This window comes from Nipponia nippon, unplaced genomic scaffold (genome assembly GCF_047370975.1).
Source record: "Nipponia nippon isolate SJK-2023a ecotype South Korea unplaced genomic scaffold, ASM4737097v1 scaffold_3, whole genome shotgun sequence".
Classification (NCBI taxonomy): domain Eukaryota; kingdom Metazoa; phylum Chordata; class Aves; order Pelecaniformes; family Threskiornithidae; genus Nipponia; species Nipponia nippon.
The window spans coordinates 45,741,735-46,318,450 of NW_028262347.1; the positions used below are offsets into that span (position 1 = coordinate 45,741,735).

The 576,716-nt window shown below is 37.9% G+C and overlaps 1 protein-coding gene and 1 pseudogene across 10 annotated transcripts; one reads left to right on the forward strand and one right to left on the reverse strand.

Moving 5' to 3' along the window:
- Window positions 1–40,444: 40,444 nt before the first annotated feature.
- Window positions 40,445–41,589, reverse strand: LOC104010970 (WW domain-containing transcription regulator protein 1 pseudogene; annotated as a pseudogene).
- Window positions 41,590–55,107: 13,518 nt separating this feature from the next.
- On the forward strand, window positions 55,108–314,490 carry TMTC2 (transmembrane O-mannosyltransferase targeting cadherins 2). Of its 10 annotated transcripts, none has more exons than XM_087767469.1 (15): window positions 55,428–55,497; window positions 59,761–59,863; window positions 62,472–62,638; window positions 64,061–64,164; window positions 157,516–158,086; window positions 204,780–205,608; window positions 225,277–225,391; window positions 237,855–237,940; window positions 238,797–238,981; window positions 240,695–240,773; window positions 253,295–253,416; window positions 271,008–271,089; window positions 285,047–285,161; window positions 292,856–292,919; window positions 313,860–314,490. In XM_087767469.1, exons 5-15 carry the CDS (start codon window positions 157,676–157,678, stop codon window positions 314,037–314,039), a joined length of 2,268 nt encoding a protein of 755 aa, XP_087623595.1. In that variant the 5' UTR covers window positions 55,428–55,497; window positions 59,761–59,863; window positions 62,472–62,638; window positions 64,061–64,164; window positions 157,516–157,675; the 3' UTR covers window positions 314,040–314,490. The 10 variants fall into 10 exon arrangements, with proteins under 10 accessions (XP_087623593.1, XP_087623595.1, XP_087623596.1 ...); XM_087767470.1 differs by having other exon boundaries at window positions 62,475–62,638; XM_087767472.1 differs by lacking the exons at window positions 62,472–62,638; window positions 64,061–64,164.
- The last annotated feature ends 262,226 nt before the right edge of the window (window positions 314,491–576,716 follow it).

Genomic DNA, 576,716 nt, shown 5'->3' on the forward strand with positions numbered 1-576,716 from the left:
TGGATTTAGTTCACAACTGAAAGTTTCCTGTTCAAAATCCACAAATTCTCTCCCCCAAATCCAGGCAGAATACCTGTGAAGGTTCAGAGAAAATCTGCAGAGCTCTGCTCCGAAAGTAAGGAAGGGAGATGTTACAGGACCATCTAACAAGGGATGGAAAGAATGATTTTTATAGTGATGTGTGCAGTAGATCATTGATCATGACAGATAATCAACTTTTCCTATCCTATCCCCCAGGCCTCCCATGTCTCTATATACAATCTGTCTCCAAAGGCACAGGGTTCCACACCTCCCATCCCGTATTTTGTAAGATTGTCTTCCAGCCCTGTCCACAGTAATTCACAGCATACAGCCTTTCAACGAATACAGTAATGAGCACAAAGCCGCTGGGAAGATAAGCATTAATATGAGATGAGTGCTCACTTCAGCCTATTCCAGTTCAGCATTGTCTCTGCATCCTGCTTGCCACTTTACCTCCACTCATGAGACTGCCACTTCTTCAGCCGCATCCCCCACTGAATCCATTGCCTACGCATCCAAGGGCACTCAGGCTTCACTGCATTAGGATGCTTTTATGCAAAAATGATGGCACAGAAGGTGATAAGTTGGCGCAGAGCCAACACAACTCTGGGGAAGCTTGATATCCACTGAAGTGAAGTGACCTTCACCAACTAGAAACAAATGGGCTAAATGATCCCTTGAGAGCCTTTCAAGACCCATATTTTTATATCTCTATCCCAGTGTATCATCTTCCAAAAGTTTTACTTTCCTTGTTGAAGCTGGAAATGGCAATTGCCACAGTGTTAGGTTTCAAATCTTCCCAGTCCTTTAGTCAACCACTGAGGACTTTCACAAATTATGAAATAAGGTTAGTACTGGAATTCATAGTAACATAAAGTATATGTTCATAGGTGTTTCTTCCCAGTTTCTGACCCTAAGCATATTCAAATACATTTCCACACCTATTTTGTAAATGAGAGACTGAAGACTAATATAATAAACTGTGGTCTGCAAAAGAGACAAAGTGGAAATACACGCTTTCCTCCTACATGCCAGCTAGTTCACTTTGAGAACAATTACGTTCGTCTTTTCATGACAGGCTTTCTGAAACAAAATGTTCTTTGGTTAACCTGCAACCTTCTCCCTGTCTACAACAGTGACTTCATAGATTAAAACTACAATATAAGATAGAGGCATACCTTACAAGAAAGAGTAAATCAGAATATTTAAAGAACGTTTTAATTATTTGGGTTTGAAAGTCAATTGAAATATATACTAACATTCATTAAATGTATATTTAAATTGGCATTCAGACCCAAAACTTATTGTGATGATGCAAGTCTGGACTCTGAAACATGTAGGCAGGGAACAAATTGACACGCTAATGAGAAACATAGTAGAAAATGCAAAAATTTAAAAAAGGTTTAAATTTAGTATCAGGAAGTCCTATATCATTGTGCATGGACAAAAATACACTGTTACACATCTTCATCTTTGACCATGGTTCCTTTGTGTAACTCACCTAAACTAGTGGGGAGTTACACCCTTCAGATAGATAGCCTTGCAAAAGCCACAGGGAATGCATTGTGTTCTGCTGAGGCTCACATTACGCTGTGCTGTTAGCTTACAACTCAGGCACTGAGGTCATGGTCTGACTACACATTAAAGCCAGGCTTAGAGCCTATAGTGCAAGATCAAAAATCCTGCAGTGTAAAGACAGCATGAACACCATGTTGCGTGCTCGTAATTTTATGAAACAGTGTTTGCATGACCACACCTGATCTGGATCAAAAGTATATTACTGGGTGATCTGGAAATGTATTGATCAAGTGTTAATGACTGGGATATTACAGCCTAAACCAGACATTTGTGAAGCACTTTGATTCTTACGATTCCTAATCGATGCAGGATGCCACAAGGGAAGCAAACTAAAAAAATAACTGAAATCCTAGAGAGATGTGGAGTACTTTGGGCAGCACTTGACTGTCTTCACAAACACTGGGACAGAGAAGGCAGGCTTTGAAAATCTTACAGAAATGGATGAATGCTTTGCTCCATGTTACATGAAGTGAGAGAGAGGTGTCCTTAATCACAGAATGAAAAGAGAAGATACAAAACTTTCTGACTTACAGAGGGCTGAAACACCTCAAATCTTGGAGGCTAAGTTTCTGTATAGCAAATCATGTTTGAAACCTGAATTGGAAGATGGTAATTAAGAGGAGATCCAGTTTCAGCTCTTTAAAAATTTGCTTAGATTTTTACTTCAAAGAAGTGAAGACAATTTTGACACAGAAGATGCAAAAGAAGATTAATTACTGCAATAAGGGTGAAGGAAAGCATGTGGAGCATACACAAAACAGTTCCATGCATTGCAATAAACAACACAATGCCTGGCCTTCAGAAGAAAATGCAGAAACTGTAAGTAATTACATTACTTTCTAAGAGTTTACTGGTGCCAGGAGAGTCTGAAGAGAGAACGAAGAAACAAGAATTTTTGGACATCATTGCAACAGAAGATGAATTAACCACCAGTCCAAAAGCAAATGAAACATTTATTAATTTTAAGTTGGACACAGGTGCACAAGCCTGTGTGCTGCCAGAAACCATGATATTATCACTGAAAGAAAAGCCACAGTCAGTTGAAGGTAAATGGTTAGATTCAGGGTTTTATAGGAGTGAACTTTCCCCTATTAAGAAAGGCAGAAAACTAGGTATGTGGGTAAAAATAACTTGGAAACTTCACAATTTCTTAAAAAAAAGAAGTTTTTCCTTTTTTTTAAATGGTCTTGTTGAGAAGATACATTGTTGAGAGAAACAAATTGTTGAGGAAGAGTTTAAGGATGCTTTCCAGGAGATAACGTATTTCTCAAAGGAGTACATGCCAGGCCTGACAGAACTGACAGTTCACACCTCCAGCAAAGTTCTGCTTACTGTTAGGGATCCATGCAAGACATCTTAGCCAGCAGAAATAAACATGTGAGCAAGACCAGAAGCTTTATATTGTTCCAGACAGTACCAAAGATATAGATCTAAAAACTCCCAATTTAAATAGAGCATAAGGAACAGAAGCCAGGAATGAACACGGTAAAGCACACAGGCTGCTTCTTGCAAAGCCTTGCGAGGCACCGTCAGTCTCCTGTAACTCCCAGAGGCGTGTGGGGATCAGAGGAGGCATCTGCGCCCACTCAGCCACTCAAAGCCACAACCTGAGGGTGCAGCTATGCCACGCTACCCAACAGCCAAATGGAAATCTGGTCTCTACAGCAGCAGAGATTAAAAGCGTGGTGTTTGAGGTGGCTATGTAAGAGGCACATCTGAATAATGAGTTAGAAAAACTGTTAAAGACCCCGGCCTAAGGTGCTATGAGACTAAGGGCGAAAACCTTTGGATTGCCCAAAGATGATTAAGAGAAGATCATTTGTTCATATGTATGAGAGGATAAACTTATAACAGGCAACAGCTGTTGTCATGGGACATGTCCACATGATATCTCAAACTGTGTCTGTTTATTGTTCATTCTAGTGAAAAGAGAGAGCTCGGACCTGGGGAGAAGGAGGTTTGCAAAGCCTGTAGCCTCAAGGCTAACTTCTTTTCCACCCCGAAAGAAACAGCCTCATCCATCTTTTCCTATTTGGAATGGTCCGTGGCTCTGTCTCAGGGTCCTGAGGGCACCAGGGTCCTCAGGGTCCTGACTACCTCCCCAGGGCTGCCCCCACCCTGCCTATGGCCCAGGACCCCACATCAGCCCCCTGGGGCCATCAGTCCCTGCCCCAGTGATGCCACAGCAGGGTCAGTCTCCTGCTTTCCACAGCCCTGCCCTGCCCTGCCTGGCCATGGGCCATGCTGAACTGGGCCCACCCATGGGACCATGTCCCACCTCCCCTCCCCAGGGGGGTGCCCGATGCCCAGGGCTGGGGCTGCCCCTGTGCCCCCCGGCTTCCCTGGCCCTGGCTGGGGCAGTGGGATGGGGCCTGCTGCCAGGCCCTGCCCTGCTGCCCCTGGGAGCCCAGCCGTCCCACTGCGCCCTGGCATGCTGAACAATACATGAAACCATGACAGTCGGCACAGTCCAACACCACTCCAGGGCTGCTTCATTAAGAGTTTAGCTTGAACTTATGTCCTCTTACTGCTGCCTATTAATACAGACATAGTCTCAAGTCTAGTTCCACTCTGCTGATAGCTTACAGATAGGCTGGACAATAATTTGAATTTTTCTGCTGCATTAACATGATTTGCAGTTGTTGATTTTCAGTTTACGTTCAACAGGGGAAGAAGAGAGGTGAGGAATTAAAACTTCAGTTAACTCTTTTATAACCAGAACCATAACTTCTGGGCACAGAGACTTGATTCATGGCTTGTTGCTGGGCTCGAAATGGGGCAGGAGTGAAAGAGCTCTCTGCCAGACTTCTCTGCAAAATCAGAAAAGGACTTGCTGAATAATGGAACTCTGCAAGAAACTGAGCTGCATGAGCTGGTACCAGAGCAGCTGGAGTTGGAGTTCCCTTTCCTCAGAGGCAATCCTGTTGGTGTCATGTCTGAATTTTAGGGACTGAAGTTTTGGCTTGTGAGTGAATTTAGGAGGTCTGGGTGCCTAGCAGTACCTGAAAAAGTTAAGGGATGTCTGAATCGTACACCCATATGCACAGTGAACCATCTACAGCTCACCAGTGCAAAAACTCCATGGATAAGATTTACTTTCCTTCTTCTTTCTTATTCTTTATTCATACTTATCCCTTATTCATTCCAGATACACCTCACAAAATAGGTGTACAGTTTTTCTTGCAGAAAATTAGCAAGGGCTGCTGCTGTTTTTTAAAATGTGAATAGCAGATGATATAATCACATAGTAATTTAGGCTGGAAGGGACCTCTGGAGGTCTGCCCCCAAAGCAAGGCTAATGCGAAAGTCAGATAAAAGCTGAGATGAAGAAGACACAGCAGTCTCCATTTAAAATGTGAGTGAGTGGCCAGAATGCTTGAGTTCCACAGGAGGTGGTGCGAATTCAGTCTAGCCTTCCTCACATCTGTGAGGCTGCGACAACCGCCAAACAATGGCAAAAGGAGAAGAGGAGGGGGAGACAATCAAACACTTCTTTCTCCTGGCCATATTCTGAAGGGGTTTTCTGCTTCACCTGTGTACTCTGTGGAGTGCAGGCATTTCAGATGTGCTCTGAGAACGCCTCCCAGACCAGTGCTGGAGCCTAGGGCAGGGGCTCCAAATCCTATCCCTCTAATCCTAATTTAGATATAGCACCAGGCACAGGCAACGCTGCTCAGCCCTGCCAACATGAAATACATATGCACATGCCAAGAATAAGAGCTACAGATATCGATGGAAAGTCTGTGTTGAAAACAAGAGTGCCTACAGAGCTTAAGCAAGCCCAAGGTCTGTTAGCAGCTGTGTGGAGATTTACAGCATTATATTTTTGTATATTGGCACTTATATGTGACCTAAATTTCACTTGAAACGGTGCCCTTTTTCGGTGCCTGTGGTGCTGCATTGTTACTGCATGTAAGAGCAGAGCCCCGTCTTTGTGCAGGTTTGTCTCTGCAGGTCATTAGCAACACTCGAACGCTGCACTTGCCCTTCCAAATTCTGTTTTCAAAATATAATTTACAGAATATCTCTCTGACCTAGTACATGCTGAATCACTTCTGTGAATTACTACAAATAAAGACTGCATTTTTTCTTATAAGTGTCAAATTGCTTGAGGAAGATGTTGTCCATTTCTCTTTATTATTTTACCATTGAAAAAAATTATGTCAGTCTTTATTGGAAAACCACTAGTTAAAATCTTTTAAATTGCTTCTGCAAAGGAATTGTGTATTGCTTTCTACACCTCTAGCACCTGATTTGTGTGCCCAGAACACATGCTTCATTAGTCCCTTTCACAAGCTAAGTGTCTGCTGTTCCAAATGTAATGCAAATCACTTTTTAATGGTCACATTGACTAGATAGGAAACGCTTTTGTTGGAGCTATGACTTGTAGTTAATTAAGCCAATTAGCATGTGATATAAGCACTTCTGGAAAGATAAAGCCCAAGAATAGCTCTCAAGAGATGGTGGAAGACTTTCATGCAGATAGAAATGTTACAGAAGGGAAGGGGAACGAAGCAAGAGGAAGTTTAAAAATAATTTCCAAATGTATTTGCTACTTTTTCTAGTTTACAGCAGTCTCAGCTGGACTTCTGTGAGAAACGTGTTTGTGGGAGGCAGAATCTACTTACTATGTCTTTGTGTAAAGAGATAAAACTGGATTTTTTTACTCAGTAGAGAAGATTGGCAATAACATTTCTACTGAGATCCTGCTTGTATCATGAAATTATCTGATTTATCCGTTGCACTTTTGACTTCCTTTCTAGAGAAGATTTTGGACTGCTTGACATCAGAAGAGGCAGCAACTCGTTCCTTGTAGGCTGGGTCTCACAGTCTCTTCTGTTCGCTGTGGGGTGAGGACCGTCCTTTCAGCAAAGTAAAAAACCAAAGAGATTCTCGAGCCTTTAAAATGGAAATGTACCACAGTCCTTCTAGCACTGTTTCTCAAAAAGATGGGTAACACCAAGACATTTTATAATTTAACCATGTGCTACCCTAGAAATGTGTAGTGTACATAAAATCTCAGGAAGATGTTTATTTTGGTCTTTCAGAAATTGTACTAAATTGGCTCCATCCATGGCTTCAAACATTACTGACCGAGAAGTGTAAGTTATGATATATTTGTTTCAGTGTGCATGTTACTTGGTCTTTCATTTGCTGGGAATTTCTCAATGCTCTTGAGAAACCTGTCATTGCTCAATGTACAACAACAAATATTTTACAGTCCATCCTGATACATTTTGAAACTTGTTATTCCTTGCCACTTGCATCTTCTGTTATATTCTGGAATAAAATATTCTCAAACAAAAAAATATCCCTTTCTCACAGGTAAAGTAGAACTTGTTGAGGATGCTAAACTGTTTAATTGCTATTGATAGTCTATTTTTTTTCCTTTTAATTAAATTAATAAGAGGAAAACTTTCAAATCAGCTGGGAGGATTTTGAACAAAGGAAATGGGATTTTATGTCTGTTACACTCTTATGCTTACACTGGAAATTTGCTAACTTCAGTTGCAAACTTCAGTCTAGAAAATTGCTGCCCATTCAGTATTCGCCCCATGCAATTGTGTTGCATCCATCCTCTTTTTGTGTATTTTTACCCTCTCTCCCTCCCAACCTGAATATACACATTAAAGTTTAGCTTAATTAATCATTTGCAATTGGCTTTATGAGACTGGGGCTGAAGCTCCCTGACTGCTGCAGGATTTCATACAAATACAAATGCTTGTTTGTGTGATAGACGTATTTTGCAAGAGGAAACTTTGGGCGATTCCAGTTCTTCAGTCTTCACCTCAAAAAGAAATAGACTCTGCTGTGGGTCTTTCACACACGTAAAGATGCCTTGCAAAGAGATTTTTTTGGCTCATTTATCACACCATGCTCCACAGTTGCTTCTCTGTTTCTTTATATAAGGATACCAGAATGGTATCCTTACAGTACTCAGTAGCAATGGCTAAAAGAGTTGCTGTTCCTTACCCTTGATTTGGATTCAGGAAAGGGGTGTTTCTATTTCTCTGACAGTAAATAAAGATTTTTTTATAAGAATATGTCCTAATCAAAGGGGTTACAGTGAAGATGCAAGATGGTCTTGAGTCTTCTTGAAAAGACTCATGAGTTTTAAACCCCTGAAACTCCTATATGTTTATTTTATAAGTTACTTTTCTTTCCTCATAGAATAGTGCTTCATCTTATCATTCAGTTCTGCAAAGAGCTAAATACTCTTGACTTATATTGACTTGAATGAAAATGGAGGTGACTCACTGCATTACAGAATTGTGACCAATATTTGGTAATTCACAGTTGGTCTCTCAAACCTTGCCTATACACACAGTTAAATTGGATTTAACTTTAACACAAGTTAAATTCAGTAGCTGACAAGGTTCTATCCATCAGTATGATTTATTGATGTTCTAATGTACTTTCTATTACCAAGTCATCTACTAGATAAAGTCTTTTCAGTTTTAGAAAGTCTACAAAATACTGAGCTGAACCTCTCTTCTTCACTAAAGGACCACACAGCGTGAATGAGTTTGGAGATTCTTCTCATGGTGCAATGCTGTTTGCAAACTGGGATGCTAAGAAATATTGTACTTATAGCTGTTCTGTTACCTATTGACAATGCTACTGTACAAACAAAGGCATTTGAGAATACTAATGCGCTGCATGAAATGACATTAAGGAAAAAAATCACTTTATTTTAATATCAGCTTCAATTAGAAACATACTTACATGATTAAGGAGAAAGACAGTCTGGAAGAAAATATTTCAACCTGCTGAGTGGGAAATTAAATTCAGCACAATGTAAACATCACCAGCAAAACAGCTCACAATATTCAAAACTACTAACTTTTTATATTAGCACTATTGCATATCCACACTTGAATTTTTGCAGCAACCTATGCCAGCTATTGCCATAGTGCCGCAGCTGCACATCCAGATGAGATATGCTGTAGGATTTATGTTGGGCAGGAGTGGGGAGTAGATGTGGGCCATCTCTATGGAACCGGTGCTGCTGGTTTCCTCGCTGGCCCTCTCCGGCCTTGCGTTGCTGCGAGAGGCTGAGCAAGAAGGGGCTTATGCAGGTGACAGAGATCATCAGCCAGACCGAAGAGGTTCAAGGATTATGTGAGTGATGACGTGTGTTTACCCCTGGGAACTGGGTGCTCTGACAGCTCAGCACACCCAGCACCTGCTGTTTTGGAGAGTTTGCAAACTAAATTGGATGGCTTTTCTGCACAGCAGACCTTACATAAACAAATGTGTGCCATTAAATTGTTGGCTCTCTTTCCTTATTGACTGGCTTTTGAGTCTAAAGGTTGAATTAAACAAATGTTTTATTCCACTGTGGCTTACACCACTATGATATCTTTACTTCCAGATGTCTGTGTTTTCTAAAGCTTCCTATTTGCCATTAATCTTTCTTTTACAGGCTTTCCAGAAGAGGAGGTTTGAGTCAATCTGAAATATGGACACAGTAGGATAACTGGAGCCATTTGACTGTTCAGAGCATGTAGTTATATCTAGCAAAGAATTTGTATTTTGTATGTAGCAACACTTGAGGACCAGAGAAAGATGTAATGTTCCACTCAAGCCTACCTATCTTATCTATACAGAGGCTGAGGTGGACTGTTTTCATGCTGACTGAGAAGTCTGAATGTGACAATTTCTCAGATTAACATTTAGGAATATGACAGATGAAATTTTTAATGGCGTTTTTCAGTACATCATTGACAACAGCCCTCATCCCAGAAGAGGAATGTTTCAGCTACCAATTAAAGATTAATGCTCAATAAAGAATTCTCCTTGCAAAGAAACTGAATAGACTATATATGGATATGCTGACTGTGGAATCACATAGTAGACCACAATAACACAAGGCACAGTTTGGTTTAAAAATCAAACAGAACAGCCACAGGAAGACTGCTTTTTATCGCATAGATATACATTTGCAGTAAAACTTCAAATCACTCATGGAATCCTTTTGGTACATTACAGACTATGTCATTCTGTGCAGGAAAGTGATAAAAAGCATTTAACTATTCTGTAATCCTGTGCTTTCTGCCATCAGTGTTTTATAACTCCTTACATTTCAGTTTCCACGAATCCTGAATTTGTGAGTTCTCTTTCACTTCTGAGACAGGAAAGATTGCCAGCGGAGTGACTGACCTTTAATTACCAGCTCACTTCACGTTAGCAATTGAACTGCTAAAAGTCAATAGACAAATTAGAGCTTCTTTTGAACTGCTGGGTGACCTACATGTAAAGAATTCTATATAGGGTAGGAACCTAGGACATGCAGCTCACTCAGGACCAGTTTAACTTCCATTTATGAAACTTGGGTGTTGCGCAAATACGCAATTTTTTGTTTTCTATTTTAGTCCAGAGAAAAAAAAAGGGAAGTGGTAAGTTGGAGGAAAGATTTATTAAAATTATTTATGCTCTTACAAGCAAACAGCATAGAGGAACATAATTACAAAGTGACCAGAAAGTAAGAAAGTGTGTTGAAGCCACTGAGCAAGATGCTGTTCTGCTGTTTTGGACAGGTAGCTTTAGATAACTCATCAGCAGATCAGATGTTCAGGTATGCGTATGCACACCTACCTTTGGGGAGGACATTATCTAGCCAACAAAACTTTCTAAGAGATTTAGCTGGGAACCAGATGCCCAGAAAGATACTGTCATGAGGTCACAGGTGGTTGTTTTCTTAGTCTTTATTAGAAGAACATCACAGAACACACCTCACGCCATGAAGTCTTATACCACCCTTCCTAGCTATTGTTAACTAATTGGTTTAGATTAGTCTTCTACCTCCAGGAACTTCCCTTTTAGATGAGCTCTTAGTTTAACTGAAAGTACAAATGTAAACCTGTGGGACCTGTCACAGAAGGGTAGGCGTTAATTTAAAATGGTGAATTAAGCTCACAATTTTGAGTTAATTTAAGACGAACCAAAACAAGGAGTGGGAAGCTGAAATAATAGACTTCACATGGGTTACAAGGGATTGTTAAAGGACGGATGGTTGCATAAATTAGTGTTTCTCATGCGACAAGCCCTGCCACCTCATCTAACTTAGCTGGGCTAACTGGAATAAAGAAATGACACATAGAAGGGGAATTTTAACTCAGAAGATGGGTTTTTGTATGTACTGACAAACCCAGATGCAGTCTACTTTTTTTTATTTTACTTTTTTTTTTTTTTAAGAGAAGTGAAGGCTGCTAAAGGGATTCATAGACTAAACTTTTATTTCTATTTTCTGGCAAGGTAGAAGGGTTTGGCTGTGGGCTGAGAGACACTCTGCTTCCATTTCTGTTTCTGCAGAATCATTTGATATACATTATAATTTTTTAAGGCCAGACTTTGGACTGTGAAATCAACTCTGGAGAAGATCACAAGGGAAAGTTTCTCCTTTTGTATACATGTATATATCCCAAACAAAGGAGTGTAAATGTCTTGCTAACACTCTACCACTGGTATACAGATGTTACAAATCATGTTTATGTTCATGAATATTCATTGCCTAAACAGTAGCAGGCATGAGAAAGTCTGAATAGGAGCATAACAAGAACAGTCTTGCTATCTTTTCTTTTTAATTATTATTTTAAAAGTGATTTCATTTAAAAAATGACTTAAAATTCTCTTTAAGAAAATCTCTTTGTTGAGTTTAACTAAGAGCACTTGTATTATAACTGTATGTTCCCCAAATTTTTTTTCCTGATTTAAGTGCAGACTATTAATCAAAATAACTGCTTTGTCTTAGAGCAGTGCTTTTGCACTGACTTGTACAATGTTTCATGGAAAGCCCTAAAGAACTTTTTGACTTGTATTCTGAAAGACAGAAGCAATAACAATCGTACACAATTTTGCTTAGTACCCTGGTTAAACTGTCTGTCCTCTAGTTGTGATATTGTACGTTTGTAATAGGTTTGAATAAAACAAGTTTTCTTGGTCAGTTTTCCTTTACAGTTGTTGCTCAGAGGGTATCTTGATGAAAGTATTCTTCCCAGTTATATCTCTGTACCAGTGCAACATACCTTTTTCCCCCTATACCTCTCACAATGTGATCTACTCTGTGCATATCCACTCAGTGGGTCAAGAGAAGTGCTGCAGAAACACTCCTTTCTGCTTACAGGTTCTCTAAAGGAAATATTTCCTTATCTCTCCCCTACTGTGAAAGTTTTCTTTTTTTTTTTTTTTAAAAAAAACCAAACCAACCAACAAAACCCACGAGCAAACTCTGGGTACAGTACATACATACCTTGAAATTTTGTTCTTTTGTGCTCTCAACCCTGGGTCACAGAGTTATGCCATAGCACACACAGTTTGAGCAGGCTATGCCATAGGGGACACAGCACCAGGGCCAGTCTTTCTCATGAACCATGGTGCAGCCTGGAATCATCTGTGGGATGCAACTTTGTCCCAGACACCCTTTATTAGCTCTTTAGAGGTGCTGCACAATTGAAATCTCCTTTGGGGTCTTACAAGAATCTTGAGGTGCCCTTGTTGTAATCCTTCAGCATTATTTTATACTGGATGAAGCGGGGCTGGAGTTAAAGCACAGATGAAGGACTAACCTGCAACCAAGTTGTGGAAACATTCATGCACCTCAAGCTGTTAACCAGGCTGGGAGTTTCACAATTTAGAAATGTTCTCGTCTTTTTCCCCTTCTTTCCCTGGCTCTCTTGATTTTCTGTTTTGTCACTTACAAAGGGGAAAGGAACAGGTAGAAGAAGAAAGATGGTAAATGTCAAAGCTGGGAATTTAAAGGCAACATCAATTCTTCACAATATTTTGAGTTGAACCAAATTTTTTCCACCAGCAGAGATAAAGAAGTCATTATCCCTCTCTACTCAGTGCTTGTCAGGGCACACCTGGAATACTGTGTACAGTTCTGGTCCCCGTTATACAAAAAAGATGTGGACAGGCTGGAGGGGGTCCAGAGAAGGCCCATCAAGATGATCAAGGGTCTGGGAAGCCTGCTGTATGAGGATAGGCTGAGAGAGCCAGGTTTGTTCAGCCTTGAGAAAAGCAGGCTTAGATGTGATCTCATCACCATGTACCAATACTTAAAGGGGAGCTACAAAGAAGACGGAGACTCCCTTTTTACAAGGAGTCACATGGTGAGGACTAGGGGTAGTGGGTACAAGTTACTCCCAAGGAGATTCCGATTGGACACGAGAGGTAAATTTTTCACAATGAGGACAGCCAGTCATTGGAATAATCTCCCCAGGGAAGTGGTTCACTCTGCTACGCTGAACATGTTTAAGACTCAGCCGGACATGGTGCTGGGCCATCTTGTCTAGACTGTGCTAGAAAGGTTGGACCAGATGATCCTCGAGGTCCCTTCCAACCTGGTATTCTATGATTCTATGATTCTATGATTATCCAATTCTTTTTACTTCTGGGGCTCTGCCAAACACCAAATGACATTGTCCAGGCCTTGCATAACATAAAATGTGCCTGGAAGAAGCACAACATGTGAGAAGATGTCTTTAATCTTGGATCTATCAAAGATAGATGTCACAGTCCCAGCTACTGGATCTGGCTCTACATTGGGTGGTGTCATACTTTCTGGGAAAGGATATAAATAGCTTTACTGACTGGCCAAGAAAAAAGAAAGGTAGCCTGGGAAATGTCTTTTCTTCCAGGAAGAGGGTGAAAATGGTAGCACTGTTTATATTGACTAGGGTACTCCCATCTTCTAAAACAGCTGTCATTTTTGGTTAAAACAAAAAAGTCTGAAAGTTGCAAAAGAACATATGTAAGCCCAAGTCATGGATCTGACAAGCGTCACCTTACTTTGTATCAGACTTTGTGTTAGTCCTTGCTGTCCTAAATTTGTACTGATACAGTTATTTTTCCATGGTAATATTGTGAAGTGAGAGTGAGGGTTGTATGGAGGATCTGTGGGTTGCTGTTAAGGTGTTGATAGCAGTTTGCACAGACAAAATACTTTCTAGCATACTTCTATATCTTACTGCATGCTAAATCTTGGCATTTATAATTTAGAAATTAACAATAAATGTGAATTTTTTGTACAAAATGAAATGACAGATAGTATATTTCAATTAATGCGCACAATGTTCATCTTGGTAAACAGTAGATGCAGCCAAACATCTGGAGTTACAATAAATAGCATTTCAGCTGAAATTATATAGCGCCATTATAAATCTGTGAGAGAGGCACACACCCTTTGATATACGCTGTTTTTTTCTAGACTCAAGTGGCTTACTGCAGCTGGTTATCTGAGACGTTCTCAAAGTAGTCCAAGCTAGCATTGCAGAAAAAGTATTCTGGCTATGTTTCTACAATGAAACACATATAGTTGTGGTGCTCTGGTTTTGTTGAGCCTTCTACGACTATAGCACTGCACAAGCGGCAGAGGTCACCATGCACCAAGCTCCACCAGCCTCCAACCCTTCAGCTAGGAACGGGGCTGGGCATCAATTCCTGTAACATTGGCTCTAATTGCTCTAAAACTCGGAGAGTTCTAGACAGCAAATGGCAGCATATGGTGGGAGGAACATTATAAGTGCTGCAGCAATAACTGACGTCAGGAATAAGAATACAAACATTAAAGTGATTGGAATTAATAATCGTATCAAGATGCTTGCCATGAATTTGAAACTTTTTTGAAAACTACCCTGCTTAACTAATCATCCTGTACTAATCCCTGTAATTTGTCCAGTGCCTCTGAAAGAAACTGTAAAATGACTGATCCATGCCCTTCAAAACTCATTAATAAAGTGAAATCCAAATGTGTTCATTTTAGCTCTGAAGTAAAGCTCAAGCTCCATGCTGAGCACAATTACAAATAATATATGAACTAGCATGATGCTAACTACAGATGTCCAGCTGGTGAAGAAGAGGGTAAACTATGTTTACTAGCACATGCCTTCACAAAGTTTAAAACGTATGACTTCTCCTATTGTATCTTGCCTTCTGAACAGTGTACAACTTCCTGCTGATACCATGATGTACTCAGCTGTGTTTGGATATTTCCATGGATATCTGTAGAAGAAACATTCTCAGGCTAAGGACAGCAGTAACCACAGGACTTTAATATATCTACACATCATAGGGAAAATTCATACCTTCATACCTTCCATTGTAAAGTGTGCTTTGATGCTGTCACATCCATAACAATGGCAAAAGCATGTAGGTTTATTTATAAAATGAATAGGATGACATCCTGAGCTCCTCTGAAGTCATTAGAAGCTATATTGACTTAATAGAACTGAAATTTTAACCTTATTCTTTGCATGGATGATGCATTTTTATTAAACCTTTATTATTTTCCTTTCAGAGTCATTATTTCAACATTAGAACATTTTTTGTGGTATCATGTGAAACACATACTCAGCAGTTTCGAGTAACTTTGAGCAAGTTTGAGCATAGAAAGAATTTTTCCCCTGAAATTAGGTAAAATGAATTTGGCAATTTTAAGAAACAGTGAGTAGAAAAAGAAGGTTAAAGCATTGTAGCTGTGTTTTATTTCCTTTAGTCTTATGAATAAGAATTCCTGATTTTGATATTATGCCAGTTGTCAAGGTATAATGTCCAATATACTGTTTTCATTATGTGTTGTTTAAAGGGGGGAACTCAATAATTTAAATGCAATAGCCATGAAAATGTTAACACTAAGCTGTCCAAATGTTATGTTTTCTGAAAATACTGGAGTGAAGCATTTTGTATGTAATCTCTTCTAATTCTTTTGATTGAAGAGGCTTCTCCATTTGTTTTTTAGACAAGCATAAGATGAAAGAAGACCAACCATTAAACTGAAGTCAGGGTGTGACTTCATCTCAGAAAGATGAAGAAATTGCAAGTACAGCTGATATTCTGTCCTTAGGTTATGTTGTATTTTGACACTGGCGCAGAAGCATAGCAGCTGGGCTGAAGAAGAGTGAGTGACCAAGCACGTGTCAGTGAGGAGCCTTGAGGGTGTAGTTGCAGAGACACAGAGATTAACTTTGAGATTTGTAGCCATGGCTAATTTACAAAATTTATTTTCAAAACGATTTGTGAGTGAAGTGTTTTAACAAAGACAGTGACTGCTTCATATCTGTTTTGGGGCTGAGAGCAGAAGGATGTAAAACCTAATGGCTGGTAACAGTTTGGTTCCACCCTCTCTGAACTCCTGTCTCCAGTGTTTTTTGTTTGGCCATTGCAGTAACCCCAGGTTGCACGTTGCTGAAACATTCCTTTAAATGAAAGTAAAGCTGGGATCAGCGCAAAGTCTGTTAACAATCAGTTTAGACTTGTAGAAATTAGCTAGTGGGATCTCTCTCCCAAAAAAGAAAGGGGAGGGGGAACACGTCTGTTTTTCCACTGAAAAACTCTGATTGGATACCTACTGTATGCACGTGGGATCTCCACACAGAGGTTTTCTTCTTTAAGTGATAGGTTGTCCTATACGCTCATTTGCTGACAGGGTTGACAGGAGGAGACATGAGTCCTAGATGGGGATTAAAGAAAGATAGGACAGCCTAAAGGAGAAGTGAATTGGATGAGGCTTAGGGAAATGGCAAGCATCCATTCTAGCCACAATTGCTTTAGGGTTCTGGTATTATTATTTCTGCTCTGCCTCTTTGGGCTTTTATTAGGGTCAGGCAGAGCCAGAGGAAATCCCACACAGCGCAGGTACAATACAGCAATGTTGCCAATAAGCCAGAAGGCTTGCCTGAGGCCAAAGCAAGCAGGAATAGACAAAGTCAGCTGCTTAAGAATTGGAACAAATTAATAGTGCAGTGCCCTGTTTGGACTGAGGAAAACCTGGGCCCTCCAATGGAAAAGCATGCATCTCTACAAAGAAGTCATCAACAAGTCATCTTCTAGACCTCTCTTCTGAGGATTGTAGTGTGGAAGGGGATGATGTGGTCCAGCTGTTGTAAAACATAATTAAAAAAAAATGATAATGAATCTAATGGTACAAATGCAGTGGAATGCCACGGAAATTATATTACTGTTTCTAATAAAGCTAGTATTTTAAAAGATTATAGAACTCATTTCTAAAGGTAACTAAAATCAATCTAAAGAATTTAATGGAGAAATATGCCCATTCTGCTAAAAGTGTATGCTAATTCTATACTGACTATAACAGAACTTTTCTATAGAGAAGAAGGTTAATTCACATCTTAAGTGATCCTTCATCCTTATGACAGTTCTTGTAGCTGCTTAAAATTTCCGATAGTTTCAGCCTTTCTCCCCAAACTAGACAATATTAATGCATTCTGCATTAATTTACTATACTTTCCCTCTAGCCCATATATACATTATAATATTTGCAGGCAGAACATTCTATTTAACTAGCAATCTAAAGTTTCACAGCTCGCCAAGAAAACTAAAGGTTTTTGAGTAGCAGAGATTAAAAAGAAGAAGAAATCCCAGCACTGTAAATTGTAAAACTTTACACCTTACAGCTGCCAGCTGTAATCCACAAGGAGACAGCATTCTTAGGCTCCTAGGAACATAGACTGTGTTATTTTTTAGCAAATATTCTTCTTGTTCCTTCAGAAAGGGAAGGGAAGGAAAGGGAAGGGAAGACAGAAGTCCCAAACCCGAAAAGAGCCCCTTACATATAGAGAACATAACATTGATGAGGAGGTTTTTTGTCCTTGAGTGTGGAAGGATTGTGGTGATTTGATAAGATCTGTTAAGATTACATTTTGCTTGTTATTACAGTTGAAATATAACAGCTGAAATGTTACACAGGCTAAGTCAGACTAAGCCTGAGAGGATTTTCACAGTGTAGCATTTACATAAGATAAGGATGTGGTGGTTTCTGGTTCTTTTTAACTGAAATACCTTCATCTTAATATTATCACGTTATCTTTATCTTAAATCAGCTTTTTTTGTAAGATTAAATGTATTTGTTTTAAAGACATAACAAGACTTATTTTAATAACCCAATTTCTTAATAATTTTAATAAATTAGCATCAGATAGAAAATGCAGTGCAGTTAAGATTCCTGAAGTTGCAGAAGTGAAGCAATGCATTCAGCGCTGAGGGATGCTGGGCAGCACATTGCTGTGCTGAGGCCATCAGGAAGGAAAACTATGTCCTCTTCTGAGTAAATGAGAGGCCCAACAGCTGCCTCTTTTTTCCTCTAACAAAAGAAGCAATGGAAAACTATTTTGGGCAGGTCCAGGACAGCCTGAATTTAAGGAGTGTGAGAAGGGGAGGGAGAGAAAGGAGAGACACAGGACAGATTACAACTCTGTGTACTGGTTTGTCACGTGTTTGTCTGCCTGTGTCTTTGTGACGAGAGAGAGAAAAAGGGAAAAAAGAACCATAAGAAATACCAAGGAATCAGTCAAAGGTCAAGTCTGAACATGAAATGGGCTGAAGTGCAGACCTCAGAGGAAAAACTGGAAGAGGAGAGAGAAAAAAACCTTTTGAGCAAACTGGGGTGAGAGCATGTTCCTTGCTGCTGGCTATTGTTTATAAAGAAATATCTGGATTCATCATGAATTTGTTTTCCTAGTGAAAATATCCCAGCAAAGCCTCTATATGTAGTCTAGCTACTCAAGGCAAGCTGAATAACAGTGTGAACCTAGTCTTGTAATCCTTACAGTTCATTAGACCTTGGAAAAAAAAAAAATCTGTATTCTTGACAACACTAAATATGTGTGTTAGAAAGGAAAGGGGCTTATTTATCTATGTGTTCACTTGTTTAAAAACAGTGGCTATTAATTCAACTATTTCTTGATTGTGTCTTTTAATTGCACCCTTGTTGTCACCTGATTTTGATTTTGTTGGAGATTTCTTCCATGTCCATTTCTATGGGACACACTTAGGTCATCTCTCTAGTCCTATATAGATGAACAGAATCACAAAGATAATAACTTATGTTTGCTATGTTTGTGCTAATTTTGCATGTACTACAGTGCTCCTTTCTTTCACAGTTAGTCTGGTTTTGATTGGTACTACAAAACAGTTCTGCAAAATGAAATAGAAAACAAATCCCTTGTATTACGGAAGAACTCCGTGAAGTCCCTGGACTTAGTCTGCTTTAATTCAGATTCACATAGGTAGGTTTAGTGCTAGGCAAGTCTGTGAGTAGAATTAGAAGAGAGATACTTCCTTAAACCACACTTAAATAATTATCATCTCTTCATCTGTGGTTTTCAACATGACTGTCACTTCATGATATTTTCTTCTAGTTAGGAACAGAAGACAAGAGTCATATGGAAATCTGCTCTTACTCTGTGGTTCTTTTGGTTTGAAGCAAGCCACAGTAAAACGGAAGTAGTAAACACAAGAGAAATTGGTGTCTGGAAGTTAGTCTTGTGTTAAGCTGCAGTTACTTGGTTTGACCCAGGGATAAGCACGTAAAATGTAAGATCCAGAGGAGACTTGACTAGATAGTTCTGGAGTTTCCTTTTTGGCCTGAAATCCTATGAACCCAAGTCCCTTCATGGTGCTTTGGAGACAGGTCATTAAAAAGAACAAACCTCTTCTCTGGGCACAGAAGGTGCCTTTTCCCTTTTAGCAGCCCATATGGTGCGGCTGAAAAAAGGTGACTCCACCATCAGGAAGACTGGCTATCCATAAGGCCAGCATTTGGTAAAAAAATGTTTTCCTTGTAGACAGTGAACAAACCTGCCAGCAATGTTCTAATGCTGGAATGCAATACTTTCCAGAAGTCAGATTTTTACACTAATTTCCCATCAATATCACTCTAAGAGAAGGTACACTGCATTTAGTGTGAGCCCTAAAAAGCATGAGCCAAAGTATCATTTGAATCCTGTGTCAAAGCCAGCTACTCAGTGAGGAAGTATCTCCTGGCAATAGTAAAAAGAAATCTAAGAGAGACCAGATTTCAAAAGACTTCAGGATAGTTATGCTTTTCACATTTTAATCTTTTCTGACACAACAGAACCACCCTCCCTGCCATCACATTTCATCATTGAGTTTCTATGGCAGGAAAACTGCATACAGAAGAACCCTTAAGTTGGCATCTCTTAGACTATAAGTATTTTTCTACTTAGATATTGAGGAAAGCTCTGGAGAATGCATTCACTTTGAAATAATTTTGATAAGGAGCTATACGTGTTTTATAGAAAGCATTTTTAACAAGTTAACTAGATTTGTGAGGGTTTGGGAAAATATGCTTTTCTTAGAGTTTGCCAGGCTTACTAGTTCAGCAAGAGCTGTTGAACATGTTGCTTTAATAAGTGACCACTCCTACTCAGCTCAGTAAAAAAGAAAGTCATTATTTCTCCGTTTATCTTTTGTCTCTCAAATGCAAAATTCTATCCAAATTTAAAAGATTAATTGATTTATAATATTTATTATTACTCTTGTTTTTTGTGACTATTATTTACACGGGCTACGTAAAGAACTTATACACTACTGAGGTTTATAGTGTGGAAAACTGCTCTCAGTTGAGATACCTACAGTACTTTGAGTGATGAAGAGCTAGAAGAAAAGAAGTGTGACATACAAGCATGGGCAAAGGAAAGGAGACTGATACACTCTTTCTGATTTATGCAGTCAATACAATTTAAGGATTAATTTGCTCATGTAACAACAGTTTTTGCATATTTTTCAAATACAGCCTTATTCAAAATATTTTCAATGTCAGTAACTATGCTTCTGTTTCATTTGCTTGATCCCCACAAACTGATATCATATAGCTACATTTTAGAAGTGACCCTGTTATCAATTTTTCATCTTTTCATAAGAGGATATAAAGATTGCTATATATACATTCTGGAGAAGTTCAGTGTGACATGCCAAAAAGACAGGTGACTGTGGAAAGAATAGCCTCATGGCTGGCTCTCTGTTTAATAATCTTTTATTAGGGTTTCCAGTATGTGAATATCTCTTATTTTATTCAAATGAAGCATGTTGTCATGCTAATTTTTTTTAACTTCTCATTGTAAAGGTTTCTTCATTAGGTTTTCGGGGGTCATGTGTTTCTTCTTTTCCTACAGTTTTTCTTAGTCACAAGATAAACTTGCAGGTTACCACAATATCCCACTTTAGTCCTGGACAGGAAAATGGTACTAGTTCATTCATTTTCTCCACTTTTGCAAACTGGGCATGGGTAGTTTAAGAGTAGTCAGTATATGTTCTTTGAAAAATTTCTTCTTTCTTTGACTTCTTTTCCTGCTGTTCTCAACACTGTAGTAATCTAACATTGTCAGCTTTGTAACCATTTCGAGCATGGATGACTCTTCCTCCTTTCTATTTCATCATGTATCATTGCCAAATGCTTTGGAAGTGCTCAGTAAAGCTGCACAATATCCCTTTTTTGAAGACTTATTGCATACAGGTTCTTGAGCTGCACGTTTTCTATGGATGCTTGAGTGCTTTATTACGTCTCCCTCTCTTTCTTTTTCCTCCTTTAGTTCACCTGTGGCCCAAGCTGTCTTATTCGATGCACTTTTGTTGGGCCTCATTACATTGACATTTGTATTTTTATGGATGTTTTTCTTTGATGTTGACTGTGAGGTGAGTAGGTTTTCTAATGAAACGTACATCAAAGAGTTTGTTCAGTCTTTCACGGATGTTCTTTGGAGGGAGATAAGGGGGAGACGTCTTGAAAATTGAATTTAAATTACTCATGAAAAGGCTTAAGCTGCAGACTACTCATCTCAGTAAAACTTGTGGCCAATGCAAAAGGCCAGCTGGAAGAGAGAGCCAGGATCAGCCCATGTGAGTGGGAAGATGGAAGGGGTTAGTCAGGCCCTTCCACAGCCAAAAGCTTTAGCAGGAGATTTTCGCGCCCACTGTCATCACTCTTCCCTCTCCGCCTTGGCCCATGTGCACCATCATCTCCGTGGAGTGCTGCCTCCCTTCACAGCTCGCCCTTTGCTTCAGGCTGCCCCTTTCTTCAGTTTCCCCTTCCTCCCGTTCTGTTTGCCCTGTGCTTTGTTTTCACCTAAGATTTTATTTTCATTGACACAAACTCTTCTTTACATTTCCCCTGGCAAAATAAAGGATTCAGTGTGTGAATAAAAATGAATACCCGAATGTGTGTACATGAGAGACAGTGAGGGAAGAAAAAGAGAAGTAAAGAACAAGGAAAGCTAAAACAAGGCATGACAGAAGCAAAAATACCCCCTAAATCCATTTTCTGACTTCACTAAGCTAGTGTGCAGGAAGACAGGAGACACTGAAAGAATTCAAAGTGGGAAGCAATAGGAGAAAAACCTCAATATGAGGGGGAAAATTCAGCACTTCATTGTCACAAACTGGTGTATAATACTACATGGAGGACTGAATCAGGAATTTATGTTGAGGAAACATAAGTTTAAAGGAATATTATTAAGGGCATATGAATATGGGAAAAGGGAACATAAGGGCATTATTCACCTGGAAGAATAGTGCCTTTAATCTTTTGCCATTAGACTCTGACCTAGTATGTAACACGTTATAGAAAAATTATTTGTCTGAGAATATTTCTAGATAAAGAGTTTCAATGGCATTTTTGCAAGGATGTAAATACTATGTCTGAAATATAATTTTTGAAGGAAAGTGAAGAAATGTGCAGGTGATATAGATCCACCATTTGTGCTTTATAGATAATCATATTGATTACTCAATTGCAAGTGACATACCTGGTAATTTTGTTGTGTTAAACTGTAAGTGCTTCACAAATCTGGAGACAGAATCATAGTTATGGATAACTCTCCCAAAATCATAGACTGGAAGACTTGCTAAAAATCTGTAAAAGTTGCTTTTTTGAGGATCTGCATCAAGTATTAGATATAAATCAGTTGTATCATACACTGCAGCAAATTACTTCAGTGAGAAATTATGATTTAGAAGTGAATGCAGCTATTTTTACATGTGGAAATTAAAGCTCTACCACTTTAAATCTGCTTAAAATGAAGTGGGCAGTTCACAGTATTGTTCCATATAACAAGCTGGACAGTGCAACTGTTTGTGGAGAACCTCTCAAACAGTGTGTAAAAGCCTTGATCAGAGGGGTCCAAATCTTGGGCCATGTTGACCATTGTGTGTTGCTCCATTTGCAGAAAGTTGCTCCAATAGTGCTAACTACTGGTCTTAAGTTACGCAACTGCTCCTGTCTGTACTGTTCTCCTTTGGATCATATATGAGCAAGAGGCACTTCATCCGTCTCCTGACTTTCACGTGGATGTTGATAGCCTTTAAGAGACAGAGCTGTCACTGAGGAAGGGGACCAAGCTGACACAGACTGAGCTATGGTTTTGAAACAAAGCAGTTTTGTTGCTTCAGGGTACTGATGTGTGATAGAAGCACCTTAGAAATCACTCATTTGTAGTGACAGTAGCATCAGAATAAAGAAAGAGATAATATATAATGGAAATCTCAGGTCATATGCCGATCTAGCCTAACACCTGTAAAGGAATAGCCTCCTGTGAAATGCCGGTGGCCCACAAAGAGATGCATATAAAATGCTTTAAATGTTAAAATACAAGCTTCAGATAATGGCTGGAATAGGTCCCCAAAGGATCCTCTTTCCTAGAACCACCTCTGAATGTGACAGCCTATAAAAGGGAGGAAAGAAACACAGATCAGTTTTACAATGCTGGTTGTGAGATGAGCGTTCAGCAATGGATGGGACTGCTGCGGACCTACTGTTGTTTTAGGAGAATCCAGCATTAAACAATGTTAGCAATGGCACAAGTGAATATTATAAAACATGTTTTACTATTAAAGGCCTCAACACAAAGGTGAAGTAATTCCAGCTGTCCTGCTGGACCACATGAAAGTGATATGTGATAGCTAACTAAGATATTCATACCAGGTGCAAATGACAGATGCAACCAGCATGACGACAGATCAAGAGCTCTTGTAAATCTCATCAGGAGGGTCCATTTATTAAGGGCTTCAGCACCTCCAGCTGTTTCACGTCAACAGATTTGACGGAGTTGCTGTGTTAATAGACCTTATAAAGTTTCTGTGATTATGTTACTTGGTCTTTATTCTAAATTTTTGGTTGTCAGGTTGATGAGCTACAGGAAAGATAGTTGAAAAGTTCCTTGACAAAGACCTGATTTCCACCCCCATTTTGTTTTCTATTTGGCTATATTCAGACATTTCCTGAGGCAAGCCTTTTCCAGCTGAGGAGCAGAACACAGCACAGGTATATTGAACAATAGCAGGAAAGGAAAGTATATGTGGAACTGCATTTATGACCATGTGTCCTTTTCCACATGGAATAGTGATCCTGGAGGGCAAGGAACTGAACTCAGATAAGCTGCATGAATCATCCTTTTCTGAACATGTTGAAGCATGAATTCACATCTTCCCCACTGAAGTTATACTACGGTCTGTGGAAGCCATGGGCTGTGTTAGTTGCTAAGTGTGACTCTGCAGTCACTTTTGCATAGTTTCTAGAGAATGTGTTTCCTCTGACCTGGGCCTGACCTAGATATCCACTCCTATGTCATTGCAGTCTTTTTAAGAAATGACAAATTAATAATAATCCTAGCAAAATTTAGTAAAGCAACTGAGTTAGTATAAAGTGCACAGCTGGGCTGAAAAATTAGTTTCTCAAATGGTATTCATGTTATTGTTATACCCATTATCTGATTATTACACATGACACTATTTATGTATAATGAAACAAATGTGCTTTGTTCTCAGTGTTCAAGCTTGTTCTGTGTTCTCAGCTAAAAACCTTAGTTATGGGAGTAACCACGAAGCGACAAGGGCTGGCACTGCTCTGGACAATGCAGGCTGATCTGACATGGATGGCACGACTTGATAGTGTGACTGCACTGCAGTACCAGCCACGGCTGGGTTATGCCAGCCGCAGAGCACCAGATTTCCTTCAGCACAGGCCTGGCATGGTATGTCTCTCGGACTACAGAAAGTAGCTTTAAGGGCCCAGTGAGAATGCCATGGCAAAGAAGCAGGAAACGGGGCTTCAGAGGCAGGGGTAATAGTCCCATTAATTCCCCTGAAAATCAGTCCTTCAGCTACACTGAAGTAGCTCCACTGACTGTTGGAAAAGAAAGGTTAGAAAACTAGGTTGCACTCTAATGAATGTAAATTAGTATTCTTATTTATTTGGAGTTTTTGAACAAAGCAGAGTAAAAGTGAACATGCTGTTTTATATACATAAGTCTGTAATGTGAAGAAACAATAAAGGAAAGTAACTGAGATGCAAAACTAGTCCATTATGCTAATTTTATTCTAACCACCTCTGAGCCTAGTGGTTCTTGACTAAGGATTTGTTTGGAAGCTGGTGATGCTTCACTCTCAGTGCTACTCCAGTATCTGAAACATTTAATTTAGTGTTAGCTTGCCTATCTCAAAATTATGTTGCAGTCTTACCTGTAATGCCAGTGTAGGTGGCAGATCTCCGACTTTCATGGTCAGTTATGTTTTGTCAAGAAACTGTTATAAGAGTAGCCACAGTGAAAGAACTGTCTTAAAAATTTCTTCTTTCATTTCTGTTTTTCCTTGCACAAAGGGCAGTCTTGTATTTTCAGTCTGCATAGCCTCAGGCAATTCATGCAATACAGAGTAATACTATTCCATTGAGAAAAGAATTACAGTGAGAGGTATTGGAGAGCTCTGTAACCTCAGAGAGCATCAGAAAGTCAGTGCTTCACAGAAGCATTGCAAAACTCCCCATTATCCAGGTATTGCAAAGTCACAGTTATACCTCTGTGAGGAAAAATTATTATTATTCACTGGGTACCTGTCCAGGCTATTCAGGAAGAACACAGGCCCAGAATCATAGCTGTACTGAGACCTCAGAACCTAAGAATGGATTTCAGTGTATCAAGACCCATTATTTGTATGTTTTCTAGCCATATTAGTAGCTGTAGCCCTGCTTCTCCTTCAGCTTAAAGTCTTTTTGCTCTTGGGGGACTTCTGCCCTTCTTCCTTTTTCAGTGACTTGAACGTCTTTGGCTGGGGGAAGGGGAGGGCAGGTCCAACTGCACTGCTATTAAGCACTGGCTTTGTGCATCTACTGACTTTGGCCAATTAGGGGCATGATCATCAGGAAACCAACTGTGTACTGAAAGCCTAACAGGGATTTGTGGACCATGCCTTCAGGCTTACTGCTAAAGGCTGTTGGTGCTGCCATCAAAACTGGCTCAAAAACAGCATGGACAAAAAAAAACACTATGTGACCACCTGTAACCATTGTAGACCCTGTGTGGATTACTGGGGAGCTCCAGCCTGAGTTTCAGCCAGTTTCACTGTAGAAGGGTATATAACCTTGTATAGCTCTCTTCCAGATGACTTGCAGCTCTTTGCTGTTTCTCCACCTGGCAGGTATGCCTTAGCCTCGATACATCTCTCTCTTAAGACTTTGGGTTTTTATTTCTTATAACTAGACTCTAGGGCACACCATGAGATTGCAGAGGATTATCCTATTTCTTTTCCATTTGCCTTTTCTTCCTTGTCTCCAGTTCCCAAAGCTCTCTGATTAGCATTTTGTATGTATACCTTTATAAACCTTAGTTTGCACATTACTGGCTTTAGGCTGCATTTTTCACTTGCAGCCTTCTGAAGTCACACCAATAACACCTTGTGCATTATATCTTGAAACACAATAAATGAATAACATTCTTATTTGATTGACAACTATCTTGGTTAGCATGGTATAAAGGCTTAATCTGGCAATAAAATACTTCTGATTAATTAATTGTCCCTACCCCTGATACTCACCGTTAATTTTACAGGGATTTCTACTGTGGGGTCTTCATCAGGGAGCTCTTTGGGCAAGGGTACAGACTGAGGTGTCTTACAGTGACTAGGCCTTCATCTAATTTTTGCACAGTCACAGACTCTCCTCCCCTCTTTCTGTGAGCTCCTGAGGTGGATTCACATTCTGAGCAATCATTTGTATTTATTGGATGCAAAATATCTGCCTAGTAATCACCTACAGATGAACCTGGAATGTCCCTGACCCATTAGGTCATTGTACTTCTCCAGCAAACAAGGATTTTTTTTTCCTCTATCATCACCTACAGCCATCTCTGTCAGGGCTACCAGATTCATCCCCTTTCCCAGCTCTGCGGGAATCCCACTGGAAGAACCAATGACACTCTTCTCTTGCCAGTCAGGATTGTGAGTATAGGAATAGCTGGTAAGGTTTTTAGTTTATTGTAGGTTTTTTTTAAAGCATATTTTTAGAACAATCTCTGACCAAACTGCCGTAAGGCTCGTTGTCTGCAAAGCTCTAGTTCAAGTTTGAGTGGCTGCAGTGGCAAGGCAGAAGTGATGTGTTGAGGCAGCTTCTTGCACACTTTTGGTCTGTAATGCAACCCTCAGCACTGATAGCAGTCCTGTGCTCTGTCCTCAGCTCTAACAGGACTTGGACCTGAAGATGTCCATCCCCAGGCTCCAGGACAGACTCTCATACCTATCCCCCTGCTTAGTTCCCTCACAGGCCTATGCTAACTGGCTTCTTCCATGTTTCTTAGTCCATAGGAAGGTTGCTCCCATCCGACAACGGTGCATAGAGGCTACATCTTCTGTGAGAAGCTGACAACCCAGTTAAGGACAAAGTCCTGACAAGGAGCTGCCTAAAACAGACAGAGTCCTTACTGAGTATACAAATGCCCTGAAACATCAGTTCCCATCATTGCTCCATGCCAAAGCCGGAAGGGTCCTTTTTCTCCACCCTCCATTACAGGGCCCAAGAGCCCAACACCCTGATTGAACAGACTGTCGCTTGCTATCCAGATGTTCGCCCACTCCTGGGCAGGGACATAGGAAAATGTTTCATGTAGCAGGAACTTTAGCAGTTCCTGCACATTCCTGAAAGCTTGTAATGAGGCTGAGACTCATTAAAACACACCCAGAACTCACACCATGGGAGCTGAAGTGAGGGCATAAAATGCCAGAGCAGCTTTACTGTGAATGAGGAGAGTACACCAAGCCTGGTCTGGCAAACCAGGTCCCATAATCATTCTGGCACTACAACAATTAAGAAGTCTGGCGAGGCCCTGCTTGGCTGCACACTCTGGAGAGAGAGAGAAGTACAATGGAGGCCACAGGCAGGCAGTAGTATGCCAATGAGACAGCCTGGCTCTCTCCTCCTTATGCACAACGCCCAATATTTCTTTCTTCTCCCCCTTCCGTCAGTCTCCACCACGACCTTCATCAGATGAGCTACTGAAGTCTACAGATCATTTACTGTGATCCAAGTCTGTGCCCTCTCTTATCAGAACTGATCACTCAACTTTTCTTGTCTAGTCAACATGTGCAGAGATCAGCACAGAAATCAAATGTTTCTTTCAGATGCTGCTTCCTGGATAATGTGTTCAGAATAGGGATATCAATTCACAGGTCTTGTCCAGAGGAAGGACTTCAAGGGAGGTGTTTAAGCAGACTATATTCTGCAACAACTAGGCGGTCCAAAGAGTCTACAAAGGTAAACTTGTGTTATTTTCTGCTCAGAATCTGCTCCACATGGGATCATCTCTTAGGCCTGCTCTGGACCTATCTCTGTGCCTCAGACAGAGAACCATGAAGAAGGACAGAAAATACCAGGTCCTGCAGTGAGGGAGAGCTCTGAGAACTTTCACTGTGGCACACAGGGCCTCTTTGTGATGGAGGTGCCAGGTTGGTGTGCCGTATATTTCACCAAGGATGATCAGGTATTCCTGTCACAAGAGGTTAATGATCAACTAAAACTGTGAAAATCTTTGCTTCTTTACAACCAGATTTTTCTGTCCTTCCTACAGTACCTGCAATGCCTCCTCCACGTGCTGATGGGGTACTCCTCAGCTTTCTCCTCGTCTCCCCAGATTCTTGTCATCCTGCACCTACAGACTGTGAGTGAGCAGCCATACACATTGCACTGCTGCAAGCACATCCCAACTGAGGGGACCCACACCATAGTGATGGGGAAGTGTGGAAGTATCCATTGCTTGAAAATCTCAAGCTGAAGCTCTAGGTTTTGAAGGTTAAATTTTAGAGGGTGTGCAGCCCTCATTCCTGAATCTTTGTTCCTGTCCTGGAGAACACAGTGGACTAAAGTCACTTACTAAGTCTTATTTTGTTTCCAAACAAATCCTAGTGCTTTAAGCACACTTTTTATTTGTTGTATTACTTTAAAGAGTAAGACAAAAGGGGCTGCCTTTATGTTCCCTGTATATCTTTCCGCATTTTGCCTAGCCCGAGTAGGAATGCTAGTATTTATATTCTCTATATTTCACAGAGTATTCTGTGGCCAGAGAGTCTATGTATTATTGTTATTTTTGGTCCAGCTTTCAGGGCCTGCATATTGCCAGCAGCTTTTTTTGTAAGGAGACAGTAAAAAACTTTGCATTTGACAACATGTCTGTGTCTCTTGACTCAGTGCACTTTTGGAAAGCCCTGTCCTCTGGTATTCACACTATATCATCCTCCACCACAAGACAATTTAAAATAAGATATTCCCAGTCCTGCCAGCTTTCTCTAAACAAAGCCTGTGAGTTGAGAATGAGCTCAGTATATGCATGACGTGTATTGGCACAGACATGCCAATGGGAAGGGAGCGGTTAGGGTAATTTGGGATATCCTAGGACACTTTGGGGAGAACTGTGGATCTCTCCCCATCCTCCAGCTGGCTTTCCTTCAGGGATCTTTCTTCCTTCTTCATTCATTTCAATAATGCACTTTCACCCTCAGACCATCAGCCTTCACAGACCCCAAACAAAACCCTGAAACAAAATACCTGGACAACAAGGTTTCCTATTCCTGCTGCTGCCACAGAGAAATGGGGAGAGGAGGCAAAAGCAGAAATTGATTCTCCATGAGGTGGTGGTTTGAGCTGCATCTGCCGCTGGAACAGCCAATGCCTGCCCTCTAGCAAAGGTACGGTACAATAGGGGTTCTGATGCAGTAGGGAGCTGCCTTTTTTGTTTATACCCAAAGCTGACCCTGAATCTGATAAGGACAAATGTGACATTCTCGCATCTTTAGAATGGATAAAATCTGTATTTATTGAAGATATGTGTCAGTTAACGTGAATAAAATCTACATGAGAATACATGCCTTGGAAAAAATGACCAATCAGACACTTTTAAAAGGCATCTAAATGAATAACAGAGGAACCTGACATTTTTATTTGGAAGCGTCCATATAATATAATTTAAATGCATTCAAATATCACTAACTCTTTGAATCTTGTATAATATTTTAGAAGCATTCAGGTGCCTAATTTCCTTTAATATCACAGACTATGAGGCCCACAAATATCTTTGCAATTTGTGCATAAGGTCTCAAATTTATATTAGCTCCCAAAATAGAGCTTCAGCTTGTGCTTTTGTTGTTGTGAACTTTTATTCACAGGCTGCCTGTCTTTACCAAAAATTTGTCCACCAGTTGTTATTTTTTTTTATGTTTAAGCATTTTGAATAGTTTTGTTTGTCCTCAGTGTAACTAATCTCACAGATGGATTATTAGGCTTGCAGAATTTGTTTACATTTATAAATCTTTTGTCTCATAGCTGAAACATTTTTTGAGGGGAAAAGAAAGTTTCTGCTGAAAAACTCCCTTTCTTTATATAAAATGTACTTCTGTTTTGTTAGAAGGAGACCATATGCCCTGGCTAGGCTGGCATGAATGGGTGTATGGCTGCGCATACAGTACACAATGTACTTTTTTTGGTAATTTTCTTAATCTCTCCCAGTCTCTGCTCCTTTTATACCCACAAACTTTAATAAGCTGAAAGAGAAATCCTGTTAAGGCTGGAACTTTCAAACCAAAAATGCAGTGTTTGAAATGAAACAGAATGATCTCATCCATCTCTAATTTTTAGTGCCTTTTCTATGCCTAGTAGACAGCTTTACTTTTATAAAACTTGAGTCCTTGTCAGCCTTGAAAATACTACTTACTGACTTTAAGTCACTTGTATTTACTTTAAGCATTTGACTCTTGTGTATGTCCATACACAATAACTTTCCAAACAAAATGTCAAGTATTTTTTATGTTGATCAAGAGATCTGATTTCAATGTCAAGCTATTCTCCAACTGTGCACAAGTGAAGGAAAAGTTTTTCAATGTACTATGTACAGTTTTGCACTCCTATACATCTGACATTAGAATAATGCACACTGGGCTTGATCCAACAGAGAGTGGCTTTTGTGACTGTTGATCCTGGACATTTCAAGGGCCCCCCAGGCTCTAGTCAAAAAGTCTACTTTTGATTCTGATGGGAGAAAAGTGCTTCCTTCTATGGCAGCAGACTGCCAAATTATGCATCCCATGCTGGCTCTTTCCTGACTGGCACTGCATAATAGCTGTGGTAAAGATTTTAGTCTTTACCTCTAAAGCCAATTTGGCATGAAAGATTGATAAGCATATGACTCAAAACCAAATGTAGTATTTCATAAGAGAACATATGCAGGAAGAACTGATGAGTGTTTTCCCCTTTTGCACAGTAAATGAACTAACTAGCCAAATGCATTGTTAGGTATCTGTTAAAGGGCTTTTGTTTTCCCATAAATAACCCCTGCAAGTTTTGAAAATTAAATCAGCCGTCACAAGCAGGCTTTTGGAAATGTCACTGGAGCTGAATGCAGTCAGCATGCTCAAGAAATCATTTGTCATGATTCAATCAATGGGCCAGAGCAAAAATCTACAGAAAGACTGTGGTAGAATAAAACAGCTTCAGGTTCCATGCATACAATCAGTTCAAAACATGATTAGTCCAGCAACAATTACATACTTACAGTGCCCTGCATATTAAAGAAAAAAATAATTACTGAAGTGGGAAGAGTATATTTATCAAAGTAGGCAGAGCATAGCCACAGACAGAGATGTAGGCAGCAACAGGAAATTGCTGGACTGCCTCTGTAGATACCTTCCAGTGCTGTGGATCCAAAGCTGGAATAGGTCCCTGATTCATTGAAGTACTTAAGCATGTGTTTCATTCCCAGTGAGTTCAAAAAGACTTAATCTTGTTCTTACAGTAAGCATCTGCTTAAATGTTTAGCTGAATGAGGACCTACTACCTTGATCCCATTTTTATTGGAAACATCCACTGACTTCCATGACTGCAGAATTAGACTCAAATAGGACTTGCAGAACTGTGCATCTGGGCCTTAGTTGTTCATCTGTTTTGCTCTAAGCATCCTGCCTGAGTAGGGGATGTCCTGTCCATCAGCAATACATATTTATCCAGCCTTGGGATAGTTAATGGATCAAGGAATATCCTTACTAGAAATCTTCTAAGCTGATTAGGACGATAGAGCCTGACTCAGCAGAATACTTGAGCATGACTCCACAAGCTGGATAATAAAATGAGGTTGGTGTTGGTCTGGGAATGCTCTGAATAAATAACATGGTTCCCAGTTACTCCCAGTCCATTGTCCCACGCGCCAGATACAGCTACCAGAACACGATTAGGTGGAACAAGGTCATAAGGCTCATGGGGTTGCAGAGCAAGGGAGGCTCTGGCATTTTGCAAAGATTCAGACCAAAGGCCATGCTGCAGGGGTGAGAGAGGTGAAGCGGTTGTGAAAGCATCACGCACAGCACGCAAGATTTGACAGGTCTATGAGTAGGCCCATTAAAGTCAATGAGAACGAAACACACGCTTTGCTCTGCAGAGATGGGATTACTCATGCGCCTAAAATTAAACATGTGGTTAAGTGCTTTGCTGAATCAGGGCCAGAGAGATGGAAAATGAGTACTGCCAGTACTGATTCTCCCCTATCCTCTTTTCCACACAGCTGCCTGCTGATGCCTGCTGACTTTTTTGTAAATAAGTACTGTAGCTATAGTACTTTATTAATTACTAAAAGAAACTGGGCCATATCCAAAATCCTGGCCTCACTGAGGTCCTACTTAAACAAAACTTCCATTAACGCCAACTGGAGATTTGAGTCCACAATCATAAACCTGGGATTCTGTAGTGTAAGAATAGAGTTGTTCCTAAAGGAAAGGATGGAGATGAGGTTTCCTATGGCAGAACCAAATTGGTGGGAAAGTATAACTGGCAGAAAAGTCCAAAGGAAAGGTAAATTTTCTATTGGGAAATATACAGTAGAGCTTCTTCCATGCTTTTCATTGGTGTGCACTTAATCAGTTAACTTGTCAAATCTTTTAGCAGGAATTGGCTTTTGTTTTACCATAAATAACTCTTCCAATATCTGAGAAAACTATATACGTTCATGCACAACAGATTTATTCTTAACACATTTGCTCATTTAACAGGTCTGGTAACAATTATTGATTTGATTCATCATACAAAAGATTTGTGGTCACATCAAATTGTTTCTTTGATTTTAAAACCAAAAATGCAAGCTAGAGTGTGGAACCTCTGTTTGAATCAGGGGAAATGTCATATGTGTGTGTTCGACATAAGAGACTGTTCATATGACAAGCATCTGGAATTTGTGTTACATAAATTTGGTAAATCACCATATTCTTACATTTCCTCACCACTTTCAGAATGATATTACAGGAGTTACATTCAACGGTTTTTATAGTAGGCTGTATTTCCTCTGTCCATGTAAACATCCCATGAGAAAACAGTTGAGATAAAGTATATCATATAGAATATAAGTGGTACTACAAATATTATAGCTTAATAAACTGTGTGGTTTATTTTTGTGTAAATTATAAAGCTATAGATTTTCTGAAAAACACTGATGATAGGGCTTTGATATGCATTTTATTACCTTTGGAAATGTGGGCATTTGATCTTTCTAATTGAAATAAGCAGTGCAAAATAGACAAGATCTATACTTTCAGAAAGTGTTGTCTTCCCCTCACACAGTGCAACTAAGTTTAAAAGATTTTAATACTGCATAGTGTGTGGTTTGTTCTGTTAAGTTAAATCAATATTAGAGTAAAGACTGAGGAATTCTGAGAATTTTTGCATGTCATTTAACTTATCTGTTTCTCCACTTGTCAGTCTGTAAAATAGTGTATTACTAATAACTGCCTTTGAATCAATGCAGTAAAATGGAGTTAGAATTATAAAAAGCTTGAAGATATCAGATGAAAAGTGATATGTAAGTACAAATTATTATATCTAATATATATTAAATATAATGTATAGTAAACAATATATTAAATACATTATTGTTGTAGTAGTAGTAGTAGTAGTAGTAGTAGTAGTAGTAGTAGTAGTAGTAGTAATAATAATAATAATAATAATAATAATAATAATAATAATAATAATAATAATAATAATACAATGCACAACAATCCTTGGAAAACACGGTGTCTTTCATTACTGCTAGTAGATCTGAGTGTACAAGAGGAGATACTCCAGCTACTTCCTTTTTAATAAAGAGAGTTGCCAGGCTGGACACTTATCAGTAAGGTTTTGCTAGATACAGACTAACCCCAGGTAATGCAGAACTGGGCACATACTTCTGCCATGCTCCAGAGGTCCATAAAGCCTCTACAATCATACTTCAATGTTCAACTCCTTCTTTGTTGGTTCTTGCCTTGATAATCATCATGGAAAGAGCAACCCTAGGCAGCTGGTCCGGGTTGGTTTTTGTCAATCCTCACATATTAAATGCACAGATATTAGGTCTGTGGTGTTTTAGGTGTAAGGGAGACGTGCGCATGCCATACATATCAGAAAAGAATTAATGGCCCTTCCCAAAAAAAAGGAGAGCCCAGCTATCACAATGTCCACATCTCACAAGAGTAACTTTTAATTAGCTGTTGTGCCCATACTTACACTTACCCAGTTGAAATCCGAACATGGAGAGAAACAGATCTGTGTTAAACTTCTTGCCTCCAACTGACAGCTGAACAACTTGGTGGCTAAAACTCATAAGGGCTGCTGTCTATCAGACCTCCCTGTGGAAGAGCAGACCTGGGAGCTGGTGTTTGCTTTTTTTGGCTGTCAAAAAATCACCTTAATATGAGCTCAAGTAAAACGCATTTAAAAAAGTACACATTTTTTGCTGCATTACTGTTTATGAGGGAATGAAGAGTGTTCAGGGAATTCAGTCGAGGAGAGATGGCAGAGGCTTTTTTGTGAGTGTGTGTGACTAAATTAATATTAAAGTGACTATAACTTTTACATGACCAGCTCACTCTGGAAGCTATAGATATTTGGATGAATCAGCTAAAAGGCCTGGAAGGAGATAAAAAGGAGCAATGCTGAGCTATACCACGCAACAAGGGGTGCCCAGGCATATCCCAGTGGAAGCACTGACCTGTGATGTTACATCTGGCATTGGAATATGTAATTCTGCTCTGCCTACATCGCCATTATCTTCTCCCCCACTTCCCCTAACCATTTTACAGTGATGGTGTGATGATCTGAGAACAGTTCTTGCAGTCCTGTGCAAGGACATCCCAAACTGGGTAGGACAGGTCCAGTGTGCTGTGGGAGGTGAGGTGTCACAGTAGGTGAAAATCTACTGTACAGGGGCCAGGAGAAAGAAGCCTGCATGATTTACCCATCCCACCAGGGAAGACTGGAAGCTGGAGTACCTTTGTCTATCAGTTCTTAGAGTGGTTTCAAGAAGATAAGGTCCCCTCTGTCTAATGTAGCTGAGGAAGCCATTTAGCCTGCAAGTCAGACAGGACACATCAATTAAGAATGACTGAGTTTCACTGGACTGTCTGAAGCTATGGGTATTCTCTGAACTATGCTGGAAAGTAATCACAAGTCATATGGCTCTGCTTGGGAAAACTGCCCGTGTAACAGTGAGATTAATTTTGGCCTGAAAAACGAAGTTCTGACGGTTTGGATTCTATCTCACAGAGACAGTCTGGTTTGTGCCTGTGGCACCCTCAGCCTATCCAGTAGCAGGTGCTGAGCTGAGGGGTCACAAAGCTGGATTCAAGTAATAGACATAGTTTCCTTATAGAATAGGCTGGTCATTTTAGCTTTCTGAAGAAGGGAGAGCAATACAAGAGCAGAAAGCATGAGGTAACAACCACGAACAAAGCCTGGGGGAATAATCTGTTACGGTTTAGGATCATATGAGAAGACTTGAAAAAGTGTCAACAAAATCTGGGTGTGGTAAAAGTGCATCCTAGCAGAAGGTCTTAAAACAGGCAACAAAACAATAGCAAGAGTTCATGTGGTCTAGACCAATGGCCAAATATAGGAAACCGCAATGTTTGCTTGCTCGAGCAGAAGCTGGCAGAGAAGAAGTGCCTGAGATTGGAAACTCGCTGTGACGGCCAAGCGATGTCCAGGAGGGACCCAGACGCTTCCTCACATAGCACCAGGAATTGTGTGGGCGACCCTGGCTCTGTGTGCTCAAGGATGGATCAGGAAAGATGTCAGCAGTGAAAGCAGCATCCCTGGGGGAGCGTATGCGAGGGGGGAAAAGCAGACTGGCAGGAGGGAAAGTCAGAGCTAGACACAAATATTCATTCTGCAGCTCCCATCACACAAAATGGTCTGCAAGATCAATTGGGGACTGAAAACAGCTTGTCCTGCAAATGACCTTATGAAGGAGAGCAGCTGGCTAAGGGCTCTCTGTCAGTTAAGGAAAATAGAAGTCCTTGGGATTATGACAGAAAGCGACTGGAGTCTGTAGATGCTCATCCCTGGAGAACCTTCACCCACTGATGAAGAGGAAAATCTGAGGGTCGTACTGGCCATGAGCCAGAGTGGTCCAACCGCACACGACTTCAGGTGAGCCTGATGACCCAATGCTTGAGGAAAGAGCAACCCGTCCTGAGATGTTGTCGTGGTTTAACCCAGCAGGCAGCTAAACACCACACAGCTCACTCTCCTGCAGTGGGATGGGGGAGAGAATCAGAAAAAAGGTAAAACATGTGGGTTGAGATAAAGACAATTTAACAGGACAGAAAAGAAAGGGAAAATAATGATAAGGATAAAAGAATATACAAAACCAGTGATGCACAATGCAATTGCTCACCATCCACTGACCAATGCCCAGCCAGCTCCTGAGCAGTGGACCCCCAGCCAGATTTTCCCCTAGTTTACATACTGAGCATGACGTCATATGGTATGGAATAACCCTTTGGTCAGTTGGGGTCAGCTGTCCCAGCCGTGTCCCCTCCCAACTTCTTGTGCACCCCCAGCCTACTCGCTGGTGGAGTGGTGTGAGAAGCAGGAAAGGCCTTGACTCCGTGTGAGCACTGCTCAGCAGTAACTAAAACATCAGTTTGTTATCAACATTATTCTCATCCTAAATCCAAAACACAGCACTATACCAGCTACTAACTCTATCCCAGACAAAACCAGGACAGTATCCACCCCTTATTCTGTACCACCTACGTCATGCCTGGGACCATCACTTTCTGATACATCCCAATTAATCACCACCACCTTTCCTGTATTTTGATATATACACACAGATATCATTCCCTTAGTCTATAGGCCATCCCTCTAAAATGTCCATTGAGTTCATTTAGTCCATGACTTTGGGCTCCATCTGTCATAACAGTCCTTCAGGGCAGGAGAGATGGTGTGTGTTGTTGGATTGTTGCATGCTGAAGCCAGTTCTGGTTCCATTATCACTGTGCTTGTCCAGTTCCATCACTGCTGCACTTTACCCAGTTTCATTGAAGTTCATTCTTCATTAATCTGGGTGATTCTTACTGTAATACCATTAATATGGCATATAGTGACCATAGTAGTGATGACATACAGGATTATGTAGCAATTAACATCATACAATTCAGTTCATTGGCTATTCTCACCCAAAATCAAATCTCTTTGAGGTCCACATAGACTTCCCCATCCTTCCGCATCACCCACCAAGTGTACCCAGGTCCTTGAGCAAAAGCAATCCCACAAATGGGTTTGCCTTTGCCCGAGGCAGGAAGAACACAGTCTTCCCCAGCGGGTTTTTTATGTGCACTACAGGGGCTTTATCCCCTTCTACAGTGTGTAAAACTTTTGACTGGGCAGGGCCAGCTCGATTGGCAGATCCCCTGGTGTTGACTAACCAGGTGGCTTTTGCTCAATGTGTATCCCAATGTTTGAATGTCCCACCACCCATTGCTCTCAGTGTAGTCTTTAACAGTCCATTGTATCGTTTGATTTTCCCGGAGGCTGGTGCGTGATAGGGGATGTGATATACCCACTCAATGCCATGCTCTTTGGCTCAGGTGTCTAGGAGGTTGTTTTGGAAATGAGTCCCGTTGTCTGACTCAATTCTTTCTGGGGTGCCATGTCACCATCAGACTTGCTTTGCAAGGCCTGGGATAGTGTTCTGGGCGGTGGCATGGGGCACCATGTGGGAGTGTGATATAATCAATCTGCCAGGCCTCCCCAAATTTATGTTGCAGCCATCATCCTCCATACCAGTGAGGCTTTATCTGCTTGGCTTGCTTGATTGCAGCGCATGTTTCACATTCATGGCTAACCTGTGCAATAGTGTCCACAGTCAAGTCCACCCCTCGATCACGAGCCCATCTATATGTTGCATCTCTTCCTCGATGGCCTGAGGTATCAGGGACCCATAGAGCTAGAAATCTCACCCTTATGTTGCCAGTCCAGATCCACCTGAGCCACTTCAATCTTAGCAGCCTGATCCACCTGCTGGTTGTTTTGATGTTCTTCAGTGGCCCAGCTCTTGGGTAAGTGAGCATCTACATGATGAACTTTTACAACCAGGTTCTCTATCCAGCAGCAATATCTTGCCACAATGCGGCAGCCCAGATGGGTTTGCCTCTGCGCTGCCAGTTGCTCTGCTTCCATTGCTGTAACCATCCCCACAGGGCATTTGCCACTATCCATGAGTCAGTACAGAGACAGAGCACTGGCCATTTTTCTCGTTCAGCAATATCTAAAGCCGGCTGGATGGCTTTCACCTCTGCAAACTGACTCGATTCACCTTCCCCTTCAGCAGTTTCCGCAATTTGTCATATAGGACTCCCTACAGCAGCTTTCCACCTCCGATGCTTTCCCACAAGGCAACAGGATCCATCAGTGAACAGGGCATATTGCTTCTCATTTTCTGGCAGTTTATTATACAGTGGGGCCTCTTCAGCATGTGTCACCTCCTCCTCTGGTGTTATTCTGAAATCTTTGCCTTCTGGCCAGTCCATGATCACGTCCAAGATTCCTGGGCAACGGAGGTTTCCTGTTCAAGCCTGTTGTGTGGTCAGTGCGACCCACTTACTCCATGTAGCATCAGTTGCATGATGTGTAGAGGGGACCCTCCCTTTGAACATCCAGCCCAGCGCTGGCAGTCGGGGTGCCAGGAGGAGCTGTGCTCCAGTACCAATCACTTCTGAAGTGGCTCAAACCCCTTCATATGCTGCCAATATCTCTTCCTCAGTTGGAGTATAGCCAGCCTCAGATCCTCTGTATCCCCGACTCCAAAATCCTAGGGGCTGACCTTGAGTCTCCCCTGGTGGTTTCTGCCAGAGGTAGGACTGTTCTCCCCAGCTGCAGTGAAAAGCACATTTCTTACATCTTGTCCTGCCCGGATGGGCCGAAGGACTACTGCATGGACTGTCTTCTGTTTAATTTGTTCAAAGGCTTGTCGTTGCTCAGGGCCCCATCTGAAATCATTCTTCTTCTGGGTCACTTGATAGAAAGGGCTTACAATCAGACTGTAATTTGGAACATGCATTCTCCAAAAACCCACAACACCTAAGAAAGCTCGTGTTTCCTCTTTGCTGGTTGGTGCAGACATGGCTGTTATTTTGTTGATCGTGTCCATTGGGATCTGACGACGTCCATCTTGCCATTTTATACCTAAAAACTGGATCTCCTGTGCAGGTGCCTTGATGCTTTCTCAGTCCCAAACCTCTGATAAAGAAGTATTTGTAGCATAATCAATAGGTAGAAATACACAGAACACATCCTGTGTCCTGTACACTGATTACAATAAGTGAAAGACGTAAGAACTAAGTAACTTTACCAGACAAGTTACAATACTGCTTTAGCATTGCCCTGATAAAGTTATCATCTTTTTTCATGTATACAGATACATGTATTTTGACATTATTGGTTAAAAACATTACTGAAAACAGTATGAGCAAGGTTTTTTTTCCCACTACATATGACATTAACAAGTTCTGCCACATTTTTCAGACCTGATTTTAAAAGTAAGTTTTTGCATTTAAGCAACTTGCCACAGATTTTACATATGTAAAACATCGTTTGTTTATGTGTTAAGTTACAAAATTGTAGTGCTTAATATAATAAACATAAAAATCTAAGGTCTTTTAAAAAAATTCTCCTTTATAATATATTGCTTTGTTTTTAAAAGGCAGCGGTCAGTACCAGTCTGGTTTATTTTGCAACAATATTGTAGCATAAAAATGTTGCTAAACAATTCTGGTACTTTCAGATTGGAAGTATTTATTTTCCAAAAACTATACAGTAATATACTGAAAAAAGAAAACGCAATAGTACTGTTTGTGCCTTTACAAATAAGAATTATTATGACTAACATGGATCAGATTTAATCTGTATTCCATACAGCACAGTTAGTTACTAAGAATGAAAAAAAGATTTTTAAAGTTTAGGTAAGTTGATAAAAAAAGCTTCTGATACTATTGTCATAAACATAGTAATAAAACTGCTGTCATGGTCTGACGCTGTGCATGTTTTCTGAACCAAGTGACCTAGTAGTTAGCTTTTGTCATTCCTGAAGGGTTTGTGATGTTAATCAATACCTAGATAAGTCAGGGACATGCACAAACACCACCCACTTTCTGTCCTTAAAGTGAAACATTTCTGCCTGGTCTGAAAAGGTAAGGGAGTATACAGATGTGTAAAGTAGTGTGCTTTTTTTTAAAGAGGAATAAATATATACGCATATATGTATCTTTATATATATATATATATATATGTATTTTATATTTAAATTAGTGCCAATCAAATCCAGGCAGAGACTAAACTGACCATAAAGCTGATATCACAAAAGTCATTAAGGCAGTAAGCTGTATCTCTTGAGGATTTTCAGATATTCTACCTCTATCTCAAGAGGAAAAATAAATGCTGAATTGCACTGTAGGGTCAACCAGCATTGAATGATTACAGCCAGGTGAGGAAGGGCTCATTTTTGTTGAGTACTGACTCCACATCATTGAGAATAGGGATCAAGTCTTCTGACTCGAGAGTCCCAAGAACAACATTTGTTCTGGGAAGACAGTCGAGGAGATCAGGGGAACATATTTGTTGTGAATTTATGTTCATTGCTGTCTGTGCTATAGTTTCTCCTGTATCCATCTCATCTACATTGCTGAGGAAATCTTCAGGTGTCGTTGGCACACTGTACCATCCTAATCCCAAGCCACTGTCTCTACTCTGTTCCCTGGAATGGTATGGCCCACTGTTTAAGAAAGGATCGGATCCATTATTTGTAATAGGCCTCATGTCTTGTGTCATGGCAGGTGTATTCACAACTGTCTGAACTGGGGCCATGTTTTCTGAGTCCATGGGAAGCTGCCTGCATAGAGCAGCTTCCTGTCGCAGTAAGGGATGCTGTAAGCCTCCCGACGTGTCCTAATTCGCTCCCTCTCCATCTGGATTCTCTGGAGCCTTAACTGCTGCTGCTGCTGTTGCTGTGTGGTCAGTGCACTGGGCAGGTTCAACAGCCCTGGCAGAGGAGCCTGGGGAGGCCGACTCTGCTGCGACATGGCTGTGCTGGGTATTGTTTGGTGCTCGTGATTCATGACGAGATTTGGCTGAGACATTGCCACAGACCTCTGTGGTATTGGTGTGAAAGTAGCTGCAGGATGGTGGCTTGTGATTCAGCGGTCGGTTCATAGTTTTTCGAGGATCTTGCCATGTTGCAGTTTTTTCTGTGTGACTGAGGAACTACTGCTGCCCCGTGTGCCTGAGCGCCATTTCCCAGCGGCAGCTTGTCTGTCACGTCGTAGGAGCGCTGGCAGAGGCGCACATGCTGCTGTGCCGTGCCCGAGCCCACGAGCGAGGCGGGTGAGGAGTGGGAGTGGACATGCTGCGCAGCGGCGGGCCACAGTGGGTGGCCGCCCAAGTCCGTGCTCGACTGCCGGGAGTGCAAGCCGGGAGTCGGGCTTGGGCAGGAGCTTCTTCCTCCAGGAGCTGGCCTTGGGGTTCATGACCACGTTGAAAAGTGACTCCAGCTCCGTGTCCAGGTCCTGCGTGACATGGATCACCTCCTGCCCCAGTGGCAGAGGCGCAGGAGCAGGGTTCATTTTCCACCTGTTGGTCCCAACGGTGGGTGCAGACGTGCCAGGGGCAGCCAGTCGCCAGGGCCGGACTCACTGCAGGCTGCTGCCGAGGATGGACCCTTCGGAGCTGGGCGGGCAGCTCTCCGGGAACAGTGCCACTCTGCCGGCTATACCAGCACTATACCAGCACTATACCAGCTACTTGAAAGAAAATTAACTCTATCCCAGCTGAAACCAGGACAGATGTCCACAGACTGGAGTGGTCTAACAGCTGCATGGGGCTGAATGGAAGGAATCACTAGGGTGACCAGCACAAGATAAACTTATAGCACATATGAGTGTTGCATGTTATTTTGGTAAAAACTAACATATTGCAAAATTGAGGAAAACATGAAATATGTAACCTTGTTGTAAAAGTCATAGGTAATCCCACTGTTCATGGTATATGCAGCATATGCAGTTAATCTAATGGTATAACTTCTAGCCCTCTTCTCTGAGCAGGCTGAGTGGCTGGAAGGCTGCAGTGTGGGATCTGTCAGAACATCCCTACAGAAAAGCATTGCCTTTTTTGATTGGTGCTAGCAACTTAGTCTTGCCTGAAATCATGTGCAGCAGAAGCATTTAGTATTTTGCCAAACCAAAAAGGAACACGTAATATACCCAAACTGCTTGGAAGAATTTACCTCTCTTTGTGTTTCACGCATACCTCTACAATGTACCCAAAGTGCCATGGAGGCGAATGCAAAATCTGTATGCGAATCAGAGAGGAGACTGACATTGACAAGTGGTGGAAGCTGGCTGGATTTGGCTGAAAAATCAGGGTGGAAATGGAGACAGGCACTAGTACTCAGTCCTGTGCCAGCCAGCAGCGATAAGGAAGAAGTGACCAGCAACAGGCAGCATTTTCCTAATAGTTTTGCCATGTTGTTCCTAAGAACTGCTTCCCTGCCATCCCTACATCACCATTTAGATATCTGAAAGTAATGTGGCAGTTGTGAAAAAGGCCCTGAGAGCCTATAGATGCCAGTCAACATGGGAGTGCTCCGTACTGGCCTCTTCCCTAGGGGTAGGACACAGTGGAGAGGTCACGGAGTCTGGAGAAGATAAGTAAAGTCCCCCAACTGACACTGTGAAGTTCGAGCAATGGAGAGCACCATTGATCAATATTTTATACTTAAATGTGATGAAGTGTAAAAGTGTGATTAATGGGGCAATTAAATTCCCTTGCTTCCAGCAGAGACCTGAACCTGCATTTGGTTTTTTTTTCAGTACTGTAATTTTTAGCTAGTTTAAAGGTACTCCTTAATTTCATTTTGAGCTTTTATGCCAATTTTAGAGAGGTACGGTGAAAAATTATGTCACATTGTCAGCAAAAAATATTAGATTATGATCCTTTAATCACCCACATTGAGCATTAAGGCCCTGATTCAGCAATGCATTTCAGTATGTGCTGAATTTTAATTATGTGCGAAGACCATTGTTATTCAGAAAAGTGTTTAGGCGTGTGCTTATATGTTTTGCTGAACTGAAGCTTGAGAGCAATAAGAAGGCATCTGGCACTTACCTAAGAGCAATCAAGGGTGAGTCATAGTAGTGAAACTGAAGCTGTGACCACAGAGAGTTATTACACAGAGCAGTCTCCTGACCCTGTACTTTAATAATCAGGGAAGGGAAAGATCTGCTTATCCCAGTCTTCAGACTCTTGAAGTGTCTTTTTTGCAGGTTGAAACCACATTATTTTACCAGGGTCCTTTCATTTAATGTCAATCAAGGATGATGAATATGGGAACGTTTTTTTTTCCATTGCACTTTCCACCAGGCAAATAATTCCCAGCGCATGATGGTGACTGTTGAACAAACTCCTGCTATAAAACCAATAGAAAGGCTCCCATTGATTCTAAGGAAAGCTGGATCAGGCCCTAGGTGAGTCATTGCATGGGCAGCTCCAGTCTCAGCACTTCTTCTCTTGCCTCTGTAATGCAGCAGCAGATCAAGGTCTCCCAGCCAGTGACTAACAAATTCTTAGATCGGAGAATCACTTCCAGACCCTAAAGACTGCTGACAGCAGGCTGATGCCTCTTTCTAGCTGATCCTTTCTTTCTAGGTGTCACAGTCATCAGTGTGAGCTACCTCAGGTACCCCCAGGATGGCAGAACTCTCTCTAACATCACCTGGCACAGCCTCTGGGGTGGACTTTGCTCTAGCAAGCACTGTACCTGGATTCAAGGCACCACTGCTCCTCCGCTTGCCTTAGCCATGATGCTAAGGGAAGAATTTAACCCCCTGTCAACTCAGAGTAATAAATGAGATAACTCCCCAACTGATTATCAGCTAGTTTACCTGCAATGCCCAGGACTATTTAACTCTTACTATGACTGATTAAAAAACATAATGGAAAATTGATTTTTTTTCTGCTTTATAGGGGGAAAATCAATGCAGATTAAGAACAGGATAAACAGTGAAAGGGACGAAATACGACTGCAAATTCCACTGGACCCAAACCCAAAACCAAGAGTATATATTCTAAACTGCAGGAACACACACTTTCTAAAGCCTTCTAAGTCTCTGCACTGGTAAAATAATCTCAAATAAACTTGAAAGCAGATTGAGAATAGATAGGGTGTCTCTAAGTGAAGAGAGACAGTTATCCTCTGCACCTGCTAACAAACACAGTCCCTTTTTGTTATGAAATGTCTCTAACTTAAAATACCACCTGAAAGTAAACTCCTTCATCAATTCATCATGAATTCTTCAAAGGCATTTTGGAAGTCTCTCTAAACCATTGGCTTTATTGTGGCTTTATTTAGGATTTGAGGAGAGAGAATGCTGCAATCAGAAAGAAAGACAGACAGACAGAAGAAATTATTACCTTTCAATCCCTGTGATTTAGAAAGAATAAAATGCTTCTCTCTTGATCTGTTGTATTATATACTTACAGAATAAGATTTGACAATGTGGCATTGAACTATAACTCTCTACTGAAGTGATATCATCCTGCATTTTATACCAGGGACTTCTGGACCTGGGAATTTTGTGCCCTTCCTAGAATGCCATCCTCCCACTGCTTTTGGATTAATCACTGTATGCTCCCCTCTGTACCTTTCCAGCAGAAGTGATTAATGCAAAGGGAAGGCAGCCATGCCCTCACCTCTGTGTAGTTACTTCTCTTCATTTAGAAAAAAGGTTAGTTTTGACAGCTGTACTAACTTTTTTTATATTATTATTTTTCTGTGCTATTTTTAAGTTCCTCAAACTCCTTCAAACAAACCTAGGTAAGTTTTCCTCCTTTCTGAAGTTTTGCAGCCATACATATTTATTCCTCAGGTAAAGGAGAAAAAGGTTGCTGCTGCAGTGCAGCACTCTGGGCATTTAAGATCTTCTAAAAGTACAGCAGCAAGTAGCTACTTTTTCTGGTGGTGGTGAGCGCATATCTGTTTTGGGATGAACAGTTGAGCTTGCTGTTCAGCTTTGTAGGCCTTCTCAAACGCTTCATCATTTCACCTCATAAGGAAAGTAGGCTGGGGAAAATATTAGGTATCAGTTGTGGCAAAGATCTTCCTGCCTCCATTTTGACAATGGAATTAAGAAAACATGATTTCTATTAGCTACACAGCAAATTAGGGATGTTTGACACCTGTTTCTGTAATTCTGAGCTCCCTAAACGCTCTCAGAAATCTCCAGAAGCACTGGGGTCTGTGATAGGAACACCAGAAGAAGTTCCCCCAAGGGGAATATAACTGGGAAACCGGGTACTGGCTATAATGGGTACTGGCCCCAACCACAGCTGCCTACAGCTAGAGGACGCTGAGCTCAGTGTCTCAGGAAGTCCGCTCCAGCCCTGTCCTCCCTCTTTTTTCCATCCCATCCTCTGCACCGTATGCGTTTTTGTCTACCCATTGCCAAACTTTGAAAATCAGAAAACTTATAAACTCAAACTAATTTGGCTTAAAAAGCTGCAATAAAAGTGATCATTGGAGAATATGGATCAGCTAAATGTGTCCTTTTGACAAGAGTTTATTTTTTCTACTGAAAAATAATTTATTATTCCATATGTTTTGCCACTGAAGGTTTGCTTTTAGAATGCACATTATAGAGACTATCAGAAAATTTCTCTGAAGCCTAGTCCAAATATATGCAAAAATGAGACATTTCCCTTTTTTTGGGTAAATAGCATTACAGCAGTTTCCCTAGAGTTTATGGCAAAGGTGGAAAGAGATAAATTTATATAGACATCCTATGCGAGACATTCAGCCAGCCTAATTGCTGTGTCTTTGTACCAAAGCAATGCTGACTTAAGTGAACTAAGGATTGGACCTGTGTTCACAAAATCATGCTCATGACTCAGTTTCCTTTTGCTGGTAAAGCTCTGGGTTGTTATCAACATTTTTTGGGGTCTTATTTGGTAGCTCTTTTGCCTGACTGGTGCTGCTCCGTAGCCCTGGGGCAGGGCTTATCTGGCATTAGTATTCATGACTAATTTTTGTCAGGACTCTCTCAAAGTTAGAGAGAGCCTTTTATTTAAGGAGAGTTGCAACTGCAAATAAAGAAAGGTTCTCTTATCTGATTTCAGATGTGACCAAGAGGAAAAAAAGTACCTCGCGGGTTGTTTGTGGGTTATTTGTACACATAGAGGATTGTGTCACAGGAACATTTCAGCCAACTACCATCTGCTGCTGCTAATGGAAACTATCCAAATCAGCCCAAATTAGGCAAGTTGCTGAGACCAAACGGGATGAAGAATGAAGAATTTGCAGTCAGTTAAATGTTCAAAATGGCATTCTAAAATGGGTGGTGCTCTCAAAAGCCCGCTGCTAAAATATGCTGCAACATACAACAGTGCGGTGTTGAGGGTGAGTCCAAGGAAAGAGGAATAACTCCCAGGTAACGAGAAAGAGTTTCCCGGAAACAACTGGAATATGCCCTTCGCTTTGGATGGGTCTATATGTTGTGGGTGCTGGGAACAGGGTGAAGAGCCACGAATCACTTGGGGATATGTATCTCAGCAATGGACTGGTGAAAAATACTAGGCCAGAACAGGGGTATTAGAGCCGTTAATAACACGAGACAACAAAGCAGACGTGGGAACCCGCCCCTTGCAAACAGCGCTTCGCATGTGCATGTGATTAATAGCTGTGGTGAAGGGTTAGTGAATAACAGCCTGATGCCAAATGGATATCAACGGGATCAAACCATGCGTTTGGCAGATATAGGAAGGAGTATTCATTGTTGTACACGGAATAAAGGAGAGTGTGCAGCAACTCCCTGAACCCCTGGTAGAGCTCTGGCACTCGGACAAGAATCTGGCTGTAACCCTGTACAACAAGGACCACGCATGTACACATGTGCACACAATTACATGGCATGAACGTAACAAGAGAAAATTGAATATAAAATATTACAGAAAGCCAATAATTCTGGTTTATATCTTTCTTTCTCCTTGAGGCAGAAAAGAACCTGGCTATTTTAAAATCTGGGATCTATTTACACAGCCAAATGTAATGCTCTTTCTTGTGCAAAATAGGGTAGGAAGGAATTTAAAATGTCAACATTCCCTAGACCTGTTTATCTCTTTTCATGCCTCCCTCTGTATTAAGTATTAAGGAATAGACACTAGATGATAGAAACTGTGACAGTTCTGCTGAAGCTATGACAAGTTATACTAACTGCAAATATGATCCAAAATCTCTGACAATGTACCAACGCTAGAAAATATAGTTTTAACCACATGGTAGCTAGCATATGGGAAAATCCTTTTGTTGACAGAGCAGGTTGCATCTTTCAGTTGTTAGCAGATTCACGAAACCAAAAGAAAGCTTTAACACAGAAAGTCAGTATTTTCCATGAGATGTATTCAGTAGGATATCTTTGTTTTCCAGAAATTCCTAATGGAAATGGAAAGCACAACATTTTTTTTAACAACTTTATCTATAAATATAAGGAAGAACGATCTCATGATCCTAAATTACCTTAAAGGTTGCTAGAGACCAATCAAAGTCCAAGTTTGCTGTTACCAGTGCACAAAGACCTTGGTATAAATGGGCCAATTTGGTGATGGTAAAGTTTATGGGAGCTAGAGCTAGGTATATTTTCCCAAGAAAACAAAGTAAGCAAGTATTACTACAAAAAACTAAGCAAAGATCAAATAAATGAGAATGCCGCTACTTGGCAAAACACAGTGAATTCTCTCCCCTGTGCCAATGTACGTGGGAGAAAAAAGAGCCTGAGTAGGGGTCTCCAAAGAATTTTATTTTTGGTGTGTACACTGGAGATTATAACCTTCACCTCATTGCATCCTATGGCACACACCAATGTAACTGGAATCCAGCATCTATATGTAATAGCCTGTAGCCAACCAATTGACTCACTGATCAAAGAAAATGTGCAGTTCTATATCTATCTGTTAGTGTGACACAGCAGGGCAGAAATCTGGGTCACCTGCATATCCTAAGACACTGCAGTCAGTTAAAAGCTGCGAATGCTCCACTGAACTGATTAAACTTCTGCTACAAACCTTGTGTACAAAAACCCCCTCAAACAGTTCATGCTTTGTATTTTTCCATATTTGTAAATAAAAAAAGCAATTGCCTTATCTCTAAATCAAAGTAGCAATGTCTTTAATCCACTAAAAAAAGTAGTAATATCTGTAATCCACTAAAAATTAAATTTAATGTCACTTTATTGCTGGCATGTGTTAATTATATTTTAAAGTATGGAGACAGAGGCTATCTTAGATTTCCATTCAGGATTTCATGTATACAGAGAAGATATTTCTCAAACTGTGCAAGCAGAGGAGAAGAAACAATTTAGTTCCTGCTAATTTAGTCGATGTTTCTGCTTTATTGTTCATTAGGAACCTAGAACTCCTTGACTATCCTCTCCGGACTTGTCTGCATTACAGTACAAAATGTCATTTGGTTCCAATATTATTATGAAAAATCAAACTGAGTCTGTTTAGAGGGATTCAAAGGTTTACTCCTTGTAATAATTTTCCCTTGTTTATTTAACTCTTGAGAATTGTGCTTGTGCTGGTGTTAGATATGTTTTGGTAATGTTGACACGTTCTCTCTAAAATAAGAGTAATCATGGTTTTCCTGGCTTTACTTCATGCTTGTACAGCAGGAAGCCAAGATCGTACTGAAGTAAAGAAGTAAATTAGGTTATTCCGTAGAAAATCTGCAGGGATTGAGGTGGAAATTACACTTGCATCTTTGGCTGGTTTTGCTCTGCTGTGGGACGAAGGTCTGATGTTGCTGCCATAGAGACATATCATTTTTAGTCCAGTTTTCACAGTCTATATCCCAGGTTGTACATTTGAAGGACAAATGAAGTAGAAGTAGACAGATTTAGACTGAAATTAAACTGTCTTTCAACATCTGCATCACAGGGGAAATGTCAGTACCCTGAAAAGTAGAGGACTGATGGACAGCACGATGACTCACTTCTTTCTATGGGAAGATGACAAGAAACAGATTTTCAGCTGTTGATGAAGCTTTTCCATCTACTGGGCAATACATCTGCCAAGAAATTATGAGAGGCAGGATATGATATACCACTCATAGTCCCTATCCTCCACCTGCACAAAATCCAGGCTATGCGCCACAGACTTCTTGGTCATGTTGCTAGTAGGACTTTTCTCAGAATTAACATCTTAGGCCAAATTAATCCCTGGGATATTTCTATTGCATTTTGTCTAAGGAAATATCAATTACAGTGAACAGAAGGATGATCTCATGATGAAAGCAAGTGAATGACTGGGAATCATGGCTGGGATCTCAGATAGATTCCTCTTCTGCTACAAAGTTCCCATATGATATGGATAAACCAACACAAATGCCAGTTGCCTCGATATCCACCTCTGTAAAATGAGGTTAATCCTAATTTACTTCCAGAGCCATCTTTTAAGGATGTGTATTTCTTTGAGCTGTTCTGATAAAAGGAACAACAAAAAAAGAAAACTGGTATATTGCTATTTTTATAAAGTACAAAAAACCAAACAGTAAAGAGGTTCATGTTCTCGGAGATGACAAGTTGACATATCTGCAATTAGTAAGTTTACACTGTCAACTTACTCTGAACAAGAAGGATTAAAAACTCTTTTTGATCTCACTTTGAGCTATCTCAAAGAACAAGGGAGATAAATATGTAAAGCAGACTAGGATTAGTCTAGAATGGAGTAACACTAAGAAAATCATCCTTGAAACTTCAGAAGAGACCAAAAACTACCTTTTGCTGTGCCATTGCTTTTACTTCAAGCAGAAACGAGCGTACCACCAGAAATCAGTAAATGAGTCAACAGTATCCTGCAGCAAATTAATTGACAATTGGTACAGTATGGAAAACTGGAGCACCCTTCCAAGATGTGGGATGCATCATTGTTTCCTGCTGCACGTGAGTGAAGAGAACACAAATAGTCTAGTAGATATTCCTAAATGGGAAGGCTCAGGCATCTGAAGATGGAATCGGCAGAGGGCAGTTAGTCTAGTACGGAAACATCTGGAGTACTGGGTAGGGAAAAAAAGCCCAGTTTTTCCATTAAATATCTGAGTTTTTTTAATCACAGGGGAGCAGAACCTAATCTGACCATTTTCTTCTTGACTATAACAGGACATTAAACCAAAAACTTTGCAAAAATGGTGGAAATATATGTTAGAACTCATTCCAGGATGTAACTGCAAGGAACTACTCCCTTTTCCTTCTGATTTTTATCAGTGAACATATTTTGGAGGTAGGTGGCTATACAAATTAGTTTGTTTTCATAAAAATGATCAGCTAGGAGGGAGCTTCCTTAGCCCTCATTACAAATGCTTTATAATTTAAAGCTCTTTACCGGAGCTGTCAGGGTTCACAATCTGCCCTTTTCTTCCTGATTTGGAGTAGTCATCTGATTCCAGATTGCAAGAATGCTACATGAATGTCCTAATTGCCGTGTAGAAGCAATTACTCTTGCAAACAATGAATAAATGAATATTGTATTAAAATGGAATCATTTGGATGGGAAAGCGTCCAGCCATAGACTGCCCGATGTTGGCACAGTAACTTCAGAGTTATGACATTACAGCTCAAATCCATTCTCCAGATTAGGCAAAGATACCTTGTGTCTCCTGCGTCCTTGGTTCAGGCTCCAGTTGAAAGAGAATCATCTGTGTGTTTTTTTGCACACTCCTGCCTCGGGTCTCCCAGGCACCGAGAGGCAGGAAAAGGCTTCTTTGGGCAACTATGACACAGCTTCAGGATATGCTAAAGCTTTAAGCAACACGACAGTGTCTTTTTTGGGGTTGTTTCTGAAAACATCAAGCGACAATCCAGATGCATATGGAACTTTAACTGTGTAGAATTAGGTACGTTGAAACTTCAGGTTGTCTGATGTCAGCTGAACACAAAAAACACACTGATGCCTACATCTAAGGCATAGAAGAATTTTCTGAAGAATGAGAGATCCAAGTCCCTTCACGGATTTAGGTTTTAGTCCTAAGATTTTCCATAAAATGTGTTATCATTTTTAATCACAGCCATTTGGAGCAATCATCTTCCTTGAGATACGCTCACCTGTGAGTTACACAAATGCTCTTGCATGTTTTGTGCATACAAGAAACTTCCCTATAGCCATCTTTTTTCTTCCTGGAGAGAATCTGCATAATTAGATTAGGTCAAGCTAAAAATGCATTGGTTCTCTCTCTCTCTCCAGCTCTGCAGCAATACTCTAGCTCCACTGACTGATCTAAAGTAGGAACTAGTGCCTCCTGGAAATGTACTTCCTTAGGAAATGTGTTCAGTTAAAATCTCTTCCAAGTACTGATGCAAGTTCTGCCCGTGCTTGTTTTTTCTGCATGTGTTTAGTTTTTACTGCCCTATTTCATGCAGATTTCCATGAGATTTTACTGTTTTGCAGTTGCAACTTATTTTTACTTTGGTTGTCATTTCTGATGTTATTATTATCACAGCACTAGAAAAAGAAAAAAAAAAAAAAAGCTATTTCTTAGAGAAAGCAGAAATGCTGGTCTCTTTGAGGATTAACATGAACTTGTCAGCATGACAGGAAAACAACAGCTTAGATCCCAGTCCGCAAAATCAAACAACTTTACCTCTGTGAATCAGTGAGTAATTCTGAAAGAGGCACTTCGCTAAAACATTCTTCTCTACCCCACTTTCTCCACTTTTGATAAAGTAAGGTCACTTGTTCATGTATGTATTCAACTAACTTGATTTCCTTCCTTAGATAACACCAGCTTATGCTTGACTGCTAACAACAGCAATTTGTGTGGGTGTTTTGAAATGCACCAAAGTTTACATTTCTGAGGCTCATTAAGTCACATCTTTAAATGTAATTTAGGTTGTTCAAAATTATGCATCATATGTTATGACATTTATTTGATGGTATCTAAGCGTAAGAACTGGCAAAAAATTAATAAATCCCACTTGATTATTCCTATAGTAACATTTAATATCCAGTTACCTCCTTCTAGTAAAAAATCCAAGCAGCTTTCAGGGGGTTAGCATTTCTCCTCTCAGATGCTTTGAGGAAGTTGGCACAAATATTTTCTACAAGCTCCAGCAAATGAACCCACTGTATAGAAATTGAAGTGTCTAATCTAATCTGTTGAGGGATCTGCACCACATGCATTACCCTGACATTTAAGGTCTCATAGTCAGTGACCGGTTAACCAAATCTGTCACTGTGACAGACATGTATTTCTACATGCTGTGCCACAACTTAATCTTTTAGGCGCAGTTTAGGTGAAGTATATTGTAGCACAGTGACTCAGAGTCTATAATGTCTTTAATGAAGAAATTTCCAGACCGGTATTAAAACAGATCACTTTTGATTGCCATATTTGCAATAAAGCATGTGAATTTGTCTACTAAGCTACACACCACAGATCAGCTGTTAGACTGTATAACGTTAGTTATCTTTACAATTACTGTTATTATTATGTATTGTTATAACCATCCACCTCTTCTCTTTTCTCTGATACCAGAGTTTGTGACAATGACTTTCTGGAAGTGAAGGTTATTTTGGAAATGGCTGCTTAGTGACACATCTGAACTTCTAAATGACCTCTTTTGATACCTCGTGATTACTGTACCTCACCCTGTAAATCTGCTATGAATCAGAATGTTATCTGACATCTTCGGATTATATAGTAAAATATAATGTTGTTCATAACTCCAGTGCATTTATTACTTTTAACTAACCGAGAAACAGGACAGAAACACACTTTCATTTCTACCCTCCTGTTTTCTTCTGTGGTGGTGTTTGCTTAACAAGGCCGATAATTTTTACGTTGAACTTGCCTCCAGCTTTCTGCACTGGCTCTTTCCACCTGCTGCCCCCAGCTTGGCCTGGCATGCGGGGTCCCAGACCTGACAGGTGGGGTGGTACATGCACGTGTTGCCATCTACTTCTTTCTACAAAGCAGGTTTTCACCATCAGAGAAAGCTCTTGCTGTTGGGAGGACACTGATCCTTTGTTTCTATGAAGAAATGTTTCTACAAGACGCAGACTTTGTAGACTTTTGTGAGTGCAGCTAAATCCACTTGGATTCAGGCTGGTGGAGCCCTAATGCTACCTCCAGCCCCCCTGGAGCACTGGGAATGTCCAGCAGAGCAGGCACTCTCCGCACAGTCTACACATTTCATCCCACCCTTTCTTGACATTCGGTTTTATTAGTCAGCGTCAGGCTTTGTTAAACTTTTTCCCCGGAGGACTGGTTTTGTTTCTAAAGCTTTCCTGACAGCCCTCATCTACCCCAGCCAGTAGTCCTGCCTCTTTGAAGAAAAAAATCCATATACTCCTGATGGAGAACAAGAGACTTCTGCCACCGTGACTCAGCAGCAATTATACTGATTTTTATGCAGAGTTTATTAGGATGTTCCAGAGAAGGAGCTGTGCAAACCTAGTGCGTAAGCTCAGCAATCGCGCTAAAGCAAGGACTAAGTCGTGATCATTGGGATCTTGGCAGTAGGTCCAGAAACACACTGAGATTTGGCGTTTTAAAGTAAGGATCACAGTTCTTCTGACAAAGCGTAGCAATTCTTTAAAATCTAGGTTACTGTGTTCGGTGCTTCAGGCTGAAAAGTTTAATGCCAGATCAATGTGATCCGCTAATGGGTGCAATAAGGCCCCTCAAAGCTTTAATATTCTGAACAAAACACACCCTCCCCCCATATCTGCAATTACTGCCACTGATGGTGATAACACCCCCCCTGAATCTAAGTAAAAGCAGCTGAGATGTTTGTGACACTTGGGGCAGACTTCACAAGAGAACTTCAGGCATTGCTTGAAAAAGGTCTTAATGCACTCTAATATATTTTGAGGTTGCAAAGAACAGCATTAAATAATCACATAGGGGAGAAAGAAAGCTTGTTAAAAGCTCCCCAATTTATTAGACACAGCTTGATGTACAGACTCCCATTCTTCTGGGACAGCATGGTGTGCCACTTGATGGAAATCATGAGGAAACAGTTATATAAAGGGTTGGCTAGCAGAAAAAAGAGGTAACATTTTAAAAACTCTCTTAAAAAAGAAAAGAGGCAGCTTGATGGACCCGAACCCTTTCCATAACTTCATGCCTCTATATCCCATGAATTATTGAAGATGGATTCAGTGCATTATTTCCCAGAGCTGGGTGTGTTGCTCGGGCCATTTATTTGTCCCGCTCACACCAGGCGGCTCAGGCTATGCCCACCTCCCCCCCCCCTCGCAGGCAGCACCCTGTCGTGGGGCTGCCCCGAGGGAGCCCCAGTCTGCAGCACTCCTTGCCTTGGGGTGTGTTTGTTTCCAGCCTCCCTCTGCCAAGTTTCAGTGGTTTCGTTTGGTTTTGCTTTACTGGAAGCCGAGAGAAGAGCTCCCCATGGATGTCCACACTGACAGTGAGGGAAATACCAGGCTCAAGGCAAGTGGGAGCGTGAAGCCTCCTGCTCTGGCATCCCATCCCCAATGGCATGGGCCCTCTCTTTCCTCCTAAGGAGTTTCCATCCGACCTATGCTGGGGGGCGGGGTAAAAAGAAGAAAAGGAGGGGGAAAGGGGAACAGGAAAAGAAAGAAAAGAAAGGTGGGAAAGGGAAGAAGAGAAAAGGGGAACAGAGAAAAGGGGAAAAGAAAGAAACAAAAACTAAAAAGGAATAAGAAGAAACTGAAAAGAAAGAAAAAGACACAAGACGGAAAGAAGCAGTCAGAAAGCAAGAAGAAAGGAAAACGGAGAAAGGAAAAAAGGGAAAGAATAAACCCCTTGAACCAGAGGGCTGTGCCGAGCTAGCGGCCGCAGCGGGGCAAGCCCTGCCCGGCGCACGAACCCGCCCGTGCCGCTGCCGTAGCAGCCGTTGCCGCCGCGAGCGCAGCGCCGCCCGGGTCGCGGGGCGCGCGGGGCGGGGGCGCGGGGCGGGGCGGGGCGGGCGCGGAGGGGCGGGCGCGGGGCGGGCCCGCACGCAGGCGCGGTGGGAGCCCGGGGCGCCCCACGCGGGCGCTCCCAGAGCCTCGGCGGCGGCGCCCGGCTCGGCAGCGAGGGGGGCGCGGGCCGGGGCCGGGGCCGGAGCCGCAGCCGCGGCAGCAGGGCGGCAGCCGCCGCCGCGCTCCGCTCTGTTTCGCTCCGCTCTGTTTCGCTCCGCTCTGTTTCGCTCCGCTCAGCCCAGCCCAGCCGCGCTCTCTCCGCCGTTCGCCCCGCTGCCATGGGGTAGGGGGCGGCGGAGGCGCGGGGGGACGCCGTCAGGCTGCGGCCGCCGGCGGAGCGCGGAGCGGCGCCCCGCGGTTCCGGGGGGGCGTGAGGGGCAGCCGCGGCGGGGCTGGCGCGGGAGGCCAGCCGGGGGGGGCTGCCCCGGTGCAGGCGCGGCGGCGGCGGCGGCAGGCGGAGAGATGATCGCGGAGTTGTTGAGCAGCGCCCTGGGGCTCGCCCTGTACCTCAACACCCTGGGCGCCGACTTCTGCTACGATGACAGGTAGGGCGGGGGACGGCGGGGGCGGGCGGGCGGGGGCTGCTGCCCACCTGCCGGCAGCGGGGCGGCGGCCGCCCCCCTCGGGGCACCCGGGGCGGCGCCGTGGGGTCCCGGCGGCTCCTCGGCTCCGGGTGGCCGCGGCGGCGCCCGCCGCTCGCGGGGCTTTGACAGCTCCCACGCGGGCTCGGTCCCTTCCAGTCCTTCCCAGCGGGAAGGGACCCGCTGCTCTCACTTCGCCTGTCCTGGGCTGATCCCAGCGGGGCGGCGGGGTGCCCGGTCGCCTCCCGTCCCCCCGCTCCGCCGGGACCGAGCCCCGTGCGGGAAGTTGCCGTGCGCTGTCGGGTCCTCGGGGCGGCCGCCGGGACCGGAGCCCCGCCGGCGGGGAGGGAAACAACCGCCTCTGGGCTGGGCTGGGCTCCCTACCTGCTCTTCTCCTGAACGTACCTGCCTTCGGAAGCTGCTGAAAGGCGCTGTTAGCGGTCGGGGAAAATTCCACTTTGTGCCTTTTCCGGTGACTTAATCTGATCACAATTAAAACAGATGCATAATTAAAATGCATTAGGGAGAACGGCACGCCTGGCTAAACTTATTAACCGTCCTGGGGTGTTTCATGCTCCATTGGAATTAAACCATCCAAAAAGTGAGCACGCATTGACTTTGACAGCTTTTCATCGGCCTCTCTCTCTCTGGCGAGCGACCGTCTCCTCCGGGTGCGGGCGGGCAGCTGCCTGCGGGTCCGCGGTGCGGCTCCATCTGCCCAGGCAATGCGGGATGGATCCTCCCGGCGGGAGCGGCCGGCCGGCCCGCCGCTGTGGCGCGGCTCGGCGGCGCGGAGGGAGGGGAGGGATGTGTGGATGAGTGCCTCTGTCTGTGTGTGTGTGTGTGTGTGGACGGTGGGTCCCTGCTTCGTGGCTCCGGTTCACGGTACCAGCTAACTCTCCCAGCAGCTGTCAAGCGGGGTTAGTGCCTTTGGAGATTTTTGTGTGAGAGGAGGAAGGCGAGGAAAGACGGTGAGGCGGGATAAGGGATGCGCCTCAGCAGAAAAACGTTGCTGGATGAGCTGAACTTCCCGGCGCACTGATGGGATGTGAAGGGGTCAGCTATGTCTTTGATTAGGCATTTGCCTTGGGAAATATATATATATACCTACCTGTCCTGGGGTGAATTAGTTACTAAACTTGGAAATTTCCTCCCTTATGCTGTATTACAGTGCACCTGCCGTCTTTAAGGATCTGCCACTGCGTCCAGAATACCCCCCCCTGCTTTAAAGGATTGCTGCTATTAAACCTATTATACTCGAAGTAAATGCCAAGTCCTGGTCCAGGTCTCTGGCTGGGAACAGTGTCAGACGCAGAATGTGGCAATTCAGGCTTCAGTTCTTCAGGTCATTTACATGCACTTGAAGCCTTGTGAAGCGATGGAGTGTTTTTAGGTTTCTGTGAGCCTTCCAATTATCTCCAATGTTTTTTCTTAAACCTATTTTAACGTTTCAAAACTTCGTTCACAAACAGTAAAAGAAAAAAATCTGCTGTTTTCCTGAAATGCAAGCTCTGAGTTGGATCAATAAAAAGTAGTGAATATTTTGACACACTGACACTATTTTAAACCCGCTTGTTGTAGTTAAGAACTGCAGGAGTTGTGGAATATTTATGTAACCCTAAGTAGCATATGTTGCAATATTTAGGCAAAACTGGGTTGTTTAAGGACCTGCTTTATAAGCCTGTCCTGCAGGCCAGTTCAAATTCACTAGGCATAGAAAGCAATTTGAAGTACTACCTGGTGTTACTGATGTGGAGGTCGAGGTTACTCTTGATCTTGCCTGAGTGTGCTTTAATGCAGTTAGAAAATAGTGATGTTTGAGGGTGGAAAAGATAATCACACACTGTCTTTGCTAGTACTAATCACAGACTATTAAAAAGGTGTTCTAAAATACTGCTTTGTTTATGTGTTTACCTCCTACCTAAATAAAGTACTTTTCGTCATTGTAGCTAACATTTAGGCATTCACTAAAGTGCTCTGAAAGCCAGTTAATGGCATTTCTGTATGCAGGGTCATCTAATTAGGATGTTTTTCAACTGCAGCAGTGGAAGGGGCAAGGCAGAAATGGCTGTTGCATGCTAGTAATTGTTGAACTAGAAGGGGTTATCTATTCAAAGAGGCAGGCTCTCAGACCCAAAGTATTCTTTTTAACTGTAATCACAGAATCTCGCTGCCCCGCAGGAGCTGGCTTGAAACGTTACACTAGAAAAGGAGGTCGATGCTGGAGCTGCAGGACACAGCCCTCCATGTGGGAGATGGATCATGCTACTAACTTTAAGTGAATCAAGATTGTGCATTTAAGCTGGGAACCTGCAATGTTTTGTTTCAGGAGGGCAGCATATTGCCATAGCTTTTTTTCTTTTTCCTTTGCCATTATATTGAAATTACATCAGACTGTTCTTTTTTAATATAGTGATCAAGCTTACTATATAAAGGGTGTCTGTAATTGCTTTCTGTATTTTTTTTTTTTAATGTAGGTTGGGTAAGATTAAGTGGCATCGTAAAAACTTCTTATAGCAAAATCAATTTCCCAATGGTAAAACTTAATATTTTAGCGGCTGCACGGCACCAAACCAAAGACTGTATGGACAGTGATATAACAAACTTGCTTGTAGTCTGGGCTTTATGACTCTATATCAAAGGATTCAATATTTTATTTTCTACCCTTCACCCAATTAAACTGAAGTTGTATGAATTTAAAGCCTGAGGAATGTATACATTCTTACTTTTCATCATTATTTTGCTTAACAACTTGTTTCTTTCAGGCTAGACAGATATGTTGCATGCACATAATCGGTGCAAATGTGTGATTTTTGATCAATTGACTTATTGATTACTTTGAATGAAAGTGATAGCCTCTAAACCCAAGAGCCAGTGTAAGGGAGAAACACTGCTTTTTTTTTTTTTTTTTTTTTTTCTCCTGTGGACCTATGAAGCACAAGCTTTTGCCACCCTGTTCTCTCCTACTGTAATTCTCACTGACAGCTGTGATATTTCCTAGTTACATGTGTAGATTATCAGGGGAGAATTCTCCCCAACTCAACCTCCTTGTTCATCTAGCAACAAACAAATATTTTTTTCCCTCTTTTTGCTTATTTGTTTTATTTGAAGCTGGATGTGGCATGCAGTAACCCAAAAGAAGAGATGAACGTGGAAGGAGGTGGGGGGAAATATTTAGCTGTTGTTGATCTAATGCCACAGTGAGCTCACATTGCTTGTTAATAAAGGTTTATTCATTGCTGAACAAAATCTTGGAACTGATAACAAGGGGTAGGGAGAAATGCAATACCCATTCCTGTGGCTGTGTTGAAGATCTTGCTTGTTGCACTGTGTTAAATCCAGCTTCTTGCCAGATTAAACGGGGCTAATCTCTGCACATGCAGTTCTTGTTTCATGCTAATATCTACCAGTATTACAGGAGGGAAACCTATTGCTGCAATTAGGCTTACACACCCATGTAATTATTTTTCCCTGCCATTTAAGCCCCCCCAAAAGTAGGCAATTTGCCCTGTGGGTGCCTTGCATTGAAGTTGTAGTCTTTTGTGTGACCTGTGCTAAATAAGACAGGTCGCTGTCAGTTTATAGCTGGGGTGTGGAAGATTTAGTGCTCTGCATATCTGAGGTCATGCATTGCTACACCAAACCTGTCAAAAGCAACTCATCCATTGAGGTGTTCCTCCCTACCCCCAAATGTCAGAAGAAAGGCATATTTTAAGGAGAGTATTAGTAGGAATCTGTAACCTTGAGTGATGTATTTTCTCTGTGGCACATTGACAAAATTGGCACTCTGGAAAATACATACAGATTTGTCTGTCTCCGTGTAGGACTCTTCTGTGAGATTTGGTAGCACTGACCAACTTACTCTAGTTTGTGCTGCATTTTATTTAGCAGGCCTGAATGGGGCAGCCTTGCTGATGGTAGAAAATATCCAACAGTCTTGTTTCAGAGCTGCGGGGCAATATTGCAAACTGTGTTGAAGAAATCCTGACTTGCATCATTTAAAAACAGGCTGAGCCCATACACATTCGACAGTACCTCTGTTGGGTCTGCCACATGAGATTTAATCTAGCAAGTGACCCAAATACGTGCTCTAGAAGAACAAGTATAAGTACACTGGGGAAAATTGCTTGCCATCTGTCTCCTTGTTGTGTGTGTATATTTGATTATTAATTTACATCTGTGATTTTTTTTATGGCCCCTTTTTGTCATCTACTTTCAATTTTTCAGCTCCAAGTGCACCTCTCCAGTAGCTTGCAGTAGCTCCAGTGTGCAGGTGGCTGCAATCTTGTGAATTCCAGCCGTGAGGCTGGTGGTGGGGAGAAGTGGGGAGGTAAGGACTTGTACGCTTTCTCTGTAGTGTTTTCCCTTTGTCTCTCCTGTTGCGTCCTATATGTGCTAATATAAAATCACCATAAAGATAATTTGTATATGAAAAGGGGACTTTAACATGTTCATAAAGAACAACATAGTCCAAAGACTCCCAAGTAGCTGAGGCTACTTAGTTTTCAGGTACTGTAGTTGAGTATCAACCAAGCGAACCAGTAACTAATAGGAACTAATAGTTCATCCATCTAATAGGATGAACCTGGCATGATATTGTTCTATTAATATGATACCCGTTCCATTTTAATGCTGAATATCATCCAAAGATTTATTTGGCTTTTGATTTAAAAAGCATTTCTGCATAAAAATTTGTGTTGAATGAAACACTTCGATCAAAATGTGAAATCTTTGTGAGCTTTTTTTTTTTTCAGTGGAGATGCTGTAGTATAGAGATTTTTTGGAAGCAAAAAAAGAAATTATGTCCCCGCAGGCTTTATTTTAAGATTCTTGTTGTGTACATAACACTAACATAAACCGAGTCACTTCTGGTAGCTGGTTCAGAGAATAAATTCATGACTGTTAGCAGACGGAGAGTCTCCCTGAGTCACTGACGGGATGCGCCTCATCTGCAGGAAGTTCTTCCAGCACACAATGGAGTTACAAATTCAAATGATCCACTCTCTCCAGCATCTCCCATATGTATTCCAGCTGCACTTCTGAATCCTTTAAGTTTGCCAGAGTGAAAGTTGCTCAGAAGGCTCAGAAGTCTCTCATCTCAATTTGTTAACCATCTGATAGCTGTGAGAGTTCTGAATTAGAGCTCCTTTGCCTTCCTCATCTGGAAGTTTGCCCTTCCCTCATTGTTGGCTGCTAGGATTTTTTTTTTTCTTCCTGTGAAGTTGACTGAAGCACACTTTGCTGTTTGTTTATGGAATTTCTTTCTTTAGCTGAAATATTTGATGCTGAAGCTGTAGATGCAAGCCTGCTGGCAACCTGTGGTGAAAGTTGCTCCAAACATACAGTTGGAGAAGCAGACTAAATCAGAAGACAGAGATGCTTATTCTTACTGTTACTTATGTAAAAGGGAATCTGTTCTTTGGGCCAATGTTTACAATTAGATTTTTTCATTTCTATTTCGAAATATTTTATAGGCTTGACACAGCTTTTGGTTTAACTGTCTTTTTTGAAAAAGTAATCTTTTTAAACCATCCATTTCCCTCAAATTTTTTTATCCCTACTTTTTGTCTGAAATGGTTGTTTGAAAGATGGAAGAGTTTTATCTGGAGACCTGAACCTTATGCTGAAAGTTCTTTGTTCTCCAGCACTTCAGCCCTCAGGTTTTTAAATTAATTTTGGAATTTCTTTTGATTGCAGGAGCCTATTGTTGGCCTTTGAGGCTTGGCGGCCTTTGAACTCCCTGGGCTTTCCCGCTTGGGGTGACTGATCTTATAAATGCTCTTATCTTCCTTTAAAGTGGGAGCTTGTTTTGTGGGCAGGTTATTTAAGTCAGGATGACAGCAGGATTTCATTTCACTTACTCTAGATTGGGTTCTTAGGTCGTATTCCCAGGGTCTCAGGATAGTCCTCTAGACTCGAGATATTTCTGTTATTGCTTGCACGGGCGGTCCCTCCCCAGTAAGAGGGAGAGGGTGTAAATCCTGTAACTTCTTTCCCAGTTTCACCCTCTGCAGAACTCCATACTAAAACATTTTTCCCTGAAGGCAAGCCCGTTCCTGGATGAAACTCGAAGAGCCGGAAGAAATTAGTTTTTGGAATCACACCTTAAATATTACTTAACATGTTCACTCTACTGCTCGGTTTGCTACTTCAGGACAGTTGAAATATCTTGCGGACCTGTGAATGGCTCATAACAGGCATCTCCAAAGGCAGCTGTGTGTGTTTAGGCTCTGTCTTTGGAGGACGCTTCAGCCTAGCACAGGGTTGCTGTTATTTGTATATGACAGCTTATTGTGAAACAAAGAAACATTCTGGATGACCGGGATGGTGGCTAAGGATCAAGTAATCTGTCAATCTCTATTTCACTTTGAGGAAAAAGAAAACCAGTAAATCAGACCGTTTGAAGCTGATGAAACTTGGCCACCCAGCCTCTGTAACCGGGGATGGCTAGTTGATATGCTCCGATGCTCTGCCACCCCAGCCATTCCTGGCCATGTTAGGCTTCAAGAGGGAGAAAAAGTAAAAGTGGCTTCCTTGAATAGTAATCCTTGCGTTCCCTAGGACACTATGAATTACTCTGTTTAGCCTTTGTTGTCCTATTGGCTTCATGAGGAGATTTTTCAAGAATAGTGGGAGGTTTCAGTTGGAGGTAAATAATGCTCATTTATTGTCTGCATATCCCTTCTTTCCTTCATCTCTTCATCTTTTTAATTGCTGTTTGCTTTATTGGAAATATTGTACTTTCAGCACAAGCTGTTTTGTCTTTTATATCTTAATTATTTTGATTTTTTTTTCCAGTGGTTTATTCAAATGGCCCATATTTATGCTTCAAAGCCAGTTAAAAATCAGTAGGTGTATATACCATCACTATAGTAAATAGTGGATTTTTGTTGTATGCCTCAAACTTGAGACCAAGTGTTTTTTGGCATCTCTTCCAGCAGAGAACTGGATAGTCTTCCCGTTAGTCTGCCCCAAAGGCTCCTTAATTTATTTGCGGGGGTCACTGTTGACTGCCTCGGAGCACTTCGTTCTCTCCAGGAGTTAAGCACATTGGCCTCAGCAGCACTCCCAGTCCCAGCTGGCCCAGGAAGCCGGAGACTGACAGGTAATTGAACGAGGATTTTCCACATGGTGGTACAGGCCATTACTGCTAGATGACTGGACTGGTCTGTGGCACCCCCTATTATTCACCAACCTGTCAGTAGGCCAAAAAAAACCTGCTCTGACCTTTGACCTGTGGTTCAAGTGAGGACAGTTTTTTCTGAATTTAGTTAGCATCCTGTTTCCAGGACAGTTTTTTGTGAACTTAACATCACTCTAGGCTATTTTGCTAATGAGAGGATTGTATGATTTTTAACTCCTATGTGTTTTAGTCAGCTAGTCCAGTATTAGTTCAGAGGAACAACACAGTAATTGGTAGCAGAACTATTGCTGTAAAGTCTCTGCCAGTGCCTGGATGCTATTTTCATGCAGCTTGGTAATTTGCATACTCTAAATCCTAAAAAAGGACTTGAACTCTTGAAACAGGGTCACGATTCAGTGACCAAAATTGCCATGGAAACAAACCCACTCAGCAGCAGCCTCAGCCGTTCCTAGATGTCTGTCCTGTCTTCCTTTCCCACCTCCATGGCTTTTTACATGTAACAATTAATAACTGGTGCTGGGCCCAGGAACCAGGCTTCAGTGTGGCGGTTCCCCATCATGGCTGCAGAAAGACCTGCACCCTATGCTTAGGGCACCCTTCTGGTGGGAAACCAGTCTTTGAACCCTCTCAAATACCTAAATAAAAGATAGATACACTGCAACTGTTTGTCTGCAGTCCCAACAGAGATGGTATTTCATTTCTGTACATAGCATTTCCAATTGCTTGGCTACCTGCTCAGAGTAAGTGTGACTTAAGTTGCTTTTCTGGGAATTTTCTCTCCCTCTAATGCACGGGAATGTAGCTCGGAGTTGGATGGCTCTCTGAATCAGATCCTTTTCTTTAGGAGGTAGTGCCTGGCTGATAAGCGTGTAGGCTCCTAACATCGTGGTGCATCAGGAGTGCCTTTACAGCATCTAGCCTCCAGCTGAGTAAAGCATTAAGAAATACTCTTTCACTGAAAATAGTCTCCTTAAGTTGATGTTTGCAGTGGTTTTAAGGTGACAGAATTACTTAGTGGGGGGGAAAAGAAAACCCAAGGCAGTGGATATTGTCCACTATAAAGATCTTTAAGAATTAGCACTGGTACCAGGAAAATAAACCTGTCTATACATAGGGGTCAGCCAAGCCCCTTATTGTGGACTATCACAGTTAAAACCAAGCTCCAAAATCCAAGCCCCAAACTGTTTGGTTTTATCAAAGAGCCCCTTGATATGGCTTCATCCAGGTTCCAATAGGAGATGAAAGGCTTCACAAGGAGCCAAGCATCTGTGTAAAAAAAAAAGATCGGTGTGCTGAAGTGGCCTCTAGTAGGTAGGCAGAGATGGTCTGCCCCATCATCATTTAAAGTCTAGATATTCAGTGCGTGTCTGATCTCTGTTTTAGACCCACGAGTCTCGCGGTGATTCCTGTGCCTGCCTTCCAGCTTGGGGTGTTTCCCTGAAGTGTGTTTTAGCAGATTCAGAGTTCGAGCTGCTGTAAGTGAGGACGTGAGTTGAAGTTCTTTATATATTCATGTCTATACATTTGACAGGCTTTTAGTAGTCACTTTGAAATGAAAGATGCAGTTTGCTGGATTATAAAGTAATAGGTCAACATCTTGGAGGCAGCATGGGGAGAACTAGAACTCCTAATCCAAAATAACTTTTTTTTTTTTCTGCAAATGACTGATTTGTTCCGGGTCTCTAAAATGAAACCTTAAAGTGGGAGCTCATTCTGAAAATCAGCTGCTTCTGGGACTTTGACTTCGGTGTCGAGTCTTGTGTGTGTGTGTGTGGTTTGGTTCCATCATTTTCGGAGTGTGGTTTTGATGGTGGGCCTTTGAGAGGGCACAGGAGGATCTTGCTGACCAATGGGCAAAGCAGTATATTAAGTGATACACTTAAAAGTATGCTTTTTAAAGCACGGGATGCCTGTGCCTTTATAGGCTGTTTAGTACTGTGTCATTTCTCTTCTGCAGGCTGCTCCTTTGGTGCTTTTAGCCTTTATGCGATATTGTAGCACTACAGTAACATAGGAATGTTCTTGGTTTCATTTTACAGCCTGACAGTGTTCCTGGGTCGGGATCAGTTATATTTGGCTGGCTTCTTTGTTTGAGTGGACTAGTACTGGGCTACTTTGAGATGGGGATTAGGTCCAGTTGGAAATTGAGATGAGATGCCTGCAGTCACCTGTGGCCATTAGAGTAGCTTTCCTAACCCCAGGTAACACTGGGGATTTTTCTGACTGAAGTGGAAGGAGCGCATGCTACCTTGTGTGACTCTGTGGGTGTAAGAATCCACTTGTAGCTGTCGTTCTGTAGATTATGAGCCTTCTGCTATATACTCTTTTTTCATGCTTCATACATGTTTTAAAATAGATTTTTTTTCTTTTCAAATAAAAATATATTTGAAAGAACGCTGTGCCTTGTCATATCCTCTAATTTCCAACAGTTATGTGAAGATGAAGGTGTTGTCATGCCTTCTCTTGTACTTGATACTGTATTTATTTGATTTGACTGCTTAGTGTGGCAACAGTATTGATTGTTTTAATTATTTTAATAACAAGATAAAGAAGAAATTAGGCTCAGAAGTGAGGCATAGGCTCAAAAGTGAGGTAGTATCTTAAGAAGCCTTATTTTGTGTGTTATATATCAGCCCTCTGCATACCACTAAAATAAGAAATATATTTATGACTTGGATTCAGCCTGGCTGTCCTTGTTGGTGCCAGAATTTCATTGGTGAATCATCTTGGGCAACTCTCTGAAATAATTTGTGGAGGTTTGTTTGGGAGTTTGGTTTGTGGGTCTTCAGCAAGGCCACTCATTCTGCCATCCTTTCTTTGACCTTCCATACCTCCTTGCAACTCCCACACCAAAAAACCACGGTAGGATTCCTGGGAAGGTACTTCTAGGTATGGTATGCATCTAGCTGTGTATTCCTTCTTGCAAAATCTTGAATTATAGCAAGAATTTCCTTATAATAAATTCCATAAAGCTTCAGTGTGTATGCTTCATTTTCTTCAAACCATTTCAGTTGTGCTTGAGGTAACTTTTAAATGTTATTTATTTATTTTCAGGAGGAAAAGGAGGATTGGTCTTGAAATTAATGTTAGTTGCAGAAGAAAGGTTTCTTATTTAATTAATTATTTGTAATTAAACTTCTGATCTTTTACATTTTTGTAATTAAAGCAGAAGAAAACTTAGGCTTTTTAAACGCACTTTGATCTGAATTAAGGTTCCAGTGCCAAAAAAATAATTGCTGCATGGCTGTATAAATAAAGCTTGCAGAAAGAAAAAGTAGTAAGAGAATGATGAAAAAATTTAATCAAATAAAATAGCATTTTTGTGTGTAGCAGCTTTCATTTTGTAGCACAAACAGTTCTTTATAGCTTCTTTGTAACACCAGTATACTTGAATAAATTTTCTGTTTCTGTGAAAAGACATAGCTGTATGTTCTATTCCATTTCACAGTACATTATTCATCTCTTGTATGTAAATCACTAGGCTTGTTAAAAATGGTAGTATTTCTCTTTAATAAACATCATGCTTCTGGAGAGTTCTCAAGATGCACTTTTTTTAGAAGACAAAAGACTTAAGTATGGGGAAAGACCACAAAGAAAATGGTTCCCCGCATTGTTGGCCTCATGCTAAAAAAGCAAAACCCAAGCTGGATCACTCTGGAGTACCGTCTACACTGCTGTTTGCTGCCAGACACGTTCATACTCTTCCTGGGCTTTGAAAAGATTGCTGAAAGCAGCTCTGCACCAGAGCTGTGCAGCTTCAACTAGTGTTGTGGAGCGTTATGGTTGTGGTGATGTGGCTTGCAGGGTATTGCTGGCAGGTGGAGCCTGAGATGAAAGCTGCCTTCACCCAAACAGACCTGTGGCTATGTGTCTGGATGTGCCCTGAGCTACTGTGCAAGTCATTACATCTTGTACTGCTTCTGTTTCCTCTCCCTGTTTCTGCTCATAATGTGATTGCAAGCTCTTGGCAGCTGAAACTGCATCTTTAGGAGGTCTGTTTCATTGCTTGGTTCAGCATGGCTCGAGCCTTGATAAGGGCATCTGGCTACTTTAAAATGATGGCTTGGGCTTAAAGAAGGGAAGTTCAGTGGAGGTTGCTTTATATACTTTCCTCTTTCCATAGAATTGCTAGATGTCTAGATGCTGTTCAGCCAGAGCATGGCCAGGTTCGCCATAGTTTCTCTTGAGTGTGCTCTGCTATGGCATCGTGTTAGTTTTTAATAAAAAGAAGTCTCACTAACTCTGTTTTGATTAATGTTGAATGAGTGGGTTTGTATGCATTCAAAGCAGAACTCTGAATTACCCTGATTTATGATAGACTTAGGTACTTAGAGCTTCATGCCTGGCTGATACAGGGTTAAAAGCAAAAGGAAGGATTGAATGTCCAGGGAGCTTGAAGCTAGTTGGTCATCTGGAATTTAAAGCCTGCTTCTAGTGCTTGACAAAGAAAATAATGTAAGGATATTAATAAAAAAGATGATGTTTATAAGCAAACAAAACTGATTTGCAGAGGTGCACTAAACCTGTGAGAAATTTTACAGAAAACTCTTCTCCTCTAGGGGACAGTCAGCTCTTTCTTTCATTTTTTTTCCTAAATGTTCCAATTTCAATCAATGTGTGCAATCCTTTCCAAAAATAGTTAAAGGCCACTTTGTTTACGGGCTGGGGGAGTGTCTGGTGAGGAAAGGATCCCCCAAAGAAGAAAGACCTTAAGGAATACTGGCTTTCACCTGGTTGTGTGCTGCATACCTAATCTGCTACCTTGTAATAGAAGTAAGTACTAATATTTGGTATCTTAATCTTTTGAAAAATGATAAAAACACTGACTGTATCGGAATACCTGCAGCATTTTGTTCTTCTGACACTAAGGTATGTGCTCAACCTGCTGTAATTCTCAGCTGTTGACTTGATGTGTATAGAATTCAGCTAGTTTTTCAGGAAAAGAGAAGGTTTGCTGCTCTTTATGTAGCTCTAGATCTCGGTGTTCCTTGGGGATAGTGTTGGAGAAAGTCTCGTCTAAGCAGGAAAATTGGATGGTACAGGTCTGCAGGTACCATGGTGATGAGTATGATATACATATCTTGAAAGGCTCTGATGCAGTAGCTTGAAGCAAGGTACCACCCTGTTATGCACAGTTTCCAGAAATCACATGCTGTGTGTGATATTTAAATCTATCAACTTGGCTCTGTGCTTGGCTTGTTCTGAACATCTTGCAGACTGAAATTTGTAGATTTTCTTGAGGCTCCCTGTATTGTAGCTTATTATAGGCAAAGAGTTTCAGTTTATGTTCGCACTATGCTAATTGTTAATGATGTGAAAAAGCGTATGAGCTTATTTTACAACGAAGAGGTTTAAAACTCAGTTTCTTACTACTGAATCCTAATGTTATGGTACTGTTTTCTGAATAAGTAAAATGACTCTAAAGAATAAAAATAAAGAACTAAGACACAGGTAAATGTAAGTACGGCAAAGATTACAGGATTCCAGAATAAAGAGTATTTTATTAATGCCTATGCCTTATTCTTTCTGTAAATATTTAAGTAAAAATCTAAATGATGTGGATGTGAATTTTCAGTGATGGGTGGGATTAAAATCAGTTTATTGACATTTTATTTCCTTCTGGTCTAGTGTAGTTTAAACAATTTTGCTTAAAAGTATAAATTGCGTTGGATCTTAGTGTGAGCAAGGGTGTAGGGACATCTGTTCGTTGTGTAGCACAGTGGGAGTGATGGCTGAATGTTTTTGCTTGAACAAGGGCACTGAGAGCACTTTATTTTGCATACCTCGTTCAAGATAAGAAATCGTGGGGAAACATCTGTGTGTAGAGTACGAAAATGCACAACGTTATACTTTATATGCTGCTATACATGGCTGAAAAGATACTAATGTGTGGAGAGTATTTGTTTTCCATCCTCATTTTTTGTGGACTGAAATCTATATAAAATGCGTGAGGTAGCAGAGCACAGTCCTGTTAAGGAAGACCAGATATTGTGATAGTTCTTAGCATGAACCTGAAATCGTACCAGTTAGTCCTTTGCCAAGAGTAAGTGAGCACACTTGTAGAATAAGCTGCTCGAGAAACAGCATGATAAGCAGTCTGTATTGTAAAATGCAAAAGAACCCTGTTCATAACAGGATGGTTGCATTTAATATGCATATTTAATTGCACGTATAATAACAGACATAATTTTTCATCTTACCTATACTTGCAGTGCTATCTTATGTCTGCACCAGCAGTGCAGGTCATGGAGGGAGTGAAGGGATGGACCCTGCAATCAGTGAATCTTCCAACAGAGTGATTAAATTGGTATCAAATTATGCCCCTGGGAATTTCTAAGCTCATAAATATAGTAAGCAGTATGGTAATCAGAAAATACAAGTTGTTTTTTTGTATTCAGAGAGTCTTTATTTCTTTAGTCATTGGTCTGGATTTCAGCAGGAACTCTTGTACAGCAGGAACTTCTACGGTTTTACTTTCTGCTGCAAAGGATCTCTGTTGACTTTGCAATTTTTGGGTTTCTTTTTTTTTTTTTTTTTTTTTTTCCTGCTGAAGGTTAGAAGTTAGGTACTTGGGTCACCTTACACTACCCATGCTAAATAAAACTAAATGAGGAAGCTAGTGCGGAGATTGTTTCAGCTATTGCTTCAGGAACTGACTAAACCTTGATTTAATTGAATTCAATTTAGATTGGTTTAATATTGCTACTGTTGTAATTAAAGAAAGAAAACTGCAGCTAACTAATCTGTTTTTCTGTATGTCTCTTGTACCTGCCTGAAATTTATTCTTTTTTGAAGTACAAATGAACGAGTGAGCTCTCCAGCTAAGCAAAGTCAGTGTTTGTGCAGAGATGATTATGCATCAACTATTTCATGCTTATTGGAATGGAAAAAATGAGCAGATTGGAGAGGATGAATAGCCTGCTTAGTAATATCCAAGAAGGAGGAAAAATATGACCTAATAATCTGCTTTAGTGATGATCTGTTTATTGTGTCCTAACTTAGTTAAGGTCAGGATAAAAGCAAATAATTGTGTAGGTCCTACATGCCAGTAAGAGATAAAATGGCAGTGTATGCCTCAGCTTTGCGGCTAAGACTTCAGTTCTACAAACTTGGACATGTGTTCAGCTTTTCAGATGTAAATAGTCCCATTAGATAAAATCTGGGTCCAAATGGAGTCAATGGTAAAACCTGTGGCAATTTAAATAAGGCTAGAGTTTCATGAATGAGTTCAGTGAGACTACTTGTATATATACAAGTTAAACACATGGCTAAGTGTTTGCAGGATAGAGGGCCTGCAAGGATACGAGAATAGGACCCTGGCGATGCAGTTTCAAGTCTGACCTGTCTTGCTGTTGCATGATGGAGAGCCACAGTGAGGAAGTAGGTGAACCTTTTGGGCATAAACAAACACAGTATATAGAACATCATAAATAACTACAATTCATAAAATGCTTGGTTGGTCCTGAATAATGAAGCAGTGAAAAAGTTTATGGGCTGTGCTTGTTCTTGTAATATATTTTTATTTTATATTTTTTGGCACAAATGCATGCAAGGAATTAGTATCATTATTATGTTTCAGTATTCAGAAGAACTTAGTAGCGGGAGATGCTTTCTTTTGGAAGGGGAAGCAAGTAAAATAGAAGTTACAGGCCAGCACCCCGTCCCCCCAGTCTACTACTCAATCATAGGAGTCATGCAATATTTGATAATTATGTCAGCTGTTTTAATCATCGTGTATATTAACTACTTAATTTCATATCACGCTTGGTAAAGAAACACTGTGGATATTATCATAACTGTGACGGTTCTCACCATCTGAGGCTCTCCCTTCCAGATGTTTCACCGGTTTGCAAATTGGATTTGGAGCTGCCTGTGCAACAAAACAACTGTCACATACACTAACAGATCTGTGTCTCTCTCTTTGTGGAGAACATCTTTGCAGAGCCTAGTTTCACGTTTCTTGGTGAGAAAAATAATTTGAATGACTGCCCCCTTAATCCTGTGAGATTTAGATAAGTGCAATTTTTCAGGTTTTTGAGGGAGTCCTAATTTACATTTCGTAACACACACACAACCAAGCAATTAGCATGAAGTCTTATGGCAGCCTGACAGTCCTTTGTGCCTATGGAAACAATTACACAATAGTGCATGTGCAAATAATGTTATCAAGTGCCCTTTGTGCGTGCTCACCCGTTTTACCTGGAGCATACTAAAAAGCTGCAGCCTAATTCTCATTTAAACTCAACCTGCTCTATTGTATGATGAACTTGCATAAAGAGAGAAACGGAGGTTTTAAGAAAATAATAGCTACTATTCATTCTTTTGAATTACTTCATTTTGGCATGCTGTTGTGGCTATTTTTTCTCTGTGTGTGGCTTTAAATGGGAGGAACATGTCCCCCCCCCAGCCCTGAGGTTAGATTCAGGCTGCAACCTTTCCTTTGTCTTTGCTCGCTCTCCTTACAGATAGGTGCAGAACCTTGTCTCTTCTCCAAGTTGGAAACTGATATTGCCTATGTGTTTGGAGAATGGAGGAGAACATACCAGCTCCGCTCTCCTGCCGATTGTGCAGTCCAGTTGTTGTTGGGGAATAGACAGGGAAGACTTGGTGTAGTGGTCAAGTAGGAAAAACAGTAAAGCAGCAAGGCAATAGGAGGTTCAGCACTGGTACGGAGCTCTTCAGCTGTTGTGTGCACAGGTGCCTGGAGCAAATACTTTCTCACTTCTCAGTGTTTGTAGTTCTTAAGGTTTGAGGTGTTTTTGTTTTGGTCTGATAAGATACTGATTTAGTTCCATTCAGTTCAGTTATATTATCCCACTGGGTAGGGAGTGGTACCTTAGGGTGCTTTCAGGAGCACTTGAGAAGAGATTTTCTCCCCCAGTAGCTTCAGACTGAAAGGTGTGAGAAGAGCAACGCATGGAAAAGAGGCAGTGGATGTGCAGTGGTCCTGCGTGTTGGAATCTGTTGTGTTTGCAGGTATCTAAATATTATGGTGACAGTGAGAGAAGGTCTGGAGAAAGGGGAAGGCAAGACAGAAAACACAGAAGGGTGAAATGAGATATAGCCCTTGGTGGCTGTTAGGCATGTGGGATGTGAAGGATCCAAACCCAGTACACAAACTGGGAGAAAAATTGCTCTCAGCATGTGAGTGCTGCTACTGCATTTGCTGAAGGAGACATTAGCTCTAGATTTTGGCAGTCTCAACTCTCCGTTGTAGTGAGCCAGGCTGAGTCAAACTGCTTAAGCCAAGGATGCTTGCCTCACTGAAACAAACCTGAGATCGATTACACCATCAGCACGGCCAACAGGTCTGAAAGGGGTAACCGCTAACGGTGGAAGTGGGGATGAGCAATCGGTGCTGATAATCTGGTCAGAGGGTACCAGGGAACCCTGTCCAGAGAGGCCTCTATGGATTTCACTCCTGCCTTTCATGAGTTTTCAGCTTTCTCTTCTAACCTGTTTGCTCTCCGTCTCCCTGGGTGGTTTTCTCCTCTTGTGTTTCCTACAATGGAAAGCTAATAAGACACACACAGAAAACAGATGCTGGAACAAAAGTAGGAAAAATGAGCAATGACTTTATTAACAGAGTTAGGCCCATTCAAGGAGAAAGACACAATGTGGACTAAAAAAGAGATAAATTGTTTGGGAAAGGAAAACGGATCAAACAGCGTGGCTGAAGACAGGCTTAGCTGTTGCTGTGCAAAAACTAGATGGCTGCAGAAGCTATGATTTTGTGGCTGCCTTGTTTGGCTATTCCTTACACTAAGTGCGAGTTTGCAACAGACAGTGATGATGCGAAGCACTGCTGCTTTCAGCTGGTCCTTGCCAAGGCTGCTGTGTGGCTAATGAAGCACAAGATTTTAACCTAGTCTTGGCAATAGTGGTTTGGATGGAAGGCCAAGCTGAACTATCAGCAGAGAAAATGCTATTTTTAGGGCTATGTATATGAAGAAATAGTTGATGATGTAAAGCTATAGAAACTCTTGGAAAGTGGCACAGTGCCTTGTGCTTTGAATATTTTACTCCGAAGTTTTCAAATCCCTCTCAACATGAGAATTGACTGTGAATGTCAAACATAGCATTGCCCAGCATGTGGCATTCATTTATTATCCCATTATTAGATTAAATGTTATGAATTAAACAAGTATTCTTTTCCCTGTGTTTGCATAGGCTATTGTTATAGAAGACAAACATACATCTTTTAATACCAGATAAATAGGCTCTTCTTGTTCTTTTTGGACTTCACCTTCTTTCCTACCATGTCCACCTTAAAGGACAAAGGATAACTTAATTTTTACATTAAAGAAGAAATTATTTGTAAAGACACATTATACTCCCAGGCCCCTAGACTTGTGGTCTGAAACTGGAAATGTAGCCACAACTAATGTATTCTGAGAACAGCTCAATGTGGACTTTTACTGAAGTGTTTGGTGGATGCTCTCAAGAATGTTGAATGAAGCTTTAAAAGAGTTCCTGCATTTCCCTACATATTGCCTGACTTTTATTGTTGGCACAAGCTGGGTAGAAATGCACTATGTAATTAGACCGCTATCGGTTTATAATGAAAAACAGAATAGTGGTAGGTCTCCTTGCCCCCACTTGTTGGTTCATGTATCCCCCCCCCCCCCCCCATCACTAAAACAGGAAGAAAATACTCTGCGATTTTCATGTTAGCAATTTTTTTTTAAGTATACCATTTTCTTAGATGGGAGGAATGGTTTAAAATTCTAATGGCCATGGCCTGTGTTCACCTTCAGCTGACACGACATTTCTTACAATACATCCATATTCTGTGCATGGTGAGATCTGGGCTTTGTGCATAGTGGCAGAACTGGTATGCAGATGGTGTGGGAGCAGCCTGCTCGTGCAGATGAGCCAGTAACAGCTACAGAGAAAGTTGTCTTGCACCTTGGCAGTACTGCTCTCACCGCAGCTATTGGTCAAGGTGGTATTATGAAGCATATTCAAGTGGTAGGTATATAATGACAATATTCAGAAGGCAATAATAAGAACTATTATACATGAAAATAAAAAACTATTGTGAGCATTCAGGAATGCTAATGCTTTTCGTGGCATGATTTCATCACTTGCTTTGGTGTATAGTTAACTATCTTAAGTCCATGTGGCAATAATATTCTGTTTTCAAGGGATTTAATTGGAGTTTTGGAGACTCTGCAAATATGAGGGACAACTGCAATCTCTGTCCAACCTAATAGAGGACTAAAAGCAGGAAATCATCCAGGGTAAGGGCTGACATATGGGCAATACATACTCTTGAGTTCCTCTGAGGTCTAAATATACTTGCAGAGTCTGAGCTGAAACAGCATTGTATTTTTGTCTCAATGTTAATCTGAGTTATTTGGATTTAGATATTTCTGGCATATGCTAGAGTTGTGGTTCTGTCTTCAGGGCAGACGTAGCCAGAAAGCTGAGATGAAGACCAGTACCAGACTTAGTAAATGGTTTATCTGCAATACGAGTGGTTCAAAAGTATAAACTATATCCTTTCTAATTTATTATCATAACATGAGTTTTGAAGCAGTCAGATCTTTCTAGAGTTGGGTCCTCACTATCTGAGAGATCATACAGGTATAAACTGTCCAAGTCCTAAAGTGCTTGTCGTTCAGGCCCTTATTCTGGAACAAAAAAACTTACAGATAAGAAGTATGTTGGTTTTAGGTATTTTACTTAGTAGGATTGCTTGTATAAACCTAAATATTGGTATGGCTGTCTTATTTTTTTAAGAACATAAAAATCTTAGAGATTTTGCTCATGTTTTATTTCTGATTACTTCATGCTGTGGGTATTGATGATGTAATGGAAATCTGTATCTGGAACGCTGGTGTGGGGAAAACAAATTATGTGTAACGTTTTTCATCAACCATAATTAAAGAAATGACTATTACAATCAAAATTAATTGCAGTTAATAAAGGATTGCTTTCTTTTTTTTTTGGTAATGTATCCAAATCACATTCTCCTAATTTTCCCTTCGTGTTTCAGAAAGCTGTTGGAAAATTGTATTTTGCTTCTTCAATATACCTATCTTCAGGAGAAAAGGGGATTCAGTACTCTCTGAAGGTAGTTATATTTCTGAAATCATTGAACCAAAATGCAATGGTTAACGCTAATAAATATTTACTTTGTTTTTAAGCTTGGAGTGATCAGCAGTGCCACAAGCTAATCTGTGGATTTGCCTGAGGTGGTGGTGTGAGTCTTCAGAGTGATATATTTGAAGTTGCGCTCATCCATTGATTTACTGAATAAAATTTGCACCTTTAACAAAGACCAGTCTATAGCCTTAGCTAGGTAGATAACTTTATGCATATTTTTGAAGTGGTATTCTGCAAAATCTTTCCCCTTTTAATTGCTTTAACATTACTTTCTTCTGTGTGTGTGTGGTTTTTTTTTCTTTTTTTTTTCTTCCAGTCCTAATCATCTAGTATTAGGAACACTGTTGTTTTCAGTATCAAACAAAACCTAAACCCTACCAGAAAAAAATGTTGGGAACAAAAACAGTTTCATATCATCATAGACCATGAACTGTGAAAGCGATGCAACCTCAACTAATCTTCCTGTGTGTCAATATGAAATTTGTTCTGTCTCCTGTTTTTGTTGTTTGCTTTGTCTGTATCTGCTTGTTCTTTCCTACCTCGCCGTCAGATTGTACCTCCTGTGTGCTGAGGGCAAACCTGCCTGGAGCTTGTACAGTGTCTTGCAGAAAGGTGTCTTCACTGACGGGTTGGATTCTTTACATGTTGTTACTCCGTTCTCTGAATCTAATCTTCATGTTGTTATATCTTATAATTCATGTAACCTGCTGCCTCTTGCTTATGTAAGTATTTGGTAAAGGACGAGTGTCAGGATTTTATGCTGGTGAATACCAGTAATGCCGTCTCTTCTATATTCAGTGAAGTTCTTGAACACTAAGAGAGCATAAAATAGAAAAATAACAGGAAACAATGGTGCTTATGTAAAATATGTGCTACTCATGAATTTTGCTCATGAGCTGCAGTACACCCTCCCGGGCACCTTTGCCAGCAGGGCAAATCTGTGAGAGAGTCTTCCCCTTGTCAGGGGTCAGGGCCACCTTTAGATCTGGAGGATTGTCACAGCAGTCCCAAGGATACATACGCTGGTTTCCCAAGGGCGGTTGCTGCAGGATGGGTATGACGGCCTTGATGAAGGCCCCTGGCTTTTCCTCCCCTGCTTGCTTTGCTCAGATAATCCTGTAGCAGCTGTTGGAGCTTCCCTTTGATTCCTCTGGCTTCAGCAAAGCTGCAGGAGCACTGGAAACCTGGCCCTGACCCCTGCTGAGCTGATAGAGATAAGAGCAACATCATCCCCAATGAAATCTATGTGCCATTGCCCCATTTCAGCTAAGTGAACGCTAGGGATTTGTCTTCCAAGGATGAGTGATATGGGCTCCTCCTCCCCATCACTGGTCTCAGTGATGCCAGCTGCACATACCCTGTCCCCGGTGCCCCCGCGGGTGGGGTGTGGATTAGTGATGTGCTGTCAGCAGTTCCCTGTGATTGCATTTCTGCTTGGGAGAGCTGGAAGGAGAAAGCGGGTGTTTGTAGATCAGGTTATGTTCAAATTTGATTGGGACCTGCTGTCTGTCTTGTTGTGATCTACTGCAAAAAGTGTCATCAGTGGATGTCTGTGGGGGAGCTGGGGGCTAGTCAGCAACGAGATCAAAAATACAGAGCTGCCAAGTTGGTCCTGTGTTATTTGGGGCTGTTTGCCAGGCTCAGTGGAACAAACATCCCTTATTTTAGATGATGTCTCACTGTCCCTGAAGTAAACATGTCTCAAGTTTTCCTCTTATTATTTTTGGCTTCAGCATGGGTTTGTGAACTATCTGTGCTTAGGAGGGGTGCTCTGCAGTTGATTCAGTTCTTTTCCTACAAAGCATCCCCAACGAACTGATTTGGAAATGGCTTAAAGTATAATCTGCAGTGTGAGGAAGCTGGCAGTGAGAAGGGTAGGGGTCATTTCAGGTGATTAAATCATTCCCTAAATACTGATAGACAGTTCGAACATATTACTGCTTGGATTAACTGCCTCCACCTTATAAGCATACCTGGTTATCTGTTAAAATAATTTGTTTTCCTACAGATAAAAAACTAACGTTCTAATTCTAAATTAATTTGGATTAACTTTTATTAGCACAGTCTACTTTCTTTTTTCGTTTTGACATCATGTTCAACTCTGCTAGGTAGATTCAATAGTTTTAGCATTTGAACCTGGTACGTGATACCTTTTAAAGTGTATAGGTATTGCTGATTTCCCTTTTCTAGACCTTCCATGTCACTCTGTTTAATGTTTTTTAATGCCTAGAAATGTAGAAGAATGATACAAAGGTTATCCCTTATTATTCCAACCTACAAACACTCTTCTTTGAGGACCTGAACTTTGCAATACCCCCCCCCCCCCCCATAGCCCCTCTAACCTGCTAACATGCATTAATCCCAGAACAACTGCTGAAGGGTACATGTAAAAGACTTACAAATGTATTTCTACACAGACTTGTGATGTCATGAGATTAAAAATGTGTATTTCTCCCTTGTTTGTTGCTGTTAGCAAGATGTCAGTATTGTAGCTTTGTTACTATGTGGGCAGTGTAAGCTTGGCTTTGGCCCTTCTGCAAGGTGTCAGAAATTCCTTCCTAAAAATTTTTTAAGCTCTGAAGTCACATAGTCTCGAGGCATTTCTCTTCATCCTGATGCTGGCGGTGCTGATCTGACAAGCTGTGGGTGAAGGCAGCAGCCGGAGGGTCCCCATTTGTGGTGTGGCTGGAGACCTCGGGCATCCCTGCTCCCTTCTGGCTGCCCGAGAGCTAATCCAAAACCCAGGCATGGGTGTGGGAACCTGCTTAGAGATGCCTGAGCTGATGGTGCACCCTATAAGAATTAGTACATAAGTGCTTTTTGTGCAAAGTGTTATGAATACCATCGTATCGGTGTTTAAAAAGCAGAGTGAAGCAGAGCCCTTCGTGATTGCTTGCTCCTTTGTGTGCCTCGTGGCTTCCTAATAAAAAAAAAAAACAAACCCTTAATGTGTCTGTTCTCTTCTTTTAAAGCAGTGAGGAATGTGAATTTATGTATTGGAAAGGGGAGTCCGTCTTTTATCCCTTTCCTTTTTCATCTCCAAAAAGTGGTAGGAAAGAAGGAAATACAAATGCCGTGTTTGAATTAATTTTTCCCTCTTTTTGAAAAGGGCTTTTCTCACCTATTGACTGTAATCTGTGCTTTGAAAAATGGTGTTGTATGTGCAACTTCTAGTGTGCCGCACAGTGACAGTGCTGGATGGGGACTAAAATCAAATCTTCCTTTGACCATTCTTTACTCAGCCTAGTCAAGCTTTACTCTGCTGTGCCAGTGGCTCTCTGCAGGCTTTCCAGATTTACAGCCTCTAATCCAGGACAACTTTCAGGAGTTCCAGTTTGTTGTAGTCCTTAAAAAAAAAAAAAAAAAAAAAAAATTGCCCAAATGTTTAACTTTCATATTCCTGGATATTTTATATTCCTGTTTGAGGAGATAACATACAGTGGGGAAGAAGGTCTTTTTAGCCTCAGTAAAAAGCAGTTTCTCAAAAGCTTTTTACTTTCTGGTTCCAGTCTGATATTCCATAGTTTTTGGTGTTTGGTTGCGTTTCTTCCTCCCCCCCTCCCAGTGTGGGTGTTAAATTTATCCAGATTTTTTCAATTCTCTTTCATTATTTTTTTTTCTACCTTCCTCAGATTTTTCTCATTTACTGTGGAAAAACTAACTGGTAATTCCCTCTTTTCTACAACAGTTTTGAAAATGACCCTGGAACAAAGGGCACAAATAATACAAAAGTGCTGTTGGTCAGGCGGCTTTGCCTGAGTCTTTGCATTGATGTGGCTGGGCACTGCTGGTTGTAATGGAGGCAAATCTACTGGCAAATGCTTCAAGTGCGGTATATATTTTTTACCTCTTCTCCAGGTATTTTCTAGTTTTGCTATTTATTCAGATTATACTCAGATATTTCTTCTTTGTAGTGGTTTTAATGTTGGATTGCTGAGCAATATTACTAAGAATGCAATGCCTGAAGAGATCTGCTTAGTTTTTAAAGTATTTTTGTTAATAGTTGACTATGTATTTGCAAGATTAGCCTTTTGCAAAGCACCTCAGTTTATTTCTTTGTTTTACCTACCAAGACAAGAGGCTAAGCACACTGTCAGCTTTAAACCAGTGCCAGTTGAACGCGCAGATGGAGGAAACCTATTGTGTGCCTGTGCTTCAGGGTGGGCGTTCCCCCAGTATGGGTGTGTGTAAGCAGAAGTCACATTTGCATTTGCTTAGTTCGAGCTTTATTTCAAATTCTGCTTCTGTTTAAGGGCTTTCTCTCTTACTCTGCAGTGTTTCCCTCATAAATAGATGTGTAGAAGAACCAGGAGGTGAACTGTTGGTTTCAGAGTAATGTACTTTTAACGGAGTGGTGGTGTAAGCTCTTAAATTGTGTATGATCTGTTTGGTCTTTCAGATCCCTTCTAGAAGAGATATTCAGCAGATGTATTGTAACTAGACTCTATTGGAAAAGGTTACAGTCTGGAGAGGAATGTCCACTCTGTACTTTAAATCTCTTTCCATTAAAAGTTTCCTTTGTTGCCAAGGAAATAAAGCAATGATTATGTTATAGGGCTGACAGTTTTGCTAACAATTCATATTCCCAGAACAAGGCTAACCTTGTTAAACTGTTGAGAATGATATAAAATTCAAAGACTCTTATTAAAGTTTTTGATGGGACTAAAATATAAATTAACCCCCCCAAACCCCTTTCTCAAGGGGATAGAGGAAAGGACCCCCTATTTTATGGATTTTGGTAATTGTAGCAAGTAATTAGGCTCTCTCTCCCCCTCTGGTGATGTAAAGAGCTCCACAGACTCGAAGCTGGGCTGCCTTTACGGAGGATTAAGTGTGTTGGGGTTCTCCCTGCTGCATTTCCTGCTGCTATTTTTTACTGCTCCTTCAGTGTTGTAGGTCTTCGCTGGGAGGGGAGGAGCTGTTACCTGTGCCCCATTCATAACCGTCTTGTTCCTACTTTATCTCTTCATAGTGAGAGGTGTTATTTTCATCGATCTCTTTTTTTTTTTTTTTTCCCGTTAGTTTATGTACTTAGGAAATAAGATACAGAGACTATGGTTGCTCTCTCTTTTGCAGTTACTGATGCTTGTTTAAGGGCATTGGACTTTTTACTATGTGCACTGGGAAGGAGGAGGAAGGAAAAGGGTACCTGCGCTCATGGTAAAATGATATTAACTCAAATATTGGTCACTTTTCCTCCCTCTTCTAATTCAGAACATCAGTGCCAGACTCAGGAGTGAGCAATCTCCAGTGAGACGATGATGCTGCATCTTCATCCTCTTCCCCCAGCTGTTTCTGAGAAAGAGAGAGGAAGTGATATTTTTCCTTACTTATGAAGTTGGGAAAATTGGTGATGGCTGCTCTGTTGAATAAAGAGGAAACCCAAGTGGAGGCAGTCTAAATTCTAGGGTTTTTTTTGTGCTATGATTGTTCTTGGTCCATATTTGGGCAGGTGGTCCTCAGTGGTATCAAATACCAGGAGCCTTTGAGATTAATGGAAAACATTCAAATGTATTAAACTGTCTCAACAGAGCATGTTACCTGTGGCCGTGCAAGGCAAGAGGGAACCTTTCTTTCATTATGAACGATGTACCACAATGCTGCTTTTGAAGTTACCAGCAACTGCACTGTCTTGCTGTGTAGCCCGCTTCTAATTTAAAAACTTGAGCCTGAATGACATACTAGTAGTATGAGCAAGATTTGTTTTGCCTAACGTTGTCTTCTTAAAATATTTAGGTCTAGTCAAAGGTAGTTATGGGGGTGAGAACATTGCTTAGAGGGAGCATAGTTCTGCAGCTCTTGCAGGCTCAGTGAATTTCCTTACGTGACAGACTTCTCCCCTTCTCTGTCTCCATTCATAATAGTTAAGTATTTTAAATCAAATCTTTAAACCGCTTACTTCTCCTACATGTATGAAAGGATTCTCTCCTTTAACTTGAACACAGTTATTACTAATAACCTTTGGAAATAATCATCTTGTGGTAAGGAGTGGATACTGACTTCCTGGTTTAGATGACCAAGATAGCAAAGATTACCAGATAGTGTGGCTAAAATATCCAGAATGTATGAAGTTAACCTTTGTTTTAAAAAAAATCTTCTTTTGCCTGTAATACTTCATTAGAAGACTATCATGTAGAAAGACAGAATCATAGAATTGTTTAGGTTGGAAAAGACCTTCAAGCTCATAAAGTCCAACCATTAACCTAGCACTGCCAAGTCCACCACTAAACCATGTCCCTAAGATGATAAGGTAGAGAGGCTAGCATTATTGCTGATCTACTGTATATACAAATACCAGTCTTTTTTAACCAGGATTACTGGAAAGAATATAATTACAAAATTACTGGCACATCTTTTATGCTGCTTCCCTTCCCCTGTTTTTCATGTTTAAAAAACAAACAAACAAAAAAAACCAAAGCAACAAAACCTCCCAGTACTATTAGCTCTGAGCTAGAGTTTCAGCTGATGTAAGTTAATATATAGCTAGTAAACAGAATTAGGCTGACTCACAGCAAAGAAAGATGTTCCTTATTTCAGCTTTCAGATGCAGGAAGAAGGCAGACTGATTTTTAAAAGGAGCTACAATTACGACAAATTAGAGAAACGAAAATATTCTGTAGAAACGTGGGGAACTCGCAGGGTTCTCTTGTCCTAGGCATGCAGGAAGAGAGAGACATGATGCAAGTGATGTGGTTAAATTAGGTCATGGCATGAGCTTTGGTCGGGATTGCTAGTAAATAATTTGCACAGTGGAGGAGAGCTTCCTTCCTTAATTGTTTCCACCTGGTAGCAGGCTATTGTCAGACCAGGGACCTCTCTGCCCCTTCGAGCAGCCCTTTGAATGAGAAATATACAGCGCATTGCGAGTAAGTAGTGTTTGGATAATAGCTAATTCTGTCTGGCTTCGTTTTACAAAGCTGTTTGGAAATGTGATAGAGCAGCATTCTCCGTTAGGAATACGTGCTTTCCCACTGCGGTCTCACTTGGGAGACTGTCTTCCTGGGTTTTTGGTTTTGTGTTGCTGCTTCTGCTACTGCAAGAACCATGGCATGGTTTAAAAGACGAGTATAAAAATGTGAAGTGTTACATCAACATTTTAAAGCACTGTGACTTCTTTGTTTTAGAAAAATGCACCCAGAAGTTGTTTTAGGAGTCTGCTGCCTTAATAGAAGACAAATAAAGTAGAGAGCCCGTTCTTATACTCTTAATTCAGCTACTAGGAAGGAGATGAATACATTAATTTTATGCGTTTGCCTTGCCTAACATTAAAAAAGAGGGAGGAGAGGGCATGTATGTGAAGTGATATCACTACCCTATCTTGAAAAAAATCATAATGAATTTTAATGCTAGCACTCACTCTTTAGAAATCAGCTTGTCTCATCTAATGCAGCTGTGGAATTGCTCAGAAATTCAGTCCAGTTTTAGTAGCTGAAGGCTAGAATATGAAAGTCCCTCTTTTTGTAATCTATGCCTTTTAAAAAGTGTACTTGATTTCTGCCTTCAAAGTCTGGAGGACTTGGAAGAACTGAAATGGGTTAAATTTTCATCAGGAATCAACTGAAATGTGGTATTTCGAGGCAAGTATGTAGTACGTAGGATTACTGCAGACTGCCATTTTACACCGATTGTAGTTTCACAGTCTCATTTAATTTCTCTGAAATGATGGTACTGTAGCCTAATTAATAGTTTGTTATATTTGTTGATGGGCTTGGGAATCAAAAATTCAAAATTAAATTACAGTGATTAAAAACGTACCAGCAATGAGACTTTCAGCTCTGTAGACATATTAATAAATGCAGTCATATCAGTTACTGACAGACCATTGCTTGTGTTGGACAGATAGCTTTGTCACGATTGAGCACGCGCATTTGCTTGTACGCCTACCATCCCTGCCATGAAGCAGGAGGCAGAAGAATGTGTACCGCTGGGGAAGCATCATCTTGCCTGGGCTCCCCTGGCTTCCAGGAGCTGCTTGGTATTAGTTGTGGAATATTAAGCAGAGGCGAATCTGCCTCAGTATGTTGGAATGAGATTGCATATTTCATTAAAGTCTAATTTGTTTTTCATGGGGAAATACCAGAGGCTTTGGCAATTACCATACTTGTAAGATTGGGAGAAAGATGCTTGGATGAAATCTAGCAAACAAGACTGTCAGTGCTCATTTAGTAGCTCCTTTGTGTATCATTTTGAACTGAATGCATGTGATTGTAGCGGACCCAGAAAACCTTTTGCCTCAATTATCCAGTGATACCACTATATAATCAGCTGGAGATAATGGGCACGCTTCTTCCAAACCTTTTTTCATGGCTGTTTCTGGCCTCCTCAGACCCTTTCTCTGCCTTCCTGGGGTTATTCTGACACAACCTGGGGGTGCCCCAAAGAAGACACGTGAAGGATCGGTGGGTAGGAAGGAGAAGGGATGCTGGCCTTTTGACATAAGGATTTGACTTTGCATTTTTTTGAATCAGCATGGTTTAAGGACCGAAATCTTGTGAGGTGCATAAAACCTTTGTATTGAAGCCTGGATTGAAAATGCTCCATACATCTCAGGTTCATGATTTAAACTAGGAATTGAATTGAGCCCGTGTAACTTGCATGCTAAATTTTGAAATGCTTGCCAGATTAAAAGAAAAGGAAATTGGAGAGTAAGTAGTGCCAAGTAAACTCTGAAGTAGCAGTGATTTTCTTTTTATTTCAAGTAGTAGAGTAGGAAGCTGAGTCTTGAGCTATAATGAAAAAGGAATTTGTGCCTTACAGTTAATATTGTTGGGAAAGTTATGGATTTGTAAATGACAGAGTTCAAGACTGACAGGAAAAAGTACCTTAAATCTGAAGTAGCAGTACAGGCTTTTTTGGTGGGAGGGAAGTAAGGGGGAAAATATGTGGGGAGCTCTGTGGGACAATGTAATTTCTGTTTCCAGCTTATGGAAGTGGTTAGCAGCTGCTTATTGCCCTTAACAGTTTGTTTTTAATTGACAAGGTTCCTATCTTGAGAGTTTTTAATCGTATGCTTGTATCTTATTGGGCTTGTCTTTCTCTGTACAGTATAAGAAGCCTGGCATATCTGCTGCACCACGGCAGCAGAAATCAAATTGCATCAGAACAATCAGACATTGTGAAGTGAGTTGTTATTGAAGTATCTTTGCCTGAGACACAGCTGTTTCTCAAGCATCTGTTATCACAACAGCTACAAGCCTCAGTAATGCTGCATGGGAAAGAAAGAATTATCACTGAATTACTATTTGAAAGAGGAATAAAATCTAAGTGAACACTCATCTTCAAAGAAGCTGAAGTACAGCTTGACTTGAGCTTACTGCCTTTTGGGTGTGTTCGTTTTTTTCATTCTGCAGCATAGATTGCCTGAGGAAAAAACTATTAAATATGCAAAGACCACTTTCAAAGATGGTGTTACTGGACTAGACAGCCTGTTCTGTGCAGATGCAATTCCAGTATGCCTTTGCATGTGTTTGTGCTTGTGCATATATAAACTGACTTCAGAAGTTTAATGCAGTTCTTAGTCCACAACTGCTATTTTAATCACTTGATTTGATACCTGGTACCAAAGCTGGAAGTAGCTTTGTCAGTGTGCTTGTAAAGTTAGCTAAAACACTCCTAGTGACCTTTTTTTTGAACAATTCAGAGATAATTTAATAACTTTTAAAGATATCACTGATATTTAAAAGACGTGTTGGCTAAACTGAAAGATAAGGGAAGCATTAAAAATGCTTTGGAAACATACAGTTGAGCACTATCTAAAATGTTTCATTTTAAACGGTGCTAACGCTTCACCTGCAGTACATTGGTTTCCTGGATTTCAATAGCCTTTGGTTTGATCCCTCCATGAACAACTGAGCCCTGCCAGCAGCAGAGCAATCTTTTCAAATGCATTGCCATGCTGTGGATGCATTTCTGTATCGTGATACTATTGCCTCTAGTAATTTTTCTAAAACCATACTTCCATATCTAATATTCTTGGTTAGTAATTTAATGAATATCCTCTATAAATGTGATCTTTTTGTTTCCACTTCGCTGCTGTTGTGTGTAGCTGTGCAATTGCATGGCCTACTTAATTTTATGGTTTATGGACAATCTCGCTTCAAAGGATTTGGTAATCCCTCTACCAATTAGATAACATCTATTTTGCCATTACTCTCATATAATTGGTTATGATAACATAAACCTGAGACTCCTAAGGCAATTTGATTATTCATTCAGATAAGAAGTCTTACCATAAACCCTTGTTGACAGTGGAATGGAAACAGCATGGTTTTAGCAGCTGAGGTGGATGTACAACTGCTCCAGCATTCTCCGAGAGTACTAGAAAATGGTCTCCTGTAAAGGAATTCCTATAGGGTAGTACTGTATGGCCGTATGATCTTTGATTCCCCCGGCCACCCTGGGGAAAAAAGATGTCTTGGAAAGATGGTGGCCTTGTATCTCTTACGTAAAAGCATTGTTGTCCTGTCCTGTAGAGCAACGATGTAATGAGGGAATGGGTTTTGTGATGAGGCCTCTGCCTTTATGCTGGGGAAGGCGGGGTGAGGATATGTGCTGCAGAAAAGATGCAGGTAGGCAAAGTCCTTTAAGTGTTCACGTTCTATAGTGAAGGAAAAGAAAGCTTGCAGTGTATAGCACGAGGAATGCACTTGACCTTAGTGATGCTGATGCTCATGTTGTTAGAGTAAGACAAAGGTGCCCTTTTTGATGTAAGCATCTTTCTCTTGAACCTTTAAGTTTCACAGTTGGTGGGAAGAGGAGGAAGCTACATGTGGCTGCTTAGTTAATTAGCAGAGAATGTAATTGTGAGTTGTATCCTTGATTTATCATTGAGCACTAATAGTGAGTGACAGCCTGAAGAATGCTCTTACAAACATCGCCTGTTTCAAACTTCACAGCTGGGCTTCAGCTTGTCTTTAGCATCTGTGTTATGCGTGTTGGGTGGATGCCCAGGTTGTCAGAAAAGTTGGTGACTCTGCTCTCTGCATCTTCATCACAGCTTCAGGAAACCGAATTAAAGATCAGGAGGCCAGCCTGGCTTTCTGGCGTCTCTGCCTGCCTTGCCTTTGCTTTTGGTGACTGAAGGCATCCTTGATTGCAGTTGCAGTCTGTGCTCTCTGCTGTCAGAAGAGGTGTGCTTAAGTAGCAGGGAAGGTAGCAGCCTGATTCCTACTTGCTGCCTCCTGGAGGTGAGGTGGGACAGAAGAGAATCAATTAAGAGATGAAAAGCACTTTTTAAAATAAACTGAGTAGATAAAACTCCCAAAAGAATGAAACTATTTGCAGGACATGATGAAGGTTTCAACATTTGCAGAATTACATTAACATGTGTAAATCAAATGCGTTTATTGCCTTACAGTGAGAGAGGCTGGTTTTAAATATTCAACGGATTTTTTTTTTTTAATATTTGATAGTGAAATAATTTTTTTACAGCATGTAATTGAGTTGGATTCATGGATAAACAAGTTAAGTGATTTCTATCTATGTTTTTTGTTCCACATAAATTCCCAATATTCTATGCTCTCTTGAGTACTCTTAGCACTTTAGAGGTAAAGCCTTTATTTTACCTGACATCAGAACCGCTTTCTCAGTGAAAGCGATTTCTAGTATTAAAGAATCATTCCTTCTTCAGTAAGAATATTGCTTAATTGAAAATCCTGTCTGTAAATACTAATTCATACTTCCAGGTGACCTCTAGGTATGCTTCTAATCTTATTGTCAGTATAGAAGAGTGCTTAAAGACAAAAGACAAAGAGAGCATTTCTAGAGGGACCATGTTCCCAGCTTAGTTACCTGAAGATAATTTCATCTGTATCACTTAAGACTCAGTGTCCTTGATACACAACAGTAGCATTTTCTTCCAATTTTGTTTTGTTTTGCAAGACTGTTATTTGATGTATTCATGCTTTGTGAAATGCTAGTTATGGATCTGCTGCATATTATGTTTTTATAGGCTTCTGCTATTTTCACAGTATTGTCGCCACCAGTAATGTAAGATTGATTTGAAATTGCATCTGTACCATGCCAGTGGGTGGTGCATCCAATTTGAACATGAGGAGCTAATCCATTTTTGTTCTGAACTCAGGGAAAATACAGCCTTTTCTGAAAGAAGACCTGATCTACTAGAATGTTAATTACCTTTAAAATATCTTGCAGAGCTGCATGAACACAGCTTAATAATTATGCAGATTTAATCAGAAAAAAATGTGTTAACCTCCTTGACACAGGAAGCCTTGCATAGTTCTTGAGCAGAGAGATTTATATCATGCTGTCCATCAAGCCAGGCTTCCGTGGATTGTTCTGAGCTGCAAGCACAGGGATCAGCTTTGAAAATGGATAGTTTCACAATTGCTTCAAAGGTAGCTTGCAAACGAAGTGGTAAGTTTTAGTTAAGGAAGGTACATCAAAGGCTTGTGTGCGTAAAGGAATCTTGGAATTGCTAAACTCATGTTTGGGGATAAGTCCTTGCAAGTGATTAAAAAGTTAACCCTAATCAGCATTTTGGATTGATAGCCAAGCCAAATCCTTGCCAGTGTATTGCATTGGCACTGTTCAATGTGGAAGTATTGGAAAGTGCCTTGCTAGGAATTAGTTGGTATGGTATAGTGTCTCAGTCATCCTTTGGAAATTGTGCTTACTAAGTACAATAATGTTCTTGGTTAGGAGAAATAACATGCTATCAGAAAATAACTGAAGAAAAGTGTACGGTATACTATATACAAATTGTAGGGGGAGGCAAGTTCTTGGCAAGAAATTTAGGAGTGTTTCCATTTGACACTGTAAAGGTCCAAACAGTTTCTTTTTTTTTTTTCCCCCCCCCCTCCAAGAGGGAAAAGAAACACTTGCTTCTCAAAAATTGTTAAATGTTTTGTCTCATTTTGTAAAGTAAGGACTGTTGCTGTTGACCGTCAACTGGTCAATGTAAGATCTCACCTCTCATGGATATGGTACTTAAGATACTGTGTACTCTATGTGTTAGTCACAGTTAGAAGTTGCTATCAAGGAAGACAGCAAATGAGGAGATAAGGCTGTGCTTAAAAATGTACAAAAATGATTGTAGACTCATTTATCTGACTGCTCCGATACACGCTGCATTAAAGTACATAATGAATAACTGCATCATGGTTCATGTAGGGTTTAACATTCTTAGGTTAGGCTTTTATCAAAGGCATTAAAAGAATGAATAGCTATCGTATGTATAAATCATACGGATAAGCAGAATGTAAAGCAGAAGTGAAGTATGCTGCACCCTTTAGTGGCTAATCTGCAAAGGATAACAGCATACTTCCCCTGGAGGATTATACAGCTACCCCTTCAGTTCGCATAGGTCCCATGCTGAATCTTCTTTGTTTATTCATAACATCTTATTTATTGTCCAAATTTGGAATTATTATATGAGAATAATATGGAGCTTTCTCTGTTAATGGCCAGTGCATAAAAGTAGTTAGGAAGAGTAGAGTACAGTGCTGTCTCCATATTGATCCACCCCCCCACCCCACCTTTTTCTTCTAATTTTGTACTGGGTAAGAAAAGATCTGATTAACTTGTCTGGTGTATACTTGGAATGCAACCAATTAGCACACTTCTGATAGAGTTTGGAAATAAGAGAAAGCATGTTAAAGGTATGGATGAATGGTTAACCAGTTTTCCAAGACACGCTGAGAACAATGAAGAGAAGTAGCTATAGTAATGTATTTTCATGTCCTTTGCTTTAGATTAGGGAGCTATGACCTTTATTTTTGATTGGTGACCTTTCAGCTGTGCTTCATGTTTTGGTCATCAAGTTTAATCAAGATCTAGATTTTGGTCTTGATTTCCATGTTATGGTACAGCTGTACTGAGCCACTCTTGAAATCTCTTGAAAGAGTGAAGTTCACTACAAGGATAGAATGATTTATTTGTTGATGGTATTCCTTAGCATTGCTAGGTGGGTCCCTACCACTATGTATGAGTGCTAAAAATATCTTGTATTTGTCTGTGAAGTCTGCAAGAGAATCTGTGAATCAGTTCTGAGAAGCAGGTATCTTCTGCTAGCCGTTACATTGAGGGTGTCTTCAGGAGAAGCATCCAAACATCAGTCTGCTTGGAAGGGGACTGGGCTGTTTGATTCTGAGGTTTTCTTCACTTTGAAATTTACTTAGTTTCATTTTCCCTTTGACTGATGTGAAACAGTCCAAGCTGGGATTAGCTCTGAAGCAGGCTGCAAAGTCCTTCTGTTTTCCCAGGCTTTAGGAAGAGACAGTTATGTTGACTTTACTCTCCTTAACCTCTGTTCTCATCCATGGTCAGCGTATTCTGTGGGTTTCCGGCAAGCAGTGCACCTTATGGAAGAGAATTTATTTAGCCAGTAACCTTTTTCATGAAATGTTGAGCCTCTGTCTATGTATAAATATATATCCCTGTACTTTATCCTACCTGGGGCAATGTCTGTCTGAAAATTACTGGGGAAAAAAAAAATCTTATTACTCACTAAATCTGGTTTTGATGATAATAGAAAACGAATTATAGTGAAGCAAAAAGAATGTAGAACTTTAAACTGTGAAATGAAATTAAAATTAATCAAGAGGAGTAGTATTCTTCCTGCGTTCTTCTGCCTCTGATGTTAAGATCTGAGCATTAGCATGATATAAGGTTGTGTAAAGACTTAAACCATTTCCTTTTGTACCATCATTTTTTCCTGTTTCAGCTAAGCAAGTAAAATGAGGGCTGATCAAGTCTCTAATACTCTCTCTGTAAGCAGGTTCTGTGTTTGAATTATTGCAAACTTGGCTAAGAGGCGCCTGTGACTGCACTGATATTTTGACAATATGAAGGTGCTTACAATCTGATTAACGCATACTGCATTTTTCTTCTCTCCTGCTGGGAATAAAAGTCTGGGGCTAATAAAATGTTTCCTGATGTTGAATAAGAGGGTTTAGTGTTTTCTTTCTTGATAAAGATGCAAGTATGAGTGCTGATTTTTGCTGATTTTGTTGCAATAAAATTTGAGAGGAATAGTAAATGACACAATTTGTGAGAAAATATGTGTAATAAAGTTGACATTACCTATCCTTTTTTTTTCCTTTAGAGTTGTCAGCTATTTGTTGAAGTAATTGTCCATGAAGGAATAAGTTTTAAAAAAAAAAAAAAAGTTTTTCCTTTCTACAATATATAGCTAAGAAAATAAAAAGCTTTTTTCACTTAAAGGACTCTTCTATTCAAAATTTGTACTTAAAACAGTGAATTGGAAAATACTTCAGATAATTGTTACTGTTTTTTGTGTGTACAAGAACTGGGAATTCTACTTTGCTGTTTCTTAACACAGGTAGTATATAAAAACCAAGGAAGCTGAACATCTCTGGCTTTAAAAGTTTGCTAAAAATGTATCCAAAAAATTTCTGTAAACTTTTTTGGTTTTCCATTACTATTTCCCAAATACTTTTTAATTTAGTGGCGCTTCCAGCTCTTTCGGGCTGTTTTGAGTTAAAGTGCTTTCCTTTGGAGCTTGCGATGACAGCATAATGAAGGTCTGCCTACAACTGAGGTTGAATGAGGAAGTGTTGATTCACTTACAGAGTCAGGAGAAATGCCTAGCTGAAAGCATTTGAGCTAGTAGATTTTCACCTTTTCGTAACAATTGAAGCAAAAAAAAAAAAAAAAAAAATCATGTTCTTCCCTCCTGGTTATGCAGTGCGGATTCCTTAAGAGCAAAGGTTATCCTGGTGTAGCTAAGGTCCTCCTAAAGCAGCAGTCTTCTCAGCTGCAGGTGGTAATGGATGGGGATGGATGAAGATGTAGATGCAACTCAAGCTGGGGAGCTGTGTGCCAGTCACTCTTCCCCCCCCCCACCCCTGCCCCTGTCATCCACTTCTTGGAACAGCTGGCTCCAGACTTTGTCAGGAGTCCCATTTGGCCTCCATTCAAATCTGATCAAATAAAGATGAGAGAGAAATTTATGTCTTTGCTATACCAGACAGTCTCTTGCACGTATTTGTTTTTAGTGGTTGGCACACCATATTTGTCAGGAAACTGTCTTTAAAATGGTATTTGCACTAAGCGCTTGACATCTTCTAGCACAGTGTAACCTGAGTCTTCTCCAGCAGTCCTTGAACTCCTGCATGGAAGGTGGGGGCATCTTCCATGTCTTGTGAAACAGTAGTTCCTTCCAAGCCCTAAAAAAGGGACTGGTGCCATAGTCACCGTTTAAAACCATCAAAAATATTAGCTAGCACAGCCTTATGGCAATCCTAGAAGTGTGAGGGTGGTGTCCACTGAAGGGTGAGACTTGAAAGGTATCTGGTTTTGTTCTGATGTGTAGGAGACGATGGCTTGTGGCCACCTCCAGCGATGTTTACTTTCTGTGGGTTAAGGAGGTCAGGACGAGAAGAGGAGCTCCGGAAGGAGCCTTTTGTTCCCAGAGTCCTCTGGCATTTAAAGTTACGGAGAGCACATCTACACCGGAGGTTATAACTGAGCCGGAACTACGACTTTTTTGTTGCTATATTGTTTTTAGAGTTGGTGGAGGAAGAGAGGAGGGATGCTAGTAAAAGGTGTTTTCCTCCTAGGGAGAATGCTTTTCCTGTCTGAACCTGTGACTACAGCAGGAGGGAAACAGAGGCTGTAGAGCTTGCATAAGCAGCGTTTCTCCAGTAGAAAGAGCGGATTTATAGGTTCCGATGCAGTTACACTAATATGCAACTATCAGCTGGGCCTGATATCTCCTAAAATTCTGTGATTCCACCCTGATCACTCCTTGTTCCCAGCTATCAGCAGTTTGGCTGTCAGCTTCTGTCTATAGGTAATTGTAACTAGCTTGGTTTCTCCTTCTGGGGTAAGTGGGAGATGCAGACATGGCTACAGCAGTGTCCTGCTCATGTTTATTTAAACAGTTGAGTTTCTGACAAAGGAAGGCAACATTCACCAAGAAGTTCAGAAAAATTTTGCTAAATGTCATCAGCTGTCTGTGCCCAGAAAGTGGAGGGAGGAATTATAGAATTTGCTATGTGTGATGCAAACCTGCAGTTCTGGCTGGTTTTGCTAGGGCGAGGGTCAAAGGCTATTTCTGGATACGTTTTGGGGGCTTTGAAGTGGTGGCATTACTTGAGTTGGTAGGTATTGCCCATGTAAATGTTACGAGGGCCAATCATGTGACGCAAAACTACATAAACGAAGTACACGTTATTTTATGTAATGATGTTATGCCTGGTCCACTCCTGCTCTACTCATTGAGAAACCTTTGGTTGTGATCTCACAGCCTGTTCGGCTAAGAAAAGCCAAACCTTTCCCTGCTTTTTCATGGTCTGACACAGTGCATCTGATTTTTAGCTTGCTATTATCATACCAAAAAAAAGTTCACATACTTAATGATATGTCTTTGAAAACAAATCTGTAATTGTTATTCAGGTCATCATTTATGGCTCTGAAGTTCTGACGTGTTGTGTGTTATAAAACATTTTAATAGTTTGGCACTCTTTCAAAATAGATGTGTATTTTTGTTTTGTGCTTTTCAAAGGCATTTTTTAGCAGATCGGTAGCTCTTGAAAATCGTGCCCCTGATTTCTTGACTGAGAACTCCATGCTCACCTATTGCCTAACTTTCTACCGTGTCCTTGAAATAAATGGTGTTGGGATGGAAGTTGCTCACTGCAAATGTAGTATTTCTTGTAAAGTCCTCTGAAGTGGTTAAGTGGTTTAAAACATTGTGTTGAGAAGAGGATTGTTTTTCTCATAAATACAAAAAGCAGAAGTAGCAATTTTTTTCTTTGTAATGTTCACAGAACAGTATCAAAGAATTTGATATGTGTTTAAAAAACAAACGTGCAGAAGAACAAAAATATACAAGAAGGCTTTGATGGGCTTTTTTTTCCCTGTGCTCTTACACTAACAGGCAGAAACAGAGCTCTGAGCCTTATCTTGTAGGCATTTACACCTGATAGGAAACCAGAGTGCATTTTGGAGGACATTGTTGTCTTTGGAATAGTTACTAAGCCTGGTGGCAGCATGACTGTTTACAGGGGGTAATGCCTCCAGGCTTTAGGCAAAGCAGTGTGGAGGATGTGAGAACAACTGTCCCTGGGAGACAACAGAGAAAGCTGCAGCCTGTCAGATAGGCTTCAGCATCCCACGGCATCTGATCCACAGTGAAATCCAGCAGAAATAATGGTACTTTGTAACTCAGGTAACAAGAATTTAGGATCCAGTGTTGCTGCTTATTTCTTTCCTGAAGTGGTCTGTTGACATTTGTTGTTTGTCTTGTGTGCAGATGTGACTCTCTGGGGCTATGGGGAAGCTGGTAGTAAGATATAAATATGTACTGTTTACTGTGTCTTTGGCTCTGACATCTTATGTTTCTTATTTAACTCTTTTGAACTCTTTTAATGGGAATTTTTCATGTGAAAGATGTATTTAATTTCAGAAATTCAGCTATGCAGTTGCATTAGTCTTATTGATGTTTGTGCAGTTGTAATGTAACATGATTTTAACAATAATGGGATTCACAGCTCTGGGCTGCAGATTTTAGTCCTGCAGTACTATTTGGAAATAGAACTACCTAAAATGATTAGCAAAATTATTTATACATTCACTAAACGTTGGGCCGGAGCCAAGATTCCCGTCCTGTGGGCAAGAACCCTGCTCCTCAGGCACTCAGCTCGACAGCCCTCCCAGCTCTCTCTGCTCCTTTTCTTCCTCTCCTCTGACTCGGCATGCTTAGTATGTTTTGGCAATAGTTTCAACAGGAAAGACTCTGTCCCCCACTGACCCCTGGAAAGCCTTCGAAGCTGGTAGTAAGAGAGCTTTGCTGAAAGGTAAGAGATCGTGTTTCGGATTTGGAAAAAAGGGGTTTGGAGTCCATCTGGGAAGGGAGCGCCAGCAGCCCTGTGGCGCCGCGTCCTCCCTCGCGTGTCTCAGCCTCCGCGTGCTAGGCAGACACTGGTGGTTCTCTGAAAGGGTTCATTTTTGCGTGAACTGAAGGAGTGAGACATAGTATTTTATTTAGCCCTCAATTTACATCTATCGAAAGTGTGAAGGAGGAATCCAGTTTATGCTGACCTAGAGTAAACTTGGGGGGGGGTGTGGTGTGTAAATCTGCTTTTCATTTTCAGTATGGCTCTGCCATTGAACTTGAGGTATGGTAGGGCCTCCGTCCCATCCTTTCATCCAGCTTGAGCTCCTTTGCAATAATAGGCTTTTCAAGTTGTTGATAGCAGTGGTATACTTGTAATTCTCTCAGTCTTCTTATACTTTGAAGTCTCTTCCACAGAATGGAAACAAGAAACAGGTCAGGTAAATATTTTGAAATAAAATGCCTAACCTTAGCTTTGACCTTCATTATGCTAACAAAGACCTTTTACTGAGAAAGCATTTTTCTGTGTTCAGAGGTATGCGTGAGGTGATTCCACTTCCACCCGGTATTTCACATAATCTTGTGAGTTTGCCTGTGTTGGCTTCCTTGCTGCTTCTTCCTCTTCAACTCTGAACAAGTCAAAGTGACTTTTCGTTGATTTGTCTGTACAGGGAATCCTGTGCAGGTAACACAATAGTCCCGGTAGGCATGACAACTAACACTTAAAATACATTCTTTCATACAAAAATGACACTAATATGAGAGTAATATTAATAATTAAGGTCTTTCTAAAACACTGTTTTGAAATTGGTTTGAACCCACACTCAATTAAGACAAGAATGCTGAGAAACTCTACAGTTTGATACACGGCTTTGAACTAGTAGCTATACACAGTCTTCAAAAATAGCTGTACTATTACTTCCTTAAAGGTAAACCAAAAATCTCATACTAACCTACATAGAGAGAAAGAGGCAGATGCTTCTGTAGTAACGTAAGTCAAATAAAGGAGAGCATAAAGCTGGTTATGCTTTCATGGTGGCATCAGTTCAGAGCTGCATAAAAATAGGAGTGTGTGGGAGCGGCCAGAAATTTGTATATTTGAGATGGAAAACGTCACCTTTCTGCAGTTGAGTGTGTAGGGATGATGAGTACATTTAAACATGGGGTCGCTAGTTAGCTGGTGATAGAGAGTCTGATTCTGATGTTGAGTTCTACTGCAGTAAATTAAGTTTATTTTGAGGGGTGGCAGGATTGAATTTGCACTTGTGTTAGTGAGGGATACTTCTGGCTCAGCATTTGCTTTTTAATGCCAAAATCTAGCCCCCAGGGGGAAAAGCTTCTGTCGTTCTTTAAGTCCCCAGATGCTATTTTCTGCAAGAAGGTAGTATACAGATGCAAGAGAACTGTTCTTGGAGTACCAGCTGCAAAAGGTTGTATGTCAAAAAAATGTTATAGATATCTAGCATATAAAGAAAAGGGGAGGCAAGTATGCCGTTGCCTGCATGTTCTGCTAGAAAATATTAAACTGAAGCACTTTCAAAGCCAAGAAGGACTATCTGAGTAAAATCAGAATAAAAATATATTTTCACATAAATTCACAGTGTAAGGTCAGAAAGGAATGTTAGGACGTCCTGTGATCTGAAGTACATTAGACGCTATTAACTTTCACTCAATTATCCTTTTGAAAGACATTAAATTACTGGACAAAAATATAATCTAGGCTTATGTAACACTGCTGCTTGAGTACTTCGCTATTTTTTCAGTTTTTATTTTTAATCAAAACCTGCAGTCTGTGCATCTGTGCCTCCTAGAAAGCTGAAGACAGATATATTCACTACCTCACCTAATGCATAATTTCTGCAGTTATGATCATTTCCACCCACCTCACTTTTCATCTTTCTTCCTGTAGAGTGTAAAAGGGGGTAGTTCGTTGCTTGAACATTTTTCTGTTGAAATCTGGTCTCAGGGTTTTGGATGAGCTCTGCATCCACGCTAAGGGACATTGGTGGTTAGGGAGGTGTCTTGACAGGGTGTGAAGTGAGTTTAGGAGGTGGCTTGTGCTTCTAAGGGCTCTCCCTGCCATTCTCTCCTCCAGAGGAAGGTCAAATTTTTTTCCAGATTTTGTTCCGGAGAGAAGGACCAGCTTGTGCCATGGGAAAAGTTGGAAGAGCCTAATTGTCTTTCCTCCACTTCTCTTGAAGTGCTCCTCAGTGTTCACTTCATCAGCTTTCTCAGGGGAGAAAGGGAGCAGAAGAGTTAGATTGCCTTATAAGTACAGTAAGTTTCTATTTAATTGACGTTAGAGTTGCAGTATTTGTAGCACAAGTAATTAATTAACAATAATAATTGAAACCAAACAATACAATTAGAGGGCAAGATTTCACAATCTGACTCTATAGGGGAGAATTAGTACATCAGGTAACAAACCAATCGCATACCGTGTCAGGTTATTAAAAGTCCTAATGACAGTTGCAGTTTATTTATGGCCAAAACATAGATCCAACTGTGTGTCTGGTTTCCACAGAAGAGTGTCAGACTCCCAAAGCAGCGCTTGTGTGTAGTTTTGTTGCCTCTGCACCTGTGCAGTGTCTTGGTGTTTCTGACTTCAGACTCTTTCCAAACTTCCGTGGTGATGCAAAATGCAATAATCCTATTGAATCCTTAGAACGAAAAATGCAGTGTTTTATCTGAATTTGCTTCCTATTTTTTTTTGCTTCTGTTAACATATAGCTGTAGAGTGGGAAGCTTAGCAGCCTTCATTAGCACTACTCTGAAGGCTGCTTCCCGGTCGGCTGTAGAGGATAACATATGTGACCTCCTGCCTGGGTCCCTGTCAGCTTTTGCTGTTGGAGGGCAGACCGGTGAGCGTGTGCCTGGGGGCATCCCCTCGTGCCCCATGCACTCAGGGTACGTGGGCTCTGCGGACTTGCAGGATGTGTCCTGGCTGTGGCAGGGTGTGTGGGCACCTGGTGGGTGAGGCTGGTCAGGAGACCTCCAGTCAGCTTCCTCACTAGGGTGTTTCTTGGGAGTAAGGATAAGAGGAGCCTTTGAAGGACTGGGAAAGTGGATGTGTGTTGAACTACACAAATTGGTGGAGGAAATCAAAGGCAGGTGTTATCAGCTGAACTGATTTCTAGCTAATTTTCTTTTTTTTTTTTTTTAACTGAGCTTTAAGATCAGTACGTCTTTTTAGAAGATGAAGAGAATCTCTTAGTGATGAGATTCAGCATTGCTGCATAAGCAGGCACTGCAGTGGTGGTTTTTTTTTGCTTGTTTTTGTGAGTAAACTACATTTCACTGTGGTTGCTGATTAGCCTTCACTTTTAATCACACAGGAATAAGGGCACATCAAATACTATGCAGTAGAATAGGGAAAACAAAATAGAAGAACTAATGTTGAAGACATGACATATACGAAGGAGGGAACTTCCTGTACTGTTTTACCGTATAATTCTTTGTAGAGCTTTTTATTACAAGATATGTTTTTAGTTCTTGACAATGCAGATTGTCAAAGACACTCAGCTGATATTTCCTCTCATCTCTCTATTCTGAAATGAGAGTCTGTTAAAATCACTTGTAATTTTAGGTGAGAACTTAGAATATCTATTTTAGCAGGGCTTTCAGCCAGAAGCAGCCATGGAGCAGAATCAGTGCTTGATGCTTCATGTTTCATGAAAAAAGACTTGAAATATTGAATGAGAGAATACAGATCTTTCAAACTGTGGAAGATGGCATTTGCAACGGTCACATAGTCCAGCATCTTACCCTTCCAAATGTCCAAAATTACATCTAAGGGATAGAAATGTTATTTTTTTGTACAATGAGCAATACCAAAAAAGGACTAGAAACATTTGTTTTCAGAAAGACATGGTAAATCTTTTTTGTTTGAGTTATTGAATAAATGTTTCTCCAGCACAACACTCAGATTTTACAACACTTAGATTTTACTGATAATGCTTAGAAAATAAATTCTATTGTGAATAAACATGTTTGTTGTGATGTGCTGAGATACCAGAAAATCACTGATGTGTTGCATTGTCTCTATCAAACCCCAGGTTAGTCCACTGGTACCTACTCATGTGATTTGCAGATGAGTAAACAGACAGCTTTATTATCTTGCCAGATACTCATTTTCTGTAAAACTGGCAGAAATGCTTTCTGACACTTGCTAGAAAGCATCTTTAAAGGATTTTTCCACGTCTCCGTTTCATCTTCTTTCTCTCCTGGGATGGTACTCTAAATGATAATCTCAACTGCTCATTGATGGTGATAAAATCATAATTTGTATAATGAATCCCATCATCCTGAGCTCAACCATTGGCAAAACACTGCTCTACAACACCTAACTGCTATTCTTGTGATCTCATGCAGTACTATCCTGTTTCATTTAATCTCATTGGGATTGATTTTTGAGTAAGCAGATGGCTTAGTCTTCTCTAAGAGTCCATAAGGAAATGCCTTGCCAGAAATATTCTGTGTCTCATGACATGTAACTTTGCTGTGATCTGAGTGTTTGTAATAGTATATTCAGATTTTTTGTGATCTTCATCAGGAGGGTTTCATTGCTGATCCTCAGACTCATAAATGGAGACCACATTTCTGTTGCTGGATGCCTTTCAGAGCAAAGTCTGTTTGGCCGACAGGACGCTTGTTCCACAGGTGCCATTGCTCAGGCTGCTCAGGCAGTCTCTTCGAAAGCTTAGCTCTCTGTTTTGAGGATGTGGATATATCTAGTGCAGCTACTACGAACTGAAGAAAAATAGTATAAAAAGGCAACGTGGATTAGCAACATTTTCATTTTTTTTAAAAAAACACACTGGATTCATCAAAATAGAGTGATTCTAAGGTGTTAATTTTTATAGCCCAAATCATTACTTAAGTCAGGAAATACTAACTGTAAAAAATGTTTCATTCTTTTTGACCTATAGCTATTATGATATATTGGATAGTGACTAAGTATATAACTACTTAGTATGAAATTTAACTTTTTATTAAATATGGTAGTTCTTCCAATGTTTACTTGTGTACAGTCTTAATTTTTACTGTGTTGGAAAACAGTGAATGACACTTCTAATTGCAAGATTTTTTCCTAAATTTCTTTTCAGCCTATCTTTTATCAGGCTACTTTTAGTTAAATATTATTGTGTTGCAGTATCTTGGATATTATTGTATTGTGTTCTTGAGACAATGAAGGCCAACTGCATATTGTTTTCTGTTAGCAAAAGCGCAGCCAGAAGTGATGGCTTCCCTCTACTCAGCACCTGGGAGCTTTCATCTGGAGAATTGTGTCCAGTTGGGGGCTTCCCAGTGGAAGAGAAGGATTTATGAAGAAGAGCAAGTCCAGCAAAGGAATGTTGAGATGGTTTGGGGTCAAGGGCTGAAGTGCAGGGGGAGGCTGAGGAAGCTGGGTTTGCTCAGCTGGAAGATGAGAAGACTAAGGGGGATCTGATTGCTGTCTTCAGCTATCTAAACAAGGGCATTTAAAGGAGATGGATCTTCTTGGAGGTGTGTAGTGAAAACAGAAGACAACAGTTACATGTAGCAGGGAAGTTCTGATTAGGTAAGAGGTAAAAAAATATTCACAGTGTGAGTGGTTAAGCACTGGAAGAGGTTTCCCAGGTGTATCTGTTCTTGGAGCCTTTAACTAAATAACTAGACTGATCAAGGTGTGGAGCAAACTGATCTTTCTTTGAAATTAGCCCTGCTTGGTGTAGGGGCTTAGACAAGATGACTTCCCTTAAAGGTCTCTTCCAACCTGAAGTACTTGACGATTCAATGAATATCCATATTAATGATGGAATTTTTTTTTTTGAGTTCCAGTTGTCTTGCATGTTCTGAATAACTACGGAAAATTACATTTATAAGAACTTTCCCCCTAAAGCCTACTTACCAAAGGAGGGTATTTGTAGTGAAGGGACTAGATCTAATTGGTTTTGCTTACCCATGTCCCTCCAGATTTGTTCATGGAACTAGAAGAGATCACACTTTCATTTTACTGATGGACTGGAAAATAAGCTCTCCTGTTTCTGCAACTCCCTGTGGGTTCATCAGTTTTGAATAAATTAGTAACTGAATGGAGCTATTTGCATGAACCAAGATAAAAAAATATATATAGCCTTGCTGTATTCACAGAACATGCTATAGCTGTCAAAGCTGGTTTATCTCTTTAATGAACTACACGTGCTTAGAGAGACAAACATATTATGTGGGGTTTTTTTTTAAGAGCTCACTATAAAATTTGCACTCTTGCATCACCATACAGAGAACGTTGTTCTTGAGACTGTTAGTACATTTTTGCATACATAAAAATTCATCTGTCTTGGTCTTCTCTCTTTGCCAGGCAGACCAGGTGCATTATGTATGTAGAATAAAACTGTAAAGAATATGTATAAAGAATAAAAAGGGTGAAGAGGACTCTTTAGACAAAAAGGAGCTTAAAAAGACAGGAATTTTGTTCTGAAAATTTCTAGCAGCTAGTGTAGTCAGGCCTTTAAACTATTTAACTTGGGCTGTATTGCTGGATTTATTATTTACTATTATTATTATTATTATTATTATTATTATTATTATTATTATTATTATATTTTCCCTCTGTTTTAGATTGAAAGTTTGCTGAGATGGAGGGAAAATTTTAAATGGGTGCCATGAGCAAAGTTAACTGAGCAAAGTTGTGCCTCAGCACATTTTGTTTTTCAGTTGATTGCAAACTAAGCATAGGGAAACAAAGCTGGGCAATGTCCTTGGACAACATTTGTTCAGCAGTACATCACCTTTGAAAACTGATCATCAGCTCAAATTAACTGTTTCTAATTGGGATTGTTTTCATCTGTCCCAAATCTTACCTTTTCACAGTGACGTCCTGGCAGGACTAAAGAATATTATGGAAAGAAATGGGACTTTTTTTGGGGTGTGTGTGGAAAGGAGCGAGGGATAGGATTGGAGAATAAAATGCTCATGAATTATTTTTAGTATAGTCTCCATTCCCCAATTCTTTTCTCTCTTACCTGGCAACCCTTTTGGTCTCTCTGACTGACCCAAACCAGGGCTTATGTCCTTTCATTCCCATCTTCCACCTTCCCCTGCATCTGAATCACTCTCTTTTTCTGAAATGCTAGTCAGAGACACTATATATGTAGCTCAAACTATATACTATGGCTCAAACATCCTTTCCTCATCACGTGCAATTTGCGTGGGTGGTGGAAATTAGGAGACATGTACAGTGAGAAATAGTTCCTCAGAAACCAGTATTCATTGGTTTCTGTTTCTTCCTTACTCCATTTGCACCTTGTGTGCTTCAGAGACTGAATCTGGAGGGAGCTGGTGCAAACAGCACTCCTCAATGTCCTGGTTTCTTACGGGGACTATGAGATGGGTCTTTAAAAGTATTGGTGTGTACTTAGAAATGTGGTAATGCTAGAATCACTCCTTTCTGTCTTAATGTGAATAGAGAATGCTGAGCAATATCGTAAAGCCCCATCTTGTTTCTTTTTAGTCAGACTATTGCCATGTATACTCTTCAGCTACTGCACTTTATTGGGAAAAAAAAATGCAAAAAACCAACAAAACAACCCCCCAAACAAATAAACACAACCCCCACCCCCCCAACCCCAAACAAAAAACCCAACACCAAACCTCTGAATAGTCACACTGTAAGTGTCCTGAGAGTTCACGGTCTGTTGAGAAGAGTGTATAGGAAGGAGGGTTTGGGTATGTATTGGTGTGTATGGTCACGCTTGTCCTAGCTCTGCATGTATATTGTGGACTGTTTCAGCACCATGTTTTGCCCTTTGGTCCTGCTCAGTGATTCGTTCAATGCTGTTGACCATTTACTGTTAAAAAGTAAAGCTTAACTGTGGATGAAACATGTTAAGAAGAGGACACGCCAGCCATTTTCCCCATCACTGCTTTAGCAAGATCTTATAGTGTTTGTTTTTTTTTGTCTCAGACAATCTGTCCTTTCTATTTCCTCTTAATATAATTAGGAATGGAGTTCTGTTTTGTTTTATCTGCTTTTGAGATGTATTCATGGTACTGTGTTGTGGTTTTGTTTTTTTTTTTTTTTTTTTTTTTTTTCTCCTTGTGGAGAAAAATAAACTGCATTTCCAGGGACAGATCAGACCACAAGCACAGAAGCAATGCAATTTAGGTTGTAAAGCATATAACCGATTTAATGCATTAGTAATAGCAGTATTTTTCCGGTATATAGCTTCACAACAAAATGGGAATCATCACAACTACAATTATGTATTTCAGGTGCTTCAATGTACATCTTTGACAAGTGAAATCAAGCAGATGCTATTCTGTAGCAAGAAATGGATTAGACAGAAACAAGGTATTGGCCTTTGCAGGTGTCTGTAGGGTACGAAGTTAAATTGACGGGCCTCAATTCTGGCTTTAGGGGTCAGCATTGGTGGCAGGCACGGCTTTGGTGCTGTGAGATTTGTCTCTAGCTCCACTGTTAGTCTCTTTCTGTATGCAGTGGTGATGGGGGTGGGGGATAATGTTGTAGCTGAAGGTCAACTGAAATAGATGCAATCTACTGGAAACGTTAGCTTATTCGAAAAGCATTTTTATCCCATAATGGCTAAAATGATGGCACCAGATGCAGAGTAGCGGTTTTGAGATGATTTGTATTGATCATCTTTGCTGGTCTCCTATTTTACTGCCTGATAAGTATTGCTGAGCTTTTTTTCCTAAGCTGATGATAATATATAAAGATTGTCAATAGCTTTCATTATCATTATTTTGAATTTGCGTATTAACACACACACATAACGTAATTACCCTGCTCTTTATGGCTGTTTGCTGTATGTACAAGGGAGAGGAAAAAAAATCTGCATTTTTCATTTTGGTCTGGAAGTCTGGGCGATAGTCTTGATGCAGTAGTATATAATCATTAGAAAGGGCTATAGATAGCAGTTATAGAAACTTAACATTTTTTTCCTTTGTTGTAACGTGTGACCTTTTCATCTCTTTGATCCCTTAAGCTGTGGACTGAGTAACCTTGGATTCGTAGAAACAAGAAATGCTGTGCATCATCTAATGACATATTTCTTCTGGCTACATCAAAGAAGGTTAGATAAGATCTATTGTAGGAAATCTTTTGCGTAGTCTACAGGAGCGAAGGTTGTAGCCAAGGATACTGTGACTTCCTCTTGCAATGAAGGATAAAGCTTAAACGGACTGGCATGCTGGTTTATCTTAAAAAGCTTAGGGAAACCTTGAACACATTTGAAATAATGTTGACAGTGCAAGAGCAGATCTTCTGAAGTGAAACTTCCTTTCCTACAGGCTGACATTGGAAATAGTAGTAAGAAGTTACTGAGTGTTGATACGACTTGTAGCTAATTTTAGATTATTGAGAAGCTGCTGTTCACTTGTTTTTGATACTGTGGTGTTCAAAATTCTCCTCAAGGAAAGGTGGTGAACAGTATTTTTGTCTTCAATCTGAAACTGAAATAGTGGTAGTATTACTTTTCAATATGTGTTGCTGTTGTTTAGCCCTGAGGTTAAATAGGCTTTGTTATATCCTGTAATATGAATGGATGGCAAATCTGGCTTCATTCCGGCCTCATCTGTAAAATGGAAATAATGTTTTTATGGTTTGGAGATTGTGCAAAACTGGCAAAGTTCAAAGATGTAGTCAGTGAGTCTTTAACCATACATGGTGCTGTTCATCTTTAAATAAAATTGCTTCCTCTCTTGAAAGCTTAAAAATGATTACATTTTCTCTGTAACCTTGCAGAACAGGAATGTATAGAGATTGTGCAGAAACATTTGGGAGGTAATGAATTATTTAAGAAGAATAGATACAGGGGGAGAAAGGCCATTCGCTTTTTATGTAGAATTTCCAAGGTGCTTGTAGTTGGAGTTATTGTGTGTAGGTACAACATGGACAACAGCTGCATCTGCGTAATGTCAGGCTGCATCTTCTGTGCTCTGTAGCTCTTTCCTCCTACCCCTGGCAGAGGGAAAAGCAACACCTGCATTGAACAGGCGTCCTGGGACTTCGTCCAGTGTGACAAACAGCCCTGCACTGAAATGCTTCTCCATTGGCATTTTGTATCAGTCATGTGTTGGTCAGTATTATTGGGTGCAATAAATCTATGGTGATGTTCACATTTAATTGATGGCTTTTAAGAAACGTGTGCAAAAGTGCGTTTTTCAGCTATACCATGTTGTGAATGATGTTCACGGAGATGTTCAGTTGCCTCATTTAAAAGATAGGCTTGATGAAATACAGAGGAGGTACCAAGCTAATAAATTACTTAATATTGGCCAATGGAATTGATGATTTTTGAGTATTTTCCATGATTATAGCTGAACGTAACAGGTATTTTCTTCCTCTTATAAGAGAATGTGTAGTGACTGTAATGAGTAGCAATGAGATGACGTTATGAATGTTAGACATCCTGTGCATAAAGTTGTTCGACAGCTGGCCTGGCCTGAATCAGCATTTTCCTTTAATCTCTCAAAGTGTACTAAAGGGGTTCTGCTCCCATCCACCCCCCTCCCATTCCCAGTGACTAAATGTCTTATCAGAGATCAGTCTTTGCATCTATTAGGAAGAAAAATAACCAGTGTGGGAAGGAAGTGAGTTTCCTATAGCTGGGCCCATAGGATAGGAAGAGACCAGAATAGCTTTGAGATGAGAGAGGTATCGTTCAGGATGTAGAGGAGGGGGAAAAAATTGACTCAGAAAAATTCAATCATGCAGCCTAGAATTTTTGTAATAAATATTTCCAGAGGTAAAGTAGACAGGATAACAGTTCAAGAATTCAGTTTAAAAGTGGTTTTGCAAAGCTCCTCGTGGGAGAAGTGAGGACAGACTGCTATTTTTGCTCTGGCATTTTAGCAAGTACAAATCTTTAGCTTTGACATTTCTTATCTTGAAAATCTATTCTTGGTTTAAACCTAAATAACAAAACTCACATGCATGCGATGAAGTATTGGTTGTATGTGACAGCTTGTGTGTAAAAGTGCCTACAGTAACAAAGGACTTAAAATAAATAAAATATTTCAGAATTTTTCTTGGCATTAGGACTCCTGTTACCTCAGAGCAATACCTTTTCACCTCTATTCATTGTGGATGAAAATGCTTCTGATTCTTCGCAATTCATTTCTGAAGTGGAAGCTCTCAGTAGCCAAACCGTGATCCAGATATCTGTGGTGCGAGGTCAGAATTTTTAATGACGTTTTTCGTGTACTTCAGGAAACTTGGAGTTGTAAAGATGATGTGGTAATTCTTTAAAATTTGGTCTTTCATAGGATTCAATGTCAATCTGTGTTCTGAAGTTCCTTTGGAGTCCAGTGTAAACTATTTAGTAAGTTTGATGTAGCAGCTAATCACATTATGAAGTACTTCTAATCACTTAAGACATTCAGCTTCTTGGTTGTAAACATAAATGGTATTCTTAATCTCCAAGATAGATCACTGGGAAGAATAGATCAAAATACAGTTAAGACTGTCTATATTTAAAGCATCGTTCCACTGATACTGGTTGAAATGGTGCAAATGGTTGCAGCAGTTGCAAGTCAGTGCTAGTTGTTCAGAGCAAGTTCTTAATCTGTTTTGGCTGGTCAAGGAACTTACAGCTGCTCAATGAATCTGACTTCAGTATTTTGATTTAGTACAGAATGGAACGAAAAATATTTCATTAAAATACATATACCAAGAAAGGAATTCAAGACAGCTAATAGCAACCAATCTCTGAAAAGATTTCTGTAAATAGAAAAGAAAAAAGCAAAGACTTAAGAATGGGTTTCTTGGGTATTTGTGAGATCATTTAGACAAGTTTTGTCTAATGTCCTGAAAAATATCTTTGGCACTTCCTAGTTCATTAAGTTTGTACCTCTGTGACACTTCAGGAGATATGAACAGAACAAAACTTTTGGTAAAAAATCTTTTTTATAAAAAAAATTTTTAGAGTTAAAAATTTTTTTTTTTATTCCTTCACTCCCTTTTTTCAGTCTAAGTTCTCTCTGTAGCATTGAAAGCCTTTCCTCCTTCATATTAGCACAGAATCACAATTTGGTCATTTCCTTTCTGAGCTTCTACTGTTTGTTTAAACGGATGAAAAAAAGAAAAAGCAAATACAGCTCTTTGCAGCAGATGATTCCAGCCGGTATATGTTTAGAGCGAGCTTAGCTGCCGGAGAGCTTTTTTGTTCCTTAGTGATTCATAGAACAACTCTGCCTGAAGCACTTGTGGTGCTTGCTGGATTTGGTTCCCGGGACTTACTGGTTTCAAGTTTCTTTGTCATGTACTCTTGTAACCTTAACATGAGTTCTGTGACAACAAGAACCTTAAAAAATAGATGTTGTGCTGCTAATCAGGAGGGTATAGAGATACTTTGGGTGGATGAGATTGAATCAATCAAACAGTTTTAGAGAGTGGTCAGGGTCTTTGGGTTTGCGAATGTCTACCCTTATTACCCTCATAAAACTGAAGGAGTGGGATGTAGGCTATGAATATTTGCAGTATTCTGTGGGTATGTTTAAGTATGTGGTCACTGCAAGACCAGGCAGGAATTTCTGGTTACCTTCTTGTGTGGTGTTTCATTGGTCTAATTAGAGCTGCTCCTTCACTGATCTTTGGCTAGTGTGGTTGATGTTTCTCATTGTGGAGGATGCCTGCTCAGAGCTAGTTTAGGAGCTTTGCTTTAAAATGTGGTGTAGAAGTTGATTTGGAAGCTGTGGCCCTCTGAAGGGTAGCTCTTAGAGGATGAAAGGATAAAGCCTGGGAATCATGCTATATTGCTCTTAAACATGATACTGTAGTCTGGGTACAGAAATGTTCTTTAGAGACTGAGATGAAAACAAGTGTAGGAGATGTTTCATTCTTCTAAAAAATGCGTTGTAGCAAAACTCTTAAGCTCTTCTGTAATTTTCTTCATTTCAGAGATTCGCAAAGTGATAACAAACAGGACAGAAGGACTGTTCTAAGTCGTAGTAGGTTTTTACCACTTACTGTGTGGCTTGCTGACAGGGCTGGGTGAGATGCCATTCAAGTATTAAGCACAACTTTCAATATCAGCAGTGTTACTGAAGGCTTTTTGACCATTTTGCTGTCCTAAACAGTCTACCACATAATTTATATTTCAGTCTTTGGACACCAGGAACACTAGAAAATATAATAAAAATAGCAAAAGGTTTCTGAGTAGCACTCTAAAAAATGAAGTCTAAAATGATTTCCCATTTTTAATTCTTAATTAAGAAAATGTGCTTAAATTCATCATGTGTTTTAATATTTTTTTTTCCACATGGCAGTGAGTAAGTAGCTGCTGTCAAGCTTTCTTCTTTATGACTTGTTGGATGGATCGATGCGTGGCTACCGGCTACAGCAGCTCGCCGAGTACCTTCAGAATGCTTTAGTTATGGATTTTACTTTTTTAGTTGACAGTAACTTTTAGTCCATAGATGATTTATGCCATGAGGTTCTAATGCAGCATGGAAACACGCTGATTGAATCCAAACCGGACAACAAATTCTCCAAAAGAGGAAGAAAGAGCTGAGTAAAGCCTCAAGAGTCCAGAGCAACTAAGCCTTACAAGCTGAACTATTCAGTTTGCAATTGCAGTGAAATGACCTCCACCATTCGTGGCTGTTTTTTCTTGCTGGAAATGTGGGGCTAGAATCATGTTTACTACAACGGTGTATGGTACATGGCTGGTCTGGTGGGATCCATCTGCTTCGCATACCAGTATGCAACCACAAACCATATGCTCTTAGCTGTTCAGTACATCTCTTAGGGCTTTTGGGAGTTGGGAAGGAATCGCTAGCCTTAAAAAATGAGATGGAGATGGGGGGAAATGTCTCTGCAACGGTTGTTTCATCAGGGGGTTTTGCTTAGTAAGCATACATACCATGTTAAATAAGGATGTGGAAAAATACGTACCTATAAATCTCAATGGCTCTCTGCCAGTCTGACTTGAAGAGTTTTATCATGACTCAGCTGCGGTGATTTGATCAGATATTAAGTGTTTGAGCAGGGCACATCAACCTGAAAATTTAATGTAAGTAGAAACGTCAAGGCATCCTCTCTATAGTTGTGATAGATTGCTGATGCTTCAGAAGAAGGTGAAATCTCCCCCATCCCCATTAATCTAATTAATCTTCCTGGCCTGCTAATAAGAGGAATAGGGGGGCATGGAAGTTTGCCACCTTCCTTTAATGTCTTAGGTAGTTTTCATTGCCTTTAAGTTCTGATTTGCCACTTCTCTAATTCTCCCCTCTTGTGTGCTGGTTTCTTGGGGCTCATAGTGCTGTGTACACCTGAAAATCATCCTCTGTTTCCATTATTGAACCTGTTAATCAGTCTGGGATGGATAAGCTGCACTTTCCTGTACAGCTTAGGAGAGGCAAAAAGGGCTCCATATAGCAAGAGATACGTTTCAGACGGAGTGCTTCGAACCTCTATTATAATAAGTTCCTTCGTCTTCTTGGTGATCGACAGAGTAGCTTGGTCTGTGTGGAAGAGGTAAACACAGATGGGACTTTACCCATTTAAATATTTTTTGGACGTGATCCGTAGTTCATAGGTACAGTAAGGCTTATATCTAAGATTGCATTCTTAAATTGGCACCAATTTCTTTACTATGTTAATTTTATTCAGTACATGGTGTGTGCTCCGTTGTACACCTGAATCTGATAAAAAGGCTCTCGGATAGAATCATAGAATGTCCTGAGTTGGAAGGGACCCACAAGGATCATCGAGTCCAACTCCTGTCCCTGCATAGGACAACCCCAAAATGCACATCATATGAGGGCGTTGTCCAAATGCTTCTTGAATATTGTCAGGCTTGGTGCCATGACTGCTGTCAGAAAAAGCAAATGGTAAAAATGAAGCACTGACAGGTGGCAGAGAAGTGAAAAGTTTGTCTTCATAGCACCAGGTTATTGTCTGCCTCGTGGTGAATGAAACTGCTGTTGCTAAATTGTATAAGTGTTGCACCTTACCGTTCCTGGCCTAAGCTCTTCCTGGCATATTAATTTTGCAGATTTACTCTCAGCATGGACAGAAGCAAGAGTGATTAGAGGCCTCTTTTTTCTTTTTTTTTTCCTCTTTAATGTGGAGGCCTAGTAGCATGCACAATTGGATAAAGTGAAATATAGATGGAATAAAAATAGAGTGTGTATACTCCATCAGCCCTTTTCTGTTACTGTGCAAACCAAGAATGTTTAACTCTTTTTTTTTTTTTTTTTTTGTGTTGTTGTTCCTTTATCAAATGCTCACAGTATACTCTATTGATTACCCAGGGCCAAGATTGAATAATCTTTGTGGAAATCCACTTGTGTGGAAATATCTATTCTTGGTTTTTTTACTTCCAGCTCCTACTTCTACGTAAAATGTAATGCCATTGTGATTATCAGGCTGTATCAATATGGTCGCTGATACACATCAAGAATTGTAAATGACTGTCAGATAAATACAGGAAAACACACCTGAGTGGAATGACTGCAGGAAACAAATATTAGAGGTATTTAATGTTGCCATCTGATACCCATAACCAGCTAAGGCTACTAGTTCTTGGTATTCTGTGGATGAGCAATAAAATAAGCATTTGACCAAAAGCTGACAACAGAAAACAGTAGCCTGTGTGAATGCTGGTCAGTCCTACTCTTTGGGCTAGAGGTTTTATAACAAGCCATGTGAAAATAGTTCTTAAAATGGATGGGAAGGAGAATGAAAGGTTAGAGAGATGAACTTAAAGTTAATTAAAACAGTAAAATACTTGGACTCCTCAAATTACATTTAATGGATGCTAAAATCATAGCTTAATTTTTAAAATTTCAAAGAACTGAAAGCATACTCGGGAACATCATACCTAGTATATGTAACCAGGTTCTGATAGCTGTTGTTTCCCAAGTAATAAATTTGTAACTCTTCTGGAAGCGGTTGCTGGTTTTTAATGTGATTTCTAGAAGTTGGGAAGGAATGTGTTTCTGCATCATCTCAACTGAAAGAGACGATGAAAGCTGGGGGACTGCCGGAGTTGGGTAGCTGGTGAAGAGCTGTGCAGGCTTTGGTTGAATGTGGGGTTCTATGAGATAATAGCACAACGGACCATAAAAATGACCATTTCCAGCTGTGCATTTTATAAATTAATCTTTTATACTGCCAGATATTTAATCAGAGTAAGTGGGCTAGGAAGAAACTTTTTTTTTTTTTTGAAGGTGCTTGAGGACTAAAACATTTCAGAATATAAGCACTGAGGTTCAGTGTATTGAAGCTTGGCAAGTCTCAGGCAACTTTGAAAATCTGCCTTACTAAAAAGCTACTGTTATGCATGCAGATCTTACTAATCAGCTGCATTTTGTTGGTAAAACATTTTTTTTATTAGGTATGAAATGTATTTAAATACTTTTCCGTTAAAACCTCTTCTAGTTTATCAGAGAATAAGTACACAAAGCATCAGTGTGTTATTCAAGGCTGTCGTTACTACCCTGACAATTAGTTCCTATCTTACAGATGCTCTAATTTTCCCACCCTACTTGACTTGCTGTCTAAGTTTAAGATTTCTTTAATTGAAGGCCCAAACATAGAATTTGCCTAGTATATACTTTGTCTCCTGAAATTAGGGAATGTGTTTTTATTTACCTCAAAGTACTAAAGGATATTTTTATGCCAGAGATGACATATAGTATTTAAAAGAATTGCCATTCCCTGTAAAATGTCATTAATTTTCTTTTCCAGTAAGATGATGGTTATTTGGTTACCCATTGAGATAATTTTTTCCAGGATAATGGACTTGTTCAGTAGAAACTGCATATGAATTGCTCTTTTCCTAATTCAGTAACTTTTAATTTTTTTATATGCTCAAGTATATAGACTAACAGCTGATTTCAATGATTAAAAAAATCAAATGCCTTATCACCTATTTCTAGTGGCCACAGAATCTGTTTAGTCTTCTCCTAAAATGTAGATAACCATGATATGTCTTCTGATGGACTGAAGGCTGCTTTTCCTCCAGATCAAGCTAGTAGACATTGCTATGACTTCTTATAGCAAGTTCCTGCAGTGATACACCTGTAATATTTTGGTTTTTTAATGCCAAAAATACAGTGCTTAACTTCTGAAAAGCTTCTGGTTTGCCATCATGTAATATATTCTAAGAATGGTTTGAACTAAGCAGACATCTGAGCTTTCTGCAGAGTTCCTCTTGGTTTTGCATGATTTGCACAAACAGCTTTGCTAAGCAATTACTTGAAAATTTGTGTATACTAATTCTTCCTGAAAATATTGAATGGAATATTAATTGGATTGTTTCACTTTGACACATGACTTGAATTACATGCATTGAGCTTTTGTGAGTATAAGCAGGTTTCCTTTGTCTGCAACAGCTTGCTCACGGTTTGTGTGAATTGATGTAGCTTTTGGAGACTGCAAGAATATTTGCCTATAGGGTTTTAAATGAAATTAGTTTTCTACAGCTGTTGGCCTACCGATGCCAGGAGTCCACAGATTAACCTGTTCCTTTCTGTCGTAAAGAAAGATCTGCAAGCATGCTCATAATCCCCCACCCCCTCATTCCACCCCTCCACCACCCCCAAAAAAACCCTCTACCCTTGATAACGGCCGTATCTGAGAATGAAAGAAAAGTCTGTTAAATGAATTATATTGAAGGAAAATATGATCTTCTCTTAGTTAAAAATTTAAAGTTGGAAGTTGATGTTGAATTTATGAGTCTTGTTCCTATCAGCTGTCTATATTAAATCATATGGCAGTTTTAGCTTTGTATTTAGGATGGGAAAAATAGTTCTGTCAAAACAACATCAGCATTTATTATGCAACTATCTAATAAGCAGATGCTGAACTTTTGAGTCTTAAGATTAATTTGGTCAGCTTCTGGTGTGCATTTTGTAAACAGGCTCTCAGCAGGATTTTAGGATACTGGCATAAGAGGCTGGGAAGTACTTAATCCTTCCTGCAGACACTGCTGGAGCATGCATGTGCAGGTGTCATACATGTGTGGTTTAAGCACAACCCTTACAAACCTTCATGCTTCTCTTTTTCAAACTACATGTGTGCAAATTAGGGCAGAATAGTTAAAATGCATGTACACATGCATCGGTGCACATACATTCGCTGTCCCCTATGTGTACATTTAGAAAGACTCTTTGGCAACTAAAACCTATGTAGTCTTTGAAGCAATTTTAATTTTATTGCTGCGTCCAGGTATACAGACTTTCCTTAGTAGCAGCTAGATGGCTAAGAGGGGATGCTAAATTTATGTATTGAAAAAGGAGACTCAAATTGCCTAGTTTCTAATTCCTGCTTCTTTTTCTCTTTCTATGGGTTATTTTAATACTCTTCATTTAGCAAGTGGGGAAAGCAGCATTACTTAATACAGCTCACCCGCACTAATGAAGTTGGCAACCAAAGAATTTGCATGCTATAATGAGGTGCTTGTGTACAGTAGGTTTTAAAAGAAGAATATATAATGAATTGTAATGGAAAAAAGGTATGGTGGGAACAGATAATGTAGTGAATGTGCAGTCTGTAAAGACTGCAGAATGTTTTCCCTCTGAGGATGGTACGGTTTCTTCAAAAATTTTAAATTTGCTTTTTTGTAATCTCATTCAGACAGAGGAAAGAGTTCTCATTTATTTGCTGCTTGTCATATGATTAAATACTAATATGTATTGTATTATACTTTATTACAACAGATTAAACTCTTGTGCAAGTCCAAGAAACAGGTTAAATGCCTATTGACTTAATGAATTACATTAAATATCAGAAAAAAAGGGTTAAACTTTGAATTTACTTCAGGGAAAAAAATCTTGCAGTGTTCAGAGTTGATTTCAAAGTCTTGTAAACAGAGGGAGCAAGCAAGTTCCAGAGGAAGATTGCTGCAGCAGAGGTAGCTCATACCAGGTTTAAGCTGGTTGCAGTAATGACCTGGAGTGTGTCTCACCCACTATTCATTTTAAATCCAAACAATTATGATAATAGGATGAAATGAACAGCAATATCATATTGCCTGGGAGGATCTCAGCAGAGGTCAGGTGCAAGTGCAAAGGATTTAAGTCTTCATTATGTGCACTTTGCAGAGAGGAGTGAGTGCTGAATGGGCTTTCTGAGGGGTCGATGCTCTTCAGGCCAGGTTGGGCCAGGCTGCCTGAAAGACTCATGTATACTCACCTTGTTACCTTCTGGTGGTTTGACTTTGAGTAAAGCAGAGAGAGGAGTTTCGATGTTGTGTCAATATTTCTAGACTGAGTGGTAACCTTTTTCCTTTGTTTTGTTGGTTAAAAAAAAAATAATCTCAAAACAAACAAAAGAGCAGGTGCCATTGGGAATTGTGACTTGGCTGTATTCATTGGGTCACATTTTTTTCCGCCTCCATTAGTCTGTAAATTCCTCAGATCAACCTCCTTAGAGCTTGCAAGTTAAAAAGAAATGTCAGACCTTGAAGAGGAGATAAGGTTTAGAAACACTGGTAATGTCTGGAATAGGGGAGGTCTATGCCCATGATTCTGATGATAGAGGAACTAAAAATTTTGAAGCCTCACGTTGATGGTGCAGAATTCCCCACAATTTGGGACAGTCTCTCTTATTTAGGGAAATAAATACAATTTATGCTGATTTTTAAATTTCAAAGCATATTGCATGTTACTGGGACGTCTTTTGATCTATGTACAGAGTATCAGAAACTGAATGCAAATGTTACACTCCTTGCTGTTACTAAATTAATAAGAAGGAATGAACATAAAAGCAATTAGCATCTTCATGTCCCTGGTCTAAATTCAGCTTTCCAGAGGAACTGCTTTGCATAAACAATATGAATCAAAACTTCTTCCCATGTGCAGAAGAGCTGTCAGTTAAATCAAAAGACCTAATACTGAATATACTGGTATAGAGGTTTTTGCTGTCTTTGAGGATAATGTAATGAAATCTAAGCAGCTACAAATACATTTAGGACTTTTGTGAAAGGAAAGAATCATAGAATCGTTAAGGTTGGAAAAGACCCTTAAGATCGAGTCCAACTGTCAACCTGTCACTGCCAAGTCTACCACTAAACCATATCCTTAAGCACCACATCTACTGAATTTTTTTAAATACCTCCAGGGATGGGGACTCAACCACTTCCCTGGGCAGCCTGTTCCAATGCCTGACTACCCTTTTGGTGAAGAAGTTTTTCCTAATACCCAACCTATACTTCCCCTGGTGCAGCTTGAGGCTGTTTCCTCTTGTCCTATCACTTGTTACTTGGCAGAAGAGACCAACACTCACCTCAGTACAACCTCCTTTCAGGCAGTTGTAGAGAGTGATAACGTCTCCACTGAGCCTCCTTTTCCCCAGGCTAAACAACCCCAGTTCCCTCAGCTGCTCCTCATAAGACTTGTGCTCCAGACCCTTCACCAGCTTAGTTGCCCTTCTTTGGACATGCTCCAGCACCTTGATGTCCTTCTTGGAGTGAGGGGCCCAAAACTGAACACAGTACTCAAGGTGCGGCCTCACCAGTGCCGAGTACAGGGGCACTATCACCTCCCTGGTCCTGCTGGCCACGCTATTCCTGATATAAGCCAGGATGCCATTGGCTTTCTTGGCCACCTGGGCACACTGCTGGCTCATATTCTGCCAGCTGTCAACCAACACCCCAGGTCCTTTTCTGCCAGGCAGCTCTCCAGCCACTCTTCCCCCAGCCTGTAGCGTTGCATGGGGTTGTTGTGACCCAAGTGCAGGAGCCGGCGCTTAGCCTTGTTGAATCTCATACAGTTGGCCCTGGCTCATTGATCCAGCCTGTCCAGGTCCCTCTGTAGGGCCTTCCTACCCTCCAGCAGATCAACACTTTCACCCAGCTTGGTGTCATCTGCAAACTTACTGAGGGTGCACTCAATCCCCTCATCCAGATCATTGATAAAGATATTGAATAGGACCGGTCCCAACACTGAGCCCTGGGGGATACCACTTGTGACCGGCTGCCAACTGGATTTGACTCCATCAGAAAGAAAATAAAATTCTAATTTGCCTACTTGCAAAAAGGTGACCTTCCCCCCCCCCCCCCCCCCCCAGTGCAAACAAAACCAAAACCTCCTTATATCTCACCTTGATACAATCTATTTTTTGGGATAGTTTGGGAATTCTGGGTATGCTCTGTAATCTGGTTGTGCAAACATTTGTTGTCTTCCAGCTTTCTTATGGACTTGGTGTACTTGGATGCATAAGAAACTTGCCAATTAATTTTCCTTCTTGGGGTTACAATCTGTCTTTCAGACTTCCTTGTGATCACACACACCTAGTCTGAATTGAATTTACGAGGACAAAGACTTGAAGCTATTTACTTCCTCCCTAGAGACCTCAGGTGCAGGGAGGCTGATTTTCTTTAATCAAAATCAGGCCTCATGAATTTAAGCAAATACTGTGATTTGAAAAGTGGATGCTATGTTGTCCAGAAGAAAAATATGAGTGAAACACTAGACTGTTCAATCTGTCTTTGGGCTACAAGATGCAAAATATGAGTTCAGGAAAAAGGGGAGTGGGGTGTGAGCAGTCAAGAGGTCAAGTTTGTTAAACAGAATTTAATTAACGTATTTATGGATGTTCTTTTGTAAGCCAGTTTCTTTAAGAAAGGAATATGTTGAGAAAGCTGTACCAACCACAAGCAAAATCACTTGTCGTTTAAAGAGGTAGAGAAGAGCATTTCCGTGCAGGTACGGCAGAGGTAGAGCAGAGTCGTGTTGCCTCTCTGAGGAAAACCCCTCACCACTCAACAAATTGTCCATCACAACTCTTAATCCTGGAAGTCTGGAAAAAATGAACTATACGTTTTCTCCCATTAAGTGGCTGAGTGAGACTAATAGTATTTGTACTGTGGAAAGGAAAAACATTACTGAACCTCTGGAAATAACTCCTCCAGTACACTATTCTGTGGTCCTAGGCAATAATCTTGTCATATTGGAGTGAATGTATAATCAGACATAATAAAGCAAGACAACTTAGTGCTGAGATACAGACAACCTAACAGGTGCTTTCTGTAGCAATCAGTATATAAATTGTTCTGTTAGTATATATAAATTACTTCAAAAATAGAGGGACTTCACAATAATGTGTTAATTGACCAATTAATAAAATCCCCATTTAAAGTCCAGCAGTAGCTTAACTTGAGTTCTTCTAGGAAGCAGTGAATGTTTCAGCTTCTCGAACCATGTAAAGTTGTATTTCCAACAAAATGTACAAAATTGCCCCTTTTCATTTAAAAGTGTTATTGGTGGTGTGTTTTCCCTGACTCGTGATGGGTTTGATGTGTATATTGCACGAACAGCTATAGAAACATATAGCAAATTCAGACATACTTTGTCTTTAATAGCTATTTGGGTGAAATGAGCAGAACTGTATGATATTTAACAAGCTATTGGAGAGGCTTCAATGTGTTGCAAGGTGTGTTTGCAGTGTGATGCGCTGTGAACTCTTGCGTGTGGGGACTCTGTGTATGTGCCAGCGGTGGAGCTGTCTCATTTACTAGGGGTACTTGAAGAGTAATGGTAATTCATAATGTAAAGTAGAAACCATTCAAGGTAATGTTACACGTCATGATCATCAGTATCCTTCATCTCTTGCCTTATTTATATGCTTTTAGTGCACCTTCCTCTTCCAAAATAACAGATAACCTTGGTGTCCAACAGAGTGCCAGTGGTTTAACATTTGTCATCCACGGGATTCGCACTGGTGGGTCTAGTATGCTGCTGGCTTTTGAAGAAATGTTTGGTGGTTTTGTGGTGTGGAACATTTTGTTTTATAGTGCCTGAGCAGCGGCCAACAGATTTGTTTCAACTTTAACCAGAGCCTGATTCAAACCAATTACCCTAGAGAACAAATCCTGGCACCTTGCATCAGTGCTGTTACTGCGATAGACATCAAGAACAGATCCAGGCAGCTCTGCAGCTTCAGAGTTAATATTGTTGCTTTCTTGTGGAGTGCTGCTATTGCTGTAGACGCATTCTTGTTCCTCGTGCCTGCTGAATGGAAGAAAGGTGAGGACTAACTACTTACCTAAGATTAGAGGAAACATTTTCAAACGAAGCACTCAAAACATGATTCACCTCCAGCTTGTTTTCCTCTCATAATTTTGAGTGCTCTTCATTAACTGAATGTTGTGTGCTATTTTTCCTGTGTATACCTCTAGGGAAAATTTAACTTAACTAAGAGAAACATGTTAATACAAATTAAATACTTTTATTTTTTTCCCCCTGGATGACATGCTGTCTGCCAATTGCACAGGGGTATTAAGTGTTTCCAAATTCTAATTGTTGATTTTTTTTTTCCTTTAGCAGTGGAAGTGCTTTTCAAGCTGTTCTCAAAAGTTTGAGCCCCTGTGTTCTCTCCAGAGTAGCTTATACAGCGGTGGCTTTAACTTTTAATCAACTGATAGCTTGTTGTTCCTTTTTGCTCCACCTCTGACACTTCAGCACTTGCAAGTATGACAGTGTTTTGGCAGGACTTCACATGCATATTAGTTCTGTGCGGTCAATAGTCTCTTAGCTGTGCTAAGTTACAATATTGCCAGTTTTCACAGTATCGCTGGACATGTTCCTTGCTGTCTTTTGCTTGCTTTCTCTCCCTAGCTCAGGTGATATACAGTGTAAGAATTTGCTTGGAAAATATGAACGAAACTCCAAAGTTTATCAAAAAATCCATATTCTAGAAATAAAACATCTGTAGTCTTATTACGTGTCTTTCTCATGATGTACTACTGAAGACATTTATCATTCTGTTTTGATAGATACTGCATCTTAGTTGCTTAGTGATGTCATGAACAACTAATGTTCTCATTTTTTTTCTGTTAGAAATGACATTCTGGGGAATGTGAGCTAAGGAAAATTGATGCTAACATACTATAAAACTTTGTAGGGACTTTTTTAATGTCCAAATGCTTACTGATTTTTTTTCTGCTCTATTGAACTGATCCATAGAAATTATGATTCTAAGTATAAAAAGCAACATAGAACTGAAGCTATATATAGCATAAATATATATATAGCATTGCCATTGTGTGCCACTTGATTATGAGAGCAAGGGGAGAGTAATATTTGCCCAAGTTTACTGAAGCTACGCCTTCACATAGAGAAAGGAAAGTTAAAAATGAACAGTTCTCTCACTACACTAAGATGACAAGAGTTTGAGTAAAACAGGAGAGAGTTCCTCTTGGAACTGCCCATGTAAGAGAACTTAGGTGCTGGTGGTGCATGTGAGCCTGCTAAGAGAGGCTGGAAAGGAAAAGAGCATGTCAGATGTAGGAGAAGAGCCTGCCAGAATGGCCCTACAGGTCTTCAGTATTTCAGCTCTGGATCCCTATTTCCAGTTCTGAGGCATGGATCTCCTAGAAAGCTAAAAAAACTTCTCTTTCTAATATGCCCATTAATGTACACTGGAATTGTCAACATTTCCCACCGATCTGCCATTGCAGGAGCCAGCACCAGCCCTGTCCTGCCCATTTGAGGAAAGGCTGGAGCTTAAGCAAGGATGAGTCATTCCCAAAGTCTCTTGCTTTTGGAAGCTGTTCTCATCCAGGCCAGAGCAGATGGCTTTATGATAACCACATGGAAGATTCATTGTGCTGAAGGAGGACATTGTCGTTTCTGTTCTTTATTCTGTTAAACTGAGAACTCAAACTGAGGTACCTGGGGAGACCCAAGAAATAGAGCAGGAAGAAAGGGAAATCTTTTATCTGGTCATGAGGATGCTGAGCCAACAGTCTCCCTGGAATACCTTGGCATCTGACACTCAAAGTAAAATTGTTGTATTTTGATGATTCCTCCTCAAAGTGAAACAAAATTTGCTTTTCTCAAGACCCTCAACAAGAGTTTTGCCTCATGTATTTATTTTCTCTTTAAACCCGACTGAAGTTGTTGAGCAACTGAAGCGCTTAAGACGCTGCTTATGTTGGAACTGCTTGGTAGTTTAAAGTAGAAAGCCTTGTGGGATCAGGATTGAAAAGGAGGGGGGTAATGTGTATTTCACCCAGGTGTGGGCAAAAATAGTGGGGTGCAACATTTTCTGTGGAACATCAATCTCTTCTTGGGGGGACAGATATGAAATACTGACAGCTGTTGGAGTGCCTGCTTGTTCCCCTAGTGACTATTTGAGAAACATTTTTAATATCCATAACCATATGTGACTCTGGGACTGGACTGTAATCTTTTCTCTGAAGTATAGGGTCTTTATTATTATTGTTTTATATTAATGGCTTGTGTTCTGTTTGATGTGTAGATTTTTTTGACTTTTGATGATGTGTGGTTTAGTTTCTTGTACACTTACTGGCTAGAAGCTCTTTGAGTAGTTTAAAAAAAAGCGTGAGAAGAGGGAAGTCCTTTCTGCTCCCTCCAGCTTGGCTTCTCTCTGGTTTCTGGAGTGTTGCAGAAGAGAAGGAAAAGAAATATTCTTGTTATTATAGTTTTTAACATTGAACAGCTGCCTTTTAAATTATTATTATTTATTTATTCTTATATGTGCGTTCTGGCATAACTCGCAAGTGAGATAGAGTTCATGGGATTCATCCTGTTCCCTCGGGGACATTTGTCCGCATCAGAGAAACATCACACATTGTGACAGCATTGGCAACCTGTCCTCCGCAGAGGCTCAGCGCTGGAACCGATGGGTAATCGTAGATCAGGAGTGAGGCATATTGGCAAAGCTTTCTCATGCTTGTGCAGCACCTGCCTTTACTGTGCCTTGATCTGTCCCAGGCCCTTAGTCACAATAGCAGTATAGGAACCAAATTCACACTCTGCTTGGCATGAGGGAGAAAAGAATTGAGTAATTATTGTATAGTGCTTGTAAATTCAGCCACACAACTCCACTCATGGCTTCCAGAGTTAAATCTGTGAGCACCTAACGTGTAATGTGAATGCCCTGATGAGGACACTGTAAGGATAGCTTAAAAAGCATAGTCAAGCAAATATTCTGATTAAGTTTCTAAATGGCACCTCAGAATTCGTTTCCTCCTTACCTTAATATGTCAATGTGCTAATGAAGTAGTGTTGTAAAGGACAGTGTAGATGCCTATTACAGTATGTGACGACTTCTCTGAAAGACAGGCTACCCTTGCAGTGAATGGTCATTTGAACCGTTGTAATTTGCAACCAGAGCTACGTTTCAGAACTTATTATATTGGCAGTCAGCAAACTGGCAAGTGAGGGGTGAAGAAGTGCGATGATCAGTATTGTGATATTCAACTTGCTTGTGCAAAGCACGCTTCTGTCCAGATTCACAAAATCTTTTGGAAGAGAAGTCTAAACTTGTGGAGGGTTTTTTATGTCATTGCAAAATACTAAGCCTGTTTTTCCTTTTTAGACAATCTTGCTAAAGGCTGTCTTCACTCTGGTTTGCAGCTTCATTCAATCACATTCTGTTTTTGCTCTTTTAAAGGTTTGGTTTCACTGCAGTATAACTTTCAGCATCTGTAAGAACTCTCTGTGGATTGCTGAACAATAGGGGGGAACAAAACCATTGCCAGCTCCGTATGAACTGAAGCCTGTACTTAAAATCTTCTGGGCCTTAATGCATCCATCTAACTTCGAGGTCCTGATTGATCAGTGCTGGGAATAGCATCAAATTCCAGCTGGTTGTGATGTGCCAGGTCACGATTAAACTGTCTCGTTTGGGAAGGGGGAAGGAAAAGGAGGTGAATAAATCCATATTTTGCAACTCCGTAAAAAGGCAGGAATCTGTAACTCTACAGGTGTGGAATAATTTTGGCCACTTATTCCTCAGTGCCTCAGAGCTTTTCTACACTGAAGTCAGCAAGGGATGGCCTTATGGGATCAAGCTGTTGTTACAGAAGTTGGGGTATGGCGCTACCTATGATTTTTGTGTATGAAAACCAAAGTATTTAAAGCTGGTTTAGCAACATTCTGAAATCTTGTCCAAGCTGTGCTGTTGCAAACTCTGCGGTAATATTGCAAATAAGTTTTTGTATGTAACTCAGAAAGCAGAAAGATTGCATTTTGTTTCAAGTGATTAGATGAGGAATCCCTTAGAGAAGAGGCCTGTCCTAAATTAATCCATCTCAATTAAATGAATTGCATTAAGGTCTTGAGTATGTTATCTCAAAAATGTTTCTTCAACAAATGCTTTTTTTCTAAAATACTGAAGTTTGGAGTTATTAGATATGTTAAATGCAGGTGCTGTGTAGTGAAACTTTAGCTCAGCATGAAATAATGCATTTGTTTGGATTTCTTCAAATGCATAAAACTTCTAAAAATGGAATTGCAGATCAGAATTTGAATGTACTGTAATGTTTTGGTATGGAGGTGTGGTGTAAGTGTCTGAATGCACCAACAAAAATAGAGCAAGTTTCGTAGGTTTCTAAATTACAGTTAATTATAAAGATGGTTACTTCTTGTGTCAAGTAAGAGAAAACAGGAAAAGCTATTATGAAGAAAATGAAGAAAAATTCTTTTCCTTTATATTGATAGGCTTATTTCTGAAGGTAATTTTAAATTCTATGGTCTTCCTTTCCAATCATATTCCAAACTGCTATTTTGAAAGGTGCTGATAAATTGCTAAAACCACAGAGTGGATATTCTGCTGTTATAATGTTTGTTCCTTAATTTCTTTGATTGGAATATTTAACACAACTTGCTACTTGCTTATCATAGATAATGTTACAATTAATTGCCACCTCTATTCTCTGTCTCTTCTCCCACCTCAACTTTGCTTAACTTTCCAGTCTAAAGATTCATGAAAATAAATCTCTCCTGAAGCTTCAAAATAATTAGTCTTTTGACTTTAATGGTAGACCTTGAGAAAGGGACTTAGATGGGCTTTCCCTGAAGTTTAAATTCTTCTCCATCCTTTACAGCAGAACAGTATGATGTTGCACATAAGTAACCAGAAAAACACATCTTTTTGCCACATTACATTCAAAATTGCTCCTTAAGGAGAAGCTATTAAAACCAAATTGCATTTAAAAAAGCAAGAACTTTGTTTTTCAAGACAAAAGAATGTGCTCCAAAATCTGAACTGTTAGTGACATCTATATTTTTTTCTTAATTCTTATCTATAACTGAAATAAGGACTGAATGCATGTTTAACATATTATACATATGGCATGTATTAGGCATATATAGTACTGTGAGAGTAAGTTGGGTGTTTTTGTCCTTCTTGGGAGAAAATTTCCTGAAAGATTCAATGCACTATATTAGTAATCACACTTAGACGTAGTATGAGGCATTTCTTAAATTCTTAACTTGAACCAATAGGAATATAGATCTGCATTTAAATGTTACAATCTCTAGAGCATTCATTGTAATTAAATTAAAATAAGTGATATATGAAATATGCCAGTTAAGAAACAGTTAATGTACAGGTGTTATTTTAGAAGAGGCCCCATTGCATTGTTCTGTTTGGCAAGGTTATTCCCTCTCCAATTCATCTATCTGTAAACAACACTCAAATATGAAAGCACTGATTTATTTTAACATGCTGAACTGCTATTCCTGACCTATATTATTCTGGAACATCTGTTGCCCTAAATTTTTAGGTTTTGAAGTAGTCTAAAGCCTACAATATTTAGTTAGGTCTTGTATTGACTTTGTCTGAAATTCCTCTTTGATGTTCATTTTGCTTGAATGATGACTTCAGATTTGACTCTTAAAAACAAGTCTTCTTTCACTGTCCCAAGGTTTCAGTCCATTTCCTGCCTCCCCTTGTGAATTCCGAGTTTTAGAATTATCTCAGCGTTTTGGCCCGTTCCTCTTGGTCACTCAGCTCTGGCTCCGTTCATGTGTATCCTTCTACTGTCTTTGGAACAGTGACCACCTGTTTACTCTTACTAGTGCTCTCGTTATATTTTCAGGAGTCTCCTCATTTAGTCACTTGGATGTTTTGAAAAACATACTAAGCAATAATTCCTGAAGCCCCAGAAATGTGGAAATATTTTTAAAAAGCATCCTTTTAATTCCTTTTAACCTAAAATCGTGTTTGCTCATTTTTTTTATAAATGTGTGGCTTACAGGATTAACAATGCAATTTATACCTCCTTAAATAAAATAATTACGTGATGGCTTGCTATTTAGTCATTGCAATTCAGCAAAGTTCCTTAACCGATTAGGAAGATTTGAGTCCTGGGAGGTGTTTTCTTTCTTCAGTTAACACATAGATGATAATTTTTATTCTGATATGTTTTATAATAATCAGTATAAAACACTGAATATGACAGGGCTCATAATCCCTTTTGGATGTCATGTTTCCCGTCCACTTTTTTTTTTTTTCCGCTGCCCTGTGTTCCTCTGCCCTTCACTGGTCCAGCTCTCCCTTTGATCTCCAACTGCCTCAGCTCCCTTCTCCTTCCCTATGTGTAAACCTGGTTTTTGCCCTCCAGATCTCCCCGGCATACACTCATTTCCCATTGCCATTTCCTGCCTGTGCTATGCATTATATTGAGGTTTGGCCCGTTGGGCTTAGAGTAGCTTGACTTGATGCCAGGGAAGCCATGAGAAGTGATGGTCTTGCTGGCTGCTGACAGCTTATTCCTGAGTGAAGCAGCTGCAGGTAAATTTGGTTCTCTGATGAGAGCAACCCTTTTTTTCTCTTTTTTTCCATTGGGAAATTTGACCTTTTTGAAAAAGGACAAACATCTCATCAAAGTTTAAAGAAGATGTGAATTTTATACAATGCCCTGATTGTACGAGCTTAACAAAAACGGACAGTGGTGTGTTTACCCCACTTTTAGATGAAATTCGAAAAGGAAAAATAAATCCACCAACAGCAGAGGTCCAATATATATGTTAACATCTAAGCTAGTGTTCTGGGCTCCCTTCAAAGCTGGTGAAGGAAAATAGGCACTCTGGGCATGACTCCCTTAAAGCTGATGTCGAAAATAATCAATAAGTGCTTATTTCTCAAAGGTAGACATCTAAAATTTGGAGTGTGTTATGTCACTGGAGAATCCCTTCAGGGATGTGGAGCATTTACTCTGGAGCAACAATCAATAGTAATTTTGTTTTTAAGAAACAAACCTTCTGATCTTTAATTACTGCCTTTTTTTTTTTTTTTTTAAAGCATTAATGCTTGTAATAAAATAAATCAGAGTGGCTGAATAGGTACAATTGTTTCTCTTCCAGAAATGTTTCTGTATATTTTCTATCCTTTGTATGATGGGAAGTGTGAAATGTGAGGGAATGTTTGTGCTTTCTTAATGCTTGGCTAACTGGGCCCTTATATACAACATAAACATTTTTGGCTGCAACTGATGTGGACTTGGCCTCTGTTTGTTTGTGTTTATTCAGAAAATTGTAACTGCTAATTAGTGATCATGTCACACTGACAACAGAGCCATTTAATTTTGTTCTCCCCCTTTGGAAGGGGGAGAGAGTGAGAGGGAGGAGGAGGGTTTAGAGATTTTAGCATAGCTTATTGTCTACACAGATGAGAAGCTTTGCTGCCCTGTAGCTTATGTATTGTCCCATAGAGTTTTGGTAGCTTGACCTGCTCTTCAGTCTGTTGGCCCTTGTCTTTCTGCTCAAGCTTGTGCTTGTCTGATGCTAATTAGAGAGCTATTTTCAGCCGTGTCCTCCTGAAAGCAGGATCTTGTCCAAAGACCGCATTGGTGGTCCCAAACAGTGATGCAACGCATTTCCCCAGTTGCCCTAGCTGCTTGCATTCTGAGCATTTCCCATATGATTCACATTATGTAGTTATTAAGCGATGAGGTTAAGATACCAAGTGCTCAAACACTGTAGCGCTGGCATGCTCTCCGACTAGCTAGATAACACGTTCATAAAGGAGTAAGCTAGTGTCCTGCCTGTCTGCAGTCAAATTCTGTTTTAATTCGTTTAAACGTAGCTGTTGATTCAAAACACTGAGAACGCTAGATAAAGGACTATTATATTGGAGATTCAAATAGTGCAAGACTTTTTGTGTGCTGGGCTGCCTTTGCATTCCTCCTAAAAGTAGTACAGAGGAGCCTATTAGGCATTTGGTGTCAGGGCTTCACAGAATAACTTGAATATTTTGCAGCAGCTGGATGAATAGGGCCAAAAACAATGTATAAATTACCCTTGAAGGATCTGTTTCTATTCTTTCTTTGTTGTGGAGGGCTTGGTTAAAACCATGAATCTTGCCGGTAGAATTTCTGGTTTCTGAATAACTACTATAACGTTCTTACGTTGCACCAATCCACTAGACTATCCTGTAAGTATATTCTCAAATACTTTGATAGAAGAAGGACTTGCCCAAGTTCTTCTCAATAAGATAAGTATAGTCTTTACAAGAACATCCTGAGATAGCTAGGATGGCTTGGAAAGCACATGAAGTAGAACTTCAGTTTATAGTTTTCTGGCTTTTTCATTGTGACATAGTTTCATAATAATTTGAGGAAGGTTGATGATGGTGTTGTTCAGAATCTGCAGATGCTTTGGTTTTTTTTCCTGTGGGTTTTTTTTTTTTGCTTTTTGTTTTATTTTTCATGGTCAGTATTAGGAATAATGTGATAAAGTTTGCTTATAACGTCCATTATAAATTGACAACCATTTTTAAAATCCAAGCTACTTCTTAGTTAGGGAAGGCACAAACATTAGTTTCTGTTACCTTGAAGACTGCATTACGTATTCATCAAATTAATAATTTCAGAATACTTATACTGAAAACGAGCTGAAACTGAGTTTTATGTGCATGTTTACAGGTGTGTAAAGTTTACTTGGTCAAGGAAATACAGTCTGCAAAAACTTAAATGTTACAAGTTTTACTTCCAGAAATTTTTGTTTGTGAGACCTCAGTACTTAGTTCTGAGTGAAGTTTGTGAGCAAAGAGGACTGTGCACAGTTCCTTTTTAATTGGGAGCTATGGGCCTTATTATTTGGAACTGATTAGACAATGCTAAAAGATCCAGTCAGCTAAGATGGAAAACTTACTTTATGGCTGAATATTTTTAAAAATTGGAAATAGCAACCTAGAATGCAGCAGGCTAAGGGTGATTATTATTGTGTTAAAAGTTTGTTGGTACGTTCGAATATTTAGAGAAGTACTATAATAAGTAGACTGCCAACGGGATGGAAAAAAAAATCTCCTAGTCTTGAGTCATCTTGTTCGTTCATCAGATTGAAAAATTACTACATAGAAGAAAAATTATAGGAGTAAAAGCTTTTTAGCGAGTGTATCTGTGGTTTGTAATGTAGGAACGTGGATTTCATGTGTGTGTGCGTTTTGTTTCCAGTATCTTTGCTATGAGTGATTACTGCTGAGCTTTCTGTGATCCTATCACAGCCCCACATTGCTCTTAAACAGGAAACTTTGTCCGCTTGTTTTTGAAAAAGAGTGCTTTGGCTGATGTATTTGGCATGTACCTTGTCTGTGACTATAGTTATAAGATATCTTATTATTAAGTGAACAAGAGGAAAAACTGTAATATAGAAAAATGTCATGACACATAAGGTCTCTTCAGGTGTTTTTAATCACAGCGCTGCTTTCTGCTTCCTAAAGCAGCATGGAGCTTTTCACCCCTTCATCACTCTCTGGTTTACAGATATCTTCCTGAATGTTACTTTGCTTCCAAATAGCTTCATTTTTACTCTATTAAAGAAAAAAGCAGAGCTAGACTCCTCTCTGCTTACAACCTGTGACTCTGAACTTGGTTTTGTTTTCTATTACCTGAACATTTTTATAAAACATAAAATGCTTTTTAATGTTGATTTCAAAACTATTTGATGTAAGGGCTAGCTTACTAGTTCATTTAAAAATTTTATGTTCTACTTATGCGGGAAATGTACTCAAATATTTTCCCTCTAAAGTAAGAAAAAGTATGTAAAGACTGGTGTGAAAATATCTGTTTTTTTGAGCTAAACGTAAAGTTAGACTACTTAGAGATTGTTTAAAAAAAACCCTGGAACCTGAGTACTGATAGCCTTTATAATTTTATTTTACTGCAACTGCGGATGTTGTTCTATGTTGCTAATGTTTTATAGTCTTACTAAACTATTTGAGTCAATACCCTCCAAGAGTTAATTCCACTTACTCCACTCTTGCTTCTACTATGAAAACTCTGAAAACTCTTTTTTTTTTTTTCCTTCTAAATTAGAGACCTCTCTTCCCCCACTAGTTTTGTGTAAGAGCACTGTTTCATTATTCCTGCTGCATTCTGAATGTTTTATTTATTTATGTATTTCTCCAGTGGAGTGGGGTTGGAAAAGGTCATTAAATAATTGGGCATTTTCCATCCCCTTTTTCTCACAGTAAATCAGGTCTTAATGCTCAATTACTCTGCAGCTATTCAGGCTATTGCAGAGTAGGTATAAACCACTACATTCTAATTTGGCAGTATTTTAAAATTTCTCTGTTGGCTTTTCTACCGACACTTCTGCTATTGGTGTAACTTACTGCGTGATGCAAGGCAAAGAAGAGTCAAACTCGAGGTGTAACAGAACCTTTTCTTTAATACTAAATTTCTAGATGTGCATCTTTTGGTACAGTGCCTGTGTCTTCAAGTTGTCGTTTGCAATGCCTTTTGTATGGCTGTGTTTAAAAATTATGAATAAGCCTTTTAAGTCAAGGAGAGTAAGTTCTGTGATGATAATTATCAGCAACATTTGACTTTTAAACATTTCCCATGTTGACACTGATTTTCGTATTATAACACTTAAAAAACAGAAAGGCTATTGTATGTGGCAGTTTATCGTTTTTTAATGCTAGCTCATACAAATTCTAACTCCCAAGCTGTCACTTCTTTGATAATTTTCTCAGCGTTCTTTGATCATAACCTTTTTTCTCCCTAATAAGAATGTACGAACGGTCATACTAGATCAAATTGCTTATCCATCTAGCTTACTATTTTGTTCACAAGAGTGAATAGCAGGTGAGTAAAGGTGTGTATGAGGGCAGAGGAAAACACAGTGATGCTTCCCTGGAACCTTAATACCAAAAATCTGCATTTTGGATCTGCACTGAATACCCATTAGAGCAGGTGTAAAGAAACAGTAAAGCAAAAACCTCACTTTGTGTTTCCCTTCCTACATACCATCGAGTGCTTACACATCTCTGTCCTGTGGCTTTTTTGTGGCCTTTTTTTTCCAGTTTGAAGGATCTCAGTCTGTTTAGCTGCTCCTTGTATGGAATATGTTCATCTTTTTCCTATCTGTATGATTTCTAGTTCCCTTTTTAAGAAAATTAAAACAAAACTGAGCATGGGGCCTCAAAATAAATAAGTAAGTGCATCCATAAGTATATAGCATGTGATAAGGATTTTTTGGGAAAAAAATCATTATATTCTACTTGAACATTAAAATAAATGAACATTAAAACTCAGTTTTGAGAATATCTTATAACTCCTGAGTTTTTTTTTTTTTTTGTTCTTCATGGGCATTACTTTCTACGTAGTAGAATACTCAGGATATGTTCTGCTTGACTGTATACACACCTATAGAATATATTAGGATTTACTAATATTGAATTTTGTCGTGTAATTCATTGCCTGATTGCAAAATATCATGAGGGTTTTCTGCAACTCTTCAGAGTTGGCATTCATTTTTTACTATTTAATTAAAACCAGCAAACTTTGTCATTTCATTTTCACTGTTACTCCTTTCTTCCCTTACTCCCGTTTCTCAATACCTTACTAATATGAGGAACAGCAGAGGTGCTTTTTGGATCTTTCTAAAGACCTTGCGATAGGTGTTAAGAGTTTATTCCGAGCCTTTCGTAAAGTTTGTGCACTTGTTCTAGCTGCCATGTTTTAAATGAAAATACCATTTACTTTCAATTCCATCCTTACATGTCAGCATTGAGCTCTTGAGCTTTTTGTCAAAACCAGTGAAAAGGAGTGAAAATTCACTGTCTTTTTAGAAGAAATCGCCAAAGTTGAATCTGTTAGGATGAAAGCAACCCCCTGATTTACTTAGTAGCACTATTATACATGTATTTTTCTATTTTAATCTCTCTTCTATTGTATTTAGCTCCATTTGAAAGTATTAGAAGATCTGATTCTCCTTTTGTTGAATTTTTGTATCAGAATTTTCACCAACATAAATGATTACTCCCACTTTATACAAGTTAAAATAAGAAGGCTCACCATCTTACTTGCACCAGACATGGTAGTGAACAGATCTTTGATAGATAAACTGGAAGCCTAGGAATGTACAGGCAGTTTGTCCTTCATGAAGGTACATGTGCTTTATTTAAATATGCAGGAAGATTTACCTCCAATTTATTTTTGCTAGGCTGCTTGGGAACTTCTCACAGTGCCGTTTCATCTTGGCTAACCTACATAATTTCCTGCCATCAGCATTTTTTCCATCTCCTCTAGGCCATTAATAAATACATGGAACAGTGTAAGTCGCAGCACAGCTCCCCAGGGCACACCGCTGTTAACTTTTTTCTGTGCTGAGAGTTGGCCATTTATTAATACTCCTTCGCTTCCTACCTGTTGGCCAGCTTTCAGGCCATGACAGGGCTTTACTACTCACTCTGCGGTTACCAAGGTTGTGTTTTGTTTTGTGTTTTGTTTTTTGTTTTTTGTTTTTTTTTTTTAAATGGCCTCTGATGTAGGACATGTAACCTACATTCAGTGCTTCTGCCTTATCCGCTGTTTTCTTAACTCTCCCAAAGAGTTCTAACAGCGGAGAGAGGCAATATTTCACTTGTAAGGGCTGTACTTCTTTTCATCCCTGTAATGCTCATCAAAATGCTTTATATCTCCATGTAGATTCAACCTCATGGTCCTCAACATCCAGTTATTTTTCACTTTTCAGTATGCTACATCTTACCCTTCAGTAAAGAGGGTAAGCAGAAAATCATAATATGTGGTAATGAATGATGCAGCTAGATGTTTTACAGTGAATGCGTAGCACTGGCATCCCTTTTATTCTGATGCCTACTCACAAAAAAAGTGAAATTTATATCTACATAAGTTAAGGGTTTTTTTCAGTTACCTTTTTTTGTAAAGCATACACATTTAGTTACTTCAAATAAGACTGAAGTTGCACCCTGAAGGTAATTTACAGGATTTTATTCCTACTGAATAAAAGAGCTTCCTTCTTCCTATATATCATAATGAATTCAGCGTATTAGAAACTGTAAAATAGTTTATTTTTTAATTTGGTGTTATTACAGTGTTTCTTTTATGTAGTATTTCTCTTGCAGGGTGTCACCATTTGGCTTCCAATTTACCTTCTCTGCTTTTCACTTCTTTCAACAGTTAACATAGTTGCTATTTTTTATTTTGGGTTCGTTGCCCTATTTCACACTTGCTCCGGATTCTCTCAAATGTGAGAGCTAAGTAGGCTGTTTGCTTGTTTTAGCTCAGTAGCAATTTCTAAAAAGAAAAGCTTTTTGTTTAGCAGCAAGCATAGATATAATAAATGCTGTAGCTGGTGTGTAGAAAACCAAAGCTGGGTTCATCTTTGCCTAAAACATTTCAGGGCATTACCACTGTCACTTTGAATTCAAAACTGTCAAAAATCTATCTTCAGTCCATTCGAACTTAATGTAAACTTTATTTCAAAAAAAAGAATTGCAATGACATCTGCCACATTGGTACTTCAGAGATCATGGGCAAGAGCTCTGCTATCACAGGATTTGTGTGTATGCATAGACTAAATGATGCCATATGCAAACCCTTTACTGGTTTAATATTTAGAAATTTGGATTATTTTGGGGCACGAGATGGGTATTTTAAAGCATGATGCATGTTTTACATACTTTATTTTCTCACTGATGTTATTTAGATTATAAACTTTTTGAAGTAAGAAAAACAATGTGGATGAAAGGAAGATTAGCTGCAACAAGATCATGTGCTGGTGTACTTTAATATATCCTTGTGTTTCAGTATTTAAGTACGTTGTTGACTAATTACATGGGTATATATGGGGATACAAGTGTGTGGATCACTCAAAACTTGCTTTTATTTAGAAAACTACTTTAAAAGCAGAAGAAAAATGATTGTATACTAAATATTATGATGGATTCTTCCCTGAAGACTGTGGGGGGAGAAATAGCTTTGAAGAGGGGGCTGTCTAGTTCTATTAATAACCTGATAATAAATTTCAATGTCAGAAGGCTGCTGGGAAGCTGAAGACCTTGTCTTTTGGCTTCATTTGCTTAATTCTTCATAGAGACTGTTCCTTTGGGGAATACTTAGGTCATACCATTTATTTAGAGTATTGGAGGTAACAAAGCAAGCAATTCATAGCAGACTGCTTCGATTCATAATCAGTGCTGCTGCTTTTCATCTTGATCTGCTACTTGAGCAGTGAGATGGACAGAGATACATAGCTGTTCTTTCACACAAGAACTAGTTTCTTAAAGCTTGAAGCTGTTCCTTGTCACCCTCCCTTGCCTCCTCCCAGGTAAGGTACCATGTTCCAGCTGAAAACATCCAACCTTGTCACTGATCAAGAAGAAAATAGACAGGTGATGGGTCTTCTGTCACTTGTACGTGCTCTGGAGTTGTGAGGGGTTCCAGCTGAGAGCAGGCTTTGTTGTGTAGCATCTAGTGTGATCACACAGGAGAGGAAGACCTTGTGCTGAAGAGATTTGTCCGAATAGACAAAGGGATAGTTTAGTGCAAACCAAATTCCTTCCTTTTTTTCCGGAACATAATGCTATTCCTCAGTATTCGGAGATGACAGACTACCGTCTTCATCCTGTGAGGGCAGTCAGGAGGCGGGCTCACCTTTGAGGAGAGCTGGTGCTTGAGGGAGTCGTTCAGTTAGGTACACGTGCATGGAAGATGTGAATGTTAGGTGTAAGCATTGATGCTCTCAAATGCTTCTTCCGAAGACTCAAGAGGTAAGCTAGAGGAGGGTGGTGAGAGGTTTTCTTCCCCATTGTGGTGGGAGCCTAACAGTAGGGTTGAGAATCCTTGTGGGCCTGCGGACGCTGAGCTGCAAAATGTGAATGATGAGCCTGGGTCACCATGTCCTCCTGCACAGGCACATTCACACTGCTTAAGACCTGAAAGCAATTTTAGCTCTTGTTCTTCCTTCATCACAATTACAAACAAATCGATTTCTCTCACTCTTTTCCTTTATTTAAGACTTGGTTCATGGTTCCTGCTCTTTTCCCTCCCTCACCTTTTGTGGTTTCATGGTAGCAAGGAAAAGTGGCCATGCAGGTCTTTACAATTGTCTGGGTGGTCCTTGTTGAAAGAAGATAGTTGGGCACATGTGGCTCCAAGCAGGTGGTGACTTATCTTGAGTTGGGGAGGGGGTTGTGTGTTTTGGGGGGTGGCACAGAGCTTCATTTGTTCAGCTGTTAAAAGTTTCCAGGATGGGCATGCTTTCTGCAAAGCCTTTGTCTGCTGTTGTTCACTTGCTGTCATTGTAAAATTTGCTTTATGCTTTTGTTTTTCTGCTGAAAGTTCTCAATAGGATATGCTCATTCACGCCTAAATAATCCCATCTTTCCGGCCAAAAAGTAATTCTGCATTCTCATAATAAAATAAAAAAAAGCATATAGTCCTTTGGGTCATTTGTTAGAGGATGACATCTTATAGGTCAGGGCAGGAAAAGAGCTGCTGCTATATTGATTTGGAATGCCACGGAGTATTTCTTGAAGGCTGGAAATCATTATTTTTACAGACCTGTTATGTCTTATGTGCTCAGCATAAGCTTACTCTTTTGGCCCTTGCTGTATGCTCTCCTGCTGTGGTCCAAATGTTTCATACACTGGCTACACAGCCTTGCTTCCGCCTCGTATCAAACACAGCTGATTCACAGATCTGTGACCTTTCACTGATCTGCTGGTGTATAGTCCAGAAATGTGGGAGGGACAGAGAAGCTCTGTTATGCTTTGGAAAATGTGTTATAAGAAACAGATTCTCCGTACCAGCTTTATAAAATAGGCCTTCCCTCTCATAGGGTCTAATTTGCCTTTGGCAGAACAGCCTCACAGTTCTCTGCATGGGTTGTGTTGTGAACCCATGCATAAGTGCGTGTTTGTCGTGTGAATAGATGCCTTTTTCCCTGGATGCTGCTTCCATGGAATGATGTGTTAGAGTTCTATGTCAGAGTTCTAAGAACTGGAGACATTTGCTTTTGTATAAAATCATTTTGGTAAAAGTGCTTTAGAGCTAATCTAGGAAGGAATTGAACAGAGATGTCTTTGCTGCTTATTCAGAAAGTACTGAGCTGCAACTTGTTTCATAGTCTGAATAGAGAGGTAGGGAATAAACTTCAGAGAAAGTTAAAGAAAACAAAGCAGGATTTTTCAGAAGAGTTACAGGCATAGTTCAAGCTGATTAGCTCAAAAAATTGTGAGAAATTAAGGGAGCTAGTGCTGATAGCTTCTGCTTACAAATGCAGATCACTAGGATAGGTCGTTATTTGCACGCACTCTGTATTGCTTTCAGTACATTTAATTTTGATGACTAGAAAGCCTTTGCATTCCTCCACCCGCTGCTTTTTACAGGCAGTCTTTAAACATCATGAAAAATGCAGGCTCTTGTTTCATGCTTAAAAAGATTTTTGTGTGCCATATCACTTGGGCTGCCATAAAAATGTTAGTGGCTTGATAATTGCAGACTTCAAGTTATTTCAAGTAAGTGATGAAACGTGAACGTTTCAGATAGTTGGCATGGAAAGGGGCAAACAAGATTTGTTTTTCTAACAGTAAAGGTGAGGTTTTGGTATTCTAAGTAATGTACAGTCCAATATTTACTAATAGGGTGTATACGTGTGAATAAAGAATTCTTCTGTACATACAGGGCTTGTGTACATACAGGCAGGCGCTGGCCCTATTTGCTCAGTAGCAAGCACTTCCAAACTTCTATCAAGAAAACCAGAGTTTAAAGAAATTAATGGGTAACATACTAACTGATATTTTGTTATTGTATTGGTCATAATCATAAGCACAGAGCAGCAACTCCTGCATTATATATGGTATTGTAAAAGTCTGTAACCTACTTCATGTGCTATGAGGACACAAGGAGTCTTTGAAAGGAGAATTTGGCATGAAACGTGGTTGTTTGCAAAGCTATCTGATTGGTTGCTGATCTTTCATTTTTCATACTGCTAGGCTATTCAGATAAATCCAGATCTTTCTGAAGCTAATTCATTGTCAAAATCCCATTTCCATCACTAAAGCAAGATCCAGATACGCATTTCCACTTAAATCTTAAAAGCTCTTTTACGTATCTTTTCAGTTTTTCTGTCCTGAAAGGTTGTTCAATGAAAATATTAACACCTAATATTTTTCTTCTGGGACTATTATGTTTGCTTAGGTAATAAGCAGAATTTTATTCCCCTCTGCCCACAACAGAAGAAAGAAAATTCCCAAATGGGATCCTCTATGGTGATGAGTGCCTTCAGCGCAGAGCTCAAGTGGAGGCCCAAACACTGAGCTACTATTTTTCTTTTCAACTGGAGAAAAACATATAATGTCTTAGCGATACTACTCGTACACTTCCCACTAGTGACGTAATCCCTCTCCATTCCATCAAAGTAATGTCTTCCAAAGAAAATATATAAAGGAAAAAGGGAGGAGGTAGGACTATTTATAATTATTTTCATTTGTCAAGCAAGTTAGTGCTTTTTCTGCCTTTATTTTACTTCTTGTGCTTGAGTTCTCCATTAACAGTGTATGTGTACCCACATCACTATAGTATTTCAGCTCCTCACAGTCTTTGTAGTATTTATCTTTACAGCAAGGTGAATAATTTTTTTTTTATTGCTCTTCTACAGACAGGGAATTATGGGTCGAGAAGTTTTTTTAAAGTTAGATCCCTAAAGAATTTCTCTGTGTATTTCAATGATTTCGGTAGGCTTTAAAATTCTGGTAATCTGAGTTATGTGACACCACCAAGGCTAGAGCTGCATCCCCTTTGCTTGAGGTGAATGTGGCAAGGAGTACTTATGCGTACCGACCCTCTAAACTGTATTTCATTAGACCACAGAGATAACGTGTTTGGCAAAGCCAGCTCCAAAATCTCCTCCAACTTGTGAGGCTTCTGTTGGTCTTTGGGACGTGGAGACATAATTTCCTGCTTTTCCAGATGGTTCAATGTGACCCAGAGCTGCAGCAATCGGCTGATGATAAGAGACAACCTTATTACCCATCTCTCTAACAAAATGTGCAGCACACATTATTTAAGCAGTGAACCGGCAACAAATTAAATAGTTGTACTGTTCATCACAGAACCTTAATTAATAAAATCTGACTCAAAGTGAGCAAGTCTGCCCCTAGGCCCATAATTGTGATTAGATATTTGAAAGAATCATGGTAACTTTTTTCATATGTTGTTGTTGTTATAATTATATTTTCAGACCTGGGATTTCATTCTTGCTTTCAAGAATCCTGAAAGTCTGAAAACTTACAGGGGAAGGAAGCAATACTGTACTGTTGTGTGGTATAGTATTGCCCACATTGTTCTTTGTAACTCATAGGGGTTTTATTTATCCCCTCTCGTTGCTTGCTGCTTTATTCCATGCCTGTTTTTGGTATTTTTAAAAGGAGACTGAGGGTGACGTAAGCATTGACTGAGGATAAATACACTGCTTCAATAAAAGGTTCTGAAGCTTTTTGACTTGTCTCTTTGGGGCAAGCCTTGCAAAAAGCCTGGGGCAGATGCACTAAACTATTGCTACTGTCAGAATAGTAGCATTACTCAATCAACTTTAATTAAAATAAAATATTTGCATTAAAATGCAGGGACTCCATAGAGGTTTGAAAATATGATTTTTTTTTTTAAATGACATTGTAAAGTGAACTTATTTTTAGCTTAATACTGTAAAAGAAAAACCTTATCAGTGAATAGGTAGCTTTTTGGGTTCAAATATCTTCAATTTTTCAAATATTTTACTTTTTATTAATTGTATGCATGTGGAATGACAGTGGAAAGCAGTCGAGTAATATAGTATTGTGGGGAGTATTCTAGCTATAATATTCTAGGAGTAGTCTAATTGCCATTAGAATACAGTAATCACTCCATATTCTCAAATTGCTTAGATTAGCAATCTACTTCATTCATCCTTTTTTAAGGGAAGTTTTACTCTGAAAATGAATCTGGCTATATTCAGTGCCTTATTTGCCATTTTTGGCCCTCTATCCTGGCTATAGTTAACAACGTTCCTTTTGACAAACTGTGATTTGGCAATAAATGTGAGAAGACCCTGGAGATGTGGAGGTGCCAATAAAATGGGACCCATCAGAAGTAGCAGACTTATTTGGGCTGTAGAAATCAGGCGCATAAATAGTGTTGCTGTTGGGAACAGGTAGCGATGTGCATGGCTTGTCTGAGTAGTGATGGCAGGACTCCAGTGTGTATTCACATGTCCTTTTAGGTATGGGCCCCTAAACCAACATCTGACTGATCACTATTGCCTCTCACGAATATAAAACTCACTAGTGGTGAAAGTTGCTACTAAAGTCTTAAGAACAGAAATGATGTTCTGAAATGAAATCATGACTCTTTTAATGTTACTGTTGAAGCCAAGCATCTGGAACTAGAGATTTAAGTGAAATGTGGATGCCAGGAACCCTTTTCTTGTGCATGTTGCATCAGACTTTGACGTTGCTGTAGTAGTACCAGACATTTGAACTCTGAAATGTATCAGCTTCTGCAGACTGTAAAAGGGCCTATGGAAGACTGGAAGTGGTAGCGAAGAGAATTGTGCTGATTTCCTACTGCTCTTATGTATGTGTATACAAGGTATGATTTTTCTTTTTTTTAATGCTGATTTGAAAATGTGAACCGTTTAGTGTAGCTTCAGACCAGCTTGTTCAATGAAGCTCGTTATTACACAACTGTGAGAGGTTTAGATTTCGGTATGCTTCTGTGCAGACTACCAGTACAGGTACTGATCTTTTTGCAGGAAATATGGGGGCAAAGATCAGTAATACCTCTATCTTCTGTATACATATATAGAATAAAAGAAATATTTTCAGGCATTTTTGGTTACACAGGTATTAGTATGAATCTTCCCCTTGTTGGTCCAGCAAAGTAGTTACATTCAGATATCTATTAAGTAAGTTCACCTGCTTTTAGTAGACCATGTACGTTTTAATGGAGACTATTTAATATTGGAATGGAATAAACTATCCTGCTAGAGGGTTAAAGAAAACCCAAACAACAAAACTTGTGTAAATAGTGCAGTGGAGTGTTTTTTTTACCTATCTCTGTTGGGAAGCATGGCCAGTTAAAAGGCCATTGACAAGAAGACAGGACAGTGTGTATAACACCCAGCGTTGGTCCTTTTGGCCAGAACCATTTCTTGTGTTGAAGAATTGGCAGTGCTGTTCAAAAGTGATGTTCTTCTCTAATCAACCTTTCATTAAATGGTACAGTTAAACTTAATTCTGTTCTTGATTTGATTATGGATAAAGGAATCTATTTTTCACATTGGTAATGGTTATGTGAGTTGTGTATAGCAGGGTAGGTGCAAAACCAAGAGTGCTTATTCCAGGTGGCCGTTTGCACTCTAGAACCCAGAAATTTTTAGTGTAGTGTGAAAACAAAACAACATCATGTTGTACAGGGACTGGGGGGAGGGAGGAAGGAGAAGATAACGAGGATCTGTTACAGGAACTGTTTTTTCTACTACAATGAATTTTTTGGGTAATGAAGGTGCCAGCTTTTTCTTTTTCCTGTTACTCAGCTAATAACTGTTGACCTTTACAGTGTGATTCAAAGTTCACAGTAGTTAAAGCAATCTCATTGCCCTCTATGGCTTTTTGGGTCGCGGCAGCAGAAAAGGCACTCAGACTCCTTGCCCTTTCATTTGGGAACTGTGATTTCATGTGGGCTTCTTATTCCTGTGAGATGATTACTCTGAGTTGACTTCATTCAAAATCGATTACAGAGACAACAAGTTGAGGCTGTCCGTGCTTTTAGTGTACTATTCAGTGCCTATTAAGTGTTTGCCAGGCTTTTTATAGACAGTCTGTGAACTTTAAAAATATAAAATGCTTACATTCAGTATGGTGAATGAGGATTTAGCTAAACTGCTCTTATTAACATTAACTGAATGCCTTTAGTATTTACATAGTATTTTACACTTTTGAAGTGCTGTACTAACATTAATTAATTTTCAAAACACCTCTGTAGAGTCCTGTAGGTGAGAAACTTGGTGGCTTAATACCCATCAGCAGTACTGAGAATGTCCCCACAAGGGTATAAGAAAATGACTGAACAAGGATGTTCTAAATTAGAAACCAGTTTAATTTAGTTTAACCTGATTCACTAGCTCTTACTTTTGTTCATGCAGAACATGTAGATGACTGTGCTTACTCTTAAGACTCCTGGCCCTCCTGGGCATAATGGGACAGTAGTATGAAAGAAACAATTCCAGGTTTCTTTGCTTCCGCCTGTAAATTATGCTGACTGTTTTTTGCACAAGTATATTTAATAGGTTTGTGGTGCCTAGAGAGGGACATTGGAAGGTGTGAAGCTCATACATATGTTAAAAAACCATCGAACAACAACATACTTGATAGATCTGTTGGTTTAAACGTTTTTACAATGGTTAACATTTTTTTGGAGAAGAATAGAGGGGTGCATATTCACAACAGCTCACAGTCAGAATTAAGTTTTCTGATCTGCATTTAGGAACAACATTTCAGAACTTGGCATGAAGAAATTCTTAGCCAGACCATTAAAAGCTGACATCATCCAAAAGGGCAGATTATTTGAAATTTTGATCACTTGCTTAATAGAGTGGTTAAGTTCCTAAGAGCCAACGCTGCATCGTAAATCAACACTTGGTGAGAGGGGGCAGCACCTCTATCACTCACTCCAGCTATCAACAAGGAAAAAACATTGTTTTCCTGTAAATTGATTAATTTTTAGATTATTATACCATCTGTTAAAAACCAACCAACTCTTACTCCACCTTCATTTGGCCATAAACCCACCACTAGCACAAAGTAGGGTAAAAAGAGAAAATTAAGAAAATGAAAAAAATTGCTATTCCTTTTAGTTATACTAAAATGTCTTTGCTTTTTTGCTATTAAGGAAAATATGGGGGGAAAAAAATCCTCTGTTTTAGTAATGGAAAGGAAAAACTCTGTCCAACATTTAGTTTCAACCAGTCAGGCCCTTACTCTTTTTAAACTATAGTCTTACTAAAATGAAGGCTTTTTCCTATAAATATTAAAAAAAGTTACCATACCTGGTAACTCTCTGCAGAGTAAGGTGATAATAGGAGTGAATATCAAAGGCAGTTACATACTGGTTTTTTTTTTGTTTTTTTTTTGTTTAGATTTATTTCCGACCTCTTGGGCTGAGGCAGTCACTGTGTAATTTATAAGGGAAAGGTTTTCCGACACATAATTTCTTTTCTGTCTGAGCTCGTCTGTGACTCCTGCAGCCACTTCTTCCTCTGTTTCTAAAGGTGCACAGGAAAGCTATGAAGTATAGCATCATTTTGTTGACTAAAAGGAAGTTTATACATAGTTATTTGAGTGGTTTTGCAAGGGAGGAAAATGGCATCTTTCCCCACTTTACTTAATTTTGCCCCTTTTAAGAGCAAGCTTTAGCTTCATGAGAGTCATCAGAACCTAAGGGCTTATGCAGAATGGCTAAGTTGGGAAATTGTGCTCAGGGAAAGAAATATGTGCATCTATGGCTGCATGCATGTGTGTGGCTTTTCTTTCAGACCAGCTAATTTCACTCAGTTGGGTAATCAAAGCTAAAAAAAGGAGGTGGAAACTTTCTTTTAAAAGTAAGTAATTTGGAAAAAAAAAAAAAAAAATATCCAAAACGTTTGTTGGATGGAGTTGATGTTTCTGACAAGGACCGTCATATATTCGGACAACTTTAATGGATTTGTATTGGAATTTAATTTTTCTTTTTAGCAGGGGGAAGTAATTGTATTAATTACTGTGTGATTCCCCCCCCCCCCCCCCCCCCCCCCCATGCTTTAGTGATCCTACATTCTTAGATGGAAATGGGAGAACACAGCAGCCAAAAGAAAAAAAAGCTGGAGGAGGGGGGAATGTCTTCTAATCTGAGGTAGAACTGGAGAAATGTTAAAAGGTTTAGCTACTTAGAGCAGAATAAATCTGAAATCTTACGGCAGCAAAATACTTGAGGTTCTGAAACTGTAATTCTTGAAATTACAGTGCTGAAAGCCAGTTTGTGCCATTATAGTATTGAATGTTGTTGTGCATGAAAGCATGACTTATAATAGAAAAATGTTACTGAATGTTAGATTCCTGCTGCTGCTGTAATTATCTTCCCTTAGATTATTTTTGTTTGGCTAGATGACTCTTAAAAAAAGAAAATCAGCCAATAAAGCATCATTCATATAAAACAAATTCTTTACAGGAATATTGGTCTTGGAATGCCTGAATTTTTATTTATATTTAGCACTTCATCCCATGAGCTAAAGATCTCTTGGAAACATAATCAGTTGGACTTGTTCTCCTGAACACTAGTTTCTAGTGACTGTTAAGTTATTGTACCTTTCCCTAGAAATCAGAAATAGGATATTGGTGAATATTCTAGTTGTTTGGATTAAAAAAAAAAAAAAATCCCCAACAGATGCATTTAAGTTATTTTTCTGTAAGATAAGATCTCTTTTACTCTTAGAAAGAAGTTGACAGATTATGCAGTGTTAATGGCAAAACAAGGAGATGTGAGTTTGCATCATAATATCCCCTTGGCAGTGAATATTAAAGTTCAAAAGATGATTTCTGTCATCTGACCATAACCATGCTTCTAAAAGGGCTAAGTGGCTGCTTAAAAAATAAACCACGTCGGTTTATTGAGGTTGTTGAAAAGTGGTGATCTCTGTCTTTATGATTCTAGCTATTATGTCAGTTTTACTACTGCTAGCCCTGCAGAACAGGTACAGTCATGGGAGGCTGAACTGGTTCATACATCACCTAGAGAATTGCTAATGAAGTTCCAGCTGCCAAATTCTGCCTGCAAATTAAAAGCATAGCACGGTATCACCTTGTTTATGTGGCTCTTTAATATTCTGCTTTGCCTTTTAATTCGTAATGAATCTGGTTGCTGCTCCAAAGCCTTACTCTTGTTTTTATGTTCAGCTCAAGATGGTTGTCCTGTACATTGATTTTGAGTGTTACTGTTTTGGGCACGGTAGATGTACTCCTATGCGTGTCTTGTTGAGATCTTTAATGTTTAGCACTACATTATATAAAATGTGACTGCAGTTGGAATTAGCCCACCAAACTTTGCTCCTAAGTCATCACAATATAAGCTTCAGAGGGGAACAGCTTGATTTGCAGATCCCTGGTTGATTTTGTGGAACTAACAGTTGGAGAGTGGTAACTTTTTTTAGTGAGCACATTTGATCTGGATTGGAAGGCTATAAACCTAGAACCAAACAGTCATTTTCACATTTGCTTTTCCAAGAGGAAGCAGACTTTCATTTCTGGTTAAATGACACGTGATTAAACAACTGTGAGAGATGAGGGAATATATCTATATCCAATTATGAATTCCTCTGTTTTATGAATAGGAGCTGTGATTGCAGCCATCAGTGTGGATTAGAACTTCCATTTCATAGCAGAAAACAGGCCATGCCTGAGGACCTGAAAAAGGGACATAAAGGGAGTTGTCATCAACGGGTAGCTGTATGTTTGTGGAACACAGGTTGCTCGAGGCAGTCATTCGTTTTTACCTGATTTCTGTCCCTGTTGGGCTCCAGCATGGGAAGTCCTAACAGAAGGGCAAGAACGACGAAAGGTGTGTTAGACTGCTTTTAAAGAGCGACGCTATCATAACACAGGTGTTCTAGGAGTGGAATCCAGCAGCTCCATGGGAGGAATAGGGGCAGACAGAAACTGGTTTCCCTGAATTGTAATTCTAGTTAAGAACCTCATGGTCCTTTCCCATCTTGTCTTTCCTTCTCCCCCCAGGTTAGTCTTGTGTTTGATGAAGGGAATGAACGTTTGAGTGATTCAGGATTAGTTCTGGGATCAGGGATTTCACTGTTAGAAGAGGAGGGTGGGAACTAAGCAGTGGGTGGGTTCTGCCCTGGTCCAGCCTGATGGGAACATGCAAGATTCATTGCATTTTTGCTGTTCTCCAAAATTAAGACTCTCCATTAGAAAGACTGTAACAAAAATCTTCTCCTGCTTTCCCTCCCTGGCCTCAGCTGATGAAATGAGTACCAAAGTGGTGCTAGGTAGCTCTTTGTTCAGAAGAGCTATAAAAGCACCTGGTTTTAGGAAATCAGTTGCAATACAATAAGGATTTCACTTTTATATGAGCAGCTTCTTAATATATCACCTAATTAATAATAATAACCTCTGACTTCTTTATCTCTGCAATATAGAGCTTTGCACCATCATCTTCACTGTAAATCCATACCTGTAAAAATACTTCAAATATTATTACTGGTAAGTGCATTGTTCCTTCTGAGTTGTTGCAACTTCTCTACTGTAATATTTCTGGCTATATTCAAAGAAGAGTTTATCCACTTAAGCAAGGATTTTTATATATTGATGCGAAGTAGGCAAGCCATTGAAATGGCCACGAAATATGTAGAAAGAATACTTGTACAATATTACATTTAGAGAGAGATCTTCCTGTATTTGTGAGAATTTCAGAAGTGTTGGGGGGACGTGACAATATTTGAATGCTCTATTTGTTTTTGCTATAAAATCAGTCTTCTAAAACCAAGGAGTAATTTATGTGTATATCAACACCAATGACCAACTTCCTTTGTCTTCTTTCCAATCACAGATATGTGGGAGTATATGCTTAGACCTGATCTGAATGGCAGGGATGAAAAGGGCTCCGCACTTAAAAGTTCATTTGTACAGGAGTTTGTACATCACACCAATGAAGTTCTTCATGTCCCACAACTGAAAAAAAAAAATCCATGGTTATAATTTCCAAGTAGAAAAAAAACCCAGAAGCCTAAAACTAAAAAGCTTAATTATGATTAATTGAAAAGGTTTTCTGCAGAAGCTAGTGGCAGTGATTTGCATAAATTCTCATTAAGGTGAATAATATATTTTCTTCAAGATCCATTAAACAAGCTTTAATCAGTTGAGCTTGAAAAACATCACCATGAAACTTCAGTTTAAAAGTCATTATACAGCATCTAAAATAAGTTCTGAAAAATTACAGGAACGTATCCAAGAGACATCAGCATCCTTCAGACAGTAAGAATCCATGTAATAAATACCAAGAGGAAGGGTGGATTGTTGTTCCTGGCTTTAAGTTAATTCCACAAAGACAAAACATGCTTGGTGGGAAGGAAGCCTTGTGTCGCCAGCACAGTGGGGTGTTGTACCGGAGTGAGGTATCTGCAAACTACTTTTTCTGCTAGTTTCAAGAAGAGAACATGATGAACTGGCAAGTATGCTACAAGCTGTAGTACCTACTACCTCTGCCTTATGTAGTGGATACCCTACTGCAGGTTTGTGGTTTTGTTTCTTTTTGGTTTTTTTCCTTTTTTAAGCACTTAAGCTGAACTGGCCATTAAAACATTCATTTATGTATGCAACCTAAACATTTTTGTATATTTCTATCCACTTTTACTTTTCAGGATTAATTCAGAAGCAGTCTTTCAAATCACAGGTTTTAACTGGTTGGATGCATTGCCTTTACCCTGCGTTTAATGACAATTTTCTTTCTCAGTTAGTCCATTTGGTGATAGGAGCTGTGTGAAATTCAGTTTAAAGCAACCATTATCTTGTTTTAGCAATCTTTTGGGTACCAGGAAAGGTGGAGTGGCAGAACTCAGAGTTTCTGCTGTTCTTGGCAATGCTTTCTTCTCTTTATTTAAGGCTATAAAGAAATAAGCACTTTAAAAAAATATTCTACAAATAAATAATAATTCTGTTTTATTAATTGATTTTTATTATTGCTGAGAGGTACACTGGATTCCTTCCTTGGCATTTAGTGAGCAGTCATGCTTTTGTACCCTTTTCTTTGCAGGAGCCAAATTTAAAGCTTTAGATGTTGGCACTGAATCAACTTTCTAAAGCAGCAGTTCCTAAATTGCAGTGTATGTATATACACATTGTATAATTTATGACTGTTCAAAGTAGTGGTTGGCCAGGCTGGAACTGGTACCGCTGGAATTGGTACCTGCCGACCTTTATTGTGGTACCTGGTGAAAGAGAAAAATCATCCAGATTTGCTCCCTGTTCTGGAACATTTTGCTTGCTACTTTCTTTTTTTCAATGTTTACAGTGTAAAATATAGAGACGGGGCAATGAATTTCAGGATGGATCAGGATGACTACTATTAGTGTGTTCTAAAAACTTTGTTCTCTTTATCAATTTAACACTTCCTGTCTTTGAGACCTTTTATGGTAAAAAGTAGTACAACTGGCAAGAAAATAGAGCAGTAAATATAGCTTTTGCGTTATGTATGCTAGCAAGTTTGACTCATATTTTCCTCTGTTCATCATTAGGCATAGCATTTTTTCCTTGTGAATTTGTCTTATTCGAGAGAGCTCAGCTGTACAGGTAGAAATAGGATACACTAATGTTTTCTTGTATTATGGAAACCTCCCTCAATTTAAAAAAAAAAAGTTCGAAGCTTCTGAATGAAAATGTAATTCATGATTACTTTTGCGGCTCTGGAGCCCAGATAGAGAAACTGATTGTTTATTTAGTAGCAGGGTGTCCTTAAGACTACTGGCAAATGCCAGTTATTTTTGAATGTTCAAATCAGAATTTATTTCTAATGTCCTCACATCATTGTGGTATTCATGATGATATGAGTTAGCTGTTACAGCTTCTTTTTGTGATCCTGGAGAAGAAAGGGAAAAAGAGGTTCTTTATTTTTTAAAAAAATTATTTTACGGTATGGTGACCTGAAGTACTTTCTTTGTTTTCTGATAATTATCACCATTATTATTTTATTATAATGTACAGTTTGTGTTTTAGTGTGTATTTCTTTTGGCTTTGTAACAGCATTTAGGTTCTTTATCTTCTTATTGTAACTAAACTGCACCCAAAATGTTGCATGACTCATCTGTAGAGGAAAATGTATATTAAAATATCTCCAGATAAACTCTGTTTTTGATGTTTTTTCCCTGTTGCTTCAATTTTTGATGCTTTTACATCTTGTTTAAAGAGCTAGTATCCCAAAGCTGACTGGTATATGCTAAGATTCGGCTGAACAGTTCCCTTAAATATTATGGGAGGTCTATAAGTGATGGGTGGCCCAAAACCCAAAGTCACCATTCTATTCAAATAAACACACAGAAAGTATGTGCAAGACCTTTAACTCTTACAGGAGCTTGGCTGTGTGCCATGCTTCTGACTTAATGGAATGGCTGATTTCAGGGTTGCCTGGGGCCACAACCACAAATAAGCATATATATCTCTGAGGTCATTGAAACCAATTTTATTATTTTCTTAGCTATTGGAAATAAGTCACCTGGCTTGATTTATACGTAAAATTCCAGAACATCAGCCCACAGAAGTGACCTTTAATTTAAAACTTTCATCTGTTTTGTTGGCCTGTAACATTGGCCTGTAATATTAAAATAACAGCAGCTTTTGTCTCTAGAAATACTATTTTATCTTTCTCAGTAGCTGGTGGCTAAGTATTCGCTGTAAGTTTGGGATTCAAGTGGAATGTCTTCATGTGAAATGATCCTCATAGTCAGCACTGCTGCAGTTGCCAGTTAGACCCAGTTCAGTTTCCAGAGGTGGGACTTGAAACTCCCATCGAGTTTGAAAACGTGATGGTGAGGTTTTGGGTTTCCTGTGGGCTCCCAGTGCCTCTCATGAGCCAGGAGCTGCCTCTGTTCCACAGTGATTTCTACAGGCTTTTATCCTGCAAGGCTAGAATTAAGAAGTAACTAGAGGGGGTGATGATTTGAATGAGGTAAGTATGACTGATTACATACAACATCTGGGCAAATTTTTCTAAAATAATTGGATAGCAGTATCTTACTATCTCAGTTTTTCTCCAGATTTCATGAAAAGAACATGGCAGTCTACGCTGAAATCTTCATACGCCTTCAGTCTTCTTCATTGTCTTAGTGAATGGGATGTGTAGGTTGGATAGCTGTATTATTTATTAGCTATATGTCATAATTCCTTTCTCAGTGTCTTTCTGCGTACCACAACATGTTAGGAACCTGGGAAATTTATGATGCATACACAGCATTGTATTATTCCAAACTACTAATTTCCTGTGGTGAGAAAATAAATCTTGAATTCCTGATTACTTTGTAGCAAGATCAATATAAAGCCCTAGAAAAAGAAGTAAGTCTTGTAGAGCAGAAACTGCTTATTCCTTATGTTACTCTAGGTTGGTTTTATTATGCAGAAATAAATACATCCTGCTGTTTTATATGGTCTGGCAAACTATAATTTTCTTCATTAAACTTCCAGTGGCTTGTAATGCCATGGGAGACAGCAAAGAGGGAGCCTGAACTCTGAAGAAGTAACCTTCCCCAGCTTTGTAGGTAATAGGTATGCGCTGTAGTTTATGTAAAGATTCAAATGGACTGTTGCTCTTTAGGAAAAAAAAAATAGGGCATTACAATACTCTTTCTTCAATTATATAAAAAACACATGTAGATCCCTAGTAGAAAACAGACTCTGTTCAAGCTCAGGCATGTGAAGTTGAAGCTTCTCTCCAAGGTGAAATTCTGTATTTCTTCTGTCCTTATGTGAGAAGCTGAGATATTTGAAGAGAATACATTTGCCTTGTCAACAAATGCAACAACATGGTACCCACTGTTTTTCTCTCTTTGAAGTCTGAAAGTGCTGACTGACCTCTCCAGGCAGTCTGTTCTCTGCCTTCTTTGGGTCACCCTCATTGCACTGAGTTGCATGTGTTTCTCTTAATCTACCCATGATTTTTTCCCCCATATTTGAAGTTTCTTCTTACTGTAATCTCAACCAGTCTTTCTACTTTGAATAGAGAAGGCAAAATTATCACTGTCCATTCCACTGTGCTGGAATTTTGAGATGACTTACAATTTCTGTCTTAAAATACTTACACATGAATTGTTTCCCCACAGACCATTTCTGTGTTTGATGTAGACTACTGAAAGAAGCAAACTGTTCACTTTTCTAAAGGTTTCAGTAATTTTTGTAAAGCTTTGTGTTCAATCAGCTCTCCTCTATGGGTCTCTTTAGGCAGAACTTATAGTTGTTGTTGTCTAAAGGCCAGAGTTATGAAATACCATAACCTTCTGTGGCGCTTGGGTTCCTCAGCTACCAGGAAAAATGCAGTCCACTGTTGTGCTGCTGTCAAGGATGGTTAGACTTAAGTGTTCCAGTAGGGAAGTTAAGCCTAGCAGGTAAATATTGGTTTGATCTTCCAGCAGATCTTCGGACCTTCATTTTTTAGAAGGATACTACTTAAGAAAGTTAAACCTGCTTAAAAAAAAAAAAAAAAAAAAAAAAAGGCACGCAAATCACTAGTGGAGAAAAGTGCAAGTGGTTGGCTAGCATAGAATTGGAGAGCCTTGAAAGTCTGACACTGTTTCAGTTCAACACTAGCTGCTTTTTGTAGTTCAGCTTGACTTGACTTAGCTGTGATGGTATCGTCAGGATGGCTGATCAGGTACGTGATTCTGGTAATGACTTTAGTTTACCTGAATTGCTATCTGAGACCTTTTTTACTTACTGCCTGCCTCCCAACAGCTGCCTTAAAACATAGAAAGGCATGGTTTCTGGTTGTTTTGTTTTTATGTTTGGAAGTCTAAAAAGTCTACTGAAAGGCTATAAAAGCTTATGCCAATTGCAGTTGATTATAAAACCCTACTGGTTTCAGTGACATAAATTGGAGGTTATTCCAGTACTAATGTGGATTAACGCTAATGTAGCAGAAATCAGAATTTGTTCCTGTGTGTTTTGATAACATAATTCAACTAATTTGACATTTCCTGGCATTTTAGCTCAATCTTTGACAGCATCCAGTAAAATCCTCGAGAGTATGCTTGGTGCGGACTTGCACAGAATGGCAACTATTAAGCCCATATTTTCTTTCACAAAATAACTGTGATAAGCTGTTGAGGCACAAAGATGAAAGAAATCAGTAAAACTAATTTCAGCCTTTTTCAGTAGGATCAACACCTTCCAAATGGGTGGGTGCCAGTCTGCTCTATTAAAATACGTTTATGAAGGGCATCCCACAGTGCTCCTGTAAAGAAGTTGGAGAGCTGGAAAGAGCATAGTTCATTCATCCAGGACTATGCTGAACACTATATTCACTAGAAGTCATTACACATCTTTGTGGGACCAAATATTGTTTTTAATTATCTGGATTGTTTTACTTTTTGATAGAATTTAGTTTTCATAAAAAATGATTTTTACATAAGTCTGTAGCAAGCTCCATTTTTTTTTCTGCTAAAAAAAAAAAAAAAATGCTTCCAGGAATTTGTCTGACATGTTTGTGGCAAGGCCTGAGAATAAAGGCTAACTCTGACCATCACAAATGCTTCCTAGCCAGATTTTAGCCCCCTCTATGTATTCTGTAGGAATTTTGCTTAATAGGAATCTGAAAAGTGCTGTGCTATTTTTTAATTTGGAATCCTCTGAAAAGATACTTTAAATATTTTGGTCGATTCACTGGTGAGTAAACTATCATCACAGAGAAATGTAAGCCTTGAGTTTTATCTCAAGTATATGTTAACATTTGCTGCTTCTTCCATCAAGTCAAGCTTGCTTTCTTTTGTGTGTTTTCTGGGCTTTCTGTTCCTCAGACTGTTTCACTGAAATGGCAGTACATCATCTTTGGTTCACGATTGTGTAGCTAGACTTTGGACCTGACTCAAAATAAATTAATTTTTTTAATCCTCATGGAGGATTCCCTTGCCCTCCTAATATTATTTAATATCTGGCTATAAATAGGGCTATGACCACAATCACATGTGACTGCGTATCAGAGAAGTTGGTAAACTAGACTAGGAAGATGATGATTTTGAAGATCAGTGGCATCTCTGTGGTTCCTTAGACCAGACTGATTTCAGGAAAGAAAAATTTTAAGTGTTGTGTTTTCACTTACCCCTTTATTTGGAAGTTGCTGTCTAAAAACGATACCTTTTGTAATGTGTTAAGTTAATATATTTGTGGGAAATCTTTCGTGTACGTAGTTGGGCAGCTATTAAGGGCAGATATACTACAAGGAAAAGATAGCCAGAAGTTCTAGTTTCTTGCTATACAAAATAATTTTTTAAGGCCTGAGCATAAATATTTGTAAGATACCAAAATGTGCTTAAGCTAATGGAAAATGCTTATTCTGTTAGCATGATCTGCTCAATCTGCTAGCATGATATCCTTTGGGTAGGAAAAGCGATGAGGGGTGTACAGCTGGTGTGTGCTGGAACATTGGTTTTATGCATTTATGCATCTTATGGTGGGACTGAAGGGAGGAAGAGGAGACTTTTTGGAGACAGGAGAATTTTGGGTGGGCACAAATTCCACAGCTGATAGCTTGTAGCGTGGCAGGGTCTGTGCTTGGCAGTTCTGTGGATAATAAAAGCCAGGGTGGGTCCGACTGCTCTCTGAATCACTTGGTTCTTACAGTGAAAAACAGGAACGTGACCAATGATGGCTGGGTCTGGGATTGCTTCCCCTCCCCCCCCACCAATAAGGACATTTCTTCAATATGAGCTTTAAAGCCAGTATAAAGAGTAAATTGACCTCTGTGAATATGCATACACCAAATTGCTTTCACTAAATAGATTTTGAATAACACCTTTCAGTTAAACCAGTGAAACTTTAAGTTTAGACTAGACCTTGATTAATGAAGGGTTTTTTTGTGCTTAAATAAAAGGCTTGAAGAAAGGACCTTACACAAAATAACTTGATGATAACTTTTCTTTATCCTCACCCCGCCCCCCCCCAAAAAAAAAAAAAAAAAAGAAAGTGTCTGTATGTTACATTGTGGTTCAGTAGTTTCTCCTCTATTCATTATTTCTATATTTGTATGTGTACGTGTTCCTGGCTATTCTCTTCAATGCTTCACTAAAAATAAAAGTCAGTGTGCTGCCTAAAAATTCTTTCAGGCTTTAAATTTAGAGTGCACAAGAGGCATGGGTTTAGGCATAATTATGTACAATCTTCTTGAACTTTCTGAAAATGCTGTGTCAAAAAATAAATTGAATGGAAAAAAAAAGGGAATTTAAAAAAAAAATAAATTACTGAGCTTTTTTTTTCAGTATAGTCTGCCACGTACTGAAAAGAATAGAGAAGTGGATAGTTATGGGACTGATGTATGACTGATAAACTCTGTTCTGTAGTGGTACACTAAGTGTGCCTCTATTTTCAGATAATGGCTTAAAATGTGTTTGTCTTGGAAAGGATTTATGTATATTCAGAAGGTGGGTTGTCAAAAAAAGTAGTTGAATATCCATACTATTAATCTGGTTAAGAAACTCAACATGTCTACTCTAACTACTGTATTCTCAAGCCTTAAAATTTCTGTCCTTGTACTGTTGTGAGTTGCTGCATGGTGAAATGGCAAAAATTATTTATGTTTTATTTTTTCAAAGGCAAGTGGGGAAGAGAAGTAATACAGTGCCATATTCTACTGCAGAACAGTAAATCTAATAAGGCCTGCTGGGCCCACTTTTATCATCTAAAATAGATTTGAAAAGGGCAGCAGAGTTTCCAACTATGAATTCTGACCATGCTTCAAAAGCTGGTATTACATATATATATATATATATATATATATATATATAATAATATATATATATAAATAAAATAAACAAATCATGAGTTATTGCCAGGCAGCAGTTTGGCACTGAAGAATATTTTAAAGAGTAACTTTGAATGTGTATTTGAAAGAATATGTTATCAGGTAAATACAAAGTATCTTGAAGTCTTAGAGGAACAGAATTAGCAATTTTGTGTTGTATGGTATAGTTGGGAGAGAAGCTAGCTTATGAAACAGCTGTGAGAACAGCAGAAACCATTTTCAGGTTTAGGAATGTAAGCATTTTTTCAATAAATGTTTTTTCACAGACCAACTGTACGTGCTGCGGTGAAGAAACTCAGGGAGCAGACACAAAGACAGGACCCCTTCTTCTCCCTCTGTTTTTATCTGCTCCCTCTTGAGAGGAAACTGATGGTATCCCATTGTTCAGCATCGGAAAATATTAATTACTTCTCTCATTTCCCTCCAGCATGCATTTTTTACCTGCGCATGAATAATCTATGCCAGTACCACGCTAGGCAGTTAGTATTAATTAGGGTTTCAAATTTCACATAGTCCATCTTTTAGTGTTTGTTATGCCAAGCTAAAGCTTAAACTGAGAGGGAGCAAGGTGCGCTTAGGGTTAATATTAAGGCCAGATTCTTTCAGCATATGAGAGCACACTTAGAAATGAAAAGGCTTGTACTATGGAGAATGATTGATAGATTTCAAAGCCTTTATAGATAGCTTTTGAAATATTTATGTTCTGTGTGGAAAAGATTTTTTTCAGGCCATCTCAACCTTGTAATCAAAATGTTTTGAACTTTTAGTTACTTAAAGTTTTCAAAGTTCTTTTAGTCAATAAGAAAATCAATACATGCAATACTTCAGTGTAGTTAAGGCAGCGCCCAACAGAATTCAGTGTTATATGTAACTACTGCCATTGCGTCCTTCTTGCGAATAACACCGTGCATCTTCAGTCGCAAAGGTACAAAGTCTAGAAGTGTGCAGCTGATGGGCTGCTGAATTGTAGCCTGCTGGTGGATGAAGTCAAACCACAGCCGATGGAATTGTTTGTGGAAATAAACAAGGAACAATTACCTTGCTTAGACGTCTTTTTTTTCCCATTGCATTCTGCAAATTTCTGTTGCTTATTTTAAAGACCAATTCCTTTAAAAGACATTGTGCAGCTTAGAAAAATCTTAGAAAGCCTGTATGTTTTTATACTGTGGTACAAGACCATAACCTTTCTCTGTGATTTTGTTGTTTGTTTTCTGGAGGTTTTTTTTGGTTGATTTCTCTGTGTCTTCATTTTTGGCAGCGGTTGCAATAATGTGAGGGTAGAGTTATAGTTGACTCATCCATCTTTCCGTTCTGCTTATATCTAATTCAGGAAAGTCTCACCCAAGAAAGTTTTGAGTAAAACACTACTTACAGTCCCGTTACTTGTAGTTCCTGTTTGTTCTGGGGCTAAACTGAAGTTGACTATGAAATTACTGCTATAGGACAGTAATAGTCTGAAATCTATAAATAATATTATCATTTGTTAATATATTCTCCTGAGGCCCTATACTAACTATGTATTCATTTAATAGGTTTCACGAGCAGTTAGATGAGATACGAATATTGTATTAAAAATATCTATTGTCTTCAATGTTTGAGCTCTGAGTTTGATGCGTTCAGGTATTTCTATACAGTTAGAAAAGGACAGTACTATTGGCAGAAGTTAACTAGGCACTAGTTTACTAGAACTTTATTTCCCTTTTGTGATATTAGGTTTTCCTTTAATTTAAAACATGATTTGAACTTAGGTGTTTTCCTTCAATCTGTTTGGTACCTGTAGTTCTATTCTCAGAGCCTAGCCAGCAACTCAGGATCTTATATATCACTTAGCTAGTTGTTACCCAGTATTTCCCATCTGAAAACAGCTGAGTTATTAGCTGTTCCTTAGAGATTCACCTAAGAAAATTTGTTCTTAAGAGAAACGGAAAGCTGCCACTTGAAACCCAGAGGATGCACAGAATTTGGTCTCCTGCAGGTCTCCCTAGTTGATATACAATATAGAAATCTTTTTTTGAGAAGTGGCATGGGTAAAACTTTATTACGTGCTGGATTTGTAGATAAATTCCACTTTTACAGCTATTGAGAAGGAATGAACTTTAGTGTAGAATATATAAGGCATAATTGCCACTAGAAATCTAGCAGAATGGCAAATAGTTCCCTTGAGTCTATAATTAAACATTTAAATGAATGAGTTTTCATGTACTTATGCTTATTACTTTCTTAAGACATCTCTATGTACTAGATAGTATCCTATCAATACAGTCTACATATATATTGTAGTCTGTGTGCAAGTACAAGAATTGTGATAAGTATGAAGAGCTCTACTTGCCTGCTTTCTGATTATGTACCTGCCTAACAGATAGCCTATAAGTAGTTTGGAGGAGTAGACTCAGCTGCTGTATGTTCTGGGGATGTGAAGCTGTTTGTTCTCCAAAAAGTTGGTGCTCTCTGTGTTTTCAGGCTTGTTGTCTGTACAAGTAACATATAATCGTGAAAGCATCCTTAGGATGACTCGTTAAGATCCCCTGTAAAAATACTCTAGGGTGCTTTCCCATTGCTGTTTATGAAAAAGGAGTAAATGAAAAATATTCTAAAATGATCTTGAGGAAAAACAATGGAGAACCTCCAAGCAGAGACTTGCCAGTCCATCACTGTCTGTCTATTTTATGTGAGAGAGGGTTGGTCAATGGCTTCCTGTGTGCACATTTGGGAGTTCTCCTTTTTCTTTAAAATATGTTCTCTACTTCAAATGCTGATGTTCATTTTCAGCATATGGGGACCATTAGCAATATTGAAGCTGGACATATGGCTTAATGCGTTAAATCACTTTAGAATGTCGCATCTGTTTTTTTACCCTGGTGTTAACACCTGGATCAGTTTAGCACTAGCGCAGAAGTTTAGGACATATAGCTGTTAATTTTAAAAGCATCTGGGATTTTTTTGTATGTGCATGCATGTATATGTGCATGTGAACTCCTGTTTCTCTGGCATTTTTGAGTTTGATGAAAAAAATCTTACTGAATTGCGGTCAAGGTGTGTACCGAACTAGGCAAATAAGCAAGCGGTTTGTGGTAGGAGGCAGAAGGATTCTTTCAAGTGGGTTAGAAATTATGATTTTGCCTTTACAGCTCTTGTCTTTCTTCAGACTTCCATTTTTGAAGAACTGATCACTGACTCTGATTCCTTTTTTCCCCCCTCTTAAACCCATCCATTTGTTGTACACTGAATAAGATATCCCGCTCTCCTGGGATGTGTGAAACGGGCAGGCATTAAAATTTGAAGAAAGCAAGTTCCCTGACTGAGTCTGCAAACCTTATCTGAGGCTGCTTGAAAGTAAAAATGCCAATTGTGTTGGAGCTTTGAAAAATGACTTTCCCTGGTGACCCGCTGCCTTTTAGCGAGAGCAGAGTTTATGGCTCTGTTTAAGAGTGATGAGTGCAGTTGGAGAGTTTCTCTTGTTATGCCCATTAGCAAGATTGGACTAATCTGCAGGATGCAACCTGAAGGTAAACTGTGAGTGAAAGAGAAGACAAGGCTAATAAGGCATTTTGTAGTTTCCTTTATCCCAGAGTCTTTCCTGGAGCCAGCAATTAATATTATTTTCTATCTGTGGTGAGCCCGGGTTGCTGCCAGCGCATGCGGGAGGCTTTACAAAGGACACGTCAGCACTACCTGCCAGGCCGTGAAGAGGGACTGCTTTCAAAATTGCTGTTGAAATTGGCGACTAAGCATCAATACTGCAGCAGAGTTAACAGCTTGTTAATTTAGTAATTAAAGAAAAACAAGGCCTTGCCCCACCCAGGAGCAGGGCAGTCAGGGGGGCACTGAGGGGCAGCCCCAGCCCTGGGCATCAGGCACCTCCCTGGGGCCGAGGCCAGGCGGGGATGTGGGCCTGCGGGTGGGCCCGGCTCAGCATGGCTCATGGCCGGGCATGGGGGAGCTGGAGACCAACCCTGCTGCCAGTCGCTGGGGCAGGGGCTGATGGCCCTGGGGGGCTGACGTGGGGTCCTGGGCTGTGGGCAGGGTGGGGGGAGCCTGCGAAGAGAGGTCTGGGCTGTTGAGGCTTATTAGTGCCCTCAGGGTCCTGACATGAGCAATTCAGTACCATTTATTTTTATTCTTCTATTTTATTAGACACAAAGCTTGTGTTTCCCTCCTTTTCACCAAGATAAACATTTAATGTCATGTTTTTCTTGTCAGTGCGGTTACACAGCCAGGCTGGGGATACAGACGGGCACAGCTTGGCTGGTTATGCGTGGGCTGGACTCAGCCTTTTTCGTCTGACCCACAGTAATGGTGTCCAGGGTGTTGTCCTTCGTCTTACTGAGACCTGTTTCACTTTTACTTTTGAGGGCAAAATGACACAGAGCTGCCTGGCTCCGATATCTCAGGTGCTTGTATTCCTGCATCTTCCTGCACAGTCAAGTATAATGTTGGCCAAGTGTGTATTTTATTACATTTTTATAATGTAAAACAGAGTAGTTGTTGAATGTTAACAAGCAACCTATGCAAGACTTGGCGGCTTTGCTGAAGGACACCTAGCTTTGCTCTTGTATTAGGCTCTTCTAATATCCCAAAGCATTAGCTAGGCTTTTTTTTTCTTTTACTTTTAAACACGTAGCAAAAAAATAACCATATGGAAAGAACTTTTAACTTTATTTCGAATTTTGTCTCATAGAGGATACAATATTTGGCCTGACTGAACCACTGAGTAAGCTGACACTGGCAGCTTCTGTATTTTCCGTGCTGACTGGCAGGTACTAGAATTTGTTGCCTTTACACACAAGAGAAACTAGGAGTATTTCAGAATTGCCTGCTGAAATCTGTACCAAATACGGGGTGATCAATACTGTATCTTCAAGGCTTCCTTTTAATTTTTTTTTTTTTTAATATGAACAGGACTAAACAGGAAAGGATCAGAGTTGCAGCAAGTTTGTTGCTAAGGCTGTAAATAAAATTTGGCTGAATTAATGCTTTCAGAATGTACAATAGGTTTCTTTATGATTTGAAGAAAAGCAGTTTACTTTTGGTGGAGAATAGTCCAATATGAGTATGTGCTGTATGACAGTGACATGTGACAGATGTTCACTTAGAGGGAGAGGGCTGGTCTCTTTTCTTAACAAGTGTAGCAGTGTAGTGTAGAGTTGTTTTATACATGTGTACTGAGAGCTGCACTTGCGTGGTTGTATGTGTTTGGGTTTTTTTTAAAGCAGTTACACGGCTTCAAGTATTGGAAATGGCCATATTTGCAAAAGATATAATAAAAGATATAGTAAAATGTTCCCACTATTTCGTGGGAACGGCCTGTGCACCATGTAGGCTCTTTGTAGCACAATGCTCTGCCGCAGGGGAGGGCAGTTGTGCTGGCAATATCACTGCCACTTAGTTCTTTAGTATTTCCCCAAGAAAAAAACACTTTTGCAATTCAAGGTTTCAGCTCTGAATCCTGACATCTGATAGCCATTCTTAGCTATGCTCCCTGTTTGGGAGTCTGTAGTCTAACATACTATGTTTTTATCAGAGAGAGGACTCTCTCTAGCCTAACACCTGCTTTATTCTCGCTGAATTCCTAGTTTTCTCATGATGAGTCTGAGACTGATACTACTGAAATCACAAACAGAGGACTTAGATTTCAGGGAAGGACTACACTGAAGGACAAGATAAATAATGTGAAAACAAAGATCTTGTTTTCTTCCAATGTTCTTTTGTGACTGGACTAAAATGAGAAAAATGTGTGTGGGGTTGGGAAAACAAATATAAGCAACCTGATCCACTGCATAAGCAGAAGTCAAAATGAAAATTTTCAAGTATTCTAGAAAGCATCATCAGATCTTTAAAGGATTTAAGCTGACCTCTCTATAACCTCCATATGTGCAGAAACAAGAGGACACGCTGAGCGGAAGCATGTCTGAAAGCATTACAGCAATGTGCTCCGGACAATGAAAATGCTGAGCTGCATGGTATTTAGAGTATTTGCATGGAGATTCTGTGGCATAGCGTATCAGCATTTGAGCATTTTTCTTTAAAGAACAAGACAATGTTCCTGAAACTAATACCATGAAAAAATGGGATTTGGATACAGTTTGCAAGGGACTTGTTTTATTGGGGGTGAGAATGTGAGGGGAGTCTTGGAGTATGAGTTTGAGTAGTGTGTTTCCAACGCGGGCCTAAGTTTGACACCAATTTTCTTTCTTCCTCATCTGAATTGAAAAATTGTTAATTATGGGAAAATATTTATTGGAAAGGCAGAAAGAGGGAATGAGTAAAGAATTTGATACAAATCATCTCTCGTTTAATATTTTTAATAGAAGAGTCTTGAGCTGGCTGGATTCTTAATTACGCTGTAAAAATAAATGCTAAATGAGTTAAGCTCAGTAGTAACAACAATGCATCTTTAAAGAATTGCTTAAATACAACTTTGGTTATCAAGGCAAGTAACTAATTAAATTCTAGTCATCTTTTTGCCCTAAGCAGGTCTCACACCTTCTCCCACAGCATAAATTTTAAATGCAAATGATTTGATTTGTACAAACATTATAGGGGACAGATTTTTACAATACTGAATTAGACATGGAGACTGCTAATGCCTGGCATCAGTCCTTGCCAGGGTGGTTGGAAACCTAAATGCTGAAAGCTGCAGCATTTTTTTTTTTTTTTTTTTTACCAATCAAACTGACACAGGCTTTGAATTTATAAGCTTAAACAACCTAAAAATGTTTTTACCTCACTTGTAAATATAAGAAATTTAAAGAGAAGGTGTATTTTAATCTGTAAAATAGTCTGCTGTCTGCCTCCAGCAAGGTGTTAGCAGAAAAAGTTGTCAGTCAAAATATGTGCGAGACTGTTGCGGGAGTGCCCCATGCAGCACCAGAGATTTGCATGCTCCTACAGACATCTGTCTTTATTGTTCATCCATGTCAGTGAGAGTCATTCCAACATCTAAATTAAAATTTCAATATAAAAGGCCAGTTAGGGTTTTAGTTCTGAATTACTGGAGGATCCGTTGTTTCAACAATAATGTTTGTCAGTTTTTTCATATTCCTTTTACATTTTAATTATAACTCATCAAATCTTAACCGATTACTCCTGGGTTAGACTCAGAAGATTGTCACTGAAGGGTGTTTTAATTTAATGGAAGCAGCATAACATCTGTTTCTAATATTTTAAAAGCCAATTTATATGGAAATTTTGCTTTATTGAGAAGTCAACAGATATGTAGTTTTCTAACACCTCCTGTAAAAATTCAAAACTTGAATTAAAGCAGCACCAAAGCAATGCCATTCTTTTTTGTGGTGGCAGTGTGATTGCGTTTTCACAGCCTTTCATTTGTACCCTTTTCCTTCTGCTGAAATGAAGTTTTTATTTGTCTTTTGTAGTCGAGCTATCAAGACAAACCAGGACCTTCTGCCCGAGACGCCGTGGACCCATATCTTCTACAATGACTTTTGGGGGACACTGCTCACTCACAGTGGCAGTCACAAGTCATACAGACCGCTCTGCACGCTCTCCTTCCGCATTAATCATGCTGTTGGAGGGATGGACCCGTGGGGCTACCACCTTGTAAACGTCCTGTTACATGCTGCAGTCACAGGCCTTTTCACAAACTTCTCCAGGATTCTCTTTGGGGATGGGTACTGGACCTTGATAGCAGGCCTGCTGTTTGCATCTCACCCGATCCATACGGAAGCTGTAGCGGGGATCGTAGGGAGGGCAGACATTGGAGCCTGCCTCTTCTTTCTGCTTTCCCTGATGTGTTACGTGAAGCACTGCTCTACCAGAGGTTCCTCACTGAGTACTTGGGGCTGGATCTTGGGAGCAGGGCTGTGTGCAGGATGCAGCATGCTGTGGAAGGAGCAAGGAGTGACTGTTCTGGCCATTTCAGCAGTGTACGATATCTTTGTATTTCATCGACTGAAAATGCATCAGATCATTCCTGCTTTATACAAGGTGAGTGTCCTTTTCTTTCCCATAAGCTATTTGTAAGGTACCAATCACTGTTAAACAGGTGCTAAATGAGTTTTCAAGTACACAATAATTCTTAGTAGTTTAGTCAACTCCCAAAAATAAGCACAGATGTCTAATGCTGAAAGAACATTTAAAGCAGTTTAGTATGGGGTTTTTACATATTTGTTTAAACAATATGTTATTATCCATTGCTATTACTTGACACTGGGGATGTATTTTTTTCAATTACTTTCCTTGCTTCTAGCAGTTCCCTCCTCATTCTGTTTACCGTTGAGCACTGGCTGCCTTTTGCAAAGAATTAATTCATGCTCTTATCCTCTTGTATCTTGCAAACTCAGCTTAGTTGGGTCGGTGTGCAAGTGCGGCAGCTGATATCATCGACAGGGTCCCTGAGGCAAAGATAGAATTCTTATTCTAGTTTAACAGAGATGCACGGGACCTGGGTGCATGCCTTTGGCATGTGTTTTTTATCCCCCTAGTAGGAGCTATGACTCAAAGGTATTACTACCTTAACAAAACAAATATGTCTCTTTTTTAACTTCTTGTCCAAGAGCAAACAAGTAAAATAAGCAAACAAGCCCACCAAAACTGCCTAACTTCGCTCTCCCCAAATCACGTGTATTTTAGTGGTACTCAGAAAGCCCAACTGAAATCAAGACTCATTTACATCAGTTGCTCTACAAATGAGTAAGCTGAGTATATGTAATTTTATTTTCAGTAAAATGGCTTTCTTTCAGAAAAATACTGACTTAACAAAAGCAAGATGGTTCATAGGGACGTGTGTTGTCACGTTTTTCAGTGAGAGAGAACCAGGAAAAGCAACAAACCAAAATAAGGCTTTGCAATTTCTCTCAAACATGATTTTAAAATTTTGATTTCTTAAATGAATTGAAAATAAATTTTAGATTTTTATAAAGAAGTGATGATTTCTGCTTGTAAAGTATAGAATACATAGTTGTAGTGTGCAAGGAAAATAGTCATATCAAAAAAAAAAAAACAAGCAGTCTCTGGTAGTTCCTTCATAAACTGCTGTGATATGTTGATTTAGTTATTATGCCCTTTTCTGACAAAACTGAAAAGAAATTAATAATTTCTTTCTTTTTTTTTTTTTTAACTCATGTATATTTGAGTATATAAGACCTGTTGAATGCCAGTGGCCAAATACTGTATGTTACATTGTGCACCTAACTCTGAGCGGAAAACAACAGTAAACTAATTAAGTTTTCTTTTAAAAAGTGCTTCAAGGAGTTTAACTCATAACTCAAGTGTTAGCCTATCCTATAGAATTAAACAATGGTAGAAAGATTCATATGGCACATACAAAATCCTGAACACCTTGTGCATGACTTCACACCAAATCTAAATTAGTGTTCTTCACAGCCTCTCCTTATTGCAGCCTGCAATGAACAAGATATAGTAATGGAGATAGGAAGTTTTTATCACAGTCAGTCATTGCTCAAAACCAAAACCTTTGCAGACATTTCTGGTGGGGAAAATCTTTTTCTTCCTTTCCCCCCCACTTTTTTCTGCTTCAGGGCCAGGGTAAAATTGGTCTAGAAGAGACCTAAGTGACACAGGTGAAATCCAAGCTTCCACATTCTAAGTCTGTGAACACAAGGGCTCTCTTCCTAGGTGTGGAGCTCTACATTTGGACACTAGGCTTGTGCGTTTTTTTTTTCACTCCGCATAAGACTTGTTGTCTTGGACAGCAAACTAGTGTCAGTGCCTCAGTTTTTTTTCCGTATGATAGAAATAATAATCCTGTGCTTCGGAGATTACAAACCTTTAAGAAGATTGGATTCTAGCTGGAGGGAATTTTATGGGGTGGGACTGCAGTGAACAAAACCAGAAATATTTTGCTTAATATACCAGAAAAGCATTTCACAATTTACTGAATTACTAGGCTACTGTTTCCTTGCACATCTGTTCAAGCTGTATGCTGCTAACCAAGTTTTACCTCAATGCTAGGGAAGCCTTTGTTCAGTCATTTAAAGTGATGAGGAGCTCAGCTGGGAGCTTCAGTTAAAAACTACCTTCAGGAAGCCTTCTTTTGTACTTTGTTTTACAAAAATAGTGCCCAAATTACATAAATTTTTGTAAGAACATATCATCCTGCAGGGCTTGGAACGCCAGGAATATCTTCATTAACGTAGCCTGTTAGCAGAAGTGTTTCTCTTTGTGTACTGGCCTGTATACTTTTTTGTACTCAACTTTGCAAGGACTCTACCTTTAGCATCGCAGTTTCCTGTTCCTGAGCACTCCGTGGGAAGTAAAGGAGTGAAATATAAGCCTTTTGTAAGGATAATCACTGTAAATTAAAATAAATCATCATCATCATAATAATATAAACAATAAATAAATAATAAAAATAAAGACAGGTGTCTCAAAGAGGAACAAAGGTAGCACCTTAAAAGCAAATTAAAGCAAATGCTTCAGTCTTCTGGAGAGCTTCACACTGTATGATGAAAACATTTTAGGGCAATAAAAACATTATGATTTACATAAAAAAGATACTGAAAGTAATTATTCTAGTGCATTGCCTTCTTTTTGGTCAGTATTATCCAAAACACTTTCTCACTGTGTTTATATTTCCTTTGATCTTCAAGTTTTACCCTTTCACATAAAATACTGTTTAGAGAATGTTCAGGTTAGTGAGACTGCCTCTGGCCTGCTTCATTCAAAGAGTGGAAATTGTTTTCAGAGGATGCTGTTTAGTTGATATGGATGGATAATTTGAGAATGGCCAATGCATTTGGAGTTAAGAAATTTGGGTTGTGATTGTAGCATGTCTGACCAATGTTTGACAAGTCCTGACCATGAAGGCAAGTTAGATGCTGTCCTGTTGATTTGAAATTACTTTTTAGATTTATTTTCAAATAATTTCAAGATGATTATGCTGTAAGACTGGCATTTTAAAGTGATATCCTGACTCTTCTGAAATCATTAGTAAGAACAGAGCTAAGTTTTCTTACTAAAAGCTTTGGGTTCAGTTTGGTTCTGTGTGTTTATACATACAATGATAAAGACAAGTGTGTGTTTTTGTTTGGTTTAGGTTTTTTTAAGTTTTGTATTTAAAATAATCAAAGTAAAAACCCAAATTATGTAGCCAACAGAATAATTTTTGCTTTATGCAGAATTAAAGCACAGACTCAAACAAAAATGAAGAAAGCTTTGAACTCTGCATCACTTTGGGATCATTTGGGTGTTGCCTTTTTCTTGCTGCTGCTTTGGCCTTAAATAAAATGTGTCCCTAGTAACAACTGACAAATTCTTTCTTCCTAGAACAAACTGTAAAATCCCCTTAAGCTAACAAAATCAATTTTTGGATTAAGGTGTGTTTTGTTGTTTTTTTTTTCTTTAATGTTGTTACCTACACTTTTTCTTGCTTGAAAAGACATTCCTGCATTGCAAATTGCATAAGACCCAAGTAGCCATCTACAGATGAGTCATCCTGTGTTATCCAACTGGCTTGAGCATTTAAAAAAGTGGAGAAGGGTTTAAACCTAAACAAAAAACCCTCCCACCAAACCCATGGGGAAAAAAAAAAAAAAAACCATCTCTTCTGAGGACTCTATTAGAATGCCTGGACAATTAGAAAGAATTGTGTCCATTTACCCGTTCTGGAATTTGTGCTTTGTGTTTTCCTAATGTAAACACTGGGGGAGGGCAACTGGAGGAGAAAGGGGTGGGGGGGCGGGGGAAGACATCAAAAAGGGCAGTCCAGGAGAAACTTACGGTCTTTGGTAGTGCATTAGAGGGGATAAGTGTAGAATGGAGCCAAGGGAGAAAGGAAAATAACTTTAAGAGGTGGTTAGCTTAAATCTGTACTAAATAAGTAAGCAGTAATGATATGAAATTCCATGCAGAATAAACAGCATGCCGCTGTAGCTTTGTAATAGAACGGTAGAAAGGAGCTACCCTTTTCAGTCTACCTAACCTTAAGCTAAACCTTGTCCAGCTGAGCTGACACAACTGTTTCCTAGGGTGTGCTGCAAACTGGAACATAGAGGAAATGCAGGTAAAACATACCGCTTAAAAAAATCCGCAAATATCCCAGATATCTTTCTGGGAGTTATTTTAAACCTGAATCAATTCAGTTATATCCGGTCCTCATCACTGCCCTACAGACAGCTATACTGGCAAATACTGAGAAGAAAGCTGAGATGTGGGGGCAGAAACAAGGAGTGGAGAGCCAAGGATTTGGGGGAGTGGGTGGTTAAGGACCTGGGCTGGCTTGCTGCCAGGCTATGGCTTTCAGCTTCTATAAGCCTTTTCAGAATACACCACTGGGAAAACTGAGACATGATTAGTTATGTTCACAGAATAGGAAAACCACTCACCTTCTTCAGGATGGCCAGTGAAGGATAAGCTGGTAAAAGCAGCTTTAAAAATGCTCCAGTAGATGGTAGGAGAAGGTACTGGGGTGACAAGCCTGTTTTTTTCCATTTTGTTCTTATCTTTAGGTTGAGTGTCCAGTAAATATGAAATGGTGGCTACTACGCAAGACCAGTAGCTGTTGACTGGGCTCACACATATCATGTGAGTCCTGGTTTGTCACATCAAGTACATGACAGCATCCCAGTGCGATTTGAGTAGACTGGCAGGGCTTCTGAACAAGGCAGCTGTGGAGCAGACCACCAGCAGAGCAGATGAATATTACCCCTTATTTAGAGGCTATTCTTAATGCCCTTTAAAAACGTATATAGTAGCTAGTTATTAAACTATCCAGCTCTTTTTCCCATCCTCTGCGTATTGGTTATTCAGTAGAACTTGGCTGCTGATTTTTTTCCTTTTGCCAAGTCTTGTATTCCCGTCTGCCTGTGATGCTCTCACTCTGGCTGGCAAAGTTGTCAGTCTGGACCCCGTTTCGTTTGGTTAGCTCTATTTTATTCTGTCTGACTCGCTTTCGAAATGCATGCTGACAAGAATGTATTCGCTGTCTTTAAGTCAGCAGATTTTGATGGAAGTGTATTTATTGCGGTCATAAATGAGTTGTCTGAAAATGAGAGCAATTGAAAAAAAAAAAAAGTGGTGATCTACTGGGGCAAAACATTCCTTATGGAAGAAAATTAGGCTTTTGTTTGATTTTTCAGCATTTTAGACCTTGAGTCATTTCCAGTGTAAGTTGCATAGCAGGTATGCAGATTGATTGAGTTGTCATGTATCATAGGTATCAGATGATTGTACCTGTCAGCAGCTAGGCTTGCACACGCTAAACCACCCAAAGTGTAAGGGTGGGAGGGGGGAACCTGAATACAGGAGAGAGCTGTGATCAAGTCCGTAATTACAGAAAATATGCAAATTCAGAGGCCTAATTCTTTTGTATTTGCAGTCTCCAGCTTGAGAGCAGAACCATTAATCAACATTGCAGTACAGTCTTCTGTCCAATTAGTAGTACAAAGCTAATATAAACACTACTGTGCTGCTCTTTTTTTTTTTTTTTTTTAAGTGGGAATGGAGCTGGACAACATTAGCAGTCAAAAAGATGGGGCAAATGCATTTAAAGCTCATTTTTAATATAATGGTAATGATAAAACATTTATTGCTCTGTGGTTTATGTGTACAAACTGCCTTACGGAAATAACTAAACCAGATATATGTTCCCCTAATGTTCCACTGCTACAGCATGGTAACATTTTACCAGATCAACATATTGTTAGTACAGGGGGTTTGTTGTACTAAAATAAGGAAACCTCTCTTTTCCCATCAGATATTTGATTAAAATCCCTGCCCTGGGAGGTCTGTCTCACATGTGGAATTAGTTATTGGTATCTATAGCTTAATGTGAACCACAAATTGGATTGCAGGATGCATTATCTAACCTTCTGTGCTATTATAACAGAACTGGTTTTGTAAAAAGCAATTTTATTGGAGGCCTGTATTTTATTTAAGGTAATGATGTAAACCTGGGGCCTCCATGGATGACATGGTCAACCACCAAACCAAGTTTTGTAAAGCAGTACTGTCTTTTATGGGCTTGGAACAGCCTTAGTTGTGGGTGACATGTATGATTCCTGCTCAAAATACAACTTGCTGGGTATTAGACAAAGGTACTGATTTTTGAGAACAGTCTAAACTTGAAATAAGCCACTTTCTGCATTCTTTGCTCTTTGAAGTTGCTACTTTTAGAACTATCGTGCTTTGGAAAGCAATTTCAAAATAAAATGCTGCTCTTGATTTAAATTTGCAGTTTTATCGTTCTCTTCTGAGGAGCTCTAAATCCTTTGCAATGCAGTAGTCAGTCCTGGTGGGTTTTTACCTCTTCTCCATCTTCTCTTTCTAGCCATTTTGCAGCAGTGTTTTATCACTATTTAAAATCTAGTTTGATGGTTTATTTTCTGCTTATTTTCTACAATCTAAGGAATTTTATTATGCTGGAACTTACCCACAGGCCTGGATATTTTGTCAGATCTGATCGGTAAGCTGTTATTTTCCAAGTTATTTCTCTCAAACACTTGCATGAGTATGGTCCAGCCTTAGTCCCCTGTCTTTGAAATGCAGTGTTTAGACTGTTAAGGCAGCAGCCACTCCCTCACAGGACAGACTTCATCCTTGGAGTCAGATATTTAGTAAACATACTTTTCCTTGAGACTACTTTTGTCCCAGTTAAAAATAATAAATAACTTACAGCTTCAAAACATGACCTGCCCTCTTGCAGGTTCATTTTGTCTAACAAGAGCTGCATATTCAAGTGCACTAAGCTGTTAAATGTTGCATTTGTGTGCTGTGTAACCTTTTGCATTTCAAGAGCTGAGGAAAAGATTGGGAGCTCCATTGCCAGCTGTGGCCCAGTTTGTTCCCTAGCTGTGATCTCTCATTTTGCAGTGGTCAGCTGGGGGTTAATTTTTCTGGCAGCTTTAAGCCTGTACAAAACTGTGGAAATGCTGAGACGAATGTGTCTGCATATACATGGCTAATATTTGCAGATGAGCCAGCCTGGTGCTTTTCTCTTCACTCTGCTGGACGGCAGCAGCATGAGGCCTGTACGGTCTTGACCATCGCTTCCCCTCCCCCTGGCAGATATTTCTGGGACAAAAGAAGCTTTTTGCAATTTAATTCTTTCTTGACAATTTCAAGTAGCTAATACTGCTGTTTCCTGTAGTTCCCACAGCTCCTTGCTGCTTTTCCTTTTGATCCTGACATAAGAAAAGCAAGATTGGCCTCCACTGTCTTTCTTCTCAGAGATACTGATTTCCTGCAGGTCCCTGTGATGTCAGTGGAGTGGTACTGAATTGGACATCAATATGTATAAATAGCTGTTTTCTCCAGAAAATATTTTCATGGAGTGATTTAAACCGCTGAAACAGATCATATATGACATAAGTGCAGCATCCTAAGGCAAATTTAGCAGATGTATTTCTTTTTTAAAATGAGGAATCATATGATATCTTGCCAAAGTCACCGGCTTAAAATGAATTATATTTTAATATTAAATCTGTAATGTCTTTATTGGAATTGCTACTAAAATCGTCATTACTTTTATCTACCCACTTGAAGTCTACAATAATATTTTGGAGACTATATTTGAGAATTCCTCTCTGGAAAGATGGAAAGGGCAAAGGCTTCTTTAATAAATGAGGAAGTAAATAAAAAAAAAAAAGAAGCCTTTCTATATTTACAGAGACTGTGAAGACATGAAGAACCTTCAGTTTAACAGAGAGGTTAGTTTGCTAGAGAAAGGTTGTCACTGTCTTCAGTCTTGCATAAGATTTATACTGCATGGTAGCATGCAAAGTATGCTGTGTTCTTCTGTTCTTCCCCCTGGCTTAAAAGGGATCTCTTTTGAGGCACAGGGTGAAAAAGCTTCCAGGGGCTTTGCACAGTTGGCGTTAGCACTTATTTTTCATTCTGATGTTACATGCCAATTACTAACATCAAGAGGAGTGTTAATTTTTCATGGTATTGTTTAATTACAGGGTATTGGTGGGCTTGCTACTTAGCAGTTCACAAAACCTGTGCAAATAATATCAAGCTGACAATGTTACTCTCCTAGCTTTTAATGTTTTCAAAATATTTAATGAGTCAAGTGAAAGCACCAAACTTACCACAGGGTGTAACAACTGTGTTTCAGAACATTAGGAATATTTGCAGATGTTGGTTTTTCTTCATCTTAGTGATTACTTTAACTCCCAAATTGAAGAAGCTTTGTAAAACTGTGTTTTTCTAGCAGCTGGCAATTTTCCTGTTTAAAATATCAGTATTAAAGAACAGTTAAATGTCATGCTTTTCAGTAGGAGTTGTCAATGTATTAAGTATTTTATGCTGAGATGAGGGCACTCGGGTCCTGTGAACTTAGTGGGATAAGCAATATATGCAGCTTTGGCCCATCTTCAGTTTTCCGTTTGTTCACAAGCTAGAAAGCCATGCCTCTTTTCCCTCTACCTCTGCTTCTCCCATGAGTCAGTTGTCTGGGTACTGGCCACAAAATGGGAAGAAAAACATGTGATGCTAAAGCTAAGTGGTGTCTTAGCAAGTTAAATGTCTCCTGGTGTAATTCCTTTCATGTAGATTTTCTTCAGGAATTATGCCTTTCTGCTTAAACCTGTTTTGGTGTGTTGGTTAAAATGCATGTGTTCATGATTGTATTCATCAAGTATGTATCCCTTGTGTTTGTTAAATGCCAGACAGAAAGTTTATACCTGCGCCTTGCATACAAATCTTCAATCATGAGTACTTTACATTAACCTCCTAATGTCATGTTTAGGCACCTAAATGTCCTGATTTGATGAAGTGCTGAAGGCTTGTAGCTCCTGGTGGGCTTTACTGAATGAACCCATTGCACTTGGTCGATCACAGCTGAATAGCAAGCTAGACTGTCTGCTCCCAGCAGTCAGGGCATGCACTAATAGTTTCAGAAGAGAAAAACCTGTAAGTATGTCCCCAGTCAGAATCCAATAGATTAGGGAACAGGTGCAGCTTCTGGATGCTCTGAGTTCTGACTCCCAGCAGCACGCTACAGCACCTTCGGGAAAGATAACACTGCTGGGAGTATGTGAAGATCAGGCTCCTGATTTTTTGAGCATCTTAACTGTCATCACTTAAGTTTCACAACTGTAGTGCTTGGAAAGCATTGCCTGAGTCTATTCGATAGAACTGATAGATATTCTCAAAGACAGTTGTCTTCCTAGAGTCCTACCCAAGAGAGAGCCATTCCTGGTACACGAGTATAAGCTCTGATTCCAGACCTGGGAGAACGTGTTTTGAAGGAGCATGAGCATACACAAACCCGTGAGCCACGAGGGAGACTTTTCTCTTGGTATTAGGTTTAATTTTGAATTTCCTGGCTTATGCTCCTTTTTATTTAAGTCATAATGGTTTAATGATTACGTGCACGCTTTTTCCAAGCTGAGTGATTCTAAACATTAACCTATGTAGACAGTTACAATATGAAAAAGGGGGAAAATACAAGTGTACGAGATTTACAGTGGAAACAGCCAGTTGTGATAGAAGGCAGCAAACATTTTCTGGCATATTTACTGGAGGAACTGAATGATATTTTGTACATATGCCTGTATTTCTTTTTCCAGCTGCAATGTAGATTAGGTATGGAGAGGGAAAGAACCCAGGCTTGCAATCCTGTAGCTGACTTTGTGGGTCAGTTGTTAGGAGGTAAATTTGTAGCCTCACTAACCTTGAATGTCTTTTAGAGAAGAGAAGAATCCCTTGGTGCTACAGATAGTCCACATTGGGAGGAGGGGAAAAAAAAATATTTTTTGTTCTTAAGTTTCTAGGAAACTAATTGAAAATGCACATGAGGAAATTATGTTAAAATTATACAGAAGCTTGTGGGGGAAGGGAGAGAGAATTTGTGTACCTGGCTCTTAAATGCCAGGTAGAACATATGTACCTTTTTATGATCAGAATCATAAGACTTTCAGACACATACACAGATTACTTCTAAGGCTGTAGGTTTGATTGGGTTGTGCAAAAGTCAGAGCTTCTGTGACATTTAATCACCCAAATCTTGTTTTTCTCCTTGACAATAAAATATGGAAATAAATTCCCATAGCAACGAAGACTTTAAAGTGAGTGTAGGAGCATATTGAGTTAATAAAGGCAATGAGGGAGCAGGGGAAAAGAGAGGGCAGAATTGTATCGAGTCTCTGTAAATTCTTTCTCTCCCAGAAAACAGGACTTTGGGGGTTATGGATAAATTTTTTGCATGTTTTAGTCTGCATGTTTTAAAAGTATCCTGGGCAGCTTGTATTGCTGTAGAGCACAGTGAAGCTTGCATCAACAGCAGTGTTTATTTAGTAGGGATTGTGAGATTACAGTTTATTTTTAAAATATATGTTTATTGTAGTTCTATCTCTTACTTGGAGACTTTTCTCCTTAAAAGACATTATTAGAAGTGGCAAAACCCCGCCACAAAATAGCTCTCATGAGTTTTAAAGTAGAAGCAATGCCAATTTTTTGAACTTTAGTTCTTGCTTCTTTGGATTACTTGATATATAGCATTTTTGGCTTCTTGTAATTTGAAATCTGTGGAAACTCAGCATTAGCAATTCTGTAGAGTGATTTTTTTTTTTTTTTGCTGTTGCTTTTGGTTTTTGTTTGAACCATTATATATTTTTACCTCTTCCGACCTGAGCTGTTAACCAAGAACTTGATTTTTTGTGGGTAATTCTGGTTGAGAATATGGATTAAAAAATACCTGGTTCCATGATTATGCAATCCTGTTTATTTACAAAGAAAATCCCAAGTATAATTTCTTCCAGAACAAAAGGTATCAAACTGTGTGTCTTTATCCCAGTTCTAAATCCCTTTCAGCTAGCATTGCAGAGCTCCCTCTTGCATCTTATTCAGGGAGAAGTTACCTGCATAATGGATATTTTTACCTTGCTTCCTTTGCACCTTCTCTGATCTCTTACTGATTTGTATACATACATATGTCTTATGCGGGGGGTGGGGGGGGGGGGGAACCCAACCCCCTCTCCCGACAAGCTAAAAAAAAAAACCCACCCCAACAGAAACAAACAAACAAACAAAACCTCAAAATCATCCAAATCAAAATAATAAAAAAAACCCTTAAAACAAAAAAAACCCTCCACCCCACCTTCTGTCCATGCATCTTTGTTCTGGTAGTGACATCTTTCCTTGGAAGAGGAAATCGATTATTTCAATCAACTTCTATAAAAGATCTTAGTGGTAAGAAACTCTTATCTCAAGTTAGATCTGTACCATACTTACGCAGTTAGTGATAATGGTATAACATGAAGGTATCCAAGCTAGTTAACTTAAGAGACCTTGGTACAGACTGCAAAAATGGGTCTAAAGGCAAGGTAAGTAGATGGGTTCCTTGGCTGCCTGATATTAGACTGGTATTAGTGCACAAAGTTTGAAGCTGGCAAGGTAGATACACATACACTGCTGATGATTTGACCTGAGTATTTATGAGCCCTCTCTTTATCAGGACACCCTGTAGTCAAAATAACTTAGCACTGTCATCATCTCAGGCCTTCCAAAATCAGAAGGAAGTGTTAATAATCAAGAGATAAACATTAACTTTGGAAAGTTTTCATTTGCTTTGGTTTTGCAAATCTATAGAGTAAATCTTCTCAGGATTTCATCTGTAATCCTGAAGTTTGAAAAGGGGGAAGAAAAATTCCTTACATGATGAAAATTGTGCTTCTTACTTGATATTAGGGTCAAACAAAGACAAAACTGTGAGCTGCAATTGTGGCAGATTACCTGATCTCTGAACAGTCCCACTTTACTTGCACTTACACAGTAGGTATTACATGTAACCCAAATTTAAAAAAAAAAAAAAAGTACAATTTGTCTATGTTCATATTTTAATTATTGTTTTGGTAGCTCTGTGTTGATGTATTTTGAAGATGCATAGTTTCTAAACACAGCTTTAAAAAACATGCCTCTTTTAAATCCATCAATTTTCAGTCTAGAAAACTGTTTTCACTTCATGGTAGTCAATGATATATATGGTACTATATTAGCTCTAGATCTTTGCAAATAACCATTTCTACCTTAGCACTGCCCTGCTCATGATATGGTGTGTTGTCAGCAATCTGTGATTGCACAGTAGCAAAAAGGTTGATGTGTCCTTGTGCTCTCAGGTTGGTCTCCAAGGCTCTGCAGTACCCAGATGGCTCCTCTGTGCTCTGATAATCTGATAATAACCACTGCAATCATCAGGTGAAATAATGAAGATACAGGTGTCAGTGTAGCTTCTTCACTAATATCTGCCTTGTTCATATTTGTGACTGCAAATCTACATCCAGTAAGGAAGTGATATATTCATGTAATGGCTACATGGCATAGATCTCTCAGTTATAGCCTGGTTTCCTACCAGAAATAAATTCAGTCTGAAATGATAGCCTTATTCTGAAGCAGCAGTGATTTAGTAGGTTTATTAATGAAGACAGTGCTCTCTGACGTAGTCCTTAATGCTCAGTGTTTGTAGCTTCAGGTCTATACCAATGCTAATCAAAGCCCCCCCCCCCCCATTAGAATGAAAGAATTTCAGTGCCTGCTTAAGTCCAACTCTTTGGACTAACTGCCTAAAGTGTAAGGAGGAAAGGAAGAAATGAGTCCTGATGACAAAAAATGAAGAATTGATTGACAAGCTGAGTGTATGATATGCAAGCCAAAATTTAGGAATCTATACAGGCTAATCATTCCTATATTAAACAGCAGAGCTGTTCTTATCAGGCAGAGGATGCAGCACCTGTCCTCTGTCCTTGTGGTAGGCAGTGTTTGTATGTTTTCCTACAAGTTTTGGCAGAGTACTGAAAAGTGAAATTTTATAAAATCTTATTTGATATGTGACCTTGTATTCTGTGGCACTTGATGGTTAGCAACCAACATACTGCCTCACTGGGGTAATAAATTCATGTTTTAATACAGTTATTTGTTTTACTTGTAGTGTAGCAGACAGCTTCAAACCCTCAGGGGGACCTTTTTAAGTCTGTCTGTCTGTTAGATGGTCTGCTTTGCTATTTCATCCTCTGAGCTTTGTTGCAGTATTTTGATTAAACGTTTCATTACTGTGATACACAAACCATTGGAAATATTCAGATTGGTTTTTAAAAAAGGTATTAAAAAAACCAAAACAAAATCAAAACAACCCACAAAGCACCATATATGTCCAAAAGCTCACTGCGGACTTAATCTTTTTGTGTGTCCCAAAGCCATGCTTCTCAGCATCAACAGTCTTCTTCCAAGCCTGTTAACATGAAGAGGTGCAGCAAAACAGCTCAGAAATTTTCTCACTAAATATCCTAGAACTGCTTTTTAAAATAACGTGTATTTGCATCTTGTATCATAACATAGTTTAGGTTTTTGTTGAATCCTTCCAGGAAATGCAATTTTCTGTGGACTAATGCAAATAAGTAAATTGTTTTCCATTATTTTTTTTCATGTTGGTAATGTTGGTGGCTGTGCAAATTCAAGTACATCATGTTTGCTCTACATAGTTTTTTGGTAATCTGATGTATTCTGCCGTTAACTGTCTGGTACAGCCAATTGTGAATTACATAGGCTGCTTGCAGAAATATAGACTCCTTGCAAAAGCTTAATTAATTGTGATAATGTTGACTGAACATTTACAACTTCAGCAGTTCTGTACTTGAATTTTATATCATTATTCTATGTGCCGTCCTTAAGAGTGAAACCCACATGTTTTTAACATGGGACTGTAGTCTTTTTCTGGGTGCGGTGTCCTGTGAAGATCTTACTGAACCCTGAAGCAGAGCTTCATGTTCAAAAGTTGTTCTTCCTGTTTGTTTTTGGTTTTGTTTTGTTTGTTTGTTTGTTTTTTTTTTTCCTTGAGGTATTTGATGGTCTAATAGAAGCTGCCCTTATGCTTGAGCCATGACAGGTGTATGTGGGAAACAGTGACATTCTTCCTGGCTGTCAAGATAGTTTGAAAAGTAGTTCTGATGTGGCTAATGCTAAACTTTTTTTCGAAAGAACAAACGTGTTTGCAAGATCCCGCAAGTTCTTAGCCAAGATTTGCTTCACGAATTTTGCTTTGGTCACTGTTTGGCCGTGTTTTCTTGGTGTGTAGGCCACAACTGACTGGACCTGAAGAGGAAGTATCTAGAGATACTCCCCCAAAAATGGGATGCTGGTTAAACAAGGTCTAAACTGTCAAAGCATTGGTAAAAAGGCTTTTTGTTTTCTGACAGCATAATGCATGGTTTTCAAAGTCCACCTGCAACAAAGTTCTCTTGGTATTTTTCAAGTTATTGGAGAAATAGCAGAAAAGGGAAAGACGACTGTGGTTTAGGTAACTTTTCCCTATCATGCAGAGAGAAAATATTTCATTTGTTGTAAACTATTGTGTCCTTTGGATAGTAAAAAATTTCAGTGGTGGCTAATACTGGTAAATAAATCCTAAATGTTTACCCACAACTACTTCAGATAGGAAATGTTAATGAAGCTATGGCTGCTGCCCAAGTTTGGTTAATCAATTTCCGCATTAAGCATACTGTTTGGGACCCCACTGGATGCTAAGAACTTTCCATCTGAAGTTAACAGCAGCAATGGACTTTAAAGGATTATTGTTCTATTAGAAGACTTCTCTGATATTGAACTGTGGGATTATTGTACACATGCCTTAATCTGGGAGTTTAGATTTGTTTTTTAAGGTTTATCCCAATCTCTAAAAAGCTGTGATATTTTTCAAAGCATGCACAAAAAATTATTTGGATGAAGATCACATTGAAATGCTTGATGCAAAGTCAAAATTCCTATTTGTGAATCACAGTTAATCTGCTTTAGCCTATTTGAACTGTCTGTCAGGAACATCCAGATTTGATATGTTGCAGAAAAGAATACAAGATTGTCATGGGGCTGCTTAAATATAAGAGAAAGTTGTGGATAAGTGATCGGAAATAGCAGGATCATGAGACATGATTTTGTGCTCAAGTAGCATTTTCTCATGAAGTTAACAAACACTTTTAGTAACAAACAACATTATTTTTGCAAAAGGGAAATAAAAGAATATATGGACATATAAGTCTTTCAGAAGAAACCCAACGGCAGTGAAAACCAGAATGATTTAATGGTTGCCAAAGAGAGTGAAGCGAGAGAGACTGTTGGCAACAGAGAAAGGGAAGAACTTCATTGGAGACAATGAGGAGGGGCCGAAAAAAACAAAAAACCAAAACCAAAAAAAACCCTCACAAAACCAGGATGCAGACTTTGTCAATAAAATAATTTTCTAAGAATAACAGCCCAGTTTGAGCAGCTGGGAAACAAGGAAGAACATACATTAATTTAATACTATTTTTTTTTGTTAAGAATGATTTTAAAGTAAAGCAAGATGATGAAGAGAGTGGAATGTAATAAGAAAAATATATGAATTCATAATGTCGTTGAGTCTTGAGCTCGTAGTTTAAATTACAGCTCAGGCTTTAATGTTTTAGTTTCCCACTCAGTAGAAGTCATAGTATACAAGGAGTGTCTGTGCATTCGTATTTTCATATGCATTCATTTAGTAGGTAGATCATACACTGTAATAATAGTAAACTTCTGAAGGGATGGTGGTTCATCTTACCTAGGATTTCTGAATTTTTAAATGTAAAAGATTCAATTAAAAAATACACAAATTCTTTCCAGTAGTTTCAAAAATTTGTTGTCGGAATTTTGAATCCTGCACTTCTAGTATATTTCTTATTCATCTCAATTTTGCTTTAAAAAGAATTTGTATTGGTTTTGTTAAGACTGTTACCACATGGATGAAAACCTGGGTAGCTGACAGACAAGCCAGAGGCATAACTGACTTGGTCACAAATAACTGGGATGTTAGAGGCTTATATTCTATGTACTGTGTACTATTCTATGTCTTTAAATATTTTATAAGAGTCCCTTAAAATGCACTGAGGAAATTTATAGAGCATTTTGAAATTAAAGGACTCAAGTATACCACAAGTGAAAGGAGATAACACAAATGACAGCTCTCATGCTAACAGAGGTAATCTTTTGAGGTCATTTGAAACATTTCCAGATGACTGAGAAATATCTATTTTATGTATGTTGTCCTTTTATTACAACAGAGGATCTGAAAAGCGTGCTTCTTTGGTTTTGGCCTACTAAACTCAACCCCCATGCCTCTTTGCACCTTGCCCATCTGCTGTGATTTTTATGTTGCCAAGTGTTTCTTTAATAGGCGCTCTGTTGTACTCGCGTATATGTTTGGAACTGGAAGGGGGGACCTAAACTTAATGATGTGAAATTTCAAAGTGGCTTTAAGAGATGAGAGTGAAATTGCTTGTAAGAAATGCTAAACTAAAACTAATGATCACAGATGTTCACTCAGGTGAAAGAAATAATTACCATACCTAAAGTTGGGATACAGCTTTGCTGTTCCTAGCTTCCACTTACCATTTCAAGGTATTGCTAACTTATGCTATTAACTCTTATTTCAGAAGAGTGCCATTGTGATTGAATTAGAGAGGGTTTAGAGTCCTGTAATTTATGAGGGTACATGTAACCATTTAGGAACTACTACCAAAAATGGGTTAGAAATGTGGATATGAAAATTTGTTTGAAAAAATGCTAGTAAATGCAGTGGATTTGTTTGAAAAAAGGCCAACTGTGTAAAGAAATTTTGGGTGGTGGTGTTACAAAATACAAACCAGACGTTAGGAGAGGAATAATCTGAAGATGCTAATTGTGGAAGTGTCCTACCATATCTTCCTAAAGGTGATAAGGATCAGTGAATTCAACCTGAATGTCTCTGTGCTGTGGTAGGAGAGAAACCATCATTAAAATAGATTCTGTGGGCTATGACATTCTACCATAATGCAAGAATGAAGTTATTGCTTGCTATATAAGATTTTAATATTTAAAAGCCAAAATTTTTTAAGAATTTTCTCCACATGAGATAATTATGGGTAAGAAAAGTTAGAAACCAGACAAGAGCAGCAGAAAGTCAGGGACTAGGTCCTGTGATTTTTTTTTTTTATAAGGGAAGCCAGAAAAGAAAATATACAAAGTCAGCATAATGATGACTGAGAGTTGACTGTTAATTTATAAATAATTGAATCATAAAAGTGTAATGCTCGAAGGGACTTTTTTCATGTCCTCTAGCAAAGAATGAGCCTCTCATATACCGGATTGTGGGAATATTCCTTCAAGTTAAAGATGGAAGCCTATTATATGGTATGAACAGAGCCAGATTGGAAAAGTTTATAATCAGGAGGAAAAAGGTAGATAAATTATGGAAGTGGAATGTGTTATTAATTCATAGTGAATTGCCCGATATCTTTAGATCTTGTCTTTACCTTCATGCTTTGTCAGAAGAATCACATCCTATAAAAATGTAAATCTTGAGAAGAGAGAGGAGAAAACACAAGTTGGCTGTATAAGCTCATTGGCAAGACAGGTCAGTCCAGACTCTGCCATAACCATATAACAGATTGGGCCAAGACCTGAACAAGACTTTTCTTCAACTAGTTTCTCTGAAATAGCCCTTTGGTTTAGAAGAACAATATCATACACACCAAATCTAGACACAATTCATTTATACATACCAAGACAGTAAATTTGCCTTAGAAGGCTTTCTTCTAGTAAAACCAAAACCAATTACTCTCATGTGAGCTCTGTAGTGTCCCAAGGACACCACTGTTAATTGTTGTTTTAATGTGACCAATGATATCCTAAAGGTGAAAATTGAAAAGTCTTATCTAAATGTATAATCTTTAATATTCCGGCAAAAAAATGAAGTAGCAAAAAATTGCTGAACCTGAAAGACCTGCTAATTGTCCGTGCACCTGTCAACCATGCTGAAGAGATACTTTGCCAGTGAGACTGAGTGGTGTGCATGTCTCTCTCTAGGGCTCATAGAAATTTTTATTCTGAAGCAGTATTTTAAAATGCATTTGACCAATCTTACTTTTTATTGTCAGCTATTGTTTAGATAAATGTTAAACAGCAACTGATTAGAAAGCCTAGACGTCTGAGTGACAGCAGATATTTTGAGTTCATGGGATAAGCTGGAGAGCTTTTAGCATATTGTAACATTTTATTGTGTATCTCTGGAAAATAGAACCTCTCAGAAGGTTATGCTGTCATGTCTCTCCCCTGTCAAGTAAATCATCACGAAAATACGTGTATGAAGCACCAGGGGTTCCTCAGTTCCTCCACCCATCAAACCTAAAAGGGAAAATATCATTCCTCCAAATTAGTGAATGTTATGGTAGATTTTTACAGAAAACTGAATTCCCCTGCCTTCTGTTTTATGAACGACTTTACGTATGATGCCACTTAAAACCAACCTTGTCAGTCTGAAGGTAACATCGCTAATGAAAGTTGATCAGTCAGTATAATTATAATGGAGTCTTCAGACCCCAGGGTGCTTCTCAGTTATTAAGCAAGAGTAAAGCTTGTTGAGATCCGCGTCACTGAGATGGCTTAGGAAAAAGCCAGTGGGAAAAGATAAGTCTTAAGCTGACAGTTTTAGCGTTTAATCTGTAACTGCACAGATGACTGCTAGTAGCACATTCCAGGCATGAACTAGGGAAGCACAATCTCGTCAGCCCAGCGCTGTAGGGGGTACCAGGGTATCTGTCACAACCATGGCATAAGGGGTTGCAGGAACCAAGGGAATAGGCTGGGTCAGCAGCATTGTCCCTTGTGCGGAGGGGCAAGGGGACAACACATTTTGGAGCTTGCTTCACCCAAATCAGAAACAAAGACCTGATGCCAAGTACTGGGAAGTAGATCATTTGTTATGAATCAGAGAAATAGAAATGTATTAAAACCCATGTCTGCCAGTTACAGGTGATTAGTGCAGCTGTTCTTCCTTCTGTGTATATTCCTTTTCTAATTCTTCAAGTTCTATTTTGTACTGCAGAGGGAGTTCAATTTCGGAACTCTTCCTGATAATACTTGAACCTCAGTGCTTTTAGCCATCTCAGTGTTAACTTCTCCCCACTTCTTCAACAAAATAATGTTGTTGATACTTTCCTCCCAGTATCCTCCTAAAGTGACTTCAACAAGCAGATGCTACTTCCAGACTTATTTCTAGAATTTATTACCCAGCAATAAAAATGGTCTAGGTCAGAATTTAGCACAGAGCATAAAGTATGATTCTTTGGAAAGTGAGAAAAAAGCAGGTTTGCTATTCTTAAATTACAGGTATAAAATTAGCAAGTTTTAGCTCACAGAAGAATTTTAGCAAGTTAACAATCTTTGGACAGTGTTGTATCAGAAATTAGTAGTGGTGTTTTAGTGTAGGTTTATTTTAAAGGACACACAGCTTACATTGCCATGCTTGGTATTTCTGTCCACCTTTCTACTCATTTACTTTAGTGTCCATCAGTCAAGGAGAAGGGAATTTGACAGAGGAACAATGTTCCTAAAGGTGAAGCTCTTACAAGCGTCATTAAAATTGGACTCAGAATAGAGAAGAGATATCAAGTTGCCCTGAGAAAAAAATAACTCAGGAGCACCTTGTTAGACACTGAAAATCCAAGCAGCAGCAACATGTTCTGAGTTCTGAAAAACTGCACCGTATCAGGCACGAAGAGTCTGGTCTTGGGGTGTGCATTCACTGGAAGGCAGGCTTCATTAGTGCTAATGCTTGCAAGCTAATTGTGCGTAGATGGCTTAAAATATTTTTTTTATTGTCCTTTCTTTCTCACTTCTGCAGAAATACACAAGCTTTTAACTTTTATGTAATATTGATATGTATTCCTACTCCCCAGGTGCTATAAGGCAGAAGTCAGAAGGTATTCTGTATGAACATATGAATTTGAAACAAAATTTGTTTTCCATCCTCATCACTTAATGGGAGCTGTTCTTACGTAGTACAGTATCAGCTGATATGAAAACCCTTCCTCATTCAAAATATTCAGAAACAAATAATATAGTAGGATTTGTCAAAGGTGTGTTTTCAATCTTATTTTTGTTTTAAGAGAATGCTGGAAAAGGATTGCTACTAAACTAATCCTCTCCATAGACGTGTCCACTGTGACCTGTGTCATGTTATTTTCTCTTGACATTTCGCTTTCCCTTGCTTTTGCGATGGGAATTCTAAATCAATACTCTCTGTACACTTTTTAGGAGAGTCTGGATGGTATGCATGTACAAAAAAATTTCATTTTAATAAAGTATGAAGAGAAATGCTCATCAATTAGCTGAAAGATTCTCCAGTTTGTGGCCAAAGTTTTAAATATTTACAGTAGCTATTCAAAATGTTCTTTAGGTTTTCCAGTATTTATTAATCACTATCAAGGAGTGAAACTTAATCTTTTGTTTGACAGGGAGTCACTTGATCTTTTGTATTTGCCAGTCTGCTTAAAAATGTTACCAAGAAGATAGTTGGCAATTGTGTTTTCCCTCTCTATTCCCTTCTTCATAATATTTAAAATATGATCTTCTCTTTGGCTACTTATCAAAGTTCTCAATCCCCTATAGGTTTTCTAAAGCTACTTCAGAGCTTTCAAAGAATATTTGTTTCTTTTTTTGCCTTAAAAATAAAATCAATGGTTGTAGTTGCAGAAAATGATTCTTGAAAATCGTTTGCAACAATTTAAATGCTTTAATATTTCAAAACAATAAAAATATTTCATTTTGTTTTCTTCCCTCAATAGTTATAGAAAGTTTTGTCTCACCTAGGAAATGTGACTAGGAAAGGACAACCTAATGCGATTACTCTTCTAGTAACTGGTTATCTCGGAAACGTATCAGAACAAGGAATAAAATGTTTCTCTCACAGGGCAGTGCCTCAATGTCTAGATTTTGTCCCCAGAAATCTGATATTTGCCTTTTTTTTTTTTTTCTTCCTTTTTAGTTAGTATTCTCTGCTGAAATAGTTCCCATGTGCTATGTTTACCAACATGTATTAAACTCCTGGTGTGGCAAGACGAATAAGGAGTTTTAGGTATCTTGGTGACTGGCAGGCTCTACCACTGAGCCAGTATTACCATAGACAAATTCATTATTCTCCCTCTGTAGATTCTTTTTCTGTGGATTAGGAATAGTAATAGCAGACTGTTTCCATTATTTCCATGTGCAGTTATCCTCTAAAAAACTTCATGTCTATAGGCTGGTTTGCTATAACTTTATTGATGTATTTTTGGTAGTAGTACAGTTAAACAGCTCAGAAGATTTCAGGGGGAGAAATAGAAAGGAATGGGATTGTCTGTAAATGGTATTTATGGTGTAAATTCTTCTTCCTTGTGGTTTCAGGTTTCAAGTATTAATGGAGTCCTTTTATAAAGTTTCTAAGAGACCAGCAATTTTGGAAGACAATCTGTTCTGTCTCTCCAATTCTTTTACTTAGAAACTTTCCAAATAAGACTTAATCAGAAAAAAGATATATGGAATATCTAGTCTTAAAATTTTGAAGATTAATTTGCCTCAAGAAAAGGTCTGGTTTTAGAAGAATTTCAGAATATGATAATTTTTTCTAGTGGAAAAATTACAGCTTTTGAATTTGTAATTTTACATCCTGAATTGAACTCCATCAGTAGAGATGTTTAGTAACTTTTCTCATCTACCTCTTTATCAGGCTTCATTAAGCCTTCATGACTTTAAGAGGAATGCCTGTTAAATTAAGTGGTGGATCTTCCCCTTCTTTTATGTATGTTAACTTTATCAGACTCTAATCAGTCTTGCCAAGTTGTATGATTTACAATGGCTGTGAAGATAGCAGTGTAAAGGTTGGAAATACCTTACCCTTTAGAGATATGTTGTGATTTGCATATAGATCTCGTAGTTTACGGAGGATATATATATCTATATTATCAAGTGGTAAGTTTCTTCATTTGTGCTTTATCTGCTGCACTGGATACTGTAGCAGTACAAAAACCTGCTCTATCTTCATGTTTCTTTTAGCAGGTCTTGCAGTTACCGATCAGCAGTTCACTGTAGCTCTGTTAGTTTGCCGCAATGGAAGTGTTCTTTTAATGAGGTGGTTGTTTCCCATCTGTACAGGCTTCCTTGCTGGCCTGCAGATTCGCGGCCTCACTTGGGTCACGTTTTCCTGTTACGCCAGATGTGCAATCCATTAGGAACTTGCACTGAACACTTCACACTTACTTAACGAAAGATTTCTATAAAATAGTGTGACTGTTGACCACCTGGGACAAGGCCAAAATGCGAGGAGGTGCCCAAAGTGGTAGGTCAGATTCCATGGGTTTACCCAGCATCTTCCCTGCTGCTTCCCTCCTCCTGCTCTCTGTACAAGTGCTACACCTGATAAAGCACCACCCAGCATTTCCCAACAGGGTCATGAGTGCTGAAAGCCTGTCAGGATATGATTGACAACTTGATGGAAGTGCCTCAGCTGGGCTATGGTGGCCAAACCAGGCAGAATTCCCACTAGATATATTTATCTAGGAATTAATACAATTACTCTAATCCATTGGACAAGTTGTCTAATCTCATAGGTTTGCATAGCAGAGAAGAAGGTGGCTGTAAGAGTGTCAGCGTTGTCAGCATAATTAACACACACCAATGACTTGCAATCATTGTGGAAAAATTGTGTGGGGTCAGGAGATCACTTTCTAAATAATTTCTGAGAATTATTTGTTAATCTTTTTCAGGCTTTTACACAGGACCTTGTTTAGCATGCACAAAGTGCTTACATGATGTAGAAACAAACATGTATACCGTTGCTTTAAGTTATTAATGAAACTACTTCCCCAGTAGCACACTATTACAATAATTTTTTGGAAGGTAGCAACTTTTTGTACAAGCTATTTCTTGTTGCCTGAATGGCTGTATGAAGTAGCATCCGAGATGGACGTGAGAAGGTAAAAAAACCTAAGCTAATTCCTAAAATAGGCTTTACATTCCCAGAGATGTATATGCTGCGCTTTGCAGGCTCATATCCCTATTTGAACTTTGTTTCCAGGGTAAAGCACTATACGAGTTGTCTATGAGCATTGCTCCATGACCAAGCACAATGTGCCCATCTCTGTCTAGGTATAAAGGTGGACCCATCACTGTCCCAGAGATGCTGGCCTGTAAGAACAGCTGACTGGTCATGGGGAGGAGAGATGCTGCCTTACAAAGTACAACTCCTGTAGACATAGAGTAACTTTAAATGTTTGCATATAGAACACACATTAACTGTACCCGGTTTGCTCTTCATGTTCTTCACTGCTCAGTTTCTTCTAGATGCAGTGGAGGAACGCGGAGGGAATTTAACATCATTTATATGTTTGGGTGAATGACTGGGACTGCTCTGATTTTTTCAGTTGCTCACATCCTCTAAAATCTGCTTTTTTATGGGTGAGACTGTTGAAAAGGCACGTGATTATGGCTGTGAAGATGGCAGTTAGGCATATTCAGTAATACTTTTTTATTTATCAGTCTGTTTACAGTTCAGACCCACAAACCAGTGAAGTCTTAGGGGAAGTTTTTGACTTTGGATAAGATAAAGACAATTAGCCAACCAAAAATATCTCCAAGTAGAGATCTTCATTCTTCATTTGTTTATCTACCCCAAAAGCTAAGCTTGAATTTCTCAAAGCTGTTTTAACCCTCTTTAGACTCTGCTGGAAACTTTCAGGCTTATCCCTAAGCAGCTAATGTTAATTAAACAAGGAAGGTAGTTAATTCACAAAAGGAGATCAGTTTGTGTAAGCTGGTGGTTATTGTCAGTTGGAAACTATCATGATCGTCTGAAGAACAGTTGATTTATTCAGCCAAATAAATTTACCATTGCAATGGTAAAAAGAAAAACAAACAAAAACATTGAAAACTCCCAAATCTATGAAAAATTATGCAGTCTTTTTATGTGTTGTGGAGATTTTCTATATTTAGTTGAAGATATCACTGTTCATTGCAGGGGGGGTTGGACTAGATGACTTTTAAAGGTCCCTTCCAACCCAAACTGTTCTATGATTCTGTATGTCTAGCAGGATGGGAGAGTGCTTACATAGTTATTTTAGCAGTGCATCCAGCTGAGTCCCTTTCAATTCATTGTATGAGTGTGCTCTCTCCGCCTTCAGTATCTGAAATTTTTTTCTCCAGTCTGAACAAGGATAGTCTATCAAAAATGTCATTGCTCTAAACACCTCATCATTAGTCCGCTTACCGGCTCATTTTTCTTCAGGTTCACTTCAGGCAGTGCTGTTTCACTGTCACACTGGCGTGTTGCAAAGCTCCTTCGACCTCGTTTTACTTACTACTGCCCTGCCCTTAACTCCCTACTGTTCTGGAATCAAAAGAGGTGTCCCAGCTGGCTGCTAAAGAGGGCATTCTCAGGTGGGACAGCTGGTGGGACGGGGTCTGTATCCCACTGAGTCTCGAGGTGGCCAGGGGAGAAAGAGCTGGGGCTGACATGGGAGGACAGGGAGGGAAAGTGGAGTTTGCCAGAGCAAGCTTTTAGCTGCTGCTTCTGCTTAACTGCAGCAAATGCAACAGGGCTCAGGAGCAAGATGCTGTACCATGTCTTAATTCCACCCATGTTTTCTTCAGTGACATTTCTTATTTTTCAGAATACCCTTCCTGAAATGTTTTGCAATGCCCTTTGAGAAACCTGACGATTAAACTGTTGGTAAAAAATTTTACTAGGTATGTGGAGGGGAATTAGTTACATGTTAGCAAAAAAAAAAAAAAAAAAAGAACATAGGGACAAGGGGATTAAATAGTGAAAGATTATGTAACAGGAGAAGTAAAGAGTAACTTTATTGCAGAATTATCTAGTAGCTACATTTGGCCTTGGTACAATGTTCCACAACCTTCTACTTTGTACTTCTGCAACTTCTTGGGGTTTTTTTCACTTGACTAGCCAAGTTTTGAGATTGCTGTGTGGTGTGGTTTTTGTTTGTTGTTGTTTTTTTGTTTTTTTTTTTTTTTTCTAAGAATGTTCATTTTGCGTGCTCTCACAAACTGTAATCCAAAATGAAGTTACTGTGTAAAAGAAAACAAGCATGATTTTGGTTATGGATTATTTTCTGAGATTTTTCGATGGCATGGACTTAGCAGGTATATGCTGGCTATTCAGGTAGTTCTGAAGAGGTTTGAATGATACACTTTCAAGCCAGAAGGATTTAAAGCTGGGCCATTATGATTCACTTATGGGCTTTAGAGGATATAAAATCACATTGCTGAGTCAAAAAACCCCATTTTTCCTCCCATCTGTTTTGGGCTGGAGGGAGACATGGTAGACTGTCAAATTATTTTAATCTGGAGAATTTTGATTAAAGGTTGGAGAGAGCTTGCACATTTTTAGTTGGTGTTAACATAATCACAATGACACGGTCAGGACTGCAAATGTCTTATTATGTGGAAACGCATGCTATAGAGGAGGCAAAATGAAGTTTCAGAGGATTTAAAGCATAGTGTTCTACTCTTCAAAATATGTTCTTTACTTGCTCTTTACAAACTTTTTTTCTTCAGAAATCAATACTGTTTCTGTTTATTAAAACAAGCTGAAATGGTCTTCCTTCTTTGCTCTTCCCTTTTTTTTTTTCTTATTTATCTCAACCCTTCCATTAATGTATGGCACAAAAGAATTGAACAGAATGGTTGCATAATGACACCTACTATGTTTATAGTTGAAAGAACAGTATTTAAAGTACTCAGTCATGTGGATCTGTCCAGATCAAGAACTCAGTCACAGCATAAAGGGTTTTGGGGTTACGTTTTTAACATTCCTCACATAAGTACATGAAAGCTCAAGTATTTCAAGAGCAACCCAAATTTTTTATGCTTCAACACACTGATGGATCTGAAGCAAAAACAATGTGCCACTTCTCCATTTGTTTTTTATTGAAGAAAGGATATTTGCAGGAAAAAAAGATCTCTCTGTAGTCATGCAAGTTACCTTGAGCGTTAGCTAGATGGCACTGAAACACACTTGTGCTGCTGTATTAAAGTGACTTGTTTGGAGCACAGTCTTTGTTAAATGAAATTTCAGGAATAAAGTATCTCTTAGCTGTTTCTTTTCCTTTTCTAACCATACATATATATCTGTAAGTCTTCATCTGTATGTATTTTTCTTTAAAGCATGCTCCCGATTTCACAAGCCTTTTCATATCGACTAATTATGTTTTCACAGAAAGACAACATGAGATAAACAATGATGGAATTTTTGCAAGCCATATTCCATTTTTTTGATTTTTTTCTTTTCAGAATTTGAAAGTCCATATTTTAACATACAAAGATACCCTTTTCTTTCTCACTGATCTGTAAAATAACCTTTTCCAGGCTACAGCTATACAAGGCCAGCATGCTTAGCATTAATGACATTTTAAAATACAAATTCTGCATGAATTGCAATTGTGGGATAAAAATTACTTTCTAAGAAGTTAGCAAATGTTCCGGTAATGCTAGCTGCATCATCAGAAAAGGTGAGATACTACCCCGCTGGGGGTCCGCTGCTGTCTGGCTTTGTAAATAGTTACGAAATACTCAAAAGACAGGTGAATTGGCATAAAATACTGCTTTCAGATAGCTTCAGGGTAAAAATGAACAAATTGTAGCATTTAAAAAGCAAAGCTCAAGCATTTTTTCCTCATATGTGTTCCTTTCCAAGAAAGAAGTTTGTTCCTGCAAAATCCTTAGACATCCTGCATTATTCTGTACTCATCCACAGTGACTGAAAGAACCTTAATGCACATTTCTGCTGTCTCACCATCTACCTCCTCATCGAGCCACTGTTGTCACTCTTGCGTTTTGACAACTAATCCTCTGATATGCTGAATCACTTGTAAAGAAACAGGCATTTGCTTAAAGATCTTTCTAGTTGTACTTTTTTTTTTCTTTTTTGTGAAGTTGGATTCTACACAGCCAAATTGGTTGTCAGGTTCCTGCCCTCAAAGGAAATGATTAAAAAGCAATAATTGAATCTGGTGGGGAACTGGCAGGTCATGAGCAAGTGTACTTAACATCCTACACACTCAGGTTGCAGCCGTGGGCTGGAGGAAACCCCTCCAGGACTTTACCCTAGCTTAGATCCCAGGCAAAGACAGCCCAGCTTTCTGGGCTCTCTTTTTAATCTCTTCTCTACCCAGTGTGGAGCCAGATTTCCTCCTAGGTTGGTTTTGCTCCTGACCTTAGAGAAATGCTAGATTTTTGCTGTTACTTGCAAAATGGTGTATGTTGGTTGATCTTTTCCATTTGGAAAGCCAAAGTTAATGCAAAGAGAAGTTGCCCTTTTATTCAGTAAAGCTTCTTTCTGTCAGGATCAGTGACATTTTTTAGAGCAAAGGTGAACCTCCGTATGCAAAGAATAATTTATTGACAGTTACTTTCAAGAAGCCACCTTGTGCAGTTCCAGTTGGTGTGTCAGTTTTCTGAGCATTTTAAGCCTTATGTCTTAGGCTGGTGAGGCTGTCTCGGACAGAGCTCTGACGTATGTCCTGTCTGGTCCTTTTCCTTAAAGCGAATACACCAAGAATCTTTAAAACTTTCATAGTTTGTTTGTTTTTTTTAAATACAAATATTAAAATAAAGCAGAATCTCACAGAAGAGAGAGCAAACAGATTTGTTGGGTGACGTATACTCAAATAGTTGTGTTTGAAAGCAGGTTTTGTCCTTGCCTGCTTTTGTCCTTGCAAGGGCAAGGCCTGTTATTTTTCCCTTGTTTAGATGGATCTTTGTGGTCTCCTGTAGATCTCCAGAAAAGTCTGCCAGTTGTCTCTGAGACCCGGTTACCTACTTTTCTTAAGTCTCCTGTTCTCATCCTCATGGCATATTGCTTCCCACAGCTTTCCCTGTTGTCCCTTGCACTGCAGCAGCATTTCCCAGTTTGGCACTCTCTCCTCCTTCCCAACATCCTACTTGAACCAGTGCATAGCTGCCTGGTAAGTAAGACAAGCAGTCAGCCCAATGCTTGCCTGACAAGCCACAGCCCTTTAGCAAAACATATGCATACTGTAAACTGTGAGCAACGAATTATACACTTGTAACATCTGTCCCAGTGAGAATCTCAGCTTTCACGGGGGAAAAAAAACCCAAACCGATATACATAGTCCTCATGGTTTTGGCCAGTGCTTAAGAATGTAAACCTTTTTAATCTGGGATTTCAGAAAGCAAATACAAAAATTAAAACGAAGTGGGTTTTCTAGCCTTCCAGTTATTTCTGTGATAAGATTCAAAGGCTGACTGTGGGTTTGACAGGAGTGAGGTCAGCCCCAGCTGTTAATGTTCTTGTCCAAGGGAGGTCTGTTGCAGGCTGTAGGAGGTGTTCTTCATAATTTAACTGTTGGTTTAAATCCCCCTTCATTTATACTTGTAGTATGTGGGAAGTATGTAAACCTTTCACACAAGCACTTGGGCCAAGATGCAAAGAAGGATGCAGGGGCACAGTTGATTCTAAATTATCACATTTGCCCAAGTCCAAAAGGTGGGTCTTCAGGTCCTGTTCATCTGTTGCCTGCAGTTGAACAGTGTCCCTAGACCACCATCCTTAAGTCCTTAAGCAGCTGCTTTTAGGCGTACACTGACAAGTTTATGTGCAGAGCTCTTGTTAAGCCTATCCAGGTTTGCCTATACCACCCACCTTTACTTCTGTGCTGTCAAGATTTCAGAGTGCTTCATCCCATTTGTGCTTTAGCACACTAGGGCTGCCATATGCACTATGAGCTCTGAGCGACGAGTATGTGCTCAAATAGATGCTACGTTAATTACTTTTTCAATGAGATGCCAGAGCTCAGGTCTCCTCCAAAACAAAGGACTCAAGTCATGCTTACTCATGCTGCTTGTTGTCAACTGGGAACCTAATCATTGCAATGCATGCAGAATCGATCAACTCTGAGGAAAGAAAATTACAGTCTTACGAAGACAATATCTGTATAGTCTGGGGTCTGTCATAACAAATACAGATAACACATGCAGATTGAAATGTGGAAATTCTAGTTTTCTCTTGAAAAGGAGGGCATCTCCATGATTCTGGAAAGTCACTGAGCAAAAGGAAGGAAAATACATTGTTTTCTTAAAAAGGTTCAACTGCCTAATTCTTCCATTTGTGAATTTGAGACTGGAGTAATTTTTCTAAGAAACTGAATTTGGCATTTTTTAGAGACTAGTGTAGACATAACTTCATCCAGAGTGTTGGTTTCTTTGGAATCTGTGCTTAAGGCATTTCACTTTCAAACATTTAAGATGTTGATACTTCCAATCTGGTAGGTGATTAAAAATGGAGCCACTGGAGTTTTCAGCATTGTGATGTTTTTACCATTTTCATCTTTTTCATAATTTTAACATTAGAAATGTTAAACTCAGAAATCACGTCAGATGAAGAACCCAGCAATACTGAAACAATTTGTTTCAGAGAATTACAAATATCACTACAGGGTAGTCTTTACAGTTTAGTTCCTAATTAGATACGTGAATTGTGGAAGATGTAATTTTTCATAACTGGAAAAGTGTCAAGGTCCCTTCAGAGGGACTCCTGAAAAATTTAGCAGTTGTCATTTCTGTCCCTGCATGTATTTTCGTTAATGATTTTTATGTTCTTGTGCAGATAAGAAGAAATTTTAATGAAACTTGGAGGTATGTAATTTAAAAATGTTAGCCTTTTCAGTCAAATTTTTCATCACTGAAATGAATATTGCTAGCCAGATAAATCTATAATGCGTGAGTGCTCCTAGTCTTTAAAGGTTATCCTCATTTTTTCTCTAAGCAAGGTCAAGAAATGTATTAGCTGCATTGATTGGCAAAGTTGAGAAGTGCGTAAATGATTAACAACTTCTGACTTTTTTGCAGCCTAGTTGCTGTCTTGAAAATCAATTGAGCGTGGTCAGTCCCTTTCTGTGACATCTCAGGATGCATAATGCTGAAAAATCTCGGGTAGCCTGTCATGCTGATTCCTCCTGAGCGAGAACTCTATGCTGAAAGGGGAGTTTGGAATTCATTACATGGAAATTAGTCATGTCCTCATTAGGCAATTGGAAGAAAAAAGAACAGAATATAAACCATTGACATGCCAAAGGATGTATGTGCCACAGTGTCTGCCCCACCCACAGAGGGAGGTATATAATAAATAAATAACAATAGATATGCACTGTTGGCTAGGAGGACTTTTGGCACTTCAGTACAAGTTGTAGTAGTCCTCTTTAATCTCTTTCTCTTTTCCCCCTAGATCTCCTATAGTCTCCTCTGAACCACTTTTTTAGTGACTGCACAGGTTTATAGCTTAGTAGGTGGAGGGGAGCTGGCAGTAGGAGAGTCTCATTGTGTTAAGTGCTGTGGTTACTTCTTTTGTACCCACCCAGGACAGGCAGAGTTTGGGTCTATTTTAAAAGACTGAGACCTAGCCAAATTGGAGGTGCTGGCAACCGATCTGGTAGCAGATATTTGCAAGTTCAGAGTCAAGGAGAAGCAAGAAAACAGAAGGAAGAGAGGTCATGGAAGAGGTTCTCAAACGAAGAAGGTTGTCTTTCTGGTTTTGTTTTCATGTTAAAATTTATTTCAGTCTCTTCTCCTTTACTTTGTGATTTATTTTGAATAGCAGTACTATTGAAGATTTTTATTCATCCTTCCACTCCACCCCCCATTTTTTTCAAATCATACCTTTCTCTTTGGGAAAGGAAAGTATAAGAACTTGAATTTCTTCTTATTTTAAACCATTACTGTTCTCCTTTATGTCTGTGTCATAGAATCATAGAATCATTAAGGTTGGAAAAGACCCTTAAGATCATCGAGTCCAACTGTTAACCTAACGCTGTGAAGTCCACCACTAAACCATGTCCTCAAGCACCACATCTGCCTGTCTTTTAAATACCTCCAGGGATGGGGACTCAACCACTTTCCTGAGCAGCCTGTTCCAATGCCTGACTACCCTTTCAGTTAAGAAATTTTTCCTAATATCCAACCTAAACCTCCCCTGGTGCAGCTTGAGGGTGTTTCCTCTTGTCCTGTTGCTTGTTACTTGAGAAAAGAGACCGACCCTCACCTCGCTACAACCTCCTTTCAGGTAGTTGTAGAGAGCAATAAGGTCTCCCATGAGCCTCCTCTTCTCCAGACTAAACAACCCCAGCTCCCTCAGCCGCTCCTCATAAGACCTGTGCTCTAGACCCTTCACCAACTTCGTTGCCCTTCTTTGGACACGCTCCAGCACCTTGATGTCCTTCTTGTAGTGAGGGGCCCTAAACTGAACACAGTATTCAAGGTGCAGCCTCACCAGCGCTGAGTACAGGGGGACAATCACTTCCCTGGTCCTGCTGGCCACACTGTTACTGATACAAGTGTCATTGCTCCTTTCTTCTTTTGGTTTCTCATCTTTGTTTCTCTCTTTTAAATTATTGATTTCTCTTTTGTGTGAGATTTCCTTCCATTCCCATTGTATTTATAGCTTTTTACCCCATGTCTTCCCCTCACTAAAGCAAAAACAGCTGTCTGAAATTTTTCTGTTCAACATTATTTTATTTTAAAGGAAAGGAAATTCTGGAATTATTTTGGTCATTCCCGTGTGAGGCAAGAATTTGATAGAATTGCTGTGTAGTAAGAAGACAGCAAACTCCTAGTGTCTTTCAGTTGTATTGTGCTAAAAGCCTCATTTCTGTTTTGCACACTTTAGCTGAAAACTATGGAATGATGAAGAGACTTCTTTTGTAGCTAAAATTGCCCTTACTTCCCTAGACTGTTTTTCTTCTTTAACAGCAAACAGCACTAGTATAATTGTCACTGGGTTGGTAAAAAATACAACAAACTTTACTGGGAGGGGGTAATATCTTTTATTAGACTAGCTGTCCATTTTTGGCCTATTTCTTTCAAATAGTAACATGTATGTTTTTCCAGCTTTGCTACTGCTCTAATAAAAGATGCTATCTGTCCCTTCATACCTTGCCTCACTTACATGTAAGAGCAATAAGTCTTTTGTCTTTTTTCTTAGTGGGATTCTGGCAAGCAAGGTAACTGATGATGGTTCAAAACTGATTAATTCTTTCAAATCAATTTCTTTGTGGTAGAGTAGTAGCTGAAATTGTCAGCTAAAGGCTACAACCTCAATTTAGCTGGACTTGCTCTATGTCTGTGTACCTGAATATTTAAATCATAAAATTCTGGAAGATTAAGTGGTAGATGATATTGTACTTGGGTTTCCCAGGATGCGGTGTTGGGTCATAATAGATTTGACAAGACGTTAGGCATAAAAGTGGACACCACCATTTCCAAAGGCACCATTGCATTTCGGTGTATATCATAGAATCGTAGAATAGTTTGGGTTGGAAGGGACCTCTAAAGATCACCTAGTCCAACCCCACTGCAGTGAGCAGGGACGTCTTCAACTAGATTAGGTTGCTCAGAGCCCTGTCCAACCTGACCTTGAATGATTCTATGATAACATCTGAATTTAGAGGCAGCAGGGAAGGATTAGAGCAAAAGGAGACAGAAGGTGGTTAAGCAATCAGCTTCATATGATTCAGTATATCTGTATCATAGAATGGTTTGGGTTGGAAGAGACCTTTAAAGGTCATCTAGTCCACCCCCCATGCAAGGAGCAGGGACATCTTCAATCAGATCAGGTTGCTCAGAGCCCAGTCCAACCTGACCTTGAATGTTTCCAGGGATGGGGCATCTACCACCTCTCTGGGCAACCCGTTCCAGTGTTTCACCACCCTCATCATAAAAGACGTCTTATATCTAGTCTGAACCCACCCTGTTTTACTTTAAAACCATTACCCCTTGTCCTATTGCAACAGACCCTACTAAAAAGTCTGTCCCATCTTTCTTATAAGTCCCCTTTAAGTATTGAAAGACCACAGTAAGGTCTCCCTGCAGCCTTCTCTTCTCCAGGCTGAACAACCCCCATTCTCTCAGCCTTTCCTCATAGGAGAGGTGTTCCATCCCTCTGATTGTTTTTGTGGCCCTCCTCTGGACGCGCTCCAGCAGGTCCATGTCTTTCCTGTGCTGGGGACCCCAGAACTGGATGCAGCACTTCATGTCAGAACTGGTGATAGAATAAGTATCTTGATCTGGTGTCAGGTGCATTTCATCATAGTACTTGTAGCAAGACTTTCGAAGAATCTCCACTTTTTGGAGCGATTTGAGGATAACTGTTCCATTCGTGAGGGAGAGATGGAGAAGATTTCAGAGGGAGTCTTAAGGTGCTTTTAACAGAGAATGATGAGCTGATGATGGGTCTGTGGGTTAGGCAGACGGTTTGAAGCACAGATAAAACACTAGCAGTGGAGTTCATCTTACTGTCTGAAGAATATCAAGAAGCTGAAGAAATGCATAGTTCCAAGGGATAAGGAAATACGTCACACAACTTTCTGCAAGACTAAGGAGTTTGGACCTTTACTGGCATGACATTTGGGTAACTTATGTACTGACCTTGAAAACAAGCAGCTTGTGTAGAATGGATTTTCTTAAGACTGCCAGGCGGGAGGGAATTTTGTGGCCATATAATGCTTCTTTGTGCATGATGGCTCAAGGACTTCTTGTTTTAATGTGAGTTATGTATCTTACGTTTAGTGGAACTTTGTTTTTTTTCAAGACAGAAAAATGAAATGTTAGTACTTAAGATATGATAGCTGTAACTCTCTCACGTAAGTATTACTATTGCAAGTCTCAATTTGCTGAAGAAGCAGGGATGTGTGTGTGTTTTGCTACAATGCATGTCAAGAGTGCAGCTGTCCTAGTGATATTCATGGAAGTCAAGGTTTGATAGGAATCTTTGGTAGCAGTCATGGCTTAATGAAGTCGCACCGCTTCCTTCAGCTTTCCACCCCCATACGCTGTTCCTTCTGTTGGGCTGTCACTTTGTGCAAGGAACTGGTCACCCTGAAAACCATAAGAAAACAAATAAACAGAAGCTCCTAAAGTAGCATTGCTGTCTAAATTCTCATATTGTGAAGAAGCCACAGTCTAAATTTACTGGTTAGAAAAGAAATGTGATTTGACTGTTAGTCCAGTTATGCCTGCATTTTGATTTAAGAAGTCTGGCATATTCTGCTCCATTGTCATCTCCTTCCTGCTGCCATCCTTCATCAGCAAACGCAGTAATGTAATCTGAAAGCCAGGTGATTAATTTCTAACATGTAAAGCCCTTATGTGCCCAATTTATGCATGAAAATTATGGTATATGGGTTACTGAATTTTAAAAACAAACCAAACCGAAACAAAAAAAACGAAACCAAAACATTATTAGGGGCTGGATGTAGCTTTCATCTGGACTGAATTAAGGGGGGGACTCAGGTTTGAATTTGGGTCACCAGCATGCTTAGTGCTCCCCTGAAGGAGAGAGTGCTGTAAGGAGGCAGGTAACTGCCACAGGCTTCTGCTGAATTTGTTGAAGAAAGTTACCTCTCTGCTCTTCTGTTGCTGCTTTGCCAGCCAGCGTCAGGGCACAATTTTTTTCTTGTTTGCACTATGGAGTGCCTGACCTTAGGCAACCTAGTTTAGTTCACTAGACCTTGCTAACTTTTTTATACTGAATTATGTTGGTTTGCTAATCTCTACAAATCTGTGTTTTACATTTGAAAGTGCTTATTAAAAACAAGCCAAAAGCTCAAAATAAGAACAACTTTGAGGATTTTTATTTTGATGGTTTTACTGTAGCAGAAATGTTCAGTGATGTGGGTGTCTGCATAATGTAACACATCCTCTTCCAAATCCTGCCTTTTTTGAATTCTTGAAGAAATCCCACACTCATTAAATAGCTTTCTATTATCATAACTTGGAGAGAGAGCTGCTGTACTTCGGCCTTCCCACTGAGTGAAGTCTCATTATAAATCATCCCTTTATGGCTCCAAAATGCTGCGCTTCCAAACTTCACTCGTTAATGAGACTGGAATGAATTTCATAATGGCTGGCTGTTTGCACTGGAGCCATGCTCAGGAAAGACTGTTGTCTTTATTTCCTCGATGCCGAAACACCTTTGCAATGCGTTGGACCTACAAACCAGGAATTGATAAGGAAGCCTCTGTGTGTGTGCACGTGTGTGAATATGGATGAGTATGTGCTGGCAAAATGATTTCCGTTTGCACCATTTTGATTTCTTCCTCCTTTGTTTCGCCCAAAAAGTGGAGAAACTTATTTAAAACAAATGTTTTGATAATAATGCTGAATGTATTTATCAAAAAATAAATTTCTTAGTTGCTTCTAAATATATATTTTTTCATTTCCTTCAGAGAAGCTGGATTGTTTTACAGCGAAACTGTATTTGACCACAGATCATTGCCTAGTGGGTAATATTAAAGATCTTATTTTAAGCTAAACAAGATAAGGGTACAGGCCTTCAAGTAAGTTTAATGTAATTGGTTAAGGGGCTTCAGCATACCTCTTACAGTACAAGTAATTGACCTCTTTTAAGTACTTCACCCCCTAATAGTTTGGTTGAGAAGTATCTTGGTATTGGTTCACAGGAGATTGCTAACTGCCTCATTTCTTCACATTAGCTTAATGGAGAGTAATGAGTCACCATGTCAATTACAATCCCACGACATGAAGTAAATGTCATCCATATTCTGCTTCACCATTTTTCATCTCTCTTTATTTGGATTATTAAGGATTTGGTTTTGCATTACTGAGGTCAGTAATTGCTTTACCTTTAACTCTGTCTCTGGACCCTGATAATACAGTTTGTGTTTTTAAAAGGGCTATGCTTAAATATCCCTTTTAAATACTCCTTAAAAAGTTATCTAGACTAAGGGTAGAAAAAATTAACACTAATATTTTTATTTTAAAAATTATCTTCTTCATATTTGATATGTATGGAAATAAGGTAGAGGACTTGCCATTCAAGGTGTTCTATTATTTTTATCAAACGTGCTTTTGAGGAAATTTTCTATTGAAGTGTTTGCAGTTTTTATTATTGGCTAAATACTCTTATATTTGTGCATTTCTATTCCTGTGATATCTTTGCAACGCTCCTTGGTATCATTGGGTAGTCATTACTTATGTAGCTAGCCAGTGCTATTTGCTGCAAAAAGTTTAATTTGTTCTCTGTATTCATTTTCTAATAGGTATTCATTCCCGTTTCTATTTAGTGTATTCAATAGGGAATGAATATAAAAAACTTCCCCAGTAATTAACATAGGACATAGCAAGCTCTCTCTTCTTCAAATTAGTCTTTGAGCTTAACTGATCCTATAAGAGACTAACTTGATCTAATGAAAAAGAGGAACAAATGAAATTGTTATTAAAATGTTAATTTTCTGTCTTGCTTCTCTGAGATCACAGTGCTTACTGGTCAGGTCGTACAAAGGTTGTTCATTTAATTTCTTTTATAAGTTGTTTTTTTTTTTTTCCCCTCCAATGTGTTATTTTTTGAAAGTCCAAGCATTTATCTCCAGAATTTTATTGCCAGTGTTTCATAGCCACCTGGTTAGCTACGTGGGATGCAAGACTAGGTTAGATGACAAAGGAGGCATGTAGATGTGCTTCAGACTATTTGTTTTGACTAAGAGTATGAGAGGAGTTCCTGTCAATATACTTGGAAACCAAGCTTTTAATCAGTGGGGGTGACCTACTATTTGTTAGCATTCTCTTTGTATTACCTTTCGTCTGCTGTTGGCAATGATTTTGAATCCGGAAGGTATGTGGTTCTCACTGCAAATCACTTTTCTGAAGGCTTTAGAATCAAAGAATCATAAAATTATTTAGGTTGGAAAAGACCCTTAAGATCATCAAGTCCAATGGTAAACCTAATACTTCCAAGTCCATCACTAAACCATGTCCCTAAGTATCACATCTACCCGTCTTTTAAATACCTCCAGGGCTGGTGACTCTACCACTCCCTTGGCAGCCTGTTCCAATGCCTGACTACCCTTTCAGTGAAGAAATTTTTCCTAATATCCACTCTAAACCTGCCCTGGCACAACTTGAGGCTGTTTCCTCTTGGCCTGTCACTCATTACTTGGGAAAAGAGACTGACACCCATCTGGCTACAACATCCTTTCAGGTAGTTGTAAGGACTACTTTTTGAGACTGATAGTCCTTGCTGCATTGCCTTTAGCTTCTCCAGTTCTTTGTGGTTCCTGTTGTTTGAAAAGTGATGCTGTTGTAGCATTGAATAAGTAGAAATTATACAGAGATTGCATCCAGACCATAGGAGACGTCCTTTAGGCTGTTATTTATAACAAGCGCTGCATCTGAAATAAATGACTAGTAGGTGGCTGATACTCTGATACCGTGAAATTTATTACTAATTCTAAAGGTACTGACTTCAAGCATAACAGTTGCGCTACTTGTCAGTGTCTTTTGGCCATCCTTTTGTACCAGCTCATAAATAAATGTGTTTCGTGGGTGGGTGTAGAAGGGGGGGGATTTTTTTTTAAATAATTTTTCTAGTCACAACATAGCCTGTATTCAGTTTGTCGCACAAATAGGTTCTGAGTCACTTAACAAATTTTTTTCCCCCTATCTTGCTGAACCAGTAGAATCTGAAAATAAAATAACTGCACCAAAACCAGCTTTAAGTATTCTTTTTTCAAAGGAAAAAAGTAACTACTTGTATCATCTTAAATGAATCTTTCTTAATAATATAAAGCACCTTCTGAGTTGATAAGCAGCTTCTGTATTTCATGTGGGCTTTCAATATTATCTGTGTTTCTCTTTTTGAAAATGTTGTAGGTGTTTAACTTTACTAGAAGAATTACAATTAAGTGTTCAAATTTGTAATATATTTTCTTTGTTATGAATACAGTTTCAAGATAGCTTTGGTGCTTGTTCTTTTGCTACATTTTAAAGGTACAGATAGAACAAACAAAACACCTCAATTTTTCAGTTGGCAAAGGGAAAAACAAAAAACCACATAATATGCTGCTTGTTATCCACTGTAGAAACTGAATTTTGCAGCTTGATGGGCTTCCAGCTGATGGATTTCTATTACACCTAGATAGGTTGTTCTGTCAAAACTAGAACCAACTATTTATCCTATGTACAGAAATTGGGTATTGATGACTTTCTTCTACTGGCCTGATAAAGTTGCTTAGTCATTGCCAGAGTCTTAATCTGGGATTGAATGACATTTTTGCTCATAAAATCCATTTCTATTTGCATTAGTCACTTAAAAAGTATGTGTCTATTTACATTCTTATAGTGTGTGTTTTTCTCCCACTGCATATTAAACCAGCTCTTAGGCTTTAATTTTCCTTTATTGCCATCCTGGTAGCATAGGAAACATGAAATGTGCCATAATAATTTTTGGTGGTAGGTTTATAGGTAGGATTGCAGTACCCTACTTTGCTTCCTTTTTTTCTTAAGCATGCCTGTACATGGTACAGAAGAGCAGCCCAAACTTCCCGTAGAGATAAAAACGTATATACATCCATTCAGGTGAGCAGGGCTTTAATAAGTTGCCAACACTTCATACAGGATAAGTAGTTCGACAGCACTGTCAGGTCAGATTTACTTAATATGGTGTAGGAGATACAAATGATACGGTGGGCCTCAGCCTTGGGTACTCTTTTTCAGGTGTGTTTGTTACTCAAGAGGACAGCCTGGCCCTACAGCAGGTGCAGCCTTTGCCTTCCCAGTAGGACCTGGGCAAAGCTGCCTTTCTCCTTGGGGTTGTGCAGACGTACTCATCAAGTTGCTCAGGCCTAGTGCTGAGCTGTGCTGCCCACCTCAGCTGTGCCACCCATCTCTGAGGCTGTCCTGCTTCCTTGTAGTCCATGCGGCAGAGGCAAACTGGTGCTCTTTTACGCAGCTGGAGTTTTGCCTTGGTTCCCTTTGAACTTATATGAATTGCTCTGTCACGTTGTGCGTTTGTGTGCTAGTTGGGTTTCTTAGCGTGTTGATAATAAGAGTTTTTAAAAATTTCAAGCATGCTTTTTGTCTCATTATGTATGCTGTTAGCTTTTTGCAGAGTCTTACTTGGATTATTTACTTTTACTCTTTTTTCCTTAACTTCTTTTTTATATCTTGTATGTTATCAAGAAGTTATAACATTATAGTGCCAATTCTTTGAGTCAATATTGCTGTTAACATTCTCACTTGGTAAGCTGGAAATGTGGCCATGAGCTGGTGTAAATTGCTGACATCGCTGGCACTATTCTACCAACCAGAAAGCCTGAATAATAATAGCAATTATAGCAAATAGAAATGAATATTTACATTGTTTGATGTTGAACTAAAGCTTTCAGCATAAAATATCTGCCTTTCTATGTGTTTTATTTTTGCAACATCATGTGTGCATGTATCTAGGGGTAGAAGGATGCTTATGGAGAAGGGCAGAACAGGAAATCTAGCGAGAAAAAAAAGCCGTTTTTACATTATGGTGGCCAGGTTAGAAATAATTCATTGACTCTCCAAGATTGTTTTTATTAATCTTTTTTTTGCCCCCCCCCTTTTTTTTTTTTTTTTTTTTTACTTTGCAGAATTATTTATACACAGTAGTTTTGAAGAAATGTGCTCTGGGATGAGAGAATGTCTTAAGGGCAGAGATCACCTTTAAACTGATGGATACATGAAGAGTGCAAACCATTGTTATATAAGATTGAGGTTTTTTTTTTTTTTATTAAAGAAAATGTCATGGATTTGCACATTTGCACAATTGGGGAAAAAAGAAGTGTTAGTAAGAGGTGGATTTTAGAGATGTTCAGAAGATGCTAATGTGACTGGGGGATCAAAACATGAGGATCATATTAACTAACATTTTGCCTGAGTTGGAGGAAAGTGAAACAAATGTTAAGACAAAGTAGGATTGCAGGAAGCTCTAGTACTTAATGCAGAAATGACCAGAGTGTGGATGGGTTATATTTCAAAAGGTCACAAAGAGAGAAAAGTATGCTTCTTTTCAGTAGAAATGCTGATGATACTGTTATGGTTATCAGAGGAAGTTATGCCCAGAAGTTACCTCGAGGCCATACAGAGCATCATTCTGTCCCTAAACCAGGACTGACGATGCTTCTGTCTTTCCCACAAGTTACACGTGTAATGTATTCTTAAAGGCACCATAAAGCCATAGAGCCAACCTCCATGGCAAATTTTTCCAGCACATCCCTGTATCAAGCAGTGGAAAGCATCTCTTCATAGCTGACCTGAATCTTCCTTTCTTGAAATGAAGCTTATTATTCTTATCCTTTGGACATGGATATAGATAACAGATTATTCCTTTCCTGTTTGCAGCAGTCATTTGTGTACTAGAAGGCAGCTGTCATGTCTAAACAGCTTATGTTCTTCATTTTTGCCTCATGGGACATGTTTTTCTAGATGACTAATCAGTCTCATTCCCCTCTTCTGACCTCTTTCCAGTTCCTCCATTTATTTCTGAAAGTTCTGTGCTGGAACCAGACACTTCTAGGATTTACTAGTATTGAGAAGAGTGGAAGGATTACTTCACATGTCTTGAAGGGTGTGCTTTCATCTGTAGTCTCAGTACAGTGTTTACCTTTTTAGCAGTGGTTTAAGAGAGTTGCTTGTGATCTGTGATAATCCCCGACGCTTCTCTGAAGAAGAGCCAACTACTTGTTCCACATGTCATATTTGTGTAGCTTTAAGCAGTCAGAATTGCCCCTGCCTTTTATACAGGATTATTTTTCTGAACATTTCTCTGTTTTTTCAAGATCATTTTGAATTCCAGTTCTGCCTTCCAAAACACTTGCATGTTCAGTGAGCTGTTAGCATTTTGGCTAGTGCAGAAAGTACAGCACCCTTCCTTCACTGCAAAAACCTCTCAAATCATAGAATCACAGAATCACTTAGCTTGGAAAAGACCCTTAAGATCATTGAGTCCAACCGTAAACCTAACACTGTGAAGTCCACCACTAAACTATGTCCCTAAGTGCCATGTCTACATGTCTTTTAAATGCCTCCAGGGATGGGACTCAACCAGTTCCCTGGGTACGCTGTTCCAATGCTTGATAACCCTTTTGGTGAAGAAATTTTTCCTAGTATCCAATCCAAACCTGCCCTTGTGCAACTTGAGGCTGTTTCCTCTTTTCCTACCATGGGAGAAGAGACCGCCCCCCACCTGACTACAACCTCCTTCCAGGTAGTTGTAGAGAGCAATAAGGTCTCCCCTCAGCCTTCTCTTCTCCAGGCTAAACAACCCCAGCTGCTTCTTTTAAGACTTGTGCTCCAGACCCTTCACCAGCTTCATTGCTCTTCTTTGGACGCACTCCAGCACCTCGATGTCCTTCTTGTAGTGAGGGGTCCGAAACTGAACACAGTATTCGAGGTGCAGCCTCACCAGTGCCGAGTACAGGGTGATGATCACCTCCCTGGTCCTGATGGCCACACTATTCCTGATATAAGCCAGGATGCCATTGGCTGCCTTGGCCACCTGGGCACAGTGCCGGCTCATATTCTGCCAGCTGTCGACCAAGACCCCCAGGTCCTTTTCTGCCAGGCAGCTCTCCAGCCACTCTTCCTCCAGCCTGTAGCATTGCATGGGGTTGTTGTGACCGAAGTGCTGGACCCAAATGAGATGATGCTTTTTAAATGAAACGTAGGTATGACTGTTGCCCCATCTATCAACCTGTGCGCTGGTAACAGTAGTGCTGGACAGCATTCCTGAGCAGTCTGGCAGTTCAGGAATGTCTTTTGGTCCCAGTGGGCTTCTAACATCCTTTGTTAAGTTCTTGCTGCTGCAGATAGATGGATTAACCCTGGGTAGATATCCATAGCATCACCATTGTCATGCTGCATTTGCCTGTGTAGACTTACCCTCAGAGAGCGCCTTCTCTGTTGCACTGATTATGCTCACAGATTTATCAAGCTACTGTAGTCCCTTCTAGTCTTGTACTACCTCCAGTCATTCATACAATTTCTACGCTTAATGCAATTTATCTTTTCCCCTGTAGTCCTTATAACTATTTTTTCAGCTGAGAGGTTAAAGGGTTTGTTTTTCTTTTTAATTTAAAGATTCATATTAAAGAATTAAAGATTTTAGAGGAAGATGGTGAGCAATTTTAAATGCCAGTATTTGTAACTCAATTTAAATTTTAGTAAGGCAAGTCAACAGCAATAAGGACTGCTTAGCTTGTGCTACTTGCTAATTACAATCAAAATATGCACACATAATCTTCAGCTGTTATATGAATGCACTGATTTCCTTGTTGAGGAAGAATTGTGTGGGTTCATAACACTAGAAGTAAATGTCATTTAATATGTACAGTTGGTTACAATATTGGATAAGCTATAGACAGAGTTCCAACTCAGAGGAAGAATAGACCTTCAGGCCAGCTGTTGTTGTATTGCCAATGTACAGGAGTGAACCTCATTTAGTGGGTCGTGCGAGCAGGAACAAACTGGGCAAGTGGAAGGGGAGCAGTAAAGGCCACTTCCAGCTCGGTACTATGACCCAGCAGGGGTTGTGGCAAATAGCTTCATCCCTGGTGTGGATACATTTTGAACTTTAGTTCAGCTCAAACTTGGCTGAGCTGTGATCCAGGAGCCTCTACCTATTGTGGAAACAAGATACTGTCAGTCTAGTGATTTGGCAGCGTTTTGCTACTTTGGGAAGCCCCAGTTCTCAAGCCAGCAGATATTCAAGGAGCTCTAAGTTGGAAAAGAAACTCCTGCAAGTAATGCCTGGTGACTTCTCTGCTTTCTTTTCTGCATTTCCTGAGTTCTAAAAATAACATTTTGTGTGTGGTTAGCCCTGGTGATTTTGAGATCTGGGCTGTGTTGACCATGTGCCATATTTAATGCTGCTTTGTAAAATGGACAAAGTGAGGTTAAAAGAATAGTGTCTTTCGAAAATGCTTTGGATACTGCTTAGGTGATGACTGAGCTTTGGCAGGGGCTGCCCAATCAAGAAGTCTGCTGCAGTGCCTTATTTAAGAGCAGTATAATGGAGTGAGGAATTAGGATTTAATGCAAGGGAAATGTGCAATGTGGGTGGGTCATGCAGATGGATTTTGGTAGGGAGATAAAAAAGGTTTCTGCCGTCACAAACACTAAAATTGCAGTGGTGGTACTTGACTGTTAGCAGGCAGGAGAGATGTTAAATCTGATCTAAATCAGTGCTCATTTTTTCCCCAGATGAAAATGACTACTTATGAAAGGCTAGAGGATTTATGGGGGTGTCAAAACATATGGCAGATGGGCTGGATTAGGACTCATGAGTATAGTAATCCAAATCCTTTCTGCCAAGCATTACAGAGGATCTCTTCCTGCTGCTGGGCTACACTAAATGTACACAGTCAGAGGAGCACAGGCTGTCAGGGGGCTCAGAGGAAGAGTTGCTAGTGAAAGTGCTTGTCTGAGCAGAGGTCATTTTGAAAGCACTTTATTTGCAGGCAGTCTACTGGGGAACTGATCATATTATTTAATTTTAATAAGTTGCTGTAACCATTTTTTTTTTCCTTTGGTTCACTATACAAAGCCTAGAAGAAAGTAAAGCCAAAATGTGAGCTAAACCTTTTTAATTATCTCTGACTATATTAGTGCAGAGGGTAAAAGCTGTACAAAAGTCATGAGTGTTGAGAGAGGTAAAAAGGGGAATGAGTCTGTCATTCCCTTTCTGAGCCAGTGCTATCTATGTGTGATTTTAAAAAAAACCAAACAAAACAAAACAAAAAAAGCATCCTACTTTAAGTTTTATGACAGAAGTTTAAGTGTTAGGGAGGATTTTCGTTTTAGACTGAATCCACAGGATCTTCTTTGAAATCTGAAAATTTATAATGGCATGAGTGTTACAGAGGTTATTGGTAGCTGTAGTTAATGTGTAGTTAATTTTTAAAAGATGTAAAGCTACTGGCCTTTGAGAAGACCCATGTCTGAAAAAGTTTCTGGGGAAGGATGCAAACCATTTCTGCCTGAGGCAATCAGAGGATAGTTGCACTATGCTCCTGTAGCCAGTTCATTAAGCTAAAGAATCCACCAGAGCTCCTTCTTTAGTTAACTATTATTTTACAGCATGATAAATTGATATGCTGGTTAGGAAAATCACCTACCTCTGAACTCCACGAGTGAATCCTTAGATAATTCGACGCTGGTGTAAAACGTTTAAAAAAAAAAAAAAAAATTGAAAAGTATTGTTAAAGCACGAAACACAATACTGTATTTAGATACGTTGTGTTCTTTGTAGAACCAAGAAGCGTGAGGATCTGCACCTTGCAGATCTTATATTTAAGCTTAAAAGGGAGGCTGCAAATAATTACTCCAGCAGTGAGGACGGATTAGCTCTGAGGTACAGATTGTTTGCATTCTAGGGCTAGGAGCAAGAGGCAAGCTTTTCATTGTTACTCTTTTACTATGTATGAAGATGATCTGAAAGTTTTTAGTAGATTTCTCTATTATCTATGAGGAATGGCATAGCTGCTCTAGCATGGTTTTGTCAAAGAACTTCGTAATGTGAACTTTCTCAGTGAAAAATTGAAAAGTGCAATTGTTAGACCTTTAGCAAAGGGAGATTTTCTTCCGGTTGTTAAGTAAGTTTTAACAAAATAACAAAACAGTCTAAGCAATCTATGAAAGCTCACTTCTCATCTGTTAATCAAGTTTCGCTTGCTTGGTATTTGGGATGTCTTAATCTTTTCAGTGGTATATAGCCTTCCAGGAAAGCCCTGCACTGATTTTCTAATTAAAACAAACAAGCAAATGGACAAAAAAAACCATGTTCCACTTCCCAGCCTCTTTCTGTCTAAGCAGCCTCCTCTTAAGAGACTGTAGAAGGATGAATAAAAAGAGCAAAAGAAGGTCGCATTTAACATTTGAGAGTTGTTTATATGCATGTTTGAAGGAAACAAACTAGAAAATAATTGAGCCAGAGGGGTGGGCAGAAAAATTCTCATGTAGCAAAATATGATGGGAATGAAAGGACAAGTTGAACCAGGGACATAAGGTTTTAATATGAGGGCATACATGCAAATCCCTGAAATCTGAATAAGCTTTTCATTCCAAATATAAACTTAGTTGGGAGTTTCGGTGATAACCAGTTTACACAGCTTTATAACATTGAAGGCATTTAAACAGTCCTGGCAGGCAGGGATGAAACAGTACCTGAGATGAGTTGTGAAGTATTACCCAGCTTACAAATAAAAGGAGGTTGTTACAGTAGGCTTTCCAGGGAGTATATTCATCAGAAAGTGTAGATGTGGGTTTTGGTTGATTTATTACCAAAAAATTGTTCATTTGCCAGGATATAGAAATGTACAAAAGCTAATAAATCAAACTGGAATTAATATGGCAAATGAAATATGTGGATTCAGGCTTTGCTTCATGTATAACAAGTGCCAGCTTTTTTTAGGTGGTTCTGATACAAGTATGTAAGTACTCTCATTATAAATTTGTTTGTTCCCTACTAATGCCTCCATTGAATTCTTCCATATTACCTCAAAATTGAATGAATTAATCTAACTGCCATTAAATATTTTAAACTTCACAAGGACAAACTCTATAGAAATGTGAAAAGGAATAAATTTCTTCATGAGATAAGCAGATAAATTATGATGACCAGACCACATGTTGTTACTGGAACATCAGTAACCTGATGGTAGAAAACTATTAATAATTGACCTAAAATGGAGCAGCACAATCATCTGTATTTCTTGATATCAAGGGGAGAGTTCCCTCACAAAGGAGAAAAATAAGCTCTTTGAAAGAAATAAGATAAAACATTCCAGCATGAGGTCCTGCTTCTGAATAACTGAGGAAACCTTGAATAAACATCTCGGGAATGTGTAGTGTGAGATGGAAAAAACCAGACCTAATAAAATGAAAAATGATTGACAAATAATTCTTTGTAATAATGGGAGGAAAAGATTGTCAAAATGCTTACACTGTATCTGGAGGTATTTGGCAAATAGTTTTTCTTTTCTTACAAAAGGTATCTGAGAAATTGAAATGTAAAAATACACGTATTTTAGCTTTTATAGTTTCTTCTGCAAAGAGAGAGTAACCCAAACCAGCTTTCATTTAGGGTGCCCGTGTAATTGAGAGCAGAACTTAAGCTCATCAGTCCTAGAAATAGGTGACAGAATCTTGCTTCCTGATTTTCATTTAGGCAGAAGTGGTATGTTTCTGCAAGCCTTTGAATAAGTAAGCACTTTCAGATGCAGTGAGGGGGAACCCAACAAGCAGCTCCAGCTGGCAAATGTTGAGTTATTCCATAAATAAGTGGAGGTTCTTTGAGTTGCTAGCATGATGACATGGGTAGGTGGAGGCAGCTGCATGCTTCACATAGTATTATTTAGATGGATATGAAGATGTGAAAGGTTTTAGAGCCCTTATTTAATAAGGTGTGCTTGAAGAAAAAACACAACATATTCTTTGGCTGTGAGATGCAAAATGAAGTGGGGCTTTCAGTAGTAGGCAGATCAGAAGGCTCCAAATGATCATTGTAGTTACTAGGTAGGAGCTGGAAGACCTAAACATGGAATTTGTGTCTGTTTTCCTCTCTTACCTTCTTGGAAAGTTTATTTGGTTCTCAGGTGAAATACCGTAGGAGAGACTTTCATTAGGGAAAACAGAACTGGAACATTCTTTAAACTTTAAATCTAGGTAAGGCCAACTGGTGTTTTGGCCACAGCCAGGAGCAAAGAAAGGATTTGGGAGGTTATGTAGGAACCGTTGTAAGGTTCCATAAATTCCTCTAAAATAGAGAGTTTTTGAAGGGTTATGCAACTAAATCTTAAGCAAGGACTGACAGCCCTAAGATCTCTCAAAGCATGACTGATACAAGCTTGATACAGCTTAAATGAAAGAGCCTGTTCTTTTAGTGCATGGTCAACAGCATACCCCAACATTTTGTGATCCAAATGTCAGAGACCGAGATCTATAGTGCTAGTTTCTATTACCAAAAAAAAGTTTTGTCAGATATTTCTCAGTTCCTTTTGTTTATAATTTACAGAATTAAACACCTGGTGTTGATTTATACTGATGGATTTTTTCTTTTTTTTTTTTTTTCCAGAGAAAGAATTTGACCCTCTTTTTCAGCATTGGTTTATTGACCTCCTGGGGGACTGCACTGCTGGGTGCCCGCTTATACTGGATGGGCAACAAGCCCCCAAGTTTCTCCAATTCTGACAATCCAGCAGCTGACTCAGACAGTTTTCTCACGCGTACGCTGACCTTCTTTTACCTGCCAACCAAGAACCTCTGGCTGTTGCTGTGCCCAGATACCCTCAGCTTTGACTGGTCTATGGATGCTGTGCCTCTTCTGAAAGCAGTCAGCGACTGGAGGAACCTACACACTGTGGCCTTCTATGCTGGACTCCTCCTCCTTGCCTACTTTAGCTTGAAGGGCTCCAGCAATGAGAGAGAATGCAATGGGAGAACTGTAATGAACGGCAAGCAGAATGCTAATGGGCATAGCTGCCACTCAGAGATGGAGTACAGGACACTGGAGGTGAAGTCAAGCTTTGCATCAAAAGAAGAGAATGGTATAAAAAAGCATGAAATGCAGAAACTGCAGCTTCCTTCAACTGAGAACATTGTGATTCTGTCTCTGTCTTTGTTAATAGTGCCCTTTGTTCCTGCCACAAACCTATTTTTCTATGTTGGCTTTGTAATAGCAGAGCGTGTGCTGTATGTTCCTAGTATGGGCTTCTGCCTGCTGGTTACAGTAGGTGTCAGGGCCCTTTATGTCAAAGCCCAAAAGCGCTTTCTGAAGAACTTGGTTTTTTGTTCCACTGCTGCATTAATTGTTTTCTATGGACTCAAGACTGTTGTCAGGAATGGGGACTGGCAGAATGAGGAGATGCTGTATAGATCAGGGATAAAAGTAAACCCTGCTAAAGGTAATTTTTGCTGTTTATGGTGAATGTTTTATCTATTCCTATCTCTCTTTGCCTTTGAATTGTCTGATTTTATCAGCTATATCTAAAGAGGATACTTCAGGAAATGTCCTTTTAAGTTGCAGTAGTATGTACATTAGTAAAAAATGAGGAAAAGCAGGCATGTGTTATGATTAGGTGTTACAGTTTTGGCATTAACATGAAGAAAATGAGATCCTGAGGTAAGAAGATACTTTCTTTTTCATTGATCTTAGTTCTGCATTTTGGAATTAAAGATGCATTGTTAATATTGCATACCCCACCCTCGTAATTTTCTATTTGGATTCTGGTATCTATCACCCTAATGAAGGTTTTTCAAATGGTCACCAAATGTTCTGGTCTCTATGACTACAAAAATAGAAGAAATAGTAAAGGACAGCATCAGGGAGGTGCTATTTTCTATTTCATCTGATGCAAATAACGTCAATACTACATAATAAAAACGAGGAAATGAGGTCATATTATTCAGCCTAGGAAATTACTGTAGTTCCTCCTGCATACAAGTACTGTAAAGAGTTATTGTCAAATACTTACGCCTTCCTGTTAATGTATAAATGCCAGCTATTCGTAACATTGCCCAGCTACTTCTCTCAAAGGTTGTATCTATGCTGTAATGAAATGTGACTACGGCTAGTGCAAACAACATTGAAACAGGCAGTAAACTGGCTAGTTTAGGGATCAGTAACAATGTTTAGCTGTGGCTCTGTGGTTTCAGCATATACAGCAGATCCAGCTGGGATCCTGAACTCCATGTTGTCTGGCTGTACTGCTCTTGGCATACAAGCAAATTTATGTGAGAACAGTCAAAATACCACCTGTGAGTGCAGTGTAGGTATTAACTAAACCTTTGTTATTCACAATTCATCAGAAGTGAGAAGGGATGACTTGACTGCTTTGCCTTTCTCTGAAAGGAAAATTTGACAGTGCTTGAACATATCGCACTTGAGTTTTTCCAGTTCTTTGCTCAGAACCCATTATATGATGCAAAGTCATCTGCTGACAGAGGTATGCTTCTTGGTTAGACAGTTATATCATACCATAGTCTTAAAAGCTGTGATAGCAAGAGGCAAATGCAGGTGTTACTGTGAGCTGATAGGGAGTGAAAAAGTAGATTTGGCAGATAAGATGCCTTGCAAAGCAGCATTATAGTAGCTTGTCAATTGTCAGTCTGGTCTTGTAACTCTTCTTCATATGCTTTGTCGTCCTAGGTAAGGTTATTAAACTTGCTGCAGTAAGTGACTTTTTGTTAACTGTGAACAAGCACATCCCATTTCTTTTACTTTTTTTCAAAACTAGTGCAGGAGGGCAAGAAATAAAGAGAAGTAACTAAACAGTAAGATAGCACACCAGAGTGATTATATGATGCTGTGAGATTTACCAGATTGGTGACGATGTAAAGCTTGCATTAAAATGTTGGTATTCCTTGGAAAGAAAAGTGTGTGTGCGCTTGAGTAAATAGTTAACGTGTGTTCCATTTTTGTCCTTGGTGGAGATCGCCAGGTATCCCAGACTGTATTAATAGTTGTCTGCTTGCTTTGAGCCAGTTTTTGTGATTAAAAAGAAAAAAAAAAAAATCTAGTTTTTGTGCAATAGCAGGATTGGCTGCAGCGTTGTCTGGAAATTAGACTACTGGATATTATGCTCCCAGGAGACAAGGCGAGGTATTCTCACCATACACATTTCAGTATGCACAGACTTACGTATATATGATTGTCTGGTTTCTTGCCATATAAGCTGACATTAAGTTTCTTGTAAGATATGCAAAAGCAAAGACAGCATGTCACTGTGGTGATATAGACATGACTGAGCCAACTGTAAATCTCCTTAAAATATCCTGTTAAACTTCTGCTGAATATTTACTAGCCCACACACATTGTAACAAGGCTGGGTATCAGAAACTCCCAGCTAAAGCGACCTGTCACCCAACTCTATTCATTATTGTGAATACTTCCTAGATTATCCCTGGCTTTGACTATGCTAATTTTATTTTCTATTTCTCATAGAATCAGGCAAGCCTGACTGGACCAGACTGGCTGCCAATCCTGCCAAAGCATTAGGAGATCAACAATTCAAAATACTCTTCAGTAATTAAATGAGGTTGACGTAGGAAAAACAATTTATTTTTGTTTGCCTCTCTTTTTCAGTTTTATGAATGCTAGTGATAAATAGGCTATTCAGACAGCGAGACAATGGACTGCTCAGTCAAACGGTAGAGTGGAGAAGTGTTTTCCTTCCTTTTAGGCTGTTAAGAAGAGGCTCCCACTCCTCGTTTCTGTTTTCCACAACTAGCAGCCGTTCCTCCTCATGAGTATTTTCTTACTTCTGATCATTTTTGAGCAGTGGGATAATTTTCCCTGACGGTTCTGCTTCTCTTCTCCTGCAAAGAGCTTCTGAACAAGAGCTTCTTCTGTCCTAGGCTAAAAAGCAAAGAGGGATTCCTTCAAAAACTCCCTCTGTGGGAACCGATAAAGAAAGAGAAATCTGCAAAGACTGATTTTGCTAAAGGAAGGAGCCGATCTGTTTTATTCCAAATCCATCTGTATTCTGGCCTAGCAGGATGAAAGCCACTCTGCGGCTGGGTGCTGTGCAACAACATTGAGTTGGTGTGCTGTACTAATAAGGTCATTTGAGAGGCAAGCTATTAGCACAGGTGTATTTGTGTACTAATGCGACTGAACTGCTTCGGAAGTGGTGATGGTTTATAATCAGGTCCTTTGCGTTGTAGTACGTGTAATAATATAATCTCTGCTTCTGTGGGACTTTCAGGCAAAGCTGTTCAGCGGCTTCTCCATCTTCAATCCTCAGTGAAGAAATGGGTGATCAGCGCCTTGCCAGCACTTTCTTCTAGCCCCCTCATGGGCACCTTGCAGGCAGTGCAGGCAGAGTAGTGTTCTGCCTCAGGGGAGAAAGCCCCTATCCTTGCAGGCAGCCACAGCCTTTCTGCAATTTACATTTTTCCAGGTTGTTCTTGTCAATCACTGACAATGTAGAAAAAACACTCAAAAGCACGTTGCATGGCACATCTCTCAAAAAAAATCCATAATACATCATGGGAGAGTCAAGTGAGTAGAAGGTGGTGACACCACCTTCGAGCCGTGGTGCATGTGCTGGCTTTCCTGGCTGCCTCGCTGTGCGGCAGGCAGCTGCCGGCCCTTAGCCAGTGGAGTCGTAATGAGGACTTGGGATGCCTTAGCTGTATCTGTTACTGGGCTTGTTCGTCTGCTGTTTTGGTTATGACTAGTATTTCAAATCTCTCTAAAGTGATCTGAGGCTTGCCTTGTTACAGTTTGTCAGCACTTGGGGAAAAATAGGCAAGATTGATTAATGTAGTTTATGGATCCTGAAGTGGCTGTGTACATGTTTTGACACTAGGGAGGGAAAGGCGCAAGTGTTTTCTCTGTGCTGCCTTCAACTTAATGAGTAGCTCAACTGATATAAAACAGCTCACATTATTTGAGAGTTCTTTTGTAGTGAAGGAAGCCTCCCAAAATGTAAAAATAAACAAAAAAGTTAAAAATGGGCGGTAGCTGTCACATCTTTTTCAGTTAAACTGAGAGTCATTCTGTGGTGATGATTACCTTGTGTTTAATATAAAATTATAATGATACACAAAATAATTGTTCTCATTATGCCTTCTTATCTCTAGTTTTCTCTGTAGTTCCAAAAGTTGGCTTTAAAAAGCATAATCTTTTTCCTCTGGGCCATTTTGTACCTTGCACTCCACATCATAATGATCTTTGATGTTCAGATATATTTGCTGTACTGTTACAGACGTTGATTAAAGAAGTAGAAGATAACAGAGAGAGGCTTAGACTGTTAGACTGCTGCAGAGGTATTAGTTGCTTGGTCATATTTACTGATGAAATTTTAGTCTCCTGGTGTTTGCTGTGACATTTATAAATAAGCTTTGAATATCCTTCCTGGAACTAGTTGACCTGCTACACCAAGTGGGTGCTTAACTTTAACCATGAATTCAAGTCTTGCTAAATTCATATATGTGACTACTATTTTTGCAATGGAACATACAGCAAGAAAGAGATACTACGCTGCTTCCAAAAGCAGTATTACCACATTATTGTGGTGCTATACCCAGTCTGATAAGCCCTGTCTTGCACATGGCACTGGTTTAAGTTGGCATTAGAGCTTTTGGCTTCAGAACCAGTTCTGTATGTTGCTCAGATGTTTGTCCTTGTTCCATCACGTATTAGTGTTAATGAAACACCATATGTTCACGTTTTGGGCAGGTCAGTGGGACCTGAATATGTGATTCATTCCTTTCTGACTCAGTTCTGCAGGAAAAAAAAAAAAAATCCTTAGTATCTGTTACATGAAGACAAAGTTGGGGTGAGAGGGTAGAATTTCTTGGTTCAAATAAACTCTACTGTCGAAGTCAAATTGCCTAGATGTTCCTGACAGGTGATTGACACAAAGATTAAAAAAAAAAAAAAAATTCTCTCTGGCAAAATCATTCAGATCATCTGTGGTTTAAAATTAATATTACCTCTTACAGTCCTACTTCAAGATAAAAATCCTGTTCTTAGCATCTTGCTTCTTACATCAATTACCCTGTTGTTTTCAGGGGCCAGCAATAAGACCGAGACATGGTGTTGATGGAGAAGAATATAGAAATTGTTCCATAAGAATATAGAGAGCCACTTTCCTTCTATCTTTCCACTCTTCCTCCTACTCACAGATCTTATGATTGTGAATCATTCAATTTTGCTTAATGTTTTCGGAAGGTATCCTGATACTGAAATACTCTTCTGGACCACAATGTTCCTTTTCCCTGTCCTACTTCTCTCTTTTTTTTCCTTTGCAACAGGGTTGTGGTATCTTCCTGCCTCATTCTGCTATATTTGTGTCTGTAGAAGATTTAAAGAACTTCCTTTACTGTTTTGGCATCTTTGGCATAGCATTCAGCCTTGATCAGTTTTACTCCCTGGAACTTCATGGATATTTACCTTTTTTCTTTTTTTTCTAATTTTTCTTTTTTTCTTTCCCTCCCCTTTGTCATCAGTTTAGTATAGGATTGGTAAGGACTACTTCTGTATGTGTATGTGAATGTCAAGATACAAATATGAAGTTCAGATTATGAAGCGTCTTAGTTGAATAACAATGTACAGAGTAGCTGTATGCTCATCTGAGCAGTCATAAAAACGTAACAATTGTGGTTTTGTTTCATTTATAGTTTTAATTAGTTTACTGTTTAGTTTGCTAATACCATCCACTAAATAAAATTGAAGGAATTCTTAAAGCTGAATTTAGAATTTAGCTTATTTAATCTCATCTATGTAACATAATACTTGCCTTTTGATCTGAACTGCAAAAAAAATGCTCTTTGGTTTTAGTATCTTTTAAAACACAAAATTTTATTTTGTTATCCGTGTTGAATAATTGTGTTAATTTCCTCTTTATTTTACCATTACTAATGCAGCAAGCAAATCTATTTGCTATATGAACTGTTTTAAGCATTAGTGTAGGGGAAAAAAAATAATCACGTGAGTTAGCTTTGTTTCATTTACATAAATTTGTTATAGTTAAAAAGGCACCCAAATTTGTTCTCACCCAAGAGCTGCTCCTCTGATTAAAAAAAAAAAATAAAAAAACACACAACAGAAAAAATCCATGCCTGTCATTGTAGAGATGGTATGCTCTACTTCTGTGCACTTGGGTAGAAGTAAATACCAGAAGCTGTTTCCATCTGATTTGACAGCTTGCTGCTGTTATCCTTATCTACTCCTAGAAAATGATTTCTTGCTAACAGTAGCTGTCAGTAAGAAGTCCCTTCTTCAGCAGACAATAAAAAAAATACCAACTAATAGTGCAGCGAGGAAAAGTAGTTCTAATACCTTGTAGTAAACTAGGTAAAGAAGGCATATTTCCCTCAAACAAGAAGGATGCAGTAAACCAGTATTTTCCATGATTATTAATATTTTTTTATCACTAGTGATGACTGGAGACAAAAGCAGAAGAGATATTTTAAGGTATGGCATTCTTTGAATATGCTTATTATTAAGAGCTTATATTTTGCTGACAAGAAGCTGGGTTCTCTTGTACTACCTTTAAAGTTTTGTTTTCGATAGCTATTGCTCTGGCACACAGCTAGTTGTTCACCGCACTTTTTTTATGCCTCCTAAACAGAGTAGTGTGTTTTTTAACAAACACCACATTGGGCATTTAAAAATAGTTTGAGCATTTGGGATTGCATTTCAATGTTTTGGTGCATATATTTTTTTTTTTATATGCAACTTGGCAGTAAAACTCCAACTCATCTTTGGGCCAATAACCCAAAATATCACTCTGCACAGTAATTATTTCTTTCTCCTTTGGTTCATTTCACTTCAATAATAATAAAATCACTCTAAAAGTGGTAAAGATCTGACTCAAATAACATCACAGTGAATAGAAAATGCTGTTTTTGAAAAACAAGGCTTAAGAGAGAAAGTGATTTCAGTGCACAGATTGCCATAAACCAGCAGATTTTAAAAATACAAAACCTGCTTATAATTATGCATAAAAGTTTTGCGTAGAATCACTGTTAAGAAACATCAGTGATATGAGCATAGCATCTGGAATTAGATATTCATGAGTTTTGTTTGAATTTGCTAGTGAGCTCTTCTTTAACCTTTGAACAAGCCACTTTAATCTCAATTTTCTTCTCTGGAATGGAACTCATACGACCTATTTTCATTAGACATTGGATCAATTTTTTTAAATTTTGATGATTATTTATTGTATTAAAACCTCTCCACATTTATGACAGTATAATAACCCTACTAAGCTAGTTGCTAAATAAATACCAGGATACATAGTCATTATGGTGATTCTTGGCATACTTTTTAGTCAACTTTTTAAGAAGTAATTGTCAGAGAAATGTAGCATCAACTAATCGTCAATCTTCCCAGCACCTTCACCAGAACTTTCCTGTACTTAATCTTTAATGTTGCAGGGATATTTTCCTTGACTTCTATTATTATTTTCAACTTTGGTCAGAAACTTAAGTTTGGCTATTTTTTAAAGAAGAAATTAGTGTAAAGGTACTATACCTTCTGTCAGTGTTGTAAAATGTTTCCAGCCATCAGAAATAACCCTTGTAACAGCTACTGTATGAGGAAATGCACCTGATAATGAAATGATTTTATGTAAGTAAAAAATTGAAAGGTTATAATTATATGTTAAAAATATAATCAGTAATATATAAATTTATATGTCTATATAAGTCTGTTACTGCCATATATAAATTATGTAGGATATACCATGGTAAATTTGGTGTCTTTGTTCATAACAAAAATGGCAGAATTGGAAGGATAACTGTTGTACAGGATGCTTCAGAGTTCTTGAAATAAATAGGAAATACTTTTTCTATCTGCCACTAATAACAGCTTTAAAAGAGAAAGCTCAACTCTTAAGTGAACCACATAGAATTGTTTGAAAGTTAAATAAAAAGACTACTCTCTGAAAATAGCGTAGGTCTCTCTAGAATGGGTGGTACTGCTCCCTAGATGATTAGAAAGCGTAGAAGGAATGGCCATTAGTAAGTTGTTTGGGAAACAGCCGTAGTTATCTAGAGCATTTGAGCATCCCTCAGGCAGCCCAGCCTCACCAAAACAGTCTGGTTATGCTAAATATGTTGGAGAGCTGAAGGAAAGTGGTTTACACTTCAATTCAATGTCTGAATTTATTCTCCAGTGACAGTGTTTTCTCTCTCAGTTCTTCAGTACTGCTGTAATTTCCTTTGAAACCCAAGTCACTGTGGGATATCTGCTTCTCCTTCAACAGGATACCAGAAAGCCTGATATTCTTCCTTTATACATACGGAGGACTGAAAACAAGGATGGTAATTTTTTTTTTCCCTTAAATGCAGGCCAAGAGCATCCCTAATCTGTGAATCGTAAATAGCAGGAGGATAGGAAGAGAATCTGTTGTTAACTACTAGCTAGACTTTTTTTCCCTTTGCGTATACTAAGAATTTAAAGAAATAAAAAATTTTGAGACATGGACTCTATTACCCTATTTTGAGACATGGACTCATCAGACTGTTGTTTTTTTTTTTTTTTGCCCGCCTTCCCTGAGGTGCTCTGCAAAATCATTCAACAAACTCGTCTGTGCTAAAAACTACAGTGCAAAAAAACCCCACCCCTGGTCAAGGAGGGATTAGCTTTGGCAAGATGGTGTGGTTTTTTTGGGTTTTTTTTGTTTTTTTTTTTTTTTTTTTTTTTTAGCATATCAAGTGAAATGGATTAAGTTTGGCATTTTCTTTGCCAGAAAATGATAGATTTTATTTTCCAGATTGATTAAAAGGCAAGCCTTTGGTCCATATTCATGTGTTCCATGGAACTAGCCTGATTTTTTTTTTAATGGAAAGAGTTACTATTAATTAGAGGAAAACAAGATTATCCACATCAGTTTTCAAGCTGAGCGCGTTTGTTTAAATGCATTAGATAATCATCCAATTGTTTCATTATTTTACCTTTTCTCGGAATACGTCAACTGTCAAAAATTTTTCTTTACATACTGATTTTCACCGTGGGTTACATGTCTTCATTTTTCTATCCATAATGGATTTCATACCAGTACACCCTGAGGTCCCATTACTTAAATCTGGTAGAGAAACTAACCTTTAATGTGGACAGGATAGTAATTTACACACATGCCTCTTTATACCTCTTCTGGCAGTGTAAAATCCCAGTGTAGATAGATAAACACAAAATATTTCATTAAGATTTCCAATACTCTTCCTTTGTAACAGGGAGTTTTATTGACACTGAAGCTTGGACTGTCATCATTGCCAGCCCTCACACATGGAAAAATTAAATGATGGCTGATGCAGTTCTAGTATGCGCAAAAGGCTTGCACATAGTTTTGTTTTAAATTACAGAAAAGATCACAAAATAGAGGGATTGAGTGCTCAACGTCCTTTCCTTCTCTTTGCTTGGATGCTCTAGCACACTGAATTTTTATTTCAGTTCTTAGAACACAGAAGATATTTGGAATATGAACTATTGAAGATGCTAGTTAATCATTTTAGTGTCTTCAGTTTCACTGCTGGCAAAAGATGGAGAAAGTAATTTTATGACCCACCTTCTTCCCTGCCACCTATATTTCCATACCAGTGTGGATATGTATCAGCTGGCAAAGCTTTACAGGCTCTTTCTTGCCTTAATACGTGATTTGAAACAAAACAAAATCATACAACTTAAAGTGTCATGAAAAGCCTGCTTCCTGGATGTGCACTAATTTGCCTTTTCCAAGTCTGACATATGTCGTTTGAGCACTCTGACAATTCTCTTGCTTTGACAAACCCTAGCTCTGATTTCCCCCCACCGCCCTGTGGCTCCTCTGGCACGTTTCCAGGACATTGTCCTCTCTGTTCCCCTTTCCTGGACAGGAGCCAACATGATCCATCTGCTTTTAGCTTTGAGGACCAGGGCTGTCATTTCAATCGGTTAAGTGCACCCTTCCATTTCTGCAGGAGGCTGGCTTACAGTTTACCACTCATGACATAAGTGATGATTTTGAAATATATCATAGATAATTTTTTTTAGAACCATGCCTGCTGTTTAAAAAGTTATGTAATTTGACAGATTTAGTACACGGTCACCTCCTTGCCTGAGTCAGTTTGGTGCTCTGAAGAGTTTCTCAGGGCTAATCCTGAGGTGTCTGGGGTGCCCTGAGTTGTCCTCTTCCATTTGTATTTTTCTGCTGGTCTGGTCTCATCTCAATTTCTTGAATGATTTGAGTCCATCGCTTCTACAAAATACAGTTCCTAATGAGAGTTTTGGGTCGGTGCTGGTTCACTGCTTGGTTCCTGACCCTTGTGAAGTTTCATGATGTGGGAACTTTATGGCAGTCATGGCGTACGGTGTTCGCACACTTGCAGTGCACACATCGCTGACGAAGCTGTGCAAACAAAGGTGTGATTGGGCTCTGCTGTGAATCAAAACAGTGACTAGGTTAGATGTTAAAGATGTGTGCTATGACCTGCCTTTTCTCATTTTTTTTCTTTTCTAACCTGGATCAGTTCATTTGTCTAATTCATACCATAGCCTTCCCAAAAATAATTTTAGCATGAGAGACAGGGTGGCAGAACTGAGTGGACTGGAGGGTGGTAGGTGCAGGAATTCCTTAAAATGATAATTCTACCAGAGCCTCTGTGTCATGAAACACTGCCATGAAATAACCTCCAGCAGTTATTGCCTTTGACAACGGGATTTCTGTTGAAATAAAATATAATCTGTGTTTATCAGTCTTTCATTATTACCTTCCTGTCAGATGAAAAGCTATTTCCTGATGAGTTGGGGTGTGCCAGCACAGCTTGGAAGGTAGAAAACTGTTGTATTGTCAACAAGTCTGTGATCTTGCAGTAGTTTCGGCTTAATCAGGGTATCTTCGTCAGAGTTGCAACATTAAGCAAAACTGAATTGTGCAAAGATTGGGAAATGAGGACGTATCCAGAACAATGTGTGTTGGTGTTGTGTTTATTTGTTTATTTATAAAGAATACCTACGAAGTTGCAGTGAGGTTGTGATTTCTGGTTTGAATCTTTTTAGAGATTCTGCAGTATGAGCAGTGGCTTTATGGGCTGAATCTGGTTTCCAGGACAGCCTTGTCTAGACTATTGTCTGTCTTTTGTGGGAAAAGTGGAAGGACTGTCCATGTAGCATGCTGGCTGCACTGAAGCAGCTCCTGGGAGATGTGAGATGATACCTCCATCTGAGAGATGAGTAGTTGGAAAGCATGTTCCTTCCTGAACTTGTCTGTTGACTAGTACTGAGTGAGGGCTATGCTGTTAAGAGGTTCTATAATGTTACCCTGAAAATATTTCACATTGACGATACATAATTAAAAACAGTGAGGAAGTGTTATTTGATCCTGTGGCACCTCAAATGAAGGTACTGGTGAGAATTTCTTCATACAATAGTCTGTCACACGTAGTGAATCAGGGTGTCTAGCAGAAGTGGCAGTGTGTGAGTATACCTATCATTTTGCTTTGATGGCTTGCTTTATTTTGGGTGCTCGCTAAAGATTATCTTAATGTGATATTTAGTATTCAGCCAGATTGTGGAGCCCTCACACACTTGAGATTAGGAACATTAAAGCTGATTGGATTACCAAACTCTGCAAGAATGTCCTAGGCAGAACAAGGAGTCCATGCTCTGGACTAAACAGAGTGAAGCCTAACAACACTTTACCAGCTGCTCAGTCTCATCTCTCAGGTTCATTGAGCTGACAGAGCCACTGTGCTACCATTTGAGGGGGAAAAGTTAATATTCTGTAACATAGCAAGTGGAGCGGGTATATCAGGCAGTGATGCTGAGCATAGTAGAGTGTGTCATGCGTTCATACCCATTTGCATCAGGGTTTCAAAACTAAGAAACAAAACTGAAGCGCTGCCTGCCAGAAGTCAGTTGGTTCAGTACCCATGCTGACATGGTGTTGGGTAGCTTTCAGAGCTCTGCATAGTTTTCAATTATGTTTTTCTTTCACCTGCTGTCATTCCAAAAGCCCTGGAACTGATGAACAGTGTTGAACAAATGATATAAATAACACCCTTAATAAAAAGAAGAATAATATATATAAAAGTTAGGAGGTGGTAAATCTCTAATACAGTCTGTCTCAACATTACCACATACCCACTGACATAAAAAAAAAATCAATGTATAAAGTAGATTAAACTCATAAATTATGGGTATATAGAAACCATTTATCCGTTTAGGAAAAACAGGGCACTTTTGCTGTTGAGTTAGCAAAATGAGGTAACTTGGTCAAAATGTGTCTATTAACAAGTGAAGTTTAGTGAAGTTTTCAGAGGAAAATTATTGCAAATGAGTTTACGACGTATTTTGAAAAAAAATCATTATTTCTTTGGAATAATAGAAAAATATAAATACCTTGTGCAAACCAAAATGCAGAACATATGCAAAACCCGTTCTGCTTTCAAAGTAGTAACCTTTAGTATTTATATGAACTTTTCTGTTCTCAAACCCTTTAACACGCATGATCTAATTGATCTTCTGAATATCTTTGTGAGAGATAGTGAGTCTGTATTGTAGAAAAACTATTTAAAATGTTGAGCTTTCTTCATTGCCTTTTTTTGAGTGTGCAACTGAGCTTTCAGAATTTTTATTGGGGAAACCTATCGTGCCTCTGTTCATGAAACTCTTTCCCCCTCTAGAACAAAGTGATTGCCTGATGAAATGTGAATGCTAAAGACTGGAGCACCACTCTGCTTTATCAAGTAGTACCCTTGAAACAAAAAAGCCATAAGCTGCTGATGAATTTAACCTTTCGATAAGGAGGAAAAGGTGTTGTTCTTCATAGCTATGGTTATAACCTTTCAAATGTGAATGATATAACTAGTGCTGTGCTCTTTCTTCATGCATTACCCAACAAAGGTAATTTGGAATATTTGGATATTGGAAACTTGTTGACCTCTGTGGCAAATCTCAGCCTTTTTTTTTTCCCCAGTAGGGTGAATTTTCCATTTACAAACATTGGTTTTAATGTTTCGACTTATTTCTCATTAAGTAGACCGCACTCAGAGGTCCTCAAAAGACTTAAAGGAATGTCAGATTTTTACAGCTTTTTTTTTTTTTTTTTTTTTTAATTTTTATTTTAACCAAACATAAGCTTTGTCTGCTCCCAAATGTGTTTTAGGAAGGGTGACTTTTTAACAGCAGTTAAGAACAGAGATCAAAACGTAAAATGCATACGCAAATATCAGTGTTCCCACAATGTTTAAAACTGTAAGTAACTTAGTTTTCTTGGCCCTCATTTTGTGAGAACACTAATTATATGGGGAAATGTTCCTTACTTCTCTCTTCTGTGTTGCAAGAACACTTCCTTGTCTTCCTTTACTTCATTCCTCCAGAGGTTATCATGCATTTATGTTCCATTAGTGTCTAGCTGTGGTGTTATAGCAGGCACTGTACAAACCCATAGTGAGATACAATCCTTGGCAGAAGAAACTTGCAATTAATGGATGAGTAACAAATGTCAAGAATACAAACGGAAAGGCATCAGGAGGTGAAGTGTCCTGAACAACAGACGAGTGACAGAGCTGGGAACAGAATATACCTCTTTTAATTCCCAGTTTAGCACCTGTAATTTCAGCAGGAGGGAGCTGAATCTAATGGTAGGAATGTATCTGTTTTAAAGGTATAAATTTGAAGAACATAAGAAAAAGAAATTTTTTTTCTAGGCAAGTCACATACTATATTAAGTTTATTTTTACTGCTGTCAGCATTGTTTTACAAAATTCTCTAATTTTTGAATAGTCTGTAACCTTAGCAATGGTCAAGTGCTCTATGTAGGACAACACGTGGCTTTCAGCTGTTAATGTGGAGCATCAGATAGATGGTAAAATGAACAATTTGCTTCATAAAATATCTGATCGAGAAATATTCAGTGTAGGTGCTAAGAGTGAATAGAAAAACATACTTAGTTAAAGTTCCAAGAATATTCAATATTCTGTTTGCTCCCCTTTACCACAGAGCTGAGAGATTCACAACATGCTGCTGCACTGGACTCTGCCAACATTGTGGTGATATTGCCACAGGGTGAGGAGGCAATGTGAATGCTTGTAATTCATGACTTTCATACTGATAGCTGTAAAATAGTAATTTATAGTGCAAAATGAAAAAGTTTTAAGAACAGATGGTAAAAAGAAAAAAAAAAAAGTGTCCTAAACTGGAAACCTGGATTGTCATGCTCCAGGAATTAAGTCCACATAAAAGTTAATAGCAAAAGAGAAGAGGTTATTTCCTTCTGGTTTTGGTTTTATTTTATGCTCCAAACTTTTAGAAGTTAATTTACTGTTCATCAAACCTTTTATGGTGACAGCCCTGTATAAACTGACATCCTTCAATACATGCAGTGTGGTCAAGGCCAAAGGCATCTTTCCCATGCTATTTTTGTCACTTTATCAGAAGCATCACCTGAAAAGTAGTAAAAATTCCTAGTTTTCCATAAAGTTATTTTAGTTCTTTCAAATTTGATTCCATTACACCGGTAACTACTAAAGTAACTAATTTCAGGAAAAAACCCCACTGAGTCATACTGTGATGTAAATTCTTGGAAGACTTCGCAACATTTCAAAGTGTAATTAATACCGTTTCCTCCTTGTAATGTTTTAAATTTTATCCTACTGTTCTAACCTGGTTCCCTCTGATTTTCTTACTCAACAAGTTTGTAACAAAAGAAAACATAAAACTTTGCACCAACTGTAATGCAAATTGCAAATATTGATGCTGTGACCAAGAGGAGATTATTAGTGTGCTGTACCAAAGAACCAATTTATATAAAATGTGCATATCTTACTTCTAATTGACTTGAAAGCCTTGGAAGGGAAGAGAAGCAAATGGAAAATCCTTTTGAACAGTATTGGAAACAGAAGAAAGTGTTCAAGAACAGTAAAATTAGAATTCTCACCCTTCAGTTGTCATCCAGATAAATGTCTTACTATTGATAATGGTTAGGAATTTCAACAGGTTTTGAGAAGGATGCTCCTTTAGAGCTTTACAGCATCTGTTGGGCCCACATGCTTAATCACCTTGCAGAACTTCCAAAAAACAGATGTCATTGCAATTAAAAAAAAAAAAAAAAAAAGAAAAAAGTTGGTTTTTTTTTTTCTGGATCAGCATCTCTTCATCCCTAAACTCTATTTATGAAAAAATAGAGATGATAATTGTTATGCATTGACTTCTTTTTCATAGATGAGTCAGGAGAGGTGCAGAAGGATTGTAAAGAGAGGGAATGCAACCTGAAACTGCTGTTATTGATTTCGCAAGTTAAAGAATAGTAAATAATGCACGAATATCTGTAAAGCTCGGTAGAAGTTTTCTTGGCTTGATGTCCATTTTTCTGTGAACTAAAGTTGCTAGTTTGGAACTGCTGACAAGTTGATTACAAATTACTTGGCTGTTCCTTAAATACTTCAGTCTTTGTTCAAGTAGTTTGTTTCATTCAAGTAATAATCTAGTTCACAATTTTTGATGCATTCATCAATTTGTGTTTTAACTTTTATTTTGTGAGTAAGTCTGATGATAGTTTAAGGTGAGAACAGTATTACAAAGCTTCAGTAATTTGTTGATGTGAATTGTGAATGTCGTGTTATCAATTTTTTTTAACTTGGAGTCCTACATTTTATTTCATCAATTTTCAAGTATGTTTGCTCCTAGTAAGATTTACAAAAGGCAGTGTTTGCCCCCTGGCATAACATACTGGGAAAGACAGCAGTTTCCTTTTCTTCGCTATATTATTTTTAAAAGTTTACCAGGTTGTATTTCAGTGATTTAATGGGGGTTTTTAGTTGGATTTTTTTCCTCTCCATGTTTCAACAGAGGTGTTTTGACAACAGATATGTTAATAGGTTGTGAGTTTCCAAATAGATTTTATTATTATCTCATTTTTCATGGATTGTATAGGTGTGATAGGTAGGAAGGAAAATCTTCTTCTAATACTTCAGGTTATCTTTGTTAATGATTTGTGATTTTATTTTTTTTAAAGCAAACTATTGGATCAAGTAATCAACATATGTGCTTTTACACCACCTCAGTGCTTTTCTCTGAAATTTTACTTTGTTGCTTTGTTATTTCTGTTTCACCGAATAGCATAACATGATCCTTGATTCAGTAGAAATGGAAAGATTTATTTAAATGAAGGTATTTGCACACATTCATTTCCATTTCTCATTTGTTTTCATAATTCAATTGCAAGCTGAAAGTTCAACTGTTCTCTTCAGTAGCATGTGCTTCTTAAATCCAGGCAGATTAGACTGGACAACATTGTTCCTGTTTCACTGTTGTTTGTCTTGCTGTCTTGCAGAATGAAGGATCTTAGGGAAGGTTTAATATGCCAACCTGGTATTTTTCAGGCTTGTTAAATCTTAATCCTCAGTTTCCATGAGATAGCTGAGAAATTAATCATGTTATATTTGAAGCTGAAATTTGTCATATTCATTTTCATTTTGAAAGCAATTAAATGCCTGAGAACTTGACCGACTCACTGCAAGATGGCATAAATGTAATCTTTAATAGAAATCTAGTTTGATATGACCAAAACGATAACACTTAAACAATTGTTTATTTTCCTACTTAGTGCTACGTAATTTTCCCTGCTATTTATTGAAAAACAACAGCAACAAAACCCATTTAAAATGTTTCGTTTTCCTGCAACGGAATGTAACTAGCATAGGAATTCTCAAGCATTAGGAGTTTTTTTGATTTATAATTGGCTTAGGATACGAGATGATGAACTGGATTTAATTTTTAATATGCCCATTTATATAAAGTATGATCTATGGAAAAGTAGGCAATGAAGTAAAGTTTGAATGGATTGACTGTTTTGTAGGTGTGTGAGATACGTGAATGTTACCTTTGTCCCCATGCTATGATGGAATATTATTTCTAAAAGACCCTGGGACTATTTTGGTCTCGTTGTTGGTGCACAGGGAATTAAGCAACAGGTAAAAAAGTAAATATTACAAAGCTGTTTCATTCACAGCTTGCTTTTTCTCATGTGCCAAATAGGGTCTCCAATAGGGGAAAAATTGAATTTGTAATTAAAGAGCTGTGGTGTGTATATATATGTATATACATATATATATGGTGTGTGTATATATATATATATATACACACACACGCGCGCACATCTTCTGAATATTAAATGTTCCCTTTTGCAATTTCAGGTATTACAGATTTTATATGAAAAATATATATAAAAAATAAGAGGAATAAAAATCCATTTTGAATTCCAGAATTACTGACCTAGTTTCTTTTTCTTTTGAGAATATTAATTTTTAATTTGTGACCATGTACAGATGGAGAATAGTTGACTGCTGAAATTTAGTTGGAGTCATAGAGTGTGTTTTTAATAGGGATGTGACTTCATGACCAGGTATAATTTTGTTTCTATTTCTGAATGCATGTATAGTTGAACCAATGTTGTTAACTTTTGCAGGAGAAATTTGAGATATGGATTGAGAAATTGGATGCCAGAGATGTAGTTAATAATTGAAATTCTTTGTTTTGCCTAAGGTTAGTTGCACTACTTAAGTAAAAAAATGAGTGAAGTTCCTTGAGTAGCTGATGTAGCCTCTTTTCCATGTAGGCCATTCTCTCTTTCTCTTCCTCATATACCAACAACCAAGAAGATGTGGTTCCTGCAGATAACGGCTGTTCGTAACTTCTTGGGCTATAAGTATGATCTCTACAGATAAGCAATTATTCTATAAAATCTTCCATGTAGCTTCATCTCCAGCCAGAACTAGGTCATTCATCTAACTGCTTCTGTATTTAAATAGATGTGAAGATTGATAACAAGCTTTTATAGTTTGGGGAAGTAAAAAGACCTTGGTTTTCATGTTTCTTTTAATGATAAATTGTGAGATTATTTTTTTATGCTTGCTATTTTCTGCTACTATCACTTCTTCTAGTGTATCACATTAAGTGAAATGAATCATTTGCTGTTTTACAAGTTTAGACAAAAGTCTGAATGAAATACATTTCAAATGAAATAATGCAGATTAAATATTGATTGATATTAAAACCTTGACACAGATTATTTTGCAGAATATAAAATGAAGTATTGCTTTAAAAATTATGTTAACTCAGATAAAAATAGAGCGTACAGCATGAAATGAAGTTTAGAGGAGAAACTATTACATTTAACAGTGTTAATTGGCTTTTTCTAGTCCAACAGATGAAAAGATGAACCAAATCATTCTTCTATACATCCTTTCATCTACTGAGCTTCAAAGTGGTTGGGAGCAAGTAACTATATAGCAGGAAATTGTTATCAGTAGTCCAAATGGTCATTTGATGTAATGCTCTGTTATGGAAGATTGGAGTGAAAACAAAAGTAGCTACAGATTAAATGGAACATAAACTGCGGGAAATTGGATGGTTATGTACTGCAGAAGCAACATCAGAGTATGTTTTTACAAATTATTAAAAAAAAAAAAAATTCTGTGTTTTTCTTACAAGTGTTAGTGCTTACAAGGTGGCTAGTCACCTTAATTGCTGCTTCCAAAATGTTTTCTACATGTAAAAAAGAATAGTAGCAGTAATGGGGAAATAAATTCAGAAATCTGCGTATATGCTAGCAAAGAGTAAAAATTGAGTGAATCTGAGAATATTTTTAGCAGCTTTATTTCATTAAGCAAGAGAATGATGGAACATTTTTGTGACTTTTGTCTATTTAGTGATAAATAACTTTTGGATTATTTCTCATCTTATAAAGTACTAGGCTAAAATGAAGTGACTCACAGAAGAGATGGCTTTTTTTCTCATGGAAAATATATTGTGCACAGTTGGATGACATTATTTTTATGAATCCTAAAAGGATTCCATCAGTTTTTTCCTAGCAATGATTAGTTTATTCTGCTCCGAGGAAAATGCTGTGTTTGCTGCTGTTTCCATCCTTGTGGCAGGATGCTTCTGCAGCAAACCACAGCAGCTTGGAAGCACTGCACTTTCTAAGGAAAAAACACGTATCTGAAAGAATTATCAACCTATTTAGCAGTGTTACGTTAAAACTACATTGAAAGTTTGCATTACTCAGGATTGATACAAAGTCCTGTAAAAAAGGGCTTGAGTAACTGAAGCAGCAGAGTTTAACTGCTACTTGAGCTCATGTTTATGGTTAGTGCATCTGGAGGGAAGAATAGTTTGCCATATATTGTGTGTTTGGTGGGAAGGACATGCATCATCTTTCCATTATTCTTGCTCGTAACAAAAAAATCTTGTGGAAGTAGAACTGTTTTATGAAACAACTTTGATGTATTTATAAGCATAATGTGTTTTTTTTCATGTATACGCATAGACTATAATTACAATGCCAGTTAAATTAGCTTCCTAAATTGTGAATAACATGGGCTGTGTTTTCTATAAAGCGTTAGTTCCAGTTTCTTTTGTAAGTACAGTTTTTGTGCCACTCAACAAAACTGCAAAGGGAACACATGTGGCGCCTTAAATATTTCTTTACCTCAAGTCCTTTATAGATGGGATATAAAAGCATGTTGTATAACATAATAAATTGTATGGAAAGGAACCACATGTTTTCCAAGTAGAAAAAATGCATTTTAGTGATCTGTGTAGTATGTTTATATCCATATGGCATACTTTTAATCCTAGTTACTTACCTAACCATTCTTTCAATTCCTGTGTCATTTGTCAATTTTCATACTTCAGTGAGAGCTGTTTCTACTCTGGGAAAATTTCTTGCTGTTTAGAGTAGATAGGCTTAAAAAAAAAAGCTGTAACTATGAAGATGCCCCAGTTCCACATTTTACTCTGGGGATTTTTATTTAGAGGCTATATAAAATAAAATGGTCCTTTTCCTTTGTTATAGTAGTTTCTAAAGCATAGAGACATATTTTATTCTTAGAGATCCTTTTACCACCCAAAAGCTATATGTATGCAGAATGTATGCAAATCACCGCTACGAAATGTGAGTCTCACAGTAAGATGCAGAGATCTAGAGAACTGGGGGAAAAAACCAACCAACCTCCCCTTCCATAAAAATAGTTTCTTTGTGGGTTTGTCTCCCTGAGGAACTTCCTGATACTCTGATACTCTGTCATGTGTAATTGGATTGTAGCTCTTTCTGAATACTGTTTTCTCCTCTTGACAGCATGGGGTAACCTTGGAAATGTTCTCAAGAGCCAGAGCAAGATTTCTGAAGCTGAAAGCGCCTATAGAAATGCCTTGTACTACCGCAGCAACATGGCTGATATGCTTTATAATTTGTAAGTATGTGTGGCTTTCCTGGAGTTGGATCATCGGTGAAACCTGTTGTGAATGGAGCTATTGATTTACTTGCTGGAAGTGGAGATGATGTTAGCTGTTGCTTTGTAATAGTCATTTCATTAGTCATGCTCCTTAAACTATGGGGTGGAGAGGACCTTTTCTTGGTCAACATTATCATATGTTCACGTATTGAGTGTGGAGAAAGTAAACTTACAAATCTGTTTGCTTTAAAAGAAGCAAAAAAAACCTCACACTGAACAAAGTACAGATAGATGAGCTGGCAACAGTAGCACTCCATCTGTTTCTGACTCTACTAAAATATAGAGGTGTTATTTAGACTTCTTTTTTAAGTCTGAATAACACTTGGTGGAGGGATTGGGTGTAAGCACTTCCTAGCGTAAGCCAATACCCCTCAGTTCGCTCCAGAGGTCTGAAATGTTAAAACAGCAAATTACTTCTCTCTTGTGACTGACTTCAGAGATGCATAGGTTCAAGAAAGTTTAATTACTAGAATCCTGTTGTAGGTGGGTAAGAGAATAAATACCATGAGCATCAAAATAATTATACAGTGGGGAAAACAATTTCCCAACTCATTAACGTACCAAATCATGAACATGGAAGCTAGCATCGTGCTAAGCTGAAGTGTGATCGTGCCGCGTGCCCCAGCGGGGAGGGGGCTGATCCTACGAGTGTTCTGGCTGGGCGTCTCACCTGCTCCCTGCACAGCACTGCTCGTGCCGGTGCTCGCCCTTCCTTCCCCTCCTGCCATCACCCACCCAGCGCCAGCCCTCAGAGCGGGGCTCTGCTGCAAGACAGGCTTGTCACCTTCAATAGCCCTATGCTGTTGTTTCGCGATGTGTGTGGAGAGCAAAACCCAGGTGACTGCCATTCATTAGGTAGTAGTATGAAAATAAAGTCCTGTGTGCTGTAGAAAAGTATGTACGTGAGAGAAACGACGTGTGCAAAAACGAAATGGACAGAGTAAGCCTCTTTAAATAAATAAACAAATAATGTTCTGCCTGTGAGTCTAGTTTAAAATGGTTGTTTATAATATCTGAAAGTTAAGTTTACCATAATAGAGTTTTTCTTCTTTTTTCCTTGTTTAACAAGGAGTAAGTTTCCCATTTCATTAATTTGTCTTACAGGTAAACATACTGGAAACTCAAAATAATTTAATGATAGAATTTCTGTTCCAAAATCAAATTAGTATCTCAAAATATGTATATTTTTAATAATCGTACAATTACACACATACACGTATGCATATAATTTTTTTGTCTCTGTTAGGCAATGGAGAGTGCAAAAAACATATTTTTAAGAAGAAAATCCTTCTGCTCACATTTAAAAAATAACGTCTGAAGCCAGCAGAAGATTGTAGGGGAAAAAGCAACAAGATTGATACTCCTAAATTTCTCATACACCATTCATTTTGGGGATGAAAATTATAACTATTAAAATTTTTTGTATGTCTATACAGTACTTTTGTCTCTTACTCACTGTGTCATAGAGGGAAACTGAAGTTAATACCAGGGTAAGAAGAGGAAAGGGGGTTGGACGATAAAGACAGGGAGACAAAAGAAATCAGATTTCAGTAGTTTTGCTGTTCTCAGAACAAGCTGATAATCTTCTAGCTTTCCATTGATATACAGAATATATTCCTACAAAGCCTCATTTCTGTTGAATAGAAAATTTCTTGGAATTCTACTAAATTTGTGTAAAAGGAATTTAACTGAAATGCTGGTTGCAATATATAGGGCATGAAGTTACCTTACGTGTACCTGGGGAAGTAAAGGAAGTGTATTCAGAGGGAAGTATTTGCTATGTAGTATATGTATATGTATGCATATGCAAAAAAGGATCTCTAACTCTTAACTTTTCTACTACTATCTTCAATGCAATAGAATCCTTTCTTTCCATCTCTCTTTTTTTTTTTTTTTAAAGCTTCATAAAACCGTTAGTTATTCAATAGAAATTGAAAAATCTTGCATCATTATTTTAACTTTCCTTCTTGGTTTTGCAGTCTTGTTCTTTTCCTGTGTTGGATACTTCCATATCCAGCGTGAAAACTAGGTGATGAATGGAGTGGGCTTTGATATTATGAGACCACAAATGAATCAATTATTTTAAGTATAAACTCTGAAGAGCTCACTTACAAGTTCATCCCATGCACTTCTATGGCAGTCTTTTACAAAAAATACCGTAATGGAAAAATGCGTCTTGTATGTGCCTATGAGAGACCAGTTAGATTTGTTGTCTCTGGCTTTTAGTATGTGCTTTTGAAACTGAAACAGTCATTTTGTAGAACTTTATGAAAAAAGTACCCTTGCAGTCATTTCTAATTACTGTATTTTGGGCATAATATATCCTAAGTATATTGTAGTCTTACATGCTCTTTATTTTTTTCTTAGCACTTATTCCTCAGTATTTAATAACAATTAATTGGCACATGCAGCCCACACAGCAATAACAAATCAAAGGGCTATCTGATCGAGGAACAAATTATTAAGGATTAACTCACAATTTTTAATGGGTAACAATCAAAGAGAGAAACTACATAAACAGTAGCATTTGATGATCTCTCTCTCCTTCTTTTTCAGGAAACTAAAATGTCAGGTTGGCTTAGCAGTTGGCTGTTAATACATTAAAATATAGAGAATTTAGCACATTAGATAAATGGCTGATTTCAATGCTATAATTTTATTTTCTGACTGTTATACCGTATGGCTCTGAGTTACAGCTGCTTTTGCCATTCAGGACAATTTAAACTGCCTTAATTTAGAATACATAATTACATAATTGCCACTTGAATGCTTGCCTTATTCTGACCATGTCATTTCCCATAGTATTCAAATGTGTCAATTATGTAACCTTAAATAAATTCCTAAACTTTCAGAGATCAGCAGATTTTTTTTATTATTTTTATTTATTAAAAAAAAAGAGGGGAAAAAAAGAAAAACAAAAGCTCTTGCTAATATTAATATTGGGTTGATGATTCATCACTACTTTAGATATGGGTTGAAACGGGTTTGTTCTGTTGACATTTTCTCAGGTCCAAATAAATGAAACTTATGCATAGCTTATACATCAGGATAGCTTGTGACTGAGCCTGTCTTGAAGATAAGGTCTGTGGCCTGGAATTTAGGAAACCTGAGCTCAGGCTAAGGACTTGAATTCTTGTTTGGAAGCTTGTTTTCTGGAACTCTTATGAAAAACTCAGGGAAAATTCCTGGCAACTCTGAAAGCATCTGAGATTTTCATAGCAATTTCAGTGCAGAAAGGACTTCAGTTGTTGTTTTATACTGTAGATGGAGAATGTATTACTATATGACTTTAATAAGGTAGTTTGTACTTCAAAGATATATATAAGTGGCCTCCTATAAATAACTCCTCTGACATCTTGAGACTGCACTGCAGGTAATTTTTACAAATAAATCTCAAAGCCAATTCCTCAAAGCTATGTAACACTGCTGATTTCAGCTAGATTTCATAGGGTAGTAAATCAGCATAAACTCAGAGCTCTTTCCATGCCTTTTTTTTTTTTTTAAACAAATGGAGAAATCCATGTATTTTAATACTGTGAAGTACCAAGGACAGAGCTGTAGAAAAACGGTAGTTTGTTCTTCCCAACTAGGCAATGTTCAGTAGATTAAAAAAAAAACAAACCTATTTTTAGTTTGTTTTGGCTTTTCAGTCTTTCTTGCCTTATGATTGTTACCTAAAGCTCATGGGGCTTTTTGTATTGTTTCAAATTGCTTCTAATTAATGCCTAAAGTAAAATTGCTTATCAGTCAAAAGACAGTTTTGCATACGTTATTTCACTTGTATTTAGGCCTAGCTGTCCTTAGAGTATTCTTTTATCATCCATATTAGTAATCTATATTACCTTGAGTTTCTCAGCTGATCTTAAGGATGTTTGCAATCTCACATAAATATTGAATATTCCTTTAAAATGGTACTAATTACTTTAAATGTTGTATTTTTTGAGTATACAATGCCCTATAAAGGATAAATTTCTACCAAACAGCTATCCCCTTGCTTCTCTCACAAAACATCTCAGTTTGCCTTTAGTGATATAGGGCTATGTGTACAAGTTCGTTATTCAGATAATTTAATTTCTTTGAATAAGTTCAAAGTATGAATTTCTATAAACTTTACTGTGGCAAACTTAGGGTATTATGTCAATGAATGTCGATTTTTTAGATTTCTGTTAGGTAAAGTCTTCAATAGTAGCTGAAATTTTAATTCTGTAAAGTCTGGGATTGCACAAGTGGTTTATATGCACAGTTTAGCTCCACATCCTTGGGTAAAGATCAATATGAGCAAAGTTCTTCCTTGTCTGTTGTTGTTAGCCTATGTGACATGTGAAATTGTGTTCCCTCTGCTTCTGCCTTTTAAGGGTGCTGGCATAAAAATCTCCTTTGCTGAGCTATCAGAGATGAAAAGCACTAAAAGCAGGCTAACCTACTAACCCATGTTGAACTGTGTATGAACCTGCCCCAGACAAAGTTGCTGCACCACTTGACCTAGTAGGAAATGAGTCAAGGTTATGGTTCCTCTTCCTTGATAGCCCACAAGTTTTTATAATGCAGGATGTCGAGTTAAAAAGCAAAGTTGTGTCATCTGCTGTCTGTTTAGGTACTTGATTATTTTTTTCTCAGCTGTGAATGCAAACCTGTTACAAACCTGTTTGGAATTAATCTCTGCTTTGCCAGCTAGTCCTTCCTCTGTCAAAGACAGGGGTTGAAATTTGTGTCTTACTGTAACCAAAGGTGTCTTGATAAAATCTTGCTGTATTGTGAGACCAGCTGGTGAGGTAGCACCCAAAGGTCACTTTGGTGACCGGTGGTGTCCTGCAAGTGCAGAACTCTCCTTCAGGGCTCTTTGTAGGGCCTGTGTGAAGTAGATATTTTTGTTAGATTGGAGCTGAAACACATTCAGTAACCTAGCTGTTCAATTACATGCCTCAATATTTGAAACTGTGGTGGTTCATAGTCCTTACATAAACTTTGTCTATTTTATAAAATTAGGAAAATAATTGTTGAACTCTGGGTGACTTTGCTATTCAGTTTCGTAAAAGGTCCCTCTTGTTAGAGGTTCTCTCCAGCTCTCAACCTATGTTGCCTGCTGGGGCACGTGAGGGGGAATAGATGTCCTGTTTGAGGCCTGCTGGTACAGCACACCACTGCCTAGTGGCCAGAGGAGGGAGAAAGGCAGGAGCAATGCTACTCCTGATCCCTATGGTAGCCCTCCCTCCATCAAGGAAACAGGGGTTGTGAGAGTTGATGCAGTGCTTAAATGGTAGTAATCCCAACCAAACTGCCCCAGTAACAGAGAAAAGAACAGGACTATATTTGCCAACCAATTTGCTTGCATTTGGAAAGCTCTTCCCTAGAACTGGGAGAACACGACAGAGTTTTGACTGCGCTATCTGAAAGCCTAGAGGTTGTTTTGGGGGCGATTCTTTTGTTTTTATTTTTTTTTTTTTACTAATGGGGTTATGGATGATTCTGCTTAGTGAGTTCTGCAAAGGGAATGGTCATTCTGTCTTAATGCCTACTGGGTATGTGTGGGTTCTTATCGATTAAAAAAGTAGGATTTATGTTCAATTTACATATTTGCTAACAGGATGTTATTGGAAAACGTTAAACATGTTCCCTGTTTGTACTGTTTCTTAATGATTGGCTTTCTTGTTAATGAAACCTAGTTGTAGACTCTTACAAAAGGTTAGCACTCACTTGGTTGAGTAGTTAAGTGGCTTAATTACTTAAAAAACCAAAACAAAACAAAACAAAAAAGCCTTATTAAAGACCATACTTAATGGTTTTGTATATGGGGCTGCTGTAGCATCCATACCTGTCTTTCTACCCACTAGTTTTGCAAACAACAATGAAAGAGTTGCTGTAGGCACAGCACATCCTCCATTGCTACGTGACTGGAGACGCATCTGTATGGGGAATAAAAGAGGCTTTTCTTCCATTTCTTTCTTTGTTTGCCAGTGTAGCATCTAGGTAAATAATAGCTCTTTGATTTCCGCTGGGATTATCTACAATGGGATGAATGTAGCTTGAGGCATGGATGAAGTGCAGTCATGGCAAAATAATAGCTAACAGGCCCTGTATTAGCTGTTATCAACCAGTAAACAAAATTGATTAAACTATTTCAATATTCTACCTGGCCTGAAAATTTTATAAATATTTTACTAACATATGTGTTTACCTTGAAGAGGTACACAGTTACAGTTCCTGTGTAATGTACTTGGTCTATTTATGCCAGCTTTAGTCAATGAGGAGTTTGCTTTGTAAGTAGGCCAGCTGGCTTTAATAGGAGAACAACAGGAAGAAATTAATACGTAACTTGAGAAAAATGGTAGACTGTCTACTGCCTGTTTATATTTTGTGACTGCTTTCCAGTCCCCAAGAACAGTTTTGTGCCATTAGTATTCAGTGACTTTAGGTCAAAACCAAGGCAGAGAAGGAAGACAGGAAGATTTTTCAAGTTGTTGGTCTAGCAAGATAGGTAAAAGCAGCTTAAAGAATTCAGGATGGTTGCAAAGAACTCATTTGGGGGAAATGTTTTCCTGCACATATTCAAATGAGCAATTCCATCTATAGAAGTGATGTGCGTCATTTCTAGATAGCCAGGACTTGCTTCTCACTTTTTTCTTCTTTTTATTTTTCTTCCTGTTAGACAAACAGGATTCTGAGACACTGGCTAAGTCACTGGGTGAAGTCTGCTACTCTTGCAAGTAGTCAGCGCATATCCTCCGTTTCATAAATGATTCACACTCCACTTTAAAATTATCTAGAAGCAATGCAGGCAAAAAAAATCCTGTTGTAAAGTTGTTCCAGAATCTTGCTGCTGTGATAGTTAGAACTTGTCTCCTAATTAATCCCAAATTAATTCATGGAAAATTTATAACCATTTACTTTGTGTCCTATGGTTTAAGTAGCTTTTTCTTTTCCAAGTAATTTCATCCTTGTGTTTATAGAGAAAAACTATTTTTCCACAGTACTTGTCTTACTAGGCTAAAGGAGCCACTGACTTCCTCCTCACCCTCCCTCCATCTGATAGACTTCACATTTTCCCAGTTATGTCAGTAAATTTTCTTTAATGGAAGTTGCATGTTTCAATTAACATTTTAATTTATCTGTCTTTACAACTGGATGGTGGACTCGGGAGGAAAAAAGAGTTTTTGAACTGCAAACTTGAAGCAACTGGTCCTGTGTTTTGGTTTTCTGAGGGCATTTTGGGGTTTTGCTTTTTTATTTATTTAGCTTGGTATTAGCAACTGTAGAAAGTTCATTAAAAAGTGCCAGAAGACTTTAAGCTCTTCATCCAGGTTTATCACTTGAGCTTACTCTTCTGTATGAAGCACCCTCATTTCAAGGACGTGCTTTCCTTTGTTTGTCCTTGCCTAAGGAAGAAGGAAGGCTTTGTGTCTCTCTAACTGCAGAAGATAGGTACGTACTCAATGCATGCCAATTGCTCTGCTCCACCACTGGCTTAATTTCAATGCTTTGCACTTTATCACTGCTTTCGTATTCTTTCTGTCTGCTCCTTTTCCCCTCTGCCAGCAATCTCCAAAGAGCAGTTATCATTTCGAAGTGTAAACAAAGAAGGGGAAAGGCATGTCAAGAACAGATCCACTCCTGACTATAGGAAGAACTTCCTTATGTAGCCATCTGCCCTGACCGCTGAGAGGGGTGAGCTACTGGAGACCAAGCAGTGCCTGCAAGGTGTGAACTCCAGCTGAGGGACATTCTTCCTCTGCATCTAGAAAATGGTCATTCAGAGCAAACATTTTCTTTTATCTGCATTTACTATAGACAAAGGAAGTGGCAATGTGAGCTGAAAATCAACTGTCTTCTTTAAAAGGAAATGGAGTAAAACTATATATTTGTTGAGCTTTACACATGTACCCTGAACTTTTTAGAGATGTCTTCAATCTAATAAAGCATAGTAATGAGCACGACAAACAAACTTGACATTGTTTGATTGTTCAATTAAATAAATTTACTAGCCAAATTGGAAAGTTTTGCCTAAACTTTTAGTCTCCCCCCCCCCCCCCCCCCCCCAAAAAAAAAGATGGAAATATGCATGCACCAAACATTTTTTAGAAAGAGTTTGCCAATTTTTACAGACTCACCATTAATCCATTATCACTCCTTTCTAGGTGAGTGGAAAGGAACTAATTTTTATCTAAAAGTTTTGAGAGCCAGTAGACGAGGAAGCACAGACTCCATCTGCCATTGCCAGTTTCTGACTTCAACCCTAGCAATCAGCTGGAGGGAAATGGGTTGTCTAAGGAGGGAAGGAAGGAGTTTGGATTATCAAGATAGGACTGAACAAACAGATCCCAAGAACTTCAGGGAGGTCACGGACTTTCATTGTTACTGCCCATGGGTTTCATTTCATCTGCTCTGTCCATGTCTCTGTGCTCTAGCTAGTCAGCTCATTCCTTGCAAGCTTAGCTGACTATGGTAATTATGCAGCTATTAGTTCCCAGCTTATGACATCAGAACTTCTTTCTGTACAACCATAATCAGTTTGCTTGAGGGACATTTTGCAATTCTCTAGTTGAATTGGCATAAAAAAATTTTATTTCACATTTTGCCCTTCATGTATCTTTATGAAGACACTTTATTTTTAGTGATTTAAAAGTAATTTTCAGTATCTTTGAAAATTCTCTAGCTGGAAGATAGTAAATGCTAAAGCACGTGAAAATAAGACATGGCAGGCATGTCAAACTTTCCTCTTGTGGCTTTGGCCTCTGTTCTGAAGTGAGAGAGACTCCAAAGTCAACTTCAATGAAAAAGGAAACATTTCTGTGGCAAAATAACCCACACTTCACCTATTTCTGAAGGAGAAGGAAAGAATATAATCAAACTTCCAGTTGAAGCTTGTTTTGAAGAGTTGTTAATATAACTTAACAGACTGCAAAGGTAATTGTGTTCAACGTCTCAGCTTCTTTGGAAAGAACTTCAAGTGCTGAACAGACCCTTTTGGTAGTATTTGCTCTAATGACTTCTTTGCAGCCATGTAGTGAAGGACACGCTCCCTTCAGATATTTCTCACTTGAGCTCATCACTTTGCTTTATGTTCATCTTGACAATGGTGAGCAATTTTCAAGGCCAGCTGCTTTCAGAGGCAACGCCAGGACTTGCTGCCTGAACTCAGCATTGCTGGAGCGGCCGGCAGAGAGCCTTGAGAACAAGATCCCTGCTCTGCTCCCAGAGCCCTTCCCTTGGGCTGCTGTTCCTTCTCTGGCCCTGCTGTCTCCGCTGACCAAGTCCACTGATTTAGCAATGTGGTAGTAAGGCTGTACTGTACTGTACTGTTCCTCAGAACCTCAGGTCTGCCTCTCAGATGTAATGCCTAGCTGAAAATCAGCATGTCTTTTGTCTTGGAAATGGCTTAGATGCTATGAAATGCAGCAATGGAAAGGAGAATATAGGACCTGAGGACTTACGAATTTTCTTTAACTGATTTTGAAATAAACAGGAGTGTGCCATTTGATCCTGGGGGCTTATTTTGTCTTTTGCTTAAAAGATAAATATTTATAAGAAGGTGGTGGTGTTTTACTTGTAGAAACTGGAGACAGAAGCAAATATTGAACTATTGCTCATTTATATTCCTTCTGTGTGGTGAATGAGACAGTAGACCTGTGGAAGTAATAGTGAGCAATAATGGAGTTAGAGACCGGGTTTATAATACATGCTCTAAAAAGAGAAGTAAGACATTTCACAAGCAGTATTAATTTTGGCAGTAACTAAATTTGAAGGGTTTGGTTTTACTTTTAGTTGCATTTTGCGAGGAATTAGATAGGGATTGGTGACCGTATTTATATGCCTGCATTTTGTTTGAGCTTAAAGCTAGAGAGGATATGATTTTTTCGTCTTGGAAGTGAAATATATCTGCTCTTTAAACTCTTGTAATATTCACTGTAAATTCAGGAATGCTTTGCCAGTTTAATGCAACGTTCATCATCTTAACTTTTTATCTATTTAAATAACTATTTATCCCTTCATAGGTGAACATCCAAGCCAGTTATCTCTCAGAAGCATACCCCTCTAAGTGTTAATTTTAGCCAACTAAAAATATTATTTTTTAATTTTCCTTTAAGCCTTTTCCTGACTTTGTTTAATCTGAAACTAGAACTAGAGACTCATAAATCTAGTCATTTTTGTACTATCAGAAGCCACAGGGAAAACCAGCTATCAATCATGAACAATTTCACATGGAGAAGAGGCAGTTTTATGCCTTGTCAAAGTTTTTTAGATTATATCCTTTTTTTTCCTTCTTTTTCTTCCACCAAACCTCATAACAAATAGCAATAGAACACTAATTATTTGCTGGAATTCAGCACTCAGTCTTGCATCTCAGCAGCTTGTTTCTATATGTAAAAAAGAGAAGGAGAGAGAATGTCTGTTAATGGAACAACTTTAAAAAGAAAGAAAAGTCTTCTGGAAGAGGAGTAGAAAAAAAAAAACACCTTAAAGTATCAAGTAATTAATCAGGAGTGCCAGTACCTAGAGCATGTAATGAACACAGAAGATGAATTTGGTAATAATTATAAATAAAAGTTCCTTTAAACCAAAAAAGCATAAATGTTATACACTTACCAAAGTAATTTATTTTGTACAAGTTGACCTATTACTGTATTACTTCTCTTAATATGTGAAATTATTTATTCCAGAACTAAAATAAGAATGGACTTTCTTTGATAAATTTGTCCCAAAATTATGTGTAAGAATGTTTTTGATTTTTTAAAAAGTAAGAAGCAGCTTCAATGTCAGTACATGCAACTCATTTATTTTTATATTAATTCTACTGCCATCAATAGAAAACTGGATCAAAATTTATTAATATTATCATTATTATTATCCTTGGAATAATTGCAGTCTATAAAAATTTTTAGAGGTAACAAAATTCTGGTTCTGGAGAATTTAGAAAATGTTACTATTATCCTGACAATCATACCTCTTGCCACCTACAAGACACTTGACAGTAGTTATAAACCTTGGTGCCATGCCAAAAAGTATCCTGAATGTTATTCCCTCATTGCTCATATTACTGCAAGTACCAACTAGATGTAAGTTCTGTTAATATTAAAAGTGATTTACTACCTAATCCAAAGTTAGTTCAGAGACAGTTTCAAAAATGAGGCCATGTGGTACTGATAGATTAAAAAACAGAGAAATATCAAAAATAAATATATTCCTCCATTCTGTTAAATCATAACCTGATGACAGGAAGCAAACAATGTAGACAGTGGTTACTTCCTTAGCTAACTGCCCTGCTCTTTTCTTCTCCCAAAGTCTACTGGTTTAATTCAAAAAGTTCTCCTGAGATTTTGGAGAGGAAAAAAAAATATCTTCTCTGATTAGAGACTGAAGATGGAAAAGGTCCAAGCTCTTTAGAGTTTGAAAAGCTATCAGCAGATAAAAGCATAGAGGAAGAAGAGAAAATTGCTGTAGGTTAGGGAAACTACAAATAGATATGATAACCCTCTCAGCTAAAAGAAACAGCTACATTTATTTTTTTCCTGGATACTTTGAGGTATATGAGGAGGGACATCTACCCCTGGATAATAAGGTCTGAGTCTGCACTCTGGAATGACTAATTTTTAAGGATTTTTAAATCTTTGTTATTTTAATATATTTTCATATGCTTTTTTCAGTCTTCTGAAACTTTGGGAACACTGTAATCCTTGGAGCCTTCATTTAAGCATACAATTGTGAATGCATATCAATGATGTCCAGACCACTTGTTTCTCTAGAAATTGTGTAAATTGTAATTCACAAGAATGCTTGTCTTAACAGCTTTAATTGAAGCCTATGGGTTATGAAACTAACTGAGAACTGGAAGTATTTGGTATCATTTTTGATATCTCTTCAGTTATTAAATTTGTTTGGAGCAGAAAGAAGACAGGAAAAAATTGAACTGATGTAGGGTACAGTGAATAATCTAGTAAAATTGCTCAACAAGGGGACTGATTAAGGTAATACATGTGAAGTGTTAGGTGGTTAACTTCATTGTGCATGTGAAAAAGATCTGCTTATTTCAGGTCAAGAAAAGACGACAGGCTAAGCATGAATGACTTAGTTACAAATAGCTCCACCATACTCCATCCGCTTTAAAAAGTCTTACAGTCTACCATTCTCTTAACTGAGTAAATAAGTGTCTTGGCTTCCAAGAAAGCCAAACCTATTGGATTTAACATCTGCTTTGTTAAAGCCACATGGACGCACCTGATGTCTATGAATTCATCCTGTTTTCCCACAAAGTAATTTTCCCACTGAATTGTTGGTAACATGCAGAGTTATATCTTGGAAATACCAATCAGCATATTTTTTTTGTTACCTTAATTTTGTTTTCAATATTTATTTTGAAGTTACTCTTAGCAGTAACCTCCCTCTCTCTTTTCTTTTTCTTTTTTTTTTTTTTTTTGTCCTTATGCAGAGGATTACTACTTCAGGAAAACAGCAGGTTTTCAGAGGCGTTGCATTACTATAAGCTGGCAATTGGTAGCAGACCCACACTAGCTTGTAAGTATTTCAACTATACAAGCATGCATAATATCGACTATTGTTTTTTAAGGAAATCTTCCTACTCTTTAATAACACTTTCTTTTTTTTTTCAGAAGTTTTTCATTCAGAAAGCAAAAGGGGAAATTGTGCACTTTTCATTTGAAAGTGTTCATTAGTCAACAGCTACGTTTAATGTGGTGCAGGGAAAAAACAGATAATGAATTAACCCTGGGCAGTACTGCTAGAACCTAAAATGCTTCTGATCTGGGGTGGTGAGCCATAGATGCTACTGCCCAAATTTTCAGGCTCCTGTTTTCTGTTTCTTTCCCTGATTTTTATGGTATGTGGTATGAGTGAATACTACAAATTTTTTTTTAAGTCCTTTCATTTTTTGTTTCTTGCCTGGGGGAAATGGGAAATAATCCATAGGATGTTGCCAGTGATTGGTTCCAAAATTAAGTGGGTGCTTTTCAAGATTGCTGACTTTTTTGTAGCTTAAGTGTTAAATCTTCTATATATGTATACATAGACATACATGTATATATGTATAAATATATGTATGTATTTTTGTAACATTTCAAACAATGACGCTATATGCTTGATACAGTCCTAATAAGAGGAACAAAATGGAACACCCTGCCTAACCAGTGTTCTCTTCCCTCCTTCCTCAATCTTTATAGCCACTTTCTCCTTTCCTTGTCTCTGAACTTTTACATCTTATATGTTCCTCTTACGCCAGTGATTGATCTATATTATACAAAAGCAAAATTAGATAGCCGTGGGATCTCTTTGAGATATTACTTTGAAGTAAAACAAATTTAGATAAAACATAATGGAACCCCATTAAAAGATAACATTTTTTTCCTCTTCACAGCTGCCTATTTAAATACTGGTATCATCCTGATGAACCAAGGGAAGACAGAGGAAGCCAGGAGGACTTTCCTGAAGTGTTCAGAGATCCCTGATGAAAATTTGAAGGATCCTCATGCTCATAAAAGCTCTGTTACTAGCTGTCTTTATAACTTAGGAAAACTTTTTCATGAACAAGGACACTATGAGGTAAGACTCCAGATTTGCCTACAATATCATGATAAAACCTTCATACATAAATAATACCTATTGCTTCCATCCAGACCTTCAAAATACATCACGGGCACGATTTGATTGAATTTCGCCAAATCAAGATTAGTGTTCTCTACAGAGAATATTTATTCTCTACAGCCACAGGTGTGACGATGTTAATTAGCAGTGTGATGTTTTGATGTCAGAGTCAACACGTATCAGATGTGACCATTGCTAATGTTAATTGATTCTTTCTGGCTTTGTCCCCATGGCTGGTATGCAAAGGATATAGCCTGATTACAGACCAGCTGACTTAAAATGTACTGGCTTTTTAATTCAAAATAGAGTAAGTCCATCTTTAATTGAAAAAATGCAATTATGGTTGCTTTTGAGTCTCCAAAAATAAGACGTAGCTGGAACAATTCAAAACTTCAGTGATTAAAAACATCCCATTATGCGATATTTTCAGATAACTTGACCTAAGTGCTGAAATAGGTTGGATATTTTTAATGTAACCATGCGCTGCACCCAATCATCCCATCTCATTTAAGTGTGCAAATGTGACTGTTGTGATTCTTCTCTACTCTCCTTGATGAAATTAGTGAAACTGGACATTCGCTTGCGTTTTGACCTTTAGCAGTATTTGAAAGAAAGTCATTCTGTCTTTGCGTTGCCAGGCATATTTCAGAACAGGAGTTATGCGTGGTTTTGATCCATATAACTCTTCCTGACCGCGACAGTTACCTCAGCTGTTTAAGATTAGGCATGCACAAGCTCTATGGATTCTCTGTCATGTGTCTGCTGAATCCAGCTCTTTCAGGTGGCAGTTACTAATTGGTTAAAACAGACAGCTAATACATCCATAAAGATAAGAGAAAAAAGCAGCATGTTGTCTGCACGGCTGATAGAATGTAGAGTTGGAGTGCAATGCCTGGGAGGTGCAAGGGATTTTAAGAATATAAACCATCAGATTTCTGCCTGGTGATCATTGCAGTCTGACCCAAGCTTGATTTGATCATACACTTAAATTTTTTCAAGCATATTTCAGCCTTCACAAGCTGTGACTATTTGATGGGATGATGTAGAAAATGATGCAGAGCTAACAGACTGACCAGTAAGCATCCTAAGTGAATCATAAATGTGTGATCAAGTAATTGGAGGCACAGCACATTTGCGAAGGGAATCCAATTTTGGCATGTTTGACGCTATGGTCCATCTCATTCTTTCTGTGGAGCAGACTTCAGTCATGAGGATTATGTTGTGTTATTACTTGGCAGTAGAAAAGGATTTCTTTATTTTTAGGTCACTTACTGTAGCTTAATCATCAGAAAGTCCTTTGTCTGCAGTTTGATATTATTCCATGTTCTCTGACAGCCTATAGAATTATATATATGCATATAAACTCTTGAGTCATTGAGGGGGTTAAAAAAATGTTCCTTTTATTTCTACCTGGGAAATTGGAACTAATTGGAAATTTCAATATTGGAACTAATTTGATCTCTTGTCAATAAGCTTCACTGAATTTGGTAAAACTTTTGTAAATGAGAAACGTGAACTTTCTGTGATATTTATGATGCCGATGTGTTTTTTCTCTCTCTGCACCTTTCATTTAGGGAAGGAAGATAGTTTGGCTTTACTTTTTATGTGAAAGACTGCTTTTGAAATTGGTGCTTTACTAATGATTTGTCCCACTTGTGTGTCTCTTTTCAGGATGCCCTTATGGTTTACAAAGAAGCAATACAGAAAATGCCAAGACAGTTTGCACCACAGAGCTTATACAACATGATGGGTAAGTGCATTGTTAGTGCTTCAGAAAGACGCTTGAGGAGTCAGGCAGGGTGAAACAAAAGAGCTTAGCCAGGCAACTGGTGCTCAAATGAATTAGCTAATAAAAACAAAAATCATTGCCTTCAGTAGATGCGAGCCAAACCAGGTTCTGAGCTTAAATGCCAGCAATTGCAATGCTGGATAAGGCACAATAAGTCATGAAACTATTAGATACTGGATATCTTTAAGAGTGTCCATGCAGCACTTTTACATTTAGAATGCATGGATTAGTGTTTTTCTCTGCCTCCAGAATCTCTCATCCAGTATCTTGGAGACCTCATGTGCAATTTATACAGTTTTTTTAATCTCCCATTTAGTCATCTTTGAAACTGAGAACAAATTGTATTTACTTCATAGAAAACGGAGTGAGTTTGATTATAATGGAAAGAATAATAAGAAGGGTTTCTACAGGTATGTCAATCAGAAAAGAAAGGTTAAAGAAAGCATACCCCCTCTGATGAGCAAAACTGGCAATCTGGTAACAACAGAGGAGGAGAAGGCTGAGGTACTCAGCAACTTTTTTGCTTCAGTCTTCACTGGCAACCTTTCTCCTGACACCTCCCAAGTCAATGGACCATATGACGGGGATCACGGGTGCAAAGTTCCTCCCACTGTAAGTGAAGATCAGGTTTGAGACCACCTGAGGAACCTGAACATACATAAGTCTATGGGTCCTGATAAGATGCATCTCAGAGTCCTGAGGGAATTGGCTGATGTAGTTGCCAAGCCACTCTCTATGATATTCGAAAAGTCATGGCAGTCAGGTGAAGTCCCTGGGGACTGTAAAAAGGGAAACATCGCACCCGTTTTCAAAAAGGGTAGAAAGGAGGACCCTGGGAACTACCGACCTGTCAGCTTCACCTCTGTGCCTGGGAAGATCATGGAACAGATCCTCCTAGAAGCTATGCTAAGGCACATGGAGGACAGGGAGGTGATTTGAGACAGCCAGCATGGCTTCACCAAGGGCAAGTCCTGCCTGACCAACCTAGTGGCCTTCTGTGATGGAGTAACTGCATCAGTGGACAAGGGAAGAGCTATGGATGTCATCTATCTGGGCTTCTGTAAAGCCTTTGACACGGTCCCCCACAATATCCTCCTCTCTAAATTGGAAGGATATGGATTTGATGGGCAGACTGTTCAGTGGATAGCTAACTGTCTGGATGGTCACATCCAGAGGGTAGTGGTCAATGGATTGATGTCCAGATGGAGAACAGTGACGAGAGGTGTCCCTCAGGAGTCCATACTGGGGCCAGTACTGTTTCATATCTTCATCAATGACATAGTGGGATTGAGTGCACCCTCAGCAAGTTTGCAGATGACACCAAGCTGAGTGGTGCAGCTGACACGCCTGAGGGACAGGATGCCATTCAGCGGGACCTGGACAAGCTGGAGAAAGGGGCTTTTGTGAACCTCGTGAGGTTCAACAAGGACAAGTGCAAGGTCCTGCACCTGGGTCAGGGCAATCCCCATTATCAATACAGGCTGGGGGATGAAGGGATTGAGAGCAACCCTGAGGAGAAGGACTTGGGGGTACTGATAGATGAAAAGCTGGACATGAGCTGGCAATGTGCTCTCGCAGCCTGGAAAGCCAACCATATCTTGGGCTGCATCAAAAGAAGCATGGCCAGCAAGTCGAGAGGGGTGATTCTGCCCCTCTCCTCTGCTCTGGTGAGACCCCACCTGGAGTACTGCATCCAGCTCTGGGGTCCTCAGCACAGGAAGGACATGGACCTGTTGGAGCAGGTCCAGAGGAGGGCCACAGAAATGATCAGAGGGATGGAAAACCTCTGCTGTGAAGAAAGACTGAGCGAGCTTGGGTTGTTCAGCCTGGAGAAGAGAAGGCTGCCAGGAGACCTTATTGCAGCCTTTCAATACTTAAAGGGGGCCTACAAGAAAGACGGGGATAGTCTTTTTAGCAGGGCCTGCTGCGACAGGACATGGGGTAATGGTTTTAAACTAAAGGAGGGTAGATTTAGACTGGATATAAGGAAGAAATTTTTCATGATGAGGGTGTTGAAACCCTGGAACGGGTTGCCCAGAGAGGTGATAGATGCCCCATTCTTGGAAACGTTCAAGGTCAGGCTGGATGGGGCTCTGAGCAACCTGATCTAGTTGTAGATGTCCCTGCCAGTTGCAGGGGGGATGGACTAGAGGACCTTTAAAGGTCCCTTCCATCCCAAAGCATTTTATGATTCTATAACATAAAATCTAGTGTGGGTGTTGAATGTTAAATTTCCTTGTAAACCAACAAGTTGTCCAAACACGCCTACAAAGATAGCTGCATTTTTTTTGCAGGTTGTGCCAAAAACTTATTTCCCAGCCAATGTACTGTTAATTAGGCATCTACAATGAGAGAATTCTTCTTTCAGGACCAGCCTATCTGTCCTTCACAATTGTAGCAGAAACATTAATTTTGCTGAGGTGTTTTTTTTTTTTTTAAACTTCAGCTCCTCATATTCATCTTCACATCTTTATACAGGATACATTAAACAGATAAAAGAAAGAAGATAATATGAATTATTATTTATAGCATTCAGATCTGTAAACAAGAGGACAGTTTCTTCATTGTTCCAGAGATGCTTTGAAGTGGAATTCTCTCTGAAAGGGCGTGTGTTTCTGCTAAGCAACCTCAGTGTCTGGCCCAGTAGACTCTGTGAGCTCCTATCTGGGACAGAAAAGGATGAAAGATGCCTTTAAAGTAGTTAAAAGAGCAATTAAAAATATATGTAGAAACAATTAGGATCAAAAGGAAGCATGCGGAGGTTTGTGGCTTTTTTTTCCCCCATCCCAGTGCCTAAAATACAAGGGAATGTATCAGTTGATTCCAGTTGGTTTGACACAGTTGTTGAAAGGCACCGTTCACTCTTCTCTACTTATTTAGGAAAGGCATCTTTTATTAGCTCCTTACAAGTACTTCAGCATAGGAAAAAAAATTTCTAAAATTGTAGTTGCAACTGATGCTACGTGCTTGCAAATGTCTGTAAATGCCAAATTAAGTACTTCTTTTGTCACAGTGACAAGGTATCTAATGTCAATAACTGTATAAACACTTCCTTAGCAGTTCATACAGTTCAATGGAGAGTTACTTCTCCCTGAATGCTGAGCTTTATCAGATTAATGCAAATGGCTACAATCCCTAAAATGCACAAGTTAATTATTGCATGTACTTTTGTTCATAGAGAGTTTTAGCTGAACTATTGTTTTGTCAGTTTTATCTATCAGCATTTGCTGATAAATTTGGTGGGGTTATCAACAGTGACCACTCCGTGAATTAAGCCTCTGCTTACTATCAGTGTCCTATAGTGACTGCTGAAGTCCTGAAGTGCTCCAGCAAACCTGCCGAAGTTTGACTACCCTCTTTAGTGCAGAGCTATAATTCATGATTCTGATAAAAGCGCTCCTCAGAAGTACAGAAATTGGAAAAAGTAAACCAATGCTGTTTCTAGAATGATGGTTGTTCCATTACAAAGCAGGCCTGTGCCACCCTTCGTCTTTTCCCATTAATAGATGCTCCCTTTAGAACCACTGTGACCTATAAGATTCTTTAGTTTTTTACTTTTTTGCCCATTGGTTACTTTTTCAGGTTCAGGAGGCCTTTCTCAGCTTCCTTTATAAGCACAGTCCATGACATCCAAGTTCACTCTGTTCCTGGGATTTGCATTTATTAACTCACAGAGCAATAGTGAGCACAAAGCCCAGCTCAGTTCTTTGCCTGGGCTTGGCTGCTGCTACACTGCCTCCCTCCACTGCTTAGCCCATGCTCTGGCTTCTGTTTCCTTTAGGCAGCCACCGGCGCTTCACGGATGTGCTAGCAGCATAACAAGTTAGGATCAGCTGAGCTTACCTTAGCCTCTTTCAGCCTATTACGAAGAGCAACAGGGTATTACGGAGCTCTGTAAAGTACAACTTACCCTGAATGTAGCATATATTTGTATTTTGGTTGCTGTTGTGATGGCAGCTGTTGTGATGGCAGCTGTTGCAGGGAAACCAGAATTTTCTTCACACTAGTTGCTGAGGAGTGGCTTGTTGGCTATGCTGCAAAGGCAATCCAAGAGGCTACATAGAGAGTCGGGTAGTGCCTCGAATTGAATGCAGTGCAGCATCATTAAGAGCAGGACTCAAGCTGGTTTGTTTAAAGCTCTCCTGGATGCATCTGTCCATGCGCATACATGATGGCAGTTAGACACATTGAATTAGGTTAGCCTCTTCTACCTGTAATAGTGTAAAGGTTAGATGACAAGATAGAGCTCAGTAGCTATGCTCACTTTATAGTGTGGAAAGAAAAAGATATGCTGGGCAGTAATTAAGCCCATCTGACTTGGACACCTATTTTAGATTATACAAATAATCCCCTGCAAGCATGCTTCTGTAAAAGGAGCTGAGATGACTAGCTTAGACTTGCTAGCTCAAGTTGGGTGAGATAAATCCTAAACACCTATTCAGTCATCTCTTTGCATCGGGTGTGACAGGAGAACAAGGCAACTGCATCCATTATCAGGAGCGCATCCGCTCTGCAGCTCGTACCATGTCGTTGGGCACCCGAAGGCCGACCAGATTGTTTATTTCTGTTTTGATGTTCAAGATAAAATTATAAACACGTTCACTATAACACTTTCTTTGATAAACAGCATTACATAAACTTGTCTGCCTACTTTTTGCCTTTAAAAGGGAGACTAGAGGAACTGAAATAGGCCAGTCCTGTCTCGTGTGCTTGGAACTGCATGAACCTGACTCTGAGCTGTGCCCACTCACCATGTGCTCATTGCTGGGGAGGAAGGCGGAGAAACTGGGGAGTGCTCCCCATCTGCTTGGGAAGGAAGGGTCCTTCCCTTTCTCCCTAAGTGTGGAAAAAGTCTTCACGGCTTATCATAAAATCCAAGAATACAGTTCGAGGATTATCTGCTGCAGTTGTCATTGTGATTGATGTATTCTGAGTCTCCGGCAATCGCTCTGCTTGGTTCAGTGTTAGATATTGGCATGTGATGTAAGAAAACAGTGCTTCCTCTAATTTTTAATAATTATTCAATCATTTCGTTGAAGATTTTCTGGAGGCTTTTTTCCCCTGTGTGATGTACATGACATACTCGGAAGAGAATAAACAGGAGACAAACTGTTTAAACTGAATTAGGGTTTGAACTGCAGCCCTTGGTGTGCGGTAGCATTAACACTCCAGCAGCATTAAGCCTTTACACCACCTGCTTTCCCTGTTTGTGTTACACTTCTTTTCCTGCCCTTGCTTCTATTGGCCTTTTGCTCTGGCAGGCCCAGTGACTCATTCCTCTGGTGTGCCAGCCTGCCCGGCTGACTCTCATCCTTTAAAACTCTAAGTAACTTGCCTCTTAAAGGAAAAAGAAGTTTTGGGCCTCAAGAAGCAAGCCATCCATTTGACTTTGCATTTTATTCATGGTAGAAAAGGCAGGACCAGAAGAACAGCATCAGATGTTCTAAATTTGTGCATATGAAAAGTTGCAGGGTAGATTTTGGTCTCCTGTTGCTGTGATTTATTTTGCCAGGTGTGCAACAACTCAGCTAAGGAAACCATATGTTTCTCTGGCTTTGTACCAAGAAATAAAACCTTTTCTTTTTTTTTTTTTTTTTTCTTATAAGAACCCAAAACAGCTAAAAATTAAACTCTAAAACTAGAATCAAAATAATTATTCAACAAGCTGCATAGGGTTGGCTTGGTATTTATTTTCTCTATGTCATATTTCTTTGATGTAAATTAAAAAGTACATGCTAAGGTTACACAGATTAATTTGCTTGGCATGGCAACATGCACTACAAAGGCCAGAGTCCAGCTCAGCTGCATTAAATAGGTAATATATTTTGTTTAAAGTTTCAATTAAAACCTGGGGTCAAAAGATAAAATGGTCCCTGTGGGATCTTGAACACTTTAATGCCAATATTAGGATTGCTTAAGGATCAGCCTCTGCTCTAGACGTCTTTTGCGTTCCTTGAAATCTGATATTGTACAGTTGATTGTATTACAGTGCTTTTAAAACCGCACTGGCCCACCTGCTACAGTAATTCATACTCCTGCCAGTTAAGTGATGTGAGGTGGACCATGGAGGCTTTATTTTAATACTGAACAGTAACAAGGAAGATGTTGGGCTGGCATTGTCCAGGTTTAGATTGGCAAGGTACTGTCATAAAGACAAATGTTTTGATGACGCTTCATCTGCCCTTGCCAACTAACATCTGAATGACTATTTTCAAATGCATTTAATGCAAGGTCTTACAGACATTTTTTATGAGAAATGCAAGTTACAAAAGAAGCTAACATTGCAGGAGTGAATACAGTTGAGGCACAGACTAGAGTTTAGATTTCTCCTTGCTAATCTGCTACATTGCACATGGACAGAAAACAAATCATATGCAAGTGGCAGCCAGGTACAGAACAGGAAAGGGGAGCCAGATTTTACATCTGGTGCAGAGGTTTGCATCACAAGTACAAAGGCTTAGCATGCAGAGAGACTTTCTGTGTTGATGATTATAACATAACTATCGCTTTATTTGATTATGCTTTTGGGTGGATGTGGCTGTTTGTACAAACCTGTTAATATTGTTAAGGCTCCTATCCCATTTGCCCCTTGTTCCCATTAAATGCTTTTTTATTGAATTACTTTTAAATATTGTTTAGAACTCCAAGAAACACTTTTGCTGGTATAGTTTTACAGTTCATGCTGTGCAAGACTTACTTTTTAAGAGCCAAAAATGATTAATCTGTGAAATACATATCCCACATCGTAACTTATGCAGAGCATGGTACCTGCACTTGTCTGAGCTCGTCGTCAGTGTGCTTCCTATGCATCTCATGAAGCTTTACTGGTAATTTCTTCCTAAAAGTACATCACAAACTTTTTTCTTTTAAGACTAGCTTGGTTGAAAAAAAGGATTGTTTTTTCATTTATATGTATATTTTATTATACGTTCTAGGGAAATAAGAATGGAGTCCACTCCAATAGTGATGGGAGTAAAAGGCTGTGCTTCCTTTTCTCTCCCCTTCCCTGCTCCCATCCTGCTACTTTAACTCTTCCCCCTCTGAGACTTTGCAGACTATGGTAGTTTATATCTGCTGTCCAAAGCTGAGTACAAATCTCCAGGCTGACTGCAATGTCTCCTGTTTTTTCACTTTGTTTTGTTTGAGGGATTCAAGCTGAGTATGAAGGTTACAGCAGTGGATTGCTGAGGGGGTAGTGGACACAATGTTTGAGACTAGTTTTTTTTTCCCATGTTCTCAGGTTTTCTTAGTTTGGACTATTGGTCTATAATTTCACATGAAATGCTTGAGTCTTCTTAGCAGTATTCTGAAAAAGCTGAGTCTAAGCCTCAAATGCATTTGTATTTTAAACATATGGGGTTTTGTATGGATACAAGTATATCGTAACATTTGTAGACCAAAAATATGGACTGAAATAGGACTGCAGGGGTCCCAGTTAGGCATGATTCTAATGGAAAGTGCTTCTATTAAGGGTGTTTTAAAGAAACCTATACTGGCATGTCTACAAAAAAAAAAAAAAAAATCTTTAACATGTTTGTAAATAAAGTAAAAGGCAAGAAAAGAATACAATCACTTGTTCAGTCATGAATTCTTAGTTTGTACCCTTATGATTTACTACTGGTTGCACATCTGCTAGAAAATGAAATTATCTATCTCAGGTGAGCTCAATGCTTCTATTTGTGCCAAGGTACTTCTTTCACTGGAAGTCTTTGTGCAATAGGAAACAGCTGTGCAAAGTCCATGCTGTTCCATGCTGCAACTGATTTTATTTTGCCCTTCATTTATATCTGTTTTCCACTTTAGGTATTTTCCTTCAGAAGTAGCTTAGTGGTCTAATTAGATCAGATCAAAGGCTTTGCTTTGGCTAGTTGAGGCCCATAAGAATCTGCTCAACCTAAGTAAATGTGGATTGATTCTCTCTTAAAATACAATACAGATTATTCTGTAAAAGGAAAAAAAAAAATGGAATACGCTTAGTCTATACAGAACTTGTTGCTCATTAAGTTCACATGCTTCAGCTGTTTCAGAGATGATGTGCATGCACTGTGTATTTATCTCCAAGACTGTTAATCTTTTGCAGTATATCTTAAACATCAGTATAGCATAACATCAAACTATGCTTCTAGATTTATTATGTTATTGTACGCACTGGTACCTAAGGGAAAAAAGAAGGAAGTTATATATCTAGGGAGGTGCATTTACGGTAAGCGCATCTGCAGCTTTGATTTGCACAAGGGGGCTGCAGGGTTGTATTATGAAAGACACAAACCCCTTGTGGTATTGTGATACACAGGGAGGCAGACCTCTCCTTATGTTCCCAATTCAAAAAAATGATGGAAAAATGAAATTTAAATCCTGACTGAACCTATATCTCAGAGATTTTCCTTTTCAAATTGCATCTTCATCTTCCTTTCTGTTTTGACGTCTGCTCTTGTCAATGACAAATTCTATATTTTCTATATTACATTTTTACCATCCAGCAATTTGGGTGGCAGATAATTAGCATATACAGGGATGATGCAAGGCAGATTTACCCTGCCTTTATCTCCTTTATGGAGATAATTTTTCAGTTACTTTTACAGCAATATCTTTTGGGGTCCTAAGAGGAGGACCACGGGAGGGACATATGTTCTTAATCTGAAAGTATGGGTACATGGCACCTATAGAGGCACAGTGCTATTACATCCGTAGTTCCATTGTACTTGCTCATTGATAAGTCTAACATGCTCCCTGCAAGGAGATGGCCTTTGCTTGGTATGACAATTGCATCTGAAATAGAATAAATACAATATCAGCAGATGAGAGATTAATCTAGAACCATGTAACATACATTCATGTAAATGGTACCTAATTTTGCTTTTTAGCAGTGTGTGATATGTTTTAGAAAATCTAAACTTTTTTTTTTTTTTTTTTTATGGATTTGTATTAACATCACATTCCACTTTATTATCAAGTACGAAGTTAGCCTTTCAGGAGAAATAGCTGCTAGCAAGCTGATCCTTTATAAGTATTATTATTATTTAATATAAATGTTTAATGTTTAATATGATTATTATTGGTTTTTAATTATTCTTAATTAATTTGACCTGGGATCATTTTAGTAAGTGGGTTTTTTTTGTTGTTTTAGTTTATTGGGTTTTTTGTTTGCTTTTTTGTTTCTTTTGAAAGATTATTTTTCAATCCCAAGGATTCTGGGGAACTATAGGGAAATATTGCTTTGGAGAATGGTAGTCTTGCAACTGTTCTATCTCTATGGCAAAGAAAATCCACTTGAGTACCAGGATTTTGGTTAGAGTGGTGTAAGTCTAGTTAAAAGGTAGCCCATTACTCATCCCCTTGTCATAAAGTATTAACAGAGGTGTACATGAACTATGTATACACTCCTTTAAATAGTGTTTCAGTTGCATATTAATGTGTTTTCTTGTACTACATTAGAAAATGAGAGTTACAATTAAGTAGTCTATGTTCCTCCTTTTGGAATAGGCTAAGAAATGAGTGCATACATAACAGAAACTATTAGCTGAACTGTAAAAATAGAAAAATTTTTGAAGGACTGATTTGTTTCCTTTTACTCCAGTTAGCTGTTGAATTTCTTGCCACCACTCATTGTGCAGGCAATGTTGCACATGGTTGCATGTTGATATGGATTAGGGAACTTAAATAGCTGTCAATTTATGTCTTAAGGTTTCCACTGCCATGAGTTTCTTTCTTTGTTGTTGTTTCCTTTAACAGAAAAGTAGAATGCAACTCTCTTGAACTTTATAGATTGGACAAGTTTCATTAATAAATTGTGTGTGTGACCTTTCAGATTTTTAACATGAGTTTTGAAAGATTTTTACAAATTAAGTAATTGTTAAAGTAAATATAGAAACCTGCTCATGTGTACCATTGGTTTGCATATTTTCTGCCAATGGACACTCCGTTATTTTCCTAATGACTAAACCATTCATGTTGCAAATTTATAAAAATACATGATTGTAAATGACAAATATTTTAATCTCAGACACACAAATGCATCCTGAATGACAGAAGTCAATCCGTACATGTTTTCTCTGTCATTTTGTTGGAAAGCTATCTGAAGCTGGAATAGCTTTTGTTAAAATTACGTCAGTCTAACACACAAGATCACTTGATTGTATTAATGCTTCAATTAACAGTTGCTTGATTTTATTCCGGTCTTTGAGTATGGTGGTGGCAGAGTCTCTGTCAGTTTTCAACTTACTTTGATTTCTTTTTAGATAGGAGTGTCATTGTGAATCATTTAGAAGAGGAAATTAATAACAGACCCCCTAACAGTACTTCCTTCTGTAGTAATGACATGTTCTAATTGCTTATAATATAGCAATTCTTGATGATATGGGGCTTACAGGCAGAAAACAGATTCTTCAGAAGAAAAATGTTCAGCTATAGAGAATTCCCTGTAAAGTCTTCAGGGGAAAAAAATTCCTTTTTCTACAGTTTGACATTTAGATTGACATATTGTAGCTTAGTTTCTAGATGCCCCACTCAGAAATATCCTCAAAGTTTTAGGAGGTTAGCTTGTAAAGTAGTTGAGCTCTTAAAACCTATTAAAAATTGAATTTGCCAGTACTCCGAAGATGTTAATCTCTTCTTATATCAGAATCCATCATGGAAAATGGATGAGAACCTTGGATCTTTTTGAAGTTTGGCAGTGCATTCAGCATATACTACCAGCAGATAATAACTCCATCTCTTATGGCTGCTTACATTTCTCTTTAAAGGATCTTGTTGTTAATTGCTTGAAACTTTGCCAAGCTGTAACAGGTTGGGCTGGAATTTTCCACTTAAAGAAAAGAAAAAGGCAATATGGATTCCTCATTTCCTGTATGCTAAGTGAAGCAGGGGCCTGTGGGAAAAATACTATGCAATCAAATAATTAAACATTCTGCCATAAAGCGTACATCTAGGGAGAGGAGTTGAGGGAAGCATATAGCTTCACTTCTGGCTTCTTCCATCCTTTCAACACTTAACTTCATGACTTTGTTTTGTGCATAACAAGATATAATGTTATGTCACTTATTTGTGAGCGCTGGCATAGTGAAAAAGATGCATTTTACACTGATATCCCTGAATTTGATCATGGTTTTTGGGGGGGTGTTCATGTTCTTTTGGGGTTTCTCTCCTGTTTGATTTTTCTTTCTTTAATTTGGCTTGGGTTTTTTGGGGAATTGTTCTTTTAGTTTGGCCCTAACCATCAATAGAATGACTTGAGTACTTCTGGGACTGAAACATCAGCTATTTCTGTGTATGTAATCAAATATCCAAGACCAGCGTATGAGTACAGAATGCTCTGTAGATCCTTGAGTTAGAAATCCTGGTCTGATAGATTTACGTGCTTGCACCCCTTTTTGGAAAAACTCTGTTTGCTCATAAAAATCATATTGGCTCCCCTCTGCCTTGGCTCAGTGTGATTTCTGACTCCACAGCATGTTCATTTTATCTGTGGGCTGTGGTTTGGTCATTTTGCGTGCACTGCACCCTAGCTCCTGAAACTCAAACTTATGTGCCACATTTTGCCTGGGATCCCTATCCTCTGGTGACAAAGATAGCAAAAAAAAAAAAAAAAAATCTAACTGGACCTAGTGCAATTTTCTTTCATCAAGAAAATCCTCCATAACCCCTGTAAATACTCAAGGTCAAGTATCACTCCCATGATAAGAGGTCCTTCTGTTTTCTTTCTTTGAGCATGTAGGTGGTACCTTTTTCTCTGAGTTTTGGGGGTACGATAGTTGGCCTCAAGCTTGAACAGAGAACACTGGTCCTTCTCTCTCTCTCTGATGCACTCGCAGCTATTCATTTCTGTGCGATGCAGAGCTGGGGGCAGTGACTCACTTGGAGATAGGCTTAGCCATCCTCTACTTGGGTCAGACATAGTCCTCTCTTGATCCTCCAGTGGTGGCACTGGATAAACTGTGACTTCATAATTTTGGGAAGATACATAGCCATGTATTTGGAATGAATTAGCTGGTGAGATGGTGAAATCCTGACTCTCCTGTAGGCGTTTTCAGTCTGTCATTGGCTCAGGCAGGGGCACATTTACATCTAGGTTCTTGATGCATTACGATTAAATGCAAGGACATTCTGTATTCTGCCAACCACTCCATGATGTGCAATGTAGATTGATGGAAAAGAAGTAACTTCTCTATAGTAGATGTGATAAAATTTCTATTATTTTGAGACTTTTGACTGAAACTTAGCAGCTGGAGCTCTCTCTTGAAATTCTGTTCCAACAAGACTTTCACGTCAACCATGCTCTTTCAGCACTAATAAGGCCATAACTCAGTCTCCTCACTCAAGTGTTTTTATGGCTATTTTGCTTTTTCATTGCAGGTGTTCAAAGCACTTTGCCCTTTTCAAGATCTCTGCCCATTTAATAAACAGCAAATTATAAATGAGATGATCAATTTTGGAGACCTTGAGAAATTTTGGGCAATCTCACTAACATTTGTTCCACCCTGTAGGAGAAGCCTATATGAGAATGAGCCGGCTGCCAGAAGCAGAGCGCTGGTACGTGGAGTCACTGCGATCCAAGAGTGACCACATCCCAGCCCATCTCACCTACGGAAAACTGCTAGCTTTGACGGTGAGTTAATCAGCAGCTCCTGGGAGCTGGTCCCAGACTCTTCGAGTAGGTGAGGTAAAGGGATGGGAAAATTTTGTCCTGAAAATTGCTTATTACCCTATTTCAGTCATGCCTTCTAATTAAGGATTTTGACACCGTCAGGTTTTTGTGAAACATTGCATCCATTCCTGAAATATCGCCACCTCTGTGTTGCGAATGGGTGATTTAGATCGCTTAAAGAACCACTGTCAAAGATATTAGCAAAAGTGGTTTTAATATGATGTTGTAAAGTGCAACTTAACAAAGTTTGATGGCAAGCTTCACTCTATTACTGTATGGCACAATTATTTGAACAGTGATTCAAAACTACCAAGGTACAAATCAAAGTTACCAAGACAAAATCAAAGTTACCAAGTCAAATCAAAGTTACCAAAATCAGAGTTGCCAAGGCACAAATCAAAGTTGCCAAGGCACAAATCAAAGTTACCGAGACAAAACCAAAGTTACCATACTGCGACGTTATGCACAATATCGGTCACTTACCAAAGATCTGCCACTGGTAAAAGGTCTCTCTGCCTCAAGGAGCAAACTTGAGAGGTGTCCCAGCTCAAGAGGAGATCACTGCCATGAGGCCAGGCCACCTAGCAGGGAGAGCTCAGAGAAGCCTTGCTTAGGCTGTCATATTCATGGAATAAAGTGATTGGCTTGTAGTCAAATTACATGCGATGGGAATTGTATGCATGAGACTCTTTGTACCCACAACTTTCTTTGTTCCTTGATAAATGACGCTTGGAAAAAAAAGCCACCTGCTATTCATGTGTTGATCTCATGATGGGTGTTCCAGGCTCATATGCATCGATGCTCACTGTGTCATTTTGCTCCTTTGTGGGATTTCAGAGAACAGATTGAAACTAGAGGAGTTCCTGGCTTGTTTACTGCTTAGGCCTTTACCACCTTTGGAGCCTGAACCAAACTACTGCTAGTTTGGTTAAGGGATTGAGTGCATCTGTCACACTCTGTGCCTGAAGAAAACAGTTATAATAGCATAGGAATTTCATAACAGATAGTAAGGAGTTCTCTGGCTGAAAAAGCCTTTATTTAAGTAGTTTAGACCACAAATAATGATATTAATACAAAAAGACATTCAGTGGTTGACCCAGGGTTGTTGTAGCAGCCTATGGCAGAGCTAGAGGTATCACCTATACTTTGTGAATTACATGTCTCATACTCTGAATTTTCACTTCTTTAGGAGTATCTCTTTGAGCATGTGAACAGAACTACTCAACTACTAAGAGCTAGTTCTAAAAATATCAGAAGAGCTGGACTTTCTCATGTCTTCAAAATTTACTTTGCCTTTTGAGTACAGATGAGCTTGTAGGTCCGGCTAAACTAGCCCCATATGATAGTTATAGCAGAGTGCCAGTCCTTCCTTGGTTTTCACACATTTTGAAGCTGAAAATGGATTTCTATTTCATTCCCTAAAATAATTCTGTTTTAAAACTGCCTTTCACTTGTTTTCCACTTCTCATTCCCATTTTTCTGACCATATCCTCTTTCTTGTCTGTCTTCCACATTTGCTTTCATTGTTCACCCCAAGCCGTTTCATATTTCCTTTCCGTGCTCTACTGATACACCTTTGTATGGCTCTTCAGTCCTTGTGCCTCAGTCTGAATATCTTCCTCAACTTTTCACCTAGCTGTAAGCTTTTACTCTGACCTTGTTTATGCCCTGTCCAGTCTTCAAGCAAAAAATGTCCTTGGACACAGGGTAGAGATCCAGTAAAGAAAAATAGGTCATAATTAATTTCAGCATATCCATTGCTGCTAAAAGTATCTGAATTTGGAAAAGGGAGAGAAATTAGAACAGAAGTTTTCTATATGAGCAACAAGTGACAGTATAATTAGAAAGAATTAAAAATTGTTTAGTGTTATCATGTAATGTCAAATGCAGAGTTTGATTAAAAACTACCTGGATGGGAATTTTCATCTTGTAATGGAAGTCAAGGTGCTAGTGTTTTATCCCCACTGGCTGTCAGTTCCAGGACCTGGAAAGGCAGTTTTTTGCTACAATTTCCAGTTACAGTTAAAATTTCTTGGATATTGACAAATACATGCACTCACTGATTACCTTCCTCTGGGATAGAACTGTAAGTAGGTTATACAGAAAAATTTCCTAATTTACCTTGCTTTTCTGGCAGATATCTTCATATCTTGCACCTAAGAATGATAGCAGAAAGTCCGTGTTACTGTTTTCTTCTTAGCAGATCTTTGTCACAAAAGTTCTAATTTATTAGAATTGCTGTCGGGAAAGAAAGAGTTTTCTCGATTAAAATCCAAATCTCTCTTTTTTCTTTTCTTTTTTTCTTACTTTCTATTCCACACACACCACTCTACCCCAGTACTCCCCTTGTTAATTTTGCATTTTCTGTACTGCTGAGTATATGAAATATGAGGTCTTCTAGGGAAAGTCTTGAAGTTGTTCTGGGAAACAAGGTCTCACAGTTTTCTTCAAAACAACAAAATCCCCAAATCCCATAATTCTGTACAAACATTATGAGCCACTAAAAAGAAATTTTTAATTTTGTCCCCCCGTTATGAAAGTTCAGTTATAGGATTAAACATTAGTGGCATAACCCAGCTTTAGAAAGGAAGTGATGAAAAAGGTATGCAAATCCTTATAGTAGAATTGAACTGTTTACTTTTCTCCAGGGATATAAATGCAAGATACATGAGAGGTGGATTGTGCCTTGAGGATCTGAACTATGTTTGTGGAAGAATGTGTCTCATTAGCAAAAAGGACAGGAGCTGTATACAACTTTGAACACTGAATACTGCACCATGATAGGCAATAAAATGCTTTGCCTATCGTTTGTCAACACATACTTGCTTATCTGTACTTGCTCTGTGCCATAATTGTAGTCTATTCTCATCACGTTTGTTTCTTATCATCTCTTGACACTTTTTTCTTATCATGTTTGTTATAATCTCTTAACACTTTTTTCTTTTATTACTGTTGCTTCTTCTCATATTCATGGCAATATGCACAGATAGGGTTCATGTCATAGAATCATAGAGTCATAGACTCATTTAGATTGGAAAAGACCTTTAAGATCATCAAGTCCAACCGTTAACCTGGCACTGCCAAGTCTACCACTAAACCATGTCCCTAAGCACCACATCTACCCATCTTTTAAATACCTCCAGGGATGGGGACTCAACCACTTCCCTGGGTAGCCTGTTCCAATGCTTGACAACCCTTTTGGTGAAGAAAGTTTTACTCATATCCAATCTAAACCTCTCCTAGTGCAACTTGAGGCCCTTTTGTCTTGTCCTATCGCTTGTTACTTGGGAGAAGAGACCGACACCCACCTCGCTACAACCTCCTTTCAGGTAGTTATAAAGAGCAATAAGGTCACCCCTCAGCCTCCTCTTCTCCAGACTAAACCACCCCATCTCCCTCAGCTGCTCCTCATAAGACTTGTGCTCTAGACCCTTCACCAGTCTCATTGGCCTTTTTTGGACACGCTCCAGCACCTCAATGTCTTTCTTGTAGTGAGGGGCCCAAAACTGAACACAGTATTAAAGGTGCGGCCTCACCAGTGCTGAGTACAGGGGGATGGTCACTTCCCTAGTCCTGCTGGCCACACTCTTTCTGATACAAGCTGGGATGCTATTGGCCTTCTTGGCCACTTAGGCACTCTGCCGGCTCATATTCCGCCAGCTGTCGACCAGCACCCCAGGTCCTTTTCCACTGGGCAGCTTTCCAGCCACTCAGTGTCCATTCTATTAACAGCAGCATAAGCTGAAAAGATGGTGCTGAAGTCCTGTTGGCTTGTAGTGACACAGGACTTTATAAACACATAACAAGGCAACATGTTGATGACAAAGTAATTAGAGAAGGCAGAAAATTTTTCAGGTGATTATTTCATTCGTGGAAATAAAAAAGTTCATTTATCTTTGATCTATTAAAATTTGGCATTTATTTCATTTAATTCTTTCAGCTACAGAGTCTGAAAAGACATTCAATAGGAAAATAGATGATGAAGAGATTTGGCAATAGAATATGGATTTTTGTCTCCGTGTTGGTCACTTATCCTTAATCAGTTTTGCAGCCTCCCATCTGCTCAGTGATTCACATTAAATGAATTTTGTCTAGTTTCTAGTATACTGAACTGTACTAGTATTAGTTCCCATCGCGAATATATGATTGCTGTAACTGACATGCTTCCTGGAAGTCTGCATAGACTTCCTTGGGATTCAGTAGCACTAGAGTTGCTCCCTTTAGCATAGTTGTTTGAGCCCATACCTACCTAACTTGAGGGACCTCTCTGATTTATTCTTCTGCTAAACTTTGCTACCTAGGCTCATGGTCATTTTCTCATAGCCTGTATATTTAGGAGAGACAAAAGCCTACTTCAGTTAGTTTTCAGATGTTAGAGGAGAGGTGTTTTAGAAGCTTCTTTCCCCTCATCTGTTGGAACCAAACCTTCAGACTTTTTGCAGTCCTGTTTCTGAATAAGTGCTGAGACAAAACTACTGATAACACTTCTCTGTGTCTCTTTTCCAGGAGAGAAATGTAAGATGGTTGATGAAGTGAAGGGTGGAAGTGAGTGCTAATATAGACAGAAAATTTTTCTGTCAGTGAAATTGGGGGTTAAGGGAGGAGAGGAGGAAGGTTTCACACAAGTTCCTAATTCCAGCCAAAGGCTGGAATTCTAGTATAAAAACCAATAGCAGTAAAGTCAAACCTGTAAAGTTACAAATCCAGCTATGTTTTACTTCCTGACTTAAATTCCAGTGAAGTGGCTTAATCTTAACCCCAGGTTTTCTGCTTCCTTAAGTCTATTGCCAGTATTAATGCTTAATAAAAGCAGCATGACATGATTCATTTAATCCCTTAGTGCCAGTGTGGATACCTGGACTGCCTTCTTGTCCCTTCTGTTTTCTTTGCCTTCCCATAAGAAACTGTGAGGGCGATGTATGCCCAGTGTGTAGACTAGAGGTTTGCAAAATTGCTTGCTTGTTGCAGCAGGCTATCCTTTCCCAACTTTCAGCAAAAGCTTTTCAAAATTTCATAAACAGGGAGACAGAAATAAATGAGCATTCTAGAGTGTAAGCTGTTTGTTTTGTTCATGTTGCCAGGCCTTGGTTCCGTCAAACACAAACTAGGAACTCTGCATGTTTCCTAAATCGACAATGACCTGTGCCTGTCTTTTCTTTTTCTTTTATATTTTAATATTGAGTTCCACAGCATACTTAAAATAAAGGCACCATAGACTAGATGAGTTTATTAGCTTAGCAATGAAAAATATGTTGGATTTTTTTTTAATTATTATTAATATTTCCAACTTGAACAATAACCTACATGAGCAATCTGATCTAAACAAAATGTTAACTCTGCTTTGAGCAGGGGATTGCACAGGATGATATCTCAAGGTCTCTTCCAACACGAGTCGTTCTATGATTCTGTGTACCTTTGTTTTCATGCTGAAGCTAGTTCCAGTTTACTAAAATGCAGTGTTTTGAATTAAAGTTGAGGTACAGGCATGTATTTAATATCAACACCTATTATCCTCTCTTACTGAAAAGAGATTTTAGAGGAGGATTACATTCTACCAGAATGAATTACCTTTTGCAAGGTTATGAGTGGCGTGTAAAACTGTAAAGAAGGTAAATCACAATTCATCTACTGTGGTAAACTTAAAATGATTATAACCATGCTGTAAGTGACAGATACTAATTCATGTCGCCCTCTCAGGTTGATTTTACCAGTTTTCCATTTGCACATAGCTAATGTCACTACTGTTCCAAAGGGCAATTTAACTTTTAAACTTGCATTTTGTGAGAGGTGAAATGAACAATAGTAAGCAAAACCATAATCTATGCTACTTAATTTTACTTGTCCTAATTCTTTTGGGTTGGTATATAGACTAGACTAGACTAGATTAGAATATTTCAGTTGGAAGGGACCTACAATAATCATCTAGTTCAACTGCTTGACCAATTCAGGGATGACCAAAAGTTAAAGCTTGTTATTAAGGTCATTGTCCAAACGCCTCTTAAACATTGACAGGCTTGGGGCATCGACCACCTCTCTAGGACGCCTGTTCCAGTGTTTGACCACCCTCTCGATACAGAAATGCTTCCTAATGTCCAGTCTAAACCTCCCCTGGCGCAGTTCTGAACCATTCCCACGCATCCTGTCACTGTGTACCAGGGAGAAGAGGTAGGCACCTCCCTCTCCACTTCCCCTCCTTAGGAAGCCAGAGAGAGCAATGAGGTCGCCCCTCAGTCTCCTTTTCTTCAAACCAGAGAAGCCCAAAGTCCTTAGCTGCTCCTCATAGGACATGCCTTCCAGCCCTTTCACCAGCTTCGTTGCCCTCCTCTGGATGCGTTCAAGGACCTTCACATCCTTCTTAAATTGTGGGGCCCAGAACTGCACACAGTATTCAAAGTGAGGCCACACCAATGCTGAATAAAATATGCTCAATAAAAGCACTTACCTTTTGTAAATTATTTCATTCATAAGTTTCCATGTATTTCAGAAAAAGTCTTCAAAAGACAACACAATGTTTTGTTGTTTCTGTGCAGCATTCTCTTCCAAGATGAACATCACTGACAGCCTTTGAGGGTGTTAATAAGTAGTTTGTTTGTTTACTTCTAGAAATGTTTTAATGAACAGTTAAAAATGTATTTATTCAAGAACAGGAGAATTCTCAGGAAATTCCTGAGAAAGGATTTTATTTTCTCTGAGTTTAGAAGTATGTGAAAATTGAGAGTATACAGTGTTACAAGCCCAGTCTCTGACAGGTGATTAGACAAACCTGAAGAAATAATATTTTCTTCTTCAACGCCTACATAAATTTTTGCATGTGTGTATCTGGGAATATGGAAAGATGCAAAACTAAAGTAACCCAATAAAGTAAAAAGTGAAATAAAAATCCAAATAAAACGAGCTTCCCTTACCTACCACTGAAAACCCGCTGGAGACAAACTCTTATCCATCAATAATAATTCTAAATACTAAACATGGCATTTCTGCACAAAATTATTCTCAGTAAAGTTTGCTTCCTGAATAACTTTAAAGATACATTCACGAAACTCAGAATATACTGTTCAGCTTGTAATAACTGTAATTTACATTGACAGACACAAAACAAACCAACCAAATAAACAAAAACCAAGCCAAAACCAGCTGTTAATTTGTCATTGATTCTTGAAATACATGAGTGGTATAGTTCTAATTTGCATGCAATAAAACCTTTGGAGTGAAAAATTACTTATTACTACTAAACCAATTATCTCTGTTTTTATTTTAATGTAAATATTTGTCTCGAGGCTTGTTAGCTCTTTTGGGATACAAGAGATGCCAGGTGGACTTGGGCATGCTGCTGTATATGCAGAAAAAAAAAAAAGCAGGCCAACTTAAGAGCTCCAAAGGAATAGCTAATGAATTTACAGTCTTCTTACCTAATATCATAACCACAAGTATTTCATAGCTCCTATATTGGATAATGTTATATGTTCATATCTAAAAATTACAGCTCACTAAGCTACAATTTTCCTGAAAATATATTAGAACAGCATAATTTAGCAGTTGAAAATCATGATTAGTAGCTCGGCTAGTAGAATAACTGGAAAATAGCCAGTTGTCTGGGGCTTAAGTTTGTACTTTTCTTTTTTTTGTTACTTCTTTTTCAGAAACAACACGTAGCTGTTTAGGACTGCAGTGCTTTAGCATTATATATTTCCAAGTGCTTTTCATAGCTTTAACTTGTTAAGCTGCATAAATTACTTGAGAGTTTTATTTGTCAATGTGACATGTTAGTTGACCTAGCCAATCTCCTGGTAGCACAGGAGTTTGGTACCACAGCATCTGAGCCTCATCCCTTGCTTAAGTAATTTATTTCTATATTACAAAGAAAAGCATAATTTTTGTAAAAGGCTTTAAGATTGCAAGGCTCCCAGTTCTAAGATAAAAATGAGTCTGTCAAAAATGACAGTACCAGATGAGGCCTTGAGCATGTGCTGTAATTCATTTTCCATTTTATGAGCAGACCTTCTAGAATAGAAAGGGTTGGATATCATGCTAAAAAGAATCATTCATAAGTAAGGCTTTCAAATTTTTTTTCTCTCTTCTCACTTTAGTCTTAAAGAGAAGACTAAGAAACCCTCTCTTCTAATGGCTGACCTCTCTGCCATCAGGCAGTGGATGGTTGTTATAGTAGCACACTAGTCTGAGCAGCTTTATTTCAATTATAAATAAATCTGTTTTGAAGTTTTGTTTTATCTGTTTTGAGTGAACATGAGCCCACAAACCACCCCTCATAACTTGCAGTAGTGCCTATAATTGCTAAAGTACTTAGGGGCAGCCCCATATTGTAACATTTAGCGTGTTGCATCTAGGAATTACAGGCTTTGCTGTGTTCCTTTGGAAAAAATTGCACAGTGTTTTCTTGCATTTTACACGGCACCACACAGCGCTGTTAATCTCCTATTTTTTACTGGCTTGGAAAATCACCCAAAGTGCTGTAAGAAAAATTTACTTTGCCTTGTAAAATTTCTGTGTTACAGCTCCAAACCATATTAAATTCAGTAATAATCACCATAGAAGATTCCCTGAAATCTAAAATATTTTATTTTAAAATGTTTTCTCCAAAGGGGCATGGGAAGAAAGCAGACATAGACATGATAGAGACTGGCAGTGTTTTGGATTAAAATAAAAGAAACAGGATTGTGACATTCCAGTATCAACACTGAAGTTAGATACTTTTTTTAAGTTTCAAAATACTCTCTCCTCAGTGGGTGGCCATATTTCTCCCTGCAGTTGTTTGCAGCTTATGTTCCTGACAAAGAGAAGGCCAGAGAGGTATCCTGCCATTTTTGTTTAGCTGTGAAATTACTCAGAGTGCCACTATCAAATACCCTATTGTATTCAGTAATTCGTGTAGTCCTTGAAAGTGATCTCAAAATAAATATAAATAAATGACAACATGGAAATAAATGGAAGGTAGTAAGAACGGAAAGAAATGGGGCAGCAGGGGAAAAGGGGAAGATAGTGCAATAATGAATAGACTAATTCAACATTTACTATTTCTGTAATTACTTGCTGCTTATGTTCCAGCACGGAAAGGAAATTTGCATTCCTGTTGGACAGCTCTGTCATATTGTCATTTTTTATGTCGCTGGTTGATTGCTACTCTTTTTCTGTCTCTCTAGATTTACACAAATTGGAAGAAAGCAGGGATGCAGTAGAACAGTCATGATGTCGAAAGAATCGTGACTGTTTTTAAGATATAACAATTTAAATGCTATATGATAAATTCAGGTATGATTTTCTAGAACAGTTTATCCCTTCTTTTAGTAATCAATTCCTTTAAAACAACAAAAAAAATATTTTTAGTAATACTTCTTTTGCGAATGATAAATAAATGCCTACACATATAGAAATCTTTAATCTATGAAAAGACATTTTCTGAATGGGTCAATTTAATTAGATGAGCAAAGCTGTTAGATATTTCATTTTGGGAGGCGAAATCAAATCCCTTGGCTGTTAGTACTGCTTCTGGGAAGAATTTTTTAATGAAAATTGGATATTTCGGTTTATCTCCCATCATAATAAAGTATAAATGACATTGAATCCTTGAGAAGGCTCTCTCTAAGAAGTCAAGTTGAGCCAAACAATAGCCGCTGCTACTTTTCTGTCATGTATTCAGTTTGTCTATGGAGTCTGACACAGACACTTCAATTTTTCTTGCCATTTGAAATCCCTTGAGGGTTAAAACTGATCCGGGCACAAAGTTTGGATTTAGTTCTGAAATTTGCAAAATGTCAGAAGTTGTTTTCTTTTTTGTTTCCAGTTTACAAGCAATTCGCTTGTAGGGGATGGGAGGGGTGGGTTTCCCTTTTCAATGTGGAAAGTCATTTTTATTGACTTCAGAACCGTGAGCCCTATTTTTTTAAGGTTTGGTTATCTGGTGTATCTGGAGCATTAACACCCCCAGGCTGAATGTCAGGATTTCTGAACTACAGAAATTTTCAATAGCTGACATCTATTGAGCTTGTATTTCTTCTGAGGTTGGCCATATGCCATAAGTATTGCATCCATAGATATACTTTTCAGTCCCCTTAGGACGTATGTTTGGCTGCATGCCAAATGTAACAGAATTAATTGTAAAACAGAGTATTTTCATTTAAATATAACATATCCGTCTAACTAGTTGGTAAATTACTTTGGAGCAGGTATTTAGGCACATAACCCCTTACTAACCTCCTTTAGGGATCTCATCTTCTGTATCTTGTTTCTAACTTCCTGTAGGCAGGAAAAGGGGAGCCCTAAACTTCTCACTTTACTCAACATAAATTTAAAGCTTGTTGTAGGAAACATCACTGACACAGGATGAACTGCTTTCATGAAAGAAAGAGATCTTCTTGTTTTGCTACATGGTTGAATATAGCCGCCTGTCACCTGTTATTACTCTGTGTGTAGTAATTTTGTCAGTAATCATAGAAAAATGCATGATATAGGCCAAATTTAGCTTAGAAGAAATTCATAGGACTCAGTGAAAATGGTATGTGGAGACAGTGAATTTATATTCTACTGACTGGCCACTGAAATATGAGTAGATATTAATACACTATCAGAAAATATAAAGTGTGGTTTAAGACTGAATGGAAAAGAAAGTGCCTAACATGGAAATTTACTTAACATTTCATTACATATTCTTGATACAAAATAATCTAAAGCTTAATGGTTGAAGTGAACATTTCAATATGGGTCTAGACAGTAAATAAATCACAAGGTGTCGAATGAAATCTGTTCTTTAAAAGTTTACTTAGAGACTGTAAACAATCTTTCTTGGTTTTAACAGTGATGTAATGAGGTAAATTCCTTTTAGACTTGAAGTTACCCAAAAAGAAAGACTAAAAAATGGGGGGAGTGGGAGGGGAAACCACAAGCAAAACAACCAAAAAAAACTTCAAGGGAAAAAAATCCTATGCCTATATTTCTTTCCTATATCATTTTGAATGCTTTAATAAAACAAGAATGCTTTTTGTGATATGAGACCCATAAAACAAGAAAATGGATGTCAAATAGTTCTAATATGTTATTGCTTAATCAGATACATACTGCTTTACTTGAAGAAAATATCACCTTAATAAGCTCTGAATCATGCCCCAAGCCAGTAAAGTTATGAGCTGTGCTTTAGATATTCCTAAATCTATGTATAAGCAGTGGTGTCACATTCAAAAATGCTTAAGCTCCAGTGGATTCCCACCAAAGTCAATGGGCAACGCTTAAATCTCAGCTCTCTGGTTATCATGCCATTAATTATCCCTGCAGCTATAGACTTAAGAACCCAGTTTATGTTATTACTCTCTAAAATAACTTTGACTCATAGAAAAATTACACTGACTTCTGTAGAATCTCAGTCAGGCTAGTAAATGGATTTTTAGTCAACAAAAATCCACCTGTGGTTGAAGGAGGACTAATGTGATATATTCAGATGGAAATGAACCACTTAAGCTACAAACAGAATTAAACTAAAACAAGATGTTGCATTTTATCGATCCTAGCAAGGCTTATTTCTAAAAGTAATTTACTAGATTACACAAGGAGTATGCATAGACTCACCTGCATGTGAGGACGCTGGTCCAGTGAAATGACTGGGAAGGAGAGTCAGGACCAAGGGTATGTGGGTGCGTCACATTGGACAATAATGAGAAAGTTGCCTCACATTTACTCTAAGGTAAAGATTAGTATATGCTGAATTATCGTGGATTAGTAGATACAGATTCATAGCCTAATTTCCTGCAAAGTAATCCAATTCTTGCTCCCATACACTGAGATTAATATATTACACCAAAGAGGAATAATGCTCTCATGTTCTTGAAGTTGCTAGCCAAAACTTGAGAAGATCAGTACTAGTAACAGTATTGTTTCTCATTGTGATCATCTAAGGATATGAGAGAGGAAAACTTTGACAAGACAGCATCTTTTACAAGCCCACTGATACTAGTTGGGTAAAGAAGGGCTTTGCATGACTGTAAACTCCTCCCCCCACAACTATTTGTTTTTCTAATGAAATATATGGTGCTTGTCACTACAAATCACTTCTCATTACAAATCTTGCATTGTATGTGTGTTTTTCTGGGCCAGATGTTAACCTTTAGACATCATTGCTTCTCTGCCATGTTCAGTTGTTTTTATTTTATTATGATAAAGATGAGATGAAGAGGCAAGGTTTATCTCTTTCCTGCACAGGAAGTATAGAGACTGAGATAAATTTTGGACCTTTGATATGAATAATGCAAGTCCCATGTATTTCAGTGGGACTAGCATTTCACATACAAATAGTGGTGCAAGATATTTGCATTGTAATTCAGAGTGAAGAAGGAAGAGTTGTAGAAATAACAACAAAATGAGGGGGAAAGAGTCTATCCCTTTAGCTACTAAATACTACACATTAAAGTAATTTGTGAACTCTTAACATTTAGAGGAGGGATGGGGAGCTTGCATATGTCAGTGACCTCTTTGTAAGATGCAACTCTCTAGTTCCTGTTTCTTTAGTCAGCTAACTAAAAACTTTTCAAGATTTTATTGCTAATTTACTCAGTTATACACCATTTAAATTGTGTTTTGCCTGTCCCATGACAACTTTTGTAAGGCAAAAGGAACCGGTTATGAAAAAGATATGCAGGTCTGCGATAACTTAAAGAAATGTGAAATGAAGTCACAAGTTCAGTTCAGACCTTTTTACTATCCTTGTGTAGTCTCTCTGTGACTTTAAAATGTCCTAGAGAGAAAGAAGGAAATATGTAAAATAATATTTTTTTCTGTATTCAGTGTCTGCAGTTTAATCAATCTTCCATTAAGAAATCTTTTCATAATTCATTTATTTTTATTAAAAAATGTGAATGCTTGCCAAAAAAAATAGAGATGATGTGGGGAATGACAGTCAACTGCATTTGTGACACAAATTCAGTTCCTTATGCAATCACATTATTACCAGTTAAAGCTGTTAAACCTATATTGAAGAGTAAAGTCTCTGCTTTACTGATTAAACCCTTGCACACTTTGAAGAATGATGAATATTTACAAAATATAAAGTTGGTTTAAATTGCAGAGACCACCTAATTTGTTGAACGACCTTGCTGGTTGCCACTGTGTCATCATAGTTTCCACAAGAGGGTTATTCAGAGCTGCTCAGCTGTATTAATCTTTTCCAATTTTACTAGCATCTCAGGGTCCTTGGGCCTCCAGCAGCCTGAAGTACAACAGCTGCCTTAACATGAATTTGGCACAGTTTGCCAGCAGAGTCAGGAAAAGATTGGGGTGGATATAAAAACAGTAGTTTTGTCCTCAGTATTTTAATATTTTAAGGATAAATACAGGGTCTTGTAGTAATGCATCAGCTGCCCTTAGCTAGCTCTCTTTTGTTTGTTGTGGTGATTATAACAGTCTTTTGTAGGAAAGCCCAGTTAAGCAGTAGGTCTGACCATATTAGCAAGGCTGGATCCATTGTCCTGGACTCTAGGGAAGAAGTAACCAACCAAACAAAAAAAAACCCCTTGCAGTCAACTTCTGCGGAGAACTGGTCTTAAAAATCAAGCTCCTGAATTCATATTTAATCACTTAACTGTTTGGCTTCCAAAACTGCAAGCATCCAGCCATTCTGATTTGAAGTCTGCGTGATTTGTGGAGAGTGGAGTATTTCCGAAAGCCAGGACAACTGGCATGCTAGGTTATAAGAGCCATGTGTCAGTTACATTCAATTCTTTCCTTTTAAATTTGCTAGTGTTGCTGGAAGGTGGTAATCATGGGCAATTCATCTTTATTTAGGCACATGGGGGAAAAAAATGAAGTTTTCTTTATTAACGGAAAACTGTTGAAAGCTTGTTCTCATTATAGGCATTAGAGTGAGGTCCAGGTCCAGTAAGGAGAATATCAGCAGTCTTCCAAATTGATTATTGAAGTGTCTTTGTTATGGTTTTTTCCCCCCAGCAATGAGATTGCCATTCATTGCTTTATGATTCTGTCACATTGGTCTCAGCACTGAAAAGCTGTAAATCTGCCAGTGCGTCTGTGCAGAGGATCTCCATTAGGGCTTGGGCTAGGACCACCCACTCATTTCTCCTGAGCAAATCAGTAGCTGTTTTCATTACCTTTTTATTAGCTACCGACCTGGACTGGATGTGAACTGGTGACCAACAGGTGAAACTGGTGACCAACAGGTGAAAGGTATTTTGTATCCCGTTATTAATCCTTAGAGCCATCAAGTCCTTCCATTAAAATCTTATGAATAACTTTTTTTATCCTTCAAATAAGTCTGCTAGCATGCAGTTGTAAACTTATATTTTTTGCTTTGTAAAATTGCCAAAGCATGTGGTTGTGCATATACAAGTGCACACCCTGCTGCTAGAAATTGGGAGGTTTCCAGTGGCTCTCAGTGCCTGCGTTTGTATGGGTCAGTACACATAACGGTGAACATGCACACAAAATGCCTTCCTGCACCAAATCGGTATTTTTCAGCTGCTTAAACAATTATTTGGATTTTTTTTAAAAGTTAGAATTTTATTCCCTTAACCCATGTGTTTTATTTAACACTGAACACATACAATGGGGAAGGGACAATGACAGGGATTGCTGTCTTAATCTAACTACACAGTGTGTACATTCTGTTATGGTAGTTACGGTGTACATTGGATAGTTGAAAAAAGTTGATAATGCTAAATTTTAATTGTGAAAAAGCCTGGTTCTGTCAAGTGATTGATTTTATATCATTTGACACAAAAATAAGGTGTATTAAATCTGTGCTGAGGTATTCACATTTTAGCAGCAGACAGATGGCACCAAAGAGGACATTTTAGATGGCATGATGCAAGGTTCCTCAGAATGCCATTCTGCAAGAAAATGCTTTCATCCTTTTTTTTAATTTTTGACAAATGTGGGTATATGAAAATGATGGCCAACATGAACAAATGTAGCTGTGCTGATTGTTTGTAGTCAGATCATTTTATGTCTTGGGTGTTTGTATCTTTATCTGTTAATGAGTATTTGAGCCTGTTAGTAGCACAGTCATTTCTTTGATGCTATGTATGCTGGCACCTGTCATCATTATGTACTCCAGGTCTCCTGACTGGCCTGAGCTTGAGTGCAATATGCCATTTGGAAAGTGCCAAAAAGAGTTGAGCAGTCATGTATTTTTGGTGATCCCAGTAAATGAAAATTAATCATGTTTGACAAATGTTTGTGGCCTTATAGTTCTGTAGGCAGAAGCTATGTGTTTTGTGACTGTATTCAATGAACTGTCCTTTTATGTTCTAGAAATAGACACAGAGACAGCGTGCAACCAGCTAAAACTAATGATGTTAGTCTGTTAAAAAAAGCAATGATGCAAAATGAGTAGATGTTAATTCTGTCGGTATTAGTGATACATATGCTTGGTGCCTGTCATTTTGAAGCCTCAAGGCTGGACTTACATATGTCGTGGTACCTTTTGCCAGACTAAGAATGCCAACATTGATGTTAAATGGGCAAAATTTAGTGTTCAGTTATCACCCTCCCTCCCCCACCATCACCCCAATTATCTTAATTTGAATAATTATTTTATCCTGACCCAAATTTACGTTGTGTTTTCAATTGGAGATTATTTTCTTCTTTATGTTTTGTTCTCAACTATGGTTGTATGCTATTTAAAAAAAAAGAAATTGCATTTAATCTGTTGGTGTGTCTTTACTGCACTAGTAGATGAGGAAAAATCAGTCTGGGCTACATGTAATTTTTTGAGGGTTTTGTTTTGTGTTTTGTTTTGTTGTTTGTTTTTTTTTAAAAAAAAAGCAGGGATGAGAGGCACTGCAGTATAAGATAATGTAGTCTATCCTGTAGTTGCACTATTTGGTTGACAGGAGCCTTGTGCCATGTGGATATGGTTTTAAGGTATATGGGTTTACCAAAGAAAGTTTACTAAATAATAAGGCTAAACTCTTACCTCCAACGAATATTCATTTTGTGAAACTGGAATACTGTAAATGATAAGCCTGCTTATATTTCTGCCAGGATGATCTCTTGGAAATATGGCCTCTATGTTGGTTTTGATGGAACCTGGTCTTGATATAGTTCTTGGTGTGCTGCACAACTTCTTTCTCTCTCTTTATTTTATTGTCTCTAAGGCCCTTGAGGGAAATACTGAAAATCTGGAGCAGCCGTAATCATGAACAGACCTCGTTATTATTCCTATGTTAACTTGTGGGATAGTGCAGGATATATGCAATGTCTGTTTCCAGACCACAAAACTTGAGAAAGCCTATATGCTTCTATCTGTGAAATAACACTCAAGGCAACCTTGAGAGGTGCAGACCACAATGCACTTCCACTGTGGTTAAGCTTAACTGCTCTTTATTCTGGAGGCCTTCTATTTTATAACACAAACCGCAGCAACTAATTTCATGGGGATAGGGATAAACAGGTCACAGGTATCTTATTGAATAGCTGATGGTGATTTGTGTTTGAGTATCAGACTAGGCTAATCTAATATCACTGTTTTCTTCATGAAAAGAGTAATGACCACTAATGGATCTGCTCTGGCACTTGTATACCATAATGCAACTTTAGTGGCTTGATAATTTCAGTGATAAGAAAATCTGTGGTTTAGAACATGTCTGTTCTTTTTACCATCATTTCTGTTCCTTTTCTTTTTTCCTGACCATTTTGTCATACCATTGTCTTTAAAAATTGCCTTTTCTATTTCAGTTGTGTTTTATGGTTGACTGATTGATTTCTGATGAAATCTAACTTCCCACATTAAAATCCAAAATATTTTCTATTTGTTATAGAAACCTTTGTTTGTGGTGACTTTACTGTTCACTGTGTATGTAGTGTTATTTAGGACACAAGAAGATGGAATGAAGCTGCGTCAGGGGAAGTTCAGATTGGGCATTAGGAAAAGGTTCTTCACCGAGAGGGTGGTCGGTCACTGGAACAGGCTCCCCAGGGAAGTGGTCACAGCACCAAGCCTGTCAGAGTTCAAGGAGAGTCTGGATGGCGCTCTTAGTCATATGGTTTAGTTTTAGGTACTCCTGTGAGGAGCAGGGAGTTGGACTCAATGATCCTTATGGGTCCCTTCCAACTTGAGATATTCTATGATTCTATGATTTCATAAAACCAAAACATACTTTTTCCCCCCTTGTTTTTTTTTTAAGAGCATGACTAAAGCTCCCTCCTACCTTCCCTTCCGATTGTAGCTTGGGTCTGTGTAATGCTCATCCTGATGCCTGTCCAGAAAAGTAGTGTGTAGCTTGATCTTCACCCAAAGCCCTTTACAATATTTTTTGCAGTACATTTCTACCACTTCCTTACTTCTTGGACATTGACGATGTTGGACACATTTCTTCCTCAGTCTGGAGATCTGCAGCATAAAGTAGCTGACCACAAAACTTACTGTAACACTTAAACATTCATATTTACTTAGGTTAAGTCTAGTGATAATAGTAGTTGTTTTTCTCTAGTGCCTGGAATTTGGAAATAGTAACTGTACATGATCGCTCCATGGTGACACACTGTTAAAATAATTTTTCTCTCTCTCTTTTTTTTTTTTTTTTTTTTTTTTTAAGGGACGCAAGAGTGAGGCAGAAAAGTACTTCGTGAAGGCTATTCAGCTGGATCCTACCAAAGGGAACTGCTACATGCATTATGGTACGTTTCAGATAGATAGAGTTTCCACACATATTCCAGGATTGCTGTTAATCTCTCTGAGTGATTAAGGATTTGAAAAGTGCTACTGGCAAAATACCTTCTTTAAAGGGAAAGAAACTAATCTACCATGTATAACTTCATCTCCATTTCAATTTGTTAATCACTGCAGAGGGAGAGGTGAAGATTTTCATATTTTGCATAGCCTTCCTCCTGTGAGGGGAATTTCAGTATTGCTGCTTCTCTGGGAAAGAAAGAAGGTGACTATTGCCATATGTTGAAGTTTCATGGCCTGGAATGTTATTATTAACAGTTTTGGCCTAACTTCACTGGCTGCTGGTGGGTGGGCAACTACAAGTTATACTTTAGTGTGCGTGGGTTCTGTATATTGAAGTATCTGCTTTTTCTTGACGACTTACGAGCCTTACATCTACCTCCTTCCCAGCATCTTCATGGCTTGAAATGGATAAGTATTACAAAAGATTTTGACAAGTTGGCTATACCGTTGTCATACTAAGCCATGCATGTGTTTAAAGCACACAGTTAGTTTGAAGGTATCTTTATAACTTTGGATTGTTTTTGCTAGATGTGCAAAAAATATTTCCAGATGTGATTGATCCCAAGGAACCAAAAATATTTAACTTTATGGACTAATTCTTACCGTATTTTAAAGATGATAATAGACAAATCTAAAAATGCAAGCTATGTAGTCCCAATTGGAAAATATAGAAAGAACTAATAAGTTTCATCTTAGTTAAGGAAGAAGGTAGGGAATCACAGGCATACTATATATATCTTTGTATGTTGTTTTAATTTCCTCTTCTGATTCTAACTGGTAAATGTAAAATACATGAAAATGAGTGGCCAAAAGGGAAAATTAATCTCACATAATAACTATGTTTTTACTTTGTGTGATTCCTTTGTCTGAATTGCTCACACACTGTATTTCTGTTTGGTCCCATGCAGTGTAAAATTCTGTATGTTAGGTTCCCAGAATCGATGCGTACATTGTTACTTAGAACATGTCATGGTATTTAAATGAATGTAGCCCAGTCCTGCATTATTTTGCATTATGGATCATTGCAGATACTGACTTTGTCTTCTATTTATGCCTGTACAGGTAAATCTGATAGGGGTATTTGTGCACATAAGCTCCATTATTTTAATTGGATATAAGTATAGTTGATATCTCAAGATAACGAGGAAAAGTTGCAGCAGATTGTTTCTTGAAATCCTACTCAAGCCCCTTCCAGCCTTTGTTATTAAGAAATCTATCCTTAGTTATTAGAAAATCTATTTGCGTACAAATTCAAAGATAGGTCTCAACAATCCATCCTGGCAATTGAAGATATGATTGTGTATATTTTATTACAGGTCTAGACTTTTTTCTTTTTGTCTCTCATTACTTCATCAACTTGCCTGTCTTTTCCTGCAGTATTCCCTCTGTGTCATTTTCAAGTGCCCTATAAACTAAACCCAAGGTTATTCAAATCATCATTCATCTCTGATGTATTGACTACTTCATTACCAGAGTACAATGTTAAAATGGTGTATTGTTTCCTAATTAAGATTATTCCCTGAAAACTTTAGCAAATTTTTCCTTTATTGTGTCACAGGTACAAAAAGTGGTTTCTGTGTCCTTATGCAGAGGTTGTTATAGCAACATAAGTGAGTTTCTGCTCTGCAGATTAAGAGTGAAGGGCAAGTTTTAGTCAGTGTTTGGAATACCAGCGTAGTAAAATGTGATGCTGAAGGGCTGTAGACACAAGAAGGTTCTCTGTACCAGTCACTAGGTCTCTGTCATGGAGTATTGTACACAGAGAGCTTTACTGAATGCAGTAAACTTTTATTTTGATTGTATAACTTCTGATCACGTCACCAAATTCAGTGATGTTGCTCTATGTTTATATCAAAGTAGCTATTAGAAAGATACGGTTTACTACTTCTTGGCTTATGCGTCAGTGTAGTACAGGTGATCTCAAAACCTTGTCACTTCAAGCACAGGACTTTGTAAAATTTGAAATAAATTATCCTTGCTTTTCTCTCTTTCCCTTTTCCCTCTCTTTCCCTTTTCCCTCTCTTTCCCTTTTCCCTCTCTTTCCCTTTTCCCTCTCTTTCCCTTTTCCCTTTCACCTATTTCTTGTATTGTTCAGGAATCTGTAGTGTATGTTACCAGGGACACTCCAAATATTACACAGGAATCCCTAGTGAACAATTTATGCTTTATCTCTACATCTCATTAATTTGTTTTAGCACCTTGTCACAGATACAGTCCATATCCTATATGCCAAGTGTTAAACTGTGGGGAAATACATCCATATTTTGCATGTAAATCTTAGAGATTACTTTTTTTTCTCAGCATGAAGATGTTGGAACAGAGAATTAAATATTTGGCATCAGCCCTAAAAAAGCACGTACCTTATGGAACAGCCAAATGAAATGAGTGGTCAGTTGGGACACAACTATGTGTTGATGGAGTAGCAGGAATAAATGGACTGAAGATTTTCTTCCAAGTGCACATGCATGCACACACTTATAATTTGTGCTCCCAGTATATGCAGATGCTCTTTTTGACTTCTAACCTTTTAGACTTTTTTTTGAGCTATCAGGATAAATTGTCAATATTCTGTATCTTTTAAGAGACTTATGTTTGTGTTATAATGTGCTTTAATTCAGGCCTTAAGCCAAAGCTATTCTTAGATGATGTGATTTGGTGCAGGAGTCAGTTTATTTGATCAGATAAAAGTTTGGAGAGAGGCGAACAGTTTCATGGTTGCCTTTTGGGATAATACCACCACAGCACGTTTCTCTGTTTGAGATAGTGTTATGATTAGTTTTGTATAGGTAATTTGCTGGCTTTGAATTTCAGTGGATTTAGGTTTAAAGCAGTGTTTCTCTAACTCATTATGCTTGGAGATGTCTGAAGGGGGAACTAGTGGGAAAGCTGAAGAGATATAAATTCCTGCACACTGCAGACATGATGCCACTTCATTGGATATGAGGGGAAGTGGCTTTTGCTCTAGTGACCAGAGAGGGTGGCAGTCCCCTCTCAGGCTGAAATGCAGGCAGCTGGTCACCTGTCCCCATTTTCCCTTTCTTTTCCCCTTTCTCCTTCCTTTTCCCTTTTCTCCTTCTTTTCCCCTTTTCCTTTCTATATGCCAGTTATCTGAACATCTGAACTTTGTGCAGAACCATTGTCTTACAAATATGTGGTCTTGATGAGTGATCTGATAGAAGCTACTCAGACACATGGTACACTACCAGAAACACCTAACAGATGAAACAGAGAAAATATTAATCAGGAAGAAGAAAAAATGACAGAGGAAAGACTGCAGAAGCACCATTTTTTTTGTGCAGAAGTAGAGATTTTTTTTGCATTTTCTGGCAATGAAAATCTTATTTGTTGCACAACCTACATGTTTTTAAACTGAAACACTGGAGAAGATTATTTCAGGTACTAGATTTGAATTCTCCTGTAAATTTTGAGTCTTTTAATTGGATATTTTTAATACACATTTTTTAAAGAAGATTTAAAGTGAACAATTTTGACTAAACTGAGATGAACCTAATAAATGCTTATTTATTTTTGAATTTCCATCTTTGTTTTCTCTGGGAAAGTTTTCTTCAAAATATCCTGCCCACATCTACTGAGGATATTGGCTCTCATGCATCCTACTTTACTTTGAACATTTAACTCAAGTATGCCATTTTGGGTCCTGCAGGACCTCAATGGCTTCTGTCATCAACAGATCGATGACATAATTGAAATGGTCTCCACTGGCCATAGAGGGGACTTCTTCTAACCTAGGTGCCTCAATTAAATGCTTATGGTCAGGTGGATTGAATCCAAGTATCAATCTGAGAAACCACAGAGAGATACCTATGAACTAACCAATTCCAAAGGAATTTTCGTATAAATATTTTAAGAATATGTTGGCATCTAGAGAGTCAGTAAGTCAAATTTGTTAACAAGTGTGCCAAACATAGAAATATTCAGCCAGGTCAGACCAGTGACATTATGGACCAGAGATTATTTAGTTTTGGATACAGTATTGACCACCCACAAAGGAAATACAGATCTCCCATTTCTGTCTGCGCTGAGCCTATCTCAGGAGAAGTTGAAGAAAGATTCTGTATACAATTTGTCAATGCAGAGAGATGAGATGAATTTCAAACAGTGAAATGCTTGTCTGTTTGAAAAGAAACAAAAATAAATTCCTCAGTATCTTTTCATTGAGATGGCTAGTAAGATGCAGTGTGGTTAAGTAGTTTGAAGTTGTTGAAGGCTTTCTGTACTAGCTTTCACTTAAACAAACAAGCAAACAAACAAAAAAACCCATAAAGCTACAGTGAAATTTAAGTTGTGCAAACATTTTACCTCCAAAACTGTCTTATTTCCTTTATAATTTGCTGTTTTAAAAACAAAACAAAACAAAACAACACCACTAAAGCAGATTTCATTTTACTTACTTGCTAAAAATAGGTTTTGCTACCATGCCTCTTAAAGTGCATATAGTTGCCTTGCTCCAACATAATGAAAATGGAGTGGGGAAAAAGAGAGAGAAAGGAGGAGTGAGGTTTCAAGATAAATGTGTGTACAGAGGTCCCTCCTCCCTTACATTTGTAATGGCTTAATTGGAAAGGGGAAGTCTAGAACCCAGCAGGATGTTCAAATTAACTCTGTTTTATTAATCACCACTGAGACCTCCTTTTAATATAGTTTCCTTTGAATAATACATTGTTTCTAATAACTCTAAATTGTTTAATGATTCCTTTTTCATTATAAAAATGGATTATTCTCATTAGATTAATTATGCATTCACTTAATTAGGCAATTCACATTGATCATCTGCCTTTTTCCATGCATTCCCAGTTACAGATATAAAACAAAATGGAAAACATGCTGTCAGATTAGGTATAACTGAAGCTTATTAGCTATACTCTCATTGAAGGAAGAACAGATTAACATGTTCCCAAACATTCTAGCTTTTTTTTTTACATTATCTTTCAGTTTTGAATTTGTGATAATTTAGGAGTTGTTTTTATAGATTTTCTCATATTATCTGTTGGGTTTTTTTTACACAGGTTTAACTTGTTAACTGCTGTTTTTATTTTTTTCACTTTCATCCTAAGTCGTTCTAATAATTGTTTCAGCACAGAACTTTTAGCCCTTTTTGATGCTTAAATTTTCACCTGGGCTTGTGAGCACTTTGTATCCGTCTTGCCTCCAAAGGTGGCTGCTTTACCACTCCTAAGTCCCAGCCTGAAAATGGATTGGAACTGCTGTGGTTTAAGCTTCAAAATAAATTTCATTGAAATATGATAGCAGTGGATTTTCAGGCACCATTTTTTTCCGTCTTTAAGTCATACACTTACATGTGTTAGTGAGTGTGAGAATTTACATGTGTTTACAGATGTGGATTCAGTTTTCTTCTGATGTGATGTATTTATAATGTTTTGGTGTAGTCACATTGTTCACAGTGCTGGAGCTTTGTGTCTTTGTTCTATATTGCCTGAAGAGCAGCCTGGGACAGCTTTATTTTTCTCCCATATATTTAAGGAAAAGATCTTATGAAGAAAACAGTGTAATAATGGAAAATAAAATGTCAAATTTATATTGATAAGGAAGAGAAATATTGACCATGACCTAGTAACGAAGTCTTACTCATTTCTTCAAGAGACTTTTATGCCTGTGGAAGAAATGTCACTCTAGTCCATAGGAAGGTCAGTTTTTATCTTTGCCAATGAAAGGAATAAAACTGATTTCACAATCCATAATTCCAGTGAATGAATTGTCCATTTCTGACTGACAGGTTAGCTAAATGAAGTATATGCTGAGTGATAAGTAAAACAGAGTGCATGGATCTGCTCCATTGGGAACACCAGATGCTACATGGTGATTATGTACTGAGAAATTAAATTCCTTGATGAGATGGGGTCAAAGCCAACCAGATGTATTATGTCCATCACTAAGTCACTTTGCCAGCCTTCTTGATATGCACTCATGAACCTTTCAGCAAATGAAAGGTTTTTTGCCATTTTAAATCTTTTGGAAATCCTAACATTAAATATATAATGATTTTGTAGGAAAACTATAAAACAAGTTTATGATACTCAAATAACACATGTTCATATGCGCTCTTTGGAGGAAGGGTCTCTCTGTCTTGAGCATACAGTGCCATGAAATTAAGATCCTGACTTTGGAGTATGGCTTATACCTCCTCCTGCAATATCAATGAATGTAATTCCAGGATTCCTAGACCCAAAACAGGAGGAGAGATGTAACCGACTCACAGAAAGACTTCATTAAACTTCTGACCTTTCTGCTCCCAGAGCTCTCTCCAGTAACTTTGATTTAAGAAAATCTTCAGTTACTATTAACACAGACAGTATTTCTTACTTCCAAACTGAAACTGAGCAAGAATATACCAGATACTGAGCTATTCAGAAGAATATACCAATTTGAAGTCGTTTGCGGTTTTCTTGGCAGCTGTGAATGATGAGTGTGCAAAGGCATATGTACATAAGTTGTCAAGTCCTTTTTGTTGCTCTCTAGGCTGTTGCTATCACACAATATTAAAAGTAGATTATTACAAACCACTATAATTACTATTTATTCCAAACTCCCTTTAGAACCAATCACTTAAGTGGAATGCAGTGGAGTATTTCCAAACAAGCTAGGTCACTGACCCTGAACGCTGTGGAATTTCCATGTTTCTGGCTCTTCCCTTGAGTTTATCCTTAAATCTAATCATTCTGACATCCCAAATACATGGTTGACTCTGCTTCCTCAGCACAACATACTAGACTGTTTGAGAGATGTGGTATAGAAATTGCAGATCAGAGACAGAGCTAGAAATGCGTCTTTGTGCTTCTTTCATGTTGCCAAAATATGGGAGTTCTGCAGGAACTGAAAAAGCCTGTGGCACGAACAACCCCAGAGACTTCTTTGTTAATGATCATGTGTTTTGACCTATGCGTGCCATCTCATGAGGATTTTTGAAGGGATAGCATGGAGCTGCTACAGAAGTGCAAGTGGATAGTTCTTTCCCATCCAAATTTCACTTTTCCAAACTTTATACATCACCAGGTGCCTGGGGGATGACATAGCGTCCAGAATCTTCCTTAGTATTTGTAAAACATGAGGTCCTCTTTATTATGTCTTTTCATCATTAATCTTTTGTTTTAGTGAGAGCTTCCAGTGATCCAGATGTAGTCACAAGTTCAGTCATCAAGTCCCAAAGGCTTGCAATTTCATTTTTTTCTCTCTTATCTCTGGTCGTGCTCTGGATGACATCCAATGGTATATTTAGCACAACTGCAACAGATAACTTTTTCAGACAAAGAAAAAGGCTAATAAAAAAGATATTTCCAAGCCAGTGCATATATTGATATTGCAGCACCCACTGGCTTGCGTAGTGTTTCTATATATTTTATTTGCATGGAGTAATCTTCTCCATGGGAACCAACTGAGGGGATAAACTCCCCAAAAGCCCTTCCAGCAAGAAAGCCAAAGAACAGCTTTAGATAAAGATGGAATGGGATATAAGGAGCAGCAAAACAAACTGGAATGCTGCTACCATCTAGGTGATCCTGATGTAAGTTCTCTTTGCTTCCCCTGTCACATCCTACCCATGCACCAAGAAATTGTCTAAACAGGCCTGGAAAGCAGGATCTTTAAGCAGACATTCCCTTGCTCTGGGAACTGCTCATTCTCAGCCAATGAATCTGTTTTGAAACTCTTAAAGGAAACAGTTACATTAGGTCATGTCTGTTGACTTGGCATCTTGCAACATAGATTCATCACCTGAAAAGCTTTGGAAATCAACTTGGAGACAAGGTCTGTCCTCTCATTTCTTCCATAGAATGCTATTGAAATTTTCCATTCAGAAATCTCTGGTTGCATCTGCTCTTTTGCTCTGCATTGCCACAGCAGAGTTGAAGTTGATGGTGACTTCCGTGGTGGTTCTGCTCATGCCAGTGAGACTGTAGTTCAGTTCTCAAGACATGATCTTGTAGCCTTGCTGTGTGCTTCAGAGACAGATACAATGCATTGGGTCAGCCAGAACCCAATCCCTATTTTGGTCTCTGTTGAAACTTGAAATGCTTTGAAAGCACCAACAAATACTCAGCTTCAAATCCTCGATGTTGAATGTACTGGAAGAACTTCTAGTGAAGTTTATTATAAACAGACTTGATAGTCGAGTCTATGGTCCTGATATATCTACTTTTCATGTCAATATAGTTGTTTAAGTTGCTGCCATGGGAGGAGAAAACTCTTTTGAAGAGGATAAGATGCAGAAGGCTTGGTGACAAATGTGTATTAAAAGAAGTAAATGCTAACTATTCCCTATTATTGTGGGATTAGAAGGTTTTTCCTTCTTATTCAGAAGGTAGTTTACTTGGCTTTGCTTGGATTACTAAAGATACCAGGACACGAGTGTAAGTCACTGAAGTTTGAGTAAGTGCAGAACCAACAGCATTCTGAGAACATGCAAAGTAATTCTTTTTTAAAAGCAGCAGTAGAAAGATGAGCTATTTCAGAAACCTACTCTGTTCTGGTACAAAGTACCTTTGAATGTTTGCCAGTGAGCAAAAGAGAGAGAACGTTTCAATTAAAGAAAGATAGGTGCAACGTGCACTTTTATCTACTAAAATAAAAGCTCATAGTGCCTGTAGGGAATAGTTGATCCCATTCTAGAGGAAGGCACTAATGCCTTTGTGCTCTGAACGTAAAAGATAGTTACACACAGACATATCCCAACCAATTAATACCTTTCATATTACAATAAAGCAGCAGAACTACAAATTCAGATGTATGGCTTTTAAACTGGTGTTGGTGCATGTCTTAACAAAATGGTTTACAAATGTTCATGATCATTTTAGAAAGGCAATTATACAGGAGAGCCTTTATGCTTTCATCTCTGTGGATGAATATTTGTTAAAAATTTTGACAGAAGATGAAAATAAGTTGGTTTTTTCCAGCTTCTAGGAACTTGAATTTTTTTGTTGTTGTTGTTGTTTAAATTGTATATATACTTTCATCTTATTTTTCAGTAGATTGCATATATTTCCTCAAAATTTTATCAGATCTAGCCTCAAAAACACTGTTGATGATTTGCAAGAAAAAGTAAGTTTGAACAAGGTTGTACGTACAGAATTTTATGCTCTTTCTGATGCTTAGATATCTTAGTTTAGGGAAAAATGACTAAGGGGATAGTGAAGTATTGAATCAGTTCTCTGCTGTCAAAGGTCTTTAAGAACTCTTGGCTACACATTTACACTCAGCTCTGTGCTGTCTAGGAATAAAGGTGGAAATATCTGTTTAAAAAAGTAACGTTGTTCCAGTCAAAGAACAATGTTGTTGAAGATCACACCTGAACCTGGACGGTGGATTTCCCACTCCCGTTCTAGGAAAAGAGTAATGAGAAATAGGTTTTCCTTGAAGACAGAAAATCTGGGATTCGGACCTTCTAGAAAGCTGGTTTCTCAAAAGCTGATTCTGATTCCAAAAAACAATCAGGCTACCATAATTCATGTTGTTGGCAAGAGTCAGAGTCGTGACACCTGCAATAAGAAAGCTCTGTATGTGATATTGGGCAGTGTCTCATAAATCATGCAGTTTGCCAGCTACCTGTCAGAGGAGAAAATCCTGCATGTAAATTTAGACCCACACAAGTGGTTCCTGGATCCAGGGGCTTGTGGATTGGACCTTCTGATCCACCTTCAACACTTTGCCAATATTTTGCCCTGCTAGTGCTCGTCTCTTGGGAAAACATCTTTGTCTTTCACATAAAAAGTTCAGAAGTCTGCTTTTTAATGAAGAAAGTGCAGCACTAAACTGCCAATCCAATTCATTCTTGTATGAATTTAGTATATAATATTGAAAGGAACGGTGGTTGATGTTTTCAAAAGGGGATATCTCTATTTAGGTGCTTTAAATTAAATTTAGATGTGTGAATAAAATTAGTCTGCCTTTCAGGAGAACTTGGCAAATCAATTCTCAACTGAAAGTTTCCACCTTGTACTGGGTCTGGCTGGGACTGAGTTAACTTTCTTCATAGCAGCCTGGATGATGCTGTGTTTTGGATTTGTAGCTAAAACAGCCTTGATAACACACTGGTGTTGTGGCTGTTCCTGAAAAGTGCTTGAACAGTGTCAAGGCTTTCTCTTTTTCCTGCTCTGCCCCCTCAGTGAGTAGGCTGAGGATGGGCAGGTGACTGGGAGTAGACACAGCTTGGACAGCTCACCCAAGCTGCCCAAAGGGATATGCCATATTGTATAACGTCATGTACAGCAATAAAAACTGGAGTAGAGGAAGAGGGGTTTTGGCTTCTGAGGTGGCCTTTGTTTGGAGACTGGCTGGGTATGTGAGAAGTGGTGAGCAATTTCCTTCACTTTGCTGTTTTTGTTGGTTTTTTCTTCTTTCCTTCAGCTATTAAACTGTCTTATCTTGACGCACAAGTTTTCTTGCTTTTGTTCTTGCTGTTTTCTCCCCTCATCCTGCTGGGGTGGGGGGAGTGAGCAGCTGTGTGAGTGCTTGGATGCTGACAGAGGATAACCCACCACACACCTGTACACTCAGGTATTGACTTTTCCACTAGATTGAGAAGGTAGCAGTCAATTATATTGATAGCCCATCCAGCTAAGGAAATGCTTAATCAGCAGCCTCTGATTAAATCACCTCTCCTCAGGCAGTTATGGGTGTTCCCCTCTCTTGTTTGCAGTCAGTATCCTGTAAGGGTTTGTGTGTAAAGGATGCTACAGTTGGTTTCAGAAGGGTGCTATGTATCATCTGCTACTTACCCACTCAGCATGAGTTATTGCCACTGTTATTACCACCTCTAGTACAGGGGAGAGACTTGTTTATGGTAATGCACAGTCCTAGAATTTTCTTTTCTGGAGAAGAGAAAGTTTTACTTGTACTTGGCTGGTGTCATGCAGTACTTGCAATTGGTTTTAGTGAACTTTGGTAATCCTGTAATAAAGATAAGCCTTTAATATGTTACATAAAATAATAATCCTATTATAGAGACACTTTCTAGAGACCTAGTAGTAAATGGAGAGCGAATTCTGGTTTTAACAATTTAAAACATTAGTTTAGAGTTGTGGCTGATGTTTTTGATGTGTCCATGTAGACTAACAGAATATATGTGGCCAAAGTCCTAGAAAAACAATTAATAAAACCAAGCTTTTAACTAAAGCATCTGGTCGTGCACTTGCTTTTCCAGTAAATATGTATAATGTTGTCCTGTTCTAAGTTAGAATTCTTGTAGAAATCTAAAGCATGTACGAATTTCATAGTATCTTCAGTATATCTTGATCTTATAAACCTCTTACAGAGCTAAGAATTAACCTAGTGTGTTGCTTAAGAGCACCAGTAAACCATTAGTATTGGTTTGAAATGGTTTCCAATAATGTTATATTTTTAGAAATTACATGAATGAGGTGCAAGTATTTTACTGTTTAATAAAATGAATCTAAAGTCAAGAAATTTGTTGATTATGTCACATGAAGTAGAATGTATGAGTTACATTTTACTACATTAGGGGTAGTTATACATAAGATAACATCTCCATTGAGCTTCAGTGTTATGTTTCTAAAGATCTGTCTCTAAACACCTGGAATAATTTTTATTGAACACAATAATGAGGTGTTTTTTCTCCTTATGGATCTAATTAGCTCAATCACCAGTTGACATTATTTTTAAATTCTGAGCTGGAAAATATTCTTCCTAAATTAAGTATATAATTTTTTTGAGAATGATCTTGGATGTTCCCCGTGTCTTGAAATCTAAAAGGTTATGTCTGCTTTCTTCCCCCTGGCTGGATGTATCAATAGTACATCCAGTTACTAGCATCTCATTCTGCTAATCTAGTGCTTTCATTAACAAAAGAACCTTGATGTTAACAGTTTAAGGCTGGTTTGCTTTAGCATGGACCTAAAGATTAGGGATACTGTTTTAGTTCATTTGTTGGAAGAGAACTGGAATACTAGTTGATCAAGTTTGTTTCAAAGATTTCTCTTTAAAGAAAATAGGAGTTCAGCCCAAATCAAGATATATGAGCTGCCTGTTGTAATTGGTAGATTCACTTCTCTGAGAACTTTCAGATTCATATCTGAGTTTGTCCTGCTATATACAAGGCATACCCTGATGTGGTACCCAAAAGAAAAAAAAAAAAAAAAAAGCTGACTTGTAGCTTTTGTCAACACTTTTTTTTTTTTTCCTTCATAGGAGATTTCCATTAATCACTCAAGCAATGGTGTCTAATTCTGAAGACAAATTAATTTCTTATGATCCAAAATGTTCTCATGTGGTTTCTTTTTTTATATTTTTCTCTCTTTTTATTTATTTATTTACTTGTTCTGTGTGAGAAAGCCTTTTTGGAAATTATCTGTTTCTGGAAACAATGAGCACAAAGCATCATAATGCATGAAAGGATGGCACATATTAGAGTGTGGATGTAACTAGAGCAAGCAAACCTTATGCTATGAATGCAGAAAGGCATCTGAATGTTTTTCCAAGACTTCTGGCAGATCTGAATAACTAAGATATAGATGACTGTCTGAGTAAATAATCTTCCATCTCTTGTTAAGTTGAAGTATATCCACAGAGAAAGGAAAAAGCTAGGAAAGCTGTCTTTCATCACTTTCTGTATTGAAATAATTCCTTCTGCAAATGTGTTCATTGTACCAAAGCATCACTGCATTCACATACCCCTACGGACCTTGCTAGCTCTGGTTAAGTAGATTTTCTACATGTACATATAGCGAGCATGTGAGTAACAGGGAATGTATGAGGAAAGGAGGCAAGAAAGAAAGAAAATGCCTCACCATGAGAGGAATTAATTTGTTCCTGAAGAGGCTTGTGGCCAGTGATGGCTTGGTGGACTTTTGGTTGCGTGATCTTACTTTACAAAGTAAGATAAAAAAGGAAGGATGGGATGCTGGAATGTATAATCACCATACTTTAAGATAGCTTTTCCAAATATACAGTTACGTAGACACAGAGTCTAGACGGCTGAAACCCTTTGAAAAGTCCTTGATCCAAAAATAACACATTTTACAAATTAGGTGTGAAAAAGTCATTAAAAGGAGCAGAAATAAGGTGGTTTGAGTACCTTCCAAAGTGTTTTTTTTCCCTCTTCTTCAAAGGGAAACTCATTTTTATAGTGTTATACTAGTTGTTATATGTTTTGTTTTGAAACTACTGTACTTTAACTAAAGTTTGGTTAATGGTAAATTATTCATTCTTTTCAGTTTTAACTTGGTTTAATGATTATGATAATGTCATTTGTAAAAATTCAGTCACTTGATTTTAGCCATCTTCTATTTTTTTACATGAAATGTAAGGATCATGTAGGAAACTAGTAAAAAGCTGCCTGTTGTGATTCTCTTAGTGTTACTGAAAGAACTGCTAAAATACCAGTTCATCAAGGTATACATATATATAATCATTTTAAAGCAAAGTATCATTTATAATTCTAAAGCTGACGAAATATGTTTGCATACAAAACAATATATATTTTCATGTGATTTTGAGATATGCTTTTAAAATGGGAATGTATTTCATTTGTAGATGCTATTTTATTTTATTTCACTTTGTTTTGAGGAAGTGAGGATCAGTGTATAGGCAGAAGGGCAAGTTCTTAAATGGCAGGCTTCTCGGGGACTGGGAGTATTGTTTCTTGATGGCTGAGCTTTACTGTATCATTCTTACTGTTCATAAATACGTTCTGCAAATATTGCAGTTAGTTATTACCTGTCATATTTATTGCATTTTTTTCTATACTTACTACATTTTAAAGATACTGAAATACAGAGCAGATCAACAAATGACTAAACATTGAATCTGAGACATCTGATATTTTTTTTTTTAATTCCTTTTCCCAACTGTATTGTCTGAAGTATTATCCATCAGTTGTTTTCTGTGGGCTCACGTTCATGCACTCCATTGCAGGTCAGTTCCTCCTAGAAGAATCCCGCCTGATAGAAGCAGCTGAGATGGCAAAAAAAGCAGCTGAACTTGATAATACAGAATTTGATGTTGTTTTCAATGCAGCCCATATGCTCAGGTTAGTGCTTTTACATATGCCTTACTTGATTTTCCTCCCTTTTGGAGGAAAAAAGTCTCTATAGCCTTTGCTTACACAGGGTTCTTCTTAAAGCCCAGCAACTCTTTTGAACAATTCAATATTGCTAATAAGATAAAAAGACTTGGAGTAAAACTGTTGCAGGATTTAACACTTTCTATTTCTGATTTTCTATGCATTATCTCATAATTTCTTACCTTTAAAACTTTTGTTGATCACAAGCAGGTAATCCTTTTTGCTTGCATACAAGAACAAATATTTCTTTTGTGAAGAACCTTCTGCAGGATTTTCTTTCACCTGATTTTTAAAAATTTAGGATTGTTGTGGTTTAACCCCAGCCAGCAACTAAGCACCACACAGCTGCTCGCTCACTCCCCCCCAGTGGGATGGGGGAGAGAATTGGAAGAGTACAAGTGAGAAAACTCGTGGGTTGAGATAAAGACACTTTAATAGGTAAAGCAAAAGCCGTGCACACAAGCAAAGCAACAGAAGGAATTCATTCACTACTTCCCATCAGCAGGCAGGTATTCAGCCACCTCCAGGAAAGCAGGGCTCCATCACACGTAACAGTTACTTGGGACGACAAATGCCATCACTCTGAACATCCCCCCCTTCCTTCTTCTTCCCCCAGCTTTATATGCTGAGCATGACATCATATGGTATGGAATGGCCCTTTGGTCAGCTGGAGTCAGCTGTCCTGGCTATGCTCCCTCCCAGCTTCTTATGCACCTGGCAAAGCATGGGAAGCTGAAAAGTCCTTGACTAGTATAAACACTACTTAGCAACAACTAAAACATCAGTGTGTTATCATCAACATTATTCTCATCCTAAATCCAAAACACTATACCAGCTACTAAGAAGAAAATTTACTCTATCCCAGCTGAAACCATGACAAGGATGCATAGCAACTGCAGATAATAGACCATATTTCTGATCTGGATGTAACTAGAGAATATTGAAAATATCACATTGTATGTTAATATCAGTAGGGAATACTACAATAATTAGAAATCTAAATATTCCCAGGCTAATGATGACTTTGAGACTCATAGGAGCACTTAATGATATCAGAATCTGTGATTTAAAATGTAGTCTTATATTTAATTCTGTTCTCTTATGCGAATAGAATAAAATTTTAGACTTCTTTTTTTCCTTTTAAAGCTGTCAGACTTGGATATTCAGTAACATTAAGCTTCTGCCTGAACATTATCATTAAACTCACATTACTGTAATAGGTATCCTCCATGCTTATTTCTAGGATAACTATCTAATTATTGTCTATTGTCCGCTTAACAGCTATGAGGATACTTGATTTCATTTAGATTATATCTATGCTTAGAAAATGCATGAAAAAGGAAATAAAAAATATACTTCATTAGCACAAAACAGTTACTGAGATCATTTCTCTGATGAAGATATCTCACTTGGCTGTTTATACTTTCCACATTTGGAATATGAAATGAAAGGAAAATTATATTAAAGAGAAGGTAGAATCAGCTTCAGCAAAGTGACTTGTGTTTCAAAATTAAGGGTTCTATACCAGGATTTTGAAATAAGCCCCAAAATGCCCTTTGAGAAATAACTCTCACTGCTTGTAGGTTAGAAAGGAAACCAAGAAAAATGGTTCCCTGGTAAACAATAGTTTGACCTGCCACAGGTGTATGAGCTATTTTAAGGATCCTTCCCTTCCTCCTGATTATTTTCTGAATATCTCTCAAGATAGAATTCAGTAATTTGAAACATTTAGATTAATGAAACAAATTCACAGACAGAAGCATAGCAAGTTAGGCATGAAAGCTGCATCCAGAATGGTATAGAGTGTGTCAGACTCCTGATTTCAGTGAGTGTCTTGTGGAAGATGATTTAATGGTGGGATTTTTTTGTGGGTGTTTTAAAATGTGGTGGCATAGATCAATACTATTTTGGAAATAGGTTTAATAAATCTCTTACTTTGTCTGTGAGCACTGAATGAAGCATCCCAGGTCTTGAAGGCACATGTCTTTACATCGGGATATGAGTATTTTTTTACTCTTGGAATAAGAGCTATGCTGCTGTACTGTACATCAGCCATGGTTACCCTACTTGATCTAGTTGGGAGTGGACACTTTTTGGGAGGTTTTGACCAGCATTGAGCTCAGTGATTCTAAACTACATTCTCTATTTTAGCTGTAAGCAAAAAAACAAAACCAAACCTTTTTTAAAAAAAGGAAAACCCACCAAATCAAAACCCTTAAAACAAAAAAAAAAAAAAAGACCTGGTGGTTTAGTTTAGCTAGAATCCAACTGTGCTCCTTTGGGATACCCAATTGGTCTAATTTTTCACTTAAATACTCAGCTTTCTTTGTGGAAGATCGTAATGTCTTCCTAATATGCTTTGGGAGTCTAAAGTGATCTGGAGGATTTAGCAAGAGTCAGGGTGGCAAAGTTAAATTCAGTGCTGCCAAGTATTTGCTTAAAACCACGTGTTATGATTTGACTGATTTTTGCTAAAGGGTTATAATTCTGTTGTCTGCCTTTGTTCTCACTGCATTTCTTAGCAATTTATTCAATATATTGCTTACATAATACCTGTTGAACAAGGGGAATGTATGGTCATACATTAGGACAGAGCAGCTACAAATCCATCATGAGCCTGTGGGACTTCAGAAGAACCTGATTTTCAGGCTATTTAGAATGATGGAGAGCTGAGGTGATTCCAAGAAGAAAGCAGATACCAACATAGAAAGGAGGAAGGAAAGAAGGGAGTACTCAGACTGGCATAGAGTGACACAACCAGAAACTGTGAATGCTAAAGACAGTCATAAATCAAAGGCTGAAATTATTAAATATAATCGTTTCATGTAGGTGACCAACTGCTCTTTAGGTACTGTAGAGAGCTATAAAAACTGACTGGTAAGTGAGTAAGAATTTTGAATGGACTGCGCAGCTGTGGGGTAGAAAATATATTATAGAAGTTCACAGGTCATGGAAGTGAATTGACTGTTGTGAGAGAGAAGGGATAAATTTTAAAGATGTGTTGTGGATTAAGAGACAGAAATTGATATTAATGTGGATGATGCAAGGTGTCCAAAATGACTAGGAGGTAATAACAGCAACTTAGATTTTTGTGTAAACTCTAATGCTTTTTTCGGACCAAATATTCTACCCAGTGATGCACTGTTGAATTAGAAAGGAATTATATTTCCCTCCTGTCACACTCCCGTTTCCACCATTAGCCCAAGGAGTGTCACGAGATTCAGAAACGTGTAGACATTTCTTTAGAACTGCAGGCAAATTCTTCCAAATTTGGGTAACAGCAGCTTTGGATGGAAAACAATCATAACATTCCCTCCAAGTCCAATTTATTTTTCTACTCTATGCTAAAATATTTTCCTTTTTTTTAATCTCTTTACTCTCTGAGAGAAATATTTAAATTAAAATGCAACCTAAATAAAAATTAACAAGTTTTGAAAATTTTGAACAAGAAATAGATTAGAATGCTGTGCGTTAACTTTTTTTTCTTAAATTTGCACCAGAATTGTTAACTGTGTCCAAATGCAATAGCTGTATTTATAGATAGCTTGTTCTCAGTTTAGCAGTCACAAGAAAGACTTCTGCTTCTTCTGTCAGGTATTCCAACACTGTTTACTTCCTGCCTTTGTGACTAAATCTGAAGCAGAAGTCAAGAAAAAAAATAGGTTAGTTCTGTTTGCACTATTGAGAGGCCTCCCTGTTCCTAATTACACAAACATAGTTATTAATTTTTTGCCTATATGACTTCTGTAGGATCCTGATAATGCAATGCCAGATGAATCAAGTCATCTGTAATATGCATGAGATGTGGGATGAATGTAATTAATTTCTTTGCAACAGTCTGGTAACTTTTAACTTGCATAGTACTTGCCTGTAAAATTTGTTTTCTCAACAAATTTGTTTTCCAGACAGCTTCATTCAAGGTTCATGTAGCTGTTTGGGTTGCTGTTCTTAAAACAGTAACTGGTCATGTGTTTTACTTTTGTAGTATTTGCTATGCTCTTGCTTATACCCTCAGTTTGAAACCTTTCAGCAAAGCTAGATAAATTTTAATGGAATGTAGTGAAGCATATATTTATAATGCCATATGGTGGCTGTAGCTTCAATGACTGAGTCATGTATTAACAGTGCTAAGTTTCACTTTGTAGTTGTATACTGAGGTGAGTTGCCGTGAGATAGGTTTCCTGTGATCTAGGGGATGATTACTTTGAGAATGAGGAATTACAGTGTGGTGACACCGCTGTACTAATCAGAAACAGGAAAAGAGCTTCACGTTGTCTTCAAATGAAAACAAGCATAGGAAGAAGAGCTTTGCTTAAAAGCACATTTTGTAGGAGTAATTGGTTTTTTCACACTTCTGTAAGACCCTGGGTTGTTGTGGGAAACACTCATATTACATGAAGTTATAGGATGTTTATTGGCTATTTGAAAATAGAAGTCTAAATTAGAGTAATACTATATGACGTGGTCTTCGTTTTTCAGTGAATTTCTGTGAGAGTATTTTGGCTCTCCAAAGTACACTGACTGAACAGGGAGTGTAGGTGCTGGCACCATCTCATAGGCACAAGTTCACCCTATGTTATTGCCTAAACAGTTTTTATTCATTCTTTAATTACTGTCCATGTGCTTAAATATATGTATGTATGTATGGCTAAGCATATGGTCTGTAAATTTTGTAACTGTTTTGTGTTTGTTTTGTAACGAAAAATGTGGATGAAGGGTTACATGTATGGAATCTGATTATGACTTTGTTGTGACACAAAAAGGTCCATTAAGAATGCCAAGTATCAACATTTAGTATTTTAAAACAGGAATCTCTTTGAAGAAAACTTTCTTATAGTTGGACTGACATCCATGATTTCACTTAATAAAATCAGCAGTCTGAAACCTTATGCCAAGCAATAGGCAGGTTAAAAATAGCCATTTCCCATTCATGTGTTTATGTATCTAAACCAGTCAGCTTTGATGTTGTTTGTCTCTTAAAGCAATATTTTTTCCAGTGATCAACATGAAGATTCAAAACGAATGCAAGCTGAATATAACTGGGTGTCAGGAGAACCTAAGAGCGATGTGTTGTCAAGCACATTTATGAGGTGTCACTAGCAGTCAGCTGGAACAAACCACAGAGAACTGGTAGATCTGGAGGCTCAGGTTAAGAGATATGAGAGCATAAAAAGAGGAGACATTTTTGTCCCTTAAAATAAGATTGAATGCTAGGTGTTAATGGGAGAAATCAGATGTGTTTTCAAGGTCAGTTCTCATGAAAAGACTTAGGATAGATGTTGAAATATAGCTCATAACTATGAAAAGGACTCTGTCTTCCAAACTTCTCTTTGCTTCCTTTCCTTCCTTTCTGTTTTATTATCCACATTTTATCTAATGTTTTACTCTAATGCAAATTACGTTTCCTTTAGTAGTGCCCTTGCATTGTTTGACATTGATCCAGAGCCCTTCACTGCTCAGTGGCATAGGGTTACTGCAATTTCCTACCTCTGTGCCTTTTATTTTTGTCAAGGCAAAGCCATTCCAGGGCTTAACACAATGAATTTCTACTTTAGATTTCCAGTGAAAACGGGAACCAGAATTCTGCCGTAACTTAACTAAAGGAACTATTGCTGAATGCTCCAGAAATGGAACTGGCATTTTCCTGACCAGATTAGTGTGGTGTGCATTCATTTCTATAAACTGTTTTTAATGGAGAACTATAAATTCAAACTGATTTCAACTTAGGAATTAATGATCCATGTTTCAAGATGTACATGTGGGAGGAAAGCAAGCCGTGTATTTCCACTGGGCTAAAAGGGGACAGGATTTTAATTTGTTCCACATTCACACGCCAACAACACTTTTTGGAGGTGAAGTGTACCGTCTGTACCTGCCTCCTGGGTAAGGCACCTTGTTTATTGTGCAGAATTTCACCACATTCAGAAATGCTTTGTTTCCTGACAGTTCTGTGCAAACAGGAAAAAAAAGCTCTGTGACAGGTTTCATTTTATGTGCCTTGTAGTAAATCCTGAAATTCAGAAGTATGAGATTTCTTTTTTTTTCCAGTTGTTTCAAGTGCTACTGATGCCCAGCAGGAGTGATTCAGAAGCATGTTAAATGAATATTTTTAGACATTCAATCGTTTCTAACCACTGCAACCACTGAGTCGATGATACATGTGCAAAGTAATTTAAAACAGTTAACAGGTATAAACCAGGTTCTACTTGGCAAATTGTTAGTCAGGAAGTGGTTTCAGCTTTCACGTGAATTATGTGAGAAACTTCAAAGGGATTATCCTTCCTCCCTTTCTCCTCCTAAGACCAATAACTGTCAAAATGTGTTGATTGGGATTAATTACCTATCATGTATTATGTGACTAATGTTTAAAATTTGGGTGTATGGAAACATAAAATTAGAACACAATTTGATCACTGAATAACAAAGCAAGTAAAAGCTCATGTAATGAAAACGGTAAAATCTCCAGATACAAGTGCTCAGTTGATTGATACTGTTTGAACTAGTAACTGTTCTCGGAAGGAGAAGAAAAAGAAAAAAAAAAACACAACCAACCAACCCTACTCAGTGTTTTCTAATTTTTCATTTTGTATCACAGGAGTGCATCTGTAATCACATAACAAACACAAATTTGCTGAAGATCTCCTGTCCTAACTCTTCTATGAACAGACCTACTGTTCATAGGAAAAAAAAAGCAAGTAACTTTAGCAGAAGATAGGTGGGGTGCCTGATAGTCCTGCTTGCTTGTTCTTACATATTTACCATCTTTCTCATGGCGGGTATGTGATCAATTGATAGGCCAGTAGCCAAACTGAATGGTTGGAGGGAAATTAAGAAGGTGGAGACAAAAGGAGAAGAGAGGAGTTTGAGAGAAGAGATAAAAAGGGCCTGTTGAGAAAAAAATGTGTTTGGATTTCTTTGGCAACATATTTTATTTTTATTTGAAGGCATTAAACCGAAAGCTCAGGAGAAGAAATAAAAATTAAACTACTAGGAGAATGTAGATGCCATCTATATTAGTAAGGAAGAGAAAAAGAGGTGAGCTGGTAGTGCTTCAGGTACCCAGAAACTCATCTTATTCCCCTGGTATATGAGATCTAAGTTTAAATCTCTTCTCAGACTGCTGTGAATAAATGTTGAAACCAGAACTCTCTTTTCTGAATTAATTCCCTGAGTCATGGAAACCTATTTTTGAGAAATCATTATATTCTCTGATTTTTTTTTTTTCCTGAAATGATAGTGTTTTTGGGGAGGCACAAAGAAAGGAACTGCATTATTGTATAATCTACAACTTTATAATTTACTGTTAAAGTATGGCTAATTACAAAAAATGAGCCAGATTTTCCTCTGGTAAAGACTGGTACGTCTCTGTTTTTTCCTCAAATGAGTGTTTGGCCTTCTGCATTTCTGTCCAGTGTGTACTAGTATCATTTCAGAAATAAAAAGAAAATAAGAAAGGAAAAGGGGATTTGTGATAATGGATATTCTGAGCTATTAAAAAATCTTTTAGATTGACATATTTTGTGCACTTGTTAGGGTAATATCCTTAAACAGTGGGAGAAGTTGCAGTATTTTATTTTTAGCTATGCTTCTTTAGATATGGTTTCTTTTTTAACCCAAGGAAAATGAGTTGTAACTATATTGGTTTTTTTCTGCCCTGATAGACAAGCCAGTCTCAATGAAGAAGCCGAGAAGTATTATGAAATGGCAGCAGGATTAAGACCTAATGTAAGTACCTTCTTAATGATATCCATTCCTTAAGTTGATGAATGTGCTACAGTGCTGAACCCTTTGTGACGAGAAGTTTCTTGTTGGAGAATTTGATCCCTCGGCCTATATTATATATGTTCTTTTAATGGTTAATTATTGGATAGTCTAATTCTAATTATTGGATAGTCTAAGCTGTTCATTAGTCAAATCAATCACTATACTTTCAAGTTACCTCAGTGAAGTGTTCTAGCAACAAGTCTTACTTGGCTAACATACTTGGAAAAGATTTCTAGATTTAGATTTATTTATCTACCTTTAAATGTGTTAAGTTTGGAAAGCTCTCCTAATTCCATCTATTTTCACTAGTAAAAGAGAATGAAAGGCGATTCTGTGATCCACTGTTTAAGGCATTTTAAATAATACATTTATGCCTTTTCCTCTGTCATGAACTTCTGGCAAACATTGTTATTCAACAAACTTAAAGATGATTTTACCTCAGAGGTATTTACCTCTGAGGTTGTTGTATATTGGCAAAGAAATGCTTATTCCTTGAAGCAGAAATATGTAGCAGTATGTGGCAGACCCTTTTTAAAAAGAAAAGCACATTTCCAATTTTAGTGCATCAGGAATTAAAGAAATAAAATATTTTCTTTTTACCATTTTTTACTCAATGTCATATTTCTTTTCAATTACCTTTACATTTTGGGAAAAAAACACTCATGAATATAAATGGAGCAGAATTTTTTTTAAATACCTAATACTTTGTCTCTGCAATAAATCAAATCTAGAACACATTCCTGTCACAGAAGTCTATAGTGCCAAATTTGAGGATACAAGTTAGCAATTTCAGTCAAAAAAAAAAAGAAAACAAGTGAAAAAAAAAATACAGGCTTAAAATGAAAGAGTTTTCAGACCTAAGAATCAAAAGCAACACCAGCTAAAATTCAAAACAAGCTAATAAAATATAATCCAAAAAAACCCAAATAAATTATTCATATGAAATTAGGCACTTTTACACCATCTCTTAAAAAAACCTCTCCAAAATCTATGTATTTCTTTAATTCATAATTTTTGAGATAACAATTTAGACTGTGTGATTCCTTATGCTTTCAGATGCAAGACACTTTTTTTCTCAGTGGATACCTTAGTGTTGAAAGAATTCCCTCAGTTGCCTCAAAGTTGGTACAGTTCATCTTCTCTTTTCTGTGGTTCATTGTACTCTCAAAATGTTTCTCAGGAACTCAGAAATATATTTATTTATATATAACCATATATGAATATGATTATATGCGTGAGGTTTCTCAGAGAGCTTTAGAAGTAACTGAGGGCTTCTAGCTCACGGCAGTGGTACTATGAAAGTTAGGTATTTCCAGGTATTGCTGACAAGCTTTACCTGTTAAGACCAAAATATCCTTTTTGCAGGATAAGATCATCAGAACAGTTTATTATAGCAACTTTCTTCTAACTTTGATTAGTTTAAGTTAAAATCTAATAGGTACTTCTATTCAGCTTTCTTTAGGAGATAATTTCACTTTTATGTTCACGATGATAAAGTTTAACTTTTTAGCTAAGCATAGCATGCATATGGTTCACGACATTTTAAAAATATTTTAATGATGCAGAGTGGGAAAGTTGTATCCGTTTTCACTGCCAGCATCAACTGTCTGATGACTGTATAAGGGCAATCTCTCAAGAATGAAAATAAAACCAGAAATAGTTATACATATCTTTTTTCTTATTATTAACTCTCAAATTTACCATAATAGTTTGAGTGTGAGGAGAAAGCAGCAGCTCGAGGAGGTTTTCTAGGTAGTAAGCAATATAATGCAGACATTGTAAGACAGAAGTCACAATCTTTCCAAAGGAGTACGGAATGCAAATTAGTGAAATCCTGTGTACTTCATAGCTACATCTGTACTGGTAAATTAAATGTGCCCAGGACTATTCTCTAGTGTTGATCCAACTGGCTTCTCAGTGTGTGCCCAGGTGCTGTCTGAGAGACAGCAGCGGCCCAGTCCAGAGCCGTGTAGGAACCATCCTCACAGCTTGAAAATGCCCACAGTTTAATTTGTTATTTTGGATATAGCCTGTGTATCCTCTCACTGTCTTATGAATATGAAGGATCATCAAAATTATGTGAGTCAAGATGCTAAAGAGATATCCTTAAGCGAAATATAGTGCTGAAGGATTTTCATTTTATTTTTTTGTGTCCATCACTAATGATCTACAAACATTTCTTTGTAGAAAATTCAAAATGCTAGATGTATGAATGTGATGTAATGTGCGGATGCATGCATACATACAGTTCCATATAGATACACACATATCTATATGTATATTTGTGTGCTCCTGTTTAATATTAGCTGCTAAGAGATGTGTTCCCAAATTCCCTCTCAGTGAGAATACTGTGGCAGCGCTGAGGTCTCATTCTGTGCAGGGGATCAGCCTGGTTCCTACAGCAATTAAGTGCTAAAAGCATATGTTTAACACCCCCTTCTGGTGCTTGAGATGGTACCTGTTGACGTTAGTGAATTTTGGAGCAGGTTCCCAAGTAAACTGTGTCTCTGCTTGTTTTTTCAGCATGATTTTTTTTTCCCCCTGTGGTTCCCCAGTCACTCCTCCAGATCCTGAGTTGAAGATCCATTTCTCTATTACCAACTCCTTTCTTATTCACTGTACCAAGACAACTAAATTATCAGTTATTCTGTAGAGTTAGACCCGTGCCTAGCTCCTGAGAGATTTTCAGCTAGTGCAGCCTGAAACAAAACACAGATTTCCATTCTCTTGCATCCCTTTCTTTACAAATATTATATTTTTTGTCATATCTCTGATATCACTACCATAAAATACCATCCTTAGCAGCAGTAAGAAATGTTAGTAATACTACAGACACAATCTTTTACTGATTGTTAGCGAATTTGTATGCTCACTGAGGTTTCATGACACAATTTTATTCTCAGCATTCTCGCTTTCTGTTTGTTTTGCATCCCTTTCTTCGGTTTCTCAACTGTTCCTGTTGCTTTTGGAACGAAGCAATACTTCATACACAGTACTTCCTCACCTGCTCCCCAATGTATAAGCCCTTTGGATCCAGAAGCTGCTCTGCTGAGCTTTTCTACACCCAAGTCCAGTTTAAATGGCCATCTGAGTTACAAGTTTCAGAGCTACTTAGTTGGCTATTTCAATATTTTTCCCAGACAGCAGTCTCCACTATTGCATTTGTCTCCTAAGCAAGCCTTCTTTTATTTCAGTGTCTCAAGACTGGGGCACAACAGTGAGCAACCAGTATGCCTCCATGTCTGAGTCACTTTCTCATTCAACTAATCCATTCTTATAAGAGTTGTGACTAAGGAGGCTAAAAAGGTCCCCAGAAAAACAGTATTCAGTTACATGAGAAGTGTAACTTCTCTGAAACGTGCAAGCCATTGTTTTTAAGAAAACAAACATAGAAAGATTTTATTTTTGTAGTATTGGGGGTGATTCATTCATCATTGAACTAATTCTGGGAGCACTGAAAAAATACCATTTATTTTCTCCCTGAAAATCTTTATTCCAATGAATATATTTGCAAAAAAATTATACCCAGTAAAGGAACAACTGAATACAGCACAGGTGTGTTAAAATGTATATCCACATCTTGATCATCATCTTTGCTTTTGGATACACCTTCATTCTGCACAGTGTAAAAGAATTAAAACACTTTGGTACAATAGCAGCACCAGTTGAACCGCAGCTTGGGTGCAAAGAAAAAACAAATCTGGCTAGTATTATTATTCCAGATTTAGACCTAACTGTTCCTTAATAATGTTCATGTCTGGCCTTATTTGCAGTAGGTGTGTATTTATCCTCTATGAAAGTAATTTCCAGTCAACTTTCAGAAGAGCAGTATTTTCTGGAGAATGTAGTGCTGCTGTGGAGATGAGAATCATTTGTCTTAAACTTCACTGAAGAAGCAAGCATTCTCAAGATTATGTCTATTTATTTCCAAATAGGCTTCACAGAGTTGACTTTCCCCTGGAGAGCCAAGGGGGAGAGAGGAATCCAGGAAGCAGTTCGGAAGGAATCTACTTTTATTTGCTATGAATCATTTCTTACAGGACTCTCTTTTCCTCTTTCAACTCTATAGGTAACCTACAGAGATTAGCTTCCCTAGACACTGGATCTTTTTGAATACTTTCCAAAAAATGCATTCCCATATTGTGTGTTTACCATGATCAAAACAAAATCATTTTAGAGCTTTCTCAGTGAGAAGCACATATGTGTTTGCTCTAGCAGTGTTGGCTTGGATGTATGTTAATCACAGTAGTCTAATTTTAACAAATTCAGTTGCATGAAGAAATGAAAGTGTAAGTTTCTTGGACAGCAAGACATTTATGCAGTAATTATTCTGAGTGGGAGTATTGCTGAGGAAAGTCTGTATTCAGAGATGGTTTCTAGGTGCCCTACATCTTGTAATGTTCACAAACCAGGAAATAGTTTTAACAAGTTGTTAGGCACTCTAAAATGTGAGCTTTAAGCTCACTTTGTTGTGGAAAAACCAGTCATCCAGAAACTCTCTTTAAATTGGCTTTCTTTACAAGAATGTGAGATATTGACTTAAGCTTCAGCTTTTATTCAACTTTTAAGACATTATTTGTGTAATAGAACTGCATTTCTAATTTTTTAAGTCTGAACTTGAAGCAGCCAATCTTTAAAAATCTGCTCTAGAACCCCCACATATGGCCAATGGCTCTTGAGAAGAAAGGGCACTTTGAAGTATGACCTCAAGAGTATTAAATGAAAGAGAGCTCACCAGAGCCTTAAGACTTTGAGCCACCACCTTGAGCTGATTGGCTTAGAAGCATTCCTCAAGGAGGTGCCGTGACCTGCAAGTCACTGCCATCCCAACCACATATTAGTGCTGCTTGCAATCTGGAGCTCATGACAGCTTTAAGCCCCATGTCATCGGCACATTGTCAGAAACAGCTGTTTCCACTCTACCACTTCAAAAGGGCTTGATTAAATGTCTTACTGTAACAACATACATAGACACACACATAGAATGAGGGGGAAAGGAGAAATGTACCTATAAGCAAAATAAATACAATTTCCACTAGATGGTTTAATCATGATGTGGGGGACTAAACCATTTCTTGACTTGAAGGGTTTATGTAATCAGTTAACACAATATCATATTAAAAAGCAGTTTCTACAAGTGCTTCTTTTATTTTTTTTCCCCAATGCTGAAATACAGATTTCATGTCAAAGGCTCTGGGCTTGCAATAAGCTTTACCTTGAGCTGTCTAACAGTTGAAAGAAGAATCCTGGTGATTTCCAGATAATTGACTGTATTTTTATAGCCACCTTATAGATAACATGCTTTCAGTGCCTCCTTATGGAAAGTGTTCATAATATATGGGTTTTATTCATGGCAAGACCTCTAAAAGTGAATGTACTTCTGATAGTACATACATCTTTAAAAAATAAAGTAGATGTTGTATTTTGTCTTGAAATATATGTAACCAAGATCTGCTTTATTATGTATTTTTTCCTTAGGTTTTTCCATGCCAAATTTCCCTATTTGAGTTTCTCCTGAGTGTTCAGTAATTGTCTCATGTAGCTTTACCAGGCTAGGAGTAATTGTGAGGGAGACAGCTTTAGTGCATTTTGCCAGCTTCGTTAAGGGCAAGTCCTGTTATTGCCAGGGAGAATTTTCACAAAGCTTTTAAGAGCTCCTGCTATGTTAGTTCTGCTGCTGCTGACAGTAATAGATGGGTTAACAGTGATTCTTAAATTGTCTGCAGCTGATCCGCAATTGACAAAAAACTGGCACTGTTCCACGCTTCACTGGATCCAATGTCCTCCTCACACTGCTCCAGGGATACTGCAGATCTCTCACCAGTGATGAATCTATTGCTCCCGCAGCTCTCTTGAGCAGATCTACCTAGTCCCTGTTATCCAAACCCAACTGGAGTGTCTTGCCATCGTACTCCTGGTTTCTGGAGCATAGTACAGATAAAGCTGACATGGTCCTCAAGAGAAACAGTACATATATGATTTTTACACCATGTATTATTGCCAGTAAAGCACGACACTTTCTAGTTGAGAATCCTTGTTTTAAAATGTTCTTTGGTCTGTTTACTTGTTTATTCAAAGTAATGAACACATGGCAATCTTTTATCTTTATGTATTGGTGCCATGGAATGACCACAGAGCTGTATTTTTAGGTAGTTAGCATCCAGCAGCTTCACCTGTTCAGTTGTCTTCCATTACTTCTGTCTGCTTTTACAGAAAATACAAAAATGAGGCTTGTGGGGCAGGTAGAGCTTCTGCCAATTGCCTGCCTGCCCTCCGAGCTGCTCCCAGTTTCTCCTGCCCTGTGTCAGGGCTGCACAGCTTCCCTCTACCAGCACCAGCTGCTGTTAAGCCTCGCATTGTTTCAGGCTTCCTCTCAAGTGTGCCAAACTTTCCGCCTCAATGTTATGAATGGCTGTGGATTCCTTCCAGCCCAGCAGCACTCTTGGCCTCCTGAAAATGCCTCCTTTCTTTTCTCCTGGTGAAGGTGTGAGGAATAAGAAAACTTCCCAGGATCCAGTTCTTCCTCTCTTCCTGCTCTGTTGCTTCCTAAAGACTGAACCAATTGTTATAGGGCATGCGGGATTTTTAGGGACTAAAAAAGGTACTGTGGCTTCCTAATGAGAAGGTAGAAATGACTGATGTGAACTGTATTTCCAGATGGCATACTTTTAATAGTTTGACTTCGGACAGATACGGGGGTGGGAGGCTTAGGCATGGATCAGCTCCACTAGGAGAGGAGATAGTGGAACACCCTGAGAGAAAAGAGGACACCACTCTCTGATCTCAAAAGTATGAGAGCACTTTCTTGGTTACTGTAAATTGGGTAGACTTTCCCCATTGACAGGCAATAAAAGACTGACTCTGAGATTTCATCTCAGAATATATGTGACATTTTTCAGACTGCATAGCAGAAGGCTGAGCTAGCCTAAAGGTTGTGCAGAATGGAGAAATTCAAGACAATTAATATTAACTGAATGCAAACTGCCCTTCGTTTCAGATAGAAAGGCTCTTCAGTGTTTGCACAGAAATAGCAACACTTCTCCACGTAAAGAGTTTACTCTTTCTGCCCCTTATGAGCTGGAAAGCTTTTTAATTCTAATTTGGGCCCCAGCTGAATTTTCTTCTGTTGGTGGTGGTGGTGCTGTTCTTTTTGCTTCGCCCCTTCTGGGTCCTTATACTCAGTTCATTCTTCTTGTCTGGTGCTAAGTGCAAGGCAGATATGTTATCTCTGTTCAGCTATTTGGTGAAAACTGTGTTTATCCTTTTGAAAAAAAAGGTTATCTTTCTATATTTGCAATTATATTTGTTCAGGGTCCTCCTAAATATTTTAAAGACACATTTAGTTTTTCTGTTGTGCACAATTGTCAGCTTCAAGACAGGCTTGTGTATGGGCTGTTGTTCTGAATCATAAAGTATTCCTACTTCAGCAGAGATTAGTGCCTTCCACCTTAAAAAAACAACAGACAAAACAAACAAAAAACCCCATATAGTGTTTCCCATCCCTATGAGCTCCATCAGTGGACAAAGAAAGAACACAGGCTATTGGAATGGGGATATTTGCCTGTAATACTGAAGCACAATATCAGGATGAGTTGTATAATTTGAAAACCAATTTACTCAGCTGTGGAAAACACTGAATTTCCTTTGGGAAATACATGAGAATATTTTATAGCCTTACCCCAGAAAATTCTATGTGTGTTTTCTCATGCATTGTAGCAGCTCTGTGAAAGCAAAGATTGAACATGCCTTTGGGTGATTATGGAATACTTAAATCTGGTTCTCGATATTGTGATTCATCTTTCTGTAAAATGCGTGGGAGAAAGCTGGAAATCATGTCATTACAGTTCTCAGCTTCAGTTTTGTGAGGGTTAGATTATGGGGAGTTCATTTGTACTCTCTTCTTCTGATTATACAAGCAGTTAAATATGCAAATATCTGAGACCAATTGGCTCACTCACTCACTTTGGAATTGAATTAAAATGCCTTTAAATTGCTGTACATTTCCCATCTAGAATAATTTGTTGTACTCTGATATCCTAATCAATACATAAGTATTTTGTCTGTGCAAGTTCTAAATGACTGAAATGAAAATACGTTTGAGTTTCTTCTGCTTACATAGATGTTGCGTTGCAGTAACGCCACTGACTTGTTTAGTTGCTTCTCTTTCTCCTGCACATGAGAGGTAAATTGGGCTCTGTAGTTCCTGATTTCTTCAAGTGAAATTATGTAAGCAGCTACGAACTCTTCTTACTGTAAAGTTTTTAAAACAGTAAGCTGCATACGCAGAAACACTCTGCAAAGTAAGCCAGTAACTTGTTGTCATGGTAATTTGGAGTGCTTTTCATTTCATTTTTAGCTATGAAAATGTTTACAAATTTCCCATAAATATTAATCCTTCTACAGTCTAATTATTGGTGTAATGTATTTTCTGAGTCATTCATCTTCATGAACTGTAAAATGTATAGACATGCTTTTCTTTAACGGGGGGAACAAATGTTGGGAATAAGCAACTATATACTAACTCCTCTTTTCATATTTAATTAACCTTTAGGTCTTAATTAAATCATCAATTACCTTACCAAGAACTGTTGAAACAGTAATTTTATGCTTACCATGTAATTTGAGAGAAACTCTCTGATAATTCATGCGCTATTTGCTTAGGACATAGTTCATATAAGGTTTTCAGTATGTCTGGTGGCAATCCCTTGTGCTGCTTGGAGCTGCTAATAAAGTCTTTTCTTCACAAAAAAAATACCCCAAAGTATTTTGTTTTATGCACCCATTTCCCATTGTAGGCTCTGTTGCCCACAGTGTTCAAAATGTTTATGAGACTAAATCTCCCAAAAGCAAAAGACCGTGTTTTCACAAAAATCATGCATGTTTATTATTAGTTCAGTGATGTTTCCTAAGAAGATAATCACCCAATATTATGGTATAGGTTCTGTTTTCTCTCCAGGCACCTACATAGATACAGAACACTGTTCTTCTGATCCCATCAGGTGATTGATTCTCAATGGATAGGTCATAAATTCTCCAAGGACAAGAAATTCTCATACCAAATAGTACTTGAGCTATTTTATTGTCAAGACCTTGATTCAGAAATTTTGTAGGACTGTGCCTTAGTTAACTCGAATAGAAATCTTATTGTCTTCACATTTCTTTTTCTGTTTTTTATATGTATTTTCATTATGCAAATTGAAAGTCTTTATCTAATATATAGTTATGTTCAGTCTACCATCAAAATTATTTGAAGAAAAAAGGACGTGATGTCAACTAAGCCTGTCTCTTGGGGTGCAGATTTATTTCATTCAGTGTTTTTCATCCACATCTTAGTAGAAAGATAACTTTTCTTTTTCTATGATTACTTTCCATTATGAAAATAACTGTGCAACAGCTTGTACTCAACTATGATGTTCATTTACTGAATAATTCAAAAAATAGGTTTGCAAAACAAATTAATAGGAAGTCACAGCCTAGATTTGTACTATTGATTTAAATAAAAGGAATCATGCTTTGCGATGATGGGAGGCAGTAGTTTGTAAAGATACAGTCTCTTTGCTGAAATTGTGGAAGTGAATGTATCATGGATGGACCTATGCACTTGATTGTGATTGACAGTCTGATAGTAATATGGCAGGGGGTACTATGCTGCCTGCCTCAGTTCCTGGAGAGTGCAAGATTGGCTTTGCCTGGTAAATGTAGCCCTCAGTGTCAATCAAAAATAAAGTGCCATGAAATATAGAACTCACAGCAGTAGATTAACATTTCAGAAATTAAACCATCTGTTTGAACTCAATTAAAAGAGAATCCAGCAAGGTTTTTCCTAATAGAGTATCCTAGTACTGATTCTTGAAACAATGCAAGGAATTTATTATGCAATTAGAACTGATAAGGAAGTGTTTTTAATGCTCATTAAATAAACCCAGCAACAGTACATTCTCAGTAGGGTGTTTTGCAATAAATAACTTCCTAATTTTCTTCCTGAACTATAGTTCTCATGTATTTCTCATTCTAGGAATGATTTTTAGTTATGGACTGGCATATCCTATTAGAATCTTTTTTCCCCGCAAGTTCTGGAGAACTTACGTCTCTGTTTCACAAGATGATTTTGATACAACTGGTATTCTCCTCAACCCTCCCACACCTCTGGATGTATCTAGGTGGTTGTATAGAGGAAAAATGCCCTACAGTAAGGCTGGTTTCGGTCTGAGATCTGCATGAGAAGAACTATATGTTCGCAGACCTGCTAGGAAGGGGATGGGTGGCAGGTGTCTGGCTGAAGTAATTTTCTTGGAATTTGTCTTTAAGAGTAACTCCAGTACCAGTTTGAATGTATTTTTCCCTGGGAAAGTTACAGTCTAGAGATCAGATGTCTGCTAATGAGAATATGCAGTGAGGAGGGGATGGATAGCTTTTCATTTCCCCCAAAGAACAGTCCCTTTTTGTTGAGGCATTCGGAACCACTGTATAGTGGTCAGCTCTGCATATTGCATTTACATGATTCTATTTACCACAGTCAGTTTTACTGGAGAGCAAATACACATTCAAGTGTACCCACCCTTTTGAAACATGTCTTCCATATAATGAACAGCTCTGTTACTAAGCTGAGGCAGTTTTACTAATTCTTCAGGCGCTCCAGTAAAGATTGTCTTCCTGTAACAGTAAGTAACTTTAATCTGACATTATGGTTTGTAATAGTGCCAGTTGCCTCAGCATCTGGCTGCCTCAAACTCACTGAAAACAATTACAGCGTGAAAGAAAATAGAAATCTTCTTCAATATAACAACAACAGTAAAAAAGAAAATCAACAATAAATCCCTAAATTAAATTCCATATGAAGGTTTGCTGTATGTCACTTAGATTCTGTGCAGTAAAAGATTGATATATTTATGGTGGAGTTATTTGGTGGAATTTTATTGTAACTCAGTAGCGCTACTCCAGTTCTTCACATTCTAACTGCATTTAAATACACTTAAAATTATCAGAATTATTTTTTATCATTTTTGAAAGATCAATACACGATCCTTCATTAATTCTGTTTAAAAAATTCTGTTCTGATAGGTGTATTGATGGAGTTTTTTGATGATTAGTTCACAAATTGGATGTTTTACCCATAATAGAGGAAGAAAATGCTTTCTGAACAGAGATTATGGAAATTGCACAGGAGGCAAACCTTTTGATTTGGGGGGAAAAATGAGCTTTAACAAAAAGACTGCTGGTAGGCAGGACCCAAAGTTAATTTCTGTAGGATTCTGTGGTGTTCATATAGAATGGGTGGTATGTGTAGTGAAAATATATAATGCGAAGGCAAATGAACCTGAGCCATTGACTGCAGAACTGCATAGCGATTCTGGTGGCCCTGGATTATAGTTTGCTCCAGTCATGGAGGGCTTTTTCTGGGGCAGTTTGGAGTAAGCGTCTGGTTTCATGGGTAATTTTGACATTGAATTTCAGAGGCAGGAATTGAACTTTGATTTCTTGGTGCTAGTCCTGCAAATATTAGTTGTCCTCTTGTGCCTTCAGAAATAATTAATTAAACCCTTTTAAAAATGAAAATATTATTCACAGTGCTGCTTCCCGTGGGCATCTCTTAAAAACATAGTTTCAAGAAGACAGAAGCTTCTGTTCAATAAACAGCAGTTATTGGTATATGCAGTATCAAGTGCAACCTTTCAGAGTAGGATGTGTAGATCTACCACTGAACACAGCTTGCTATTATTGATATTAATTACTTAAAAAGCACTGTAAACATATGTGTCACTGATCAGATGTGGTAGATAAGGCTGCCCTAGCAGAAAGTAGTTTTATTATTTTACAGGTAACAACCTTGTAAAAGCCTAGTGAGCAATTAGTGCCCAGTGGTCTTACTATTAGTGATCAAAAGACCAAATTTTAGAAACTACAGCCTTAAAATCTTTAAGCTACAAGAATCAAAATTAAATCCTTGCACTTACCCTGGAAGTTAATAATTTTAATATGTACTGTAGATTTAATTGCTAAATACTATATAGGGAACACCTGCAGGTTACTGGCTGCCAAAAAGTAAGGCAGGAATTCTTATGAATTACGCGGAGCACTGTAATTCAGCATTTTGCGAAGGACCAATAGTATATGCCTCTTTTCTCAGCTGCTCTCATAATCCTGTGGGTAAAACTGAAGTCAGTACAGTGTGGCCATAACCTTTTTGCAGTGTGCAACAGGCATGGAAGTGATAGGAGCCAGATGAAAAAGAATGAAGGGGGAAAAAAAAAAAAAAAGATTGATATGCAAATACTTTAAGGTTTTCCATGCAGAAATTTCAGAAAAGAAAATATTTATAAACAAGATTTTTTTCAAGCGTTTTCAGCTGTGTCTACTGTCTAATGAAAATGTAGTTCCTTGAACAATACATCATCTCAAGAGTTTTGTTATTTATTTGGAAAGTTATGGAGTTAGTTTTTATTTGCAAAATTGCCTTGGTAACATTTCCACATGCTGAAGTTGCATTTTTGGACCAATTTGAAAATACCTTCAGACACTATTTATAAACCATGTTGTTATGGAAATCATATCACTTCATGTGATAGACATCAATTGTACTTACCTGCCAATGAAATTATTACCAGTAGAGGAATAATGATTGATTCTGTTCTAGGGAAAGTTAGCCAAAAGAAAGTGTGTCTACGAAGGAGTGAAATGAAGGCTAAAATTGATCCTAAAACATCCTACAATGCCTAATAATCTTGTAGTCTTTTCTTTTTTCCTGTTTCTGTAATGCTGTAATATCATACTTTTTCTGTGGGCTGTCTTAATAGTGATTGTGCATGATATAAGCCTTGAACAAATCAGCAATATTCTCATTCTTTGTGCTCAGAGCAAGTATGTCAAGTTGCATAATGGTTTACACAGTGTGCCTGAAAGCTATGCCTTACAACTGCAAATACCTAAATGGTTTTGGAAAACATACAGAAATACCAATATTAATCTGGTTCTCAAGCATTTAATTCATCTGACTACACTTGTCAGCCAAAAGTGCAAAACCTTGTTTGACATTTAACATTTATCTGAACAACTTGAGTCAGAACACTGGAAATCTTGTGATTTTGAGATTTTCTTAATTAGAACTTAGCTAACTTTTCAAGGCTAGAAATGAAAACTTTTTCCTTCTGAAATTTCAGCAATTGGCTATTCTACTCAAAAATGGAAGCTCTAATGCACTACTTCATATGCCTTGTGACTAGCATCTTTTAAAACTATACAACCTTCTCTGGGTACTGATGTATTTGATCAGTATCTGAGCAAAAATAGACAGAAGATGCATTCATTCTCAGCAGTCATTTTTAATTTCCAATGACATTTTATTTGATTGAAAAAATGAACTTTTTAAATCCTAGTAGTATATACTGTGAGTATAATTGTAATCATAATCTCAGATGATCTCTGGATTAGAGTTTTCTGTGAAGATTAGCCGGTTTTGATTGTGTTAATATGAACAGCTATTCTAATCAGCCCTGCACGTGTGCTGCTGGGTGGAGTATATTAATTTTTCTTTTAGCACTTTACATTTATTTTAAATTAAAACTGGGCTTTATCTTTAGGCAGTAACTCAAAGCCATTTATTTTTCTGGTTTCCAAGGTTTAGAAAGAAAGTAAATGCAAAAATACATTTACTAACAGATTTATTTCCATTTTAGAAAACTCTTGCTTTTTCTTAATAGGACAAAATTCTGTTACTGAAAGGTTTTGAGCAATTTCTATTTGTCAGTATGATAGTACAGATGACATTTCTATTCAGCAAGTTTCTCACTTGCTGGGAGTACAGACTTCCTAATTAGCATGCAGCATACTTGCTTTAGATAAGGTAAAGAAGTAGTTAGATGTTTTATACCATAAGCATAGCTATGTATTAAAATTATCAAATTGCAGACATCAGAGCACAATTGGATTCCTATGAACAAAATTTAAGTCATTTGAAGATTTTTTTAATGAAATCCTAATGCACTAGAAAAATTGGGTAAGATTATCATATCCTATACTGATGACAACATTTGAGCTGGAAAGCTAACAAGTTTAATTAGAAACACTTTGAGGCCTGGAAAATGTTTATTATTTTTTTAATATAACCATAATATTAAATACTCATAACGTATGTTCCTGTTTAGCTTTTATTATGGTAATGTTAGTATGTTATCTAAAAATGTCCATCACGGTTTCTATATAAACTGACCGTGATTACTAGGAGGTTTTTTAAGCATAAATCAAAGCAACTGATGCATGGCCAGTGGGGAAAAAAAATCTAGACACACAGAAATTACAAACGTAAGTACGTTTTTATGGGACTTTTTCAGCTGCTGTTATGATGTGCAGCCTTTACCAGTTGTAACACATGCTTTTATTATCTTCCTGATATATAAAACTGTATACTCTGAATTTATTTAAAGGCCAATGGTAGATAGCTTTTCAGAAGCAAGATGTAACATATATCTACATATGCTTGTTTGGTTTTGGATAACTATGTTTTTAAAACTCTGAGCGGTCTCTGAAGGTTAAGATGAAAAAGATGTTGAGGAAAAAAATCTCCACTGGCTGGAGAACATTGATGCTAAAATGTCCCCTATTGATGTGATAATTTGAGAAACAAAGTAGACTGCTTGATGCTTCCTTCCCATGCCAAGTCTAGAACTCTTCCCTGACTCACAGCTGTGGGTTTCATTAATGATGCCGATGTCTAAATCTACAAGCAAACTGAATGATTTCACGGTATGCTTGTGGATGAAAACTCCCACATCTGCCACCCATAAATATAAAAAAAATTGTAAAAAACCCTTCCCTCACTTTTTAATTTCTGTTTTTAAATGTATATATCCTGTAGTTTGCAATTTTAGACAGGGTAGTCTCCAGTGTTTGAAAGCACACAAGATTAGATGCATACAAACAATTTCCATGTATATTCTCCTTTCACCAGGCAGCTTAACCTGTCATCTGCTTTGAATGTCCAAATGTAAAATAATTTAAAAATTATTTTAGAATTATTAAAAAAAAATAACCTAACATTTATGTAGTATCATCAGTTGTTAAGGTGACCAGGTATTAACTCATGCTTTTCTTCTGCCTTATTAACTTGAGATATTATCCTAACATGAGACTTACATAAACAGTATTCAACAGAAACTATTCTATTTTTCCTATCATCTGCTTTATTTTTTGTGTGTTTTCTTTTTTGATGTACTTTTATTTTCTGGAGGGTGTTCACCTTCCCTAGAGGTTAATAATTTGTTACTTTGGTGAACAAAATATGAATAGAGCACTAAATGAAGTCTCTTTCTATGTAATGGCATATTAGTAAATGATAACTAAGGTTGTATCAGCATTAACAACATAATACTCTTAGAGATGATGACTGAATCCAAGGATCCAGTTCCCTCTAGAGCCTAGGCTTGTTGTTATTTAGATTTATATAGCTATGTATGTTAGTCAGTCTTAAGGTAATTAGATTGGGACGCAGGCTCCCTTTGCAGCAGAGACGTTTAGGTCCATTTCTGACTAATACAACCATGGAAACTGTGCTCTTCGCAATGTTTATTCAAATTAGTACTTTCAGGGAGAATGCTTTTCTCTTCATTTCCCCTCTTCACTATTTAAGCTGAAAGCTGTTGTCGACACAAGAACATACTTACAGAAATTGTTCATGAGCAGACTTGCAATTTAAATAATGTACTTAACTGTCATAGAGGAAAAGTTGCATAGTATTCTTCCATTTTAAGAGTTTGCAAAGATGCTGATTTTTTTGTTTTCCAGCAGAACTGAATGCTTTGCTGTCTGGCTGATGACACAGGAAATCCCTCTCAGCTCTGAATTTTATGCTTTTTTATTCTCTCTGATCCATAATATTTTGCCGTACATCCTGTCATCTTGTTCCAGAATGCTTTTTGCACCAAGTTATCTGTTCCTAGACAATTTCCTCTTGTCATCATAGCCAACTTACTGGAGATCAGTGTCTTAGTTGTGATTCACGTGCTGTTTGGAACAAAATACCAGACATAGCATATGTAAACTGCAGTTCTTAAGAAGCCTTATAGCATATAGAGAACCAGGTAGAAACATGAGTCTCTGGAAGGAATAACTGGCACTTGGCTTATCTGGCAACACTATGTCACTCCTATAAAAAGGTCTACTTCTATGCGTCACTGCTGAATTTACAGTATTGTCCATGTATTGCATTGGAGAGTAAGATCCAATTGGCAGCAGCTATCTTGCTGCATGTCCCTCCCCTGCCTCTCCTTCTACCTTCTCCGCCTGCCCCCATGCTTTAAAGTAGTATGCTTACATCTTGGGGCAACTCCTAGCTCGTGGTTTTGCTCAAAAGTTGTGAGGTCTGTCAAAAGCAGGTGCCACCTCTGAAATGATTCTGTTGTCCACAGTTATCTTTAGCGATAAAAAAGGAGCTGTTGACATTTTGATTGCTTCAGAAGATACTATGCTGTGCTACAGCAATAACACCAGTAATAAAAGTTCAAGTGAAAATTCTTGCCATCACTGTAGGAGGATAAAAAAGGCATGACAGCACATTATCCTGTGGTCACTGATAAGATGAAGCAGTCCACCATGCTTTGCTCTCACACTTAGTGAGCCATTCTACAACTACTGCTTGGCTGCTTCACTACTCAGTCATTGTACCTCCTATGTATCTTCAGCTATCAAAGAGAAATACCTGAATTCTTCATCCATATTTAACTAGAAGTGCTGGGATGAAATATTCACAGATGAATGACATTTTGTGTCCTTCTTTAAGTATGGACTTTACTCAACAGGAACCCCTAAAAGAACAAGTGTCCTTAATTGCACTGTTTTAAACCAAAACACTTAGCCTCTGTGTTTCTGATGAGTTGGCCGTGCTGATTACAGTATTCATTAAACAGTCCTGGGGTTGTTTTGAAACATCTACAAGATCATGCACTGCAGTAATTCATTAAGAGCAAAACGAATATTGGCAACATCTTTTCAGTGACCTTTTAAAATGGCTAAGTGAGATGTAGCTTGCACTTGTGATTCTACTGGAGTAAAAATCAGCACGATTTTCCTTATAAGTACCCCAGCAGCAACAAAATGCACTTTCATCTCAGAATCTGCTGCCCTGGCCTCTGTGGTGTTGAGCAGAGAAGGTCATCTGTAAGCAGAGCTTTGGGGAAAACAATTTCAGATTTCATTGCTTGTTTGTGCTGTTGTTTGTTCATACTTGTTTGCCACACCTGAGGTGTTTCTGAGCTAGGTTAAGTGTTTGTGTATTTGTTTCTCTCTCCATAATTTCTTAGGCATATATAGGAGTAAATTTGTCATCTTCTGTTTGCTACTGTTCTGATATGGCATTTGCTATAGGTGGAGCCAGAGATGATGAACAAGGAATCAGTTCATCTTCTGTGTCACTAAGACTCATTCTGTTTGTGGGTCCAATGTTGTACTTGGTTACATTAGTGTAATCCCGAAATACTACTCAGAATTATTTTGAATTATTTGGAGATTCCATAGTTCTCTAATTTTAGAGAGGACTTTAATTTATGTTAAAATCTTTGCATGCCTCAAGGCTCTCCTTTTATTTTGGTAGTATAGAGAAGGTTTGAAAGAATTGTCATCAATGTAAACCTAAAACACCTCAGGCAACTGAATGCATTCCTTTTGCTATTTTGTTATTCATTAACTACTCTGTTATTCCTCTCCCCTCCTCCCCACAAGCACCTCCCCCACCCCCCCAAAAAAACAACTAAGGAAACAAGTACACCACAATAAAAATGCTAATAAAGGGAATAATTCCCAATAGACCATAAAAGACAGCATTTATAACCCCGATAGGAATGCCAGTCAGCTTTTTTCGATGTAAAGCATCTGTCTCCAAAAGGAAATGAAGGCAGGCCTGTTTCTCCTTTCAAGTCTCTGAAGTAGTAGGTGGTGTCATTTGTTATACAGTGCTACAAGTCCCATGTTATTGCACTGGTAGCTGCCGACTGCCTTTGTTAACGTACTGAAAAGTTTTATCAGCTGTCTTTAATAAAAGCCAATATATGTGAAGAAAAACTATAGCAAATGTCTCTTGCTCTCTTGTCCTCAGACCATCATTTATAGCTGTCAGAGAGCAATGCCACTGATGTATAAACTTGCAGTCACCCCAAATTCTTGTGACTGTTACAATAAACCATAGATATTGGGGTGGCTGATACCGTAGAAAGTTAGGGAGCAGTCTTTCTAAAATCCTGTGCACTTCCTCATTTGATGCACGGAGGAGATTGAATGAATTTTCAGCACTACCTGAAATGAGTTATCAGCTCACATTTTCCATGGATACATTTGTTTAGAGCATTAATGGCCTAAAATTTGTTGGGTTTCCAGGAAATCAGGAATGCTGTGTAGAAGCTGGAAAATTTCAAGTTCAGTTAAAAGGCATGCAGCGTTGTTGTTTTTTCCTGGATGTTTTTGTTGATTGCTCTAGTAAAGTGATATATCAAATTAAAGACATGGCAGAAGAGTTTTCTGAGCTAGGCGTATAGTCTTATATATATGACGTGCTTTAGAGTACTTGATTAGTACCATACACATACCATATTTTCAGGGGGGTGTGAAGGAAATGGAGAGGAATTCTGGAAACCATATGAGACAACTGTATTACTTCCCACACAATAAGTTTGTGGATGCTGTAGAATTAGCCCTGAGCACATTTTAACGTGTGTCTTATTTAATACGAGTTTTTCTAGGTTTAAGGTTTTTTAATTCTTATCCATTGTAAGCTTTGTCTAGATGCAAACGTGCACATAGTTATATTTCCAGTGAAAAAGCTCTTATTAGACAAATAAGGAGCACAATTAGTGGGAATGGACCATCCTAGTCATGATTTGAGAAAATTATCTCAAACAATCTTAAGTCTAAAAATAAATGAATAAATAAAATATGTAGATATTTAGACAGCCATCCATATACAGTGGAACTGTTTTCCAACCATTCTTTACTTGCATCATTTCAATTAGCACCTAGAACTTCTGTAATTAAGGAGTGTATTATTCCATTATAAAATAGTATGCAAGACTGGCACTGCAAAGGTGGAGCTAAGATAATGTGGCTGCCAATATGTGTTGTCCATAGCAAAGATTACATTTCCGGGGCTTAGTTTTCCTTCTCTGTAGAAGACATGACTGAGAGGAAACTTTGGAGAGTATTGGGAAAACTGTATAAAATCCAGCTGGTTTTTTTTTGTTTTGTTTTGATTCTTAGTAGAACAAAGTAACTGACTTAGGGGTGGTAGAAATAATCTGTCAGGGTAAAGCAAGAAAAATTAAATCTAAAAATAACATCTTCAGATTCCACTGCGATAGCATTATGATGTTTACAATAGGGAGGGCTGAACTCATTTTGTTTTGCTTAATTTTGAAACTCTGGAAGCCAGTTGTTCTGAAAATTTGATGTGTTGCAGTTCTTTATGAGTTTTTGTGATTCATATGTTAATAGGTGAAAAGAAGCAGGAGGAAAGCTGAAAAAATATGAAATATTTGTAGGATATAAAACTAGAGAATTTTCTGAACATTTCCACCACAAAATGTAGGTTTTGGACACAAGTATTATGGGGTGGCGGGGTTTGAAGCTTGATTCGGAAGGATAAGAGTAATGAGTTTAACTTGCTAGTGGAGAGGTTTGGAACATAGGTAAGTCTTCCGTGTCCTAATGACTTCTTATTGCACATCAGTCTGGGAGACCAACTCTAGCACATATTTTATTGGCCTTCTACCTACCTTTTTTTCCTGAAGTTATTGTCACCGAAGGGCTTCTAAAGTATACCAACACCCCCACCCAGGAGTCTGAAGCTGAGTTTCCATGTGGCTTCACATTTTGAGTATTGCATTTTGATCAGAACACTGGTGAGTGGTGTCTTGAAACACATATCCTCTGAGGCAAAACTATGTGACTTCAAAAGCGAGTTTTCCTGAAGCTCATTGGAAATGATAGTGACCTGAGAGGGAGAACTGTAGTGAACTTTGTATAATATCTTTTCCCCTTTTTCTTGAAATGCAAGGTACTGGTTTGGCAGATGCCTTTACTGTGCTCTCACTAACATGTGAATACCTTAGGTACTTGCAAAAAGGTAGGTTAGACTGTTCTCTTCAGCTTCATAAATCTGCTTTTCTGTCCTTGTAATATTTTTTAACTCTGGTAAGTAGGCATGTTTAATTATCAGGAACAACCTGTTGTTCCATAATGGAATAATCTAAAGATGAAAAACCATTTTGTCTTAGCTAAAGATGGAAAAATTGTTAGTAAAGTACGAAGCTTTTTTTTGTTACGAAATTTTCACATCCTTGTTGTTAAAATAGCATGTGTTTCCACCATTGTTAATTTTATTCAATTGTTCATTAAGAAATAATTGCCACAGCCTGAATCTAAATTGATATCCTAGGACCCCTGAACATCCTTAGCATCTGAGAACAGACTGAATTTTCCACTAGTTATAGTTAAGACAAAGAGAAAAAAGGGATGAATTCCAATGTGTTAACTATTCCCAACGATTATAAACTGTTTATTGTCAATGGGTTGAATTAAAATTAAATTCCTGTCTTTAATCCACTCTTGGATTACTTTAATTTTCTCTTGGAAACTGTGCTATGCCAACATCACCACATGTAAAGCTTTATGAGTTCTGTGTTTTCTCATTAAAGAGAGAAGTCTATGTCTGTAGACAACAGAGCTTGCCCTGTTTAAAGCACAAAGTATACAGCAGCTGTTCAGAAACTTTTTCTTGTTATCTCTATTTGCTTAAATTGCTAAATTGCTTCCATGAAAAGTCTGCAAACATAAGGGAATAATTTGTTTAAGTGGAAGAAGATTGTCTGAAGAGAAAAACTGAAAATATTCCTAATATTTCTCCTTCCCTTTTTTTTGTACCAGTATCCAGCTGCCCTAATGAATCTTGGAGCCATTCTCCATCTGAATGGTAAACTGAAAGAGGCTGAAGAAAACTACCTCCTTGCTCTTCAACTTAAACCTGATGATGTCATCACTCAGTCCAATCTTCGCAAATTGTGGAATATCATGGAGAAACAAGGTTTGAAGACATCAAAAACATGATGATGAATACTCTGAACTTTCTTGTCTTAAATTGATTAAAACCACGAACTAGATCTTCCACACAGTTGTCCGATCAGAGAACTCATTGGACTTGACTGCAAGGATCAGAGGTCTTAATTGCTGCTAGGGGAAGCTATTCTGCTTTTTGGCCTAAGTTTTTTTGCTAGATAAATAGAAGAAGGGAGACTTTGAGATATTCATGAAGGACTTGTTACCCCACAAAAATATTTAGAACCATAGCATTTGAGAGAAGGTGTTTTGGCATATTTGATAAATCATTGCAAATCCCATATTGCTCACTTTTGTGTGGGTACTTTGAAATGTATACTGTCATAGAAATGCTAAGGGAAAATTGTACAGTATACACTAAGCCATATGGGAGTAAAAGTGGTAATAGTAGGTTAAAGTATTTTGCTGATACTGTAACTCATTAAAATGTATACTAAATCCAGTGTGTTTGCAGTTTGTCTTAATGCTGCTGAATCTCACTTTAGGACCACTTGCTTACCAGTTTCACAGCTTATATGGCAAATTTTTTTTTTCAACCTGTCACTTGTCATTAGATGACAGCATTCGTAATTGTTTACTGAGAATATGCATATTATTTCAGCTTGTTAAGTTTTAATGCAATTTTCTTGAGATACACAGTCAAATGGCTGCGGGCTAGACAGAATGAACAAGGAACTGCCCATATTCTACATCAGATGTGTATGTAGAGTGGTAAGAAAAAAAAAAATCCAAAGGTATGTTTTAGCAATATAAGCAAGACTGATGTTTGCCCTGATATCAAATGAGTATGGTCAGACTGTCATCTGAAGAAAAAAAAATTGGTATTATAGAACAATGTGTTTGACTCTCTTTACATTGCTGTCAGATAAGACCAACTTTAAACTGGACTCTGCATACAATATTTTTGCAATAACTCAGCCAAGTGAGATTTGAAAATATTAGTGCTTGGATATGCTACAAATAAGACTTCATGAGCAACTCGGAGAAAAGGGAATGTTATACATTGGTGAGGCTAGCAAATAACTGAAGGGACTAATTAGATCATCCTTAAAACAGTATAGATCAAGAGAAATCTGTAAAGGTGGTTGCCAGTTAGTTTTCACAGTGATGGTGTTTTAAAAAATATTACCTATTCAAATTCTAACCAAATATTAGCATTCTGTTTGTATTCTGACATGTATGCTAGCAGCAGAGCTGTCGAATATCTAAATATGCTTTTGGTGAGGTTCAATTTATTTCTGTTTCAGAATGATTTGGCCTAGTTACTGTTTTAGTCTTCAGTTTTTAAATGTAAAAATAATTTATTTTAAATTGCAGTGTATTGAAGCTTTAGTCAGTTTTTTTCCAGGCCATTTGTTATTGTTAACTGCTTTCTTTCTTTGGAATAAGTATTATTGCTTGTAAGAAAATTTACTATTTCATTTAATGACCTGTTGGTATCTGCTTCAGTGTTCTTTTCATAATGGTAGATATAATGTTAAAGTGGTAGAGCACCTTGAACTGAAGCTTCTTCAGGATCTTCTGTTAAAAACTCTTTATTACTGAGAAAGGGTTTGGGTTTGTTTTTTTTTTTGCTTTTTAACTGTTGAGCACCATTCCAACAAAACTGTAGAAAAGAATACTTTGCTGTATTTATTTATTTATTACTTGACTGCAGCAATGTTACCTGCCATTAACACAACAGTTTGTAAGTGTTGCTATTTCTTTTATTTGGTTTTCCTTGCAATTTTTGTGGTAGTGAGTGTATCTAATGGGAAAGGGGACACTTGAGTAATACTGTACCTTCTTGGTCATTCTCCCCTTACACTTGGATTTTAAATCTGTGTTGAAATAGATTGGGGAGTAGCTGTTTCAAAGTCAGTATAGTAAAAAATTGTAGTAGTGTGTGTTTCCTTTTCTTTCCTCTTGCTTGCTAAAATACCATAAGTTGCTAAGTTTACAACTGGCCTACCAGAAGGGCCAGAGGGGCAAGATTGTTTGGTTTTGTGGAGTGTGTCAAGTTTTTCTCAAATAATGTTATGGCTGGAAAAGCAAAATTGAAGGGTCAAAAGCTGAATTTCTTCTTTATCATTGAAACCAGTGTTAGAATACAATGGTAGCTTGAACTTATTCTCCCGCTTTACTGACTTTCTGGAAAAAGTATAGAAATAAATTAGATAGTAACTATAACTGAACTCAATATAAAACTGTGGTATCCTGCAGCTTTATTTGCTCAACAGCCATCAAACTTTGATGGCTTCTTGGTCTTAACCATTCACTATGTTATTTGTCTTCTTCAACTTATACTCATTCTTGTTTAGTGATTTTTATTCATTGCACAAAAGGGGGGAAGGGGGAGCACTCTTGTGATGCAGTGTCATGTTTGCATTGATAACTGGTTTTATTTGTTTCTTTGGAAAAAAAAAAAAAGAAAACAAAGAAAAAGGACTAGCATAAATTTAACAAGAATGTCCCTGAATACATTTTTTTAATATAGGTCTGGTCTTGATAACTTTCTTCTTTTGGGATAAATTTAAAACATATTTAAAATATGTCTCTCTGCTCAGGGATTTATGGTGGATTATTGCAGACAGTGCTAAAAAAAAAAATAAAAGAGCACAAGACAAGTTTACTAAATTAAAATTTTATTTTTTGAAAAACTGTTATTTGTATAAATTATCAGATTTGTAGGCTTTCCTTTTTGTAGAAATAATTGTTTATGTGCCAGATAAGAGAATTTCAATTTTGTTTTCAATAATAAAGCATTGATAACTAATACACTGTGCATTCCTTTATCTGTTACTGTAACAACACTTTTTTAAAAAATTATTCTAATTTAATTCGTTATATTGACTGGTTTATGTGTGGGAGAACTATATAGCATAAGTAGAGTACAACCTATCACAACTGGCTTTCTTCTATACACTATTGCAATTATACTTCAACTGATATTTTCAAAAAGGTTCTCTGGAAGCACTTTTTAATATTTCTACTCGCTAAATCTTGCCAAAGGGATATGGTAACTGTTATATTTGATTGTTGTTTCTAAACTCTATGGGAATAAAAGCTGATGAATAAGATAGATTTATAAATTATTTTTATATTGGCATACAAACATGATGTCAGTAAAAATGCTTCCACAATGTATAATTGGCTACAAAAGCTGGAAAGAAGATTTCACTTACATACATAGTCTTTTTCGTGTCTTAGTTCACCTTTCTCTTATGCTGCAATGTCACATGATCAGTTTCAAATCTGCTGCCTTTCTGCACAGATGTTACAAAGTGACATGATTCTTTGACCTTTGGTTTTCTCTTAATCTTCTATGGACAGAGCCTTCTTAGCTCGATGGACCTAACACTAATATTCTCATACCTTCCTAGTTCCATTGCATTCACGTCCTATGCATTGATAGATTTGCTCTACAGCTGAAAAATGTTGATGGGCATGAGTAGAGCACTAGAGAGGCTTTGGGTCACTGACTTCCAAATTCAGCTGTCTTGCCTTATTTCTGTCATAGGTCAAGCGTCGCCTTCAGATGTGGTCATTCCTTGCCTAAGTAGGTTTTGACGAAATGGCAGATGATGTATACGGAGCACGCAAAGAATAATCGGATCTGTGTCACTCCTTTCTCATGGAAATAGAGTCTAAACATGTGCCTGAACTCCTGCTCTGGCTTCTTGTCCCTGAACCCTTCTCTGTGAGATCCTGTTCTGTCTGCCTTGTGTTGTGCTTCCAATGTTCTTGTTCTTCCAAGCATTGCGCTTTTTGGGCAGTAGATACCTGATACGTCTCCATTTCTGATGGAGGTACACGGCAGCTCTGTGGTGGCTTTTTAGTCCTGCCGTCTTACACAGGCCCATCTGAATTTGCTGTCTGTAGCTGGCACAGATGACTGTATTACTTCTGGGGTTGAACTACTATAACAGTAAGGCACTAAATTATTCTACGTAAATATACTAGCTCATTTGGATCTGGCTTGGGACCCTCTAACATGGCTCTGTGTTGTAAACATTCCCATAGCAGGTTTGCCCGACAGGGGTCAATACAGTTGCATGAGAGGCTCTTTGCCTCCGGTTCAAGTGTGAGGACAGTCAATGACAGCTGAATTGCGACGTTTATTTTGCTGCATCCCTAAGGGCTGCAAAGGAGAGATTTTAGTGAGAGAATCTGGAGATTTAGAAATAAATTATGGGAAATCTAAAGAGAATCCCATATAACCATTCAACCTTTTTGAAACTTCTATTTCTGGTCCTTTGAAATAAAATACAGACCCCACTCAGATGTTACACAAGCTCCCTCAGTTGGACTGACCCTGCAATTTGAAAAGTCCCTGCCTTGCTTCACATAGATACTGAATGTTTAATCTCTCTGAGATTCAGTAGTGTGACATTGGAAGAATGTGTTTTAAGGAATAGAATATATCCTATGTTATGCAGAGGGTGGGGAGGGAGGTGTCAGGGAAGAGAGGCAGGCATTTTTGTGGAAATGAGTAAGAATTTTAGGGGGACAGGCTTTATTCCAACAACAAAGAAGGAACCCCAAGATCAAGTTATGCTAGGATAAACTACAGGAAAGGGTATGCATCAGTAAATTAAAAAAAAAAAATGCAATACAGACTTAAAAAAAGTTCTTTTGGTATAATAATAAATCAAAACCAAACACTACCAACCAGAAATGCTGACCTGGGAAGATGGTATAATAGAGTTGAGGACATAACAATATATATTCCCCATGAAAGACTGAATACACGCTTCAAGTTATGCCACTTGATTAGAAAACCTTTACGGTTGTGTTTGTTTTCAAATTTCAAATTGATGTTTCTGCCTTCGCCATATGTTCTTTGTTTTATCACATTTACCCTGTTGTGGTGCACTGGCTCTTTAGTGGTACCACACTTCTAGAGTCGGACAACTTTGAAGGTTACATTTCAGAAGGGCAGAAACATCAGAGTGGACCTTCTAGAAAGGTGTACGATAAAATAGATTAAATTATGCATGCTTGCTGAATACTCATTTATTTTGAATATAGGTTCAGTGACAAAGTGTAATTACATTTACTTACTGAAATTATTGAGCTTACGGATATTTCTGTGCAAAGTTTGAAGATTAAATTTTTCATATTTACAAATCTTTGTCAGTTTGTGTGCATTTGAGCACAAATTTATGTTTTAAAAAACCTTCAGATTTCCTTTTGAAGAGACGTGTGGAAGCCACATGCAGTGAGAACAGTTGTGGTGTTTTGTTTTTTTTTTTATTTGATAGAACTTGTGTATAAGTCTCTGTTTCCTTGCATCACCGGTCCCTTAGCTGCTGACATCATTGTATTTTTACATGAATATTATTGTTTTTCTGAAACTCTAAACTTGAATGTATGAGGCAGTGTTCCTGGAGAGTTTGAATAATTTAAACCACAGGTTCTTTTTTGAGCTAAGCAGAAATGAAACTTGGCTTTGATGGCTAAACTTGAGTTCAGTTTTGATTTCAGGAATGATTTAACCCTGGTGAACAGATTTTTCAACCCAATAATACAATGGTTTGCTATACCAGGTAATCCCAGAAAGTAGAGGTTATTTGAAAGGCTTTGCTTGTTTCTTCTGCAGATGTTTTTTTCCTGTCAGCAAAGCATTTTTTGTCCTTTTCTGGAGAAATAGATTTTATTTTGTCTCTAATTTTCTTGCAAACAGGTGTTCCTGCATACCCGTATTTCTTTTTATTACAATGAGAAATTAAATTGACATAGAATTGATTTATTTATTGTTTTGACATGTTTGTTGCAACCACAACCGTAAGTTTCTCTACAGTACATGAGTGTATAATACAGTGTATTGTTCCTTACATTAAATCAGTTCCCTCTTTTGGTTTCTATCCAATATGCAAAGACAGTCATTACAACAAAGAGTCAGTTTTGTACACCCACAGTTTTTGGAATCCGGCATTATTGTTCTTATTGTGGCAGTGAATATTTTTCTATGGCAACATGAAGATGCAGGATGCTAGAAAATATGTCTTATTCCTGTTGTAGAATTAGATCTTTTCTTTCTTCTCAAGCACCACCATTTCATAGCATTTTTTGTCCTTTGCTACATCTTAATGAAAGTAAGTCTTTAACAGTTGGATTTTTTTTTTTTTTAAATAAACATACTATTAATAACAATAGAACTCTATGAATGGCACTCATGCCTTAGAATTCATGGATAGAGCATAGTGGCTCTGTCATTAAAAAAATTTTATTTTCATTGCTGTTCCTCCCTCTGAAATGCAGTTTCTCTATAAAGTTTGTGAGTAGCAATTAATCTTTTTGCTATAGTACTGTAAATCTTTGTGTTTCTGGATATTTTTTGGTTTTGTTTTAAATGGAATAATTCTCCTGATTGTTGTTCTCATCAGTTGATAGAGTCTTTAGGATATTCTTGCAGAGAATAATTGTTTCCCCTTTCTCTTCTCCTTTGTTAGTTTTATGAATGATTTAGAGACTAGAAGAAGAACTGCTTTCCCTGAAGCTAAAGGCAGAGGACTGCTTTGGGTGTGATTTGAGCTTCTCCATCAGTTTTGTGCCTTATAGCCAAAGATGTTAAGAAGAAATAAAACTTGTTTTGCTTTTTCTCAAAGACTGTAAACTATGGACCATTTAGGTCTACACCAGGTTTCTCATTAATATAAGTTTTAAGGATTGATGAAAAGATTCAGTAGCTGAAAATCTAATCCACCTTTTCTAACTGTATCAGCTTGTCTAATAAGAGAGCACCTTTCCGTCTGGATCTTTTCCACCTTTGCTGCCTGTCATTGTTCGATGTAAGAGCTACAGATGGGTCAAACAAAGATGTATCACGGCAAATTCTTCAGATGGGTCAAACTTGTCTGCCTGCAGTGTTATGACTAAAAAACCACCAAACATTTTCTTGCTGATTTTCAAAAATCAAAAGTTTAAAAACCCCAATGAAACTACTTAAATGAAAAGCTAAAACATAGTATAAACTATTCTACGTTCCTTGCAAGTGCTGTTTGCAAGTTTTTATTGCTTATCTTATGAGTATATGGTTGACTTACAATTGACTTCAGCATTCTAAGAATAACACAATATCAAGTCAACAGGTTTTGCTTTTCATCATGCTAAAGACATGCTTTATAACCGTGTGCACATGTATGTCCCATTGGCACCTTCACAGCTGTTTTGATAATCTTCCTTGTCAGCATTGCACGTATTTACCCAATTGATTTGAATAAGTTATTTACTGTAAGTTTTATTATGATTGATATGAAAACTTTGCTCTGTTTGGCATGGGAAGATGAAAAAGAGGTCAAGCCATGTGAAAACAGGTATGTACTGTTCAAGATTTTTGTGGTCTCTCAGTAGTGATATATAAATGTCAGTTAGAGGTGACCATATAAAAGTACATTTTTGTTTAACTCAATGAAGATGGTGATTTTAAAAAGAGAAGGAATCCTAGCCTCTGCAACAGAATTGTTAATATTTAGAATAGAATCCTCTGCAAATAAAATTAATATTTAGATTTACAGTCAGATTATCTTACTCAAATGCTTTTTATATTGAACAGTGTAAGAATATTTGTTAATGTTCTATCATTTTTTGCTGTTTACTTACCTGGTTTTTTATCATAATTTCAGTTATAGTGCATTTTTTAATCTACTGTCTATAAACTAAGGTATATTTGAAATAGTTTTTCAAATTTATTTGAGAAATGACTAATAAAAGATGTCATCAAACAGATAATCTTTTTTATATTTATTTTATTCTGAGGGAAGTTTAGGAATAAGGACAAGGAAGGAGAAATCTTGTGATTGTATTTAGTTACTTTTTAGATTTGTTCCCATACAACATATAATTAGCTGTACAAAGCCCATGGTGATCCACAGAAAACTGATGCATGCACCTGGACCCAGGTAACTCCAAGTGAAGCTGTGGAAAAATATCTCACGTTTCCCTGGAAACTCTATTCTAACGGGACTGTATAAATAAAAGTAATTAGTTTTTCTGCCTCATTCAGGGAACTATAAGTAAGAAGAACAGGGTATACAGATCTATTTTTTACATAAATTACTTATTTGTAAGGTTAATAGATTTTTAATATGCACCTCTTTTTGCCTCTTAAATGACAAGAAAAGGCAGTAATATTTAAAACATAAAATTGCTTCATACATTTCAGATCAGAGAGACTCAGAAAGCTGTAGAAATGATAGATTGACTTACACTGGATAAGCAGCATCACTTGGTATTGGATTTCTACTTTTAATTCAACATTGGGAATGATATAACCATACCCCATACCTCTTAAGAGGAATTGTACAGGTTCCAACCATCTGTTAAATTAAACATTGGTGATTACTATGAGCTTTGTAGAGGAGACCTGCTACAAGGAGGATGATAACTGTGCATATAGCTAAGCCCTAGGAGCCTACTTGATTCACAAAGTTGGATACCCAATTAAAAGAACTGGAGGGGTTTTTTTCAGTGCAGTCTCACTCACTGCATAGTTTAATGGCAGTGATTCCCTCCGAACCTTCTATATTAGATAGAGTATATCCTGTGCCTGAAATACTGAAATGCTGGAAAAGGTCCAGATAGTTATGTCTTTTAAATAAATGCTTTAATATGTTGATACTTTTCTAGCAGTAATTCCCCTTGCAGCCATTTCTGTCTCGGTGATACTTTGATAACCTGGGGCAGGGGGGCAATAAATCAGACTCTTCAAGACAGAAGTTTTGATTAGTAACAAAATCCAAACAGAACAAGACATAGCACTGTATGTGACAAACCTGGAAAAAATAAACAAACATACTATTTCAAACAGGAAACTTCTCAAGGGTCCTTCTGCTTAAGGGCTTGTTCCCAACCAACAGATCTTGTTGCCTTATAGTTTCTGCAGCTTTTCAGACAATGTGCCCCTATTTTCACCTAGTTGGCTTGTAAGGAAGAAATCCTGTTCCAATTGAAGATGACAGCAGTTTTGCAATTGACTTGAGTGGCTAAAATTTCACTGTAGAAAACTGTCTGGGAGAAGGACTTGTTTACGTTTGTATGTTGGTTCCTCTGATGATTTTTCTGATCTCCTAGCACAATAAAAATTATTCTTACACATACTCTGTTCAGAAACTTTTACACAAGAAACCACTCAAGTACACTATATTTTTCTGTTAGAGCCTACTGCCTCACTCAGACAATGTGAAACTGTGTTATTAAGAGCATCAAGACAGAAGCTGCTTTAAAGCATCAGCGCTGGAGCAGAGCAAGTGCTGGTTGCTAACAGTGAGTTGTTTTACCGTGCAAGGTCACATTATCAAATTATAGCAGGGATGCTTTGCAAAAGGAATTTTTTTCTTGTATGTTTAGGAAAATACAATTTATTGGAAGATATATTCCCTCCAAATGCCTGGAGAGCTTCTGTTATTATGGCAACTAGAGTATTCAGCTGAGAACTAATTCATGTTTCAGTTTGTCAAGTGCACAATTATAATTATTTCAGTGCTGTACTGAATGAATGTTAAAGCCTGATAAGAAGGTGATCCCTCTGTCTTTCCTGTGTATAATCCCTCCTCCCAGTCTGCAAAAAGCATTATTTCTGGTCGTTTTCAGTATGACCTCTCTTATGATGGACTTCAACTGCACTTCACAGTCCACTGAGCAATGTTGTTTCAAAATTGATTAAAAACTGTAATTATTATAGCAGGAACATAATCATGATTGATAGGACAAAGCCAAGTAATCAAGGGGGGGTGGATCTCAGCCTGAAATTTATTTTTGCTCTGCAAAATATAATTGAAATAAAAAGCTCTCATTTCTAAAAATTACATGAGGTTTTTTTACTGGTGTTTTAAATGCAAAAAAGGGAGAAAAATAAAAATACAACCTGTACCCCTAGTGAATCCCAAACTTCTTGAAATTATGTGGGTCTCTGTTATCTTGAGTTTGTATAAAAAGGACAGATTCTAGTTGGTATGAACCAAAGAATCTAGTTCTACATATGCTATCTCATGAGGATGAGGGTAAAATGTACACTTAATCTTTGTTATTGTTTTACTTTTGTAAAGTCCAGTTATAATAACTCTTGTATGTTAATAATTAGTTTTCTCTGTCACAGACTTGATGAACAACTTTTTCCTCTGAAACGCCAATGCTTTTATGGCTTTCATGATGTTAACTTTTAATGAAAAAAATTGTACCTCAAATTATTTACCAAACAAAATCCAAAAATAACTTCACTAATGGACACCTTTTTGGGTCCTAATTTTATTTTTTCTCAGTGATTGGATTCTCACAGTTATGTTAGGCTCTACTGTACATGTCACAGCTGTGATTTATTGCATGCTCACTTGATTTTTCTAAAAGCATCGTCTCCCTCCCTGATTTTTCTAACAACAGCTTCTTCTCCCTCCTCTTGAATAGGTTCAGGATTGTTTGCTAAGCACTTTTGCCACAGTACTAACTGTTCAAGTGGCAGATTCCACTTTTACAGGCTAAGGCAAAGCAAACAATTTGTCAGTTCAGTTGAAAGATTCAGTTGAGGAATGACTGAAGCATGAAACCTGCTTTTTTTTAAATTCATGAGTGATGTTGCTTATAAGGTAGAGTTGTTTTAAAATATAAAATGCAATCTTTTAATCTTATCTAATCCTCAGGTTTGATATTGCTTATACATTGATGAAGCCTACCTTATCAAACAAGTATTGGAAGGGTTAACCATCGTTTTTCCTGTAGATCACCTCTCAGCTTCTCAGGGGTTTAACTTTCACCTGATTCTCACAGTCCCATAGCTTCTGCTTCCTTCAGTGCAAGTCTGCGCAATGGCAGGAGTGGGCTTTTATGGAGCTTAAAGCATCAAAACTTAACATCTTTGTGGCAGTATGAAAGATTAAGCGTGTGTACCTGAAATGTAAAAGCTTCCCACCCCAAAGTCTCAAACCCATTAACAATGACAGCACTTTTGATTACAAACTTGCTTGCTAGCCTTAGAATAGACATTTTGGTGCTTGAAGCTCACAGAAGGTCTTATCTCTCAGGACCACCTTACAAGGAAAACAATGTCTGGATTTTATTTTGAGTTTCTCCTTAAAAAAATACCAAACAAACAAAGCCAACAAAATCCCACCAACTTTTCAGTTAATTGCAGGGTCCAAACATGCCTTCAAACTGTTGTGGCTATTACAGGATATTTGTCAGCCGAGGCTCAGTCACTGTCAGTGGTGACTGCAAACATGGGCTAATTTAATTTAATTAAGCAAGAATGCAGGAAACTTAATTTAAGGGTGGTCACCTTGCATTTGATGTGACTAAACATTTTTTGGTGGATGTTTACTGTATGTCAGCTGGTCTACGGTAACTTGCGTAATATTATCCACACTGAAAGCAAAAATCTACTTTTTGGGGAAGTACAAGTTAACATGAGTAGAAGTGATATAGCCTGACCCTAGACTGACCTAGAATTATATCTGAGAGGGTTAACAAAACAAATTGATAAGTTCATTTTGTCTAAGCCGCTTCTATAATTGTACCAGATGATGTGTTTCATGCTTACGGTGCACAAATGATGACAATTATTCCATCTGAGAAGCCAGAATGATTGGATCTATTGATAGGCCCTTCATGGTCCTTAATGTAATTGATCGCAGTACCCACTCCAGAATATGTAGTCTCTAATCCTTTAAAAACATAACACTAAAAATATTTTTGCATAAAGCAGAGGACTGGGAAAACCAAATTTTAATATAAACTTCCCCATGAAGATGAACTTAATGAAATCCAGTGAGACCAAATGGGACATATAGAAGTTAGGTTGGGAAAGGCAAGAAGGTAACAGGACACTGAAATACACAGATCATTTGAAACTGGTCAAAGAGCTAGTGGTGCCTAATGCAATCCATCATTAGTAGGAGGAATAGGATACATCAAGGACAGAGAATGTCACATGAGAATATATTAAAGAAATATAAGAAAAATAACCCCTCTACCATATCTGTTTCTTAGCCTGGTGCTGTAATAAGGATTAGATGCGTAAGTTTTTGAAAGCTAGCTGTCTATTACAGGAAAGAATAACCCCCACACCCATTGCATCCTATTAAAATACCCAAATATTCTGTTTTCATAACTGGAAAAATCATAGGGCCCCACTACAATTGCAGGCACATTGCTGTAATTCCAAAGAAATTCCACCAAAGGAAAATAGAGTTGCGTAAGTATACATAAAAAAAGAATTGAGCCCTGAGACCCCAGAGTTTCTCTTGTTCCTTATCATGTTACTTGTTCTTCACTAAACAAAAAAGATAATTATGAAGAGCAATGATTATTTTTTTTGTTAAAGCAAGCTTGAAAAGGAAAGCATGCTAAAGAATGAGCATTAGTAAATAAGCTATGGTTTTATTTCCAAATAGGACCTTCACAAAAAGTATACAAAGTTAATGGCATCTGTTGGTCACTACAGATGAATTGGTGATGACAAACACATGCCAAATTATTTGAATAGCTACCAGCTCTGTGTTTGATTCTGTACTTGCTAATCCTTCTTTCATAATTCCTACATAGAGATGAAAAAGGAAATTACTAGCTTTAATTACCTTCTTACAGTGGGTTAGAGACACTGATTTTACTAATCGTTGCATCTTGCAACACACTCTAGATTGCAAGAGAGGGTTCCTGTTTTCCTTATGTTTGGACTCAAGATAGTTTTGGCTGGAGCTGGACATTCGCACTACAGAGCTGGAGTGCTCATTATCTTTGGTGCTAGGTAAATGCATTCTGGAGCTTGAGCTTTATGACAAAGGCGAGTCTGTCAAAATTTACTTTAATGGAAATTGTTTATTTCACAATGAGAACAGATCTGATTTCATCCACAGGTCTACTCCTCTTGTGTGGTTTAATGGTACCTGACTTCAATTCTCTGTAAACAAACATAGCAACACACAGCTTAGAGGAGTAACATTGGATTTCATTCTTTTTTAAAGTTGTTTGTGCTTAGGTCTTTCCACATAATCAATTCAAATTAAGGATGCATGAATGTTATTTCTGAACTGAGAATGCATTTTTTCTACTTACAGGGTTGTGTCTCATTGACAACTCTAGCACTGATACTTAACAGCCTTGCTTCTGTCTCCAGCTTGGAGAATATCAAGCAGGCCATTTTCAATAGTAAGAGAGCTGAGATGGAGCACTGCTGTCCCCATGACAAAGCATGCAACATCTCAGTGTTTTCTAATACAGATAGGACTTGTTTTCAAAAGAGTTAAATATTCTAGATTTTTCCTGCTCTCTGTTGTTCAAGATTGTCTGGGTGGGTTTTGGCTTGTATGAGATACTGACACTTCATTTTTTAATGTTTTTAATGTTTAAGTCTTTAACGCTGAGAAATTTTGTCATGCTTTCTGTTTAGTGTATTATTAAACTGTTCTTGCTCACTTGATAGATTTTTTTTTTCCAAGTGCTCTTGACTTTGACTGAATTATTCAATTGGTTGAGAGGCAATCCATTTCTAAGATATTACGTTTTGAAAATATTCTCAATTTAAAATTGCTCAATAAATATATTTCTTTAGGAAGTTTGTGTTCTTTCTATTATTTTAAAGTGCGAAGATTACTAATCATTATGCTGTTCCATTTCATTAAAGCTAATTGATTTCAAACATTTGAGAAAACAGTTAACTCCTACTATTACTTCAGGAGCCTCTAACAGCAGAGTCTAAATCATGATTTTGACAGAGTAGATTTTATTTCATCTTTGTGGTTAACCTGTCTTTAAGCTTCCAGATTTAACAGTTTGATTACATCTTTCATTGTTGCTACTTCGTTTTTAAAGTGATAGACAAAGAATTGCATTTCACCAGAACAAGTGAACTTACCTAAACAAAGACTATCACATGCTGACAGAAACATAAAGCGAGGGAAAGAGAGAGGGGAAAAAAATACCTGATGTGCAAGCACATAAAACAAACAAGAGAAAACCTCCACAAATTGCAGAAAACAGAATGGGTTACCTAAAGTTGGGTAGAAAAACAGCTTTACCAACTGCCATGCATGCAGTTTTGCAACTGCTTTCTAATCTCATTAATAGTTTTGCATAAGCAAGCATATTTAAATATTCAAGTGGATGATTTCTTGGTCATACCTGAATCACATACTATTGTGATCAGTAAGATGAAGAATAGCAGTCTAAGAGGAAACAACAGTTAAGGAAGAATAGGGTAAACTAGCTGGTTTTGGAAAGAATTTGCTGAAAATACAAAGATACGGGTGAAGTTTGCCTTCTCTTTTAGTGAGATGAGGCTTACATGATGTCTCTCTGTCTGTCTGTCTCACTCCTACCAACTTGTGGTCTTTTTTGGCTAAATTCTACCAAGAGTGACATACATGTAGCTGTCCTGTTAGTAGCCTGAAAATAGGCAGCTGGCTACAGGGAAAAGACTCTGTTACTGTGCTATCCCCCATTCTCCCCCTCCGCCGGTCCTTTCAGGAGAGAAATATTGAAAGCAAATCCATATTGGAGAGCGAGAACCTCAATGTGGGAAAACAGGAGCTTGCACCTTTTTAGACATCAGGGAATCTGACCATTAAACACAACCTATAGGAAACCAGGCCTCATTAGTTCTGCAGCCCACAGGACTGTTTTTCTAATGTAAAGAGGCTCAGCTGTGCAAGCAATTTTTTTCCTGAGGCTTTCAATCTGGGTGCATAGTTTTGGGATATATGACATAAGGTATTTTGGACCTGATTTCCAGCAGTGAAGGAAAATTCCACTGAATTAAATTGTTGTGCATTTACCTGTTTCTAAAACTCCCATTCTTTGTACGAGAAGCTGGGAAATATTGGCAGTCCTCTCATGCAGTGTGTGTACCATAGATTTCAATGTCACATTAGAAGCTCTGATGTAAAGAAAGATTTAAAACACCACTCACACTTTTATTAATACTGGTGTATTCCTTAATACCTTTTCCTGAGGCTATCAGAATATTTTAATGTCCCGTCACTCCTGCAACATGCAGAAGGGTCATAGAGCAATAATTTTTCCATGGCAGAAATGCCTTTGAAGCAAAACAAAGCAGTATTTAACACTTCAGAGCAACTTTCAAAGGCAGTTTAGGATAGTCAGTGAGAAACACCACTAAACCCAATTACATCTGCCAGAGGAATGTAGGTCAGGAAGATGCAATTATCTGGCTATAAATTTTAAAAGATAGTAAGGTTAGCGCCCTATTCTTGTACCAAAGATCCACAAGGTTTTTAGAAACCAGAGCTGAGAAGGCCCTCTGTCTTATTTCTTCTTGGAAAGAGAGAGCCTGTGAAGTTTGCTGATTGATAGCATTATGTTTGAGGTGCTGTGCAGCATTTGCTTGCTCAGTGTTACCCACTTCCTATTGTAACATGGGATTCCTGGAGATCAAGGGAGGTCATGAGATCAGTGTAAAGTACTATAACAAAAATCTTCCAGTAAATGAAAGTGTATTTTGAAGCTGATATCAAGGAACAAAATGTCAAAAGCAGTGAACTAGGAACTGGCCACCCAGTAACATAGTATCTTGACATTGTATCTTTCATGTTAATGTATCCCAAATTATTTAAAATCATAACAAATGGGGATCTCCTTATTTTCTGCAGCTGCTTGGGAGGAGCAAAAGTACAGACGCAGTAGGAGCATGCACCCTTTCTATTTAATATTATGTTTATTACATCTAGCTTTAAGGGTTGGCAATACTACTCCATTATCTGTGATTTTTTTTTATATGACTTTGTTCACAACAGTATTTGAGTATGTTCCAGTAGTTCATAAACTGCAGGCTGAAAAGCTGACCTGTAGTTCATTTTTATTTTCTTCCCAGGGGAGAAGAGAGTGCGAATGTATGTGAATGACTTAAATTTATAGTTCGAGTCTGCTTTATAGTTATTGTTGTGTGCTTACGCTGGACATCTTTGGCACAAAAAGATGTAAAAAAGCATCTTATCCTCAGGGTGGAAGCCAGTGAGCGCTTTGGACCTTAGTTCGTAAGAAGTCTGTTAAAGAGTTTCAGACCAGCCTGTGGAAAAATAGTATCTATTGGTTGGACAAGATTTATCCTTACTTTCAAGTACTCTGTTGTGCAAGAAGAGAAAAGCTGTATACCATGATTTTTATCAAGGGGTTTATGCAAACATTTTATATGCTAGTCATAGATATCTGAAAACTTGTGAATATTGGCTGCTTTGACCTGAAACTTGACTCTGTCTACTGAAAAGAATGTAGAAAGCCAAGGACAACTTTGATATGCTTTTCCTAGTCTATAGTTTTTAGAAGGAGAGTCTATAGTTTTTAGGACGAGAGGAAACGGCCTCAAGCTGCGCCAGGAGAAGTTTAGGTTGGATATTAGAAAAAACTTCTTCACCGAAAAGGTAGTCAGGCATTGGAACAGGCTGCCCAGGGAAGTGATTGAGTCTTCATCCCTGGAGGTATCTAAAAGAAGGGTAGACGTGGTGCTTGAGGACACGGTTTAGTGGTGGACTTGGCAGCAATAGGTTAACGGTTGGACTCGATAATCTTAAGGGTCTTTTCCAACCTTAACGATTCTATGATTCTATGAAGATGATACATGTTTAGTATTAGTAAACATTTCCATAATGGATGTCGATTCCACAACAGAATAACAAAGGGACATTATGTTGCTGTTCAGATGTGATGCGATAGTGGCATGTGGCAATGAGCATTTTTGATAAAGTAAAGATCTTTGACTTTTCCTGCAGTTTGGAAATGGGAAAAAATGCACTGCTTTTATTAGGTAGCATGTTTCAATCATGGGTCTGATTTGTGATATACTCAGTTCTGACTACTGCTTCCAGGTCGAACCTGAGCTATAATGGTCTGTGTATATAGTGAGTTAAAAAGTGTCATTAATTCCATTTGTAAGTGAAATTCAGTAAGACGAGCTAGTCTTTCGTAAAGCTAATATTGAGTCTGTATCAGTCACTGGTATTTTTTTGCTTGTGTGTGCTATGTACTCGAATGAGCATTCAGCTTATGGTCTGACTACTTAGCAGAGTAGTCTTTTCTTTCCAACAAGAAAAGAGATGGAAGCCCTGCTGACCACCAGCACTTAGCTTTCGGGGCCTTAGGAGAGCATGCATAAATACTTTTAATGGCTTTAGTGTGTTTTCATTGGGGAGCATCAAAACCAGCCTAAGCAGGATGAGTCAGAGAAAGCAGCCGAGGCTTTGTCTGCACAGACGGGTGCAGACAGTCATGCGTTTGATCTGCTTGCACACTGAGCTGCCTGAATGGAAGCCAGCTCTGGCCTGGAAGCCATAAAGACATGTTAATACATTGCTGTGCTGGAGCTCATAAGCCTTACCAGTGCTAGGGCTACTTTTGTTTCAATAACCTCTCTATAACTGTTTTTTAAATGAAGTTGCTCCCATGGTTTGTTCCAACTACTATATAAAGTACTCTATTTTAACAGGATCACAAATCAGTGATTCTCAAAGAGAGAAAGCATGAAAAGTTTTATATGCTGCTGGACCAGCAAAGTGATCAGCAGTTATTATTATTTGGAAAGTGTATCAGCTCCTGGTTCTACAGGTGAAAAAAATGTGAAATTTAATACAAGACCCTGGTCTAGTAGGAGTGTACAAAAGTGTGATAAACCTTGCAACTATGACAGTTGTTCTAGTAAACAGCTAGTGATAATAGATAGTTTTCTGGTTAAAGTATCCAGAGGGATCGTAGCACTGTATAGCATGGCTGCAGGCTCTAATTTAGTGTTCTGGGTTAATAGCAGGCATAACTCAGAGTAGCTAGCTGGCGTCCAAAAATTCTGTACCCTGCCACAGTGATTCCTCTGTGTACCCCCACACCAAGGGCAGGGATGGCAGGGAGGAAGAGACCGAACATTGAAGCTAGAGGTTTCTTTATGAAGAGGCAATGTTAAGTTAAAAAAAATCACATAAAAAGACAGGGAGGATGACAGAGTGAGTGTGATAAAAACAGAGAGAAAAAAAGATGTGAACTAAAAGAATAAAATTATATTGTCATAACACCCACAGGCCTCCCTTCTGGAAAGGATGGGCAGTAATGAGTCAGGAGTTAAACTCAGTGTGCTGCAAACTCAGTCTCAAACTATCATTAATAATCTTGAGAAATGAGTCTGGAGGATAGAAATGAAACTGGCAGTATTTCAGAGGCAGAGTCGACGTCGGCTGTCATCCCATTGAGAGACATACCCTGTTAGGGCCTGTTAATGTTGCGCTCCTGTCAGAGTGACATATAACATTACATGTTAAACAAGTGGCAGACGAGACAGCATGCAGGCAAATTGTTCAGCAGATGGCATGGCCTACTTTACTTATCATCTGAAGTTAGAAAAATAGAGCAAATGCCATTTTTTGCATTGACTCTCTCATTCTTTCCAAATACTAGTCTCAGTACTGCTAAGCAACTTACTTCCTTTGTTGTGGCTGTTGAGACAAGAGAAACTTCATGGTACAACTATAACGTGAGATATTTCAAGTAGAACACTAATCGTGTGTGTATACTCATACATACATGTTGAGATGAAATTGCAGCAGGGTTGGGTATAAGTTTCTGAGCCATAGTGAGTGAATACTTTGAGAGTATTACATCTTCAGATACCTGGTTTGACCTGTGAACCACCTGGGGCTTGTTGTGTCTCCTTTCTTTTTAAAGCCTCACAATATGTAGACACACTAGTCTTACACCATCTGCCCACATTCTTAATCCTTGAAGGAGAAAAATGTGAAATTTTCTTTGGGAACTGGGGAAAGAACAGCTAAGCAGCATGATAACTGTTTTCTCTCTCATAGAGTTCAATTCCCATCCTTCTGAAGTAAATTATGGTATTCTTATTGACTTTGGTGGTGTTGGACTGTGCTTTTATAAACCAATCAACTGACCTCTTAGGAAAAAAAAAAGTCATCAGCCATCACTTTGGGATAGTCTGAATAGAGTAACAATTTGAATCTAAACAGGTCTTCATATTGATCACTTTCTAGACACTCCTGGTTCAGTTTCTCGGTTACATTGGCTTTCTACCTCTGGCCCAAGAAAGGGGTAGTGAAAGACAGGCTATTGCTATGCAAAGTGACAGACAAGGGAAAATGCCATCATTTGTTACTTAGTTTGGTGCTCTTCACACACAGACAAGATACAGTCTCTTCTCTAAGGAGTTTACAGGCTAACTAAAAGAGACAGTAGTGTTCAAATACCTCTCGGTCATTCAGAAGAAATTCCAGTCTGAAATCCCAGTCAATAGTTTGAGAAGACGTAGTAAGAAAAAGTGGAACCAGTAGCAAATTCTAGTCCTGTAAAGTATTTTATATTCTGTACAAGGAGAAGAAAAAAGGAAAACCTCACCTTCACAGGTAGAGTATTCGAAGTCACACTGGGTAACCAAAAAGTATCCTGCCATACATGATTTTCTTGAGTGGAGCTTATGAATTTACGGGCTTACCCTTCAGCAGGATCCAACTCTATGTGTCACAAAATAATAATAAAAAAAAATTAAACCTGAGAATATTTGCTTAGTGTGCAGTAACTTAAGTTATGCCTACCCAGAAGTTCATAGATAATGTTCTCTGTTTGATATTTTTTTAGAAGACTTAGTAATATACATATAAAAACCATGAGTAAACAAGCACAAGCATAACACTCAGTTCTCTAATAAGCCTCAGTTTAGTGTTTTCTTGAAGGGCCATGTAATATTGACTTTTTCATTGAAACTTTATGTAGTTGATGACAAATTTATTTCTTGTCACACATGGAAACATAGATGTTGAGAGATAAGCATAATGTCTTCCCTTCTTTTATGTCCAAGATACAGGAGGTCTCTTTTCCTGTGATATAGTGAATGTTTTATGATTTAGCTTGCATTTCTAGCTTATTACCAACAGGCTCTCTTGAAAAAAAAAATAAATGTGAAAGCAATGAGAATTGGTATTTGAATTCATGTCATTTTTATAACTTTGCCTATTTGTTTGGCAGACAGCTTCTGTTTGCCAGTCTGGTCTGTTGCACGCCCCAACTGGCAGGTCCAGTGTATTTCAAACGTCAATTTGTCTTTGTTACCTAAAATATGTACTAAGTTTGTATAAAAATCTGAGGCTATTTTCTTGGCAGCAGCTGACAATTTACTGAGATCAAAAATTCTGATCCGTTTGTAATTTTATTGTGATTATAAGAGAGAGAGAAGAAGACACAATTGTGAAAATCCTTTTATGGTAGAAATGGGCTTGGTTTTGGAAACACCTTTCCAAAACTTTTTCTTAAACTTGGGAATCTTCCTAGGTATTATTCATGGCTCATAAAGCATAGGTATGAAATAATGCATTTAATATTTGCAGGAATTTAGTATACCATTAAAATTGTACGTTGATTTTCAGTGGTGACATAACGCTTTTAATGCACAATAAATCTACTTAACAATGCTGTTATGCATTTCAGTTATTCTCAACACTCTACAAACTCCTCAGGTATTTAATTTGCAGAAATTCAATTTGAAACATGGTGATTTCTCCGTTTTTATTGGTGATAATAATGAGAAATGTAACAATGCAGATTTGTTTCATGGAGGTTTTTAAGATACTAGGCCAAATATTGCTCTTATCTTAACAAATGACTTAATACAGATACTGGTGGTGAAGACCAGGGACCCCTCAGAGATGGAAGCTTTCAGCATATAGGTGTTATAAATTCTGTATCAGTGTAAACAAAATTTCCATTTCCTTTTACCACCAAGAAAATTCATGTACCAATTTGACAGCTATGTTTTAATGAAAAGTTGTAACAACACAACTACTTTCTACCTATGGCTGGTGATAGAGCCGTAACTTCTATCTATTCCTCTTTACTAGTCTTGACCTTGGTTTGTCATAACTCAGTACATTCCAACTCATTACAAAACTGTTTATTTGGCTCTGCAACATGTCTGTTAATAATCAACTGCTGTTTTGCTGTTAATATGTTTCCGAATAACATGAGATGTATGAAAAAAAAGACAAATGGCAGTTGTAATTATTTTGTAGTTTACAGGAAACAGCCTGAAATTGTTACAGTTATTTTTGCATGGGAAAATTTTGGAGAAAAGTATTCACAAATGATGGTATAAAACTCCCTAGACTCTTGCTACAATTTAATTGGGAAAGATAGACCTGACGTAGCTCTTCTAAATGACCCTCTGCATTTTTGAATTGAATATAGAGGGAGGGATTAGCCTTATTAGGATAATGTTGGCCTTTGTGAACAACCCTGACAGAGATTAATAGGGATGAAAGAGAAATAGGGCACTAATAAATGTGTAAGCCTCTTCAGAAAAGGCCTTAAGTACGTCTTGTTTTTCTAAACTGTTATAAAAATCTTTGTGTCCAGCAAGGCCAATTCAATGGCAGATGCTCAGTTTCCCAAAATGAGGTCATATAGAATATGATGATATTGATCTCTGGGGGTTTTAAGTCATTCTGTGTGGTTTTCCATTAATTAAGTATGGCAATTAAAATAGTCCTGTGAAGTTAAATTTCACTTCAGCTCCAATTTCCTTAACATGTTCTGTCCTTTCCAAAACCCACTCTTTTGGCTACTTGACAGTAGCTATTTGGATATTATCACACTGAATACTGAGACTACTGGATCTATGTAGCAGACCTTTGAAATGGAGAGATCAAAATATGACTGTTCTCAGGAACCTACTAAGAGTTTAGCACAAGAAAAACTCCACATGGTTGATGTGGAGCTACTACTTGTGTGAAAACCCTTGGTGAACGGCAGAAACAGAGCGAAAGGGTGCCCAACCCCTTGCCCTGAATTTTGGTGGCAAAATCCATTGAAAACATGAGAATACACCTATAAATAAAACTAAAGCCAAATACTCAAACAGGCAGATGATAATGAAGGCAAATAATGTTAATAACTGCTTTCAGATAAGGGATCGAGGAAAGCAATCAAAATGAAAGAAGATTAATTGTTTTATCTCAAGATTATCTGCAATCAGCTGTTGATAGAATCACAAAGGGTGTTTCAAAGCTGTGATTTAATTAAGCCATAATCCAGAATTATCACATTTAATTATTTTGTAAAGGTCATGATGTCTTCAGTCTTTTTCAGAAATATAACCACAGTGAAGCTGGCTATTAGGATAGAAGAAAAAGAGCATGTTACCTTAGTGGGTAAAACAACACTGAGCAACAAATACTGACATATGTGAAGACCTGAGGTTCTTCATTAGATAGACCATTTACAAACTAAGTTGTCACATTCTTGAAGAGACAAAAGTACAACTAATTAAAATGGATTATTCTGGATTATTTTATGTAATCCAGTGTTTAGGAATGGTCGCTACTGCAGAATGACTGATCTTCAATAATCTCTAGACTAGGCAATTAGTCATCTTACCTTACATGTGTGATTGATGGCTACTTTTAGCAGGACTCATTTTCAGTACTACTTCTTTCCCCTCTCCCCTTTTTGCTCTAGGGGTTAATTTAAAGTTTTTCAAATAAAGTAATCAGAATATCTTGAAAACCAATTATGATGAGATTTGTGCTTTTATTTTTCTTCACAAATGTTGGCTTTCAGCATCTCTTGGAAAGTCCCAAAGCAGTTCTAATGTTTATTTGCTTGTTCTGTTCTTGATGTCTCTCAATATCACAACATATTTTTCTACTGAATATTAAAAAGCAACATTAATCATCCAACGGTAAGGAGAAGAGATTCAGCTGGTATAAACAGGCTCCATTGACTTCAATAGGGCTATGATAATTTATGACATAAGAAGATCATGCAGTAAATAGCCTATTAAATCTAAATGAAATGTGTACTTAATTGCACATGGCATATGATTTATAGCACTATTTGTTTTAGGAATTTCTTGACATGATATCATTACCATTTGGCAAAAGATCTGAAATTTGTTGTTGGAAATTTGGCTTCATTTTAACCATAGTCAGTGGATGTCTGAATAGAGTAAGCAGTAGTAGCAAATTTGTTAGTTTTGTTGCTTAATCTCTGTTAAATATAAAGTATTTGTTGTATTATTGTTTAAATGCTAGGTAATAATGAAGTACAATTTTTAAAAAAAAGCTGTTAAATTTCTTCTTAATTTAAATTTACCTGAATGAACTGTTAATGCTCTGTTCACTTTGATGAACCTATTCAATATTGGAAGCCTGATTCCTCAGAAAACTGATGCCAGTAGTAAGTAGAAACAATTACTTTAATACTAATTTGATTGTGTAATTACTGAAGTTGTATTGCAACATGTTCTGAGCATTTGCATAGTTTGTTATTTCAACTGGACAGCAATTTTAATTTTGCATCAGAATAACCATCTTAAATGGACACATAAAAGTGGGACAGAAGCATTTAGCTTTCTAAAATCAGGCCCCTGGTACCAGGATTTAAAATACAGTCATGAGAAGCAAATTGCTATTTGCAAAGCAAGAAACAACAGCCAGATTGTTTCTTCTTCACTTACTGTGCACAGTGTGTGTTGGCACTATATTGCAGTAGCTCAGAAATTTCAAACTGTCAGGAAAAACAAACCATGCCCTACAGACAGAATAGAAGGGTGAAGAAAAAGCACAAAAAGTAAACCAGGAATTCATGTCCAGTTGACAAAGGCATGCTATATTGGCCAACTGTGTGGTGGAATCTACTTCTCATTGATGAGTCGCACATTCCCAGTTTGTCTTTTTTATGCCACTATTCTCTCTTGTTTCAGCTTACAGTACTAAGCCTGATTTAATGGGCAGTGAAACAAAAAGGGAGCCACATCATTCACAATGATGCTCCTTAATTGCATTCTAGTCTGTTTGTTTTAAAGATTTTCTTTCATACTGTGAAATGAAAAGGTATTCTGATTATCCAACAATGCAGCATTGTTTCTTATATACATGTCCTTTCTGCATATTTTTAGGACAGTTTGGTTTTATAGAATGTTGTCTTTGCTCTTAATTTTTATGCATTACCATTTCTTCATTAGACTACTTTGTTTTTTATTAAATTTTCAGCAAAATTAATATTATCCTGAATACCACCAATTTGGAGGTCTGAATCATGTAGCGTAGTAACCGACAGGCTTCCACCTCAGCATTATTCTATCGCCATATAAAGCCAGGAAAATTTTTCATTGCTGTGGGTTTTTCCTGGTGAATTTTGCATTCTGGATAAACTTGATTTCTTTTCCTCTGCTCTTTTTGTCTACTTATGGTCTTATGTGTTTTACAGGTTTTAATATTTGCAGCTCTACTAGATCTAGCACAGACCGAACTGTGATCAAGGCAATAGATTGCAGAACTCCATTTCATGTGCGCAGTCTCCATAAAGAATGCACAGGAAGAGTCAAGTTCTTCAGCGTGTCATCCATTGTGACCACCGGGAAGCTGCCAGATGCCTGAAGTGTGATGCCAGGGAATGCAGACAACAACGTACACCTGGAACTTTGTGAACGAGCATCATTTCCAGAGTGCTATGGGGAAGTTCTTTCCTTTTCTCATTGTTGAGCCACAGCGTGAAGTTTATTCTTGTGTTCTTTCTTGCAAGGAGCTATGTGGTGCTCATGCTTTTTGGGTAAAGGAGGATGAGAACACGATGCTGGTGTCAAGCCTTTAAAATTGATGCCTTTCTTGGGAGAGAGTTCTGTGGGTAGGTGCAATACTGGGCACCACTCAACTGCAGGCACTTAAGCAATATCAGATCCAAAATGAAGTTGCCAAAGAAGTTTTGTTTTGGTTTTTTTTGAGCAGCAGTCTGGACCCTCACTTAAAATTTCATCTTTTTTTTTTTCTTAACAGCAATTTCAATGTTTTAAGTCAGCAACATGGATGATAAAAGACCCTGGTAAAGTCAACAAAGTAACTTTTCCTGTTGTATATTCAAGACATACAGCCTGTCAACAGCTCTAGTGCATTTTTCCGGTGGGGTTCCCCCCCCACACCCAACATGGGTTGTTGCAGCATCCAGACTGCTCTCCTCCACGTCCCCGGTGGTGCCAGGCTCGATGCTGGCAGTCTGCCACCATGCTTGACACAGCAGGGAAATGATACTTAGAAAGAGTCAGGGGGCTATAAAGTTCAGGTGAGGATGGACCCCATCATCTCCTATCCCTGCTGAGAACTATCCCTAAAACTACTTTAAGGACAAGTATGAATTTCTTCCAAAACAGTGCTGTAGGCCCAGACAAATGTAATGTTTTCCAGAGGAGTACTGATACAGGCTTTAAATAAGGAAACAACAGAAGCACATGTATAAGCTGAAAATTTAAACAACAGTGGGTGGATTTCTGTCTGCTAAACTGTTTCCTCAGTTTGCTCTTCTGGCCAGTCACCACAGTCCCACAACTGATTAGTAAATCTGTGTGTTACATGCGGTTTCTGTATACAATCTCTTTTGTATGTATAATGCACTCTATATGAAGTCATTGGCTGTTGTTGACTCTGCAAAAGCTGAGGGGAAAAATGAACAGAGACAAACAAATATTACCATCTAACTTAAATTTTTAGCCCAGCTTATTCTTGTATACATAATTATGTTTTCCATCCACCCTCTCCATGATCTATTAGTACTTAATTTAAACCTTTTTTTTCCATGGGATGAAAACAATTTTCCTTTGAGTCAAATCCCTCCTATCACCTCCAGCTGGTTCTGTTTCCCTTCCTTTCTCTCCCCATCTTGCTCTCAGGACAGCCACCCACTTAACCCCTTGTTTATTTTTTTTATTTGTAGGTTTGGAGTGCTGGGATCAGTGAGGATTCCCGCAGGGTTGTGAGATGAACCCTGGCTGGCAAGACCCTCCTCCGCTCACCTCCAATCATGGAATAGGAGGTCTCAGCCAGGAAGGGGCAGCCCTTGGCTCTGCTATTGCAGTGGTGTCCCTGAGCCCCAGCAGCGAGACCTCCAGGAGTGGGGAATGTTCTCATGGCCCTTACAATAGACCAGTAATCAACTGTTCATCCTTGCAGACCAAAAATCTTGCAATCCAGTTGCCTGTCTCATTAAGTGTTGAATCCCTCACACTTGTGGTGTCATTAAAATGAATTATTTCCTAGCCTGTCATCAAAGCGACACAGCTTCTGGGTTTTCTAAATTATTGTTTCACAGTATGTATACGTGATTCATGAGAGCAAATGCAAGTAATGGCACTGAAGGTTTGCAGAAAGCTTCTAAATGAACCACTCGATCATTTTGATCTGGATCGAGATCTGGAAAACAACAAATGGGCAACAAAGACCATCAAGAGTATGAAATGGCTTCTGCATGAGGAACAACAAAGTTAGCAGTCATCAGTCTGGAAAAGACATACTTGATGGAGGGGAGGAGAAATAATACAGATTTATAGACTCCTTAGTGGCATGCAGAGGCTCAACTGATATTTCATTCTCTTTACCACAAGATGGAAGGGCAAATAAAATAAAATTGATGACAATGTGTTCAAAACAAGAGGACTCTTACCAAGTATAATGTGGATACTTAAAGCTTACTTGGTGCTCAAGGAAGGACCAGCTAAGTTCAAAGGCACAAAATATTGAGAGTTACTACGTAAGAGTTTGTGAGTGTTTTGGGGAAGTATTATATTCATTTGCTCTTATAATCATCTCTGGATAATCATACATGGCTACTCTTGAGAGCAGGGTACCGGCCTAGGTGGCACTTCAATTTAACCTGGTACATTATTCTTACTTTCTTACTTTCTGTTGCTTTTTTATTTAAAGAATAAAATAGGAGAGATTACAGAGCTGTAGAATACAGAAAAACTCCTAAACATTGGTTCAACATAAATTAATTAAAAAAAAAATAGACTCTTCCTTTAATAACTCCTGAATATATTATAAGAAGTTGATAATTTACAGTTTGGAATGATGAAAACAGTCCAACAAAGAAAATGCAACTAATCTGCCTTCTTATAAACTCCCAGATTCAGGAGCCCGGTCTGACTGGAGCATATGATTTCAGACGGCTTATACATTTTACAGTCCACAGTAATGCGATTAAATGAGAAATAACTTCAGTGTCAGGAGCAGCCTGGAGTTTGAATAATGGTGGTGCTGAAGTAGAAAAAAAGCAACTGTCTGGTACAAAAAAAAAAAAAAAAGTCTGGCCCATGGAATGGCAGCATTGCTAGAATTAAATGGAGACGACATGTTTCGTGATATTTCTGTGTAACAGCTTATCCTTCTTTCCTCTTTTCTTGAAATATATTTGTTTCCTCCTATTGTTCATTGTCATCTCTCTGCAGTACTGTGATAGAGTGCCACAACAGTCTCCCTCCTGTTATCGCCCTGAACTAGATACACAATTTACATAGAAAATATGATGGTTTATTTTCTGTATGTGCTTTTAATCTATTGCTGTTTGAATGTGTAGTAAACAATACTGTGTGGTTGTTCCCCCCTGCTGTAACAATATTGATATAATTTTAATTTTTTCCTTTAAATTGTTTCTATGTACTTCTCACAATAACTTTTCATTCTGAAGAATAACTACCAAAGATATAGAAAAAATGCAATTATCTGTCATAAATGCAACTAAACCACAAAAGAATAAAAGCTCAGATAAAAGTCATATGCATGTCTAGTATTGCACTCTTCTTTCTTAGATAACAAATGTGCATTTTAATGAAAGTAAAATGAGTGAAACAGTTAAGCTAATTGCTGAAAGTGACAACGCTTTCCAGAGAATCATTGGTCTAAATTTTTAAAATAATTAAATTAAATCATATTAAATTAAATTAAATTCTACTGGGTGCCTAACATTATTATGGTTCGCACTTAGGAACTAATACTCTGTGTAACACATGTGAATAAAGACAATATTAGCCTTATATATACATATAAACTGGTAGTTTCAGCTCTGCTTTCACCAGAAATGTTGCATATTACTCATTAGTGAATGCTGAAAAAGGCACTGTCAGATGGGATGGCTGAGGTTTTTCCCAGAATGGAGGTAAGTAGACCAGGCAGTTAACGAGTTGACCCTGTTGGCTCCTACAGCTTCTGAAGGGATGTCCACTGAACGAGTAACCATTCAGTGAACAGACATCTTAAGGAGCAAGGCTAGTACAGATTAGCCCCAAATGGGGCCTTTATACTTACTTCCACATCTGTAACTCAACTGCAGGCCAAAAAAAGCATTGCATAAATCCAGTTATTTTTTGAGGTGTACAATGCAATGAAACAATTCATACACTTCGGAGGTATTAATTCTTATAGTCTAAAAGAAGGGGGACCAGTTACCTTCCTGTGCTTGTCAGAAGGCTATAAGGAAAGAGGGTTCTAGCCGGGAATAAGGAGTTTTTTAAGATGCTAAAGTGCGCGTAAGCAAGTGTGTAGCTCTGTGATTACAGTTTTATCTCCACAGGCTAATTGTTAGGGCAAAAATCAGCATTTGTATGTCTAACTGAGGATTGAAAATATGTAAATGTAATCAGTACTTACAATTATAGTAAGTGCAGAATTGTGCCCATAAAACTAGAGTTCTAAAACACCTAGTTCAGCAAGAAATTTATTGTATGAAATGAAACCAAAAACTCCTAGCATGTCTCAGATCTTATCATAGAAGTCACCATTTAAGGGTTCCTAGCAGGTATTTTAGTGGAATACTGCTTGACTATCGATGTCAGGCCCTAAATGGTGCAGTGGAAGATGGTCCAAGTTTAAGTAAATTTAAAAGCTACAACCTTGTCACATTTAAGATGAATGCTTGTTTCTTTCAATAAGAAGAAGAATTATCCACATTTTTCCTTCAAATGGCTAGGCTCTCTTAATGTCATCAACAGTTTTACATAATATTTTCTGACACCCATGAGCAGGTACTCTGCTAGATTTGTGAATGACTAAGTACATGTTGGTCAAAGGAAAAAACTTTCAGAATTTATGCTTGATCTGTTGAATAATATTAGTAAAAATCAACCCCCCCCCAAAAAAAAAACCAAAACCCAAACAAATAACAATGTTTCATTCTGTCAATTTAAAAAGAAATTATTTGTGGGTTTGCTTCAGAATCAATTTTTGCTTCAGAATGGTATTTCAAGAGTAAATTACCCTGTGTTGGTTTTAAAGCTAATAGTGAAAAGGAAAAGCTAGCAAATTTCCAGATCCAAATGAGTTACTTCTTAGGTAAAATAGTCTTGCTAAATCCAAACCAACAAGTTATTTGTTTACAGCCCTGAGGCTTCCCCATGGGGCACTAAGGCAGATGTTCTCAGACTAGGTCTGCCACCAGGGGAGGGTTCTGACCCCACAGGTGGTCACTGGTCCCACCATACAGTTTGGACAGCACTTAGGGCTGAAAAACAGCAAATAATGGAGGCTGAAAGAAGTCACCTTTCTGAGAGAAGCTGGTCAGGAATCTTTGAGCAAATGCTTTCTCTCAAAAAATGATAATTTGTCAAGACTAATATTTTTACTGGAATTGTATGTTTGAAGAAAAAAAAAATCTGTCTGGAGTTTCTTGTCAAGGAAAATTCCTAAATAGCCCAGTGGTTAGGCAGGATGTGGGAGACCTAGATTAAAGTCCTTGCTTTAGTCTTATTCTTTGTAGCCCAAAGAAGATTTAATTATTTATGGAAAATGGGACAGTTCAAACAAATGAATTAGGGTTGCTGAATAAGACCAAGGACCAGAGCCTGGATTTCATACAAGACAGTCTACTGACTATTTATAGGTGGGGAAAAAATAGTTTCAGTGCAGATCAGGAATTTCTGAACTCTTTCCTTGCCCTTATAAGAAGCAAATCAAATTCTGTTTTTTATTTGGCTGAGGTCCAGGTCTAAGTGGAACTACACTGGACTAAACATCTAACTCAGAGCTTTCTGTGCGTTATTACTAGAATAAAACATTTTTACTGTGTCCAAAAAATGGGATGTAGCAGGGCAGAAATGAGAACTTTGTCAGGAAAGAGAGTATCATCAGTCATTTATTTCAAAATTACTTTGCTTCACAGGTCACAAAATACTGTGGATGGGAAAGAGTTAAAAATACTTTTGTAAACTTTCAGCTGGGCAAGGAATACATCTGTTAGTGCAGCCAGATAGTATTTCTTTTTTTCCAATACTGTTGTAACTTATTTCAGCTTAAATCAATACTTCTCTGGGAAAATAAATGATCTATTTCCACTATGGAAAGTTTATTTGTGCAGAGTAGAAAATAACATTTGTTTGTACTTTGAAGGCCCCTGTGGGGATTCTAAAGATATAATTCATATATTGTATTTATTATACTTTCTTCTACCTGAAAAAAAATAAATGGGGGAGACAGAGAGAGATAAAGAGTGGTGGATGGGGGAGGGAGAGAGAGAGGGAGGCAAAGGAAGAGAAAGAGAGAGAAAGAAAGATAAATAGAGCTTAATATATTGAAATGTGTGGGAAAAATACTGAAAAGGACATTAAAAATGTCAACAATCAGCACAATTTCAGGTTACTCTTAGAAGATTTAACAATAGCAGAAGGATGAGAAGATAAATGACCCAGGAAAATCATGAGAGAGAAAACATTGGATTCAGCAACTGCAGCTTTATAAGACCTGTAAGTAAATCCTTCTTTTACAGCCCTCAGGTTGTAGTGGTGAAGTTTGCAATAATAATAGGAAAATAATTTTTGGTTTATTTTTAGAAGACATAACTTGCAAAATGAAGATTAAATGTATTTAGAGAAGACGGCACTACAAACCCTGTTAGACAAGCCAAAAGAGAGCAGGAGTAGTAAAAACAATCCCATCTGTGCATATTGCACACCAGGAGCAAGGAAGGGGATACATTCTTTCATGCCACTAAGCTGACAGTGGTCATGTTCAGCTGCACGCTGATCAGCTTTCCTGGCTGATCTTACAAGCTTGCCACAAAAGTGCTGAGTAAATAACTGCAACTTTAGATTTTCACTCAGCATAGAAAGCAGGCAGGCGTTTGATTGGAATTCTTCGGTCAATCCTCTCTGCTATGATAAATGAGCTACGAGTAAAGTCAAAGCGCTGAAACACATCATTGTCTGTGAGAATTTACCAGTTAAGAGGAAAATTTTGATTCAGTGGAATGCAACCTAGCATGAAGTAGCCTGTGTAGACAACACAGCCATAAACCCCTCTGTTTTGACTTGATAGTCTTGGCCAAGGAGAAAATTTGAGGCATTAAGAGACAAAATTTTTTCTTTACTAGTATAGGTTCTTTTAGAGAACTCTGTGTTGATAGTTTCTTGTCTGCTGGTTACATTATCACATTGCATTGGCCTGAGGAATACTATTCAGGACCCTGACTGCTTTAATATGTAAAATATGCCCTGCTTTATTTGTACTGCAAGAATTAGTGTTAACATAGCCAATATTGTGTCACCAGAAGTGACATCAGTACTCTTCAACTTCCTTTACTGTAAGGCTTCGAGGGAGGTGTTTACCTGGGCCAAACAAATGCTGGTTCATCACATCACATCTGGCATACTTTAAATTTATTCACCTTAACATTATTGTTTCTACGCTGGGTGCAAGAAATTATTCCATGCAAACTCTTGAAAAGCCCATGGAGACCGGTAGGTTCTGGTCACTTGTACCTTGAGCAACACCCCCGTGTCCATCCCCTCCTGCCCCATCTTTCTACTAACATTTTTCTTGGCCCTTAACTGAATTGAACTAATATACTCCACATAATAATGTATGGATGTTATTTGCAGGGAGGAGAGGTTATTTCCGTTGTTCACATTCAGAGTTCACATTACAGAAAGAGTCTGAGTGACCGGGAAGATTTGTTTGAAGGTTTGTGTGCCATTAAAAGTGTTTGAAGCTTGACAATATGAGTGTGAATCTTTCTAGAAACTCTGGTGAAAATTCAAATTCTGCTATGCATTCATCACCTGTTTCTTATTGTTTTGAAACCAGAACAGGTGCAGGAGGTGCAGCATATGCTCATATGCAGAAAGATCTATATTTCTGTCAATCAAAGCAGTGATGTGATAAGCATCTACTGTCAGTTTGGTCTACTGAACCTGACACTTAGAAAGTTGTTACATCAGCATTCAGATTTTTCTCATTACTGATGTGAAATTTAACAGATTACATTGATCTGCCACAATTTGTCATATAGAAACAGCTTTTTCTAAGCGCCTTCAAGAGTTAGAAGGTAAGAAATACCAGGAGCTTTAGGGCTTTCTTCTCATCAAGCAGAATAGTTAATCTGAAGACTTCAACACTCAAATGCTTTTCCCATTAATTAAATGGGAATTTTTTGTACTGTTTAATGTTGGTGGTTAGACAAAGAAATAATTCTCCACAGACTTTGTACAGGGAGTGGGGAAGGGTAAAAGTCTGCTGTAGGTTTCTCCGTTACTCAGAGTAGTGGGATGATCACCTTCTTTTTGTTTACCACATAGGGATCTCAGTTTCCTATCTCTGGTATGTGACTCATGCTTCAAGCAAGATACTTTTGTTTTGGAAAACAGACAAGTGAAGGAAATTTCTTTGTGAGTAAATCAAAGACTGTTGAGGAACTAGTGTGCTGCTTCAGTGAAGCACTCTGTTTTTCAGCTATTCTTATATCAGTTATTGGAACTTCCCTTTTGTGGCTCTTCTACAAAGTACAAGTTAATGCTCATTTCTTAACACTCCTTTGCTTCTGCTGCCACGCTTGAAGGGACTCCTTCCTGTTCTGGAATGATATAAAGGGATGCATTAAACGGACTTTAGAACCATGTCTTTGATATGGCAACTTCTGGGCCTGGTGGCTGCCGAGTCATCCTTCTCAGGCAATTTCAATCATTTTGGAGACCGGATTATGCTGAGAGCATTGTCTATTGATACTTCCCTGAAATGCATGGAGCAACCTATGTTTCCTCGACTTCTTTTGTGTGTGTTTACTTGGTTAAACTTGTTTGAAACCCTGATGATCTCTTATTTTACATGTCACACACAACGCCAGTTTCATCATTTTCCAAGCAGAGATGTTTTCAGCATTTTATGTGAAATAGAAAATGTCATTTGCCTTTCTGCCTTTTTGTTTATTACTTGATTCACCAGGGTTATCAGAGGTGTGAACAAGTAACTGGCTTGTGCCTCACACTGACTTTTTTATGAATGCATATTTCTTTAGCAAACTATCAGATGTGGTGTTGATCTTCATAATCTATAGTGTTTTCTCAGGAAATCAGAGTTAATACAGTCATGCTATTTGCTTTGTCTATTTAGGAAGGTGATTAATGAGTGTGACATTTACCCTGATTGTTATGCTCTTTAAAGATCTTAATAATGAACTTCATTTTTGGAGACTCCAGCTGGAACTACCAGTATTAGGGAGCAAATTAAGTAGATCCAGTTTTCCTGAGAGGTTTCTGAACCTTAGAGTCCTGTCACTACTGATATTATTGAGGCCTCAAACAAGTTCCAAACATGCTTTGAAGCACACTAGCCCCCTGAGTGCTGAAAGCCATGACTGTTTTTGAGTTCACTGAAGACGCTAATGTTCTGCCTCAAATTAAAGTCAAATGATTTGAAACATTCTAGGAAACCATTGCTGCTGCAGCTCCAACACTTGAAATGTGGCTGAAGTTAGCCAAGATATGAATTTCTGAAGGCAAACAGACTCATCTACCCTACAAAGGTGCCTTGTCTATCAATTTTTAAAAACAGCATGCCCTACCTGGAAAGAGTTTTCTCCAGAGGAATTTGGCAGTAGACACTGTGATGTTGCTTTTGAGCCCCTTTGTCATTCAGCAAAACTGGAAGCTCTATTATGGCAGAGTTACCTTTTTTTTTATATACTATTGGTTAATATTGCAATGGTTAAGGGCAATTCTAGGAAGTCACAATAGTCTTTTTCAAAAAATGTACCTTGAGGTGTCCAGGCTTGAGAAGTTTCACTTTTGAAAAATAATTATGTCCTGGTTTCCATTTATTACAACCATTACAGAAGCTGAGAGAGAACTGGGTGCTCCTTCTGCACATCCTTTGCTGATGGCCATCTCATGTGTGGAAGTGAGGTTAAGTTTGCTGCAACCTCTAAATCCCTTGTTCGGCAATATGGTAAATCTAGCTTTGGGACAACCAACACAGGATCAAACATGTACAACTCAGAATGCTAATGTAGGATAAACTCCTTCTACTGGACCTATTTTTTTTCAAATTTTTTGACAAATCAGTTTTTGTCAGAGTGGTATTGTCCGTCTATTCCGCTCTGTTCTGGATGTGATACTGGCCAGAATATCCTCTGGTTAGTTCTATGAAAATATGACCTGGTATCAAGGTTCAATTTGTACTTTTGTATGCGCAAATCTAGTATAAGCAGTTTTGAAAATACAGATCCAGCCAGGACACATCTGGGGTATAATGCTCTTCACACACTATGATAGTAATGTTTAATTATTTCTCTGCTCTAAGCTTAAGCAAATCTTAAGAAAAGACCAAGAAAGTCATACTATGCTAATAATAATAATTAGATATTAGGTCATTTCAGGTGTCCCTATAGTTGGCCACTAATAGCAAAGTTTCTTTCCTAATCCTTCAGGTCAGCAATGGGCTGATATGTTCAAAATACCCTCACAATGTTTTCACTGTGAGTTCACAATAGTGTTTTTAAGTTAAAATTTTTATAAAGAAGAAAGGACGAGAGTTGAAGGAGTTGTTCCTTCGGTCTTAATATTCATATCAGATCAGGAAAAACTCCACTGAAATCAGTTTAGCTGTCAGGTGAAAACAAGAAATGTCAGACTATAACAGAATATGTGCTCATGCTGCTGAGTCATGACTGTAGGTGCTGGGTTACTTAGCCTGGTGTTGGAGATTCATTTTATATTGCTGGAGCATTGCAAAAGAGATTGATGGGGGCACCTCTGAAAGTCGTTAAATATTCCACTGAAAAAATCCCCTCAAATATCCATAGCAGTTTTAGAATCTCAAACTTTTTCTTCAGTCTGTTTCCATGTTTTGAGATTAATAAATGTGGGTTCCCAAAAATGCTGGATGCATACAAGCTACTTCCAAGCAATATATTACCTACTTCACAAAAAGAGAGTGGAAATGAGCTTCCCTAAAGCAAATAGACACGCAAAAAATAGCACCAACAAGAAGGATAAAAACCTGAATTTTTGGAATTTATAAATTTATAAATTCCAAATTTCTAATCATTTAACTTAGGCAGCTTCCAAACAGTGCTTGTACATTGCTAAAGGCATGGCAAGTCTTTCAAACTATGTAGCTGGTACAGAGCAGGGAGCTGCTAGCAATATGTTGCTGCTGCCACTGTTTACCAAAAGAGTCTGCAATCCCCTTGAATATACTTTACTGACTGCAACTAAAATAATAAGACCTTTTATGCATAAAAGCCCTATTTTCCAAGTGGTTTAGATGTTAAAAAAATACTGTATATTTTATGCTCTAGATTAGCCATGATGTTGGAACTTTTTGTAGCCTCTTTTTTTCTGAAAACCAGCAAATGGAGTCCATAACTACCCATGCTTTGATGACTGCTTCTTCCAAAATGTGTTTGTTATGACACACTCATTTTGGATTTTCTTCTTACACATTTCTTTTTTTCCTTGTCCATCACGTTCACTTCCTTATCTTCCTCATCTGCCCATGTAACTAAATTCTGGATGCAGCATTTACTGCAACAGGATCCCACTTTTATTTACCACTCTCCTCCAGTCACTTGAGCAGTTTCTAGACTCTCCTCCACCTAAGAATCTGGCTTTTTTTGAGGGGTATGGAGACAGTGAAAAACCTACTGTATAAGAATTTTCAGTGTTAATATTTCAGCTGTTTCCATTACTTAAAGTACATGAAAAAGAAATATCAACTCAGATTGTTAAAATATGCTTAAACATCTGTCAAGAGCAGATGATATAATTTTTCCAGTTTTGTTTTCCTATTAACAGGCAGTAAAACCGACAGACTGAATTTTATCTGTAAACCAATAAGACTGCATATGAATGTAGATCTTATTTTCCAAGCATTTAGCACACATGAATGAACATTTGCAATTGTCCTGAATATGACAGCACAGAAATCTTTATTCTGTTTACCCTATATATCTCATCACAGAAATAAAAAGAAAGATGAGACAAGGAAAAACATAGAAATAAGGGGAATATAACTTTGGAGTAACTATGGAATTCCCATCACAGGGATAAATATCAGCTTCACTTGTTTTAATGTGCAAGAATAATAGTTTTTAATGTAGTTAAAAAATATGGATTAGTAACTAAAACAGATAAAAAGATATGCAGTGTAGGCTCAAGACATGCATAAAAGAAACAGACAGTGCAAATGGATATAACAGAAGCTGCTTTTTAATACAGTGGCTTTTCTGCTTTGGTTTGGGGTTTTTCTCAGCAGAGGATCTTTTTCCTTGTTCTATCTTCTCTTTAGCTGGTTTTGAGACAGAAGGATATAAAGGAGTATAAAAATGGTGTACAGCTGTAAAGTGACCAAATACACTTGGGATAGAGGGAAGCTGCCCACATTATTAGCTTCCAGATGCAAAGGCCAAAGTGGTCAAGGAATATTTATTGTTCTATAAAAGAAGATGACTTATTCCAGTGTAAACAGTCTACACCCATTTGCCATTAAGAAGGCCTGCTTCTTTCAAGTTTTCCTTGGAATGCCATGTAGATGTATTACGGACACTTCTGTTTTTGATGACTTAATTTGCTAGCTGGAAAATAATTGTATCGGTTTGTATGATCCAAAAAAATTTTCCCTGATCAGGGACAGTGGATTTTGTATAATAAGTAGTACAACAAAGACACTATGTAAGCCAATTAAACTGCTTAAACTGGTAGACTATGTCTTCCCATGTAATATGTTGTTTTGCTATAGCTATTTATATTTTCCATAGAGTGGATAAGTTGTTTCTTAACTAAGAACTTTGTCACTAGCTAGTGTTCACGATTCCTCAAATCTATGCCAATGCTGCCACCCATCTCACAGTGCCAAGTGTCAGGTAAAGAAAGACATGAAAAAATGTTTGGGTTTTCTTAATCATAAAAATCAGATCCTTTTAGGGGAAAAAAGAAAACCCCAAACCAAAATCACAAACCCAAACAATTCTTAAGTGAATTTTAAGTGGATAGAACTATGCCTTTTTTCAGAAGGAAAGCAATCAAGGCCATGATGTCTGTGGACATCGACAACTTTTGGTCCTTTCTAAGCTGTCTTCAGGAGTATTCAGGAGTAAGATTTTCAGGTGCTTCTTGTTTACAAACAGTTGTATAATCATCTGTGGAAGTCTCCTTGATGAAGCAGTCTCTTGTAAATGTTAACTATGAAATGGTAAGATTTAGAATAAAGTCTGTGCCTACTGAGGATGTAAAATATTTCTATATATCATTCCTGATGCTAAATGCAAATATATGAAGATAACTTGGATTTCCTGCGAAAAATAGGTTTAATTAGATCCAAGAAAAGTCTTTCTCAGTGTTCTCATGTGTCTGAATGACAAAAACATTCCTTCCAGAGTCTTAGAAAGGAATAGTTTTCAAGTGGAAGTAATATTGCTTAAAGCTGGATTTATTTTTTTTTTGTTCCTTATAGGCTGTGTACATTATAGGTAAGACCAATCATTAGATGAAAAGTCTTTTTCAAAGAGAACCCTTTGGGTATGTAAGGGGTTGATATTGGAAGGATGTCTTGGTGGGATGTTAAGAGTTTTCCTAACTGGCATTAAAAAAAAAAAAAAGAATAGGTAGGATGGTGAGCAGTGGAGCTAATCAAGCATGTTCTGCTGAATTTGGCTGAAAAGTACAAGGCAGTTCTTACCTGGGGATGGACAGATAAACAACTGAGTAGACAGACACAGTGTGCTTTCAGAAGTCTCGCTTTAAAAGGAACTGATCTTAAAAAAAAAATCAAAAGCTGCTATACATAATAAAAGAAACAGGGCTGGTACTTCCATTGGCATCTGCAATTTTCAGGAATACTCACAGTTTTTCAAATTATCCACAACATTTGACTTCCAGATGTGTATATTTTATTTTCATTACACCTCTAATACTCAATAGTTTTGCTGTGAATTTTTTTTCATGTCCTGGTTTTCCTTACTACTTCAGATGCATGTGAGGGTGAACAATCTGCAGTCCTGGTGAGCAGGCAGGAGTACCTCTCCAGGGGAAGTGGACTCTTGTAAACCGCAGTAACCTGTCTGCTCAAAAGAACAGATTTGGCAGAGTGCCATTTCACAATGCACATGCAAAATTGTTAGATCTAGTTGTACAGGCACTTCAAAAGTGCTCTTTTAAAAACGGTGCTGTTTTATTTGTTTATGAGAAAAGTGAACATTTATAGCTAATGATTTAAGGTGGGGTTGGGTTTCTACTTCTTGTAATTACCATTTGAATACAGAAGGGCTATTAGTTTCTCTGGGTTCTGCCATGTAAGCACTGGCTGTGGTCTGACAAGTATAACCTCTTAACTGTTTGATATTGAAATCAGGGGATTTAGTCTCTGGAATTAGCAATTTATATTCTGTGTGGCTGCTACGGTAGTTGCTGCATTTAAATTATTTATGCAAAGAAAGACTAGTGTTGTGTTCTTTATTACAAATCACACCAACCACATGCTCAACAAGGGTAGAGTTTTCCCTCTGAAATTCTGCTCCGTTTTCAAGAGTATATCTTTATCTTGTCACTGGCTGTGTACTGTGATGAACATGAATTGAGATCACATAGCACGGCACCTTTCATTGACTCTGGAAACAGTATCAGCCTTATGCAGAGACAGGACAATCTACCAGCAGTGGAGATTTCCCCTTCAGTAAGTCATTAGTACTTCTTGTAGACCATAGAACCAAATCCTTCAGGGAATGAAACCAAGTTCAGAGCATGATGTGTGCCTGGCAATACAAATCTGCTTTTAAGAAGAAGAGAAGTTCAGAAGAGGAATCCTTGTAGTTTCCCATGAAAAAGGAAAAAAATAACAACACTGACAGCTCTTTAAGAACAAATTGAATAGAAGTAATGCTTGTGGAAATAAGCAAATAACAAACAGACTCTCAAATTTCCAGAATGGTTACTCAGTTTGGCATGCTAAATTCTTCAAGCAGAGAAAATTCACTGCCATCTGTAGATCAGTCATTCCTGCAGTTTCATACATATCCACTTACAATTCTATTTATTTCTAAAAGCCTTAAATACAATTCTTCCCAGATAAATGGCAACAACCATGTATAAATAGGAACAGAATTTCTCCCACAAAAGTACAGCTTCTTTATACATTTTCCCACACCCTGTGCTCTAGGCTGATCAGTTAGTAATGTTTTGCATTGTTTTTAGATCTTTTTGTTTTAGATCAAATCTAAGTAAAATTTTGACATTCATGATTGATTTGATTTTTCATGTATGATCTGACATAAAATTAGATTTTAAACTTTGTTAATTTGAAATTAGCCCTTAAATTTGCACAGGCTGATGGCTGGTTATTACCTCTTTTTTACATTCTCTTTAGAAATGTTTCCTCCCTCTTTATTTAAAAAAAAGTACCATCTTTAAAAAAATTGCTTAAGATCTTGCCCTTCTTCTGTGGGATCTATTCTGGGACAGGAGCATCATAAGAATAAGAGTAAGAATAAATGCTCCTGGCCAAGCCTATGTTGCCAAATCTCTCTGCTCTGGTCTAGTCCTTTCCAGCTATGTCCCACTCCAAACAGCATGGAAACCCTGAGTGAGCACAAATGAATGTCTGCTCGGCTGTTACTGCTACCTGTTTCATACCTGATACTCCGCTACTGTTCCTGATAGCAGAGATCTAGTTACACTGCTAAATTTATTTGAGTCATGTAAATCTCTTTCCTCAATAATTTTTTTCTCCATTTTGTTTCCCTTATCTTATCAAAGTTTTATCTATATGACTAGAAATCCCAAGCTGTAATAGTCTCTGTTAGTAAGGCCTTATTACCAGCCTCTGGATCAAAAAAAAAAAAAAAAAAAAAAAAAAAAGAGAGAGGGGGAGAATTTGAAAGCTCAGTGGTAAGTGTGATGAGAAAGGCCACAACAACCTAATAAGACTAATAATAGGGAACTTAAGCTACCCACTTGTACCATGTATAAATGTACAGTGTTTGTGAAAACTATTTCTTGACACTTTAAGTGGTTGCTGCTTAGAATAGATAGTTGCAGAGAATGGCAACAGAGGCTATTCTTGCTTAGTCTGAAGTAACTCACCAGAAATCTCATTCAAGTCACAGCAGTAACTGAACACCATAATAAAGTTCAACATCTAAAGGACAGCAAGTGACACAAGCAGAAAATATGTTATAAAAGGAGATTTCGGTTAAAATAGGAGTTTAGTAAAAACAAACAAATCCCATGTGTATAAGTAAATCAAGTAAAGTCTTTAGAAGTTGCTAAAATTTTGTAAAGAAAAATAGCACCTGTTTATGTAGACACATAAATAGCATGAATCACTGCTTGTGGCAGCAGTCATGTCAAGGTTGTGCTTTGTCCGAACTGAGGAGTGGGGCTTACTGGCTTAGATGTAGTATGTCACCAGTGCAATTGCACTGTTTCTAGAAGTGACCCAATATCTCAGCATGACTGTGGGCTCTGCTGTGTTAGCATACCAGTCTGTGCAGGCTGAGCTCAAGGGTTTTTGCATAACACACAATTTTAGCATAGTTTAGACAGGCCATGAAATGATATGCATAGTCCTGTGTGTGTGTGTGAGAAATTAAAAGGTAAGGATTATTTACCTTCAAGAATAGGTAAATAAGATGGGATGTGACAAAGTGCATAGATGTACAATTTTACTTCCATTAGAAGACAACAACTAAGTGCTGACAACTAGGTTGAGATCTAATGAGGAGAATGGATCCTGAGATTATTTGACAATGTTTCTGATGTATTCTTTTGCAATCCTCTGTAAAAGCAACTGTGAGAGTCATAATATGGTCTTGGTTAGCAGGACCATATATCTTGTATAGCCATTTCTATGTTCCTGTACCAATATTCTCTCTAATTAGGGAAACCTCTGAGTGGCATAACAATGGTATTACTGGATGTAGGCCACTTCCTGCTGGCCCTTTGGTGTAGAGGATTTGCCAGGTCAGAAGGGAAAGGAGCCCAAAATGTTCTGGGCTCTTGAGCCAGGAGAATGTCCCAAAGGGACTATTCTGGCTGGTGCAAGAAAGAATAGACCAAATCAGATACAACTTAGGGGGAAAACAACATCCTGAAATAGTCAAGAGGCAAGACAAAATTTTGGTGGTTTTTTTTTTTTTGTCCTCTCTTTACCGGAATTTTGGAGAGCTGGCCAAGAAAAATGGAACTGTTGCCAAGATGCAATGGAGCCAAAGAGGAAGCTAAAGTTTAGGCAGATCTCTTGTGACAGTTTTATATTCTCAGCCTTAGGGGAAAGCCTGACCAGCGGAAGCCAAAAGGAGAGCTGCCATTGATTTCCTCAGGGCAAGGCTTGCATACCTTGTCTTGCTCTAAACAAGTTTTATAAATATGCATGCCAAACTGTGTCCTTGGGCACAGGGACAAAAACTACTCTAAGCATGACTTGAATTCATGTCTTCAGAGGTGAAAGGTTAGACCACTAATAGCTGGTGCCAAAGAGTACCTTCAACCCCTCATTTCCCCAAAGAAAGAAGATACAATTATATAATCAGTGGCTCCATTCACATTTTTTAATATTATTTACCATTCATGTAATAATAGAATTTCAAGCCAAAAATGAGCACCATCTCCATCTTCTCTGCGGAATGAGCTGCAAAGGATTCATTACCACAGTATGTGTGAATGTCTTGTAGTTTGTGCGGATAGGGAAGTTCATGTTTGTTTGTGTGCATGTACTGCTGCTCTACAATTGACAGAGATGCTTCATTATATTTTCACATCCGTTCTCTTTTCAGAAAGGAGAAATAAGCCATAATGAGGCTTCTTTTCTCAAGGCCAGATTTTTGACTCCTTATTCAGCCATCAAATCACTTAATGATATGAGCAATCTCAATGAACACAAAAGGATTTTATTATGCAAATTGTGTTTGTTATTCACTTTTTTAAAGAATTTGAGGTTTAGCAGCTGGAGTTCTGCATGGTGCCAGTGAAACTGCTGTAGTGTCCGCTGTGATGGAGTGGTTGATCTTGCTCAAGTACACTGAATTATTGTCATCTGAAGAAAAAGGACACCCACATCTATATTGAATTGTAACTAAAAGCAGATGAACAATTTTAATACCAATGGGGTTTAAGAAATTTGTGGTAATTTTCTGAATTTTGGATTAAGGATTTCTTCAGTTATGAAAAGAAAATGGATATTAAATTCTTAATCCTAGTAAGAGATTAATATGTAATAATGTTTTCTTCTAATAATGTTATTTATTTAAAGTAAATCTCTTAGTTTATTCTAATATTCATTGACCTAAGTTAGCTTCTAGTTGTATAAGTGTGTTTTTATTTATTTAATATACTACTGCAGCCTGGTATATAGAAAGTATTTACAATATGCTTTTTAATAATTTATGAATACTCCTTGTATGTAGATAAGGTTAATAAAAAGGAGACACGAAATATTGTTTTAAGGGAACAAGCATAGGTGAGAAGCTATTCACTCTATAGCACGATTATGGCATGATTATTAATTTTTTAAGTAGTAAGAATATGTAGCTACATATGTTAACAGCTGTTATTTGTTTGTTTTCTCAGAAATGTATATGGCTGGGATTGCCTATCCAAATCTGAATCTTTATGCTTTGTTGAATTTTCTGCTTGTAAGCAACAACTATTTAAAATAGAAAACCCTTTTTGGTTATAAATCACCAATAAATACATTTGGTAGGATTTATTTTGATATAACCATATGACAGTTTTCTTCACATAGCAAATCTTTTAATTTCAGCCACACAATTTTGTTGTTTGTTTAAGCACTTGTGGAAGACTATATTCCTATAAGGGAGAGAAGTGGGACAGCTGATCACAAATATGTGTGGAAGAGTATCTGGAGGTCTAATTCAAGTCATGTCAATGACTTTATTTTCCCTTGGCATTTTGCTTCAAATTCACCAGCTGTACAAAGTTGATAATAATACTTCCTGCATCTTATGGGAGCTGTGAAACTTCATCAGATCTTGATAACACAAGAAATTAACTATTCCTGAATAATTCCACGTGAGAACACATTTGCAAAGTTAATTATGTTAAAAGTGAAATGCATTTTAAAGTGGAATAGCTATTGCATTTAAAAAACACTCTTTCTTAATCCAAATAAATTTTAAACTGGGCCAGCACATTCATTCATTAAGGTTATTTTAAAGTGTTGAAAATCAAATTCAGGAGATCACAGAAGGACATCTTATTGTCATCTGTTCAAAATACCACATACGAAATCATTTAAGAATGCCCAGCTGAAGCTTACAGGATCTTCTAAAAGTGTGTACATGAATATTGTCTTAAGTAGTGGTGTTCTGCTGAAGCAAGACATGTATTTGGCAGGTATTATTCAATTTCTAATAAAGAAGCTTTATGACAACTTTAAAAGAAATCTTGTCACATTAATGAATATTCCTGTGACATTATCTTAATAATTTTAAAACAATTCTCTAGTAGCATTATGATATAATTTTGATGGAGCTTTTGATGGGAAAACAACTTCTTGTCAATTCTGTGGAGATAGTCTTTGAGAAAAATGCAAATGTTGCCAGCAGTTATACTGCAGTAAAGTCAATGACATTACAAATACTTTATATTTACATTGCCATTCTGATAAAGCTTAAAAAAGCAAAGCTCTTTCCCAAAGCGGCTGTTGAAGTCTCTGTTAATTCAAGGTGCTACCACCCTGGCGTTACCACACATGTGGTACCGCATGGGCCTCCGTGAGACGGTTACATAATCCTGGGCCAAAAACATGTTGCCAGAAAATTATTTATTAAATCAGTGGGAACTAAGTTTGCAGTTGAATATTTTCAGTACCATCTATTTTCCATTTAGTTTGCAGTAGCAAATCAACACATGTACAACATATCTGGACTCTTCAACAGACTTTTGTTTCCAGATTTCTATTGTTGCTGCAAGACAATGTAGATTTAGAGGATCCTTGGCCATGGGGGGCTTCTCCATATCGAAGTTACTGTGGATTTGACCAGTATGGATTTAAAGCACAATGGCTATTCTGAAGTAGTTACTCATAAAGACTCTGAAATTAAAGCTTTTGTCCAGTTAATCTTATCGATATGTGTAAGAAAATGTAGTTTTAATCCAGACTAGTTTCATGCAGGGACTTATTTAAATTGTACCTGAATGAGAAGTGGTGGGTGAAAGATCAACAGTCTTCTGATAGCGGTGGCTTTCCTGCAAGGAAATCACTTTCAGTGCAAGACTCCTGACTTCCCCATTTCTCCTCACTGACACAAAGTTTTGTTCCACACAGTTCCACAGTAAATACCTACCCAGTGCCACTTGGCACATGGTGACAAATTGAGCAAGAAATGGTCCTGGTGTTTCCTGGTACTGAGGCAGTGCTCTGTGCCGTGCACCTGGCACTGTGGTCCCTGGGCTGCTCTCCCGGCAAATGTGGCTGGCGTGGGCTGGTGCAGACTTCCAGCCCCACAGTGGGGTCTCCTGCCACGGCAATTAGAGCATGTGCTCGAGGACATGGTTTAGTGGTGGACTTGGCAGTGATAGGTTAACAGTTGGACTCGATGATCTTAAGGGTCTTTTCCAACCTTAATGATTCTATGTGTGGAAAAATAGTGGGTACTTATATTTCCCCCTGAGGCAAGTAGCCGGAAAGTGTTCTCTGATCCTATAGAGTTGCAAAGTTATTTGAAAGTCAGTAGTATTTGTGGCCTGAAATCACTCAGGGTTTTGTGAAAACCTACCAGCTTCCCTCTGTTCCAGTGTGTGAGACAGTCTGCCCTGGGTCAGACCTCACCATTGCCTGTCCCTGCACACCAGGTCACAGGTAGGAAGGCTGCAGGTGTTTGTGTGTTGGATTGCATGCCAAGAGTGCCTGGCACAGCGAGGAGCACACCTTTTCATAGCTGTGTAGTGTCCTGGCCTCTCTCTCTGCTGGAGTCCACAGGTCATGTGCAAGTAATTGGCAGTTTGAACAGGGCAAAAAAAAAAAGCTGCCCCGTTTGTGAGTTGCAGGTACTGAAGCAGGCAACCTGAGATGGAGACAAAATTAATAGGTCAGTCACAAAGCAGGAGACTTCTCACAGCTGCGATTGCCTGGAGCTTGTTTCCCATGTTGCTGGAACAGAAGGGAAACCCCTACACCTTGAGGCTGTGCACCTTGCATCCTAGTATCTAATTTCTTCCCTAGTGACTAAGCAGACAAAATATTTTGTCATTATGTTTTGTTTTGTTTTTGTTTTTGTTTTTGTTTTTGTTTTTGTTTTTGTTTTTGTTTTTCAGGTGTGTTCTTTACAGTCCCTTCTCTTTTATGGTGTCCTACCTTATTGGATTTTTATATCTGGATTTTTTAATTCCCTGGGAGAAATAGGGTTGGCAACTTTGATTCTAGGTGAACACTTGGGTGAGAATAGGTATTTAGTGAACAATAATCTCTGCAGGGATGGTTCAGGAGGCTTTAGAGGATTTTGAACTAAATGGAAGATTCGGTGGGTGACAGATGAGTTAGGCATTCACAACAATTTTGATTAGGGGATTCAGTGGTGTGACAGACTGAATTTGAAGGAAACAGGTAAGACGCCTGGCTGCTTAGGCATATTCTTTGAAACAGAAGGCTCAGGACTGCACATAATTTTAGGTGGCTTATATAAGGCTGTGGATAAGCCTAGGTCTGGAATGAGAAACTTCAAGATGAAATGGGAAAGGAGATAAGGATTATTTAGTGGACTGCTGATAGAGAAAAGTGGTAAGTCATGGCAGGGTGAGGCATTTTCAGCCCTGGAATTAGTGGTAGGATGAGTGTTTGGAGGGGTGAGCGCATGGTGGTCTTTGTTATAGCAGGGATCCAGTGGTGTGGTGATTTGAAGACACAGTAATGTCAGAGGAGATTTTCTAGAGCCATTCTAAACCACTTGGGGTAAAGAGTCATCCATGGGGAGAAAAGAAATAGGGTCTTGGATCATTTGTAAGAACTGAGAAACCAGGAACAGTGAATGGGAGAGGGTGCTCATGGGAAAAAACTGGGAGATAGGAGATAGAGGACAATCCCCATGTTTTCACAACAGGAGATGGTCCCAAAGACCTTCAGGTTCCCTCTCTCCTTCCCTACCAGCCTTTTCTTTAGACTACTGCTAGAAAGAACTAGCAAGAAGATCAAAACCTGGAATGAAATTTTAAGTGGAGAGGTAGAGGAATTTCAAGGTTAAGAGCTTCTGCAGGAGGATTCTGGGATTTGGAGATCTTCTGGTTTGTCCTTCCCTGACCAAGAAGCCATACAGCATTTAGTTTGTGTGTGGACAGAGAAAGTTGGACTGTTGCACTTTCCCATTCCTCTCTCTGCTTTCTGAAACACAACAGCCTCAGACTTTTGCAGAAAACTTGTTCCCCTCTCAGGCTCTAATTTATAGCTTGAAAAGTAATCAGATGAAATACAAACCAAACATCCTCCAACATCTGCCTGTTTCTCTAGGTCAATATTTAAACAAGGAAAGCCTTGAAACTTCACAGTTCTACTTTGATCTGTAATTTGTATGCCTTAGACTTCATGTCTCTCGGACTCTGAGGGCTCAGAGGTCAGACTGGACTCACTGGACCTCCTGCTGCTGAATCTGTACACCGGAGTGCTGCCTCAGAGGAATTCACTGCATTTGCTAGTGCTGGTTTAAGATTAGGTATTCAGCAATTCAGTGAGTGAGCTGTGCTGTAAATGTGTTCAGCATCCTTTGTTCTACACTTCAGAGAAATAAGATGAGCAAGAGTTAAGCGTGCAGCTCTTCGTTGCTAATATTTTTATTGGACTCCACCTTGACATTTAAAATACCGACACACAGACCACAGAAGTGATTCTCCCTCTGCCCCACAACCACCCACATGCACATATTACCTCCACTACTAAAATATTAGAAGGGCAGAATCCCAGTCAGAGGCCCTGACTGTGGAAAAACTGCACAAACTGAGCAATTGCTTCATAGCATTGACAGAGTTGGTACTTGCAAAAACACATCATGAAAGTTAAAGTTCAATCTTATCTTTTACTACAGGCACTTTCATAGTTCTTGCTGTTGTGCAGAAGGACTTTTTTCAAGGCACTTAGTACTTCAGTAAAATGTTTGGACAATGAGCTTCCAGAAACTGAAGTGTAGAATGCACTTTGTTTATACAGAAACCTGATTAGTATTCTTTGGACACCATCCATCCTACTGGATCTTATTGCAGAGCTGTTGACAGGATGTGTTCCTGTGATCAGGCAGGTCTAAAGTGATTTTTTTTTTTCTGCTTTGAAAGGAATAACTTGTTTTGGAAACTATTCTGCTTTGAATGAAGTGAATCAACAGTAAGGGTTGCAAAGGGTAATTTATTGGTTAAGGGAGTAGCAGTATAGTGTTCTTGCTCTGAATTCAGGGGTCTATACTAGATACTTTTTATTTTATGTGGGTTTGTAAAGTACTTTTTTTTTTCTTTAAATATGAGTGTTGGGGCAGAAACCATAAATTCTCCTTCAACAAAAGTCTTCTATTTTCTATAGGCATATAAAGAAGGACATCACAGAATAGAGTCCTTGAACATCAGTTGTACAAAACGTACTTAGATCAAATAGGATATTTCCAGATTCTAAAGCAAGTGATGGTGGCATTTTAATAGATTATATTCTTCACTGTGAGACAATATTAATTAAATTAATATTCTTGCATAATGACCCATGATGTTGGAGATGAATTTTTTGGCGGAACAGTATAATCAAGACATTCATTACTTGTGGTGGCTAAAAATAGCCTCTTGATGATATTTTCAAGAGGAAGAGGAATAGATCCATTGTTCTGTCCAAATTCCAGCTCTGCTAATTGCATTGTGCTTATCTAAATTACGCCAGCTGTATATTCACATGAATACATAGATTGACTGTTAGTGACTGATATGTTCCATCTTCCATATTTTCAGATATTGCCAAATTGATGTCTAAATGCTGAAGTATGTTCTTGGGCCCAGTCCACCTCATTCTATTATTCAGAAAATGGCACCTGGCTTCACCCCTGCAGAGAGTATTTCTATGGCTAACAAAAGACAGAGCAAGGTAAGAGTTATTCCTCTGTTGCACACATTAAATCACAGTAGTTACACAAGGTAACTTGTAGCAAGAGAAAACAAAACAAAAACCACTCGCAACCTGGCAAATTAGTCTAAGGAAAAAAAATCGTTGATAAACAGATATGAAAACTGTATAATATAAAGGTTAAGAACTAACAAAAGTAAAATTATACCTGTAACCTTAATTCCTTCCTCTAAACAACTGCTTTTAGTTCTTCTGATACATTTGGCGCAAAGAGTGAGAAGTAATTAAAAGAGCAAAAGTCAGAATGGTAAGAAGGTTTCTGTCAAGTTAAAAGCTATTGGATATTGGAAAGGTTGTTTGCATTTTCCAGAGTGTGCAGAAATACATACACACCAGTTAAAGTGGTGCATGTTTTCTCATCACATGACCTGTTTTCAGCCAAGCAGTCATGTCTTTTCAGCTAGGTGTATTGGACAGGATTTTCTAGTAATTTCCCTTTGTAGGTATAGGTTGGGACCCTTAACTCTCACTTCCTAAATTTTTAAAGCAGATTTTTCCTGCTTCAATATATAACTTTATATCTATATTTGTAATAAAAAGTTAAACAATTTTTCAAGCTACATAAAAAAGTGATCATGCTGACTACAACTGCTATGTCAGTAGGTGAAAAATATATTGATGGATTCACAGTCACCTGCATATCACCTCTGTAATTGTGTTTCATAATGAGAAACTTTGAAACAATAGCTTAAACTAGCTAGATTACTTCTATGACATTGTCTCCTTCAAAATTAATAGCAAAATGGTTTAAAGCTACTGCCACGATCAGGATACGTTTGCAAAAAGTTTCAGTGTTCAGGATATTTTGCATAAACCTGTCCACACTTCTCTGTGTACCCTAGAGAGAACACCAAAGCAAAACTGCAGAAGCTTCTAGGGAATACACTTCAAATGCACAACATGACCCAGGAGAAATATATAGCTGTTTGCGTCTTTGAAAAAAAATCCCACTTTTTCCTGTTCATTCTTAGTGCATGAAGATGATTTTCCAATAATTAAACATAAACCAAAAGTAAGAATTATGCTGTATTGAGAAAATGTGAGGAGACTATTTTAACTCCCTAAAGACCTCTAGAAAACTTTTAAGCCCTAAATAATTATAAGCAGAAATGAGGCTGATGTGGCTTCCAGGCATTATTTTCTGAAATGATCAATTAAAAAAAAATTATCTGCATTTCCTGGGAAACATACCCTTGTTATTATTAAGCATAACATTAACATTACCTGGTCAACAGGATAAAAATGAAAACAGATCATGTGTAACACTGAAATATAATTTTTTCAAGAAGTGAATTAACTTTCTACTACACACTGTGTAGCTGCTAAATAATTTTAGTACATTTCAGTACAACAGCCTATTATTTCTCAGGAATTATTCCTTTTCCTAAAAACCCTCACCTACTTAGCTTTTTCTACATGAACTTACTTACCACTACCAAAAATACACCTCCCTGTCTGGTAGTCTGCAGCACAGACGTATTTCAAAGGGATGGACGCATGGCTGAACATAACTGAATTAGAGCTACTGAACAAATGAAATGGTCTACCTGTCCACCGTCACACTTTTAGTATGCCTCAATGCTGAGTTAATGCATTCTATCTCACAACCAGGCAGGACAAAAGCATGCATAACTGGTCAGTTATGTCAGCTTGGCTGTTAGCATGCAAATAGTTGAGCCAGGGTAAGAGGGTAATATTTAGTCGTGGTTCCATAAACTTAGTTCTGAAAATCTGGCTATAAGACAGATAAGGCAGAAACTGCTTTTACAAAAGGAAAATAAACACAGACCAATATTTTAGAAGTCTTAAATCTGAAATAGGCTTTCCTGATATACAGATTAGTGAATGGATTACTCATTTGTCTGCCAATCAGCTAAGTGTGGGCTTTTTTACGTCATGCCCCCATCCACATTCACACCTTCTTCTTTTAATCTAAATGGAGAAGTAATGTGCACCTTTCAGAAGCATTGCTTGTCTTACCTCTAGCTTCCACAAGCAGCTGTATTTACTAAAAACTTTGAGAATAATAAGAACCTTTGCCACAATGTTTGAGGTTCTGTTGTGAAGATTGAGTTCTAGAAAATGAAACCCTGCAGTAAAACCTTCCACTGCCTGAAATCTCTTCTGTGGGCCTGAGCTTGTTACTTAGCAGGTTTACTTTGCTGACAGTGATTTAAAGCCAGGTACTACAGTGTATTAAAATATAAACATTTTGATGGAATAAATACAAATCAAATGTGAAAGCATAGCTGGCACCTCTGAGTATAAAACATTACTTTTCTGCTAAACTGGCTATAGATATTAGAATAAAACATGTTTGACAGTGAGAAAAGTCCTTAGGCAATGTAGCTAGCACCATGTCAAAAGGAGAATAAAACCATCTTTCTGTTACATATGGTTATTGATCACTGAGGCAAAATTTCTGTAAACAAAATACATCGACTGTGTCAGCCTCTCCTGCCTTATCTTTTACAAGCAGACCACTGACATCTCTCAAGAGCATGTAGTTTAGCACTTGAAAGGTATACAAGACTTCAAAGGAAATGTTGCACTGGAAGAGTCTTAGGAAACAGAAAAAAATCTGCAAAAAAATCAAAGTGTCCATTTTCAAGAGCAATAAGACATGTGTAGCTTTTCAGTTCAGTTTTGATGATTGAGCTGTTCTGTTCTATTTTGAATTTAGGTATGATGCTATGTGGGGTACCCTTGAAGCAATTTTTAACTTTAAGCCTGGCTTAACAGTATAACTTTGCTGTCTCAAGAAGATAGCGAGTATCTTATTGCCTACTTGGTGCCTTGCTATAAAATATCATTCTTTTTTATAGTATTTAATTATTATTTTATTAGATTTCTTACTATTCTTTTGTAGGGTGTTAGAGTCAGAACTAGTTCTAAATATGTACCCAGCTTGCATGTAAATATGGTGCACAGAAAGAGTGAATTAATACATATTAAAAGAGGGAATAGCTATGGAGAAAGGGGGGGGGGGGGGGGAGGGGGAGGGACACAGAGAGAGACAGAGATCACTTTAGGGGACCAGAACCAGCAGGGTTGCAGGTCAGGAGAAAGAGCAACTTGTTGGGATAAGGAAATCACCTTCTCCCTTGAAGGGAATAAAATAAAAGAAATCAAACTCTCTGAAAGGCAAATTCAACCCCCTAAGCTAAGGATGTGGCTTTAACACGTTTATTTTTAAATGTTCAGTTTTTAACAGGCCTCTGAAAGTCACATGGAGTTAAACTATGTTTCATCGTCAGACATACCACTGGAATTCTTGTGGTTAATTAGCAGGTGATATTTCCAGAGGGAAGCTTTTAGAGGTCTTTTTTTATCCTAAGCAAGTCAGAGATGTTGACATAAGGTATCTTTTGTTCTTTTTTACCAGATACTTTAAAAAAATGTTAATTGTTAGTATATGTTATTAAAAAATAATTTACAGCTCATTCATATTGTATTTGCTTTAAATAAATAAAAATCACAATATAGTTCTAAGATCAATGATAAAATAAAATTCAATGCTTTCTGTTTCTTAATTTTAATATATTCACCATCTGACCTGAAAAAAAAATTCAGTTTCCTATAGCTCACTAGCTACTGCTTCATCCATACTTTTCAAACTGTAAACCACTCTGTTTTCCATGTTGTTCATGAACAATATTGTAAAAAAACTTACAGGTTAAATCAATCATTAAGGACAGAAGAAAGTTTAAGTAGTATTTAAATAACAGTTGCCAGATTTTCTTCTTTTGAAATATCTTTTCAACAATTTTAATTATACATATTAATCATTCGGTCATATTCACCAAAATGACTAACATTATATCAGTTAAAATTTTTCAGGGAACACTTCTTACCTCATCTTTTATTTCTTCATCTTCTCTTGTGTTATGCAAAGAATACACAAAGCTTCTGGCTAATGCTCTGCTTTTTTTTCAGAAAAATTTTCTGTTGAAGTCAATGTGAGGTTTTCCCAATGAAGGAATTCGTTACAAAGTTGAACATGCAGCTTAAATGGACTAGGGCTTTCCAAAGACTGAGTTTGATTGGCTCCAAAACCACCCTGCATTTTTTTTAATTAGGTCTTTCAAGGATATCTCAAATTCAAATAAATGAATCTGACAATGATACGATATACTTGTACTTGTATAGGCAGCTTTTCCAGTTGTAGCTCTCTATTACAATGAGAAATTACTACCCGCTGATGCCTGTTTACCTATACTGACCAAGGGGACAGTTTGAAATAGAATGGCTCCATATCAGCATGCAAATAGTTGTACCATCGTAACTGACACCAAGTTACATTTTTTTTAGCCAACTCATGAGGAAGATTATGGGCAGGAAAAAACAAAAATTGAATTATCTTATTTTAATTTTGTTACTTTGTTCCCTTGAGATGAAGTTGAAGACATAGGTATGGTAGCAGTGAATAAAACTTTTACCATTTCTATTTATTCTGCACTCATTTCTATGAATAAATCCAAATTTAGAACTCAGGGTCTGCAGTTTGACATATTTGGGAAGTGTTGGAATTGAGGATGTATGTAAAAGGTTACATTAGATTAACAGGCTGTCTTTGTATTTTGTCTCAACAGCGGTACTTGTATCTTTGTTAGCATTGGCCATTTTTTGGTGAAAAGGAAAGAGTCCTTCAGAAGACTAGGCAAATATTGCTTATTTTAAATAAATTATTCTCACATAATGTAAAAACAACAAATAAGACATGCAAGGAGATGGAAAGATGATCTACCAAAGGTTGACTGTATTTGACAAAACTAATAAATGTTTTGGTAATTCTTTTTCTAAGCAAAGGAAATATCATATATTTATCAGTAATGATTTTACTTAAAGACTTTTTAGTTAAACTGGACTTGAGAAGAATTATATAGAAGAGGATGAAGAAGGTAATGGGGAGAAGGCATTGGAAAAGAAGCAGCCTGCATGCATACACTGGAAAGCTTTGCAAAGTTTGTTCTTGGGACTGACTGGATTCAAAATTTCACAAAAGACTTTGCCACAAAAAGTAGAAAAGTGAAAATAAAACAAAGATAAAAGGCATATTCAGTTCTTTATGCAATTCCATAAAGAAGAACCGGATGACCTAGTGGACTGGAATAATTTAAACAATATGACATTCCATAAAATAAAATGCATGGTCATGCATGTAAAGCATATGTGTGTTTTAATTTATGGAAGGTTTGTTGTGAGCTGTCAACATGATGCAGCTTTGAAAAAAGAGATAGTAGATAGTGCAAAGACAGGGTAGTGCAAGATATTGGGTTCAGCTCAGAGGAATAATGTATGCAGTTCTTCTCCCCTATGTTCTAGAAGAAATTCAGACTCTTACAAGTATATAAAAAAGCTATTGGCTGATTACTAATTTGGAGAGCTAATTTTATGAGAGGAGGCTAGAACAGCTTTTCTTAATTATGGTAGTAAAATAAAAGCTTAGAAAACATTTTTTCTCTCTGTAAAAAGCTCATGAAGTTAAACACTAGGGAGTGAAAAGATGACTATTTTAGCTGAAAAGCAGTGTTTGGCATGTGAACAAAGGTAAGCAAAGTGGTCATGAATAAGTCTAGGGTGGAAATTAGTAGAAAGGTTTTTAACCACCAGATGAGTGAGGTTTGGACCAAACTACTACCATGTAGCAATGGGAGCCAAAAATGCCTAAATAATTTTAAGGTGGAGCTTGAAGATACATAAAAAGGACTGCATCGTGTGATTTACTTGAAAAGGAACAAAGTGTATTTGATATACTGGGTGGCTTCTTCAGGTTCTTGTTATCAATATCTGTTAGGAACTTCCTGTTTCTAGAGTTGCGCATCCAAAATAACTACTCCCCATCAAATTGCTTATGACTTTAGTAACCAAACATGGGCTTTCCAGACAATAAATGATGGCATGTTTTCCTGAAGTTGACAGAAAGTCAACGTGTTTTACAGTGTATCTAGGTTCACAGTAGAAACCTGGCAAGAAAACCACTTACCTTTTATCGTACTTTCTTTGCAAGTCACCAGATTTTAGGTTAAAGCCATATTTGCATCTGTAGTGTCTGTCAAATTGCACCTTGATAATTTTATGTTCATCATTTAATGAATACTTCTTCAAAGTCAAGGCTTTGCTTGGGAAAGAATATGAAAATAGCGCACAAACTCTATTTGTACATACGGATTATACATTTCAATTTTGTGCTTTGCTCAAGCAGCATAGTTTTCATGTGCAAACATAAGTTTCTGCATATGCAATACTAGGGAGGTTATCAAATACAATTTTGTGACTTTTTTTCTTATCTTCACACCCAATTAAAGATGTAAGTTCTGTATAGATTTCTTTACTAAACTGACCTACATTATAATACTTCAGAGGAGTAAAGGATTTTTAATTACATGCATTATCCAAAAGGAGATGTGTGCACATAGAAGTTTTATCCAGCAAGGTGAAATTGTCTTGATCTTTAAGAGAGCAGAATATTTACTTTAGATGATGTGCTTCATTAACTACCAGTTATAGAATTTAGTTGAACTCGTTGGGTGCATCTGTAACAAACAGAAGGTCAAAAGACTTAAATTCCTTCATCTTCACCTTTTTGAATACAGCACCAAGCACATAGTTCTTTAGTGATGCTATTTAATAAATATTTCAAGGTCTCTTAAATCAGCTATTCTAGCTGATTCCATAGAGTGACTTTCATAGTTCTCAAAAGCAGTTTATATTTTTCTCTCAGGGAGAAGTGTGCCATAACACTTCAGCTCTCCACCTTAATTCACTTTTCATTTCAACTATTTGAGTGTAAGACATTTATAGTATCTCTCCCTCTTCATTCCAGGCTCAAAGAAATTGAAACAAACAAGCAAATAAAACAAAAAAAGAAAAAATGTTAGCAAGACATTAGTAACCCTAATATTTAGTTTATACATTACTATCAGATTGAAACTACTGTAAAAGATCTTTTTAAAAGTATAATCTGGCTGTACTAAAATAAACACTCTAAGTAAAAAGAGAGGTATTGACAGATTCATGGTCAACACTAATGCTATCAGTTCTCTAATCAGATTGCAGCTACTGTGGACCCCATCAAATTGCATAATTACCTTCCCAGGGTCAAAGGTCTTCAAAATCCATTTGTTACGAACACATGCGGTGTCATAAGAACATTTATTTGTTCCTGAGTATTATATTTATGCGAGCCTGTGTGGACGGGTGTCACAGATATTTATTGTCTTGGAACAGTATGACTAGGGGGATGGGATGTGAAAACAAGACACATTCCCCTGTTCGTGCTAAAACTAAAAGCAAGTTGAATTCACTGAATTTCAGTAGATGACATATAGATCAGTATTTTCTGATTATAATATATAGGGTGAGTCTTTTAATAGAAATGACTTCATGGTCTCAATGAGTCATAAAACTCCCTCTGAAAATGTGCAATATTAATTAGACATCCAGCAATAATTCATTATTGTGTTTGTCAGAGGACTATAAACAGGGGAAAAAGCAAAGTAAAGCCCAATGTCACCTAACTGCATAATATATTAGCAAAAATGCAAAACTAAATTTCCAGTATATATTAAGTTAAAAGGAGCATGTATCTCTATATGCTGATTTGTTTTTATGAATTGACTTTTGACTGATGAAAGAGCACAGAAAATGCTAGAAAGATATTCAGTTGTTGAGGTTTAATTTCTGCTAAAGTGATTAGCATTATGCACCAAGTTTTGAACAAGGATGCCATCTGATCACATGATATAGCTAATCTTCTCTGAACGCCTGTGTATAGTAAAGGCATAATCAGCAAATGTGCTAGACCACCAGGGAAAGCCTCCCCAGAAACTTGTGCTAGATAATTTGGTCTTACTTTATTATGAACAATCTGAGCTCACTGGCTTTTTGAATTTCCTTGTCCATAACTGCAGTGAAATGATCTGTTGCATACAGGTGATACTGGAACAGCAAGAATTCGGAGAGTTGCCTCAGAATGTTTAGGGAAACTTTTCCTTGTTGGTCTTCTTCAGCTGTGCTGTTTTATTATCATTGCAAGTTTTTTGTTTCTGCCCCTCTTTAGCCTCCCTTAAAAAGGAAAGTCTACATGTTCTTAATGCCAGTTGAATTATTTAAGTGAGGAAGTCTGAGCCCAGATGTGAAAACGTAGGGAAAAAAAAAATTGATAGTCCCCAACAGAAAATAGATATTATAGCTGTTTTCTTTTCTATGAGACTCTTTCCCAATTTGGCAGAATACTTATCCCATGCGTTATTTTAAGCAAAGAAGTAGTTCTAATTGACTTCAGTGGGACTACTCCTGTGCTAAGGAATCACATGGGTTTAAATATCTTACTGGATCCGACTTTTAAGTTTCGGAATTTTCACTGGCTGGATGGGGACTTGTTATTGGGTCATTGTTTTTACTACCATGGCAATAAAATTTGAAACCCCTCTGAATACACTGAGATGGGGAGTTCCAGAGTAAAAATGGAAATGTGTGAGATTCAGTTATTGTTCATGCATTTTCCTCACACTCACAGCTCAAGTCTAGCAAATAGTTATGCAGGCATTCACCCTAGACACACTTTTAACTGTGTATAAGCGTCTATATGGATGGTCCCAAATCATCACCATTTTAAATCTATAAGCTAAGAATGACAGCTTTCTACTGAGAGAAAAAAGCATCTGGAAACTGCACACATTTTGGTGATGTGGTATATTTTGAAGGGTAAGTAACTTTCTTAGCATAGACTCCATTAGACACTTCTTCCAGCGGTTATGGGTGCTGGATTTCCTTTGTCTCTCTGTTATGGCTCAGACATAAAAAAAAACTACACACGAACACACTCCTGAGTTGAGCATTTGTTACTTACCGTGTGTGTAGTCTTGAACTATTACATGTTAGCTTAAGACTCTTTCCTTGAGGTTCTTTTGACATGTTTGACGTTGTGTTGTGGCTATACAGTTAGCCACTGTTGTTCAGTTGAGATAGAATAACTCCCAAAGCTGTAATAATGCAATGTTATACAAGAGCCCTTTGTTTAAAATAGAAAATTGGTACTCTTCCTAATGAAATTTGTTGGTTATGAAGTTCAAGCAGGATATAAAGGGACAACAGTGCTTTGTTTTTTATCAGAATGTAATAGCTTAAGTGGGGCAGAAAACATGTGTCTATATCCATCTGACAAGCACCTTCACAATAGCCTCTTTTGGCAAGACTTTTTAATGGCAGGGGGTCTTTTTGGTTGTCTGGTTCAAAGAACCAGCCCTGCATAGCTGAGTAAGTTCTTTAATGTAGCTGATATTAGGAGAAGATACCATCTGCTAACTCTGCTTTGAGCAGAGTGGTTGGATTGCACAACCCCCAGAGGTCCCTTCCAACATCAACAGTTCCCTGAATCCATGAGTCAAAACTTATATTTCAGTCACCTTGAAGGTGGGGGTATGGGTCATCTTCAGACATTGATTTCTCCTTTTCAGAAGACTAAGGGTTGCCTTTACTGGATGATGAGGACTAAAGGGACTGTTGTGCATTGCATTTTATCTTACTGGTTTTATTTAGTGCAGTGTGTGTTCGCTGATGCACAGCAGGGAAGACACTGCCCATCTAACTCTGCCAATAGCAAAACACAGGCATATGCTAACAATCTCAATATCCAGGTCAACATACAGCAGTCACAAATAGTAACTGAATAGTACATAATCCATCACATTAGTCTAAAGAACCAGATTTAATAGAGTAACTAGTTTTTATAAGCACTTGAAATAGCAGTTGGTTAGTAAAACCCTATAAAACTGAGGTTTTATGGTAATGCAATATATATGTATCTATTACACAGCTAATCATGTCTGAATTTGTTTTTAACAATCATTAATTATTTACTGATTGTAGTGCCCAATAACTGCCTAGTTAAATTCATAACTGGAAACCTTAATTTGAGGTGGCACTATAAGTTTCTCATTCAAAGTATCTCTCAATTGAAAAATATCATTCAATAAATGTGCTTCAGTGGCTTTGATTTTTTTTACAATATACATCTTGTATATATTGCACATTTTATTTAATATTTTTGGTTATGCTAAGCACATTTATTGAATGATATTTTTCCGTTTTATTCTGGTGATTATTCTCAGTGAGACAACCACAAAGCATTTCTTACCATTTAAGCAGGAGCCACAACTCACAGGCTGTCTGTTCATTGAATTTGTTTCTGCATGTATGGAAAAGAGAGAAATGGCATTGCAAAGAATGACTGGTTAATGTACTCAAACAAAACATCATGACTACAGTATCCCTTCCTACCAGTTTCTTTTGCCAAAAGCTTTATGGTATTTGAATGGTGCACAGTATTGGGAAGGGGAAGGAGACATAAAGTTTCCACATAAAGTTTTTTCTAAATGGGCTAAGTCAGCTGCATACAACTCAGCTGTATATGCATGTGATTGTTGAAAGGGGTGCAGAGAGAGTGTTTTCTTGCAGTACCCTCACCTTTGCTTTCAGTACTTTTCAATGGAAAAAATTGCTAGTTAGTATCTGCTAGTAGAACTGGTTTGCTGTGTGATGCCAGAGATCAGGGTCCTTCTGAATCCTGTGTGGAAGTGTGGAGCAGAGTGCTCCTGCGGTCTCCTGAATGAAATGGAAAGCTTCACATAATTTAGATTACGAATACAGATTATAATATAGCCCAATTGCCTTAAGTGGCTAATATTATATATGTTTGGCTTTGTTAAGAACTTAAAATCCAAGAATTTAATGAGGTACTTAAAACACAGCAGGACTGGACTCTAATTTAGACTATATTTTTGGCTGCAATGTAAATGTAGCAGTTTAGGTACTGTTCAGGAACTGATTTCGGTTGCAGAAAGTCTGGAGAGCTGAGACATAAATGAGCTCGACTGGCTATTTATCTCATTTCTTTCACAGAGAATGATGTTTCCAGTGTATAAAAATCTTTTCACTGTGAGAGTATTATTTGATTAATAGAGCTGTAGTGGAGGGAAACAGTCACTTTATGAATGAAAAGAAACACACAACTTGACTGCCCAAATACATGTTCAGATGCATATCCAGTCACCCAAATACTGAGCTTGAATTTGATACAGTAATGTATATATAACAAATGTGTTATATGTCATGTTGTATTGAATCCAATTGTTCCATTAAAAACTTTGAAGATAAAACAGTTGTTAAAATAAGATCTTTTCAATGTTTTTGCACATCATTTTAAATGCAATAGCTAATAGAATTTTCTTATTACAAGGGACATGATTAATACTCTGTGAGATTAGGAGAACCTGCTGTCATGAATGGGTGATTTAGATCGCTTAAAGAACCACTGTCAAAGGTATTAGCAAAAGTGGGTTTAATATGATGCTGTAAAAGCGCAACTTAACAAAGTTCGATGGCAAGGTTCGCTCTATTACTGTATGGCACAATTATTTGAAGAATGATTCAAAGTTACTAAGACAAAATCAAAGTTACCATACTACAAGGTTATGCACAATATTGGTTGCTTACCAAAGATCTGCCACTGGTAAAAGGTCTCTACCTTGAGGAGCAAACTTGAGAGGTGTCCCAGCTCAACAGGAGATCACCGCCATGCGACCAGGCCACCTAACAGGGAGAGCTCAAAGAAGGCTCACTTAGGCTGTCATATTCATGGAATAAAGTGGTTGGCTTGTAGTCAAATTGCATGCAATGGGAAAGGTATGGATGAGACTCTTTGTACCCACAACTTTCTTTGTTCCTTGATAAATAACTCTCGGAAAAGCCACCTGCTATTCATGTGTTAATTGCACAATTGGTGTTCCAGGCTCATATGCATCGATGCTCATCAATCAGAAAACAGATTGAAACCGGAGGAGTTCTTGGCTTGTTTACTGCTTAGGCCTTTGCCACCTTTGGAGACTGAACCAAACTACTGCTAGTTTGGTTAAGGGGTCGAGTGCATCTGTCACACCTGCCTGGTGAGCTGACTTTCTGTTTTATTTTTTACATCTCTCTCCAGGCTCAGCAGCCTTAAGCCAGTTCAATTAAACTTCCTTGTTTTCAATTTAAAATAGATTTACTCGTACTTTAATGCTTAATCTGGAGGCCCCGTGTTTCTGGAAGAGTTGGTTTTGGACATTTAAATATTCAAGAAAAAATAAACTGGCATAATACCTGTGAAGTTAAACTGTATTTGGAAAAAGAAAATCTCTTCCACAATCAGAGTTGTCATTAAAATACACCTATGTCCAAATTGTAGCAGTTTATATGTCAATCAGACCTTGAGTCGTCTAAATACTTTTTCTGAGTACTTAAACTTATACTGCTCTCATCTGTAATTATATTTTCTTTTTTCTTATGTGCATATCTGATATACAAGGAACACTCTCAAGAGACAGGAAAACACCTTAAGAGTAATAGCTAAAGAAGGTTAAATAGAAGAAAGTATTCCAACATTGACAGAATTGCAAATGTCTAAAGAAGAAGGAAAAATAAAATTAAATAATATCATAAAGCAAAGGAAATAACATATAGGTTGCAAATGATATCTCAGACTGAATTAATGCTTGGGGTCGAGGGAATGAAAATTGTATTTCTTGTCCTTCTGGGAACTGGGAAAGAGAGATGGAAAGGTTGAAAATCATTCCTTTCTAGAATTAAGATTAAAAGTTGACATTCCAAAAATCAATGCAAAATGGTATAAAATACAGATCTACTGAAATACTTTGTTTTCATTTTGACCTGTATTTCAACTCTCTTTTATATATTAAGATGCACTAACATATGTCATATATGAAGACAAAGTAAGACCATAAAGCTTCTACTTCAGTGCCTAAGATTAGACTTAGGTAGAGCAGAGACACCTAAATTGAAGAAAACAGTCCAGGACATTATGCTGTGATGGCTGTCTGGTCCTAAAAGCATCTGTAATAAGACACTGAGTACCTGCCTATGGGCTTATCTGCTCATATATATATACAGAAGAATTCAGACCACTGGAGGTGCCTTTTAGGCTTACAGTTGATTTCACTAAGAAACTTGATATGTAGGAGAAATGCTGGAATTCCTCATTTAGAAGACTTGCTATAACTATCTTTAAGTGGCTAATAAAGCAGTGTGAAACCTGTCTCCTCCTGGTTCTTTCAAAGAAACTGCATTTTTAATGTCAAAACAAGATGTTGCTTGCCATTTCTCTGTGTTCTGAACTGAAAGTTAGCTCTCCTAGAGCAATGGTGAACCAACTAAGTATTATGAATACTATAGCTATAATACATAATGTATAACTGACTGCCAATCTTAATATTCTTTGCGTTATTAACTGAAGTATTTCACTTGTATTCTATTTCTACTTTTTGCAGAAATTGTGCTCAGGTAGTTCTCAAAAGGTATTTGCCCATTTTCTGAATATTAATAATATAAAAAAACCTACAGAACACTAGACAAGTTATGTGGCAAGTTTAATAACCACTTTAAAATGTAATTTTACTTAATTGTTGTAAGTATAGGCTTGCCAATCAAGATACAAAAAATATGCATAACTGCTAACAAAGCCACTGTAGGAATTTCAACTTGATGTTTGCACAATATGAAGTTAAATCTGAGTTGATACTGTGAAGGTTAGGGAAAATCATAGACAAATAATCTAAATTTTCCTATCTGAACTACAACTTTAAAGCTAATATCCATTTTCATAACCTCGCGACAATGAGGAAAAGAAATGCAAGGAAAATACTGAAAGTATTTGTAAGTAGATACTCCACCTACTGTGCTTCTCTTTGTGACCATCAACGTGGGAGAGTTGTAGGCCTAGAACTGGGAAGTTCTACTAAAGATGTTATTTTTTTTACTGTAAGGCTGTTATTTAGTGGATCCTGTAATGAATTTATCATTCATTCATCCTTGACTGCATTTCTTTTCTTAGAGAAGGCTTTTGAAGGTAGGTAACATTTGCCTGAAATTTGGAAATCTTGGTTTCCAGACAGGTGATGAAAGTAGGGGGCAGAAACTGAGTTCATGAGCATCTGTGTGGATATTTAAAAAAAAAAAAACTATTTTATTCTAGGAGTTAAGGAAAAGTGTGTGTCCTCCAAAGGAAAATAATCATTCTTGTAATGTGGAAATGTCATCCTCTTTATCCACCCTTCTTGCACTATGTAACTGTGTTTTTACTTTTCTTTAAGAAGTTACCAGACTTCTAGGAACATATAGACCAAAAGTTCTTGTTATTCTTTTCTAAGACCCACCCACATTTGAACTACATCTCAGTTTACATTTGACATGAAAGTACTGAGGGATGCAAGAAAGAGATCTTTTGAGAAATTTTACAGAGGAAGTCAATATTTTAGAAGTAAATCATACCCAAAACCTTAGAAATAAGCACTTGAAAAATTAAGACTTGAAGATACGGAAAGCTGGAGCTGAATTGTATTATGAATAGGAGATGGGTTCACCTTTATTGCTGTCTGACATACTGATAAATGCCACATAGAAGCTGCTAGTATCTTTATAGTGTTTATACATACTCTTTCAGATTTGTTCCTGTATCACTCTACCTTTTGGGGGCAGGTACATATTTTGACAATTTGTTATTTGTCTGACATAAGATTTAAGAATATATTTACAGTCTGAACAGAACTCTGAACCATCTTAGTGTTAATTCTAAGGAAGAATAGGACTAAAAACTCTTAACTAATACTTTCATACTTATGGAAAAAGGTGATGCAGGGATAGATTTGCTCTGAACATGTGTTCCCAGCGTGAGCTACTTTGATCACTGCTTCTCTTTAGGCAGGAGCCTGCATTTGGCTGTAGTAACTGATACATTGAATGTGGCATCATTCGCTGGTGTAACTGAGCTAGGAATAAAAATTTTAATATTAATTTTTTCAATAAAAATCTGAATTTTAAAATTTACTATTTAGCCATTATTTTATCAAAAAACAGTGATGTATTTGAAGCAAGCAACTAATCTTGCTCATGATAAGGCCAAACAACTACTGTATTTTTGACTTAAAGAGAACATTAGTCCAAAATTAATCTTGAAAGGGCCCAGGCCAGTTTTGTGACAGAATATTTACCTGATATATGTACCTATAATATGCTAACATGAACTGTTAACAGCTGGAATTTTGCATCGTTAAAACATGCAGGGGAAAAAAACCACTTGTATATAAATAAAACAGACTTTCTTTTTAAGTAACTCAAAGGTAGATTATAATTTAAATGATTTAATAAATGAGAATATTTTAGCTTATTGCTTTGCCAAAAATGAATGTATAAAACAATTCTTTACTATCTATCAGTGAAGCAGTGGTGGATACCTCCACTACAATAGTATTTTAAGCCAATAAGGGCTTTTGTGACATCTAATTGCCTAAGGACAAAATATAACTCCCTAACTAAATAATTTGGCACTTCTCAACATCAACAACTTCTTTTTGGCTTTGTTGCAGTTATCACTCATATGCCTAGAAATATTTTAGTTTTCATGGCACAAATAATATTCTGAGATCTGACAAAGACTAAAAGACCCAGTGTATTGTTTTATTCACATTTCTGAGGGGGTGCAATCCAGGAGACATTCAGGGTGCTTGCTGAACATACGCTATCAGGATCAAGCTCTTCACTGCTTTCTCTCAGAGTGATAGCAGTTGGTGGCGCTGTTACTGTGTAAGAGCCTGGTGTTTAGGGACCTCTATCAGAACGTAAATCATGACGTCTGGATATTTCCACCCATTTGTCTCACCTTGATCTGCCCTCAAGGAGATCATCCTAACCACCAGGCTTTAGTGTATTCTCTGATGACAATATTCTTAATCTGAAAATGGGCCAGTAAAGTGTATGTCTTGTTGGGAAGGAGATGTGGAGGAAGACAAGCCATGCCTGGCTCTGAAGTCACAGCAAGGGGTATCAGCTGAGAAGAAGAGCATTATCTTTAAGTTTTTGCTCCTTTTCTCTTTAGCACTAAATGCAAAAGCCAGAAATTAGAGCAGGAGAACAGGCTTCTGATTTCTTAGACTAACACTTTAACGTTCTATGCCACAAAATCAAACTTTCTCTCATTCTTCCTCTGCATCCACTGGTGAATCCTTCATCTGCTATGTCTCTGTTTTTTTCTGCAGTGTGGTACAGCAAGGCCCTCCCTGACACTGTTGGGGCATCTGTGGGGAATTAGGCATGTTCTTAAGTTAACCTGCTGGTGATTCACCATGCATCTTCAATCTTGAGACATATTTCTCTGTCCATGGAGTGCCTACATTTTCCAGCCGTAAAAGTGTCCATCACATTTAGATGTTGGACCAGGCCTAGAAAAATATGTAATTTCAGATTTCAAAATTATTACTGCTGTATGACAGTTCTCCCTATGCCTTCATCACGACATGGAAATGAGCTTAAAACCAGACAAGAAATACAATCTCGTAATCCTAATAAAGACTTCAAGAAAAGGGATGGGATTTATATATGGGAGCCAAAATTTACTCATTTTCCTTCCTTACTCAAATAATATGTTCTGTCACCTTGAAAATACTCATAGCCTTGTTTTTTTTATACAGTGATAGCACATGATTTTTTTTCTCTTTCCTTTTTAAAGATAATTTTAAATTTTCATTTAAGGGATTTTTAAATAATTTCTGAAATTTAATTTGAATGAAGGTTAGTATAGACTTATTTTTAGTCTAAAGAAATCCTCAGTCTTTTGGTAGAATAGGTTATTTGGAAGAAATACAAATTATGTACATTAATCAGGCAAACAGGTTTAATGCATTAAACTTTCACACACCCCATACATATACACTTCAGTATATAGCTGAGATTATGGCATGTTCACTACTATCATGAATGAGTTGTACACAGATGATAAATGATCTGCAATAACTCTTCAATTCTTTATTATGTCTTACTGCTCCTGATACTACTTCCAATGATAAACTTCAATAAGCTTCTCATTTGATCTCTTTTTAAAATGTAATCATTTTCTCTTAGAATTTAACCTTGAAAGAACCTTTTAGCTTGATTCAGCAAAGCATTTCTTCACCTGCCTAAAGGAAAGCAGTTGCACTGACTACTCTCTTGCTTCACCTGAACACATTAAATGTTAATTTTTTAAAATTATAACCGTTTGGAACAATTATGAGTCTATCCCATAGTTAAAAAGTTAGATGATATTTATATGAGAAATATTTTCATAAATCATGATGTGCCTAAGCTTAGCACAACATTACCAAAATTAATGTATTTGAGTATTGTCTGATACATTTATTAAAATTAAATCAGACTACGCTGTATAATTTAAATTATGCATAGATTTTCCTCTCCACTGTTCAGCTACAGACCTGTAGTTCATCAATTTTTTTTTTCCAGCTTGCTTTCTACCCTCCAGTCTTTAAGGTAATCCTTTCATTTTCAACTGTGCTTTTTAATAGCATGTGAATACTTATATCAGAAAATACATAATTGAATTAATGCATATACACACATTTCCTTAAAAATAACATCATTTTTTGCTTGTTGTTAGTCATATTTTCCTAGAGTTCTTGAGAATATTGATTTTTATGCCAACATTTTTCCAAAAGTTAGCTGATTTTAATATTTGAATACTATTTATTTTTTCTTGTTAAAAAGTGTCTAATTACTATTTTTCTGAGATAGTAAGACTTTTTTATTATTCTTGAAAATGCTCTGCCATTATTATCTTGCATTGCACAAAACAAGAATATGCTACAGAGGATTTTAGTGTGTATGTTTCATCTTATTTATCACAATAACTTGAGTATTAGAACAATAAAGTAGTAATACTGAGATTCCTCTGAGGTTTTAAATTGTTAGTGCTGTGGAAACAGTGTTGTGAGCTGATGCCAACATATGTTCCTGGAAACATTTATAGTAATACAGCTTCAGCAGAGACAGTAATGGTATAAACAGGGCAAAGGAAATACCAGAAATGCAGCAGATGTTATTGATTATATGCCTTGGAGAATATTCCACTTATGTATTTTAAGTCTTGTCAATGTAAATCAAAAGGAGGTGATGTTGTCAGTAAGATATATCACTGTCAAAATAATGTGCAGTGACAGTCTCACCATGCTGATGGAGCAGATCATGATTTTGGAAATGGGGAAGACATCCATAGCACAGCTGAGGTATTATAAGCCAGAGGAAAAAAATGTGATTTAAGCATCTGAATCATTGTGGGCTGTGATCAAATTTATGCTGAAAATTCATATGGCTGATAAGGCCATATCAACTTTATGTTAAGCTGATATGGCTGCTTTACGTTGAGTTGACTAGTGTGTTTGAACTTGATCTAAGTCTTATTCCTGCCCTGAAGGTCAGCAGCTTTCATTATTTCTCAGGCTTGTAAATCTGGAAGCCATAGCACTATTTTTTAGGAACTGGAATGAATACTCAGCAAAGGCAAGCATAAAAGTCTTGATTTAGAAGACAATGTTCAGTGTCCCTGTAATGGTTAAGTATAGCATAGACCTAAAGAAAAGCTTTTCTTGTTTTTGTGAAGTCAGATCTACAAAGAGCTACATTACCAATTTTGGAATTAACATTTTAAACACACAAGTAAAATATTACTTGTTTTTAAAAGCTTTCTCACTCTTCATTATGAATAAATCTAATGGGAGCTAAGTTTAAAGCAAGCATTTGTAATATGAAAATTCTAGCACTACCTGCAAAAATTGCCTTGACAGTAGAAGATTAGCCCTACAAGTTTGTATGAAATAGGAGTAGTAGAAAATTATTAAGCTTTTCTATAACTAAAGCATATTCTATGTACATTCACATCTCCATTTCTTTGAAATTACATATTATATGGACAATTATACCATAAGATTTTTTTTTCTTTGAATAAATAGCAAGAAAATTAGATTATTTGTAATTTGTCAGACAATGCTGACATGTAATCTGCTTCAAAATAGATTTATTTTTAACTTGAGTAGTGAATACTGAGAAGGCTGAATTCCCATTTGTTACTTTTTTTTTTTTTTAAATTAACAAACAGTGTCTTAAAAACAGCAACAAGGGACAGATCACATTCCTATGTTGTTCTGTAGTTAAATCAAAGCTCTGCTGCTTATCACCTAACTCTGAAAACTCAAAGATTAGTAAAAAAATCTGCTTGTGGCCAGACATCAGTGGAGATGGATGTGCAATCTTTGTCACCTGGTGGAAAATACCATAGTTCCCTAGGTTTTAAGTGGGCTGTGTAGTTTTGAGTAGCTGACATGACACTAATGTGTAGATCAGTAATTAATATACAGTTTTTATAACTCATTTACAGTGACTTATTCAGCGAGTTCCCTTTAGGTAACCTCAATGTTTTTAAAAGGTTGTGCTGAATGGAATGTAAAAGAACATGAACACAACAGAAAATGCCATTTTTAAAAATTATAAGAAGAAAGTGCACTTTCTGATTCAGAATTAAATCTTTCTTGGAAAAAGAGGCAAAAAGAGGTGTTAGGAGGTGGACAGTTTTCCCATCTGAGTGTGCATATTTTGTGAATCTGGGGCCAAATACTGATGTCAATTATATCACAATGAGCTACCATCTATTGAGCAGCTTTACAGACCCTGCCACATCATTTCGTTTCCCCTTAATAGACTGTAGGACATTTGCAGCACTTATTGCAGCATACATAAAACTTTGATTTACACAGATTTTTCAGCATTTTTACCCAGTCATCCCTCCTTCTTTTCCCATGAAATTGCTTACACTGTGTGCAGAGTGCTGAAGGAACATCCCAATAATATTATACATTTAGTACCAGGAATGGAATTAATACAGATTCACATAATTTATAAAGGAGAGAGCCAGTTCAGTTTTCATAGGTTTTCTGTAGTGATTTAATTTCAATATGAAAACTAACCTTGCTTAAAAAAATAATCTTGATTTTATTGTTGAATCATGAGATTGAGCTCCAAAGATTTACAAGTCTCTCAGCTAACCCATGTCCAAATGATCCTTCATAACTTTATTTTATTCCCCCTGCAGACTTTGGAATGCAATTCCCAGGTATATTCTCATCATGGAATACTTCATCAGGTTTCAGGGTGAAGTCATACTGCAGGTGTTGATTTACATGGAGTTGCTTCAGGTTACTTCAGCATTTGCAAAGTAACCATATGCAACAATTTCATACTGTATAACAAATTCAGCATGGTGGTTGTTTTTCGTATCAGTACTAGGTGTGGCCCCAGTTATGTAGCTAGCAGAGTTCCCTCTAATACCCCATGTTTTTCATTAATGGATAGCTGACACATATTAATTTCTTGCTTAACAGTGACACTGACCAGAAAGGGCTGCAGAAATCGATTTATCCATTCCACTTCTGCTGAACTCAGCTAATAAGATACTCAGGTCTTCCTGTTGCTGCCAGTCATTTCTATTTGGTAACTTTCTGGACACGTTACTCTCCCCACAGAGGAAATGCCATTGCTGCTCATATTTAGAAATATAAGATTTAAATCTAATTTTTTTCTGACCTTCCAAAGATTCCAGGTTATGAAAGCAGTTTTAGAATGAAGGGCCTTTTTTGTATGGATTAGACTGTTAGCCTGTAGTGATAACCAAACTCAAACCAAAAGTAGTCATTCTCTTCCTAAATCTTAGAATGATGCTTTCTTTTAAGAATGTTAAATCTCATAGTTATCATTGACTTTCCATGGACTCATTTTTGCCACTCTATCATTGTGAAACCCTATTGTGCTACCTAAGGATTTATCTACTTTTATGATATACACTAGATGAGGACTGTGTTTTAGGTGTGAAATCTGTCTATTGTTCTCACACACCTACCAAGGAAACTAGAGGACATGAACTGGGTTTCCTTTTGACAACATTACACTGGAATATATGTTCCAGGTGTGCACTATTTCAGCAGCTAATTTTCTTTAGTTAAGGGACCAGCCCCAATCCCACAAAGTAAAATCCCTGAAATATTTACAAACCTCATTATTAAATATTTCAACGTACAGGTCTCTTACTATCGAGCTGTTTCTTGTTAATTTTAGTGTAATCTAATCCTCTGATCCTTCAGGGGATGATAGGGTGGATGGATGGATGGACGGATGGATGGATGGATGGATGGATAGATGGACAGATGTGAACTCTGCTTTTAACAATGAAAGATCAGCTTGAGTCCTGAAGAAAAAAGTTCACTAACCCTTCTACACTGTTATCTCCTTGCTAATTATGATAGTTTTGGGAACTGATATTCATATAAAATCAGCAGGAGTCCATTTTTCTTACACAAGAACAGTCACGGTTCTATGGCTGGCTCAGTGGACTTGAGGGTAGCTCAAGTGTGTTGATGCAGCAGTGAAATATTGCCTAAAGAGAAACATCTGTATTCTTCTTTTTCTTAAAAGAAAAGACTTTTGATGAGAGCTGCATGTCTGTTTGCAAATAAGGACATATCATAGAATCATAGAATGTCCTGAGTCAGAAGGGACCCACAAGGATCATTGAGTCCAACTCCTGTCCCTGCATAGGACAACCCCAAAAATCACACCATATGTCTGAGGGCGTTGTCCAAATGCCTCTTAAATATTGTCAGGCTTGGTGCCGTGACTGCGTCCTGAGGGAGCCTGTTCCAGTGCTCCACCATCCTCTGGGTGAAGAATGTTTTCCTAATGTCCAACCTAAACCTCCCCTGGCATATCTTCCTGCTGTTCCCTCAGGTTCTATCATTGGTCATCAGGGAGAAGAGATCAGCGCCTGCCCCTCCTCCTTCCCTTGTGAGGAAGCTGTAGACTGTGATGAGGTCTCCCCTCAGTCTCCTCTTCTCTAGGCTGAACAGACTAAGTGACTTCAGCTGCTCCTCATACGGCTTCCCCTCTAAACCCTTCACCATCTTCGTGGCTCTCCTCTGGACACTGTCTAGTTGCTTCGTATCCTTTTTGTACTGTGGTGCCCAAAACTGCACACAGTACTCAAGATGAGGCCTCATTACTGCAGTGTAGAGCAGGACAATCACCTCCTTCAACTGGCTAGTAATACAGTGCTTGATGCACCCCAGGACACGGTTGGCCCTCCTGGCTGTCAGGGCGCACTGTTGGCTCATGTTCAACTTGCCGTCAACCAGAACCCCCAGATCCCTCTCCGCAGGGCTGGTCTCCAGCCTCTCGTTCTCCAGTCTGTATGTACATCCAGGGTTGCCATGTCCCAGGTGCAAAATCCGTCCCTTGCCCTTGTTAAACTTCATATGGTTGGTGATTGCCCAGCTTTCTAATTTGTCCAGATCTCTCTGCAGGGCCTCTCTGCCCTTGAGAGTGTCAACGGCTCCTCCTAATTTTATGTCATCGGCAAACTTACATAGCAAACCTTCAAGTCCTGCATCCAAGTCATTTATGAAGATATTAAAGAGCAGTGGCCCTAAGATGGATCCCTGAGGAACCCCGTTTGTGACTGGTTGCCAGCCCAATGTAACCCCATTTACTATAACCCTATGAGCCTGACCCGTCAGCCAATTGCTCACCCATTGCATTATGTATTTATCCAGCTGTATGCTGGACATTTTGTCCAGGAGGATACTGTGAGAGACAGTATTGAAGGCTTTACTGAAGTCCAAAAAGATTACATCCACTGGCTTCCCTTGGTCAACTAGGTGGGTAACCTTGTCATAGGAGGAAATTAAGTTTGTTAAGCAGGAACATACATAAAATACATTCCAGATTCTTATGCATAACTGATCTGTCTACATGGACAGCTTTTGAATTATGATATGAAATTATAGTGTTTAAGGTTATTTGTACTACTAGTAATATTACAGAATTAAGGAGAAAATACAGGTTGGTTCATCAGATATAGAAAACCATCAATACAGGCTGGCAAAAAAAGGCTTAGTTATGATTTCCAGTAGCGCACCTATTCTTCATTAATTAAAAAATGTGCAGAAAGAGAACTGCATATTGCATTTGAATCTTGATAAAGTGAAAAAGCTGGAAGAGAAATGAAAAAACTGTGGATATCTATAAAAAGTACATATTTGCATGCATCAAGGTCTGAAAACGTGATGCATAATATATGCTAGTTCTAACACTTCTCTTTTATTGGCCCTGTGCTTTCTTCAAGTCATATGTCCAAATCAAGGCATAATTTGATCCTCTGAATTACAGTAAATATTATTCTCTTTTCTTCCTAGAAGCCAAATAGATTTTTGTGGTAAGGGTATTTAACACAGATTTTTAAATACCTTTATAGGAATTTTCTTCCAAGACCTTTTAAAACTGATAATGTGTTTCTTCCTCATATTACAAATAAAACATTCTTTGGTTACTTCAGTTTAAATTAGATAAATTACAAAACATTAAAGATGTGAAACAAATCCCCAAATGCTGTTAGATTATTTAAACTGTAAAAACTCAAATAAAAAGAGTTATTATTGATGTTACCTTTCCTAAATATTGGTAAAAACTTGATGTAAATTCTCATATTAGTGTTGAGAGCTAAAAATGATTGTAATTTCTCAAACCACTATGATACTGCCATATATCCATCCAAATGCTTGTAAAAGATTCAAGACTGACAGAAACTAAGTGTCTTCCATACACAAAGCAAAGTGCTGCTAATGTGTCCCACATGGAAAATATTTAATCTTTTTTCTGACCTGAAAAGATCATGTTCAGGATTTTGAAAGGCTACTGTTTACTTTGGTCCTCCTTCACGAGACTTCTTTGAGTAGCTGGATTTTCAAGAAATGCTGGAAACCAAGCTACTGAAAAACAACTCAGTAAAGAGTCTCAGAATTGGATATTCCAAGAAAAGTGATACGTACTCACAGATTTTTGCCCCTGTGAATTTGTTCGCAGCCAAATGCTAGAACTAACAGAAGTGAAGAATTATCCTCTTATCAGTCTCCTAAGCCAAACAAATTAGGGTGTTTTTTGAATGTTGCATCCATCAGCTTCACCTTATACACTGAAGACTGTCATTGCATAAAAGATCTATCAGCTGCCAGGTCTGGCAAGATTAAATAAATCAAGATTAAATAAATAATAGCTCTGCAAGGCTGAACTCTTTAAATTATAAGTGCTTCTGGAAAGGACAATTCCTGGCATCTTGTGAGTGACAAAGAGAATTAAAGATCCAAGCAAGAGCCTTGTGAAGGAAATTAAAATATTTTATTATGTGTTGAAAAGTTTGAATTGCACATTCTGAGGGACTACCTTTTGCTGAAAAGTTAAAGAGCAGTTTGGTATTCTCTCTCAGAACAAATCTTAACTCTTACCATCGCTATCTATAATGGCTGTAAGAGACCTGGGTTAAGAACTTCTGGTCCCCCACTAAAGGGCTAAGGCAAAGCTTCATTGTAAAACAGGTTGGATGGGGCTTTGAGCAACGTGATCTAGTGGAAGAGGTCCCTGACCATGGCAGGGGGGCTGGAACTAGATGGTCTTTAAGGTCCCTTCCAACCCAAACCATTCTATGATTCTATGATTTTATGATTGTACGCAGGGTACTATATCTATGGCATCATGAAACACAACTTTGAATGCTTTAAGACATTCCGTTTTGTTACTTATTTTTTCATATTTTCATAGTTCTTAACAGCAGTAATGACATCAGTCAGGGATTTCCTGGTAGGTATGGCAGAGTGAGAAACTCACATCTTCCACATGGCTGCTAACTACTGGAAATGCCTTATGTCTCTGCCATTACTGTTTCACATCCCATTTAATAAAGTTAATAAGTTAATAAGGAACTGGGTTTCCTACTCTTAACATGTGAAGATTTAGAACTGTAACTACCAGAAATTTTGAAAAAATCCAAGGAAGTATGAGAAGGTTATGAGCTGTGGACTCCAGACAGCTAAGGAAGTGCTGAAGTTTGTTACAGTCCTGATACTTATTCTGAAGGTCTGGTGGGACTTACCAGTCACTAGAAAAAAAAAAAAAAAAAAAATGTGTGGAAAAGCTTTCCAGTCTTGTGAAGAAACAGAGTAAGTGGAGAGGCGGACTATACTACATATGCATGAGAGCTGTCTATTGTAAAAGACTAAAGAATCTATCTGTCTAGACAAATACAACACAAAAATGTGGGATCTGTGGGACTATATTCAAGAATTTCTTAAGAATAAGTTTTCCTGGTTTGTTGTAGGTTTATGCTAAATTTTGGACTAGAGGAGAACTTATAAAATATAAAATAAGCTGTTAGTCATTCCTATGTTCATTTTCATGCTCAATTGTAGAACAAACACTTGGAGCAATTTTGAGTAGCTGTATTATGGTTTAGAAAACTAAAAATTTTAATGTAGGCAATTATTGAATCTGATTTCTGAAGTGTTGCCTGTAATATGTAAATACATTATGAACATGCTATGTGCAATGGAAGTATTTATGAAGCTGACTAAATAAGGATGTTTCTTCAGGTTTGTGACACCAGAAGGCAGTTCCATAAAAATTTGATAGCTTATTGGAAATGAGGATTTACCACTGGCTTATATTTTATTGCATGCTTTCCAGGAATGCGTATGGAATTCCAGATGCATATGTAGAAGGTGTGAGATGTTTTGGAAACTATACTATTTACATGAAATTCAGTGCATTGTTTGATATTTGAAAAGTTCATTTTCAAGAGTAAATTAGGTATTTAATGAAACAGGCAACAAGTGAAAAGAAGGTCTGAAATTTACCAGCTCTGAAGTCTTTCTGGCCTGATTCTTCTGTGTTTTACTTTAAGAAAATGGTTAGCTAATAAGTAACTTTTATTTCTTTTTCCTTTTTTTTTTCTTTTTCCCCAAAAAGCTTAGCCAGAAATGCTTTATAGAAATAAAAACCAAGCTGCCTGTCTATACTCTCAATAATTATAACTTTTTTTCCTCCTCATTGTTTGGGCCATAAGCCTTATTCCCACACATGTCTGACCCATTATCAGATTCTATCTCTGTGTGCTTCTCCACTACTATAACTGAACAACCAATTTACAGTCCTGACCTTTATTCTACTTCTTGGATACAACTGTTATTTTAATTTCTTAACCTTATAATTAAAAAGCATATACCTATATTGAAATAATAACAGTAAAATAGATGGTTCAATTTAATTGTTGGCTGATGCGTTCTGGCTGGGTTGCTCTAGAATCAAATTACTTCTTTTCCTTGCTTTGTACTTTATGTAAAGCTGATGGGAATCTTTTAGGTGAGTTGTTCAAAAGTTTCTCTTCTCAGATCTGACTTCAAGTTTCTTGCAACTTTGCTCTACTTCAGCAAGTCATACAGAAATTTCTTATTCCATTTGTCTGGTAAGGATGAATTTCTGAGAAAAAAAAAAAGAGAATGTGGGCTAATATTTTACAGTTTTATTGCAGGATAAGTGGAAAGAAGAAAAAGAAAGAAAACTCGGCATCAGTATCATAAGAGACTGGGACCGATGCAGTGCCATTGCAATGAACAGTCAACTGCCCAGTTGATTTCTTAGACCCTAAAGCCCAGGCAAAACTATAAGTCAGTGCTTTTGGCACAACACTGCTGATGAATCAAATTAGAATAGAATAGAATAGAATAGAATAGAATAGAATAGAATAGAATAGAATAGAATAGAATAGAATAGAATAGGAATAAGCTATTTCAGTTGGAAGGGACCTACAACAATCATCTAGTCCAACTGTCGGACAAATTCAGGGATGACCAAGTTAAAGCATGTTATTAAGGGCATTGTCCAGGCTTGGGGCATGACCACCTCTCTAGGAAGCCTGTTCCAGTGTTTGACCATGCTCTCAGTAAAGAAATGCTTCCTACTGTCCAGTCTTAACCTCCCCTGCTGCAGCTTTAAACCATTCCCGCACATCCTGTCACTGGATACCAGGGAAAAGAGGACAGCACCTCCCTCTCCACTTCCCCTCCTTAGGAAGCCAGAGAGAGCAATGAGGTCGCCCCTCAGCCTCCTTTTCTCCAAACTAGACAAGCCCAAAGTCCTTAGCCGCTCCTCATAGGACATGCCTTCCAGCCCTTTCACCAGCTTCGTTGCCCTCCTCTGGATGCGTTCAAGGACCTTCACATCCTTCTTAAATTGTGGGGCCCAGAACTGCACACAGTATTCAAAGTGAGGCCACACCAATGCTGAATACAGTGGGATAATCACCTCTTTTGACCAGCTGGTTATACCGTGTTTGATGCACTCCAGGATGCAGTTTGCCCCCTTGGCTGACAGGACACACTGCTGGATTATCTCCAATGATTAAATTAGTACTTTCTTAATCCTCTGAAAGTTATAATAGACTTTCTCAGCTTCAAGACAGCATGGAGATAATGACTTTCAAGGTCCTTTTTCCGAAAATGTATATTAATTGGGACACCTTTGACAAATGACAAAAAAAAAGAAAATGATGAATATAATAAATGTCCTGATATTTTGATAAATTGAAATTAAAAAATTAGAATAAAATGAGAATAAACAACATGGTTTTATAATCAATCTTATTTTAAAGTTGGATGATGTGACTGGAAGATCAAAGCTAATATACTAGGTTTCTCTCTCCTACAGAAAGCTTGGTGTTAGGGATTGAAACAGAAACCATCTGTAGTTCTTAACAAAACTAGGCATTAAAAAAATAGTAAATAAGGGCTAAATAATCTCAGAGAGGTTTGTTTTTAATTTTTACTTCCTTAAATGTAAACTTTATGAATAACATGTAATTAAAATCTCATAAAGCTTCAGGCTGTAATTCAGTCTGAAACACTAACTGAAAAAGTTCTGAGACATTATCAGCTTGATGGAAGATAAACGTAACCAGCTCCATTTTTTTTCTGAAATAATGCTTGCAGCTAGGCTAAGGTAAACATTAAGCACATGGTAAAATAGCATCTTTTGGTTATAGATTGAGGCTTGATCCTCATGCTGCCTTTCACTTTGTGCAGCCATATCTATACAACGTATTCTAAGTGTTAAACACCTATGGAAAATTGGTTTTCAAGTCATTTTTACACCCTAGAACATTAGACTTGCTGGGTATTTGTGTGATTTATGTATAAAATTATGAAAAACCTTTCCTTCAGAATTCGTAGGAGATCAGTAAAGTGTTTCTAATATCTTTGAATTTGGAGTCAGAACAAACTGTTTTTGGCTTTGCATGGACACAGTTTAACATGGAGTTCAAGCGGACCTTGTTTTTGTCACACGCCATTCTCTGGTTCTTTACTGCTTCCAGGGAAAGAGCCATTCTCCAGCAGGAAATCTTTGGGTGTTTGCATTTCCCAGGCACTTCCATTTGTTCTCTTGGACTTGTTTAAGTAAGGCCTGTGCCCAGTTTATGCTCTTGGGAAAATCCTTCACTGTCTGATTATTGCAAATGTTTGGTATTTTTCTGCTACTGCCTCAATTTCCCTTAGCTCTGTGTTGGAATAGTTTTATGTGTTAAAATACATGTGAGTGGTCCTGTGAGTGGAATGTCTTTTGTATGAGGTGATGCTGAGAGAGATGGGACTGTTCTACACGGAGAAGAGAAGGCTCAGGGGGATCTCATGAATGTCTATAAATACCTGATGGAGTGATTGAAGAAGAGGGAGCCAGATTCTTCTCAGTAGTGCCCACTGACAGGACAAGAGGCAATGGGCACAAATTGGCACACAGGAGGTTCCGTTTGAACATAGCAAAAAACTTATTTCCTGTGAGGGCAGTCAAACAGGTTACCTAGAGAAGCTGTGAAGTCTTCATCTGTGGAGTTATTGAAAACTCAACTGACCATGGCCCTAAGCAACCTGTTTTAGCTGAGGGCTTGGACTAGATCTGTGATTCTGTGATTCTGTTCTGGAGAAATTTTGAGGGCTATCTTTTAACAATAAAGACTCTCTGGGTCCTAAATGAAATCACATTATTAAATTTTCATTACAGCTACATGGTAAAGCTTGTTCTCCTATGTTGGGTTGAGGTTAGAACTAACAGAAAGAGAGAAGGCAGCTAAGGATGGAGTTGGAGTAGGTCTGAAAAGAGATTGCCAAAAGAAAATGCGGGATTCAGGGGAACTTTGATGTGAGGAGTTTTAAAGTAAGTAAAGCGGGTAGGGGTCCTTGTCTAAGGCTCAGGCTTCATTTAAGGCTAGAGTTAAGTTGAGGGAAAAAGGAAGGCCAGAGCTGTGGACGGAGTGGGGCTGGAAAGGTGCTGTCAAAGGAAAGAATAGATCGAAAGAGAATTTTGCTGTCAGCAAAATTTCATTTGGGCAATGGCTGTGATGTCTTGCACAAGGCTTGCACCTTCAGTTATGTTTTGAATTACATTCATGATTTCTCATATATATTCTATAATTTTTAACTAAAGAAGAGTAATTTAAATAGTCCTGCAAGTGCCTAAAGTTACTGTTGCTTCAAATAGGTCAGTGACTGGCGTTCAAATGAAAATACGTGTGTCTTTCTTTTCATAAATAAACACTGAGATACATCCTAATTTTTCATGCTTCAAGATATCAGCTCAAAACATAATTCTTTACCTAATATGGGTTTTTCACAGGGGCTTGTACTATTTCCTAAAAGATAGTGTATTTTTTAGTAAAGTAAAAATCCCATGACTTGCTTTCTTGGTAGGGAGCTCTGGAGTGCCAAATGGAGTATACCAGCTTTGCAGTCAAATTTTCATTAGCTGTTTTTGTACTATTGTATTATCAAATATTGTATCATCTCAAGCATGTTAGCTTGAAACAGTTACTGAAAATAAGTGCTGTAAATGCTAGTTTTGTAAACTAAATTCAGATATTGCTATGTTATCTGAATAAAGGTTAAGCAAATTACACAAAGACTTGACAGGGATCAGAGGGACTATGACAAACAGGAGATCACTATGGGATATTTAGGAGAGAGTTTGAAAGCAGAGAAAATGAGGCATCAAACAAGACTGGGGTTGGAGAAGTGTGGGAAAATAGAAGGAAAGATAATAGAAGTGCGTGGCCTCATGTAAGCAGGTGCTGGCTGTTCAGTACATGTGTCTGTCGGAGTCCTGGGCTTTATCACCACTATATGTTCTATATTCTTATTAAATCCTATTTTTAATTGTCCTCTAGGTCCTGTAGTCAACCAAATTCACCTACCTTAGGTAAGATAAATTATATGATGTTCTCCATATCTGTTATAGATAAATAATATAGTGTGCTCGTTTTTTTTTCAGGCTTGATCATCATTCACTCGATGTTGCTAATTTTAATCTTGGTATTTTCACTTGAATCTCTGAACTACAAGAAAAAAACACCAAAGGCATGCATATCCATCTTAATGATGTTTCTCAGGTAACTCACAATCACTGTTAATTCCAGCATGTGTGTAGCAAATATTTCACTCTATTGTGTTTTGATTTGTCTCTTTTAATGGATGTGCCATTCAGGGATATTCTGTTCCCTATGGTGGCAGTATGCAGATCTGGCCTTAAAGCAGGTTTTGGAGTATGACAGAATCAAAACAGAAACACAGTTCTGTGACACAGTTTCTGTTATAGAAATTACTGTTAAATAAACATTGAGATTAAAAAAAAAAAAGAAAAAATCCCAGACAGGAGTTAGTTTATACTTTACTGAAATTTGAGATTACTGCCTTCTTAAGTATTAAGTAAAAGAAATAGTAATTAGGCTAGGATTATTTGCAGATACATTTCTAAAGCTAAGAAAAGTACACAAAAGAAATGGGGTTAACTTTGTATTCTCCGAATTCTCTCATTATCATGCCTGACCTCTTCACCTACTCCCAGGTGGAATTCCATAAATGTCTTGCTTCATATGGGAGCACTGGGACTGTAGAACAGTGTAAATCAATGGCTGAAACTTGTGAGATTCATATGGATTTAGTTATGTAGACCTCTTCCCTTTCATAACTGTGACACACAGCTATTTGTAACAAAAACTATATTCTTAAAATAAAAGTAACTTCTGTACAGCAGTAGGGACAATATTTTCAGAGGAAGAATTTTTGAAGGAGTAGTTACGTGCACTGAGCATTGGCCTCAAAATCCAGCATTTCACGTCCACTGTCTACTGACTTGAATCAGGTCATGCCTTGGCCATTTCATCCAAGTAACTTTGCTATTGTCTGGCAAAGTATGTTAATCCTGCCAGATGTTTTTTGTTTGTTTCTGTGCCTTAACTATTCCCCATTAGAGTAACATGATGATCATTTGGCATGATTTGTTAATGGTTCTTGTCAGCAGATGGGTATTTATATTAAACCATCTTTCCCCTGCCCCCTGCTTTATTTCTTTCTCATCCATTACAGATTATTGCCACTAAGTCAAAGCACTACAACTATCCAGAATATGTCTCTGCAAAGAAATAGTAAGTTATGATTTAATCCCAAATATATTACAAATATATATGAGAACATAGAAGTCTGGCATCTTGGCTTTGTGTAAATAGGCATAACTCTCTTGAAATCTGTGAAACTATGATTATTTTTACCTGCTGCAGATCTGTTATAAATAGTCAAACTGTAATCAAATGTATCCTTATATATATTCATTGCTAGTTGCATTAATTTTTTCTTTGGATTTTCCTAAACATAATGGAAATAAGAATTAGAGTTTGATGATATAAAAAAGCAAACCCACAGTTCCTGGCAACAAACTCTTGCCTGTAATTAAATCAGCCTAGATCTGCACTGAAGCAGTCAATCAGCATCCTTGCTGTGCTCTGTCAATACTCTGTTCTCACTGGGCAGAATGTTTGCCAAAGTAGTCAAATGCTGATCGGGAACACGTTTGTTAAATAGAAAGAAAGAATAAATGGGAATTCACTTCATGACATGGTGTGCATATATATATATATATATATATATATATATATAAATGTTTTTCCATATTTTAATATATTTTCCATTTCAAATGAAACCTGACAACAGTATTTTGTCAAGAATCCTCAAAGTATGAAATGAGGCTCTGAATAAGGGAATCTTCTAAGAAGTGCCACTACATGGACAAGTTACTTAGACTGGCAATATAAAATCGGTGCCTACCTTAATATTGATATGTCAAGAAGAATGAGACACTTGATTACTCTGAATTTAGAGAGGAGCCAAAATGACGTTTTTTAAACTTCATTTCTCCAGAACTGAAGAATGTTATTTCCACAGTGAACTGAAGACCTTTCTCTTACGCCCTTATTCAAAGCTACAAGAATTTTTTAGCAACATCTATAGGTGTATAAATACCCACTGAATAGATAAGTCAGGGGAATTGTATTTTGGAGTACTGTTTTGAAAGACCTTGATTGTCCTTCACAGGGTAGGTATCTGCTAGCAACAGCTACAGGTAAATTCCACTTAGGCAATTCAGAATTTAAACTCTTTTTGTAACTTTATACTAAAGCAATATACAATCTCACAAATATCTTCTAGACACTGACATTCTGAAAGCAAAGAAGCTTCCACTGAAGTTTTGGATAACACTTTGTACAAAAGGAACAGTTAAATAAAAGTTAGAAGGTCTCTTTCAGAACTGTTAAAAGATGCGTTCTTATTTTCTTAGCTTTCAATTTTATTCCCACAGTGAATGTATCTCCCACTCAGGGCCAAAGAAGCTTTGCATAGAGAAAAGATATTTGACCTTTTTACTTAGCCTGTATTCAGTCCAAAGAGAATCCATTTAGCTGACTTGATGGGGCTGAATGGAGGCTGGGGCCTTCAGTGCACACAGAGATCCATACAGGTCCAAACTGTCTATCCTAAATTCATGTTCATTATTTTCTTGTTCTCAGTAGGAGACCAATCAATTTCTAAGAGACCATCTGCCTTTACAGTAATGTTACACAATGTCTAGTTTAGGCAACCACATTCAGTTTTCTTATCCTGCTTTATTTCTGCTGGTTTCAAGAGTCCAGAGGGCAAAATAGAGAAGATCGTGATATTGGGAAAAGTAGTACACATAATATTACGCTTGGCATAGACTGAGGATAATGTAGAATCATAGAATATTTTAGGTTGGAAAAGACCCTTAAGATCAAGTCCAATCATTAATGTAAAACTACCAAGTCCACCACTAAACCATGTCCCTAAGCACCACATCTACACGTCTTTTAAATACCTCCAGGGATGGGGACTCAACCACTTCCCTCGGTAGCCTGTTCCAATGCTTGACAACCCTTTCAGTGAAGAAATTTTTCCTAGTATTCAATCTAAACCTCTCCTGGAGCAACTTGAGGCTGCTTCCTCTTGTCCTATCACTTGTCACCTGGGAGAAGAGACCAACACCCACCTCGCTACAACCTTCTTTCAGGTAGTTGTGGAGAGCAATAAGGTCTCCCATGAGCCTCCTTTTCTCCAGGCTAAACAACCCCAGTTCCCTCAGCTGCTCCTCATAAGACTTGTGCTCTAGACCCTTCACCAGCCTTGTTGCCCTTCTTTTGACACGCTCCAGCACCTCAATGTCTTTCTTGTAGTGAGGGGCCCAAAACTGAACACAGTATTTGAGGCGCAGCCTCACCAGTGCCAAGTACAGGGTAACGATCGCTTCCCTAGTCCTGCTGGCCATGCTCTGATACAAGCCAGGATGCTATTGGCCTTCTTGGCCAGCTGGGCACACTGCTGTCTCATAGTCAGCCGGCTATCAACCAATACCCCCAGGTCTTTTTCTACCAGGCAGCTTTTCAACCACTCTTCCCCAAGATTATAGCATTGCATGGGGTTGTTGTGACCCAAGTGCAGGACCCGGCACTTAGGTGTAGTTGCAGTCTCTTCCCAAACCCTTCCTAAGAAAGATTTCTAGAGAAGTTCTTCCTCAGCACAGTATCTACTCTATGTAGTAACATGATTTTTTCCATAACTCCACTTCCCTCTGATCTATTCAAATGCTGTTGGGCTGGATCATGGGCTCTGAAAGAAGTCTCTATTATCTGCTACCTATTACACATGTTTAAGTGCCAGTCCACTTTATACCAGCTGAGACTCTGGCTACCATAGGAAGAACATTTACTGAAACAACATAAATCTGTACTAATTTTCTGGTTTATCTCATTTCCCCTGGACCTGTAAGTTAAAAACAGCTAATAGCTTTCTTTTTAATGAGAATTTGCTGGGGAAAAAGCCATTTTACATCTGGATCTAGAGTTGTCATGGTTACACAGTTGGCAGATGGTATCTGTTTTTTATCTGTTTCAGGGTTTTTTCTTGAATACATTTCCAAAATTCAGAAAAGAAATCATTAATTTACATGATTTGCTGAAGAGAGTTTAAGGAAAAAAGGAAGGACTTTTTCAAATGATAAATATCATTTGAGTCTTGTTTTGCATCTTCTATAATTGCCATTTAACATTATGTGTAATTAGGCCACATTTTAGCAAAATCACATTATTTAAATTTATTTTCTCCAGAGCTGAAGGATTTTATTCTCACAGTGAGCTGAAGGACTTAGTTGGGAATGCTCAGTAGCAACTGCTCCTATTAATACTTGCAGGGATGAGTGTAGTGAATGCAGATGCCACATGTTCTTCAAGAGGTAACTTTAAAATCATATTTGCTTTTCAGAGCATTTTAATCTTGTATAAGCAAGACAGTTGCCATAAACTGATGTAAGAAATATTAATGGTGGAGGTATTTCTGGAAGTACTTAACAACTACACAAATTTAAACTAGTAATTTTTACAGATATAAAATTGATATTGAATACTGATCTTGGTAGCAACCTTTTAACTTATGACATTGCTCAGAGAAAACACTGCTTATAGCTGTATTTCTTATTTATTTGCTTTCTGGACCACACAGTTATGCACTCCATTGAACATCATTGCAAGCCTTTTTTGAAGAGTGAAGAACCTGGTCATTCTGTGTGTGTTATGAAACTTGGATGAGGCAGTGATCCTTATGGATCCTGGACTTCCTGGTTCAGATTAGCTGATTGCCATGTATTCTTGATATTACCCAGGAGAAAAGCAGGATGTTAAAAAATTGGACCATCGCTGTTATGGCTGAGATACATAACTTCAGGTGAAAAAAAGGGAAGAGAGCTTTTTTGCTCTGTTTCAAATCTTCATGTCATTGTTTGCAAACGAGTTTCCACACCAAGCTGAGGGCATAGTTTCTCTTTCTTCTTGCTGTTCTTGTTTTTATTTTCAGATCTTTTAATCTGGGGAGCTGAGACTTGATGCAAAAATGATGAATCTCAATGAACTTGGAGTACATAACTTGGCAAAATGGTGCAGTACCACACTGACATGGACAGAGGAAGAAATGTCTCTATATTTTATATGTTCTAATGTGAATCATTTAGACGGTCTTAAAGATCAAATCTAGTTATTGGTACCCTCCAGACTTTTTCACAAGCAAGTATTTGCTCCTACTAACTGCTTATAGAAAAGGCACAGTCTTAATCAATAGTCTACATGTGTAAACAGATTTGGCCGGGGGAGTGTGCTGATCTTACTTTTATAGGGAGAAGCCACAATTCAGTCCTATGACAAAGTAGCACATACTGCTCTAGCATGTTATGACAGGGGTGGTGAAAGCCTCATTAACGTCCTTTAAAATCCCATGCTTATTGGCACTATAATTTTAAGATTGGATTTCTTGAACTTGTTTTAACAGAAGGACATACTTCTGAGAGCTCTCACAGCTAAGTGGTATGCAGTCCCAACTTTTTTCTTGTACATGGTCACTAAACGTTCTGTATATTTTTGCATACATTTGCTGTTCTGTGCTGTCTATTTCTACCCAGAAACTTTGGAAACTTTTGACCTCGGAATCTGTGGCATAATTGTGAAAAGAATTGTTCAAATCCCTCATCTAACAAGGGCAGAAGTTCTAAAGCGAAAGAAAACATATACAAATGATAAGAAAAATAAATTCACAATCAATGTTTTTGCCACATTTACTTACAAAATTCCTTACGGGTTCATTGCCATGGTACAATATAGAAAAAATATCCCACGGAGAAATGTGAATGCCTTGACATAAGGTTTTTGTATTGTAATTAGCCTAAGAATATTTTAATTGTTAAATAATTTAAAAAGTTGTATATAATCTATGTTTAATATATACATCAACATTTTGTACATGTATGTACTTATCAGTCAAAGCCAAATGCTTGGAAAATTAGACACATGCATACATTTTGCAGACATTTATATTAGTTATAAGTCAAGACTGAAATAACTTCTCCTTGAATTGTCATGTGGCGTGTTTAGAATGTAAATTAAAACCAGCCAATTGCGTCTTTCCCTTAGGTTCACAAGAAGGTTAGAAAAGAAACTGTGTCTAAACACACACAGAGTAAGACTCTTAAAACAGATGGCTCTGTTAGTGACCATGGAAAAAATCTGTTACTGGCAAGATATTAGCGTGCAGACATTTGCAGTGCTTGAGCAAAATTGTCCATTACATTATTCCAAAGCAGATCTTTTCTTTTTACATGTATTTTTAGGTGGAAATGACAAGGGGTTGCCTATGTTTATTTGGAGGTAGGAACCTCCAGATACTCTCTTCATATACTTGGAGGAAGAAAATCACTATGCTTCCATTAGCATTGTCTGGTAGAGAGCATGGTCTGCCTCCTCTGGCAGTGGAGAGCCTGCACTCCTCCGTGCTTGTCCCTGACATTGCATCTGTGACTGTTTCCAGGCTTGCCTCAGCTTTTCCCTCTAGATTCAGGTAGATACTGGTAACTTCTTGGCTGTTGGCTAGTGCTCAGATTAACAGGAGTTTGATATGACAAAGACCAATCTTGGTCTTGGTGGAACAGACCAAGGAGTCCCAGGGAGAGCCTTGTATTGCCGCAAGGGGTCTATGGGAAAGTGGAAAGAGTGAAAATATCAAAAATATCCATCTCTTTCCAGTACCTATTTTATTCTGCTATTCTAAGGCATTCTTTATTCTGTTCTGTTAATTTAATTTCATTTTGCATATTTACAAACATTATCTGCAAATGCTTTGAAAAGGCACCCGAAGTCCTGAAGAAGACATCACTTTATGTCCTGGGCTTCTGGGATGAATCAGAAGACTGGGCCGGGGAGCAGCTCCTTGTCATATTAGGGATTGGCAAACTTTCAGAAAACTGCAGGGAGAATGAAAGAAATAAAATCATCCAAATAGCGCTGAGAATAACAGAGCGGGGGGGGGGAAACCAACCAAAACCCAAACCAAAACAAAAAAAGGAAATGCGTTCCAGTGTCTTTGACAGGCATGAAATTGGTAAGTGGAAACTGCTTCCTTCTCTGAAAGCCTGTAATGAGAGTAAGGTACTTCAGAGGGACGTTTTCTTTGCTTAGGAACTGTGACAGAATGTTTCCTTGTGAATATGATAAGCAAAATTAAGATTAATGGAGAATTGTAAAGGTTGTTCCCAGCGTGGTTAGAATACAATCCTCAGGGACTGCTTCTCTCTGCAGGGATGGCAGGCACTCTTAAATGACTCTCTGAAAGAAATGCTTTACTTTCTCCCGCTCCACATATGTAATGGGAGAAACTACTAGGGAAGAATTTCATTCATTGATCCATCCATTTATCCATGTGTCTATCTGTCTGTTTATCTGTACATACCACGTTTACACCAAGAATGTACAGACTTATGTACCTATCAATCTAGCTATAGTCACTCTGTGCACACAGGATATATAAATATATATACACATATATACATACACACACATATACACACAAGTAATTATATAGATCGTTTGCTGCATCCAGTGCCTTGAATTTGCAAACACTTTTAATCATTTTATTAAAATGTTATTTAAAAGGCTTTAAAAATTATACATAGATGATGGATCAACACTAGCAAACTGAAATTTAACTATCCTTGAGTGAACTATCATCTAGCAGTTTCAGAGAAATGAAATAAAAAACTCTCCACTACAGAGATGCATCATTTCAGAAATCTATTTTACCAGAGTATGAAGCCTAGATTATAAAGCTGTTTAAGTAACTATTTCTTACTTGTGAGAATATGGGACCTATGCTAGTTTCCTTGTACAGAGACTGTGACAAAAGTTCTAAACTGCATGTGTGTGTGTAAGTGAGAGTACCTAGTGTAGGTGGCAACCATTAAAGCTGGGTTAGAAATGCTGTATTACCTCATTATAATACAGTCTAGAATTCAAAATAAGAGGTAGCCTGGAAATCTCTATGGAAGTTTTCACTTAAGTCATCAGCTGTCATACGAAAAAAATAAATTCTGCAGTTTCTTTTTGTTTCTCTTTCCATTCCCCTTTACACATGCAAGATCTAAGCATCTTGAGTCTCCTACTGCATTTATCTCAACTTCCTACCCCTTCACAGAGACGGGCTAGAGAAAGATCTCAGGAAGGACCATGTAGGTATATAGGCAGATAAAAAAAGGGTGAAGTTGAATAGCTGGTAAAGGATAGAGACTGTTTAATGTTACATTTTAAGCTTACTGTATCTCCATTAAGAAATTACCTTGCAAAATTCAAAGAAAAACCTAAGTTTCTCATAATTTACCCTGAGATGCAGAAACATCTTAATTTTCTGGTTTCTGGTCTGCAAGTGAGGCTTGGACAATTGAATGTCTTACCCTATAATCAGGTCCACAACAACAAACTCCTGCACTTATACTTCAGCATTGATGGTACATTGAGTGGGTAAAGTTTGTTGCAGTTTCAAGGCCCAGTCATCAATATATGAGACTTTCTTTATTAATATTTTTTTTTCATGCTTGATAAGTGAGCATGTTTTAGACAGCGCAATGCATTTAGAGTTCTTAAACCTCTGTCCTTCAGCTTAAAATGACAGGAACACTAACAAAACTGAATTTCAAACATAACACTATCCTTATTCTTTCTCAAAATCACTACTTAATTAGAAATTCCATTTGGGACAAAATTTTTCCATGAGACATGCTATGTGAATCAAAAATGCTGAGGAAAAATAGTTTCTCATCTCAATTTCAGTACGGGGTTCACCATTCTCAGAGAAGTTATTAGTGGCTGTATTTGCATCAGAACTACCGCACATAAAGCTCAGAATGTGCAGTGATTGGGGAAACCACGCATCACAATTTAAAACTCATCCATACAAAATCCATCTAAGGCAAGCACTTTGGCAGATGCCAGAGCACTTTTTTAAATTATATTTTTCCAATTTATGAAAAGAATTATCTTCTATTATCAAAAAATGCTGTTTAGCAGTTATCTGAGAAAACCATAATCCAAAATGAGAAGAAAGAACAGCCTTTGGCTTGAAATAATGTTAACCAACTTGATCTTATAAATTACATAATAAATAAAATATATGCTTTACTGTCCCTGAAGAATCCAGCCATCATTGCCAAAAATATCATATCAAGTCTGAGCTTTTCAGTCCTTTTTCGGTCTTGAATCACAAAATCAAAATGAGCAAACTGATCTCCAGAGTTCAGAAAACTCTCTATTAGCAGGTGCTTTTTCTTCTTAAATTAAATGATTTCAGCTTGATTGCTTTTGATCACTGCCACTGAGTGATATTACATAGGGGGTAGATGCTGCAAAACCAAGGCATCAAATGGATATCAAATTCTGCTTTCTCTCCCTCTGCTCTTGCGATGATTTATCCACTTAGAAATATGAGATATTCATAAGCAACACTAACAACCCAAGTTATGGAGAGTTTCATTTCTCACTAAAAAATTACTCTCAAGAATGCATAAGAAATTCATTAAGTGAAAATTACCTATTCGCTGCATTTAATTTTAAACTTCATAGAGGTCCCTATGTTAGGGATTTGATCTGCCTTTGTTATCAATGGGAAATGCAGTGTTATTCCAGAAGGCAATTCTGGACTCCAAAATGAAAGAGTATTTTGAAGAAAATTCTTTTAAAGTAGAATCCATTAGCAAGTTTCTAATATTTTCATCCTAAAGAGTTCCTTTTTCCTGGTTTTCTTATCAGTGTAGGGTGTCCCTCTTGTATCCAAATTAAACCATATCAAACCTTACATATTTCTTCAATTTTGGCTTGGGTAGGACTGTGTGATTAGGTCTGTAACACCCACAGAAAGAAAGAATGATCTTAATGTTCTTCAGGGTGCTGTTGTATCAAGTTCTACTGTGGATTATGATCCATTCAATATATGATGCCAGTACTATGAGTTGATGAAGTTGCATTAACCAATACGTGTGAACTGGGGAGTGCTGTGTCCTTCTACATCTGGTGCATATTAGGTTATATACTCTATGTTTGGGGAATTTTATCTCAACCGGGTTTAAGAATGGGTCAACATAATGTTAACATATACATCTCTCTGACATTTAAACAATTCCTTAATCTTTTATGTTTTTTTTCCTTGACCTTTTAGGGTTTTTTTCCTTCCCTATCTGTGATTGTTTCATCCATGTGACTAGATGAATATTTGTTATCAAATGCAGATGATGCATGAACTGAGGAAAGATACAAGTCAGACACTACGTAGGGCAAACACAGTTTTGTGGTAAGGTAAGGAAAAATGATTCCCCAATAGTAGCACAGCTGGCTAGACTAGTTAGTAACAGAATGATTATTTTCAATTGCTCTTTACCTTTTTTGCCCCTATGGTGAAAAGATAGTTTTCAGTTTTGCAATTATATCATAGATAACTTTAATAAGTTAAGATCATAGCAAGTTGAAAGACATCCTAAGCTGAGGGGGAATATGTATTTTGTGGGACTGCAGAGAAGAACTTTTATGATGTCCTTAGTTTTTGTGTTTGGAGAGGGAGTAAGTCAAACCAGTGATGGCTAGGAAGAGCAGCAAAAGACACAAGCTTTTGTACACCACAGAAATGATCTGGGAAGGAACACAAGTTGCTCCAAACCTAGAACAATACCACAGAAATTAAAAGGAGAACTTTGGGGCTGATGTGGAAAAGGGGAGATTTCCTTACAGAGGATTTCCTTCTGACATATGGGAGTCTAGGACGGGAGACGGTTCTCCTCAGCACAGCCCCAACCAACAGGCATGTTGGGAAATCCCATTCATATATTTAAAAGCTCTACTTTTAGACTACTGAGTTTTGTCATGCCTAGCCTTTTCCTAGTGGAAAACTTCATATAGCTGAAGTGATCTTATACTCTTAAGACAGAACAAGTCCATGGTACTACTTTCCTTTCTGTTTGCTGCTCTTAAGGTAAATGTAGAGAGGATGACAAGGCAGGGTGTGCTTCCCTGCTATGACAGGTTGAGCTTACTAAAAGAAAAAAGGGCAAGAAAGTGAAATATTTGAGTATATTCTTGATACAAGGGTCACTTGAAGCTTGGAATTGAAAATATGGCAGTCATATATGTATGGTTAATTTGGCTAAAACAATCCACTCAAAGAGCAGCTGGTTAGGACAGTCTCTGTGTGGAAATTACAGAGCCTAATAGTACTTTAATAAAAAAAAAAAAAAAAGAAGAAAAAGAAAAACAACCTTACTGTTTTAATTTAAAATTATTTTTTTAAAATATTGTTATAGTTCTGTAAATATGAATTCCTATCTCCTTTCCGCTGGGTAAGTGAAAGCACAATTGTACATTACAGAGTAAAAAGTTTGGTGATTAAATGGAAACTAAGGTAGCTGTTTAAGAAAAAGTTTACAGTTGGTCAAATTTGAGAGCCTCTTAAAATATCTTAGCAAAGCAATCTCAGTTATTTCTGAAAAGTGAGTGCTAGACAAACAAATAGTGTTAAAGAAAAAGCAGTCTGTGACAGAACTACATTTCTAATACGAGTGTTTCTGTTCTCTGTTACAATGAAAAAGCCCTTCAGTTCTGCAAAATAAAAATGAATACATTTATCCACAGAAAATGCTGATATGTTCTTCAATTCAGTAAAAGGGAAGACCAAACACACTCTAGAGGTTCATAAATGTGCATAATTTTAGTACATTAATTTTTGCATAAGCAATCGTAGTTATTACAAAAATAGAGTACACTAGTGATGAAAATTACTGTAACGGGGTTGAAACAGTGATAGTTTACAACATAATCCCTGCTAAGAACAAGCTATTTTGATATTCTGTTGGAAACTTTTACGTTAAGAAGACCTAATATCTTCTAATTAATAATGTGTATTACCAGCCTAAGTTTTATCATGGTGAACAAGCTGCAATCATAGGCAGAGGGGATTCTGATGTCTAAAGTGATTGCAGAGGAATTACACAGATATAAATTCTGAAAGTTATATGGATGATATTTGCATCCCACAGAGTGTAAAATATAAATACTGAAAAATGATTTTTTTTTGGTAGGATTCAACAAATAAAGTCAGATTGATCAATAGCTAAGTAAAAGGGGTTTTTTTAATGTGATGGTAAATTAATTGTAAAATATATTCTTTGCTAAAGTCAGAGAAGAGCAGAGATGTCTCTAAAAAGAAAATAAATAATAAAAACATGGATTCAGATTCACTTGAAGTGCTGCACAGAGGAACCTTTTTTGCTCCAGCTGACAGAACAACTCAAGGGAGTGGTTACTGAGGATGATTGTTCATTTCAGTGACTGGGATCTTCTATTGTCTTAAAATACTTAAAATTTTTGTTAAATAAATTCTTTACATAAATATTACTATACCATGACAAATTATTTCATGGTGGTCTTTTCCAATCAGAGGAAGTCTGGCCTTGACTTCCAACATCGATGCAGGTGCAGAAGAGATGACAAGATGCACTCATCCAAGTTTTTAGTTTTCATCTCCATCTGCATTGAGTGCTTACTCATATTTGGTCACCTGAACTAAAACTAATAATACCACTTTCTCTTTTCTTATCATCTTGGGTGTTTTCCAGTTCTGAATGTTTGAATAATGGTAGGTGGCTAAACTGGGGATTTGAGCGCCTAACTGTTGATCCTTTATGTGAATTTTTTATCTCTCTTAACAGCCAAAATCATATGTAACATGGTTCTAATCTGTAGACATGGATCATCAGGTATCAGAATAAACAAAATGAAACAAAACAAACCCCCAGACTATATGTTTTCTCTCCCCAGTCATTCTCTGAAGATTTGCAGTGTTTTATTTCATATTATCATGTGTTGTCTTTATGCAACACTCACCAAACACTTACAATTACCCATTGCAATGAACTCCTCCTCTTGCTCCTAGCCTGGTTAGCAACAAGGGGTTCCTGCTATAGTAATTCCCATAACATGCAACTCAAATCATGGGTTACAACAATTTAAAGGTATTTCCATTACAATCTCCACCCCTGGCCCCTTTGGACCAGACCATAGGGTTTAACACTGCACAAACTCCTCCTCTTGCCCCTGCTCCGTATTGGACTTATCCACAGACTGTAGTCCCTTAGGGGTTTACCTGCTCCAAGTGGAGCCTTATCTATGAGCCACAGTCTCTCCAGGGGTATACCTGCTGTGGCGTAGATTTAGAGGTGCACCTGTTCCAGCATGGCCTTCTCCATGGGCCACAGTGCCTTCAGAGATATACCTGCTCCAGCACGGCCTTACCCACAGCCACAGTCTCTTCAGAAGTAAGCTTGCTCCAACGTGGCCTTACCCATGGCTGCAGTCCCTCCAGGGGTGTACCTGTTCTGTTGTGGGCTTATCCATGGCCACTCACTTTGAGGTGCATCAGCATGACCCCAAACACAGCCACTGGTGCTTCAAGGTGTACTTGCTGCAGCATGGACTTATCCACATCCACAAATGCTTCGAGGTGTACCTTCTCCAGCATGGACTTATCCTTAGGCCACAATCCCTTCAGAGGTATACCTGCTGCAGCACAGACATAACCATGGCCACAGACGCTTTGAGACATGCCTGCTCTGGCAGGGGCTTATGCACAGCCACAGGCACTTCAGGGTGTCCTGCTCCTGTGTGGACTCATCCACAGGTCACAGTCCCTTCGACTCGAGTTCACACTGGAGTCCCAGCCTATCCAGTACAGCAGCACAGAAACAGCAGCAATGCCCTGGCCATTTGCCAGACCAGGCGCATGGCCATTGCTATTATCAAAATGTTCCCAGGCACAGCAGTGTAAGATGATAAGCAGTTCAACAAGCAGTGAAAGCAAAGAGTAGCCATTAATGAGCACTAGACTCTAATAAGGCAAGCAAGTCCCGTGGCAAGCACAGAAGCCTGTGAATTAATAGTTAAACATCAATAACAGCTATAAATTCGACCTAGCACATTCCAATCAAATCTGTCGTTATCTTGAACCCTTTGAGCCCCACATTGGATGCCAAAAAGGACTGTCGTGGTTTAACCTCAGCCAGCAACTAAGCACCACACAACCGCTCGCTCACTCCCCTCCTGGTGGGATGGGGAAGAGAATCAGAAGAGTAAAAGTGAGAAAACTTGTGGGTTGAGATAAAGACAGTTTAATAGGTAAAGCAAAAGCCGTGCACAAGCAAAGTAAAGCAAAGCAAGACATTCATTCACTACTTCCCATCGGCAGGCAGGTGTTCAGCCATCTCCAGGAAAGCCGGGCTCCATCATGCTTAATGGTTACTTGGGAATGCTGTAACTCTGAATGTCCCCTTGCTTCTTTCTTCTTCCCCCAGCTTTATATGCTGAGCATGACATCATATGGAATAGCTCTTTGGCCAGTCTGGGTCAGCTGTCCTGGCTGTGCTCCCTCACAGCTTCTTGTGCACTTGGCAAACATGGGCAGCTGAAAAGTCCTTGACTAGTATAAGCACTACTTAGCAACAACTAAACCATCAGTGTGTTATCAACATTATTCTCATACTAAATCCAAAACACAGCACTATACCAGCTACCAGGAAGAAAATTAACTCTATCCCAGCTGAAATCAGGACACGCAGCTTGGCCACAAATAGAATTGTTTCTAGTACAGCTCCTGTCATACAGAATAGTCTATCTGTGCCTATGCTTTTTATTTTTTTTTAGCTCGTATATCTCTTAGAAAGGAAAAAAAAATCCATTTGCTTATACTACCTAATTTCTCTCTTCCTCAGTTCCTGTATTATTTATTATTCAGATCTGTTACTGTATTATTTAACAGTATGATGTGCCTTTGAATACAATTTTTATGAAAGGTGCACTACTAAATAAAGTTCTATTGTTTATCAGAATTAATGTCTCCTATTTTTATGAACAGTAGCTCTGAATGACAACTTTCTGCTTAAAATATTAGTCATTAAAGCCACTTTATTTAATCTATGGGAACATTTTGCTTAATGCTTTTCAGTTCCTCATACTTTGTCTGTGTTAACGAATTGAGGTCAGGAAAATACAAATTTTTCCTCACTTGTAGGATATGTCTTCCTGATTTCATGCTGCCAGTGGAATTAGCTCTTGGTCTCTAATGTTCATAGTAGATACTACAATTTCTGTCTTTGAATTATTTCTTTAATTTTCTTTTTTTTTTCTCTACTGAACAGCCTTTTTTTTATCCATTTCTGGTAGCTCATGCTTATATTTAAGAAAAGCAGTTTGGGCAGTAAACATATAATATGTGTCACAATAATGGGCAGTATTAGAAAGAATAGTAATGAAATATTTGTATTAACTGGTACCCCTGTCAATAGACCTATGAGGTCTGAACAACAATAGCTAAAAAACAATTTAATTAAAAAAGACGATATATCCCAATAGATCAAAACAGCTGAGTAATGAAAATGAAAGCACAATAAGCAAACAGAGGAAGTCTCATAAATAAAGTATTCCATTAACCACTCAGAGGTAGAATAGTGAAAATACTACACATTTTGACTGGAAAGCTACCACAAAGATTCATGTACAGAGAACATTATTCTACCACCTCCGCTGGCATCAGGCTTCAGTTGGAGTTGCTCTTGTGGGTCTTAACATAGACCAAAGGGGAACATACAAAAAATTTTAAGTTGCAACAACATCTGAAGCTTCCTTCCTGGACTGAACTTTAGCTTCATGCAGAGGAGATTAAGAGAGCTTATGACAATAGAGTTTTTCTTTACAAGGGAAGCAGTATGAGGACACATTGGCACTTCTCAGAATAAGTTGTTAAAGGAAGTGATTTTAGAACAAAAGTCGTTAAAATGTATTATAGCAAATATTTGAGTCCAGATGGTATCTATCTAAGAGTTTCATCAATGGCTATTAAAAAAAGTTTAGTAGATAAACCACTAGTTCAGGAAATCTCTGACGTACAGGTGGCAGCTGGGAAGGTGTCCTGAAAAAGTATGTAGAGGGCGTAATTGTTGTCTATATATCCTAACCTAAACTCCTTCCCATGGTATCCCTAATAGTTACTCTGAAAGGACAGACACAACTCTATATGGATGTGTGAGCTTATCCAGTACACTTGTGCTTCAGCAGTGTAACATTTTCATACCTTTACTTATCCTTACATAATTATATCTATAAATTATTTATAATCAAACTTTTTTTTTTTTATTAGGATGGCTGATTTGTAATATTCTTGAATCTCTGTCCTATGTGCTTGATAATTGGATCCTGAATGAATTCATCAGTAGGTTATTAAATCAAGCTGCTTGAAATTTATGTGCTTTCTTCCTCTGCCTGCACTTCTCCCTCTACATTTTCTATGCCTTGCTGCACAGTATCTTAGCTCAAACAAGAGACGTGAGAAGAGTGTCATGCCCTACCTAGCCTTGTGTGTAGTCTGTTGGTTTAGATACTTTCTTCAAAGGCTGATGCAGTAGGTAAAAAGACCACAAAACCCAACAAAATCTCATGAAGTGTTCTAACTAGTTAATAGGGACTTATGATGCTGGGAACTTCTAAAACTAAAGAGGATGGCTTTCAAAATGTCAAGTTTTTCACTGTATTATTAATACGTGTGGCCTCTACGATGAGAAGAAACGGAGCTTCTATGATGAGTTAAATGAGGTATGTGTGGTACAGATGCAGTCTCATGCTCTTATCTGGTATCTGACATATTACACGAAGCAGGAGATGGATAAATTGTGAGTCATCATAGCCTAAGGCAGTATAAATAGAAAAGCTGTGCTTTCACTGGAGTAACTTCAAAAGCCGTGTGAAGAAGAGACTTGAGGATTGTGTTTGAACACAGTGACAGAGAAGATACAGACTGACAGAACTCAGACAGGCAAAGCCAGATTCCTGAATTAGCCCACTCCCTCAATGTCAAAGGATGAACCTTATTCTTATTAGTATTTGGAATCACATTTTAGTGGTATATTTGCTTTTCAGCTACTCACTTTCTTATTTTCATATCATCAGAATTAAACCTTTCCTTTGCTGCAATAAAAAAAAAAAAAGAACATATCTTTAAGTATAATTGCTTCTTAAAGTGGACATTAGTGATCATAAATCTGTAAAGGATTTATTTCCTTGGATATAATAAATTCAGAAATGTAAGAAGGCTAACCTTCTGGTTGCCTGTAACTTGGAATGTTTTTGCCTGTAAAAATTAAGTTATTCTGAAGGGACGTATTGTCATATGCTGTTATAAGGGGTAAAGTCTTCAGTGAGTTAGCGCTTGCCTGATGAAGGAATAAGCCCTGGGGTGACAACCCATAGCTTCATGTAATTGCCTATTGTCACAGCCATCAACATGTTTTTGGATAAATGTTTTTCTGCTCGATACTGTTCATATTTTTTAGAGATATGCAAAATATGTCAAAGACACTAGGATCTTCAAGGTATTTTCATGCAAGAATGCCTAATTGATGAATCTCCAATAGGCTCAGTTATGAAGCAGATATTGAATAGCACTGCTCAACCAAGACAGGAGCAGGTCTTGATAAGACCCAGCCACAAAATTTCAGTTTCTTAAATACATTTAATTTTGAAAATTTAGATCCCATGATATTGTGGATCCTTCTTTAGACTTTTGTTACTAAATTAATCCTAAAACATCTTTTGGATGCTTACATTTCCTATCCACATGCATTTTCACTTGGTCCATGGTGCCTTAGGATAAGCAGTGAGCATGATGCTTTTTTGATGTGCTTTTTGGTACAATGCTAAAGATTGGCTCTGCTTGGACCTCATCTTTGAGCACTATGAGTAGTTCTGGAGTGAGGAATCTGTGGACCCAAAGGTATCATTTTGACTTCTTTACATACAAGCAAATATAGGTGAGTCATTTGCTGTAAATCAGTCTGAAAATTATTAGTAGAACCAAGAATATAATTGATGAAACTTCATTCTTGAGTGTTAACCTGTGTCACACTGACATTTAAACATGATACAAGTCTGATGACATATCAAAACCATTTGGCATTAGCTGCTGAAATTTTTGAGTCAGCTGTAGATGTTTTAAAGAAGAAAATGACAGAGGAGTTTATTAAAAATTGAGATGGATTTGATAGATAAGGATTATTGTTTGGTCTTTTCATTATGTTCCTCAAAGTTCTCTTTGAAGCAACTGTTTCCTTTCTGTCTGCCAGACATATGCGGTGAAATGAAAATAAGTATGACAAGTGAGAAACCTCACACAGTCCTGCCATAAGTATTGGAGACTGTTATCTCCAGGAAGTTTCTTCCTTTCAGTTCTTTCTTTTAACCTTCAAAGGTTTATACAGCAGTCCCAAACACTTTAGACGGAAATAGATGGCTACTATACATTTAATGGTTTCCATTTCTTGTGGATCACCTCAGGGTTATCCAAGTCTTCTGCCATCTCAAGTCATAAAATATAGCTTTCTCTTCTTTTACACATGGATCACAAATGTGGCCACTAGAAAAACAGATGTAATACCTTACATATATATTGGATCTGTCACCCAAGCATCCATTATACCCTGAAGTAATCTGGCAATGGCATACTTGGATCACTAATCTACCATTTTTTTAGTGTTGAAAAAGCTTATCTATTTTCTAGTCCCTCATATATTTGTAATTTGTAGAGTTAATTAGTTGAATGTGTTCCGAGTCCCCCAGTCAATTCTTGTCAGTGAACTCCTCTATTAGCAGCTGAATGTAATTTTGCACATTTTTTTCATGTAGCTGAATCACTTGCTTGTCAGCTGTCAAACACAGGTGGTATGTACAGAGAAATGTCTTTCTTACCATGACAAGTTAGATTGCCTGTGCAATGCCAGATGTGTACAGCACATAATACGCTTCTAGGTTAGTGATGATTCAGTATGAAAGTCCTAGCTTATTGCAAATAGTTATTAAAAACAACAACAAAAAAAGCTATTTTAAAAAGTTTCCTAATTATTATATTTTACAAAGTGGTTATACATTACAATTACTTTTTTTCTGGAACCTCTAAAAAGGCAACTAGCATTTTCTAAGTGTCTTGGAGGTCAAAGGAGCTGTACAATTTTAGTATGAGCTGGAATCCATTGAATAACGTCTGAGTCCACTAATGAAAGATCATGAACATTATTATTTCTAAGTGCAACCACATGTTCGAAATGGGTACTTAGTGTGCTTTAAATATTAAGATCTCCATTAGTTTTGCAATATGTCAAGCATAAAAACATTTAGGGGCAGCATTTGAAAGGAGATTTGAAAACTTCTGGTGCTCAAGCAAGGACACAACAGTAACTGGTCTCATTTTGCCACAAAATCCCTCTGATTTCAAACTCTCTGCCTTTCCTGTGCATGGTGAAAATGTCAGAGGCATGGGTGAATACATCAGGATTTTTAATTTCATGTTCATTTTTGTGAAAGGTGTTGCAGTCCATTCCCACCATACTGGTAAAACTGGTTCACGTGGATAAAAATTAGGTAGATGCTTAGGAAGAGAGTATAATTCAAGTATCTGAATTAAAATATTTTCAAATTTTGGAATGATCCTCAAAGTTACTTTGCAGTCTATGAAATGTATAACACAGATATTGCTATTAAAATAGGTTTGGAACCATACTGGCTTTTGATTTTTCTTGACTTCCCACTTATGTGATAAGAAGGAGGTCTGGCAGGTAAGGTCTTCTGTCTGGGTGCAGTAAAAGCCTTTGAAAAAAATTTACAAAATTTATTGTTTACACTTCCATTTTAAACTCTATACTTTAAAAAAAAATCAAAATTATTTCAATATGCAGTTGAACACTCATGTTACCTTCACAGAAATATTAAAACAATTTGTAAAGGAGACCTGAATCCTTGTAAACCTAAGGCAGAGCACTGGGAAAATGTGAGAAAACATTTTTGAATCTCATGCTGCCAGTAAAAGATTTTCCTTAAAATATTATTATTTTGTTATGAACATTTCTACTAAGTTTCCATAGTACTGGATGGCCTATTCAACTTAGGTGCTTTAATTCACATCTGGTTGTAAGAACACGCAGCCACTTTCTGACCAAAATTGATTATGACTTGACATAACCACTCATCCAAGAGGAACAAAACTAAGTAAGGCTAAGTCTACACGGACACCTGAATTCTTCCTTGAACTCTCTGAAGTCCCTTAATTTGACTTACATCCATATACAACGTCTCCAGCTCATGTAGAAATTGAACTCCATACTTGAAAATCTACCATATAGTCAAGACCCTAGTCAAGAGCCAAAGTGCTCCTTTTTCATACCATGTGCATGTGAAAGTCAGTATCAGAATCCAAACTTTTGGACAAAACTACATATTCTGCCAAGTCTTACTTTCCTCACTACCTTTTTAAAGCATCCAAAGAAAGAAAGGCTGCATACTTCAGAGTGTAGTCACAGTGCCTTCAGGATGAGGAAGGAAGTAGTACTGTTATTTTGCTGCTCTGACCACAGTTTTCTACTTACCTCCTGCTATCCCCTCTCTTCTGTTGGTATAAGCATTTATAGAGCTATATAACAGACCAGATTTGGGGAAATAACCTGACTTAAAACTATTTCAATAAATAAAAAATAATAATAAAAAAAGCATTCAGAAAGGATGTTTGTGCTAGCACATGGAGGGCAGGAGTGAGAATTAGATAGGTTGTTTGACCTTAATGCTGACTTATGTCAATGTAGAGATGGGAAAGTCATCCTTTAAATGTAGTTTTGTTAAGTGGGAAGAAGGTTAAAGGTGTCATTAGACCAGGTATTAATTTCCTGTTTCATAGATGAGACAAACACTCGTGACTCAAGAGCATGATGCATAACGACAAGGTCAAAAATTAGTGTAAGTACTACAAAACCACCTGCCATGTGGACAGGCCTAACAAGAGAAAATACAAAACAAAAACCTAAACATTACTTTTAACCCTAATTGATTCAAGCTGCAGCTCTGCATCATGAAGCAGCACAAATGAGCTGATGGACTGCGGCACGGGTAATGACCACTTATACTGAATCCACTGCCTAGAGAGAGGTCCAAGCCTTTGGACAAACTAAAGAAAGATTTGTAAAGGTTTGCAAAGATTTTCTTCAGATCAGACTTTTCAGTTTCAAGTGAAAGGTTAATTTCAAAATTATAGGCATTATTCATCTTCACTGGCAGCTGTATGTTTCTGTGAGTAACAGTCCAAATCCCAAGTTTCAGTGCCTTTAGGCTTTCTCCTCAGGTAGTGCAGCGTATACATTGCCTTTTGCTTAGGGTTTTTCACCTACTATTGAGAAATACAAATACCAGAAAGCACAGCTCTGTTGTCATGTGAAAATAGAAATTATAGACTTTTTTGAAATAGGTTGGGTGAGGATCTCTGTGGCAGGTACACGGTACTAATCTTTTTGTTCTGTGACAAACCTTGTAGCTGGGTCTGAAGATATCTTAATGGGTCTGAAAGGAGGTGCATATGAACCTTGCTTGCCTAAGGAAAGCAGCTGTAATGTCACCAATATTTCCAAAGGCTATATTTGTGGGTCACTTCACTGAATACCAATTTTAACATCTAAGATGTCCCCAGCAGCACTCCACATCTGTGCTAATACCAAAGATGGAAGGCTTGAATTAAGTTGTCATCACTACCACTTCTTCTGAGAGTTGGCTTAGCAAGTACAGCATCCATGCTGCTATACCTTCAGGAATATTTTAGCACAGCCTAATGAGATACATCATTGCTCTAAGAATATATCATCTTTTCTGGGATGGAAGTTAGGTACAGAAGAGCCGGGCCATGTTATTACCAACATATGTATGGCAATGTAATAGTTTATTTGGATCCACCTTGAAAACATTATCCTGCCCAAGAAAGTATACAGATGCTGAGGAAATAGTAGTGCTGGGCTTACCTGGAGATATTTGGTGGATCATATATTGCTGTATAACTTCAACAGCTTGATTCTTTTCCTCAGTTCCCACTCTCCCCTTTTAGGGCCTAATCCAAAGCCGACTGAAACCTCTAGAAATAGGTGTCATTAATCAAAAGCGTACCGTGGATCAAATCCTTACTTGAAATTTGTGCAAGATTCAGGATTTTACTCATATGAAACACATAGTTGATTAGCATCCATTTTTATCCTGCTTTTCATATAACTTACACAACAAATAATGCAAAGTGTAGTAAAAAGCCTACTACATTTCAGTTTTCGGATGTTCATGATGCTGTGGGTAAACATCACCCAGATAAATTACTGCTAAATTCCTCTTTCACAGCTCAGTTAAAAAAAAAAAATATGTGTCACTGGCAGGAGATAACAGCAATTACCAGTTATTTTTCTTCATTAATTTTGCCAGCTTGTCCTCTTCATCTATTACTTACATACCATATATTTTCTGACACATATTTAACTATACAGCTACAAATCACAACACATTTGTATAAATAAGACAGTACGAAAATGCAAAAGAGCTATTTATAAGCAACCAACCTGGAATCAGTATATGAAGGCTGCACAAGTTATCCCTGAAACCTACCAGTATAAAATGTTGTAATAAAAGACTTTCTAAATAACCTGCAAAATAATCTATGTCTTCGTCACAAAATAAAAAAAAGTCAATAAAATAAAATTACATACTGTTGCAACCCACTCTAATCTCAAAATAAGTCTCTTAGAGGTTCACAGAAGAGAAAAAGTGCTCCACGGGAGCAGACTGAGTAATTTGGCAGAACTTTCAAACATCACTAAGCACATCTTAGTGAATGAATGAGAAAATTCCTGCTGTGTTACCATTTGACATATGGATAGTATAGTGCCTTACGGATAGTCCAAGAGGCATAGCAACAAATTTCAAGTATGCCACATAGACTTTGCTTCCTAGAAATTCTTGATTGAGAAGGCTAAAATGTTTATAGTTTTTCTGCAAAAATTACAGGTTCAGGTGAACTTTTACCATATTTTCTGGATTATTTCAACAATAACAAAAATCTTTTGAAGAAAATTTCAAAATAATTTATACTATTTTCTTCAATACCTTTTCAATGTAAAGTAACCTTATACTGTAAATTTCCTTTCATCTTTATATATAAAAAGAAGTGCTTTTTTAGACTCACTATTTTCCACTTAATTGTTCTGCAATGGAAGTGAGACACCAGTTATGGATACAGATGTAATTCATAGCATGTAGGTGATCTATAATTAGTAAAAACTCATTTGAAACTTGCTTTGTAGGAGTGTGGACAAGTATGTGTTCCATTTTGTATCCTTGAAATATAAGGGGGGAAGGTGAGATGAAGGAAGTGTGATGGTTCTGTTTTCTGTTTACCTAGTTCCATACATAAATGGTATCTGAAGCCTGAAAATATGAAATAAGGAACTGCAAATACATGGCTCCACAGAAAGCTTCTGTTGTTACTAGGAAAGGTAGTCTAGGAACTGGTTTATAATCAGAGCTCAGATATGGACCATACATGGTAGTACAGGCCATTGTCATCTTTCTCGATATTTAAAAGGTACGGCACTTTTTCTATCCACCTCTTTCCCCACTTTCTAAATTAATTTGCTTTCATGGATTCTTGTAATACTGCAACATAATCCAAATACTGCTTCAGAACACCTATTTTTTTCTAAGTTTGTATTTTTCTAAGTAGACAAAAAGTACTCAAGACTATGGAATTTTCCACTTTTCTTGAAAAAAAAGTGAAAATAATCAGAATTTATGAAGGAATAGTTTAACCATGACAAGGCTGTCTGAATTACAAACTTACAATACCTGTATCACCTACTGTTTCGGTTGCTTCTGTTCAACAAATATTGAGACCTGCCAAATGTCTAACAGTTTCAGAGCTTGGCTGGTAAGAGATGTCTGCTGTCATTGTTGAAAACAAGGGTTTCTAATTCTTTTTTTTTTTTTTTTATTAACAAAGTGACTTACAGTATACGTCAAATATGGTTTGTTTCTGTAGACATCTACTAGTCTGGAGTGTTACTCATGCCTTTTAAAGCAATGTTGTAGGAAAATGTGTAAGATAGCTGGGCAATGTTCAATGTATTCCAGTAAGTTTTTATGTTTTATTTTTTAGTACAAACAACAAGATAGAGATCATTTATTTGTTTAAAAAGAAAAGTATTTCAAGCAGTGTAGGAGGAATAATTCCTACACAGTTCCTTGCTTTTTCATTTTTTAATTTTAATATTACTGCAACAAATTGAGCTGAGTATGTTGATATGTAAAGAAAAATGAAAGTTCTCCAGGGTTTCAGGTTTGTTTTGAGCACATATGCCCTGGAGGCTTTTCTCGATCTCAGTGGGCTTTAGTGAATCAGAATGAATACAATAGGATCTAGGAAGAAATGTGTTTAATGAGCTGCATTACAAAAAGAAAAACAGAAGATAAAATGCTATAATGTAATGTCCACAAAACCACTGGCATAGAATGCATGATAGAGATTACTCCTACAATATATTGGAACTTTTCCCATAGTAATTGAAACAATATTTGTGGAGCTAGCCATGGGACTCTATTAATCTGGAGAGAAGCCATAAACCTAAAGCAATCTGAAGCGTGTTAAAGTAGAGGTGCTATCTGCTGTATCCTAAGAATCTAATTCTCTGCATGCAGGTGAGTGTTTTGCATGATTACACAAATGCGTGCTTGATACATGCGCTACTATGTAGGTGTGCCTGAATCATATGTGGATGCATATCTGTAGCAATGCATAAGTTTCTCCAAGCGTGTGAAAATACCTTCAGGAGCTATACATGGTTGTTCATCTGTAATTTGAGAATTGCACACAGTCTGCTGAGAGGGAATTTGGAGTTAGAGACTCCTGAATTCATATGGTAGGATGTTCATAGCTGGTGGACTCAAATGGTGTTATTTTTTGTTAGGTGTGTATGGGTGTGGGTTGAATGTTTGCAGTATCAAGAGGTCTTTTGATTTTCCCTTCACAGAATCCCAGAATACATGAGGTTGGAAGGGACCTCTGGATGTGATCTGGTCCAGCCTTCTGCTTATGTAGTCACCTAGAGCCAGTTGCCCAGGACCATGGCCAGCTTTTGAATATCTCTGGGGGGGAGACTCCACAGGCGCTCTGGGCAACCTGTGCTCAGCCACCCTCACAGTAAAAAAGTGTTTCCTGATGTTCAAATGGAATAATCTGTGTTTCAGTTTGGACCCATTGTCTCTTGTCCTGTCACTGGGCACTACTGAAAACAGCCTGGCTCTGTCTTCTTTACACACTCCCTTCAGGTATTTGTTCACATTAAAGAGATTTCCCCTTGAGTCTTCTCTTTTCTAGGCTGAACAGTCCCAGATCTCTCAGCCTTTCCTCATAGGAGAGATGCTCCAGTCCCTTAGTCATCTTTGTGCCCCTTCATTGGACTCTCTCCAACACCTGTCTTGCACTGAGGAACCCAGAACTGGACACAGTATACTCCAGATGTACTCTCACCAGTGCTGAGTAGAGGGGAAGGATCACCTCCTTGGTCCTTGGCAACACTCCTCCTAGTGCAGGTGAGGACACCATTAGCCATCTTTGCCACATGAGTGCATTGCTGGCTCATGCTCAGCTTGGGGGCCACCAGGTCCTTTTCTGCAAAGATGCTTTCCAGCTGGGTCATCCCCAGCATGTATTTGTGCATGGGGCTGTTCCTCCCCAGGTGCAGGACTTTGCATTTCCCCTTATTGAACTTCATGAGGTTCCTGTCAGCCCATTTCTCCAGCCTGTCAAAGTCCCTCTGGATGGCAGCACTCTGGGAGATCAGCCACTCCTCCCAGTTTTGTATCATCAGTAAACTTGCTGAGGGTATACTGTGCCCCATCATCCAGATTATTAATGAAGACATTGAACAAGACTGGAGCCAGTATTGACCCCTGGGTTACATTGCTAGCTACTAGCCTCCAGCTAGACCTTGTGCCACTGGTCACCACCCTCTGGGCCTGGCCATTTGGACAGTTTTTGATCCACCTCACTGTCTGCTCATCCAGCCCATATATCAACATCTTGTCTATGAGGATCTTGTTGGAGATGATAGTATGAAATCCATACTGAAGCAAACGTGGATGATATTCACTGCTCTCCTCTCATCTACCAAGCCAGTCATTTCATCACAGAATGTTATCAGGTTAGTTAAGCATGACTTCCACTTTGTTGATCCATGCTGAATACTCCCAGTCACCTTCTTGTCCTTCATGTGCCTAGGAATGGTTTCCAGGATTAGTTGTTCCATCACCTTCCCAGGGATCGAGGTGAGGCTGACTGATCTGTAGTTCCCCAGGTCCTTCTTCCTGCCCTTTTTTGAAGGCAGGAGTGACCATTGCTTTCAACTTGTTTGAAGAACAAGTTGCTTGAAAAGGGAAAAAAGAAAGGAGGGCTATGAGTGACAATAATGTCAATCAGCTGCTCGAGGAAGACAGCTGAGCAGGGGTGAACACAGGATTCAAATACTTAAACTTACTCATCTAGTGCCATATTAGATGTGCTAGGGTCTCATTCTTCAAAGGATCTGTGTTTCTTGTGGGTCATATGTCATATAAGCTAGTCCCATGCAATTATTCTAGGGTCAAAAATGGCACAAAATCCCTACAGTTAGGCATTTGAAACACTCTCCAGGTGTCTACCAAGTTATTATCTTTCTGAGCTTCCCAGAAGATGTGAAGTTTCACTACTTTACAGACTGTACTACATGCACAGCTCGTAAAAATGAACATATGATATGACATCCTCTTCTATGATTTTTCTTCTATGAAACTGCTTTTCTATGTCAGTCACCCAGGAGTTTTTTCTCTGAATGTTATGAAATGTTTGTATTATTATCAGAAGATTTACAAATCTCTACAGTTTCTAAGAATTACTCTGCATCAAATATTGTACCTCCAAGGCATATTTTCACTTTTCCAATATTGTACTATGTTACAAAATTTATATATTAATTCCAGTGGTATTTCATTTGCATAATCCCATCTGTTTTAAGTCTCACCTTGCCCATTATGTTATTTGAATTTCTCCAACAATTTTCTACTGCCAATTTTGCTGACTAATAAATATGTTAATTTGCCATGAGTTATCATGCTCTCGCTATTACAGATAGCAATTTCATACACATTGCACGATGTTATTAAAATCTTCACATGGATAGCTCTTCATTGATGTTCACTATAAATTAGGCTTAAAATGATAATATGCTGCCATTCTAGGCTTTAAAAATTTAAATGGCCTTACTAATTGTATTGTGTGTTGAATTTATAACAATTTATTTCAATTTAGAAAATTGCTTAGTCAAAAAAAATTAAAATCAGCATGCAGAAAAAAAGAAACATATCCTAGCTTAATTCAAGTTACCATTCTGCAAGTATGCCAGATTCATCCGAAGTTTCTTTATGTGGTTTCTTAGCTTTTACTTTGTACCTCTCTTGTGCTTGTATAAAAAGCAGGGCAGAGAAGCAGCATCAAGAATGTTAAATGGAGAAAATCAGTAATGCCAAAATGACCATCAATTTGGAATCAACAAATTAGAGCTTGGCACATAGTGAAAGTGACAGAGAGAAGCAGGCAGTGCTGAAACATACACATCAAGGTTATGCTCTGGCAGCTCTGACAAGTGGCACCAGCCAGGACTCCCATCAATCAGGTATTCTCAGCAGAAGCTGCAAACACTTAATTCATTTTGTGAAGTAATCACTATTCGCTAGCCAGCAGAATGAAATTGTCTCATTTGTTTTTAGACATCACCTCACTTGATCTTTGAACCTAAAGCTGCTGTTGTTGTTAATAACATCTGTTATTGTACTCTGCTAACACCCAATTGTAGCAGGCCCATTTGTAGTGAATGCTCTGCAAATACCCTGCTGGAAACAACCCTTGCCCAAAATAGCCTGCATCCTCATTTGAAATTAATTCAGTAAGTGCATATGATAAATGAAGGAGGAAGAGATATCTTGAATCTTACTATAAAGTAATACATTATTCAAAGCAGGTAAAAGGTAAGAGAAAAGTCACTTTAATCTATAAACTTGTTGTGAATAATGGTTATTGAAAGAAAATGTGAAACGGGGTCGGAAAAGTTATTCAAGTTAAGTTCATAATGAACTGAAAAAAAAGCTCCTGAATAGAAGCTTTCAGGGAGCTTGGTGAGGTTGCAGAAATCACCATAAACTCAATGTAAATGTTTTTAAGATGAGAAAAAATGTCTGTATAATGAACCATCTGTGACTTGATTTGATACCTCTGCGGACATTGTTTCTCTGGAGAGCATTTTGTTCAGTCTTTGCTTTTGCAGTTCTTCCTGAAATGCATTTAAACTGTCTTGGAAGCTGAGGAGCTGTAGTTCAGTGGTTGAATCTGTACTATGTAAGAATTACAATGCTCTGACACTCTGGGAATTTTTAAGGGTAAGCACTACGTTTTCATGTCTGCTTTTTTTTTTGACATCCAGCATAGCTCAGCTCTGACCAGATAAACTGAGTAAAACATTTTTAACCATAATAATACAGAGTGTGTACCCCACCTTGATCACTGGCTGTTGGTTTGGCATTATTACAATGCTGTTTCGTTATTACAATACAGGGTGGAATCTACCTGGAGATATGAATTTCTTGGTTGTCTTCAATCTGCTTTAGTTTGCCAGAGCAAATCAAGCTTAAAGCAGCAGCCAGACTGAATGTGAAGATCAGTGTCTCAGCAATATAACAAGATCCCCAAAATCTATGGTGGCTACTTGAAAATTTTTCTTGCAGTTCACAGAAAGAAATTAGAAGCATGATGAATATGACTTCCTGCCTTTCATTTTGCTGAAATCACTGTCCTGCCTTTAGATGGCGAGACGTGCTGTGGTGATAAGCAGGTAGACCTGGTAGCCACTCAGCAGCTCAAGTATTTGGGCATATGCAGAAGTTAATTGGTGTCTTTGGCAGGATTAGCACCTTGTAGAATATCTAATTGGAGATCTAAGGATGCTGATGCAGATACACAATAGTTGCATTTTTCTTCTATTTCAGTGCTACAGTTGAGATCCAACAAACATGGTTCTCATCTGTTAGTGTGTTCAGACAGGAAGCAATTTCATTATGTTGTGGTTTTGTTTTTTTTTTTTTTTTAATGTTTGTATGAGCAGAATAGATTCACATTTAGCCATAGAGACACCAAAATAACTGGCCATGTTTTTTACCCATGTATATATTTATCATAAGGTGGTAATAAATAGAAAGGATGGACTAATCTTTTTTTGAAATTTTACAAATTATGCAGAAGATTCCACTCTTTGTAGAATATACAGGGCTTGTATACATCTATTATTCCTGGAACAAGGCCTCTTTCTACATCTCTATGTCATGTGTGGATGATGTTATAAGACTTCATGTATTCATCCATGATTTCTTGGCATCTTTACCACTTTCACCAAGCTGTGTAATACCTAGAAAGCCTGGAATTATCCACTCCTGAGTGTTGCAGCTGAATCTTAATAGGTTTATGCATCCAAGATGTGCTGAACCTATTGCACATGCATGCCATTAATTGAAATCCTGAACTGAAGCTTAGAAAAATCCAGAGTTCTTCAAGAACAGCAGAGCCATCAGAATGGATCTGTATCAGAAGATTTTGTGGATGGAGCATTGCAGGGACCGCAGTGCTGTTAAATTGTTATTCCTGATTAATCAAGGAAGATGAAGAAGGGGGACAGTTAAAGTGAAAATGTAGAAAGGGCTGATGCTGCCCTGCTGTTATCAGTCAGTAGAAGCCCTGAAATCCCGACAATCTGAAGTACAAAACATGAGTGAAACAACTCTTCTGTGCTCCTCCTCTTCACACTAAGCACATACTGGGGAGTTTCCTTTCTTGTTTGGCATTGGTATACAGAACCTGTGTGGAACAGAGGCAGTTTTTTCTTCCTGCAAGTCACTGGCTAACCAAAGCTCTTATGTATCCACTCTCATGACAGGTGAACTGCAGCAAACTCTAAAAATAAGGGGAAGCTCCTGCCGCCCTACTGCAAACTCAAGCTCATGTCGCAGTACACCATGGCGACATGGAGAGCTATGTCTGGGATGATGATATTAGAAGCAGTTTTTTAGTTTGGGGAGTTTTGGCTCTGCCACTGGTAAGGTGAGTATCTTTAAACATGACACTTGATTTTCCTGAAGCTTCCTCATCCATATAAGGCCTCTTTAAAATACTTTGAAATATACTAGCAGAAAGTCATATTCATATGAATGTGCATGTGGGTATAAACTAATTAAAAAAGCTAGATAACAGTACTGACAAAAATAAATAATTTATACATGGCCTGCAAATATTAAGGATCTTTTTTAACTATATATAGAGCCATTCCTGTGTTTTGTATGAAACAAATAACTTCTTATTGTGTTATACAAATTGCTTTGATTATTTTTAGCAAATTGACATAGCCATAATCCTTTTGCTATGTTTGGTCTCCCAGAGACACTTAAGTACCTTAAGTTTGGTTTCTGACATCTGATGTGAGGTAACAACACAACAGGAATATTTATGTATGCATGTGTATGTAAGTATATAGATTAACATGAAGAATAATGGCGTTGTTAAAGACGTTTCTATAGGTCCTGCATCTCCTGCTAACATCAAATGAAAAAGTAAGCCAGAATAACTTCTTGCAGATTCCTCCAAACTCTTTTCTCTTTCAACTCCCTATCTTTAAATTTCCTGTAAAATTTAGTTCAAAGTAGAGCATTTCAGTTCTCCTCAGGCTAGGCTGTCTTCCTAGCTCTTCAGTAAATAACTTCTTAGGAGAAGATAGCAGCTGGAAGAGTGGTGAGGAGTTGTCTTAATCACCAGACAAAAATCCATCTCTTCCAGCTTTGTTGCCTGTGGGTAACTGGGAGATATTTTATTTGCATTAAATTTGCATGACTTCCTACTGCCCTCTGCAAGGCCTTTCCTCTTGCAACCTGTGCTTCTGCTCTCCTCCCAAATTTCATGTAGGTTGCCAAGGTATGACCCTAAGATTTTCACTGTATTAATTGTATTCTTGTTGCTTATGAGTCCAGTCATATCTGGATAGTGCAGAGAAACTTAAAAAATCAGAATATTACTAATGATGGAGAAACAACAGTGTAAAGTTTTTTGTAAGCTGAGTTAAGAGCAAAATGGAAACTAACAGCCTACAAAACATAGCTGAAGAAAATTAATGAGAGTTTTCCTAAGGAAAGATCTGAGACCTGTTTCCTTCATCTACACAGTCCTTCCTTCTCACTGCTTGTAGAAAGGCTAAGGGAGGGCACAGAGAGCACTATTCAGAATGATAGTATACACAGGAAGTAATAGAGTTATTAATAACTCATTGTTTTTTCCATAAGTTGAAAAATCAGTCTGGTATTTGGTGCAATAACTCATTTTACAAATGCTGAGGCAGACAGACAACCACAGAGGTAAGCCAGTCCATAGTCAGAGCTTGGCAGGGCATCACGGTACAGGAATTGGCACTCTTGAGTATTTCGTTTGGCTAAGTCATGTAACTCTAGATGAAGGGGGAAGGATTTCTCCTCTCCCCCCTGCCCCAGGATGTCTTACATGCTATTGTTCCTTTCAAGACTTATATGTACTAAAGACATGCTCATTGTAGTTTTTCAAATACCCTGTTGGTAAATGAGCTTTGCACTATGGCACATATCCCACTCTTCTGATGCCTATTTCCTAGCTAAATTGTTTTGTTCTGCACAACCTATTGTTTCCTTCTTTTCATTTATCTTCAAAACAAATAATACTGCATTTAGAAAAGTTGTATTTTTGAAGTGAAAAACAATTAACCTCATGTGTGCTCTAGGGCTTACAGGATAGTATACATCCTGCTGTACATCTACAGATGGCTCTCATTTGGATTTGCATACAGCACACTGGATCTGGACATCCTGTGCTCTCTGTTACTGGCTCAGTAAAATTAAAAAACTCGTCTTTTGTGCTGGCACTGGTTGCAACAGTTACGATGGTCAGTGTGTTGAAAAGATTCATGAGAAAGGAACAGAATAACTCTAAATTTACCAAAAATTGTATGGGCAAAGGTGGTAGTTAGATTGGCCTGGTTTCCCTCTCCAGGGTAAAAGAAGGGGCTAAGACATCTTCTTGCATGTGTGTGTGATCTGTACACAGAGACAGCCACAATGAATTCAGGATGATTGCTCAGAATTAATGCCACCTCTACATATAAAAGCTGTGAAGATGCCACAAAAACTAACACTACCTCACTATTGTGCAGGAAAAGACTGCACATTGCACCTCTTCAGAAGGTCGTAAACCTGCAATTCTAATTTACATTTCTGCCCTATTCAGGTTTCTGCTGTAGCATAGTCCCCTCTTATCATTACACAGTGCAAGCCAAAGCTAGAAGTGAAACCATGAACGTTGGCATTCCTCAGAGAGGGGGAATGAAACATGAAACATAATCAAAAGAACTCTTGCATTTAGAGTGGAACAATTTTTATATGGCACTGAGTTCACTTGGTGGAAAATGCTGTAACTGGAGATTGTCATCAGGCATAGATTCGGCATCTGTGTTTGTGTGTTTGTTTTAAATCAGCAGAAACAGTAAAAGGGAAATTTTTCTAAAGAACAAAACATTTATTTTTTTATTTTTTACATTAAAATATTTCATTTTGGAGGTATAGAAACATTTAAGCAACATTCAAAAATTGAAACACTTGGTATTTTAATTTTAAATGACACCTTATGTATTTCAGATTTGCATGTGTAAATTAGAAAAGAAGAAGACAACAGGTTTAAAGATCCCTAAAATAATCCAAGGACGCCCCGAAAAATCAATTTCCAGTGTTTTTTGCATTAGTTTTGTCAATACCTTGTAAAATGTCCTTTTCAGTCTTACCCCCCACCCCTCCCCTTTCTGCAGATTTCTTAGTTTCACTCAAAAAAACCAGTCCACTTTTACTACTAATAGCTTTGCTTATTTGCTAATGGGACTGAAATATCAGCAGCATTATAAAGAATGAATCTAGTTTAATAATACAGCAAAATCTTTTTCACCAGCAAACTGCCATAAGCTTCATTCACTTTTATGGAACAATGTTCAGAGCAGAAGTTTGTCTTCACCTTCTTTGAGTCAAACACAATGGGAAACTATTACTGCCAAGTCCATCTAAACAGACCACCTAATGACACCAGTTGCTAGTTCACAGCAAGGGCAGTAATGTGGTATTCCTCAGCAGTCCTGTGCTGAGATATACATCAGCTATCCCTTCTTGTTGATTTCATCCTGTGCCTGTTATAATTTTATATTCTGCAATCATGCAAATGCATCCTCTTTTTTAAAAAGTGATAGCAAATAATATCTGCTTACAGTGCCATCAAGCTGTTAGGAATGTGCAATTAGCTAACATTCACATCAAAACCAAAATATGCTCAGGTATTTGCAGTACAAGATAAACTAGCTGGTCCATATGCGCAAAAGAGTCCTAGAAGTTCACAAAGATCATACATCTTTTAAATTTGTCAAAGTTACACCATGATAAATATTTTTTTTTTTTTTTATGGAGGAAATAGTCCTCTGATGGATGCATCTTTTGACAAAAAATCTGCGTGGTTAAAATGTGTCTTGGGAATACTTCCCTAGAGAAACCTTTGTGTTTTCCTGAGAGCACAGTGAAACTTCAATAATTGCAGAATGTCATTTTGTCCCTCCTGTTTTTATTGTAGATGTTCTTCCCAGTGACAGACTGTCGCTTGCCTTTCTCCATATCAAAGGTCTACTGGTTTCCATTCCCTAGGTAGTCCCACAAAGACCATAAACCTCCAGCATCTACCATCCTGCTAGAGATCCAGGAGAAGCCTTTATTCCTCTTCTCCACAGCCCCAACTTGCAACTGGTTGAATATATGCCCTTCAGATGTATCCATCTGTGAGGGAAATCTCTTTTAGCTTCCTAGACTGGACACTAAAATGAGACTCTCTACCTCTTCTCTCCATATCAACATGAAGGCAAAACTGCAATTAAAGCTTGTCAGGTCCTACCTTTCAAGCATCTGTGATTGACTTTGGAACAAACAGACCTATTTTCTATTCACCCAGCAATTGCATAGAGCAGTCAGAGAAAAAGGGTTCAAACTATTAGGTCAATTGCCTGCAGCTTGTCACCTGCTCAGAGTTTAAATGAACACAGCTGTCTCAAAAGCACCCCAAGGAAATTCCGCTTGTCTATTTTTCTGATAAGCTACTCTTCTTCATTTTTTTCTCATGGTGAGGCACTTGAATGATTCATTTTGTTCTATCTTTTACTCTGGTTTTGGCAAAATTAGTCTGCAGTCTTTCTGGAAATATGTATGTCAGACCGCTGAGAAACAGAAACTCTATATTCTCATTTAGCTATTGGTTTCCTACTTGCTCTCCCTAACACATTCTATCATACTTTAGCTTATGCACTCAGGCAAGATATTACACAGCATATAAATTGAGGCATGCACCTACACTACGCACAAGATAATGCTCTGTCTCCCCCATCATCTCATCTTCATTTTTTCCTGCATACATTCTCAGCACATTCCCACAAAAAAAGCCTTCCCCAGATAGGTTTAGCAAGATCCCTGTAAAACTGCGTGAGCCATTCCTTCATCTTCTTGAACTTTGGAGGCTGTTTGGTACAATGGTGTTATTAAAAGCAGAATTTTAAAAAAGTTGTGAGCTTTTAGTTAAACACAAAAGTGTCCTCCAAATTATGCATTATTTCAGTCTTTTGAAAAACCCTTTGTTTATCCACAGAATTCTGTGTATTTCTCAGCATTACATTTGTTTTTTATTGTAAAATTAATGGTAAAGTTTATTTACAAAATATATATTCATGCTGTTTACTGAATTTTCTATCACAAAAAAATTCTTTTAATTTCTTATAAACTTATTTTCAGGTTTTATCCCTATACAATAATGCCTCCTCTCAGTATTCTCCTAAACCTAATGGATTATAGAGTAATAGTTTCTTACATATTCCCCATTGCAACTTAATAGAAAATGCAAAATGAAATAATTAACTAAGTGAATCCCACTTTAAATTATATCTCTGCAGATCTGTGATGTCCTTTCCTTTATTTTTTCTGTGGTTTGTTGATTGATAAAGAGTACTTCTCAATGTATGTGACGTCTCCTATTCATATCCTTTGAGTCAGACTAAAATGTAAGTGGAAGTGCTTTGCTTAATATCAATATACCCTCCATACAACTCAGAGACATCTTTCAAGACAAAGGTAATGCCTAGAAAAACTTGAGACATTTGTCTCTTTTTGAGTGCCTGATACTGACAAAAAATGAATGTGGCAGCTTTAAAACCCTGCAGAGTTTTTTCTGATCTGAGAGCAGATATGTTTAGATCCTTCCTATGTTCAAGTCCTTCTCTGAACTAACTACAGCTCAATCTAGAGGTGGAAAGACGTTGCCCTCCTTTTTTGCCTCTAAAAGCTCTCTAGTCTTTGGCTGAAATAGCACCTTAATTCGTACTTTTCCAACAGAGTTCTTTCTTTGCTTATTTCTTGCACATAACTGAGTCTAATACTGCATGGAAGATGTAATGCCCTCCAATTTTATACAAAGATGGTGTGTTTCCTCAAAAGTAAATTGATTTCCACCTTTGTAAAAGTGACTCATTAGAAAGTTTTTTAGTTCCAAAGGCAACATGCTTGTGCATTGTGAAACGAGACCTTTTGTTTTTGTTACCATTACTGGTGCTGTTTTATTCCTTCCTTTACACTCAGTGGACTAATGGAATTCACCTGTGTCATATTTTGTTCCAAAATTCTAAGTTTTCATTCAATAAAAATGTGGTTCTAACACTTGCCTTTATTATGCAAACCTTAAAAACACCAGCTAATTTTAAGGAATTATATTTTCTCAGAATCTGCAACAATATAAACCAATATTTTTGATAAGTATGAACAATCTTCATGGGAGTTACTAATCTTATCAATGTTAATCTTTCACTTAAGAACAAGCAGCTAGGTATGATTACTGCCTGACATTTTTGTGTAGGAAGTCCATGATGTAATATGGCCTTGTCAGTACAAAAATATATAACTAGACGGAGGCCATAAAGATACACTGTTATTGCTGCAATGTGTTTTATAAAAAAATAAATAATGGAAGAACTACTGCATTAGTGATTGCTAGTTTTTAACTAGATTAAAAAAAAATTAAAAAAATTATCCAACATTTTCATTTTCATTTTTCATAGTATTAAGAAAAAACATTGACACTGACACTTTCCATACATGTTTAACTTCTGCTTCCTTCATTCTACAGAATTTCTGAAGGTAGTGTAGCAGCAGAATGTAAAAGCTATAGTTGACCATGAAAGTTATAGTTCATAGTCAGCTTTTGCACCTTTTTTTATTTTTTATTTAAAGCAAAGACCCTAACACTATAAAAATCTGTCCTAGGGACAGAAAGAAAGAGAGAGATTTGATGATTCCTTTCCTTATGTTATGGTCTTCATAGGATTTTTGATTGTACTGTAGTTCCCTTTTCCATCTTCTCAGATGAAATGCTATTTAAATGTGCATCAGCTCCAGAAATCCTGATTCAATTTCAGTCATAAATCTGCATTTCATGGTCTCTTTTTCTTCCTGTAGAATAACAGTAACATTACACAAAATTATCTTCTTTGTTTGTGGGAGACTTGGGATCTCTGTCTCACAAAGAATATGGGATGGAGGAATCCTGACTTTATATCATGTTTTTTCTTTGAGGAACAGCTGGACTGATGTTAGCCTCACTCCTGCTGGGACCTTTGCAGGTTTAATTACCATAATTGTTTAAGTGGATCTGCTTATAAAAAAAGTCGTCCGTATCACTACTCCCAGCCAGGCAACTGGATGCACTTCTCGTTAAGGGACTACCTCTGGCACATTGAACAATTTTAAAGTGCAGATTTTGCTCACGTTATATAATGTCTGAATTCAATGGAACTTCATGGGTGTAAGCGATCCCTGGCTTTGACCCTTAAGTCTGCTTGGACACTATGGCTTTTTGCAATGTCTGTGTTTTTATGAAAAAGATACCATGGTTCCTACCATTCCTTCAGTAAGGTTTCTACATATAAATAGAACATTTTAAAGAAAATTAAACTGTAGATTTATGGTGCTTATTAGCTGGGAAACTTCTGTATTTATTTATATACTTTATTGGTTTTGATTGATATGAAGGAAAATAGTTTTTAATCTTACTTCGCATATCTAAGAAAACAAACACAGACCACAGATGTATTTATTGTAATTTCTTAAAAGGTGCATATTTTTACCTCAAATGTTACAAAACTTTGAGAAATCATAACAAGTTTCTGGCACAATCTCATCTTTGTGGTAGAAAGCATATTTTAATACAAACAACCGATTCCTTGGATAAATTTTTTTGTTTCTAGTTGATGTAGACTTCTTTGTGGTTGGATGCAGCTTTCCCAAGTAAACAAATCATAAAAATGTTAACTAGTACTTTGAGTTTCTGTCAATTGTGTGATAAGTCCACATCCCAAATGGAAAGACAGGCAGGCAGGCTCAGAGACTTGCATTCTTTTCATAATTGAAAAGAGATGCTCTGTCTTGCCTAAAATGGTGGGGATACAGAGGGCTACAAAGACTTATAACGTGTCAATACCTCTTTCATGTACCTACAATAAGCTTTTCATTCTGTTTATGTTTCCAGACTGATCAGGTTAAACCCCATTTTATATCTTTTGCTTTGGTGTATATCAGGTACATACTAGGTTGTTCCTAATTACAAAGATAGGAGTCATTCAGAAAACGCTCCATGCTTTGAGGCAGTGATTACTTTCAATCTCTTCTGCTCATACAACACAAACCCCCAAAGTTCTTGCTATCTGAACTTAAATTATCATCATGCTTTGGAAACATATGTCCTCTTTGCTGAAATCACTTGACACAGAAGTGAGTCTGTAGCTGAAAAATAAAATAATAGTAACAAACAGAGAAACCTTGTACAACTGCCTCAACAAAGGAAAGCGTGTGAGGAGGACGAGGATATTTAGAAATCTACTTGCAGGAATAACACAATCAAGTGTGTGTTTTGGGTGTTGGAAATGGCATACATAAATGGTGAAGTTAAAGGAATGAACAGCAAGTCTGGATAAATGAGGAACTGCAAATGTCCTACAAAGTAGCAGAGGAGAAACCTGGGGTGATCCTTCTGCCCATCATCTCTGTGAGCAGCTTGGTGCTGCTCTGGATGCTCCTGATGGACCACCACAGAGCTGTCCAGGGAGCCACACCGTGATGATTAAAAGTTGTGTCCTTTATTTCTTCTTTGTCCATCTGCCAACAGGTGCCACAGGGTGTTGTTTTCTTCCCCCCACTAAAACATGGAGTTGTGGACATTATGGTTTTTTTCAGCTATATTACTGTGGGGACAGCGACTTCCTGCAGAAGCGGTACCAGACAGCAGGGAGTGACAACTTTTTAAATTAGTAGATAGAGAATAGCCCGAGTTTATCATTCAGCACCCAGAGAGTTCAGAGAGGAGAGAAGAAAACTGCTAAAACCTATAGTCTTCTAATTACTTTTGATATCCAGCTCTATATTAATTGGAGAAGGCTATATATGAGTTGGTGAAGGTATGCGAATTAATATATAATGATTTTCAAAGATAGTTTCCTTTTCTAAAAAAAAAAAAAGTATCATTAAAGAAAATAAATGTCTTTTGAAGCAGGTGGCTTATTTTTAACAATTTGCATTGGCAGTATGAGGCAAAGAAATCCCTATGTTTTAAACCAGCCTGAACAAAACCAATCCTAATTGCATATGTTGAGCAAGTAGATGTAGTTTCTACTAAAATAACAATAATGCACATGAATATGGTATCTCAAACTGAAAGAGAAATAAGCACAAACCTGCACAGAGCTTTCAGAAAAAAGCAGAAAAAACTTTACAAGCAGTCTGGTAACCTACTTGCCAGATTACCTGCTTTCATATGAATAAAGAGTAAACTGGACGTGAAATGTAAAGACAGGACTTTGGAACCACAGTTCATGTCTTTAAATAATGGTGCAGTGAACTGCCAGTGGCTGTTCAGGGCTGGCTCAAATACAGTTCTCAAGTATGAATATATTAAGTAATCAGTCACAAGGACCTGTGTGACTAATACTGTCTCCTATAAAATTTAGGAACACAAACCTGACCTGTAATGAAATGTGATGAAGTGAGGATTTCTTGGAACCTCATTTTGTCCCTGGATAGATCAGTAGAAGACAGGAAATTAGACATCTCTGAAATAAAAAAGAAAACCAACTTGATGATCATGACCACAAAAATCCCTGTCATGTCTATTCTGTGCACACTAAAGAGACTTCTGAGAAAAAAAAAAAAAAAAAAGTATTTTCTAGTAGGATTTCTAAATATTTACCTGCAGAACAGAGTTAGGGGGAACACTGACTAGGAAAGACCAAAGACCAAATGATTCTCAGAATTATCCTGGGACCTTTGTCAATGACTGTGACAGATCACCTCAGATTTCTACCATTAAACGTAACAGACACCTAACAGATTTCTCTTCTTAATTTTAATAAATTACCTCTTGAGCTGGCAAGTTTGGGTTTTTTTTATTGTGTCCTTAATTTTAGTTTTTGTTAGATATGCAATTATACCCACACTTTCAAATGACTTGAAACTTATGTCTCAACATATTGATTCTGACCTTTGATTTGTTACTAAAAGTAATATTAATAATATCTTATTAATTAAGCCTTTTGACTTTGAAATTGAGGAATCTAATGGGTATTTAAGCTACCAATTCTTGTCTTACAAAAGCAGGCAGAATAGTGTTTGCTTTCTACTTCTGGAAACTGAGATTGTTTACAGGCAAGGACACCTAAATGAAACTACATCTCTTCTCTTAGAATTTCTTTGTCTAATGTTTAAAAGATAAACCAAAACAAAACTGAAGTTGTAGGGAAGAGCTTTCATAGGGAAGGAGGGGAAATAAGCTGGAAAAATTGGCTTATGGTAGCGGGAACTTCTGGAGTGTGGTAGTTACCTCTTTACACCAGAAGGGTTGTTATACTTCATCACACCTAAGTTTAGATGAATAGTACTTTTATAGTGTTTTGGGATCCCAAAAGTAAAAGCAATATATAATTACTTTTCATTCAGTTCAATCTACAGAAAAATAATGACTAGAGTAAATATCAGATAAGAATCCTCCCCCCCGCCCCCAATCCCTCTGGCTTTTATTAAAATAAACGTTAGTTTAATTAATTTATTTTGATCATTTACTCACTTTTACAGAAAGACACTTTTCGGTAGGTGTCCAGTCTGACATTTCTGTATAGTGTCTCCCAGGAATAATAAAATTTCTTCCATGCCTGCAGGGTCCATTATCTGCCTTACTTTTTGGAATCATTACCTTGAGTGACTCACAAGGTCTTAATAACACTGAAAGTTAAGAGAGCCTGTATTAAAATGTGGTGACCCTCAACTTCTCCACTTGGCTAAGTGACAGGAATAATAGTTGGTTACATGGAAAGCAGTATTACTGACTTGCATCTCCTGCTAGCTCAGATTTGATTTCAGCAAGCCTGAAATGCTTACAGCCAAACCCTTCCTTGTACTGTTCTGACATGTTGCTTCCCTTGAAAACGAAGAGTAGTCCCATTCAAATCAGAGCCAAATTCAGTGGGACTTTACACTGAGCAGCTTCCCAAGTCTTTGGCAGGGAGACATCTGACTGGTGGAGGATTTCACCAGAGTGCTGGGTGGTGGCAGGTACGCTAGCCAGGGAGCAATTATCACATTGACACAGTAGGTGCCTCCTGCAGACAGCAGCAGTGAGGGATATACACAGCTTGGCGATATGCAGTGGGCTGGCATAGATGCACCTGGTTGGGCAACACTAACACGGTTCCCTGCCTCCCCAAGCTTGGAAATCTATTTATGCCAGGTCTCCTTGAACAGGGGTGAAAATCAATTTCCAGTCTCCTTAACACATCTTGTGTGTCAGAGAGAACAGAAGTGCTAGCTTCAGATGGATGGAGGTACACTGAAGTTATCTCTACTAACAGATTAATGCTTTTTCTTGATGATATTAAGAACGCTTAATACCATATGCATATATTGTACTGCTTTTAAATTCTAATAAATACAATATTAATGTTATTTTGATTGCCAGTTATCTCTAAGACAAGTGTTTTATTCAAATTCATTGCAGGCTTAACACTATGGAAACTCCTTAAACTAGAAGCATTTGCTTTGCTTACAGTGAAAATTAAATACGTTCTAAAATACCTTGATAGCATGGAAATCAGGTTTCTGAGACCAAAGAAAAGGAGTACATGCAAAGTAGTTTTTCTCAGGTAGATCATTATTATAGAGTTGTTCTGCAAGGTACACTGTATAGTAATAATCAATCTCCAGAGCTTTACCTTATTTAAAGTGGTCACCTACTAAAGGGCCTGGGCTTGATTTGTGGACAATATTAGGTGAATAACACAGTATTGTTTTATGGCAAATGCATTTTTTTGCTGCTACAGGGTATATTGCATATAACTCTTTGGTGCTGACTTACAGGCCTTGACAACACACATCAGGCTGTTTAAATCATCAGTGTTATTTTTCTTCCCCTGAGGAAACATAAAGGGAAGCCTCGCTAACCTGTCGGCTCCCCTCTGCCCTCCTTTCCCGCTTTGTTGTACGAAACCTTAAATATGTAGATGGGATTCCTGGAGTTTGGCTGGTTTCAGAGCAGCCTGGGGACTGATTTGGTTGAGCTGCCCAAAGCCCATAAATTCAGGACAATTGAATGGAAACAGGAGGCCAAGTTCAAGGGTAGAATGCTGGGTGAAAAAGCCTGGTGATTTGAGTATCCGAGGCTTCCAGGAGGAACGTTTTTCCCCTCAGTCATAAAAAGTAAGGGGAAGCATGACGCCTCAATGTTATGGCTGCTAAAACAAAAGGAGAAAAGGTAACTCAAGTTTAGGAATATAGCATGGACTGAATTTTGTATTGTTGCAGTGGAGGCTGAGTTTTGAGATCCTGCCAGGAGCTCTGGTAAGTATGGTTGGGATGGGGCAATGTTTTTGCATCACTGTAGTGTTATTCATAACTGTAAAGGTAAGCCCTATCCTTACATTAAGACTAGGAAGACTGAAGAAAACTGGATAATAGTGGCTTCAAAAGGCAGTGTGACACAAAAGGAAAATCCAGAGTCACATAAAATGAAGTAAGATTCAGGGCTTTCCTGGAAAACAGTAGAACACCAGTAAACATACAGATCCAAAAGTATTGGAGAAGGAAATCCTTGAGACAATAAAAATGTCCCCAAATCCCCAAACTTATTACTTGTACTATAAAAACAGCACAAAAATATTGAATATTGCTGCTTTTATAAATTATGAGTTTCACTTTATTGGCAAATTTTATCTGAGGAGATCGTATTGGACGCTTTAATTTTCTCTGCATTTTCAGTCTATTATCACTATTGAAGCATATAAGAACTTCAATTGTACTGGCCATCAGATGAACAAGACACAGAGAAGACAACTGCTCTCCAGAGACTTCTCTTTAATCTGATTCACTTCAGATTATTTTTCACTCTGTGTGGAGTAGGTGAAAATAGAAAAAGACCTAAACCCCTTGAATGATTTTATAGTTTTTAAAGTTGTGTGTTGTTCCTCAGGATTTAAATTGGACAGTTATGAATTTTTCTTGACATGATTTAAAAAATAATATGGAAAATTGATATTTTATGCTTTCTTCTTTGATTTTCCTTTAGGCTAACAGTATTCTAAATGAACAGTATTCTAAATGCTTTCTAAATTGTTTTTCTCTTTTGTGTTCTCTTTTTGCTTCTTTCCCTTCCTTTTTTACTGTGCTGCTCTGTAAGTTTTGCTAAATATTATCAGCTTCTGAAAGATTCCTGAGAGACAGAGTTAAATGTCATTTTTGCCAAATTTTCCTAAAGAGGAAAGAAAAAATAAAATTCAGTGACTCCAGATATCTGTGATTTTTCAGATATAAGAAGTCCTCATTTCCTCATGCAACAGACTTGGACCAGTGCTCTGTAAAGGGCAACCTTCTGTTTAGAGAGACTTTCTCCTAGTGTTTGAAAGGTCTGATTTGCCTGATTAATGAAACTGTGAATTGCAATCATTATGTAGGATTGTACATCTGGTGGGTAGGCTAGTTATCCTTGAATACTGAAGATAAGAAGCATGTTGAACTTTCCTCAGCACTGTAAGAAGTGTCAAGTTTGAGTTTCATAGACAATATTCATAACATCAGCAGCCTATGTTGCTGAAGAGACATGTAATTTTGTGACTTTATACGTGGATGATTTTAAAGTATGTTATCAAGTAAATGTTTATGAAATAAATTTAAAAGAAGCTTAGATGTAAGGGAGAGATCAAACCATTTTTCACAATGCTACTTGAGGACTTGAAATGCAATTCTGATTTCAAAGGAGCTGAACAAGTGTTTTCAAAAGTTCCTGATATTCCTCACTACGGAAGCCTTTGGCACATTTAGGAAGCAATAAAATTCTCAAAAAACTTGAAATTAACAGGAAAACTTCTGCTGAAGACAATTTTATTATATAATTTTTTTTTCTTATTTAATTAACAATGTATAAACAACTGAGATTACTTCCCCAGTGCGTTCCCTCAGTTTTTGTATTCACACACTGAATCTTACTTTCTTGTTTCATATATGCAAATCCATACTCAAACACACCATGTCTGACAAAACTGGTTTAAACGAAATCACTCCCTTACATAAACATTTCTACCAATACTAAAGTTAGACGTTTTCAGGTTCTGAAATGTAGAATTTCCCTTTCTTACCTAGCATGTCTAATTTATCACTTTTGCATAGTTCTGCAATTCTGGGAACCAGTCAGAATTTGAATTGTACTGTGCATTTTTCTGCCAAATTTTACTGACTCTGGAGCGTTGTATGAGCTTGGGATAAACATTCATATTTTAGGGGTTTAGTCAAGCTAAGCCTGACCTTCCAACCTTTTGATGAATACTTCATAGCTATCAGTTATTCTGCTGTACAGTAAGAAACATTAATTCTTACAAGTAAGATGCCAACAGGTTGTTACTACTGAAGTTTCTGTGACGATAGATACTGGCCAATATACTGATAGTAACACCAAAGTTTCCGGGGTGTTTTATTTAGCTTTTGCTATCAAAGGTGTTGATTGAAATCAATACTTCCATATCCATTTGTATAGGCAGATGAGTTGTATTAATTAATGACACATTTTCAATTATCTTTTTTATAACTATGTAGATGGAGAGTCTCAGGAATGAAAGAAGTGAGAAATGCTTTGGAAAACAAAGTAAGTCACGCTTGCCATCATCATGTTTCTGGAAGGATGATCTTTGTGGATTTCCTCACTGAGGACAAACCCAAGTGCCTCTCAGTGTCTAAACTGTTTCCCCTTCCTAAGGGTTTGGCTGTTGATGCTCAAGACCAGGTTTGCTATGGTGCAGCCCTGTAACCTTAGATCCAACTGCTGGGGAAACACAGAGGTGGTGAGAAGAACTGAGGGGAGCCTCCTTTTGCTTGGATGATGATTTACACCCTTGGTCCCTGCCTGAGCTACATCGCAGCTGTGGCTGTGCCTGTGCCTTGCATCTCCCTGGCCCTGACCTGTCCTTCCTGAACTGGCTCCCTGGCTTGATCTGGGACCTGCATCCTCCCTACAGACCTGCCTGGCCAGCTGTGCTGTGGCCAGCCCTGGTCATCATCACCGGACCTGCTCTCCTATGCTTATTTGGGTAGGGTGGGAATGACAGGGAGGGCAGTGCCTTGCCTTGCTGTCACTCCTTGCTCCCAGCTTGCTTTCCCTTACAGAGCAGCCCTCTCTTGCTGCTAAGAGTGCATGTGAAAAGCTACCAGGCCTTCCTACAGAAAGTTTATAATTAGTAGGTTTTTTCTACATTCTGAGGGTATATCAGGACTCTGTTTTAGATCCGGATTTATGTGAATACTGTAGTAGACAGATAATATTACAGAGTTTTGGGAAAAGCTAATAAACCTGGCACTCAGTCATCTTTGTCGTACCCAAATTAGAGCCCATATTTCCTACATTCTCCATCAATTTGTTACATTAAATTTTAACAGCCTAGGTTGCTCAGAAGTAAAGTACTTTAAGTGAGATTCTTGCTAGTGCAGTAAGAACATGTTCTGGACTTCTGTGATGGTTGTAGGCTGATGCCCTCAAAAAACACTCCCAGGTCTCCTCACACAATTGCGATGTAAGAAAGTACAGTCAGGTTGACTGCATTCTCCACCAATTTGTTGCATTTAAATTGCAAAGTTAAGAGAAGCCCTAGCCCTGAGGCTTTGTAGAGCTAGTAAAAAACCTGTGGCCTCTTGGTAGCAATAACAATAATGTATTTACTGGGTTACAGGACTGTATAGCCTTAAATCTAAGCAAATAGTTTGCATTAGTATCCAAGTATCTAAGGAAAGCAGCCGTATCTATAGGGAAACCTCTTTCATTCAGGTTTACTCTTATCTCCTACCTAGACTTTTCAAGAGAAAATCTACTGTTGGTGCCACACAGCTAGGTAATTTATTTCTGACCATTCAGGTACTTCTATAAGGTTGTGGAGATCCAGGCTATTTGCTAGCCATCTGTGAAAGGCTGAGGGAAGACAGAAAAACTGATTTATCTGCTGGTTTCAGACCAGCTGATTCCTCTATCGTCCAGCATGAATGGTGAGGATCATCTCCATGAGAAGGTAGGATTCCAGTGCCTGAGAAGGAGCTGTGATGTGTCAGCTTGGCTGTTTCTTCCTGGAGAAGGCAATGAGTTCTTACTTCCCTTTTCTGCAGAGGAGGAGATGGTGATAGGGTCTGGTAAATGTTTATGACAAAGGCAGAAAAGAAACCCTTTTGTTAAGCCACTTCTAACTGTCATTTTTGTATTCTTGATTTCCTGTTTCAGAGCACAACCAGGCTTGGGCTAAAAATGGGAAGAAAAGGAATGAAAAATCCTACAGGAGAAGTCCTTACAAGATAGCCCTTTTCACTTTTGCACTTACTTTCTGTGAAATACTACTTGACTTTGTTTTGAAAAATGAACGTCAAAGGCCAGAAGCTCAATTCATAAATCTCATAAACATTTCAGCAAATGCATCCAAATTGGCAATACTGGAACTTTTCTGAGACTTTCTTCTAAGTCAAAAGATTAAAAAAACCACCAAAAAAACCTCCCATATTTTTACCGACTACCCTCGCCAATAACCTTTGTCTACTTTTCCCTTCTTTTCCATTTCAGTCTAAATTCACAAGGAAAAAAGCTGTGGTCATTGGGTTGATGATGGGGCTGTGGAGATGGGAGCATTCCAATAAGTCACAGACTATCATGTAGGCAGCTGTGAAGCTGTCACTGCAGCATTGGAACTCCCCACATGTTGATATGTCAGGAATTTGGCCCACTAATCACGGGAGTTGCTGGCAACACTCCACCTTGGAACTATTCTAACTCACTTGCCTTTTGCGATAAAACAACTCTTTGTATTAACTTCTTGAATCCTATTGCGACCTTTCCAGAGTAAGCATGTCAATTTTTCTAACTATTGTGCCTACAAGGTCATAAAACCAGAGAAGAGGTGTGGTCATTTCAGCTAACGTATAATAACACACAACTGCAGTAACTTTGTTTCCCTTCTGACTCTGCCAGTGGTGACCGGTTGTGGTGGAATAATCCATTTGCAGCATCAGAATCCTCACAAATGGTAATCAGATGTTTAAAGTGGCTCAGTGAAGAAATACATCATGGAAGAGGGAAGAATGGGGAAAGTGAAGAAGCCTAGCAGCTGTGACTAAAGTATAATCTTGACTTCTGGCAGGCAAGGTATGCGCTGCATTCAGAATTTCAAGCCCGTCTGGCAGACTTGATGGTGGAACTGTCTCAGGAACTGCAGAATGGTGAGGTGCTACATGGAAATCTTGGCATCAGCAAGAAAATCTTCATGCTCTTGCTCTTTCAGGGATCTCACAGACTGAAGGCTAAGAGTACATTAAGCTCAAGACGTGAAAACCTAATTCCTGACAGCTTTATGCATGTGAAGCAGTGATTTATCCTTTAATAGCCCTTTTGAATGTGGTATAGTTTTTTTGTTTTGCAGATGATTGTTTTAGTAAAGCTAATGTGCAAGAGAGGGGGTGGATCTGATCTTGCTTGTTAGCCAATGAAGACCAGTCAGTAAAGGGTAAATAAACTAAAGCAGAATGAAAAAGAAAAAGGAAAAGTAAACAAGAGAGTGAAATTAGTAAGAAAGAATATTTCTTCTTTCAGTGGTTGCTGTCTTGGATCATTCCTGTTGGTATTTTTTTTTTTTTTTTTTCTTTTCTTAAGCCTTCTGTCTCTGTTTCCTTGGCTTTCAATTTTTACATTGTATGTACACAGAATGGATGTTGCATAGAATAATTGATGCAAAATACTTGAAAACCAATTATGACCTAACCTGGGGCTATTAAAGACTTTCTTTTAAGTCAGGGGTAGTTCCTCCCTTGTTTTGTTCACTAAATGTTGACAGGAGAGGAATAATCTTGAGACAAATGGAACACTTCAACAAGTAAATATCACAAGAGCCATAGAAACCCTCCAAATATACATTGCTTAGCTTGCAGTGTGCAGTGCTAAACCATAGATCTTCAAATTAATATCCTTCATAGCAAACAAAGTAGAATCTGAGTCTAGTGACATCTAAGAAATTGTCCACCACCCTGTGTTGTCAGGAATCATTTCTGGAGATGTCAAGCTGGGAAACATAGAAAGGGTAAGTAGAAGGAAGGACTGCACCGTAATAATTCCCCACTGAATGCCATCTCCCTCTCTTCCTTTTTCCCTTCTGTCCCTCAGCCTTCATTCCTTCTCAGTGAAACAGCTGTGGATGGTTCCTGTATCGGAAATGATTAATGACCACTTCTTTATTTAAATCATAGCTCTAGTTTGCAGCAGAATTTTAGCAGTTAGGTTGCCAAATTAGGTTCAATTAAAGGAACATACGCTCTCTCATTGCAACTGGATGCAGCGTCTTCTATTGGCAGCCTGTGATTTCTCTTCTAAAAGTGCTTAGATCTAAAATACACTGGTCCAAATTCAATACATATTAGATTTAATACAGATTCACTCTGGCATCCCAAAATCAAACAAAGGAGAATCTATTCAGGGCTGCAATGTACTGAAACCTCAGTTATCAGGGGTAAAGATTTCAACTGCTAAGCCCCATGCATCTCTAAAAAGCCTATGGTGATGAGGGCATGCAGGGATTTGTTGCCGTAGTGAGGGGTGTTTCCAGATCCATTCCACTAAGAACATTCTCCCCTCCACCCTCCATCTCCAGGCACTATTTCTGCTGGCACAGAACAGATTCTTAACCTTTAGCATCAGTCCATCATACAAGCATTTATACACAGCTTAACCACTGGCACCTGATCTGCTTTTGAGACCTTGCCCCAAACGCTGTTGACCGTGCTGTGGGTTGGAGATGAAACTGCTAATACAGCAGGATTCCTGTTCACCCCATCCTCCTATAGGGGCTTGGCAGAGATATGTGGGGCTTTAACTGTGCCCTCTCAGCAAACAAAGAGACACTCTTTGTAGAGGCTGCCCACATTGTTCAGGTGGCCACTTCTGTGGGAAAAGTAATAGAGTGAATGGAAATTTTTGACTGGACCACCTTGTCTTATGCATGGATTTCAAAATACATGTCATAACATTTTAAAAATAACATCTGACTATTCCAAGAAATGGTATGCAAGATGTACAGAAATATATAAAGATACTGAACTTGGCATGAAGTTTTGCTGAAATACTTTAGCTGAAAATAGACTTTGCAATATACAGACGTGATATATATGCTTTTTCAGCTAAAGAGGGAAGATTCTGGCTATGCTAGTGGCTTTGCTTTGTGGGATGTGTAAGGAAATCCATTATTTCAATCTCCCAGTTGCACAGATAAGTGGAAAATTTTAAGTAAGACAAATAAAATGAAACCATTTCATTCCATTCTGGATACCACATTAAAGTACAGTAGCTTCAAATAATAGGTTCGTAAAAAAAACATTGGCTGTCTCTCATGCAGTTCAAACATCTCATTACTGTGGGGTTATAAATCTGCAGACAGTAGAGGTCCCTTTTATGGAGCAGTCTTTCAGCTAAAATGGTTATGATCAGATCAATACATTTGTTATGTATAATCTCTTTTAGAACTTGGGCAAATGTGACTTAGCAGTTTTGACAGAAATGGAGCCAAGTGGTGCTTTATAGATTTCAACAATCTTGCAGCTGGTTCAATGAGGTGAAATCTGTAACTGACCTGTTGAGTAGTAAGAGCAATAGCAGAAGGAAATAAAGAAAAAAATGGTACAGTGTAGCTTGGACTTTTAGCTGATTTTTATATTGGATGTGTTCCTACAGTATAAGAAAGATGTGGTGGAAGCAATATTCACATAACATTTTGTTGTCTGGTAGCTTTTCTTACAAAAAAAAAGTTACAATGAAGCTACAAAAAACTTATTTTCATCCATCATTGTGCCAGAACTACTGTGTACTAGTGGTTTGATTTGTTCCATCTTTGACCTTTAAAATGCAGGTTGCTTCCCAAATGCCTTAAATGTGACTGAAGAAATTGAGTATAGTTTCTGAAGAAACAGGAATTCAATACCTCATCTGGCACATGGCTGAGTGCCTGCACTCCTCACTGAAGTCAGAAGGAGCCAAGGATACAAACATCTTACAGCAATTAGTGGCTTATGCACCATTGTCAGATAGATGCTTAATTGTGAGAGCTTGAATGTTCTGCTATTATTATTTCAATGTTTCTTTGTTGTCTAGTAGGAGCCCCTGTCTTAAATGAGGTCCTCTCCATCACTGCACAGCGCACAGAAGGTACCAGGTATGCAAGACAGAAGTTCAAAAGAACAAGATGTTCAATGAAGAAAATGAACTAGATAGAATGAGAATAAAGGAGAAAAAGCATGAAACTTAGGTGTTTTGACAAACACAAGAGAAAGAAACAGCATGCAGAAAAGTAAGCCACATCAGAAGAGTCAATAAAACAGATCTCTTGTTTTGCCTGTAGGTAATTCTGGTTCAAAACCATGTTATTCCCTATTTACACCTATTTCCTACAGTCCTACATTGATAAATCACCAAAGTCTCAGATAATTTTGTGAAAGTTTCTCAACTTTTTCTGTTGGCACTATTTTTAGAGCTTCACAAGTAATTAAATAGTGTTTAGGCCAAAGGGAATGAACATGTAGCTCAGAGCTCTGATCACAGGATGCTGGAATCTGAGACTCAAATCCTTCTTGCAGTACACCTGAAATTATTTCTGCAGGTTGGGACAGTTCCAGTAGAGAAATCCACCTGAGAACAGCCAACAAGATGAGCTGGAGAAGATTTGCATTCAGGTATCACCTCCAAGTCAGGGACGTTTGCAGATATCAGTCAGCAGCCAGCAGTCAGCAGATGTTTCCATATGTCTCCTGCATTTCACTTGGATAGGCTAACAGGAATATTCTTGGAGGTGTATACCCATCTCTACTGATTTGGAAAAGAATTCACCTCTTTTTCAATAATTGCCACCTGCTTCATTTGGCTGTATTTTTCCAGAAGTCTGGCCTGTTGACACCTTGAATCTCCATACAAACAGCCACTGTGCATGCCAGGAACAATCCTACGTCACATCCTTGGTGAGTGACACATCCAATTAGCTCTTGGACCTATTGTTATTAGCAGACATCTGTTTTGGTTCTGGCAGCAGACCTATAGGATCAAGTACTGTGATATAAGCAGTGGGAAGTACTGGGATTGACTCTCCTGCTTTACTGAATTGAGGTTGTAGTGGAGTTGAAGGTGACTTATGAAGCTTTGCTGTTTTCAGTATAAATGAAGGGCGACAACGCATTTGCTGAAAATGTGACAGCTCTCAGACTACAATGTGTAACAATCGTGAGAAAGTGTAACATGTTTTAATATGGAAAACCTGAAAAAAAAACAGGGTGCATAAGCTTGCAAGTCTTATCAAACATTCTCCAATGCAAGAAAGAAAGCAATGCAAGTCTAACTGTCCTGCAGATACCAGAGACTAAGCCGAGCTGCAGGTAATTATTGATTTCTGCATTCCGCTGTCTTCAGGAGAAGCCTGCCTAAATGAAGGCTGAGTGAAAACTAAGGAAGAAGGTCAGAGCTTAGCTTGTAGTGATGTTTCACTCTCATTTATTCCAGTGTTGTTTATGCTCGTATTTCCAATGATTGATGAACGTTTGTGGACAATCATGTGATAAAACTGTCTCTTCCATGCTGAAGCCTTTGTCATCAAGTAGCAATAAAGACATAGTAACAGTATAGCAATTTATTTATATAAAACCAATGTAAGAAACAGTGGTTCACTGTGTTTATAATGAGTTTCAATATAGCTTGTGTTCTGTGCTGTGAGAAAAAATTTGATTCTAACCAAATGTTATAAAATAAAGAAAGGTATGATTATTTAGGCTTGAATTCTATTGATTTTGGGTGGATGTTCTGGGTAGTATACAAATTTCTTTTAGGCTGTGCTAGTGAAGGCTGGGATATGATCCCTTACAATCCACATGGAACAAAATATTCTCTGAGCTCTCACCATGAATACAGAGCTTTGTGTTGACATTTTTTGTTCTGGAATTAGTATAAAATATTTTCCGTGAAGATTTTGTAAATGACACCTTTTAGTTAAATAGGTTTAGAGACTTGTACTATTGCATTTACTAAATTTTGTGAATTATATGAATATGATACTGCTACATAAAGAAAAAACCTGTTGCCAAAATTACTAAGCACCTAAAATTTCAATGTAAAAAAATATGTCTCCTCCTTTCTGCACAGTAATAATCTCTCATTTTGTCACTGCTGGATATTTTGATTGGCAATGAAATACAATATAAGTGCTGTTTGTTACACAGTAGGCAAAAACTTTTATCAGAAAGTCAGCCCTGATACTGCAAGTTAATTTACAAAAGTACAACCTTAAAGATGGATCTTTAAACCTAACTAGCCCCTTTACAAGAGTCAGTGAAAAGGAGAAATTATGCAAGGACAAAAGTAATGGGGTTATTTTGTAGATTTGGACTTAAATTTGGACTTAAATTTCCATGGTGTTTTCTATTGTATGAAGAGATAAAATGCACATGCCAAAACCTCTGAAGAGTATGCTAATTTTCTTCTCAGGATTTTCAGTTAAGGTGATTTTTTAATTTTGACTTTAGGGACAGCTCCAAATGATCTTGGATGGAATTTTGCTTGAGTAATAGCTTCAACATTCCCATTGCAGACAGACTGTTTCAGTTCTTCTATGGTGTCTTTCAGAGGAAGAGTAGGAGGAAGTGGTAGTTATGAATTTACTAATGATAAAATTATTAGTTTTATAATAAAATCACCTTTAATCACTGAAATACAGGAAAATATTATATTTTGCTGCATATATTATAGATGTGTGGGAGCATGTTCCTGTAATTTAAAAAGAAATTTTGCTCTTTAAATGAGTCAGAGGAACGTGACACTTTTTAGAACAAATATTTTATTTTCTCCTTCTGATTGCTTAATGTTGCCATTAAAACACTAAGCAGAGTTGCAAAATTCAAGGCTCAGGAGTCTAGACTTTTTCCTATATATATTTAAATATATAGATAGAACTTAAATAAGACAGCATTTTTACTGTTAGGAATATACTGGCTATTATATGAACTGCTTAAATCACTAAAGATATGAATAATATTTCATTATTTATAAGTATGCATATAGTGCTTTGTAGTTATGAATAAGGACTGGATTCTGGATTGTTCCACACAAGACAGTAAAGAAAAATAAAACCTCTTCTGAGCAAGGATTGCCCTGATCTGTGATCCAGGTATATGGGATAAGGAATACTTTGCATGTTTTTATACCTTTCAGGACAAATATTAGGGACTGTGGAAACTGTTTCTATATGGCTGATTCAGTGTCCAGTTGAACTGAGCTCGCACATTAGCAAAAGCCATTTACTAAAGGTAAGTATTACTACTGTGTGTTGTATGTTTCACTAGAAACTTACTTACATGGAGAGGGACTAACTTTCAAACAATGACAGTGGTTGTTCTCTCTTCTGATTTCTCAGTTTCCTCTGAGGAAAACAACTGTTTGCATTAATGATCATTTGTCTTCTGAGGCTGCTTTATAAGGTTGACAACTTAAGCTAGGAGACTGTGAAAAAATTATCATTATTAAAGGGAACTCAGTTTAAAAACGGTTAACACAATTATAACACAGCACAGAATTTCCTTTAGTTTTAAGATTCATAGGACAGGAGACCTGTTTCAACATAAAAATTATCCATACCAATTGTTTATATGTTGTTGTCCTCAACATGCGTATGATATCATGTAAATCTGTATATCTCACATCCATAAACCAGGAGTACACAGAAATTATCCTTTATGTCCAATAAAATATTGGCCTGTGTCTTCTCTCTCTCAAAGCAGTTTTCTATTTGCTAACCTGAAAAGTACAATTTTCACCAGATAGTAAGCCTTCTGGATGTGGGGGGAAAAAAACACAACAACCCACTTGGCCTCTTCCATGTGGCCTTGATGAACCAAAACTGGAAAACACATGTGATATATGTGATTCAGAACTTTTGAACATACTGAAATTCCATCTACTCCCAGAAGATAAAATTTATCTCTTGAAATATGCCACATTACAACACCAAGTGAGAGGAGTAAATATGATAATAATAAACAAGTGATTGCCTTATTAACCCTGGGTTTAAAAGTGCATGTGTGTGGGGCAGCTCATTACTATCAAGAGATGTGCGGAGCAAGCAAAGGAAGTGTTATTACCCCAGGGGTCACTAAGAATAGGAGCAAATACGATTATTGCTCAGAGCAGGATGAACAGACAGCTAGATGAATGTAATTTCAATGAGAATTGATTTGTGGAGAACTGATTTAATGACATTTAAAAGGGCACCCACTGTATTATCTCTGAGGCTATCCTGTGTTCTTACTGTAATATAAGGCTAAGCCTTTGTCTTTCGTTTTCTTCCTTGAGTGCAATGTGTTAAGGCACCTGGGGATATTAGGACTCTGTGATAACCATAACCAAGTCCTCCCTGGCTGGACACTTTTGAGGCTGCTGTGATTGCTCTCAAACCATGTTTTCCTGCACCTACAGCCCTTCATCAGCAATAGAAGGCACATCCTTGGAGGCAAGGTGCCTGAGAGCTGACAACCCATGACCCAGCTACTGGCACTTGGGACTGTCAATACCCCCTGGAGTTTCTGAACCCCTTGACTTTAAATTTTGTCTTGTATGGATAAACTTTTCAGAAGCAAATATTAAATACTAAAACACAAAGCATGTGCAGGTATGTCACAGGATTCCAGTTACTTTTTCTTAGTATTATACATAGATATACAGATCCAGAGACAAACCGGTCTAGGCAAAATGCACTTTTATTTTTCTCACTACATTGCAGTTTGATCCATGCCCTTTGAATCTCCAGAGTCTTTTAGCTACAGTTCATGTCTTGCTTCTGCATGCTGTGGAGCCCTCTTTCCATGTTCACTGTCAGCATTCACCCTTATACAGTGGCTAATTCTCTTGGCTGCCCCTGCTCCCTCTGGGAACAAGCTGTTTGTGGTCTGCCTCTATGGCTCTAGGACTCTTCCTCCAATTCATTTATTTGTCAAAGATACAAATATTTTGTTCTGTAGCTACAATTATGTGTTTTCCAACCACATGCTCCCTATTCTGTAAGGGAATCATTGTCCAACGTGTTTTCATCAAATAAGTTGCTATTGACAGACCTTTTTCTTGGCCTGGAAAGAAAGTGACATATTTTATTTCAGCATCTGCTGTAAATGGAGCCTTCAGCTCAGCTAAAAATCTGACTTGTAGTGTGTGTTTGACCAAGAAAGGATGATTGGCAGCCTGGGAAATGTAACAGTACTCTGTAGGTGAGTAATGCAATTTCCTTAAAGCTCATTTTTAACATGTTTTCTGGTAGACTGTTATACATGTCACTGAAATATCTGATCACCTTCAGAATGTGGGCACGGTCTGAAAACCTGCAGGTGAAAGAAGAGATGTTCCGTCTTCTTTCTTTCTTTCTGTGGACAGGGACCACACAATGAGCAATCCTGGAAGTGCTCCATGATTAACTATGCTATGTACTAAAGTTAATGGATTTTATGAGCATGACAACTTCATATTTATTTGAGCACATTCAACGAACAAGTTAATTCTTAACCCATTTGTCAGCTATCTAATTTCTGGCAATCTCCTGAGCAAGCTACTTTAGTGTATTTAATACATTTGTAAAATGAATCAATCATAGATTGAGCATAGAGATTTGAGTACATTTATAATGGCATGTGGCCATTAAAGATAGCCGACGCACTGATTCTGTGGTAATGCCTGCTAAATCTATAGAGCTTGTTAATGTTTGACAAGTTACTATATGTTCTTACGGTTTAGTGTTTAATGATGATTAATCCCATAGCAAAGAAGTAGTCTCAGCTTTTGACGGTTATTGCAGAACATGTGGAAAATAAAATGTGTCAATTAAGTAAAACGCTCACATCCTAAAACACACTTTATTTTACCCATAAGCAAAGGCATTAAAATTATACTATAGCCAGAGGAAGAGGATTTACAGCATTTATAATCAGTCAACACCTTTATTTTTATTTTGGACTAGTATTAGGCTAGAGCAATTTGAAGCATCCTAAAAATGGAAAGGCAATTCCTTTAATAAGATGATTTTCACGATAGCTTAGAGAGTGTTTGGTTTGGGTAGTGTTGTTAGATAAGGCAAGGCAGCTTATACTTTCTAAGACTGGGCTTATATCAGCCACATACCAAGAGACCACCCTTGAGTAATGTTAAAGGCAGGTGACACCTGAGCCTGGGAATGTTGCCTTAGGAACAAGCATGAATTAGAATCTACAGGGCTAGGACAGTAGTTGAAAATGCAGGGTATTACACTCTGCGCTTGATCTAAAATCCCCCTACAGACTTTGTGGCACTCAATCAGAAAGAAAAATGAAGGGTTCGGATTCTTTTCTTTATGTGTGTGGCAAAAAAGCCTTCTCTATGCCTTGAAAAAGACAGTAGGACTGCCATCTGTGTAAAGAGAAATCTCTTTTCAGCTAAAGTAGCCCATCATTATTTGTTTATGTCTGAGATTTGATTGCAATTGTGGATCCTGAAAATAGAAAGAAACAAGTGATGTGAACAAATACACTCTGGAGAAGAACCTAATCAAGGAACAATCAGTCACTGACTATAGGGTATTTCCTTATTCTAACTGCCGTGCCTTATTGTAAATGCTACCTCTGTTGAGTAAAAAAAAAAAAAAAAAAAAAAAGAAAGGATTATAAATTTCAAACTGGAGGACTGTGTGGTTAGACAGTGTCGCCTGAATTCTCCACTTTCTTTTACCAGTTTAAATGAAATGTGATTTACATCTGTAAAAACAGAAGAGGAATCAAACACTTTCAGTGTGCATTTTGAAGAATCTCCTTTAGCCATATGGTTTATTTTTAAAGCTTAAGAAATTTTCTGACTCAAACATTTGTGCTTAACAGGAGTTTCTCACAGGGTGAACTAAAATGCTCTATTTATTTTAACGAGTCTTTTCTTGTAATTGAATAAATCCTTCAGAATATGAAAGTTTTTAACTGTTCAATATAGTAAGTATTAAAGACACATTGTCATTTTCCATTGTTTTGTTTTTTATGCAAGAAAATTGACCCAGTACATGGATCTGTTAATCACTTACCTCTTTGGGTAGTAACTGAATGCCATGTTGTAGTGATATGGAAGCTGTCTTGCAATTTAATTTAGCTTATCTGAGTTGACTGTATTTTAGTCTTTTTCACTTTTGGTTGTACATCACATTATGGCGAAGGACCAGCTTCTAACCTTGTCCGTTACCCTTTTGCATCACAAGAGTTGTATAAAGAGGCTGAAAAGAAACAAATAAAAAAGCAAGCGGTGATTCTTTTAGCACAACGAAATCTTGGGTTTCTCTGAGTCCACGTGGATGAATCAGTGTCAACTTGTCCAGTTGACTTCATTGTCTGTGTGGGCTAGAGATGGAAGGCCTGTGAATGGAACATGTTGCAAACATGCTGTCTTGCCCTCATATAATTTATTAATAATAACATTTTTTCCCATTTGAATATATTGAGAATGACATTTACATCCAGAAAAAGAAATTACACAATACGATTAAAATTGTTTTCCTGCTGTGTATTCCTCAGTTTAGAATAGGAAAATGACTTGTAATTTTGCAAACAAATCAGTTCTCCTGAGGTGAAAAACTGGTAGAGATATACCAATTAAGGTTTCAAATTTGAATGTGTTTAAGTTCATTAACAATGTCCCAAACCCACAGTAAATTGCCCCAGCATTTGTAATTGCTTAAATAGTGCATAGCTGGTTCTTACATCAATGATAATGGTATAGGCTGGCAAAACATTCTCAACTATTATCTTCATGCAGTGGGCTAGCCTGACCTCATATATTTTCAGTTGGAGCAACGACTGAGTATTCTTACAAAAGTCAGGTAAATCAGTCCCTGGGTTGTTTAAGCATCTGCACAATACTCTAAAAACAAATAGCAGCTGTTTCACTGAGATTATAGGGAAGAGAAATCTTTGTGAGCCTTATGGCTGATGTCTTCATTTCTGCTCCCAGTGGATGTATAAGTACAACATCTTATCTGACATAAATTCAATTATGGGTAGGTCTGCCGCAGAAGAATAACTCCTGAGTGTATACTAATTGACTGAATAGGAACTGGAGCATATAATGGGGCTTTTCCACTCCCCAGCCTGAGGTACGCTAAGGGAATGCCACATAGGCGAAAGCGGACTTTTAGAAGTAAAGAACTCAAATACCTATGGATATCCCATAAAATATTAGATGGATTTAATTTTTTGTTATCTAATAACAATAGGGATTATATTCATGCAAGGAAAAAGTGATATTGACAGGACTGTTAAAACCAAGCATGTATTTATGTGGATAGTAGACATTTCACATCAACATGATCAATTCCATGAAGGAGATTGAATTTCTCATCATCTTGACTCTGCAAAATTCTAGACCTGCTGTATACACAAAACGTCAGTTCTCATTAGTCTGATGTTCTTTCCAGATTAGTACTTTGTGTGTCTCTACTCTCAGACAAGAGGATGTTTGGAAATTATTAAAGGTAGCAAATAGTGTAGCCTTTTATTAAAGAACCACAAGCCAATGTATTTGGATAATCCCTTTTTTCCCCTTAAAAAAATAAAAAAGAATTACTCCTATATACCATTTTTCTATAATGAAGATAAAACTGAAGCTTCACTAAAACTATTTTTAATGTTGATACTTGCACTGAAGTTGAGTAGGATGCAAATTTTCATCCTTTTAATATTCAATCCAAGTTTAAAATATGAAAAAATCATGTTTTCTAACAGTGAGATTGCATATTAAATTCGTATACCAGTACTCCTCCAGCAATAATTCCAAGTTGGGCAAAGTCTACAGAATGCTTGCACAAGGCAGCTATTGCAGGAGCTCTCTGTATCATGGACATGGCTTTTGGACACTGATAGAGTGAAAATTGACTAGCACAGAAGATGGAGATTAATTTAGACACAAAGTATCTTTTGCATTCAAATATCTTAATATTCAAGACAAATGACGACATTGCTGTCATTAATTTCTATGACTATATATATGTATGGTACAAAGTTCTCAGACATAGACAATTTGTGTGGGATCTAGAGTGCCATTTCTTTCTTTGATATGCATTCCTTAATAATAGGGTCGTATCAGCAACACTGAAATTTTTATTGTTAAAAATTCCACAACAGCGTTAGAATTTATAAAGACATGATTTGCAATCTCTTGTGACAAAAAGGATTGAGTGAAAAGGATCTATTGCAAATATATCCACCTTCAGAGAAAAATGAATATGGAAAGCCTATTAATGTAGACTTCAGTTCCCATAAGCTACTCTGCAGTGCAACATGGGTTGTCAGACTGAAGCATCATGAAAGGCAATGAATACCTGTGGGAAACAGGCAGACAGGACTGAGCCACTAGAGCAGCGAGGGCTTGCAGAAACTGACCCTTGCAGACCTGTTCTTTATTTTCAAATGAGATTTCTTTTTCCTGCCACTCCCTCCAACTTTTAAACTCCACTTCCTGCCACTCCCTCCAACTTAACTTTTAAAGCAGGAGGTACCTAGCAGCTTTCTCTGATCTTTAACATTTTTTTCTCAGCAGAAGCTGAGAAAATATATTTCAGAGGAACTACCTGCCTCATTTTTTTCTTCAGCCTTCATGCTCACAATCTGTTTCCACTGCCCCTCTCCTATATATTTACTTTTATTTATTTCTAAATTTTATCCAGAGCTACCTGACACCCTGATTCATGTTTTATTCTCACTCTCTCTGTCACCAGCTGTTGTGTACGAGAGTCTCTTCTATGTCCTGAGAAATTGGACTGGTTCACTTAGACCACTGCAGAAAATAACCCCCTTTTTCTCTTTCAGAACACCCCCCCCCCCTTTTTTTTAAAGCAAAATTAGCAGATAAACAGAGGATGTTTTATTTCACCTAATAGATAAGACTGCCATCAAAATCCTTTTCTTTCTCAAACGTATGTATGTAGTTCAATTGAAGGATTAGAGTTGAATTCACAAGCGATACACAAGGTAAAAGTGAGGAGTAGCACAGACAGCGTGTTTTATAGTCAACTTTGTTATCTTTACTCAGAACATGAGATACTGAAAATAATGGAAACAATCCAGACAGTTCAATAATTTTCCAATATAATCTCCCTTCTCTGAGTCAGCATGAGGCAGCCCATGACTCATTTGTGTTTCCCACAAAAAATGGTTCTTAGATGGCTTGATTCTGCTGACTCAGGAGCATAATGTCTTCATAAATACATGGAGCCAGGCAGATCTGTAATTAACATAGTTAAACTGCCTTTGAGCTGAACTAGCCCACACAGAGCCTATACTTTTGCATGGTTTATCTATGAGCTTGCCAGTGCACCCACAACTAACAGAGAATTACCTTAGACTTGTGTCTACTACCTTACTCTCTCCCTCAGACCTCCCGTACTTAAAGTTAACTCACATAATAAACAGCTGGGAGAAAGCATAATTTATGGAAGAAGATGCGTTGGCTTACCCAACTCCTTTCAACTACTTTGTATGAGAGTTATATTGTGTTACATTGCCTTTCACATTACGAAGAGCAAAATATGAAATACTGAGGGAATTCAAGTGAATATTATGTGATCTATCTTACAGCACCTTACATATCACTTCTGAATTTGGCTCACAGGCCCACTGACTGAGAAGAGAGAACAAGACATCCACAACAGCCAGCAAATGAAACAATAGTTTAACATCAGGGGAAAATATTAAGGCAGACAGTGTTGTAATGTGAATAAGTATTGAACAGTAACTTGATAGAAAACAGAAAAATAGCCTCAGACTTAAGTGAGATAACAGATGTGTAAATATGACATGCAGCTAAGGTTGATCTTTAATCCCAAACATTAAGGTAAGGGCATATTAAATTATCTCTGCTGGTAATGACTTGTTTGTGGAAATTATATTTACAGCACTTAGTTCTCTTTCTCCAAACCTGGAGCGCATGGAGGTGTTGCTGGCGAAGCTCCCCCAAAGCCAGCTGATGCTCTGAGGCAGGCTGCACTCGACCAGCCTGGAGAGCAACAAACATGACACTCACCTATTTGTACCAGGACTAGCTTTAGAGGGTCCACACTATTCAGATGGTTGTCAGGCTGATTGGTTTGCATGACTGTTTGGAACACTGAAAAATAACCTCACATGAATACTTAGAGTTATCACTTCCACGCATTGTTACACCTTGAAGAATTGTGTGTATGAAGAGGATTATGTATGCTGGAAAAATATGCTATGTCACTCAGTAACATTCAGTGATCTTCAAAGAGTCATGTGAATCTAATGCAACAGACATCACTAAATAGTTCAGCTGTATGCGTCAGTAAATAGAAATGCAACTTATAATGGTAAAGCAGTTCAATTAATAAAATATTTTTGTCACTGAAAGTAATTTTATTCTATAGAAATTCACATACAAAGTTCTGCCTAAAGTGTTTTTTTTTTTTTTAAATTACAGTAGATTAAATAGATAATCTACCTATGTTGATGTGATTGAAAGAGTCTCTTTCTGAAAATCTAATTCACCATTCAACTCAAAACAAGTTTTTATATAAACAGTGCAAAAAAATATTTGGAAAGTGTGCATCCTACATAATAATTTATATGTCAAGGATTCCATACCTATCTGGAGTACTCAAATCTAAAGGTTAAGGAAAAACATGAATTACCAGGAAATTTAATAAGTGTACTACAGATATTCATTCTAGGTTAATGGTACTAGGCTTGACTTTTAGCAAAGCCAAAGAAAGAGGCTGTCAGGAGACATGTCATTTCACACCTCTTGCTAAGTTTATCAAACTAATAAATTCAGGTTACTAAGAAATGTATACCAGTATAATAAAATAATGCAGCTCGCTGCCAAAAGTTTCTTGCACATTACTGCTGGCATGCATAACTGTAAGAAACTGTGGTAGCTCTTAGGTACTAGTACTTTTTAAAATCTGACAATTATACTGCAGATACTTGCCAGCCCAAATTGTCACTGTAAATTAGAGATGAAATCTAAGTAGCAGCTGGACAGTAGCTTACTAAGAGGGCTCACACCTACTGAATTTGCTTTGTGTTATTTTATTATTATGGCTTGTTTCATATAGGTAATCAGTTTGGGTTGCCTTGATTTATCTAAAAATGTAAGTAACAGGTTTTTTTTCTATTTTTCCTCTTGTACTTCCACTGTTAAAACTCTTTAGTGTTCCTGGTAACCTCTTTTTTTCCTGCTCATACTCCTTAAAAATCTGCAATGTTTTCTGATTTTGCCTGAAATTTCAACTTTGGAAGCTGGAAGTCTAAAAAGGGAGCTTCACAAGTACTTCTAATCACTGGACAATGTAGTGAGTCATAAATGTTATTTAACTCTCAGGGAATTCATTGAGTACGGTCAGTGCAGGGTTAAAGAGGGAGACCATATTAAGATTGATGTTATTATTTTGTCTTTTTCTTTTAAAAAAGTCAAAATTCACTTTTTCACCTCTTTCTGCTCAAACTTTTTTGTTCTTTACTGGTTTGATTCTTTGGTAACTGTTCACAAGCCCAACACTCATCCTCCAAACCCATAATATGCATGGAAATTATTAGAACTGAGATGGTGCATTTTAGAAAAAAGAGCACCTGAAGTAACCAAAATTTTGACTGAAGAAATTTGAATGACTAATCAAGCAAACTAAGATAAATATTTAGACATTTTAAGTACTTTATTTCATCTGCAGGTAAGTTATAAATAAGGTGCACCAGAAAACTCATGAGAGGAAGAGACATAAAGGACAGAGAGATGCCAGAAGTTTTGAGAACTTAGTTACCAAAGTGTAGATGTTTTATGGTAGTATCTATGTATATAGGTATATCATTAGGAACTAATCTGGTGTGGGAGGATCATCTGGTGAAAGTAGCAGTGCTCAGACAGACCTTGCACCGAGATAACCAGCATAGGCCGAGATAAGGTTTGATCTCGAATGGAATATCCCCACCCACTGAATGTCTCTATGTGTGCTGTTTGAAGCTGTTCAGAGAACCGGGTTTTGGCTTGGACTCTTATGAACTCATCAGAGGTTCGAGCATAACTGGTGTGCATCTGTATCAGAGCTTCTGGTTGATTTTTCCTTGACAGGAATCCAGCTCATGAGTACCAAAACTATTCTGTGAACTTGAGCAACCTATAGTTAAGAGTGGATGATTTGCCTCAAAACCACATTACTGCACTGAGTTAAAATGCTAATGTAGATGCAGTTGGTGTGGAGTATGTGACAAGTAGTTTGTCAGAGGGTTGTACCTTGGTACCTTGTCCAGGCTGAAGTGGATGGATTATCAAGTGAATAGCAAAGGAATATCCCTCGACTTGTCTTGATATACTTGCTGAGATTTGAATCCATACTCTTGCTCTTCAGCATGTATTTGTTAAACTTTTTAGGAAACATTGTGCAACAGAAAGCAGTTCAGCCTGAATGATTCATATCTGGAACAGTTTTAAATGTGTAAACAAACAAAAGATCTTTTAAAAAGAGGTGTCAACAGTGGTCAGGGAAACTTATCCATAAAAATAATTTTTACATACACGTCTGTAACCATATGCAATATGTATGCCTATAATACTTGCTTGCTGAAAAATTTAAGCATCTTACAAACATTAGCTAATTAACTTCACAGGAAAATTCTAAATAACAGCTACTGAAAAGATACCATTCTGATAATTAACCATACCACGGTCTGGTTGTCCCAGTTTAGAACCTAAGTGTAGGCTAGCACCCAGGTGTAGGCTAGATATTAACATTAGCATCAATTCTACGTAGAAACAGTGCTGGCAATCCAATTAGAGCTTCTGGAGACTGAAAGGCAAGGAAATTGAACTAGCCACTCATTTTTAGATGCCATTTATTCAGTTTGTAAGGCAATATAGAAATTGTTTGCATTGCTGCCACAACCTGCATGGTACTTATTCTGAGTCAAACACCTTTTGGCTACTCCTGCAGCTGGGTCTGTGGTCATCACTACAGCAGCAGGACTTCGCCCCCTGCAGATAGGACATGAAAGAAGACAAAAGATTTCTGATTATTGTTTTGGTGAACAGCAGCAGGTGAGCTGGGAGATAAAATGGAGGTATTGTGCTCCTGCACAGAGCAACAAAAACCGGACTGCAGTATATGAGTGTGCTGATCTGAACCTGTTGATTTCTCTTGCAAATGCATCATAGAGAAAAAGTCAGAACATTTGTTCTGAAATGCTTCAGAATATCATTAATAAAGGCAGTAATTTCTTCATAATGGAGAAGATGTAATAATAATATATAATATTAATACATGTAATTCATAAATTAACCCACAAACTAAATGCTTTTATTTATTTCAGACATCCTGTGGTAGAGGACCTGACGTCAGTGTTCATCTGTGACTTGCAGTGCCATTGGATAATTATGCCCTTTGGATTTTAATAATGCTCAGTGTGCTCCCAAGGGATCAATGGTAAAACCGTCATTGATTTCAAAGGAGGAGATCAAGACATACTAAACACTTCGAGTATTCATTCAGACTTCCTTTGAATTCAGTTCTCAGATTCAAGAACTGTAGGCATATTACCTTAATATTTCATATATAAATCGCTTCAGGGTGATATACAAAGTAATGAAAAATAACAGAGAAATGTCAGTCAATTGCACCTGTTTACTTCCATTCATGATGAAAAAATAAGAGGGTTTTCAATGTTAAAAGAGTTAATTTTAAAATGTAGGGGAAAGCAAATATTTACACAGGGAGTTACTGTGTGGAGCTCATTATAACGCAAGATAGGAATTAGGTATACAGCCTAGTAAATTTAAAAAGCATATTCCAACATCACATAAATGAGAAAAGCATTCTCCTAGTACTTCTAGGATAAAATTTTAAGGGCTATCAATCAAGTTTCAGAACACAACTCGTTCAATAATTAGGCTCAGGAAGAAATGCTTCCTTTAGTTTCCTCTGGAAGTGTAACATTTCTAATGGGGACCATACTGAATGATTCAAAAGCAATTTTAAAAATTTACGGTGAGGCCATGTCCTGGTTTCAGCTAGGATAGAGTTAATTTTCTTCTTGGTAGCCGGTATGGGGCTGTGTTTTGGGTTTAGGATGAGAACAATGTCGATGATACACTGATGTTTTGGTTCTTGCTAAGTAGTGCTACTAACGGTTACTTGGGAAGACAAACGCCATCACGCCCAATGTCACCCCCTTCCTTCTTCCCCCAGCTTGTATACTGAGAATGATGTCATATGGTATGGAATAACCCTTTGGCCAGTCTGGGTCAGCCCCCCTGGCTGTGCTCCCTCGCAGCCCCCGTGCACCCGGCAGAGCAGAGGAAGCTGAAAAGTCCTTGACCAGTGTGAGCACCACTTAGCAACTATTGAGCAACAGCTTAGCCCTACTTAGCAAGAACCAAAACATCAGTGTATCATCAACATTGTTCTCATCCTAAACCCAAAACACAGCTCCCTACTGGCTACCAGGAATAAAATTAACTCTATCCCAGCTGAAACCAGGACAGGCCACTTTTTACAACATCTAGGAAAAGATAGGCCGAAAAACATAAATTATTAGTTTGTAATGGTTTCTGGTGGCTTATTTTCTTTTGTTAGAGGCATGGAGAGGATGATAGACAGTTGGATAGAATATTTTATGAACGGATAAAACAACAACAATTAGACAATGAAGCTGGGATATGTAAGTGTAAATAGACTTTTATTCTTTTATTTAACAGCTTGGAGAAACTTAGTTTTCTCCATTGATCACTGGCTATTTATTCACTGTATATCATGTCCAAACATGTGAGAGAAAGCTTAAGTATTGAGCTTGTTTGAATTTGAAATATATGGCCAAGATATATGAGTGTGAATTTGCTTTTGAACACCTCTTTGCAACTGTAGAGGTATCCTACTGACTGCACCAGATTTGGTAGCATTCCAGAAATCCATGAATAAAACTCCAAGACAGTCTGTCTCATCTTTCCCAAGGGTCAGGATGGTTGTCATATTTCATTTGTTGTCTTCTGTTATGTGTATGGGACTTCTACAGCCCTTTTCAAAATTACCTGTTCCTATTTTTCATATAAAAACCTCTATCTAAGTTTTTCTTTCTTTGGAGCACTTATTTTACCTCACAACTTCCTGCTGCTATCTTATTTGTATAATGTTGAGAATCACTGATTTATTCTGAGTTTCAAGTACTGCAGCAAGTTAATTGAGTTTCCTTTTCTGATCAGAAGCTGCAGATGGTTTTGTGAACATTTTTTTTTTCCAAGCCGTATAACATTTTAACACCTTGTAATTCTTACTGGGGAGGGGCAGGGGGGAGAGAGAGAGAGGGAAAGAATTTCCTCATGTATCTTCAAATAGCATTTTTGTTTCTTGTGATGACCACTTATATTTTGGGACACTTTATTTTAATAAAGTTTAGGTAAAATCTTTCAAAGTACCTGAGTTAGGAACTAAGTCTACCATTACTTTTCCAGTATCAGCTTTTCTTTTTTTCTTAATAATTCATTCTGGATAAGACCATCTGAATAATTTTCTTTTTGAGATTGAGCTAGGAAATTGTTAGGGCATAATACTTAAATTGCTTACTGACAAAAAGTTTAATAGCAGCAACTGAAAAACCATTTAATAGAGTTAAGAGACAGAAAGTTTATGCCTGTATCTGATTCTAACCTTCTGCATGGATTTAAAATGCTGGTTATTTTAATAAAATTCAATGAGTATTCTGCATATCAAGTTACTTTCATTCACAGTTATTGCACAGAAACAAAGCTATGACAGTTATTTCTCTATAATGGTAATGTAGGTCAACAGGACAAACAACTATTTTAAGCTGGCAAATGGCAATGTAAGTGAAGAGTAGATATAATAGTTTAAATATAGTAACACAACATATATACAGGGTCAACCTTTGGCAAATGTCTCATTAACATAAATTCCTCCCATCCCACCAGCATTTTTGTTTTCAATATTTTGTGTAGAATAGGCTATTTGAAAGGGAATTATTGACTGGATGCTCAGACCAGAGCCAGTTCCAATACAGCTGAGGTTGTATGTATGCAATAATTCATGTTAGAAGGGTAAAATACCAGTATGTGAACCTCTTCGTGATTTATATTTGTTTTGCTTGTGTAAACCAAGTTTAATAAAGTGGTTTTCTAAAAGAAGTTACTTCATTCTGATTACACTGCATTACATTTATGGCTGCCCTCAGCTGGACTTCGGGTCTCATTATATGATACATCTATGATTTTACGGCATGAGGCAAAACAAATTCACGGATAGAAAATTAGACTTTCAGAGGGCTTTAGAGCTGATAAGATATTTAAAGTGATGAGTTCAAGACCTACTGAAGCAGAAACCTAGCAGTTTTGTTGGAGTAGCTGGCAGATGGAATGACACACGATGATAATGATGGTATCCAAAAGAACTATGAAGAACCAATTTGATTGCTTAAGACTGTAAACTTAATATTATAGACATTATTACTGAAGGTTTTTTGGGCAACCCCCAAACTATTTTTTTTAAACTTAATTTATTTTCCACATGTTTTATACTATCACTTATCTATATGAAACAATTTAGACCCCAGTTTGAAACTGATTAGCTTTAAATCAATACAGATACATACATGTTTTTTCTATACTAATAAAAACCCATATTTGCACTAAAATTTTTCTTGCATGAATGTGGTTTTCAGGTTATAACTTTCCTTATCTCTATAGGAGCTACCTCAATAGCTATAGGATAGCTATAAGGATTTTTTAAATTAATTCGATCTGGTCATTCTCCTCCTTCTGAGTAGCAGCATATCTCAGACTTCTTACCATTGGAGAAAAATTTGGTGATCTATATTCTGAGTATATTTGGAGTTTATTTTATTCTGGTTCTACACATTCACCAGTACTGGAACAGAGACCATCACAAATAGCACATAAATAAATCAAAATTATTTGTCTGTTGAAAATAAGAATGATTCCAACTTTCTTGTTTCAGAAGAAAAAAAAAAGTATAAACTTAAAAAATGCCATCCCCCCAACTTGTTTCCACCATTTTGTTAAAAAAAAAAAAGTTTTTAATGAGAAATGTTGAACAGCAACAGTAAAAAATATATGCTATTTGAAACAGTGGCTTTCAAAATAAATGTTATTTATCCTCAAAATTTATTGCATTTTATACAGTGACTCTTCTTAAAGAACTACCATATTTATTCCTCATTTCATTCATGCTGATAGGACTATAGCATGAAATTTTAAATTACTGATTTGAAAGAAACAGAGCATTCCTCTACATGAAAATGTTCAAGTAAGATAATCATTATTGCCTAGAATACCAAATTTATGCCCTCTGACAGTCCAATCATTTTTTTTTTTACTTTTGGAGTATTCCAAATGACATTATAAATCCAACTGATATAAATTCATTTAAAAGATATGGCATTTAGTTTTTGGATTTAACAGAAACATATGTACAGCAGCAACACCATGTATGGGCAAAGCATATGAGGATGTTGGTGCACCAATCTAGCTAAACTAATTTATCCAACTAAAGGCGATGTTGCAGTTATGTTGAACTGTTTATGTGCACAACTACCTCCCTTAAGACAGCTCCCCACCACTATTCTGGGAAAAGTGTTTTCACCACTATTGCACTTAAACATTCTAATAATGGACTCCAAAGGTGCTCACTCTTCCAAAGAGTTTAAAACCAACCGTTCCCTCAGGCATGCATGACTTCTCCATAGATTATTTTATTACAATTGGATTGTAAGTAAAATCTTATTCAAGAATGAATGAGGTGTATACACTGCAGGTCAGAAGTGATCAAAGACAAATTTAGAACAAATGTGTTCTAAAAAATATTTAAGAGCTTAACCTTAGTAATTGATTCCAATTGAAGTTTGGAATTAAAACACTAAAAAATAAATCTTAGACACCTGTCTCCATCTTTATGCAACAAAACGTCTTTTAAAATCCATCATTTGGCTCATGGCTTTCTAATAGCTTCCTCTCTAGAACAAAAGTAGCACAAATACGCAAGCATTATCACAGGCTAACAATCCTTGCTGAAGGACAGTTTACTAGCTTAGGTGTAATACTTTAACTATATAACTACAGTATATGGATAGTCAAGTTTTTTCTTGTGCATGAAGCTACTTCTCCTTCATGTGAATATACCTTATCGTGCAAATTCTATTCTGAAGATCTGCAACAGGTTTTTCTGAGCAATGTAGATATGTCTACTGACTTTCAGGGTATACTGCCATTAAGTATCAGACTTCTATTGTTCTTCTGACCAAACAGATATACACTTCTTAAGAGAGCATTCTCTACTAAGTATAGTCACAAAAAAAGTAGGATTTCTAAAATTATTTTCCTCTGTATTAACTTTGAGGAAATATTAAAAAAGAGGAATATGATGCAATCTCTTCTAGAGCACCAGCTAGGGCAAGATTAAGCGGATTCCAGTTAGTTACCTAAGATTACACATGCAAAAAAACATTGATGGCAATAGGGTGCCACAGGTGTCATTGAAAACATAATCAGAAGACAATGAAGCTACACATTTGTAATTGAGGTGTAATTTGGTCTGGAGAACCTTTATTACTCTATTAAACGAAAGAATCAGGTTGGCTTTCAGGTTGAGTTTGTGTGGCTGGCGGTTAATCTTTTTTCATATTAATTGCTAGCAGTTTTAATATTGGAATCACTGAGGCATAATGAACAGAGAATTAAACAATCACTTTCAAGGTAGAATTGCATTTTAGAGAAACCTGCCCTGTGGCTGAGGGAAATTAGAATAAATTTTGTCCCACAAAACCACAGTTTGGGTAAGACAGCTGCAAGTTTAAAAGAGGAAGGGAAATCTTGTGTGTTATAAGAAAGAACTGCTTTCTTCTAAATCAGTCATTTATGAAGGAAACAATATCACTACCTCAGCTTTGAATTCAGTTTACTGATGTCTCTGCCTCATCGTGCAACTTTTGTTGTACTACTAAGAGTGTTCCCTAGTCCTTCTAGTCTCCTGCTGCAAGGGAGCTTTCAAATGTCTGGAATGGGACAGGAGAAAGTAGTAAGCTTTCTTACAGATATTTTCTTTACACCTGTTTAAGGAAACACATCTGTGACTTAAATATTTATGAAGTGCTATGCTGAATTAGATCCTGGGCTCATCTAATCCCGTATCAGTTTTCTGACTTCACAGAGCACTGAGACAGTGACAAAATTTCTGAAAGGCAGGAATGGTATAATCTGATTTGTGAAAGATTCAGACTAAATTCCAATGCTTAGAGATTAATGTTAATGGACGAAACTTGATCTATTTTAAAAGTCTCATTTTTCATAACTCTGAGTGTGATGTCCTTTCTGGCCAACAGAGAATTTAATTAACTGACAGGAATATGAACATCAACAAAAATATTTGGTTTGAAACTACTTTTCTTAATCCAGGGAGAATGAAAGTCTTAGTCTGCTGATTTTTTTTTTCACCTGATGCAAATTGAAATTTCAGTGACACGATCTTCTGTGGGTTATTTTGATCAAACAATAGATTACAACAGCTGCAACAAAGGAGTCAAAGAAGTAAATCCAGATTTGCCTTCTTGATGTTGATGTAATGATTTTTGACCAACTCTTTACCCTCTCAGTACAACTACAGGTAAAATTGTAGCTAACATTCTTGTGGTAATAATTGTCTTCTCTGTGCATTGTTTTCGGTAGTGAATGTCTTGTCTTTTTGCACGTAACGTAAAGACCTCAGTTTACAAAGGCTGAATGACAGGTTGGTACTTACTAAAACAGAATTAATTCTCTGCTATACAGTGCATAACTGCTACTGAGATGGGGATTTGCCTTTTGGTGTTAGGGTAAAGGTAGCTATCACAAAGACATAGTGCAGAGGGAAATCCAGAACATGTTTGCTTTTGTGTTGCATCTGAACACTTTTTCCTTTAAGAAAAAATACATTGTTTGATTTGGAAGTTATAATTTAAAATTAAACCCGCTATTAATTTTTATTCTTTTTTCTCTTTGTCTTTTTTTCTTTTTCTTTCTCTCTTTCCCATTTTCCCTTTTCCTTTCCTCTTCTTCTTCCTTTTCATTTTCCTTTCCCTTTCCCTTTTCCTTTTAATCTTTTTTTTTCCTTTTTTATTTTCTATTTTCTATTTTATTTTCCCCTTATTCTTTTCCCTTTTGGCTTTTCAATTTTTCTCACACAGACTATCATCTGCTGCATGGTAGAGTTTTAGCTGATGACTGGGAAGCTCCTAGGTATCACCATATTACAAATAAGAATACCAATATTCATGGAACTGTGAGCAGATTATTTCTGATTAATGTTCACTCTTGGAAGGTCTGGTACTCAGTGGTAGACTTTCTTAAGGAATTCCATTTAGTAAAAGTCTGCAAAAGCATTGGTGTGAGGCAAGGGAAGGCAGCACAGAGTTGTGTGCCAGGGCTGGGTGGCAGTGAGAGTCAGGGGTAGGGAGTGTGCCTTGCAGCGGACCCCAGCAGGTTACACAGCCCACAGCTGTACTGCCATACTGTAGCCTCTGGCTCCACTCTATGACCCTGTATGCCAGATGCATTTGATCAGTAGATCAAATATTATCTTATATAGTAGTGTCAGTGGCACAGTGTGGTAGCTGTAGGTCAGCCAACTACCAGCCAGTATCGTAAAGTATGTGAAGCCACAAGGAATGGAAACAAGACCATAGAGCTCTGTTGCAAAAGCATGAGATGTATCTCATACTAGCTAACAGCTTTTCATGAATCTTAGATGTGGTTGCCATTTCTCTGCTAAATGAGCTACAACCCTTCATGCACAGATCCAAACCAGGATATGTAGAAAAGAGTGAATGCATTTTGGAGGTTTTAGATGATGAGGTGTACAGCCAGTATATGAAGAGTGGTTGCAACTTTGGGAGTTTCCTCTGACTCAGCAGAACAGCAAACTATACCCAATGCAAACCACAATGTAAATACTAACAGATGACTGGCCTAGTAGATGAAGGATATTGTGGATATTGTTTACCTGGACTTCAGTAAGGCCTTTGGCACTGTGTCCAGTAAATTCCTCATAGACAAGTTGTTGATGTATAGGCTGGATGTACAGACAGTGAGGTGGATTGAAAACTGTCCAAATGGCCAGGCCCAGAGGGTGGTGATCAGTGGCACAAGGTCTAACTGGAGGCTAGCAGCTAGCGATGTAACCCAGGGGTCAATACTGGCCCCAGCCTTGTTCGATGTCTTCATTAATGATCTGGATGATGGGGCAGAGTATGGTATCCTGGGCTGCATTATACAAAGTATTGCCAGCAGGCCTCAACCTGCTGGTGAGGCCCCACGTGGAGTACTGTGTCCAGTTCTGGACTCCTTAGTACAAGAGACATAGACATACGGGAGAGTCCACCAAAGGGACACAAAGATGATTAAAGGACTGGAGCATCTCTCCTATGAGAAAAGGCTGAGAGAGCTGGGACTCCTTAGCCCAGTTCAGGGGAGATTTTATCAGTGTATATAAATACCTGAAGGGAGGGCGCAAAGAAGATGGAGCCAGGCTCTTTTCAGCAGTGCCCAGTGACAGCACCAAGAGGCATTCAAGTTCAGAGCAAACTCAGTATCTAAGAACGATGTAACACGGCAAGGGATGGTCTTCTCAGGTTCATCGTGCTTACCTTTGTTCACCTTAGCAATATTTCTCCAAGAATTATTTGTGTGGCTTTTTCTGATATATGTCTTATTTATGTTTTGCCCTTCCTATGCATTTCTCCTTCATAGTTTACAAAGGCCAGAGCACATGAGAACTTGTCTCAGAATTTGCTGTCTCTACTTATGTCTGTATGAATTAACAAAAAAACACCCGTCCTTCTGGTTCAATCAATCAAACTTGCTTTTAAGAATAAATGGCTAAGTAAGAACAGTAATAGTAGAAAAATGGAAAAATCTTGGAAGGATCACTGCAAGGTCATCTCACCCACTCTTTTGATAAGACACAGGATTCCTTATGTTTATATAATTTCTGGTACATATTTGACTAATCCCTTTTTAAAACCCTCAGTGACATACTTTAGAGTCACTCAGCCAACTAATCTCATGCTTTACTTTTCTTGTTTTTAGAAAACATTTTTTAATGTTCAATCTTTTTTCATGCAATTAAACCTATTGTTTCTTTTCATACATGACAAACACAGAAAACATTACCCCTATGGTCTTTGAAGCCATATTTGCTTAACTGTAAACCTCCCTTCTTTAGGATAAATGTTTCCTTTCAGATATTTTGTGGGGACAATATTTGTTCTTTTTTATTGTGGTTGTTTTTTTTTGTTTGGTTGGTTTTTTTCCCTGGACTGCATTTCGGCATATAACAGCTTAAAGCTCACTGTCCCAAACTGGATGAAATACTCCAGTTGAGGACCTACCTTGGGGCATGGGGGAAAACTTCATTACGTTTCCAGGAAAAGTTCCTCTTTCTGTCTATTAGAAGACATAGGTTTATTGCAATCATTAACATTATTTTGATTTACCCCACCTAAGGCCTGGCCAATTAATCAATACAAATGATCTAAAACATTTCCAAAGGTAGCTTAATGATTTAGCCGCATGTCTTGACCACTTGTTTCTTTCAGTTGTGTCATTTGTGAATTTCAATTTGTACACTAACATGTTGAATTGTAGTGACAGGGCAATTTCCCGATTGCCATTGCATGCAACAAGCAGAAACATTATTTATGAATAACCTGTCATCTTTAACCATTATATTACCACCACTAGTCATTAACTAAAAGTAGATTAGAAACCTTTGGAAATATTCTGATTATGCCACAATATGATGTTCTTTAATTACATGGGGGGGGGGGGGGGATCTGGTGTGTATGTTTAATTGTGTAAATAATACATTAAACTACTGTATTAACAGATCAGGTCAGCATTCTGATGGGATTACATGCCACTCTGCTGCCATCTTTAGCTGAAAAAAAAAGAACCTTTTAAAATAGTGTGTCTATTGGCTTCTTTAAAGAAAATTTGACCAAATACAATAAAGAACAACCTGTTCTTGGCTGGGCTATGGGATAGTTGGTCTAATCAGTTTCTTCTGTGGCTCATTTTTAATAAACCTGTTCTCACATTCAATCTTTCAAATTATTATCAATGTTCCTTATAATATACCCTAATTACCAGAAAGACCTATACACATTTCCAGTCAATTATCCAATAGCTAGTGACATAAGGATATATCTTAAAAAGTGACATATTCTCCCAAGAGTTTGAATAATATCATTGGTGATATAGATAGGTTTTTGATGCTTGTTATTTTTTAGAAATTTAAACATGTATTTCATGACAAAAACATGCTGATTTCTAACAGCTAAGTTGGTAGGCTAGAGTTAGAAAGAGCTGGTGGACGAGAGGAATCTGAATCCTTGGCAGTCAGCTTGGCAGCCAGCTGGCTACATTCGTTTTATATTTGGTTGCTTACATTTTGACAGAAAGTACAAAGTTTTTGTTCTTAAATTCCTTTCTGTTCTCAAATTCCTTTCTGCTTAGATGCTGGTTTCAAGGAGAATGAAAAATTATTGTCTTTGCTCCAATTCAGAATGAAAACAAATTTTGCTATTTTGAAATTCTGCATGAAGCAGAATTACCCGTCTCACTTGATCCTTAGTGTTCTCCACTTTGCCAAAAGCCTGCTTCAACTTTCAGGGTTGTGCCCTGTTGTTGATAAAGACACTTTTAATGTTACGCTTGGTTAATTTTCATAATATGTAAATTAAATTCCTCTCAAAAAAGAGTTTTGTCTTTGATACAAATGCAGATAGTCTGTGACTTTAAAAAAGAAGCCTAATGAAATTAGGCTTATGACTTCTAATGACTTCGTGGGGTTTTTTGGAGTTGTTTTTTTTTTTTGGTTAGTGAAAATTTCAAGCTTTACAAGTTTTACAAGTATTAGGACATATTCCGTGCTGACTTACACTCTGCAAAATCCTACTGAAGGAGAAATTTTTACAGAGTGGAGATTACTAAAGATGGAAGTTGAACCAAGGTCAGTTTCTAATATCCTCCTATTTTTTCTTCTGCAAAGAAAATCTCTTATTTAAAGGATTAAATCATGATATTGATATGCACTAAGAATTTAATCTAGATGACAGTTGCTGAAATCTGAATACTGACTCTAGTATTTACACCATCTTCTTTCCAGTTGACCAGAAGTCTGCCTTCTTCTCTCCTCTTCCTCCCCTTAGTTCTGTGGACTTACTGAGGTGATTTCCTTTGGGGAGTGATGGCAATCAGTCAGCTTTATTATATGTTTAGGCAGCTTTGATGACATGGATTCACATCTAGGTCCCTATTTAAATCTACAAACTTACGTCCATCTCTTTCAGAGACATGAGTCCTCTATTGCAGTGGAAGCCTTGATAACCAGCAATAAATGCTGAGGGTCTGCTGAGAGGCTGAGCACAGAGTCAATTCTACAGCAGTGGCTCTTAATTAGAGGAAGGATGTATGTAACGGCACATGTGTTAAGTTACACTTGTGTTGTATTATTCGTTAAGACACTGTTATGTTCCATATTTTCATCACAGCCTAACTCAATGGCCATCCATTAAAGTATTTCAATTTAAAACTTTTATCTGAAGAAGTTCTAATGACTGTTACATGCAGTCTTGACATCACCAGTGAGGGATTTCAGTGAAATTAGTGCATTATGGATGTCTGCAGTGTAACTGATCAGTAACACAAGGAAAAAGGTCTCTCACATTGTATTCCTTCTGTCTTCTACAAAAGATGAGATGTTAAAACTCTATTTTCAATTACAAAATCAGAATTAGGGTTAACACGTATGAAAAGTAGATAGGATTTGACTGCTTTACATAGAAGGGATAAAAGGTTAATTTCTTTTTTTTTTAAACTCTTCTTTCCCTTGATATTTATTTCTATGTGTGGGTATCCAACATTCTGAGTTAGGAATTCATATCAGCAAAAGCATGTAAGGCATAAAAAAGGAGTAGATGCTTCATAAAATAATCTGGAAAGCTCATTTCCAACTTTCTTGTGGTGTACATCTTGCCAGACTGTTGCAGACCAGAAATTGCTTGTGCTTCTGAAATCAGTATTTCATTGGGATCAATACACACTGAATTGTGATTGTGAGTTGATTTGCTGGTTGTTTTTGTCTCCTGTTACCAGGACAGCAGACCTTACTTATTATAGTAGCTAGGTGAATGAAGTAATATGCGAGTTTGAGATAGGATTGAAGATAATCAGAGGTTTATTGAAAGCAAAGGCAATAATTCTGGTCAGAGTGTTGAGTGGATTTAGACATTCTGGAAAATGTGCTGCCCTTTTTGTAACATTCATTATTATTTGTGCCATCACTTCTGTGGTGACTCTGTTAAATTAGTTTTCAAACAAGTTCTCAGACTGTACTTACACTGTGTCTGAAACCCAGGCCTCAGCCACTGGCTTTTATATTACAACGCTGTAACTTCAGTGCTACCTCCATACCAAGTGTTAGGTTGCAGCCAAGCTAACGCATCTATCAGTGCCTTTGCTGTGCTGATCCTAACAGGAACAGAGGAAAAGAAGAGAGCCTGGGAGCTCAGTGGAGTTCTCTCCTTTCTATTTCTGCTCCTGATAACATCACTGTTGCCTGACTGATGTCACTCCATTATTTCATAAGCCTCAACAGTTATCCTCTTCCCTTTCATTCCTAGAAAGGGAATAATTACATATCCAGTTATTTCCTGCCAAAAATTTATTCTTGTGAATGCTCTCTATTTGCATAATTTATATTCCCTGTTTCCTAGCTGTGACATTTTGACATCTTCTGGCTCATTGATTGTGGAATTACCATTTTTTTCCAGTCTTCATTACCGTTTTCTTAATCTCAAACAGTTTACCTCTGTAACACTAATACTTATGCTCTTAAAATAACTACAATATCATTTTTCTTAACAGTGACATTATTTTTCTGGGGTCCTTAACCTGCATAAAAACTTGGGCAGAGTAAACATCTGGTATCAAATCAAAGCATTCCTATTGTTTTTGAAGGAATTATACTGAATTTATATATTGAATTATTGCCTTGTCTCCTCCATAATGTCGTTACTTCTTGCTTGTATCTTAGAAGATCTTCTGTAGCATACATACTTGTGGATATAGCAGCCTCCTTACCTTTTGGATGAAATTTTCAAGCACTGACACTACTCTAAAACCAGGAGAGTTTTAATACTATTTTTGATGGAAGCAAGATTTGGTCCATAATCTTGCAATGGATTCTCTCTCTCCCATGAACTGATTACAGGTGATTGTGGTTTGAAAGAGAAGACAGAGAACATGACTGATTTGAGGAGAGTAGAGGACTGATTTTTTTAATTTCTATGGCTAGCAATTTTTACTTTCCTTCACAGGAATCAATAACTATATAAGTATTATTTGAGTGGAACTGGTGTTTTGACTGGTCCTTTTTAGGAAGTTGTACTACCTTTGCAAGAGTGTCAAGTAGTGATACTTTGCATACAGACATATGCTTTCATAAAGAGGGAGTCCTTTAACCAGCTGTAAGGCAGATAGCATCTGAACAGGATCCCTTTCTTCAAGCGAATTGCCTGGTACTTTGTTGATTGCAATGCTATTATCTTAATATCAACAAACTAATGAATTGATCTGACCTATAGATTCAAACATCTTAATTTTTGATGTTGTCAGTACGTGTGTCTGTATAAAGGCACACATATAGGTAGATAAGTATAGATATGCACATGTATATATAAAATTTCTTTATAATCTGCATTGCTTTTGCAAAATATTTCCTGCACAGAGACTTTTTCATGTTTGCTTTATGTTCCCATGAATTATTTTTGTCTTCACATAGAAATTACATTTTCTGGAAGCTGTAGAACCACATGCATAGGAGGGAAAATTTAATTTTTCCACTACCTAGGAAGCAAAGAAAAATTAAACTCATCAACTTTATTCAAAATGTTAAATTGTCAGAAACCTTCATTTCCTACTGAAATTAATTATTTATTTTGTTGTTCTTTTTGAAATCATTGAAATCAGGAGCATGCTCGTTGAGTAAGGGCTGCTGCTCAGTGCTTAAACAAATTTGTTTCTTTTGAAACAATGAAATATGTCCTCAAGATGTTACTGTATGGAGTCTCTGAACCAGGCTTATCTAAGTATTAGCATGATTGTATGCATCTTAAAATCAATATATCTCTATAAAAGTATTCATATTTTGAGGACAGCATTAGTATAGTCATTTGTACCTGTAACTGTGGTGGGCTGACCTTGGCTGGCTGCTAGGTGCCCACCAAACTACTCTATCACTCCCCCTTCTCAACAGGACAGGGTGAGAAAATATCACCCATGGCTCAAGATAAGAACAGGGAGATCACTTACCAATTACCAACATGGGCAAACCAGACTCAACTTAGGGAAACTGATTTAATTTCTTGCCAATTAATCAGAGTAAGTTAATGAGAAATAAGAACAAATCTAAAAACATCTTCCCTGCACCCCTCCCTTTTTCCCAGGCTCAACTTCTCTCTTGATTCTTTTATCTCCTGCCCTAGAGCGGCACAGAGGGATGGAGAACGGGGACTGTGGTCAGTTCATGACGCTTTGTCTTTGCCCCTCGTTCCTCCTCATGCTCTTGCCCTACTCCAGCGTGGAGTCCCTTCCATGGGATACAGTTCTTCATTAACTTCTCCAACACGGGTCCTTCCCACGGGCTGCAGTTCTTCATGAACTGCTTCAGCATGGGTCCTTTCCACAAGGTGCAGTCCTTCAGGAACAGACTGCTTCAGCGTGGGACCCCCATGGAGTCACAGGTCCTGCCAGCAAACCTGCTCCAAGGTGGGCTCCTCTCTGCCCACAGGTCCACAGGTCCTGTCAGGACCCTGCTCCTATGTGGGCTCTCCACAGGCTACAGATTCCTTCAGGGCATATCCACCTACTGTGGTGTGGGGTCCTCCACAGGCTGCAGTGTGGATATTTGCTCTAACATGGATCTCCATGGGCTGCAGGGGAGCAGCCTGCTTCACCATGGTCTTCAGCATGGGCTTTAGGGGAATCTCTGCTCCGACACCCGGAGCACCTCCTCCCCCTCCTTCTTCACTGACCTTGGTTGTCTGCAGAGTTGTTTCTCTCACATTTTTCTCACTCCTCTCTCCTGGCTGCTGTTGTGCAGCAGGTTTTACCCCGTCTTAAATATGTTACTACAGATGTGCTACCAACATCACGGATTGGCCCAGCTTTGGCCAGTGGCAGGTCCATCTTGGAGCTGGCTGGAACTGGTGCTGTCTGACATGGGTGCAGCTCCTGGTGTTTTCTCACAGAAGCCACCTCTGTAGCCCTCCCAAAAACCTTGCCATGTAAACCCAATACTGCAACCACTGAAAGAAAACATTCCTTTGCTGACTTTCTTTAAGATGGTGCATAGCAGATATCTAGTAATTCTGTACTGGCAGCATATAAAGGACTGTGATCTAGCTTCTATTTCAAATGCTCTGGTATGTCTGAGAATTAGGTTTGACACTCTGTCCATTAAAGTGCAATATTTATGTAATTTCTCATTGCTAGCATCAATTTCTACTTTTTAAATCAATTTTACAATGTGTCCTTATTATACTGGAGACAGATCCAGGGATCCAGTAAAGCTGAAGCACAAAGCCTTCAGCTGTGAAGTGAAGAATACTGTGAAAAAGGTTTCACAGTTTTCTTTGTCTTTTAGCTGGCACTAAATGACTCACAAATACTGTGGCTGCAAGGTTCTGTGGATGGCAAAAATATACATGCAGAAAAGTTACAAAATAATAATCATTAAGACTACAGTTTTCATTAAATAAAAAAATAAAAAGTATCATAAACTGAAAGTTTCTATTGTGCACAATGAAGGTCAAATACGTTTTTTTTTTTTTGGAACACAGCTGGACTGATCTATAGAAGGCTGCTTTAATTATAAAGAGCAGACTCTTCATATTAAATGGTGTATGACCAAACAAGCTTCCTTCATTTGACTTCCCAGACAGCTGGAGTTGAATTCAGAGGCAGCTAATTGCCTTGGAGACCTTTTCTGGCAAGTAGCCCATTGGTGCTCTTGAGGGGTGGAGAGGCTTCACACAGAAAGCTTAAAAGCATCTGGGCTGCTGTTATGCAGAATGCTACTGCTGACAGATTTACCATCTGTCTTTGAGAAAGACAACAGTTTTGGGAGCCCAGATACCACCATTCTTCAGTAGAAAGCCCTTTGTCAATCCAAACCTCCTCATTAGACTAGAGAGCAGAACCTGAATTATGGCTAAGTGCACTAAGTAAAAAAGAAATATCGAGACATTAGTTTACTTTCTTTACTTTGTGTATGGCTAGATGAAAAATCTTGTAACATTAAGAAACAGCAAACTGTAAACACATTTGTATTATCCATCAGCTAAGCTTTCTCTGTGCAAATAGTTTTACAGATGTACCAACAATAACCATGTCCATATCCCCAAAAGAAAGAGTTGGGTTGTAATAGCACAGAATAATGAATTCATAATATACACTGTGCTATGTTAGATAATTCAGATATGTATTTTTGTAAATTGTCTTTGACTTTAAAATGTAATTGCTTTCATTCCTATGTTTGTAGCCAATAGAATGGATTGTATTTATCTTACAAGGGAACTTCAAAGCTCTAATCATAGGAAAAAGAAAAGGATGTGCAGTCATCTCTGTACATTTTCATATGTACTTGCCTATACATAAAATTATGACTAAGTAAGTCTTTTGCCTAGTGCAATTTTAAAAGAATCAATCAAAGTTAAGAACAAAATATAGATGTTTTCCAAAAAGCTGCAGTACACAAATATTTTCATCACAAAAATGCACATATATAAACATATGTAAATACAGATCTAGTTTAATACCTACAGATCTGAATGACATGCATTCATCTCAACAGTTCATAAAACTGTTAGGAATTATGAAGAATGGAATTATGGACTCTATAAATAGTACTCTTTCTTAAGCCTGCAAGTGAGTCTATATGTTTCCACAAGAATTTAGTGCTTTCCTGAAAGATATAAAAAAAGAGTTATGCCCCGTTGCTCTCATTGTATTACTGTGGTTGACCAGTAAGTGTGTACTGGGTGTTTAAAGGGAGTAAATATTTACTTTGTGAACCATGCTCTTGAAAGCCAAATTTCAGTTTATCGTGAACACAGAAGAAAGCTAAATATATTACACAGTTATAATACACATGTATTTAAACACACATATATTTTTTATATATATGTGTGTGTATAAATATGTGTATGTATATTGTTTATCACAAATATAGGAAGCTGGATACAGGTAACTGTTATAAAACTTTTTTTTTTTTTTTTTTTGTGAGAAATTGTCATGTTTTCTAACCCCAAGTACTTCACCACAAATCTAGAGGGAGAGATGAGGAATATATGCCAGGATTTTCCTTCAAGCTTTATGGCTGCAAAACACTAAAAACCAGCTTCTCCTTCTATATACATGCAGTATAGAAAAAACACATTGCCACATGGAGAAAAGGATGCAGTTTAGCAATGAGGCTTCGAAACTCTACCCAGCATGTTGACATGGTGCCACTAGGAAGGAAAAATTACAGATATGTGAGGATGTAAAGGGAGAGGAAGAGAGAATATTAGTCTCTAGTCTAGTGATTACAGCTCTCCCATGAAAACAGAAGTCCTGGTTTACAGTTGCTTTTTCTAGGGTTGTTTCTGTATTTTAACGCAGAATGCTAGCCCTCTAGGCTTATGGTTAGGGCATACATCTAGGAGATGATAGAAAAAATCAGACTGAATGTTCCAATGCTGAGGAAGGCCCTGAGTTTAAGCACTCTAATGAAATACAACTTTACCATGATAAATACAACTGGCCATGTTTTAAAAGGAAAGGGAAATTGGCTTCTCTTCTCCCAGGAAAGCAGCTTAATGTTTTACATCAAGGGAAAGGTTCAGGACTTAAAATTCCAGCCTAAAATATATACCCCAATGTAAAGTTTAGAAAGACCTAAGTTATTCAGATTAAGCACTGTATCATCATTAAAGGGAGCCAAGTGTTGGCTTATTTTTCATGCTAAGATACTTTCAGTACAGAGCTAGATCATGTACTTCCATACTCTGTTGCAGTCTACAGAGCTGATATATCAATGTCAAAAAGAGGTGTGAGAGTCAAACGATGTGCTCTTTCCATCATTTCCTATTCTCCAGTTTAAGCATATCCATGGTTTAGTATGCTGACTGCTATGAATCCTTTTCTTGAATGGATAATTTCCTCCAGGCATGGCACAGAAAGTTTAGTCAGAGCTTTGAGTTCTGCTCTGGTGGCCACATGCCAAAATCCTTTTATGGGGCTAGCTCTTAATCTATCTCTCTCTTAGCTTTCCATTACTGACATGGCAATCACAGTATTTCCCCACTTCAGAGAAGGTAAATGTGTTATTGGTAATCTCTGATTTTCCACAGTTATGGAGATCAAATAAGTAGATATATAAAAGTTCTCTTCCATAACAAATTAAAACAGGAATATATTCCTATTTTGGAATGGATCTTAGCCACAGTATTTTAGTCATGTAGAGGCTAGATTTTAACTCAGATGTGTTGGTCTAGTTAAACCACTGTAAATTTCTGTGAACATATGGAAGTTAGTTGCCTACTGACTTATGACAAGTATGTTCATGAAAATGTTTTCTTTAGCTTTCCTTATTCAGTTAAATAACAAAGCAAAAAGCAATTAAATCAATGCCATATTTGTGTACAGCTGAGGTATAATTTGGGAGTATGTAGACAGGACTTCTTGTAAAACAGAAATGCTGACATTTATACCAGGGATACGGAAGTCCACCTCTGATCATTTACAGAAGATTTACCTATGTATAATTGAGGGCATACAGTGAAGAAAATGAGACTAAACAGGTAAAACTGAAAGCATCATTTGGCTTCCAGATGGTAAGAATGATATTTTCAGGTATCCACAGGCTAATGAGTAGGACTGGCAATTAGAAAAAAATGTCTCCTGTAAACTGAACTCATTAAAAGACTCAGTCACTGTAAGTTAATAAAGGTAGAACCCCTCACTTTGCCATTTTGGTCTGTAAAGTAGAGTCACATTTAAAGTATTCTAGCAATTCATTGTGATATGAGCTGTGGCTATATCATGGCTGTGAAATATTTCCTCTGGGAACACCTTCCACTTCTCAAGTACGTCTTACAGAAAACCATGGGAATCATAGCAACGTCACGTTTTCTGCATATTTTACGGGCTGTAAGACTTCTATGCAGATTTTGTAGGAAGGTTGTCAATATATTCGTTGAAAAAAGCATTTCTAAAGATCACTAAGATCCTAAATGGAGACCTGTGATTCAGTGCACATCTGGTGTTTCTTCTGTAAACCTTAAGAAATATATTAAATTTTTTCTTACTATGTTTTTATATAATACAGCTTTTTTTTTTTTTTCTCTGAAGATAGTAGCCCAGATCCTGAAGGTGAGTGGTACAGATAAAGTGTATTTCAGGGAATGGGAGAGACATGGGGATTTGCAAACAACTATTTATAGCCTTTGATGTGTTTTAAAGCTAGCTGCCAATGGCACAAAGGCATGATTCCAGAATTCAAACATCAAGGAACATAACCAGGCCATAAATCTGATTGTCTAGGTCCAGCTCTGAAATTGGATCCAAGAAGAGAGGGTAAACCAGCTATTAAATCGGCTATCTTCTAAAGTTTCCTCGAGGCAGGCAAAACAATCTCAGTTGCTTCTTCAGGATTCTGTTGGTTTGTCTACAGCAATCAGGGGCAAACCATGATTTTTCTCCTGTGTCTTCCTACTACCAAGATAGCGTCTCCATTCCTTCACAGTTCTTTTGTATACAAGGTAGTGACAAGGCAAGAACTGCTTTTCTCTGGGTTTTTTGTTTGTTTGTTTGTTTGTTTGTTTGTTTGTTTTCTTCTAGCAAGTTCTCTTCTCTTAGGGCAATTTTTTCATATCCAAGTAGGGAAGAACATTGTCAGAGCACTTAAGTTGCCCCCATCTATCTTAACTATCTGTATGATATTTAGTCTACTCCCCCACTGACACATTGCTGCATTGTGTTGACATTATTTAATTTATTCTGCATTAAGGGTGGTTGAAGCAAATACAAGAACAATGGCTACACTGTGATGTTACTTTAGAGCTCCAGCTCCTACTCAACTTGAAATTTCCTGATTGCCACATTTTTTCATGGTGGCTTGCATTATGGTCGAAGTTCAGAGTAAACCAAAAAGGAAGGAAACTTCTTGAGAGAGTAAATACTGAATCAGCTTGAGAACCCCCCTACGATCAGTATGGACACTACTAACTGGACCTCCATTATGTGACAGCTAAATACAAGTCCGCACTTGGCCACAACCAATAAAGGTTGTGTAGATGTAAGCAGACACACTGATTGCTCCAATCCATCATCCACGATGAGATGTATTGACGAATTTGAAGACAATTTTGTCTCCGATGTACCTATTAGCTGCTGTTTAACCTCAAAGCGAGTCTAAAGTGAGTACACATACAGCTTTCTGGTTTAGGGCGTGCTCAGCAGAGTTTCAGCCTGAACAGCTCTGAGCAGACTGATATGTATTTCACCTGTCTCCCAGGAACCCACAGACTAAACGTGTTTGTCACAAAGCACAGAAGATAACTCCTTGATTAGGAATGGTTCAGTGGTTAGACCACAGACACAATGATATGATGATTTGCATTTTCTGTTCTTCCTTGAATAACAGTACAGTGGAGGAATATGGCTCAAGTTGTTTTTTATATAATATCCAGGATATGAGTAAGGAAAATGCCTGTGCTTGAATGTCTTCTCCAAGGACAAGAAAGACTGTTAAAATGATTTTAAGCATTTGGATATAAGACTTTCCTCCAAGAGATGGACTTTCTATGTTCCGGTCACTGCTGCAGTAATCTCTACCGCATCATCCCACAGAATTCCTTGGGGGAGAGAATGAAACTTGAGGTTGTACTGCTTCACTCAAAAAGCCTAAAGTTTTTGCTACAAGCTTATGGAAAAGCCAACTGACTAATTAGTTAGCCTAGTTAAAAATTAATAGCTATGAGGAATGATGGAGCCTTCTCACAAGACCATCTATTGGTAGAGCACCCTCCTGGAAAGGTGGGTTTGTATTCCTTCAGCAGTCCTGGGTGCTCTCATTATCCCATTTGGTACTATTACATCTTTCCATGTTTTGAAAGCAGAAAACTCTTGGGCTCCAAAATTCACGAGAAGGTTCAGAATTATGAATCTTTAATGGAGCCCCTTTTCCAAAGTGTGTTCTGCAAAGGGGCGAGCTGCCTGAACACTGGGTGCTGCAGCATAGATCTATCCTTAAGTAACTTGTTCAAAACCATAGGGGAATTCTGGTGAAACAGGCAACAGTGCTCCTCAGTCCTCTTGAAAATTTTTTGGACTGCACATACAAAAGTAATTAATTTTTATCAATGTTGGCCAAAATTTTTATCACTGAGACAACACAGTGTCTATTTGAATTCTGTTAAAATTATTCCATCAAAGTGCATCTTTAAAGAATGTATGCATAATCTGTGCTCTCAGACGGCAATTAAACTGTGGGATAATTCCTATGGATAGTGAAATTAGTTGAGAAGTAAATAAAGAAATGATTATATTTTTGCCTTCATTCAGTTTTGTTTTTTCAAATGACAACTGTGATATAGACAGTGAAACTTGTTCTACCCCCCAACCATTTTGTTCTCTCATCAGGGACTGCTCTCTGAGTGATGTGCATGCACTTAACTTCCATTAGTATTAATAAGAAATCAGTGAGCACACCAAGAAGGCAGTACATGTCTTTGCAATACGTAATGTACTCTTGGATAGTTACTTAGTTCAAAATATTTGAAAATAATGTGAGAGATGAACATGTGGAATAAAGTGGAAAACCTAGAAGCAAAGTGCTAATTCTTGCACGACAGCAGCTCAGCTGGGGTCATGAAAGAATACTGGAGAAGATTATGACATGTTAGATTTGGATAACACACAAATATTAAACATTCTCAGCTACGTATTGTAGGATGTGAACAAAGCATGTATTTCAAATTAAATGTTTGATTTTATCTGCAACTTGCCTGTATTCAATCTAAATTTACTGGAAAGAAGAAAAAAAAATGAACAGCTCTTTTTAATATTTAATCTTATTAATAATTAGCATTTAAAAGAGCATTGTGAACACTACCCTCAAAAATTGTGAAGTGTATGGATGTAATTCATGGAAGACAGGAGGTCCAGAAGCTAAGGATATGAGGACATGCTGCATTATAAACCCATTATAACTTTGTAAAGAGGTAAAAACAAATGTCTGTGTTCTCACTGTTTTTAAGCAACATGTTACAATTGATGCTCTCATCACCTGAAGTCCTCATGTGACTGTTTAGGGATTGGAACCCTGCTCTTCTGCATATTTTATGAACATTTTAGTCTATCTACTTTTAAGTCCTGCAATTTGATCGGAAATAACTATTTTTCTCTCTCTTCGTTCAAGACTGTAGAGTGTAAGTTCTGCTAGTGTCTTCTGTGTCCTTTCCAAACAGTAACTGAACTTCATGTTGCATGAGACATTTACTCTGAATATAAGGCTGTCTGGGACATGGTTGTTATTCATCCACAGTGAGATTTCTACTGAAGGTCCTGCAGTCATATATTCATGAAGTGAATGCTTGCAGCATGGATGTTCCAGCCATCTTCAGGAAGTGTGAAAAGGAGAATCCAAGGAACTACAAGCTGGACAATCTCACCCTAGTCACTGAGAACTCCTCAAAGTCTTTTTCACCCACATGAAGTACAAGAAGTTGATTGGGAACAGCCAGCATTAATTTACCAAGGGCACGTTATGCCTCACTAACCTGATTGTCTTGCCTGGTGAGATGACTGGCTACAAGGCTAAAGAAAGAGTAGTGACTGTTGTGTACCTTGACTTTAGCAAGGACTTTGGCACTGTTTGACATAATATTGTTACAGGCAAATTAGTGAGATACGGACTGAAAAGACAAACATAATAAATATCATAAACTGATATGGACTGATAAGATAAACATAAAGTTTAACAAAGACAAATGCAAAGTCTGCATCTAGTAAGGAAAAATGTCATGCAACTGTACCGTCTGGGAGCCAACTGGATGGAAAGCAGTGTTGCAGAAAAGGATCTGAGGGTCCTGCTACACAAGCATTTGAACGTGGTTCAGCAGTCTGCCCTCACTACAAAAAAGACCAACCACCTCCTGGGCTGTATTAGCAGGAGTGCTGCCAGGAGGTCCGGCGAAGTCATCCTTCCTCTCTACCTGATGTCTATTGTGAGATCACTTCTGGAGTAGTGTCCTGTTCTGGGGTCCCTGTACAAGAAAAACATGGGCATACTGGAGCAAGCTCTTTGAAGAGCCACCAAAATGATCAGGGAGATAGAGCTTATTACATGTGCAGGGATACAAGGGAGAAAAATCTTCCTCCATGACAGTGGTAAAGCCCTGGAACAGGTTGCCAGAGAGGTCGTGGAGTCATTCAAAACTTGCCTGGACATGGCTCTGAGCAACCTGCTTTTCTTGGACCTGTTCTGAACATGTGGTTGCACTAGCTGTCCATGGAGGTCCATTCTAACCAGCATGATTCTATGATCCAAAGGACAGCTCACAGTGGACATGACCAATGGAGAAAAATGTTGTCTTCAGTCTGCTACTTATTCCTCACTCTTCCACCTTCTTATTAGGGCTTGCAGACAGCCAGAACTTATTCCTGAAAGCTGTAATATTGCATTGATTGAAACAGGCTAGCTCAATTTCATATGCAGACTATAAATAAAACAAGTTTCATATGTAGACCATAAATAAAACAATAGTACATTCATAGTAGCAGCAGCTCATTGGAAAGGGAAAAACTGTTATAATACTTTCCTTAGATTATTAGGAATGAATGTAACTTCAGAGGAAGAAACGCAATACTATTTTGGGGGAAAAAAAAAAAAAGTAATGTGTAGATCCTGCCTTTTCTAGTCTATGAAAGGATTTTCATGAGTAATTTCATGTGCTTTTGAAAGATCATGACATAGTGTCATGGTCAGCCTTCTTCATTTTTGGCTATTTCTTCAACTTACTGGAAAGCAAATGAACTGCAGAAGCTCTTGCTAGCAGAAGAAACCTTAAAGGCCACAGGTGCTTCTTACTTGAAATGTTGTTATCAATACATTATGGGGCAATTGAAGCAGAACGAAGGTGCACAGCTAGTTAGTTGCAAGTTCTTTTTCTGTTTTGGAGAAACCACACAAAATGGTGCAACAGTTGTGTTATTACCACCTAAATTCAGAAGAAGGTCAGAATGACAGAACGCAATTTGAAGCTATCACATGTGGATACACTTGTTGTAATCTCCCTTATTAAAAACATACCTGAAAGCTCTAGCATAGATGTGACCTCCATTTGAAAGAGACCCCATTCATAATACAGCAGTTTTGTGCGTGATCTCTAAACTATGTCTATAAACCCAGGCAATTCTTTTTAGATTTTTATGTCAAATACGTCCTAACGCGAAGTTACGGTTTTAGTGACTTTCATAAATAATGCTGTGTGATAAAGTATTGGCTATATCATTCACACCTCCTTCACAAACCCAGCCCGGATGCAGGCCAGCTGTTGGCAATTGGATCTTGCATGTTATTATGCTTGTATCTTTGGTATCACTCAGTCTTCTTTTTGCATTCCATTGCTGAATTTCCTTTGTGCTGCGGGTTTTTCTCTGCATGTTATTTGTGTATTTAAAATGAACCATACAAAGAATTATTTCCATAACCATGGTGACACTGTAATATTATGTACACTTACAAAGTACAAAGGTAACTCTACCAGACTGGTATTTTCTGTGATCAATTGCTGGAAATTTAATATCTCTTTTTTTTTTTTTTTTTTTTTTTAATAAGAGCGTGAATGGAATGTGCTGAGTATTTCCAGATCTGCTTATGCTGGAGTTACTACTATAAATTAATCCAATACTTCTTCAACAGAAGTGATGAGCTGCGTGTTGCTGTGCCCGTGTAGTCTACTATTACTAGTTTTTCATTAATCTTGAGATATGATGTAGATTTTTCTTTTTTTTTAAGGACCCGTGCTTCTGGAGTCACGTGAATACAGAAGAATTTCAGTTTGTAAATTTTATCACCCATAGCTCTGTTCTCTCAGGTATTTATATACCTGATAGTATATGAATGCTTAACATATTTATTTTTTCTCACAATGTTTGATAATCTCCATTTTAAGCTGGGAAGTTGGGGTACATAGAAGGCAGGGCCCAAATCCAAAAAGACATTTACATACCCTACGCCCACTGCGATTGATGGCATTGTATTGTATTGTAATTACTTGTATTTCTGACCAAACTAAGCCTATGTGACCTAAGGTTTAAAAAGAAGCCTTTCATATAGCAAAGACATTTAGTTTTACCTTCAAGATCCTATACTACTGTCTTTAATGTTTTTGAGAAAAAAAAAAAAGCCCCTAGAGACTCCCAAAGTGGAAACCAAAAGGAATCCAAAACACACTAGTTATCTGAAAAAAATTCAACTCAATCTTGTGATTTTGAGAGTTTGAGTGGGTTTAGGTTGTGAAAAGGATGGTAGTTGTGGGCAAGTATTTGGGCATTGGCTTCTTCTGCTAATTGTGGGGCCAGATGTGCAAAGGCAGAAATATCCAGGCTGTAAGCCTACAGCTGTTCACTGCTGCATGTTTGCTAAAAAGCCTTGTGTGTTCCCCCACCATGATCTCTTCTGCTTCTCTACCCGACTCCAGAGAAAAGCTGAAAACCACTAAAAGGTAGTCTTAATATGCAGAATGCTTACCTGTAATAGATGCAGCATAGTTACCACAGTAAAACAGATGTGACTAAAAATTCAACTGTTCTGTTAAAACCCCTTTTGAATGCCTGCTTCTATGTGTTTGCCAAAAATTTACTGCTAAGAGACTATACTAGATAATAATTTAAAATATCATAGCTTACTTTCTTCTCTACCTTGACTAAACAGGCACTCAGAATTGAATCCCTAGAGCACAGGGTTCGTATTCTCTCTCTTAAGTTCACCAGAAACTCTCTAAACAGCCAACAATATTTTAGTGTTTCAGTATGCTGAATATTGCTATTAAACCTCAATAATTTCCTGAGGTAGCATACTGTTTTATTGGTAAACAAAGTGTTCTACTGTTCTCCTGTTCTACCCATGGCTTCAAGGAACACATCATATACATTATTTTTAAAGATCCTTGAAGCTTTTTGGCTGTACCATTTCATAGTTGACTTGTGATACAGACAGCTTGTGCAACAGAACAGTCTTAGCTGAGACACAGTTTTGATAATAACACAGCTTAATCAAGTCATGCAAGTTTGCCAGAGTAGAACCCATAGTGCTACTTCTAGCTAATTGTGAATGCAGTTGTTTTCAGAGTAGAAGTAGAAATTGTTCCGTATTTTGAAAGGGGTAATGATGATTGCCTGATTACCCCCACCCCCTTCCATCTCAAAAAGAAGGCTTAACAACAACACATCTCTGGGAAAGGATTTATTAATCTGAATAAATTGCTAGCCAGTAAACCCACTCTACAATCAAAAGAACAATATTGTTTTCAGGAAATGGGTAACAGTGAGAGCAGCAGGAGCTGGGGTTTTGTTTCATCCAAATCAAAGTGGACAATCACTGATTAAATATTGCATAAAGATACACTCATTTGTCTCTCAGAGAAATTGACTATTACCTCAATTGAAAACTTATTATGTAAATTAAAGGCAAATGGAAGGGAGAGATGACTGAAACCAGCTTTACTAATACGTTGTGTTCTGTAATCAATTTGATCAGCATCTGACTTCTACTTATGTGAAACCAGAGGCAATACTACTAAGAGAAGAACTGCACTGGGACTGATAATAGAAAACATTCAGTGACTTCCTCATCAAAAATGTATGTTCAAAACGTTTTGATTTACCATTCTCTTAAAATGTTCTTGTTATTTTAGGAAACATATTTATGGTAACATTGACGAGAAATGCAGCACTAAAGTAATGAGGACCTCCAGTCAGAGGTGTCCTTGCTTGGTAACACTTACTAGAAATCTTTAATTATTTATTTCTGTATACAAATATTTTCCATAAGGTAGGTTTTGAAAACTAGAAGTTTTACTACTTTCCAATTAATTCAGCTCTTCAAATTCTCTCTCTAAAAAATATTTTATTTTCTTTTATCACAATAAATATAACCTTATTATGCTCTGGTGTCCAGTAATGTTAAATATTGAATCAAATTTACACAACCATAAATGGGGTTTGAATTGTGTTAACTATTTCTGAGCATGTTCAAATAAGGGATTGTTCAGATTTACAGTTCAGGTAACTGTTTAACTGATGCACTTTCTACTAACTGAAAGATCATGCATTAAAAATTCAGTGTTTAACCCTGTTAATCATTTTATAAGACTTCTGAAAATTAAATCAGTAGCATTAGCCCTATTTTATATCTGGGAAAACTGTGGTAAACAAGTGTTGGCCTCACCATGACAGGTGTAGATCTAGATTTCAAGAGCAGAATACCTTCAACCCCTGGTCACCAGAGGTGTTATTCAGATTTGAAGTAGAACATGTCCAAGATGATCCGTGTTCATGGATGTAGCAGTTTTTTGTCTGCTGCTTAGACAGACAGACTGACTGACACAGTCCTGCACAGAACTACTGTTTCATTTTTCTCCATCCTGGCATTATGTCTTTGAGGTGTCATGCTACCTAACCATTGCCATAATCTTTTGCACACTGAAAATCTTACTGAACTAAGAAGGTCATGAAGTCTACTTCTTGATTTTTTGATCCAGGCACCTACTGCCTATGAGAGTAATGAACACATAGGTGTCTCAGGTCTCTCGTTACTCTGACTTTTATCTCCCTATTAATTCATGCCTGCTTCACCCCTTTTGAGATATTGCTGCCACCTGGTCAGTATCTCTAAAATTTCCACTTCAAAATTTAAAATGTTAGCAGATGCTCAAAGGAAGTGTAGAACGTCTATATTAAGGATACAGAATAGCTTTCACACCCACCATAATCATGTCTCCTGCTCATGTGGTGAACATATGTAGTTTGTTGCCTCAGGATTTAAACTTAGATTTGCTTTGTTTTTTTCTTCTCAGGAACGTTCTGAGTCTGTCCTTCATTTTCACTCCACAGTTTTCTTTCCATGCTGTTTATATAAGTAGCATTTTGAAAAAAAACCCACATATTAGCAACTTCTTAACTGTGGTAAATATATTGAAAAATGTTACAGTGGAGAGCCACCATCAGTTTAATCCTCAGTATGCTCACAGATTGGGTGTCTGAAAAACCTTTGAGATTGTTTGCTAAGTAAGTAGTTCATAGTTTGATATAGTTTTTTTAATGAATGAGTGTCTCACCATGGAAAAAGCAACAATAACAACAATGAACTAAGTAAAAAATTTAAGTTCACAAAAAAGAAGTAGATTCGAAAGCCAAGGTGATAACAAAAGTTTCTGCACCCTGCATGCTTTTTGTTTTTATGGCTTCAGTAGGTCCTCTCACTCTATGCTTAACAGTGCCATTTAATCAAAATGGATAGCTTCAGTTGTATATTTTAAAGAGCGTGATCAGCAGTAAAATGGTGAGCAGATTTAGCTAATTAGGCCTCACATTTAACACTCCATGGAGATGAATAGGATCATTTCACAGTTATCTTCAAGCTAGTGTTTGTGTATGTTTGGCATAAAAGTGTATCATTCTACATTGCCAGGATCATCTCACTACACAGAAAAACTTGATTTCAGAAGGAGAAAGACTTTATGGTGCAGTTCTCTTTAGAAACACACACATGAAGAAACTAATTCGTTGGAATTAATGAATTTTTCACACTAACAAATGTCCATTGTTCTTGCATATGGGTATTTCAGTTTTTGCCTGTGTCTAATTAACAATTGTTATGAGTTTCTTTCTTTCTTTTTTCCTATTGTATGAATGGGATTATTTTAACTTTGCTTTCCTGCATATTAATAATTGTCAATGTCTTGGCAGGCCCCATAGAATCTAGGCAACAATTAACAATCTGATATTCTTCCATTTGATGGGTCATTAACATATGTGAATATTTGTGAACGATAAACAATTTTAGACATTATTACTGTTTATAGGAAAAGTACAAGAGGAAATACTTCAGTGAAAGAGACAGCTAAACAACTGATTATATAATCATTAAATTATGTGCTATAATAATGAATTCTTATGCAGATAAGAGAGAATGGACTGGTTCTTTCAAGATAGTAGAACTCAGTCTTGTATCTAGTTATCTCTTTCCTAGCTTTAGATTTAAGCCAAGTATAGTGGGTTGAATATGTGATTAAGCATCATGGGAAAACTTTAGCTTGCTTAACTGAACTGTCTACAGTCTAAGTATTGACATATAAGATAGTCAGCTTTGCACTTTTAGGGACTGATTCATCTCACCTATCTGGCCTAAAATAGATCAGATGCATCAAATTATACAGAAATTGTTTCTCTTTATTTACTAAATTACTAGGCTAGTTGCAGACATCTGCCTGTCTGAGCTGGGTGAGAAGAATTGTACATATGTGACAGTAATACATTATCAGTAGCTTATATGAGAAAGTCGAAGTTAGTTTTGAAATAAAAGAAAAAGCACCTATACATAATGAGTGATAAACTGAGATGAATGACACGGCACAGATGATATGCCATGCCATGAGACTGCAAAAGGATCTAAAGAATAGGAGCCTTAAAAGACAAATCTGTTTGCTGAAATAAATACTTTTTGTAGCAAATAGATGCACGTACTTGCTCATAAGGCAAACTGGAACTGGAACAGAGGAAATCCTTTTTAATGGACTGGGTCAGGAGATCAAACTAGATTCTTTCAGGAGTCTAGAAAAACAAAAGTAAATGAGGCTACTATTGCATGTATCTCAGAGACACATGACACATAAGTAGTTTTCTTAACTGAGACATTTAAATCTAGAATTTCACAAGACTAAAATTTATCCTACTCCATTCAACTTTTATTTCAAAACATAAATGGAAATTATGTGAAGCTATTGGCTCTAATGAGAACAGTATATTAGCAGCTGATTCTGCTTTCATTAGTGAGAACAGAAAGTATCATCAGTCCAATTTTCCAAAGGTCTAAGGAAAATCAAACTTTATTATGTCCAAGATCAATACAGTCACTTTTCTTTCTCTAGATGGACTGGGTTATTTGGCTAATCCCTGATATGCTTTTCTGTTCATTCATCTTCTAGGCACTGAACCTGCAAAGCCATATGCAATGCTTAACTCGATATATTGAGTACTTCCAGTGTCTTTTTTTTTCATTTTTCTTTCCTTTTTGTTTTAAGTAGGTACTTGGATTCTCTCTGCTTACTATGCAGACAGAGTCACTATGTCTATTTTCAACAAAATATACTTTCTACCTGTCTCTGAAATTTCAAAACATTCTTCAGTGGCTTCACATTATTGTTATGTGACATTGGCTCTCAATACCAATGAGTAATGAGACTGTTGAGACCAACGTGGTGTCAATCTGTTCTTAGAAAACAGTTATATAGGTGTGCCAGTAAGAAAAATAGTGAGACAGCCAAGAGAAGAATGTTGAAGCTACTGCAGTTTTCTGAACAAATGTCCTTTCTGGAGCTGTGAACCCTAACTATGCAACTCAACAGGCTCTATTTGTAACCTATTAAGTTAATACACAGGAAGGCATTAAGCCATAAATAAGCTACTGACAAAAAAACCCCTTGATCATATAAATTAAAATTAATTTGGCAGAAATAAGTATGATTGACCAAGTCCAATCCTTTGTTGCACCTGTGCCAATCCAGGAGATTCCTTTTATTATAAATACAGTAATCCACTGTATAAATTCTTTCCACTGTTCTTTGTTGTATCATCTCCTAAAAGGCCTAATTATCCATTTTTAATATAGTATTACCATGTCATAGATCATAGATCACAGAGCCTTGCCTGAAATACCAATGAAGCTTAAGTACCTGAAAATATCAAATCATGGTGCAAAGATTAGTGTCATTAACTCTTATTTCTGTAGCTAGGCAGACCAGGCAGAAGTTTAGGTTTTTTGGTACTCTTTAAATGGTATGCTCAGTTTGCTATGAGCTTCCTCTTTCTTTTGGAAAGTAGGGAAAGAGGAATGGTGACTGTTTTATGAGCTTACATGTGGCTGTACCTAATCATACTTGGCATATGCACCTCTTCAGTTAGTTAGCATGACAATAAAAGATTAATTTTGATCTGTTCATAGGTTAACAATTTTAAAACACAATTAACTGGATGGATAAGCCAAACTCTTTTGTGAATGTAAAACTTTTATTAAGGTGAACTTGGTTAGAAAGTTATTCTTAACAACTTAGCTAATTATTTTTCAATACTGCATACATATACATACAGGTAATAAAGAGGTGTGTTGGGGCTGGAATGCAATATCCGGAATTTGAGCAGCAGCACTGTCCTGGGGCAGTCCTGTTAACTTCAGTGTAATTTCACAGAGAAGAAAACACCCTTATATTCATGAATTGATGTCTTAGATTTCCCCTTAAAGACAACATACAGTGAGTACGAAAAAGCTATTTCCTTCTAATTTTCAGCTTCAACATGGGAGATGTTAAATGATATAATACAGAAATCTACAATATAAATATATTGGCTTGCATTATGGTGAAACCATCAGGTCAATGAATGTTGAAGTACATCATCACAGAATAATTTTATTACTCTTAAAAATAATTTTGGAGACAAAAAATAAGAAATAATACCTGTAGACTTTCGAAGAAACTAAAATTTAGTAGTTTAAAAAGGTGTTACACTGAAAATCCAGTAGATCTGAAATTTGCCGGAACTGCAGATGATTTGTATTTTATTTCCTCTGTATAGAGATCACATTTCAAAAAGAAAATTTCTTTTCAGTCCTAGGGTACAACTATAATTTTATTGAAATTAATGACATTGTTATCCTCGCCAAACAATTATTCAGTTGATATACTGCTAGACCATAGTCTTTGCAGTGGCTATAGCTAATAACTAAGCTGTGACTTTGTACAAATACTGTGCCAATGGCACATACATAGAAAGAGCAAACAGCACATGATTTTTTTTGCAGTGCCCCAGATGCAGATTGTAACTCAGACACAATCTACCTTGTGCCATCACCTCTGGGTAGAATAGACTGTAATACAACAGCTCTATACTTCATGCAATTATATGGCCAGCTGCCACTGTGTTAGTGCAGTTACATTCTTGGGTAAAGAAATAATATCAAGGCTCAGCCTACTATCTTCACACCATTATGGAAAGGGGAAGTAATGGCTCTGCAGAGGTTGCTTTCCCACCTCGTAAATGAAGGATACTTTCCCACTGGTAATGCAGACAAACCTGTGTAACAGGCATAAAGGAAGATTGCTGAGGTAACATTAAGTAGAGCTGAGCAAAAACTGAAATTACTGTTCCGTGGGGAAATTCAGCTATTTCAACGCTTAGTTTTTGTACCTAATTGAGTTGAAAAATTGGAACTTGTCAAAGAACAGTATACTGTAAAAGCTGCTTTGGTTGTGAGGTGGTGACGTTTCATTTTGAGTTCATTCAGCATTAGGCTGCAGTTCTCTGCTGTTCTATGTCACTATATACCTTTCTCACAATATATCTTTAGCTGCATGTCTCCATAATGCACCATACACCTTTGTCCAGTATAAGATTGCAGTGTATCATAGATTTCAGGGGGTGTTTGACCAGTAGGCAAATACTTGAATTTTGATGTTAATAGTTGTCTGCCAGTATCAGTAATAGACATTCTATTAATGAATAAATACAATGCATACAAACCATTTGCAGAAAGGTATTATTAGTATGCATTTGAACAAAACTTGATTAAAACTGTAAGGTAGTAAATCTTCATATATGAACTCTAAAAAAAACCTCAATACATGTTCCAACAAAAATCTTTATCTACTTCTTCCACTTCCTTTATTTGGACTTAATAATTCCTATTAAATATTGTAATATAAATATCTGGACTGTGCTTTAAGCTCTTGTTTCTTTACAAGGAGGTGGAAAGAAACCACAATCTAGTCCTGACAGACAGTGGTACAATGAGTAACGCTACTATCAAAAAATATCACCATGCTTACAATCACTATAGCTGTGCTGTACAGAACTCTGAAGAGTTGTGTAGTAATAGGATATCTTACCTGTCTGTGCATAAAAGATAGCCAGTCAATTTTTTAGCCTGCTAAAAAAATTCCTAGAAAAAATCCATGTGGTGCAGCAAAACCACAAGGGAAATGATACTTTTTTTTTTTAAAGTTATTCCCGCTAGAAAAAAACAAGGCCTTCTGTTTATCATTATCTTTATGAGGTAACTTCAATGAAATCATAAAAGTATTATCTTATGAACTGCAGAAGTTTTCATTTTGTTTTCTGCGAAGTTACTAAATGGCCCACTCTTTCAGGTGTACTGCAGAAATGGAGTTGATGAAATTGGGTCAAAAAGAATGAGATGGTTGGGTGACATAGGGCTTCCTTTGTAGTGGGAAAAAAACCCAGATTGCTATATAGATAATTGCCAGCATTTTCTTTGAAACTTTTATGTGGGACATATCATGCATTTAATGTGCTCAATTCAAATTTCCCTTGTTATATGGTACATAATGATAAAGCATATGGACAGACTTTAGATTTACTTTAATGTCCCTATGTATATGAAAATAACAGCTAGATATTGCAGCTGACATAGTTCATACAAATATCAGTAGCAATTTTACTGCCTTCCTTTCCTGTCTCTTTCTCCCGCCAAAACAAGCACCTAATTTAAGAATGCCTTCCTGAGAACTATTGCTTTATTAAAAAAAACTCAAAAAACCCCAAATAAAAACAACACCAAAAAAACCCCCCAAAAATGTGACATACACAAAGCAGTATGGAGTTTTGGAAAGTTAAATGAAAACATGAGTGTGTCATTTTAAAATCATCTGAATAATTTAAGAATATAAAACAACCTTACAGTGCTAGTTTTTATATTTGTGACACATATTTATTTAAAATAGTCGATGAATTATTGCATTTAGATGTCTGTGTTTTTCAGATGAGAGGCTCCTGCTCTGAAGATTGTCAATGAGGATTCCAGATGAATTAAGTATCTGTTGGCAAAGTGTAATTTCCTATTCAGAATGACTTTTCCATAGAAATAGTCAGTCTTCTAAGTACACTCACTAAGGAGAGCTAAAGACTTAGATTATAATATCTTATCTGTATAGATGTAAAGCTGACTAAGGAGAGTGATTTCTTTACTTCCTAGACAAGTGAGCTTTCCCTAAAATATTTTTGCAGAATATTTTTTGCACTTACCATTGAACATTTAGTTAAAAAAATGATAAAGGTTCTGTGGGTTAGCTGCAGGCCACAATTTGTGGTGTTATACCACTTTGAAGGGGCTGAATACTACAAACTGGGGATAAAGTTAGAATTAAAATAGGAGTAGAATAAAAGGGAATAAATAGAGAATATCTGAATCTGGGAGCTAGGCTTTGTGTTGGACAATGAAGAATTGTAACATCTCTTTTATAGTAATGCCTGAGCCTCTTAAGTAGACCTAAGTGGAAAAAGTAAAGTAGAAATACTGGAATTTGTGAAATATATGATTCCTAAAGAGTGAAATAGATTTGGAAGAGCAGAATTCTAAATGTGAATGTTTAAAGCAGACCTCACCAGATCAATGTTACCTCTAAAATGCCTACTGCCTCTCATGAAAGGCTGTGCATTCAATACACAGAGTAAGCTACTCTGCTACATTGCAATACATTTACACTTTTGAAGAAACAGCTAAATTATGAACCACACATCAGTGCCTGAAAGAATCTAAAGAAAAATGAAACTGTAGGATGGAATTTTTTCTTTCATATTCTTCACTTTCCTCTATATCCCTTAGGAACTTTATGTAGATAATAAGAGAAGAATAATTACTAACCCTAACCTTCCTTTAAGTTGTGCATGGGCGGGAGGGGGTGTCCTGAGTGACTGCCTCTCTAAACTTTTCTGAGGATTCCTGCCTACCAAAGAAAAGAGTTTGAGAATTCAAATGTAACTGTGTCTTCACAAGTTTCTCTGGTAACAACCAATCAACGTCTAATAAAAATGAACTGAGAATATCTTCACATTTCTTCATTGGGCCTTTGGTTAAAAAAAATTAGATTGCAGATTTTATTCAACTGTTTTATTAATTTATCAAAATTATATTAGAAATATCAAAGAGATTTGTCACTGTGTTCCTCTACTGCTTCCTTGGAAGTCTGAATAACTGGCTATGTGACAAATGTTTTGATGACTAGACTTAGGCTGTATGAATCTGAAACTGAATTAATTCAATGCATATTTGCAATATTTATCTATGTATCTCTGTCTATCAGCGAGGTTCAGAAAACCCTCAGAAATAGCCACATTTATTAAAAAAGGCTACAAACCCATAAACAGAGAGCATGCAAACATATCCTGGAAAAGGGATGTGCATTAATTACTGCATTGCATCTATAATAGCATTACCTCTTCTTTAATTGCTGCTTCATGGAGAATTCTGTCATTTTTTTTCCATGCAGAAACAATTAAATATTATTAGTATTGACAGCATTTATTTGTTAGACCGTATCTGAAATGGTTAAATCCTCCCCTAACAGAATCTTTGGTAATAATTCTCATTATAGAAACTTTAAAGGGGTCTCTCTCCATATCCAAATCCAAAGCATGTAATATGATATTTTCTTTAAGACTTAAGGATCTTATGACTCTTCTCTTCATTTTGCCTTCGAGAGTCAGAAAAATTCTGATTGTAAGTATATGTAATGTTCTGCAGTTATGCAGGCAATAGTAGCAAAACCTTAATGAAAATTACAGCAGCAGTAATCCTTTACTGTTTTCTTGCCTTCAGAATCAAATGTCAAAGTAGTAGATATGTTTTTCCCATCATAAAGCTGGAAAATAAAATATCTATTCTGTGATTCAAAATGCCTTCTAAAACAATATCAAGTTAAATGAATAATTAATAATGAAAAATTAAAACAGCTATTTTTTTCCAATAATGAGAGAATTATAAAATAACTTTGTGACCAGGCTTCAAGATTAGGTGTCAAATGAATAGTATCAGATGTAACAAACAGAGAGCTGTTCTATAGTTATTCCTACATTTTATAATACAAACATGGAAATAATCCCCATAGCTATTGAATTTGGGACAAAAGTCAAGAATATTAGAGTAATTTGAAAAGAGAAAATAAAAGTAACAGTAGGACAGAGTATATTTAGAAGTCTTTCTGTGAGCTGCCAAAGAACATCTCATTTGTCTTGTGATACAACATGTAATAATGAGCAATATTTGTGTGGTAAATTGCTTCATTACAAGTAAGAGTGAAATACTACCGTCTCACTTTCTGTTAAGTCTACCCGTCAGGCTAGGTTAGTGGGTGCATAAAAATGACTGAGAAGACAATGGTATAGAAAGCCTTGACTAGCATTTTAGGCACCATCCAAAGATGTAACAGTATTTGGAATACTTGGAGTTCACATATGCTATACACTCTCCTTTTAACACGCCCATCTGTTGCCTCCAAATAGGTAGTCATTTATTGCTTTATTATACAATGAATAAATGAGCATCACTCCAATTTCTTCCCATTGGCACTGCAACTGTGAGTTGAATCCAAGATTCCTATTATCCATTCTTTCATGCCCTATTGCTTTTGAGGGTAAGTGAATGGGTAATTTCTTTCATTCCACTGTGTTGACTCAAAGCCTCTGTAGAAGGAACGTAAGAAGAAGATTCTTTCTATCATCTAGTACGTTACTACTAGAAAGAAGCACGAATTTATAGTCAGGCAGGTTCCTTTAAAACACCAGTCTGCAGTACTGGCATTGCTCAGACATTCTGGAGCAATGAACTTTGGGGTGGCCCAGACTCTGCAGAAGCACAATATGCTTATAGAAACTGTTTCCACATGTAATACAATACACATGCATTTTCTCTGCTGCTTATAGAGGATAACAAACAGATGGTGCTTCATGTTTTTAATTAATAATTTGGATAATTCTGTGATCCATCTTTATTTTTAATGCATAAGAAATCCAAATCTCTCATTTTTGTCTTATTTTATCAGGGAAATACTGTAGTCACCCTTCTGCCTTCAGATTTTTGTGGTTTGTGTTTTCTTTGTTTTGTTTTTTTAACTTATGGAACACAAAAAGGTGGCTTTTCCCTATTTTCTGTTTCTGTAGCAAAACTCAGTGTGTTCTGTAGGAATACTGTCTCACAATTATTGCTAATTATAGATATTGGCTGAGAATGTGTATGTTATGAAACTTTGCATTCCATTACAATTCATATATGTTTATCAAAGTAGTGAGCAAGGCTCTGTAAATAAACTTGAATAAATTTGCAAGAGAAACTGATATCAGCTGATATTAGGGATGTGTGGAACATAATTTTTGCTTATGAAGACTTTTAAAAATATGAATGATTGTAAGGGTTGCAAGGTTGAGTGTTTAAGGGCAATCCTTATGGGATCACTTGGACTGAGAATTTTAAAAGGACAGAAATCATGAAACCTAAGTCAAGTTCACTGAGAAGCTGAAGTATCCAAATAATTAAAACAAAAGCAGTGAAAATTAAGGTAAATTTTGTGTTGGATCTAATTCTTTTCTGCAATGCACAGACAAAAATGCATTCTTTTGGGGATCCATCACTACAGAAATTACTGGGTTGCTAAACTGAAATGATAGAAGTCTGAAAGAGTCTAGCATATATATTTCTTTGTCTTTGGTACCCACTAAATGTATATACTGTGTTAATAACAATGTATGGACACAAAACTTCATTTTCCATTAAGTGTAGCCATGCTATCCATACTAAAGAAAAAGGAGGCAAGTGTACTATAAATAGAGAGAAATGAACTTTCCATCTAAAAAGATTAGGAAAGAAAGCTGATTTCAGTTGGCCTTGAAACGTGATTACTTTCGAACCCATGAGATGACATTAAATAAGAAAATAAAATGCCTTTTTTTTAAAGAAAACATATTTTCTAATACAAGGAGACGGCACATTTTATCTTTATACACTCTTGTTCTTGTATTTGTTCTTGAGGGAGTCACTACAGACCTTTTTCTGTTCTCCTTTATGCCTTTTCTGCAGTAAAGAGATCTAATATTTTTGTTTTCATAAGAATCTGGTTTCAAATTTGTGTTTGCCTTTTTTCTCTCACCTGTTCCTTAAATATTTCTGCTTTTCCTTTCTGAGAAATCTAAATGTTTCTATTTTCCTTGCTTGTTCTGTTTCAAAACATAATCTTGTCCACTCCATCATTTTTATTAGAGCTCACATATTTCTTTTATCTTTTTTTTTTTTTTTCTCTTTCCTCTTCTTTGTTTTTGGGGTGTTTTTTTTCCCCCTCTTTCTTTCTTTTATTTTGTTTAGGTTCAGATTGATGAGGTACTGTACTAGACATTACTCCAGATTCAATTACCAGCCTATCTATAATACTGTCTGTCCAAAGGTGGGTATCAAATAAGTTTAAAATGTCAGCTGCTCCACATAGCTTTTCACTACTGTAAGCTCATTTTTTACATGTCTACCAGCCACTATCCTGGGAGGGATGTTGAACTATAGACCCTACCCTTCCCTTCCCTTCCCTTCCCTTCCCTTCCCTTCCCTTCCCTTCCCTTCCCTTCCCTTCCCTTCCCTTCCCTTCCCTTCCCTTCCCTTCCCTTCCCTTCCCTTCCCTTCCCTTCCCTTCCCTTCCCTTCCCTTCCCTTCCCTTCCCTTCCCTTCCCTTCCCTTCCCTTCCCTTCCCTTCCTTTCCCTTCCTTCCTTCCTTCCTTCCTTCCCTTCCCTTCCCTTCCCTTCCCTTCCCTTCCCTTCCCTTCCCTTCCCTTCCCTTCCCTTCCCTTCCCTTCCCTTCCCTTCCCTTCCCTTCCCTTCCCTTCCCTTCCCTTCCCTTCTTTCTCTTTCCTTTTTCTGAAGAAAAACAATATTTTGGACAATTACCAATGCTGAAGGATGTGGAAATTATTATGGAATTACATGTTATTTTATGTTCTCACTAAAACCTAAAGAGTTCACCATGATTGCTGCAAGTATACTGAATACCAAAGGATTTAATAATGGATAAAATTTTGTCATCCACTGGCAATACTTTTTAAAGTGGTAAACAATTATTAATTCCTTTATTATTCACTGAGAAGCATCATGTTGAATTTAAGTTATCATGGATGTAGACAGAATAAGTAATTCCATGTCAGTGTCTTTGTAAAGTGGTTAGACTTGTATTACTATTCATGCCAACTTCCTTTTCCTTTCTTTTGATTAAAATAAATTGAGCTGATGGGAAGTCTGGAGAAATTGTGTATATGTGTGGTGGTATGTGTGGGTGTGGGAATACACCAGAATTTGGAAAAAGAATGGGTTCAGGATGGAGTCTGCTTGTGCTTGTATATGCCTGTATGTGTGGTCTGGAGAAAGTGGGTATGCATGAGGATGTGAATAAATGAAGAGAATGTAAGTAAAGACTATATGTGTGCAGGAAGTAAAAAAGGGGGGAATATGAGGTAAAAAATAAGGATTACAGGATCTGATTATGCCAATATGTTTTTATATCAATTCACAAGGATATCATCCTTGAGAGATTCTTTAATCTTCCTAATTGCTTTCTGAACCAGGAATTATGCACTAGCAGGAAAACATAAGGAAGTCCTAAGATTGTGCTAAATTGTCTAGATCAGAAAAGGCTGGAATAAAGGTGCCAAAATTCCTGTTCTGCCCCAGTTGCATCTGTCTCTGCTAGATACAACAAAAGATCAGTTCCATATAAGTATGTGTGTATATGAAGAACACACAGTTACCTAATGTACTCTTCTAGAATGTTAATAGCATGATGATCAGAAATTAATAACGCATGTTACTTTTGTTTTATATCTTTGGTACTACTTTTATGAAATGGGTACTTGTTTTAATAAAACTACTAGAAATTATTAGAGGCAAACTGTGGTCCTAAAATTTGAAAGATTTCTTTTTGTTAGCCTCAGAAATTTATATTTTGCTTGAAAAATTAAACTATGCTTTAAGTAGCAAATAGATTCTAAAAATAAAATGAGATGTTGAAATGCCTATAAAATGAAACGTTCTGAATAAATTTAATTTATTACTTATCTAAGTAATAATAAACATAAAAAGAATAATTACTTTTGAGTTATATCCACTTTTTTAAAAGAAAATTCAGTTAGGTACATCATTGGTTTTTATTTCACCTATGTGTTAAAAGCCTTTTTTTTTTTTCAGCTGAAATCATTTATATACATGGTTGCTTGTTTTTTTAAAGGATAGGTGAATTTCAACTTAAGTGGCATAATAAGATCTCAAAGCAACAGAGGAAGAGTCTTAAGTTAGTTTTAGAATGTAAAGCAACTATGTGTAAAGTTCACAAATTTACTTATTCTTACCATTTTATTTATTTACGGGTATCTCTACAGAGCTTGTTAACACAGTATGAGGATGCACTTCATTTTATTTTCAGACATTCCTGTTGAAGACAATATGAGGATTAATTAGGCAGGCCTAGTAACTCCATGATACACAGTTTTTGAAAATGGGAAAGAAATTATTGAATATTACAAAAGGAAGGAAGTTTTGATGTCTGAAGTCTTGATTGATGCACATGGAAAGGGCATTGCAGAGAATCTTGGACTGCTGTTATCTTTGCTATTTCTATTCTACATTTACTGAAAACAATCTTTTGAGCAAAAAATATATGAAACAGAATGAGAAAATGGTTGCTACCAAACATTTCAGTCATTGTTTTCTTATAAGTGTCTCCGTCTTTTCTTCCCTTTGGTCTGTTGTTAATAACAGGCTTTGATTCACCAATGTCTTGTCCATTTCTTAGCTATGCTGACAACCCAGTTTGCTGAATAGAATACTGAAAAGCATTTCTCGTACCTTTGACATTTTCAGCATGAAACAAACGTTGTGCTAAAGGCCATTGTTGTAAAATCACTTCACCTTCAGAAGCCATTGAGTCTTGAAGGATTCTCAATCAAAAGCAAAAATTTGCCATCCTTAGGATTTTGAAGATTTTTGGTGGTTTAACTTAAATAAATGTACTCTTCCATTTTCCTTGAAATTGTGCGGCATCAATATTGCCCTGCCAAAAATGCATGTACCTGTGAAATCTGTGAAATGAGTAATGTCACAGAATCCTAGAACAGCTGAGGGTGGAAGGAATACCTGGAGATCATCTAGTCTAATGCCCCTGCACAAAGCAGGTGCAACTAGAGTGGGTTGCTCAGAGCTGTGTTGAGTTAGGTTTTAAATATCTCCCGTATGGATACTCCACAACCTCTCTGGTCAATATACTGGAGTTGCAATTGTTATTCATATTAGAGGATAGTTTTACCACATGGCAGTAGCTCTTAGAAGTGATGAATCTATGACTGTAAGTTTGTTCTTGTGCTTCCACTTATAGGAACTGTGACTAGGTAAATATGAAAGTAAAGTAAAGGTGGTTTTAAAGCTCTTGACAGGGATATCTGCCTTGGCTTAAAACTGGCAGAATCAGCTCTGCCTCCATCTAGAACTCACTGTCCACTCAGTTTGCACTGTCAAAGGAAGGAGGATTTTTCAGGAGAGGAAGAAACAGCAACATGACTGAAGCATTTCTTCAAATGTTTACTACAATGAAGATACCGAATTTCTTTATAACCCTGTGTGAAGAAGTCAGAGATGTGACTACTACTGTCTGACAAAATGAAGAAAGAACAAAGATAAAACTTGCAGTATGAGAAAAGAAAATGAAAATTCTGTTTATCCTTCATATGGCCCATTAAATTTTGCCACAAAGCAATGTTGAAAGCCTGGACTGACATGGGACAATTTCATCCTCCTGTAAATGGAATGTGTGGTTAAAAAAAATGCTAGCAGCTATGAAGGGCTTAAAATTTGTACGTTCAGATAAATTTGCAAGTCACTTGATGTTCCTCTCACATTCTCTCCAGTGATATTCTGTTCTTTTCAAAAGACAATACTAAACTGAGTTGGTATTATTTAATGATAAAAGCACATAGATTTGTTATTTATCTAATCATTTATAACTCATGATTCTGCAGAAATGAAACAGCTATCTTGTGATATGAAGTAATGTCATGAGTGTATTTCCAGTACTTCTTGTTTCTCCTCAGAGCAGAAATATTCTATTACTGTGCTTTTTTTTACAGCTGAAAATACAAAAAGTAGGTACACAGAGTACCAACAATATTTTTGAGTTATAGAAGTCTTATGTTTGATTTTTTCATAAATTATAAAATCCATACATATTTTTGTCAATATATTGACTTTTTTTTATAACATGCCCTTATGACAAAGAGGGTTAAACATAGAAGTGAAAATTGAACAATTTTTACAAAAAAATACTGTTTTGTCAGATGTGTTTACACCTCAGAAATAAAATGTTACAAAATTGTTTTTGGAACTGATAGAAAAGTGCTAACTTTTCTTTAATAATTTACAGTAATATATTACAGTTTGGTCATTAGTTCAAGTATGAGATGTAATTATATGCAACTGTTATTACAGTAGTTCAGTTTCAGATGTAAATAGAACCAAGTATATGACTTTTATGTAATAATTGGATGAAACAAGACATGTAGAATCATAGAATATCCCTGAAGGGATCCAGGAGGATCATTGAGTCCAACTCCTGGCTCCACACAGGGCAACATAAAAGTTAAACCATATATCTAAGAGCATTGTCAAAACACTTCTTGAACACCAACAGGCTTGGAGTCATGACCAGTTCTTTGGGGAGCTTGTTCCAGTGGTTGACCATTCTCTCTGTGAAGAACTTTTTCCTAATATCCAATCATTAACTTCCCCTGATGCAGCTTTAAGCCATTCCCTCATGCCCTATCAGAGGATGTCAAAGAGAAGAGATCAGCACGTCCATCTCTGCTCCCCCTCATGAGGAAGCTGTAGACAGCAATGAGGTCATCCTTTAGTATCCTCTAAGCTGAACAAACCTAGTATCCTCAGCCACTCCTCAGCTTCTCATGTCATTCCCTCTAGTTCTTTCATCATATTTGTTGCCTGCCTTTTGACATATTCTAATATTTTTATATCCTTCTTATATTATGCATCCCAAAACTGCACACAGTACTTGCAGTGAGGCTGCACCAATGGTGAGTATAGTGGAACGATTGCTTTTTTTAACCAGCTAGCTATGCTGCGCTTAATGCACCCCAGGATACTGTTGGCCCTTTTGGTTGCCAGGGCACATTGTTGGCTCATATTGAGCTTACCATCAGCCAAAGCCCCCAGATCCCTTTCTGCAAGGCTGCATTCCAGCCTCTTCTCCCCCAGTCTATACATACATCCAGGATTACACTGTCCCAGGTGCAGAATCCAGCATCTGTCCTTGTTAAATTTCATATGGTTGATAATTGCCCAGTGCTCTAACCTACCAAGGTCTCCATGTAAGACTTCTCTGCCCTCGAAGGGATAAACAGCTCCTCCTAATTTGGTACTGTTGGTGAATTTACTAGGTGTGCACTCAACTCCTGTATCCAGGTCACTGACAAAAACACTGAAGAGAACCACCCTTAAAATTGAGCCTGGGGAACACCACTAGTGACTGGCTGCCAGCCAGATGTTACCCCCATTTGCTACTACTGTTTGAACCCAACCATTCAGGCAATGGTTCACCCATTGTATTATGTATATGTCTAGCTGTATGCTGGACATTTTGTTCAGAAGGATACTGTGAAAGACAGTATCAAAGCTTTGTTAAAATAAAAAAACTCCACATCAGTTGCCTTCCCTTTGTCCACTAGATGAGTAACTTTTTCATAAAAGGATATTAACTTAGTAAAGCCTGACTTTTCTTTCATGACCCGTGTTGGCTTTGACCAATGACTTCATTGTCTTTGAAATGTTTTTCAGTAACTCCCAGAATAATGTCCTCCACAATTTTCCTAGTCACAGAAGTAAGACTGGCAGGCCTGTAATTACCATTGGTCCCCATAGACTTATGTGCATTCAGTTACAGCAGCAAATCCTGTACAAGTTCAAAGTCAACTGGGAACTGATCACTCCACCAGTTGTGGTCCTCCAATCCAGGGCTCCAGGGGTCCCAGGGCCCATCACTGGTGTTAAAGACAGGCAAAAAAGGTGTTAAATGTCTCTGCTTTATCTTCCTCCCTATCTGTGAGGTGACCAACCTCATCAAATAATGGACCAATGTTTTCTTTAGTCCTCCTTTTGCTGTTAACATGCTTAAAAAAAACCTTTTCTTGTTATCCGCCACAATACTAACCAGCTTCAATTCTAATTGAGCTTTGGCTGTATGAATTTTATCCCTACAGTGGCGAGCAGCATCTCTGTAGTCCTCCTGCGTAGCCTGACTTTGCTTCCAAAGTCCATATGCTTTCTTTTTCCACCTAAGTTCCAGAAGGAGATACTTGTTCAGCCAAGCTGGCCTCTGCCCCTCTTGCTTGACTTATGACACATCGGAATTGATTGATCCTGCACTATTAAAAGATGGCTCTAAAAAAGTGACCAGCATTTACAGACCCTAATACCCTCAAAAGCAGATTCCCAGGGGACCTTCCTACCTAGTTCCTCGAGCAGCCTAAAGTCTGCTCTTCCAAAATCCAGTGTAGTAGCTCTGCTGACAGTTTTCTCATATGATAAGAGATTTTAAACTCAACTGTTTCATGATCACCAATCATCACGTCACCCATGAGACCATCTCTATTTACAACCAACAGATCTAGGAGGGCACCTTTCCTAGTCATCTCCCTTAGTACCTATATCAAAAAGTTATCTTCAACGTGCTTCAGGAATTTCCTGGACCTGTTGGTGTCTGCTGTATCATAGTTCCATTTATCATCTGGAAGTTGAAGTCACCCATAAGGACAAGGGCAACTGATCTAGAGGTTTCCCTTAGTTCCTTATAGAATAATACATGGGTGTCATCATCCTGGCTGAGTTATGTATACTAGACTTCCAGAAAAACATCTGCTTTACTAGCTTTTCACCTAATGCTTACCCAGAAGCTCTCAACCACGTCATCCCCAACTGCAAGCTCTGTGCAGTCCAACCCCCCCTTTACATAGAGTGCTACCCCTCCATCTCGCCTGCCCTGCTTCTCTCACCTGAAGATCCTATAACCTTCCATCACAGTCCCAGGACTCTTCCCACCAAGGCTCACTTCTGCCAATGATATCATAGCCAAAGCTTCTAGTTCCTCTCTTTTATTCCTCATACTGTGTGCATTAGTGTACAAACATTTCAAATGCACTCCAGTGTACTCAGCACACCATGGGACAGAGTGAAAGCCCTCAATAGCACATCATCCCTCAAACATTGTCATGCCATCCTATAGCTTATCACGCTCTCTTTTCTACCATCAAAAATCTAACTTCTTTGATATTGACAGGGTTTTATTCACATTGCAAATTTATCTTTTATCTTAATTATCTTAAAATGAAGTCAAGAAACTAATGCGTTTTTGCTGGAAAAGAGCCAATTAAAGTATTTACAAGGCTAGAAGGTGAAGAGTCTGTGTAATGGGAAGGGATGACATTTCTGTCTCATGAATACAATGATTTAATTCTTTGACCTACTGTTGGCAAGAGTCAGTGTATGGTGAACAGTTTAGGGTCTGACACATTCATTAAAATAAACCAACCCCCAAACCCTTCTCTTGGCAAAAGCCAAAGAGAAAGTTGAATGTTTAACTTGCGTGAGATTCCCGTCCCCTCAGATGATCTGTAATGTGACTTTGAAGGTTGACTTAACCAAATACAAGGTAAGAAAAGGAGAATCTCTTTGCTTACCTTCCCTGTCTCACAGAGGCCATGCAAAATAAAAAGATAAGGAAAATATTTTGAAAGGGTTATAATGTAAACATGGGCAGCTGTTTTAGACATTGCCACATGTGCACAGTCAAAGACACATCTGAAAATCCATGCTGAAATTCATTTTTGTGGCTCTGGAAAAAAGGTCAGAAGAGTTAGATGTTAAAAGTAAGTTAACTCTTTGCTTATTTGACCATTAAACTGTCAACATGAAGCTATGTTTTAAACTTATGATGGTCTGAAATCTTAGTGGTAAATGAAGTCTGAAGACCTATTAACCTGCCCAAGACATGAACCAGAGGCTGGTTCAGCTTCACCGTTAACTGCACCAGGGCAAAGGAATGGATAGTACAAGGTGAGAAAAACATCTGAAGCTTATCTTTACTTGGCAAAGTTATGCGGCATAAATAATTGTCAGTGCTAAACTTGGATTAATAATGTATCTTTACTGACATTACTGTGAGGCTAAGTTGATTTCACATGTTTAACTATCAAATGCTTTCAGTTTTCTTTCTGTGAGTTCGTACCTAATGTAAGTTATGAAAGGGCATTTGAGTAGTTAGCTCAGTTCAACCTATTTGCTTTTGGAAATAGTTGCAAATTTTCACTGTCAGTTCATATCACCATAACTTTAGTTGCATATATTAATTGATGAAATTGCAACTCTATAGATTAAAAAGGTTACTGAAGACTTTGGGTGTGGGGTTTTTTTCCAACTTTTCATCAAGCATCGAAACAAATTATTTAGATGTAAGGAAGGCCACAAAGAAACAAAGCAAAACACACTTGTAATACAGCTATCTTATATAGTATTGTATCTGACATTCTCAGTGGTATGTGTGAAGTTCTAGAATATCATTTGTTTTTCTATTTAAAAAACTAGATATAACATAGCTATTAGAAACAAAGCACAACTGCATGTAGTATTTTCTTGCAATTCCTTAGGTTATTAATCAGGAAGCCTCAGCAAGATTTTAAACACCAAAATATAATAAATATTAAAACACAGTCAAATAAAAAACAAGTACAATGATCTATAATTATTCTCTGTGTGTAAAAAGATGGAAACAGATTTTTTTTTAATGCATAAAGAAAGATACAATTATGATAAATAAACCAACCTCACATTAAGAAAATCTGCATCACCTTCTTTGTGCACAGAAGTTTCTGAAATCCCTTTTTTAGAACACAATTGCCATGCTTTCTGCCAGTTCCTTTTGTCATTTGCTTAGGTTCCTTTGATCACAGCACAGGTAGGCTGTCAGCTTGCCCTGAAGAATGGTCTATACTGTGCATTAAGTCTTTACTCTTACTAGCAGGACAAGGACTCAGACATCCCAACTGAGTCTCACACAGTAGCATTTGCACAGCATTGGACTGCCAGCCAGATTGTAGTCCTGGTTTAAACTGTGTAATGTCAAGCAGCTTCATTGTCTTCAGGAGCTCAGCATCGAGGTATATCAGGATGACAGAGAAAGGAATCTTATCCCTTGTAATTATGCTAATCTTACTTTATTCTATGACTAATAATTTCTGGGTTTTGGGTATTTTTTGGTAGTCTTTCCTAAATGCTCTAAAGGACTTTAAACTGCCAGAAGTCACTGCTTGCCATGAAGAAAAAGAAATTGCTTTCTTTAGGAAATATCAGCAGTTAAAGGAATGAGAGGCTCTATAAACAGCATAAGTTACTTATCAGTTAGATATTTATTCTCCTGGCTCGACAAAACCCGGAGGGGTTTATGGGGGTTGTGGGATGAGCATGAAAAATACCATTCTTAGCAGTCATGGTGATCAAGGATTCATTTTCATGTGACATGCACCACTTCTGAGTACTGAATGAAATCAACCCTGGGACTGAGGACACACAAAAACTTCCCTCTGTCTCATAATTTCTCAATTTTTTTTGATATACAGCTGATTTCTTGATAAGATGTTTTCTTTTTCAAACTCAGAAGTAAAACTCTTCTATAATGGAACTATATGAATTTCACCACCCTCAGAAACTTCCCAAGTAGAAGAACAAGTTTAGCTGTGTCTTAATTAGTAAATTACATATGTTTGAGACTGTATCGTGGCACTGATGTCAGCCATCACAGACAGGCAAACATTCATATCATAAAGGTCTTTTCCCTGCAAAACATGAAACTGCCTGCTGCGAATAGTTAGTCCCTGACCCATACTAACCCTTAAGCTGTGCCTGGGAATTGTTTGCATCAAAGCTTGGTACAGGCTAAAACTGGTTTAGGAACTGTTTTAGCAATTTAATAGTGATAACAATTAAGTTTCAGAGCCTGGAACATTCTCTAATACTGCTTAACTTATTAGTATTGACATTGCCTTCAGGATTGGTGCCTATAGCACTTTAGTATACCATAGGCATTGGCTATAGCTATGCTAATTAAAATAATGATGATGATGATGATGATGATGATGATGATGATGATAATAATAATGATAATAATAATAATAATAATAATAATAATAATAATAATAATAATAATAATAATAATGATGATGTTGGACCTCACTCTGGGAGAAGCTAAGTACAAATAAACTCTCTGACTTCCTAAACCAGAGTGGGTGTAACCAAGATGCCCTTTGGGGATAATCACTGACATATTATCCTCCCAAATGTGCACAGACACAAGACAGCAATTGGGCACCAGCCTATAACTGTTTAAGAGATTACTCAAGTAATTTAATATTATGGGTGATTGCTAACCAGTATAGATATCTATATTGGTAAACTAGAGAGGGCCAGGGAATAGTTTGGAGTATTCCTAATGGACAGTTTAGATGTTGGAGGAGACAAGGGCCAAAGAATGGTCCTGGGCTCATTTTATTCGGTAGCATAGCTGCACCTGCAATGTCTAATATCTATGTGATAATGTCTTTAGGTGGTTAAAGATCAGATTTTCTTTCAGAATAAGGCTCAAGTACACTCAACTATGGCCCAGCTCTGTTACTATCCTGCAGTTAACCTGCCTTAGCAGCGGCCTACCTACTGCTTACAGGAGCAAGATCTTGCTCTCTGGAGCTCCAGCTGAGCCCCATGTGCTGAAGCAGTTCTTCGTGAGTTGCAAGGTGTCTGTTTCTAGGGCCCACTGAATTCAGAAGAGACCTTGCCTCAGCAACTAGGCTGCTCCTGTACCTGCTACCTTCTCATTGCACAGGAAGCTGAAAGGCTGTCTCTCTAACACATGCATTTCACACATCTGCGAGAAAGAACTGCCATTGGCATCACTAACTCCTACTCAGAAGAAGCTTGAAAGCTTTCCTCATATGAAGGAAGATTTTTCCCCTTTTCAAGATAGAAGTTTATGGTTTTCAGCTCCCAATGAGTTCAGGATTTCCTGAAATTCATCGCCTCTTTCCGGTCAAAATCTTATGAAAATTTTAAAACTTAGCTCCTCTAAGCTCCCAGTTCAGGTGAAGCCAAAAACAGTGCCACTTATGAAAGCAAGATAGCTTGATGACAAGCACAAACTCATAATTTAATCCATTCTTCCTGATGAGGAAAATCAGGAAAATTAGTGAATTTTGTTTTGGACTGGTACCATAATTATGCCATGCAGCATGAGTATTTTAGCTCCAGTTCATTGTCTGTTACTTCCACCCTGGGACCTCAAGTAGGTAAAAAATAAACTCTTTTCCACATTGAAACAAGGCATGTTAAGAGTGCTTATGCTGTCTGTGTAGACATACCTAATACAATCAGTAATTTTTGTAGACATATTAGCCTTTGTGGTTTTCATGATGACACTAATAACACCTCCTCTTCTCAGTTTAAAAATATGGCTTTCATTGACTGATTTTAACCACCTGAATTAATGTAACATTAATTAAATCTTAAATAAATAAATTAAATAACAAATTATTCAGGGTTTTATTTCTCTGCTGTCTCTGTTTTTTTTTTTTTTTCTGCTTGCCCAGAGTGCTTCTTTGTGTGAAACACATACAGCATAAACATCTTCTCTGGACAGTGTTCGACAGTAAGTGCAAGCGCAGCAGTGGAATGTCAGTGATCTGTTTCTAAGTATTGCAAATGCAGTCTTGCTTCTTCAGGTGACAACAAAGAGATGGGGAAAGGCTATGAAAGAAATACCTAAAACAACCTAAATCTATGCAAATGTTCTTTACCTTTCAACTGTGTTTATTGTGCTTTACATTAATAGGATATCCAATAAAAAAATAGAAATTTCCATCAGTAGAAAACATATAATTTTAGAATATGACATAAATAAAAAAATAAATAGATAGATAAATAAATACCACCTCAATTTCCTACCCTGACTATAGAATTTGGCATTTTTAATTCATTTTTATTTCATCGTTGTTGATTATTGCCATATGGAATAATGTTGTAACTGTATTAAAAGAACTTAAAGTGTTATCAGACATACTCTATTGACCTCTACTTTACCTGAACCTAAAGTTCAGTGACTTGATTTTATTTGAGTTTCTTTTGATACTTGACTATGCTAAAGTAAATTAAACATTTGATTTGAAAAATAAAGACTTTTGAAGCTTTTTACATCTTTAAACATCTAAAATGGACTAAAAGCTTTTAGAATATTCAATCTTTCTGAAAATGTGACCCCAAAACTAACATAATAGATCTTTAGAAGGCTGTTCTCCTTTCTGTACTGTTGATACAATACCTCAAGGCCCTGTTTACACACTATTCTATATTTCACTTAACCAGATCTGTTTTATTTCAGAGTGTAATCCTGCAGAAAGGTAGCTCACAGTAACAAGTCTTTCATTGAGTCCTAAAGTAATTGCCACACAGCAAAAAGAAATGTTCACGCACTACACAGAGAGACTTTGTACAGGAAGGAGATAAAAATGAAAGGCATAATAAAATCTATTTACAAAGGATGTAAAAACATTTTTGCTTTAGTGAGAAGTTCAGAAAATGAGTGAAGATTATAGTCAGGACAGAAATGTATTCATACTAAAACTTAGGATTTCTACCGTGAAGCAGGAGAAACATGTATGTAACATTAGTATGGAATTATTTACTTACATTTACTCATATCTTTTTTCAGGAATATGTGTTTTTCTTCACTGTAAAAAGTTGATAACCGTCCTAGAAATAATGACTTTTCTCATCCTTTAGGGGTAAAATAGAGAGTTAGTTCTGTATTATGGGAGAATCTCTACACCTGTCCTTTTTACAGCACACCATTTTTTTCTTATTATCTTTTTTTCTTTCAATAGTTAATGCATTTTGGTGTTTAGATGGAAGCAAGACCCATAACATGTTTTTTTCTTACTTTCTTCTCTAATGTAAAAATAGAGTTGATATCTGGACATAAAGAAATTTTCTCAATGTAATTTAGCAGAGTTCCTGGAAAGTGTTTAGATAATTGAAATAACCTTCAGTTATATGGAAAAAGTTGAAATATCCTTCAGTTCTAAAGAAAGGGAGTTGTTTAATGGACGTGTATTGACATCTTAATTCTACCTTGTCAAGATGCAAGTTTTGCTTCCTCTCTAATACCTTTAAATGAGTCCTGTCTTGGTGGATTGTGCAACAGAAATATGGGAGTCTTAAAATTGGATTCACAAGCTTTCCTTTAACTAGAAGACTTTTAATCTACCCTGTGTGGTATCAGGACAAACATTCACAGTTAAGAAAGTTATCATCTGGATATTCTGGTTTTGGTTATATGATTTAATATTAGTAGGTTATGAAAACTTGAATTTGTATGGCAACTTACTGGGCTGAATATTTTCATGCAGGTGTTCACATTTTGACTCTTATACCTCTCTTCCTATGCTTTGTGAATCCACTTTCATAAACTTTTAAATTAATGGGCTATTTAATTTAAACAGTGTTGTTAATATACTTAAGAAAAGTACTGAGATTAAACAAATAAGAAAGTGAACAATAAAGATATTGATTTCAGACATACATATTTTGTACTTAGACTGCTAAAAGACACTGAAAATATTCCCAGAGAACTCTCTGTGATTTGCTTGCTATCTATCAGTGCAAGAATTGTGAAAAATACAAAACATTTTAAAAAATTTCTTTGGTGAAATAAAATCTTACCCAAGGTATGCAAAAACATTAGAAACAGGTTGAAATTTTCAGAACGACTGGAATGGTGGAATTTAGGAGCCTAATGTCTATTTTCTTTCAATGAGTTTAAATACCTTTAAAATACTACCCAGAAACACTATTATATCTTTTATAACTATACTATGTATTTCTTTTTTCCTAGTAGGCTTTCGGTAGTCTTAAAGGTTCAGGTTTACAACTCTTGGATATTGTATTTATCTTAATCTGCTTATTGTTCTACTGCATTTTGGAAATTAAATGACTGGATTTTGTTTGTTTGTTTTTTTTTCCTAAAACGTAAGAAAATACAATATATTGTTTATGTTGTATACTTCAAAATATTCATGCTCAGCTAAGATATTTTTTAATCCTTCCTTTTGAGAAAATTTTACCTTCATAGAAAAAAATTCTAACCTTTGGCATTATTTTCCTTTGTTACACCTTTCTTTGTCATAACATATACCTCTGACTATCTTATAGTTCTTCACTGAATTTTTTTTTCTGGCACTGTAGAGAGAGAAGGAAACAGGGGATTAGTCAATGAATCCATCAGCTAGGCAGAACAACTGACCAGGACTCCCATAAACACCCTGAATGGTCATTCACTGTCTTGTAGCTGGTACAAAAGATTCTTTAAGCCAAAATTCTGTTATCAGATGTTTGCATAGAATTTCCATCGACTTTATGGGAGGTTTGAGCACAAATGAAAGAGTGAACTTGGCTCATTTAACACAATATTTAGAACAGTTCTGATGAAAATTAGCTGCTGAATATGCAGCAAACTTTACAAAGTTTAATATCTCATCCATTCTTTGTATTGCTTTACTGCCAAATCTTATTATTTAACTAGAATGAAACTACCAAAGTGCCATCTGTAGATCTACATATTTGGATACCTCTCAAGCACATTTTGGATTCAGTGTTGCCAATGGCAGTGATCATTTTGACAAAACTGGCACTTAACTAATAAGTGTACTGGAACTGGAGCACAATTCCACAGATAAAGAGCAATACAGTTACAGTCAGATGATTTTAATAAATTTTTTAAAACTGCTTTCCACCACAGGTGCCAAAGTTTTAACCATCTTTTAACTATCTTGAAAGTTTTGCCAAGGGTATTTATCAAATTCACAGAATAGATAGGCTTTGCTAGGGAAAAATATTGCAATATTCATCTTAACTAGAAAGCTATTTGTTCTTCAGAGAGGCAAGGTTTGTTGGAAGAGAGACTATCTTTTATAGGACAAGATAATATAGTGGAAAAAGGTAAGATTTCACTCTCTGAAGGCCTTCTTTAGGTGTTGTGACTTCTCGTTTGCTCTTGTCACTTCATGTAATGACATCAAGTTTTTTAAAAGTACCTTATGGTATTTGCATATAGATTTTAATTGTTTTCTTTTAATCAAATTAGTATGTCACTCTTTTAAAGAGAGTATATTATAATCTAAGCTCAGAAAATAGAAGTGACATGCTGCAAATTTGAGCTCTGGATCAATAAATGGTGTGTCTTTCTTATCTTCTACTTCTCTACAGTGCAGAATCTGTTCTACATACATTTCAGTATGATCTAATTTCATAAGGCATGTATATCACACACATGTACCTATCGGAGACAACATAATGTTTTCCATTGGATGTAGGCAAGTACTCTATACAGTAAGTGATTTTTTTGTGGCTATTCGGTTATATCTCACTGTTTTGCTAAATTGCTCTTGTGAGAAAAAGTATTTTCTTACTTTCTAGTAATAATAGTACATAATGTAAAATTAAATATCAGAAGGCATGAGCCAATGAAACCATTTTGAAATACAAGAGGGACAAGAAGGTGATTGGAAGTGGTCAGCATGGATTATGAAGGGGAAATAAAGTCTAACCAACCTGATTGCCTTCTACGATGAGATGACGGGCTCAGTGGATGAAGGAAGAGCACTGGATGTTGTTTACTTTGACTTTAGTAAGGCTTTTGACCTGGCTCTCATAACTTCCTCATTGACAAATTGATGAATTATGTACTAGACACTGAGGCATCATAGATAGTGAAGTGGGTTGAAAGCCAGCTGAACTGAACCTAAGAAAAATCTTTTTTATGGTGATGGTGATTAAACATTGGAACAGGTTACCCAGAGATGTTGTGGAGTCTCCATACTGGAGATATTTAACACCTGACTGGACACTGCTCCCAACAACCTGTTCTAGTTGCTGTTGTTTTCACAGGGGCATTGGACTAGATGATCTCCAGGTGTCCCTTCCAACCTCAGCTATTCTGTGATTCTGTGACTCTGCGAAGGACTTTTTTTTCCGTATGTTGCCTACTTAGTCTTGAATATATAAATTGGTATAGTCATTTTTATTTAGTTAGTCTTTCTGAACTTGCTGTTTTGTTGTCAGTAGTAATACTTAAAACATAAACATTTGCTCTACTGCCTGGCTGAAGTGCTTCCAAAGGTTGTGTACGAGATGGTTAGAAGAGACTGGTGGAGGTTTTCATCAGAGTATCATGACAGAGCAGAGACAGTAAATTAGAGGCAACAATGTTTTCCACATTTGTCTAGGATTGGAAGAAAATCCCTGTTTCTATTACTTTATACCATTGTCATGTAATAAATACAATGTGGTATTGCTTCTGTTTCATCACTGGTTGAGTGCACAAATGATTCTAGTATGAATACTTTGCATGTACTTTTAAAATTGCTTTCTCAAACATCCACAGCTCTGGAAATTGCTTTTCTGCAATTGTTGAGCTAGCAAATTTGATCGCAAGACTGCTCAAGAAAAGTAAATACAAAAGTTTGCAAGTATATCTGAAATGCATTAACTTTGAGTCAATTTTGGCATACAGAGCTCCATTCTTCATTCTGCTCTAATAAATTTGATAATCATACTAGATAGCCAGATTTTCGTAATTATATATTGTGCAAAATTACTTCTCTGCTTCATACCTGGTCCATGAATATTTTTACTGAATCCTCTTGCAGATAAAACTATCTACGTGGGATATTTACTGACACCAATTCTGGGAGACATTGAAGTCTGACTTCAGAGTTCTGACAGTTCTTACAATAGGACTTTCCAGCATATTTTGGATAGTGGGTGTCCTGGTTTCAGCTGGGATAGAGTTAATTTTCTTCTTAGAAGCTGGTATAGTGCTGTGTTTTGGATTTAGTATGAGAATAATGTTGATAACACACTGATGTTTTAGTTGTTGCTAAGTAGTGCTTACACCAGTCAAGGACTTTTCAGCTTCCCATGCTCTGCCCGGCACAGAAGAAGCTGGGAGGGGGGCGCAGCCAGGACAGCTGACCCAGACTGGCCAAAAGGCTATGATGCATAATGACTTGAACAATGAGCAGTTATCCAAAGATCCAGATGAAGTCCAGTGCACACGACCCATGTGGCAGAACTTTGTGCAGAGCGCACCATCATCATATGCAAACTCTTTGGCAATAATGACCTGGAAAGATGAAGAGGGACCAATGGTGGATGAATTGGCTCGCCAACTCCGACAATATGAAGAAAGTCTCTCGTCCTCCCAATGGGCCTGCATCTCAGCTGTGGAGAAACTGCCTGACGTGCTAGCTGAGAAATTATCCCAGGAGTTCCAGCGATTCAAAGAGGACATGTCCTACTCCTCACCTGTACGGACCAGTATCTCAGCCATCAGGAGTAAGCATCCCTCTCTTCAAGAGAGAAGATATAGTGAATACACACCACGGGCCACCCTGTGGTTTTATCTGCGTGACCATGGAGAGGCCATGAGGAAGTGGGATGGAAAATCTACCTCGACCCTAGAGGCACGAGTACGTGAGTTGCAAGGAAAAACAATTACAAAAGGTGGTTCTTCCAGGAAAACTGCTGTTCCAGTTTCCAGTGAGCAGTTCCCTAGACAGGATAAAAGGGCTGATTTTGCTTCCGATCTCAATAAAGGGGTTTTTGATTTGCATTCACAAGAAGTGAGTAACGAATGCTATGACCGGGATTAGAGGGGCGCTGCCTCCAGCCAGGTGGAGGAAAGGGACAACCGGGTGTACTGGACTGTGTGGATTCGATGGCCTGGCACATCAGACCCACAGGAGTATAAGGCTTTAGTAGACACCGGTGCACAGTGTACCCTAATGCCATCAAGCTATGAAGGGGCAGAACCCATCTGTATTTCTGGAGTGACAGGGGAATCCCAACAGCTGACTGTATTGGAGGCTGAAGTAAGCTGAACCGGGAAGGAGTGGCAGAAGCACCCCATTGTGACTGGCCCAGAGGCTCCATGCATCCTTGGCATAGATTACCTCAGGAGAGGGTATTTCAAAAACCCAAAAGGGTACTGGTGGGCTTTTGGTATAGCTGCCTTGGAGACGGAGGAAATTAAACAGCTGTGTACCCTGCCTGGTCTCTCGAAGGACCCTTCTGTTGTGGGGTTGCTGAGGATCAAACAACAGCAGGTGTCAATTGCTGCCACAACAGTGCACCGGCGGCAATATCGCACCAACAGAGACTCCCTGATTCCCATCCATAAGCTGATTCGTCAACTGGAGAGCCAAGGAGTGATCAGTAAGACTCACTCACCTTTTAACAGTCCCATATGGCCAGTGCGAAAGTCTAATGGAGAGTGGAGACTAACAGTAGACTATCGGGGCCTGAACAAAGTCATGCTGCCGCTGAGCGCTGCCGTGCCGGACATGCTAGAACTTCAATACGAACTGGAGTCAAAGGCAGCCAAGTGGTATGCCACAATTGACATCGCTAATGCGTTTTTCTCAATTCCTTTGGCGGCAGAGTGCAGGCCACAGTTTGCTTTCACTTGTAGGGGGGTCCAGTACACCAGGAATCGACTGCCCCAGGGGTGGAAACATAGCCCCACCATTTGCCGTGGACTGATCCAGACTACATTGGAACAGGGTAGGGCTCCGGAGCACCTGCAATACATTGATGACATCATCGTGTGGGGCAACACAGCAGAAGTTTTTGAGAAAGGGAAGCAAATAGTCCAAATCCTTCTGGAGGCCGGCTTTGCCCTAAAACATAGTAAGGTCAAGGGACCTGCACAGGAGATTCAGTTTTTAGGAGTAAAATGGCAAGATGGACGTCGTCAGATCCCAATGGATGTGATCAACAAAATAACAGCCATGTCTCCACCAACCAGCAAAAAGGAAACACAAGCTTTCTTGGGCATTGTGGGGTTTTGGAGAATGCATATTCCAAATTACAGTCTGATCGTAAGCCCTCTCTATCAAGTGACCCAGAAGAAGAATGATTTCAAATGGGGCCCTGAGCAACGACAGGCCTTTGAACAAATTAAACAGGAGATGATAGTCCATGCAGTAGTCCTTGGGCCAGTCCGGGCAGGACAAGATGTAAAAAATGTGCTCTACACTGCAGCCGGGGAGAATGGCCCTACCTGGAGCCTCTGGCAGAAAACACCAGGGGAGATTCGAGGTCGACGCCTAGGGTTTTGGAGTCGGGGATACAGAGGATCCGAGGCTGGCTATACTCCAACTGAAAAAGAGATATTAGCAGCATATGAAGGGGTTCGAGCTGCTTCGGAAGTGGTTGGTACTGAAGCACAGCTCCTCTTGGCACCCTGACTGCCAGTGTTGGGCTGGATGTTCAAAGGGAGGGTCCCCTCTACACATCATGCAACTGATGCTACATGGAGTAAGTGGGTCGCACTGATCACACAACGGGCTCGAATAGGAAACCCCAGTCACCCAGGAATCTTGGAAGTGATCATGGACTGGCCAGAAAGCAAAGATTTCAGAATATCGCCAGAGGAGGAGGGGATGCGTGCTGAGGAGGCCCCACCATATAATAAACTATCAGAAAATGAGAAGCAATATGCCCTGTTCACTGATGGGTCCTGTCATCTTGTGGGGAAACATCGGAGCTGGAAAGCTGCTGTATGGAGTCCTGTACGACAAGTTGCAGAAACTGCTGAAGGAGAAGGTGAATCGAGTCAGTTTGCAGAGGTGAAAGCCATCCAGCCGGCTTTAGATATTGCCAAACGAGAAAAGTGGCCAATGCTCTGTCTCTATACCAACCCATGGATGGTGGCAAATGCCCTATGGGGCTGGTTACAGCAATGGAAGCAGAGCAACTGGCAGCACAGAGGCAAACCCATCTGGGCTGCCGCATTGTGGCAAGATATTGCTGCCTGGATAGAGAATCTGGTTGTAAAAGTTCATCATGTAGATGCTCACATACCCAAGAGTTGGACCACTGAAGAACATCAAAACAATCAGCAGGTGGATCAGGCTGCTAAGATTGAAGTGGCTCAAGTGGACCCAGACTGGCAACATAAGGGTGAATTATTTCTAGCTCTGTGGGTCCCTGACACCTCAGGCCACCAAGGAAGAGATGCAACATATAGATGGGCTCGTGATTGAGGGGTGGATCTGACCATGGACACTATTGCACAGGTTATCCATGAATGCGAAACATGCACTGCAATCAAGCAAACCAAGCGGTTCAAGCCTTTCTGGTATGGAGGACGATGGCTGAAATATAAATACAGGGAGGCCTGGCAGATTGATTATATCACACTTCCACAAACCCGCCAAGGCAAGTGCCATGTGCTTACAATGGTGGAAACAACCACCGGATGGCTGGAAACATATCCCATGCCCTATGCCACTGCCTGGAACACTATCCTTGGTCTTGAAAAGCAAGTCCTGTGGCGACATGGCACCCCAGAAAGAATTGAGTCAGATAACAGGACTCATTTCCGAAACAGCCTCATAGACACCTGGGCCAAAGAGCATGGCATTGAGTGGGTATATCACATCCCCTATCATGCACCAGCCTCCGGGAAAATCGAATGATACAATGGACTGTTAAAGACTACACTAAAAGCAATGGGTGGTGGGACATTCAAACACTGGGATACACATTTAGCAAAGGCCACTTGGTTAGTCAACACTATGGGATCTGCCAATCGAGCTGGCCCTGCCCAGTCAAGATTTTTATGTACTGTAGAGGGGGATAAAGTCCCTGTAGTGCACCTAAAAAATATGGTGGGGAAGACAGTCTGGGTTACTCCTGCTTCAGGCAAAGGTAAACCCATTTGTGGGATTGCCTTTGCTCAAGGACCTGGGTACACTTGGTGGGTGATGCGGGAGGATGGGGAAGTCCGATGTGTACCTCAAGGAGATTTGATTTTGGGTGAAAATAACCAATGAACTGAATTGTATAATGTTAGTTGCTATATAATACTGGATGTCATCACTTCAATGATCACTATGTGCCATATCAACAGTATACAGTAAGAATCACGCAAATTAATGAAGAACGAACTTTGAGGAAACCGAACAAAGTGCAGTGGTGATGGAACCAGAACTGACTTCAGCATGCAACAATCCAACACCACACACCATCTCTTCTGCCCTGAAAGACTGTTATGACAGATGAAGCCCAAAGTCATGGACTAAATGAACTAAACAAACATTTTAGAGGGATAGCCTAGACTAATTTCCCTAGACTAGGGAAATTATATCTATATGTGGGTGTATATATATATATAAAATATATCAAAAGACTGGAAAAGTGGTAATGATTAATTGGAATGTATTTGAAAGTGTAAGACCTGGGCATGACATATATGGTATGGAAAAAGGGGTGGATACTGTCCTGGTATCAGCTGGGATAAAGTTAATTTTCTTCTTAGTAGCTGGTATAGTGCTGTGTTTTGGATTTAGTGTGAGAATAATGTTGATAACACACTGATGTTTTAGTTGTTGCTAAGTAGTGCTTACACCAGTCAAGGACTTTTCAGCTTCCCATGCTCTGCCCGGCGCACAAGAAGCTGGGAGGGGGCACAGCCAGGACAGCTGACCCAGACTGGCCAAAGGGCTATTCCATACCATATGACGTCATGCTCAGTATATAACTGGGGCGAGTTGGCCAGGGGGGAAGCGATCACTGCTCGGGAATGGGCTGGGCATCAGTCAGTGGGTGGTGAGTGTAGTAAAGATAAGGGCTGGCGACCGAAGATCACGTGCTGTACGGAAAGAGTTAAGGGTCGACCCTCCCTTGTCTCCGCCCCTTATAACATGACACACCTACTGCTGGGGGTATAAAGCCCGGGTCGGCTGGAGATCTGGGGGGATAACCTTGATGTGTAGTGTTTGCTACACAGTGGTGACCCCGACGTGATCAGGCAACAGCGATGGAGCTCGCGGAACTCATAAAGGTACTAAAGTCGGTAACGACAAGGGTGCTCAAGAGGGGGTTTGCGGCAAGGCGGCGCCGACCTGCTGCACGTGGTGTGCTGATGGGGCAGGAATCTCCTGGGAACGAAAAGCCAACAAGTTTAGTTTCGGAGGGGACACAGGCTGGCTGGGAAGGAGTGGCCTGTGGGACACAGACGGAACCGTTGTTACTGGGGGCTGAGCCAACGGAGGAAGGGGAGGCGCAAGGAGACTATGGTGCAGCGGGAACAAAGGAGTCGGGAAAGGTGTTCCCGATACAAGTGGGGAGTTTAGAGCGGCCGCCCACGGAACCTTCGGCACCTCCTGCACCGGTGGATCTGCCACTTTCTCAATACCCCTGGGGCGAGTTGCAACAATGTGTGGAAAGGGAGCTGACTGATAGGTTGCTGGATTGGGTCCCGGGGGCTGATGTGGGATCCCAGCAGTATCGTGAACTACGTGAAGGAAGATGGCGGGAAGGAGAAAAAGAAGGCAAAACACCTGAGGACGCCCCATTGTATCCCAGTGATCGACGAGTGCTGGACACACAGAGAGCGGAGCGCAGGACATTGAGGGGGGGTGGTAGGGCTCCCCCGGCACTGTCAGTGATACCTGAGCCACCAGAGGGAACCCCTATCCCTAGGGCAATGAGAAATCAAACTGGTATTCCCTCAGAGTGGAGGGAGCCTGTACACGATTACCCCATGAGCTCTGATAGCAGTGAGGGCGAAGGGGGTGACGAGGGATCCTCGATTGTTGCTCATCTGCCCCCGCTTCCGAGACGGACTAACGAGGTTTCAAGGGAACTCGAGGCATTGATCAGCCGATTGAGAGGGGTGGTGGCAAATGCGGAAAGTCTTATGCCAGGGGGAAAGCCGAAAGAGAGGGCAAACGGGACGGATTGGCAGATGATTGCAAAAAATTGTGTCTTGGAAGGAGTGCGATTCCAGGCCCCTCTGATTCAAGCATTTCCTATCCGAGCAGCCCCAGGTGGACGATATGAGTGGCAACCGTTAGATGCAAAGTTGGTGAAAGAATTGGTCACAACGGTGAAAAGTCATGGATTAAATTCCCCAGAAACCCAAGTCCTACTAGACTGTGTTTTTGCAACGCCGCTTGCACCTTTTGATATCATTCAGTTGATGCGGGCCGTATTGACCCCCTCGATGATGGTATTGTTTAGGGAGGAGTGGAGGAATCGGTGCACCCAAGTTGTTATCGAGGCGCAACAGGCCAACCATCCCATGGCAGGAGTGACTTTAGAGCAGCTGATGGGTGAAGGGCAGTTCGCAACTCCTCAGGCACAGGCTCAGCGAATGCGGGGGCGCGATTTTGCTGCATCTTCGAAAGCTGCCCAGGAAGCGATACGCATCATCGCGGCTCTTGATAAAAGGGAGCCTCCATGGGTCCAAATACGGCAATCGTTAAGTGAGCCCTTCACAAAGTTTTTAGACCGGCTGCAAGCGGCGCTCCAGGTTGCTCGACTTCCTAAGCAGGCTAAGGAGGCGATATTGCTTGACTGTGCACGTACGCAAGCAAACCCACAAACTGCAGTGTTGCTAAGACAGTTACCCATAGGGACCACGCTTTCACAGATGATTCGTTACGTGCTGGAACAGGAACAGGCGCAAAGTATGCAACCGGTAGTGGCCGCAGTCCATGCGGCCTGCCGCGGCGCACGACTTATGTGCCGTAAGTGTGGGGGGCAAGGACACATGGCGCGACAATGCCCTTCAAAAATAAACACCCCCGGAACAGGGGAAGGAGAGAGAGACCTACGATGCTGGCGCTGTGGGCGACTAGGCCACAGAGCTCGACAGTGCAAATCGGGGAGTCAGCAAAGGAGACCGGGCTGGGGAAACGAGAAGAGGGGATGGCTGAGGGCCGTGCCATCCCCACCTGCCCCAGTGATCAGCTCAACAGGCCCGACGACAGCAGCGCAATGTATGGCACAGGGAGTCTCTCCTTCCCCGGGACCAGCACAGTCGCCTGCGGTCCCAATGATGCAATATCCAACTCAGCTGCCTTGGGGAGATGGGAGCGCGCAATAGAGGAGGCTGGGGATAGAGCCTCGCCGTATGTGGCACTCACCCTAAACATGACCACACAACCAGAAGTAGATATTATAGTTACCCCATGGCTCCCAGAGTTGGGGGGAACACCACGCCTCGTGTTAAGAGCCCTTTTAGATACAGGAGCGGATGTTACAGTAATCCCATCACATCTATGGCCAGATGATTGGCCACTCGAACCGAGAGGTTCGCTGCAAGGCGTGGGAGGCATGCAGACCTCGCATCAAAGCAGGAACCCAATGCAAATTATGTTGAAGGATCCGGAATCCGGACAAGCTAGGGTAGCATGGTGTAACCCCGTCATTGCTGAGTTACCCATTGTCATCTTGGGACGATGTTGCTTGCAGAAGATGAATATAGTGCTGCGTACAAATTTATCATAATGGCCACTGCCTGTGTCCGCCCATTAAAACTCACCTGGTTGACAGATAAACCAGTGTGGGTAGAGCAGTGGCCATTGACAGAGGAAAAGAGGGCGGCTGTTCGACAATTGGTACAACGAGAACTTGACGCAGGACACATCGAACCCTCTACAAGTCCCTGGAACACCCCCATTTTTGTGATAAAGAAAAAATCGGGAGCGTGGCGACTGCTACATGATCTACGTGCAGTTAATGCATGTATACAAGACATGGGTCCGCTACAAGCGGGCCTCCCTTCTCCGGCCATGATTCCACCTGACTATCAAATAGTGGTTATAGATATTAGAGATTGCTTTTTTAGTGTTCCCTTGCATGAAGAAGATAGAGTACGCTTTGCCTTTACTGTTCCTGAGCCTAACAATCAACACCCGTGCGCCAGATATCAATGGAAGGTGTTACCCCAGGGCATGAAAAACTCACCAGTCTTGTGTCAAATTGCTGTAGCTGCTGCGATACGCCCTATTCGAGAAAATTTCCCTACGGTCATCATTTTCCATTACATGGATGACATGTTATTGGCGTCCAACCAAGAGGAGTTACTGGAAAAGGCACGCGTGCAGCTGATAGTCAGTTTGGAGCGACATGGGTTACACATTGAGCCTCGGAAAACACAGGTAGGGCGTGCAGTAAAGTATTTAGGTACTCAACTGAGGCCACAAAGCGTGACAGCACAATCATTTGAAATTCGGACTACAGTGACAACACTCCATGAGGCACAAAAATTAATTGGACAACTATTGTGGCTTAGAAACTTTATTCCAATATCTGAGGCAGAAATGACTACCTTATATCAACTCCTGAAAGGAGATTCCCCCCTAGCTCCAAGGACTCTTTCAAGAAACCATCAGGAGATTCTTAGGACAATTATGGAACGAGCCCAGCATTGGGGTCTCGCTCGATTTATACCTGAACAACCGGTCACTGCCCTGATTTACATGACCGATACCGCTGGCCATGGTTTACTAATTCAAAATAATGGTGAAAAAGGCTGGCCTTTTGCTTGGTTGTATCAAGGCAAACCAAAGACGGCTTTAATTTCTTGGCCAACATTATTATCCCAGCTTATTCTCTGCTGTCGGAGGCAAACTCAACACTTAACAGGGAAGGACCCGGAGGTCATCGCATTGCCCTGTTCTTTGGCACAGTGGGAGTTGGTACTTCCACAAGTGGGGCTCCTGCAAGCGGCGATAGCTGAATTTACGGGTCGTATTGAAGGTCTAAGACCACACCCCTGTGGGGAGATAATCCAGGTACTCCATTTTTTGCCAGCTAGTGCCATAGTTGAACAACCCACCGGAGGCCGCACAGTTTTTACCGACGCGTCATCGATTACTGGGAAAGCTGTCGTTACATGGCAGGAGGATGGTCAGTGGACCCACATTAGTTATCAAGATCAAGGGCAATCCGTGCAGTATCTTGAGGCCAAAGCGGTATGGATGGCTCTCACTCAATGGCCCGAAGAGGCCTTGGATCTAATCACAGACTCTTGCTATGTATATAAGTTACTGAAGAAGTGCCGATGGGCACTTGGGGCAACGTCAGAGATTGCCGGAATGTTGCTCACCGCACTGCAAATGAGAACCGCTCCTGTCTGTCCTATCCATGTTAATAGTCATAGTTCCATACCGAGTTTTCTTTCTGCTGGGAATGAAATAGCGGACAGCTTAGCAAAGAGCGTACTGGCGGTTGAAGAAACTTCTAACCTAAGGCGAGCTTTCCGCCTGCATGAGCTCCTCCACTGTGGAGCTCGTGGTTTAGCTAGGCTCACTGGCATTACGTTGCAAGATGCTCGCTCTGTGATTGCTGCTTGTCCTGTGTGTTCCAAAGGTCCCCTCTGGGAGGCAGGGGTAAACCCTCGAGGGTTGCAGCCCAACCAAATATGGCAGTCTGATGTTACGATTTATGAACCCTTTAATCCACGTAAGTATCTGCATGTCACAGTTGATACCTGCAGTGGAGTTATTTTAGCGACTATGCATGCTAAACAAAATGCTCTCGCAGTTATTTTACATTGGCAGGACTGTATGGCGCAACTTGGCATCCCACAAAAAATTAAAACAGATAATGGAGCGGCATATGTCAGCAAGAAGACAAAGGACTTTTGCGCACGCTGGGATATTCAGTTGAGTCATGGCATTCCCTATAACAGTACGGGCCAAAGCATTGTAGAACGCGCGCACCGCACATTAAAAGAGTTACTCGACCGACTTAGGGAGGGGGAAAAGATAAGCCCAGGAACAGGGGTTCCCCCTCCCCTTGACCCTCCCTTATTTCGGGCACAGCGTCTGTTGACGATGGCACTAATTACCTTAAATCATACCATTCGAGGGAACACCTATAAAACCCAGACTGCAACCCAGGCACATTTCCGGCTCGATGAGAACGAAGGGCCTTACCCTTTGGTTCAAGTACGGGACCTACAAACCCGTGAATGGGGGGGGGCTTATTCCCTCCGTTGCTTGGGTCGTGGGTATGCGTGTGTGCAAACCGAGAAAGGGACGCTAGAATGGGTACCCAGTCGAAATATTCGACCGTATAGACATTAATCAATCTATTGAGTCTTATCTTGACAGGTTACCATTTCCCTATGCATCCTGATGGTGTGGGGGAGTAATGAGGGAGCCGCGACGAACTACTGGCTGGACTGGGCAAAATCTATGAACGTAACGGATGCGTGTCTGTATAAGTCTTACCATATATCGATTATTCTACACGCAGCTTCCCCAGCAAGATCCAGAACTACTGGAGCTAAGGGAGGGGGAAATGTAGTAAAGATAAGGGCTGGTGACCGGAAGATCACGTGCTGTACGGAAAGAGTTAAGGGTCGACCCTCCCTTGTCTCCGCCCCTTATAACATGACACACCTACTGCTGGGGGTATAAAGCCCGTGTTGGCTGGAGATCTGGCGGGATAACCTTGATGTGTAGTGTTTGCTACAGGTGAGCAATTGTGTCCTGTATCATTTGCTTTGTATATTATTATTGTATTATATTATTATTATTATTATTATTATTACTACTACTACGACTACGACTACGACTACGACTACGACTACCATTCTATTTCATTTTACTTCAATTATTAAACTGTTCTTATCTCAACCCATGAGTTTTCTGACTTTCACCCTTCCAATTCTCTCCCCCACCCCACTGCGGGGGGAGTGAGTGAGCAGCTGTGGTGCATAGTTGCTGGCTGGGGTTAAACCACGACAGTGGGTTTGGAGCTACACGGATTTAAATTAAAAAAAAAAAAACAAACAACAAAAAACAAAAAAAAACAAAACCAAACACAAATAAATAAAACTGTGTTGTCATAACTTAAACTTCTTGATACAGAATATTTTGCTAATGGCAGAGATTTTTCTTTTTCATTTACTCTGAAAAATCTGTACGTCCTGAGTGTGCTTCATCACTAGAGCTATGCTGATCAGCTGAGCTTTGTGCCCTGAAAAGTTAGCTTCTTTGTGCTCTTTTCAACAAATATAATGACAAGTGATTGTAAGTTTTGATCTTGTAGATATGGCAGTCTATTCTTCTGCTAAAATAAACAGAGGTGTACCCAAGTAAAAACTGAAAGACCACTCCCATTTGTAATGGCATTCATAAATAAAGCCATCAGATTCACTGAGTATCCATTGTCCTGGAATCTGAATAGACATCTGATGATTTTGGAATGTCTACTGCAATGAAAACCAAAATTGTCATTTAGATTTTGCAAGTATACCAAAAGCTATGCAACTTGTAATGATGTCCCCAAATCAATGTTTTTCAGTGCACAAAAATTCTGCAACTGTGAGAAGAGAAATACAAAACAAGTTGTGCTTCTCATATTACTTTTGCTTATGAAAGGTGACGCTACCTTTTTAAAGTTTTTTTTTATTATATATTTTTCCCAAGTACATAAGAATTATCTTACCACCTCAATGTTTAGTCAGGTCTGTAGAATAAACCAGATTCTTCTAAATGACTTCAATGAGGATAAACTGTTTAAAGTTTAGACTACTAGAATTACATTTACCAGACCTCTCATTTACTTCTGAATATGAACTACAGTTGCCAGGCACTATACCTGCTGAAGGAAACACACTTGACCCATCTCCTATGCAAACTGTTTGTTTCCTGATATTGCCAATCCAGAGAAATTACTTCATTTCAAAGTGAATCTTCAGATATTCTATATGATCCTCCTGATCATTATAAAGAGGAAAAGGAAGAGCTATTTATTGTATGAAAGCATGCAAAAATATTGTACATAAAGCATGAGTTCAGTTACTATCTTTTGCAAATTAACTCAATGAAGGAATGATAAATATTCATTTTCTCCTTTCCCACTGGCACCAAAATGTAAATACAGCTAATTATGGCCTTCTAAATTTAATTATTAATCAGTTTTGCAGCAACATGTTATTTATACCCAGATGTATGCAAATATTCAGGTTTGTTTCCCAGATGGGTTTCATTAAGTTACAGCAATCACACAAGTTGAACAAAGCACTGATCTGTGCTCTGTTATCAATATACAAATGTATAAACTTCCCAACAAAAAGAGCAAACAAGCAAGGAAAACACACGCATGCATATCAGTGTATAGACACATATATGAGATACCCAGTCAACTTGTATTAAAATAATATCCAAGAGCTGGTATAGACCAGCCAGATCAATAATGTTCTAGGAGATTTTACTTACATCTTCTGTGAAAATATTAGCTGTGGTATATTCTAAGGAATTTGTGACAAGAAGAACTGCAAGAGCAAGACCATCACAGAGCACACGTGTAATGCACGACTTAGGGCCTCTTCACCACCTGCCAAGGAGGTCTTCAGGGACTCTGTGAGATTTTCATGCTAGACCCTGGCTTCTTAGGGCATGGAAGAAGCCCCAGCTTTGCCTTGGTAAGAACTCCACTGTTCTAATGCGGATCTTGTGAACATTGATTTCAGCAGTGAATCCTGAAGCTTTGGAGAAATCTGTTTTAATACATCTGTTCCTTTGGCTTTCCTTTTCCCTCTTTAATGACTGTTGTGCTTATCTCCAGGCAGATGTAATCTTGTCAGATTTTAGACTGTTCCACACAAATTTGACCTACTGTACGAAATCACTTTTTAAAGGGTTGTGGTTTTTTTCCTCTCTACAAGACTCCTCAATGTTTATCAATATAGGTAATTGAATGGTAGTAACTGGACATCTTTTCTTTCATTAAGGCATTGGACTTTACAAATTAAAAGAAGTAAGTTGAAATTCTAGTGAATAGCAGGTCAAATTATATTTTTTCAACTGAACAAAGTACATGTTCTGTTGTTAAACCTGAACATAGCTTTCCACTAGAGCATACTATACCTCAGCTCTTTAAAGAAACTAAATTATTCAAATATAAAATAGAATATTTCATTGCATGCTGTACTTTTTGTTATACTTTGTTGAAGCCTTTGACAGGCTCTTATTTGGGCAGAACAATACCCAAGTGTACATACTTTATCTACCAGTCATTTATCGTAAGCCTTTTTACTAACATTCCTTATTGATGATGATAGTGACAGATTTCTAATGGAGTTTGTAGGGACTTTTTCTTTCCTTGATTTCACAGTTCTGTTTATGGTAATTTGAGGCATTACTTAAGTTCTGTGAGTATTCTTTCTATTAAATGATAGACATTGTATTTTTATTTTGAGCCTTAATACCATACAGTGTTTTTAAAATTTAATTAAATATAGGAAAATCTTAATTCCTCATGCAATCATAGTAAAGCTACTACCTGGCCAGATATGAATATTTGCAAACTGTTAAGTTATTGATACGTTATGATAGATTTCATAAATCACAGATGCTTTTCTCGTAGTGAGACTATTAACTCAGTCTTGATATTTTTCTGTTATTTGGTAAATCACATAAAACATCTGTGAGGTAAAACTGTAATCCCTTTGATAATGATCAGCAAGTAAAGCTCATCTTCCGAAGCCCCATTTATTGTAACAAGTATAGAACTAAGGGACCTAGTTGGATACTTCACGGCAAAGATTACGAGAGTTAAGTCCAGTTAAAAACAGTTCTTTGGAAGTACAAAGCTGAAAGTCTGGGACCCATCACTGAAAAGAAAGCTCATAATCTTAAAGAAAAAAGAACAAGTTTACTTTTAAGGAAAATTTTTTCAGTAACTTTCCTTTTTGTGGGGGACGTGGTGTCTTTTGACATTGTCATAATTGTTCCACCTTATTCTTCATGGACTATTTAGATAAGAATCCATGATCTCATCAAATATTTTAAAATAATGTTCTATATTAAAATAATGCACTTCCACCACACATTCAATCAAGAAAACCCCCTGTGCAGGTCAAATGAATTATGGTGTATTCAACATGGAACTTCTCCAAACTCACCTAACATGTTTTATACCCATGAAATTAAAGCATCTTGAACTTTTCTGTCTTCAAAAGATTTCTGTCAGCTGTATCCATGCAAGTCCACTGACTGTGGTAGTATAGCATGCGATTAAGGGTAGAACTTGGTCTGACATTTTTATCATTTGTTTTATTTTAAAAAGTTACATATGATACACTCCTTTTAAATATTTTGCTACTTCTTTGACTCCAACCAGTGAAAAGCTACGTAATGGAACTTGTCACATTACACTCCAAAACTCCTTTAAAAAGTGCAGCCACTGTGGCAGGTCAGAGATAGTTACTACCTCTTCTGGTAAGATTCTATAACAAGCTTTCAATTTATTACCACCTATAGGGTTCTAATTTCTATAGCATTACAGAACCAACTGTCCATAGTATTAAGCAGTTTGCTTAAGTTAATAGCATCTTGAAACTCACTGCATAAAGCCAGCAGTCTGTCAAAAATTTTGCATTATTGCGATGACTGAAATCTCACTTAGGATGAAATAATGTGAAGTTGTCCAGCGGCTGCAGTCTTAAAGCTCTTACATTATACAACTATTTTAGGTGTTCAGCTCTTGTGCTCAAGATAGCTGAGATGATTTATCCAAAAAGAAATGAAAACAGAGTTCATATGTAGCTTAAGGTGAAATAATCCATTGTCAGAAAAAAATAGCCATAATATATTTATTTGCTCTCTTCTGCAAGAAAGAAACTTTCTGACACATTCACTCTATCAATAACTACAAATGAATTGATGGATATGTTGGCAAATAGTTCTTTAAATTTGCTTAGCTTCAAGGAATTATTTTTGTATTTAAAGTCTGTAGGAAATTGGTCTCATGTTCTTCAAGTGCTAAAAAAACATTTTAAATCCAATTGCTGACAAGGGATGACTAAGGTTGCCAGCTTTTAGCACACAAAATGTTTTTGAACAAGAAAAGAAATGAGTCAAAGGTTAGGAAAACTTATTACCCTTCATAGAAACCCAACAGATTTTTTTACAACTTTTAATCAAAACCAAAATAATGGACCAGATACAAGTACAATAGAAGTGATATGACTCTACAAAGAACTGGTGGGTAGTCTGCACTGAGACTTCATTCCCTAGGATGAATCTCAGCTACACAGGAATTCATAGTTCAGTACTGAAATGTATCATGTACTTTTTTTTTTTAAGTCATAACAAAGAAAACAAAAGAAACACTCACTGAAAGATTTGGAAGCTAGTGCTGAGCTACATAGTGAAAGATGAAATGAACAGAGGTTAGAATTTTGTCCAAACCAAGCCTTGTAGTTGGCTACCCCAAACTGAGAATTTCACACTCACCTCCCAGTGACAGCTCTGGAATTGTCTTCTTAGTGTGTCCTAACAGCCTGCTGGCACCCACGCAGTTATTACTCACTGGACATTTCTCAATATACTTGCTTTTACTTCCCAAGAAGTAACCCCTCACATTTCTTGTGCATTTGTTATGTATCATGGTAGGACTTATTTCTTGCTGCGTGAACTCATGTGCCAGCCACTGCTCATCAGGGACATCCCACAGAGAAGGTATGTCTCTGCACTATAGGTGAAGGATATGCTTGCTCATAGGTACCTGCTTCCCTGGGCCTCACTGTTGGGCACACCTCCTTTTTTGCCATTTATCACTGGTATTTGTTGCCGTTTATCTCACCTGTTGAGAAAAATGAAACTGGAAAGGTTCAATGAATGCTTCAACACATGTTGCCTATGAAACTGGCAGTTGGAGTCAATGAAAGGAATCAGGTACTAAAAGAATGATTAAATCATTAAGAAACAGCCTCAAGAGACAGTTCCATTTCTCCTCTTTAATTTTTTCTTGTTGTAAAAACAGTAACTGGGGCTAGGACTGTAGTGGTTACAAACCGGACAAAATATACTGATTTATACTTGCTTTGGGCTTGTTTAATGCTGTAAGAACACATCAATTCCTAAAAAAGTCCATATGAGCAGCCTGCTGAGGTTTGTTTTGGGATGCTTGTGCCTGGATAGAATGGCTATATTAAATTCTGCTTTGTAAAGTTACACATTTCCAGGAAAAAATGACTGTTGGCTAATCATCTTCCAGTTCTGAGCTTAGAAAAGAGTTTTGGAGCTTGAGGTACAACTCTTGCTTTTAACTTCTTAACCTTAACTTTCAAGTATCTTTTGCTCTAATGCAATCTATTTTTTCTCATATGCCATTTTTTGTTACTGCAACAGAGCTATTTTTAAACTCTTGAGTCATCACCATCTGTAACACTAGTTCTATTTCCTAAGAAATTGCTGACATCTGTTTAAACACTGATACTTCTCCATCTACATGGATATCTAACTCAAGCTTGTTATCGTGTCAAAGATATTAAGTCTTGAAAAGTTACCAGCTTTAAGGCTTAATTATAACTTTTTAAGCACTGATGCATTAGCATGAGAGGAAGCATTTGTCCCCATAACATTTCCACACAGGAAGGAGGTATGAAGTTCAGTGAAACGGCTAGAAAAACAGATGAGGCTGGCTAAGGTTCACAAGGTGACTGCCACCCCAAAGAAGGAATATGCAGACTGAGTAGAAACAAAGCTTTATTTTATTTGTAAATCAGATCATTTTTGTGAGGCACTGCTAGGGACCTGGTTCAGAGATCAACAGAGTTAATGGGAATTAATCTATTTATTTTAATGGATTTTTGATTAGGCCTTTGGATAGCTGAAATATTAAAATTCCCAACAGTAGCTTTTGACAGGGGAAAATGTCTTTTACCCCTCATGACTTAGGTATCACCTTCAGGCAGTAAGAGATGCCTGAAGCTATTTCAGAAGTTACAAAGATAAGGTATTTGAATGTGCTACCTTTTTTCGCTTCTCATGCTGAATTCTTTAAAAGACAGAATAAAGATAATAATTGTTGACAAATAAATCCTCTCTTGGATAATTGACAGTAAAAGTGTGAGTATTCTATACGTTTAATCTATTTTTTCTGACCAGATTGAATAGTCCTCTTTTCAGAGCTGATATTTGCAGTTTCTGTATCTTATGTTAGCATGATGATATTGTACTTCTAAGTTCAAAAAGAAAATTTATAAAGAAAATCTTTCTATTAATTTTTTCTGTGAAGTAGGTCTCATCAGCAATTCATATAGTACAAATATGTGTTGTTTTGTGATCTGATGAAATTAGAAAAAAGCAAGACAAAGAGATGTAAAGTTTTACATATGCTATGTAAAAAATCCACTAGTTTTAGTTTTCTTAACTAACCATAAACTGAAGTTACTGCCTTACAAGTTAGACATTGTAATTAATTGTGTAAGCACTACTTGTCTGTATCAATACAGAATCAGTTCAGGTTAAGTCAATACTATAGGCAATCAGATTTAACACCTCACTTAGCAAGTGAAGTGGCGGAGGAAGGTGCAAAAGATCATTTAAAACATCCACTGTGAGGTCTCTGTCCAACAGATGAAAGGAAGTAATGAACAGGGTCACCACTTGTTAAACACTTTTCAGTTTGATTCATGGAGCATGTCTGTAGAGGATTTTTTTTCATTTAAATAATTTTCTGTCCATGTGACACAAAAAACTCCCCATTAGCACATATCCAAAACAAGACTGACAAATACTTTTAGAAATGATTGATACATCACACAGTGATCACGTTTGGAGTCATATAATATGTAGTCTAGTGACTAGCAGGGTTAGCTTAAATTCCAGTTTAGCAGAAGTCATTTTTAGTCTGATCCTCTTGTATAGCATAAGTCACCAGTTACTTGTCACCCAGTAACAAACCTTGTGAGGTCCCTACATCTTCTCCCATTTTCTCTTCCTCATCCAGCTCCTAATTTCTTCCTCCATTGAATTTCATCACACCTTATTCTGACAATTTTACAATGTAGTTTGTTTGCAAAGAAACTGAAGTTGAAAATGTATGCAAAGAATTTAATTTGGAGAATGGGGCTGAATAGAAGTGAAACAAAAAGCATGATACACTTGCGAAATTCTTAGCAAAATAAGATCAATTTCTTTTGCTCTTGTTCAAAGAGTACTCATGAGCCACTAGTGTTCAACTCCAGAGTCCTTTTCAGTGTCTGCTTTTTTAACAGAAAACTTAATTTTGAACTTGAACCTACTTGACAGCAGCTCTTAATCAAGTAGGCAATTACAGTTTTTCTCTACAGACTATAACTGTTAATAAGAATTAAGACTCATTTGATGCATCACTTCACCCTGATGTCATCCAGTCTTCAGTCTTCAGCATCAAAACTTCAGTTTTGGTGCTACATTTAGAAACAAGGCATGCTAAAGTGAAAGCTGGGAGAAGATTTTAAGTGTCTTAGCATTATAGTACACATACATACATTCCACCTTGTTTCCACATGTTCACTTGTTCTTTCTGCAAATTGTTTATGCTCTTTGTGTTCATAACTGTTTTTGCCCCTTATGGTGATTCTACAGCCTGAGTTCTCAGCCTCCTAGAAATTATAAAGCATAAAATTACTAGCCTGTTTATATTTTCCAGATTGCTAAAGAACTGATATATAATCTTTATAATAGATTTAATTTTAAAGTGCTGGTTGGTGAAGATCTGGTGTAAATTGTTTAATTAACAATCATAATACAGTCATTGCAATCAGGGACAGACTGAAGGACAAGCCAGCATGCCCCAATGGACTATTAGTGGCACCATAAGGAAAATTGTCTGTGCTTTTGCCCTTTCTGCTTGTACTTAGTTGGTCCTGCATTTCCCAAGACATAGAATTGTAACCTTTTTTTAACATCCAGGAAGCCCATGAAAACAAGAAATGTTGGATATTCAGGTACAAATCAAGATCTCAGTCATCTTTTAGGCCTTGCTTTCTGGTTTCAGATTTATTTTTCCACCTAGTATAATTTCAAATAAGTAAATCGGAAGCAGAATCTAGAGCAATTGTCTGAGTGTCCAGACCTGAAAGCCAAAAGCTTTTTTCTTTTAGATCTTCTTTCCATATGATTCTCAACTGCCTTGTTGTAGAAGGCACCACTTCAACTGCTGCAGTTGGTATTACTCTATTGCTGATCCTGAAGGATCTTACTGCTTGGTTGGATAAGAGTATTATCTCCATACTTAAGCAAGTCCTGATGACTGAATCTTGAAAACACCCATGCCATGGTTTCAGTTTTTCTGCTGTGGAATTCACTTTTGTGTCAGCCAGAGAATTTTTTTCTGATCTTTTTTTTCATTGTTGTTCTGTCCAAAACTGTTGTGTTTTTCTAACTCTCATTGGCTTAAATTAAGGATTTACTGTGTGTCTTTTAAATCTCAACATTGTTTCTTGGTTTATTTTTTCCTTACCAGGAAAATGGAACTACAGTGGCAGCAACATCTCAGGTAATAAGCTAGCTGGTGTTTGGGAACCTCGTCAGCATTTGTGAATAAACTATATGTTCAGTTCTCAAACATCATCCTGTGTTTACTCTCTACAAAACTAAAACTTGTTTGTCTGTCTCTGGTATATCTAGTAACATCTTATACTCTTTTGATACTTCAGGAAAGTCTGTACTTATTTTACTAAACACAAGGCTTTAGATGTCTAAGGGGTATATCAATAAAGAAGTGAAATGTGACCAGTCATCCTTAGTAAATGTTATTACTAGGTTAATTTAACTTTTATAACTGTATCAATGGATTTTTTATTATAAGTAATTTTTTGAAAAGAAGAAATAGAAAAAATTTCCTTTTGTTGTTACTTTCTGGGGAACCACACATTCCTTCTATATTTTATTTTGCTCATGTTTCTTTTTTATTTACTGCCAGCTGTTGCTAAAATTCCTGTTGTTCTATGTTACTTGGTGATTTTGTCACTATGGATTCCAAAGCTACCAGACGTCTTACTCTACATGTGATATTGAACTGAAAATGTGTAGAAAACAGATTTCCCTGGAACCTTCCAGCATTTTCTGTTACAGGACACAGAAATAGCACAGAACAAATTTCTTTTTAAATTTTCAATAATTTCTGGCATTTGTATTAGAACATTGCTGGGAGCACTAATACATGCCCCCCCCCGAAAAGGGAAGAGGACCTAATTTTTTTACTTTTTGGAAAGTTTTGAAGAATTTCATAAATCAAAATTTGTGGTTTAATATTTGTATCAAATTTTATTTGGTTTCATAAATTATAGAATTATTTCTAATCATAGATCTAAACTTGCAAAAGTAAGTTTTTGCCTGTGCAGTGCTACACTGTAATAGATGTACTTGAATAGATGCATTAATGGTAGCTGGACTGTAATTTTATTCTTTTTTTCCCCACAACTAATAAAAGTATTTCCAAAAAATCTGAGCATAAACATAGTTTTTGTTTTGTTTGAATGAATTCATGATCAATTTAGGCATTGCTAAAATACAAATCATGGTAATCACAACAATACCAATATGAATAATAAAATTCTTAAGTAACTTGTATACTTAACTGTATTTCTGTACAGCTATGGTTAGATGAGATCTTCAACTCCCTAAGCTGTCTGGATGTAAACCAGACTTAGATAAAAACTTTATGGCTGTGTTATCACAAAACCAAGAGTTAATCAAAATCTCTACTACTGAGACCTTAAATAAAAGATAAAGTACAGCATTATGCTAGTGCAGCTGTATGGGAAGAGATTAGTTTTATCTGTATACGTATGCATAGTCATGCACTCAGTAATGGTAAAGAATACATGTTCACAACATTAGTCTTTAGATTCTCAACTAATATACATTAAAACCTTCATGTACAGATGGGTTTATATTGCTAACCCAGTTGCTGAGCAGTGCTTGATTTTGGCTCTGGGATTTGGGAATTGACCCTAGAAACTATGTTACACAGCTGTTTATTTTACATGATACGATAGAGGCATTTCATTGCAGAACACAAAGAGCTCTTAATTTTGAAAACTGGATGTATTTGTATTCTTTCATTATCTCAACTGTAACAGCATTGCTTTAAAAGGTTTTGTTTCTTTGATTATCTACGTAATGCAATTAATGCACCTATAAAAAGCATGGTGTATTTTTATTTTTCTATAGTGCTATAGTACATTTCAGTGACAGAATTTTCTCATGGTAGAATTTACTTCAAAACCTTTCCATTTTCCCTGTTACATCCTGCTTTAAATCACAGAAAATTGCCCATAGTACTTGGAAGCACAGGTGGCTGGTAAACTATCAGTCTCTGGACATAATAACAAACTATGAAGGAAAAATCTATTTCCCTTTGATTACTGTAATTCAGATAGTGTTACTGTGCGGGCAAGAATTGTGAATCCATACCACACAGATAGTTTACTTAGCAGCAATCATCCTTCCTAGTAAATTTTCTTCAAGTTAATGCTTTGTGTCTGATACAGTGCAATAGAAGCCATCAGGTGCAAAGAATTTCTGCAATTAGGCCCACACATCTTTGGATCAGTCTGTAATTGAGTTTCTTGGAAAAAGAAAATAGCTTCTAAGTAACTGCAAGTTCAACTTGTGAGATATCAAGAAACACAACCGCACTCAAATAATACAGATTCATGAAACCAATCTTCTGGTTTACAGTTTCTACCAAGAATTCCTAGTGGCTTGTGGGAGAATGTATTTGTGATAGCAAAATTATTTGTGTTATAAATTCATCTTCCCAGCTTAACATGATCAAATTTTAATAATTACAAGGCTATAAAGTGGCTATTTCAATCTTTTCTAGGAGTTTCTAGGCTACATAATTTCCCAAACAATATTGTTTTTCAAACCCTTTCATTGTAGTTCTAGGTCATCTTTCGCCATTTCCTATAATTTAAAATTTAAGTAATTTTTTTTTTTTTTAAGGCAGACAGCCTTGACATCTTTGTTAAATGCACTTTGAGAAGATAAGACCACAATTCCCCTGTTCATACACATGGAAAGCAAAGACAGACTAGTACTGAAATGGAACTACTTACTCATCAGCCATATATAACAAAGCACCACATCTTCCAAGTACTGTCTTGGCTCAAGTCTGTTTAGTTTGTGAAATTTGAGAGATCACAGCAGGTGTTAATTGCAGGCCATTCTGAGATGTTTACCTTGTATTACTACACGGAATAAATGGAAGAAACATAACCATGCTGGAAATTTCCACTCCAGCAAGCCAAAATTTCAGACCATTTACCTGAAGTTCTGTGGCTTTACAGCATATTAAGAGCCCTCTCTGAGGTTAGATTTACATGTAAAAGTTCTCATCTTTTATACAGCCATCACAGCTAATTTAAGAAAATTTAATGCTCTGAGCTCTTTTGAAGCAATATCTTTTATATTCCTGAAATTATAACCCATGAAATTACTGTTTTTCTTTGTCCTGTGATTGTAGTATTTTCAAGGCAAGTTAAATGTGTTACATGCTAAGTCATTTGTTATTGGTGTCATGTCACACCACAGGAAAAATAAACAGAAATTATGTTTTTATAGGAGATTTATAATCTACTTCTATTAACTAGAAGCCCTTTGTTTTCTTTTGCATTTAATTTATTTGATTTCCTACATTTTAGCAAAATCTCATATTGTCTTTTCCTTAGAAATAATAAAGCAGACCTTAGATGTTCTGACACATGCTCAATAGTACTCAAGGTTATACTGTTTGCCCAGAAAACTTAATTTTAAGGTTAGCATGGAAATAAGGAAGAACGTAGCAATTTGAGCTTTGTGCCTTGAAAGAGAGGATATACAGACCCTAAATAATTTCAGAAGTATTTGAATATTTCCACAGTCCCTCTTCCTCTCTTGGGAACATGTGCTGCAAAGACTTTCCCTGAAGGAATTCCTTACAGAGCAGCTCTGTTAAACATGTTCCAGAGGAGACACTGAAAGACAGGATGACTGTTTTCTATATTCTTAAATATAGTTTGCCATTTAATTACAAAGTAATTCCTCTTCCCTTGCAGTACTTTTATTTATGTCTTTAGTGCCCCTGAAAAACAGAAGATATGAGAGGCTCCAGTTCTGAAGTGATGCAGCTTTGCCCTGTTACCTTCCCTGCTATACCAGGCCACTGTTACTGATAAAGTGCTTCATGATACAGGTTTACAAACTCTTTGGCTTAAAATCATTCCTTTCTTCTGCTGTCAGTGAATTTAAGGACTCAGCTCCTGAAAGATGTTCAGCAGATGCAGCTCCTGTGAAGTCAGTGCTCTACATTTTAGAGGAATAAGATGTACCAGAGGACAGCAGCTTCCTTTTCCTGAACCTAACCTTCGTAACCACAGAATGCCTCACATATTATGCTTCAATGCAGGATGGGTTACATTCCCATTGGGTTTTTTTTAAGCTTTTAGTGTCACGCTCTCCATTTCTCCATGTACCACTAAAGTCACTTCACCTGGAAGCTGAGAGGAGAAGGAGTAAAAATATTTCCGAACAAAATCTTATTATGGTATCCTTACGTTAGTAGTGGCATCCTTATGTTACCTCTATATTTCTTGTATGAAATGTGAGACTTTTAATTGCCATTATCTTATGCAGGGCTTCAAAAGTGGTGAAAAAGCTTCTGGAGACACAAAAAGAATGAGAAACTAAAGGTTTCAGGAAGACTAGAGCTGTGATTTTTCTGTGCACTGGTGAAGACTATCCTAGATTCCTGAGTTGGCCCTTTGGAAATCTACTCTGTCCTGAATAAGGAAAACTTCTATAAAGTTTGAGTCTACCCTGACAGGAAGTGTGGATTTCCTGTATTTCTTAACATACAGCTTTATGGTTATTCTTAGGATATCTACTTGATCAAATGTGCGTCTAAAAATGATAAAGGCGTAAGTGTCTTGATTTGATCCTGGAGCCAGCAGGCTTTAATGGGCAAGACAGAACAGCAGGAGGCTTCTCTCCCCAGTGCTGAAAGCAAATGGTTTTGGTTGTTTAACGGACTATCTGGGGTCCTTTTGGGATGCCCTTGGAATTACACTCTTTTCCCTCCTCAAGGAGACTGATGATGTCGAAAAAGCTGTGTTGGCGCAATGCAAAACCCGTCTTCCATTGACAAAATTTTACATTTGTTTCATTTTACCTTTTTTGAGAATCTAGATTTTCATCTATATTTCATATACCCGAGTTATGTTGTACTTGAGTCTCAACAGGATTTTAGAATTTCAATGATCTCTTTCCAGACAGAAATTTAGCAGAATAGTATTTAAAAGCAAAGGCAATTTTAGCCTATCTGAAAAACAGTGTATTTCACAGCCTCTCAAGTAAATCGAATGATCCTTTCTTAAGCAATATATGTTATACATGTTTGAAAGAATATTTACAAAGCACTAGAAACTAATTTACTCTTTGAAGTAACTAAAAAAGTTGCATAAACAGAATAAAGGAGATCTTTAAGTGATCTTTATAAAAATGTTTAATGAGTTTTAATGAAATCATACATCCTTCCCACTCCCACAAATTGTCCAAAAACTTTCTATCCCTACCGCAGTTCCACTTTTGCTATCTTTGAAGAGATAGTAAAATAAATAAAGATTCAGTAACCTATGGATTTTTTAACATTATATTAATTTCCTAATATACAAGATCTTAGGACATGAAAATTAGTTTGTCAGGAAGGTGTCTAAAAAGACTGCAACAGTCTCTCCCAGACTTGATTTTGACCTTCATTCTTCTCTTTTGATGCAAATGCCTCAGGTATAGGCTAGTCAAAGATTATAAGCGTTATTAGGCTTCTAGAACAAAACAGTTAGAAGTAATAATGTATTTTTTTTATCTAAATACCTATTGGATAAACAATCATAGTATTTTTATGTAAAGATAGTTATGTTGTAGAAACTACATTGTTTGCTGCTGTGCAGAGGTCCTGACTGGAGATGTCTCTACTGGGAAAGACTTCTGCACAGATTTCTCAGATGGCACTTGTAGCTTTGTTCTGGGGATCAGGAAGTCACTGTAGACAGAGTCTACTAGTTCTATCTCCTATCAGTTCAGTAGGCTTTGCATTGCACTACTTTTCATTTATGAAATGTGAAACAGCAGGACAAGTTATAAAAAAGCTCAATAAATGATAGAAATTAAAAGGGGAGAAAAATAACATGCTGCTTGTGAGAGTGTTTGTGTGGGTCCAATTAACATTTCTGAATGTAAAAGGGAAGTTAAAATATTAGGCAACATTCATACTTCCAATACCTCTTCCATATGCTGTTTCAGCTTTCAAACATTGGATGTGACAATCTATTCAGACATAGCATACGGTTCAGTGTAAACACAGTGTTTGAAGCAAAGCTTTAAACTTACAATTTCTCTTTAAAGTGAACAATGTGTTCATAAGTGGATCAGATACTTATATATTTTGTGTCAGTTTCTGAGCAACCCTCCATGTTTAGATCCAAAGTCAACATTCCCACAAAGCTTCATCATTCTATCAGAGAGGAAAATCACGTGCACTTCAGTCATCTAGATTGTGTTATCACGTTCAGGGATCAAATTGCTGAATGAACCTATCTGGATGCCATTTCAGGAGCATCTTGGCCTTGCTAAAGATAATGACGAACTCCAAATGATGTCAATGTAGGGCAGATTTAATCTTCAATTTTATAAAGCCTCGTTTGCTGAATTTTATATTCTAAAATTCTAGGGCTGTATTTATTTCTCCCCCAACACACACCCCTCAGGATCCTCCCAATGGTGCACTCTAGATAAACAAACAAATACATTGTAACATGAAAAATATAGTATAATCATACTTAAACAGAAATAAAACAAAATAGGAACACACCAGAAAAAGCAGAGAAATGTGTTTCTGTATTCTAACAGTTTTCTTATTCTTTTCTTTGTTATTCATTTTAAGGAAGGAGGCCTTTGGGAAGGAGCTTTCTTCTCATTTTATGTACCACATCTCGTATTATATGGCCCAGGTATGTTGCCCATCAGGCAGTCCTGAAATGAAACTAATAATGAATAGTGAGTTAAAATTTTTGTGCATTTATAAAAATGGAAGTCATGCATGCTAAAACAAAAGCAGCCTTTTTTCAGGCCCCAGTACAACTGTGAATTGTTCAGGATTCTATATTTTGCTTTAGTTTTCCCACCATAGTAGGATAAAATGTCCAGGGATGCAGATTAGTACGCATGTGGAAGCACTGAAATATAATTTATTTTTAAGGCAACTTCCTTGTTTTTTGTAATTCACTTAGGAATCTGTGCAAAGGTTTTGCATGCATTGAATTATTTTTTCACATTTCATTCAACCCACAGTGGGACAATCAGCTTCGGGTTTCAGCTATGATTCAGCCTTGATCACAGCACATAATTATACCCACACAACTGTCATATGCTTTTCTTTCTCCAGCTAGAGATGATTGGGTTGCTTGCAGCTTTCTTAATTAAAAATCTGCTTATTTTGACTGGACTTAGGTTAAGAAGATTAAAGGATATGGTGAATACACAATTTATGACTGAAATGGAAAGTTATCTAGGAAGTAAAATAGAAGTGAAGCGTAAGATTAGAGTTTAGTCTTCCCCTTCTGCAAACATAGTCTGGTACAGCACATGCCACATTTTCAGTGGAGATTTTATTATTAGCTGTAGCCACCCACCTTTCTATTTGCACAGCATGAAGACCATTTTTAAGGGATTATATGTGCACCTAGGCAGGATAGGAAATAGCATGGATACTGAGAGACCAATTGTACACTTCAGCAGCAGATTTTGTAAAGCAGCTTCTGTATGCAACTTAGTTACAGAGTCAGCCCAACTTGATTTTACCAACAAATGACATTTTACAATCTCATCCTCCTGCTTTTATGATAAGTTAGTTTAGATAGTAGTGGATAAACATCAAAATATCTGTTCCGTTGTGCAAACTATAAATGCTCTAGACAGCATGTATTCTATGCAAATAGAGGGAATATACAGTTTGTAATTCCCTTCAAAAAAAGAGAAGTCATGTATAGATATGTATTTTATTTGGCATACCTTTTGTATCCACAGGAACAGAGGACAAAATATAGCAAATCACTAATAAGACGCTGAACATGTAAATATTGGTCCTCTCTGAAGCTGCACGAAAGATTGCATGAAGAAAAAGGAGAGACTATGTCATGCCTTCCCTTGTTAGGTACCTGTTGTGCAGTTAGAGAACTCTATGTATGGGACATATGAATCCATACCTCTCTCCTGCTAGGAAATATTGAATCTCATGCAAGCAGTCAACAGAACTTGTCCAATGTCCCAGAGTAACTTAGGAATGGATTGTCTTCACCTGCTCTCTGTCCTTCTTGTTGACACTGGTGTAGTGCATATGAATTATTAAATATTTCTTACAGAGAAAAACAGTTTTGTTGGTCAGTTTGTTCTTTTTGAATCTATTCTCAACTACAACTAGGAAAAAGCAGAGGTGGACTTGGGATCTAAAATTATTAGATAGTCAAGATACCTGAAACGGGCTGGAACTGCCTCAACTTTTCTGCCTGAGGCTTACGTCAAAATTTAAGGAAGTTTGTTTTGGCACTTGCTTACCATGACCTTTTTTTTCTTTTTCATTAAATATGTGGGAATTAAATTAAAATGTTTTTGGTGCTGCAGGAAAAAATGCCTCTACTTGCTACGGAAAGTTGCTTGTTGAGGGTTTTTTTTGCCAGGAATAAAAGATACTTTGTCTGGATCAGACAGAAATATGTCACTTCATATTTTTGGTTCAGTTATAAAATCTTAAAAGGTAAAGATTTGTATAACTTTATGTCAAATACAGATTCCACCTTGATTAAAATGAGAAGACAGGCTGAATAATGAGATGGACATTTTATGTTTTTTCCCTATTTATGTAAAATAAATGGTGACTTAGAGAAAAAGAGGGAGTGGATATTTTAAAAAGATACTACCTGGGATCAAAGATCTTGGATAATCAATGACTGTGAATCAATTGTTTATTAAAATGACAGTAAAAAAGCTGCTGATCTTGACTGGCAAGAACAGGATGGTCTTTTCAGCAGTGGGTGCCAGTTTTTGGACTTCCATCATTGACAGTGCTGTTATGAGAACAGCTGCTGCAGTATGAGAAACCTAGAAGAACTAGGGACAACAGGGGCCACCCTGTTTCTTTTGTTGTTGTTGTTGTGCTGTTAGGTTTTGTCTGTGAAAAGACACACTCGATATCTGTTTTTTTTATATGCCCTCTTTTTTTCTATCGCCCTCTGAATTTGAGTAATGAGACAGATGGAACTGTAGTGGGGTTGCATTGTCCTACATCTATAGTACTAAATAGAAAGTGCTAGAAATGTTTGAAGACAAGCACAATTGATGTGTTATAAAACTGATGACATTATTTAAGAAAGAAAACTGTTAGGAACTAACAGGAAAACTGTATTTTAACTGAAGAGACACAAATGTAATGTTGCAACTTCTAAGCTAAATCTGCATAGCAAACAGAAATAGTGTAGAATGAGTTTATTCGGAGAAAACAGATCATTGAAGGTGGTTTCTTTTTCCCTCAAATTATTCATAGCACAATTTTGTATTTATTTTTATGTTTTAGTATGTTTCCTGAGTACAGCAAATATTTATTGTGCTGTGAAGACTCAGTGTATTCTCCTTTTGAGAATTCTGTTGGCAACAACTGAAACATGCTGCAAGGCAGTTTAGATTTATACAATTTATACTTTTAAGCTTTCCTCCAAATGATGCAGTCCCATTCTTCACACATACATGGCAGCTTATTGCTGCTTCTGCACAGCTTCCTTGCTTATGCTAGAAAACTCTTTTACCATCTATGGCAGGATGAACTGGTTCATCACACTGCCTTGTTAAACACAAATGTCTCTACAATGCCAGTAGTTCTTAGAAGCAGCACTGCAGATAACACTGTAGATACCGTAATTAAACTGCTGTAGCAAGACTGATGAGAAAACCTCAGAGCCCACAGGTGATATAACACGTGCAAGCATTCTATGAATGTTTCTAAAAGTCAAAAGAGTATTTGTGGAGACCCATGGGTTTCAACTCTCCTTAATCTTGAGGTGCAAGAAAGAAAGACAAGTCAGAGATTGATACAACTGATTTTAAGTTGTTTACTGTTGGCAGATTATTTTGAGCTTTGGGACTTCATTGATGCTAAGTGCTCCAGATCACTACATAAGTCAGAAACATCCCTCTTGTCATATTGAAGTTTTACTTATTTAAGAATCTTCTTCTATGAGGAAATATAGTATTATCCACGGAAAAAGAAACTACAATCCAAGTGAGCAGAAGGGCCTCCAGGACAAAGAATTGCCAAGTATTTTCTGATTTTTGTTGATTTTAGCCAGTAAATGGATTATGCTCAGTTGCACTATGAAAGAAATAAGATAATGATGAATTTAACTGTAACTCAGCATCATGCTTCATTTAAAAAAAATGTCAGTATAAAGACATTTCTCATGAGTTTGCTACTCTCAGGCTGGTGATGAATGAACTCATGTAACATTGCTGAACGTGGTTCATCTCAGCTGAGAATGTATGTATATAATAACACCTGGGTAACCCATTATTATGTTACATGCAGAATACTAAGCCAGATGGAAGTTGCTGAAAATTTCAAAAGCAAAGGAATGGATTTATTCACTTTATGACAGACTAAAGATAGAAAAGCTAATTATTTTAAAATATATTAAATATTCTTTAATTCCTAGCAGGGGAAAAAAAGCTATATTTTAATTCTAATCTTTCTGTTCTTTCATATCTGTCTTCCCAAAGATTGACAATGAGAGACAATTTTTTGTCAAAATTTCAGCCTCTCTATGAAAATTTCAAGTCTACAGGAAAACCTGTTTTCTCTAAAAAGCCTCAGAACAACTCTGATAAGACCAGGTCTAATGATCTATATATTCAGTTATTAAAACCTCTCATGTACCATAACTGTAAAGTTAAATGAGTACTTTAGAAACTATTTTAAATTCAAAACTATTTATTTTAAATTACTTGCATCTAGGTGTCCTAATGATACCCGGATATAAAGTAAAGTTTAAAGCTGCAATTTTCACAGCTTTTAAGGGATCTACAAATGCAGTTCCCATAACTTTTAATTTTTTTCCTGTGGATTTCACCATTTCACAAAATTGTAATAAAGAAAATACCAAATATATGGAGACTGCAAAGCAAGCACAGTTTGTGAGATTAAAAAAAAAAATATCTAAACTGCTGAGACAGTTCTTATTTTCTTTAACCTTGGCTACCTAAATGCCTTTAAAAATGTGTCTCCAAATCCCTTAGGCACTTTTTAACATTTAATTCTCCATTTTTCTGTTTCACATCACAATTCAATCTTTTAAGAAATAAAAATACGTAAAACAATCCCAACCCTAACAGAAAAATAAACAAAATTATCCTTCTAAAAGCCTTCAGAAAACCCTCTCCCCATACCTCAGAGCAATCACAGCAGTTTATATCCTCTCTGTAATCAAAACATCATATTTTCATACTAGCAACTGTGGAATTGTACCACAGATTCAATCTTTATTTGGAAAATCTTTGCAATATCCTGATATCCCATTCAAATTAATATAATTGGAATAATAACTAGTATTCCCAGTGTAATAGTAGAAATAAATAATTTCTTTATGAATCTATGGTATATCTCAAATCAGTTTTTCTGGTCAGCTTTGAATATGGCTTTTAGGAATTCCTGTATCTGACTGCAAAAAAAGTTGAACATATAAAAGAAGTCAAATTATAGGCTATATATCAAAAATGTCAATGGATAAATAAGTTTTGGAAAGAGCTGTTGTACAAAATTAAGACACAGTGTGTTATGTTTACTGGAAGTATATGTTTATGTTTTCTTCCAGCACTGGAAGAAAAGTTTGGGAGATTCAGATAACAGCTCTTTCTTCTCTTGTAAGGCAGGGCTGAATCATTTTTTGATGTCGTGTTTTTTCCACGCCTGTTCACTCAGAAAATTTTGCTGCTTGCAACAATATATAAGTAAAAGAGGCTTTGTGGCTGACTGCCACAAATTCTTTTACTTTATCATAATATTAGCATGGGCAAAATTAATCGTCCTTTGTTTCAAGCTCCAAGACAAACAGCCTTGTAAAGCCAAGTTTTTAAATAAAAAAAGAGGTAGATTACACTTCTGTTGTAATTCTTTGAAATGAATTAAAACTTTATTTGGAAAAAGACCACAGATTTTGACAACTGTCTGTAACCAATTACTCCTACAATATCATAACCTTCCATTTCATGGAAAAGTGTTGTATAAAAGATGCTTCACTGATAAATTTTTAACTTCTCTGGATGTTTTAGTCTACTTAATATGTTTGATTGAGTCTTAAAATGTAAGATATTCCATATCTATTTGGTAACAAAACAGGTGGTGTTAGTCACATCATGAAACATTTAGCCAACTTTTCTTCTTTACTTGGTTTCTTCGTGTTTTTTTCAGAGGTTATCTTCTTGTAACAGGGATAACAGAAGGATATGTGTGACTATCTTTGGTTCTTACCACTTGCAGCCTGGTATATTATTTTAAAGCAAAATGGATAGTAGTTTGTTTTAGTATGCTGGGCTATGACTTACAGCAGTCAGAAAGCTGTTGAGTACTTGATTTATCCACTTGTTTTATGGGCATTACCTCTGGCATCAGGATGAAAGTAGTAACACCTTAAACCACTATCATTAACACAAGCTTGGTAAGATGCTTATAAGAAATACAAAGTTCATAAGGCTTATAAGGTATAAGTCTGCTTATTCTTTTTCTTCTGGTATATCATTCATACTAATGATACATTGACAATTTTTTGGAATCCTAAATACTTTTGATTTCTATGGAACCTGGTTGCTCCTTTTTTCCAAACTCATCTTTACGTTTGGTTTTTTTTTTTTTTTTAATCTCTCTCTTGTATTTATTATTTCTAAGATTTATCTTATCTAATGTTAAATATCTCAAAAATGTAGGCAGAACTTTGAGCTAGTTTCTAGGTTCCCATTTTAGACCAGGGGGAAATAATAGGCACTCTGAAAGGGATGTATCTGAGTCATAGAAAACTATCTAGATAGATATGACTGTGGGCATATGGGTGACAAATGCCTTTGTGGGAGGCAGTTGAAAACTATGTCAGATATCCAAGGTTATCTCAAATGGCATTAGGCATATATCATGGGGCAAAAGATTTGAGTCCAGACTCCCTAGCTTAATGGTTATGGAACATCAAGAAAATTCTGCTGTCTTCTCAGGGGTCTGCCTCAGCATTTTACATTAAATATTCTCTTTCCAAAAAAAACCAAAACCAGCTTAAACTTGCTTTATTTTGCATAGTGGAGTTCAGGGAGAAAGAAAAGTTAGGTCTGAATTCTCTCAAAGAGGGGAGAGAACAGAAATTAGTAATGCCATTTTTTGAACAAGTGCTCTAAACCATAGGAATGGATGACAATGAAGTGCAAAGAGAGGAGACAGCCCTCTGTAATTTTTTGTTTACAGCTAGCAAAGACCCAGGTCCTAAACATGTTCTTCCAAACTGCTGGATTCAGCAGCAGTTTGTCAGGGAACATAACAGTTTGTCAGATAGAACCTCAGGTATGATTTCAGGATGCTTTCAGATAGGTAGGTAGGTAGGTAGATAAATAGACAGACAGACAGACAGATAGATGCCTGCTTGTGTATTTAGCTGTTTTTTTTCAAGCAAACACCACTTGCCTTGCCTGTCTCTGAGTGCAACAACTGCCGGTCAGCTCCAAAATTATTATATTGAGGAGAATTCTGAGCCTGTATGAGAAATCCTTCCTCTCCATTTTTTTAAAAATACATATTTTCCAGTCCCTTTTATGATGTATTTGATTTAGTTATTGTTAGAAGCAAAGAATGTACTAAATCTCAAGTTAGCAGAGAGAACATGTTCTGCCTGAGTTGGCCTCATACAGTCACAATAACTACACAGCAAACCAGTAATTATTCTTAAGAATGCATGTATTCAGATATTACTTCAGGATAGTTTCATGTATTATGCTATTACGCATACATATTTGGATCTAAATGGACAAGAATTAGAAAATGAATAAATTTCCAAAATGTATTACCAACCAATGCCAACCCAATCTTGGTTTTCTTGGACATGTTTTCTTTTTCTGCTTGGACACTTTGCCCAACAACTCTCCTTTTCCTTCCTCACCAGGAATTCAGCCATTTGGTTAGGTTTTTTGAATGTCAGGGCATGGCAGCAGAAGCAGACGAAGCAGCTTTGATTGTGCTTGCTGACCTGTGGCCATTTCACAATCCCAGATCATCTGCACAGCTCATGTGCTGTATCTGTCACATCAGGAATAATTGTTCATCTGCTGTAGGGTAAGTGAAAATACACAGGAGGCCTGACAATAAACCACAATGCCCTCTGAATGTGTTATAATGAGTTAGCAGTCTTTTTGAAGTGTTCTGGATGTGTTGGGTCATTACTAATGTACTACACAGTGAGTGAGCTCATATTTCTATTCAAAGACAGAAATATTGCATCTTAAAAATATTGACTGCTCAGTTTAAATTAATATTGTGTACATGTGTAGATATGTATGTGTATGCATGTGGACCACATGTAAAGCATATGACCTATGTTGTCCCTTAGTCCAGTGCCATGGAGCTATATTCTGGGTTGTTACATAGCAACTTTGATTATTGAGATTTGAGTTATTTGAGGTCTGTGTACACAAAGTTTTTTTAAATTGTCAGTTTGCTACACTGCATTTGTTTTGCTTTTTAAAATTGTATATAAAGGAAGTTCTTGTTGTCACTGATGATTGTGGTTATTAAAGCCTTTCAGCATATCCCTAGAAATTTGGTTTCATTTTCCATAATGCTTTCATATTTATGTCTGTCTAATGATAGTATATATTGGGTATAAAAACATTAATTTCCTTAAGAACATTCTGCCAGCTTTGTGGGTTTTTTTTTCCTTATTTTTAAAACTCAGTAAATATTTGTCAATAAATAATTTCACAATTTTTTTTTGCTAGAGAAAAATCACATTACATTGATCCCAGAAAAGAGAAAAAAAGAGATATAGATGTTGCAGTCACCTTGTTTTATTAATGTGATTGCTATTTTGAAGAAAATCTGGGGTTTTTTTTCTAAATATAGATAAAAACAAGGAAGGAAAACCTCCCCAACTCAAACATGTCATTACAAATTTTAATTTTGCCTGGAGTTTTTACATTGTGAATACAGGAAAGATAATGCAAAAGGTAGAGGTAAACTGAAACTCTTTTTCTAAATGATGAGCCAGGACACTAGAAAAGCATACAAGTGCACTTAGTTTAATTGGATTTTACTTGTCCAGGTTTTTTTTCACCTAGTTCAAAGATATATATTTACATAGTTTCATTTTAGTAGGCTTAAAATATGCCTAATTTGGTGAATTCCGATACACATTGAAGAAGTCGTCTGTCAGACAGAAGTTTGTGACAGATCTGATTGTTCAATGCTGCTGAGTTTTCACCTTTTTTTTTTTTTTTCTTAGAAAATGAAGTTTCACATCCGTAAATCTTGATATGGAAAGTATTTCCTTTTAGTATGAATTTGTTGCTCAGCTCTGTTAATGGGGCAAGAAACAGGGTTAACTTTCTTCTAGGATTTATCCTCTTTGCTATCCTTCTATGTGATTTTTATTGACTGTTTATTTGACCCCTCTTGTAATTGCATTCTCAGGCTACTAGGTCTGGTCACAAATTATGTTTGAAGGATAAGGTCTTCATTCAGAACTATGTATTTTACCAGGAAGTAGGGAGGGGAAGAAAAGAAGCTTATTTATTTATAAAACAATAAAGCCTTTTGTTGCCTTAGTTTTTGAGTCTTCTTGAATGAAAGGCAACTACTTCGATGCATAAAGATAGACATAATTTTAAATGTTCTGTCATACAAGGGTGTTAATAATGAAGCTAATTTCTGACATGATAGCCTGTCACTGCTAGAGTCAGTGGGTGTTTTGTCATGGGTCAGTGAAGTCAGGACTTCAAGACTCTTCTCTCACCCCTTGGCCTAGCTTTCAGGGACTCTTCAGGAATACAATTAGCTAATTAGCTTCAGGACAGCAGGACAACTTCCTTGTAAAAAACACCTGAATCTGGAGATGACAGTCTTTGATTTTGTTCAAATGCCCCAGACTGTATTAAAGTAAGTTTGTAAAACTGGTGTATGTCCAAACACCTTCTCACTGACCATTGAATGTGGTGTATAGAACAGTAAGGTGCTGTTTTGCTCATCCTTTTGTGGGTTATCTAGCCAAACTTGGGAGTACAGCCACTTTACCAGCCCAGAAGAGCAGGATGCAGCCATGATACCTGGGAATGAGATTATTGCTCCATCGTTCCTTGAAAACATGAGGGCAGAAAAAGAAGAAAGAACAAAGACTTCTTTTAAAATGTTCTGCATATATAGTTGACCTCTCAACAGCGTGAAATCCTGTTTAGTTTCTGGTGTTTTCCTCTCTCGTCTTACATTTAAATTATGGCTAAAGGCTTTAGACTTTGTTCAGTTCAAAATATCATCTTCAATTTGTAGACTTCTGCAGGGTACCTCCTTTGACAAAATTATATTCTTATATTGAAATGTTTTCAATAGAAACTCAATTTTTCAAGGGTTTATTTAGCCAGCTGCAATTTAATTTGCACTAAATTTTATCCTGATACAAATGCTTGCCAACTTACAATTATTCATCTATGTGTCTATATCTACAAATCCCGAGCACATGTTTGTATATCATTGAAAAGGAGTGTACATTTATGAAATAACCATACACAAAAATATTTGAAGTATCATAGTTTTGATAATTGTTTTAGGTACTTCAGAGTAGATTTGTCCTCAAAGCTAAGCATATTACTTTGCACATGACTTTTTAACTGAATAAATGGGAATTATAAGGTTAAAGACTATGAAGCCTGTTGGTAAAGTGGCTTAACCCTTTCTGGGAAGTGTGTTTTATTAATACAAGAGATGTTCTAGAAATATGAGAGGAAATTATAGTAAATTCCACTTCGTTTATATTTAGGCAACTACTACAGACAGAATGGTCCCTTATTTTCTAATACTTTTTTTTTCATTTGTGAATAGGACATTTGGCTCAAATAATTTAATAAGCCTTCATGAGAAAATGTGAAAACCCATCAGCTGAATCTTATCTTGATGAATTTCTCAGTTAATTTCCAGTAGATTTCCAATTATGTCCAGCAGCAGTACTCTAGTCATATATTTTGTTTGATCTTCCCCTCTAATTGGATGAGAGTGAGGAATGTGAATTTCTAAGTAAAGGTCTGTATTACAGTTTATGCTGAAAGGTAAGGAGCCTAAAAATGTGTCTTTAAGCACATATAAAATAGCCCCCAGGAACTGAAATTAATATTAACTAAAGCATAGATCTATGGATTCAGCAGGCCTCCTCACAATGTGTTTACTTATGTGGGTGCAGGCATCCAGTTCTTGTGTGTGTTTTCTGAGCTGGCTAGATATGCATCTAGGAGCCCCTTAGGCATCACTTTCAAAAAGACACAGTAGGTTGGTTAATCCAGCTATATGGCATACAGAAATGTCTGGGAGTTTCTCCAGGTTGCTTGGAGGCAGCAAGAACAGCCTGAGTCTTCCTGCATAAACATGAAAATGGAGGAGCAAATTCATTTAAAAGGCTACCTTGGACTGTCATCTTCCCTGTAGAAGTCATTCTTTACTTTGTCAGCCTCTTTCAGTAACTCATAAGTATAACCAGCTGGTCAAAAGAGGTGATTATCCCACTGTATTCAGCATTGGTGTGGCTTCACCTTGGATATTGTGTGCAGTTCTGGGCCCCACAATTTAAGAAGGATGTGAAGGTCCTTGAATGCATCCAGAGGAGGGCAACGAAGCTGGTGAAAGGGCTGGAAGGCATGTCCTATGAGGAGCGGCTAAGGACTTTGGGCTTGTCTAGTTTGGAGAAAAGGAGGCTGAGGGGCGACCTCATTGCTCTCTCTGGCTTCCTAAGGAGAGGAAGTGAAGGGGGAGGTGTCGATCTCTTCTCCCTGGTACCCAATGACAGGACGCATGGGAATGGTTCAGAACTGTGCCGAGTAGGTTTAAACTGGACAGTAGGAAGCATTTCTTTACTGAGAGCATGGTCAAACATTGGAACAGGCTTCCTAGAGAGTTGGTCAATGCCCCAAGCCTGTCAATGTTTAGGAAGCATTTGGACAATGCCCTTAATAACATGCTTTAACTTGGTCATCCCTGAACTGATCATGCAGTTGGACTAGATGATCGTTGTAGGTCTCTTCCATCTGAAAAAGTCTATTCTATTCTAATTCAGATACTAGGATTGTTGCACAGTTTTTGCCTTCTGTTTATCTGTTACTATTCCTTGAAAAAAATAAACATAGGCTATACAAACACTGCAAATGAGGTTAGTTTAAACTTGCTACAAAGTCATGTCCTCCACAAGCTCCAACTGTAATTATGGATCCAAATTTTAGAAGCCACCTCCACTGGACTTTTTAAAAACTTGACTGTGCTGTTCTGATTTTTTCTATCTTTTTTTTTTTTCTCCCCCTGTGCACAGAAGTTGACTTAGTTCAAATTAAAACTCCTCTGATAGATATATGAGGTTTTGTGTGAAAGTTGCAAGAGAGTTAATGTTTGTTAAAGGGATATTGCTTTAAATGTGATACTCCACTGTGTAACTGTCAGTAAGAGATGTGCAAACTTTATCTTTTTTCATTTCACAGGGTCTGTGGCATATTTCTTCTTATTTTAAGCTTGTTTCAAGAATCTTATATAAATATATAATTGTAATATGAATTCTAATTGAAACTGCAGAGTTTTATTTATTTTATAAATAATAATCTGAGGTCTTAGTTCAGTGGGATTTAACCAAAATCAGGAATTCCAAAGATGGGAACCAGTTCCATATTAGATATCTTAATTTAGATGCCTATGTGCATTATATCCCCACATATGTTTCTAGTATCATTTAGGATGCCCTAAAGTATTTGAGATATCTGCATGGAGCTGATAGGTAGGACATAGGCTCTGTGAGAAATCTGCATTCTTTGCAAGAGACACCATCTCAAATTTCAGTATGTTGTGAGCAGCTGACTGAAATCATCAGTCAATACCAGTAACAACTTGAAAAGCTACACATCTGAGCAGCTATGAGGTTTCTAATGTATGGTGAGCAGGATCACTCCCTTCACTCCACTACCTGCATTTATTAGATTTCCATTGTCTCTACCAGGAATTTGGACACTCAAGTACCTCCTAATAGATGCCCTCCCAATAAGTTTTAAGAATCTTCATCAGGAGTTGAATTTCACTACAGGGTTCAGCTTTCTAAAACGGGTGCTTAGTGTTATTTTATGTTCTGCAGTGATACCCTGCCTAAGTGTGGGAACATCATAAATCTTGATTCATATTTTCCAGCCCCATTTGCCAGACTTCAGAGACCCAGGAACAACTTAGGACGAGATGTCTATGTTTAGGTTACTGAATCAAGCCCCAGATATCTATAGTCTCAACCATTGCTGAAAAGTTTTGCCGCATAAGGAATCTGCTGAACCTGACACCAAAAGAATGCTGTTTGTGTGGCTTTCATGAAAAATTGTAGCCCAGTCCTTCACCACTTCTTACTGATGTCTCAGCTTCGCAGCAGCAGTGGAACAAATATAGTCTTACACAGACTTGTTCATGAGTCTTGGTGTTCACCAACTGGTAGGCTGTGTTTACCTTAGTTTATTTTTGTATTGCATGAGATTTTCAGGTGGTTTCCAGAGCTGCTTAGCTTCCAAGATGAAACAAGAACAGATGCTTCATCCTGGCATAAATCAGACTGAATGGATTCAAAAGGATAGTGAACTTCTTGGCAAACCCAGTTTTGTTTTTTGTTACCAATGCAAACTTCTCATAAGTGAGATTTGCGCAGGTTGAGGCTTCAGTGCAAAATTTTTTCCACAGTACCTAGCTCAGTAAGAAACAGAAGAGAGTCAATCATTCAGTTATGGAAGAAAAAGGAGATGAGAGACAGTTTCTTCAGAATGGGAATGTTTCATTTGTTTTTTTTTTTGTTGTTGTTGTTTTCTTTTACAGATTTAATAGATTATTAATTTACTCCCAGATTCAAATCCTCCCTGGATTTTCCTTCATTCGTACACCTGTGCATATCAGTCTGTGCAAGAAAGACACATAAATTCCAAATAGTGAACTGGAAGTGAAGGGATGGACTGCATAGAGAGTCTGTATGAATTATCCAACGTGTGGGCAGACAAGGAGACGACAGCAGGTTAGAGCCAACAATTTTAAGAGTACCTTATGGACTTAATTACTGAAGTTCAAAAAGTCTTCAAAAGCCAATTAGAACTGCTATTTGTAATAGCTAAAGCAATTAATATGGAAATATAGCAAGAATGAGCCTTTTAGTTTGAGAACCCTAAGGAATTCTTTGTTACAGGTCTTTCAAATCACTTTCAGAAATTTGGAAAGAAAATTGAACAGGGATTTCCTGCTGTTGTGTAAGATAAACAGAACATTTTTCTGCATGGGTAACACATTGTAGTTGCAACACTCCATAGTGAAATCTCATATCTGAGTAAAACAAAAAGTTACGGGAAAGGTATAACTGAAGACTACAAACATTAGTCATTAGCTAACAGCGCATTTGAGAATCATTTACACTGGGAGATGATTATTGTCTTTTAATAACCTTATTAAGGCACTATCAGACAGACAAGGGCACCTAAAGTGGGAATAATATAACAGAACATTTAATTCCATCTCTTTGGAAACTAGATTTAGTAGAGGTAATGATGGAAGGATGTGTTTTGGCTGTATCTAAGCAGTAATACAAAGTGTTTATTACTTTGTCTACAACAAGATAATTTTTTAAAAAAAGTCTGATAAAGAATCTCATTATTGTCTTTGTAACTTCAAATGTATTCCAGACTTGATGTCTGTTACACAATTGGGTACTATGGCAGCAGAAATAGAACACTATTAACAGAAATGCATGTAAGTTAATTTCAGAAAAGGGCAGAGGTCTCTCCATAGCTATTTCCATCTTTCTTTTCAGATTAAAGTTAAATACATTCTTTGAAGAACTCTGTGAAAGACCTTCCAGCACTCTAAAGCAAAATGAAGACATAGGGCATGCCCCAATATGTATTGTTTCAGGTATCTCTTTCAGTGAATCTATTGGATGCAATGACTGAATAAAATATAACAGCCTCTGTCTAATCTATGGAAGCAAAGGTAAATTGTAATGTTCACTATAGTCAACTAGTATTTTCTAGTATGATCCATAGGTTCCATGATTTACTGAGGTCTACATGAGACTACAATGACACATGAATATATCCAAAGGAACACTTACAAGAAAACACCAAAAGGGATTAAAAGGTCCATCCTTCCTGACAAAATCCAAGATATCATCCACAGTTAATTGGATTCAGTGCATACCTTGGATTTCTGTTAACCTGAGTGTGTTTGGGCAAATGTCCTTGGTTTATCTAACTTAGCACAATACCTTTGGATAAAAATGGTCCACTTCATAGCAACATTTTTCTGTACTTGTCTTAGTACTTCTTGGGAAATCCCCTCTTTTAAGATTTCAGTATGTTCCTACTCATGGAGATGTAGTTTATACTTCAGACATTTGGCCTGTATGAAAAGTTTTCTGTCTTTGAATGAACGTCAGAGTGAGTCAGTGACTAGCACCAAAACAGAACTGTTGTAACAGGAAAGATTACCTCTTTTCAACACTGAAAAGCATATACGAAATACGCTTGTAAAATAAATATTAAATGGTTTTACATAAATACGGACATTTACATGTTTGCATGGTGTCAAAGCATGTTTGAGAACTCACAAATAAAATTTGGATCTAAAAACTAATTTCCCTGGAAACTATGTCTGTTTCAAATGCAGGCAAATCCTATATTTAATCTTTCCCTCATTTTTCAGCATATAGCCTGTTATGTTTACCGTTTCTGTGAGAAAAAATATCTTGAGGCAGATCCTGAGCTGGCCAACACAGCCATTGGGGTTTATATCAGCTGAAGATTTGGCCCATTTTTCTGTGTTCTTTCTGTGTTTCATTGATTGCTTTAGCAATGTTTCCTTGTATTCCACTGACCACCTTTGTTTAGCCAACATCATTCAAAGCATACAGATGATAATATAAAGCTACCAAAATAATAAAAATTAAAAAAAAAAAAAATTCCCTTAGCTTCCCAAGTTCTTGATCTGTCCAGTTCAGTGTTCTCAGTTTTGATGTGGAACTTCATGACAACTTTATTAGATCTGTTCCCTGCTGGTGGAACAATCAAGTATTAATTGGACCAAAAGTACTAAGTGTGACCTGACAGTCTGTTGCTTAAGGTGCAGACCTGGGATGAGAAATCCTTGCTGCACTTCAATATTTTTTCAACCTGTGCTAAACACAGAGACTGGAAGTTCCAGTGTAAATCACATTCTGCCAGGGATACTGTTTTCATGGGAGATGTGCATTTGAATCCCCTGATCCTGAAGAAGGAAGTTTCTAAAAGAAAGAGCTTAGGAGCCTAACTAAAAAGGACCCAGTAGTTTCTATGCTATATGGAGGGAAACTTTAAATTAGGCACAGAATTATTTTGTATTCCTCTCAGCATTTTTTATTAGTTTCCTTTAGATGTTTACCCAGTATGCTGGCACTAATGTATTCTATCCATTTTGAGGGCCCAAATCTCTTAGTTTACTACATAGCTAGGTTAGTTGTCTTCCTCAGGGTTATGAATTCTTCCAACTGTCCATGCCCCATTGTCAATCTGTTTTCAATCTGGATCCTGTGTTTACTTCTCTAGTATCGATGGGAACAGGAACAAGATCTCAGGATATTCAAAAATACAATGATTTCTGACAGTGAAATAAGATCTTTCCTCAGCTTTTCTATACTGTCTCTGTACTAGCATTCAATGGTCCTACATATCTGCTGTAAATATAAACCAGATGCTGAACTGACTCAGGTTAAAAATAAATCTCAAAAAAGGGTTATTTTTTAGTAGGATTATTCTATTTGAACTCAAGCTCCATGAACTGTTATAGTGGTGTGAAAGTGATGGCGAACTACAGTCCAGAGTAAGAATGGAGAGCCAAAGGGGAAGGAAAGAGGTGGGAACTTTTCACCTGACTTTGCAGCCAAAGTCAATATTTGACAGAACTTTGGCACCAATCTCTTTTTCTGTGCAATGGGTGGGTGCTATGGAAAAATATCAATATAAAAGAAATTTAGTCTGTGATCCTTGTCATTCACTGGCGATGATTTAACATACATCTACAGAAGATTTTGATGTAGTTAAATCTCCTAATTGTGCTGTAGTGCACCAAGTCCAGTTCCTATTAAGAAGAATTGGTACTTCTTTTATAAACATTTAAGATGTATACTGAAGCCTCTTTTGTCAGCTCTGAGGATTTACTTGATAGCATGTGGAAATAAAGGATTGAGCAGTTGTGAACATTTTGGATTACTCTTCCAATGTCTTTATAAACATGAAATCGTGTCATTCTGACTAAATTCCAGGAGATGGTCAGGTAGCTTGCAAATCTTAAACATATTTTTTTTTAAATTACATAACTCTGAAAATCTCATTGTATGGTTCTAAATTATTGCAGCAATTAATTGTCCAAAATCATTGCATGCACATAATTAAACAGGAAAAATAAGCAAAAAAGTTTTTTGAAACTCTGTATGTTCTGAAATTGTTATGTCTAAAGGAGCACCAATAACAAGCCATAAAATCCAAACAGGTTACATATCCTCTTGATATAGTTTTCAAAGGGGCATTTTGAGAGGGAAAATTCTGGCTGCAGTTTAAGGGAAATACTGCATTGTAGTCCTGTATTATACTGTTCTCAGTATAAGAACATCTGGACCGTCCCTTCTTGTATCCTATCATTATACAGTTTATTTGACTTATATTTGGCTCAACATTAATTCCTGGCACTTCTGGTCTTGGTTGTGCAATACAATATGCTGTCAGAATATGGTAAGAGTTTACAACAAAAGTTGCACCTGGGGTTTGAAGAAATCTCAATAGTGGGTATTGTAACATAGTTTTATAAGATGTAACTCAATATAATGTTTCTAGATGAGAGCAGCTAGAATATGCCAGACAAACTTTATTGAAGGATTGGAAACAGCTTAAGCTGGTTGTTTTCAAGAACAATGTCACATTATAGATTTTCCGACTATATTCGTTTATCTTAATTGCCAAGTTAACCTTGTCTCCTTTGAACCATCTCTAATACTCCGTCTGAAGGCAATGATCTTCACTGATGAGATGGTGGAGCAGGTTAGTCATAATGCCTCCAGCGGGAGAATACAGCCAAAATGTCACTTTGGAAACACACAGACATTTTCACATTTTGAAGCCAATGAAAAAACTCTCCTGCTCCCTGCACAACTCACAGTAAATGGCATTCTGAAGAAAAAAGTTTCCACCTGTATTTACAACAAAATACAAAAAGTGAAAATCTAGCCAAGCTGCCAAAATGTATATACAGCAGAGAGATAAGCCAATCTTTAACAAAATTAATTGCACCTCTTTTACAGTGATTTTGTGTTATAATATTAAAACAAATATTCCTTATGAATAGTCTTGGAATATTGAATGTGCATTATCCTAGACAGCCCTACCTGTGGAAAAATCCAATCACAAAATTTCGTGAGATGCAGCAAGGACGACAATTTCTATGCTATCTATCCATATTTTATATAAAATAATCCTCTTTAGTAAATGGGTTCATGTTATCTCAGTTTTGTTGAATTTTTAAAATTTAATTACTTACAATTTTAATAGATCATATCCTGATCATAGCTTTATAAGGAAGATGGAAAAACTTGAGACAAGTGTTAACATTTACATGAGGGTGGTGAGGCACTGGAACAGGTTGCCCAGAGAAGTTGTGGGTACCCCATCCCTGGAAGTGTTCAAGGCCACACTGGATGGGGCTTTGAGCAACCTGGTCTAGTGGAAGGTGTCTCTGCCCATGCCAGGGGGGTTGGAACCAGATGATCTTTAAGGTCCCTTCCAACCCAAGCCATTCTATGATTCTGTGATTCTGTGATTCTATGATTCTATGATTCTATTTACAAATGATTTAACACTTTTTCTGGTAAAGAGTATCTTTCTTAAAGATTAAAAATATCTGTTTTGTTATTTGCCTCCTAGAATGGAAGAAAACAATGACCATGGATATAAAAAATTATCAGACATGAAGAAAAGCTCTAATAAGGTATTCTACAGTCTCCAAGCCACAAAAGAAATCTCTATGAACTGTGATAAAGTCACTCATCAATGCAGTAAGCTCCCAGTCCTCAATCTATAAATTAGTATGCATGTAATCAAAAACCAAAACAAAGCACATGGACTACAGAGGTTGCTTCCTTTTATATTGTTTCTGTGACTTAGTGATCACTACCTCATATTTTGAAATACATTGATTGTCCTCTTTCAGAGGGCACTTAAATAAATTTGGAGTAATATGAAATGAGAAGATGGATTATTCTCTAGCCCTCATGAGCAATCAGCTTAAGCCCTGAAGCCTGAAATGTGATTACTCACATCATTGTCGAAGCTTGCATAGCAAGAAATTTTAATAATGGTTGTAAGGCTATCCAGTCATTTGTTAAATCCAGCCACCTAGATAACCTCCTGTGGAAAGTTCTCTCCACATGTTGATTATGCTCTGGTTAGGAAAGATCTCCTTTTATTCATATTAAATTTACATCTGTTTAATTTCACCACACATCCCCTTCTTTTCTATGATACACCCAAATTTGCTCTCATTACTGTAAGCTCTGCCTTTGAGAGTACCATTTGTAAGGATTATGCATTTATTTCCAGCTGCTTATTCTGAAATCACATATAAAGCTGTCTATTACAAAGGAAGTTCATTTCTCTGAGCTTGATTCACAGACTATTGAAATGATTGATTTCAGTGTGGGCTGGATTAGATCCTTTTTCAAGGAACATTCAAGAAAGCTTCAGATAAACATACTTATCTATCCTTTTCCTATGTCAGCTAAGAAGACATACTGGGGAGTTATGAATTTAAAACTGGCTGAAGAAGAGCTGCTTCAAACTTCAGATACTCATATACGGCAAAAATGTGGTTTTCTCTTTTCTGAAAACAGTCAAAAATAAAGAAAAGAGGGAAAAGTTATTGAATCAGTTCATGGATGCGAATGGGGTAAAACATGTCAAAGATGGTTGTGAGGTCATTTGATGTCTGAGTTCTCTGCTTCACAGAACAAATTATAATATTTTATCCTGCTTAGTATGCTCAGTAACTTCCACCATGTGAAGCCTATTTCTGTCCTTACTTGAAGAAAAGGAAATAACCAGATCCTGTTAGTCACCAAAGTAAAACGAAGCTGAGCATGACTGAGGGCCTCCACAGTGCACCAGAGAGTGAAGTGACAAAACACAGTTAAAACATTCAGATATTCTTTAATTTTCTCTTAATGAATGACGTTTATTTTAGGGACATGGGGAATAAAATTAGTTTTCTAGTTAAAAAGGGATGACATGAGCTAGTAGAACCAAAATCTAGACAGAGAGCTGGATAGAGACTGGACCTTTGAATGAGAGTTCCCAATGAATATGGTAGGATCCTGCCAGTGTAAAGAAAGTGTATTTTACAGAATAAGCTTTCTGTGTTGGTGCTGAGTTTTAAATGATTCTTTATGGAGGAGATTTGCAGAAATACTGTTGAAGCAAGAGCTGGATTCCTACCAGTTCAATCATTGTCTAAAAGTGACTGACCAAGTGCATACTCTTAGTTTGTGGCAATTGAACTACAATGTGATTCCGTTTAACTCTATTTCTAAGACTAACTAAAGAAAGCTAATTTTCATTACCTTGAAACTGTTGACTGCTAAGCTGTAAAGTCCTAGCAACCTCTTTACATCTTTGAAATGTCCTTTTAAAAAATTACCTAAATGATAAGAAAGGTACAGAACCAAAGTAAGTGATTGTTTTGTTTTTCTCTTCCTGTCTCTTGCTTATTATCTTTCTTTGCATCAACATATTTAGTTCTCCATCTTACTTAAATATAGCTACACCCGGACTGAGCAGTGGGTGACTGCTGCAGTTGATACCAGATTCTTGGACCCTTGGTTGGGCAGATTAGATCCCCATGAAGCTTGTTCTGTGGCTGTTCACTGGACTGCAAGACAGTCACCTCCTGTGAGAGAAATCTGTTCCACCTCAACATGGGACTGGGGCAAACCTGAGATACATGCCCAGACCAAGAAACTCAAAATTAAGAAACCTATTGGATATATCAACTTGCTTAAAGAGTCTGCAAGTGTCTAGACATAAGTTAAAGATAATGATGATATCATGAGTTAATATTACATACACAGGTTTAAAATATTTTGTTTAGTATTAAAATGCAACTTTTTATTATGAAAAATACCATGATTAGCTTTAATGCTAAGGCAGAAGGAGATTTTTACCTCCCATGGGACAAACTATTGGTGGTGGTTACTGCATAAATAAACCTTCCTGAACTTTTTTTCAGCCAGGCTAGGGAAACTAGGGAATCCATTTAGACCTGTAGTGATGAAGTCTGGTTGTTTTCATCCAACGCTCTAGCACTCCATGGGCTTAGTCCATGTCCTCTGTAGTCACTGGGAATTTTTCTAATACCTTAGATGTATCTAATTACATCTTTTCCATAAACTTCTCAATATATAAAAATTATTGGGGTGACAGGACTGTACCACAAAGGTCACACTATTCTCATGCTGTAGTTTGAAGATGATACCTACAAAAATGCCTGGGCCAAATTGTAAATCTTTGCTTATTTCATAAAATAAATCACTGTAAAAATAATTATAAGAAAACCTACATGTAGAAAGGGAATAATCTCAATTTAAATTAAATTCTATAGATAGACCACTATAAATACTTAATTAACTAGGTAAAACTTCATTTTCCTTCTGCTTTTTTAATTAATGAAACTACATTCAATACTTCTTAATAAATAAGCTACATGACTTAAAAACAAAATTTTTAAAATTAAGTTTCTCAGACTGTATAAATTGTCCTAAGTTTGTAGGTTTCAATAGGGTTTTGGTAATTTACATTAGCTGAGGATGACCCTCAAGATAATCAAAAGTTCAGTACATTCCTTTTCTACATGATTAAAAGTTCACCGTCTTGTAACTACACGAGATAATTTTGAGCTTGAAGAGGGCTGGAGAAACAAAACAAAGGCTCCTAATTGTTCTGGAAAAGGTTTGATTTGAAGTTAACAATTCATTGTCAAAAACCTTTTTCTTTCATAAAAGTTATTGTTCAGGAATTAACATGCCCAGGCTGACTAAGATTCTTGATGAAACCTGTGATACTTGACAGTGCTTTGCATCCTGATTCTAGTTAGCAATCATTATAAATAGATTTTTAAACCTTGATTTAACAAAGCAAGCAGTACAAGAGAAAACATGATTTTATGACAAACATGCTTTCTTTTCTATTTCAATATATTCTTATTAATATTTTTTCTCCCAGACTCACACATGCTCTTTTTCTTTCAGTCTACACAATGCATTTAATAAAAAACACAGTAAACTGAACTCTTCACCTTTTCAAGGGAAGAAATGAACGATACTCTTTCACATATTGCCCTGAGAAGCAAGTGAATGGGTAGCTCAGCACTTCAGTTCCAGAGGATCTAATGGAGTCCACTTTTATCAGAAGTTCTCAATCACCTTCTGTAACCTCTAGTTATGGTTAATTTTCCAAGCAACAAGCTAAGAGCAAACATATTGACTTGCCATTTAGATGCTAAATCTTGAGAATTTTCCTCTATGAGTATCACACTCTGGATAATCATATTGCAAGACCACATCAGCAAGTTTAGCCAGCCAAAACTCAAAGTGCAGTGAGCTAATGGCAATGGTTCACCTGTGGACTAGTTAGCTGTACTTGCTTTCTGTTCTGATAATAAACTGCAGGCATTTAGAACTTGTTTCTCACAAAACACAGTGAATCTGAATTACCCTGAAGTATCTTTGCTTTATTTTTTAAGAAGCATTTAGAACAAAGCAGTGACCAAAAAAGTAGGCTCTTGATTATATTTCTCTCTCTCTCTTATTTTAATTATTATTTTGTATATATTTATGTATTTATTTATATATTATATATATTTATATTATTTGGTTTTCAACATACAGATAGCAAATTATGGAGTACTTTAGGAAGAACTTAATGTGTTTTCCATAGTTTAATTTAAGTTGTCCATCTAGTTCTATTGAAAATTATGATACTAATGTTATATAGTCTAGAATGATTAACTATAAAACAAAAAGATTGGGATAACTCAGTTAAGTAGTTCTTACACAATAGTATCCATATTCTTACTTTCCAAAACCTGTTCATTTTTCTTTGATGTTATTGACAACCTGTCATCGCATGAAGCAATAGAGCCAGTGAGTATTCTGTTGAAAATCAATCACTTCTGCGAAGTCATGCCTGCTCAAAGACCATAGAATTAGTTTTAGCAAGCCCAAATTCAGAATTCAGCACCATGTATTTTCCAGTACATTTGACTGAATCCTTTATGTTTTGACACACAATCTTTTAAACCTTGGTCTGCATGTATATGAGAGTTTCAAAGACGTCCTTCAGGCTTTAGTTACCTATTCCAAAGGCTTAAAACCCCTGGGCACTGATTGAACAAATAGTCTTTAGTATTCTAATGATTTCTCACTGACTAAATAGATAAAGCTGTGTCTACCACCCTCCTGAGTTTGGAAGAACACTTTATACTTTCATAACCTCTGCAGCTCAATAAAACTCAAATATATGATATTCTGGTACACACATTATTCAGGGTAGCCTGAGCAGTACAGAAATTGAGAAGAGTAAATGGGCAAGTACATTCATAAATGTTGAAGAGCAATTTGACTCCTAAAAGTCCATGTAAGTAGCTTCATGGGGTTCCATGCTTACTGTGTCTCAATGATTTCCAGATTTTTATGAAGATGGTGTAGACAGCATGTAAAGTGAAGTCTGGCTACATTCAGTTTTGTTTTACCTTGGATACTTCTAGAATGTTGCATAACAATATGAAACACACTTAAATCTTTGGTAATAGATTCATAATCTATATGAATTTGGATTTACAAGCAGAAGACAGCTGAATGATAAGGATAGTGGTTGCAAGTTTAATAACAAAATGTGAAAAAAAATTGAAAAACACTGCTGCTTGTATCAAAATGCTGCCTACAGGAAAATGAAAATCTGCAAAGAGCAAAGCCAGTGTTCAAACGATAATAGAATGAATGCTGCTGAATCCTTTGCAGTATTTCACAGAAAACACCAACCACACACTGAAAGATCAGTTTTACTGTGTTTTGTTAAGTGCCATATGGTGTTAGGAAGATTATCAGTCTATTGTTAACCATCTTGAGAATACACTCTATGATTTTCAGGGGAAAAAAAAAAAATCATCTTCAATGAATAAGGCTGTTTAACTATAACCTAGGCTGTAAATTAATTTATTAATCAAATTATGATAATGTGATAAATTCCATCCTTGTAATTATTCATACTGGACTGACGTAAGTAAACAAGATTTAGCCTTTTTTTGTTTCTAGTTGGAGATGGACAAATCCTTCTCACTTTATTTCATATCAGGAAAAGGAATTTTGTTTTCCAGTGCAAGAATTTTCAAATACAGTGTCAGAATGAGACAGGTCAGAGCACATGAAGTATACCTACAGTATTCAGTCAGTCTACCCAGGGACCACAAGAAGATCCAGATGCTCTATTACTCTGATCCTGTTGAAATCAATTAAAAAATCATATCTTAATAATATATCTAGAGATCTGAAACAAGGAAAATTATAGACAATCTCCAGACAGCAAGCTTTGGCCCAAATGACAAACTGCCAAAGATGACATGCCCAACGTACTTGAAATCAATTCTTGCAAGCAGGCCGGCAAGCAACAGATTGTTATTTGAACAAAGAGAACTGCAAAGTCCTGCACCTTGGGAGGAACAACCCCAGGCACAAGTACCTCTGAAAAGCAAGTTGACAGAAAAGGACCTGGGGGTCTTGATGGACACCAAGTTGAACACGACCCAGCAATGTGTCCTTGCAGCAAAAAAGGCTGACAATGTCCCAGGCTGCATGAGACAAAACATTGACGGCAGGTCGAGGGAGGGAATCCTTCCCCTCTATTCAGCATTGGTGAGGCCATACCTGGAGCACTGTGTCCAGTTCTGGGCTCCCCAGTACAAGAGAGATGATACAGAGCTACTGGAGAGAGTCCAGTGAAGGGTCGCAAAGATGACTAAGGGACTGGAGCATCTCTCCTATAAGAAAATGCTGAAATAGATGGGGCTGTTTAGCCTAGAGAAGAGAAGGCTCAGGGAGGATCTCAAAAATGTGTATAAATAGCTGCAGGGGGGCTGCAAAGAAGATGGAGCCAGGCTTTTTTCAGTGGTGTCCAGTGACAGGACAAGAGGCAATGAGCACAAACTAAAACACAGGAGGTTCCTTCTGAAGCTCAGGAAACACTTTTTTTAATGTGAGGGTGACTGAGCACTGGCACAGGCTGCCCAGAACAGTTGTGGAGTCTCCATCCTTGGAGATATTCAGAAGTGATCTGGGCACGGTCCCGGGCAACTGCCCCTAGGTGGCCTTGCTTGAGCAGCGGGATTGGACCAGATGAACTCCAAAGGTCCCTTCCAACCTCAACCGTTCTGTGATTCTCTAAGATCACACTGTTACTTTAGCTTTTTATGGTAACTTCCTAATCTAAAATGCCTCTAATAACTAATAAGGTACAAAATTAAAATTTTCTCTCAGTTCATGTTTAATGCAGTTCAAATAATGTGCTTTCCTTTTATATGTCTCATCATTTACAGATTAATTATGGAAGTCGCTAAGAGTAAGGTTTACCAGGAGCAATACTGTTACTCATGTAAGTTATCCTCATGGAAAATACAAAATTACACAAGTGTTTAGCCCTTAGGAAGCCATTTGGAAGTAGTTGTCTTCCATTAAGTTTATAAGAGTCACAGATAAAAGCTTTCTATGTGTTATCTATCTGTGTACTTTCCATCAGAGACAGGAGCTGCTGTATCTTTTCTTGTATTTTAGTTTGCTATAGTAAGTTTCTCAGACATCTACTAGCCTAGTGCACGGATCTTCTCCCTGACCTGGCTGTAATTGCTGCCAGTGTGAAAAAAAAAGGTTTTTGTTTTTTTTTTAAACACCTAGCCGTAACAAAGAAAAAAATTATTTGCCTAAATGAGATGTTGTGTAAATAATGGCTTAATTATTTCCAGCTTTTCACATTTGGAACCTATAAAAATGAACACTCATCTGTTTTAAATATATAAGCCTTAAATATTACACAGAAGAAGAAATTCTTACAACAAGCAAACTTTTGTTACTTCTGGCTTTTCCAAAATTCCAAACATAAAGTATCTTATTTTCTCATATTATTGTTGAAATGGATTTGAAGTTCCATTTTTTTTCCTCTCTCTCCTTATATTTTCCACTTTTAGTCTGTGAACCATTTGTATATTGTTAGCAATGAAGCAACAGCCCTTGGCATTAAGCCAGTATTGTTGGTATCCAGGAAGACAAGAGCAGCTGGCAAAGAATCGCGCTTAAGACTAAATTGTTTGAGACTGTGTTTTCAAACCTTTTCTGTATATGATGGAAATCCATCATTTTAATTGCACCTGTTTGCTTCCAGGGTAGTTTTGCATAGTTTCTTATCATGAAATTCTTCTGATTTCACACTGTTTTTGTTTATAAACTAAGGAAGCTGGAAGAACATAAAAAAGCAAATTCTAGGGGTGATATCTAAGAATAGAAGGAGATTATTTAGGCATAGGGGTTTTTGTCTTGGTTTTCTCTTTCTGCTCCTCCCACCATCAATTTATTTAATGCATCCTTTAGCTGAATCCACTGATGACCATTGACTAATTAATATAACTATTTAATTAGTGTATTTCATTATTACATATGTGAGAATGTACATTCTCTGCTTTTCAAAGATTATCACCACACTCCCCTCATTTGATTAAAAAAACATCTTCATCCTCTAAATGGACTGAACAATGTCTTTATTTCCATGAATATAAAGTTCTGACACTGTCTTATTTAATAAAGCATTAATGTTAGTGTCCCATTTCTTTATGATGTCGCTTATCTTTCAGTTTCAGAAGAACCATGAATCATTCATATTGCATTTATCCCTAATATGAAAGCCTGCTTTACAATTAAGAGGAAGAATAACTCTATTTTGACTTTAAATTTAGATCCTGGTCAGCACAAAGCAGTTTCCTGAAAGATTGTAATTCCATGGTTACTGAATGTGAAGTGACCTTGTCAGTGGCTTTTGCAGTAATGTTTGGAGGATTTATCTACCAATGAAATACGCTGCGTGTGTGTTTGTCTTTTCCATCAAGACAGTTATTATCATCATATTATTTTTCACATTTAGCTAATTGAATAAGGATTTGGAAGACTGAAAAGTGTTTATACAGTGCTGCCCTTTCCTGTGGTTCATAGAACAGTTTCGCATATCTTTCAATGTCTGACCAACAGTAGACCAATGTTAGGTCAGAAAAACAGGAAGATGGGACTCTGACCATATATATGTTGAACTGAATGAGCAAATGTTTTATCATATAGGAAGGAGGGGAACTTATTTTCTAAACCTGTGTCAAGTGACCTATAAAACAAAACTTGGACATAAAATTTATTGTGTTCTTGAAAGGTATTCCATTTTTCACATGGTAGTTACATAGCAGGTCTTTGCCAAGTGCAGTAGCAAAGGGGAAGAGTCAAGATTTCATGGGAATCTAATGGGACTAATGAAAATATATTCTATTGAAATCTAGAGAAGTCCCAAGTCATACACCCAGCAACACAGCAGGTTAATTGAGTAAGCACAGTGATTCATATCATTGAAGGACATGGCCTGTGCAATGAAATCTTTGTAATTGAATTCAATATGAAACATTTACTGAATTGCACAATGACCACGGACTTGCAAAAAATCGTGAGGGTTGGCACATATATTGGAGGAAACCAGAAAAATTATATTTGTTCATGGAATTCAGCTTGAACATTCAGTGATTCCTACAAGTGAAATCTTTGCACCACAAATTTAGTGTCTAAGACCGGAAGATGAACAGATTTGCAGTCACACTTGGACCAATACAAATCACATTGTATTCTCATATTCATGCCTGAGGTATGAAACAGCTCCTATTTTAGAATTTGAACAATTTCTTCTACTTTGCTGTGGGCTTTATTTGTTTATCTTCTTTTGTCTTTCTCTGTATTGCATGCCGATTTCTTGTGTGCTATTTTTTATTTTTTGTAAACTGCCTATGATACCTCTGTCATTCTAGAATTCTATTAAGACACTGGATTTGCCACTCAACTTCACAACAAAACATGTTTAAAGTTTTCATTGAATAGCTCTCTTCTCATAAATTCAGTTGCTCTACAGTGTTAAAAGAGATGAAAGCTACTAGTGACACATTTCCTTTTTCTATACAAGGGCAATGCAATGCACAGAGACGTATTTCTTGTTTTCTTAATTTTCTCTTGGATTTGCTTAACTGGAGATTGAAATGGTCTGGTTTTCACTTTAAGGCATTTTATCTTACTATACTTATAAGTGGACTAAGAAATCTCTATTAACAACATTCTTTTCCCATTTAAATACTTACACACTATGATTAAATCTCTTCTTACTGTTGTTAGGGTAAACAGATTTAGCTCCTTAAGTCTTTCACTGTAATGCACATTTTCTAGTCTTTTAATCAATTTCATGCTTCTGCTTTGAACTCTCTCCAACTGATCAACATCTTTCTAGACCTCCAAAAAGTGGATAAAGCTTTGCAATTGCAGTTGCATGGTTGCCAGTTACAAAGGTAATGTGTCCTTCCTAATTGATAGTTCTCTGTTCAAACATCCAAGGATTTCCTTTTGGCTATAGATCTGTAGTGAGAACTCATGTTTGGCTCATTATCTGCCATGACCTTTCTAATCCCTGCCAGAACCCTTGCCTCCCTGGGTAGATTTCTCGCTTTACAGCTCATCATATTAAGACTGGAGTTGTATATTTGTGCCCACGTTATCAAGCTGTCTGGATTACTCTGTTTTGGTTTTTATTGCCTCTTTCTTCCTCTTTACTTGCTTCTTTTGTAATCCATTTGTCATCTACTAACTTTAGCAGCAAGAATGTATCACGTTTTCCTCCAGTAAAGGAATTAAACAACAGAGTATATACATGGATTCCTTGAGAATCCCCAGGGAGTGCACCTGTTTCATGATGATTCCCTACTAATAATTAATTTTTTAAACATATCAGCTAGTTTTTAATCCTTTTAATATACGCCATGTTGGGTTTATATCAAATGACATAATTATGGGAGAGCACAGGATATGAGTTATATAGGAAGGAGAATATGAATGTATTGGTCTTTCCCCCCCTCCCTCCCCCCACATAGAGCATTTGTTACTCTTTACCAATTAGTAAAAGAAGCACCTGGGAAAAATCACCCAAAGTCACACCATGTGTGGCAGACAGATTTCTTCTCCTCGTTCATTTGTGGCTTAAAGATTTGTGATAGCAGTTTTACATGACCCAGGGTGAACCTCCACTAACTGATTTCCTGGAGGAGTAATTAAAAGGAAATGATTTGCTTTTCTGGTCTCTGCTTGGAGTTTACCTTAAGTCTCAGAAGCGAAATGAATAAAAGTGGAGGAAAAATATGCAAAGCTAAAAATAACACAAAATCATACATTTTCTTTAGTATTTGGTGCGTATATAATTTTATGTGATGGAATTAGGCAGTACTGAAGTTAAATGCATTCAAAACCCATTGGAATATTTGGCAAAGAGCACAAACCAGTTTCTAAACCTAGTGTTTTTGGTTTTTTTTTTCCATATCTTGACCTTCAAACTTAACATGAGGAGTGCTATTGTTTCAAAGTAAAATACTACGGTGACTTCAAAGATCACTTCTTCTTATGGCACCTTCACTCAAACAGAACTTATTCTTGTTTCCAGAAGCAGTTCAATTACATTGCTGCTCTGTAGACTTTTTAGTAGATTCTGGGAAATTATCTTTCTTTGCTTTCATTTAGCCGGCGCACCTCACTTGCTACGTCTGTTTCTATGTGAGTAGAATTGTACTCTATTTGAGTATATGTGCACGTATGTGTGTGTTTCCCTTCTTCCATATTCTGAACTCTGACTGCAGCCTATTATCTGGAGGGAAACTTTAGAAGCTATATCACAGTTCAGGAAGCAGGAACTGGCTTCTGATAAAAGGCTTCCTTTTTCTCCTCCACAATACATCTGGGGCCTTTCACAGTTGATTACTACAATATCAGCTTAATGCAGCATTGACATATAACTGAAAACTTTAACAACATTTTAACACTGGAAAGAAAAATTTGCTAGCAGCAGGGATATTAATTAGCAAAAGGTGGCCTGCTTTGGTTAATCACTAGTCCAAAAGTCCCCTAAGATTGTCACTCTGGATCAACTTTTTGGACTTTTGCTTAGAAAATTATTTAAAAGACAGAAAAGGAGCTTGTCAGAAAGACATGCTGCTGCTGCAGACCAATTTTTTCCTGAAACTCCAGATGGATCATATGGGTACAAATTCCACAGGACTGAAGAGAACTTTTGTATTTATTTTTCCACACAAACATGAATATATTTACAAGGGAACCTTCAAACTGCTGATTTTAATTACTTGATTTGAGCAAGAAAATTTTTATTGACTAATAATAGATATAGTCCTTTAGAGTAAAATAAAACTGGGAAAGTGTGATGTCTACAAAAGAGAGAAAGAAAAAAGAAAATGTACTTTTTGCCTTAAATTCTCACAATGTTTTTGTATTTTCACTTTTTGCTGAAAAACTAGAAGTATGGGGTTTTTCTTAGTTTATACATATCCCCATCTTTTTGGCAAAATTGAAGAAAATGTTCCTATTATTATTAAAACAAATTTTTATCAATAAAAAAATTCTTATAAAATGAAGCTAATCTGGAATTCCTGCAAACAATATGTGATCAAGTTATCACCCTTCTTGTTGCTCTTTGAGACTGTCATTTAAATTCTTTCTGAAACATGTGCAAATCTGTGGAGATTTCTGTATATCACTCTCATTCAGGATTAAAAACCATATGCTAAATCATACAAGTCAGTTGCCAGTCCCTGGGATTAGGGAACTAATATGTTTGATTTTTACCTGTAATTGGATAGATAAGTATAAAGATGTTTTGGAACCTGGAAAAAAAAAAAAAACATGCTTGAATTAATCACCAAATAACTTACATACGTCAGGTAAGTGTTACTACACAAGAGATGAAGAGTTAGTTGATGTTAAAACTAATTTGAAGTATATAAAATTAAGGGTTAGCAAAAGGAATAAGGGATTCAATGTAGGATACTGTAAACTCGGGCTTAATGTCACAAATATTACTTAATACATAGAAATGGACTGGAGAATAAGACAAAGAAACTGGATGGAGCTTTTTTTTTTTTGTTAGAAAATATACATTGTAGAACAATATCGAATTGGCAGCAGATTTAAGAATGAGTTGTATCAAATTCAGCTCCATGCCTGCTTCAAAGGGACTGCACGTATATATTAAGCGGGTGTTCAAGTGCTTTATTGAATCAGGTCAGCATGTTCAGTCCATGCAGGCTTAAGTCTTGACTCATTAAAAGGGACATGACTATAGGTAATTAGTAAAGGACTACTGGATGTCAATAGGAGGAATATTCTTCTGCCCTGTTCGTCTCTTTAGAATGGACAGGAAGTAGAGAAAGAGCTTTCTAATTCCCTTGAATTGCCAAAAAGTGATTAATTAATAATGATATTAACTCACCTCTCACTGTTTAGGCAGTACTTCTGAACTGGTGAAGTTTGTTGGAAAATCGGGCTTTCTGTTTTAAGAACAAATATGTATGCTTCAAAATTTTGCTTTTTTATAAATTAAACCAAATATATTGAAACTCCTTGTAAACCAGAATTTCTGTCAGAGAAGAAGAAAAAAAATGACTTTGAAAACAGTGTTGGAAATATACACCGTAATAACCTAATTACAGCGTGAAGCACACATTCCTGTTGGTTTTACTTTCCTCTCTGTTGGCAGTGGTGAATCAGACAAGAGTCCACATTGAGTTGCTTCCAGAGTTCACAGCAGGTGGATCAAGGTAGTGCTGCAACACAGATTTCCTCCATTTTTCTGAGCCAGCTCTGTGCCAGGTTTACCCCAAAACCATGCACTCACAAACTCATCAGAAAAGAGGAAATGTCACTGTGAACTCCAAAGTCATGTGTGTTGCCATGTGGTGCCAAGAGTCATTGCAAGGGCAAAAATTTTGCATGACTGTACAGAAAGTTATTAGGAACTTTCATAATAAACTGAGATTCTCTGTATGCATACTGTTGATTTTTCTTTCAAAATTTTAATTTTGGACAATTAAACTCAAAAGTTTGTGCCCCAAGATTACAAACACCTGCATTTTATAATGTATTTAACAATGAAAAGAGTAGTCTATATCAATATTAGCATGACAAATTAAAAGATCAGTTATATCTGTGAGCTGTAAATCATACCTTTACAAGATACATTGAGCAATTAGGTGTATCAATGGAAGATTGCTATCAATACTATTTTCCCTCTCTTCATTCCTTCCCCACCCCACTCCCTGTATTAACATCGCAAATTGAGTAAACAAACCAAAAGAAGTCAAAAGCATTCTGCTTGTGTTTGGATATACCAGTCTGGCAAGGTCAAATTGAAATGACATCGGAACACTCCAAACCTCCAAACCCCGTCATCTGAGGTTATACAGGAATGTGCACATGGGAAGATTGCACATATATGTGTATATATATGTATACACACACACACATATATATGTACACCGGAATGGTTCTGGATCTTTGTGTGTCCTTGTTTACTCTAACTAATATGACATCATTGTAAGGTAAATAGATGCATAGCTGCTTAGTCTGCTGATTGCAAACTTTGTGGGCCTGTTTTTCTCTTCCCAAGCACCATAGAGTGTTACTTCAAAGCTGACTGAAGTGAGATTGCAAAATGCCAAAATATGAAAAGGTAGCACTTTCAAACCACTTTGCAGTCATTTTATAAAACCTTAAGTGATGAGCACTGGCAAGAGAACAATTTTATTCAGTTCAGCAGATATTTCCAAGGTTTACTATTCAGATAGACTTTCATAGCATTTTAACTCCTTGCTCATTTCAAAGTCTATAAGCTTTTTTCCCTTAAAATTTTATTTCCCCTTGCTGTTTGCAATGTGTTTCCTGCAAAACTGATTTCTGAAAAGCTGTAACGATAACCAAAGAGTAATGCAACCAAAAGGTTTATGAAAAACTGCTATGTCTGGCCAGCACCATTTTTCTTGATTTTTTTTTTTTTCAAAAGAACAAATTGCAGATAAAAATAAATTGTTTAAAGAAATTAAATTAATTAAGAAATTAAATAAATTGTTTAAAGAAATTCCATGTCATAAAGTAATTTTGTACTTTTCTTTAAAATGTTTCAAAATCCTGTTTCAAAGTCTGTGTCTGAATTTCAGAACTGGTGGATATACAGACCATGCTATAAGAAATATAGCTAATTTGCACATGTGTACCTGTACGCTGCAATTTCAAGTACTGTTTGAAAACTAACTGAGTTTAGGTGCAAGATTATTCTTATGTCTGTGGATACTGTCTCTATCAAGCTATGCCTGCAAGATGCTCTCTGTTAAAGCAAAGCAAAAAGTACATTTTTTGTGCAAATCAACGTAAAGATTTTGAAGTTAAAAACTGCACTACCTTTCTTATTATTACTGCAGGATTACTCTATGGCTGACAAAGCATATGGAAATAGATTTTTTTTCCTTCTTACTTTAGATTAAATGCTACCTTAATTGGCAAGTCTTATTGGATGCAGAGTTCCTATTCCTTTAAGGTCTTTCTTCTGATTTCTTTCTCTCTACAGAGCCATATGAACTGGTTCTGATTTTCAGATATTTGGGAATGTATGCAATAACATGCTTCATTTACTTCAGCTTCTGTTTCTCCCTTTGTAAGAATCAATAGAGAGTTATACCTGTTACAGAAGGAAAGACTGGATGTGTTAGGGAAAGGGGCAGTTAACCTGTTTTTTTGAACTTTCTGTGTCTGGCTAAGCAAAACAAGTATATAAACACACTGGAAAGGTCTTTCATGCCATAAAGTTTTTAAACTGTGAATCCTGTTTCCTGGCTTCTTTTATAGTACAATCTTCAAAGCAATAGTTTCTTTTGATTGTCATTGGTGTGCCTTATGCCAAGAAACTAATTACTCAAAGAACAGGAGGTAGTAAACACAAAAGGAAGTTTCACAGAAGTCACATGAACTTTGAAAATGCAAGCAGCATTATATTGCTTCCCCTGAGTTTGGGTGCCTGAGTGCATAAAAATCCACGCATTTCTTATCTCAGACTTCAGTTCATGTCTCTGAGCTGTAATTTGTGGTTTACACTCAGTCTCTAAAGGATTTTATTTCACATCTGCAGTTGAGAAAATACAGAATTTAACTGAACTGCTAGTAATCCCAGAGAAAGTGATCATTCTGTATTAGGTCAAGATTATCAGAGAGGTATTCATTAAAGCCCCAGATGAGCAAAGCATTTAAGCTTATGCTTAAGTGCATCACTGTTCTGCAAAGCACTCACTATGGCATTCAGACATACATCTAAAGTCAAAATCTTAAGCACTTTATTGAATGTGTGGTGCTTACTAAATCGATGGCTATGTTGTCTGAAATGGTTTTCGCCTCAAATATTTGTGAAAGGTAATGCCAGTCTTTCTAGTTTGTTATCCCACCATTGCGTGCACTGCAAAATTACTAATGCCGTAATCGTTTATTCTCAAAAAGGCTCTTTCTTTCTTCATCAACTGCAAAATAAAAATATAGCCAGGCTTTAAGACTACTTTCTTATTCTTCTCTTTCCCTGGAATGGAATTCCTATCTTGTTACTATCTGTCTCTGAGAGTTCCTGAACTTGCCTGATAATGAAATGGAATGGGCTGGCTAAAACCCTTCAGAACACAGGCTACTCCTTCAAAATATCTAAATAAAGTCCAGCTCAGCAATGGTATATTTCTGATCTTTCTGACAAAAAATCACACTATTATTTAAAATGAACCAAATTAAAGAATCGTTGTGATAACTCTCCACCATGTATGTTATTTATATTAAACTTATACAAGCCACTGAATTTGTACAACTAGTATAATTCATGGAAACAGCTTCATCAGTCCCCTGTTTCTCTTAAGTAATATATAATCAAAGCCAACAGAATGTGAAACTGTTGCAATTTGAGGTCCATGAATTGTAGAGTTCTGTGTGATAAAAAATTTTGTTCAAGCTTTGTATCATTTTTCCTGAATTAGCATCCATAGACCTATGTCATTAACCTTTATGTCCTTTCAAGAATTGTTTGTGGTCATATTTTAAGGATATTGGGCCATAAAAAATTGCTATATCAAGGTTCTCTGATTTCTCTGTGAAGCTTTTATGTAGAAGTCAAAGAACACAGGAAGCTTAGTAACCTATTTAAGATAAAACTACACCTAGTTGAAGGGTTAGATGTGATCCATGTAGTTGCATGTGAGACATATAATATGGATAGGGTGAATAGAAATTCAATGTTAATGCAGGCTTTGCACATTATGGGAGAAATTCAATGGAGTGGCACCTTTAAGCAGTCTAAACTTGGCACATGAGCATTACTTCCAAGGAGCCATTTCTGAATAAAAGCCTTAGAAGAGAAAAATATCCTGAGTCTGCCATATATCTTCCTTTACACCATTTCCTGCTCTTCCCACCACTGCTCAGTGGTTGTAACAACCACTTCCAGGCCTGCCCTTCTTCATGCTTACCAGTAGACAGACACTCACACATTTGGTATCAGCTTAAACATGAGGGAGTTTCTCAGATCAAGGTGGTTACAGCTAAAGCATTTGTAGACCTGTAAAACATTGTACTTGCAGAACATCTTCACCATCTGAAATTATGTGAATTTATGCCAAATTCATGAAACTGGCTGGAACTTACTTAAAAGAAATCAGATCATTTTCTTGTGACATTTTCTACATTACAGAGTTTTGTCTCTAATTGTTTTGGAGACACACACTTTCTCTGTTTTCACAGATTTACCTGGTGGCATGATGATTTATTCTGAATTTAGGGAAGCATTTCATTAGACCTGAAAAGTACACTTAGGATAGGAGGATACTTTTTGTTCTACTGCAAAGAAACCACCCCTCACCCTATAACTAACCTTGATATGATCAAAAAAAGGTCTTCTTTACAATTGTTTTTACTTCGGAATGAAACAAATCATCAGCTACTCTCTACATGCACATCTTTATTCTTATCTCCGCTTGTTGGTAGTGGGCTTTGTGAGATGAGGCCTGGGATTTAGATGATGTTGATCTTTCTTCTGAAGTAACATATTTACTGATAAGTTTCCACCTGTTTCTGCCATTTCAAAGTTTTGGAAGAGTTGGCAGGTTGAACGGGTGTAGGCACCCAGGTGCTGGCAGTGGGAGGGGCTGCAGGGGTGGCTTCCGTGAGGAGAGGGCAGGGGCTGCCCTGTGCTGGACACAGCTGGCTCCAGCCACCTCCAGAGGACCCACCATGGGGCACAGCTGAGCCTATCAGCCAAGATGATGATGCCTCTGGGAAAACAGACTTAAGAAAGAGCAATAACACCAGAAAGCAGAGAGGGGAAAGAAAAAAGTATGAGAAACAACCATGCAGGCACCAAGGTCAGAGAGGGGGAGGAGGTGCTCCAGGTGGTAGAGCAGACGTTCCCCTGCAGCCCATGGAGGAGACCATGGTGGAGCAGGTTGTCCCTGTGCATCCCATAAAGGACCATGTTGGAGCAGATACCCACACTGCCGGTCGTGGAGGACCCCATGCTGGAGCAGGTGCATGTACCCTGAGGGAAGCTGAAGCCTGTGGAGACTCCATACAGGAGAAGGCTCCTGGCAAGAGCTGTAGCCTGTGGAGAGGAATGCACGCAGGAAGCAGTGGGAAGTGTGAGCAGGAAGATGAGGCAGAGAGGAGCTGTTATGAATGGACCATGATCCCCATTCCTCATCCCCCTGCAATGCTCAGGTTGTGGGGAGAGGTAGAGTATTTGGGAGCGAGGGAGTGAAGCTGAGTCTGGGAAAAAGGGATGGGAGAGGTGGAAAGGCTTTGGTTTAATTTTTGTCTTTGTTTCTCACCACCCAAAACTATTTTAATTGTCAATAAATTAAATTAGTCTTCTGCAAGTTGAGTCTGTTTTGCCTGTGACAGTAATTAGTAAGTGATCTCCCTGTCTTTATCTTGACCTACGAGCATTTTCATTCTATTTTCTACCCCTGTCCTGTTGAGGAGGGGGAGTGGGAGAGCAGCTGGGTGGGTGTCTGGCTGCAGTCCAAGGTCAGCCCACCACACAGGTGAAGTTTGTTGTGACCTTTCTACATTATGTTTAAGACCAAGAAATGAAATATTGTCACTTTCTTGGCCATCCCATTTGGTACTATTTTTCTTTTTTTGGTTGTCCCCTGTAGAGAGTCAATTATGAGAACCATAACTAAACCCTACGCAGACTATTCCAAAACACAACTACTGTCTGGATCTTTTTCCTAGTATCATTAATTTATTATTAACCATTGCATTTCATGCTCTGATTACTTAGATAAAACAGAGTTAACATAAAATTCAGTGGGATATATTTATCCTTGTGGTGGTTATTTCTGTCTTGCTCCCAGAGGAACAAAAATCTGTTAAAGAAATCTACTCTGTCTGAGGTATGGTTTTATAAGATGCAATGATGCTTTAATTCAACCATCATAACCAATTAAGTTTATATCAACTCACACAATTAGCAATAAGCCACTAAGGTTTAAGGCAAAGTATTTAAAATTGATGACAACTGTAATTGTTTAATAACTGCGAAGACCTAATTATGCTGCTAAACCAATTACAATCAGGTACCAATCCTAATATCTGTACCAGATGTTCTTAAGTCTTGCTTTCCTTTGGGTATAAAGTTGAACAAGGTGAATACTTGAAAACCAAGGAAGAATCTCTTGCGATGATAGTGTTTCCTGGACACAAAATTTGTTTTAGATAACTGCACTGCTCAAAATATAATGTGTGAGAAAATTAATCATGAAAAAGCCATGACAAAGTTTAATCATGACAGATTAAACTAAATAGACAAGTCTGTAACACTAAGTCAAAACCAGATGTGATGTGATAGACGGCATCTACTTGGATGGTATAATTTTCTTATTTGTTCCCTAATTACCTCCTTTAACTATGTTTTGTTCTGTTAAAAATCTGCGGGTAGTGGACAGAAATGTGTTGCACAGAGCCAACCTGAATTTTTTGGGGAGGGCAGTGACTGCACTTTCCCAAAGTGGGATGAGTACCTGGACCCAGGAGAAGAGTCCAGGGAAAAGGAGGGGACAGATTAAGAATGGGGGGAAGGAAGGCAGCATCAGCAGAGCCTGGGAGGCTTCTCAGAAGAGCATGGATGAAACATGGAGCCAATACTCATAGGTAATAAAAAGAAAGAAATTTTTTCTTGGTATACAAAGGAGAAGTACTGTATTCCAGGAAACCATTAGAAAGAGGTTGAAAAGAGACCAAGACTGGAGGACAGAACAGGCTTTACCTACAAAGACATCCAACAGACACAGGTGAATCCTACAAAAGTTCTTAAATGTGTGATGCTTTGGGTGTGTTCACAGCAAAGACTTTCTGAGATAGATCAGAGATCTTCAAATAGTATGAAAACTCTGAAACTTCAGAGTTAGGGCTGACTTGCTGTTCCTTCACATCATGTCAAGCAAATAACCTCAAATAATCAACTTCATTCAGTAAGAGCAGATAATGATATTGCTTGTATTTTATGGAAGATGTTACAATTGTTATTTCTTAATCATTTGGAAGGAAATAATATCATCCATACACTTGCTGTCTGACATTCTGTGAGTTATTGGATGGAAGCAAATAATAGAAAAGATTTTACTGAGCTTTATCTGTAAATCTATGCATCTGCTTGACACTCATTCTGACTTCTTTCCTGACTTCTTTATCCTCTTTATGAAAAAAAAAAGAACCTGAGATATGCTATGAAGTAATTTCCCAACACAGCACAATGTGATTCAGTCATTAAATCACCTTCTCTTCCTATGTATACCTCTGTTGGCCCCCTCACTGGCAGCCAAAGGCATTTGCAAATCTTTGTGAATTCCTGGAAAGCATTCAAGTCATTTCTTGATTCAGGCTTTTTTAAATTTCTGAGTAGTATCTCGCTGACACTGACAACGAGATGTAAATTTTGCTCTCTGTGACTCAAAACAGTATAGCAAACAGTTATCTCTGCAGTCTGTCTTGAATGTAGGCAGAAAGCATGGCATGGTTAGGCTGCTATAACTATCAGAATAAGATTAGCCTGATGGCTCATGGACAGCACAGGTGTGTGAGTGAAGTCTGAATATATTGAGAAAGGGTGATGCAAACAACAGAAGGAAGATCATGACAGCCATCTTTTCTGAAAGAGGCACATTGATCTTTCTGTTGCCAGTTAGTTTATGTACTGAATAGCAATGTATATGAGTGAATAATTCTTCAGTGAATGAGGCCCCCAAACAACAGAGGATTTAAAGTAAAAGATTAACAGCGTTATCACTTGTTGTACCAATTACCAGGAGAGTAAGAGATAACCCATTTATCAGCAGTTCATTGTTAACTTATTGAGAAAACTCACATTGTTACGCTAAAGGATTATGCGATCAGAAGGATATTGGTTTGCATTAGACATGTAGTGCAATTCATTTTAGATGAATACAGCTTCATTCCAGCCACTTTTATGCAGGATATTGTAAGTGCCCAGAGAAAAAGACAGATTTATTAAGTTAGTAAAATGTTTGATGTACAGGTGCCTATTTACTTCAGGATTAACATAACAAAGTGGTAGCTATTTGTCCTTCCTCTGAATGGTGAGAGGTGAGATTTTAGATTAAAAATTAGATAATCTGAAGGATAACTCTTCCCCAGTAGCCTACATCTTTTTCTACTCTGCTGCAAACTATGTCATGTTGCCAGTCTTGCACCAGTTGGCTGCAGAATGAGCTAATGCAGAGTTAAACTGGAAGAAAAGTGTTCACTTTTCCCACTTTTCTGCAAGGTTAGACCACTGCTGTACGGTTGGTATCACTGAAGAGCAAAATAGATGCAAAAAAGGCAGGTGAAGTGAGTGGTCAGATGCAGAACGCCATGTTACATTGCTGAGTACCCATCCCGAGGAGTGTGAAGCTTCATTCGTCTTGTAGTGTAGTGATTCCGAAATTATTTGTTACCGGTTTTGGTAATCTAGTAAAACACTACATTTTACTTTATTAAGAATGAGTGACTTCATTGAGAGCTTTTGCAAGTAAATGAAAGGCTCACGCATTGGTTTGATGGTACAACAAATCTAATAACATAATAAGCTTTAACATACTGGACTCAGACTTCAGTTTCTCCTTTTTTCCATTCCTTTTGATGATGAGACAAAATGTAAGAGAAGCAAAGTTTGAAGAAAGAGGAAGTTTCTCTTGCTGATATTGTGTGACAAACTTGTAGGCATGTTTGTCATGTACCAAAGGTAAGGCTTAAATTGCCATACTTGTTTGACTACTAGCTTCAAACATGGTCCCAAATGTTAGTATTTTGGCTTAAGTGGTGAATGAGCCGGCTATCTTC

Excerpts from the sequence above, each read along its gene's own strand:
- TMTC2 (XM_087767467.1), top strand. The coding sequence starts at position 55,415 with ATGATCGCGGAGTTGTTGAGCAGCGCCCTGGGGCTCGCCCTGTACCTC. Across the intron at positions 238,982-240,694 it reads ATGAACAAGGACACTATGAG|GATGCCCTTATGGTTTACAA; the intron begins GTAAGACTCCAG and ends GTCTCTTTTCAG. Across the intron at positions 271,090-285,046 it reads GAACTGCTACATGCATTATG|GTCAGTTCCTCCTAGAAGAA; the intron begins GTACGTTTCAGA and ends ACTCCATTGCAG.